The sequence below is a fragment of the Strix uralensis genome, chromosome 1 (assembly GCF_047716275.1).
Source record: "Strix uralensis isolate ZFMK-TIS-50842 chromosome 1, bStrUra1, whole genome shotgun sequence".
NCBI lineage: Eukaryota > Metazoa > Chordata > Aves > Strigiformes > Strigidae > Strix > Strix uralensis.
In genome coordinates, this window is record NC_133972.1 from 12,087,998 (window position 1) to 12,664,713 (window position 576,716).

The 576,716-nt window shown below is 39.4% G+C and overlaps 3 protein-coding genes across 8 annotated transcripts; 2 read left to right on the forward strand and 1 right to left on the reverse strand.

Moving 5' to 3' along the window:
* The first annotated feature begins 22,368 nt into the window (after positions 1–22,368).
* CDK13 (cyclin dependent kinase 13) lies at positions 22,369–72,137 on the forward strand. Of its 6 annotated transcripts, none has more exons than XM_074888268.1 (14): positions 22,369–24,287; positions 34,766–35,371; positions 38,995–39,162; positions 39,438–39,577; positions 41,578–41,748; positions 50,901–51,090; positions 53,557–53,613; positions 56,330–56,431; positions 56,551–56,628; positions 58,749–58,865; positions 59,815–59,946; positions 62,291–62,496; positions 65,434–66,000; positions 67,046–72,137. In XM_074888268.1, the coding sequence occupies exons 1-14, from the start codon at positions 23,071–23,073 to the stop codon at positions 67,900–67,902; spliced, it is 4,608 nt and encodes a 1,535-aa protein (XP_074744369.1). In that variant the 5' UTR covers positions 22,369–23,070; the 3' UTR covers positions 67,903–72,137. The 6 variants fall into 6 exon arrangements, with proteins under 6 accessions (XP_074744369.1, XP_074744541.1, XP_074744623.1 ...); XM_074888440.1 differs by having other exon boundaries at positions 65,611–66,000; XM_074888522.1 differs by having other exon boundaries at positions 65,614–66,000.
* An 18,564-nt stretch (positions 72,138–90,701) lies between these two features.
* On the reverse strand, positions 90,702–98,582 carry MPLKIP (M-phase specific PLK1 interacting protein). Its single transcript, XM_074888816.1, has 2 exons — positions 98,120–98,582; positions 90,702–93,522 (listed from the first exon to the last, which is right to left on the reverse strand). Exons 1-2 carry the CDS (start codon positions 98,477–98,479, stop codon positions 93,319–93,321), a joined length of 564 nt encoding a protein of 187 aa, XP_074744917.1. The 5' UTR covers positions 98,480–98,582; the 3' UTR covers positions 90,702–93,318.
* A 3,174-nt stretch (positions 98,583–101,756) lies between these two features.
* On the forward strand, positions 101,757–436,296 carry SUGCT (succinyl-CoA:glutarate-CoA transferase). Its single transcript, XM_074891208.1, has 14 exons — positions 101,757–101,907; positions 105,742–105,793; positions 105,887–105,960; positions 108,951–109,036; positions 109,826–109,876; positions 116,785–116,905; positions 145,493–145,584; positions 152,963–153,106; positions 171,886–171,981; positions 230,225–230,296; positions 235,096–235,193; positions 248,239–248,341; positions 381,636–381,699; positions 435,959–436,296. Exons 1-14 carry the CDS (start codon positions 101,757–101,759, stop codon positions 436,120–436,122), a joined length of 1,368 nt encoding a protein of 455 aa, XP_074747309.1. The 3' UTR covers positions 436,123–436,296.
* The last annotated feature ends 140,420 nt before the right edge of the window (positions 436,297–576,716 follow it).

A 576,716-nucleotide genomic window follows, 5' to 3' on the forward strand; every position in this document is an offset into this window, starting at 1 on the left:
CAGAAGTATTTTTCTGTAAGAGAGGAAAGTGAGATTTAAACCACAAACCCAACCAACCAAAACAACCTATGTAAGTTTTAATAATAAAAACTCTTGAGTCTTTAATAATAAAAACTCTGAGTTAAAGGACTTGGAGTCTTTTAACACACTCAGGGAGAACAGAAGTGTGCTTCCTCAACCTACAGGGAATACAGCTTGAATTGGTATGTAGGATTTGGGCACATCTGGAGAGAGTCATCCCAACTGAGTGATACATGTGCATCGTAGAGGAGTGTTTGGCTTAGCCTGCTTCTGTGTCTGAAACTGCTCGGTCTGTCTGCTCAGAGTGCTTGGGTGCCCAAGAGCACTTTTCTTCCCCCATTTCTCCTCCAAGAAGTTGATACTTTCTTACATTAGCAGGATCAAAGCATTCCATGGTATTTCCCTCCAAGTTAGCCTAGCGCTGGCAGTACTGTGGCTACCTTTTGTGAAATTCCTCGGACTGTAAAACTGCAGACCAGAGAGAAACACTGTAATTTTTAACAAGCTATCGAGTTCAGTCTTCCATTATTTATGAAACTAGTGTCGAATTCTTATGCCAACTCCATTTTTTTCTGTAGCTTTTTGTAGCTTTAAAAATTCAATTCACTTCAGAAATGCTGCTGAAAAAAATCTGTGGTCTCTTTGGTAGTTTCTGTAGCGTCCTGACAGCACACAACAGCTGAACAATAGTAGCATCCAGCCATTCTCTTGGACTATTCTGCAGCAGCATCAGGAAGTGCTTTCCCATGCATAGAGACCTTGTTAACAGCGGAGCAGTATGCAGAATGACCCCTCTGGCCATTCCAGGGACAATCCTAACGCAATAAAACACACTCCATACCTGAGTCATCTGCAGGAGCCAAATATTTTCCCTATTAATATGTGAAATAGGCTTACGGAAAATCTTGGGTTCCTTTTTGGGACACCAAGCTTTGCAATGATTCTCTGGTTCCAGAGTCTGAGAGGGTAAATGTTGTCCTCAAGTTTATAATCCAAAGCAAAATGCAGAGCAGCAGAGAAATGGCTGGTGTTATGTGAATGCATATAATATATTCAGCTGTCACAGAACTGGATCAGAAGGTAAAACTGAGCCTACAACAACTGAGGGAAATAACAAGGAAAGCTAATAGCGCACCTTAATTTATAAACTTTCTCCCATTACTGTCAGATATGTTGGCTCTTTTAGCCACGTGGATGCATAGTCAGTCATGTGCGTAAACTATATTTCTTTCCAGACTTGCTCTTGCCAGTTTTTGGCTGCAATTTTAACTTAAATAAATGACTGGTTAGGTTTTTAAGAGATGACTCATGAAAGAAACTTCTCCTTGCATATTTTTGTGGGAGCTTCAGCTTGTTGCTAAAACTGAATGGTAGGAAAGGTGCCAATGTTGCTAATATTGGAGTGTAAATTAATCTTTGCTCTAAATACATTGACCAGACTGGCATATTTTTGGTTGAAGCTTCATGGTCGAAGAAATGCTGAAATGCATCACTTGAGATCTGCCCAAGATCAGACAGATGCCAAGACTCTTCTAATTTTCAAAGAGATCCTGACTGGATCTAACCAGCCATCTAACTGGTACAATCCATTTCAGGAAAATATTCAGAAGATGTAATTTGGTTTGTGTGTGCTAGGGTTTTTTGTTTTTTTTTTTTTTTTTTTCCTTCTGTGCAGAATGGAAAAATACCGAAGTTTAGGTTGTTGGAAAATTTGATTTGCTGCCTCCATCCTTTTGATTAATACTGCATTCAGTAATATTTAACACTCTCAGAGCCTGTAATATGTGATACCCCTTGTTTGTGGATTTCAGTGGGACAGTTTCAGTTTTATAGAAGGCTGTTCTGTCTTCTGGAGGCAAACAACAACGGCAGAATTTAGCCAGCTGACCCAGTGGGCCAGTAACAGTGTCAGCAGCCTTAGCACTCCCGTTTTACTCCGATGCCTCGTTCTGCCTCACACAAGGCTGATTTGCTTTACTGATTTGGCAGGACTGTATGAAACGACGTTTACCATAGAGCAGTCAAGATGGGAGTATCTGAAAGCCTGAGCGATTGGGTTCCAAACCACAGCTTTTTGACTTTTGCAAGGACATCCCCTACCAATGGACTCTGTTGAAGTGTTAAAAACTGAGGTGCTGTCTGCACCCCAATAGCATGGAAACACATGACTGAAAGTGGATAACTTACACTATATGCAGACATCATTTCTGTGTGTAAAATGAAGTAATTTCTGGAACAATTTACACCCGTGAGGGATTGTGAAAGCCCCTGAGAGTTGAATGATGCAATATAAATCTGAGAAGAGAGGAATTCTGACCTCAATTACTGCGTTCAGTTTTGGGCCCCTCACTACAAAAAGGACATTGAATGGCTTGAGCGTGTCCAGAGAAGGGCAACGAAGCTGGTGCAGGGTCTGGAGCACAGGTCTGATGGGGAGCGGCTGAGGGAACTGGGGGGGTTTAGTCTGGAGAAGAGGAGGCTGAGGGGAGACCTCATCGCCCTCTACAGCTACCTGAAAGGAGGGTGCAGAGAGCTGGGGATGAGTCTCTTGAACCAAGGAACAAGCGATAGGACAAGGGGGAATGGCCTCAAATTGCACCAGGGACAAGTGATAGGACAAGGGGGAATGGCCTCAAATTGCACCAGGGAAGGTTTAGACTAGATATTAGGAAGTATTTCTTTCCAGAAGGGGTTGTTGGGCGTTGGAATGGGCTGCCCAGGGCAGGGGGGGGAGTCCCCATCCCTGGAGGGGTTCAAGAGGTGGGTTGACTTAGCGCTGAGGGATCTGGTGGAGTTGGGAACTGTCAGTGTTAGGTCAATGGTTGGACTGGATGATCTTCAAGGTCTTTTCCAACCCAGACGATTCTGTGATTCTGTGAAGGGAAGAAGCGGTATCGGTGGCACCGCAGACCTGTAATGGTGAACTGTAGCTCTGCAGCACTAGCGCTTGTTTGAGTCTGTGCTCCGCTCTCTGTAACCCTGCCCTGCAATCTTCAGAATATTTCTGGTGTTTTCCCCGTTTTCTGCTTTATTAATATGACATGGTGTTGGAAAATAAGGAATGGGGGGAAGGATAGTTTCAAACCTAAAACTCTGCTAAAGGTAAGCAGACTCCAGAATGCTCTTAAAAGCGTCAAGATCTTGGGAAAACTTCCATCTCTCCGTTGTTTCCTTTGCACCTAGCTAAACAGAGGTGAGGAGGAGGATACATGTTTAATAACATTCCACTAAAAGTCCTTTCTATAAGAACCAATTTGGAAATTTTCTTGGAAAAAACCATGTTTGCAGCAGATAGTCTATTAGGATTATAGTTTCAGTCATTTTTGTATGCCCCGTGCTGGAAATCACGGTTTCAGAAATCTCAGTTCCTAAGTGGCTTGGTGTTAATTGCAGGCTTAATTTTCCTTAATACCTGGCATTTTAAGAAAAGTTTGGTTGTTTCTTGTAATAACCTGCCAATGCAGTGCTTATTTCAAAGCACAGAGGATAGCCACCCATCTCAACATTTACAGATGGAGATAGGTAAGCCAGGGTAACGGCAAGGGCCTTGCCAGGTCTGGGGACAAAAATCTGTTGTTTGCTAATGAAGCGAGGTGGTGAGGCTGCCTTTGCTGCATTGGGTCTGGTAGGAAGGTGGCTGCAGCTGCATTGGGGTAGGCAGAATTACATCCATTTCCTGAGGTAATCATGGATGGCATGCCTGGGTGCCTGTGGATACCTGACCACAAGCAGCGTTTGGAGGTTAATTACAGATTCTTTAGGAACCAGTTTAGTATACTGGAAATTGGGGGGTGTCACAACCCGGACTGGAAGCCCAGAGAATCACAAGAGTTCTGTGATCCCCTTGCGTTAAATTAAGGTGAAATGACCAGTTAAAATGTTTTACTTGTGGTAGAGAACAATTTAAACTTGGAAAAGGATAATAAGCAATGGGGAAGGGAAGGGAAGGGAAGGGAAGGGAAGGGAAGGGAAGGGAAGGGAAGGGAAGGGAAGGGAAGGGAAGGGAAGGGAAGGGAAGGGAAGGGAAGGGAAGGGAAGGGATGGGATCAAAGAAATGTGGATCAGCACCCCTGGATCCAGCCTTGTCTCAGGTCCACTAATCTTGGGAATGATCATCTTTTATCAGTTCTTGTAAGAAGGTGCAAAGTCATTAGCAAGGCAAGCATGGTGTCTGGCTTGCACAATAGACTGCACAATAGAGCTATAAAGTATCCGGCTTAGAGGTACTTGTGCTTGAGGGGAAACACCTGGTTTCACTCCTCCATGTCTCCCCCTCTGAGGCTTATCTAAGGAGTTTGTCAATGCAACTACAAGGGAGTGGGGCCTTTGATATACTCCTGCTTCCTTGGGTGACATTTCTTAGATTAATCCAAAGGCCACAGCTTGTCCTTGAGGTTTTCTGTGTCGATTAATGTTTGAGGCATTTCTTCCTTCAGTTCCTTATAGGGGGGAAAGACATACTAGAATATTGAGACAGAAGCACATATTCATTTATTGAGCTTGGTAGCAATCATATTTTTTCCTCCTTGTCCATTTCTATTTGGATTTGACTGTATTTATGGCAGCCGTAGTCCATGGGCAGTTGAGGAAGCACATGGTGGGCAAAGGGAGAAATCAGGAAGTGGCCAGAACCCAGGCAAAAGTTCAGGAGGTCTTTGCAATGCTTTGGAAGCTGAGATGAGGAGCAGGAACCAAACCTGCACACACCAGGGATGGGAGTGAAGCACTGGCATGCTCCTGCTGCCAAAAGCAAGGTGGGACAAACAGCCACCGAGGCCCCTGGGGCTGACAGTGGCAAGCTGTGAACCACAGAATCACAGAATCACAGAATCATACAGGTTGGAAAAGACCTTGAAGATCATCTAGTCCAACTGTTAACCTAGCATTGGTAGTTTCCAACTACACCATATCCCTCAGCGCTATGTCGACCCGACTCTTAAACACCTCCAGGGATGGGGACTCCACCACCTCCCTGGGCAGCCCATTCCAACGCCTAACAATCCATTCTGTAAAGAAATACTTCCTAATATCCAGTCTGAACCTTCTCTGGCGCAGCTTGAGGCCATTCCATCTTGTCTTATCGCTCATTACTTGGTTAAAGAGGCTCATCCCCAGCTCTCTGCACCCTCCTTTCAGGTAGCTGTAGAGGGCAATGAGTTCCCTCCTCAGCCTCCTCTTCTCCAAACTAAACAACCCCAATTCCCTCAGATACAGACTCTCTGTTTCCTCTTCCTGGCAACATCAGTATTGATTTTCAGGTATTTCCTTACTGTGAATAATATGTGAGTTAGCACCTGCAGTAGTGTTGGACCTACATTTTCTCCACTCCTCTGCCTTCCTCTTCACAGAGCTTGCTCTCATTCCTCTCTGAAAAGGGGTGGGCAATACATGATTACAGCCTGTGAGCCACTGATGTGGTTAATGCTGCCTCCTGTGCTTGTGCTGGGAGCATGGAGTAAAAAGGGGTTGGAGGCAGGTTGGGAGAAGCCTCATCCACAGACCACAGCAGCCGTGAGAGCAGTCATGCGCTCTCTCTGCAGAAGCTCTGGAGAAGGATCTGGGATCTCAAGGTAGTGCAGAGTTAGTCTTCTCTCCATGCTGCTTATAAGTGGAGAAGGCTGGAAGTGGTCCATTGTCCACCTTCTTCTCATTCTTGATTGATGCTATGACAGCTTGTTGGTTGTCAGTATCCCAGGCACAAAGGAGGGGATCTCCTGGTAAGATGGAGCTTGTGCCTCATGGATGTCCTGGCTAAGAGTGGAGGCATGATGATAACCAGCAGTTTGTTATATATTAGACACCGACTGCTGTCGTGAAAGTTATGTGTCCTGAAAGCGTTGTGCTGTCCTGAAATCGTTGTGCTGTCCTGAAAGTAAGGTGTTTGCCTTCGACTGAGCTCAGCACGCCTGGTATGCTTCTGTTACAGTTATTTTTGCTTTTCGCTTGTTTTGTGGAGACAAACTTATGAGATAGGGTGGGATTTTTTTCAGCACAACAAAATAGGAGACCTGTTGGCTGAAATGCTGCCAGACTAATGTGTTAAATATTAGTCATCTCTAAAGAATGAGCCTAAAACTGTAATCCTTCTGTTTTATCTGATAACTGCCAAAATGCCTACTGAAGTAGCCTGGGGAAGTGTCAAAGGAGCAGTTAAAAATAATGTACGGTGCCTATGGATAGCAGTTTGCTGTGGGCGGTTGTACCTCCTGCCAGTGTCAGAGCTGACTTGAGGAGGTAGGTGCTAGATGCCCTTAGCTGCTTGTGACAGACTTACGCTGCATCTAACGTGAAGGAAGCCTGGAGGATTTCTGCCCCTGCGCTGTTAGATGAGGAGTAATTTTTTTCATTTGTGAGACAAAGTAGGTAACAATAAGGGTGTGCCGCTGCTTTCTGGTTTTGCAGTGTTATTTAAATCGACAATGCAACTTGGATATTTTTCATCAAATTTCTAAAGACTTCGTAAATGATATCTGTATTTGTAGATAAGGTGCCTCGAGTGTGGGTGTTAATGAGCGAGCCCACACAGTCCTACACGGAGGGCAGCAGTCCAGAGAGACCACTGCGGAGCTGCTCTTCTAATACTGGTTCCCTTTTTGCATCAAAGAGATCAGGGCATGTTGCATCTTACTTCAAGCATGGCTGTTGTTGTCATTAGGGCAATACACAAGTAAATGCAACAATGCAGTTGGTTCATTAAATGTTTCTGTTTGCTACAGTATCAGCAGATAGAATAAACCATGGCTTAGAGCAAGCTTCTTGATACCAGGTTTGTTTTATAATTTATAATTCTCTAGTCACAAGTAGCCTTATGAGTATGGAGTGCAGAAGAAAATGTTGGAAAGTTTTTAATTTACCTTATATTTCATTTTGATGTTAAGATCCTGATCCTTACCTGTGGAAAAGCAGATTAAAAATATTTAAACCTTTTCTAACACAACCAGATTGTCCCTATTGCACTCAGAAATGCTTATCATAGAATCACAGAATGGTTTGTGTTGGAAAGGACTTTAAAGATCATCTAGCTCCAACCCCCTGCCACGGGCAGGGACACCTTCCACTAGCCCAGGTTGCCCAAAGCCCCGTCCAACCTGGCCTTGAACACTGCCAGGGAGGGGGCAGCCACAGCTGCTCTGGGAAACCTGTGCCAGTGTCTCACCACCCTCACAGGGAAGAATTTCGTCCCTGTATCTAATCTAAATCTTACTCTTTCAGTTTAAAACCATCACCCCTCATCCTATCCCTACACTCCCTGATAAAGAGTCCCTCTCCAGCTTTCCTGTAGCCCCTTTAAGTACTGGAAGGCCACTGTAAGGTCTCCCCGGAGCCTTCTCTTCTCCAGGCTGAACAACGCCAACTCCCTCAGCCTGTCCTCACAGTGGGGTGCTCCAGCCCCTGATCATGTTTGTGGCCTTCTCTGGACCCACTCGAGCAAATTCATGTCCTTCTGATGTTGGTACCCCCAGAGCTGGACACAGCACTGCAGGGGGTCTCGCAAGAGCAGAGTAGAGGGGGAGAATCCCCTCCCTCGACCTTCTGGCCACACTTCTCTTGATGCAGCCCAGGACACGGTTGGCTTTCTGGGCTGCGAGCTCACATCACTGGCTCACAGTCAGTTTTCCATCCACTAATACCCCCAAGTCCTTCTCTGCAGGGCTGCTCTCAAACCACCCCTCACCCAGCCTGTATTTGTGCTTGGGATTGCCCTGACCCATGGGCAGGACCTTGTACTTGGCCTTGCAGAACTTCATGAGATTTGTACGGGCCCATGGCCTCACTTTTCCAGCCTGTCCAGGTCCCTCTGGATGGCACATCCCTTCCCTCCAGCGTGTCGACCGCACCACACAGCTCGGTGTCGTTGGTGAACCTGCTGAGGGTGCCTTGAGGGATCCCACTGTCCATGTTGCCAACAAAGATGTTAAACAGCGTCGGTCCCAACGGTGACCCCTGAGGAACAGTACTCGTCACTGCTCCCCACTCAGACATCAAGCCATGGACAAGGACACCTACCCTTCTGGAATGATGGTTTTCTGCAATCTAAATTCAAAAGACCTGACCATGAACTTCACTATTTCCCACATCTGATGACATCAAAGCATGAAGGGTGGAGCCCGAGAGATGTGTTAAGGGGGCTTTCACCCATCCGTAGCCTGCTGGAGTCCAGCTCCACGCAGCGACCAGCAGATCCAGCCCTCCACTGGCCAGCTGGGCAATGGACGGGATGTGTGGGTGGGGTCTGAACATGAAGGTGGTGGTGTCAGTCCGGTCACTTTCAAAGGGATGTCTGCCTCCTAGGGAAGAAAATATCCACAGCTGGCATTAACTGAGCTTCCATTTCGGAAATTTCAAGGGAGAAAGTACCAAATCAGCCCAGATGCTGAAAAAGCTCCAGGAGATGAAACACTGGTGGGTCAGTGCGATGCAGTTCGTGGCCCTGCTGTCTGTGGGGATATGCTTTACTCTCCAGGAGTGTGAGTAATGGTTGCTGATGAGTTTTGAAATGAATTCTGCAGGTGCTTAGTGAAAAGGAAAGTTGTTCCTGGTAATGCTGATGTGGGTAAGGAGGTGGCTGGGCAGGGGGCCATCCAACAGTAAAAGGCAAGTGCCTCTCTTTAAAAGGCCCTACGCACCTCTAAGATAGCTGCCAAGAAGGACTGAAGATCTTGCTTTTTATATGCCCATCTGAAACTATCTGAGAACATCTGATGATGTCATTCAGGTACGAAGGAACTTCCTTTTTTTTTAAATTAATAAAAGAAACTATGAAAACCAATGTTCTAGCACACACTTGGTAATTACGTTGTAAAACTGGTGCATTGAGTGCAGAAAGCTGCCAGACTATGTCCACTCAGTTCCAGAATCTCAACATTTTGATGCAAGCTCAATGTGATGAGACAGGCCCTCACATGTGTCCAAACGTGGATCTGATGGATCAGCAGTCAGCGAGAGGCTAGAGATGAATTCCCTTGCCAGGAGGGCACCCTGTCCAGAGGGCTTTGAGGGAAAAGGCAGTCTTTAAGTAGCAAGGATTTCAAACTACATGGGATTTATTAGCTAAAACCTGTGCTTTGAGTTATGCTTGAAAACAAATGAGTAGCCAGTACATTTTAAGACCAACTGAACTGAACTCTTCTAAATAACTCTCAGAAAGGTTTAAGTCACAAATGAGCTCTGAAAGTTTTACCCCATGGCTGAAGCACGTTTTGTATCCCACATAAACATGGCCAATAGGTGTGTTTGACAGAACAGCCATGCAGCTTGGTTTCACTGGGACAAGGGGAAGTGATGACAATAGCAGCAATGGGCTATTTTCTCGGTTTGGAAGAGTCATCATTTACCTGGCTATGCTTTGGGCATGGATCCAAATGCTCTGGGTCTGAAAATGCTCAACCTTTCCACCACACCACTGTAACATCAAATCACTTGGTTTTCAAAGCCTGTCTTAATTCCATGGTGGTCTGTTGGCACTGTCCACCCCATCCTGTGGCTCTGGTCACACTCTGGCTTTCCTCCAGGCTGTGGCTGCTGAAATCAACCCCCTTACACCCCAGCAAAAGGGTTTGTGTCCAGCCAGGTCAAGTCCCTGCTCCTCCTCGCTGCAGGGCCTCATGGCTGTCAGCTCTGGTGCAGAAAGGGGACGGCAAATAGGGGAGGTCTCTGGGCTGCAGGGCTGGTTTCTGCCATGGCCTGAGAGAACAGTAACAGCCCTGGGTTTGTCCTTGGAGCCAAGTGGCAGAGGATGCATCAGGGACACCCAGCAGCTGGGCCCAGAGCATGGCCACCAAGGGCAGGGACAGCCCCTGGGCCTCCTGGGCACAGCGACTGCCTCGGGGCCAGCACCCCAAAGGCTTCCTCCGTAGGGTGCTGGGCGGAGGGGGGGTGGGCGGGGCTGCACATGGGGGGGCCCTGTCAGTCACCCCCATGTCACAGTGCCACCCCCATGCCACAGTGCCACCCCCGGCAACGCAGCAGTCACAGTGCCCCGGGGCAGTATAAAAGGGGGCACCCGCCAGTGTCCCATTGCCAGAGCTGCCCCGGGGGCAGCCTGAAGACATCCGAGAGGAGATCCTTGAGGGGAGGGTGGGATTACTGGGAGGGGGCTGAGGGAGGAAGACCAGCGGCTGGAGGAGGCGCCTGGAGGTTCTCCGCTGCAAGGCCAGCTCCCGGCAGGGCCACGTTCAAAGCCCATCGGATGGATGGATGGAAGGAAATCCTGCTTCAGCCTTCAGGGAACAGACACAAACCCCTCAGGAGATGAGAAGAACCACCAACCCCTGGAGGTGCCCGAGGCTCTCAGGCCTTTTCATCTGGGTAGCCGTGGCCAGCCCAAGGGAATGCCTTCTTGAGGAGCACTGCAGAGCTCGCCGTCCTCATCCCCTGCGGAGCCAGGGGCAGCAGCCGTAAGAAATGGGATGCAGGGATGTTCCCAGGGATCCCAGTGCTTTGGAGCACCCACTGGTGCTCTGCCAGGCGTGGGAAGGATTCTTGCCCCCAAGGTCAATCAGGCCAGGGGCCTTTGGCCACTCTCAGAAGCCCCTGAGATGGCTCCAGGGTGAGGGAGAACAGGGCTTGGGCATCTCCTGGGAGGCGTGACCAGCCTGTGGGACAAGGAGGCAGGTCTTGCTCACCTGCTCAGGGAATAGCCGATCGCCATTGATGGGGTCAGGAAGGAATTTTCCCCCGGGGCACATTGGCACTGGTCCCCGGGGGTTTTTTGCCTTCCTCTGCAGCACTGATCATGACCACTTGCCAGGGCTGCTCCGGTCCCTTTTGGCTGGGTCACTGCCTGCTGCTCGTGCACCACGAAGATGGCCTCTCGTGCCCTGCAGCTGGGGGGAGGAAGGCTTTTTTTCCCCCACGGTGGGCTATAGCGAGTGTCCCCGGGGGGTTTTTGCCTTCCTCTGCAGCACTGAGCATGGCCCCTGGCCAGGGCTCCTTTGGGCCATGCTGGCCAGGTGCCTGCTGCTCCTGCTCCACGAAGGTGGCCCTCGTGCCCCGCGTCCGGGGGGAGGAAGCTTTCTAGACTCCCAGGGTGGGCCCCAAGGGTGCCCCCCGGGGGTTGCTGCTTGTCCTCTGTAGCACTGAGCACAGCCCCTTGCCAGGGCTGCTCTGAGCCCTTTCGCTCGCTTCTTGCCTGCGGCTCTTGCCCCTCCAAGGCCCCCCTCGTGCCCTGGCTCTCCCTGGCTCTCTTGCCCCTCGCAAGCTTGTAGCGGGAGCGACTCTGCTCTTCCTTGGCTCCATTTCCCCGGGGGTTCTTGCTCGTGCCCAGCAGCCTGTGCTTGGAAGGGCTCCAGGCTTGCTGCCCCATCCGGAGCTGCCCCTTTCCAGCTCTCCCTGCCTGCAACACAAGCGCCGGGCAGGCACGAGAGCGCTTCTCCTGCATCACTGGCCAGGAAGCACAGCGGTGGAGCAAGTTTGGGAAGGCAAAATGTATCCTTGTCACCGATACGTGTCGTGCTTTGGAAAATACACCATGGTACCGCACACCTCTTCTTACAGTGGAGCAAGTTTTGGAAGGCAAAAAGTGTGTTTGTCATCAACTCGTCATACTTTGGAAAATACCCCATGGTACTGCACACCTCCTCTTCCTCTTTTGTGTGTGGTCAGTCCTGATCCTCATTCTTCACGTTCTCACTCTTGAGGACACAGGGACGGCTTGGCCTGTATTCCTGCTGCTGCTTTCTGCAGCTCTGACCTCCCTTTGCCAGACTGCAAGGGATGTTTTTTCAAGCTAAACTGAAGAACGCATCAGCCTGCTCCTGGGTACACATGTGCATTGTGTTAATGCTTGTGAGCACTGGCTCTGAAATAGGTTCAGAAAAATAATAATAAAATGAAATATCTTGTTTCCACTTTCAATCTTTGGGGAAGGGAAGGGAAGGGAAGGGAAGGGAAGGGAAGGGAAGGGAAGGGAAGGGAAGGGAAGGGAAGGGAAGGGAAGGGAAGGGAAGGGAAGGGAAGGGAAGGGAAGGGAAGGGAAGGGAAGGGAAGGGAAGGGAAGGGAAGGGAAGGGAAGGGAAGGGAAGGGAAGGGAAGGGAAGGGAAGGGAAGGGAAGGGAAGGGAAGGGAAGGGAAGGGAGTTTTAAAAAAATGGCTTATGCTCATGTGAAAAAGTAGGCTGTCACATTTACTATTGGAAAAACTCAGATAAAGCAGTGAGACAGCCTGTTGCACATCATACAGGACGGCTGCTGCAAACGTTTGGCACCTCTGAAGAGTTAAGCCCTATAACTTCTGAGGCAGAATTCTCTACCTTAGCTGTATGATCATCGTATCACCCTCCCAGGCAGTATCAAGTTGGTAAAAACCTTATCTTTCAACCCTAAGTTTGAGCGAGGAACATCATGAAGGGTTTTGGTTTAGTTTTAGAATTAGGAGCTGTCCCAAGAGCAGCAGCTCGCAGGCAATGCCTGTGAGGGCACTTGGAGGATGACAGGTTTCTTGCAGCAGAAGTACTCGTGCAAACCGAATCTCTGGTTTCATGTTCTTTGCTATGCTGACCTCTAGGGAAACTTTTCTGCAAAACGGTTTGCCAAAGCATTTCTATAGGGAGCCATCGTGGTTTCAAACCAGTCCCTGCCCTTCCTATTGCGGGGACCAGGTGTTTGGTGTCAAATCCAAAGCAGGCTTTCGCATGAACCTGCAAGCTGTTTGCTGCTCCCTCAGCTGGTTCCAGCACGCTTGAGTGAGTCAAGATCTTGGTACACCTGAGCAGGGCTCAGTCAGCAGAGGAAATGCATCCTGGATTAAGAAACGGGGTGATTGTTCTGAATATTTGTGAACTGGGAAGTTAAAGATTTAAAAAGAACTCTGTGACTTTGTGGAGGGCAGCACATACCTTTTCATCCACTGCTAAGGCTGCTTCAGCAATGGACAAAGTTAGTATCAACCACTTCAATCCTAGCCTGACAGCTTTGGCAAGAATTAGTAGATTGCTTTCCCAAAGGAGCTGGGGTGAGTGGCGACTGTGCAAGTGTCTCCCATCAGCAGGCAACGAGCCTGTCTCAGAAAGGACATTTCACGGGCTGAAAATCCAGAAAGCTCTGCTAGGTTTGGTGCTAGTTAGCAATGAAGCCCAAAGAAAACAAATGGAATACTAAAGGCATGGAAAATAATTTCTTTTTGTTTGTTTTGAAAGGACCATTTAAAGCAGAAGAGATGTTAAGAGAGACATGCATATTCCATAGGAAAATCCTTGGGAAATCTTGCTTCTTTTTCTCCTGATATTCAAACACAGAAAATTTGCTGACAGTTGCGGACTACAAGCATTTTTCTTCTATCTGCAAAAGGGTGAAGGTGAGTCATACTGGTTAATGATGACCATTCCAGAGTAGTGAATTTTTCCTCTCTCAAGTAGCCTACTTCAGGCTCCTACCCCATTTTTTTGCTCAAGCAGAAGATCTGAACACAACCCCCAGGAAGTTTTGTACAGTAGACTATTATAAAAATGCAAACCCTAGCAGTAATTAATTAGCTATGAAGGCATATAATGAAAAAGGTTCTTATTTTTCACTAAATTCAGGCTCCTACTATCACAGGCAACTATATCAGTTTCATAAACAGTTAAATCCCTTTCATATATTGGTCAAACTCCATCCCTTGCTGGATTTCAGTTTGGTTCCTTCTACTAGCAGATGACTCCAAACTCCCATTCTTCTCATGAATAAAAACCATACATTTCCAGCCTGTGTTTATTGACAGTTTGTTTACAGCTGCCTGCACTAACTCTGTTTCTTAGTGCAAATAGTTCTTCTTTCTCGGTGTTTATCTCCTTTCCTACCCTCAAGCTAAATTTACAAAACAGTGTGATTTCCTCTTTGTCTTTGTTATGCTAGACTAGCCCTGCTGTGACAGTCTCCCCTGAAATTAATATTTTGGTATCACTGATGACCTTCATAGCCTCTTCTGCTCCTGTCGTTAATTCATCTTGTTCTAAATAAGAATGACCAGAACAGAGGCAGACTCAATGATTTAACAGTGCCTTAAAGACAGCATTAATCTCTTTCAACTCTTTTCTAGTGTATGGGTTGCATTTGCCATTTCACTGGTAAATCCACTTGTCTCCTGATCAGCTGGTACACAGGTCTTTATTCTTCTCTGTTTTTTCCAGCAGCTGAGTTCCTAGTTCACAGAAACATTCTTCTGGTTGGGAAGAACAAACACTGACATATTTAATCTAGCCAGCTTTTCCACAGTGCCTTGGAAAATATGAATTATTGGACTTCAGTTGCTAGACAATCTTAGGGCGAGATACAAATACAACTTCAGTCAAGAAATGGCAGAGGTAGTAACAAAAAAACCCCGCCAAACTAAACAAAAGACAGTATATGTAGACTTCAGACTATTTTTATAAAATGACTAGAAGACATGTGAATGTAGACAGTACTTTGGAGAGTAAAAATAAGATGTCTTCTAAGACTTTCATGCTTAACCAAAAAAACCCAAGCCCCCTATGATAATGAGATAATTAAATTCAGGCCAGGTATTAGAGACAGCACAGAAATTTTAATTTCTAGCTCTCTGTGTGTTTGGGGAAATGATACTGGTTTTGTAAGAGAAAAAGCAGATTGATACTGGAAGACTGGAAACAAAATTTCAAAGAGCGCTAGATAAATATTGCTGCTCAGGAGAAAAAGAAATAGACACCTTTCCCCACCGTCACCTCCTCAAAAAAACAAACAAAAAAACCCCCCACCCCTAAGGAAAAATCCTTACCAGGTCAACAAACAAGCCCTGGGGAATTCTACTGAAAAATAAAGATCCTCAAACTACTGAAAACTCTTTCCATCTCTCTTTATCTTGATGGATTGACAGTTTGTCCTATACCAGAAGGATGTTGCTAAGGTCTTTACGCATCATGGTGATACAGACAGGACACAGAAACTTTAAAAAAGGAAGGAAGAAAGTACAACAAAAAGAAAGTGGTAACATTTCCCGTGAAGCGTGTTACACAGCCTCCTTAGTGTGCAACCAGCTCAGCATCTACTTGTATCAATTGTATTGCATTAAAGGTGGTGGACAACCGCTCAGAACAGACTCTTGAGAACCTCAATGCACTTTTGCAGTTCCAGCAAAGTATTTGAGTAAAAAAACGAATACGAGTTGAGGTTTTAAAAAAATTTTAAGATTGCCTCTTAGCCCAAGTTCCCTCCATGGGATGGCTGCTAGGGAAGCCCTTTTCGAAGGGCTCATTTTCTAGAGCTGGCATCCAAATACTTTTGTAGCCGATGGTATTTTGGCTGCACGTTTCCAGGTGTGTTTTGCTCCAGTGTTTACCACTGTTTTCACATGCTGATCATGTGATAATACCTGGCAAGATAAGAGATAACTGCAAACACCATTCCCGTGGCATAAGGTTTCAGCTTGTTGTGGAACAACCAAGAGCTGACCTCTTCAGAGTACTGGTTCCCACACCACCACAGCTGCCACTGCCAAAATGTATCTTCTAACCTAATCTGGTGCTCCTTTCCCTCCTATTTACTCTTCCCCAATAAGCCTTGTGGAAATAAATAGTAAAGCGTCTTAAATTTTCTGGCTCTTCTGGAAGCTAACAATTGGCACTTCAATGCTTCTGAAGGATTTCATGCTCTGAAAGGAATGTATTTTAGGTTTGCTTTGTTATGTCAGGAACCCATGGATTTTTATAGGTTTTCACTGTCAAATCCTATGCCACCATCACCTGTTGGCTGAGAGCTGCCAACACTGACATGACTGCTGCTGGCAAATCCTTCTACAACCTGCTGTAGCCACTTTCCAGGCAGAGTAAACTTGCTGTCATTAACAGCTTACCTTCTAGATAAGAAGCTTCTTTGACAAGTCATGAGGCTCACTCCACATGCAAAACCGCCAGCGCTCTACCGCTAATCCCTCACCTCTTTCAAATAATAAATTCTTGCTCCAGAAAAGCTAGTGAATGCTTGGGAGTAAATTGGAAATTGCAGCCTGTGTTGAATTGTCCAGATCTGTCCTGTGTAATTATCCATGGTCTCTAGAACTGCCTCTACGAGGTAGGGCTGTTGGCTTTCTGGGTTTTGTGTTTGTTTTTTTAATGTGCCAGAAGCCTGATGGTGTTTTGCTGAGTGTGCTTCTGTGTGTGCTGCAACACAGGCTGGAGAACTTCTTCATAGTTGCTGAATATTCACGTACACAAAGAGAAGCAAAGGATATGAGCAAAGCTGAGGACAGCCTTCAGGCCACTATGGAAAGATAAGCTATTCCATAATAGCCACAGAAGAAGTCTGAGAAGTAGGGCATGTAACACAGTGTGGAAGATATGAGGTGTGCTGCTACTGACCCCTAAGATTCGCAGAATTTTCATGATATAAACATATATAAAAAAACACAGTATGACAAAGTATAAATGTATCGTCTTCTAGGTCAGAGTAATCCTTCTTGGACAGTGACCTTCTCTTCTGAAATGGCAAGTGGGCCAGCATACCAGGCTCTTTCCTTCACTGTCCTACAGGACGTCATTGAAGAAGGAAAAAAAACTAATGCGGTTGTGCTCCACACAGTGTGAATCTTAAGACAAAACCTGAAGGAAAGTGCATGTGTGTATGTGCATAACTACACAAGTATGTAATGAATGCTTTGATGACAGTGATTTGGAACAGAGAGATGAAGGGTGGAGTAAAATAACACACTTGTAAAAGGAGGCTGGAAGTGAATGATGTACAGGACCTGGACAGGAGGAATACCTTTGTTTAGGTTTAGAAAAAGGAAACCTTGGGAGGGATTCAAGGAGTTAAAATACAACAGTGGAAAAGAGGTGGTTTTTTTCAGTTTTGTTTATTTTTGAGTCATGTTTTACATAGAAACGTAACTAGTACATATGTATAGCTAACAACAGTTAAGATATATTGTGGCCAGAAGACTATTAAATCCCTAATGAAAGACAACGAATTCTGCTTTTAAAGTACTTAGGATGACGTTCAAGATGGTATAGCAGATATAGCTAATGAAACAAAACCAGCTCAAGAAGCTGAGTTGAAGTATAGGCAGCAGAGTGGCGGCTCCAGTCATGAAATTCAATAAAATAATGAAAAAGTGAAAGGTAGAGAGGGCAGAAAAAGGGAAGAGTGATCTCGAGACTTCATTAAGTGTCTGAAATCAGAAGTCAAGAAGTTTGGAAGGAAACCTGAAATACCCTAAATTGAAATTAGTTTCAGTAGTGTATGACAGCAAAAAATTATTTATTCTTCAGGAAGCCATGAAATTGCTTTACTGCTCAGAGTTATGCATGCCTTTTAATAGGAGTGATTTCCTCACAGGTGTTAGCTTAGCAAGTGTAGTGACACCCACAAGTTAATAATCAGGATCTACATAAAATAAAACCAGGAAAAATCATCTGGCCGTAGGCTTCTGGAGCCCCTTTCAAGTTTGCCCAGCCATCACTGCTCAACTGCATTGTGCATTTTTTCTCCAGTGACTATTTTGACTAAAGCAAGTCAAAATAACACGTGAACAATCGTTTACCTTGCCAAACTCTCCTGAGTAATATTAAACATTAGAAAAATTTAGCACGCATTCATTATTATAGGAGACATAATAGGTCTGACCGAACCCCTGATGCCTTGCGCAGCCATCCGCCGCTCTCAGAGCTGATGCCAAGCAGTCGAAGAACCACCGTGAGGCCGGCAAAGTGCCATAGAGCCCTGCCCTGAGGCTGGGTGAGGTCAGGGCACCGCTCTGCTTCGCAGGGTTTAGAAAGAGGAAACAAAATAAGATTCACATTAAGGCTGTTCCTGAGGATAAATCCTAAGGATTGATTTAACTCTCCAGCATCTCTCCTAGTCTGTGGGCTATTTCAGGAAGGAATCGCTTTATTACTGCGGAATATCCTGGGTGTTTCAGCCAATACTGATTGGTTGGGGAAACTGATTTTATCCTGTTCTGGTTCCACTGTCAGGCTGGAGAAGAACATTGCTCATCTAGAAATAAGTTTTCACTGTATAGAAATCAGCCTTTAGTTCAACACTCACTTCTGGAAACAGTTTAAGTGATGTTTATGATGTATTCCCTGGATTTGCTTTGGTAACTGGGGACTAATAGTAGTTAGTACAGTGGGTAAACCAGGAAGGGTGAAGGGCATCACTTCCCCTAGACTGATCGGGCCACTTCGAATGAATACTGTAAATGAAGAAGGTGTGTAACTCCCGTGATCTTGCTAAAGCAAAAAGCTCTTTATTATACTATGTGTAGGATACTGTTTAGTTTTACTGGATCTGCACTTACGCAAATTCTTAATTTTGTGAAGAAATTACTGTTATTGCTCTGTGGAACAAAGCAGCACAGAGGGGAGAGCTGCTCACATGAGCTTCTCTGCATTATATCAACTTTTAAAGTAGAACAAATGATGTAGAGATGGTAATCCAAAATCTGCCTTACGCCTCTTGCTGTTAACAGCAGTCAGACTGATGATATACTTACTCTGAATTGCTTTAGTAATACCATGCACCAGCACTGAAATTCACTTAGACTTACAGCAGGGTTGCGTGACAGTAGTGCACTGGTTTCTGTGGGGAAAAAAAAAAAGAGTGGTTTATCACGTGCTTTGTCAGCAGCTAGCACAGGATTTAACATTCACCCACTCTGCTCATAACCTTGGACGGAGGAACTGCAGTGATCTTTTCCCCTCCACAGTCCTGTATTCCTGCAATCCCTTGAAACAGTTGCTCAGACTGAGTAAAGGCATTTTTTTCTTTCCCCTGTGGAATAGGAGAGGAGATCTGTGGTGAGAGCTCCATCAGAGAGGAGCTCATTGAGTCGACCCCAGTCCTCTGTTTGTGGCCTAGAGACATCTTTGTGTGCTAGGGCAGTTCCCACCGAAGCAGACTCTCAGAGAACAAACGCTACAAAAAAACTGGGCTTAAAGCAACTTTAGCAAACTTGTTATCTCACAAGTATTTTATTAGGTTTCTTCTTATTACTGCTCTGAATAGCTGAGAAAACAACATATTCCAACCCACATCCACCTTTTAATGTGTCTTTAGCAACTCTGCTGATCATGAACATGTATCAGCACTAGCGTGGCCAGCAGGGACAGGGAAGGGATCTTACCCCTGTACTCGGCACTGGTGAGGCTGCACCTCGATTACTGTGTTCAGTTTTGGGCCCCTCACTACAAAAAGGACATTGAATGGCTCGAGCGTGTCCAGAGAAGGGCAACGAAGCTGGTGCAGGGTCTAGAGCACAGGTCGTATGAGGAGCGGCTGAGGGAACTGGGGGGGTTTAGTCTGGAGAAGAGGAGGCTGAGGGGAGACCTCATCGCCCTCTACAACTCCCTGAAAGGAGGGTGCAGAGAGCTGGGGATGAGTCTCTTTAACCAAGTAATAAGAGATAGGACAAGAGGTAATGGCCTCAAGTTGCGCCAGGGAAGGTTTAGACTAGATATTAGGAAGTATTTCTTTACAGAAGGGGTCGTTAGGCGTTGAAATGGGCTGCCCAGGGAGGTGGTGGAGTCCCCATCCCTGGAGGTGTTCAGGAGTTGGGTTGACATAGCACTTAGGGATATGGTGTAGTTGGGATCTGTCAGTGCTAGGTTAATGGTTGGACTAGATGATCTTCAGGGTCCTTTCCAACCTAGGTGATTCTGTGATTCTATGAACAGTAGCAATGACCGAGCAGTTTGTTAGCAGGAAGGAAACCTTTCTTTGCAGTCTTCTGCATTTACATCTTCTTGCATGCATCACTACACCTTGCGTTTAACTCACTGCCTTTATCTAAGAGAAAAATTAATTTTGTCCTTCACCTGTGAGTTCGTGGGTTTTTTCACTTCCTTTTGAGACTCCAAATATTTGAGAGAGAGGCCTGAAAATGACATGTATAATTCTTCTCTCATCTCACTTAACCGTGCTGTAAATTCTGGTGAGCTGATGGCCTATACATGAATTGGCTTGACTGAAAATTAGAAGTGTATTGCCCGAGTTGCCTTACTTTATTAGAATATCATAAATATTACATTTTCCATCAATTTCACTTCAGGGAGAAATTTATAAACGACATTTTAGGGGTGCCGCTGTGCTTACACAAGCCACCAGGTGAATAGTTCGGCTCTTTCTTTGAAATGTCTTCATCCATCACTTCTCACCCTGCAGATCTCAAGACAGTGTGTGCTTCTGCTTGCTGCAGTTCTGCTTTGGCCCCAGACTTCACCCGAGGCCTTGAGGGACGTGCCCGCCCTGTTATCACCGTGTGGTATCACGTAAGGCAGGGCGGGCACGAGTTGGATATTTGCTCGATGTTACGCTTGAGAAAACAGACTTGCTCCCAAACAGAATTAAAACTTATTAAATTACATCCTTCCTATGAAAATCACTAATTGGACGTGAATTTATGCTTTAGCTAGCTAGTGGAGAGTTCAGAGCTACTTCTCAGCAGGTGCGGTGGAAGCCTTTCTATACATTTGTAGCTGAAACAAAACATTTCTAATATAATTCACTTTAAAGGACATTTCAACAGTTCTCCTCTGCTGAATTTTATCTTTGCAGGTGACCTGTGTTACATCTTTCAGCGTAGAAATATACAGAAAACTCTCTGAATGCCTTGTTTTGTAAAACTGTTTAAAACTACAGTTGTTCTCCCTTTTTCATATAAGGAATCAATCCCCCTGCACACTCAATGTTCTGTCCACCACAGCATTTTCCTCACAGGTTTTCCAGAGTGCCCATTCTTGGCGCTTTCTAGGCCTTCATGCTTTTAATGCTGATTTCGACCTCAGCGAGCTCTTAGGACGGTGACACTGCAAACTGGGGGAAGGTGGAAAGCTTGAGCTTGTTTTGTCACTCTCTTGTAGTTTCTGTGTGCCATTTACATTCTGCTACAGCATTTTGAACAGAAAGCCACTAGGAAAACATCGACAGGCTTTGCGTGGTGAGGCCGGACGAGCCTCCCACGACGCTGCTCACGCGTGTGACCTGAACGGGGCAGGAGCGGGGCCGCAGGGAAGTGTCTTTTGGGTTGAGTGTATGTATGTTGGTGACATAAATATCAGCTTTACTTTTCTCAGTCGTTCAGAGAACTTTGTGGTGTCATCAGATGTATCAGGAACATCAGTGTGAGTCTTGGTCACGGAGTGGTGAAAAATTTACGTCTGTGTGTGATTAGAGCTGGGCTCTGAAAATTAAATCAAATGCAATCCATCATTGACCCTTACAAGGGTTTTTTTCCTAGCTGGAGCCAAACACATAACCTACTGTAATGTGGTAAACATCCTGCAAATCTGTAATTCATCCTCTTCTCTCATGTATTTGGATCGAAGGGAAAGAATAATCTTCTTGTCAGCAGCTAATGTCACGTTTGCAATGCCTGACACCGTGATGTGGGGCGGCACATGGTAAGAGAAGACTTCTCCTCTCCCTGGGAGGGGTGTTGGCTTGGTGACTGACGTAAATTTTCAGATTATGTGCATCATTTTCCATCTCAATTAGAAATGCAAGCATGGGAAAAAAAAAGAGTAAAAAGCAAAAACTATGTGGCTATAGAAGCTTCTTTGTTTAAAAAGTAGTTAAGGAACTGGAGGAAGATATTTCTGTAAATGTTTTTTTTTCCTCTTTGGTCAAAATGTAACTTTTTACACACAGGGTTCTAATACACAGATTTTTTTGAGACTATTTTGTTCTTACCCTGTTTCCCTATTCAGAGTACACTAAGATGGCAATCAGGGACGTGGTTTAGTGGTGGACTTGGCAGTGTTCGATTAACAGTTGGACTCGATTATCTTAAAGGTCTTTTCCAACCTAAACGATTCTGTTATTCTGTGTATATATATATATATATATGAGCGACACGGATATGTGTAGATACACACAGAGATGGCTCGAGGGGCAGCAATGTTAAACGGAGCTCCTCCGGCGGCGCCATCAGCACTGCGGCGGGGGGGGGTGCCCTCAGGCCGCCCTCCCCGGTACCCCGGAGAGGAGCACCCCGAGACCCCCGGTCCCTCAGCGGGGAAGGCCGCCTGCTGCCCGGGCCGTCCCGCCGCTCCGGCTCCGAGAGCGAGAAGCCCCGGGATGGGATGGGGGGGGGGGGGGGAGGTGGGGGGAGGGGCAGCCCCGGATCAGGCCCCCGCTGCCCGCGCCACCCCCCGGAGCCGGAAGCGATCGCTGACCCCACGCCCGGAAGCGCCGCCCCCTCCCTCCGCCCGCGGGCGAGCGCGGCGCGGGTCTGGCGAGCGGCGAGATCTCGCGAGAGGCGCCCGGGCGGGGCGGGGAGGGGGAGAGCGGCGAGTTCTCGCGAGAACGGGGTGTCTGTGCCGGCCCCGGGCATGCGGGCGAGGGCGGCGGTGCCGCGCGCGATTGGCGGGGCGCGGCGCCCCCCCCCGCTCCGCCGCCGGCTCCGCGCATGCGCCGCGCGCCGCCGGGCCGTGTCCCCGGTGCGTGTGTATGCGTGTGTCACCCGCGCGCCGCGCGGAGGCCGCGCCAGCGCTGCCGGCGACTCGGGACCGGGCAGCTGGGAGCCACCGGGCAGGGTAAGCGGGGCTGGGGGCCAGCGCAGGGCCGCGCGCCGCCCCGGACAACCCCGCCCGGAGGCGGCCCGGCCACGGCCTGACCCCGCCGCCCGGCCGGGGAGCGGGTGAGGGAGGAGGCGGCGGCCCTGCAGCCCGCGCCCGGCGGCCGCACCCCCCCCCCCCCCTCCCTGCGCAGCGCCGCCCGGCGCCGGACGAGGCAGCCGCGGCCCGGGATGGAGTGAGGAGGCCGCCGCCAGGAGACACTTCCGCGTTACGGGAGGCCGCGCCGGGCCCGCGGGAGGCTCCCGCCGCGCCGGCCCCAGCGCCCGCCCCCAACGCCGGCGGCGGCCCCGACCCCGGCCCCGGCCCGGCCCCGTATGTGGCGGCGCGGCCCCACGTGAGGCGGCGCGGCCGGGCGGGCTGCGAGGCGGGCCGGGCCCCGGCAGCCGGCCGGGGAAGCGAGCGAGCGAGCGAGGCCCCGGTGCCGGCCGGCGGGTGTCCCCGTGTGTCTGCGCGGCGCCGGGTCTCCATGGCGCCGGCAGCGCCCTGAGGGCGGCGGCGGATTCCCTAGGCCGCGTTCTCGTCCTCGGCCGTGAGTGAGCTCGATGCCGAGCACCTCGGACGCGGCGGCCGGCGGGAGCGGGGGAAGCCGGGGCTGGGGGAGCGGCGGCGGCAGCTCGGCGGTGGAGGCGGCGGCCGACAAGAAGCGGCTGCATCACCGGAGACGGAAGCGCTTCGCGGCCCAGCCGCAGCCTCCCCCCCCGCCGCCGGCCCCTCACCCGCTGCTCTTCCCGCTCCTGCAGCCGCCCCTCCTGCAGCCCCCGCTCCTGCAGCCGCCGCTGCCGCCGCAGTCCCTGCTCTTCCTGGCGGCCACCGGCGCCTCCTCCTGCTGCGGGGACGGGGGGGAGCGGAAGCGGCCGCGGGGCAAGCGGCGCTCGGGCTCCCGGCACAAGCGGCGGCGGGGCCGCGGGGGCGGCGGCGGCGGCGGCGGGACCCAGGAGGCGGAGAAGCGGCGCGGTAGCGGGGGGCTGAGCACGCTGGTGGAGGAGTACGACGACGTGAGCTCCCAGTCCGAGGGGCTGGTGGGCGGCAGCGGCGCGGCCGGCGGCGGTGCGGGCAGCGGCGGGGGGAGCCCGGCCTCCTCCTCAGGCGGCGGCGGCGGGACCCAGCGCCAGAGGGGCGAGGCGGAGCGGAGCGGCCGGTCCCGCCGGGAGCACCGCGGCAGCAGCGGCCGCTCCAAGGAGCGGCACCGGGAGCACCGCCGGCGGGGGGAGGAGAAGGCGCAGCAGGAGGGGGCGGCGGCGGGCCGCGGGGGACCCGAGGCCTCCTCGTCCTCCTCCAAGTCCCGCAGCCGCCACAATCACACCGGGGGCCAGGACCGGGAGGGACTTAAGAGCGGCGGCGGCGGCGGCAGCGACGGCCGCAGGAAGGGCTCCCTCGCCTCGCCCGGCAGCGGCAGGAAAGAGCGGGAGAGCAAAGCGCACCGGAGCCGGACTAAAGCGGCCAAGGAGCCGCCGTCGGCTTACAAGGACCCGCCGAAGGCCTACCGAGACGACAAGCCCGAGCCCAAGGCCTACCGGCGGCAGCGCTCGTCCCCCAGCCCCGGCCGGGACGACAGCCCCCCGCTGCACCGCTCCTCGCAGAGCCAGCGGAGCCGCAAGTCGCTCAGCCCGGTGGGCGGCCGCTCGCCCCTCAGCCCCTACAGCCGCCGCCGCTCCCCCAGCTACAGCCGGCACAGCTCCTATGAGCGCGGCGGGGATGTGTCGCCCAGCCCCTACAGCAGTTGGCGCCGGTCGCGGAGCCCCTACAGCCCCGTTATCCGGTGAGTCTGGGCCCGGGGGGGGGGGGGGGGCGGAGGGAGGGCCGGGACCGGGCGGGGGGGGGCGGAGGGAGGGCCGGGACCGGGCGACGGGGGGCTCGGTGTGTGGAGGAGGGGAGTCGTGGCTGGGGCTGGGCTGGAGGGGCTGGCCAGAGAGGCTGCATCTAGCAACAAAACCCCTCCCTCTGGCTGCCAGAAAGCTGGGCTGGGGGGAAGGGGAGCGGGACACGTACAAAGATCTTCCTGTCCTGTCTCGGGGAGACGCGGATGTCTGTAACACTCGTGCAGCTAGTTTCTCTCCGTGGGAGACCACCTAGCTGGAAAAAGGCTTTTTAAGTATTAAAGGGCATGAGAACATTTTCAGGTGAGAGGGATTGAGTGAAGATGCTTCTCAGAGGACAGGTTTGCTGAAGGACCAGTTTTAATTTCGAAATCTTTGCTTACAAAGGGCAGAGATTCTCGGGTCCATTTCTGTGTATCCCGTTCCCTATACAAAAGGATGCGTGCTAAATATATTTGTGTTCGGTTTAATTCCTGCTAATCTAAAGAGCAAACAACCTGACAAGCAATTCGTGTTACAAGCGTTTCTTGTTCTTTTTAGAGGTCTGTAGAAAGACTTAGGCTTTCCATTTTGCTAGGGAAAGGAGCCAACGTCGAGCTTTGTTAAATTGTCTTTCGTGCTTTACACGACCTATGAAAACGTACGTAAGCTCTTTTCCCAGCAAGGTTACCTACGTCTGTGTATTTCATGTGTGCTTGCAAATCATTTTCTTACTGCTAGCGGGAACTCTGAATGTAATGGTCAGCGTTGCTGTGACTCTTTGAATTTTATATGGAGATGAAATATGGGCTGTACCTCTCTAATCAGATACAAACCATGTTGCGGAACTAAAGCTCTTCAAAATACTCGAACTTGTGGCAAAACCACTGGGAATTTAAAGGATTTGCTTAGTATGTATTTATAACTGAAGGTTTTTATTTCCCATATTGGAATCTTGCTGTTGCCTCATTGTTTATAGGCTTACTTAAATTCACATCTGGACTTCAATTTGAAATGTCAGGTGATTTGCCATACCACTGGCAGGAATTTGGGGCGCAAGGCATTACCTGGTGGATTTTCTGAGGACCGTTCTCTGGTGTTTCTGATGAGCACTTCGCGTGGGGTACCGTTTGGGCTGTCCCACAGTGTGTCCAGTGAGGATGCTGAAGCCATTCCTGCGGGCTGTTGGTAGAGTCTGCTGTCCTGGGTGTGCATCGAATGCTGGTTAAAGAGCAAAGTAACAAAGCTGTGTCCTACTTTGCTCAGAGGGATAGAACAAAGGTGCCTTTGGCAAAAAAACAGCGATTGTTTTAAGGTATGGTTGTGTGGAATAATTTTGTAAACAATAGGGTCTTTCAAGCAGAAAACACTGTGAGTGCTCTGAAAACCAGCACGTCGTCGTCGTCCGCGAGAGCCTGTTACAAGTGGTTAAGGATACTCTTTGGAGATTATTTGAATAATAGAACAGCAGGAATATTATGTGCAGAGTTTGACTTAAACACTCTAGAAATCAGATGATTTCTGCAGGTGCTTATATCCTCGAATAAGAAAGCTGATAATGACGAACAAAAATATGTACGCTAGGTTTGCACTTACAAATAGCTGTATTAGATTGACGGTCGAGTTAGTTTAGGATCCTGTCATGCGCTGACTGATAGGGCTGTAGTAGAAAGTACAGGAGATGTTGTATGGGAGACAGTTACAGAACAAAGTTTTGTAGGAGTGTTGTGTTTCTTTCTTCTGTTGGTAGCGGGCCTGTGATTTGAAGCACGAGAGTTAAAATCTCCTGATTTTTGTATTGTTTCCGTAGTAAGTGTGTAAATCTTCCATTTGAGCTGCAGGTCTGTTCCTAGGAGTTAGCTTTGTGACTTCATGCCTGCCTTCCTCCAGCTAAACTGTAATTTGCATTCCATCTTTAACTGCCTACAGATAAATTACATTGCTAACAAATGCAGATTGTCAGGTTTACTGGAGAGGGGATTGGAATGGCCGAGTGGAAAGAGGAGGTTGCTGGTATGTAGAAAGCAAGGTTGGTCTGTCCTAATGCAGCATTCATTGTAAAAATGTCATTTTCACAGAAAACGAAAGAAACCAAAAGTGTGAAGGTAAGGTCAGTTGTTCCTAATGTTTGCCTGGTGTGGAGAAATGGAAGTTGGAGTTTCTTTGCTTCCATACAGCCATTGTGCATTATGTGTGTTGCGGTGGGGAAACAAAGATGGAAGGTATTTATACGATTGTTTTAGCCATTGAAAACTGTGCCATAATCACTCTTTTGCTTGAGTCTGTGGTACTGTGCCCAAAACGCTGAAAATTTTTGCTGTGCTGTTTAGATAATAGTATAGTGGCCTTAGACTTGATAGAATATTATGGTTTCATGAAGGCAACAGCTTCTTGCAGCACCTGTCTTCTTCATCTGAATGATTTAAAGACTTAATTCTGGGCTTGTATCCAGCTGTAATGGTGTCAAGACAGTAAGAACTTCATATGTGACTGAGCATTCCAGGCTGCAAGTCTTTTTGCTCTTTTCATTCTAGATCTCATACATGTGTCTTCTGTGATGTTACATAAAATTGTCTAGTTAATTTGGTATGTAGAAAATGAGAACAAAGTGGTTCTAGCACGCTTGGAAAGCTCATGTGTCTTAGAGTGCTGATTTTTTCATCTAGGACTTTGAGCTGCTTAGGGAGAAACTTCTAGTAAACAGTTGAAGAGAAACAAGTGAAATCAGCTTTGCTCAGTTGAATCCCTGGTGTTCTCAAGCAGCAGCGCAGTTGCTGAAGAGTTTTGAATTGCAGTAGTAACTCTGACTGCTGTCTTTCGGTGATGTTGCCTGGAGGCAGGTTCTGAAAAGAAGCAAAGACATTAGATAAGCTTTCCACACTTGGAAAATTGTATTTGAATGGTAGACTAATTGCGTTTTCCATTATAATAGCAGTAAACGTCTGTGTTTTGGGCAAACTGATTGTTTGAGCTGTTTCCATTTGTTGGACAAAACGTCTTTACTTGCTGCTGGTGAATTTTATTACTATATTTTCTTGTGGATAGTAGCACAGCTGTTCTAAAGTAGCACATGCACTTTTTCAAAATGGAAATTATTTCGTAACACCAAAAGTATGAGGTATTATTTACTGATAAGCTGAATGGATTTTTAAAAAAATCCTCAAGAAAAAGGGGGGGGGGGGGGGGGGGGAGAAAACCCTATGGTTGACAAAATAAGCAGACAGCGTCTCTCTTTGGAAACTAGTTTAGGATGAAATTGTAGGAAGGGAAAAACTATTTTTCATAACTTCAGTCAGGTCATATGCTATGTGATCACACATTTAATTCAGTTAGCTATATAGATGAGTAATCACATTTTTCCAAATTTGGATACACCTACCCATCTGCCTAGATAAAAGTAAGTGGGTGGGGCACTACTACCATAGTACTACTGTGTGCGTGGATGTTGCTTATAGGAAAAATAGAAGATTTCTTACTGGCACTATAGACCCATCTCATTCTCTAGCTGTAGCTAGTCTGTAGTAGTGAGGCTTTGCAAAATATGGATCATTTATGTGCAAAACCAAAACAAGCAGAGGGGAAAATGGTAAAATACATATTCAGTTAGTAAATGCCTTCTTCATGGGGAAGACATGGTTTCATATACAGATGCAAAAATATCTTTGAATCCAGTAATTCTGCTACGTTTGGACTTAAAGGAGTAGGAGAGATTTTCAGACATTTTTTCCCCTTGTTTGGCGAAAATAGATTTTTTTACATAAAGCTCTCTAATCTTGTTTAGTAAAACAGTATTTTGCAGAATTTAAAATGTAGTGAAACTGTAGGTTTTCACTGTTTGGAATAACTAATTTTCCCAGTGCGTATTGAGGCTCTCACTCTAGTACATATTCTCCATTTATTAAGATTTGGTTTGATACTTGGCAGTGGACTTTGCCTTTTGCCCAGCCCGCCATGTTGATGTGCCTTTCCTTTTCCTCATTGCGCTGCTTCTCTCCTTATTGTGGGAAGGGACATAATTTGAAAGATTTGACTTTTAATGTGTTTAGAACATGGCATTTGAGTTGACTTTTTGCTGGTTGGTTTCTCTGTAGGCAGAGTTCTCATCTGAAAATACAGGGTTGTAAAGCAGATTTAAGAAACAAATAAAACTCATGTTCAGGATTTTTCAGTATTCCTATGCTATATGTATTGGAGACCTTTTTAAAGGTTTACAGTTTGAGTCAGGCAAGTTATGTAGTCTTCATGCACAAAGCAGCTGAGTAGGTGGTTGGTTGCAGAGCTGCTTAGAATATAACCTTGAACTAGGGGCTAGAGGAAATAAATAAAATTAATTAATAAGGCATCAAGTGAGAGAGCACTATTATTACTGTTACGGCTTAAAGAAATGAATTATACGTTTGCCTGCTAGTGCAATGTGGAAGAGCTATACTATGAACTAGAATGTTTTGTCAAGGTGGTTTGCGTTACTGAGAGATTATAAATGTCTTGGAAGATCTGCGGTGAAGCCAATTGATTAAATTTAGGTCTCCGTTTTCAAATACAGTATGACCTTACCATGCAGGGGAAGATGGCAGTGCTTAGTCAGTAGTGCAGCGTTCACCCGTAGTTAATGAAAGAGCTGGGTCACACTGGGTGTTTTAACCTCCTGCCGTCTGGTTTCTTGTTTTTCCACTCTTATTCTCATGAACCCCTTTGTGCTATGTCTTTACAAAAGTTACTGACAGATTCGGTTCCTGTGTTCAACTCCGTAGACCCTGATATATTCCAAGTAAAATATTGTTTGTGCTTAGGTAACGCACGTAGCTGGCTACTAGCATGTTGGATTTAGCCCGCTCTTAAAGCGGTTAAGAAGAAAAGAGGTTTTCAAGTTTACAAACATGAGAAGATAACACATGACTGTTCTGATTTGTCAATAAAATGTAATGCTTTTTTTGTATTAAAATAAAGGGAGGATTGGAATGGGAAAGAAAGAAGCACCTAGAAAAGTAACATGGCAAGAAAAAACAAGTGAGCTGAATGAGACCTGTATTCCTGGAAATCTGACATATGTAACACTGTTATTTTTCTTTCCTCTGTGCTTTCAAATATCGATATAGTAAAATACAGCACTTTTTGAGTTGTAAGTTACTGTTTGGAATTCTTTCATTCTGTGCTTGAGAATATAAGTGATACTACATCAGTAGACTCTTTTTTTAATTCAAGAATAAATCTACTGTTTGGTAATTAAGTTACCATGTGCAATAGAAGTGCGATAGAATGTTGCCTTGTGAGAAGGAGGAACATTGTAAGAGTTTTGAAACTTGTAACTTTGATAACACTTTGTAACACTTTGATATCTTTAGGTTTTTTATACAGTAAGTACATTGTATTAATTAAGCAGATTAAAAATGAACAGTGGTTTGTTTTATGGAATCTAGGCTGCTAGGCAAAAAATATTAAAAAGAAAAAACTGTGATACCAAGATTATTTTTTATAATTATTTCTTAGAGGTGGAAAAAAAGGCATTCTTTTTGTTGCTCTGAAAATCAGAGGAAAGCAGTGATGAGTTTGGTTTTGGGGTGACTTCCTTACTAGTGCTTTCTTCCTCTAGCAGTTTCTTTAAATCTGCCTTTTCTCATGTATGTTTTGTAGATAATGTCTTGAACTTTTTTTCTGGTTTTATTTTATAGCTACACATAACATTATGTAATTACTTCAATTTCCCTTTGCAGATAATCTAGTTGTGCTCCTAGTCTCCTTTGTTGCATGCCTCTGGGGAAGAAAAAAAGCAGCTTTAGAACTTGTTAGTTCTAATGCAGACCAATCCTACCGATAGTTATGATTTTTAGGCAAATCAGTTGTTTTTTGTTTTTTGTTTTTTGTTTTTTTTTTTCCTTTTTCCCCTCTGCATATAAAAACATATTGAAATCTGTCAATGGTTTGGAAGTGGTTTTATGAATGTCCTGAAGTCTGGCAGTTATCCTCTCTGTAGGGATATAGACCTGTGTGAAGTGAATTGAAGATGCTCAGAGAGGACCGTTAATGGCTAAGCAGAACTTCTGGGTGCAAATAGGAGGAAGCATCAGAGAAAACATACCTGAACAAGTGGCTTCTTAGTAGTCTCTCCCCATGGGTGTTACCAGCAGATGCTGCCGCTGCTTTTGGTTTGGGAGATGGGGCTGTGGCCCTTAGGTTTAGTACACTTCCTCATCTCGCCGGGCTTGGGAAAAAGCGTTTGGATTGTTTCGTTGGATTTGTTTGCTGTTTACAATGCAGTTCTCTGCAGTTGTAGCTGCTGTTCTTTTGTTGCTGTTTGCTGTGTTAAAAACAGACTTCTAACTGAAGACGAAATAGTTGGTGATAAGTGAGCATCAGATAAGGTGTTTTATATGTGTGCGTATGCATGCACGCATGCACATTTAATAAAAATCTGAATTGTAGAGAGTACTGTATGTTTCAGATGTATTTTCTCCTGGTGTTTTTTCAGTGTCCCAATAAAATGTCAGTGTCCTGTTAAATGGCAGACACTGGCTATTGTCTGAGCCCATTTCTGTGCTGCTGTGACATCATCTTTTATGTCAAATGAGTGTTAGCTCTGAGCAGAGTGAATTGGCTGGTTTTATTATGTATATAAGGCAATATTTCTCCACTCTGAGTTCTGTATATGCTTTTGAGGGAAAGCTTGTAAATGTCCATAGTTTTGGTTTTGTGCCATTTTTGTGCATAACTTGTACATAAGTTTTGTCTAGCCTGGAAGGTTCTCTTGGGACTTTTGAACTAACACTGATGAAAGAAAGTGATAGTTGAATATTTGAAAATATCATTAGGGTTATAAAACCAGCAGATTTTGTCACTGTAATTTGAATAACTAGCACTTTAACAAAGCTGCCTTTTGCTTAAGATTCAGCATATGTCTGTTTAATTGAAAGTGTTAATGTTTTTGCTCTAACTCTCTTGGGTCTAGCCCAGTGGACAAGGTACAGCAAGGGATTCTTGCAAAGGCCTTTCGGACATCAAAGGAAGTTCTAGTTTATTATTAGCCCAGACGTGCACTATGTAATGCAACATAAATTTTTGTGCTATCGTAAAATTAAATACTGAAAAACTTTTGGAAAAATTAAACCAGTGCAGCGATTATACTCAGTCAACATATTTCATAACTAGGCTACTATCATTTTGATCTGCTGTTAAGGGCTGTAGTATGTACTGGAACTGAAACTTAAATATTGGTGTGCATGTGTATTTGCTGTCTCCCACATGATGCAATTCTGACATGAGAAAGTTATCCTATTGTTGTTTGGGGTGTGGAACCTGGGATGGAGAATGGTTGGGGTTTTTTGCTGAGCTTGCACAAATCCACATTCACATCCCAGACTCGTGACTAAGGTTGGTGAAATATGTATATCGATCCACTGTCAATACTTGGCTTCCTTACATGTTTGTTTTTGAAGAAAGGGTAAAGATCTAGGTTGTTTTTGCCGCAGCTTTTCAAAACTGCCTCTTCCCCACAAAGTTATGGTAGGTGAGAGGTGAGCATTAGTAGTCACTAATTTGAGCAGATTTTCTCATTTCATCCTTTATAGTGATCTAAATGAGCCTGTTTTACTTTGAACCAAAGTGGAACAGAAACAGTCTTATGATCAGGCGTGGTGTCTCAGCAACTGTAGTGTCTTAAGCTGCTACTTCTCTTTTCAAGTGCATGTGGAATTACATCCATATTTCTGTTTGTGACATACTTTCTTTAGTTTCTTTCAAAACAAACAAAGAAACAAAACCCCCAAACCCAAACCAACCAGAAATTGTACTTATGAAAGAAATGTAACTGATTTTGAGACCTTTAGGGCAGGTTGTAACCTTAGTGCAGGTTGCAATGAGGTCCTTGGAGTGGAGGTTGTGTTCTACAGGTAACTGGAGCGAGTGCCAGTTTCCAATAGCTGATCTAGGAACAAGAGATGCAGGCAAATGTTTTCCAAGGCAGGTCAGTGACATGCTTGCAAATGATGCGCCATTTATAGAAGTCAGCTTAAGACAAATGGGTCTTATTAGCTTGGTTTTGATGCTGGAGTAATATAATTATGCTGATCCCGCAGCTGGTGCGGATCTGTAACGGTATACCTCTGCTTGAGCTAATAATTCCCCTCAGAAAGTAAGATAACAGTGTGAGGAGAGCTCTGGCCTAGTGTATGTATTGTTTGGATAGTCTCAGCCCTCCTTTTTTTTCCTACTATCCCATCTTCGGGATTTTGTACTTTTTAACTTTTACTCTAATTTGGCCAAGCCTCTGAAAATCTTCTGTGGGATTTAGTACTTAGATTTCCGAAGCAATAATGAGCAAAATAACTTCGGCAACATAATTTATAATGAAGCAGAAGCGAGTTTTCAAGGGAAATGTTTTCTGACCAATATTATGTTTTTATTTGGTTTTTAATGGACATTAATATCTCTTTACTGAAGTGAACCAAAACCTTGCGTTTTGCTTGAAAATTCAGAGAACAGAACTGTGGAGCTTTTTTTTCCCTTAAGGTGTAAAAAACTTCCATTATTATTATTGTTGTAGTTATTGTTGTTATTATTATTACCATCTGTCATTGTTATTCTGCTGTGCCAGAAAATTCTACAAAACCTGCTTCCTGGCATAGAATTGAATTGTGTAGTTTCAAAGAGTTGTCCTAATCTGTGGTTTTATTTTATTTTATTTACTTTCAAGGGTCTCTAGCCATTTGGATCAATTTCAGTTTTACCTATAGAATTTCGAAGCTTGTGCTGTAGTATACAGCGTGCATGCCTACGCATTGTTTTTGTCACTTCTATGGAAACTTGATTTATCTCAAAGACTTTTTATGTTGCTTTAGAAAGAAGACTGAAAAGAGTTCTTTTTACAATGCAGGAAAAGTGTAGATTTAAAAATTAGGAAATATTGCACACAAAAGAGAAATGTTATTGTACTATATTAAATATTTGTTTAGCTGAAGCATTGAAATGTAATTTCTGGTGTTGGTAATTAAAACTGAATTAATTTAATTGTTACTAAAATGAAACTTGACATAGGGGTGGATAGTCCTGGCCATAATGATTGTAGTTGGCTGTTTAGTTTTGTTTGGGTTGGTTGGTTTGGTTGGTTTTGTGGAGGTTTTGTTTGTTTGTTTTGGCAGCCTCCATACACTGGTGCTATCTTTTGAACTCTGAAATTCTTGTATCTCCAAGAAGTCTTATTTTTTTATTGCTTGATACTTTTTTTCTTCGTCCAGCTGATGAATGCTTTTTTTTATCCCTATTATGCTTTTTCCTCCCTTCAAGTGGTATACTCAAGCAAAGTAGACTTCCATCAAACTTCAACGAAGAAATTACTTGTAAATCTGGTGAATACCCTTGCTATTCTAAGTATGGTAAAATGGATTAAAATCCCCACATTTCATTTATTTCATAACATTTCTGTGTGATATAAGTGGATTAGGCTACTTGATTTGTTCCATGCCCTTCACCTCAATTAAATTTTTTCCCTTTTGCTTTTTAATGAACTGAATCAAAACTACTACTAGGCAAATTAGGATATCCCTTTGAAAAATTGAATGAAAAAGAATTCATATTAAATGGTGGGTTTGCACAATAAAAGTGCTTTACTAACTGTTAAGATTTCCACCCCCGTCCCCACCCTCATTCTAGGTTGAATTTTCCTTCTATGGTTTCACAGATGGCTTAGATTGCATTTTTTCTTTTTTTCCCTGTTAGCCTCTATATTCTGATGCAGGCATAGCATAGGCCTACTTGTGAATTATATTTGCTTATCAGTAGCTGTAACAAGTATTGGGTATTTTTGTGGTTTTTTTGGGAAAAGTATACAGTTAAATTTTGAAAAAGAAAAGCTAAGATTTGTTGTTGTCTTTCAGTTGGTTATATTGCAGCTTTTAGTATTCAGTATTTTTTTTTTTTCAACTAACTCATTTTAATGACAGTTGTGAAAGTGAAACTTAAGACGTTGCTACAATTACTGCTTCAGTGTTGTGTTTAGATGATTCTTGTCATGTTGTAACAGTAATTTCATTTTGTTGAATTCTGGTCATGTGGCCATCTGAATTTTTCTCAAATACTGCATATGCAAAGGTGTTTGCACAAGTTGCATAGGATCAGATTTTCTTTAAAGGAGAAAAGTATCTCTAAGTAGTGAGGAAAAAGGAGCAGATCTGTCCTCTTGGTATTCATGTATTTTGCAGTTCTTTAATGGGAGAAACTACATCTAAGAAAGCTTTAACTTTTTCTAACAACCTGTTTAGGTGTAGAGTTAATCAATCAAACTCTATAGATATGTTTTTCTAATGCACGATCTTTCCTATTTTGTAGACTTTTGTTTATACTATAAGCATGGTGATAATGGTTGGTTTAAAGCTGTCCAACAAGCAGATACACTGGGGGAAAGCAGCTAGACTAAATTTTAACTGGGTAAAACTCTACTTTGTTGAAACAGGAGATCAGCAAAATCTCGAAGCAGAAGTCCATATTCATCAAGGCACTCGAGGTCTCGTAGCAGACACAGGTTGTCTAGATCCAGAAGTCGTCATTCAAGTATTTCTCCTAGTACATTGACTCTGAAGAGTAGCCTGGCTGCTGAGCTGAACAAAAACAAAAAAGCAAGAGCTGCCGAGGCAGCCAAGGCCAGTGCAAAAGCTTCTAATACTTCAACACCTACTAAGGGAAGCACTGACACTGCTGTAAGTGCCCCTCAAGTGAACAATGTAAAGGACCTGAAGAAAATAAAAACTGAGCATACACCTTCTCCTACAAGCAGTGCAAATTTGAAAAATGACAAGGCAAAAGCAAAGGTCTCACTTCCCGAAACAAAAGGGGAAAATAATTTAATTGCAGACAAAATTACTAAACAAAAACCTGCAGCAGTAAAAGAGAATAAATTAACTGTTGTAAAACAGCCAACGGTCACTGTAAAAGAGAAAAGCAAACCGAGTACACCAAGTGTAATAGCCAAGGAGAAGGATCGAGTTGTTGCACTACCAACCTCCACACTGCCACCCTTGCCTTTGCCTCCCACGCTGCCTGAAGATAAAGAAACTGATAGGTGAGTTGTGACATAGATTTGCTTTTTGGGGTTGTCTGTTCCTTTTCATTATTGTTGTTATTGTCTGTTCTTTTTTTTTTTTTTTATTGTTATCATTATTATTTCCTTTGGAAAATAAATACAAACTTATTTGCTAGATCAGGCTGATGCATTAGGTAGTTTGTTCTTGCTCTTCAGCTGTTTAATGTGATGATTGTGAGTGAACTGAAGGAATTTAATCTTAAGAATAATTTAACTGGCTCTTGAAAAGAGAAGAATTTAGTTTGGGAGGGATCTTTCAATAGAAGGTACTCTAAAGAGAAGATTTAAAATTGCTGGTAGATAATAGCTTTGGGAGTAATGCAAGGATGCATTCAAGGATTTAAGATTTCATGTTCGGTGCAAACGTGTACATACTTCCAGGGAAAAGTTAAATTCAGTAGCAATATATGAAAATTCTTTAATTAGCTGGGGTTTCACATAAATGTTCTCTTCCTTTGGAAGGCAGTTGTTTTTATAGCTGTGTGTTATTTTAGTATCATTTATCTCCAGATAAAGAGACCAGTATTATTTTGAGTATGTGTAATGGAAGTGAGGTTCATGGCTTGTCATTTGTGTTAACTTTTAAAGAGTAAAAATTGGTCTGTATGAAGAAACTCATGTCTGTATTCCAAGTGTCATCTGAGTTTAGACTACATTAAGTCTCTTCATAGTCCTGAGAGAGAATACGTGCTGTGATTTGCATTGGGAAACCGTGCTGTTGAGCTGTAATTTACTGTTTTTCTTTTGGTTTGGTGATGAAGTTGAGAAAAGTTAATTTTGTTTTCACTTGTGGTGTTACAAGCCTCTTGCATGTGTAGAAGAAATCAACTTCTCACAGCAAGTAAACCAGAATTTCTCAGCACTGAAGTAATAAGTAATTTAAGTGTGATACATCTTTGTAAAAAATCAAACTGTAAAAGGAAAATTTAAAACCTTATGAAGTACTGTATTTGTATTCCACATCTGTGAAACTAGCCTGTCTTCTCTTGTTCTTTGAGAAGTCTGTGGTGCGTTTGATTAGTAAAAGTAGTTATAACTAGAGATGTAACATTTCTCTTGTGTTTGCTAGTAATTTAATGCTATGTTAAACATTAGGATGCTTTGGCAGATAAATACAACCTAACAAGGTACCAGACAGATTTATGTTTTTTTAGTACTAGAAGAGAAATCTTTGTTTCTTGCCCTTCAGCACTGTAGCAAGTGTCGTTCCAGTTGTTCAGAATCACATCTGTGTGGCAAATGTGCAGTTAAATTTAAATTTGTGACAAAACCATCCTCTCTAGGTAAACAGGATTTCTGATACTGTTATTTGAGGGCAAGATTTACTGTTTTAACTAAAAACTAGGCTAACTAGTTTAACTAACTAAATATGACAGGTGTTGCAGTGCTAATTGCGATAATATGAAATGAGATTTCATCTTGAAGCTGGCTAGTTACTTCTCATTATTAGTATTTTTTAATCTAATACCTTTTTTTAAGTATAGCTTAGAGGAGTCCAGCTACAATTAAGCTATGGTTCTGTCAGCACTGGGCTCATTCTTCTTTCAAAAAAAAAGTCTAATGCTTGCAAACAGCTGCATTAGAAAGATTAATGGGAACTAATAGAATGTTGTTTATGCTATGCTTAGTTTTGCCTATAGGATGTTATAAACTTCAGATCAGAATGGTTGTGATTACAAGTCGTGATAAAGCTTAAGTCATCAAAGAAAAATGATCAATGTTTTTTAGAGGGGAGGAGGGCAAAGGTATTTACCTTGGGCTCAGAGTTACTACGGGGAAATTGTGCCAACCAGGAAAGCTTGATGCTGTGCAGAACTGTGTCAGTTGTGAAGTTCACCAAGAATCTGATAAACCAACAAATAACCTATGTAAAGCAACAGCAGTGTTGCAGAGCCGCTGTCTAGGGTAGCTGAAAGGGAAAACTGTTCTGATGGTCAGTGATGTGTGATTTAACAGACATGGAAAAAAGGCTGCTCTTGGCTGCCTCTGTTTTCATGTACCACTTTTAAAATCTGTTTTACAATATGTCATATATTGTGCTTTCTGTAATACTGAAAGTTTGGGGGCAAAATTGTGAAAGAAATACAAATATATGAACGTCAAAATTAAGAATTTTTCTTTACCATGATGATTACATGCACTGTCCGAAGGTGGTTTATTCTTTATAGCATGTTAACCATTATATCTGTGATGAGGGCAGTATATGCTGCTTTGAGGTGCTGCTTTAAATTCAGGTAGTGGCAGAAGACATTCAAGTGTTCTGTTTTCATGGGGAAGCATACACATATGCAAACCACTGGAATGCTTTATTTAACTATATAAAGATTGCTAATTACAATTAATGTAAGAATATATGCATTCTCCATGATGGAAGATAGCAAGATCTATTTACAGAAGTTCCTGCTTGAGCTATGAAACTACGTAGGTAAGAAATTGCAGAAAAACCTCCAGAAAAGCTTCCCAGAGAAGGAGGCTGACAGTAGAATAGTGCTATTTTGCAAATGCAGCAATCTTGGAAAATGTCCCCTCAAAGCATGACAGAAAGTTTTCTTGATGCCATGATAAAGTGTGAAATTTAAAGAGAATACTATATGAGAGTCCTGTGTGGGAGAAACGGTTATGTAATTATATAAAGTTTAGAGATGGTTGTGGCTTTAAAATTGCTGGATATGCAGTAGCTGCACAAATCTAGCTAAACTAAAGGGAATTCTGGTAAAATGAAACCGTGTGTTTAACAAAAGAAATCCTGCAGCATGTATGATATTTGCAGAATTTCCCCATTAGAACGGGAAGAGCATCTCTAGAACTATTGTCTGTAGTAATTGTTAAAGGAACACATTGCTGTGTGTGTGTTTGGGGGATTTTTCTCAGGACAGAGTGACTGTCGGTTTCTGTTACCTGATTATGGCTGGTGATTAAAAAATGGTCAGATATCAGTAATCCATGACAAAAAAAAACATTTAGTCATTTTTTAATTTTATTTTTTTTTTCCCACTTGGTTTGTATGCTGATGACTAGAAACGTGTTGAATCTGGAGTGTTTCAGAGTACATATGAGATTGGAATCTGTAAATGAAGTGGCGTGGACTGCCTCGTAATGCCCTGCAGCGTTACTGTAACCATGAAGCTCGTTACTTCTGGAGACCAACTTTAGAGAGAACTGGATTAGGATAATCTTCTCTTTTATATGAGAAGTCAGTCTTCCCTTTTTACCACTACACTTCTGATGTCTGGCAGCACCTGAGCTCTAAATATTCTTAATAGTCTATCTAGGCCATAAGCTTGAAAAGAAGCTTGTGTGGCAGAAGTCTGGCCTGGCGAGGCTTGCTGTGTCATCTGACCCCAGCTTTGACCAGAAAGATCTGATTCCATAGTTTCTGTAGAATTTTGATAGCTGTATGCATCTTCCAGAGAGCTATTTGTGAGCCATTTGCAAAGCACAAATCCAAGTCCTGCAAATTCTAAGAGCCGAGATTTTGAATGTTGGTGCATCGACAGCCTGAAATGTATTTAAAAAAAATAATTTCAATAGGTTTTTCTTTATGTATGTTAATATCATTCTACTGTGTTAAAATTATTAGCAAAATTGTGTCTTTTTAATAGTTTGCGAGAGAATCTTTCAGTGAAGTCAGTTAAAGAAGCAGAGAAGAAACTTCGCCATCTGCTTGCAGACTTGCCACTTCCACCTGAGTTGCCTGGAGGAGCTGACTTATCCAAAAGTCCTGAAGAAAAGAAACCAGCAGTTCAGTTACACAGCAAGAGAAGACCAAAGTATGTTTATTATATTTTTTTCTAAAGCCTATGAAGCAAGTAGAAGTGATAATAGTTTCTTTAAAGTATATTATTTTCAAAAGAATTCTGCTTTTTAATGACTTTTTTGATATTTATGAGACTTGACTCAAACTGTGTGGTTTATTGTCACTTAATGTTAGTAAGCCAGTTATCTAATAATGTCTCATAAAAATTTCATGTTGAGGGTTTTTTCAAAGTTAAGACAATCCTTAGGTATATTAGCTGTATTCTTACAAGTGTTTGTTGTTTTCTAGAATATGTGGACCACGACATGGTGAAACAAAAGAAAAAGAAATAGACTGGGGAAAGCGCTGTGTAGATAAATTTGATATCATTGGTATTATTGGTGAAGGCACTTATGGGCAAGTTTACAAAGCCAGAGATAAAGACACGGGTAAGTTTAAAAAAGTAAATGTAATCCTGCAATTCCAAAGCAAACAGGCTATTTTGGTTTTGTTTTTACATTTAGAAAAATTTGTGGTATTCTGCCCTCTAATGTTTGGAAAGTTTTTAGTAGTTGGTTTCTTTAGTTTTAAATCTAGCATTTGTCTAAATCAGAAATTATTTTTTTGCTGCCTTGGAAAATAATTTATCTGTAAAGTTGTGGATGAAAGCAAGCTGAGCAGTCTTAATTTCTAATTTTTATTTCTTGCGTTTTGACACTGCACACAGTTGAGCTCGTGAAGAAGAGAGGTTAAATACTGTAGGAAAACAAAATGGCACCCTAGACAGGTTGACAAAGGATAATGAAGTTTGTAAAGGCATGTAAGGGTGAAAGAAGCTATAGGTGAGATTTAGCCATTTTTCTTCTTTGTACTCCAACAGTCATTAGCTGATAGTAGGAAGAGAATGTGCCTCTGTGCAACGCAGCCCTGAAGTGTTGCATAATGGGTATTTTTCTTGCAGTATAACTGACTTTACAACAGTGACATAATTTTTAAATTTCATGTTAAACGATTGCTCAGATGAGCAAGCAGTCACCACTATGATATGAGTGTTGTTACTACTTCTAAATAGATAATGCACTGAAATCAGTTCTTCGTATGTGCTGTGTGTTGCTTGATCATTTTATGTTCAATTAGTCTGTGGCTGCTTGTCCTTCTGGTTTATTTGTGAATGCTTTGAATGCTGGATAATTTTCTGCTTCAGCAGTAAGTGAATCACACAGGATCACATACCAGCCTCAGTTCCTTCTTTCTGATCTCCAGAAAATGAGCAGTGTAATTATAATTCCTTCTTCATTCTTCACCTGTGCTTGTTTCAGTTTGCAAACTTTAGTTCTTAAGTTGAACTGCCACAGATTTTATTTTTTACTTCTACCTTGGGAACCATTGCAAATCATCATTAGGAGCTGCTTGCTGCTCTCCTGGGATTCTGCTCTTTGCACATTTATCGTAACCATATTGCTTCTTTGGCAAGCTTCAGGTTATTTGTGTGTGGCAGTCATTTCTTAACCTCCCGTAGAAGTTGTCGCTGGCTATCTTTAACAGGTCCTTACAGTTATAGTACACCTTCCATTAGCTTTGGATTCAAATCCTGTGCGAAGAGTGGCGTTACGGCCTTTGAGATGCCTTATAACAAGCTGTGCAATGGGTTTTCAAAGCAAGTGGATGTTGTGTCATACTGGAATGTGATCTACTGTGTGTATATCATATACACGGGTGTAGGATAAGTTGTTTTTAGAGCTAACAAATATATCTGTGCTGTCAAGAAACTTCCCAGACACAGCAATAAACTTCCAAGAACAAAATGGTTGAGCTGGCATACAGTCTTCAGATATCCTCCATCACGAGTAGGTCATGCTCCTGCTGTTTTGCAGAGTCCAGCTTTATCCAGCCCAGCCTGCAGTAAAATAATAAGGAAAATTTCTCCTCACTGTTAACATGGCAGTGACACTTCTGCTTGTAGAAAGTATACTGATGTATTTGAGAACTCTCTACTAATCTTTCTTATATCTTGAACTATGTAGTATTTCTGGCTAGATATGTGTTCTGACCCGTGGTGATGTAGTAGTAAGAAATCCAGAGCAGATATAGGCCTCTGTCTCTAAAGCTGCTGTTGATAATCACTCTTCATATGGGGGTTTATTGGCAGACTTGGTGTGGAATATCAGGGCATAGGTGAGTGAGCTACTCAGGAGGAAGAAGACAGGCCTTACAGTGGGTAGCTGATAATTCTTATTTACAGTTTTGCTTCTCCATGTGACTGTTTCCCAACAATGGTTAATTCTGTTTCCATTCAGCATGGTATTTGGTGCAAGCATCAAAATACTGTTTAATCCATTCAGAAATAATAACAAATGGGAAAGGTTTTGAAAGCAAACGAGCAAACTCAATACTAAATCCCATAGTTTGGTTGCTAATCTTAATGTTTTTTATTTAAATTTTGTCTTAGGGGAAATGGTGGCATTAAAGAAAGTACGTCTGGATAATGAAAAGGAAGGGTTTCCAATTACAGCTATTCGGGAGATTAAGATTCTTCGACAGCTTAATCACCAAAGCATTATCAACATGAAGGAAATAGTGACAGATAAGGAAGATGCTTTGGACTTCAAGAAGGACAAAGGTAAGTACACTAACACGGGCGTAGCTCTTTCTGGTCCTGTTCTTGGTAGGGCAGTCTGATACACTGGACTATGTTTGCAAATCATGATGCTTGACAAGGGGGTTTAATTTTTATTTAGTTACTAATAGAAATCCTTTAACTCAGCTATGTCTTTTGCTCATAGAAACATTTCTGAAAATATTTTGTGGGATACAAAAAACTTATTACTTGATTCCAGTTCTGCTGGAGAGGAACACGTTTCACTCCTTAACACTTATGGATTAGGGAGCCCACCAACAACAGGAAGCTCTTAATTGTGAGCTTTTTTAGCCTTTTATTTTCCTTGTAGGATTTGTCATATAATTTAAAGTATTGTAGGCTCAATGCTGAAGAGATGTTTTTCATTGTAGGCCTTGGTTTTATTTGAATTGTGCTTCAGTTATTTTCATAATTGGGCATACGTATCTTGAAGGCTAGAAGAAGGATACATGAAAAAAAAAAAGCAGTATTTGTGTGGTGGTGGTGTTTTTCCTCAAATAGAAGGCATGCAGACCTTTATGCTTGGTTCCTTCAGTGTTAAGCCTGGCTTGTTTGAGTTACTGTAGCCTCATTAGCCTAGAGATGAGAGATCAATCATGCAGAGTAGAAATCATGCAGTGTTGTTGCTTGGTACTTTTGATATTGGAGTGGTCATTTTGTCTTTGGAGGCCATTTCCTTTTAGGTTCAAGTCTTATAAACCTATCATTTTGGGGTACTTTAGTGTCTTGTGGGCAGTTTGATACATGGTTTGGCTGAGGGTGTTTGGAATGTGGTACCTGTGGTGCTTCCTGAGTTTCTATGCAGCATGTCCATCACCAGTGGGTCCAAACTGCTGTATGTACTGCATAGCCAGCAGAAACACCAGGTGATGTGATGAGTCAGAAGATGGCTGTCAAAATTAAGCAGGAACTAGTTTGTGTTTTTTTCTACCATCTTTAGAAAGTATAATACCTTGAAGGGTATACAGCACTGACAGGGTTTTTTATTGTCTATAAAAGTAGAAAGCATCTAGCAAAAGTTTAAATATGTGCAGGTTCAGTGGTCAGCACCCACTCTGAACCCTGACAGTCTCCAACAGCCAGTTTAGGCTTTTCATGTGAATCTTGTACTGAGTTTTAATTAGGTCTAACCCACTTGGCTAATGAGACCACACTGAGCCTTGACTTAATACTTAATGACTCATTAGTTAATTTTCTCCCTTTCTGTTTGGTGCCATGTCTAGGATTGAATTGTAAATTTTTTTTGTGTACTTCAAACTGTGTCTCATTAATTTCAAAAGGTTTTTTTTGTCGAAGTCTGTATTTGTGCTTTTAATATTGCTTTCAATTTAATTTCTCGTTCTTATTTAACAGCGTATTAAAAAAATAAATTTTCAGAAAATTTGCAAGAGGGAGGGGCTTCTCTGGAGATGCTAGAATAAAATTAGTTTCTGATAGTCTCTTGAAAGTAGTAGCACGGTAATGAGACTGTGCTATTATGATTTGTCTGTGGAAATATGGAAGTGTGTTGTTTTGGGTTTTTTTTTCCCAAGCACGGCATTCTGTATTTCTCTAATGAGTAGTTCATTGTGAGATGGGGATTTATAGCTCAGACACTGTGGCCAAATTGTAGTCTATGCAGGGAACAAATGCAAGCAGTCGGAAGTTTGGTCATTTTCATGGTAAACCACTGCAAACACAAAAGTAGGCTGCTTGGCTTAAAAAGGAACCATTATAAAAGTGGTAGTGATGTCTTGCTCAGGCAGAGCTTAGAGTAGAAGCAAAGTCTTTTGCCCTCTGGTGAACATGCTTATGCTTAATGTATATTATATGCTTATCTTAGCTTTGAAACACAGCTTGTACAAAACCCTGCTGATACCCCATTTGTAAAAGTAGGGAATGAGAACACTTCTAGCAACACATGTTCCTCTAGTTAATATGAATAAAGTTAATTTTGTGTCTAAGGACACCTATCACATCCTGACCTATTACTCATTTACTTACTCACTTAAGGGTTTTTTTTTTGTTGGATCTCAGTAGTTTAAAATGCAGTGAATTTAGTTTTCTGATGCTTGTGTAAATATTGGGCATACTTTGTACAGTACTTGTTTTAAGGATGCTTTTTAAGATAGTAACATTAGCCTGCAAACCAGCAATGACTTGGCTTGTACAGGTTTGTCCCGATACTTTGAGCTGTGCTACATGTTTATAAGTGATATAATCCTATGTCTTCCAAACTTTTGAGTATCTGACTTGTCTGTATTTTCAACAGCGTTTTGAAGAAAGTGGAAGAAAAGTGTATCTGTGTTTTATCCTGGCCAGTTTAGGGTGTAATTTTGACGATAGGAATATCTTTAGTAGGTAGGATTGGGTTTATTGTTTCTCAACCAACCATTAGAAAAAGAAATGTTAACCTGAGAGCAGTGTTGCACATATGTTATAAGGTTATTTCCATCAGTGGAAGTACAGCTCGTCAGACACCACAACTGTTTGTATAGGTTGGACAGATACACAGCTGAGTATGTGGTACAAGGGTCTGCTATACTGAAGGTCTGAAGTCTTTACTTTTGCAGTCTTCGTTATGTACGAGACATGCTTGGTGATAAAGCTGGAGAAGGGCATTACTGACTACTAATTGTTCGTGCCTCAGAACTGAGATGTTACACTGTCCTGCCAGGTACAACGTGTATGTTGGGTGTGGCGAGAAGGAATATCCATTTTGTGTGTTTCTCGTGTAGGCTTTTCTCCCCTACCTGTCATTCAGAGAGAGATAGGTGAACACACACAGGCTTGGGGATGGGAACACATGACTTGTGGTTTGTATTCCATCTTGTGTGTGTATCTGTGTAACAGCTGACTGAACAGTATGGCCAGCACGCTTTTTTTAAAACCTCCTCTGCTCTTGGAACATAAAGCCTCCTTTGACTTGATAACACCAATGAGCTATAGTTTCCATTCAGTTTCTTGCTAAAATCTCAGAACTTTTTTTATTTTTGTTGAAAATATTTTCTTCTAGTGAGACAGTGCAGGAGCAGTTGTGGGTGTCAGTCTTTGACAGTAGTAGAAGCAGCCTGACACTGCTGGTGCTTACGACCAAGTCTGCTGGCAACCAAACTTTCCTTTGCTTTTCCCTTTTGTTTGCTTCATAGCAGTTCAAATTAATTGGAGTTCACGTTCATGAACTTCAGTTTATGTCCTTTTGGGGCAGAGTTTAGAGCAGGAGGATTGTACTTTGCAGAAGCTCTTAATCTTCTCTTAGTGGTGTTTTTTTTGTCTGAGAAAGTTTGTGAGACGTTCTCTGTGCCACAGTAATTGAAGAAAACAAGATTTAGAACAGAAGTTGAAAGCAAAGAGCTATTTCCTAGGTATATTCAAATCTGTATACCTCTCAAGCTAAGTTAGTTGAGCCACTTCATCAGTTATGAAGTTAATCACTGGAAAAAAGGTCCTTCTTCCTTTGGGCTCTTGTCAGCTCTGGTTTGTTTTCTCAGTGTGTCTCTCATTTATATGACTTGGGTGTCTCTCTCTTTTCTTTGGTCACCTGAGATGGTCCTTCAGTTCCCAGTTGCCTCTTTACCAGCTAGAAACTGTTTGCAAGTGCTCAACAGTCTAGCTATGGGACTGCCATGATCTCTCTTTACTAAACACATGGAGAGTGCCTGGCTTTTATTGCTGTGGATGTAAAACCAGTAGGTGTACTGACTGACACCTCTTCCTCCCTTTGACTGGAAGAGTCTTTTTTAATTGCTAACCTGAGGGGGGATGTAAAACTTTGCATGGGAGACTAACAAAAAAGATCTGGTTAGCATTGTGTGGATTATCTGTTTGGATGATGTGTGTATGTATGTTTCTGTACTTCATTTTAAGATCTAAATTTACTTTAGATTAAATTTTTAATTGATCTGCAGTACAAATTAACAAACCTTTTTAGGCATGAAGTCGTTATTTATCTTGACAGTGCTGTAGTACACGGTCAAAAGGACACCAAGTCTGTGGTCCATTGTCGTAGGAGTAGCAGGTTAATTTCTCACAGCCATCAAGGAGTACTTTGTCTGAAAGCTTGTGGTTTAGAAGGATTCTGTGACAGCAATCTCTCATCAGAGAGTACTTCACTACAGGGTTCCTTCTCTACCTGTATCATAGCTAGGTTTATCTGGGTTTCCTGGGAAGTTGAGTAAAACCAAACTGATCTGAATTTCAGAAATCTCTAATGATTTACAGCTTGTCTTGCTGCTCCCGAAATAGCACTTAGAAAATTCCTACCCAGATGTTTTTCATGCTACAGCAAAGTTATCGGGAAAAGTATGACTTCTTGAGTGGTGCTTCCTGTTTGTGTGTGCTGTCCTGAACTCTGGTCTGGAATGAGTACAGATTCTAATTGTGTGGCTTTTCAATTTGATCCATGTTATGGCAAAATAAGAAAAATCCCTGATTATTAATCAAAGATTTCTGATATTTTTGATTTACTTTTCCTTTGCTTTAAGTTTTTTGTTTGGTTTCTTGAACAAAAAACTTGTTGGGTGATGAATCAAGGAGAGCATTTACTCCCAGGGCTCATTCCCTTGGCTGGTACCCCTATTTCAGAACATGTTTCCATGTACATGGAGTTTGGGTTGGCTTTGTTTCAATAGGAAAATGCAACTGAACTTGCAATGGGAGAATACCACTGTCATCAAATAAAAACTTAACATTGAGTGACAATGTAAAAAAAAAAAATAAAAATTTAATGAAACCAGAACCTTCCCCCTCCTTTTTGTCTCAAACAGTAAGTTTTGTGATAATCTAAATGGAAAAATGAGTATAGCAGTGATGCTTTCTTTAGTCTTAAGGTGATTAATTCAGTGGCTATGCCTTTATTTGTTGTTTCACAAAATAAATGAAAATAGGTTTGTAAAAGCTGAGTAGAAAGAAAAGATGAACGTCTGTTTAAGGGACTTTAAGGAATTTAAATGTAAGGAAATTCAAGGAACTGCTGGACAGTTTCTTCTTTAGTTTTCAAGCTCTGTTTGATAAAATTCTGTTTAAAACTGTCTTGGAATATCATGAGTACCAGAAGGGAAATGGAAGAGTTAAATATAATCCAATTAGTTTTAATCAATCAAGGGGGGGAAAAATAACCTATGTTTGCAAAGAAGAAGCTGGGGAGGCTTTTAGCAAAATGAAAGTCTGATGGAGTCTCATTCTGAACAGTGAGTAACAGAACAAAATGTTGAAAACCTGTTCAACAACTCAGCATTGTACATACCATGCACTGGATGAGGCAGGGTTCCTTTGGGTTTTTTTAAGCATTTTTTGTATTTCAAGATGCTACTGTAATGCATTTATACAAGGATTGAATTAAAATTTCCACATAAGGCACTTCTGGTCTCCCGGTTCCTCTGATCTGTATCTAATCAGATATTTTGGGAGACCCCAAACACCTTCCCTGTGACATTACGTTGGGAAAAATATTTGCTTAAAAGCTGTCATCTGTGTAGGCTTTGGATCATTCTCCCCTGCTGCTCCCCAGCCCAAAGCACTTGTATTTTACTTTGGGACTAAATATGTAACTTGATGTCCTGCTTTGTTGGATCTGTGTGATTTGATGGCGATCCAAAAAAGTCCAGAGTCTGCTTATGTCACAGAAATGCAAAGTATGTTTTGTTAGTTTTTTTTGGCCCCTCAGAAAATCCTTTGTTTATTACAGATCATCAGTGCCATGTTTGTTGAGTTATCCATTTTGTATGCATAGCTTTACAGCATTATACCCCAGCCCATTTTGTGTTTTGGTGAAGAAAACTGATACTGTTAGAGCTGCATGACTTGAAATACATGAACAGGAGGAGGAGATGTGTTAATCCTTTAATTATTCTAAACTACTATCTCACTTTTTCACCCTTATTAAACCTAACTGACAAAATGGTCAAAAAGATGAATTTTTCTGAGTGCAAACAAAAGGAGTAAGGCAAGGATTGTTTCCATCCATGTGAGTCTCCTTTATTGTGTACCTCCCTAACAGATTCAGCTGCTCTCTCTTATCCCATATTCAGAAGCAGGCAATATTACTGCTGTTCCAGCTGCTGCTCCATCAACCTGCAGTGACATTAAGGTTTCTTATTATCCCAGCAGATGAAGGAATGGAGATGAGCTGCGTGGCATTAGCAAAGGAAATGGGGCACCCAAGACATAAACCCCCCTGTTAGTGCTTTGTTGCAGCATGTGGAAATGGACTGTAGGCTGCCCCCCACCCCACAGGTACTTACTTATTGGGAAGTGCAGGTCTTTAACATAACAGCAGTAAAGATGAGTAACGTTAAGGTCAAGTAGGTAGTTCAGGGTTCATTTGAATTGCATGCACTTCACTGTAACAGAGCTTTAGGGGTTTTTATGACACTGCTTCCAGAAATGTGGATATTGGGCAAAGCTAATATGAAACAAAGGGTCACTTTAAAATGTTAAGTTCCAAGTTATCAAACATCTTGGCCTCATAAAGGAAAGAATGATTTTTTTTTTTCTCTTATGTTTTCCTTTTTGAGAAATGGGTATTTGTGTGGCATTTGTTCTGAGTGAACTAAAGGCTGCTGTAAACTCTAACTTGGACGATGCTGTAGTAAGCAGACTTCTGCCTGTGTGTCGTTCACTTGTGTTGTCTTCTATGACTGTTTTCTTCTTCCTGAATAGCTGTAGCTTTACCTGTTAAGAAGGATCAGATCCTGCAATCTGATGAAAAGCAATGGAGATTTGAAATGGTCAAGTGCAATAAAGTAACTGCTTTGTTGACAGGAACTGTAGATCTATCAGAAAAGGGCACCACCCTTGTCTAGAAATACACCAACACTTCAGTTTGCTTGATACCTTTTTTTGCAGCTACAATCACTTCCAAATATAGTTTGAGTAATACTGAAAATCAGGTTTTAACAGCTAGACTGCCAAGGCTAGTAGACTAGTTTTAATAATTTCTCATAACCAATGAAGGAGATTCACCTTTGATCACTTTTATTTTTAAAACAAATTCTAACATTGTATAATATGTAGGTGGTAAATAGGCAGTAATGCACAAGTGCAATGGATACGTGCATTTGCTGTTACTCTGATATGGAAGGAATATTTAGTTTATACTGTTCTAGCGTATGTTTCTTAATGAGGGTTGCAGAGAATATAAATAATTGGATGTCATCTCCCAGGTACTTCTCTTTTATTTATGAATTGTCTCCACTGTTGTCAGCTTTCCTTCTTGCATGAGGGTACCGATTGTGATTGTTGGTTATAAATAGTGGTAAAAAATCCCAGGAGCTAGTGGCAGAGCAGGAAATTGCTCAAGGCATGGAGCCTACTTTGCATATAAACAAGAAGACTGTGTTCAGCTGTTCTCATTAGGCAGGTCTACAGTCCCACTGACCCTTCCCAGTCTTCCTCCTTGTCATGTACACACAGAGTGTAACCTACTGCCATGCCAGAGTTAACTTTCCTTTGTATTCCAGAGCAGGAAGATCCCGAGATCATTGGTATTTCAATTTTGTTGAGCTGACATCCTCTGAAGGGCGTATCTAGAATATTCTGGCACTGCAGCATTAATATCAGGTGGTTTGTTTCAAGGCATTTTAAAATATGTCATGGCTCATACTTCAGCAGTTGCCAGTGAGGTAGCCCTAACACCAGAGGAGCCTCTGTACTTTTGCCATGCTGAACTGGTGAACTGCATTGGTGAACTCAGTTATGCAAATAGTAGTAACGCAGCAGACTTTTGGTTCTTTATGGCTTGTAATACTTCCTCCTTTCCTTTTGAAGTGGTGGGATTGGGTTGTACCTGCTCGATTTACCTCCTGCTCCACCTCTTCTGTAGACACCAACAGGGCTATGTTATGACCAGTGTTTTGCTTCCTCAGTACAACATAGGGCAGGACAAAAGGGACCTACCTTAAAAAGTAGGAACCTCCTGAGTGTCTTATGCAATGGCCTGTGGTTTAGCTGCTCTATGCTGATCTTTGTTGCAAGTTTAACTCTTACTGTATGAGTAATCTATTTTCTGTTTGTTAAACAGCAGATGGATTTAGCACTCTTTTCCCTTTTCAGCTACTATGCAAGAAAACAAGTCAGTTCATTAGAATTTGGCTCTGTGTGTGTGTGCATTCTGGCGAACTGACTTCTCATTACTGCTCCAAGACTTTCACTAACTTCTGAATGGAAACTTCTTATTTAGGAACTAGAACCCGTAATGAGTTCTTGCTGGGCAGAAGCTATTTGTACTTTGAAATCTTTCTGGGGGAGGCTTTTGAAAATGGAAGGTAGACAGACTCACTCGAATGTGGTTTCTGCATTGCCACCAGTGCTTTGCAGGGACTGCACTGTCTTTGCCTCGGAGGTAAGAGGGGGAAGAGTTAAGTACTAAAAAGTAGATCATACTGGGAGTGGTTGAGCTGGAGATTGGTTATTGCTGTTTCTGAAGCTCTCAGCACTTTTCATCTTTAAGAACACTTTTATATATATATATATATATATATATCTCAAAGAGCCTTGGCTTTAATAACTTTATTTGTGGAATTACACAGGCTAATGTGAGATAAGACCAGATTCTATTATGCTTAATGTATGTAGTGACAACTTGGAATACGAACTCCATCTTTGCAGAGCTGCTGTTGCTAGTAGGTTAGTTCTGCTTCCTTGTTTTGTCTTTTAGGTATTTTTAGTCTGAGAAAGGGAAGGCTTATTTCTGACCCAATTCCACACTGAAAGCTTGAAAAACTCAAGTCATCAAATCATGGCAGATGAACTGATGCTGTACATATTTGTTTCTAGATTTTCTCCCAAAGTTTACGTAGGGAATATTAGCTCAGTTAATTTTTCTTTTAATAAAATGGATGGAGACCGAGAGCCTCGGGGAGAGTACATGTCCATCTAGATTAAAGCACCATGTGGTAGCATTATATTTGTTTTCACAAACATTTGACTAGTATAATTGTTTACATGGAAAAGCAATTTTATGAAAACATTTTACCGCACTATATTTCATTGCTGTTATTGGACATGAGGTACAACTGTAAATATTGCAGAAAATGTAAACAGTTGTGTGAAAAATAATTCCAACTTTCAAAAGTAGGGAGCAGCAATGCTTTGGACTGTTGTTAAATCAATTTGCCTCTCTCTGTTTCTCCTACCCTTTCTCTTTCTTTTCCTAGGTGCATTTTACCTGGTATTTGAATATATGGACCATGACTTGATGGGACTGCTGGAATCTGGTTTGGTTCATTTTAATGAAAATCATATTAAATCTTTTATGAGACAGCTGATGGAGGGCTTGGCCTATTGTCATAAGAAGAACTTTTTGCACAGAGATATCAAATGTTCAAATATTCTACTGAATAATAGGTATGGATAATACTTAAAGCATGTAAAAAATATTGTATGTTAACAACATCTTTAAATCTTTCTTTTAATCTCCACAGTTCACCTGCTTTAAGCCATTAGCAAAACTTTTTTTGAGATTGCCTAGTTTCTTTAAAATCATTTGTAAAATTCTAATCTGGTAATATTACTGTTGAATGCTGGATCCTGCAATTGTTTGTTTATCTGTGTTAAAACAGCAGGATTAAAAGTTGAATCTTTCAGGTCAGTATGGGGGAAAATTATCTGAGTTAAAATACATTAAAACAGAATTTTAGGACATAAAAGTTTGGTGTGTATTCTTTTTGCCATCTCGAGGTGTGGCTAGGCTGGTTCTTCATGACATACTTCTGAGGTCCTTGTCTTCATCACTCAGGATAATGCTTTAAAAGAATATTCAATCAGGCATGTTAAAACATGCTTTGGCTTGCAGTTACAGCTATAATCAAATGGGGAGAAGAACTTGTTTCTTACTTTAACCACTTGTAATTACAAATCAGATTAGTAAACAGGCTTTTGTTCAGTGTGCAACAGCAGCACATAAAAAGCCTGTGTGAAGATAGCGGATAACTTCAGTACAGAACTGTTGTTCATCAAATCCAGCAGGATTAAAACGAGGGAGCAACTGTAAGAGCGAGGTGTATAACAGCCAAAGGGAGTATCTTCACAGAGCACGTAGTCAGCTTCTGGGATTTGTTGTCACAGGAGGTTTTCCAGGTAGTGTCGGGATATTCAAAAAGATGAGACACATTCACGGACAGGATCATTAATACCTTCTAAAGGGAATAGACAGGAATATCTGTTTTAGCATCCTTAACACAATGATTGTGTGTGGTGGTTAAGCACAAGGAAGATGAGCCCCAAAGTGAGCAGGTTCACATGTTCTCCATAAAAATCTACTGCTGCTGTTGGAGACAAAATGGATTAAGGGCCTCTCTTGGTAGGGCTCTAGCTTTGTCCTAGCTTTCTCCAAACTAAATTTTCCACTTTTTCCTCATTTTTTTCCTTATTACTAACTAATGTTAGACTATTTTCAGCTCTGTATTCCCACCACAGTCCTCCCAGATTATGATACAGACTCTTAAACAGATGTACACATGCCTCTACATCACTCACTGTGCCTACGCCTAATCTTGCTTGCCTGCTCACCTCCCGTGGTGGTGCTGTGTCTGTGCACCTTTGGGAACTTAGAAGCTAAGGTGTAACCTGACAGTGGAGAAAAGTGCATTATGGTAGAGGTGGAGCTTTCTGTTGTACTGTGCTCTCTCCAGTCCTGGATACAGAGTGTTTTCCCCTAGGATATTTTTTGAGCATCGTTAGACATTTCCATGGGAAGAAGAAAAAGTTGATAGTCGATCTGAATAATTTTAAGCCAATGTTTCTGAAATCCCATTACCAGTTATAGCCTGAAGCTTAACACATGGATTATATATCTTTTAGATAGGCACCTTAAATGTCTTTGCTCAAAAATTCATTGATCTTACACAAATACGGTCTCTGAGGAATAAGCATGTGAATCTGAGGGGGACCATTTCTTTGTTTGTGGGGGTTCTCCAAGTGTTTCAGCAATTCCAAGCACACATCTGAGGGGAAAAATGGAATGAAAACTATAACCTGTATATTTTATTATCACAAAGTGGTCATTCTTACACACATCAGCAAGTCTTGCCCTAATTTGATAAAATTTATTTGAAAGTGGCATTTGCATGTATTTGAAAGTGGCGGGAGTTTTAAAGCTCCTAAGTACAGAAAAACAAACCCCCCATGTAATGTTCCAACATTCATTTCACACATTAGAGAAGCTTGCAGATAGCTTTCTGTTTTTACAGATGCTGGGGTCTTCTGGTCATTGAGCAGTGCCTTTTAGCTGTGGAAACTGCCAGGCAAGAGCTCTGTATCTTCTACTCTTCCCCTCATATATGGGAAAACTCAAGAAAGGAGTTAGGGGTTGTGTCATTCAGCAAGTTGGCTGCTGGCAAAAGTAGAAGCCCTTATCTTGTCAGTCACCCTGATTTAAAGGCTGTATTTAAAGTTTGCAGGAGCAGAATGGGACTTTGACAGCTTCCTAGAAGGAGGAAGTATGACTGGTGATAGCTGTTTGTTGTACGAATGCTTATGCTAGCAGTAAGGCTTGAGAAAATAGCAGTTTCCTCCCTCAGTTTTTTCCTGCAGGGTTACTGATTTGAATACAGTATACACCTAAATTTTGACTGACATCTGATGATGTAAATGCTATTTGATGAGCATACCTAATTTTGCTTACTCGCCTTTGCTATTCAGTAAGTTAGTGTATTTGTTTACTGAAGAGAGGCATAGATTGTAAGGCATTGCCTCATTAATGTGGTTTGGTGAAGATCAGTTGCAGCTGTCTCAGTCTCAAAGTTCACCTGATTTTTGGGGAGGAAATCTAACGGGATTAACCACTAAATAATTCTCTGTTTTTCCCACCAGAGGGCAGATAAAGCTTGCAGATTTTGGGCTTGCTCGGCTGTACAACTCTGAAGAAAGGTAAGATATAATTATACTGTGAAAAAGCATTCTGAAGTTTAATCTTTTTCATAACTCTAATGAGGGCCAAAAGTCTGTTTTGTTTAGGGGAGATGTTATTGTACTGTAATGCAAGTAATTGCTTAGGAAATGGAAAGAAGTGCGTGTTGTCTTACACTGCATAAACCCACAAAACTCTCTGTGCAAGTGTATTGCTTTTCCAAGTGTTCCGGATAAATAACTGCTGAGAGTGGCCATATATTGATGGGAAATGAAGAGTTGCAGTCCTGAATAGGTTGCGTCAATATGTAGGTTTTTACTATTAGTTTCTGGTCTTGTGAACCTAAAATATAATCTTTCTGTTGGTATACCTAGGAAAAGTTTATTTAGGGAAAGCAGAATTTTTTTGCTGACACAAATTAGTATACAGTTTCTTTTCAAAAAGCATTACTTTTGTGTAAGAATTAACCTTACATTTGAAGAGGTTCATTGTATTCTTTAGGCAGTCAGTGCTGTTGAATCTGCTGGAAACAGAGATACAAGTTTAAATAAAAGTTACTCTGAAACTTCTTGTGACTTGTGCTTCTGTTGTTCTTGGCTTCGTTATGCTTGTACTCCAGGAAACAGGTGCACAGTTTTTATGATTCAGAACTTCAGTATTTATATTGTCATGTCATGTGTTTGTCATGTGGAACTGGATTTTCAACATTCAGGCTGAATGTTCATTTCACCAGTGTGAACACTGGGTGGTTGGATACAGAGAATATTTGCTACCTGAGCTTACTCTGATTTCTGCATGCCTAATTTGAGAAATAATACCCAGAATTTTAGCTTTAGGAGTTTATTGTTTTCTCAGAGCTCTGAGCTTGCTGTTGAACCTGATAGCATTAGTTTCACTGTCTTCTGAGCTGTTATTTCAGGAACGTATGCTTAAGTACAGTTATGAAAACTGATGAGTATAGTAGCAGGGTTAGATAATCTTAAGCAGCTGCTGGGTAATTAATTTTTGGTTTGGATGTACTTAAAAGGGATTGATGCCATCCTACCTTCTTATTTTAATATGCACCAAACTGACCTATTTTTTTTCCTCTTGTTTACCATGGGGCTTTTTTAATGTCTGCTTTAAAAATAATTTAAATTTTGCTTGTAAAAGTACCTGTTCATTAAGAATTAAATGATTGAAAGTTTAGTGTCTCTATAGTGCAAATAACAGATTTTACTATACACCACACAGCAACATTATTACACTGTTACACGTAAATGAAATAAAGATTAAAATGTAATTATGCTAGCTAATAGAATTGCTGGTTGAACTTGGGAGGATAATTAGAATCTCATTAGTAGATTTTAGACAATTCTTTTGTCATTCATTTTCCTTCTGAGTAGCTTCTGACCTGCAGTAACAGATGTAATTAATGTATACCAACAAATGTGTAATAGCTGCTGCTTTAAATTAATGTATTTTACATTTGTTTTACTGTTGGTTAGATTTTATATACTTTTCAAAAGAGTACAGAATTTAGTAGGAGCATAATGAGGAGGAAATAAAAATTTAACTTTAAGTAAATTCCCATTGTTGTTGTAGGTGTGCTCCTTTAAATGTCATTCTGGTGTGTTTCATGTGTTGGAGTAGATGTGACAGATTGTGTAAGAAAACATCTGTTCAAATAAATAGCACTGTATACTAATATATAGGAGTGGTGTATCTGTAGAGAAAGTCCATACCATGTAAACATTTCATAGAGGAATGCCTGCTTTGGAGACAAATGTGATAAATGATGGGATTGTATCCAAAAACATACTACATTTTAAAAATGAATTGGGGAGTTTCTTAATGAAAAAAAGACTTGGATGATTTTGCAGAAATGATACCTGTACCACTGCGTATGTTGTAAGAGCTTGTTAGACTTTATGCTACAGTTGTTCAAACTCTGCACTTAACGTTACTCTGCTTTCTATTTGGGGTTACCTGGTGTTGGTAAGAGTGAATTACTAAAACGGAAAGAATTTTGGAGATCACTTTTAAGACAGCCTGGTTGAAACAAAACCAAAACCTAACAGCTGTTTTCTGCCTTCCAGTCTGAACTGTTGATGCTGTATCTCGGCCTGTCCGCTAAAAAAATGTGGAAATCCTTTCCTTAGTGTGAGAGTGGAAGGGATTATTCCCAGTGACCAAAATTTCTGGTTAGAGCTGTAGAGGATTAAAGATGTTGTGAAATATAGGAAGATGTTGGAAGCATTCCAGGCTTTGGGGCCAAAATTATTGAAGGAGCGTATTCAAGAAAAAGGCTTTGTCTCTTTTGCTCCTACTTACAGAGGGGAAAGTGACTTTTTTTTCTTTACAAAACATTTGTAGAGGTCCTATATTCAGTATTTTAATAATCGATAGTTGCCCAGAAATTACCGGTTTTATCCAAGTAGGTCTTTCTCCTAAAATGACTAGCGATGTAGTACAGTATTGCTATCTGAATAATAATTGAGATACAGGATTCACGTAGCACTGACATGGCTGTGTGATTACTGTTTAGATCTTCAATCTGTCCTTTGATAGCCTTGGTCAGACGGTTGCATTTGCTTTTGTGCAGTTACAGCATTGCAGGACTAAAATTAGGAAAAGGGAGTGGAAGACTGTAGTGTTCTTAAACAGGACCACAGAAGTAAAGTCCTCAAAGTATCACTTTTTCAGAAATGAGATCATAGTAAAATGATAGTCCTCTCTTTTTCCTCCCCCCAACAGCCGACCATATACCAACAAAGTTATTACATTATGGTATCGGCCTCCTGAACTTCTGCTTGGAGAAGAAAGATACACGCCAGCTATCGATGTCTGGAGCTGTGGGTAAGAATTTGGTACAAAAGTGTAGCAGGCATAAAAACAAGCCAAAAAGAAATCTGAAATGTTTCTGTCAATCTGTATTGAAAGCCATAATGATGGAATTGTGCAAAACTGTTTTGCAGCTGCATCCTGGGTGAACTTTTTACAAAAAAGCCAATATTTCAAGCAAATCAAGAACTTGCTCAACTGGAACTTATAAGGTAACTTGCAAGCACCACCACATAGTAGGTGCCTATTAAACTGACAGGTTTCTTTTGTTAGTGTGAAAATCGGAGATAACGCCCTGTGAACATTTAGAAGTACTTGTTAGGGGCACATAAAGCAAGTGACTTTTGCTTGGACATGGAGAAGGGTTTTCTTGAGTATTCTGTGATCCTAGCAATGTACAGTTGAATAGTAAGAGGGGTTTTTTGTAGAGCAGCTGGAGTTGCCTGTTACTGAAGTTGTAAAGAGAGAGCGGTCAAAATGCCTGTTATTTTTTAAAATGATGTTACAACTTCTTTGCAGCAAATCAAAATGAAAACATGGACAATAATAAGGACAAGTGGGATTTGGGAGGATTAGGTATTTTGCATGCTACTGGCCTTGAGTTCTTGTTTCAAGCCTTCCACATACACACCTGGGCTTTATTATTTTTGTGGGAATATTTCTGTTCCCTTACAAACTGCCAGACAGTTTATGGAGGTAAAAATTCTGTTTCTTTCCTTCTCTCAATAAATCATAGAATGATATGTATATAACTCAGTGGAACCAGAGCATCTTTTTTTTTCCCTTTATTCAGCAAGCAAAAATTGCTCTTGATTCTGATATCATAATTGACCTCGTAAGTGAGGAGAGGTCCTCTTCCTAGAAACAAGGGGAAAAGAGGGTGAGTCTTACAGAACTTATAGAACCTGAACAGTAAATGGTCAACATGATTTTTAAAATTAAATGAATAAAAAAAAATATTCCAAAGTTATATATTGAGATGTTTTTCAAAACAGATTAAACAGTAGCATGTTTCTGTGCAATGTGTTATCAGCTGGCCTGGATAAATGAAGGTGGTGTGAAGCGTATCAGTGGTCATTCTCAGTATAAGAACTAAACTCGTGAGTTGGGAAATTTTTGCTTTTGAGCACTAGATGGCATTGAAGCATGTCACAGTGCAGTCATTTGAAGCTTTTTCTCTTTGTGTTGTACCTCTGGTACAGCAAACTTAAAATTTTTGCGATTTTCTTCTGCTGGAAGCTCCTGTTTGTAGCTCATTTTTCATCTTCACTGATGCTATGCGTTTTTGGCTGTTTAAATGTAATGTATCAATTTTATCAACATCCTTACTATCATCGTGTTACAGTTAACAATTCTACGTTTATAATTTCTAACTTTAATGTTTACAGATAGAGCTGAAGGAAGTGCTAGATAGGAAAAGATAGATTTATCCTTTTTCTCTTCCCTCCTGAAAGTTACATACCCCAACCAGCGTAAAGTCAGGTTGGTTTGCATAGCATTCGAGACACAGCTAATAGATCGTTAGGACTTCTAGCTGTTTAAATCTAATAAATGGGAGGGGTGAACTAGGGAAGTGTATTTGCAAAGTGTCCTTTCATGACTGCCTGCAACCTCGCATGTACACTAAAATGCCTCTTTAGTTCTGCTTAAAAGTGTGGTGTTGGTCAGCCTGTGCTTAGCCATCCTCAGTTGGACAAAATGAGTGGGGATGGAGCGAGAGGAATAAGACTATGGCAACTCCATTTGTGGAGATAGGTTGAGGCTTGAGACATAAAACTCATAACTGAAGTAAAGAATACACAGGTTTTATAGTGGTCGGATCTTGCTTCTGCCTTAAGCCTTACTGAGATTCCCCCCCCCCCCCCCCCCTTATGTCTTCAGCGTAAACTAAATTCTCAGTGAAAAGTGCTTTTTCAGCCATTTGGTATAATCTTTCTTCACTGGCATGGGGAGCTAAGGACATAAAAATTAATTAGCACTCTAAACCAGGGCTATCCGGTTCTCCAAGTCAAATACCTGGAGTACTGTCCAGACATAGTTGGTTAAGTTTTTCAAAACATTTGTGTGGAGGATGCCTGGGGTGTGATGAGACAGAAACAGTGGACTTCTTAAAGTAAGTTTACTCTGTGATGGGTGGTTACCTTTCATAGACAATTCACCATTATTTAATGGTGTTGGGCATTGGACAGTAGAGAAATTTTAGCTAAAAGAACCTGAACACTAAGAATTATTGCTGTATTCACTGTATGTGCAAGAATAAAATGACAGCTGTGCTCACTTGTGGTTTTGGATCTCATACCCTTTTTTTTTTTTTTCCCTTCTTTTGGTACAGCCGAATTTGTGGGAGTCCTTGTCCAGCAGTGTGGCCTGATGTTATAAAATTAGCTTATTTCAACACAATGAAACCAAAGAAGCAGTATCGTCGAAAACTGAGAGAAGAGTTTGCTTTGTAAGGATGAAGAATTAGTTTAGTCAACTGTAATAGCATTAAGTTTTCCTGGAGACTTTATGAACTTTGCTGTTTTCTGGAGAATGAACATACATTAAGTGTAAAGAAAAATGGCTTTAGGTTCTTATCCTTCCCATGATACCCACAGAGCTTGTATTAACCCTTATTTAATAGGAGCTTTAAGAAGAGGGAAGAAGGCCCTAAAATTTCAGCCACCTGTCAGCTTTCACCTAAGGAAACATTTGTTTTCCATGATTGGTGCACCTGCTTGTTGTCCCTGTCCAAAAACCAGCTCAGAGTACTTAATTGTTTTTTATTAGGACAACTGGCTACAGCTAAATATGTAGTCTGGTTAACATTACAGTCTTTTGGGTCATAAATTCATTCAACACAGAGAAGTTATCTGAACTGTGTATGCTAAAGTACTACCATTGGACTAGTTTTGTGCACATAGAACACGTGAAAGTTATGGAAAACAGCTGTAAGCTTATTTTAAAGGGTATGTTCCCCTCCTTCGGTTACTGTGGGTTTCAGGAGGAATGTATTGTCCTGTTTGTACTAATGAGACTTATATCTTTAAAGCAATAGAATTATTGTCCATGGACTAATCAAAACTGCAAGTCCTTGGGTGCTAAATTCCAAAGTGTAAAATGACAATATAGTCTTGGCTTAAAAAGGTGGGGGTTTTTTGTAAGAACAATGTTTCAAGCAATTAAACCACACAAAGCAAATAAAGCTTGGGTTATATGCTTGCACAGGTAATAAAGGTGAAGCTTATCTCTGCTTTTTACTGCCAAGCTCAAGTTGTGAGTAGGTTTTGTTAAGATGTCAGTTATCTGAGGACTTCATGATCAGTTATTTTGGAAGGGATGTGTTTATCAAAATTTTGCACAGAGCGTGTGATTCAAAGTAAAAATGTGATGCTTTTCTCCGTTTTGCTCTTTTGTAGCATCCCACCAGCTGCATTAGATTTATTCGATTATATGCTTGCTCTGGATCCCAGCAAACGCTGCACAGCTGAACAAGCTCTTCAGTGCGAGTTTCTGCGAGATGTGGAACCTTCTAAAATGCCTCCTCCAGAGTAAGTCATTTCCTTTGGTCATGGTCCTTACCTCTATGAAATGTGAACATGCCCTGATTTCATTAAGCTCATTGTACTTCAGTTAAAGTAGATGGTGGCAGAACAAAAACGTTGATACATACAGTTGTTTACCAGATGATCCTTGAGGTCTCTTCCAGCCTGGAATTCTGTGATTTAATGGTGATTCTGCACTAAAATGGTTGTGCAGCTGAGTGACTCTTACACTGTGATAGCAGTGGTTGTGAGGATCTGAGAAGTGTTTCATTTGTTATTCCTAGAACTGGTTACTTTTTTACCGGTTACTTTTTTACCTTTAAAAAAAACCTATTACATGAATGTTTCTAGTGTTGAAAAAAACATCATTTCCCTTTAATCTGTTTATTAGTGTCTGCTTTTTCCAGGGGTTTTGAGGTCCTCCAAGAATCTGAATTGTATTCTTTGATGGTAGAATGACACTGGGTATAGAATTCTGCAAAGGTACCTGAGACTTAAAGTGAAATACTATAAATTGTTTCCTGTGCCAGATGAGATTCTTGGATTTATAGGTAGGAGCAGGTAGAAATACTTTGTGCAGGGTTTTTCCTGTCGGTTTCTCTGAGCAGAAGTATATCGCAATGTCCAGTAGGGTTTTTGCAGTGGCCTAATTGTAATTTTAGTCAGTACAAATCATTGGAACAGGACCTGAGGAAAACAGTGAAAAGGTATTACAGACTCTGCAGGTTTCATTCTTCCCTCGAGATAGCTGTCAAGATCATAGAACATTTAATATTGTTTGAGTAAATCATACCTTCAAGGCAGCCTGTACAGACTTCTTTTTAATTAGTTAGCAACTGGGGAAAATGTTTCCGTTTTATCTAAGAATTTCCTTAAATGTCTTTTGAGACTTACCTGTTACATAAACACAGGAGTTACTAATGCTCCTGATACACGAGGCGAAGAGGTTTCATTGCCTGAATATGATTATATACCTCACTGTCTGAATATCAGTAATCAGCAATCTTGGGCTATTCACTGAAATCTCAGAACCACTTACATCATGTTGCTTATATGCATTTTAAGGTAAGTGGATGAAAAGGAATTTGGGTTTTTTCAGGGTCTTGGTAGTGCATCCATTCTAGAAGCTGATATATAGAAATTCAAAGCAAAACTAGTCACTGGTGTCCTTCTAAAAATTAAGAGGAACCACACTCACTTCTGACAGAGCGTGCACAGGATTCTCTTGAAAGGCTGAAGTTCTGCTTTGGGAAGAAACAGCTCTTCCTTCCAAGAAAGTGACAGTGTGCTCATTGCAAGGGCTGTAAGATACTTCTCACAATGAGTTCCTGCTTGCTTCCAGTTGTTTTTGACTAAATACTTAGCAGGTCTTTGACCTGGTATGCAGAGGGAGATAATAAAGGAAGCACTTGTCATAATAGCCTTTACAGTGGCTCTTGTCATCTGTCACCTAATTTTTCCATGTTCCTGGATGAGGGAACTGCTCAGGTAGTTATTAATATGTAACAGGAAAACAGAAGGCACTATTTTTACTGCCTATCTCAGTATTTCCATTATCTATTGCATGGGTCCCTGTGTCCCTCAGGAAATCAGAATTGGGATGCCTGCAGGGAACAGTAATGAAAGGACAGAACTGGTGGCAGATGACTTCCTTAGGAGACGTTTGCCTCTGCTTTCATCTGTCTTAAAGGACTGGGATATCTCTTCTTCTTCCTAGTTTCCTAACTTTGCTAGTGTCAAGTGCTATTTATTACTGCAAGTTATTCCTGCAGCTTTTCTCTATTTTTTTTTTCCTCTCCTACTTTCTTGGTTGTCTGTGCTGTACAACTATAAATACTAGATAGCCATGACTGTTACTGTGGACAAATACTTGAAGTCATGAGGCAGTAGTACTTTTACAAGCAGATAAAAGGAATTGGTCACCCAGACCCTGAAAAAAACACTTTCATATTGATAACTCTGTTATCTGTTACTCTGCAAATTCTGTTTTATAGCAAGTGTGCAGCACTGAGTTTGAAGTCTTGAATTGCACAAATAACAAGGCTTTTCATAAGTAGGAATGCAAGAAAGTAACTGATTCTCATTTTAAGATACATGTTCCCCTTTTCTGCCAGAGGGACCTGTGCTTCTGAAACAGGCAAATCAGTGAAACGATTTCAGCCAGAAAAAGCAGAGCTGAGGTTTTGCTGGCTTTGCGTGTTTTCTGATGTTTTTCTGAGTTCCATTAGGTTCATCTTTCAAAAGTTACACTGTGCATAATTAGAGCGTTTATTTTACTAACATGGTAAAAAAAATCTTAAAAAAAAAAAAAAAAAGGATAAAACTGATTATCTCTAATCATTCTTTGCAGCCTTCCTTTGTGGCAGGATTGCCATGAGCTGTGGAGTAAGAAACGCAGAAGACAGAAGCAGATGGGCATGACTGATGACTCAACAGCAACTAAAGTCCCGAGGAAGGATCTGTCTCTAGGCATGGACGAGAGCAGAACCAACACCCCACAAGGCATGCAAACTTCTTCCCAACTCAAAACTCAGGGCAACTCTAGTGTAGCACTTGGTCAGTAATATTTTTAGTTCTTATGATTACCTTCTACTTGGATTGCACCTCTAGAAACTTTAGGTATTATTTCAGAGTACTGACGTCTCCTGGATTCTTGAGGGAGGAACAGTATTGTAAGTTTAATCTTTGTTACAAAAGATTTACCTTTGCTTTTGGAAACTGGGTGTTCCTTTTTAAGTTTTACTTTTTTAGTCTTATCAGAGCAACTACCTTGCTCTGTATTTTGAGGGGATTTTGTCTTTCTCATCTATAATTCTTCAGTAATCCCAAAAGCCAGCTGCTGCTCTAAATTCCTCACAATCTCCATAGGTTGGAGGAGCTTTACTGGTTTTGATAAACTGATCAGAAGGCAGATTTTAGGACAATCAAAACTTCAAATGAAACAGATTCCTTCTGCATGTTATGTTAGTCTTCAGCTTTTCAAGTTGTTGGGGCTGAACCAAATTGTAAAAAAAAACCCAAAAAAACCCCCAAAACCTGGTATAACAAGAAGCAGCTACCTCTGCACAGCCAATAATTCTGAAACTTAACTAAAGTATCTTGCTTGGAGACCAATTTTATGAGTATAATACAAAGAGGAAGGTAATGCTTTCCCCTGTGGACACCATTTGAGATACTTAGAAGTTTGGTGATAGTTCCCTCATAATATGTAGAAATATAGAAAGTAACAATACCAAATGATAAGTTTAATTTAGACCAGTTTTGGCTGTGCAAATCTTATGGCACTGATACAGGAGTTCAGCTGAAGAAAAACAGTAAATGCATTCACGGGCCCTGAAAATTCTTTGATACTAACCATCTTGAATCAACTCTTCATTTAACAACAGAGCAGAGCTCCAAATACTCTGTGCAGAGTTATACAGAAAATAGTTCTTTTGATCATATTTTATTGCAATTTATTGCCTCTTGCTCCTGTTCATCCTGTTTCTCACTGTAAGCCAGCTGTGAGCTTCTGCCACTCCGTATGTTTAGGCTAAAGTTTTGGCAGCATTTTCAAGCATGACTTTCTGTAGCCCTTAAATTTCACCCCCCCCCCCCCCAAATGAAAACTGTATAGAAGTTTAAAGAGTCCAAAGGATAGTAGTTATTTTGTTTGTGCTTTTATAACAGGTAGCCCGATGAGAGACTACTATATTTATTAGTCATTAATACTAACTGTGCAAAATAAACTAGTCAAATAGAGAAGGAATCATTCAGACCTATAGTGCCCTTTGCCTATATGTACATAGAAAAATATATCTAGGCAGAAAAGAATACAATTTATTTTTCAGTGGAGCTTAGGCAGTTCAGCATAGAAGTGCTTTCTGTATTAAGCAAGAGACTTCTGGAAGCCATAATTCACCTTAGATAATATCATCAATAAGGCACGCTAAAGAACTCCATGTACAAATGCATGCTTTAAACAAAACTGTTGCATTTGTTTCTGAACATCTCAAAAAAGAGGTTAAAGCCACCTTGGATCAGTTGATAATGTTCTGACTCATGAATGGGACCCCTGGTTACTGCATCTTAAAATTTAACAGGAACTACGTAGAGCTCAAAAATTCTGCTCTGGGAGAAACTGCTAGATTTCCCAGAATGGAGTTTGGTCTTGGACTTGAAACTAAACAAAGAGTATGGAATAGGTAGATTAGTTTCCCTGTTTGGCATTTTTCTGCTGAATTTTCACTGAGAATCTGAGAGAAGTTTGCGTGTTGAGGACACCATCCTCAGATGTTAACAAAATCAACTGTTAAGCATGACATCTGAGTGAGAGCCAGCAGTACAAGGCATTAGAAATTATATTTTTTCTGTATTGCCAAATAAAAGGTGGTTTTATTTTGATATTTATATAAATATATGAAAGCCTTGAAGTCCCCAGATCCTGCCGGAGTAGGTTCTAAGTACTTGTATCCTGGTGCACATCCACAAGTAGGGTAGTGGGCTGTGGGTTTTGCAGTACTTCCCAGCTGTGCTGCTCTTAGTCTTGCAAGGCAAATACTTAATATTTTTGTGTGTGTGACCATTTTTTCAGGCCTGGCTTTGAATATGCTATGAATTATAATATGTTGGTGAATTAGCAGAATGGCAGGGATAGAAGAGGACAGAATGCGTTCGTGTTGATCTGGGTTAAAAAAAATTGAGGGCTCTGCCAGCAGTGTCACACACGCTCATTTTTTAACTACTTTCTTCTCTTAAGTCATCTACTCATAAGGCATGTTGAAATCCATGCTCCTTCGCTTCTACTTTCAAAATAAACTACCATAATGGGTGTTTGAAACTAAGACACTACTTTGATATTCTGACGTCCTTATTCATATTTCCCTGCCTCATCATAATCTCCTCTTATTTGTGGCAAACTCCATTTCATTGAAGAAATTGTATATCATCACAAACCTGCATTTTCCTGCTACTCGGTGATTGACTTCTTGTCCTTCAAACTCAGCACTTGCTTTTGCATTTATACCGCTAGCTTCTGGGTCACCTAGAGCCTGGTCACTTGAGCAGGTGTTAGAATCCAGATGCTGAATTAGAATGGGCCAGAATATGACTGGAAATGCATTTTGCAGATGGCCACTTTTTAACAGAGGGATGTGATATGTCAAAGATAGGAAATTTTGCGGGGATTGGAAATCATACAGCTGCCTAAAGCAGGTGGCCCTAAGCCCTGGCTTAGTTGCATTGTGGAAAATTGAGCTCCAGCTTGATGTTTCTCATGTGTCCAAGTGTGTGTGTGCACCCCTTGGAAGTTACTTTCTTTATATTGGATCTTACTACTCCCATTTCCTATAGATGCTCCCCCAAAGGCAGTTAAGATGTAAAAGCATTCCATTTCTATGTTGTCCAAACCCATGCTTTGTCAGTTGTCTCAGCCATGCTAGATTAGTCTTTCTTTTGAGTTTCTGAAATATGCCAGTTCTAAATAATACTTAAAACCACCTTTTTTGTCTTTAGCAAAAACAAGCACTGGACAGCAGTTAAACCAGAATGAAGTGGCAATCCTGCTAAACCTCCTACAGTCTAAAACAAGTGTTAGTTTGGCACAGTTTGCCCAAGTGTTGAATATTAAGGTAAACCCAGAGACTCAGCAGCAACTAAATAAAATAAATCTTCCTGCTGGAATTTTGTCAGCAGGTGAAAAACAGTCAGAACAGCAGCAGCAGCAGCCGCCGCCGCCGCCTCCACCACCACCGCCGGAACAGGAGCCTCTAAAACAGCCGCCCGTCACACAGCCTCCTGTACCACCTGCTCAGCTGAGTCAGCCTAAAGTTGAGACTGATGCTGCCCAGGCAGCTGTACAGAGTGCATTTGCTGTTCTGTTGTCTCAGTTAATAAAGGCTCAGCAAACAAAACAAAAAGATTTTGTGTTGGAGGAGAAGGAAAACGGATCAGGAAATGAAATGTCATTACAACTCAGGCAGCCTCCGGAGCCCAGCACGCCTGTGTCTGTCAGCCGGGACGACGTGGAATCTCCGGCACCCGGCTACCCACATCTGATCAAGTCATTATACACGTCTGCAGGTACTGAAGGTCTTTATTGCTAACCTTGAGCAGTGGAGACGTAATAGTTCGGGCATAAAGAGTTAACTCGTTAACCATATGAGTCTGTGTGAGTATAGGGGGGATGATTAAATTGATTTTGTCACGTTTTACATCTGGATCGTAGAATTTGTGTCTTACTGGAACAGGTGCTGTGCAGACAGAGCAAAAGGTGATCCCCACTCGAAGAGGTACACAAGGGCTGGTAGTGAAACCCTTACACTGATTGTTATTCTGGGGGTCTCTCAGTGGTGTTTGTGCTGAAGACAGTCTTCTCTAGCAAATTCATAGATGGAATTTGCCAATTCTGACTGAGTGTTTCAGTAAAGCCTATTTTGGGGAGAGGGTATCTTATTTTTGTTTCTAATGCTGACCAGAGAAGTTCCTCAGTGTCAAATTCTGTAAGTGGTTACCCATAACTGTCACTAACGCACATGGTTGAAGGTTCCCATTGGGGTATAGTAGTGGGGCTTCCGTAGTCTTTTCACAGTTTAGAGCTCTGTTGTTGATCTTTCTGGATTGCTATTTGTGTTTTACTATATGGTGGTTTACGTAGTGCTCTCTGGTGTTTGCAGCTGTTGAAAGAAGTATTCTGAAGTGGTTTGGGGTGTTTTTTGAGGTTAAAAAAACCACCACCCATAAAAACCTAAGTTTTGCTGTTCCTTGATAGGGTGGCCTTTTGTCCCTCAAGACTTTCATCCCTATTTGCAAATCATTTCTGATCCCTCTTTGAGTTTTCTAGTGTTTACGTGTTGCTTGAGTTTTGGTTTGGTGTTTTTTTTTTTTTTAAGGAACTTGTACTGTTTCTCTTTAACTGCTTGCCTGGTAATCTTACTTTGAGGAGAAACCTGCATCCTGAGCTGTTGCCTTCTCCAAAATAATCTGTCCGACTACCAATAGATTTAACTTATAAGTTAATGAGAATTGAAGTAACAAACCTCTGTATTGTTCCAGGAAAGAGTCCTTTCCTTCCTGGTATTGTCACTGTGTATTTGTATTCCAAAGCTTTTCTTTTTCATCTGCTTAGGTCAAGAGGATTTGGTAAGGCAGTCCGAGATGAGGCTTCTAAACCGAACACCCGAGCAAGAGCGCCCTCGGATCTTGCCTCCAGATCAGCGTCCCCCAGAGCCACCAGAACCTCCGCCTCTCACTGACGAAGACCTTGATTATCGGACAGAGAACCAGCATTTGCCTATAACTAACTCTTCAGGAACAGATCCTCACGCGGGAGTGAAAGCAGCTCTTCTGCAGCTGCTTGCTCAGCATCAAGCTCAGGCGACAACGGAGGAGCCAGTCCAGCCGAGCGTGGATTACCAGGCTAGAGACTCCTACGTACCAGGCCCAGACTACAAGGATAACTTTGGATCGTCTTCCTTCTCGTCTGCCCATTATGGCAGTAGCGACGGAATAGGAAGCGGATCGTCAGGAGCGTTGGAAAGGAGGAGCTTCCTCGGGAACTCGGATATTCAGTCTTTGGATAACTACAGTACTGCTTCATCTCACTCTGGTGCTGCCCCTCCTCCGTCAGCCTTTTCAGAATCCTTTCCCAGCTCAGTAACTGGTTATGGAGACATTTACCTCAACCCTGGCCCCATGCTATTTAGTGGAGATAAAGACCATAGGTTCGAATACAGCCACGGCCCGATCCCGGTTCTGGGGAGCAGCAGTGACGCTTCCGCAGGGCCAGAGAATACGCACTCTTTGCCCACCAAGATGCACAACTATAGCTACGGAAGTAACTTACAGGAAAATCCCAGTGGCATCAGCCACCTGCATGGACAGACTTGGACTTCTCCTGCCCAAGGACCCGGCTATTCCCAAGGATACAGGGGACACATTAGCACATCTGCAGTGAGAGGGCGAGGCAGAGGATTACCATATTGAGTATCTGTTTTTCCTCAGGCACATCATTTTTATCTGGAAAAACTTTTTTTTTTTTTCTCCTAGCTGCAGTTTAAAGCAGCAATTCAACAGACTTGAATAATGTTAATTCAACAGCTTTATTTTTATGTGGAAAAGGGTCTTGCATACAGTAGGAAAAATTAAAAATGCTTAAAACTCATGCTGTCTGAAAACTAGATAAATTGATTGTACATGTTCACAAACTCTAGTTCTGAATTTTATTTTGTATTTTGGCAGTTTTAAGTGGATGCTAAATTTAGGGACATCAGCTTTTTATGGCACTCTTTCAGATCTTCTGAACTATGCACATTTGTGCTTTTTTTGTAAGTTTGGACCAACTTTTATGTAAAAAAAAATTTTACAACAATCAAAGCAGGGCACTGATTTATTTGGTATTTTTCTTTTTACAGAACTACCTTTAGTCAAAGGTCACTGTCAGTCTTTGCACTGCTTTCAGTGTTATTGTGGAAGGTGTACTTTGTGCTCATTTCAGATAATAAAACACAACCTTTCTCTTGATGCAAAATTTTATAAATATTTGGTCAATGTTTTTTTTTTTTCTTTCAAGAAAAAAAAAAAGTGGATGTTGTGGTAAAATGTTCTCTCCATCTCCCAGGCTTGTTTATATAAAAACTGTTTTACTTGAATGGTAAGTGCCTTAACATGTAAGCTTAAGGTCTGCAAAAATTTGGAAGTACTTTATAGATCGACACGAAAATAATACCTAAACCTAGGTAGTTAACATGAAAATTCAGATAATAATAGGCAAGTCAAATAGGTTATAACCTTGTGCTGTTTACTTCAGGTGGGCCAGTTATTTAGAGACCTAATCTTATTTTGATGAAGTCATTTCCAAATTGAACTTCATGAGAAACATTGAAAGTGAGGAGAAGAATGAAGAGTGTAGTTCTTCCTCAGCTCCCTCTTGGAGTTGTAGTAAGTGTTTTAGTTCCTCTGTCAAATAAACTATATATGTCCTTACCAAGTGATGAAATAGTTTTTTTCCCTTAAATGTCAACAGCAGTAATTATTTTACTTTGTGTGAAAAGCTGACACTGTCATCTTTTTACCACAAATACTGCATTATAGGAAGTAACCAAAGGAAAAACGACCAGTATTTAAAGCAACAGCAAAACGTTTGACACCAGTTCTAATTCTCTGTAAACTTGTGATTGTGCCAATTAATCGATTTTATATCTGCTATTCCACAGAACATTTTAATATTGGAATTGAGTCTCTCTGAACAACTGATAAAATGACTGTAGTTAAAACTCTTACCAAGAGCCACTCCTCATATTAATTACAACTTCCAGCATGGTTTTTTTTTTTTTCTTTGACAACAAGTTGTCTCTCTCCTGCAGAGAGGAGGTATGGTTATATTTTGCATGTACGTAAAAGAATGTTTTAAAGCCCATATTGGAAACAATTTTCCAACTGATTATCCAGTTGACAAATCGGTACCTTATGTAACTGAGTGTTTAATTATTACTTTAAAAAAAGTAAAATTTTTACTTACACTATTACAAATGTAGTCTTGTCAGTGACTTTTTGGATTATCAGAATAGAAGCCAAAGTTGTTGGTGTTTTGTTTTAGGTGAAAATCCTGGTTCGTATATGGCTAACCACCACATTGTAGAGCATGGAGAAACTCACTTCGCTAACTACGTAGTGTTTGAGGATCTGGCAAATGAGAAATGGAGAGAGAGTCATGCTGCTTACGATGTCGCAGTAGAAAATCCTGTGATCTGAAAATAAAAGCGGCCCAGTCAGAAACAAATACTGATGACCTGAATAGCCTGTGCTTACAAAAAACAAAAGCTTCGCCTGTGAATGACAGTGCATTGGATAGTTCTCCTTGAGTAAGGACACCCCTGTAGCATTTTTCTGCTCGTAAAATTTTAAAGGCAAAATCATGAGTGTCATTTAGATATGGACAGTGTCAGCTAAGGCTTTTTGTTTACTAATCTTAAAAAAAGTAAATTCCCACAGTGCTACACACAGATTGCTTTTTTTCAGAATCAAGTAAAAGCCTTTCCACGGCAGTTGCTGTCACTGAAAATGTGCAGTCTGGTGTTACTCCCCTGCACTTCACGTGCAACGGCAGGTGGTAGTTGGCTAAAACAGCAGGTAAGTTCAAATGGAAGGTAGATCTCAGAGGACTAAATGATTTGACTTCCAATACAAAAACGCAAGGGAGACGTTGTGTCTCCTGCTTCTTTCCTTTTGGAGGTAAATTTTCAAGTCATTTAGTTCACCTCATTTAATGCAGAGAGGTCAGTCCCCTCTGCGTGTGTAAACGCCAGCGCAGTTTCCTTACGGCTGGCAGTGCTCTGGCGCCGCGTCCGTCGGCCAAAAGGGATTTCAGTCTTCAGCCGTGAAAAAAACCCACCCCGGCACGAGTAATCCTGACTGTGAGGAGAGAGAGAAGGCGATGCAATAGACAGTTGACTTCCAGATGAATCAGAAAAAAACTCTGGCACGCTGGGGCAGGTGTGTACTGCGCAGTGACTTTTCCCCAGTTCAGTGTAAGGGTTACTAGCCTGTGACTTGACGGCTGTGTTTGCCTGGGACAGCAGCGCTGGGATAATTTGGAGGGAAAGCGAACGTATTTCTGTATGTGGTAACTCTGGAGAGATTGACCTTCTCTGCTAAACGCGGGGGATCTCCTCGGCTCCTCCGCTGCCAGTCTGTCCCCCTGGGCAGGCAGGGGCTGCGTGTGGGCAAGGAGCTCAGCCCTCGGGGTGCCTGGCAGCAGCACGTCGACCCACGGCTGCGCTCCCCTGGCCCCATCTGGGCCGGTTAGTAGCCAGGGGACTGGCCAGACCCAAGGACTGGAGGTCCACATTCATTTGTACCAGACCTGTGTATCATCTATCAAAATTTCTTCTGAATTAACTCACATGATGAGGTGCTTACGTCAGTTCAGAATTTTACCCTTTTGAACAAATTTCACTTGGCAGAGTGAGTCTGTCCTGGTTTGGCATTTTACATCATGTGGCTCTTGCATTTTTGATGCAGCAGTAGACATTCTGAAAACCACGTTATTTTTCTGTGGAGCCGTGGCTTTTGTTACTCCCCGCCCCCATTCCTTTGGGTTTACATTTTCTGTGCTGCAATTCCAAAGTGTGCTACAGAGACCTGGACACTACATCGAAAAGTAAGTGTTGTGTGTTTGTATTTCTAAATAAACATAGCAAATACTGTAATCATGGACTATCAAGTAGCAAGTACTTCGTTATTTATATTAAGTGGTCTTTAGCCATACCAAGAGGAAGAAAGCGAGCACGACTGGACTGCTATGACCATGACTTAAAACACTTAGACTATTATAATACTTAAAATCAGCCAAAGGAAACAGCTTTTATCATGGATTGCTAGTTGTTGCTGTTATCTTGAACAGAAGGAGCAGTGTTAGGGAAGAGGTGTAAAAATACATGTATCCTTAAATGTTAATATAATTTCTTGGAAAAATAATTTTAAAATGGCAAACTTCTATATTTTCTTATGTTTCCATAAAACATGGTCTGTGTTAAATTTTCTCCATGCCATGGTAGTGTAAGGTGATTTCTAGAAGCAGAGGCGAGATAAGTGCTGTAATGTAAGTTCTTACGGTTTTGAGTGCTCTTCTCCTTTTGCTCGGTGCAGGAGGCAGTTTCAGTTTTGGTGAAGTTTACAGTTGGATGAGTTTAGTAGATAATTGTGCAGTAAAAACTGAAGTACTGAAGTAACGTAGGATACCTCTTGTCTGCGGGCAAATTAGATCCCAGACCATGAATTCTGTTTTCAAGAGAGAAGAATCTCAGCTGTATCTCTCCTATTCTTCTTTGCGTTAATAAAACACGCAAGTGTTTTACATACAACATTTCTCCAGTCTGTTCTGTTACACCGCTTTTTACATGGGGAAATTTTGGCTATTTCCCTTCTTGATAGTTTGGGGATGTTCTATATATGCGGAAGTGTATCATAAAATTAAGGAATTGCCAGAAAACTGATTTGAATTCTGTATTTAAAAATGAAATGACCTTGGGTTGACTTAAAATCGAACTAACTTTTGCTTATCAGGGTGAAGAATACTTTATTGCAGGAGTTATTTCAAGACAACCTAATTTAAAATAATCAAACTGTTATGCTTCAGCTTGCTTACTCTTTGTTATTTTAAGCCATTTGTATATAAAATGTATTGTGCGGCCTGTAAATAAAATACATGAAAATTTGAAGTCTTTCATTGTTTTCCCTCTCTGGTTGTCAAACAGCATTTCAAAAGAACCTTGGGTTAAACTGAGGGGAGTTTTTTTTAGTATCCAAATGAGTATAATTTTCAGTGTGTTAGAATTCTGCAAGTTACTAAAAAGGTATTTACCATTCCAATACTTTTTCAACGGAAAACTGCAGCGACTGGCAGTAGTCGTGTGCTTGTTGCTAGAGGGAGGCTCCTGGTTGCTGCTGGAGCAGTGTAGGGTACCAGCGAGCCCCAAGGGCGCAGCACAAGCAGGCGGCCTGCGGGGAGGTGGGGGGGGGAGACGGGGCCCCTCCAGCGGGGAGAAGATGCTGCTCTTTCCAGCACCATTTGCATCTGCTTTTTGGGACGGTGGGCTATGTACGACGTGACGTTTTTTTCTTGGTGCAGTTAATATTCCCCACGGTCTCTTCAAAGGGGATGGGGCGTGCGTTAGGAGTAATGGGAAATGACACCCCAAGAGCCGGGTGTTGTCCGTGTGTGGCTATAGCGTACGCTGCTGGTGAAGCACTGGAAATGGAGCGTGGCTTCAGCAGCCGCGCTTGGAATGCCTGAGGCTTCACTGCTTTTCTCCTGCTGTATCAGCCAGTCTAATGAGAACGCCTGCATCTGTCAATAAATGCTGTACTTCCATCCACAAATAGGCACTGGCCGTATCTGCAGTACTCTTGTTAACTCCAGGTCGGACAGACTGTTGCTCTCACCACTTCAATACCCTGTCGTTGATCAAGGCAGAAGGTGGGCGGTGAAGGTGGAAGTCGGGGGGGGCAGCAGCAGGTACGTAGGTGGTGTCTGACATTAGGCTGGCAGAACACGTAGCTGTAGCCCAGAGCATCTCCTCACTTTGGAGAACGATACTTTGGTAGCAACTACAATTAAAGCCTGGATTTTACCTCTGATGACCAGCTCAGGCTGTATTACGTTTGACTCACGCATAGCAGATCAAAGAGTTGTGTGAAACAATTTCTAGTTGTCTGCTCAGTTTTTCTCATGGAAGCTGCTATTGTGACTAGTAACGTGACAAAGCTGGCTCTGGTTTATGTTGGAGTATGAACCTGTAATGGTTTGAGAATAGTGCTGTGTCCCATTTATTCAGCTGTTAGTGCTAAACAGCCACCAAGCTGTGCAGAAAGGTACCAGTAGTAATTCCAGTGGGATCTGCATGTGAATCAATATCCTCAGCTGCAAATAAAATAGCATCAAGAGGAGAGATGAGCAAACAACAGCCTGTATCAACACGGAGCTAGGAATGTGTCTGTGAAATCAGGGGCAAGAGAGGAAGCAAACCATCTCGTGTCACAGCTGTGAATTACTGCCTCCTGGTTTTGAAAGAACCATGCAATTTTGCAGAAACTTGTGTTAAATTAGCCGAACTGGGATTAGGTTGCTTCTATTTTTAAGGAATGCCTGTAAGCCCCGACAGGCCATCCGGATGAAGGGGATTACAGTTACCAAACTCCCCCATTGTGAGGAAGAAAATACAAGTCAGAGCTCTTGGCAGTGACAACAAACTAGGGGAGAGGGTGAGCTTCATTTGACAAATGAGGGGAACTGTTTCTTTTCCCAGTCAACTGCGTTCCCTTCCATGGAGCTTGAGGGTTTTGCTTTTAAAGCCGCTTGGTCATCATGGCTGCTTATTTTGGGCTTTTTTTTTATTGCCTGTGGAGACAACTCGCAGTCGGTGTGATTTAACTCTGGAGGAACTTCGAGTCTGAGCCTACAGTACTGTTTTTTTTTTTTCTCCAGGTACAGCAGCCCTTGCTAACAGGCAATACTCTGATGGCTTTTCACAGCATGGCTTCGACGACGCTTCAACAATTCCTCGGTGGGTGCTTTGGACGTAGCATTGATCTGGCAAATTCACGTAACGTGATGAATGCGTCTTTAATAGGACTTCTTGCAAAGGGGCTTTGTGAGGGTATTTTCCATTATTAGAAAATACAGCGTGGAAGAAATGTAACTGGGTAGAAAAGGGAATATTTGAGTGTAAGCTTGGCAGAAACCAGCCTGGGAGCTTCTGGTACTTGCAAGCAGATCTGACAGCTGTGTGCTGCCCTTAAGCTAACTTGGGGGGATTAATTGGTTTCTGCGGTTAGTATTTGACTTGTGCAGATGTGTGTCTGTGCCATACGCCCTCCTACATGCTGGTGTATGGCAGTAGTTGCTAGAGGATGCAGTTGGAAGCGAGTGTTTAATGTGCAGGTCTGGTGCCTTTTTTCTTTCATCCTGCAAGTTCTTTTCAGACCTGTTTTACAAACATGTGAAACATCTTAGCAGGTTCTGGTATGGGGGAAAAACACTCTTTCTCCTGCCTTCTCAAATGTTTTCTGAGGATCTTGGTTTTACCCAGGTGGCAGTGGTAGGGCAGTACTGATGTCTGCTTGCCCTGCCGTGGGGGCCTCTCTGAGAATCAGGGCCACACAAGCCGATGCTGGTTTTCCTCACGGCCCCGTGTCCACGTCACCCTGAGCAAGGGATGGGCTGTGCAGAGAGCTGGGCAGAAGCCTGGCTTAGGAGGGGATTTTCCCTGAACAAGGAGCAAGGGAGAGAGCATTACTTATGTGTTCAGTAAGAGTGATTTCACCTTCATTCTCCTCCATCCTCACTGATTGCAGAAAGGATCTGCAGGAGTGGTTTTAATGCAGGACCTGGTTTTGTTTTGTTTTGGCTTTTTTTCTCCTGTTTTTCCTTACCAGTATTATCCTTCAGGGAGCTTTTGGATGTTAGAAACGAACCATGAGACTTTCTCAGGTTTGCTGAAGTACTGAGTTGCTCCTCGTGGACTCCATGGCACACCCCATCTACTTTCTTCACTAGCAGCTCTCTCGTGTGGGTAACACGTAGGGTGACTTTCAGGGGCTGGGACAGGATGTTTCCCTCATCTCTTCTCTCAAAGCTGAACTCCAGGAGCTCCTGTTACAACTTCCAACCTCAAAGACTAGTGGCAGGAAAATGCCTCTTTCACAGGTCTTATTTTTTTTTGTTTAAGGAGGAGACAAGGATTCATACACTGCAGACTTCACTGACACGGCTGTTTCCTGGGCTGCTTCTCTAGATTAAGAAGAATAATGCCTTGGCCAATAAAAGGCCATCGATTTCAATAAATCACCAGAATTTGGATCACCAGCATGGCCCTAAGGTCTCCTGCTGCACTACATCTGCTTCTCCAAGCCTAATTCCCTTCTGTTTCACCAAGGTAAGTGAGTAGCTGTGTTGATACTCTGGAAATACTCCAGGCTTTTTTTTCCCTAGCTGTTGTTTCTAATTCTTTGATGTACCAGGATATGGGGAAGAAAGCGTATCCAACAGACCCTACAGCCATACACAAGCTCTCTCCTCTGATCCATTCCCTGATGAAGATCTCGGGGAGCGAAAATGGAAGAAGGAAACAACCTCATCTGTCTGTCTGAACTCAGCTTTGCTGGGCAAGGCGCTCGTTGGTGGAATCTGCTTTTATTTCTAGCTGGGGAATGTATGTTGTATTTAATACTGAAAAGCTCGGAGTATTTTTCAGGTAAAATGTGAGAAAAGCATCTTCCTCCCACACTTGTGAAGCCAAAGATTCCCCATGCTCTTACCTGAAGAAGGCCAGAATCATTTACCAGCATTTTTTCTATGCATTTTTCAGTGACCCACTTCAGCCTCTACACAAGACAAAGCACCATGTCTGGAACTTCATCCAACAACAATCTTTTTTTTTTTTTTTTTTCCCCTCTCTCCCCACCCTGCTTCCTTGCTGAACTAAGCCAGAACCTGCTTTAAAAATACCTCCTTGTATGGAGAGTAAATCTTGTATTTCAATGTGAGAAAAACATTAGATGAGAATTTGAAACAAACTAGAAACGGGGTTTTCCTGAGCTACAAAGCATTGTCTCCACACTTCCATTACCAGTGCTGCTTCTCCTCTGAGCTACGGCAAGGGCAAGCTGAGGGTGCAGAAGCCATCTGTGCTCCCTGCCATCCCTGGGAACTCGCTCTCTCCAGGCGGTGCCAGCTGTGGGCCGTGACCTAGCACTGCACATTATGGGGCACATAAATGCTGTTAAGTGTCTTTAGCGGGTTTTTGGGGGGACGGGCACCCAACCATAAAATGACAAAGCCCGGCTGGAACCCAACGGTTTTGTTCATCTCCCCCTCTTTGACCCTGCGGCTGCGTGTGGCGGCTCTGTGCTCTTGGCGGGACGACACGGCGGCTGCTGCCTCCTCTGTGCCCTTCTGGCTCACAGTTTATGCAGGGCTGGTGCCATTTGCACTCCGAAGAGGAGGTCGGAGGGGCAGGGTACGGCGAGGAGGCGACACTCTACTGCTGCTCCGAGGCGTTGGTGGCATGGTGGCGTGCTGCTGCCTTGCAAAGAGGTTGGTTTGGATCCGAGATTCCTTTGTGGAGCATCTGGAGTGTTTGGATCCAAGCCTTGGGCGTGCATCCGTTCATTCCCAGTTGGAAGCATTGTTTGCCTCCTGGAATAGTTGAAATAGTGTCACTGGTTCAATGACGAGATCATTTTCAGCACCTGCTGGCCATCTGGGGTGTGTAACCACACAGCATGCACCGGAGTGTATCATTCCTCACCTCCTCTGTAAGAAGGGAATCACTTGCCTCTCACAGTCAGTAAATGCACCACGACCCTTCTTTTCACATTACCGGGGAGGGGAGGGGCTTTAGAAAAATGCTGTTATTTTTCATATGGGAATCTGGGAGAAAGGGGCTTGTCTGAGGTCACACAGGATGTCTACAGAAAAGTAAGGAGCTGAATACACACGTGTCTTGTTTGTTTTGCCTGGGTTACAGCAGTGAGCATGGGGATGAGCACGCGGATGGCCCGGGTTTTGTAATGCCACACCAGTATTTCTCTAAATTGTAAGCTCCAAGACACAGTAAAGTGGAGGTCCTCTGCTCTGAAAAATCAGAGGAAGCTCCAAAATGCTTTTCCAATGATACTGCTATTCTTACAGAATGATCTTTATAGTGTAAAAAAAACCCAACCCCAAATATTGCTGCGTAGCATCTTTAAAGGCAGCATTACTGATGCTACCTTTTGTGTGTTGCTTTTATTATTCCTTCTGGAAAAATGTTTTTTGGATATTTCAGCATTTTCCCCAGTTCCCTCCACCAGGCCAATGGATGTTGATTGTTTCCAAAATGCAAGATAGAGCACCAAGGCTTAGGTTAGATGAGGTTGTTTCTTGTTCTGTCCGGGACAAGTTGCTTGGCCTCTTTGTGCCTTGTGGCTTGTCTGTTAAATACGAATAAATAGTTGTATCCTATCCCTCGAGACGAACATCAGAATAAAAGCATTCGCTGAGTTTCTCAAAAATGCTGCTGAGCGCAAAAAATCATCAGAAAAATGTTGAACTTGTTCCTTCACTTAACAGCTTTCTGATTTACACCCCTGCAGAGCAATGTATGACTGAGAGATCAGGACTGCAGCATTGCAGCTGACCCAACGGCAGAAAATATGTGGAAGTTAGAGGAGTGGGCCATCCCCCCAGTGGGAAGCAAAGGATGCCGTGCCCAGGGCACAAACCCAGCAGCCAAAGCTACCTGTGTGCAGCCCCGTAACCTTCCCCGCCCCACAAAGACCCTGCAAAAACTTGTGTCATCTCCAGGCTGGAGTCCTTGCCCTCCAGACAAGGCAGGCAGCGGGCGATCTGACTGCACAGGCACCTTCCTGCTTTCTACCCTGCTGCTGCAGAACAAAGATTAATTGTGACTGTTTATTTTAATGCCTTTTTTGTGAAAATTGTTCATTGTGGGCGGAAAAAAAGACAAAGAACTACAGAAGACATGGGAAATGAACAGAAATCTATTAATGATGTATATGAGAAGCGGGGTAGTAAATAATAGTTAAAACCTTATCTGCAGATGGTCTGGTGATTCCACATCAGGAAAGTATTACTCTAAACCTGGCAGACTTTATTAGAAGCTATGTACATTTTTCTCCCCAGATTGCTTCTCGTTATGGATTGCAGATCCTGCTCTGAGACTTCCAAGCAAGCACATACAATTATGCAAGACAGTGAAAGAAGACATGCAGGTAGTAGTAATAATTTTTATTTGCGAACTGTACTTGCAATTACAATATTGCCTTTTGGGAACAATGACAAAAAACCCAGAATGTAGAATTTTGCAGACCTGTTCTAGCAGAAATTCAACCCTATTTCAGCTTCTAGCATGAGAGAAACTGGAGATGGGCTTCTCTTTCAATTAATCTCCTCAGAGGGTCCAGTTTGGTTTTGGTTTTGTTTGCTTGTTTGGTTTTTTAAGTACAACATTTAAGTCTGAACTGTAAGAAAACAAACTCTTTACTGACATCCAGGGAAACCTTACGCATGCTTTTTGAAGCACCCGTCATTTGTTGCTACCTTGCAGCCTCCTGACTCTTTTTCATTTCTCAACTTCTGTATTAAGGTTTCAGCATTACGGAGCTTCTGTATTCTAAAAACTATTACCTTATGCCCTTTGTTATGGGATGCAGTAAATCAAAGTATAACTTTGCATCCGAAATCCAGTGCTTTCTGGGTTTATTTAAAATGTAGATACATGGGTAGATACAGTATGATGAAAATAAGGTACTCTTGACTTTGCAGAAAGGATAAATGTGAAATTCAAGAAGGATATGCTAATATGAAATCTGTGACAGAAAATTAATTTTAACTATATGTCTTATTATTTTGGTATGCTCAGAGTATGGGCACACAGGTATGCAATTTCTAGAATCACAATTTCAAACCATTCATTTAAATATGGATTCATATGCATGAAATTTATATATAAAAATAAAAAGGAGCCATACCATGTCACAGTATGCAGTTCATAGGCTGATAAGTAAATAAGTTATTCTTTCCAGTTACTTTTTTAAAGCAACATTTGTTTAAAAGCATCTGTTAGTCTCTTTGAAGTGATGAATGAAAAAAAATGTTTGATTGAGAAAATGTCAACATTTTTAGAAAAACATCTTTTTCACCAAAATCTTTTGGTAAAACTGGCGTGACTACCTAAATGGTCTTTTTTTTCTTGAGTACATATTTTCATCAAGTTCTAAAAATTACTTGAGATGTAGTCCCCACATGAGGCCTTCTCCTGACTTGGTTAAAATATGTGTCTTAAGTATTTCATCCATGACATGTTTGTGTTGGCAAGAGCAGAAGGGGAGTAACCAGCATCCAACAGAATTAAAGATAGTCACTGCAGTCCATAACAAAATAAGAAAGTTGGTAGCTTAAAAATTAGGTGAGATCATCAATTGCCTCTATAGAATTGGGAAGAAAAATGTAATGAGAACGAGAGCGACCAGTTATGTTGACTAATTAAAAATAAAAATTTCTAAAACCTTACCTCGACAACAAGAAGAGGCTGCAGATAACAAGAAAAGGTCAGGATTTCATATGCAGAATGGGAAGAACATCAAATGCAGATGCTTCACTGACTCTCAATTTGAGGGAACACATTTCTAGTTTTATTTTAAGTGTGATTGATATTCAAAACAGCTTCTGTTGTAGGAAAAGGGGATAACTGCCCAACTTTCTACACAGTGCAGAGAGAACCATTTGACAAGACAAAATCAACGTGAACAACATACAGGCACGTGCTTTGCTGCGCGGAGACCGTTTGATAGGACACTGGCTCGACCTCTTCCAACCGAGTACCATTTGGGTGCACGACGCTTTGACAAGTTGTGTAACTCTGTTGGAGGACTTCACGGGACAGAGGAGGTAACGCATCAACAACAGCATTGTCGAATTCACGAGCACGTAAACAGACCCAACAAATTGGATTCGATTTCTTATCGGTAGGACTTTTGTAAAGTGAGTGCTCCAAAGTGTACGGGGGAAGCTGGCAGCTCCTACTGTTCTTCAGAGCAGTTCTAAAACTGTTCATAAGTGGGAAGGAAAAACCTGCTCAAGTTGACATTAAACACTCTGTAGTTAGTCAGAAAATGCAAGAAATCAGGTTTGTAACACTCGTATTACACACCCTGTGTTATGCGAAACATCGTCTACATCATCCAGTATATTGCGTATTGCTGGAATATTAAATTCAGCACTTCCACAGCTTGAACGCTAGGGATGCATTAATATTTTTAGGCTTGATTTTCTGTAGCTTTTTAAAAATAAGATCCATGAAATGACTCATAATTATTATGGTGACAGTTTTATGCTCTAGAGAGAGATTATGTCATTTAAAGCTGCTGTCCAAACAAAATCCCCAAACAAAAAATCCTGAAGACCTGAAACCTCAACTCTGGAAGAGATTGTGAATTATTTTTCTGTTTTGAAGCATGAAAAAGTTACTACAATACATTTTAGAATACTGTTGTGTTTTGCTTTCTGATCCATTAATCTGAAAAGCTGAACCACATTTGTCTCCAGGACAGCGAGCAGGTGCTTCGCCAGGTTAGGTGTCTACCAGTTATTAAGAAAAAAGATTTTTTTTTTAAAAAAAGCCTCATTAAATTAATGGCTAGTAGAGCTGAAGAGTGGTTTACTCTGTGATAATGGCTTGAGAATCTTCCACTGGAAGGGACTACACTTTTGATTACAGCATAAATCATTTCCATATGCAGTGAAATTCGATATACAAGTATTCCTCTGTTTCTTAGGAAACTGTGACCTCCATTGCCATAGTGTTGTGCTTAAAAACTTAGACTGTTATCTTAGTTTGAAATCATTGCTGCTGTCATTGCAGATTTTAGGTCAGATAAAGGATGAAATCCAAACGCCTGTTAATTTCAGCAGGGATTTCCATTTAAATCTCCAGTGACAGAATTTCCCTTTTGAATAGTTTTGCTTTTTTTGATGAAACTACCTTCTATTAAAAAAAATTATGTCTAATTTGGCATACTTATTTTGGCCACAGAAGACCTGAAATGCAGCTCTCCTTGAGAGTTGTGAACCACACAAATGTGTGAATTATCAAAGAAATCACAGGGATCCTCAATTGTTCCAAGTCCTTGCAATGCTAACAACCTAAGAAGTGGATTTCTTTTGTTAAGAGCAGTGGTTGAAAGGTGCTCAGGAAAATGCAAGTGGTTTTGCAGACTTGTATCCAAATCCAGAATATTTAATGAACAGTGATAGTGCAGAGAGAGATGCTCACAGAATTAAACAGCCACCGTTTATCGTTAGTGTGGGTTGGAAAGCACGGCTGCCTTTCTGCTGGCATCCCTCCTTCCAGGAAGGTGATGCATTTGAAACTTGCTCTGAAAATTTTATTGATTAATCAGCTTTAGGGAATGTGATAGAGAGAGCAGAAAACACTGGGTTCTATTCTGCTACTAAGTAGTAATAAGGTTTAACCAAGACACCTTCTCGTTATTCTTTAATTCTCCTATTGCTGGAATAATAGTGTTATCCTCTCTAAAGGCTGATGTGATGCTTAATGAAATGTAATTAATGTGTTGGTTTAACTTTATCTATTAAAAGCAGTGTTTACATCTGTAAGGTGAATTTCTGTTTAGAGGGATACAGGGATTAAACCTATTTCTAGAACTGTGCATTATTGTCCTCCTATTTGCTCAGATCTTTCACGTTGGACTGTCTGGAGCAACAGAGAGGCAAAATAATTGGAGATGAGCCCTGATTTCTAAATCAGATAAAAGTTTGCACCTTCAACCAGAAACACAAGGGATGGAGAGTTGTAGGTTTCCATCGAAATACCACACTTTGTCTCGAAATCAGATTTTTTTTTTTTTCCAGGTAGTAACTCTAGTTGAATGGTCTTCGTGCTATAAATGTTTATTGTGCTTCACAATTTCCTGTACACACTTCACTGATTTAGGTGTAGAATATTTGGACAATTTTGGTAATTTTTTGTAAGAGATGTAAACTGGGTTTGGCACTATATTCTAAAAGTATGAGTTGTATGATTAGCTCCACAGAAGGATTAGGCAAAGTCATAGTCGAGAGGTCCATGGAAGAGTATTAACAACAACTCGCCGGCCACACGCACCCCAGCACCCCGTACCCCCCCGAACCGTGGCTGCTGGGGAGCGCGAGGGGCTGGCGGGGAGCGGCCTGGGAGATGCTCTCCCTGCACAGCAGCTGGGGAGGGGAGTGCGGGACCACACCATGGCTGGTCTGGCCCCTCCCTGGGATGCTTTTCTTATGAATTTAAAAGGACAAAGTGACAGCAAGCCGATGTCTGTGTTTACATTCCTCCAGGACAGTCCTCTCTGGAAAGGAAAATTCCAAGAAAAAGCTGTGAATTGGTTTAACTCTTTCTGCCCGTAAGACAACAAACGCAAAAGGTGTTTTTCAAGGCCTAAATGTAACAAAGACACCAAAGACGTGGTAGCTAATGATGAAAATTTAGGACCGTTAGTATGCGGAGTGTTATTTGTGTTTGGGGTATGCCAAGTGTTTTTATTTTAGGTGCTATCTGAATCATTACACTAAGAGATGAGGGAAAAGAGGGGAACATGGAGCACGTACCTTAATATTTTAATGTGGTGAAATGTAAGATCACACATAAAGTACCAGTGGTCATATTTACAAGACACAAGAAGTTGGAATGAAATGATAATGAAAAGGACTGTTACCTTCCAGTGTGATGCTGAAACTAAGGGTTCACGTGCAACATAAGCAGAGGAATATCAATCAGTAGGACACTAGTATATGATTTCAATGGAAGTAAACCCATTACTTTAAAACTCATTAGAAAAACTTCAGAAAACAGATAAACAATCCAGTCTTAGAAAAAAATGCCCTGATGTGACTTTAATGGTTGTATTTAATTGTTGCAGAGAATGTTCAAATGCTATTTGATCACCAACCTTCAACAGAAATTCGATACATGACTCTTTAATACAGTATAAAAATGTAAAATATAATCCATTGATGGAAGCTTATGTTAGACAAAGCCAGCCTAGATAGAAAGCAGATTTCTATGCGACAGTGGTTAATCAACTTCAACTGATAGATGCTGGCATGTCTGCCATCTGAAATCTTTAAATATTGGATATCTATGTTGTGATCTAAACCAAGTTGTTGCTTTGATGTGGGAGTTGGCAAGTGAAGTTTTAGACCTAACATTGTGCAGGATATCAGGATAAATACTTCTCTCTAGCACCAACCGATGGACAGTGAGATTGACAAAAATCAATGCAGTTTCTTAGGAAAAAAAAATATTTCACACACTGTTTTAGTTTATGGAATCCACATTTTACTGAAAAGACCTTTATCCCATACCTCTTAACAAACTAGCATCGTTGCAGCTATTCATTTCACCCACTGTTTGGGACTCAAGATGTATAGATTTTGCTTGGAACTTTTAAAACTACTTTTCTTTCCCTTTCTGAAAGATGCTTAAAATTTGGAATTAATAAAAAGAAATAATATTTTAAATATCCAACAGGGCATCAGGACAAAGATAATGAAGCAGAAGTCTGAAAAGAATCTGCAGGAAGAAAAAAGGAGGAAAATGCAGGCAGGTTACAGATGGAGGTAGGTTTGCAGATCACTTTGTCATTGCTGCTACATCAGCAGTATTATTACTATTAAGGAGGTTACTGACAGCTTCTGTCCTGAGATTCACTGTTGGAAAGTCTCACTTGAATTTGCCTTCTTGTTTCAGACATCAGCAAGTTTAGTTTGAAACACATTTTAAACTATCCAAGCTCTAACTTGTTTGATTTGAAAGCACTTGCAAAATCTGCTTTGTTAGAACTAGGGGAACAGCGGTTGTCAGCTAAGGATGGAAAAGTCTTCTTGTGATACAGACAGCTCTGAAGAAGGTAAGTTATGGATGGCTTAAGTCACAAAGAGTGGAAGTGTTTTAAGAGAGAAATACCGGGTTCAAATGGAGTGTCAGCCAAAAAAAGACTATGGGAATAGTTGGTGGGAGTCCAGAGCAAAGGCAGGACTAGGCCACAAAGAACGTGGTGGAGCCTGTGAAGAAACAGAATACGGGAATGAATGCAGGTCTTAATATCCTTCTTGAGATTTCTGTTCTTTCATGTCACTTATGGGGAGACTTGTAACGCTTTCTGGACTTCTGCCCATGTGCTGTGCTGATGCTCTGTGATACTGCAAACAACTGAAAAAGGCTCATGCTGAACTTCAAGAGAACCAGTGTGCTTTTGAAGGTGCAGAGCCTTTCGCCAAAGAGTCCCCTTGCCAGGAGGTGCCAGAGGGGGAAGTGTGCTGTACTGATGATCCTCCCCGGGCCTGTAAGTAACACCAGGAATTGGATTATTTGTTTTGGGACGCTTACACAGCAACAGACTACTCGCTGGTAAAGGCATATACTTTGATTAGATGTGTTTCTGCTGTTTTTCTCTGATACATCAATACAGTTAGAATGACACCAGAACCTTGGGTTTTTTTCCTTCTGATCACTGGAAAGGTTACAAGACTGACAAGAGTTGCTCTGTAGCAAATCTTCTGGCTGTTTAAAAGTTTCTGAAGTAGAATTTATCACTGAAGTAACTGGGGCTGGACTGAAGCTGAACTATTTTTTTAATTGACAGTAAATGATTAAATATACTGAACAGGAAGGGTCCCTATGCACACAGACTTTTTATTTTTGCTGTTCGTAAAACTCACTTCTCTCAGAAATGCACATCTGCTTTCTTGTCATTCATGGACTAAAAACCAGTATTATGTTCTGTGGCTGCTGAAGGGAGAGTACCTGATTTTATGCTTTCATGAGGGAGTTTTCTTCCCTCCAACTTGGTGTACTACCAACAAGGATATGCTGAGTGGAAGTGTGAGTATTTAAGAGAGGGTTGTGTTGGGAAGCTAGCAGGAAGAACTGGGATCAAGATGACAGTTTTCCCATGCCCTTTTCTACACTTTTTCTATTGTCTTCTCAGAGTGACTTCACATCCATCTTTGCAATATTTAGCACAGATTTGAGCACCCCTTGTCTGCAACTTCAGAAGAGAACTGTTTCTTAATCTAGAGAGAAAAGAGTGGCTGCTACAGCAAGGGCATGTCTGCCTTGTACAGTTCTCACTGCACATCTGACCCCAAAGTCCACCACTCAACCAACACAGGCTCACTTAGATGAGTCGGGAGGATTTGTGCACACTTCTTGTCATAGTTCCATCATCTCCAGCAATGTAAACGAACAGGACCTTTAGTGGGCTTGGTATGTTCGTTGGGGGGTTGAGTGGCACCGATTCCACCAAACTCTCCAGCAGACAGCAGTTGGTAGCAGAGCCCTGAAGGGTGAATCAAGCCTATGCCAATGGAAGGGGCAGGAAAGGCAGGCTTATTTCCATGGAAAACCTATGCAGAAAAGCCTTCATATATAGCTGGTGCACAGACAGTTCTGAGAAAAAAACGAGGGGGGAAAAGAGACAATAGAAGACTTACTGGAGAGGAAAAATTATGGTAAGACTACCTAAGTTATCTTCTCTGGATTGAGTTGGGGAGGGGGTTAAAGAAAAACAACCTACTTTTGGTAGGTTCCTTTAAACTGGTTGCCTGAAATACGAAGTACACAAAGGCTTGTGGATGTGTTTATTAATGTATTAGAATCTTACTATTTTCAAGCTGTTAAGAAGATAAATGATAGAGATTTGGTTAATGAAAGTTCTGTTATCTGTTTACTGGGGTGATGTAATAGCAGAGAAAAACTGAACCAGGCTATTACCAGTTGTATATTCACAAAGTATAGACGATCACTATTTCTACCTCACCTCAGAGCAGCGAGGATGACAGGCTACGGGAGAGTCAATGTCTAAAACATCCAGCAACTATTCTGAGAGGAAATTAAATAGTGCCAGAAAAATGCAACCAGATGCAATAGATTCTCTGAAAACAGGGATTTAAAGGTTCTTTGTGCAAGCTTTCTATATACTTGGAACTTTATTTCAGAAGCTACTCTAAGCACAGGGACACTGCCGGTAGTGTGAGCTGTCTTCAGTTTCAACAGGACACAATCTGGCAGTTCATTCATTTGAAAATGAACAGTTATCGCAGTTTCTCAACCTGCTGTCCACAGTGAACATACTGCTTTCTTAACATCTGGAAACGAACAACCAAGTAATTTTCCTTAGTGTAATTTAATTGCCATAGCAACCATGAGGCTATTAAAAATTTACCGACAAGGGAAACAGCTTTAGGAAAGTGGAATGGCAAGTAATCAATAGATGGACCTTTGGTGCCTTCTTACAGTTACCAACTCAAGTCCTACACTTGGACCTTTGCAGATAATTCTCCCTTTCATCTTTTTGATGATCCCCAATATTTTCAAATGCAATGTTTTATCTTAGCTTTAAAAAAAAATGATGACATGAAACTTATGTAAGGGCTTCATAGACAAGTGTTGAAGATACTTACTCTCTTCTGTGAACTCAACTGTAGGAATAGAGCATGTTAATTCCCAACATCTGTTAAGGGAATACAGTGTGAAGCCTTATTTATTAACCTAAAAATCTTCATTAAGCCACAGGAGGTAGTGGTTTGGTTTTTAAAATGCTGTGCAACTACTACTTACAATCCAACTACTGTTGATACTACTCCCCAGTTGGCAATCAGTGTTTTTTAAAGCTTATGTTTGCTCTGTTATTTGTGGTTTATGCTGTGTAGTCATCCACAGGAGTTGTCAATTAGCTTGATTCCTTTTCCCTTGTTTCAGCATTAGCTCGTGTGATGCTGGAAAAGGGAATGATTTGTATCAGTGTGAAAGAGGTTTTGTTCTTCCATTTATTAGTATTTAGACTAATAATTGCATCAACATAATGTTCAGCAGTTTGAACCCTTAGGAATTTTCTCATGCAAACTACAAAGATTTAAACCCAAAGAAAACACTTGTTGACTCTACGCTTTTAACAGCTTTTAACTATCTTGACTACACAATAGTTAGATTGTGGCAAAATACATATGGATACCAGAAGGTTTAAGTGTATTTAAAACAGCATCAAGCAGCATGATTACTGCTGCCTGTAAAAGCAGGGTACTACATGCAGACTTTTGGTGCAGCCCATTTTAAAATAATTGTGTTAAAAATGCCAGCTTGAGGTGATGTCAAATTCTTTGCCTCCTAAGATCTGTGTCACTAATCAATAAACGAGCAATTTAAATTCTCTTATCCTTGACCCTAACAACATAGTGGCTCACTGTAGGCTTAGAAAATGAAAAATCCCTTGAGGTGTGTTTACGTGTGCGTGGGGAGGAATGGATCTTACTTGTTTTGTCCTTGTTAAAATCCCATTCTAGCTGCAATCTGGCGTGGCAACACTGTCCCTGCTCACGAAGCAGACCACTATTTCTGTCCCAGCATCGCAACTGCAAAAGCTCTGACCCAGCACGCCTGCTGGGTGAACTGCGTTGGCCAGTTCTGGAAAACGTAAGCTCTTTCAAGTAAGAAAGGAAGGAGCCTCAGATTGTTTTGAACTATACTATGCAACTGCCACCACTACTTGAATTAAGATTGACATTTGAATGAAATTAATTAAGCTTACTCTCTTTTCTTTTGCAGGGAAAAAAAAAGTATAAATCCTCTACAGTCCTGTCACTGTTACCTGGAAAAAATGAATACTCAGAATGAAGGAAACTTGGGAATATCTGAAAATTAATTCCCTGGTAGAACTTAAAGGTATCACTTTTTTACTGCCCCCCCCCCCCGCCCCCCCCCAGTGTAATTTGAAATCAAAATGCTTTAAAAATTGTCAAAAGCTTTCCACATCCAGTGAATAGTACAGCCTACGGTTTTGTGAAATTGAGTATGATGTCCCACAGTCTATGTAAAACAGACTTTTCACTTTTGTCAGAGAATAGGTCAAATGATGATTTGATGGCTTTGACTGAGCTCATGTCACAGGAAGCCTTGAAGTTACTGGTAACAAGTCAGTGCTTCTCCAGAAGAAAAACCAGAACAAGAGAGATCTCATAGTTTGCGTGGCTGGTAAGAATTTGAGGCTGTGTAAGAAGTTGTCTTTTGTGTGTAAGGTTATTTTTGAGAAATACCCTTTTCTGTCTTATTAGGGAGGGGGATGGTATTTTTTCAGCTCTTTCTTAAAAATCCATTCTCTCTGCAATCTAGAAACGGGCTAACACAGGTTGTGCCAAACTGTAATGATGTCCCCACTCATGTAGTCCATCTTGCACTGTGCAGACCATAGTTTCCAGCTTGGTATTTCAACTGCTTTATTTTTTTGCTTCATTTTTGTCCTGTTAAAGGGTGACTGAGAAGCTCTTGTTTTAGTAGCAGTAGTGTCAGCAGCTTGAAAAATTTCACTCCGAAACTGTACTGGTATGACCCCTTTTAGCCATAAAAAGTTGCTTTCTTGTATACAAATGTTTACATTTATAGTTAGAAAAGGAACATGCAACAGCCACAGAACAGTGGACAAAGGGAAGTGGAATTTACCTGTGATTTTACTGCAGAAAAAGAGAATGTGCAACAATTTTAGGAGTTAAACTACAAATCAGAATTTATAATGCTGGTAAAATCTAAAATCCAGGATGTGTGCTAAGCAAACCATTGATATGGTTTAAAATGCTGCAACCCACAAACAGCTGGTGAAACAAAATGGATGACTATTTAGCTCAAAACATGTCCTGGGCTCCACTGCACTGGAATGACAAGAAACTATGTGTAACTTGTAGGAGAGGAAAGGTGATTTGATGACCCTGTTCTGGCACTGAGCATCCGCTCAACTGTTTCTAGCCCAGTAGTCAAAGGTTTTCTAGTGTCATCAAGGAAGAAATGAGGAGTAGATAAAGCTCTTTTAGCCACAACTAAAATGCTTTACAGGGAAGGCCTAGATCTGAGGTCTAACACTCAAGAGCTAGTAATTTTGTAAAGGTAAACTGAGAAGTCCAGTTTGAGAAAGTGTTAAGTCATCAAAGCACATATTTTAGTGAAAAGGGCAGAAAATTAAAACTGCCTCAATGTGCACCTACCAAGACATTCAGATGAAAAGGTTCTGTAAGCAAAAAAAATGATTGTGAACTAACAGCTGAATGCTGGAACTGTATGACTGTTAAGCGTTAATCCAACTTGGTGATTCCTTTCTTGTGGTGTAAGAAGTTGTTTGAGCCATCTCAAACGATAAAAAAGTTTATCTAGTTACCTATGCCAATTGGTACACAAGCTTCTGAGAGCCAGAGATGTGAAAATCATTATGTGATTCTCCACCCACCAGTGTAGGCAATCCTCCCTTTTGTCCTCTAATACAAGGAAGATGGGATGAAGGTAAGTGCCAAGATTTGGGGAAGGGAGAATAAAGTCTTTACTCTTGAGAATTTAGGAAAAAGTTGTAAAAACAAGTTTAATTCATCGTAAGACAGTCTTGGCTCATGTGTAAAAGCACATGTATGAATTTGGATTCAGAGCAATTGCTAAACGGAGCAGTTTATTGTAGAGTTGGTAAGAAACACTGACAGACAAATGGAGGATACAATTTTCAAACTGTAATGTTACTTACGTATCTTAGTTGCATGAGTAAATCCTCTGACATCAGTGAGATTACTCAGAAGCACAACTTGAAACCCGAACAGACTATAAAAACATTTCTTTAGAAGGGAGATGAATAGCTACTTGTAGACTTTCCATATAATGCATGCTTCAAAGGCTCCCTCTCAGATGTCTAATTAACACAAAGTGAAGAGCACATAAAGATATCCTTAACAGGAAAAGAAAAACAACGTGACTGCAAAAGTAGTTACCCATTCTGTTGGCCAGAAGCATTTCCCCTGCAAAGCGTTCCCAGTTTTGACATCAGAAAAATGCTACATCTCAATGCCTTATTGTTAATGCTGAAGAGAATTAACTTGATACAAATTTTTAAAACCCTGTTTTAATTGAAATTTTAACATTCTACATTGTTTTACAATTTCAATGCAAAATAGTGTGCACAAAGTGCCAAAGAATGAATACTCCGTATTATAAAGTTGCAGTGAAAATCCAAACCTGAACTACCCTTGAAGTATTACAGCACACAGCTTGGGGTGACTCCCCACCCAGTGCGTTGCCACGTTACAGTACTCTGCCGTCTTAAGTTACCTTACTGTGATATTAGCACAATGTAGTAACAACGCACTTCACTGTTACACACAGTAGCAAATAGGAACAAGTGAAATTAAATTTTTGCTAGAAGAGAGTTAGTCATGAGTTACACAACTCCTTTACAACAACTGTACGGGAAGTCAGATGGACTTAATGGACAAACACAATGCAAACAAAACAGAATGGAAAAGTAGCACATCAATCCAAACTCCTCAAAAAGGAGCTAAATGACTTACCTTAAAATCTAAGAAGTCTGTTGAAGAAAGAACAATGCCCATATTCTTAGTGAGTATTCATTACAGAAGAATCCCTTCGTTAACAAGACACAGGCACTGTTTTGTTTCATGGCCTCACGAAGAGAGGATGTATTTGTGCTGTACTTTTTATCATCCAATGCTATTTCCAGAGACATACTGTTACTATGAAGTGGCTTCATTAACAAATGAGGAAGTGATATATCCTATCTCCATTAGAAACATGTGGGGAAAAAGAATGTTTGCCATATGGGGAAAAGGAGAAAAAAAACAGTGAGGAAGTGTGTGCTTAAGCTTCCTGGATATCATAGCAAAGAAGGCAAAGCTTAAATTGGCTTTAAGTACATTATATTTATAGTTCTGAACATGTGTTCATGCATTTTACAGTTATTCAACAAAGACATTTTGAAGTTTTACTGTAATTGCAGAATTTCTCCTAGAAGCCAGAAAGGTGAATCACTTTTAAAGTTTTTGGTGCAGTATGATGAGGTTAATAACGTTATTACATCTATATTTTAATTCTTTGCTGATTCTTGACCAAATTATTGGAGTCTTTAGCAGTATGATGTACTTATTACTGTTGGGTCATATCCTGAAGTGCACTGGAGCAGCAGCTTAACAGATGGCATTGTGGAAGGCCTCTATTCATTAAACAATGCTTCAAGAGTATTTCCTCAATTCTCTTTCTGGAACTTTTACCTTCGTGGACGTCTGACACCCGGTTCCAGGAGTTAACAGTTATTACCAGAGGAGGCTGGCTTTGATCCCTGGGTCAACTGCAAAGCCAAAGTGGAAAAACGCATCTTTGCAATGAGCAAGGGCTGCTGATATTGGCTACTGTATAAGGAGTCCCACCTCTAACAGTCTCTCTTGTCATGATTCCTTTTCCTTTCCTTCCTCCTTTCCAAACCCAGTTTCTTCTCATGTCTAACTGGGAACATGTCATAGCTTTAGTCTCTTAAATAAAATTGTATCTGTTTCCCCAAGATCACCAAACGTTGCCAAAAGTAAACTGCACTGAATTACAAAGGAAATAGTAACAAAAAAGGTGACTCAGTTAAGCACCCTGTAACTTTTTTTTTTGTGAGCTTTACAGCACCTGATAAGGTAAAATTAAAAAAAAAAAGGAAAGAAAACTTTATATTTTACTTTTCATAATGACGTTAATTGATTTATAAATTCTATAGACTCAAGTCATCTGTTTTGCTGGTACACATTACAGATAATAATACTGATAGCTGCCATTTAAGGCACAGTTTTGATTCTGGGATGAAGATTTAACCATTCTTGATTTCAAGCTGGCATTATGTTCTCAGTTCTCTGAGCAGCCTTTTTGGATATAATACTAAACCGGTAAGGTCAACTGGGGGAAGACACAAGTGACAAACTTTAGATTATGGTCATAAAAGTGCAAGACACTCAGCTAGCACTTTTCAACATGTTAACCCCCCTTCCAGTTTGAAGTTGTTCCTGAAGGTGGTATTAACCCAAGACATTTTACACTGAAACAGATAAAGAAGTATATAGGCCTATTCTACCTTGGCAAAAGACAAGTTACTAAGATCAGTCTAATGTGATTCCCTGTGCTTTTCTACCTAACCATGCTTCAGGACTACAAAAGTATGTTTTCCATGAAGTATGTAAGAAGCTTAAAACCAAAACATATGTTTTGAAAACTGAACTAATGCTTTTATTTATTTCTAACTAAGTTTTCACCCTCTACCTACTGCTTAAAAGCCAAGATCAACAAACAAATAATGGTATGTTCAACAAAAATTTACGTGTCTGCTGCAGGCTTAACATGGCATGTTAAGAGTATGCCTGCAGCTGGAACTATTTCTTGTTCAGTCAAGCTTACAATATTTACTACTGGATGTAAGAATGGGTCTTCCACCTATAAACAAGCTCTACAAAAACCTCACCGTTTTCCTCTTCAGTATAAAAATATAGCACACACGCACACAAAACCAGACTTCTCTAGGCAAAGATGTCTGCCACAGGTTAAAATAAAAAATAACTTAAAAAAATTTGAAAAATCTCATACAGATAAAAAAAGATGCTATGCACATACTAACATCAATGATAACATACTGTCATTCATTCTATGCTATTCTAACAGGTAGATCCAGAAAGTACATTTGTATTTATTTCATCTTGATGCTTTATGTGCTCCTTAGACTTAAATTGCTGCTGAACAGACTTGTTACTATAATCCAGAAATGTCTAATTTTGTTTCAAATATGATTTTTTTTAAAATACAAAAGCAAATGATTACAGAATTATGTTTATGACTCGAGCTGGTTCAACAAATTAAACTTTCCAAAGACAATACATTTGTTTCCTGAGATAGCTAAAAGTCACGTTTCAACTTCATGTTACACTACAATTAACAAAAAATACTATGCACAAAACCAGAGATTAACTACAGCATACAAGCACATTTACAGAAGTTACCTAATTTCACTAGTACTATTTGTGTTAATGTGTACACCTTAACAAAGTCCTAAAATAATCTTTATACATTACAAAACAAGGCTTTACAAAACTTTATTTGCAAGTTACTTCATTCTAAAAATGTCAAAACATAAAAAAATACCATTTCCTAAAGGAGTTTACAATAAGAGGCTAACAATCTGGCATGGAAGAGGTAATATATGGAAATCTGTTTTAACAGTCACAAATCAGTCGCTGGTGATTAAAGAACACTTTGTTCTTCAAAGCTGGTAGGCACTTCCACGTAGCCAGAAAGGTAAGTTTTCCTACCACTCCTTTTCCCTCCCATACATAAAAATATCCAATGCAATAAAAAAAAGGTAGGATAAAAGGGTGGACATGTGATCAAATAAAAGCATTATCTAAGGTCTTGATTATTGTTCATCTTGTGTAAGTGTAAAGATTTTGTCCCAAAGTTTTCCTGACAAGATGGAGTTATTTGGCCTTTAAAAGTGTTAGCTGAAATACCTCCCTTTTTTACCAGTATATGTTGTTTGCTCACTGCTGTATTGTTGGTTTATGTCTGTAACAGAAACTGGCTCTAGGCCAGCCCATGGGTCCTCAAGCATTGAAGGTCTGTAATAGTTTTCCACATCATTAGACACTCTTTTCTCTCTGCCATGCGCTGTACCAAATGGAGTAGATGTCCTGGGTGATCCCTTTGGAAGAAAACCATCAGGTAAAGAAACATTTAATAGACTAATTCAAACTAAGAAAAAGTTTCCTTCTAATGTAGCAGAGCTTTGAAGCTGATTATTAATGATAATTACTACTCCTCACTTTCATCTTCCTCTTAGAAGATACTAACTTTATTATACTTTCAATTATTAGTGATGATTTACCAGGATAAGAAAAACCAAACCAGTCTTCTCCAAAATACTTGTTTAACGTCACTCTGACACGTAACTACAGAAAAGCTCCTCGTGCTATTTTTCATAAGCTGCCTAAGTCAACGACATGTCTTACTCAAAAGCTGAACAACAAAACAGGGAGTTGGAGGCTAAGGAAGAGCTGGTAATGTTTACAAGAGCAGAAGTCAGATATTAAGTACTTACAGATTGAACACAGCATTGTATAACGCAAATAGCTACAAATGACCCGAAGAACTTACTGGCAAAGATACCCTGTTTTAGCAAAACTAACATTCTGTGAAATTTGAGAACAGAAGACTTTATTTTATATACAATCTGGATGGTAATCAGTGATTAAGCAGCTATTACATAAAAGAAAAACCTTTTGCATGGAGCTTTTGATATTGGACTTTTTTTAAAAGAACAGGGTTCACGAGAACTGCTTCTGCAAACATGCTAAAAGTCTGCAACTTAAAGACGTATGACAAAGGAAATTGTTACAACCATTTTGTGCTGATAGCATCATCCGTCGTTCTTTTCCTCAGATTCACTTCCCTAAAAAGTGAGGTTTTGTCTAGAACTGCATTTGTTTCAATTCATTTGTTTTAACTGAAGTTAAACGACCTATCCTACAGATACCCAAGTTAGTCTCCAAACACACCTGTTGCATTCTATACCATTAGAAGAACAGGATTCCTTGAGGCTGATTATCAGCCTCTGACTTTGTAAAGGAGGGTAAGAGCAGTGATTTAAGGGCTGCTTTCCCCACCCCCCTGACTTTCTGGACCAGCAGTGATGGTATCTGAATTTGACTAATAAGCCCTGCAGAATCTATGTGCATAGATCGTACGAAACAATTTCTGGGTAAAACTGAGAAATGGTGCCATATAGTGAAGGCCCATATGCTTAGCCAGAAGAACAGATTCCACTGAAACTGCTTGACTGTATTTCTGAAAATCTACTGTGGTAGGAGCCTGCTTGTGTGGTCCCAGTAAGTACTTTTCTAGAACTCCTAAAAAGCTCGATGATAATGGATACACAACCAAACCTGGGAGCATCCATGTCTTATTTAGGAGGCACTTGTTTCTAATGATTCATTGTAGCACAATTAGGTTATGTAGCTAAGATGATGATCTCAAAACAGAAAAATTACTAAAAGGTAGAGAATTACTTTATTGTATCAAACCCATGACGGTAAGGGCAGAGAACCACCTCAGAATACATCTAAAAAACTTTCTAAGGGCCATGGAGTTTCCCACAGCAAGTCAACATGCACTAGCAAATGTGACATTTATGTTAAGCACCCACACTTAGCAGTAAAGCAGTAGTACTCAATGCATTCTATTTTCAAAATAAAAAAAACCCCAACTGTTTAAAATGTTTAATGGAGACCCTGTAACTTTGACATTGTAAACCAGTTTGAGTGTGTTTATTTAATGCTATGTCTAATCTGCAGAACTCCAAAGAAAACTGAACTGATGTAACTAGCTGCAGTATCCAGTGACAGAACAAAATAATTCAATGGTAAGGCTCTTTTGGATGGATTTATTTTATAATATTAAATTTCACTACAATATAATGCAGGCCATGAGTAACACTGACTGTTTAGCATGTTTGAGATCTAGGAAATGTATTATTATGTAATACAAGATTCACAGCCTTCAATAAGTGTTAAATTTAAGCAGGCTAGTATTTTTAAAAAATTTAGCATACTAGTCATATGTTTTTTCCCCTCTACTTTTTTTTTAGAAAAAAAAATATCAAAATGTGATTATTATAGGCCTGTGGAAAAGAAAAATAGCCCTACCTGCGCAAGCGAAACCATTCTGGGCAAGAGAAACTGGTGTCAAAGATATCCTAAAAAACCTTTTTATTTTACTGTCACTGGTGCCAACAGCCTTTTCTCACTGAACTTTCCTTAAAGAAACTGTCAATCTATTCTCAAGACTTTTTTTCCAGACAACAAATCTCTCTCTACTGTAGAAAAAAACCCATCTTTCGGTGCTATTCATTAACGTGTTACTGAATGGGGTAATACTGCCTTGAAAATGGGGACAGTTGCTCCTTTATCAACTTTCTTCACCTAATGTTAATTTCAGCTGCTGGCAGACGCACAGAAACACAAAAATGCCTGTACCATTTAAAAAGATTTTTTATTACTTTCTGTAATCATTTTCAACCCATCACCACTGCTGTTACTAGCTAGTTCTCTAACTCCTGTTGAGTGTAGAAAGGGAAACACTACCACTAAGGAAACTATTTCTTCAAGAAATACAACAAATGTGTTTTCCTAAAATGTAAAGCAGAGGCATTTCTGTGGAAAAAACGGAAAACACTGTAAAGTACTGGCCGCATAAAGGTTAAGTCAGCCATTTCTGAAAAATCAAGCTTACTATGTTTTTAAGTTTTCTGTTAATTTCAAAAAATGAAAGTCTGCAAGCACAAAATGAGCACAGAATACTAATGACATTAACAGAACACTAAAGTAAATATAAACCGTCTTTTGGACTTCCTCATGAGATTTTAAAGGGTCACTTGAGGCTTTCATCCTGAAAATGGGGACAGGAGCATCATAAATTTCAAAAGCACTGTAGTTCTCTTAACAGTAGCATCTACAGAAGGGAGGGGAACAATCCACATAGCTCAGAAAAAACCTGATGCTTAGAAAATGCAAAAAACCCCTCTACCTGAATCTATTCATGGCCTCATGGACTGAAATTCTTGTTGCTCACGCGGAAGAAAATGGAGACTCACAGTTTATGAGACTTCCTCCCTCCATGATTGCCTCTATTGCCCTCCCAGGCAAAACAACCCATGTGTATACACATAAAAGCATACACATACACATTACTTTAGTCCCAGGCAAAGCTACAGACATATGATGTCTTTTTAGACTTAGAATGCATCACCATCAGGTCAGTGCTCCTAAACTACTCACAAAGTCTACAGAAAGGAAGGGGAGAAGGGAAAATGTTATGACAATCTGTGACTGGATTCAAACTTGTACCTCCTTTATGTCAGGTTTCTACCTTAACACCAAGAATGGAGCCTCCTGCCCACAGGTCCTGACATGAAACAGTTCTGACTACAACTCGAGGCAAAAGGATTCCTGCAGATTCTTCTGCTCAGTTAAGGAAGGCTCTTAAAAAACACTTTATTGAATACCCAGAGAGTGATCTTCTGAAGGGAAATCTGATAGCAACGACATAAACCGTCCCTCCAGAATCTGCAGCAGAAACCCCACATCCTTTGGCTTTTTAACAGGTACAGAAGTTAAGGAATCTATAGGCATCCACACTGGGAAAGCCTTTGCTGCCATGTTGAAGAAAATGTATAGGGCTCATAATGATCCCCTTCCACCAACTATGAGATTCCTGTAAGATCGTTATCTGCACCACAAAAAAGTAACCAAAGACTATTTCTGAATGGGGACGTGGCTACGCAGTGCAGGCACACTAAGATTTTACTAATCTCTTTTAAGATTTGCCTTCTTTATTACACTTTAATCCTTAAAGTGTCTGTAAGAGCATCTGAAAATTTTATCACCGTACTGCATGTGTCATTTGTTACACTTTTACGGTTTCTCTAATACTGCATAAAGCCAGCTACGCACGTGAAGTTGGCATCAGGAACTGCCATCCCTATCTGCATTGCCAGTCATGTGCCCCAACTAAACCATCTGAAAAAAGCGTTAACTCACAGAACGTGTTGGTGATAGCTCCCAGGAAAACTACTTTATATAAACAGAAGCTTTCAGTGCACTGCAAAGACTTTAAAATGATACTCTATTATCCCCACAGATGCTCTAATTTCTGCTTAAAGGAGCCTCAGCTTAATTCTCTTTAATAGAGCACTCCTTTTCTCCGCTCACGTCCCAGAAAACTCTGTGTGTGGCTAGGGCAGCTTCTGTGATGTAAGACTACACAGGCAAAGTAAAAGCACACAGAACTCACCACTGTGTTAAAGAAAACCGATCAAAGGGATGTACCTACAAGGGAAAGAGGCGTTTGCTGCAGTTCTGGGTGGTTCTTAATTCTCTCTCTACCTTCACATGCCAGCATAGGAGAAGAAAGGAAACTACGCTCGTGTGAGCCCTTGTGTCTTCACAAAAGGCCTCAGCCCGGCCTGGGGCCCTCTGCCCTCTCCTGATCAAACAGCTGCCTGAGCTGGGGTCTCTCCATCCTCTCTCTACCGGGGAGAAGACAGATGTTGCCCAGTGCAGTGCAAGTGTCGCTCTCTCCTGAAAATCGCGGTGGAGGAGGTGGACGCTGCGCCTTGTCCCAAGCCCTGTGCGTGCTCTCCCCTGCGGGCCGAGGGCCGCGCTTAGCAGCGGCTCTCCCCTCCCTCCCTCCCGCCCCGCTGTGCGGAGGCGCAGGCCTGTCTCCCTCACCGCCCTGCCCCATACCTGGTAGTGCCTCTGGAAGCCCCCGGGCGAGCGCTTGTGCTGCTGCGGGTGCAGGGGAGCTCCAGCCGGGGATACGCCGCCGTAGGGAGCCGGGTACCGGGGGCTGACGCTCTGCGGCCTGCGCGGGGTCTGCCCCCCCGGCGACGGGCTCCCGAACCGCCCGCCGCCGCCATGGAAACCGTGGCCTCGGGGCGAGTGGCCGCCGCCGTAAGGCCCAGGCCGGTGGCCGTAGGGCGGCGTGTGGTGGGGGCTCCCGTAGCCCCGCGGGGAGGGGGGCACGGGGCCTCCGCCGGAGGCAGGGCTCCGGAAGCCACCGCCCGCGTACGGAGGCGTCGGGGGGCGGAAGCTCTGCCGGTACATGGCCCGGGCCGGCGGGGCGGCGGCCGAGAGGAATAAAACCTGCGCAACGGCGGCCCCCGGCAGGCGCCGCGGCGGAGCGGCGTCACTTCCGGCGTCGCGCCTTCTCCCTTCCCGCCAGCCTCCCGCAAGGGTCCGCGCTCACAACGTTCCGGGCCGGGCACGGCGAGGCCCGGCGGGGGACACCCGCCTGGCACCGGCACCGGCCGCAGCGCCCGCCCCGGTTGGCGGCGCAAGGGCACCGGCCTGGGGCGCTCTCGGCCCGGCCCGGCCTCGCGGCGGGGCTGGGCCGCGGCGGACGCGTTTCCCGCCGGCGCCCGCAGCGCAGGACCCCGCGGCGGCCGGCCGGGCCGCTTGGAGCGGGAGCGCGGCTCGGCAGCGTTGGGCGGCGGTTTGTCACCCTGACCCTGAGGAGTTTGGGGCGTTTTCAAGCGGAAGAGGAATAATCTGAAGCGAGAGTTTTAGCAGCTGTGGAGCGGCTGTGCCTGTTGGCTCGAATTAAAGGCACAGTAATAAACCCCGGTATTTGCGAACATTCGCTAATGAATGTCCGCGGTACTACAGTTGATAATTTCAACAAAATCCACTGATGTAAAGCAAAGCAAGTATTTGCCTCCTTTCCCGGCACTTCAGATGTACTTATTTGTATTCCTTTCTTGTACAGTCTTTTTTATACACGAGCCTGCCAATGCTACGTACGTTATAGTAGCCCCAATTGAAAACATACAGTGACATAAAGAGTACTTTAACGGAAAGTTTTGCTTCTGCTTTTTTGTTGTCGTTTTTTTAAAATCAGTTTGAACTGTCGGCACTTCTTCAGTGGCGTGGAATCTCTGGCAATGACACCTATGCGGACAAACTTTGGAGGAGAACCTTATCTTTAGCGATATAAACTCAAATCCACAGTGTTGCTTTTTAGCATTCCTGTTCTCAGCTTTGTTAATGCAAATGTTCAACAGGTGAAAAGTAGTAAAGAGATTTTTTTTTTGTTTTGTTTGGTTTTGGATTTCCATCACTGCAACAAAGCACTACTCGGTTTTAGGACACTGCCATGTATATTAAACAGGGCTTTCAGAACAGTAGTGAACAATAGCTAGCTAATAAAATAAGCGGGATGTTTTTATGCTTTGTAAGTCTTGTTTTTCATTGGCTTTACGCAGGTGGTTTTTTGTTTGGGGCTTTTTGGTGGATTTTTTTTTTTTTTTTTTTTTGAGGGGAAGAATTGGAGATAACTCAGTTTCTGTTCTTGGTGAACTCAGCTCTCCACTCTGTTTTACAACCTCCCTGTGAAAACTGGAATACCCTTGCAATTCTAAAGTGGAGAGAGACTAAAGCTCCTCACTTTTTTTTTTTTTTTGTTAATCCTTTACTGTTTTATCTTCTCTAGAAGACCAATTTTCTATCTATTATTATTATGCACGCAAGAAATGCCTTGTCTACACAAGACAGTGTATTAACAAAGTATCAATTTCTCTGTCTGATCAGTCTTATTCCAGAAAAAGACAGCTTCTTTTAATTTAAACCATTTTCAGAGAATCACAGAATCATCTAGGTTGGAAGGGACCTTGAAGATCATCTAGTCCAACCGTTAACCCAGCACTGACAGATCCCAACTACACCAGATCCCTCAGCGCTATGTCAACCCGCCTCTTGCACACCTCCAGGGATGGGGACTCCACCACCTCCCTGGGCAGCCCATTCCAACGCCCAACTACCCGTCCTGTAAAGAAATACTTCCTAATATCCAGTCTAAACCTTCCCTGGCACAACTTGAGGCCATTCCCTCTTGTCCTATCACTTATTACTTGGTAATAATTTTCACACCAAACTAATTAGAAATATGTATTGTTACACACGGGTTGAATTATACTGGTACAGTTTTGCTGATGAATTCCTTCTTGTTGACCCATCTAATTGCTTCTAGGAATTTAAGCATTTGTGTTATACTTTTCATTACACGTAGCATGTCCAGTCAACAAACTCGTCACGTAGAAGATTTTCTCCGTGTTCTTCCTCAGCAGTCAGGCCGTCTGACATGTAACACTTCTAAAGCCTTTGTTATTTGTAATGCTCATTTTTAGGCAGTCTGAAGTTTCAGCTACTCTTGAGATGCAGCTGTTTTCTTATCCTCACAAGGTATTTCTCATAAATAAATGCTGAACCTCTGTGGGGGCTTTTTTATCCTATTACAGAGCAAGAGGACACCATGGTGTTCCCGTAACAGGACTTACACTCTGCCCTAACACAAACTAAAAATAGCCTGAAAGTGCTTAGTTCAAGGAAGAATTCCTTGAAGGTCAATTCAAGCTGACCCTTCCATAGCTGTATACAACTGAATATATAGTTACAGTGTAAGTGATATTGCACCTTCAGTGACACCAAACTGAGGTGAAGGATCTACCTCGTGCTAGCGAGAGGGCTGAATGGTGTCCAGTACCACCGCTGCCTTGTAAGTGCAGAAGTATCCCGTGGTGGGGATATTTTACTTTTATTCACAGAATCATCTTGGTTGGAAAAGACCTTGAAGATCACCCAGTCCAGCCATGAACCTCACACTGACCGTTCCCAACTCCACCAGATCCCTCAGCGCTGGGTCAACCAGACTCTTCAACCCCTCCAGGGATGGGGACTCCACCCCTGCCCTGGGCAGCCCATTCCAACGCCCAACAACCCCTTCTGGAAAGAAATACTTCCTAATAGCCAGTCTAACCCTTCCCTGGCACAGCTTGAGGCCATTCCCTCTTGTCCTGGCGCTTGTTCCTTGGTTCAAGAGACTCATCTCCATCTCTCTGCAACCTCCTTTCAGGTAGCTGTAGAGGGTGATGAGGTCTCCCCTCAGCCTCCTCTTCTCCAGACTAAACCCCCCCAGTCCCCTCAGCCGCTCCTCCATCTTGGCAATGCATGTCGCAGTCTGTACACCGAACCGGCAGTACAAATTTTTAGCCATCGGCCGCTTGGTTTGCCCAGGAATTAGATGTCACAGCCTGAAAAGCTTAACTCAGTTTTGGTTAAATAGTGAGGTTTTTACACAAGAGATGGAATTAGCGCTGCAACACGTACCAGGCATCTCCCCGCTGACAGTCCAGCCGCCTGCGTCCTGCACACCGAGAAACACAGCAGCGGCACCCTTTCAGCAGGGACTACTTTACGGGACAGGCGAACGGCGGCGGCCGCGGCACTCAGGGCGGGAAAACGCGGGGGCGGCGCCGGCGGGGAGGCCACGGCCCCGCCCGGGAACACGGACCGGCTCCGCCCGGCGTGGGGCGGGGCGCGCGGGGAGATGCTTCGCGCCGGGCTGGGTAGAAGGAGCCGCTGGTGTGGCGGGGGGCTGTGGGGGAGCCCCGGCCTCAGGGCCTTAAGCGCCGCCGCCACCTCCTCCTCCTCCTCTAGCAGGGGCGGCGGGGCGCGGGGCGGAGGCGTTCCCCCGGCAGGTAGCCGCGCCGCGCCCTCCTCCTTCTCCTCTCCCCCCTCCTCCCCCCCCATGGCTGCCGGCGGGGCTGCGCCCGCTCCCAGCCCTGCCGCTACCACCCCCGCTCCTTCCCCGGCACCGCGGGGCCGGTGGCGCCACGGCGGGATCGTGGGGGGGTGGCGAGCGGGGTGGCGCCTGTGTAGCCTCGTCCCGCCGCTGCGGGTTGGCGGAGCGCGGCGGCGGCGGCTGGACTTTGCGCGGGCGCTTTGCTACGCGGGGGGGGCTTTGCTGCGCGGCCGGCAGCGGAGCAGCTCTCCCGGCAGCTTCAGCTCGGCGGGGGCAGTGCCTGCTGTCCCGGCGTAGGCCTGATTGTTTCAAAGGTTACGAAACTCTTTAACTTCGTACAGTTGTTTGGTTTTTAACGAAGAAAAATAAAACTAAGCTGCAACAAAGTCGCTTTCCTCTGGCTTTCAGATTTCTCTGTGATTTAATAACGTGGGAAAATACTAACAATTGCGTTGATTGCATTAGAATCGGAGGAAGTTTGGAGTTCTGGTTCCTAAGATGAACATACCAAGTGCATCCCTTGCCGGGAATGTACCTACTGATAGTGAGTTAACCCACGGTAGTGACAGACTTGACCATTACTTGCTGCATGTATAAATTAAAAAGTATTGGTTTTGCAATCAAAATAGAGACAATAGACTTAAGGAGAGGTGTCCTCTGCTATTGGATGTAATTGGAATGGAATCTACTGTCAACTTGCATTGGTGCAAAAAATATTAAATGTACTAATCAGCTCTCTTCTCAGTGCTCTTTTCTGTCACAGGTATAAAGGAAAGCTTTTTTTGTGGAAATATGGCATGAAAATTATTTTCTGTTCTGTAGAATGATCTCTCTGTTGGTTGCTTGTGCACACTGTTATGTTAGACCACTCTTGGGACAACCTGCCAAGCTTAACTAAAGAGTTTAAATCCTCTTCAGAGTGAGTGGGTCTATTTGTTTTTCATCAAATTATTTATAAAAGGTACATCTGATTATCTAATTGACAGTAAATTTGAGCATCGTGCGAATAAAGAGTTTACAAATAGGATATAGTTAGCTGGGTGAGTGGATTTTTCTTTCAATCACCAAGTTACTGGAATAATTAAAAGCAAAAATACAAGAGAAAAATGTGAGTTTGCATTTTAGAGAAATTACTGAGGCAGAATTCCAACAAAAAACACTCTGTGGGAAATGTTTAATTTTGGGTATGTGCCTGATAAGAAGCTAGCGAGGAGAGGGGAAAAAAAAAAAAACCCAAACCGGGCCATGCTGGCCAGTACTGATCAATTCTGATCTCTTCTGCTCATTTGTGGTGTGGTTTTATTTCTTTTTGTTCCTGCAATAAGGGGTTGGCAGTGCTCTGGTACTCGGGATCAGTGTACCAGAGCTGCTGGGTCTCTAGTAGTCCGAAGGCTTTCTATTGTAATTGTTTCAGCAAATTAGTGTCTTGCTGGAATGCAAATCTAGGTTCTATATGTTTTCTTTTGTGAATATCTGTGCTCTTCTGGTTTGAAGAGACTAACAGGGCTATTTTTTCTCAGATTTTCAAAAGCAAGTTTTTTATCTCTTTCTAGCATTTCTTTGTCATTGTGGACATGAGTGTTATTTATCAGCATTAAAAAAAAATCACAATGGTCTGTTTGTCTCTGAAACAACAATGGTACTCTCCTGTTGTGTTCCAACTGTAGCAGAGGCCTAATCCCTGAATGGAGATGTTACCATAATGTGAGTGATATGATAATTGGTAAGGATTCATCAGTCTTAGGTATGTATAAATGAATATTTACAGGCTAGCACTTTATAGGCTTCTTTGAGAAATATCTGTATGAATTCCTGTAATTCAGCCAGCCCCAGGTAGAGAACCTGTTGGCTCTGAAAAGTTGCTGCTGTTCTGGTAGTGTATCTGTGAGAAACATGAGTAACGCTAAATGCTGGTTCAGGGGGAGAATAAGTGAGCCTTTGAGTGAGACAGCACATCTTTAAAAGGTGTGGAAAGATTAGAGGAAGATGGACCCTTTTTGTTAACTAAAATGAGATAGATATATATGTTTTTAAGGAGCTGTGCTCTTAACTAAAGCTGTTGTGTACATATTTTCTGTAAACACAGAGTGATGCCATTGTGAAGCCCATGGTGCACTCAGTTCTTTAACAGACAAGCATATGCTTAAGTGTTTGCTCAACTAGAGCCAGCTCAGTAAAATAGAGGTTACGCTGGAGGATCTGTGGTGGTTACTGGGCACTAGCACAGGCGTTTTCCCACACCTGAAACTTTCACTGAGGTGTGCAGTGCTGAAGAGAGGCGGCAGCCCGAGTTTTCCTAAAGGCTTTGAAATGTGCGAGATACGTGGCCACTCCTAGATGAGTACGTTTTCAACGTGCTGCTTGGTCTGCATATTGTATTAAAAACTAAAACCTGTTAAACTCAAATCCTTCTGGAGTGATTGGTAATAACTGAGGAAAATGCCTTGAAAGTAAAGAATGGGTTGCAAGTGTTTTCACTGAGAGGAGTACAGTGAATGAAAACATTTTAGCAGAAGCCTTGAATTCCCAGTGCTGCTTCATATCTCTATAGCTTTTTTATTATATTTACCTCTCTGTATCCATCTCTTTACCATATATGCAGTAAGGGAGGAGGGAGAGTTATGGGGGTGGCTGAAGGGTGACGGTTTGGGTCTGATGGAGGGAGTGTGGAGCAGGTAACACAGACATTCGCTGCTGCATGGCTCGGGAGATGCACCACACTTCCCAGCGTGCTTTGAGGGGCTGTGGTTCTTTTCTCCCTCCTGGTCTGTAAAGAAGTTTATGCTTGAATTCATGGGTTTTTTTGTGTTTGTTTTTCCCCATCCCCCAAGATGTTTTACATCTTTTCTCTTACCTGGACAAACACCAAAAAGAGGTGCAAAAATTGTGTAATTTCTGTGGTGTTACTGGCCAGGTGTTGTTTGTTTTTTCTTTTTTTTTTTTTTTTTGTGGTATGAGACCATCCTCCAAGTAGTAGTGAAATTATCATCCACATGAGGTGGTGAAGTGTTTGCATCCCCAGTCTGCAATTAAAGACGCTGAATTAGCAGAAGACAACCCAAGGTCACCCGAGACATAGGTGGCAAACCTGTGGTCTGGACTGTGAGATCGCTTGCTCTGTCTGTGCTGCTTATTGCCACTGCTGTTTCTTAGAGCTAGTGAGGTTGGAAAGGGTGAGGCAAAGGAGGAAAGCATTGCGATTTCCTAGTGGTTATCTTGCATGTGCGACTGCCATTGAATGTTAAAGCTAGAACGAGTATTTCTTTGGTTCATATGATATATTCTGTCTTCAGTTTTGTAACCTCTTTTTTGAAATGCAGATGCTCTTTTTGTGTGATGCAAAGTGCATAGGTCAAAACATTTTGTTGAGGATGCTGTGCTTCACATTGGTCTGCCACCCATTAATTTTAGTTTGTGTCATTCTGATGGTTGCTATGCTCTTATCGGATCTTTCTTCATATTAGACTTTAAAAGCTATATGAGTGTTTATGGAAGGCACATATAAAAATATGTCTAAAAAGTAGCTTTATTGTAGATTTGCTAGGTATTTAGAATAGGTTCTGCAATATTAGCCATAAGGTTTTCCAGCTTTCAAAAGCCATAATGTTTTTGAAAGTGTTTACTCTTGACAACCTACCTGTGTAGAAAGGTTTATTATCCCTTATTTGGGGAGGAAGATGAGGGAGGAGATGGGAGAGTGTCATAAAACCAGTGTTTCAGACTACCAATGAGAAATGTATCTCACAAAAAAGAATTCAAGAGTAAGTTACTGTTTTCTGTTTCTTGTCAGGTGCTAGTAATGTAAAGCCATTGGATGGTGTGAAAATTCTTGATTTAACAAGGTTTGTGTTTTGTCTGTAATTTGGAACAGCCTGTCTAGATGCAAATATTGTGATAGGAAAAACTAAGAAAACAATCTTTTTTTAATATTACAGGGTGCTTGCAGGGCCCTTTGCCACAATGAATTTAGGAGATCTAGGGGCTGAGGTTATCAAAGTGGAAAGACCAGGTAAGATTTTTATTATCTATTTTAGATATAAGAAAAATGTGGGGTGGTTTAACAAATAGTTGTTTTACTATTTTAAATAATACGTGACTGAAAATGCAAGACTGAAAGCTTTTGAAAATATTTAAAAAGATACTATGTTTATTTGGTGATGGTGTGGTTTTGGTGACAGTGTGTGTATGGTATTGTGCTAAGAAAAAAATAATTTTGTAGCTATTTTTGAGCCAGCAGTCTTTAAGTTTTGGGAAATTTTATATCCTCATACTATTTCTGGCATGGTAGAGAACTTTTTATTAGTAGGTTTGCTTATATATGTATGATCTTGAATAATGTTATATAGAAATACATCTTACTACTCAGGATTAGAATACTGATAAAATGACAGGCACTATAATTTTGGAAACAGGAACTTCACCTTCTGTTTACATTTTTATTATTACAAGTTAAAAAGGTAGTATAAGCATTTAAAAAATATATATGTTGTTAGCACTGTTTTTGTGTAGTATCATACAGATCCTAGCGGTGATAGCAAGCATTCTGACTGGTAGAGTATAAGGTGACTTGGCATACTATATCAACTTTCTCCTGAGAATAGTTTTAATATTTTAGTACAGTTTCAGGTTGTTAATTAAAAATTACCTCGGCAGAGAAATCTTTCTTTGGAATTGTGCAAAGTGAACAAAAGTAAAGGTACAACTACCTCATGCAGAAAATAATAGCCCAGGATCTGATATTCCTGTATAGGTGGAGATGGGAGTTTGTTGGAAAGGGAAGATTTCTGAATTTGCATGAAAATCTTCATGCTAGTGCTGAAAGCATCTGAGGTTAACGAGCTTTGAGTGTGTGTTTTCAGATGCAGAAACTTGTGTAGCTCCTTCTGAGTCTGATTGCATTTGGGTAATTAGTTTCATAAGTAGAATTTATTTTTGTGTATTGTAGCTCAACACAATGGTTTTCTTTTTCCACTCAGCATACGCACTTCTTATTCAAAGAGTTGTTGAGGATTCAGTAGTGGTAAAAAATGCTTCATTCTTATGGAATAGTTATACTTTTTAGTTCATAAAACCATACAAGAAGAGTAACAAATTGCATGACATTTAGTTCTTTTTTAGAAATATTCCCTGCATTTGGCTTTCAGTTTTATGCATCATTATGCATTTGAGGCATGTATTTATGCCATAGGGGCTGCATGTTATGTCATGCGTTTTTTCCTTCTTTAAGTTTCCATGTTTTCAGTTTCTCTCTTCTGGTATTAATAGTTTTGAAAAGAGCTGTTGAAGATAATTACACACTTGATATACTAAAACATATTACATTCCCTGTATTTTATTCTAAAGAGGAACTATTGAATGTTTGAACATTAAACAAAACATTCAATGTCTAACAAAAGTTTTGTCATGTCAACCTATGGGTCATCCTTAATCACTCACCATTATTTCAAATGCTTTCACTTTCGTGACAGGGCAGAAACTGCATCAATTTTTTTCTATCAGATGAGACTGGCAGTGGTATTGTGCCAAGTATCTAGATAGTAGGAATGGAGCAATGTCAGCAATTAATATGAAGTGATGGTTGTGGAGATTTTCATTCCAGCTCTTACGAGTTTTGTTTTGTGATTGAAGGAGAAGGGCAGCCTGAGAATTCTGAATTTCAGACACTTCAGAATGTGAGTGATCAGCTCGTTCTGTGAGAAGGTGTCTACTTTCACAGGAGTATTAATCCATAAAGGGTAGTAGCCACATTAGTGTCCTACATGTAAAATATTACTGAAATGTTTTGTTTTGAATGGCTTCAAAGTGGTAATATACAGAAGAGATACCTTTTTTTATTCCCCCCAACCTTCCCAATTGAACCAAAATAGTTCTATGAGGTACTAAACAGTACAAATAAAGATGAGTAATTTAAATGTTTGTGTAACTTCTACCACAGTTGATCTTAAATGGCTGTAGACTTCGTGTTACCATAGTGTATAGCATAATTACGACAGTGGCTGTATTGTGTAAGACTAAAGGTCCTTCAGCTTGTTTCTGTATCTATGCTAGTACCAAAGAGTCTTCTGTGTTGCCTCACTAAGGAAAGGTTTCACTCACGTGAAGTTACCAAGTAGATAAAGTCTAGATACTGAAATAAATACAGGTGTGTGCCTGCTTGCTAGCACTTGGAATGATGATTATATCTGAATTTAAATTTAGCTTTAATTCTAATTAAAATAGATTGCCAGTCTTAGTTTTAATTCTAATTAAAATAGATTGCCAGTCTTTGTGACATTTAAAGGTTTAAAATTGGAAATTAAGGATAAATGATACAGCGACATCAATGTCTGCAGCAGCTTTAATGCCATGTTGCCTTTCTGTAAGGCAGGAGCATTTCTGGAAGGGCTGGAGGTGGGGGATTGCACTAGCTACAGCTAGTGCTTCTTTCTGTTGGTATTCTGCAGCATGCTGCTTAGCAAGTTGGGGCTCATCAGTGGTATCTTGACATTGTGTCCAGAGTGTTTCAGGAATAGCTTATTGATCATGTGCTCTATGTGACTCGGTGCAGGGCAAAAGCTCCTACTAAATTCTTCTGGATTGCCTAAAAGAATGCTATGGTAGCTCTGCTTTAAGTTAAAAACCCAAGCAAACCTTCTCTTCCTCCCCACACCTCCCCCCCCCCCCCCCCAATAACCCCCAAAACCCAACCCACAAACAAAACCAATCAAAAAAACCCACAAATACATTGGTGGTCTGTGGCTGTATATTAATATTTTAAAGCCTGAAAGTAACCCCAGCACTAGCAAACACTGTGCTCATTTTGCTTAATCACGTTCACTTTTTGATGTTTTTTTGACACAAATATCCTAATATATATATATATTTAACTAATTTTTGTCCTGCCTGCTAGGTGAAGCTTAGGTGGTTTAAATATGACACTGGAGGAAAACTTTTTATTCTTTTTATTTGTTGGCAGTGTGTTATTGGACAACTACGAAAATGTGATGATATTTCTTTCAGGAGCTGGTGATGATACAAGAGCCTGGGGCCCACCTTTTGCTGGAACAGAAAGTGTTTATTTTCTCAGTGTCAATAGAAATAAAAAGGTAAATGGAACACTGTAATGAACATTAACCTCTGTTTTCTGTAATTACAACTGAAGACATAACACTTCTTTGATTCTTAACATATATAATGGAGCAATAGTTACACTGGCCTTCAGTTATGATGAATAAATTTCAGGAGAAGAACAAAGAATTCTTTTGAACAAAAAAGGCTTCAAACCTCAGGTGTGGTGCTGTGGTCAGCTGAGGCAAATTCAGAAAGCACGAGTCATTCTGCCAGTCCTCAGTTGCTGGTGCAAATTGACTGAAAATGAACCTGGCTGAAAGTAAAGGTTATTTTATTTAAAGGATCATTTTTGTCAGGTGCATCAGCTCAGCTGCCCTTCATCAGCTGGAGCTGGAGGAGAGCAGGCATCATACCATGGTTAGTTTGGGTAAAGGTAGCTTGGGAAACTTCAGGATTAAGATGAAGTTTCATGACACGCTTGAGCTGTTTAAAGGCTTGTTGCCATTGAAACAAATGTTTCTGGTGTCCCCATCTGTGCTTGCAGTAGTAGGTGCTGTGCAAACGTGCAGCGAACAGACTGCAGTGCAGCTCCCAGCTGTACATCTGTCAGACGTTTTTGGTGCTTCTCTGATCCATTAGCGAGACAGTTCTTCTTGCTTTATCCACAGAATATTTTTTGTAGGGGGAGGTGGGGTGTGTGTTAAAATTTATTTATTTGATTTAACTGTAGTGTGAAACTTGACTGTTGGTTATGTTTAAAAGAGGCTGATAATCCCCAGAAGGGGCTTTCACATAAATTACAGGTGTTTTTTTTTTATCCCCAGAGTATAGCCATCAACATGAAGGATTCCAAAGGAACAAAGCTAATCAGAGAGGTAGGTTTTGATAGTGTGCAAACTGTTTTGTATTATTTTGATCCTGAGTAATAAAGAATAAACTATCTTCAAGTATTAATTTGATATCTGATAATTAAAAATATGTATGTGTGCAGTAAATTTCTTAAATTACAGTATATAACCTCTGTAGTCTGCTTTTGGACTCAATGTTCAGTGTAATTTCTAATGATTTTATATATAAAATGTACATGAAAATGTCATCAGAAGCTTCAAATGAAATATTGTGAGGAAAAGGTCTAACAGCCCAATACTTTCCTTTTAATGTTGCTGTATATGATCTTGCTGTACTACTTCATTAGAAAGATGCTGGACTGATCTGATGAAGTCAGTGAGCAGTTTACAGAGAGGATATACTGGGTTCCAGTATTTGCAGGTTTTTGAATGTTATGGTGTATTCATGACTTGAGTGTATCTTTGAGAAATACTGTCCTGTACGGCAAACTTAATATTTGTTGGGTTTTGGGTTTTTTTTTTTTAGTATTTGAGTTCAGAACGTAAGGGTCTTTTAAGGGTGATCCATTTTTTCCATTGAAAAATTAATAAAAGCATCATACTTCACATTCTGTGAAACTTGTGTTTTGTCATCCCTTTTTTGTTATGGAGAAATGTAAGAGCTGCTACTGGCTAGTGGTGTGTTTTTAGCCCTGCAGAACTAACACATTGAAGAGGGTGAGCTGGCTTCTGTTACTGTTTCAATATCAGTTCCCAGCACTTTTTCACAGTGAGACTATATGTGTCCTGTAATAAGTGGAATTTGTCTGGTATTATTTTTTGTTGTAAATATCGCATGAAATGGAAATAGGTTAAGTTGTCTGATACTTTTGACCTTTTTTCTTTACTGTCAGCTATGTAAAAGACACTTCATATGGAAATCTTTGGAGTTTATAAGCCCAGGATTCTGCAGTGCCTTTTCTCTTTGCAGAATGGAACCATTTATTGTTGATTTGTTATGAAGCTGTATGTTTATCTTGTAAAGGTTTTGGAAACAGACACTGTAATTTGGAATAATTTGCATGGTATAACACAGATGTGTTTTTGGATAAACTAGTCACATTCTAAATAAGGGCTATGAAGATTGTTCCTTTTGCATAAGAAGGTTAGCTTGTTATTTGACCTTTAAAAATGGTGAGAGGAAAAACTATCCAAAATGTCCACTGATTCCATGTGTGTGGGCTGGACCTGTTTGAAGAATTAAGGGCAGCTGGGCCTATGAAGTCAGGATGAGCTGGAGAAAAGATGGCTTCAGTGTAAGCTTTTTATGTGATTGCCACTATTTGTGGTTAGGAAGTTCCCCTTTTCCCGTCTTGACATCTGTGCAGGAAGATTGCTACTTGATTCTGGTTTTAAATGTGTAACTTTCTGCCTGCAATGCGGAGAACCTTTTTATGGTCTGTGGAGTTGAACGGCTGGTGACTTAAGAATTTGCAGTATAACCTTTGTGCTTGAGGCTCAGGTGCCTGGTTGAGTTCAAATCCCACATAATTTTAAAATCAAAGCAGCAACTTTCTTCTCCCTCATTTGTCATGCAAGAGCAGCATCCTCTCTGTCAGCTCAGTGCCGGGCTTCCCACCCTTTTCCTACAGGTAAGCTCTCTTGTACCACTGTAATGTGGAGCTGTCATGATGCTGAAGATAGGATAGCTGGCAGTAAGAGTACTTAGAGCTACAGACAAATGGTTTCTGCCTGCAACAATATTAATTTTGTCCTTAGCTTGATGTCACTGCATGTATGAGAATTACTTCCTAAGATGTGTTGTTAGGGAACTTCTAGTGTGAGAACTACCTCTATTAAATACTTACCACGCTAGCTGTGGAAATGACGAGATCTCCTGTGACAAAGTCATTTCTTATAGTTTCTATCCTTTATTAAAGTTGCTTTCATAACCACTACAGCTTTTTGTTCCTTAAATCAATGGCATCCCTGTCTGTGATATAGCAACATTGTGCTGTGAGGTGATGAGGCATTATTGAAACATGACTACTTGTGGAGTTGTTCATCATTCTGCTTGATTTAGAGTGACATTTTTTGGAAGTATTTGGTGCAGAGGTCTTGACGTTCTATTATTGCATCTCAGATGGAACCAGAATATAACTTCTGTTTGAAGTTTTGTTAAAAAGAATATTATCTATAAGAAGCTTTTGTTTTTGGTTGTCTCCTGGTAACATCAGGACAGATGTGTATAGAATTGAGCATTACTCAGCAGTGTATTTGTTACTATGCAAAGTAGTGTTCATGTCTATAAAGCAATTGATGGCAAGGAGAAATTCAAGTTTGTGACACTGGTTACTCATAGATAAATATGAATTGATTCCTGAGCCTAAGCCCTACGAAGAAAAGTAATAAGGTTATAATTTCTTTATTAAGAAAGGTAGCATGGCTAGAATAAATTTTGTTTCCACCTCTTGTAAATTCCATATGGGTAGAAGCGGGCAAATCTCAGAATCTAGAATCATATTAAAAACAAAGGAGTAGAGAGTCTTCAGATATGACAAAAGCACAGCCTTGATAATTCAGCCAGTAGTATCAAGTGAGCTGAAGAAATCAGGACTCCTGTCTGCTTTGCTTCCTTTGGCACAGCACTACAAAATACTTGTCCGAGGGTCTGCTCTTTCATAATTACACTATTACATGATTCCCACAAAACTATTCTTTAGTCTTCTTTTTTTATGTTTCTTTATTCTGTGTCACTTTAAGCCCTGTCTTCCTTCCTAATGCTTTTGGCTCACTGCTAACTGCCTTCCAAATATTTGTATGTATTCTTGAATGAAAATTATTTTTTTTTCTTCAGGGATGGTATGTGCACCAGTCCCACGCTCTGACATCTTTTTGTTGTAGTATGGCTCACTATCTCTTTAGAGCATTATTCAGCAGTTATGTCAGAAGCTCATTTTAAGAACCCTGAGGATACCTTTCTCCTGAGTATTTAGCCTTAATTAGTTAAGTTTTCTGTTTTTCATGAAGAATTTGGGAGAATTCAGTTTGCTGGGAGGTGATGGCACTCCTCCTTCTCTTCCATTACCTTTAGCCGATAGGTCATCGTGTCTTACATGCTTTCTCACTTGGTATCCACACGATTCACACACATACACACACACAAATATGTATTTGTGTATATATGTTTATATGTGTGTATGCATATTCTCCTCTGTGTGGAGTTTTATAAAAAACAAAAAACCCTCACCAAATCCCCCCCCCAAACCTCAAACAAAACTTCCAAATCTTATGAATAGTTTGCTTTATCAAGTTAATAGCATCATTATTTGTTATTGTTATTCAATTTAATGACTACTTGGGCATGCATGATGCCTTTTTTCCTTTCCTGAGGTATAGATGTTGAGCACATCAGTGTCCTATCTGGAGTACACAGTATTTTAACTCAGGTCAGTGTTGTATTGCTCTGTTAGTAGAGGTTAAAACACAAATGACGTGTTCAGAGGACTCATAGGACAAAGTGTGAAATTTCAGTTGACAGTGGACTTAAAACCCCATGGAGACTGAAAATCCCTTTGAGCTTTAAGAACATGCAGTTTGTTGGGATCAGAGTCTGAATCCAGCTCTCCACAACGGCAGAACCCTGGGTGCCTATGCTTGGTTCAGTGAGCAACAAAGAAAGTACTATAGACAGACTGCTGCCTTTATGCATTAAAGACTGTTTCCAAGTGTCACGAAAACTTCAGTGGCAGAGCTGACAAAGCACCTAACAGGATGTTTTGAAAAGTCGTGGTCGTTTCTCTTTGAGAATATATACACTGCTAAACTGGGCCCACTGGATCCTCACCTAGGACTGTCGTCATCCCATGTGTGTTGCCGAGTCCAGAGGTGTGGTGCTTTCTGTGTTACAGAACTGCATGTCACGCTTTCTTCCTCGGTGGCTTGTAGGAGGTGATGATTCTTCAGTATGAGACGGACAACTCTCAAACCATTTTAGCCCATACAACCACTGTAAATTGGACAGGTTATAGAATCCCAGTGAAAGCAATGCACAAGTTGTAACTGATTTTCTCTTGAATGAATTAAGCTAAGGCTGTAGTGTTACCAGTTTGAAAAGTATTTCTGTATGAACTGTGAAGGATTTAAATAGAAAATAAAACCCCCTTAACTTTATTTTTCATAAAGGCATACTATTAAAGAACAAATAGCTTGCCCCTAATGTGTTCCCCTTACCTTACTTTGGTGGCTTGATCTTAATCCTGCACAGAGGATTAAAACAGCTGTAGATCTGACTGACCTACTTCTGTTTTTACTAGCAATTGCTTTAGCTCTGTGGAAAACTGGATCTTCTTGAGAACCTTCTTGTGACAAACACCTATTTTTTTAATTACTTCCACAAAGTTATGTTCTGTTCACTTCTATAGAATAATGAATTAACAAACCAGCCAGCTGTCCCCCATTGAAACCCAGCAATGCTTATTAAGAATCTGGAGACTGTTTCTCATTTTAGTATAGTCCTACAGGTTCTTGACATAGCCACTTTAAAAATACTTAATAACCTATTTTAAAATGCACATTTACTGTATGCTGAAATTAGTTTCTGTAAATGTTATTAATGTCTCTTCTGCGCATCCAGGTAAAACGTTCGTAAGTTGTGTGCTGCCTTGGCTGAATAAGAGTCAGTTTCTGTCTTTCCTGTTAAATACTTGCTGGCTTGGCAGCTTCTTTGGCCTTGAATTCAGCTGAAGAGCCAACATGTTAGAATGAAAATGCTTGTAATTGCTGTTGTTATGACATTAGTTTATAGAATCTAGTCTAATACACTTTTATATGTTAATCAGACAACAACTTCGTAGTGTCAGAGAATGTGACTCTCAGATGCAAATAGCATTAAGAAACTAAATGGTTTAGGTTATGCTTAAAAAAGTGTGCACAAACATGTGTGCCTGTCAGGGAATAGTTTCTTAAATTCCTGGTGGGGCAGGGAGGAACTAAGCAAAAAAACCTACAACTCCCCCAAGGCATACATCTTTCTTTTAACATGTAGTTCTGTTAGTTCAGGAGTTCTTAGTTAATATTAGTCTTATTGAAACATGTGTGTGTATATATATATCTATCTATTTATAACTTTTATAAGACAGAAAAGGTGTAATTTAAAGCCCATGAAGGTTTTATGTTAATCAGAATGGTTTGGGTTGAAAAGGACCTTAAAGACCATCTAGTTCCCACCCCCCTGCCATGGGCAGGGACACCTTCCACTAGACCAGGTTGCTCAAAGTCCCGTCCAACCTGGCCTTGAACACTGCCAGGGAGGGGGCAGCCACAGCTGCTCTGGGAAACCTGTGCCAGGGCCTCACCACCCTCACAGGAAAGCATTTCTTATTAATATCTAGTCTGAATCTACCCTTTTTCAGTTTAAAAGCGGTACCCCTGGTCCTATCACTACACTCCCTGATAAAGAGTCCCTCTCCAGCTTTCCTGTAGCCCCTTTAAGTACTGGAAGGCCACTGTAAGGTCTCCCTGGAGCCTTCTCTTCTCCAGGCTGAACACCCCCAACTCTCTCAGCCTGTCCTCACAGGGGAGGTGCTCCAGCCCCTGATCATGTTTGTGAGCTCCTCTGGACTCGGTCGAGTGGGTCCATGTCTTTCTGATGTTGGTGCCTCCAGAGCTGGACGCAGCACTGCAGGGGAGTCTCACAAGAGCAGAGTAGAGGGGGAGAATCCCCTCCCTTGACCTGCTGGCCACACTGCTCTTGATGCAGCACAGGATATGGTTGGCTTTCTGGGCTGTGAGCACACATTGCTGGCTCACAGTCAGTTTTCTATCCATTAATACCCCCAAGTTCCTCTCCACAGGGCTGCTCTCAACCTACTCCTCGCCCAGCCTGTATTTGTGCTTGGGATTGCCCCGACCCATGTGCAGGACCTTGTACTTGGCCTTGTTGAACTCCATGAGGTTTGCATGGGCCCACCTCTCCAGCCTGTCCAGGTCCCTCTGGATGGCACATCCCTTCCCTCCAGCGTGTCAACTGTGCCATGCAACTTGGTGTAATTGGCAAACTTGCTGAGGGTGCTCTCGATCCCACTGTCCATGTCACCAAAATAGATGTTAAACACCGGTGGTCCCAACACTGATCCCTGAGGAACAGCACTCGTCACTGCTCCCCACTCAGATATCGAGCCATTGATCGCAACTCTGAGTGTGACCACCCAGACAATTCTTTATGCACCGAGGGGTCCATCCAGCAAACCCATGGCTCACCAATTTAGAGACATGGTTGTTGTGTGGGACAGTGTCAAATGCTTTGCACAAGTCCATCTACTTAGATGATCTTTAACTTCAGTAGATTTTTGGACTCGGTAATTCATTTAGATGGGGAAAGTCACATTGCAGAGCTTGACAGCACTACTCTAACTGAGGTGACTTTAAGGTGTTCATTTTAACCCAATAAAATTTTTGGGTTCCCTATTCTGCTTCTACATGCAAGAAGTGAGCTATATGACTTCAGTTACAGTAATTGTAATTGATGATTTTAAAATGAAAAACAATTTCTAAAATTATTTCTAAGGTAGAGAAAGTATGAAAGACAAAGATGCATTCTTTCTTGTTTTTCTCAAGTGATTTGCAGGTATAAAGGTTATGATTGTTCTGTAAAATATTGTCAAGTCTTGGGAAATTGATGTGATACTGATACTATAACTATATTATAGTTTTGTCTAGTCTTTTTAGGATTTTGACAGTCTTCTTTCTAGATACACGGTATCTCTAACATGTAGTTTGCAGAGAAGCACGGTCTAACGGGCCAAAAAATATCTGCCCAGGTTTGTAAGTTTTCTTTTGTCAGAAAGACTGGAGCCATTTTGATTAGTGAGATTTTTACATTAAGTTACACGAGGAATTTATTGAACTCTTGGAAGCTCATTAACAAATCTTACTCATTCTTTTCTTTTCTAAAGCTTGCAGCGGTGTCTGATGTTTTTGTGGAAAACTACGTCCCTGGGAAACTGGCTGAAATGGGTCTAGGTTATGAAGACATTAAAAAGATTGCTCCTCACATAGTGTACTGTTCAATAACAGGTATTTTAATTTCCATTACTTGTGTTCATTATTTCCTTTTTTCCAGTCGACTTGTTATAAAAGTCATGTGGTTATATGGAAGTATATCATTTTGATGTCAGTTAAGATAATTGAAAGACTAAGTGAGTTTGACTGTTCCATTCAAAAACAGGTATAGAAAAATTGGGGGGCAGCAACCATGTCAACAGCTTGTAAGTTGTTCAACAGTGGCGTTACCATGCTAGCCTTGACTTCAGATGAGCCAGGATTGGCTGGGCTCCTTGGATTTTGCTTTGAACTAGTTGAAAATTCAGATTATTTTTATTTTTCTCCAGCAGTTTTACTGTATCAGTTTACACATTGAAGGTTTCCAATCTCATTGTTCTTTATTACCCTGAATCATCTGTCTCTCTAGAATTGTGAGGTTATACATTCGTGGAAGTTTTACGTTAGTTTGCTACAGTCTGTCACCTGGTAACTGAAATGTTAGGGGAGTTGTAGGTACTTGATAAATGCTGGGAAGAATGAAAGGAAAGTACACATCTGAATATCAAGAACTGCATACATGTAAAACTAATTTAAATCTGAAGAACTGCTCAAAAAACACCCCAAAAAATCTTGATCAAGCACTAAAATTAAAGGAGCTGTGCATATAAAGTCTGCTGCTAAAATACAATTAAATTAAAATACAGAAATTGCAGATATTTTTAGACCGGTTTAAAATCTTAGTTACAAACCTGTTCTGCCTCTGAATTTCTGAAGAATAAATGGCTTTGGCCATTTTAGTTACTGGGTACTGATGTCATTTAGTAGGAACCAAATAGATTTTTAGTCTGTTGTGATGTATTTATCACGTTTGTGTGGCATATGTCTGAAGAAGACAGGAGCAGAAAAGCAATTACATTCAGGGCTTGCCGAGAATCTCTTTGTTTAAATACATTTTTAGGTTGGTCAGTGGCTAGTTACCACAATGTTTTTCACATTTGCTTGTGCATGTAATCTTTCAGCTGGAATCTGTCAAGTGGTTTTTTCCTTTTTTCTTTTTTTTTTTGTTTAGTTGCTGTACCCATAATTGATGAAATAGAATAAAAATTATATCCAAGCTACAATTTACGTAAGGCCTTTCATTTGGTAAATCTGTTTTTCCATTCACACTACATGTCAGCTTTTGAGTGCTTTTGTATTTTACTGATAATGGACAAAAACCTTACTTGAAGTGAGATCCTAAGGAAAGATACTATTTAATTTCACAGAATCATAGAATTGTTTAGGTGGAAAGTACGTCTTGAGACCATCTAGTCTAACCCCCCCTGCTCAAGCAGGGTCAGCTACAGCAGGTTTCTCAGGACTATGTCCAGCTGGGTTTTGAGGATTTCCGCAGCTGCTCTGGACAACCTGTTCCAGTGTCTGAGCACCCTCACAGTAAAAATTTTCCCATGTTCAGGAAAATTTGCCTATTGCCTTGTCCTGACAGTGGGCATTACTGAGAAGGGTCTGGCTTCCTCTCGCTCATTCCCTCCCACTGGGTATTTATATGCATTGCTGAGATCCCCCCTGAGCTTTCTCTTGTTCAGGCTGAAGAGTCTCACTTATCTTGCCCTCTCATCATGTGTCACATGCTCCAGTCTCAACCATCTTTGTGGCTCTGTGCTAAACTTGCTCCAGTAAGTCCATATCTGTCTTGTACTGGGGAGCCCAGAACTGGACACAGTACTCCAGGTGTGGCCTTACCAGTACTGAGTAGAGGGACCTCAACCTGCTGGTGACACTCTTCCTAATGCATCGCAAAATACTGTTGGCCTCCTTTGCTACAACGATACATATTTTTGTATGTTCTGTGTAAGTGCTCCCTAACTTCCTCTGCTGAGGGTAAGTCTTCCTTGCTGCATGCTTTCCCTCTAGTCTCAGGACTAGGACTCCCAAGGGCCATCTTTCCTGGTAAATACAGAGACAATGGCAGCATTAAATACCTCTGCTTTCTCCATGTCCTTTGTCACCTTTCCCTGCCTCGTTCTGCTGTAGGTCCACGTCATCCCTAGTTATCTTTCTGTCACTGATTTGCTTGCAGAATCCTTTCTTGTTGCTCTTCCCATCTTTTGCCAAATTCAACTCCAGGTCAACCTTGTCTTTCCTAACCATATACTTGCAGGATCAAACAGCAGCTCTATCCTCTTTCTAGGTCACTTACCTCTGGTTCCACCTCCTGCACACTTTCATCTTACTGTTAAAACAAGTTGGACAAAGATGATACAATTTTGCTGTTTAAAGCTTTGTGTAACACATAGTTTACACATAATGAAAAACACATAAACATTAAAAAAAATACATAAATACCGAACTAAATATTTTTTTTTTTTGCTTATTCATGGACAATGATCATTTGAGGTTGAAGGTGTTCAGGAGGTAAGAGCTAAATGTTGTTTGTCAGGCAGCCATAAGACAATTTGGGATCTTAAATTATGGTTGCTTAAGTCTTGGACATCCAACAGGTGACAAGGGACATCTATTTAAGGATGATGCATCGTCTAGGAAGAAAGACATAAAATCTCTAGTACCCTTAAAAAAAAAAAAGGTGTATCAGAAATCAATTAAGTTCAAGGCAGGAAATACTTTAAAGGAGGCAACTAGGCTAGGACCAAATGTACATCTGTCACAGAGAGAGCATGATGGTGTTACTTAGGCAGTAAGTTTTCTTTTGGCACAATCAGGCAGAAAACTGATTTAAGAAGAAAGAATTCCTGACTGATTTCTAAAAGCTCTGTAGCACCATTCTGTGCTGTGGTTGACTCTACTATGTTCAAGTACACTTTTTTTTTCTTTTTTTGTGAAGGGAAACGGGAAGAGACTAGAAGATGTTTGCTGTAGTAATGTTTAGCTTAAAAAATCAGTGAAAAGGAGATTAAGTTGTTAAAATACTTGCTGATAAAAATTGCTTGGATTAGCAGCTCAGATTAAAACGTGAAGACCAGTGGTAAAAGACCAAGAGACCTCTTGGTCACAAGTAAGGCTAGACAAACAGCGAAGGAGGATGGTAAAAGCATTAAAGCATCTTTATGACAGCTAAGTTTAAGTACACTACGATTTATTACGGGGAAGGTTAGGGTGTTGCAAGGATTCAATTTGAAAAACTTTGTTAATCTGAATATCCAATATAAAAGGCTCTTAGAACAAATTGATAAATGAATATTTGTAAATCACCTGTAGTTGTATATGCAAGCAAGGTGAACTTTTGGTCCGATTCTGTGTTGTTATTAAGACATGTCATAACTTTGCCAGTACAAACACACAAACAAAAAAGTAACTGAACATGTCAAGCTGTTCATGTAAACATAGGAATTAATTCACTTTCCTTTTCTGAAGCAAACAGTGGACCTAACTGGCAATCCCTTGCTTTTGCAAGGCACCTCTCACCCATGTTGCTTGCTATTCAATGTGTTCAAGTGATACTCTTTTTCTTCTGGTTTCTTGGATGTGGAGGCCTATTAAAAATAGTGGGGCTTTGGGCACAGAAATTTGTCTGTAAGGAGTGTCTTGGATGTTTTGACACTGGGTATTGCAATGTTTGACCCAAAAGCCAGGTTGATGTAAGTTGAGGCATCTGAACTGGATGGCTGGTTTTGTGAGAGATTGGTGTAGAAAGCAGGTAACTGCCTTCTGAAAGGCCATCAAGAAGTGCTCAGTTCCCCACTCAAGACAGGAGCTGTGCTTGTGACAACATAAAGGCATAAGGATTGGTGTTGAAGTGGAATGAACTGAGACACACTGAATCTTGTAGGTTCCTGAGAGCTCAGATGTAATATTTCAGATAGGAAGAGGCTGAGAACACAGTCTCAGGTTTTTTAGTAATGCCATAGAAAGTTATGTGTATATAAAATGCCTAGCTAGGCATATGGAAAATATGAGTTAAGGAAGATCCAAAGAGAAATGTTGTTTGTCAGATGTAAGAGGTGTGCTGGCCTAGAACATTGAATTAAATGGACTAGTTGTCTTCCCAAATGTTGAACGTTGTTGAGACAAATTATCTTGGTTACAGCAACTCCTTTTACATCTAAACAGTGGGGTTTCATCCATCATTTGGCATCTCATGTACAGGCTATACAAGAGATAATAGAAATATGTTAGTTCTCAAGCCCTTTGCTGTTTGCAAGTCCTGTGAAGGATAACGGATACACGATATAACGTGAATTATGTTCTGAGGTCTCTGAGCAGGAGATTGGAATAGTTTATGCTGTTTAACTCAGCCAGTGTTGAGTATGATTTTTTTTTTTAAGGGTGTATTTTATGTATCATAACTATTGTTAATAGGCAAAATTATGTTGGTCATTGTTAATGACTATCATGAACCATATTACGCTTTAGATGTGATAGTATGTAGAGGCAGACATTTTGGCATAAGATTTGATAACAAATAACCAAGAAATAAACATGTCTGGTGTGTCAGAATCAAAGTGTTTTTCCAACTTTAATTTTTGATTTTCTTGTGTTTTCTTGTTAGTATACATGCTGAAGACATTATAGCTGATTCATTAAAAAAATTACAAATGATTACTGGACACTGCTTCCTTTATCCATTTAGTTAACTCATTAATGAAACTGTCTGGAATGTTTTTGTTTCTTGTTTTTGGAACCATATTAACTTTCAAGTTTAAACTTCATAGGTATGGAATGCAATTAATAAACAAGTAATTTGAAGGAATCAGTTTCACCCTACAGCGTAACTTGTATAGCAGCTGTGATCAAGATGTCTTTAAGTTTCTTGTTTTTTTGGTCTCATTCAGTTGTTGAATGCAAGTATAAGTAAATCAAATTGGATATTGAAATTTTTTTAAATTTAGGGGCCATCCAAAAATATGGTAAGTAATTTTCTGACTCTAGACTATTATATCCTTCCTTTGTGCTACCCCAGAGAGTGTGTGCTCAAATAGTTATGATTCTTATCATTATCATGGTTGTCACACTGTTATCGTTGTTATCACTTTGGAGGAGCGGTGTTTTCACTTTTTAAAGACTGTGATTTGTGACAAAATTTGTGTGAAAATATGGGTCTTGTATTTGTCTTCAGACCTCAGAGTCATGTCCTGGTTTGAGTGGTGGGGCTTTTTGGTAGCAGGGGAGGGGGCTACAGCCATGTCCCCCTGTGAGAAGCTTCTTGAAGTTCCCCTGGCTCCAAGTCAGACCTGCCTTTGCACCAAGGACGAGCCAATTAGCGACAGTGGCTGTGCCTCTGTGATAATGTATTTAAGAAGGGGAATCTGGGGGCATTTGGGGGAGTTGTGAGGAGAAGTTGCGACGCGAATATCTGTGTGAACACCGAGGTCAGTGGAAGAAAGGAGCAGAAGGTGGGGAGGCGTGTCAGAACAGAGTGCCCTGTATCTGTGGTGAGACAGCAGGGCTGCCCCCCCTCCATGGAGGTCTGCAGTGGAGCAGATAGTTATTTGCAGCCTGTGGGAAGCCCCACACCGACCCAGATGACTGTGCCCAGTGAAGACCAGGATCCCATGGGAGGAAGGTGCCACTGTTGTAGTTCAGGTGCTGGGAGGACTGCAAGACGCGGGGGTGACCCACATGCCCGTGGGAGGGACTCATGTCGGAGTTGGTTTGTGGAGGACTGTCTCCTGTGAGAGGGGGACTGCGCTGTAGCAGGGGAGGGATGCCAGAAGTTTCCCCCCGTCTCTCCCCCACCCAGAGATGGAAAAGTGGCGGGACTTACCACACCTCCCATTCCCTGCCCCCTGCGCCGTTGGAGGGGAGGAGATAGAGATACCGGGAGCGAAGCTGAGCCTGGGAAGAAGGGAGGGGTGGGGGAAGGTGTTTTCAAGATGTGGTAATGCTTCTCATGATCCTACTCTGTCTGTTAAGTGTTGTTGTTAGTGTCTGTATTAAATTTATGTTCTTTTTTCTTGCCCTAAGGAGTCTGTTTTTTGTCTGTGCCTTAAAGGATGAGGTCATCCTTCCTTATCCTTATCTCAAGTTCCTGGGTCTTTTTTTTCTCTCCTTCCCAGAGCTTGGGGGAAGGAGGGAGTGAGCAACGGTTTCGCTTATTTGCCCCTTCTCAGTGCTGCGGGAGAAGGTGGGGGAGTGAGCGTGATGCTCAGTTGCCCTCTGAGCTCAAACCATGACAGTTGCTAATTGATAGCACTAACTGGTAGCCTTTTCTTTTTAAGGGCTTACCTTCTAGAACATTTTTATCCCAGTCACCAGCTGGTTCAGCATTTTGTGTTCATGGTTACAGTGTTAGTAACCACTACCTGGTTATGGATTAGGTTGTTTGCCAGATCCTTGAAGTGGTTCAGATGCTTAATGAGTGCGCTCCTTGTGATACTGTTCTTGTGTGTCCTGTTTCTATTTAATATTGCTTGATGTTGAGCCAGATGAGGCTGGACTGTCCTCGGAGTATATTTGCATTGGTCATGTGGTCATGAATGGTTCATATGTGCCACCTGCAATATAACAACACCTGTATGTATTCCATTAAACTTATTTCTCCTTCTGGATGGTAGGTAAAATATCACAGAGATGTCATTGACTTTGCATTTATTATTTCCTTTGTCCTCCTTGCTTTAAGTTGTGTTATCACCATGAAATCTGGTCTAATCAATCCCAATTTTAGTACTTTATGGTTCCTCCTAGCCTCCCTTTCTCCTCACTTCTGGTGGCCTACAGACTAGTATTACTCTTCTTTGCAGCCTCCCACCTACATGATGCTTTTGTGCCCTCTTCTTGGTATTTTTGTGACATCTATTTCCCTTCCTTCTTGGCCTGTACACTCCCCCTGTCGTTTCCTAGCCTTGATTGCCCAGTTTAGCCAGTTCAGACTCTTCCCGTCTCCAGTTCAGTTCCTCACCAAACATCAGTGTCACTGACCTCCTTTGGCTTCAGGCTCGTATTTTCCTACCAACTTCTGTTTCCAACTAATCATGTTCTCCAGTCCTTCAGAACCTTCATTCTAACCTTCATTTTTTTCTGTTTCTCCTTTCGTACATTGCAGTGCTAGGAGGGATTGAGCAGAGGGGGTACCCTTTTCTATGCTCAGTTTTTGTGAGCTGTCCTCATGCACAGTAAGTGTGAGCAGTAAATACAAATAAAAACTGGGCTAGAATATGCTAATTTGGTCTGTGGGGACATCGTACATACATTTGTCAGAACAAACTGCTGGGATGTGTGATATGATGGAGTGTGTGCTTTGTGGACTGAATATTTGGAGATTTTAGCCTTGAAGCAATAACAAATATTTCCTTGGAGAGTGCGTATTTCCCAGCCTCCATGATACTTTAAAGCTGGATTTGAGGATTTTTCTAGTGGAAATAAAAAAATAACAGCATTAATTAAAAAACATAGCTGTGACAAAAAGGTCTCCCATTCTTTCAGGTCTTCACTCCAAAGAACAGAAATTCTTGAGATTTTAAGTAAACAGCTCTAAGTGTTTTGCTACAGTAGAAAAAACAAAACCTGCTTCCCTCCCTGGTTTTGTGCTTAAGAACAGCAGAAACGTTCTGTGAGAAATTCTGAAAACATTCAAAATTCTCATTCTTACACGGCTTAAAGGTCAAGATTAGACTCTTTTACATAAAATGCTTTTTGTTAATGGAGTGTATACAGAGGTGACTGGTTCAGCTGAATAGACACATGTTGTAGCAGAATGTAAAATCTGGAAGACGTGCTCCTTAAAAGTCAGAAGGTATGTTACTTTATAACGTATTCAGAATTGAGCATTTTTTCTTAAATACAGGAATAATGTTTGTATGGAATTGCCTGTTTCTGAGTTTTGGACTGCTGCAAATTTTTAGTGATAGTAAAATGAAATACAGCATAATTTTTCAGAAAGTTCGGGGTCATATGTAGGTGAAGAGTTTAAACATAGTAAGCCAGATGCTGTCTCTTTTATGGCATTTTGGAAGTCGTGATTAGCAAACTGAGTTTCTTATCCAAACAGCTCTGATTGAATGTATCCAGCCCTGCAGTGGCTGTTGCAGGGTTGTGAGGATTTCTGGGACATTTCTCAGCGTTCCTGCTGCATTGAGTGCTCTTGAGCTCCAAATTGTCCGTTCTCACTCACAAGTTGGCTTTGCTGATGAGAGTAATCTTAGAACTAGTTTAAATATAATATGTTTTGACAGTTCTGTGGTTGAGATTGTTTTAAGTTTTTGAAAATTGGCTGGCTAAAGTAAATCATGTACAGGTCACAAGGGAGTGACCACTTGTTGCTATTGGTATGGTCTGTGTAGCGCTTCGAATAAGAAAGTCACAGTTTATTTCTGAACAGGAGGGGGCACTGTTTAAAAGGACAACATTGTTTTCAAATGAAAGCACTTTCTTTTTTTTTTCTTGGAGTTTCTGAAGACAGAATGTTTTAAAAGAATTTTATAGTTTGTTTTTGAATGATGAAAGCTGCTCCTCTCAGGTTCTCTGCCCCATCCCATTGCTCTGCTAATTTGAGTGATTGTGCTTACTCTTCTCTTGTGTACAGGTGTTGCCAAAGATGGTGTTCCTCAGGTTTTTTTTGTCTTCTCCCTTTCCTTCCTTCTTTTCTAGGAAGTAATACTTTGTAACATACTCAGGTTGCTTTGTATGTTGCTCATGACATTACAAAATCTTGTTTCAGTATTTTATTTTCTGTCATTTTATTTCTTAAAATATGGATGAGATACTTAGTTTTCTGCCTTTTAAAGTAATTTTATTCCTATAAAGACTTGGTGTATTTATGCATGAAAGAAATTGAATATATAATGATAGAAAATTTTAGAAACATTCTTAGTTCAACCAAAAGAAACTACGAACATAATATTTTTGGGATTGGTATTTTTATTAACTTTGTGTTACTGTAACGGATGACATTTCTTGGGAATTTACAGTCTTTACCCTGAATTTAGTCTTAACTCTGAATTTGCAAATACTTTGACTGTATGAAACTGTTAATTCATTTGTTGGCAAACAGTATTGCTGTAAAAAGGCAAAAATTAGTTGGAAAGAATGGCAAAAGTTTTATGTAAGTGTTGTGTGTCACCTGAGTTTCATATGAGTCTGAATCTGGAATTGTATATGTAACTTTTTTTTAATGTACTTAAGATCCATAAGTGAACCATAATAATGATCCATAAAGTCCTTAAGATCCATAAATTAACACTTTTCTTCAAAAATAATAAGTAAACTGTATGTGTCTTTTGAGTGATTCTGATGAATCTATGAGAAGGAAAATAGTTCTTCACCCAGCTACATAAAAATCAATGATAACTCAAAAGAACCAGCATTTGGTACTTCCCAGTACGTCTTGTTTTGTACCGATAATTTGTAGTCGCTTCTCATGAGAAGAGATAATGTTATAATTTTGATGCATATCCTATTTTGCCTCTCATATTTTCACAACAGGAAAGAAAAGCCAACCGCAGTGTGTTTTGCTGGGCAAAGGCTAGCCAAAGTGTTCTTCAGAACCTCTAATTTGTGAACTAGCTGTGGTAAGATGTGGAACTGCCTTGGATTAGGTGCAGTGTGTAGACTCCCTCTTACCAAATGATTCTGGCCTATAAAATTACAGATAACTCGGAGTGTCTGTGTCTTTGTGCCCACTCCTTCCCCCAACGATGGATGTTCTTGTGGTTTCTAGTTGGTTATACTTTGGATATAATTGTCTGGTACCAATTGATAGATTACCTGCCAACAAAATGATAGCTCCTACTTAAAAAAATGGTGTGTATTTCATAATACGATATCATTTGGCAAGATAATTTCTTGATACTGTAAATTATTTCTTGATAGCATACAAGTAGGAAACTAAGTTGTATTCAGAAGCTGGCTCAAGCAATGATTGTAGTTGTCACTAAATAATAGCAACTATAGAAATGGTCTTGATCAGTAATCTGTTCAAAAGTTATTAAAATTTGTGGCGCAAAATTACTAAAGAGAGGATTTTTTTTTTCTGTAATTACAAAAAGGCAAAATGACCCTTAAACTAGGCACAACAAATTGGAGGGGGGGAAAAAAATAAGGTGGCAAAAAAAGCCTGCATAGCAAAATGTGCAGTCTGGTTGAGCCAAATAGGCCAAATAGCCAATACAAACAGGATGATGTGCAGAATGAAATAGAAATTAGGAGAATTAACTAAGAAGAGTTACAACAGTCTTTTAAATATATTAAAAGCAGGAACAATTTGGAGAATGAGGTAATTAAGGAAGCTGGAAACTGCAGAAAAGAGGATTGGTGTCTTCGTACCAGTCTTCAGTAAAAGATGTCCACAGAGAAATTTTCAACAGATGTATTGTTTTCTAATAATAGAAGATACTGCACTGTCAGAGACTGATATGTCAAAAGAGGCATTGTCAGAATAGACTGGGTGTCGTGCTTCCAGTACTTAATGTGGCTTAAGAACAAGGAAGCAGGTCTGGAAAACTGTGAACATTATACCTCTCAAATAAACACAAAAAGCACAGGTTTGCAAGCCTTGAGGTATGAACTTAAGTGCTGACAGTGATTGAATAAAGCATTTGAAGGGGAAAAAATATGAAGCTTCTACCTGAGCTTGATTTGACAAAAATAGAGCCTTCCAGTATTGGAAATGAAAATCAAGCCTCTCCAATCTGTTAAGTTTTTGCATTATGCAGTTGGAAGATGGACAGATTAAAGACTTGATCTGTCATTTTTTTTTTTTTTTTTGGTAGCTTGAAGTTGTCTAGGTGGGCAGTTAAGACAAGTTAGTAATCAGGATCTAGAGATAAAATAGTCTATGAGAAGAGTTTTTGAGGAGTTGCGTAACAGACTGTGAATTTGTGGAGACACAAATCATTATTGGGAGCATATAATTACCTATGTATAATGGGGTGATAAACCTTGTGCTGTATATTTTGAATGTAGTAAAGTTTTGATGCTTTTGAGTAATGCTTTCGTAGACAAGCTAGGGAAGTGTGATGTACAAGAAGTAATAAAAAAATTGGTTCAAGAGTGATCAGACACTCCCTGGTATCTTAACATTCATGTTGTGTAAAGAATACCTGTTGGTATTTCATGATTGACATGGAAGGCAATACCTCAGAACTGATATTGCCAGATATTTTTTCTCAAAATAAGTGATAGAATAGAATGTGGATGAGCCCTAAAATCTCACGTGATCATGAGCTACAGGGCATTTATTGTGGGTTTTAGAGTTGAAGGGTAGGAGGAATCTGAGCTGATTTACAGATATCACTTCCGTTGCAGCCTTATACTCTCCTTTAAAACAGTTTCTGGGGGTGTGGCTAACTCTCAGAAAAGTCATGAAGGGCTGGCCTCAGGAACTCTGCTCAGTTTTTCTTCCCGAAGCCAGGGATTTAAAGCATTCCCAACAGTCCCTGTGTTACCACAGCCCTGTGGGCAGTCATGTGATGAAGTTAAAAGATGCTCTTTAATGGCCTGAGAGCTCTGTGCAGCTCTGAAGATCCACAAAGCTGAAAGGGAGTAAATTTATACAGCAGGATTAGAATTAAAAAGGACCTTGACTGAATTGTTTACACAAATAAAAGAGTCAAGGGTAGAATTAAAGGTTGGAGAAAGTCCAACGTACTGTGCTTAACCAGAAATCATCAAGTCTTTTTAATACAGTACGGGGAACACTGGGTTAGAGAAGGGTTCTTGGAAGATGTGGTAATGGTGAGATATGATTGAAGTTGAACATGAGTCGATGTCATATTGTTAGATGAAAGACTAGTATCATACTGGATTATATAAAGGCAAATATGGCCTAAATGACTGTTTCTCTGCCCTGTTCCACATTGGTAAGGTCTCAGTTGGAAGGCTAAGTCTGCTTCTGGGTACCGTATTTCAGAAGTTATGTGGACAACTGAAGAGGGTTGAGAGAGGAACAATCTATAGGTGAAAAACATTGCATATGAAAGGTAGCTTGGAAACCTCAATTTTTTTCCTAAAAAAAAAAAATAAAATAATGTTGCTGTGATCAGAAGGAACTACTGTGGCCATCTAACCATCTTTTCCTAAAGCATTCTGTAGATTTTCACATAGTAGTTCTTAAATGAAGATCCTGATAGTATGTGAAAGCTTAAAAAAAAAAATTCCTCGTTTAATGTGTAGAAGTAGTCAAAATGCTACTTGGTATTCAAAGAATGAGTGTTAATAAAAGAAAGTCTTAAGAAAAATTTTGGGAGCTAGTAATTAGAATAATAAGAGTTCAGACGTGACAGTTGGAGAAGTGGGTTGTCTTTGTATTTCAGAGAGTTAAGTAATTAGGAATACAAGAGCAAAGTAGATGATACAGATATACCATTAGCCATTTTGTTTCTTGAGTAGTAAATAAAGGCATCCTGTGAAGCTGGAAGACTGGATATTTAAAATTGGTAGTGCATTGCAGAGAAAATCTTGCCTTTTAATATTCCGCTGCCGTATGTTCTTAAGAGCAAGATGCTAGTAGAGTTAAAAATGAAGGACAATTATACATAGATCGGGAGAACAGGCACAATTATTAAGATACTCCCTCAGTGGGTTTGGAACAAGCCAACAGATAACTCCTGACGTCTTGAAATACTGAACTAAGTGGTGTCAGTTATTTGTTGTACACCTCAGGATCAATACGTGAAACTTCATCAAATTTAATGATGGTCTGATTTTGAGGAGGGTAGCTTAGAGTATGACCCTTGCAGGTTTTAGATACAGAAAGAAATTAATTGAATACTTCAGTGCTTTTCTGCCCTGCACTGATGTGTTGCTTTGTAATTCTCAGTGGAAACTACATGTTTGCACAGATTGGTAACTGGTTCCTTTTGCAGTAAAGAACTAGCTTTAGGGGATGCAGCAGGAAGTTTAAGAGGTTATTATGCTTCTCACGTGTAATGACTCTGATATCTGAGGTGGCCATCAATATATAATCAAAAGTACTGGTGCTTTTAAGAGTATATTAGTTCTAAATATGAATTTCTGCAAGATTTGGGAACAGTTTTAACTTATAAAACACAAGGATTAAATATTGTAGGGCAGTAGTCTCATAAAGAAGTTAAACAAAAAGTTACGATCGTAGTTCGATGTAAATCAAAGCTAAGGAGCTAGTTCTCCCTATGCTGCCAGGACAGTTTTTCAAACTATCATTCCTCACTTCTTGCATTCACCATATGAATAAAGTAGCTAAAGAATCAAATGTGACAGTTTTAATCGTTATTTGTTTTATACTGTGTTTGCAAGCAGAATTTCTACAACTTAGTATTTGGAAAAAAATTAATGTGGAAGAGGTAGAGTTTTGTATTATCTCATGAGTCCAAGATACCTGCTTTCTTTCTAGACATCTACACAGATCTGTGCCTCACCCTGAAAAACTTCTAGTCATATGTCATTTGAGTAACCAAGTTGTGTCAATTTATCCTTTTGACTGAGCCATCAAACCAGAAAACTTGAACGTAAAAAGGCAAAGAATTTGCTTGTGTGAGGAAATAAATTGTCAGAAATGCAGATGTCCAAATACTACTTGTGTGATGTACTTTTTAAATTATAATTTTGAGAGAAATCACTTGTTTCTGTGACTGAAGGAACAATTCTTGTTTCTAAGAATAAAGCAATCAATCACGGTGGTGGTACATTGGTGTATCAGTGGTGGTCCCATGTGCTACATAGTTCTGCTGCTAAATTCCCCGAGCCAACAACTTTGATCTGTTTATGTAGCTTCTTTCCTTTACAAGAGTAAATTTTTGAGGGCAGTCAGAATACATTTACATCACTTGATAGCGTTGAGTAGGAAAAAAAAATGGAGCTATTTCTAAACCAGCATGGTAAATTGGCCCTAGGGTATTACAGCTGCGCTGCTTTTTGCGGCCTAACCGGTTGAGTCACTTGTCGTGGTGTAGCAGCATGTGAGTATGTGCTGTCGATGTACTCTCAGTGCTTCTTTAGGACCAAAAGATGATTTGTGTAAATGCAAAACTTCAGGAAGGAGTCTCTGAAAAGAGATATCCATTGATTGAAAGGGAGATGGTGCTATAGCTGAGGTTTCTGAAAATTGCCCTTATGTAGTTAGGGACTGTCGTGTTCTAAGGACTTGCTTCCTTTTGGCAGTAAATGTTAAGACAGTATTGTGCCTCCACTTCGCTCTATCTTGTAGAAAGTCACCTGTAAAATCCCCAAACCTCCTTTTGCTTGTCACAGGACCCATTCCAGAACGGTCTGCTGCCTTAGCTTTGACACTTTGTGGCCAGCATTTCTTCCAAGAGCAAAATACTTAGTATGTGGAGTATGAACTGCAATCCTAACCACATGAAATTTAATTTTTGTAAATGTTATTTATATATAAAATAAAGCAAATATAACCTTCCAGCAGTTGACTGATTTATTCAGAAATAAATGATGAGGGCCAGTGGGAGCTTTTAATTTGTTTTTCCAGCCCATGGTGCCAATTACTATCCTACTGAAGCACAGCTACAAAGCAGGAGGTTCTTTCTGATGCTGTACAAGGAACTTGATCTTCATTTCTGCTGCTTATGAAGATGTAAATCTTTCCTGCTGTCTGTTTTGTATCATAGACTATCAATCTGCAAACAGGTGTTTACCTCTTTTGCTTTTGTGGGCACAAATGAAAAACATTATGTGAGTGTGTTAGACTCAGTATTTTTTTTTTCCATACTGGGTTTAGTGATGTATTTGGTGTTTTTTCTTAATACAGAGTTAGGTTATTTTGTGATAATTTTCACTTTTACTGAAAAAAAAAATCCTAATCATTCTGGGGAAGACTGGGAACCACTGACTCCACTGTTAATCAGACTTGCAAACAGATGACAAATAATGGGATTACTTTGAATTACTTCTACTTTATTGTTCATGTCTTCTAATACTTCTTTTAAATGGTCATATGTTTTAGAAGCCTGATTAATAGGATTTGAATTTTTGAGATTGCTTGTTAAAAAATATTTCAGTGTTGTTCAAAATCCTCACATTCTTTTTTTGTTTGTTCTTATTTATGTTGTAATTAAGTAAGTTGAAAGTGTCTGCTTAGTCTAAGTACCTGAAACTTGGAAAGGTTTTCTATGTGGCTTACCCCTAAACAGTTGATTTGGGAAGTATCATGTACTTTACCTCTCAATTCTATCATGCTCTAAAGGTTAGCTGTGTAAAATCTTAAAACCATATCTAATTATTCAGGAAGACTGTCAGCTGCAAACTGTTTTAAGCTGGGAGAGTACTCAAGAAAAATGTTAGATAGGTTTATCCTGTTCTCATTGGCATCTGTTTTTTCTCAGTTCCTGGTCACAGAATATGTAGCTACCTGGGCCCTGAGTCTCATCCAATGGATTTGTTTTCATATTCCTGTGCTACTCTATGCTCTTCAGACATCAACTAAACTTTTATACCCATTAGCACAGCTCAGACAGCACAAGGACAGATTTGCTGTGTAACTCCAGAGTGTTATCAATAGAACTGTTGCCCAAATACCAATTGCAGGACTAAATCCCATTAAATACACCTTTACAACCCATTTGCAGAACATGAGTTTCCAAAACATCACAGAGTAAAATGTGAACCGGCAAGGTTTGACAGAGGTGTGTTGCAGAGCAATTCAGCTTGGTAGCTCTTGATTGGAGGAGACGCAGAATAGACTTGACTTTTGGAGTCTTTTAAGTTCTTGTAGTGATGATGGCAACAATGCTTTGTAATTCGTATTATACACAAAAAGTGTGTATTCAATTCAGGAGTGATTGAAGTGAATTGTTCCTCATTGTATTCATATATTACCCAGGGCATCTGATGCAATGCAGTGTAACTCTTTTCTACCCCCTCAGCAATCAAAATACAGAAACACTGAATTTGCTTCTGCAAAGTACTGTGTACCTTGTACAGCAAGTTAACTTTTCCAGGCTTGGCTGTCCCACATCCCTGACCAAAGTGAACCTGACCGTTTGAGTCTTTCCTCTTTTCAAAGCATGTGCTAGTGTGAATGGAATTCATGGTTGTCTTTGGATAACAGAAATAAGGTACTCAAAAGACTGGACTGAGATCAAGAGCAAAACATCTGTGGTGAAAGAGCCACGTGTATCCTTAAGGAGGAGTTAAGCGTGAAGAAGCCTAGTATGAACCAGTTTCAGTTTTTCAGTTGTACTGAATGGCGTTGGAACAGGTTGCCCAGGGCAGTGGTGGAGTCCCCATCCCTGGAGGGGTTGAAGAGTTGTGTTGACCCAGCACTGAGGGATCTGGTGGAGTTGAGAACGGTCAGTGTGAGGTTCATGGTTGGACTGGATGATCTTCAAGGTCTTTTCCAACCTAGACAATTCTGTGATTCTGTGAAATATAAATATAACAAAGGTGCATTTTTAGGGTGTTTCAGAATAAAACCAAACCTTAAAGATACCTCCTTGTACAGGACTAGTGTAGCTATGCTCTGTCAAGATGCAAGGATAATTTTCCTACTTAAGACAAATTCATGTGCTAGTGGTTTTATATGTTTTTTTCTCTGCTGCTTGCAAAATGAGCATACTGGGATCCCAAACAGGCCTATTCAAAAGAGGAGGCTCTGTAAAATTCAGCTGGTTGACAAGCTTTTTGGAACTGAGCATGAGGCTGTTTTCTATACAACAGGCTTCTGTCAGCACAGCTGTGCCCGTCAGGAATGTGAAGAGGTGTGAACACTGACTGGTTTAGCTGTTTTGGCAGAAGCCATTAGCAAATATGTTATTATATTGACAAAACTTTTCTTTTGCTGGTAAAATTGGTCTGCTCAGAGATGTGTCTCCATAAATGGTTTTACGTTCTAGTATGAAGTGTAATTTGTTCTGGAAAGCTATATTTGCAGAGCTTTGCCAGTACCTCTGGAGTACTAAAGGGCTCTGGCGTTGACACAGCCCAAACTTCCCAAATGTATCAGTAATCCAAAGTAATATGAAAAGAGTGGAAGCTGAAAGGAAGTGTGTTGAAAGAAAGGTTGCTGAGAAACAGATGGGAGCTGACGGGATCCCTTCTCTGTTAGTAGGATTGATATCCTTGCATGATTCAGATCTGCTGTGCACCTCCAGGAAGGTGGGCTTTTTAGCTGAGTTTGTGATGCTTCTGTCATCAGCACACCAGCAGCAGCTAGAGTGCTTTTTGTTTTTTTAAATTCTGTAAGTGATTGAGCTAGCCTTTTGCACTGGCATTAAGCATCCTAGCAGGAGGGCTTTGCTGTTTTTTCCACTATTATTTTTTCAGTCTCACATAGCCTGAATGTCCAAAATATTGTGAGTTTAGGAATAAGAAGCAGTTGAAAATGAATGCTATTCTGAAACACTGTGTTCCCATTCGTTGTTCAGTATGAAGCATATACGAAGTTTAATGAACAAGTCATAATTCTTCCTTGCTTTAAAATTAAGTACTAACTTTCAGCTGTGCATGGAAGTAATATTTTTCTTATGACTTCATGCACATTGCTTGTTCTTTCATCTAAATAGCAGTATTTTGTATAAAATCTGAAACTTTGGGATTTTGGACTCTGTCCTAATGAAGAATACCATAGCAGACAGAGAGCCTGTGAGTCGTAAGACTTGACACTGGGTTAGTTTACAGTGAATGAAACCAGATTAGGCACTGAAATCCTGGATATGAACAGCATAGCAACACAGTACAATTGTGGAGACACTTACTGATGGTTTAATGTTTATTTTTCAGTAGCTATTATACTTGGACTGGTGCCTAGCTAAGTTAACAGAAATAAAGCTGGAAGATTTTAGGCAGCTTCAGAAGCCTTGCAGTAGGCTTTTGTAAAGCAGTATGTATTGTGTTTGAGTTCTAATATTCTAAAGAGAAGACCCGAGAAAAGATCACCAAACATTTTATATGTTATTACTAAAGATTTCTCTGCTGGTTTCTAAAGGAAATATTTTTCAGGGAATCTCCTGTTTTGTGGCTGCCTTATCTGCTTTATGTAGTTTTATTAATCTTTTTTCCTTGCCTGATGGACTTCATGTGAAGATTGCAGGATTTTTTTTTTGTTGGGGGTGGGGTGGGGTGGTGGTGGTGGGGTTTGTTTTACTGTTTAAAATGGTAAGGTTTTGATATTTCACCAAAGAAATAAATATCACTTATTAAAATGGTGCAACGATCCTGTGTCTTTATGTGCCCATTCACGGTATTTTCTGTGGGTGGTGTTAGATTGGTAGGAAGACTGTAAGTAGCGGGTATTGACCTGCAAATGTTTCCCAGTAAGCATATGGTCTTCATTACTTCTGTTTTTAAAATACTGTGATAAAATAAAACACTTTGTCAGTAGCTAACAGAGAAAAAGAAAACAGTTTTGGGTGTAGAAGACACAAACTATTGAAAAATGGCCCGTATTTTGTCATTTTAAGAAACCAAAATGGTGGCAGTATCTGGCACTTTACCATGTACTTGAACATTAAAAGCATTCTGTATTCCAGTGTTTATGTCAGAGTTGGCTGAAACCCACTGATCTGCAAGTTGTCTTGTAGGGAAAACTTTGTCGTTGTAAGTTGTAGATGTTACTGCAAAGTAATGAGAATAGATTTGTGGATAACAGTCTTCCCATAAGTAAAAGTTCTTATAAAGAGAAGAGAATAATCAGTTTGTGATACATGGGACAAGAAGTAACTGCTACAATTTCAGCAAAAAAGGGTCCTATTCAACATCAAGAAAAATTTTCTAATAGGATGACTTTCTTGTCTGGGAATAGAGTCCTTGTGGATATGACAAAGTCAAGACAGGGGTACCTTGCGCCATTGTGGTCATGCTTTGCAGTGAACCCTGACCACCTTTTCCAGAGCAGAATGGGAGGCCAAAATTTTGTAACCTCTTTTAAGAGAATACATAGTTCAAAATAATTTTATGGAACTGCGCCTACAAAATGCTTACTCATGTAAAACTCTATATTCTTTTTACAATAAGAAGGGGTATTATATATCATGTACCTGCTCAGGGTATATATGATTGTTTGTCAGTTTCTTTTATTTCTGTCAAATTAAACTCATGATCGTAAGAAATATGGGAGTGAATTTGCTAACAAATCCTAACTTCTTTAACATGCAAGCTGAAAATCCTAAATATAGCAAAATACATGGTTGTAAGCAAAGATACTGTGCTATAAATTGCTCTAATTCTATTAACTTTATTGCAGTTCTGAAAACCTTCACAAAGTGATGCCTCAAGATGTCCATCAAAAGTTTGTTCAGTTGTTCAGGCTGAACAGCTGGTATCTTGTTATATTTTGTATTGTATTTATTTATTTAGAAGGTGTTTCTCATCAATGAGATATGAGTCAGAGAATTTGATTAGAGGTAATTGTGTTAGGAAAATCTTTATAGAGGGGGAAAAAAAACAAGTATGTGAAATATCAGTTGTGTCCACTACAGCTTTTTTTTGGTGAAGGCAAAGATTCTTTTCACATATGACCCTTCCTAAGGAGCCAAGTGGTAAAATCTGTTAGTAGAAAAATATTCAAGTTAGGCAATACGTTGAATTAATCAGTTATTAGATTCAGCTGTTTCAAGTAACCAGATGCATTTACTTTTTACCACTCCACATATTAAATTCCTGTAAATGATCAGCAACTATTATATATAACTATGCGTGGTATCATCAGGGAATCTGTTAATATTAAGAATATTCAAGATCACTTTCGTATGTATTTCCAAGAAAAGGCTCTTTCAACTTTTCTTTATGTTCGTTTAGTCTCTAATATACTGGGAAGTTACTGCAACTTTCCACTTCCATCTGATCTGCAAGAACAGTTCATTTAAACTTCAAGCTGTGATTTACACCTTCATTAACCTTCATTAGGTTGCATAGAAAATTCATGTTGTATCAGGACTGCAAATGAAATTGGTGTTAGAGTTCATGATTTCAGAGATAGGAGGTAGGTGTGTGCTCATTTTTTGAGCTGAGTAGGGTTGAGCTGTTTACATATTTTGTGTGTATAAACCAAAGAGAACTATAACCAGGCTCAAAAATGTCAGTAAAGTTATTGGTTTGAAAGGGCAGCCTGGAATTTTAAGTATGTATTGTATTCTGTATAACTTACTTAATCCTCTTTGGGAATTAAACTTCACAGATTTGTTTTGGAAATTTGGAGGAAATGTTTGGAAAGTTTTAAAAAAAATCCATACTGATTTTGAGTTCATTTGACACTCTTTTCCAGCTTCAGCCCCGTGAGGGACTATGTATTTGATCTTCGAGGGAGAATTCAGGGTCGCAGTACACACACACGTGTGCACATGCATGTGGGTGTAATGGAGTGCTTAGTCAAGGTCTGCTTCTTCACTGGCTGTTGCTGTGCAGATTTGTCAACAAAACTATGTACAGTCACAACAAATGACACAACATACTCAGTTTAGAATGAGTGTTGTCTGATTCAGATGATTTCTCATTAATTTCTCATTAATTATGTAATTAAGTAGTTGCTTTAAATTTCTGTCATAGGATAATCACGTCCTTATCCGAGCCTACTGTGTATCTGTGGCCTCAGAGCTGAGACTTCTCTGAGGTTATCCTGACACTGTGCTGCTTGGCCATAGCATTATAAATATTCATAGAAAATACACCTTGCAGGTACTCTTAGTTTTACACATTTTTTTCATTGCAGAAATAACAAGATTGGTAGTACCTGTTGAGCTGAAATCCGGTATCTTTCTGTTGACTCCATGCTGATTCCCAGAATTAGCCAGGTGTTTCTTATAAATATTTGCTCCCTTACCTTGGTAGTAATAGCATGGCAGAGGTGGGTGGGTAGAGGAGTTCTAGCAAAGTAGGTGAGGACACACAGAGGTTAGTACAGACAGCTCACCCCAGTATTCAGCTAGTTTCTGTGCAAGTTTTCCAACCTGGATGGATTCTGGGGGAATGTCACTGCTACACTGTTAGGAATAACTGACTTCACTCTTTTGAAATTAGCTTCTACAATAAAAGTATTTGGAATCATAAGATCAGCTGTATCTGTACCAAGCAGGGTACAAGGAGTGAGTTGTTACCTTTAAGAGTGTGTAGCTGGGAATATTTGTATAAACCCAAAACAATCATGGAGAATTTGGGTGTCTCTCAGCCTCCTTACAAGGCAGGGGAAAAAAGTTAGAGTACTTAATCTGAGTGTCATCTAAAAGCTTAAGCTTTTATTTAAAATTTTCTTTTAGAAAATGGTCACCGTGTCACATCTGATGTCTGAGATTGTGTAGAAGAGTGCCTCCCCGTTGACTGGATTGCCGCTTCTGCCTTGAAATTCAGAGAGTGACAAGTTAACTTCAGCTGACTTAGCAAAAGAGAGTGGTAGTAGCATCTCTTAGGTAATTACAGTTTAGGTTATGGAGGGAAGAACTGCTTTCTTGTAACTTATATTTGGCATGTTGAAAAGCTGGAAAATATGGCTCAGAAGTTTGCAGGCCTGATTAAAAGCCTGTTGAAAACCAGACTTGGGTTGTTTGAAATGCTCTGTGGCCTTGTCCCAGAAGTGTGGTTGGTGTTTTCAGAGGAGTCGTGTGAGGCTGGGTACCCAGATCACGTGAAAATGGAATGGAGTTGGACAACTGGCAGAGGCTGTTGTTCGTCCCCTCCTAGTCTTTCAGTAGCTAAATCCTAGCAGATTTTGCATTTGATGTAAAAATTTTTTTTAATCTTTGCCTTCCAATTTATAACACCTGATTTTGTTTTAAAATACAGGGTTAGAAAGTCTAAATCAGCATGTGTAAAAGCAATAAAGTAATTGATATATTGTACACATTCACAATCATCAGTTGGGAAATGTGATGTATTTATCAGATCGTTGGTCAGATATTATGCCTGCTGACATAAGGTTGGGTTTTTTTTTTAAACTCCTTTCATCTCTCTTGACAGTTTGCTCTGACTTCACCTTTTTCATATCGGTTCTGATCTGTAAGCTTGCCTACCCAGGAAGTTATACTTCCTTTCCTTCTGACCAACACATGGCAAGCATTTTCCAAAAGTCGTTACTCGTTTTGCTAACGTATTTGGCAGCTCTGACATTGCAAAGTTTCATATAATGCGTCTGTTAGGTTTTGGCTTTTCTCATCACAGAGAATTGCTTGTGTTCTTCTGCTTGTTTCATTAATCTTTATTAAGTAAAGATGTAAGCTGTCTTTAATTGAATGTTTTCTTTTGGCAATAGAACAAGTCAAAAGGTGTTTCTCATTAATTTGTTATTCAGCAGGGATAGCCATCTATCTGGATTGAATTTGTGACAATGTTTAGTCCCTATTTGTAGAAATGCCTATGTCGAACATATTTTTCTATGTTTTGCTCAGAATATCCTATACAGGCCGACTTTATAATGTCATTTGTCATGTGGGAATTGAGCTACAGGGAATTGGTCTGTGTTGACAGCATGTCTCCGTGTTGGTTTTTCCTCTCCTTTTAGCACAATGTGTTTTATATTTGGTCTTATAAAGTTTTATCATGCTATCAAATAATGAAGAAGTGCAGAAATGATGGCTTTTGGTTTTCTCTAGCATGTGATACAAATATTTTGAACAAAGGTCATAATGAGAAATGCTGACCTTTCTTTTTATGACACAGAAAATCATATTCAGACTTCCCTGTAGCAATTAATTACAGGGCCATCATTAGCTTGAAAGCAAATTGTATTGAAGAAATGAAGGTAGCATCTTCAGGTGTTGCACGAGTTCTTTTGTCTCCCTTCCAGTTCCTGTGCCTTTAGTAATTTTTGAAGATTTACTTCTTTCTCTGTTGTTTTGTGGAAGGTGCAAACTGTGTTTGTGACCCACTAGTCTGGGGAAGGTGTTAGATTTCATAAAATACAAATCAAATGCACAACAACCTGAGAAATGAAGAAGGATTTTTGCAAACCTTTGTAAAAATCCCAAATGAATCTAAGGTAACCTACATAAAAATATTGGTTTTAGGGTGGTTGTCCTTTAAGTGATATTGCAACACATTGGTGTCTGTTTATCCCAGATGCTTTCAGGCAGCTCCTAGCTGAAATGAATTGTTTTTATACACGTTAGGAATCCTGTCATCATATCGTCAGTAACTCCTAAGCAAGGAAATGGGGTGTCCAAATGTGTGTTCAGTACACGTCTTGGAATAGCATAGGATCTACAGACACATGGAACTTTGTCTGGGACAAAGTTGTTTATTTGGTTTGCCTGCTTTCTTAAAATTTATGAAGAATGTCTGCCATAAATGTAGCTAAAAATCCCACTGTCATCTGGCAAAAATAAAATAAAGCTATGTTGTAGCTGACATGGTATTATAAAGCTAAACCTGGAAAGACACATTAGTCTGTTTTTCTAACAGAGTTCTTTTTGGAAACAGTTTTTGCTAGCATTTTTAAATTTAGTGTGACATTTTTGAGCATCTGGCATTTGGCAGCTTCACTAATAACACTTTTGTGCAGTCTAACAGCTTTTACTGTTATTACATTTTTCCTAATCTTCAGCCTGACCTTTCTCACTTCATAATATTTATTTTTGTCTCTCAGAACAGAATCATTTAGGGTGGTTTCCAAAGCAAAGTATGTCTCTCTTATGTGATAAATATATTGACCATTTTAAAGTGGATAAACTAGCAGTAGTTTGTTATGACATGTTATTTTTTCCCAAACTTTTGTCCCACATGATGCCTGCAAATATTATCATTTTTTCTGTGGTATGTTCCAAAGCTTGAGTGCCATCACATGGCACTTGTACACTAAGCACAGAATTGATTAGCTTCATTGTGTCAGAGCTGACTTCTGTATTTCAGACTAATTGGCCCCCTTTCATCAGAGCAGGAATGTCACACCAACCCTAGAGAAGTAGCTAAGATTTATTTCCCGTTGAAGACTCTTTATTTTACTAGGTCTCTCTGATCCAGCTAGAAAAATCTGGGTGAAAGAAATACTTTCAGTCCTTCCCTTTGTCAGGAATTGTGATGTATTAATAACGATGTATTTAATCAGGTAATAGCAGCAGTCTCACTCTTAGTTTTAATTGGGATGGGTGTATATTGCCAATATTTATGGTAAATTTATTTGTTTCAATTCATTTTGCCAAATGAATCTTCAATCAGTTGCAATTAATATTTTGGTTAAAGTTACTTCTGTAATGCCCCCAGCTAGTGATGGTGATCTTAGTGCTATTATAATTTGCTGTTTATCTTGACATGATTATCTTTTAGTTTTGCTACGTAACTATTTTTTAGGCATCTTGAGTCTTCTCTTGTTGCTCTGTATCAAAGATTAACATCACACAACTGGAAGCTCTGTTAGAACAGCTGTGAGCTGCATTTTTCCATATTAGCTGCCTTATTTTATGCAGCTTTAATTGTCGTATTTCCCCAGATATGGAACAAATAGATGTGGGAACAGAGGTATATCCTTTTTTATGTCACATTAAGCATGCCCCATTTTGAATATTCAGACACTGTATGTTATGCTGCAGATTAACACAGAGAGATGGTGGAGATCTTAGTTAAGAATATTCTTTCAAAATTTTCAGCTGCAAATTTGTCTTTAACCACTTGGAAAGTTCTGAAAAACAGAGGATGCTAAATATAGCCTGTAAGGTCGTTTTCTCCATTCTTGTCTGAGATAAGGATACAGGATTGCTGGTGGAAAGCTGTGGCGTTCACTTTGTAAATGCCTGCCATAAAGGCCTGTGTTACCCTTAATCTGACACAAAGTAGCCAGTGCAACTTGTTCTTTCATACTTGTCTCATATCCAGTTGGATTTTTCTTGCTCACAAAAAGGTAAAGAAGATAAAAGTATACTTTCTTATGTAGAAGACAGACTCGGCTGCAGGGTCAGGACAAGAACGGGAAGATTTAGGTGTGACAATGCCGAATAAGCAAATAGTCCTTTAGTGGACAGCTAGTGTTTCTGATGGTTTCAAATGCTTGCTATGCAGATTAAATAGTGCTTTGATAATGACAATTTTTAGGAGGCACTTGGAGATCTGACTAGGGGTTATTACATCTTGTAACCAGTCTGATTGCGAAACTGGTGTACATTTTGCAGTAGAGCAAACCAGCTCATATTGCATCAGTTTTGAGATTTAGGGACATGAGGATATGGCAGGTATCAGAATAAATTGTGCCTTCCTAGTGCAAGGTCTAGAATAGGGATTTTGGGAGCTGAATAGGGTTTTAGGGGGAGAGCAACTTTTTGTTCTTTCCAGATTTTGTTTTACACAAATCTAAAGCTTTACAGCAGATTACACATCTATGCAGCTCCCTCTCCCGCTGAAATGATTTAGAAAATTCTCAGTTTTATTAAATTAAGTTTTAAATTCTTTTGTCTCTCCTTTGAAATATATCCCCAAAATAAAAATGTGTTCACTGAACTTAAGGCCTAAAATAAATTCTCTACTGGTAGAGACTATTTAAACACTGACTGTAGCCTAAGGAGGTAAACTCCACTAGAGGGCAGTTCAGAGCAAGAGTGTGATCAGTTGCCTTCTTTCCTCTTCAGAGACCATCGCTGTAAAGTCTATTCTTTCAGTATTCAGTAGGGATTATCCTTTTAGCCTGAAGTATTTTCCGTTGTATCTAAACTTGATAAGACGCTAACTACGTTATATTAAAGAGGAACCTATATTTAGGGTTAAGCACGTGTAACTGCAAATTTACGCTTTTGCATACTGAATTCAAGTGTGAGAGAACGCAGGGTATTTGGACAAACATAAACTTTGGGTGGCATTTTTATATCTTTAAGAAGTTGTTTTATATATTTTTATGTATATACACACACATATATATACATATATATGTGTATATATTAGAGTTATGGTGAGACCTGTGCACCAGGCTGAAAACTTTCTGAATGTAATTTTGTGCTCTCTTTCAAACTTTTTGTATTTGCGTTCATAGTTATTTGTAAAATGTCTGCACTGGGCTGGCCCATTGACTTGTGTCGTTTACTAGAATAATAATGTTCAGCCTTTGATTTTTGTCTGGATAATGAGATCTTTCATTTTTAGAAGTAGCTATTTGTCACTTAACTCTTCGAGTTAGATGGCTACCTCTTCTTCCAGGCATTTTATATGTCTGTAGTTACTGGGGCAAACCATTTCCAATGACAACAGATTTTGTCAGTTCAGAATTCAGATCAAAAGCAGAATGATGTATTTTTTTCTTTTTAATCTATTGAGACCTGTGAAAACTCATTAAATACTCCTTAGAATCTCTAATTTTAACCAGAAAGCCATTAAATACAAATTCTTATTTTGAAACCAGGCTGTTAGAATGCATGAAAAGGACTTAAAAAATTATATTTCTAAAATACGACTAAAAAAGTGCATGACTTGTTGCCTGTCACCTTTCCTGAATATAGTGTTAGAGGAATGGGTCTTTGTCCTTACCAGAAGAGCATTGCAAAGCATTTATAGTTGTTCTGTCTACATACTAAATGCTTAATCTTCAGATGTTTTCTGTTTAAAAACATTTGTGTGAGCAGATGTGTTGAGATGTCTTTTCTTTCTTAATAATTGAGGCCAGTACATAATTTCTCACTTACTTCAATATGCTTTTCACTATTCAATTAAAGTTGTTTTGGGTATTTTTTTTAATTGAGCAAGATTTTGTTTTTGAAGTGGCCCCACACATTTAAATGGTTTTAATGCTACAGTTCATTCCAATGAGATAATAGTATATGCTTAGTTAGAGCCCCTCAGAGCGTTTTTGGGTGGATCCACCATGTTTTATTTGCTAGTCCTGTTATGTTTGAAAATGAAACCACTGTTATTTTCTGTAAACTTAAGTGTGTAAATAGGAAAGGAAATGTCACGAGTTGCTCTTTAGGGTCTCACAGTCAGCTGTTGTCAGAGACGTGATTTTGAATAAAGCTGGGTAAACTGGTAGGTTTTTTCCTTCTCTCTTTTGAGTAGCAAAGACAATAAGATACAGATTTGACCATAAGAAACTTATTGAAACCTTTCTTCCAAAATGTTTGAATGAGGCTACATTGACAAAGTCAATGTGCTGGCTGTAGTCTTCTGATATTCCCTGTACCACTGAGTGTAGAAGTTGAGTTCCACCTCAGCTTTGCACAGTGTGGATCTGATGTCTCCAGAAAAATATCAGGTAATTAAGATAGTTTGTGGTACAATGGAGAAATCTGTATGTCTAGTGGATATCGGTTGCTTGGTATGATTTACTTAATATTACTTGGAGTAACGAAGTGCTTCAACTCCAGTTTGAAGTGATAGTTATTCTCTTGCACTGTACATTAGAAGTCATTTATGAATTTTGTATATAAGAGCATTGGTCCAAGTGGAGGAACTGAGAAAGATTACTCCAATGAGTAAGTAATGATTTTTGTGTGCTGTAATCAACAAAGCTAATGTTTAGACTGTCAACGTCTACCAAACAGACTGTATATAAAGATGATTATTTGGGAGAATAATTACAAGGAATTTAAGAGATTCAGGAATTTTTATCTTGCAGTATATGTTGATATATTTTTATTTTAATACTGTCCTCACAGTTAAGAGTAATACAGAAACATTGCCTTAAAGGTGCTAGCCAAACCTGACATCTTGTCTGTGACAAATATCTCTTAACTGTTTGCTCCTGTAATTAGGGGATTTTTCCTAGACATAATCTGAAAAGGGAGAAGAAAGATTGAGACTAGCTTTTGAATTTGCTACATCTCTGAGGAGGAGAGGCTCTTAAATCTGATTCTTAATGGCTCTGACAGTTTCTATTAGTTCGAGTAATAGCAACCAAACGTGTTGCTCCTTCCCTGTTGACTTCTTCCCTCTGTGTTGGTGGTCACCGGTTCCGTAAAAGAAAACCAGACTTGGCTTTTTGACCACTTAATGTCATTACATTGTACAGGCCCAGTACATTAACTGCCTCCAATTTGAACGCTAAATTATTGGGTTATACCGAGAGGCAATAATCCCTGCCAGGGAAATAGGTTTGATACGTGGATTTGTGACCTCTTCAGCTGATCCTGCATGACCTCCTCACTGGAGAGGTTGTGAGGAGAATATGATGAGTTAAAGCAGAGGAAAACAAGAGAGCATCCTTCTGGCTACAGCTGTTAATTCTAAATTAATTCTGTAGCTGAGCAAAACTGTATGTAGTTCCATAAAAGTTTTTTGTATTTTGCATTTTGTTATTACTAACTCTTGGTAAACATATTGTGTGTACTTGCTAAAGGGCCAGCCTTTTATAAGCAGTGTTTTATTTTGAAGGTAGCTCTGTTTAGATGTGGAATCAAGTCAGAAAAGTAAGGGAGGAACAGTTCATGTGTCTAAACCATAGTGTCATGATTTTAGTATTGTTTGTGGTATTCAAGATATCTTTATGGCAGAGTGGAGATATCACACAGGCAACACGGGCCCTGTTGGACAGCACTTAGAGGCCTGTGGAGATACCAAAGAGCCTCTGAAATGACATCTGAATCCCACCTCAACTGACGCAACAAATTAAAAAAAGGAATTCTATCCAAAGTGAATGAAACATGGCACAGCCAGGAATCTGTCTAGAATTAAGATCAAACACATCATCAACCCTCACAGGATAAATTCAGCCGTTTACTCTTAAAAATGTGCAGGAATGAATAGGATACAACAGCATTCATTGTTTGTACAATCTGGACAACTTGTGAACAAAAGCTGATGAGAAATACTAGTTGGTTCCTTTTTGTACTAAAATAGTAGTACGTGTTTATGTTGTACTTGTCCTTGATTGAATTACTAATTGTTCTCTTTCTATTTTAGGTTATGGTCAGACTGGTCCAATGGTTCAGAGAGGTGGATATGACTCCATTGCAGCTGCTGTTTCTGGTCTCATGCATATCACAGGGCATGAGGTATGGTGCTCAACTTATAAACTGAGTAGAATCTTTATGCCATGTGCTGTAACTTGATGCCTCATGGAGCACGTTAGCCTATGCTAACACATCTGTTATGCATGCCCTCCTGAGTCTAACAAGAGGTCTTATCTCTGGGAATATAAGAAAATGATAGTGCTTATGTCCTTCAGGTATCTCACTCCAGGCTTGCAAAGCCAATGCCTGAGAAACAGAAAATGGAAGAAAAATGGTATCCTAAATCTCTGGTGAATAAATTGACACTGTGTGCTAACCTGCTAATGGCCACTTGTAGTCACTTCAAGAACTGCAGTGGACACTGTTGACACCTGAATGATGGAATCATACATATGTGTGGGAAGTCTCATCCATGCTTTGATATCGATATTCCCTCTTTAAAAGAGGGAACTGGGGAGCCATCCATATTACTCTGACAAACTGTCTTTTCAGTCATCCAGCAGAGAGATGCCATTAGTGGTTCTGGAAAAGCTTTATGTGCTGCTATTCCCACTGATATCCAAAATCTTTGGTAGTTGCAGTAGTGCAGGAAGCATTACAGAGGTAGTTTAGTATCTGGATTCCAGGGATACATAGAATGTGTGTCTTCACCTCAGAAAAATGTTGGTCAAAGAGGTGGTTTACTTAAGCTGTCTTGAACCACCTACAGATGCCGGGAATGTGGTCTCCAAATGTCACTGCTCAAGTGAGATAATGTTACAAGTCTGTTCTATGCATCATAAACACTAGATAGTCTTCTGTGGTGGTGCTCCTGATACTCTGTAAGCAGTAGTGCAGATCTTTAAAGCATGACACTTGCATGCCCTAGATAAACAAGGAGTTTGTCAAGTTTCTGTACTTAGTGTCAGATATTCATGGTTGTTGAAAGCTAACCATGCATGATCTGGACATAACTCTACTGTAGGATTGATATTCTGCCAATAGACTTGTTTTCTGCTGAGAACAATGGCAAACATCAGAACTCTGTGCTCGTGGCAATTATTGTTACCAGAGTCCTCCTTTCTATCAAAAAAAAAAAAAAAAGGAAGAAAAAAAAGTCAAGCATTGTTTGACCAAGGAAGCTGAAACATCTCATGCCTAGTGTCCTAAGAACGTCTGCCAATTGCTGCCATGTTAATGTTGCACACTCATAGTATGTCCCATCTCAGAACACGAGAAGACATGAAGTTGAGTGCAGTCCTTACAGGTACTTCTCTTCAAATGTATAGTGCACATACACAATAGGCAATGACAGATCACAGTAATGGTAGTCTGAGTAATTTTTACATTCTGACCCTGGTGTGTGTAGAGTGAAGGTTAATACTTTCAGTAGAATGCCAGAAACTTCACGCACACCTCAAAATGCACCAAACAAAATTAAGTGGGAGTATGAACTGTTAGAAAGGGACAAATGTTGTTAGTACCACATGAATAAAGGGAAGTATGTTGAAAAATTGAAAAAAACCCAGGACTTTTGTAAAGCTTTTCAATTTTATATGAATGGCAGAAAATACAAGTGTTATATTGAATAACTGCATGTAAATTGTATTATGAGGGTAACAGTCCTCAGTGTCCATTATGAAGATGGATTTTATTAAAACATTGTGTTAAGATCTACACTGGAGTTCCAGATGTTCGCATCACCTCACCAGGACTTGAGGCAATATAATCATAGGAATCATTTAATCATTGTTAGTAACAGTTTCATCTACTCACTGGGGGCTTTTTACAATTCATTCAAACTTAGTCATTCTCTTGCATAATTAAAATAAACATGTTTAAACTTGCTTCTTATTTTTCTTTATTTGAAGTTGGTCATGTATTATTTCATCACTTTCTCAAAACCATTTTCTGATGTATAGAGAGTCAGTTTTGTTTCAAAGACTTAAGTGGTCAGTGTCTCCAAAGAAGCAAATGTGCCTTTTGTTGTTGTAGTGAAAACTTACTCAAGTGCCTTTAAAATCATACTGTGTGCTTGTTTGAAAGTTACTTTGAAATAACCATGTATTATTAATAGCAAAATCTTCCACATTCTACATTTATGTTCATGTGACTGAGTTGTGCTTAAAATTCCACAAAACTAGCTCTGAAAAAAGTAGAAAACCTTGTTTCAGTCAGCATGTAGAAAAGTGGCCAAAGTAAAGATGAAAAAAGAATCTTACTTTTTCATGCTGTTTTTCTTCGCTAAACCTTGAATTATTTCTTGACCAGATAACATGTAATTAATATACTAAAAGTAAGATGATCATTTGAAGCGTACCCTAGTAAACTGGAGTATGATTTTTTTTTTTCTTAAATAAAAGTGAAAACAGTCTTATAAAAAAAACAGTTAGATGATGTTGGTTTTGTATTGCATTGCGGTAGCTATAGATAATCAGCATAACATCAATATAACAGTGCTCTGTGGAAAGTGCCCTTCAGTAAACAAGCCATTGAATGTGCTTGAAGGATGGTTTTAGAGGTATCAGCTGATGCAGAAGACAAATTATAATGAATTTGAGCAGCATCAACAAAACATCGACATACATCACTGAGGTGCTTAATTTTGAGATATGTTAATACATATTTACAGCTCAGAAGGCTGCGTGGTGCTTAGTTGCTGACTGGGGTTAAACCACAACACTCACAAAGCATTTTAATAATGGGATACTAAAACTGTGTCCTGTATCTGACATTTGAAAAATGGATAGAACTAACAGCAGTATATATTCCATTTTAACTTAGAGAAATTCCGTGTTGCAAATTTTAGTTTGTTCCAACCATCTGGCTACTGATTTAATGCCTCAGAAAGCAGTTTACTGTTGTAGATCACGTAACTTTATTGCATACTGAGGCTGTGCCTCCAGTCAGTAAAGTCTTATGATTAAGCCATGAAATCAATCTATTAGCAACACAGGATTTTGAGCAAAACTTAAACCTTTATTAAGTCTGCTCTGTATGTAACATTCATTTTCTTCAATACTTTATATTTCATGTGACACTATAATTTTTGAGGCAGTAAAGAGATCACAGTGGAAGAGATAGAAGTTTCTGACTAAAATGTGGGTGTTTTATACAGGTTATCTTTTTATTAAGGACATAAAGTTAGTGTAATACAAATGAGGAATGCACCACGGATATGCAATAATACCACATTTGGCACACAGTAGAAACCTCTTGAAAGGGAAACAAGATCATATGCTTTATACATCTGATTTCTAAGATCTGAGAGAAGATTCCTACATAAAGAATTTCTGAATAGCTTGTTTTTCTTCTTTTGCTAGGAAATGTTGTTACTGAAATGACTTAATGCTGATTTCTTTGAAATGCTTCTGAGCAAAGTTCTGAACCTTGAAATCCAGCGATAACTTCTGAGGCATTGCAAAGTTACAGGCACAAACGACCGCATTAGTTCTAGTGTTGTTTTTGCTGCACACACATTCAGTGTGCAGTAGAATGCCATCTTTAAACCATGTTTTCATGTGCAGAAACCTGCATGGAGTTCAAGCTTTTGCACATGTGCTTGATTACCTCTGTATTAGAAATGTATGACACCTGTGAAATTTGAAATTCTAGTGTGTTTATGAAAATTTGCAAGCAATAGTGGGGAATCTGTTTTGTGTAAATCTGTACCACAAACCCATTTTGAATGAAAGTAGTTGCTTCAGGCCACATTCAGTTTTTCTTTACATAAATTAAAATATGCTAAAAAGGACAAAGTTTACACTGATGACACTTTTATTGTCCTGGACGACATAATTTATAGATATTTCCTGGTTAAACACCACATTCATATTTGACGAACAGAAAACTTTTACTTAATAGATACATCAGTGCCAGATGAATACCCCTTGGATGGGAATTTCCGACTCATTAAGGCAATAACTTGAAATTAATTAAATAAAAACCAATTTGGATACAAATCCCCTTCCATCTCCAAGTGGATTATTACATGCTATTTTCACTGTTCAGAGTATCTTTATGGTGGTGCATTCTTTCTTGCTGAAGAAACATTTTTGTTTTACTGAACACGAGACAGCAAGACATGATTGGGATCTACAATACCAGAGGGGCCATTCTTCAGCTTAAAACCAAACAAACTGCAACAAAAGAGTACACATGGTGTATAGCTCAGAGCTGTTGAAAAATATAGCCATTGCTGGTTCATATTAGCTTCAGCAGCTATTTCCCATCTGTAAAGACTACTGGACTTAGAATACTTTTATTAAGCATGTCATTTCAGAACAATTTCTATTTTTAATGGATCATTTTTATATTACTGGTGTAAGTTTGGGAAGAGAAATTATGTCAGAAGGCAAAAAAAAAAAGACTCAGAAAAGGAAGCTTCCGAAATGTGTTGTGGCTATCTCTGGGCCAGAATGTGTTGACAAACCGTAAGGAATTTAGTAAACAGCAAAAATTAGAAATAAAAATGTAAACTGGTGGTAAGATTGAGCAAGAGCAAAGTGCAGTGATGGAAGAAAACGTCTGCTGTACTGGAGTGAATCTTCATCTTTTCAAATGAGAAAAGGGCATGTCCTGGTGCTGCCCCTAATTAGGATTCAACCCAGCATGGCAGCTTGGTTTGCTTAAAGCACTTTCTCCCTGAGTAGGGCCTCATTTTGTCCTTCTACCAGAGCAGTAATACTACTTTTGGCTGGCAGGGGTGGTGGTGGTTGTTACTTTTAAAATAATTCGCTTGAATAAAAGCTACTGTATAGATCTTTACTTTGCTCAGGGAAGCAGTATAACTTTAGCTACACACCTGTGCTATCAGAAGCTCCGTCCAAAGGACGGTATTTCTCTGTGTGTAGCTTTATCCTTCATATAAAGCAGCTTCATCTCCCTTGTTCTGCAGGATAGAGATGAAAACCTGAATGAATCCATTTCACACTACTTACATCTATGCACCCTGCCACAGAAAGGCTGATTTATGGCACAGGTGGGCATTCGAATCTGCTTGAAGGGTGAAAAATGGCAGCTACTCATGGATCTTGGTAGAAAGGCCAAGGAAGAGTAGAAATTGTGTGGACTGCTGCAGAATTATAGGTTGTGAAGTGTTAGGATGAAGTAAAGCAAATGTGTTAAAAATAACATAGTGGTATAGTGCTAGTAGTTTGTAGGAGTGTTCTGTAATGGGAAATTGTGAAAGTATTTTTAGAAATAAAGGTGAACTTTTTACTGAGGCAAAGGAAGTGTTTGCTTTAAAACGTTAGGTAGTTCAAGTACTTGATGAGGAAAGTGCTGGAATCAAGGCTTGAGAAGACAAATTCATATGTAGCAATCTGTTGAGAGAGTCCTGATTTTCATATGTTCAAAGTGTAGTTTTCTTCATCAAGGCTGAAATTAATGACCCTTTGAAAACAGTGGGAAGTGTTTTCAAAATAAGAATGTTGCTGCACATCTGTTTGCAAAATCTCAAGTTTTTTTGATTTCTTCTCATCCCAGCGTCTTGGCTGTAATGAAGAAAGAATAATTTAACAAACTGAGAACTTGCAGCAGACAATATAGGGGAAACGTTGTTTTTCATTTGTATTTCTCAGTGATATCTCTGAGGAGCAAAAAACTTCTCATGCTAATTAGTTTTCTCAGTAGGCCTGTGCATATAAAAATAAAGAACTTCCTTTTCTGTGTTCCCCCACAGTTGGGTGTAAGGAGAGTGGTAAATGGATGGAACCTTTGAGTTGTCCTTTCTATTGGGAAGCTGGAGTAGCTTAGCATAGAGCGTGGAGAAGGAAGGAGTAAGAGTTTCTTCAAAAAAGAAGTACTTCCTAAAGCAGTGTTAACTTAAGGATGTGTAGTTTATACATCATCCTTAATATCTAGGCTATAGATAGTCACAGATTAATCCTTACTGCAGTTTGAAAGAAGTAACTGAGATTTAAAAAAAAATTGTCATATTTCATACAGATTTTATAATTTTGTTTAGTCACATTTATGATATGAATAAAATAGCAGCCTTTTCCATCTTACATAGAAAATATTGTACTATTGCTTTTTTATCCCAGAACTGACCTATTACTGCAATTGATAATGCAATATGATAATATTTTTCTTAAAACAATTTTTAACTTGTAAAAAGTATCGACTTCGACTTCGACTCAGTATCGAACTTAGGTAAATCTTGTTGGAGTGCAAAAGAAAAAAAAATGGTGAAAAAAAGGTTCAAATTATGTGAAACCAAGACACTTTTTTTTAGTAATTATCAGTAAACATAATTTGCTTGCAATCTTAAAGTGTGATTACACTTAGCAGTTTAGACATGACTAATTAAAGTAATTCTGTAAATTCAATTTTGTTGAATTGATGATAGATTAGCTTAAAGGCGTTTATGGGAACTTTGACAAACAGTTATTGTTTATCAATTATCCTGATTTTAAGTTGGCTTATGGCAGACTGACTTAGGTGCTAAAACTCTGAAACAGTTCCATTAGCTTTGCGTTGCTATTTGTGGACTGTACTTCAGGGCAAGCAATTGCTGTCAGAATCTGAGCATCTGAGCTCAGACTTTTCAAAGCAGGACATGGGAGAACATCTCAGAGGAAGCACTTTTAGGTTCCTATAGTAAAAGCCTACCTTGACTGAAATTAGAAGTTCATTTTGACATTGATTGCAGAGGGGCCGTATTTAATGCTAATGATTAGGGAAGTTCTAAAACACGTGATCTAAAATGAAGATTCTTCCCTTGATGTCAGAAACAGGGATGTCATACTGAAAAGGGTATTTGAACCAACAACTTTCCAGTGATTATTGGTCAGATGGCCAAGAATTTGCATGTATTTACATGTGTAATGTGTACATGTATAAAGAAAACAAAGTTGTATTTGTTTTCCTACTAGAAGCCTGCAGTGTGTATACTGGAAAATACAAAACTGAGATTTGGCTGGGGCAGGGCCAGAAGAGGAGGGAGAAAAAGAGAGTGAGAAGAGCAACGCAATATGGTTCTGCCTTTCAAACAGACATGCACCCAGTTTAGCAAACTGTGGAAATCCTTTAGATCTTTGGCTTCTAGGCATCATGAAATTCAGTTTTCACTGGATTCTCTTGTCCCTAACAGTATCTCTTTCCTTTTAGTGTTGGTGAGTTTGAAGCATTTAGGGCAAAAAGTAGCGTAATAAATCATTCACAATTTGCAGTCTGCAGCGTTGTGAAGTTACAGTATTGTGTAGGTACTGCAAGAATATTTGGTTTTCGGTGGTAGTTTTTATACTTCAGTTCACTCAAAGATACTCTTATTTCAGTTTGCAATGCAGAAACTTAAACATTTTTTTCAGATGAGTCTTGCATAGAATGTACTAGAACAAAAAGTAATGTTTTGCCTCTGCTTGTTTTCTCCTTTTTTTTTTTTTTGTTGTTTTGTTTGTCTTGTTTTGTCTTGGGGTGTTTTCTTCTTTTTCTTTAGGATGGTGAGCCAGTTAGACCAGGAGTAGCCATGACAGATCTTGCTACTGGGTTGTATACATATGGAGCAATTATGGCTGGTTTACTTCAGAGGTATAAGACGGGGAAAGGACTGCACATTGACTGCAATCTCTTGTCATCTCAGGTAGGAGTTTTAAAAAAATTGCTTTTAGTTGTGAAGGTGTTTGAACCTAAGAGTACCATTTTGACATAAATTAATGCAAATTAGGACAACTAATGACAACAGTAATAATGACAGAAATGGCATTAGTGACAATCTCCTTATTCTGCCACTCTGGAAGTGACCATTTTATATGACATGGTTATAGTTGCTACTGTATTGCATTTGATTTTCACTTTTTACAAAGGTCCTCCGTGTTGTTTGAAAACATGGGTTAATCAAGGTTTATAATATCCCTGAGATTGTAAGTAACAGTTATAGTAGATAATTTCAGATAGACAAACATAAATGGTGAAACCACTGTTGGAAGGGAGGCCTTGACACTGGGTAGTATTACTACCAGAATGACTGAATTGTGCAAAATCACTCAGAGTAATCAAGTATCACCCAAGTGTCAAAAGTAATATAATCTAGGAGGTCTGCCTTTTGGCTTTGGGAATTAAAGAATAAAGTAATCTTGAAGATGCAGCATTTTCTCTAGTCACATTAAAGAGAAATCTCATCAAAATTGTAAAGACAAAGATGTTTTGGTCATGAAAGGTACACCATATACCACGAGGAATGAGAATTTTAAATTGTCTTTGAACATTTAAGCACCGTGATGATTTATAATTCACAAAAAATGAAGTGATGTTGGTATGAGGTGCATACGATCGGGTGGTATGTTGTCTTGCTGATGTAGATACCTGCTGGTAGCAACTGGGTATCTGGTGCATAGGAATTTTTGTGTACGTTTTAAAACGTTCATCAAAACTGTACGCAGTACTGTTAAAGCTACTGAAGTGCTCTGTTCTTTTCATCTTTATTCAGTTGTGTTTTTCTACACATTATACCAGTCAGTACAGTTGAGAGAAGATAGAGTGCCCATTGCGCAAAATGTTGTCCTTGGTATGAGCAGGAGGTTGGACAGGATGACCTCCAAAGGTTCCTTCCCACCTACGTTATAGTATGATAATAATGTTGGGACTAATGATTGAAGTTGCTCTTGTTTAAATACCTACTGAAATCAGATCTGGAAAGGAGGGGAAGCCCTTGCTGAAATCAACAAAGAATTTTTCATTTGTTTCAGAAATGTTTGTAAGGACTGAGCTTTTCATCATACTTATGTATGTTTGTAAATGTTGTGTCTGTGTTTGAAAAATGTAATAAGGTTTAGAAAAAAATTTAAATGTATGTTAAACTCTTATTAAATATTTTGTATATATATGGAAGTATTTTTTTTGTTTAAAGTATCACAGTGCTTTATATTATGGCAACTTCTCCTTGACCTTTGTAATTTCTAATTTTTATTAAAAGGACTTCTGGTAATTTCTATTAATTTCCAGAGTAACTCTTGTTATTTTTTGATTCCTTGTTCCACTGCTTTTTGCTTTTTTTTTTTTTTTAATGGAGCCTTCTTGATTATTTTTTAGTATTTTATCAAATGCTGAATATAAGAACAGTTGACGTTGAGTGTTGCTGTAACTCTCTAATTTTATTTCACCTTACATTGTCATCTCATTTGTCTTTAGAATCTTTTTCCTTGGTTAGGACAGACTTGGCTATGTACAAAAGTGTTCTCATATTGCAAAATTTCCATTTGAAGTTCCACATCATCATTCGTCAGGCCACTCACTGGCTTACACAAGAAAGGCAGTGAAGACTTGGGATAGATGTTAGTGAAAAAACCATGATATGTGTTGTTTGACTTCTATGTGTTTAGCTGAAGGAGTACTAAATGGTGAAGGGACAGTTTAGTGATTTTTTTTTTATTGATTGATTTTTTATTATTTTTTTATTGATGATTGATTTCTTGTTATCAAATTATAGTTATCCAAAAGTTAAGAAGTAATTCCATACATGCATACTCTTATTGCAAAATAAGTGTTTTTATTTACTTTAGTGTTGAGTAAATGAAACTGAAATAAGTTGGTATTTTGGAATAGAGCCATATTCAGAAAACAGCTATTTTGTTTTAGATAACCCTATTCAGTCCAAATTAACTTTAGGGTGTTGGCCTGAGACTGTAAAGAGAACATTTATTAAATTGGAAAAAATATTTATGGATGAGGTGCTGGGATACCGAAAAGAAACCCATGTGATCATTCCCATTAAAAAAATGTGTTAAAATGAAGAAAAACATAACTGACAGCTCAGTCTCTCTGAGAACAGCTAGTTTTCCTACAAGAAATGGCTCTTGCAATACTTCTGGTGGTAATTTTTTTTAAAAGGAAAGTTAGATAATTGCTGCGATACGATCAGGTTCTTGAAAGATCCATGCTTTCAAAGGAATTATGGTTTTACATACCAAGCTGAGATATCTAAAGCTAGCTCTTCTTCATTTGATGAATGTTTAAAAAGAATGGCCTTTTGAAGTCTCTCACGGATTCTGCCAAAACAATAAGGATCCTAAAGTTGTAGATTTTTAGTTTGTTAAGGTTCTTGTTGCAGTTGATTAATGGTGGGATCTAGAGGTCAAACAGATGCATCATGATAACTTTTCCTTCAGTGCGAGTCTCGCTGGAGTGTAGTATTTTCCAGTGAGAAAAAAGGAATCTTTTTTCTGTGTGTAAAACAAAAGCACTACTGAACCGTCCTCCTATTAATAGCGTTACGACAGCAGGGACCTGTATGAAACTCTTGGCTTTTGTCAGTATTTCATGCACTGAGCTAATACAGCAGCATGCTTGAACCTTTTGTCCATCCCTTCATCTGAACTGAGAACCGTGAAGCTGGCCTATACATATGTCTTCATTGAGCAGTGTTGATGACTTTGACTATGTCAGATAGGGAAAAGACCTGCAGGGTTAAAGCACTTAGGTAATTAGAAATCCCTGAAAAATGCTCAGTGTATTTTATGGAAAAAAAACCCTAGCGTGTACGTATCCATCTATGTCTGTGCTATCACTTTTCTGCATGCTTTATAGAAATGAAAGAGGATTATTTAATGGTTTTTTTTGGGGGGGGGGGAGTGAGGGCTGGAGGACGCTGGTGATACTAATTTCCTGCACAGATATGGTAGCGACAAAGAGCATTGACCTGAATTCAACTGCCAATGAAAACGATCTGAAGCTTTTTAAATAAATATCCCACTGACTGGCAAGTTTGTTTCGTATTTAACTGGTCTGTGTAGAACCAAATGATAAGTAAAATCCTGCTCTCTAAAGAAATTATATTTTTAGAATATCTTAAAAAGACATCTTTCTTTCAAATTCTGTATATCATACATTTTTGCCCTATAGCTTTATAGCAGCAGCTTATTGCTACCAAAGAGGATTTCTTTCCCCACAATATAGAATTCTAGGTTTTTATTGACAAGAGAGATACGGTGACTGCTAGGATGTGGTTTTGCAGTGAGCACTAACTTTCTGTATCTCTCATCTATAAACTTTTAACCCATGTCATACAATTCCTTTGAAATTTTTGACTTTTAGATGATTTACAGTTGTCAGCTCCAGACCTTTCAGCATCTAAATAGTGTCCTTTAGATGATGCTAGTAAATAAGAAGGAAGTGGGTTTTGGATTTGGTTCCAATTATGCAATTGTGCCTTTTCTTCTGTTGTGGCTTAAAAAAAAAAATCTCTTGGAAGTTTTAATATCCTTCCTGTATTTAATTACAACCAGGCTCCAACAAATACTGTAATAAGTTGGTTTCTCTTGGATTGAAAGTCTGCAAGAAGTATTTTACATTGAACATTTCTGCAATTTTGGAGTGTATTTTTTTTCCCAGATTCCACAGACAGGATAATGTGGTTAATACTGTTTGTATTATATGATTGTTCATCAGACACTTCTCTGCTTCTGATTATTATGTTTTAGTTTGTATTTGCCATAGCAAACTCTTAATCTTCCCAAAATTTTGAAGTGACCTTAGAAAAGCCTAACAAATTGGTATAAATTATTTTCTATATTCCATCTTTGTGCTTTAGTTTGGCAGTTAGTTTACTGAGATAATGGTGAGATTTAGAAACTATGAGTTTTTGTTCCTGCATCACTTTTTCCCAAGATGATTGTGTATAAGGCTATCTGTTTAAGTGCTTTTAGTGCTCTCTATTCAGGGCTTTCATGACATGTCTTTTACAAATTATTGAGTATAGGTGAAACTGGTAACAATTACATACTGCCTGTAGGATATATATGACAGCACAGAATCCCTGAGTAGTAACTTGTGTGAGAAATATCAATCTCAAATACTGTTCAGGTGTCTTGACTGTATCTTGTTTCACTGCTTGCTAACTGAGAGCTGTGAGTTGACTGAATACAGAAAGAAAATCTGCTTTTTAAGAGGTCATTGCTGCTGGTGATTTCGGAGGCCAGCTAGGACTATTATACAGTTGTCTTGTTTTTGGGTATGGTTTGAATAAGCAGTTCTTTTTTACAAGCTTATAAAGCATCATCTTTGCAAAACATTGTATTCTTCATCTCTGTCATGATAAATAATTGTGTATGCGCTGTATGGAGATGTCTTTTTCACTGCATAGCTCTGATATGGAAAGATAATAAAATCTGAATTAATGTGAATGTTTCTTTAAATATATACTGTGCATTAAACACTTTTCTTGGCTACCATTCTTGATAATTTCCATTGAGGACATCAGTATAACTAAGAACAGAATTTATCCCTTGGCGTTTTAAGTAGTCGGAATTTTATTGAATAGACCAGAAGACCATACTAACATGACAGTAACTCAATTTAATATTGGCCTCTGTGGAATGTGTGTTGTGATTTCTAATGATTAGTTATGCAAAAAGTCATTGGTAGATCATACTCCAACTGGATCTTGGATTTATTTAGTGGCTTCCTTTACTCTGTAAAAAGAGTGCATACCCATATTGCAAGGGAATTTCTTCTTTAGCTTGCTATCTGACAGTAAATTCTGTGCCTTTTTGTCTTTGCTACTATTGTTTTTGTGCTAATGAAACTAAGCCTGAATGTGTTGCAGCTTCATTTTCCTATGTTGAGTTACCTCTGTCATCAATTAGAGAAAGACTAGGAAGGAGATGGAAAAAATATGCCCCTTTAATACATAGAAAAACCAAAATGGCTATCTGAAGTGGATAGGGGAGAGAGTTTGAAGCCAAAGGAAGACATTTCTTTTAATGAGTTTATTATTTAGATGACCTTTGAATAAGGGTGTAATTCTGGAAATGGAGTCAAGGTGTTTGTTGTAGTTTATTACCAGCAGATCATATTTTGGGATTGTGCTCAGTATTAGGAAAAGAAGGGTAACCTGCATAGTTCAAAAGAAATGGGAATGATTTAAGCAGCTAGTAGCAGAATAAGCACCTTTAGTGTACCCCAAAAGCTCACCCCTCCCTCTAAACTCATGGAAGCCTTCAGAAGTCATTCTGTAAATTGGTCAAATTTGGATAGGGCCTTTCAACACCTTATGCGCTATTTATTTATGTAAATAACAAGGAAAGGGCCTGTAACTTGATGGAAGAAGTTTCAATTTTATGTCATGGAAAATTTTAAGTTAGCAAACCAACTGATTTCTATGTGCAGTTGAACCTCTGGAAATCTAATAAACCTTAAATGTATGTCATTTTTGGGTATGCTGATGGAATGCTAGCTAAGGTTTTAACACTGCTTGGTTTGGTCACCTCAGGTAGGTCTCATTGAAATTTCTCTATAGATTATAATTTATAAAAAAGGTGAAGTAAAGAATGATTCTGAAACAAATTTGGACTAATGACTTCTTTTTAGTCTAATGGAGTTCTGCTGCCATGACTCTGTGTTTCTCCATGTTTGTATTATTCAGCACTGTATTGTTTCTGGCTCATGAATTAAATTGCAAACTCTTTAGCGTAGTGACGTGTGATTAGGCCAGTGGACATAATACATTAGTTATGTATTATATTGTAGTGAAAGCTAGAAAAAACCTTGTTCAGACTCTAAAAGTCAGAGTTCAGTTAATTGTAAAAATGCTTTGCCTTCTTTGGAATGAATATTTGTAGTACTAGATTTCTCTGATAAAATGTGTGAAGTTATTTTCATTCAGGCTTACTCTGTAATATAACATTTTGTTTTTTTGTGGTACTATTTAAATATTTTTGTAGATGAATTAAGGAAAAACTTCCTTCTTCAGAGAATCATTTACAAATTTGTTGTCATTATTCAAAATGCATGATCAGGCGGAAGTGCCATCTTTTGACTCCAGACTCATTGGTAATACTAACCCATTTATTTCTCAAATCAAATAGAACTTTGGACCATGTTTCTCTGACTTGTATGCTGTTTAACAGCTTGGTAGATGAACGACATCTGCATTGCGGACAGCATTAAGGTGCTCGAAAAAGCATTGTGGGTGACTGAATGGTGGGTGTTCATTAGCACTGCAGAGGCACATATAACTCTGTGCATTGTAAAACAACCTATTTCAAACATTTCATTCAATTGCATGGGTTTGTTTCTTGTGTCATCCCTGTAGTGCATTAGCACATAAGTACTTAATGGGCAGTGTCCAGAGATCTTGCAGTGTTACAACTAGTGTCAGTGTTGTTCTCCTGAAGTAATACTGTTATGACCAGAGGATATTGAACTGTGATAATAGGGGTGGAGTATTTGCACATTTCTCACCCAGCCAAATAGACATGTCTCATTTCTGTACGTGCCTCCCTATGTATCAAATGAAAAATCTAAAAATCTACCTGCTTGCAGTGCTGCAGCACAAGCTGTTGAAACTACTATTATTTTTGTGGAGGGACAGTTCTCCACAGATTAGATGAAAATGACATTGTCAGGAGGAGACAAACACACTTAAGATTCTTTTTTCTGTGCAAGTATTCATGCTGATAAATGTGGAGACAAAAAGATGAGTGCTGTAAATGGCTAGGTGTATGCATATTTTCATTGTAAATGGCACTGTTTCTAATGATAAGATCAAAAGTGAAAAGTGGCTTAATATGGCTGCTTTTGGATGTTGGCAGCTTTCCATGGAAAACCATCCTTATTACTGCTTAAATAAAACAATAGATTCCTTCACAAAGTGTATGTAGCATCCAAATTGGATACTACACTATTACAAATAATAAGAAAAATTGCTACAGTTATTCTGATGCCTGTCCTCACAGGTAATTAATTTTTATATGAGCAAAATCTGTTTGTCTGGATTTTATTAGTATGTTTTGCTCTCTTCATTCTCAGCTGTCAAATATAGCTACTGGTTTTAGAATAGAATAGAATCGTTTAGGTTGGAAAAGACCTTTAAGATCATCAAGTCCAACTGTTAACCTAGCACTGCCAAGTCCACCACTAAACCATGTCCTTAATAGTCACGTCTACATGTCTTTTAAATACCTCCAGGGATGGTGACTCAACCAATTCCCTGGGCAGCCTGTTCCAATGCTTGACAACCCTTTTGGTGAAGAAATTTTTCCTAATATCCAGTCTAAACCTTCCCTGGTGCGACTTGAGGCCGTTTCATCTTGTCCTATTGCTTATTACTTGGGAGAAGAGACTGACACCCACCTCGCTACAATCTCCTCTCAGATAGTTGTAGAGGGAGATAAGGTCTCCCCTCAGCCTCCTTTTCTCCAGGCTAAACAACCTCTCAGCCTCTCCTCATAAGTTCCCTCAGCTGCTCCTCATAAGACTTGACCCTTCACCAGCTTTGTTGCTCTTCTTTGGATACGCTCCAGCACCTCAATGTCTTTCTTGTAGTGAGGGGCCCAAAACTGAACACAATATTCAAGGTGCAGCCTCACCAGTGCCGAGTACAGGGGGACAGTCACTTCACTAGTCCCACTGACCACACTATTTCTGACACAGGCCAGGCTGCTATTGGCCATCTTCGTCACCTGGGCACACTGATGGCTCATATTTAGTTGGCTGTCAACCAACACCCCCAGATTCTTTTCTGCCAGGCAGCTTTCCAGCCACTCTGCCCCAAGCCTGTAGTGTTGTGTGGGGTTGTTGTGACCCAGGTGCAGGTCCCAGCACTAGCCGTGTTGAAGCTCATACAATTGGCCTTGGTCCATTGATCCAGCCTGTCCAGATCCCTCTATAACGCCTTCCTACCCTCCAGCAGATCAACACTCCCACCCAACTTGTTGTTGTCTGCAAACTTACTGAGGGTGCATTCAATCCCCTCATCCAGATCATTGATAAAGATATTCAACAGAACTGGCCCCAGTACTGAGCCCTGAGGAACACCACTTGTGACCACTGCCAACTGTATTTAACTCCATTCACCACAACCCTTTGGGCCCAGTCAGCCAGCTTTTTACTCAGTGAAGAGTACGCCCATCCAAGTTGTGAGCAGCCAGTTTCTCCAGGAGAATGCTGTGGGAAACGATGTCAAAGTCCAGGTAAACAACATTCACAACATTTCCCTCATCCACTAAGCAGGTCACCTTGTCACAGAAGGAGATCAGGATAGTCAAGCAGGACCTGCCTTTCATAAACCCATGCTGACCGGGCCTGATCATCTGGTTGCCCTGTAGGTGCTGTGTGATGACACTCAAGATGATCTGCTCCATAACCTTCCCTGGCACTGAGGTCAGACTGACAGGCCTGTAGTTCCCCGGATCCTCTTCCGGCCCTCCTTGTAGATGGGTGTCATGTTTACTAACTTCCAGTCAACTGGGAACTCCCCAGTAAGCCAGGACTGCTGGTAAATGATGGAAAGTGGCTTGGTGAGCACTTCCACCAGCTCCCTCAGTACCCTTGGGTGGATCCCATCCATGCCCATAGACTTGTGTGTGTCTAAGTGGCGTAGCAGGTCACTAACCCTTTCCCCTTGGATTTCGGGGGCTTCATTCTGCTCCCTGTCCCTGTCTTCCAGCTCAGGGGGCTGGATACCCCAAGAAAACTGGCCTTACTATTAAAGCCTGAGGTGAAGAAGGCATTAAGTACCTCAGCCTTTTCCTCATCCTTTGTTGCTATGTTTCCCCCACATCCAGTAAAGGATGGACATTCTCCTCAGCCCTCCTTTTGTTGCTAATGCATTTACAGAAACATTTTTTATTGTCTTTTACGGCAGTAGCCAGATTAAGTTCTAGTTGGACTTTGGCCTTTCTAATTTTCTGCCTGTATAACCTCATAACATCTTTGTAATCCTCCTGAGTTGCCTGCCCCTTCTTCCAAGGGTCATAAACTCTCTTTTTTTCCCCAAGTTCCAGCCAAAACTCTCTGTTCAGCTGGGCCGGTCTTCTTCCCCACCAGCTCATCTTTTGGCACATGGGGACAGCCTGCTCCTGTGCCTTTAAGATTTCCTTCTTGAAGAATGTCCAACCTTCCAGGACTGCCTCCCAAGGGACTCTGTCAATCAGTCTCCTAATCAGGCCAAAGTCCGCCCTCGGGAAGTCCAGGGTAGCAGTTCTGCTGACCCCGCTCCTTATTTCCCCAAGAATCAAACAAAATCTATCATTTTGTGACCGCTGTGCCCAAGATGACCTCCAACCGTCACATCACCCACAAGTCCTCTGTTCACAAACAGGACCAGTGGGGTGGCTTCCCTAGTTGGCTCCCCCACCAGCTGTGTCAGGAAGTTATCTTCCACACACTCCAGGAACCTCCTAGACTGTTTCCTCTCTGCTGTGTTGTATTTCCAGCAGACATCTGGTGAGTTGAAGTCCCCCATGAGAACAAGGACTAGTGATTGTCGGACTTCTCCCAGCTGCTTATAGAATATTTTGTCTGTCTCTTCGTTCTGGTTGGGTGGTCTATAACAGACTCCCACCATGATATTGGCCTTCCCCCTGATTCTCATCCATAAATACTCAACCCCTTTGTCACCATCATTAAGCTCTAGACAGTCAAAAGGCTCCCTAACATACAGGGCTAGCCCAGTGCCTCTCCTTCCTTGCCCATCCCTTCTGAAGAGTTTATAGCCATCCATTGCAGCACTCCAGTGGGGCCAATCATCCCACCATGTTTCCATGGTGGCAATTGTATCATGGTTTTCCTGCTGCACAATGTCTTCCAGCTGCTTCTGTTTGTTGCCAGTGCTGTAGATGCTCTTCAGTTGGGCTATTGATCCTGCAACCTTTTTGAGAGGAGAAGCCCTCATTCCTACGTGACCATTCTCAGGTGCTTCTGTGGTTTCTAACACATCAATAACCCTTGTGTCTTTGCTGCTGTGTGGATCTCCATCCCCTACCTCCACTGAGATGGCAGACCAAAGGACCTTGCTAGCACCCCATCACTCAGTCATTGGCGTGCTGCCCCCAGGCTTATCTTTAGCGAGCCTGGTTTTATCCCTTTCCCCTTCAAATCTAGTTAAAGCTCTTTCAGTGAGCCCTGCTAATGTCTGTGCAAAGATCCTTTTCCCCCTTTGTGACAGGGGTACCCCGTGTGTTGCCAGCAGGCCTGGTGGCGTGTAAACCGACCCATGACCAAAAAGTCCAAAATTCTGCCCATGTCACGGGGCTTGGAGCCAGGTATTGATCTGCTGACTCTTCTTGTTTCTTCCCTCGTCATTCCCTGCAACTGAAAGGATAGAGGAGAACACTACTTGTGCTCCTGATCCCTTAACCAGTTGTCCCAAGGCCCTGAAGTCTCTCCTGATTGCCCTTGGACTTCTTGTTGCGACATCATTGCTGCCTACCTGAAAAATCAATAATGGGTAATAATCTGAGGGCCGTAGCAGGGTAGGAAGCTTTGTCTTCACATCTTTAACCTGGGCCCCAGGGAGGCAGCAGACTTCCCTAAAAAGTGGGTCAGGTCTGCATATTGGGCCTTCTGTTTGCTTCGGAAGGGAGTCTCCTGTGACAATGACCCATCTTTTTTTCTTTTTGGAAGCAGTTTTGGTGCAGGGCACAGGACAACTTAACCTGGGTGGCACCTGCAAGCCAGAGGAACCACGGTCCTCGTCATGGCTTGGTTCCACTCGCAGAGCCTGGTACCCGTTGTGCAGGGGCAGCCAGGGAGGTGGGACGGTCACAGAGACGAGGTGTCTGCTGCGCCGGACAGGAACTTGTCGCCATTGCCCCCTGTCCCTTAAGTCACGATGTTCAGCCGGGCGGAGAGGGGACAGGGAGTCCTCATATCACGCGCTGTCTGCCTGTTGGGCCTGTCCCAGGGAAGGCAGGGTGCGGTTCCACTAGTCCATCTCTCTCTCGCACCCCCTGATGCTCCTCAACCTACTCACCCCCTCTGGGAGCTCTGTCACTGAGCGGAGGAGCTCCTCTCCCTGGGCTCACCTCTCACAACTCAAATTGTTCTGTGTTTTGCAAGTATGCTTGCAGTTCTTTGGATGAATAGAAGCCACTCCGAGAAGTTGATCTGTGCTATTTTCTAAGCAATCCATGAAATACAACCAGACATCATTACATAGAATTAAAAACCAGAGAAGTTGTAATTCATATTAAATGCATAGGTTCTTGGTGGAAAAGGTTATAATTAAGGAATACTATAAGAAAATGTGTTATAGTGTTAAAAAGAAATGTGTAAAATGTAGGAGAAGAAACTTTTTATAAGTTGAAATTTGCCTGGACTGAGTAAAGCTGTGTGAAAATACATAGCGTAATGCATGTAATATTTCAGTGGATCTATATTCTTTCTTCAGAGAAGATGAAGACTTGAGGAAATGATTGTAGAAGTGTAATTTATAGTTAAGGTTGTCTGATATGTCTGTTATCAGAGTCTGATTTTAGTTTTTATAACTTTGCCAAAGTTTTAAATGTTTTGGCTGAATTTTCCATGTCATGGAATTGCCAAAAAGTGATTTGTTTTCAAAGTTGCTATTAAAATGATTCATCTGTTTCCAGGAACAAGTTATGGGAAAATACGTTGATGGGCTTTTTTTTTTTTTTTTCCTCCTGAGAAACTTAGTGCCTTCATTCTTTGGAGTGGAAACTTGAAATCTGGCAGATGAATCACCCTCGTTTCAGGGAAGTGTCTTTTGAAAGGAACTCAGGATGGCAGAAGGTGCAATGTGTACAACATATGATGTGCATAAAGGCTGGTAGGGGCTCTCTAGGAGATTTGGTGCAGTGTTTGGGCTGTGTATTCCTGAATAAGTTAAAAGTAAATATTCAGTAAGTACCTACTAACTAACTGAGTCAGAAGTTTCATAGAAAAATAATATAGGATGGTGTGGTTAAGGTTTGTGTAGAAATGCACCAAGATCTTGCCCAGTGTACAGACTAACTTTGGAGTTCTTGGGTTTTTTTTAACCCAAATACTCTCTTTAACAGATTTTTTTTTGAAGTGATGGATTCCTTAGAGCTGTTCCTGTGTTACTATGAAGCTGAAACAAGAATTTTTCAGTGGTTGAAGTAGTATGTTTTTTTACACTCTCAGAAAAAGCTTATTAGTATTTTATTTTAATCAAGAAAATGTAATTTATTCTTCATTTTCAAATGTTGCTTTCTTCAACCAGAGCTCATTTAAAAGAATTTTTTTTTTCTCTTTCATGCCAGTGCTGGCTAATAGATTCTATCATCAGGATTTTTATTTCTGATCCTTCACCTAAGAGTAATCTGAGTGTGTGTAGGTTTGTTTTGTTTTGTTTTGTTTTTTTCCAGTGGGGACTAAGAAGAGATAGAAGTCTATTTAACATTTACTTTATCTTGAAACTGTGTGCTGAATAATACATATTTTTGGAATTTCAAGTCCTACATCTGTGAGTTACATCAATCTTTGCTATTGTTAATACTAATTGAATCTTACTCAGGAGATGATCTCCATGCTGTGGGAAGCACAGAAGCATTCATTCTGGTCTTTTATAAGCTCTAAATAGCTCATTAAAAAAATCATTTGTAGATCAGTTCTTTTTGTTGTTACATTGCATTGAACTCAGTTAACAGTTCCCTGCTACGCAAATCCCTTGAGTTTTTGAAGATGCCTCAGTTTCTCTATGTATTCTAAACTTTTTAATAAAGCAGGAGTTGCTTTCAGCCATCATTTTCACACTAAAAATGTATCTACACAGTTGTGCACTTTAAAGTCTGTTTTGCTCTTTCTAGCTTTCTTCCTCTCTGAGAATCCATGTTCAAAATAGGGTTTTGAAATACATTACCTTTGTTTTTCTCATTGCATGTATCTTTTATTGTTTCTAGTTCATTAAGCACCTCCTAGCACATCATTCCTGGTGACTGTGTGATTCGCTGTGTGCTGTTTGATCAAGTGGCTAACTTTAATTATCAAGTCCCACAAGCTGCATGTGATTATTGGCACAGAGTTGGATACCTGCTTAAGTGTCTGGTTGGAAGACCCTAAAACATCACCTAAGATGAGACCTGTTCTAAAATTGATTTTATCTTTACAAGATTGTATTTGTGGCTGGGATTATACCATTTGCTGATGGTTCAGTGCCAGGATTTTTCTTTTGTGAAGGATGAATTCATGATCACGTACTGGAGGTTCGTATTAAAAGAAATCAGCATCACTGGGAATAAAACGCCTTTTACCCAGAGCACAGTGTTCATAACATGACCACAGACCTTTTCTAAAGCGGGTGCAGACTCTTTAATAGTAAGCTTTGGCCTGTGTGATACTAGTATTGCTTTTTTAGTTAGCTTTTGCCGACCAAAGTCATTCATGACCTTTGCTGGTCTGCAAAGCACTGATTGAAAGCAGCCTACAGTACTACTGAGTCTTGAAGGGGTGGGAAAATACTATGTGGAGAGGCATTATGAATTCAGTTATGAATTCAGGAGATGGTCAGACCTGCTGCCTTGCACAGATGTAGGGACATCACTGATGAATTTGTAAAATCTTGTTCCTTTGCGGGCAGTGGCTTTGCTGTGTACTTGCAGGTGGGGCTGTCTGCCTGGCCTGTGGGCGTATGGCACTCTTGAGCTGAGTTTTAGCTCCTGCAGAGCTCTCAACTCCAGGCTAGACGGGAGGCCCTTAGGTGCCCAGACATAAGGTGATGTGCATTGACAGCTCCTGGGAAGGCTGTGGCTTCCTGCCTGGTCCCTGTGGAACGGACTGCCTTGAATTGTGGCAGCTTTCTCGCCTCTGTGCAAGGCTGTGGTTCCTGCCGCCTGGTTCATTCTTTCAGGAGTTTGAAACACAGTTGCCAGTCTCAAAACCAGTAGAACAGCACGGTTCATTGTGGCGAAGTGCCATGTCCTGAGCCAGTTGGGTCAGTGCTGAGGATGTAACATAAAACATGTGTGCGCTGTCTGTGGCAGCAGTGAGGTGACTGCAGACTAGTAACAGCTTGTTTCTACTCTCATTAAGCCTTGTGGCTAAATGTAGTTAGACTTCAACTGGAAGAGTGGGGTTTTCTTCTAAATGGAGTGGGGTTTCCTTGGTAGCGATAGAGGTTTTTGGTTTTCATGGGGTTTTTTTAATGAAAAAACCATTCAAGATGTAAGAGCCGAGGGTCACCCCATGCACATGTCCATGGAAGCAGCTTCAGTACAGATATACAAATGAGAAGGGCGACAGGGGGTAACTGCAAAAAATTAATCAAACTTGAATATTGATTTATTAGCATCAAGATATTTATTGCAACATGCAAAGGGGAAGACATGTAAAACAGTAAAATCAGTCCTTAGGTAAATACCAGCATGAGATCAGTGATTTTAAGAGAGCTTTGTTCGTGTACACTAAATGAGGATTGTGGTCTTATGTTCAAGTTTTTCTCATGTAAAATCTTTTTTTCCATGTCACCAGAAGTATGGAGAAGGTGTAAGTGGAAGATTACTGGCCTTTGAACAACAGAAGCCACTGAAATTTTCCAGGATGATTGTTTTTATATGTATATATATATAAAATATGTTATAAATTAATATTTGGATTACTAGTTCAGTAGTATAGCGTAAAATAAGTTATCTGTGCTGCTGTAAAACACCCGTGTCTCAAAGTTCCTAAAAGACAGTCTACATGCCTGCTTTAAGACAAAGTAAACAAAGCATGAGAAAAAAAAATAAATTAAGTTGGCTAAGAGTCAAAGCCTTGTTAAGATACATGACAAGAAAGCAGACACAAAATTGGAGGGAGAAGAAAGTAAAGAATATAATTAAAATGTTATTTTCTCCTCTTTCCAGTTACCTGTCGTCTTTTGTTATTCATATACACTTGTTGAACTTGCATGTAAATGATTGATTGACGCAGTGAACTCATCGTAATAAATTATGTTTGATGTGCTATCTTGAAAAAAATCTTTTGAAATTCTGTCTCTTTTCTTTGTCTGCTCACCTTGTGGCTTTTAATATCTTGTTTCCCATCTGTCGGATTCCATCATAAGCTGAGCATAACTTTTCAGACCTTAATGCAGCTCTCTTTTTGTTCTGGTTTAAGTAAGTATGTAACGCAAATATGTGATTTGGCCGTCAACAGTAATATCAGAAAGGAATGTTGAAGTGTGTGTTCCTTTTATTGATGTGAAATAAATGCTTATCTGTGTAGATATTTGATAATACGTATTTGCAGTGCATAGATCTGTCTCTGCAAGCAAATGAATACAGAGGTGTCTGTATCATTGCATTACATCTGCTTTAATGTTACAAGTCCAAAGGTTACTTTTAAGGATTAGTTCTTAATTAAAGGAGAAAAGAAATGGGTCTATAAGGTTTCAGGAAAGCAGTTTTAAATAGAGATTTAAAAATACTTAACTGAATATGCACTACAGATGTACCCAAACTTCATTTTGAGAGATTGATTGTACTATAGATATTCCTACTGCAAGAAGTGTCTCTAGCAGTGAAGTCCTGAGTCTTGAATTACAGGGGAATTTGAAGAAACAGACGTGTTTTGTTAAAAACATTTTTTTCTAGGGGATTTAATGTCTGTGGAAATGTTCACTTGGGATATCTCTTTTATGCTTATAGTTCAGCAGTTTGCTTAACAACCATAAGGTATAGGTAGATAAATTCTTTGTGTTCTTTATTAAGGATATAAAATGTCTATGCTGAAAAGTTTTTTTGGGTAGTTCTTTTTTAGTGAGAGTAAATCTTTGGAGAGACCAGAGAGAATGAACTGAGCCAGGAAAAGAGGAAAGGGAAAAGCACGGTATTCCTGGGACTCTCTGTAACAGTTTCATGGGAATGTAGAAATAGAATTGTCTTTTAAGTCTGCTGAATTAATTGGAGAGTTATTATGAAAGGGGCAAAAGGCCATAGAGTTTGCTCAGCTAAGTATTTTTATACATAAAACACAAAGCACTGAAATATTTACTTTGAAGTGGTCAAAGTTTATTTGGAGGATGATGATGATATTACTATTACTACTACTAATTCTTTTTGACTGGCTGATTTGACTATGAACAGGGTACCTAGCTCAGAGGAGGATATGAAAGGGAACTAAAAGCCTTTTTCCTTTGTGATTTATTGAAAAACAATAAGTAAACCAGTTTCGGCAGGATATGTAGGCATATGCATTCCAGCAAGTGATTGGTACATTGACTGAGATGGAATTCTTCTTCAGACTAAGTATCATCGTGAAGTCTAAGCAACTTTTAGTTCCAAAATTGCTGTCTTTACTAAGCTTCTGACTTCCCTGGCGTTTGCTGTCTATTGCTGCTGAAACAAGTCTTTGAGCAGAAGGTTTAGTGGTGCAATTCCAAAACCTAGCGAGCATTATGTTTTAATTCTTTTTTTCCTATTGTATTGTGAACAAGTGCTTCGGAGAAATCTAGACGTGTATTTTCCACTATTGAAAGAATTATGTTCATCTCATCGAGAAAGCTGAAGCAATTTCCAACACTGTGTTAGAAGGATTGTTTTTAAGGATGAAAGTTTTCTTGTGAAACTTCTTGTGAAGAATTTTGTCTATGAAACTCATAGGTCTATTTCTAAAGCATAGAATATAAAAAAATAAATGGAATGAAATTTTGGCTCCATTATATTCATTATCAATATTTTAGGATTCCTATTTCACTAGGTTTTAATTCACTATGTCCTTCCCAGAGTTAAGTTTGGTGTAGTGTTTCCTTCCAGAAGTGTGAGGAGTTAAATGTATGTATCACAGAGAGCATCCTTGTGTCTTTAAAAGTAAAAGCCCATTGTAGTGGATGCATCTCACCTGTCAGTGAAATTTGTGTGGAATACAGCAGCTGTGTAGTGTTGCACACAAATACAGAAAAATATCTAATGATTAATATGTCATCATCGTTGCATAGGCATTTGCTGTGATAGAAAAACTATCACTATGGAGTGTGACCCCAAATTGAAAAAAGATGAAACGATGGGTCTAGGGTATGTGTTATTAATAAATAACACACGTCCGTGACTCATTAAACTCTCTCTGTAATAACGGTGTGTTTCATTCTATGTTGCTGAGGGAAGTTGCAAACCAGAAGAAAATGTCCTTTCTATGTAGTCCCAGATCCATTTCCTTAATTGCTGAGATTTTCCTGGGGACTGAAGGACAGACTAGACATTGTTCAACGTTCTAGCTGAATGAAGTGACAGTGGGCTATCATAAACTGCAGCTGAAATCCAACTACAAAGGGTTTTCCAACAGTACTCAGGAATAAGGCATTGTATTTGTAGTTAGTTTATATGGATATAGTTTTTGGCAGCAGTTAAATTCTTATTTGCTGTATATTTGCCTAGTTTTTCTGTTGGACTAAATCACTGTATCCATGATTTACAGTTAAATATTTGCTTGAAATGTGAGAGTGACATATTCACATTGCCTTTTGAGCATATATGGAGAAAGGAGAAGAAAGTGAAATGGCATTCTTTTTCTAGAAATTCTGATATAATTCACATATTGGAATATGAATGGTGGACTGAATTAATTACAGCGTGTTTTGATGTAGATTAGACTGATTAGTAGGCACAGAATAGTGTAAACACTTGGATCAACATAGCAAATTTCTTCCATCTAGGGGACAAATATGAAGAAAATAACATTTTGGGGAAAAAATGGTCACATGACCTATTGTTTAGGCAAGTACTGGCACAACCAGTTAACAGTGTAAAAGAAATATATTGTGTCTGGTGAATTAGTGATAACCTTGCATGCTAACTGTAATGCTTTATTGTGTTACTTGGCTTCAGATAGTCACACACTGTATTCTCTCAAAGAAATAAGAATAAAGAATCTGCCATTGATTATAACAGAACCACTGATTTTCATGCATTACGGCACCATAAATGTTCAGTTCTTTTTCCTAAGATACATTTGTGCTTTCAAAGTATATATTTATCCCCTCAAATTCTGGTTACTAAATTAGCATGCCGTATTTTTCACAAAATTAATCTTTTTCCAGTTTTGTCTGTCTGACCTAATAACTTGATAAATCTCTCCTTATCTTCTAATGGCAGATGATTTATCAAGGCCTACCACTTAATTAATATTACAGAGCATGTGGGGAGCTGAAGAATTCAGAAGTATTTTCCATAGCTTGAACATGTAAAATGAGAAGCATAGGAGAAAACAGAAAGATAATCTTGTAACTGAGAAAAAGCCTTTGTGATTTAAGCATGGGATTGAGGTTCAGGAAATGGTGAGTTCTATCCCACAAATCTGTCATGCTTCCCACTAGACTTTGGACAAGACACTGGTTTTTTTTTCTTTACTGAAGTTGACTATTCCGCAAAATATTTAGGGTAATACTGTCTTATCTCTTAGGGTAGTTTAGTGCTAGATTTGTCTAGCATTACTAGTGTTATAGGACCTGTATTATTTTTCCAGTTTATTGAGCTGTACTTATACAAGCACTTCCATGATACGGATGTAGCCTAATTTTTTTCATATTAAAAAAGTCTACATAATGTGTAATATATAAAGGGTACTTTTGTGACACAAATATTTTAATTTATGTATCTGAAGCACATATAAATAGATGGAAATCTCAGAGAAGTCATCAATGAAGTTTCAGCTTTTCTGAATACTTTACTTTTTCTCCATTTCCAGGTTGCATGTCTCACTCATGTAGCAGCTAATTACCTTAATTGCAAAATTGAAGCGAAACGCTGGGGTACTGCTCATGGGAGTATTGTTCCGTATCAGGTAAGCAGAAAACATTAATTTTTTTGGCTGTTGGAATTCATAATTTTGTGTGTTATGAGATTGAGGACTTACTTTTCCCATGACCTACTGTAGTCTGTAATGTGTCTGTGTCTAGGTAGGACAAGGTTCTGTTGTTCGTTGTCATTTCTGCATTTTACATATTTCTTCATCAGCAGTAGATTAGTAACAGAACACTGAAATAGATCAAAGGTGTTGCTGAAATTGGATGACTTTAAAGCTAGCATGATGACTTGATTGGTTTTCACCTGACAGAGAAACTTTTTTTTACTTTTTTAAGGGTTACCTGACTTTTATACCAGTTATAACTGAAAGCTTCTGCCTCTGAATTTTGGTATTTTTATCTTGCGAGTCTACAAGAACAGTCTATATGGCCATGAACATCTTGGAGTTCTACATAGTTATAATTTTCTATTGATTTTGCTATCAATCGCTGTGGGTCAGTGAGACAACAGGTTGGCAAAAGGAATTAACCAGACCTCACATCTCCCCAGCGGAATTCATAGTCTGCTACATCTAATGTAGAGTTGAAGTTCCTTAAAATAACATGACCTTCATCATATAAACAAGCACAGGAAAAAAAGATTTCTGCAAGTTTTATCTTAGTTCTGGCTAGTATGAGAAACTCTTCCAGTAAACAAAGAAAATTTTGTTCTTTTCTAGCTGATCATTTTGTGTTCTTGATGGAAGCCATGCTAACTTATGGATACTTGGGCATATATTTCATTTTAAAAATCTATTCTTTATTTCATAATTTTTGGCACTTATCATCAAATAGTCATGTTTGTGACTAGCTAGGCAGAGCCTGGATTTCTTAATTTCTGGATGGAGTCCTTTAAATCCTGAGAGGGACAGTTCCCAGTGTTTTTCTGGGAGAACTGCACATAAACACCACTCAGTTTCTTTACCATCTCCTTTGTTTTTAGAGAAAGTGAGGAAAACTCAATTTATTGTCTTCTTCCCGGTGGTGAAGATGGTGGTGATCATAACAGCAAAAGATTTGCTGCTTGTGGCCACAGAAACTCCGAAGCAGAAATACTCCATCCTTATGCAGAACACTATCACTGGCTAATGTCACGGCCAGGCCTCCTCAGGTCTAAAACCAAAATCAGTTATTTTTGTAAGAGCTACATCTATTTGTGGTAGGAGACTTTTTCCAGTACATACTACTGCATAGTCAACTATCTTGTTACGAATTAGCTAGAACGAATTGCAAATTATCTCAGACTGACGGGGAGATGTTGTGGCTCTTCCTGCAAGGGTGGGTTTGGTCCTGCAGTATTCTTGTCTCAGGGGTAGTGCAGCGCGGTTAGGGCTGTGCTGCTCTGGTTGGCATGGCCTAGCCGTATGGTCATGTTTTCTAGAACCAGCTCTGCATGACCCGAGGTAACCACGCATCCACTACACAAGTCGTTACATTCTGCTGTGTTTCTGTGATATGACCTTTTGGTGCAACCCTTTTTGAACTTTGGTATGTTGAAAGTATAAAACAGATCTGAAGTGTCTGAAGTTTGTATAAGCAAAACCAAAAACCTGGCTAAACAAGACATTTTCTCTTCACCGTACTGCATTTGGCTGAGTAACTGAAACTTGTATTCTTTTATGTCCTTCTGCTTTTTTTTTGTTTTGTTTTTTCACAGTCAAAATGAAAAGCAAAGCATACATTGAGTATCCTTTGTTTCTTTTTTCAGAGACGGCTTTCTAGATATACAAAATTTGAGGAGACTGTTTTAGCTATCTGCTGGTTTAATCTAGATTAGTCAATGTGTAAATAACTGTTTACAAAAAAAAAAAAAATATCCTATCTAAACTATGATTCCTGAATTTCTGTATGCTGTTTCTGTAGTTGATAGTAGAACTATCACCTCAATATTATAAACAATTTTAATCTGAATTTTCTTGCTCATAAATGAGTAATTAGGGTGGATTTACTATGGGTGGAGTTGTGTGTGTGTGTTTATGGCTCATCTGTTAACATTCCATCAGCTAGCATGGTTATAATTCTGATTGTAACCATAAGTATATTATGCTTTCTAGAGTTTATTTTTTGCTTTACTAACATAAGCTATTCTTAGACTGCAAAGCTCTTAAGAAACTTGAATTAACCCTCACTGTTACTATTGTACTGCTTTTACTGTTGCTTCCATAACTTATTTGTAATATGGTTTAGAACGGAACTCTGAAACCTGACTTTCATCCCTCATCCTAGTTATTGAATTTACTGTCTTTTGCTTACCAAACTAACACATGACTATCACAGTGCTAATTTTTACAAACAATTTTTTGTTTGTTTGTTTCAAGCTATTTTGTGCAAGTGAACTAGAATTTATTCAAGTAATAAAAATCACATTTCAGAAAATTGGATTTCTGTATATTTCAAAACAAGTGTATGGTAGTGAACTGTTGGTTTTTTTCTTATGACTTCAACTTTATTTTGTTTTCATTTGCTGTATTTTGAGTTTTCACACAGGTAGTAAATTATAACTTTGAAGTGATATAGAACCTGCAATCCTGCTAAAAAGTCTCAGACTCGGTTAAATCATGGAAGATTGTGTAAACAAGAGAGATCCTTTTATAGATATTAAAAAGGCAATATCTAAATAATTTACGTCATCTTTATGTGTGGCATAAGTCTGATCAGAGTCATGCTAGAGTACTGACCAAAATTTAATAAAGTGTCAAAACCATCTTAAACATGTACATAAATAGTACTTTTTTTCTGATAATTGTTACAGTAAGTGTTCTAGTGCTCTGTTTAGCACATTCAGCAGTGTATACTGAATGCTGTTTGTAGCTTTTATTTCATTGACCTCCAACTGAATAATTTTGTTCAGAATATTTTTGCAAATGGCTTTATTTTTTTCTATTTACAAGGCCAAATTTGGCTTTGAGCCTATCTCTGTAATTTCATGGAATTCCCTGTTGCTTGTTGACTGAAAAATCTAGCAGCAAAATTTGTCCCTGAATGTGTTCTCTAGGTTGACCTTTCTTACTTTTCTGTGTATTTAAAAACATAAAAATTGAACATTAATGGGCAGCTGGGTTTTCTCTTTCCTGAAACTACCAAGATGTGTAGCACCTTTGAAAATTTATTTCTCGTCTGACCAACAAGCTCTTAATAAAAAAGATGTAAAGTTTGGTGTACAAGGACCTTCATAGTCTTTTAAGGTTTTTCTCATTTGCTGATGATGTGCTGACTTTGTGGCACGATCATCTGAAATGTCTGAGTTTTAAAGTCTCTGTGCTCATCACGGGAACTCGAAGGAGAGGATTTGAACTTGTAAGTGTACAGTGACTTTCAGGGTCCTGTAAAGCTCTCTGTAAAGGTTTGCCAGAGGTTTTCAGTGGAGGTGAACTTTGCAGTATGCCACAAAGATGAAGAACTCTAGATTCTAATCAACCAAAATCAGAAATAGATTTTTGAGTGCTGAACTCTTTGTGAGAAATTATCTACTTTGAGCGTATCTGCTTTTTAATCAGAGTGATGTAGTTTGAATAGGTCACTCCTGTGATAATGCATGTAATCAGATCCCAATTTGCTTGGTTTCAAGTGTTAAAACACAATCCTTGAGTTCTGGGCTGTATCTTAAACGTAATTAGTGCAATTTTTTTAAACAAGTTTCTATAATGAGACACCTTGTTTAGCTACAGCTGTTCCGTGATTATCCAGAGGAAATCAGGGGCTTAAAAGCATCCGGTTTACATAATTGTGCTGAAAAGTAAAGTTGTATTACTGTCTTTCATTGGGGGTGATAAGGTCTTCCCTCATTCTTGTGGTTTCAGCAGTGTAGCTATCTTGCCTGTACTGCGTGTGAGATCTAGACGTTTGCTTTTTCATCTTCCAGTTGGCCCACTCAGAATAAATATTCATTCTCCTGAGAAAGTCTATTGTAACCTGTGTGTTTACAGGATGTTCCCTGTGTCAGCTTATCACCCTGCCATCAGACACCCGGACAACTGGGCGGAACTTTCAGAGGCAAACTTTCAGCAAAAGGTATAGGACTGTTTTCTGTCAGGCCATAGTGGTGAAAATCTCTTTAAGAAACCAAGCTCTTACAGATATCTTCTCCCCCCCGCCCCCCCATATGATATTATTTCTGTTCCAGATTTGGTCCTAAGACTTTCAGGGTCTTCTCAAGTGTAGTCAGTATATTTTCAGAATATGCAAAGGGCTCAACCATTCTGCACAGAAGTTGAAACCACAAGACAAGAAAGAAATTATTACATTAACCAATTATCTTTTCTGTTGACTGACCTGTGCGTTGTCATAACTCATCAGACCCAACATTAATGTTTTTTATATTAGAGCATCACTTAGATTCTTTAAGCATCAACTTCTTCTTGTGCTAGGCCTGAAGTTTCCTTCATACGAAGAAACTGTCTCTGTGTCAAAGGCCTTGCAATTGAAATGTGTTATGAATACATATAAAGTATAAACTCACAAGGAAGTGAAAGGTATGAGGTACTAGAAAGATGAGTATGGTCATAGATATAAATATCTATGCGTTATTTATAGCATCTGCATCTCATACTTTTTGCTTGTGGAATTTCATCCTGTCCAGGAGTCTTACAAAGAAAATTCTACTTGTGTCAGTGAAATGCAGTAAGTTGCTACTTACCTGATTCATCTGGCAGAGATTCTTTTCACACAAAGTCACACGTGCACCAACCCTCCTAACTCAGCTCTGGAGAATATCACAGAACTTTTCATTACTTTTTTTTTTTTTTTTTTTTTTTTTTTTCCCTCCCAGTGGAGAGGGCAACAGAATAATGTCAGTTGTTCAGAAATTTCAAACTCCTTATTCCACACAAGAATGGTGATGTGGAGTCATTTTCTTTGCTGTCTTTATGTGGTTTTATTGGGATACTTCTGCAGTCAATGTGTCTTGGAATCAAAATCAGCAAAGAATAGAACTTGGATTGTTTGCAAAGTTTTGTTTTGTGCATGAAACTCTCCTTCTTGAATAAGTCCAAAATGGATGTTATGGAAGAAAACCTTTCTGCTCTGTAATGGCTCGAACTAGGAGAAGATGGAACTTATGCACAGGAAAGAAATAAAATACAGATTTTTTGTGGGGAGTTCTAGATTCAGGAAATGCAAGACAACCCTTCTTTATTCTGTGAACCTCACCTACATAATACTCACCTGGACTATTTAGACTGCTTTGGGGACCCATTGTCCTATATTGTTGTTCTGAGCAATAAAATATCACTGCTGAAAGTATTGCCCGTTTGACATGAAAATTAAATGTAGTCAGAGATCAAGTGAATAGAAGCTTTGTGCTCTCAAGCACCAAAGTGTGCTCTCTCGCACTGTATTGTTTCAGTTTGCAAAGAACAGTTTGGCCATCCTCAAGATACATGTCTTGACTCATATGATGAATACCCAATCTTCCAGATATTTTAGTGGCCTAGTGCATCTCCTTGAACTGCTTACCTACAGGTCTGTATTTTTAACTAGCCGCTTCCTTTCTATCTTTATCTTACAAGGCACAGGAAAGAGAGAAGCCAAAAAAGCCTGTGTCATCCTGTATTCTGTAAAACAAGAAAACAAAGGATATCATTTGCAGGAGTGATTTTCTTTCTTTCTTTTTGGACAAGTTTCTATCTGTATACTAGATTCTTCAGAAGTGTCTTACTGTGGTGTGACTACATTAACTACTGACTGCACAAATATTTTGGTGTTATGTGATTACAAGGGTCCACAGGTGGTACTCTGCTTGGTAAGGAGTGCTGGAGTAGGGATTCTGTTTCCTTGCCATTTTAGTCAATGTATAGTAATCATCTGTGGGAATCTGTGTTAGAAAGCTGCCCATTTATGAGGAATGAATTCTAGTTATTCAAAACTGACAACATTATATTGATACTTTTCTGGTGATTGTCCTTCAGTGAGTTGTCAAGCCTCTCTCCTGGGCAGAGCAGCTGTCTGGAAACCAAATCAGTAGGTTTGCCTTAGGCAGTTTTAGATACGTGCTTGGTGTATAATGTGAGTGTGTGTAGTTATCATTTCATTCATATATATCCTATCCTGTCACAGAGACAGCACTTTAAAGAAGCTGACCTTGTATTCACATAGAATAGACAGCTTCTTACATGTGCACAGGAACTTTTCAGATGGAGATGAAATGCATTTTTAATTTAAAACTGATACTTTTTTTTTTCCCCTGAAGGAAATCCTCCTGTACCTTTCTACTTTAAGCAATGCCTGCAAGATATATTTTTAAAAGTGTCTTATAGTTTGAATTTGCAAACCAGATATGGATAATCACAATTATTGTTAAGGAATGATGGCTGATAATTGAGACTGTCTCAGTTTTATATCCTCCTGGGAAATGTCACAGACTCTTTTGTGTCCATCATAAAACATTCTTATATAGGTACTTATATATGTTTGAACTTATATATGTATTTACACTCATTTAAACTGGGTGTACATTAAGATTATTAGTCTGTCACTTGTCTGTGGTCACATGAGAAAAACTCTAACAAAACCAGGTTCAGAACACAAGGTGTGCTGATGTTCAGTGTCATTTAGTGGACATCATTGTCTTTTGTGCATGCTGTTCATTGGTTTCTCCACATTCATCCAATGCTGGGGTGAGGGATCTATTTTGTATTATTTACAGCAGCATGGTTATCCTCCAAACATGCTGCGGGGTTACCAAACATTACAGATTTGTATATCCATGTCAAATTGTAATTCTTAGGAGGGGCAGCGTAACAGAGCCCCGATCAGTAGATTGCTCTTCAAATTGTAGCTGTTTGGAAAGTGATGCAAGTAGGATCTGTGGGCTTGTAGAGGAGATATTGACTGCAACTGGATCACTGCTTTCCTCTAATCTGCATATCGGATCCAGGGCAGAAAAATAAACTTGGCTTTTCTTTTTCTGGAAATATGTTTCATAGTCATTGTTTAACTATATAGTGCAGCCTCTCAAAAGCTGAAACATGCTTAAACAATCTGAAAGAGAAATCAGAAATCTGTGTGCAGCAGTATCACTCAATGACTCCTGACATAATCATCCTGCATATATAAAAAGTGATTTGTATTACCATCACAGCTAGAAACACTAATAAAACACCACAACCTCTTGTGCAAGGTATTGTACAAGGAGGACAAATTGTCTCTTTCTGGTAAGTAATGGGGAATGAAACACAAAGGAATTACTTTAAATGACTGAAATGAGTAAGGACTTTGGCAATGTTCACAATCTTTTAAAGTTGTGTTTTCTTAAGAATTTGAGGATCTGGTCATTTATGGTGAATCATATTGGGGCACAGGAGAGATTAAGGCATGTCCACATGATAATATTAACTTTATGAAGACAGAAGAATGAATAAATAAAAAACCCAGCAAAATTCTTACCATTGTTTAACTGGTGTTCAGGTGCTTGCTTTTACTATGTGAAGTTTGTGACAGTTTTGGTTGGAAAATGTTGACTGTTATGGAAGGGTATGTCCACTAGATGTCATTCATGTAATCTAGTTTTTGTGCAGCATTTATTTCTAAGGAGCTATGTGGGATGGTAGATACAAATTATTAGCACTATTAACTGCTTTCGTGTATGCAGTGCTTTTGACTTTATACATGTGTGGCATGTTACAAAATAATATTCTGATTGTCTCCGTGATGGGTTTGACATACCATTAGTCTAGAACTTCTGTCTTTACATATTTTTGCTTATAATTAGTGTTGCATGAGTAGATCTGTTATATAAGAGTCCCCAGGTGAGCTGGATGTAGTCTGTAACTGTTGTACAAGGAGAGACATGACTATAGAAGAAGTAAGGACGTTATGCCCCAAAAGAAAGCAAAAGTATCCTGTAACTAATATAATTCCACCTAAAACATGTTCTTTTCTAAGCTTGTCGCACCTCAAAGGGCAGTTCTTTAGAAAAGTGCCTATCTAATTAGGAAAGGTGGCTCAAATTTTGTAAACTTGCACAAGTGGATTTATATACTCACAGATCTTAGCTGTAGAACTGTGCTTACAGTAGTTGATTTGTGTTACTTTATTAATATCTGAGGCATTTCAAACAGAACCACTTTAATAAAGCTTAAATGAAATACTCTGTGGACAAATCAAAGGTGCATCTGGCCATTCAGTCGGGCGGGTTGGTAGGATCTGTACAGATATTAGCAAAGAGTGCTTGCACCCCCCGCATCCCTCCCCCCATCTTTGCAGTATGACATGTGTTAATAATTGCCAGACAGCTTCTGGGAAGCCGTATCTATACTCTCATTGAAGAGCAACTGCTGCAACATTGGCCTGTGCTCTTTCCCACTTTCAACTTGGAGTAGCTACAGCGAAACTGGAAGCTGGAGATCACAGCTTCCTCCAACCTCCCTCTCCCCTTCCATATGGAATAAAGAATTTCTCTGCCCTGTGTAGTCAGCCAGAGGGCAGGATGGGGAAGTGATAATCCTCTTGGAATGAGCACTTGCTTGAAAAATGATAAATGCTACATTGCATGGGGATTAACACTTGCTTATGAACTTGCTTTTAATGGAGTGATGCTTCTCTTTCAGCAATGTGAAGGTTCACTGTACTTGTAGACCTGATTAAGAACCTTTACCACTGTTCAGCCAAAAGGGAACCATCTGCCATCAGAAACATAATGGTGTTTGAAACGGTTTCATTCTTTTGCATATTGTCCTCAAGAATGTAAAACGCTTGCTTTCACGTAGCATTTACTTCCCTAGAAAATGCCCACATCTCATTGCAACATTCTTCCTTCTCTCATCATGAGAATTACATTTCTGCTCACGTTTAATGCAGCAGAGGTCTGTGCTTTGTCACCACGGAACTCTGAAGCATGAACATCCAGAGCTAGTTTAATGAATGGAGTTGCTATATAAATCACATCTATTCTCATTTTTTTGATGGGAGAGCTTATGATATCCAGTGAGGATGTTCACAGAGTGGATCAATCTGTGAGTGGAGTTTATAATGCTTGTTTGGTACCTCTAGATGTATTTGGTATTGAGCACTACTTCATAAAGATTTAGTGTGGAACTGATTGCTGCTTTGCAGGATGAGCCTTTCTTTTCACAGTGAGCTGATGTGTCATGCAATTTGGTCATTAAGTTAATTTCCAAGCACTGATGTATACTAATAAATTTGTCACGGGCTATATTGTTTCCTCTAAAAAATATGGCATTTCTGCTACGCTAAGCTTACCTCCACTGGAATAACAACTGCGCTCCTCCAGAACACAGGCAGCTTCTGGGAATTTAATTGGAAGAGTAACATTTTTGAGAGCTGCTCTTCTATTTTCAAAAGTGGCATATGCACTGAAGTCTCAGTCCTGTTGCCTTGCTAAAGCATTGAAGTTTTAAATGCTAAATCTGCTTATGAAAATAAGCTTTAAATTGCAGTGCTTTTTAATGCTGTTTCTCATGCTCTTTGCTACATTCACATATAGTGTTGCCTCATGCTAAAACAGGTATTTTTACCAATACTCCCATTAATAAATCTTGATGGTAGAAAGACTGAGGAATTGTAATCTAAGGCCTCGTCTATTGTTAAACCTCTGTTATTACCAAGATTGTTTCGATTTGCTTCCTTTGTAAGATAAGCAGGACTTTTGCTACAAGGCTTGAATTCAATTGTATTGAGAGTGATAAAGGTGAAGGTAAGAGATAAATTTTTTAAAAGTAGTTCTGTTTTTACAAAACCATACTTCCTGACCATCACCTAAACCACACAATATTCACTGACTGGAATTTACTCTTATAATACAAATTAAGCTAGAGAAATTGATCTTATATCTGTATCCCCAAGGGGATATCAACCAGTTTTATCCAGTCTTCACCCTCACCTTTCGTCACTTATATCTAGGATACTTTTGACAGATGTTTGTCCCAATTTCTGTTCACCAGAAGTTTTGAAATACTTGCTACAATCTTGCTTAGTTGGTTCTCCATGCCCACTGAGAGGAGGAAAAGAAGTAATTCAATTTTCAGTAAGGAAGATAGAGCCTGGATTTAGGAAAAGGTTTTTGGCTATATAGTTAGTGAAGCATTATGGCAGTTGGTCACCAGATTGTCTATAGCAAGTTTTTGCGTATATAAAATATACGTAGAGCTCATCTACAGTGTTCTCCTTCCTGGTTTGTTTGAGGCCAGCTCATTCATGTTTTCCCCAAGGTTATATTTTTAAAATCTCTTGCAATTTTTCTTTTTCTCTCTGACACGATTTCCACTTTGTTCACCTGTTCACGTGGTGTGTCCAGATCTGTTGAGTGCCTTAGGTGAGTTCTTCCTGTTTCTGGGTAACATGAAGAACTTTCACATGCTGTTAAGACACCTGAGAACAGTTTGCTTTTGGTTTTTAACAGCATCACATTGCTGTATCTCTGTCTTCTCAGGTGTTCAGTTGCCAGGGTAGGAGAACAGCACATAGCTCTGTCTAAACTTTGCTGATTAGTTACCAGCTACAACTTCAGTTTGATTTACTGTTAAAAGGTTCCTGGGGTTCCTTTATCTGTGTTCCGTGATTTTTGCTTTGTTTCACCGTGGATCGTTTTACAGAATAGTTTCACTGATGACTCCCAATGCAGTGAAACCTGCAAAAGTGAATCTGAGGTAGCAGCAGCCAAAGCGATTGTCTGATGTGATCTTGGTTTATGTCAGCTACAGCAATTTTAGGGCACTTCAATTTTGAATGAGTATGTCCGTGAGTGGGTTTAATGAGCTTTTCAAACTTTTGCACATTAATTTTACATCATTAGTCATCTTTCTTTTCCTGGTTGTTTCTAGATAGATGAAGTCTGAGATTCCAAAAAGTTGTCTTGTAAGGATATGGAAGACCCAACTTGTATTTCATATTTTCCATATTTTATATTTAAGAAAGCTAGCAGGGTAAAGATTAGAAGTTAAATTACCTTAGTAGAAAGGCTGTTCTTTGCTGGATAAAAAAAAAAGCAGACACAAAGTTAACCTTTAATTTGCTGTCCAGCTGATATGCAGTCAGTTAATATTAGTTGTGATTCTGCATTGGAACAATCTGTTGTCATGTGGAATGGCCATAATAATAAGCAAATAGGAAGCTGATGTGACTTCAGGCAGGGAAGCATTAGCTGAATCTATGTAACATAGTTGAAAACTAACATAAAGACAAGGAATGTAAAATATAAATACCAATGTTAGTCTGTATGATAACGTCTCTTCTAAACAGAGATGATTTTTTGACCTTGTCAAATTTATCCTTGGCATATGTGATTATGATAGCGGTTAGAGAGTTTTGACCATGAATAATAGTTGTAACAATGCAACAAAGCCTTTTGTAGTACACACAAGTTACTAACTTAGCTCATTGGGGCAGAGACTGTATTTTAATTTAGCTTGAGGCTTAGAACAATGCACCCCGAGTCTTATTTTAGTGCTTCCACAAAACCACGAATAATTTCTTCCTCTTTTGTGTACAAGCTTACAGTATTTTATTTTGTTTGAAGCTTTTAAATGTAGGAATGAATGTTTTGAAGTAATTCTAGGATTTCACTTGGTTTTCCTGATGTTACCCATTTTTACATACCCAGTTTACATTCACCAACTTGTCAAAGTTGGAAGATAAATGAGAAGTAAAAATGGCCATCACATGACTGTCAGAATCATGAAAGAATATGAGATTTGTTTAATACAGTGTTTACTGACGTGTTTAATCCAGGAACGAGGAGGAGGGCCTTGGGCAGGAACGGAGTTCTATGTATTAAGAATCCGATCAGGTAGCTCATTTAGGAGAATGTTATTAGTGATACCTCTTAGCACTCATGCGTAATTATGCTATCTTCTCACTGTTACCTTTTCAAACTCCTTTGAGATTCTTAAGTAATTTTATTTCCTGCCATTTAACAGTTTTGAGTAATAATGATGAGGAGAAAACAGTGAAATAGTTTTCTTTTCTCAAGTACCAGGTGCTGAAAGCAACTGAGAATGTCGATGGTTTTTATAGTGGTTTCCTGTGCATCTTGTGTGATCTTCTTCAAACAGTCATTGTATAAGCCTTTGTCAGATTAAAAACCATAATATAAATGATTTGTGGTCAAGAGATTGGACTGAAACTCAGAAATGTAGCTCTACATTTACTTGCAAAATAACCATATTATTTCTGGTTTGGGTGCTTGTTGCAACCTCATTTAATGTGATGCTGATTTTTGGGTGGGTGCTCCCAATCCATTTTTGATACAAGGTAGGGTAGTTTCTTGAAATCACGAGTCCAGGCTGTAGCAAGTAACGGAGTGGTGGTTACTTCCAGAATTTCTACTGCGGTGTTTCTTATCACATTTCTATCTGTGCTTTGAGATTTAACTTCTGCTGTTGTGATTTGAGTAGGCCACTTCGGTGTGGCCCTCCTCTGCCTGTAAAAGAGCTGACCTCTTCCTTCTACTTTTCTCCTGCTTGGTCTCTGTTGAAATAGCAAACTGTTCATAAGCTGTTCAAAAGAGATTATTCCTGTCTTTCAGGGTATGACTGCATGGCATTGGACAGTGTAATGTCAAAGTATGTGAGATAGTTTCAGTGCTGCAAGCAGGAAACAGTCATAGAAAAACAGTCTGGGATGGGGCTATCCCTTCTCTGTGTAAGATCATCTTTAACAATATTGCTCTCCACAGATATCTGCCTGATTTGTTCTAGGACTCCACAACCCCCCAGGCAGTTCATTTTAGTGTTTCAGTATTCGTTATCTCCATGACACACGAGGCAAGAGTGTTTAAATCACAGCTAGGAAGAGTCAGATCAGACCTTAAGAAAAGCTTTTTATCAGAGAAGCCAGATTCCTTCCTCTTTTCAGTAGTCTTTTATGACCTCACGGACTGGTACGTCTCAGTCTTCTCTAGGCTAAACATTCCCAGTTTGCTTAGTCTTTCCCCTGAGATCACACTTTCCAGAATTTACTGCTATTCTCTGTACTTTATTTTTGGAACACGTTGTTTTTGTGGCGTCCAGAACCAAATGCAGTGCATTACTCCAGCTCCAGTTTTATCACCTTGAAGGTACAACAGAATTCATGAATCTTGTGGGTTCTGCTGATGTCCTGAAATGCCACTTTACTGTTACCCTGCTGTTGCAAAGGAGCCTTTGTTTAATTCATGCTCAGTTTTGAAACATGTAAATTCTGGATTCTTTTCTCTTGTATGTTAATTATTCATGTGAATGAATTACTCATGCCTAATTCTAGAACCTCCCAGTTGATTTTCCTTGTTGAATTTCACTCTCTTGCTTTCAGACTTCATCTCCCAGTTAGTTGCAAACATTTTCAGTTTTCTCCAGTCTGGCCAGTACTGGCAGTTCCTTTGGTTTTGTGGCATCTTCAAGTTTGATGTACATACTTTCTTCTCTCAGTATCTGGGTTATTGATGAGAATATTGAAATGATCCATGAACAGTTGATAGTATTCTTTCATGTTGACAAATAGTTCATAACTCCTTTGGGTGATATCCAACCAGTTGTTTGGGTGATATCCAGCCAGTCGTTAACCCTGTTTCTCATATGGCCTTATTTAAGTTGATGTTGCCCTTCACTGTAGTCTGCTGAGCAAAGACAGACATCTAAGGCAATGTATTTGTACTGTGCAAGTCAATCTTGGCTGCTACCTGTTCTCTGGTTGTTTTGGGGGGTGGATGTGTGTCCTTCTGGGAGGTAAGTGCTGACATAATTCGCTTGATTTAATTATTTTTTTTTAATCCAGTCACTGTGTTTGCACATTTCTAAATTCTGGTATCTCACTTCTGACCCCAGGCTGCTGGTGTGCATCTTCCTCAGACTCTTCTGCAAGGATTCTAAAAGAAATCTTAGCAGGTTATGACACTTGAAACCACTGGGTTTTCAGAAGTACTCTCAACACCGCTTTTTCATAAGCTTCACCTGTAGATTGCCACATTGATGTGCTACTGTGCCTTTGCTAATGAGTTCACTGAGTCTATGTTTGTGTAGTGCATAAGAGTCAGTAGGTATTATTTTAAGGCAAATAATAAGCGATTAAAATAGTAGCACAGTGCTTACTGTAAACACTAGGCAGATGGGCTGCTCTTGAAGATGGTGAACGTTCATAGGAATCAGAAGGGTCATGAGTTAGTTTCATATTCCACTGATTACTGTGCTGAGCATCTTTAGAAGACTTAATCATTTAAATCCAATTTAATCCTTTAAAAGGAGAAGGTAAGTAAGACCTATTGATTAACTTCTGTGCTAGGGTTTATGAATTTCACCTGGAAGTAGAAGTTAAAGCAATACCTTCTTGAGGAATGTGCCAGTTCCAGATTTTATGTAAAATACTAATCAATAATGTGATGAATTTAAGCAAGGAGAAACACTGAATAGACAGCATGTTTACTATGAAATAGAACTTTGTGGAAACAAAGTTCCAATATTTAAATATTGACGAATGTATCTCCTTGCCTAGCATTACATTAATGTGCCAGGTCCTGAAAATCATGGGTGGCATAATAATAATAATGGGATTCATAAAAAATTGATGTCCTCTGTGTCCATTTACCAGTCTTCTGATTTCCTCCCCCTTCCTTTTTTTCCTATATTATGAGTTCCAAAAATTGCTTTGGTGGAAAAAGAAGGAAGACAGCTGACTCCTTCACATAATTACCCAAGTTGACTTGGCAGCATTCTAGTCTTTGTGTTTTTCTGCCCGCCATTTTAATAAAAACCTACTCAGTTATTTGGTTTTTGCATCTTTGATTTCAGCTCCTTGAGGGAATCAAGACCCTGTTCTTGATTTAGTGAGACTTTACTGTCCGGATGTAAACGGTATTTTTTCAGTAATGTATATCAGACTCACCAGAGTCATCAGTAATGTATCAACTCATCAGGACTTGGAAGGGAAGGCAGCTTCTCCCTGAAGCTCCAAAAATCCTGAAAGAGAAAAATACTGGTTTTTGGTTTTTTTTTTTGTTTTTTTTTTTTTTTTAAGAGCATCTCATGGCTTTTAAGCCAAACTTATGATTTTTGGGAGATCTGAGTGATTTTGAGTGTGTGGCTTGGCATTCTGTAATCATTCACTGTACCATCTGCTGTAATTCCAGTAGGAGATGCTCTCCTTGACATCCCTACCCCAAAAACACTTCTGATAGCCCTGCTTCCGAGCTCTGCACTCGTGTCTTCTAGTGGATAAGCAGGCTTTTCACATGTCTGAGAGGCCTTTAGAGACAAACCTCATATCCACTATATTTAAAATGCTATTCAAATCCATTGTAGTTGTTCTGCTGCACTCCAAGAATGTCTTAAAACATATATGTAAAAGAGTTGTAATGAGAATTAGAAATACCGCAGACTGAATGTCTCCGGAACCATTATGAAAGTGGCTGCAGTGGAACTGGCAACAGTTGGTGATTGAGTAATGGTATGATGGCAGTTTCAGCTCAGGCAGGGAAGATGCTGTGTTTGCCACATGTGAATTAATATAGTGCTGCTTTTTACTGTTGAAGGATTAACACAATTTTTTTTTTTTTAAAGAATATTTGAAGTAGAAAAGACTAGGAGAATAGATGAACCCATATTGCAGACAGCTGCTTTTTTGAGCTGATGAGCTAAAAATCTGCTATAGCTGGGAAGCATCAAATCTGAAATTGTAACACTGCCAGTGCATGTGATAGGACTTTTAAAATACCAGGTAAGAGCTATGCCCTTCAGACAAGTAAACAGAAGAAGAATAAGAGGCAAGAATATCTGCGTGACATTTGGACTAGGCTTTCCTGCTCAACAGCCATTTGTATTATAACAATTTTTTTCAGTGTAATTCTGTGTGCATACTTTATGAATATCATACCACCAATAGAAATAAAATAGGAAAAATGTATTAAAGAAAAAGGGATGCTCGAAGTGATAATTTGAGTGCTAGAAGTTAAGAATTTATTTTTGATCATTCTAGTTCTGTTTTACCTAGTATGTGTACTAAAAATGTGTTATAAACTCAGGGTTTATATACCTTTATACTCAGAGTTTATGTGCCTCTGAATAAACTCAGAAGCAAACTGTACATTTTTTCTTTAATTCTGTAACATCCATGAGGCCAATATTTGATACTCACTTACAGAACATATCTTACTGCAAGAGCAAGTTAAGCATTAAAAACTAGTGGATTGATTGTAAAAGCCTCTTTTCAGTATGTAGAAAATTTACTTTAAAAGCAATCAGATTCTTTATCATTGTTCATGCAACTGTGATTCATGCATGTCTTCATGCAACTACATGCAACTGATTTTATCAGTTGTCATCATACCACATTGAGCTGTGTCCCATTACATCACATGTAAGTAGCAAGGGAAGCATTCTGAGGCCAATGTTGCCCTTTCAAGTTAATTTGAAATTAAGAATTGAAATGAATTAATGACATTAATTTTGAAATTAAGAATACCAGGTTCCTAAAACGAGAAGGAATATGTGGACTTGCAGCATCATACTCAGGTCTCTTTGGAAATGAAGTGTGTGGAGAAACAGCCATAAAAATGTGCCTAGCTAGGACGTAGCTCGCGCATCTTGAGGCTACAGTGATCAGAAAAGGAAATTGGAATATTGTGTGGCTATAATCTATTGTTTGACATCCAGTGCCTGCTCCTGTGTAATTTACTTGCCTCTTTTGGTCACCTGACTGAAGACATTAAGTGGGCCACAGGGTAAGCCAGGAAATTCAGCTCTCTGCTTTCCAAGTCCAAAGCTCAGTTGTTTCCCCTTTCCCCTTCCCCCTCCCTCTTTCTTCACAGCTGGTCAGCACATGCACAGTAATTGCTTAGGCCAGGTAGGGCAGATACGGAAAGATACATATGGAGCACATGCAAATCTGCACTAAATTTCTGGAATGCAGCAACAGGGTGAAGTTAATGTAAAGCAAGATTTCTTTTATGTTTAAAGTTTCTAAAACTAATAAAAAAAAGAGACAACAAATTCACTTTATAGCCTTTCCTTTTCTCTACTACTACTAACTGAGTGGGTTTGGGATTTTGCCAAAATATTACACATTGCTCAAGAAGATTACAAAGAAATCCCAGACATGCACTAGAGAGCTATTAAATTTAACATTTCTAAAAGATATTTTCAACAGCTAAATACTTGTTAGAGCATTGTTTTCCCCAACTTTCAAAAGTTGCCACAACTCAGTCACAGATAAGAACTTCCAGCTTTTTAATTGATATATAAATTGAGTTTAAAACCAAATCCACTACATTTCCTGTGGTAAAGGAAACAGAGACTCTTCAGTTTGGTTTGTCCCTAATTTGAAAATCATGTTCTCAGGAAATCCTGCATAATTATTTTACGTAAACAGGGAAAGTAATTATTTGCTTGGGGCTCTGTTTGTGTAGATGTGGGGGTGCGCAGAAATAGTGTAGATTCTGGAGCTCAGTGTGTTAATGAGAATATTTTAGAATAAAGGAAAACATGTTCCAAATAAGGTGATTTTCTGTCTGGTTGTGGATGGGCTAGAATGAGGGGTTTTAAAATGCTTGATTTTTTCCTTTACATGTTCTTACTGTTTCTCTGAATTTCATTAATGGGAGCAAGAAAAGATGAAAAGATGACAAATTTGTAGTGAGGGTATCTTTGTATTTCTCTTCAGGTGCTCTTGCCTTGTCTGCAGAGTTGCTCTTCATCATCCGGCAATTAATGAATTGTAAAAAGCTATTGTAAAAATGCTGCAGGATTTCAACCCTCACATCCTTCTCTTCTCTCACCCCCTCAAGGCCCTAAATTTACTTTTGCCATTCGTAATAGTTCAGTTAAAGGTTGAACTTCCCCTCCTGCTCCTTGTGAGCTTTTCTGATTTCACTCACCGTTTGAACAAGATATATTGGACTTCGTTTTCTCTAGAGTTAGCATGAACTCTACACTTCTTCACACTGTTGATTTTGTTTTCAGTTGGAAAATAGTGTTACACATTTTGAGTATAAATTGTACAGTAAGTAGGCTGGGATTTTTTTGTGTGGGTGGAAACAATCTGCAGAGTTATTGCGGGAGTTAAACCCTGTTTAGTTATAAAACTTTTGAAATAAAAATCCAGAGATTTTTGAGGAACTATTTGTGGATCATTTTTTTAAACCAGGATGTGATTCAGACTATTATTTAACAAGAGGACTCCACAACCTCACCAAACGCAGGGAAGAATTAGGTATGGGAGCAGGTGCATGCTTACTTTATTTGGATTTGTTTGTGGCATTTTCTTAAAGTTTAAAGTTCAGTATATCACTCTAACAAACTGTGGTCATGAACAGTCGTAGCTTCAGGGGAAAATTGGAAGCAATGATTGTCTTAGCAGAAATTTTAACACTAAAGTTGCTCAGAGAGCATAGTTTAAAGTGGAAAATCAGGTTAGTTTCCTCTTTTGTTTTCTCAAGGGGAAACTGAGTTAATATAGTAACAATGAAATGATAGGTATTTCTTTGTAGATTTTTAATCCAGTGGAACAGATTTATTCAGTAATTATTCTAAAAGGTATTTTAAGAACATTATCTCAAAATGGTAATTATTAAGTGACTGTAGGTTGCAATGAGAAATACTTTGTGTGTGTTACATAGCTATACCTAGGAGGACTTGCAGTGGAAGGGTATTAGGAACACGGAATACGGTTTGAAATATACGCTTGGTGAAGTCATACTTGTGTTAGATTAATGACATTTACCACTGCTGGGTAATCTTGGTGGGATAAGCAGGTTAAGCTACTACAGAACAGTTCATCTCACCCCCTTTTTTTCCCTATTGTATTCATTTTATAAGTTCATATTCCTGAAAACTCCCATTGCGTGTTCCCATTTCTCTCATGTGATTCAGGAGTGGGGCTTGAATTCTAATAATAAATTCTTGGGATGCTGATTTGAAGGAAGTAGTAGTCATTCCTTTTCATATATAAGGTCAGGGTAACCTTTTTTTTCCTTTTCAAACAATTTTTTCAGTGCTCCATACTGTGATTTTTGTAGCTATTTCTGTTATATTTGAAGCCAATAGTTATTTCGGTGCATAATCTCAGCGGGAGCAGGATGCATCGTTTATACACAAACATGAATTTTATTCAGAACCCTTGGATATAATTCCAAAAGTAGAACTAGTTACCTTCTGCGTATATTTTACATGTTTTAAGCCTTGTGGGCAAATTCGGGCTATACCCAGTTTGTCTTTATCTAAGGAAACATTAGGACTTGCAGGGAGAAAAGGAAGAAGCTTATGTCCAAATAATTTGTTATGAAGAGTTGAGAAGCCTTTACAATTCTTTTAATCAAAAACTTCAGCTGAGGGAAGAAATTGGTAGGCTAGCATTGCTACGTGTATTTGTAGTTTGCAGGTGTGTCTAGCATAGCTGTTATTTAAGGATGTTTTCCAGAAAATAAGGGGCCATAATCCCTCAAACTCTTCGGAGTTTATGCTTTTTTATTTATTCTTTGTGGACATTTTTCACAACTTGTCTATGCAGTTCTTTATCACCAACAGTATTGCTCTACCAGCAAAATCTGTGCTTGGCAAATTCTTGAATATTGACTTTTTCGATGGGATAACAAACCATGTGTAGTTCTCACCTTTTGGCCACTGATAATTGTATCTTTCTTGTGCAAATTATTTAAGCTGTAGCCATAGAACAGCAGCCGTTTTCTGCCTCAGCTTTAAATCAGGCAAGAAGGCTGTGAATTGTGATGTTATAAATTGTTTAGAGTTGCTGTGTTTTTAATAGTATGTTTATAAAGGTCTTAATAGATCTAAGGAACATACTTTACAAGGATTTCATTCTGTTTATAAATAGAGATATTTCTTTTTTATATTCCTTCCCGTTCCCTTCTATTTCTTATCCTATTTTTTAGGAACCATTAAAAAACAACAACTTTCAGCAGGTATTGCCAAGTATGTGGTTTCTTCCAAACAAGGGGAAGCTGATAGTTTGTGAGAAGTAACAGTTCAATCCGCCTCTCAAAATTTGATGTAAATCTTCCTGTAGACTTCACAGGGTGCTGCAGTAAGCCCAGGACCCTAATTCTTGCAAGCACGGCAGAGCTTCCAGTCTTGGAAAACTCTTCTGAAGTGAAGCTTCTTTTTGTATTCATTCCATCCGTCATCATGCTCTTTCAATTTATGACTCTGCCCAATAAATTCAGTATCAGCTACTTGGAGTAGCAAAGCTCCTATGTCTTTTCCAAGTTTTACACTTCATACTTTAGCAAAGATTTTCTGTAAACGAATGGAAGAGAAACCAAACCCTCACACTTATTTTACGTTTAAAATGTAGTTTTCTTTATTGGATCTACTTTGACGAGCTCTTTGCCTAGATCTATGAGTAGAAAAACAAACTTGAAAGGGAGAAAAAGGTTAAATAAAACTAATTTCTGCAGTGATAAAAGCATTATGGTATCACATTTTCACTGGCAAAACACTGGTTTTTTACTTGCAGCAAAATTGGCAGAAAAACTGCAGGCAATTACAAGCTTCAATTCATCAAGGTACTTAAGCATATGTCTAACTTTAATTGAGTGAGTAGTCATTTGACTTCAGGGGATTATTCACGTTCTTAAAATTAGACATATGCTTAAGTAACTTGGTGAATCAAGGCAATAGTGGCTATTTTAATAGAGGTGGAGACAGAACAAGCAAGTAACCTGCACTGTGGATGTTCTTTGATTGCTCTGGTTTTTAAATAATAGTTTTTAGTGGGTGTATGTTCTGCTTCTTAATATCAAGGGTTAGTAACTATAGTTTTGTGTTCATCTTCTAGGGACTGTACTTACTCTGTACCCAAAGAGCAAACAGTCTCTTAAAAAAGTGGATTGAACCTGTGGAGGGCTGTTATGACTGCTCTCATGTAGGTTAAATGTATTTAATAAATCATTGTTTTATTTTACAGGACAGCAGCCCAGGGGCAGGAGTACTGTACATTTCCTGCCAACTGTTGTTTGTTAAAGTTGCTAATTTGATTTACAGGCATGGTACATACCATGACCAGTTTGCATCAAGAGGCATACAGAATTTTCATTCGAAGAGTTTTCTTAGCTATGCATGCTTGTAAGAGATTTTGTGTTTTAAGGATACATTGTGTTAGATAATTCTGCCTCAGACTCTCCTTCGAACGTTCTGTCTGAAGGGTTAACAATCAGTGTGGTACAGATTTGTTCGGGGGGTGCGATGTGATAGTATTCTGAGGAGTAAGTGTTGACCAGAAAGAAAAACAGGAACATACAGTGGAGAGTAGCTAAGAATTGCCAGCTCAGATTACTTGTGATTTAAAGGTGGAACATCATTTTAGGCAAGGGTTTGCAGTAGGGGCATATATGTAGCTTGAAAACCTAGGCTTTCGTCCTGATGTGCGAGAAAGACAAGTCAGTTTATATCAAAATAAAAGAAGCAATGAAGAATAAAGCTAAATTAAACTGCTGTCATAATCATCGATGCTGCACTGTTCAAGCAGAAGGACCTTTTGTCCTACAAAGAGAAGTATTTACTCCTATGTCTAGTCAAAATAAAGGTGTTTTCATAGCTTTGAACAGATTAACCGTTTTTTCATTCAAATTTGACCTATTCTTCTGTTTCTTCTTTCAGTACCTTCTGACTTTTTCTTAATAAAATTGCAATCAAGTATCTGGTATTATTGCAGTATATCAGAAGTAAGCATTTAAGTTTTATTTATTTTAGTACTTAAGGAACTGCATTGCAGGCTAGTGCTAGGGAACCTATTTTTTGTTATGGGTTTCTGGCATCTGGACTTACAAGTCAGTTCCTTTTCCTCCTCCCTTCAGACTAAAATACCTTTTCAGGCAGTTGACTGAGCATATGATTTCTTTTGTCATTATGGATAAGTTTTAAAATGGGAAATTGTATTGCTGTGATTTGCCAGGTTTCTATGGCATCCTGCAAAAATCTGGGTATTTATAAAAAACAGGAAAACGGAGGACTTACGATTCTGTCCACTGCTTTTGAGAACTTGTCATAGTAGTATCAATTAAAGCTACATAGATCAGGCTTAGGAAACAATAATGAAGATTGCCTATGTGAAAGGGATTTTTTGTTATGCTAAAAAACACAGGTAGAAAACAAAGAATATCTGTAAGTGGAAGTGAGTATATCCAGTTTGTCAGCTGACCTCTGATGAGGTCATCAAACCAAAGAATTTGGCACTTCCATTTCTGTTTATTGGATAATAGGAACATATAGCTAGGGTTTTTTCTGTTAATGAAGGGAATATGACCCAGGTGTACAGGAAGGAGCAAATGAATAGAAAAGGGATGAGGTTTACATATCTGACCTAGATAAAGTATGTATGATAACTCTTACTACATCAGTTCTTTTCACTTATGACATCTTACTACCTTCTGCACTGCCAAAAAATACCTAGACAGAATGCTATGGAGGTGCATAATGGACATATAATTAAGCAGCTGTGTTTTTTGTGAGAAATAAACCAACCAAACAAAAGACTTAATCCATTTTATTGGTTACAACAGACTTAAAATATTTATGCTTTTTTAGGTGTGGCCAAATATTTTCTCGAAAGCCTCTGCATAACTAGGACAAATTGAAGTAACTGCTTGACTGGAAATTATTTTATTATCTCATTGACATACGAGGACATGATTATGAGGTGGTTAGTAAGAGTTTGATATGTAGTCTGTTAGAATCCTGAAGCAGATATGCAATTATAAAATATGTTTAAAGCTGCTGATTGCATTGTATGGATGAGACTTTTAAACCAGGAAAGTTTCTTTTTCCCTTGCCCTACCTTATCTAATACCCTGTTCAGTTTAGAGACAAATTTAGTGCAGTGTTATGTGTTATGTGTTGTTATATCACTCATTTAAGATATCAATTACGATATACCGTTTAAGGTATTGATTAAGATATACCACTCATTTAGGATATTGAGGGATACTCTGCAAGACCAACACTGCCTTGTTAAAGGAACGAACTGTGAAATGAGGCTTGCAAGTTGCCCTTTGAAGGATACTGGCAAATCCATATTGTTGACTATTTAAAGTGGTGTACAAACCAGAATTCCACGTAGAGAAAAATCTGCTGGAAAGCTCCTTTGCCTTGTAAGCTCCTTGAGGAGCAGTGCTAAGCCAGGCTCGTTTCTACTCGAGTTGCAGTAATGTGAAAGTTGATGGAGACTGGTTTCTTCCTCATATTCATAAATCCAGAGCTGAACTGGGGTAAGCCTAATTGGAACGAGATACTGAAATACAATCACAATTATCAAAAGTATAAGTGATAAACAGTTCTTACTCACTGGGGGAAGACTTAAAGGGAGCCAAACTTCTCTTCTGGAAGATGTGAGCAAATAAATCACTTTCTCTGGTTTTGAGTGTGTTTTGTAACACACTGTTATTTTTTGTATATACCGAGAATGAAAGAAAGAAAGGCAAAAAGGAAGAAAAAAACAGGCAAATCTGAATGACAAGAGTACCACTTTTAATAGCATAATCATAAGAACAAACCCTCAGTACACAGAATAAGAATTCCTTCAATACATGAAGGGTCTCTTGAATTGTTTATGGTTTTGCTATGTGACTTTTGTTTTTTAAATTTCAATTGTTCTTGCAAGTAGTAATTTAAATGGTTCTGAATTGTAATGTGTATCCCAGTGGGAAGAAAGCTGAAATTCTTCTGGGGCTATGAAAGTGCCACAAATACTCAAGCTTTTCTTTTAATGCCAGGAATCAAAAAATAATATATTAGCTAGATCCCTTTGAAAACAGGTGCTTCCTCAAGTTTTATTAACTATATATGTAAAAGTAAAAAGAGCAGTTGAAGTTAAGCAGTACTGATAGATTCCCAACCATGAGAGATTTCTGAAGGAAAAGATTGTTTCTGTGTGATGTAGAGTACATATTCATTTTTTTAGCTGGCAAAATGAGGTGACTCATTGGCTAATGCTTTAAAGCATTCTAACATGTGCCAGCTGGAGCATTCCACACTGTAAACCTGGGCTGCTTAGTCAGAGCTATGTGTCAAGTACAGAATAATGACTTTGAACTTCAGGTGTGATTCTTGTATTACATATTATATAAAAGTTGTAGAAAATTCTCTGTCTAGATGGTGCTGGGCTCCAAGTCATAAGGAGTTCATTTGATCATCAGAGGAAGATAACGTAATGGTTTCAGACACTATGAATTTCCACAGGGCACTTGTTGATTGACCACAGTCTGGCAGAGGGTTACATGGAAGTGATGTCAGGGCAGAAACAACTACCATCCATTGAAATTGGAGCAGAAAAGGGAGGAGACTGCTGAGGTGAAGAAACAAAAAGTACGTAGCTGGAAATCATAAACGTTGTTGGGATAATGTATATATACACACTGAACAATGTTGGACATCTCTATAGGAGAGTAGCAAGTATACGTGTTCAACAGTATTAGTTTCTTAATCTATATAAGTCTTTGACTTGTATTGCCTGGTTTCATTTCACTGGGAGTGCTTGAGGGGTGAATTAACATAAAATATCACGTTATATTCAGTTATATTCACTCACAAATCAAATAAAGTAAGGAAATTCAAAGCTATTTTTGAGTAACAAGAACATTTTTCTAAAAAGTAATACCATAGAGCTTTTGTTTGACAATTTTATAATTTGAAAAGACTAATTTAGACCAAATTAAACTGAAAGAATGCTTGTGGACTAGAACTTCTGAATGTGGGGTTTCAGCCTGGAGTGTATTTTTTTTAAAGGCTGAATTACAGCTTTCTGAAAAATGAGTTATGAGTAAGGTTATTGAAGTCACAGAATCACAGAATTGTCTAGGTTGGAAAAGACCTTGAAGATCAGCCAGTCCAACCATTGACCTAACACTGACAGTTCCCAACTACAGCATATCCCTAAGCGCTAAGTCAGCTTTACTCTTAAACACCTCCAGGGATGGGGACTCCACCACCTCCCTGGGCAGCCCATTCCAACGCCTAAAAGTCCTTCAAGGCAGTGATAGTGGACTTTTTTGTTAGACTTGGTATCTGTTTGTGTGTATGGTTAATAAAAAATGCGTCTTGTGTGGAACTGACATCTATCAAAAGTTAAATGAAAAACGTATCATTCCTAAATTTTTGATTAATAATTTATAGCATTTTTAAAAATTGAAAATCCATTTTCAAGTCCAATGTTTTTGTCTAATAACAGTGCTAAGCAAAAGTGCTTTGGTGCTGGATTGTTTAGATTGCTTGGTCCTTATGCCACACTGACTTCGTCCAAAGTAATACAAACTTTTCTGAAAGCCCTTTACCTGTTTTCTGGATGTCTGGCTGGTGTTGTCAGTGCTGGAGTGTGCCTGTATCATTTATGGCAATATTCATATTATTCTGCTTACACTTGTGGTGTACTGCCTTAATATTGGGAAGTTTAACATGTGGGTAGGATTATCCGTGTGTATGTTTGCTTGGTTTACCAGAAGTTGAGCGTAACACTGAGAGAGACGTGTGCTTTTTCTTCTGCTGGAATTAGTTTGTGCACTTGTATGAGCGCTTCTAGGAGCACTGCTCTTAGTGAGAGTGCGTTCTCAAGAGCTACAAATTGGTTTTTGGATGCCTCTGTTTCCTATTTGGCCACTGTGATCCTGAAAATGAGTAACTGAAAAAATTGTTTAGTTTATTAAAATTTATGGACAGAGAAAATGACTTCTGACCTCTTTTCCTAAGTCACTCGGCATGTTAAAGACATAACGGCTGCGTGTAGTATTCCTGACACTGATGGTGTCAAGATATAAAGGAAGATGTTCCTGCGATCAAGTAGTGTTTGAAAGTGGTAGCATTTCAACCCCGCTGCCGAAAAGCATCCTTATTCAGATGAACTTAAGGATGTGCTTAATTTAATTCACATAAATACTTACTGAAGACAATGAGCCTTAGAATAGAATAGAATAGAATATTTTCAGTTGGAAGGGGCCTACAGTGGTTTAAGTATTACACAGAACAGAAATAGATCTAAGAATATATTTAAGTGCTTTTTTAACCACAGATAATGGGATGGGATTCATACTCATTATCTTGTTAAGACAGATAAAATGCATCAGAATTCACTAAAGATCTAAAGAAGTATTTTTGAAAGGATTCTTAAAAGCAAATCAGGCAGTTTCTTCCAAACGCTGTGTGAATACTTAAAATATAAACCAGTTCCACAGTGTCCAAATGAATTAATCAAAAACTTGCAAAGCTCTAGGAACTGTTCACATGGATTCACCTGAAAATATTCCAGTATCGATAAACAGAAATATGAAAGAAATATCTTTATAAAATTAAATGGTACTTATCAACAAAGAAATAACCCTTGTTTCTAAGGCCAAAGAGATTTTGCTCTCAGCCTGTAGGATCATGATACTCATAATTTTCAGATTTTAAGTTACTCTAATTATTGGTGTCTCTGTAGCACTAGGGAATCTTTATGTGCTGGAAGCCAGCTCAGGTTCTTGGTATTTAATCTCCTGCTTGTTCTGTAATTACAGTATCTTTCTTTTATTCCAGTTATAGCTCTTTAGTTACAGGAAGAAGGACAAAATAAATGTAGACGTAAATGAGTGGAGATTCACATTCCTACTGTGGTAACCATAAGATACCTGCTTTCTCCCAAGAAATACTTGTGACAAGCTGCTCTCATTTTACTTCTGTATCTTTCTTCTTAGCTGATGTATATTCATCTCTTGTAGAAAGTTGATCTGATCTTATGATACGTTGTTGAGATTCTTATTTCAAAGAGAACATAGTTTATGTTGGAGTTGTTGAAGTCGTTTGACTTATAAAGTGGTGTTTGAGGAGTTCTCTGGAAGGATGACTCAGCTTCATTCACAACCTGGTCAACATCTCTTTCTTTCACTGTGTCATTTGCTTAAGTATATGAAAAATGTCCCATCTTATTTAGGTGTGGTATCTGGGGTTTAACTGGTTGGCATGGATGCAAAATGGCCACCTGAGTAATGAGTGAAAAAGGTTATCGTGAATTTTGCTTAAATTTGGCATTTTCCGAAGTTGAAAAATTCTTAGGACAAATAAGGTTATTTTAGATTACATTTTCATTTTTTTTATACAGGTGGGATTAATACCTGAGCAATGTCTCTGAAGTTGAATGCAGATGCATTTCTGTAGTTCATTCTGTGTCGTAGAGACGTAAACAGTCATTAGTAGCCTGTATTTATCTTTATTACTTAATACTTGATTAGAATCTGCCGTTGTACGTCTTACACAATTTTTTATGGAGTGGGGTGCAAGGTTTCTTTGATGTCTGAAAATGGAGAAGGTAGCATGTTGCTTTCTGGAGCCTTGGGGGGATTATGGCAAACAGGAGCTGCACTATACATCCAGCGTTTGTAGCACACATTCTGTCCAGTGTGTAAGTGATGTAAGTTATGACCCCTGTAAGTGACGACCCCTGTCCCACCCCAGGTATCATGTCAGCACCTCACAGAACCTGGTATATAGGCAACAGAATCTGAATCATCCATGTGTATGAACACTAGAAGAGGCAAAGATGTATTCGTCATATTGTAATACTTCGAGTTTGCAGGCAGGATACATAGCCTACAGAATTTCCTTTAGATCAACAAATTTAATTCTTTTGTTTTTAGCCTCTTCTTGTGACATATGTGTTTGAAAACTGGTATCCTTCTTACGAAGTTGTTTTCGGAGAGTTCTCTGGAAGAGTGACTTGGCTTCATTCACATTCTGGTCAGCATCTCTTTTCCCTGCTATGACATTTGTCTGAGTGTATGAAAACCATCCATTTTATTTGGTTGCATAATGCGAGTCCAAATTTAGTATTGATTTGAACTTTCTACGCATAGCCCTTTTTGTCTCATTTTCCTTCCTGGAAAGCTAAAGCCTGCGCCAGGTATACCGGTTTTTCAGTTTTTTGCAGGAACTCTTGCTCCAGTGATAATATATCAATGCCATTGTAATTAGAGGGCCACAGTGCAGTGGAAGCATTTTCCTCTGACTCCTGAGCATCTTTGTCACTCCATACCCTTAAAATTACCAGCTGCCATCCTGTCAGGGAAGAGCTGCCTGCTTTTAGGATAAGATCTTTCTAGCACTTCATGTCTTCCATTAATTGGTCTTATGATCCACAAAGGACACACTGTAGTGAGTTAAGTCCAAAGACCATATTCATATATGTCTATTTTCCTTCTTGCTGTGATTTTAAGGAAGATTTGCCTACAAATGATGAATAGCCCAGAAAATTTTTTACATTATTTCTTGATGTGGACTATCAGTTTGGATTGAGAACTTTCACGTGGGGTTGATGGATAAGTAGCAGTTAAGTAGGACTCACAATTTTGCTATTTTGTGTAGTCCCTGTTGAACAGATGAGATATTTATTGGGACCACTGAGCACCCAACAGGTGCTGTTCAACTTTGCTCTGTGCACTCATAGCGTGAAATAAATGATATACCTGGTATTGACCCACCTGGTGTATGTGGGACATGTAAATTTGAGGTGGACTTTGTTCTTTTACTGATTTGGTCGCATTAAGGAAGGGATTGATTTTAGTTATCATTTTGACTTGTGATTTGTATTTGTTATCCTTTAAAGACAAAGAATTTTCACGTTATGGTTTTCATTACTTAGTGTAAGCAAATTCAGTAAATTTGGCCTTGAAGCAGATATTGCCTTCTTTTGATGCTAAGCGTGTTTGGCTGCTTTTTAGTATATAAAAGATTCAATTAAAATGTATTTCTGCAGTTTTTAAATTTATGAGTTCTAAGGTTACTTGCAAGCAAATTAAAAAAAATACAATGAGAAAATTCCATTCTTTTTATTTGTTTTGTAATCTCAGAAACACCCATAAGATGTATGAAAAGACATGATTTTTAATCCTTTTTTAAATTGATGTTCATTGGGAAAAAACTACAACTCTGAACTCCAGTCAAATGGTGACACACAAAGAAAGTGCTGTAGGGTGATACTGAAGAGCAGATTGTGGTTCTTGTAAACCTCTTTTTCATTTTTTTCCTATTTTCCTTCTCTCTTTTGTATAACCTGCCATCTTTATTTATACTAAGAAATGAGTGATATTTTTATCGCTCTAATAAAAAGTGTGTTATTACTACATTGTTGAAATAAAATTCTCAGTGCAGAATGGTACATTATTTTCTGCACTGGGATGACATACAGTGTACAAAGGACATGCTGCAAAGAATGTTCAGTTTTACAATGTACACAGCGGTGCTCTCAGTTGCTTGAATTTTTTGGGGCATAGTGTAGTAAATGTCAAGAGCCTTTGAAACATTTGGAGCAGATGTTCTGCTGCCAAACTGAAGCATTTGAACTCAAAATGAAACAGTTCCCTTAAACCTTGACATTAAGTCTTAACAGTTTCACTTCCCAATTGGATGTGGTATGAAGAAGATAAATAATAGAACTGTAGCAGGATAAAATATTTATTCTCCCATGAGGTGGGGAAGAAAAACATGTTTAGCATTTGCTTTGCAATTTTATTTGTTCTGGCTCATTTCCCTCTTATACTCACATATATACAGTTCCAGGCACATGTTAAAAGCAGTAACTAGGGCTTGGCTGGGGCCCGGTGTCCTTCCTCTCCCCTTCCATTTAGTTCTGAGTTTCTCTCACAACTTCCCTTAAACTCCCTCTATGTCCCCATGTTCCTTACGGGAAGCATTCATCAAAATGTTCTCACTTGTCCAAAATCTGTCTACTTAATCAAACTGATCAATTTCTATGGAAGTCGGTGTCAGCCTTTTCAAATGGGAGTGCCATATTTAAACACCTCAATAAAAAATGGCTTCAATTTCCCAGGCTCTCAGTACCTGCTGCTCCCACTGACACTGGGAGCAGTGTGGGTGCTAAGAGGTCACAGCAATGAAAATATTTTAATTAGGTGTCCACCTTCACTTTGGAAATGTCAGGCTCCATTTCCTATTTGTCTTGTGAACATACTCTCATAATGAGAGTTTCTGTCTGACATTTTAGTTGTTCTGCTGGTTCAATCCAAGTATCTCATCTGATATATATTAGTGTTGTGTGCTTTGCTACCTGGCTGATAGCATCGTGTTATGAACACTCAGAACCAAATAAGCTTTTTAGGTCCTGTCACTCATCTCACTATTATGAAACCTATGGCACTAGTTTTGGGCCCTTTTCCACACGTTGTACTCCTGCTGTACTCTGTGCTTTCAGATCAGAGCAGCTTTTCTCCCACGCCTTCCCCAAGGTGAGTCGGTGCTATCTGCAGACCCCCTCTGAGCAATGCTGGGGGAAGATCTGAAAGGGGGCTGCAATCCCTTTTCTCTTAGCTGACAGCAGTCCCCCCTCCTGTGGCTGCTTGTCTTCAATTGGGAAACATGCAGATTTGGGAGAGTTGGAAGAGAAATTCAGTAGATAGTGCTTTTTTTTCTTTTCCTTCAGTACTGAGAAGTGGTGGCATGAACAAGGGGGAAGTTATTATCCCTGTAGCGATGCAGCAATAAACTTGATATACACACATATATAATGTTAAGTCTACACTGATAGATAAACTATCTGTACTTACTAAATTTTCCCTGTCTTTCCAGTTAGACACCAGAAAATACTCCTTGACTTTCTTGAGGAAAAGGTTGATAAAAGGTAGATGTGCAGTGTCCAGTTTCACGTGCAAACTAACGGTTAACAGTGTGATCACTCTATCAGCTTTATACAGATACGTGTGCTTGAAAGCAACATGTACACTTTTAAGGAAAATTCGGCATGAACGTACATCATTAGTATGGTACAGTATGTCTAGTATTTGTTGATTATGGGTGGGGTATTTTTGTTCTATAATAAGGTCTGTGTAGCAAAATTGGCAAGAAAACTGTACCATATACTTAACTAGATCTTGGAGCCAGAATGTACGAGCTCACTTTCAGTGGTAACCTTATAAAGCAATGCTTTTAAGTGAGGGAGCAGTACTTAACATGGCCTTTATAACATCTTGTACTGTGATTCTGTATTGCTGGTTGAGTTAGGGTTTCATCTGCATCGTTCCATCTTTTAATAATCTGGCTGCTTCATTTGGCTTCCGACTGTAACCTTGTTGTAGGGAAGCAAATGTTTTCAGAACAGGCTGCGAAGCAGCTGATGTTTTCTTCAGATCGTCCTCTGTTTAACCCCTTATAGAATAAAAACTTCACATGAGCTTTATATGTTCATCCTTCTGAAGGCTTAATTTGTCTGATATTTTACAATAGCTGTCCAGAAAGGTCTTTCATGGGGTGAGTGTAAAAGATCTATTCAACACACACCTTTATAGGGTTGAGTAGCTCTGTGGAATTCTGATCAAACTGCTTGGTTTCTGTATTTTCAGTAGCCTTGGAAACAAAAAAAAATAACAGCAATTGTAGAACCTTTCTTTTTGTTTGTTTTCTGGGAATGTAGAATGTAAAGAAATTTGATTTGTGTCTTATGGATGAGCAACTTTATGCCTAGGACCATCACAGTTTAAAGATAAAAGTTAAATTAGGAGATATATACACACACGTGAAACAGAATAAGTTTTTATATACCTTTTATGTGTATGTATATGCATTCATACATAAATACATATATATATATAAAAAAACTTGTACATTTATAGGATTTAGATATTACCTACCTGGATAAGGCTAATTCAGAGGTAGTTACTGTTAGGGGTGGTTTTAGCTATGCTGGAATCTACGTGTATATATACACATTAGATGTACATATATATGTGTATTTAGGTATTTTACGTTAGCAATAATAAATACTTATATCAATATTATCACCTTCATTATCAAACTTACCTTTTTTCTATCACTTTTTTTTTTACTTAACAACAAAAGGTTCTACAGAGTAAGTAAATCTCATTATACTTACTGTGTAAATGAGGAAGCTGAGACAGAAATGAAGTAACTTTTCTGAAGTCAGTCACCAGGCTAGCAAAAGTCCTGTTAGAAGTACCTAAAAAGTCACCAGTCTATTTTATGGTTTTCTCCATTAGGCAGCACTGCATCTCATTTGTTAAGGCCAACTGCATGATATTTAAAGAATAAGTTTATATTCCTTATGCTTCTTATGGGGATTACTTAGCCTAAGCGTATGTTGCAGTAAGAACATACTCAAATGCAATTATGTTTTCACCATGAGGACAGTCAGTGAAACAGGTTGCCTGGAGAGGTTGTGCAGCCTTCATCCTTGGAGCCTTTCAAAAACTCATTCAATAAACCCCCAAGTAACCCGTTCTGATCTCATAGGTGACCCTGCAGAATAGGCTGGAGACTTCCTGACGTCCCTTCCAACCTGACTTATCCGATGATCCGATGATCAGAGTTGCAGATAAAATGTCCCCCTCTCCTGTGCTGTTGTTGGGTGGAGCAACAGGAGAAGGGAATAATCACTGCAGAGCAAGCCCTGTGATTGTTCTGGTTGTGTCATTTCATAGGGAAGGCAATGCCAGCGGCAGCGGCTGATGGTAGTGATGTTTTACAAATCGGTGCTGAGTAGCAAAGGCAGCAAAATGATGTGCACCATCAAAGGAGTTGTTAGGAGGGAAGAGCAGGTGGGAATATTGGATAAATGGGAAGAAGGAGACAGGAAGACAAAAGAGTCTCCCCACCCTTCTGTAGTATAAAGAGGGTCACCATACATGTCGTATAAAAAAATGTTTGGAGATTCTCTTTAATCACCAGTGACGTCTGTTATGGCTCTGCCTGAAAACACACAGCAATTATGATCTGAGAAAAACTGCCTAAAACTCTTCAAGATTGTTTTTAAAGTAAAGTTTTAGCCTTTACTGTTTCCATGACAATGCTTTGGTAATACATTTTTGAATGGCGACTTTATAGGGAACAAATGGGAAATAAGAATGTGATTCCAGCCCTTTGGAAAAAAGATGCAATAAAGATCAGGAGTTACTTGAGGTGTGAGCCAGACCCCTGCTCCAGCATAGTTGTGATTTAGTTGTGCATTTTGGCTCAGCATACAATGGTGTGAAAGCCATTAATATGGCAGAGGCAGATGCTGCAGACCTGCTGTGCTTCTACTCTGCGATGAGAAAAGGCTGTGCGATGTAACGCTGCAGTTTGTACGTGACAGAGCTCTGGTTTTTGATAGCTTTAAGCTGCAGGTAGGGAAGCATGGTGGAGCACAGAGCAGAGAATTGCAAACAGTGCTGTTACTATGACGTGTAGCTTGTTTGGAGGCTGCATGCTTGCCCAGCATCCAGCCTGTTGGAAGGTGGTGCTTCCTCAGGCTCTCCAACGCCGCTTGCTACAGAGTTATGCTGGTTATGTGCCAGGGTTGATCATTTAAGTGTCTTATCTGTAGCAGCTGATCGCTTAATGTGTGCAGTTGTACAGAAACGGAATCCTTTCATGCAGTGAGATTCTTGCAATTTGAAAATTTCTTTTGTCTCAGAACAACAAAGATCCATCTCCTCTCCTACTTCCATGCCCCCTGCCCCCAAACAAAAAAATATTTTCCACAAGCTAAAACTACGGAAATAATGTTTCACTTTTTCCATTACATAGCATATTTTGCCATAAAGTATAAAGGAAATTAAAATGGAAGCTTGTTTCAAAATTAAAATATTTAGCTCTGAAAAAGTCTTAAATGTTCTTAAATTATTGCAACTTTTGATTTCAAATTTAACTTTAAACCTATCTTGTTCTTTGACATTACGTGTTATTGTGAGTTTTGCTGTTGACGAATAAACATTTTCTGTAGGAAAAAAATTTAGTCCTAGGAGTTCCTGACTGTTCTGCTTTTGAATATATGTATCAGATGACAGCTGCTGTACCCCTAAGCATACGTGCAGAAATAGGGAATAAACTAGGATCAGCAGAAAAAAGCTACCCAGTAGGATCAACATAGCTCCTGATAACAATGTTTTGGAAAAGCGTTCAGCTGCTTTGCAGCCATTGCAGCAGTATGCATTTTTCTCTCAGCCTGGTATCTCATATGTTCAAATGTGTTTTGGTTTTCACTTTAAGTACCATTTTACAAGTGTAACTGGCATTTCTAATTTAGCTTACTCTATTTCAAACAGAATAGAACTCTACTAGTATAGATCCAGCTTCTGAATAGTTATGGCAAACGTCTGTGGAAGAGAAAGAAGGTAGAGCTTGAAAGTATGACCATTTTTGTTAAAAACTGACAACCTCTAGAAGCTGTCCATGTTGATTCACTGGGGCTCAACAGGACACATCTACTTTGGGGTGAGAGGAAGTTCAGTTCTCAAACAGCTTAAGTCCTAGACTTCCCTGAACAAGAATGGCCAATTTTCTGAACTCTATGTGGTTTTAATGTTGAGGACTACTTTCTTCTAGGGACTGAGGTGAGAATACCACAGGCTTTTCAATGGAGACATCAGGTTGGACACCAACTTTTCAATCAGTTAGGGGTGACTGTATAAAGCTGCAGCCTAAGAAATGATTGTTCTCAAAGAGGTTATCTTTCTGTGTAGCTTGTTTGATTTTTTTCCCAATATACTTTCTTATTTCCAGTAGACTTTCTTTACTTGTTCCTCATAGCCCATCCCTTTTCTTACATTTTCTCATTTTCTTTTTTCCCTTTTGGACTGTATCATGTTTTAAAATACATTTAAGATGCATTAATTTTCTTTTTGCTGTCATTTTCCATAGTTTTATTAGATTTTGTACAAAAGTGCAAGGCCTTCAGCTGCTGACCTGGCGGAAAATGCAAAGATGTGGATGAGCCAAACATCATTAAAGTCCTTCTCTCTAAAATTAAAGAGTCCCATGCAAGTTTTGTACTCTCATAAATAAAATAGGACCTGTCAGTTTGAAAAAAAATGCATGCAGACTTCATCCGGACTATGCAGCCTGGTGCAATTTATTAAAGATACTGTATTGCAAGATGAAATAAAATGTGAACAGGAACTTTGAATTTGTCTGATAGAGTTGCATGACTTAGGTGTTTTAGGAACACCTAAATTTTTAATCAGTCAAACCAACAACGTTGCCTAGTGGTAGTTACGGCAGACCACAAAATGAATTTTAAAATAAATGTTAGAAGATTGGGTATGAAAATGTTAGATTTAAACCAGAATATTTATCAAAGAGTATAGAAACTATACTGTTTAAACAGGAAGGAGAAAGAGCCAAAGATAAACATTTATCAGGCTCTTCAGAGAGTAATATTTTGTGAGAGAACATTATATCACTGTACTGTAAAATTCTAAGGACTGCAGAGGGGTCATCCAGGTCCTTGGAACTGTTTCCATGTAATAGCGTAGCATAATTCTGAATACACTGAAGATGTTGGTAAGTCCTTTCTCTAAAATGATAATACAAACCACTAAAGCTTACAGCATTGTTAGTGCATAGGAGTGACTACTGCAGTGGATTTTTGATTGCTTATGTAAGGGAGTATGCTTTTTTTAAAAGACATATCATTACGTATTTGTATTCTCAGTATCCAAGTAAGCCTATAAATATAACTCATAAACAAATGATTTCATCTGAAGTTGAAATGTCATTGTCACGGTCCTGATTGAATCGATTTAGACAGGCAATCAAGTCTGACCTTTTAATCTCAGAGCCAGCTTTATGTTCTACCAGGAGAGAAGTATACAGTGGTGAAATCATTCACAATACTCTTCTCAGCCTCAGGGGAAGAGTATGCATATAGGTTTCCAGCCCATGCTGAAGTTACAGTCATAAATAGTGTTTCATGATACAGGAAGGAATTCATAAAATGATGTAGATATTTTTGTAATTCATTAAATGTTTGCATCAAAGCTGATTCGTTATTAAATGTGACAGGTAAACTCTTATTAAGATGGTGAGTATATAAGTGTCATCATTTGATCCAGTGGCCTAATTATATTCCAAAAAAGCATTTGAGTCTTCACAAAAGTTTTGACAGCTGTACAAAAATCACTGTTGTGGAAGTATTTATGATCAAGATTTGATAATAATCTACAAATCTAAAAATAACTCAGGGTATGAAATGGCATGGGTTCTGTGGGTTCTTGCTTATGAGTTGTATTATGTTCTGATTATATGAGTTACTGGGCATCTGACCCATAGTGAATGAACTGATTTGTATTTCAGAGCAAATAATGAGAAAAGAATGTGTAAAGAGTGTTTCAGACCCAAATTTGTATGTCTAGGCTTTTGTTTATTTCAGAACTGTAATATTTTACTCTGACAGATTCCATTTGATTTAATTTACTAGTGGATTTCCTCTAGTGATACAAGAACTAGCCTAAAAGGAGGCCTGCCTTTCTCTTGAAACACAGTCATGAGACTATTTTGTAACCACCGTGTTACTGGGAACCATGGAAGCAGCATGTGCGTAAAGCCAATGGAATTATGCACAGGAAAGATCCATACACATAGATGCATTTTGCTAGTAAATTTTGCTACTCTGTGACTGTCTGTATTCGTTGCAGACTACAGCTGCATAGAACGATTTTCTTTTATTTTTATGTCAAGCAGCTCCATATCTGACATATATCTGAGGGGAAAAAACGTTTAGAACATCTTTCCATCAACATTGGTGCACATGTAAATCTGAGTGGCCCCAAAGCTAGCTGGTACTTCATGAATAAAGAGGATCAGAAAATCCAACTCTGTACCACTCCCTACTGAAGTCAATCTTTCTTATTTTTGACTGCAGCTCAAAATGATAAGCCTTTTGAATTCTGAAGGGTAGCTATTATATGAGAACAAAGTGTAATGGAATACAATCAAATGAAACAGATTGTAGCTCTTAATTTACTAAGATTAAAACTGTCCCAATATGAAACACACACAAATGTGTTGTAAATTCAGGATAATTTGAATCATGAAATTAATCCAAGCCAGGAACAGTTGACTCAAATGTTTCTTATAATTAATGCAAGCAAGACACTGTTAATTTAAAAAAAAAAAATTAAAAAAATTACTGCACAGCCCCTAATCCTCCTTCATATGATGAAAATGCAGCAACATTTTCCTTTGACTATTGTTCTGTGTATCTCTTGTGGTGTTTTCTTCCAGTTGACAAACAGGGCATTTGGGTTGACAGATTTTTAATAACCTTTCCATCTCACATAAAACTCATATCACATGGAGACATGGAAAAAGATGATCTGTGCAATTGCTTCACACGCTAAGCTTGGCTATACTTGAAAGTGTTGCCGGCATAGTTATATGGGTTAGATGTGTGGGAAAAATCACAGTTCAACTGACATAGCCATATTGGCAGAAGCCCTACTGTAAACAGTTGTTCTGGAAGTGGGGTTACTTTCCTGGCATGTAACTATTTTGGGAACTCAAATAGGCTATACCAGCAAAATAACTTTTCTGACAGCGTAGACTGTTCTCCCACCAGGAAAACTGCCTGCATAGGTTTACCATAGCTCCATTGCCTGGAAGGTCTTGGATTTGTTTCTTAAGCTGTTGGTAGAAGTAAAGTGTTAGGATATACATAGCTTGCTTGGCTTCTGAGGAAAAACAAGCCAAGAGGGTGATGAGGTGTGCTTTCTGTGGTATTGTTGGTTTGTAGCGTGGTAGTGCCAGAGGCTCCTCCCATACATGGCTAACAGACTACCTACCCCCAGCGCACAGGGATTCACCGTCTAAACAGGAGCAAGATATTATTGTCAAAAAAGAAACATTAAGTCTAATGAGACCTTTAGTCACTCTAGGATATGGTTAATTTCTTTAAATAATTATTCAGTGGAAGCCTCCTTTTAACTAAGATGCACATTCTTGTACAAAATCTGAAAGTATTAGCAGAAACGTATTTTAAAAGAATTTTGAAGTGAGTTTTCCTCTAGATTTTTCTTGTCATCTTGACCACCAAGTGTTCATAGCTCCATTTATCTTAATAAAAAGAAATAATTTTAGGCTTTCCTGCCAATTTGGATTACCACATAAACTGTTGGTTGTGCCTGTTAAAAAAAAGATTGTACAAAGTTTATCCTGAAGCAGACGAGAAGCTGTGTTAGATTAGAATTCTTTTGCTTAGCTGCTGATCAGCCATTTGTTTAAACATCTTTTGTTTAACATAGCTTGAAAGGGTGGTTGAGATAACAAATGAAGTAACAAAAACTTTTATTTATTAAAATAAAGTGTTAACATCTTACATTCATATAAATGTTCATGTAAATAAAACAAAACTAGAAAGGGGCTAGAACATTCATCCTAAATCAGGTTTTGCCAGGTTAGGTCAGTTGTTACCATCCAACAGCTATTAGTGCTCCAGATTCACAACAAATAAGTAAAAAAGCTTTGAGGTTTTTTTCAGGAAGGTTCCTAAATAGTATGATCATGTGAATCCCTGTGGCTGTTGGTATCCTGACACTTAGGGTGGCCAAAGAGAATAGATTTATACCTCCATCCTGGAAGTATAGTATCTCCAGAGCTGGGCTGACTGTAGCAAATCTGTGTGGGAAGGCTTTACTTTTCTGAAGTCTCCTCTGTAGACAGAAAGCACACTTTAATTTTAATGCTAGATTTAGCTTCCTTCATAAATGGTTACTTAAAAAAAATAGAAAGATTGTGTTTCACATTGCACAATAATATTATGCATTATGGAAAGCAAACCAGTGTGAATTTGTTCTTTTGTGTATTGAAAAGAAAGATGCAGGCAAAATAAGTATTTTTTAGATGACAGTGTCAAATTCATTCTGATTAGAAAGTCTGTTTTTCCATGAAGAATGCAAATACAGTAGAACTTGGTTATGTAGATTATTTGACATCTTGGCATATTCCTCCAGCTTGATTAATTTATGGGACTTAGATATGTAAAGGCAATACGTATGTTCTGTGCAGCAATAATGTATTCTTTTTTTACTGTTTCCTCTGTTGGATGTTAAGCCTTTTCTTTTAAACATTTTGAATTGAGATCAATATATTGGGAGCAATAACTAAAAATTACTGAAAGGTGGAAAAAAATCTAAAAAGCAAAATATATTTCAGGTCTTACTATTCTTTTATTTATTTAAAATTTAGACATTTCCTTTTGCCATCTTGTTCTTTTGAATGTTTTTAAAAAAATTATGTCTGGTTGTTCCAATGTTAGGAATATGCAAGACTGTGGCATCGGTGTGGACCCTACAGATGCTCAGAAAACATTAATGAAATCAAGTGAAAGCCAAGCATAGAAAAAACAAGAGAGAAGGTAGCTCCCTGAAAATATAAGATTGCCGTGTGGCACTGTACCAGTAGCTGCAGAGGAACCAGCCCTGCCTTAGACTGAGTGTTTCTCTGTGCTCCTACCAGGAGGTAGGTGTTACCTCTCAGAGACAAAACCTGTTAGAGAGAATGGCTGCAATCCCCGTGTGTTGTAAATGAAGGTTAAAGATTATATTAGCAAAAGTCCAACCCCATTAAAATCAAACCCAAACTATTTAATCGTAATTGAAGCTGTTCTATTGTGCATCCTTCTGTGAATTCCCAAAAGCACTGAGTGTGCCTCGCACCCATACAGATCGTCTGTTGGGTTCGGCAGGAGCACCCAGAGCTGCATTAAGCTCTCTGGTATGTTTGGGTCTGCTGCCAAAGTCCCACATGCCCCAGAGCATGCCGTCCAACTCTGCTGGGAGTTGTTCTTGCAGGCGGTCTCTCTGTAGTGACAATGAATTTGATTTTGAGAGTAGCACCGAAGATGCCACACAGATTTATTGATGGTGTCTGATCTGAATGCCAATCCTGTGTTACTCCGGAGTATGCAGACCAGAGTGGAGCTTTCTCTTCCTCCTGAAAGAGGAGAACAGAAAACACACACTGCAGCTCACCTCCTTTTTGGAAATACTAACACTATGGGTGCATCTAATATACGTCAGGTTTTGTATTCCTTGAATAACCAGACCGTTGTTGTATTTCTCTGTGCATGCCACAGAAATGAGTGCAAGAAATGGGCACCTCTGTCTTCTCTTTAAAAATTTTGTAGGAGTGGAAGCAATGTGTCCAGAGGTTTACCTGGCTGTAAAACAAAGGGATGACAGTCTAAGCAAAGAGTCTGGCTGTGCTGCTCTTAGTTATATTGTAGAAGGTATAGTCTTAAATGAAATTTTGAGGGTTAAGGTGCTACTCTGTTTATACTGTGGTGTCAGAACTGACCAAAAGCTATTTTAACCTGGATTTTTGCAGTCAGTGGCCTTTTAGCCATAATAAAGTTTTAGCTCCAAAATAAAGCAGGGAGAGAGCATGCATTGAAGAGCACCAGCACATTAGTTCTGAATCCATAAAATGGACCGACACTGACAAAATTAAGGAAACTTGAATCCCTGTGTATTGTACTTATATTTAGAATAGAATGAGGATTGGATCCAATATATTTAATAGGAAGGTGAAATATCAAATAGATATCTGGAAAAGGTGTCATTTTGAATAGTATGTTAATCTTTATAATGCAAAGTTCTGTTTTTAGAAGCCTGTTTCTTTGTCTCTCTGAGATGAAACCAGGTATACTTGAAAGAGGGAGTTGTTCTGGCCTTCCTGCCCTACTAGCAAAAAAAGTACCCCCCTTTTAATAAAAGCTAACAGTTTTGTTCAAGTTGCTCTGGAAAATGTGAAGCTCTAAAACCTTCTGTGGTTGTAGAATTTCTCACTAATAACTGTGATGAGTTTATTCATCATCTTCATAATTTCCTTTTTCATGCACCTATATTTTACATGGCCGGTATTGTAATAAAAAAAGAAAATACGAGATTGAAGAGATAATTAGCTTGTGCAAATTGATTTTATTTCATTAAATGGTGTCTTTTTATTGTTTGTTAACTGTAGTAAAGTCAAACCAGTTTGCAATGGCTGAAGAGAATCTGGTGCAGAATTCCAGTCCTGTAGTCTTCATAAAATGAGGAGAACAAAGGGACTTGGTAATGCTGCTGAAGGTCCTTTCCAGATATCTTTCTCTCTTTCCATTTGAAAATAATTTAGAATAAGTTTGGGGAATCATAATATTGCAGCCTTTAATCATAAGCATGCCATCTGATGCAGACATGGGTGAATGACATTTAAAAAAATCCACTTCTTTGTTATGAGTCCATTATCATTCCATGGGAAAAAAAAAAAAAAATTGATTCGTTCAACCTTGAATGATATCATAGCATATGTGGTAAACAGCTAGATTTGGATGATGTGTTACTTTGTGGCATCACTCAGGGCTGTATCATTGTATGTAAACACTTGAAAGAAAAGACCAAGAAAATTCACAAAAGGCAAGATTAAAACACAGCTATTGTTCCCTGGCTTAAGATCATAAAAGGAAGGAAATTCATAGTTAAGGATCCAAACCTCAAGCATCTGGGCACAATGCAGTGCCAGCCTTAATTTTACATAACCGTACCCTGTTGTGAGTAGACATTGGTGGTTTGATCCTGAATGACGAGTTACATTGCTCTTAGCAGCTGAAACCAGAAAAATAATTTTATTTTAATGCTTGCCTTTGTTTGGTGAATAGACTTTTTGGAACAGTTGTAATTGTTTTCTTTATGTTTTCTTGCCAATTGAAATAAAACAAATCCCTAATAAATAGTATTTTTTTCAAAAGTTATCCTTAAAACTCTGCTACGCAACATTCTGTTAAAATGGAAATGGGAAATTGGGAAGAGAAGCCAGTGTCATGCTTGGATTTCAGGAATGTTAAAAAATTCATTGTAAGTTATAATGACTATAATCCTGCCGAAGCTTGATTAAAAAAACCCAAAACAACTGGTGAAGGAAGTAGTTAATAGTACTATTAATACAGAATAATGAAAGTATTTCAGAGTTTTTAAAGTATCTGCAAGTAATTGAATTTCTGTCCTACTTCTCTTAAAAAATTCCGTTTCCCCCTTGCTTCTTAGAAATTGTAATGAGAGTAGCAGAAACTGTGCTTTATAGGATGCCATACTGTGGATGCAAAATGCAGAGGAGAATGGGCAATGACATCAAATCTTATCTTGCCATTTTAGCCTAAGGACATTGCTTCAAGGATTCCAGAGGGGAGGATCAGCAATTCTTCAGCAATCTCCAGTCAAGTCAGGGACAGGCCTTTAGCACTTTAAAAGCCAAAGATGACCTGTGAAACAGTCAAGGAGTAAAATCCAGTATCTGATAAGGTGAGGCTGACTTGAGAGATGGATGCTTGTAGTTTTCTCAGAGGTATTTTGGTTCTTTCACTGGTAGGAAGAAACCTCAACAGTGTCCAAGTCACTTGCACCCTTTCTGTCTTTATTTGGGATTTGGAGGGATGCAGGGGACAAGAGCTGGGAGGTGAAGAGATAAAAGTCTAAAATAATGTAGCTCTTTTGCAACAGATGGAGCTCTGTGCAGTTTTGAATGGTAGTTTATATTTTCTCTTGAGTAGAAATTACTAAAGGTATGGGAAATTCACATTTCAGATAAACTAGTCTCTTGGGTGTTGCGGTGAAAGGGAAGGGTCCCTGACCCACAGTCTGAAGAATTACAGCCCATGAGACAAGAGAGCTGAAGTGTTTGGTGATAAATCTTTTGCTCTTCAGTATAACTGAGCATATCGCTAAAAAATGTTTACACATGAAAAAGAGAAGTCTGGAGACAGAGGGAGAAAGAAGACTGCTTTGTGAATATGAATGATACACTGAACAGCATGGGTAATAGCTATGTGGAAGGATTGTACCATGGTAGACCCACAGTACAGTTCAACCATCAAGATGTTGCTTCAGAGAATTGCTGTTTGTCAGAGATTCATGGCTGGGGATTTGGCAGTCACTTCTCTATTCTAGTTTTCCTGTAATCTCTTCAGTGAAGTACTGATTGGGATTGTCTCTTAGTGAAGGGAAACCACCCCCTTTCCCATCTCAGCATCCATTCTTGGATCCTTCAGATATTCCCTGACATACATATGTGACCTTTTGATTTCCCCTCTCTGTCTATGAGACTGCGAGTTCCAGGACTAGGGATTTTCCTCTGATTTTCTGATGCAATCTCTTCCATTCTAGAATATTCTCTTTTATTTTGTTGTGACAGACCTGTTTATGATGGTATCTTTTTTCAGCTGCTCCATGCGTTGGGTTTTTTCTGGGGTTTTGGTCTGGGTTTTTTTGGCATAGTTGCTGTAAACTGTTTTTAACATGGAGCACCTACTTGTAAACCCATATGCAAGTCAGGCCAGAGCGCTGTGTCTACACTGACACTAGGTTAAGCACAGAAAGCTCTACAGGTACTTCACTAAGATACATCACAGTATGAATTTTTCTGCAGTGTATTGTGGGAAAACTTTTCATCCACAGGCAACTATACAAAAATGTTTTTAACTCAACTAACTAAAGTACTTCCATGGCTTTTGTTCCAGCCAGTAGCAAGGCATGGATCCAACTCTAGATGATGATGTTTTCCATCTGTTGGCATGAATGCAACTCTCGTTTGAGGAAGAGCAGAAAATTCTGGGCATGAAATGAAGTGCAAAAGCATTTCAAGAGTAGCTTGTTGCCCTAAGAAGTCAGCAGCATGTTTTGCCAGGTCCTTTGTGTTGATGTGGAGATGTGGAGACAGCTGATGCAGGTTGAATAGCTGCAGAGTCCTCATGCATCTTCTTGCACATCTGGCATGGCTTCTTCTCCAAAATGGAGGACACTCTCTTAGACCTTTGTAAAGAGCTTGCTGTGCCTGTGCATAATTAGGACAGATGAAGGGGGTACTTATCAATCCCTAAGCTTGCTGCGATCCTTTACTGCTGCTGTACTGTGATTTGTTTTTTGGCCAGTCATTTGCTGGTGCCCAGAGTGTGGAGTCATGTATTTCAGTGACTGCTTCAAAGCCACAGTTGTTTTCCCAAATGTTGATTTCCCTGAAATAACATCTGGATTTTTTTGAGAGAAAGTGTGAGAGGTCTGTTGAAGCTACAAGTTTGCCCAGCCTTTATCCAGAAAGGGTAGTATTTGCCTGCTAGGCAAGCTGAGGTCACCCAGATAAAAGGTCCATGAATGGGGTTATGGGGGAAGAATGTGTGATATAGAGATAACCTGGAGATCTCTTCTTTTTTTTTAATTTTTAAATTTAGACAGCGGTTTACTTTATTTCTGCCTCAAATGTGGAGTCACTAGATCCACAGTTGTTTAATGGACCTAGACCATTCTCAGCCACCCTGCCTCAAAAAGAAGCAAAATGTGAGAATACCTGGCAGCAAAAAATGTCTTTGTGTTCTTAGCAGTATATAATTACCTGTTGTTGGTATGATTTGGCCGACAGAGGCAAAATGGCATGGCCAACAAAGTTTTTGGACAATAAAGTCCCTATATGTCTGCTTGCTTTTGAAACATGTAAACTTTGTGACATATCTGAGGAGGAGCAGTGATGGATTTCATTAGGAGTAGATTGGTGCCTGTAATCTGGCTACGTGTTGTTTATGGCTATGTCCATACTGAAAAATAAGCAGTGTTAGAGCTTGTGTTTTATATCAGTCTAAATGCCAGTTGGGCCAAGAAAGCAAACTGATCTCCTGAACACTTATCAAAACCTTTTATCCAAGTTTATGATTAGAGCCACATTTAGCTCTGCAATGATGATATACTTTTTCCTGTGTTCCTGTTTGGTACTCGCCACCATTGTGCTGCTTTGGACAACAAAGGCACTTGCATTCAAATTCTTCCCAAAAAAGGGCAATCTTTGTTCCTCCACTCCTTGATTCACACCTTATATTGCATTTTAAGAGCTTTGGTTCCTTAGCTCTTTTTCATAGTCTCTATATTATTCTGTTTTAGCCAGTAGGGTATGGAACAGCATGAAAAGCATGTAGAGATCATTTCTCTATGGAGAGTCAGGCACTGTGTTTTTGCTTGGGAAAAGTAAAGAAATGCAGTGTTAGGATGGAGATGCCAGTCCAAATTAGTTACATGTTTTTGTTTTGATGACTTAACATGAAATGATGGCGATGATCTATCCGTAGATGGTTTTCAGGCTACTGATGTGCTCTACACAGTGGCTATATAATTTTGCTTTAAGCTAAGTCCATTAGAATTCAGTGGGTTAAAATGTTCCCTAAATGCTAATAGCTAAAATAATGACCCCTCAAGTCATTGCTGCCACTAATTCTACAGCTATTGCTATTGGTTCTAGCAGGAGGAAAACTGTTGGGTACTTTAAAACACAACAGTAATTTTCAGAACAACAAATCATATTACGGTTCCTCAGAACGTAAAACAACAGTTCATCGGATTAGGTTGTCCTGGTTTGAGAGTTTAATCTAAATCACTGCACACTTTCTTTTTTTTTTCACCAGCTAAATTATTTCCTTTCGCTTCCAAAATATCCAGGTCTAACTCTTAAATCATCTGTCAGGTTTAGAGTTAGCACACCCTTTTCGAATCAGGTATTTGCTCATTTCTGTGGATCTAGTGAGGTTTGGGAACTTCTGCATCTGTCATTATTTAAGTTGACACTGGTCCATATCCACAAAATACTTCTCTGCCAAACCCCTGTCTCGGACATCTGGCTCTGGACACTTGCATGGAAAGCGCAGCCTGCGGAGCAGTTAGCAGAATGACTGGCAGCTGCAGTTGTTAGGGCTCGCAGAATTCCCATCCCTTCCTTCCTTCCCTTTCTTATGCAAAGTGGAGTTTTGGATAGAATTGTGGTCTGGGAAAATGTTCAAGCCCTCTTACTTCTACTATTTGCTACTTCTGTTGTTGCATGGGTGGGAGCAAACGTGATCCCAGGTACATCATCATCATCATCATCATCATCATCATCATGCTTTTTCTTTCCTTTCTCCTGAAATGCCTGTGCCTTTCCCACCTCCTACACAACCCTTGTTTTAACACGTGTTTTTGTGACATAACTGCTTTCTGATCTTTAAGTTTACATTCTGCTAACTGATGTGAGAAGGGAACGAGAAAACCTATCTGCCTCCTGAAGCTGTCTGTCTGTTTGCAAACTGTTTATTGTAGGTGACATTTTAACAGTGTAAACGTAGTAATGACCAGTGGAAATCTTGATTCCCTTCTTCTTGCTGTCTAAGTTCATGATTCTTGATGTCAACAGCAGACTAGCAGCATGGGGTTTTCAGAAACCTCCAAGTAGGAGGTGACCACTGCTGTACAAAGGGATGTGTGCTGCTGTCCGGATAGGTGTTATTGAAATACCCCTAGGTCCCAGCCTGGGTACTGTTAGCAGTGTATTAATTGTGTATTGCATTTTACAAGTATCATTGTGCTTGTAGCAGCTCAAGAAAGACTGTTTGGAAGATGGGGCTCAGGTCACGTTCTGCAGTCTGTTGAAAACCAGGACAAATGTGAAGGCAGTTAGCCCGAGCTGGCCGTGGTACTTCTGCCGAGTCTCTTGCAGACGAACACAAATTGCCTAGTTTAAACCTTGAAATGCCAAAACGCTCAAGGTAGGCAATCATATGCCACCATAGACTTCCTGTTATTTTTCCTGTTTCATCAGGTTTTAAGACCAAACCAATTTTGAGTGGGCTTTAAACTTCCGTGAGGGGAGGGAAAGGCTGTCGTCCTGTCTTATATATTTAAAAGCCAGGGTTTTCTTTGTATGTGAAGAGAATACAAATCTTATTCTATAGGACCTCCATTTTAATTTGGAAGCTGAAGGCCAGTGAACAACCACATGTCCCACTCGTCTCAGTTGATTTTACGTTCTTCGTGGTAGCTTAAGGTTGCTTTGTTAGATCACTTGGTGTATTTTGTTTTAACTTGTGCAGATTTTGAAAAGAAAAAGACAAATTGAGTAGCTGGAGAAATATATTCTTTGTCTAAAAAGTCTTATGCTTCAATACATAACTTGATGTGAAAATTGGTATGCCTCCCTGCATAATTTTCACTAGCGATCTTTCCCCCTTATAAGCACAGCTTTGTCAATGTCTAATAAAATGCCCAAGCTTTGAAACTGTGAAAGGAAATGTATATTGGAAGGAAATTAAATATACCAGTATCCCACTGTTACTGAAAGCTGTCTCTGTTTTAATTAATATAACCATTTAAATGCATTTTGTTACTCCTCTCTATGTATTATTTTTTGGTACTGTTATAAAGGAAGCTGTAAAACATCCTAATGCTTTCATCAGCACCCTGGGGGGAGGAAGAGTGCCCTTACAAATCCACGCACCTCTTCTCCATGTTTGCTCCTTCTTCCCCCTCCCCAAGTGAGGCAATCAGATAATCAGCTTCATATAATCGAGGGACAAGAACCTTGTTTCCGTGAAAGGTCACGTCATAGCCAACAGGGGACAGCAGGCAGGCAGCAGTTCAGGCTGTCATCAGGGGTGCAAGAACAGGCCAAACTGCTGCCAAAAGCCCGTTTTAGTCCTTCCTAGCACAATGGCAGGTCTGTGTGCCGGGCTTGCTGCTGCCCATTTGATGCCAACCCCAGTGTCACCATCGGGATCATTAGGAGACCAGCCCTTTGACTTCACCGGCTCAACAAAGAGGGAGGCAAGAGCACGATGAAGGCCAGGTGCCAGGCTGCTCCTCCAGACTCACTGGCACCATCCCTCAGCCATAGCCAGACTGGGCTGCTCGATAGCTGGGATCATTTCTGTAACAAGGATCGTCCGCTCTTTATGAGATGTTCACTCTTACTGGAGATCTTTGCTGTCAGCATGTAGGCTGTAACGTGGCTGTGCTGTGGTATATGGATAGCAGTAGCTGGGTAGCTTTCAACTTGTTTGACTACATGTGACTGACATCTAATTTAATTGCAGTGCTGTGTGTACTTGCTTTAGTTTAGTTTCTGTAAATTATTTATTATGACAATATGTAAAACAATATGTGTTTTTTTGTAAAAGACTAGTGGGAAGCAGTATATGTTCATGCTCACTTGTCAGTTGACTGAGGTACTGTGATGTTGGTACAGTGTTCACTATCAACTTATGGCAATTATCTGTGGCAAAAATGCGGTAATTTTGCATTTCTGATGTCACAGTGTTCGGCAGAGGTGAATATAGTCATGGTTCTTAAACTTTTAAATTGCCACTGTGGGTTGCAATTGGGCATTTCTTTAAGAAGGTGAAAAGTAAGGGTTTGGATTGACAGTGGAAGTAAATGAGCTGGTCATGCCAAGAAATTAAAACTCTGTGGCACTGGGCGATCTTCAGAGTCAGAATCCTGCCCTAAATAAGCTCAGACTCCTATGATTCTCCTGTGATTAAATCAGAATTGTCATGTGGGTGTTCATAGTATGAGAGAGAGGCTGTCCCTCTGCTACCCAGAGCCAAAAAAAAAAAAATAAAATTATGACAGCATAAGGCAAGCTGAAACCTCAAAATAAACCTAGCAACTGTAAGAATCAAGCGTGTTTGTTAAAGAACAGCATGATGTACCTGTGAGTAGAAACTTAAGGTTTTTTTCCTTTCAAATCTGCAGGGGAAAAATGTGGGACCTTTTTTGAAAGCTGGGATTTTCTACTTCTCCTCTTGTCTCCTCCTATTGCCTTTTCCCACCATTCTACTGGCATAGCTATGTCTGTCAGACTTCGGGGGGGGGGGCGAGGGGTGCAAGCTGATGGTTTTGTGCAAACGTGAATAAAATCTGACGTAGATGTTAGGCTGTGATAATAGAAGCACACTTATACTGTGTTGATTCTCCAAAACAAGTTTTTGTAAAGGATAGTTGTGTTTATTATGCAAAAGCATTCTACCAGCCATAGATGTAAAGATCTTTGTTAAAAATAGTAACTACTACCATGCAGATTTCCTCAGCTCTTTCTCAGTAGATAATTTGACTTATTGCTTGAATGAAAAATTGGTTAAATATTGGTCAGCACAGTTTTAAGTTGGCAAAAGGTGTAATGTTTTAATTTCTAATTGTAGTGATTTTCAAATTTTAACAATTGGAATAATGCTAAATTTGAGTTAGATAAAAGATTGTAATTGCAGTAATGTGATATTTCAATATTTCTCAGACTAATGGGGAACGATAAAAAAAGAGTATTAGAGAAAAACAGAAGTCTGAATTTTATAGTTTTAAGGAAACCTAATAGAAATTTACAGGAAAATGAAGAGGAAAGGGACTTCTGACTTTTTTAGACATATAAATGTTCCACTCATCAAGCATTACTTTTCAGTTTTTTTTTAAAATAGAACTCACTAGCATTATTCCTATGGCCTGGCAATGGGTTTTTTTGGCGTAAATCCAGGACTTTAAATAGTGTGCATCCTGGATGTCTGGCCAGTTCAATTTTTAAATCCTTGATTAGAGATAAAGGAGTGTTCTAAACCAAAACAAACTACATGCAATAAACCTTAATGAGTCTGACTTAAAACCACAAATCAAGGATGCTGAAGAGTCAAGGTTGAAATATTTGAAATCCATCCTTAGTTCACCATACTGTGTCTACTGAATAGTACGTAGGATCACATACTCTTCGAGTGAGGTACTAATTGAAAAATCTCCAAAACAGGGCAAAGGCACATTGGCAGAATGGAGTGGACTTTCTCCTGCCTTTGTCCATCCTGTTCTGCAGCTGAATGGCAGATTTCAAATATGAGTGCAGTTTATTTTAAGTTGTGTAAGTGCCCAATTACGAAACGCAGCCAATTTTGCCCCCCTGTAATTGTTATGTCCTCATTGGCGGTTTTGCTGATTTTCGTCAGCATCAGTGCTAATTTGATCCCTTGCTCTTCTCGGTTGGCTGGTTGTCAGAGAAACTCACAAATGATTCAGGGCTCAGCTTTTTGAAGAGCCTTCTTTACAGCAGGACATTAAGTTATTGGGACCTTTAAGTTAATAGCACTGCCTGCCCAGCCTGAGTTCTAGTTTGCTTGCACTGGGTCATCTGTCTGCAGCTTGAAGTGCCAGGGTGATTGGCTCAGGATGACTTACCAAAAAGGTAGGCCGTATTACAAAGCCCAGCTTTGGAAATTGTACCACTACATCGCCTAAAGCCAAGGATCAGAGAGGAAAAAGGGACAGAAATAATGACACAAATCCTGCTCTGATGATTTCTGCTGAAAACAGAAATAGGACCTAATTTAGAATTAAATTCTAAATAGCACTGTTAAAACCTCATATTTGAGTACTCAGATTTTCCAGACAGCTGTATCTTAAGATTTTTGGAAGGTGTAAGAACTATTTGTCATTGCTGCTTCAGTAACGCCTGGAGGCCTGTATCAGGATCAGGCTGTGGTCACGTGTGTTGTTTTTCAGAAGAAATGTTTTCATTGCATTCTTTTACTTTAAAAGTGAAACAAAAAAACAATGCTTACAATCCCAAAATTGGAAGAAATTGTGTGTGAACTATTGTGTGAGAAGGAAAAAGGGTAAGGAAACGTAGCTTGAACTCAGGCTTTTGAGAGATTATTATAAATGTTGAGAAAAATATTGTTTAAAAAAATAGCTCTGCAGTGCCCTTTAAAATCAGTAAGCGTCTATTTTAATTCCCATATAAGTAGTAACTGGCTGCTGTCTGTATATATACTTAAATGTTGCTTGCTGTATAAGACCTTGTTTGCTTAATTTCAACCTAACTGAATTTTTATGGCTGTGCTATAAACCTCTTGAAAATAGTGGCTTAAATGGAAATGCTGACACAACATTAATTACACTGGCTCCAGTGTGATACTGTGATTAAAGTTTATTTATTTTGTGCGTGCGTGTCTGTGTGTGTGTAATTTCATTGTTGAAAAACTAATGGAAAACTAATGTGGCAATGGAGAATGTGATTCTGTGCCTGATATTTTATTTTTCAACAGCGAGGAACAGTTTTAATGCCAGTTTACAATACCAGAGAATTTATTTTTAATTGAGGTATAGTTTTAGGTATTTAAAATTTTAGAAATTTGGGAAAGTGACAAGTTTCCCACTTTAAAGCTGTTCACTGCTCTTCCAGGAGTTTTAAAATGGCTTTTTGGGTGGTGAGGCTAGACATATATTGCATTCACATTAGAAAACAAAGAAAATGGTTTCATTTCCTTGCAGCATGTATTCTTTGAGATGAATAAAAGTGTCATCTTTAAAAATAAGTGTATGCAATCCAAAGTTAACCTTCATTGCACTACTGAATATGAAGTAACAGCTATAAAAGTCTTTTTGGTAAATAGTGTGCCCAACTGATACTTATAGATTACAAATCTATGCTTTGCATCTAGTCAGTTGGGAAACGAGCAGTGCAAATATCATATGACCAGAAGAAGAGTAAGTGAGAGAGGGATCCTGTCTCCAACCTATTTCTTAGGACAGTGAGCTGGGATTGGACAGGCCTTGGTTGCAGTCTGTTCCCAGCAGTTTATACTTCCCACATTAGGCAACAACTGGGTAGAAACATGACATAGGCTGTAGAGCAGAACGAGGGTGTCCTGCTTCTTGAGTGAGCGTGGAGAGTAAGACACTATAATGCCAAATGTTGATGTCCCTGTTTGATGCTGTGATTTTGTTAACTGTGGTATGTTAACTTTGCTGCCTCTTTCAGTAAGGTGAATTCAGAGCACAGTTAATGGTTTTCATCTGCTTTGCTCCTGGTTCAGTTAGGCAAGGTCATTTTTTCTGTACTCACACATATATGGAACTTGAAGATTGATGAGAAACATTGTCTAATGGATCGTGGGTTCTGCAGAAGTGAATGGTCTCCCTGGTTGGTAGTCTATGGTGTACGTTCTTTGACATCAGTGCCAGTGTTCTGCCTCATCTCAGAGACCAAAGTAATCATTCCCAGCCTTACCATAAACACCTTTCCCACAAGCTCATGGCATCCAGTCAAATTTCTCTTCTCTGCCAGAGAATTATTAGAGATATTCTTAATACTGATCTGTCTGGTAGACTGCGATAGCTGTGAAGTTGCAGGGTAGCACGTCCTGCAACATGGCAGTGAGGAGAGAGACAAGTAGTGCGAGTTGAGAAGACCAGAGGGAAAAAGTGAAATCTCTGTGTGGAATGCCCTTCTTCAGTTTGCTCAGTGAGAACATTCAGCATACATTAATCCAGTCCATGAAATTTACATTTTTTATTTTTACTGTTTGCTTTCACTGGAAGAGAGTGCAAAGTAGGCAAATAGTTTCAAAGTGTGTGGTCTTTGTGATTTATATGTATTGCTCAGAACTACCACTGACCAAACTTTTTGGTCTTGTTCCCATTTGTTACAGTAATTAAATATTAAGTTGTTATGAAAGGATTGTGCACTTCCCTTGAAAGAAAAAAGAATGTGGCTACTCTATGGTTCTGTGCCATTTTATTAAAACCGATGTGTAAAGGTAGAGAAATGACGTGCCAGGTTTATCCCATCTGGAAGGAGTGTAACTGTTCCACGTCAGCAAAATGGAGGATCTCCTACTCTCTAATGTATTTGGGAACCAGAGTTTGATAGGGTTGGAGAGAGATAAAAATCAACATATGCTGTAGATACATTTGATTGACAGGAGAAGAGAGACCGTGTACAGGTCAGTCAAATCCTGAATGCATCACATTCTTAATTGCAGCCTTTAATCTACATTAAGACTAGAGAATGCTTGTCCTTAAATGACCTTTGCATTAAATCAAATATCACACTGGAAACTTCAAAGTGTAATTGAAGACAACTTATGCAATAAATTAAAAGTAACACTGTGATTTTTCCGTGGTTCCAAGCCTGCAAGAGACCTGCTTTTGTCTTTGAGCTCACCCATTAATACCGGGTAAGTACTTCAAGTACATAAATGGAGACCTATGTACAGTTAAGTAGTGTTTTAGTGAGTAATTATTCGCTGATTCTGTAAGTGAGTGAAGAAACTGCTGTAAGTGGGAAGATGGAGGGGAGAGGAAGGAGTGGCATATGAAAAATTAATCTCTTAAAAAATGTTGGTGATATGTTTCAAACCTTTGTTTGAAAATACTGGTTTAGCTTTTTCTCTTTTTATGTTTACAGACTCCTTCAGTAGGTGTGTTTGTTCTGCACTGTCCCCAGCTGTTCCCAAAGATTTGTTCAGCCTTCACACAAAGCTGCTTGCTCCTATGCCAGCCTTGGGAAGGAGCTCAGAGAAGTGTTCTCCCTTAATGCCATCGGAGAGCACTCCCTGTTGTGCTCACAAACACATACCTTACAGAAATACTGTAACTAGCCTTTATAAAAGGATGGCATCTTTCCAAAATCTTAAGCAAGCTGCTTCATGATGCCAGTTGGAGCAATCAGCCTGTTGCTCTGTAAAACCAACAGCAGTTAGAAGGCATTCAGAAGTTAGTACCCTTTAAGCCCTGCTCCAGAACTCACCAACATGTAGTGACTATCTGCAAGCCCTCAGCTGTTACCCTCATGATCCATCACTGGATGCTGTTAGAGATGCTACTATTCAACTTCACAAATCAAAAGGCAGCGCTCTCCTGCAAGATACTTCGAATCTGAGGGTATCTAGCATCAGCTCTTCCTAGTGCAAAGGGATCGTAAGTATCTTTACAGATTCCAACTGTTATTCACGTAGGAACATCAGATAAAAAAAAAATCTCTTAAAGACGAGTAACACACCCCTTTTACCATTCCTGATGTAGTGCGAAGCTTCCTCCAAATGGAGGCCTGGAAGCTTTCAAATATTTCAGCCGCTGACTGCCATTATCAGTAAAGGGGCCAATATGGTAACTGGTAATGAAAATAATCAGTAGCTTTTTCAGATAATTAAAGCTATTAAACTCTCCTAAATATGGAATAATCCTCTGGTTTTGAAAACCCAATGATTTGTTCTACTGGTATCTCCAAGTATTGTTTGGCCTCCAAATTCTTCTTCCTGAGAAGTGTCTGAAGAAGTGACATCTAGTTTCTGCCTGGATGGCACTTGCATCCTTTGCATTTGACCTCGACAGTCCTTGTGGCGCTGGGAAACTACCTAATAATGGTGATGACTGGAGGCTATATTTCAGTGTGTGTCGGATTTGATCTGCCAGTAGCTTTTGGGACTAGACCATGAAGTGCTGTCACTGTGCCCTCCCTCAACAGTGCTGATTTAGATTTAGATTTTTGAGGTGGAATGAAAACTGGCTGACCTGTCATGCTCAAAGAGTTGTAATCAGTGGTGTGAGGTCCAGCTAGAGGCCAATCACTAGTAGTAACCCCAGGGGTATACTAGGCCAGTACTGTTTTAACATAGTCGTTACTGACCTGGATGATGGACAGAGTGTGCCCTCCGCAAGTTTGCAGAATATACAAAACTGGGAAGAGTGGCTGATACACCAGGTGGTTGTGCCACCATTCAGAGGGACCTTGACAGGCTGGAGAAATGGGCCAACAAGAACCTAATGAAATTCACAAAGGGAGATATGAAGTCCTGCACACAGTAGGGAGTAACCTCATGCATCAGTACAGACTGGAAAGCAGCTTTGTAGAAAAGGACCTGGAGGTCCTGGTGGACAAAAAATGGAACATGAGCCAGCAGCGTGCCCCTGTGACAAAGAGAGCATCTGGTCTGTATTAGGAGGAGCATTGCCAGCAGGTCAAGGGAGTAGATCCTTCCCCTCTGCTCAGCACCAGTGAGGACGAATAGCCAGTAGATGCAGTTATGGGTCCACAACTGGGTCCACCTCTGGGGTTTGTAGGATGAGGACATGCTCATACTGGAGCAGGTCCAGCGCAGAGCCATGAAAATAATTAAGGGCTTGGAGCACCTCTCATACGAGAAGAAGCTGAGAGAGCTGGGACTGTTTATCCTGGAGGAGTGGAGAGAAGGCTTGGGGAGATCTTATGAATGTGTATAAATACCTGATGGAGGGGAGTAAAGCATCACCATACGCAGCAACAGATGTTCTGGTTGTTTTGATTTCTGTGCTTTGCATTCATATAGTGAAAACTGACCTGGACTTTTGATCATTTTCTTGGAATCGGCTTATCTTTTAATTGGTCCCTTACATTTTAGTTTTGTTTGTGTTATCAACATGTGAATTGAAACATATGCAAAGATTTTTATGTATGATTGATGATGATTGACACAGCATATATAGACTTAAAATTCATAAAGCAGGCAAATAAATACAAGAGATTGATGGTCTTTCATTGGCACCGTCAAAGCTGGCAAATTTTGAAAGGCTGTTGACTTAGAGCAGTGCAAAGACTGGCTAGTTTGGCCTCACATTATCTCAGCAAGGCTTTGATAATAAACTAAGGTTAAGTTTGTCCTACATTTTCATTGTATAGCATTTTTTTGAGAATACTTGTAAACCACTTAAAACGTTTCTGAAGATGGATAGAGTTTATGTTCCGTGCTTTTAGGGAGGTTAAAATGTTTCAGTACGCAAAGTATCTTAGGTATATAGAGCGTTCTAGGATCAAATTCGGAAAAGTGCTGAGTCTTAATGAGGTCCTGGAACATCTGTTAGTCAGTGTGAGGTGCTGGTGCGTGCACACTGGACCTGGAGATCTGGCTTTGAACACGCATATGTTGATGTCATGTACTATGTATTGTTCAGTGTGGATTTACGGATTATCTTCTTAAAAACCCCCAAGCTTTTTACACCGTGCTGAAAAGCTACACCTTTGGATGCTCTGTCTTTTCCATGAATAATATGTGGACTAATTTTTTTTGCCTGTTTTTTGTTTCTTGTCTTCACCAAGTGATGTCCTGTTGCTCAGGATACCACATGGGAGGAGCAGGTTAAATCATGCTCATGCTCTCAGGAATCTTATCAGAAAGCCTCATTCTTCAGAAAAAGCGGAAGGGAAAAAAGACTTTTGCCTTGTGTGTGTAGTCCCTTTTATTGTGCTAATGTGAAATGATTCGATGTGATGGACAGCAGTTTATCAAAACAAAATCTCATTAAAATCTGTCTGCACTTTGCCCTTACTGTCCTTTGTATAATACGATTGTGAAGCTTTCTGTGACCAGACAGTAACCTGTGGTAACCTGTAGTGTGCGTACATTTATGGGTGATGAATAAAACCATTGTTATCACCCTTAAATGTTGGCATCAGTATTGTGCTAATAACATTTGGAAGTTTCTGCTTTATCAGCAGCAATGACTGGCAAATAATCAGCTGGTTTGTAATGGGAAGCTTAAAATAGCAGCCGAAGACATTTGAGTTAAGCTTCATGGAAAAAGACACTGCTGCATTTATTATGATACCGTTTTTGTTGTGTAAGGATGACATGATTGTTGTTTTAGCTTTTTAGACATACAATGCAATTAAGAATAATCAGTTTTCCCACACATTCCTCAAAGCAACTGAAGCACACATGCTAATAACCAGGCCCTTAAATTTAGAGTGACTTCCGCGCCTGCATGGGCAGCCCACGGGTACAGATGCGTGTTTCATAGTGGTGTGCAGCTATTGGGTGATTGCAGTCTTCTTACAGAGCTCCAAGTCTCAACAGAAGTTGCTGATAAATAGTAAACTCTTTAAGATTTGCCCATACTACCAATTTAAATATATTTTGGAGTGCAGAGGAAGGGGATCTGTATATAAGTACATATGACATATATTGTAGGCTTTGCAATACAGACTGAAAGTTTAAAAGAATGCGTAAAAGAATTTCTAATTTGTGTTTACTGGAAGTAGTAGGTGGTCGTACCAATAAAAACTATATTGTGTTACATATGCACACAGATACGTGTAGCGTTTAACCCATAATTTGTGTGAAATGTGTGTGGCTGGTTTTAGAATTCAGAGCATCAACAAAGACAGGTCAGGATTTGGGCAGGATGTTCAGAAAACAGATCTTGTTTGTAACTAAAGTTAGTAAGTTTATACGGACAGTTTTAGTTCATAACTATTCCTACTAAAAGCCATTTATTTGGGGGGAGTGGGGAAGTGTCTTACATATTCTTAGACCAGGCTCTATCATGATTATTTTCAAGAGAAATCTGCATGAGGAGATATATCTAAAAAATGTTTATGTGCTCATCTACAACTTCCTTTTTTCTGAATTCTTTTCCCCAATTTTTTCTGCACTCGTTGCTTTCCTCAGTGTGAGTATGCAGTACCCTTGCATTATGCATGCTTCTAGACTTTTACTGATGTGGGGTCAAGTCAGTCAGACTTTTTTACATGCTTGGGACTAAACGTTTGCTGAATTTCATCTTTGCTTGCTAAGAAACTTAAGACTGAAGTGCTTAATTAAATGTGTGAAAAATAAATTCGTAAACTTTATCACTGACCAATACTATTTACCAGGAAATTAAACATAGTGAGAGCAAACAAGTGATATCCTAACTGTGATGTGCAGTTACTTGTATTTCAGTGGACATAATTTTCCACATGCAATTTTAAAGCTTTGACTATACCAGATGGTAAAAGACTCTTAGTGTGGATGTAGTTGTATCTGTATGAAAAACTGCAAGTTGGAATGGCATATTCCTGTTTGTGAAGAAGAATAAGCCACAGTGGCATGAGAAGACTTTTTGTTATTAAAGTGTTCCCATACCAGGGCTTAAATTTGGGTGTTATTTTACCAAAATTTATAGTAAGAGTTCACACCTTTAGAGCAGGGCATGTGATAGCTTATAAAAAAGATTGATTTCTGAGAATGGAAGATGGGGTTTTCTCTCTACAAGAAAGAAGCAAGGCACCGTCACTGTTAGAACACTAACCTCTGCTGGCCTCTTGCACTGAAGTCAAATTAATAGCGAAAGAATTTTTCCCAAATGGTTGCAAAAACTGGGTTGTAACACATATGACTGCGACTGAAGTTACACACGCTTGTGTAAGGGAGAGGTGTGGAGGAAAGGAGAATCTGTCTGCATTATCCAGTGTTAGAAGATGCCCTGACTCAATGGTAAAAATTGAGGATGATGCCAGTTACAGACTTTCTTTTATCCAGTGAAAATCTAAGTGGAGATGATTTAGACTGAAATGAAAGCTGCTATGTCCTACCCAGTTAAATGTTCTGTTCACCATGAAATGTGCCAGTAAGGCCGCTGTAATGAAGCCAAAAGAAAAAAATAAATCCTCAAAGCTGGAAAAGAAGTCCCATTTCTCCAGGAGCTCAATCTTGTGACCACTGACCAAGGAGGTAGCTTAATCTCCAGCTGAAGAGCTGGAAAGATGCAGTTTACCCCTTTAATCCCCATGAGAGTCCCTAACTTGTCATTGCTATTTGGCAATTATTTATTTTGCATATTTGGTCAGGGTCTGTGACACCTCAGTGCAGCTGTCTGCTGTCAGGCTAAGAGTGAAGCTGAATAAATAACCCCTGGCAAGTAAATGTTATCCTGGTAAATCCTTCTAGTCCTTGTGAGTGTGGGACACGTTTGCAAAGTTTCAGGATGCCTCAAGACACATTTTCTGCAAATAAACTATTAACTAAGATAACTTCTTAACTCTAGAAAAACTCTAGAAGTACTCTGGAAAAATCAAAAGGTCCGCATCCATCTTTGTGGATGACTTTGAGCCACTTTTCTAGAACCAGAGATTGGATCTGAATGGAAATGATTAAGAAAGTAATTTGAACATTATTTACGAAGTTTTTCACTTAAAAGATACGCTAATATTTTATATAGCTTATCGCCTATCTTTGTTCTTCCAGGCTTTTAAGACCAAGGATGGCTACGTTGTGGTGGGAGCTGGAAATGATCAGCAGTTTGTCACTGTGTGCAAGGTAATGGTGTGTTAGGCAACAGTACAGAAATGTGTAATAGTTTCCATTCTGACTAGGAAAATAATTACTGATTGCTTCTTAATTCCCCCGTTTTTTGTGAAAATAAGTAGCAAGTATAAATTCTAACCCTGCGGTTCTGGCTGGTAGTTTAGGGGACTGATATGTGTTCCATGCTTTGCCCCTGCATTCAGAACATCCCAATTCCCAGACTTGTGGGTGCTGAGCCCCTTTTGAAGTCTGTGCAGCTGCCCAGCTAATTAGCTAAAAAATGAAGAAGCTAACAGTTCTGGAATGGTGAATGTCGTGGAAGTCACACTGATGCCTTTTTCAGGAAGAAATGTGACACTGTTTCTCCATGAAATACCTGGTAGGCACAGCTATTAACAAAGCAAAGCTAAGCGATGGATGGTTCTTGTGCCACTTTAATCCGTAGCCTGCTGTGTGTAGTAGTATGGGCTGTTCTGTGCTCACAGAAAAACTTGTGGACTTCTTGGAAAACAATTATTACAGGACTGTGGGCTGACTTTGGAGTGGTGCAGAGAGATGACATTGAAGAACAAATGTTCAAACAGGACTGTTGCGATCAAAATCTGGTATTTTCATGATTTTGAACTGAAGGAAGATGACGCTGGCAATTCTGTTTTCACAGAGGATAGCTTGGAAAGTTGTAAAATAGTTTTGGATCTTTCACATACTGTTTTCCTGTTGTTTTAATGCCTGGAATTGCTTTTCGCTGGACTGCGAATACATTTTAAAAGGAGTGGTTGTAGGGAAAAAATTGTTCTAAATAAAGTGTAGCAACATTCCAAACAAAAGACCCCAATAATATGTAAGCTGGGACAAAAGAAGTTTTGAATATAGCATTAGACAGCATTTTTAAAAATGAGAGTTCTACCTTTTTCCTGCCATTGTGGTTTTTCTCTGGGAATTTGGATATTTAACCTAAATTAATCACACTCAGGAAATTGAGCATTATTTTCCTCCATTTGTTCGTGTCAGACATTTCATGTTTCCATGGATATTCACAGCTAGTAACTGGAATATGTAGTAAGAAGACAGTGCTGTTGTGATTCTCTCTTAGTACAGTTTGGGATACGTATCTCCACCATACTATCTGAAGGGGTCTGGGTTCGCTTGCTTGAATTGGCTCTCTCGATAAGTTACAAGTTAACGTCTTCAAAGTTTGCTCAGTGGGTTTTCTTCATACAGGTGTCCAACCACTACAGTGTGGTCATTCTTAATGTGAATGGAGGCTAATGACTGAATAAGTGTCTACCTGCCACAACTCAGTTTTATCAAAGACTCATTATCTCATAAAGGAAGTATTTCCAGAAAGTCCCAGCTTTATCACCTGAAGTGAAGAATTAGGTACCAGACGCTGGTCATCCTGGCATCCTTGAGTAAGGCAGAGCTGAAGATCTGGCTCAGTAGGTTCTGACACCATGGTATGAGCTAGAAGGCACTAAAAATTCAGACCATGCATTCACCTTACTTTAGGGTGCAGCTGAGAGACTTATGGTGTGACTTGTTGCTACATACTCCCTCTGTAATCTGTAAGGAGTGAATGGTACCCCAGAAGATGAGGCGATGTTTCTACAATTTGTGTTACCTCAGAGTCTGTAGGAGTAAAATGAAGTGTGATGAATATTGGCCGTACTCTGCAAGCTGGTAGATTTTTGTTTTATCCTTATAAAAGTGTTCTGGTATTTCTAGAATTGAAAGCAGGAGGTACAGAACATAGAAAAATGGTGATTGCTTGCATTTCAAAGGAATTAAAAAATCAGAAAAAACAGTTCAAGTTTTGGGTAATGGTTAGATTTTTCTATAAACTGTTTGTTTTTAAAAACAGTGGTCTTTTTATCCTTATCGAGTTATTTTAGGTATGGATTTGGGCTGTTATATTGCCCAGAAATGGAGTGATGTGGAAGTCAGTGGAATGCTGTGAAACCCATTAGAGCTATGCTCTGTGCTAAGTCGAGGGTGATTTGGAACTTAAAACACCATGAAGGGGGAGAGCCAATAAAGGAAGAGGACTTTATTACAGGAAGGCCCGCAACACCCTAGTGAACCTTTAGTAAATACAGAGACCACTAATTCAAACATTGGAATTGCTATTAGAGAACTTTTCTGAGATGAGCTGGTGCTAAAAATGCAGGCTGTGTGGAAGCTGTTGCCCTGAAGACACGTACTCTGGAGATGTAACAGCTGGCTCAAGCTGTAAACAATTGCAAACATTCTGCTTCAACCATATCTTTTCAGGCAAGCAGAAAGAAAAAAACTAGAATAATTCACTGTGATATTTTCAAAATCAGTGAGAACTAACTCTAGCTTGTTTGGGGACTTGGATAATTGCAGAAAAACTGTAACAGGGCTGGCTGAAGTGCATTTCACAGTGGTCAAGTGTTACAAAAGCACATCCTGATGTGTGGCTGCTTCGCTCTAAATAGGAATGCTGAGCAAGAATCTTCAGAAGACTGAGCTTTTGCATACAGCAGAGTACAAACAGGTTTGCTAGTGTTGGGGAACAAAACTCAGAGAGCATAAACTCTGGATGTGCGTCTTAGAGCTTGAAGGAGGCCTAGAAACAGAGAAGAGCAATTTCATTCCAAGTGGTCACAGTGAAATAAAGAAAATAACATTGGCAGCGTGATGCAGAAAGATGAATGGCACATTAATGAATAACTTCTCAAATGTGCATTTGTTAGTCACAAAAAAATTGAGAAGAACATATATAGACACGCAGCTTTACAACAGATGGACATTAAGTTAAAGCTGAAGTCAGTAACGTTAATTAAAACAGTAGAGTGAGCAACTCCATATGATCATTTTTCATATAACTCATCAAATGGAACCGTAGTTTTCTGATTAATTTCCTGGGTTTTTTAAGCTTTCATAAGTAAGTATTCACTATCATTTACTTTGAGCAACCTTGCATGATTTTTTTTTTTTTTTTCCTCTAAAGCAGTGACTTTTAACTTGAAAAATAGCAGTATTAAAGAGGGGATAATTTTAAGGGGGCACCAATATTATTGTTAAACTTCCATATAGGAAAAGAAGAACGTTTTCTAAAGCTAAATTATGATATGTTGTGATTTTCATAAACTAGATTGTGCAAACATAGAAGAAAAAGAAAATATGTTGCACGTTAAGTATTGATGGGAGATGCTAGATTCATGTTTTATGTTACCTTGCAGATAAAAATCTGCAGAAGTTATGTAATATGGTTATTGTTCTAACATAACTTACTGATACCTTGGTTTCCATGCTTAGTTTTTTCGCTGTAGGTGACAATCACGTCAAAGGTGACTATCTGGTTTGAATATCTAAATATCTGTTGAAAGAATAATCTGTTTTGCTGATGGTTTTATGTCATCAGCAGCTATTCACTTGGAAGGGAAGCCATATCCTTATTCATTCCAGCAAAGTGAGGAGCCATTAACTGATAGTGGGTTTGGTCTGAACCGATCTCGGAGGAAATAGTTAAATTTTAGGTTTGAGGCAAATATCAGAGAGATCAGCACCATTCTATGTATCACTTACAGGTGGTAATACATAGGTATATGGATTCAAGGAGCGACTGAACATGTTAATAAAACAAAAAGCCATTGAGGATTCGTCAATACATAGAAAACAGCTCCAACTCAGAAATGCCTTAATCTAAAGATTTGTTTGGATGAATGTTAAGGAAGTATCACATGTACTGGCCCTGTTCTTAAGCTATTCCTAAGCATCAGCACTCAGCCACAGGCAGAGATAGGATGATGGGCTATAGGGACTTCAGCTTTGAGCCAGTACTGGATTTTTGTAAGCCTTCTTGGAAATGGCCCTGTAAAAAAATGTAGCGTGTTTAGAATGATTATAAGACTCATCGTAAGAAAAAGTGATCTTGAGTGTGTGTTAGTGAGTAAAAATATAAGAAGAATATGTGACAGTCTCTTTCTTTGTAATCTTATACTCTGTAGCTCTGTTATTGTTATCAGCTCTGTAGCTGATGTTATTGGGATATTTTTTATTAACTTTGGAAAGCATAAATCATTCTGCTTATTTATGTTCTATATAAATACCCTGTGGCATGAATAGATAAATTATATAGTAAATATTGATTGTCCACACAGCTACTCTGTCTCATAAATGCCTCTACAAAATTCTAAGACTCATTCTTCACATTTAATTCCCTTTATAGTATAATTCACATTGTCTTTGCATGAGGGTTAAATTTCTAATGTGCCAGGTGGGAGTTACATATAGAAGATGTATTTCTCCTTTCTTAGAGGTTATACCACCAATTTTCTTTATTAATTCTTTTGGAAAAAATCATAAAGAAAAACTCTGACATTTCAGTAGAAAAACACCTTTTCATTTTTTTTGCCTTTTTGACAGAAATTACTGAAGTGGAAATAAATATTCTTAGACGTGGCTTTTTTCAGTCTAGCATATGAAGTACAGTCATATTTCTTATTCTGTGACATATAACTTAGTGCAGGATAATCCCACAAATCTCCCCAACCTCAGTAATAATTTACAAACCTTTTAGTGTTCTACAATAAGAACTTCTGCTAGCTAATGGTGAAAGCTATCAACTAAGATTTGGATCTTCAGTTTAATTTATGTCTTTTTCTGTATTTGTTATGTAGCATTAACCAGGAGGAATTATTTTTTCTTAATTTCCTAATCTGTATTAAAAGATCAACGAGAAATAGGGATTTTTTGAAAACTGTCTTAAATAGGTAATGAGTTTCCTTAGCTATTTAAATATCTCCTGTCAAGCACATTTCTTACTCACCTTTATTTTTACTTAGATCCTGAATTTGCCTGAAGTTAGTAAGGATTCCAGATACAAAACTAATACACTCAGAGTCCAGAACAGAAAAGAACTTATTGACATATTGTCAAACCGGTAAGTTAATTAAAAGAGAAGAAATGACATTTAATCTGTAAATGCAAATAGTCATGTATAAGAAGCTCTCATCATGTGAAAATTTTACTTTACTCTTTTGAGATACTTTATTTTTTAAAAAAAGGTATTGAGAACACTTAACTGATGCTAAATATACTGACTTTTGCACACAGACTATAGCGTGAATTAGCAAGAAGCCAGACCGCAGATTTCAGTTTTCAGAAACCATTTTAACTTATTTTTAACCATTAACTAGAATTTCAGTGAAACAACCAGTGCTTTCTGCTTTCCTGGATGAATGTAACTCCTGGAAATAAAATGCTTGGAGCTCTGTTTGCTTTTGCTGTGACTGGGATTTTAAAGTTTTCACTGAGAGTTGCTGTAATCAAGGGAGTTCCTCTTGATGCTACTCTGTCACTGCTGGTTCTGTATTGTGGTACTCTGTGCCCCAAATCCTTCCTGGGTCAGTCCTTTTGAAATCAAAAGAATATGTGCTTAGTATTCTATATTGGAATCATCCTATTAAATACTTTAATTAAAAATTATTTAAGAGGAAGCTGAGGATCCCTTTATTTGAGAGATTAAAATAGCTTAGTTGTCTTCCTTATTTTGCTTGAGAAGGCATTATTTCTGTGGCGTGCTCTTCCATTTACCGGAGAGAATAAATTTATATAACATAAGAAAACAACTAATCTATGTCAAGCTACCCAAAGGTGGCTTCAGCAACACCTCATGCTTCAGGAGACAAGCAGAAGAGGCAGTATATCTACTGTTGTCAATGATTCAGGAAAAGTCACACTATCGTTTTGACACTTGGCCTGTATGACTCTGTCAACAAATGTTGTAACAATTATCAGTCAGTCATTTTTTTGGTGGTTTTTTTTGTTTGTTTTTTTTATAGGAGCATTAAGGCAGATGCCTCCCCTTTTCATTTCATTTGAGGAAGTAGTTTCAGTAGCACACCCCACCCCTCCTCTCAAGCCCACACACATTTTTTGGATATTGAGAACCAGAATCACCTTGCATTAAAGACTGTAGAGAGAGTGTTTTTTCCTCTTCCTATTGCACTTGCACTTTTGTCTCTGTCTTTCCTGTCCAATTTCAGGTGTCCTGCCCCCCATGAAATGCTGAAGTACCAGGTGACTTTGCATTTTCAAATAATTAGGTTACAGCTGTTCATGATGAACTTTTGGAACTCATCTTTTACTTGCCTTCCTATAACAAATGTACTGTGATAGCACAGATAAACGCCGTTTTCCTATAAGTTTTAAGCCTTTGAAAGGGAATAGTTACCTTTTGACCTACTTTTGAGCTCTTACAGTCTTGACGCTTAATCTTTGTTTCAAAGTTGTTTCATGTTGACTTATTGGGATTCATTTCATTTAATATGGCATTTACCTGATGTACTCTGGTACCTTATGAGAGTGCTGTTTTGCCATCCACAGATCAATTACTTAATAGCTTGTTGCTCGTGGTTAATTTTGAATGCAGGGGTTTTTTTATGGGCAATATCTGAATAAGAAGATAAAATTCAAGGAACAGTTGGTCTTTGAATGAATTGCCAGAATCCTAATTTGGTTTTATATCTGTAGCTATTAGTTCATCAGATTACCTCATTGCTCTTTCAATTACTGCTTTATGTCTTTTTTGTCAGAGTTTATGTTCTGTTTTATTAGCATCATTTAAGCTGAATTTCTGTGTAATTTATATGCAAGTATGTGACTGTATACACGCTTTTGGAGCAGACGTTTCCAATAGTATTCTGTTATGTCATATTATTGTGAATTCATCTGGCATTCAGTTTTAAAACACTGACTATAACAAACACCTTTGGCATTCTAATGGAGGTCAAATATGTTTCCATACACATTCCATGGTAACTTTGCTTTTATTCACTAATGCACAGTTGTTTGTAAAATTATATGTGGTTCAGTTTTGAAGTTACTTAGAGAATTAAGTGAATAGTTTCTCAGTGCTGAAAAATGTCAACCCTTGAGAAATGAAGGGAAATGACAAAATAGTAATGGCAGAATTTCACTGAAAAATACCTTAATTAAATCGCTGATTGCTTGATAGTATAGCAGCTTTCAGCACATGGAAAATATAAACCTAAGGTGCATTAGTTGGAAAGAAACACCTGCAGACCCTCCCATTCACTCACTATAAGTACACTGCTCTCCACTTCGCAATGAAATTGTGGAGACATGAGCTGGAGCAGCTTAGAAGAGTTGTGATTTTCTTGACATTGGATTCTACTACGGTCACTTTTGTTGAGATCAGCCCCTTCTTTTTGTGGTGGAAGGCAAAAAGGAACGTGAAAGTCCTTTAAGGATTTAGTCAGGCCATTCATCCATGTTTCATTTTGATGCTGTGCCAGGCAGGTTGCATACAACTTGAGGCAAAGCAACTTCTTTCCAGTGATGTTCATAGAACTGTAGAATAGTTTGGGTTGGAAGGGACCTTAAAGATCATCTAGTTCTGACCCTCTGCCATTCCACCTTCCACTAGACCAGGTTGCTCAAAGCCCCTATTGCAAATGTTGTAATGCAAAAAGTCAGCAAACTTGTTTGGTGTGCCAGGCTGAGCAGTAAAAAGCAGTAAAAAGCAGGTAAAAGTTTGCATCTATTTATACAAATCTCGTGATTCCTAAATGTACCTTCTCTTTCGTATGTGCTTGGAAACATAAATGGGAATTATGGTCCTACAGTGGAATCCTTTGAGAGTGTTGCTGCTGATAACACCAATGAAAAGATTCACAGATATGGTCTGTGTCTCAGCATATCAACAGTAATCTACCTGGACTTGTCCATCATCTACCTGGACTAGCGCAAAGCATTTTGCACTGTCCCGCATGATGTTTTTGTCTCTAAATTGAAGAGAAATGGATTTGATGGATGGACCACTTGGTGCATAAGGAATTGGCTGGGTGGTCACACTCAAAGAGTTGCGATCAACGGCTCGATGTCTGAGTGGGGAGTGGTGACAAGTGCTGTTCCTCAGGGATCAGTGTTGGGACCAGCGCTGTTTAACATATTTGTTGGCAACATGGACAGTGGGATCGAGAGCACCCTCAGCAAGTTTGCCAATTACACCAAGTTGCATGGCACAGTTGACACGCTGGAGGGAAGGGATGTGCCATCCAGAGGGACCTGGACAGGCTGGAGAGGTGGGCCCATGCAAACCTCATGGAGTTCAACAAGGCCAAGTACAAGGTCCTGCACATGGGTCGGGGCAATCCCAAGCACAAATACAGGCTGGGCGAGGAGTAGGTTGAGAGCAGCCCTGTGGAGAGGAACTTGGGGGTATTAATGGATAGAAAACTGACTATGAGCCAGCGATGTGAGCTCGCAGCCCAGAAAGCCAACTGTGTCCTGTGCTGCATCAAGAGAAGTGTGGCCAGCAGGTCGAGGGAGGGGATTCTCCCCCTCTACTCTGCTCTCCTGAGTCCCCACCTGCAGTGCTGTGTCCAGCTCTGGGGGCACCAACATCAGAAGGACATGGACCTACTCAACTGAGTCCAGAGGAGGCCACAAAGATGATGGTGGGGGCTGGAGCACCTCCCCTGTGAGGACAGGCTGAGAGAGTTGGGGTTGTTCAGCCTGGAGAAGAGAAGGCTCCGGGGAGACCTTATAGCGGCCTTCCAGTACTTAAAGGGGCTACAGGAAAGCTGGAGAGGGACTCTTTATCAGGGAGTGTAGGGATAGGATGAGGAGTGATGGTTTTAAACTGAAAGAGTAAGATTTAGATTAGATACAGGGAAGAAATTCTTCCCTGTGAGGGTGGTGAGACACTGGCACAAGTTTCCCAGAGAAGTTGTGGGTGCCCCCTCCCTGGCAGTGTTCAAGGCCAGGTTGGACGGGGCTTTGGGCAACCTGGTCTAGTGGAAGGTGTCCCTGCCCATGGCAGGGGGGGTGGAACTGGGTGATCTTTAAGGTCCCTTCCAACCCAAACCATTCTGTGATAATTATGGTGACATGCACATGAGAAGAAACATATGGTTGCGTAACCTGTCCCCTTTCTCCTACCTCTTTTGAACTATTTCCAGAGGTATGACTTTTTCTTTTCCTATTTTTCTTGATTTTCAAAACGGACTAACTGCAATTCCTGTCTAACTTCTGAGCACTTAGTAAGTGCAGGAAGAAGGATTCTTAACCTCCTCCTCTTAAGGAAAAGGTTTTCCCAGGTTTTATTTAGGCATAGAAGAAGATGTTCAGACCTACTCTAAGGGTCAGGAACTCCCTGAAGTCTTGAGTGTTTAATTCGCTGCATGTGTGGAGCTGAAATTTTAAAAAACATCTGAATTCTGAATACCAAGGAGACAGCTGATGCCTTTCATTTGCTAGGGTAAATGTTAAGCAATTGAGACTCTTTGGCCACAGGTTTATTCTAGATGTGTGCACAAAGGAAACATTGGTACGATCGGTCAATGTAAGGAATGCTGTGTTTTTAAAAAAGGCGGTATCTTGGGAATTCTTGACTCAAATGACCTCTAATTTAGATCAATAATTCTACTCGCCACCTGCAGTAACCGTGCCAGATTTCAAGGCAGTTAGATAAGCATGGGGATTATATAGCACTTAGAAGAAACTGACCTTTAAACAGGAGACTTTTCAGAAAGGTGTGAAATGACCTATTCATCACAGTCAGATGTCCTGAGCTGAGTGAGAATACAAGATGAAGATGAATATGGCTTGAGACATAAATGTAGCTTGAAACAACAGATCCGAGAGGTGTGAATTGCTCCATTCATTGCAGGATGAGTTTTCTTATCCTCTCTCTTCCCTGACAGAAATGAAGAGTGAGGCATGTCTGTCCTTAGCTCTTCACCTCAGCTTGCTGTCTGCTTACAACATCTCAACCCCCTCTCTAGGGTGCACATGAAAAAGAGACAGTGAGAGCAGGCAGGGGAGGATGAATTCATATATCCACAGAGACTGTCAGATCTCAGTAAAAGGCGCTGGAAAGTAGACCACTCTGGAGTGGTATGCTGCTTCTGAGCAACCCAGCTGTCACAATGGGACAAGAGGAGACAATTACAGAAACCAGTCCCGGACATCTTGAGAGGGGGCGTGTTTTTCAGTTCCATCTTTTGTGGGGAAATGAGTACAATGCTGCAAGGACCACTGGGTCATAGGATATTCACAGGGAAGAAGAATATAGGCTACGGGGTATTTTGTACTTGCTTTGCTACTGGTGGTGTCTCTTTCCCATCTCTGGTCCTCTCCTTGCTATGATCTTTTTTTCCTGTCCCCATCATCTTCCTCCACTTCCTACATCTCCCCCAGCTTCTTATTTCCTCTTTCTCCTCCCACTGCTGACATTTGCCCCTCTACTATGCTTGCTTTACAAAAAAGGAAGTTTCCGTGCCTTCTTTATCTTCCTCTTTATTTAGGTTACATTTTCCCCAAATGACAACAAAGCAGAGCTCTGACAAAAGCAAATTGCCTCTGAATGCCTTCCTTTCTTGGGTGTGTGCCAAGAGTCAAATTTAAAATGACCCTACCTGGGTGGAGGTCAGGTTCAATGGCTACTACAGAGGCCCCTGAGACTCCCAGCTCATGTGAGAACTGACAGACTACAGAGCACTCTGGTTTTTATGTTTCCAGTGGAAACTTCTGGTTTGTGAGTTAGATGTACGTCTATCCAAGAGAACCAAGTTTTAATTGTTGCTCCTTCCCCCTGCCTCTTCCACTTTTACCGTTGCTTCCTCTGGCACAGAATAGTACCAGGCACAATGTGGATTATTTTGTATGTGTGTATATACATACATGTGTGTATGCATAGATATGTGAAGACACATATATATATGATGTGCTCGTGAAATTTGAGATGCATCTGTGCAAAAGCTGGTATAATGCCAGTTTTAAAAGAAGCTGCTTTGAGGAAAGGGGCTTAATCTGTTGACCTCTTTCTTCAAATTACTCCAGAAGTTCAATGTTAATCCTACCCTCAGTAATGTAGACACCTTTTAAGACAGCGCAGCTAAATGTGTACTCCAAGGTACTTCGGGAAATTACCTTGTAAAGGGAACAGAGTGTGTGGGGTTGTATGAGTGCAGGGGGAAGGGGGAATAGCAGACATGCCCTCAGCCTCTGACGTGAAGCAGCTCATATAATGAAGAACACATAAATTCATCATGATTAGCGCTCCTGCAGCTATAGCTAAATTATTGTAAACTTAAAATCAGAAGTGTGAGGGCTGGAAACGATTCAGAGTGGAACTTCTATTCCTAGCACTTATATTTTAAAGCCTTTAAAAAGCTGTGCACCACAGCTGCATGTTGTGTATGTAAGTGGGAAAAGGAATGAGCAGGAAGGAAGCACAGAGGAACCTGATCCTCAGTTAATGAGAGGGTTGCTAAATTGTTTCCACCTAGTAACAGAAGAGGAGGGCACCTAAAGGGGAAAGTGTATTGTAAAAAGTTTAATTTGCCTGATGAGGAGCACTGTTAAATTCACACTTTCTGAGACACGCCCAGTTTCTGTAAATCTCTTTCCCCATCCCCACAGTTTCTAAACCATGAGCCTCGCAGGCTGAAGTCATTGTTGATAACGTTACAGGAATGAGCACGTGGTTGTTTACTGCTTCAGCAAGAGAGGTATCTGAAGTTTGGAAGGTAGTTGACTTCAGGGTGGCACAGTGGGTAAGGTTTACTTTCCCCAGTCATCCACCTCACCGTCAGGGCATGGAGAGTTGAACTGTGTGGCCAACAGCTACCGAACTGCTCCAGTTTGCTTTAAAACGCTTTGTTTTCAATTCTTACTAGTTTTATGTTGACTTCTGTGTGTGCAACTGAGAGATCCAAAATGTCTCAAACATCTGATTTTTGGGCTGGGTAAGCTGATGTGCATTTTCTGTGTTCTTTTCTCACCATTTGATAAACCTCTAAGCATTTTCGTACATGTGTGAAGTTCAAGATCCTTCCTGAAGGGGAACTTGATGTCTTTCTTCTGATGACATACATTACTACAAGGCTGCTGAAATCAAGGGAGAGACTTTCACTGATTTTTGAATGAGCTTGTTGATCTGACCCTTGTTTGCTCTATACTCCCTTTGAGTAGTTAAAAGAACATCCATTATTCTCAATGGGCTTTTACTGAGGTATGTTTACCTAGCTGATTTTCAGTTAATTTTCACTTCCTTGGTCATAATTATAGAAGTTACTGTCCTTTTGCTTACTTGAGAAAAAGAGAGGAAGACTTGGGAAAAGGAGTACATTTCCAATGTGCATAGCCTAACATTATCTGAATCCAAAAAGAATTAGTTCTGAAACATGCTGGATTTTACTACTCAGTAACCGTAAGAAAGACATTTTATAATATGGAAATGTTTCCCTCTCTCTGGTATGCTATTCCTTAAAAATTGTATATGGTTTTAAAACAGCATGCAAAGTTTCATAAAGGAACATGAATGTCCATTCATCTCTAGCACAAATTCTGCACATAAAGGTGCAAATTTATTAATAGTTCTATTGAATTTGTAACTATTTATAGTATGTGGAAATCTAAAAAAAGTTTCAGGGTGGATTTGTGGTACCTACAAATATCTGGACTGTACTTTATATAGCTACTACTTACAGTCTGCTATATGTGACATCTTTTAAAGTAGTTGACATATCCATCAGCAAAACATGTCAACACAATCATGTTGATCCCAAAGATTTTAAGGGTCTGTTGTAGTTTGCTGAGTGATTAATCAGTAACCAAGAGAAGACTAATAAGAAGCTAACACAGATGCTTACAGACTATTGGATAAATACTATAGTATTCATTTTGAAAACTGTAATTTTGTGAACTGTATGCTGAGGGATAAAAGGATCCATTATTTGAATTTTCCAAACAATTTGTTTCTATGACTTTTATTTTATGTCTTCCATAGATGCTACTGTAAGAAACTGTACAAACTCTTTTACTAAGTTGACTACCATTAAGGAGATGGTTAGTAGTGAAGAGAGAAAATATTGTAGATATTTGAAAGTAAACAGACTGTTGATAGAACAAACCAATGCGAAAACCATGATGCAAACTCCGTTTGTGCTAGAAAACACAAGAATGCTCTTGTGGACTTTAGCAAGAACAGAGAAGGTTTTTGTGATTGACCACATGTAAAAAGCTATTACTAATCCTAGATGTTGCTGTTTCATCTGCATTTGGTAGCTGTCCAAATTACTGCTCTAAATTAATTTCCACAAGCTTCTTATAGAAGATAACTATTTTGCTTCAGTAGTTCTTCTAAACTGACTTCGTGTGGAATTGGACGGTTTTATCCATTAGAGAAACATGGATGCCCTTCCACACAGGATGAGCAATGATTGAAGGTTTCCTAGGAAACACAGAAAATGGGATATATGCAAAGAATGCACACAAAGTGGATTCATTCATGCTTTAGAAGCCTTTATTTCATTGAAAGACAGAATATTTGCTAAAAAAGAAAGTGTATTAATAATCAACAGTATGAGAAACAGTACATTTTAATAAAACTCAGGTGTGTTTCTAACATATTTTTAATATTTGTACTTTTGTAATTAATTTTTGTATTTTTGGAGGCTATTTCTTATCTTGTTCTGTAATATTTTTTGATTAATTTACCGAGTGTGTAGTTTAAATGTAGAGTTTTTCATTTAGTGGTGCCTGCTGGATTTACAAATTGAGGAAAAATATATTTAGTTGGATTTCTTCCCATGAAATAACATTTCAATTAGTTCAGCTCATGCTACGCTTTCTATTCTTATAATATTTTTAAGCATGAAATAGCTTTAATGTTAAATGTTTTGGAATCTGATGCCTCATTTCAATATTGCAACTTCAGTAGCTTAATGAGTGCTATGTAATTCAGTGCAGAGGAGGCTTAGAGTACTGCTTAGCGTGCAAATAAGACCTCATGGAGAATACTACCTCTCTTAGTGAAGTAAGCCTTAGTACAGGCTTTGCAGCGAAGCTCCTAGCAATGGGTTTGTTCTCCACGGGGGTATATATCCTTCTTTTTTCAGAGGTCTTTTCAGAAACAGCCTGCATTCAAGCTTCATACCACAGACGAGTACAATAAAAAGTAAATTCTTTTGAACTTCTAAAATACTGGTAATAATTGTAGAAAGCTGAGCTACAGACTTAAAATGATTCTACAAATAAATCATAGATAATTTAAATGGCATCTATGTGATTATAGTAGATGGAACATTTTAGAGGGAAAAGGGACTCATCTGGAAATATATGAAGCTGTAGTGTGAATCACATGGTTGAGCTCTCCTGCAGTCACTGAGTATCACCGAGGTTCCATGGACAGATAAAGATTCATTTGCAGTGTCATGCTTTGGAGTTCAGATGCTGTACAGTCTTGAATGTATTTTTCCTAGCTTAAGTTTGAAAGATGGACCACTGTTTAGCCTCATGTTTCTGTCAGTGATTTTATTTATGTATGTATATAAAAACTGAGTTTTTCCCCACTGAAAGACAGCAGATGACATTGTAAATTTTTCAGTTAAGAAAAGGAAATTATGTACTAAGTAGGATATTTATAGAAGACAATATCAAAGCATAAGAAAATGTTTTCAAACAAGTGTTAAGGGGTAAAGGATTGGCTAGGCCTTGTAAATTCCTGATGACGGAGCTTTTTATTTTCAGGAGAGATTTTCAGTCTTTTACTTCTCTTGGAAGCTTTTGTTGAAGGTCTTTACTTGATATTTTGGAGTGCTGAGAATGATATCAATTGATACTTAGCAACCTAAACATCAGTCCTTTGCTGTAAGGAAAGCTTATGGTATTTATTTGTGTAAGCACTATTAAAAAATCACATTTAGATGGAATGAATGATACATATAGGTTAGCAAAAAAAAAAAAAAAAAGCTTCAAAGTTTGTGCATCTTGTGTAGCTGACATCAGAGAGATAAACTTGGGCATTTTTTATCCATGCCTTATCTTTTATCAGATTTTGAAACGGTATTTCTCCCTTAATGCTGTACAACAGATATTTCAATATATAGCACGCAACTGAATGAACCAAATAGTTGCATGCTGTTGCTCTCAAAATCTGAATAATAGACCTTTATTGGCAGTGCTGATGTTCCGTTTTGTTTTTAAACAGTTTGCTTAACAATATGCTCTCAACAGCCTCTCTTTACCACAAATAAAGGAAGCTATTCTACATCAGATTTAGGTCAAGAGTTTCAATTTCAAGAGAAAATGCTGTGTGTCTCCTTTGAGGGTGATAGAATGTGCGATTTTACATCTCTGCGTTCAAAGCTTCTAGGAATTCTCTCCAACCATCAATAAATAAATTAATAAGTGAGACTAAGACAATTGTTGGGTCCATTCAAAACAAGTATTTTTTAAAACAGAGCATCAATTGTTTTCTACAAAATTGGGGTAATTTTTTTTTGTCTGTTACAGAGGAAGGGAAAATCTAAGCAGAAGCTAAAATTTCAGAAATTCATACAGCCCGTAGAAATTTTGCAAAACATTCACTCACTTCACTGTATATTGAGTCACCCATAATAATGTTACTGAAGAATAATGTATGTCTTGAAAATTATTTAGATTTAGAATGACATCAGGAAGTAGCATACTGATTATGCAGATGTATATAATTGACACTCCCGTTGAAAAGAGTTCATTTTCAGACTGTCCTTTAAATCCAAAAGTAGTTTGCTTTTTTAAACTCAGGAGGATATTTATAAACTCTTTCTTAGAAGTACAAGGAACATAACACAGCAGGGCTTATTCATTACTGATAGATCAAGGAAATGATGATACAAATATTAAGAATTACAATAATTTTTTAGTGATGGTCTTCAGCACCATAGTTATGATGCTGAGTTTGAGTCCTCTTGTAGATGGTGCTGCCTTTTGTTAGAAATGAGATAGTAGCGGAGGTTGAGGTGTTGGAAAAAGTAGTAGCTGAAAAAGGCTTTTAATTTATGAAAAGGGAGTTAGTGGGCCATGAATTATGAAGCATCTCAGGAAAGAAGTGTCTCAGTTGCTAGGAGAGTACAGCAGTTTTGTTTAAATAGCACCAATAACTGATGAGAAACAGTTTTTCATGTGAATCATATTTACACTGTGCAGTAGTTTGATCCCCAAACCTGAGTAATAGAAGGCTATGAATAACAAGAATATACGGATTGTGAGAATTGTTGGCAAACAGAGAGTACTGAAGGGAAACACAAATTATCTTTGAGATTAAAATCATGCCTTCCTAATGGCTGCAATCACTGAGAAAGGAAGGTTATCTGCCTCTCTATAGATACCTTTTTTTCCCAGTTTCCTGTAATGTACGTGGTTCTAGGTGTGGTCAGCCGTAGAGTACTAGATCAGATGGACCCTCTACGTGTCCAAGAGTGGCATTATCTTTATGGCTGACTAGATCTTTACCATGAAATAACTTTAATATTCAATGAAGTGTATAATTGAATGGTGCAATACTCTTATATCTGTTTTCTTTAGAAGTGATACTTCATTTTGGTTCATTTCTTCAGAAGTGATGCTTCATTTTATAATACATTTTGCACTTTTAAAGCCTTTTATTCTGATTTTTCTGTTTCATTGCTCCTTCCATTTCTGCTAGTGTTGTTAACCTCACATGTATTCAGCAGGAGTAAAGCTTCTGTATCTGAGGAAGAACAGTGCAAAACATGTGCATTTTCCTATTCATCTAGAGTGTAAAAATGCATTAAGTATCAGGATTTATTCCCTCAAAGCTTGGGGAAGTTGTTCCTGCACAGGGAGAAAGATATTATGTGTTAAGCTTGGATCCATACCTATGCCGTATACTTAATATAACTGTAACTTGTCACCATCACTAGTTTTTTTTTTTTCTTTAGTCTAAAAGTAAATACTTTGCAGCCAATGCCTGCACATGTATAAAAAGAAGTTTACAAATTTTGGCTTTGTATTGATTTAGGAGTTTTTGTGCTTTTAGGCTTTGTCTCTATTAACTTTCTGTCAGAACTTGGAAGGGTTTTTTTGTATAACATGCTAAAAGTAAAGCTGAATGTTACTGACATTGTTCCAAATAACAGTTAGAGAACTCTGAACTGGTGAGCTACAGAATACCAGTAATTGAGTATCCCTTATCAAGTTTTCTATTAATTTCATTTCCATCAGGTCTTTAAATCACAACTAATTTCTTTTTGGTGTTGTACGTATCATGAAGTAGATCTGTCTAATAATCTGTTAGACCTCTGTGTTATTTACCTTCATGAAATTTAAGACACAATCTCCAAATAAGTTCACCTTTCATTCAAAATCCGAGGTGGTTGCAGAAAATACCATCTCTCTGTGACTGGTATTGCTTCAGGAGTTTTTTTTTTCTTCATACATGTAACTCTACCAGTCAGACAAGGAAAGAAAAAGTATTAGCAAAAGAGGGGAAATGAAGTGGTGCTACCAGTTATGGAACTGAATGCTTAGAAAGAAATAAGTTGAGCTTTTTGTATGTGATACGTGGAACTCTGTGTTCATCAGCGTAGGCACAGTGTATATATGCTGAACTGGATGTCCTTAGGATAGGTTATACAATCACAGAACAAATAAATATGTAATCAATGTTGTTATGTGACCAGAAAATGTTGTGGTTAATCCTGACGTATGTTTTGGATGTAATGGAGGAAAAACACTATGGTTCTTTACATCAGCTTTTAGTGAGCAGTGTCTTGTGTTAGACCTGTACCCATGTTGTATCTATCTTTTAGTTGTTAAATATGTATATAAAAGTAAACAAACGTGAAGCGCATTAGTGTAATTAAGGGCTGGAGGAAACCCATTGATCCTTATTTGAAACTGCTGATCAATTTAGCTTTACATCATTGCTGGATTGCTTCAGATGATCAGATAGAAATAGAAGTCAGTTCAGCTATGTTCTTCCCCCTATGTCTTTGGGTTTTGCATTTCTGAAGAACACGTGTAGTACATTCTCATTATGTTATTTACTGCCTGGGAAGAAATTGGTGGGGAGGAGTATGGAAGCAGTGAGAGAGGGAGGAGATATGCTGTACATTTTTCAGAATCTGAAAGCACGATGTTGAAACCATATGCTTCTTATTTGCTCTTAGGTTTTCAGAAAAAGCAACAATCGAATGGTTGCAGCTCTTTGAAGGTAGTGGGGTTCCATATGGCCCAATCAACAATATACAGCAAGTATTCTCGGATCCTCAGGTTGGTTCTCACCAAGTCTTTTCTATACATTATTACATGTGTTTTACAAATGCTGAGTAATGATCACTTTTCCTGCCACTCAGACCTGATTTCAGCTACTTTAAAATGGGATTTGAGAGTTATATGGTGGATTGAATTTAAGCCAATAATATGGCATAACAAGAAATAAATACATATCCTTAAATGAATTATATGCTTGGGAACACAGTTTTTGCCCTAATGCATTAAACCGTAGGTATTCCATGTCTTGTATGGAGTCTGTCTTTCAAAAATGGCTGGTAAAATGGGGAAAGAAAGTGTAAAACATCATGTGATTGCATTTTGACAGATAATATTCAGGAAAGTACCTTTCTTGCTGTTCACAATCAACTGTATGGAGTATGGATAACCAGAATCTATACTGTTTGAAAAAAATGGGCAACTTTTTGACTGGAAACAGAAAGATGAAACACAAAAGTCATATGCAGAAAGATGTTAACCTTTTCTTGGCCTGGTGGTTTCCCTGGCTGAGAACGCTTCAGCTTTTTATTTATTGTAAATTTTTCATCTCAGTGAATTGCATCTATACTTTATTATAAACAATGCTGTTACTTCTGAGTATCTGTAGAGTTACATTTTCTGCATATTCCCTGATCCCTACCCTTCTTTTTGCCCTCTGTCTTATGATGGGTTAAAGGGCCCAACGCAAACCTAATTATACTGTCTTGAAAAGTGTAAAAGAGTATTTTACAGCTATTCTATTGTGTGATGAATCTTCTTTTAATTAATTTCTAATAATGAGAGTTACCAGGAAAATGGTTGAACATTGGAGGGGAAAAAAAAAAAGCAGCCAATTTTGTACGTGTCCATGTCTACTGTCAAGAAGTGTTTGTCAGGATTGTGTATACAACTGTAGTCTTTGGGAAAGAAGAACAGGCAAAACTATATCTTAAGGAAATATGTTTATAATAAATATGTTTGTTATATCTTTATTACACTTCTAGAGTTATAAGACATGAGGTATAGGACGTATAAGTTTTTCTTCTTAAATACGCTCTTTCTCCTTAAAATGATGTAGTACCATGCTGTAAAGTATGCATGGGCCAAATTTTTCACTTCATAACTTTCACAGGGATTAATGTTGGGCTTTGAAGAACATCCAGCAAGAGTATTTTACTCGGAACACGATTGACTTGGCTGTACTTGGAGCAACATTGGAAAAATAGTCTTTGGGTTTTTTTGATGCTGCAAATTTTAAGAAGTCAGGTCCACTCTGAAAGATGTTTTTTTAAAACATAGTATGTTGTGGGATGGCCATTACCTCCCAAATTGAAAAGAGGTTAGCTTGGTTACCTTACTCTTGTTAGAATTTCCCTAAAAATCATTTATACATTTAGGTGATCCATAGAAGGTATCACAGTGCTTTGCAGTCAGATACCACCATATGGCAGGTTTTTCAAAATATTTTCCCATAAAGGGGCATAGGATCTCTTTTTTCATTTGTGTTTTTTTTTTTTTTTTTTCCCCCCCCTCATGAAACTGCTTGAAAATGTCTTTTCTACACCCTTCTCTGAAATAAGTAGCCTTCAAACACTGTGTTCTTATTACTCTTGGAAATGAAATGTCAGTATTTGTGGCAATGGTGTATGTTATACACTTGTTTCACTTCTGGTGCTGTCTGCCTCCTTCAGCATTTTTTCACAGTTATTGTTCTGTTTAAGGGGCGTGGGAAAAAAATAAAAGGCTGCAGTTCTTTCCCCTTCTTTCTTGAAATATGGAAAAGTGTTGACATTTTCAGGTATTGCTCTTATGGCAAGATATTAACTTATATAAAATTAAGCCCCTCACTCCACCTTTGCTTATCTTAGACACCAGCCAGCAGACCAGCAATTAGGAGAGTAGCATACTCAGCCTCTTAAGTATATTTTTCTAATTTCTACACAAATTTTTATTTTGGTGATGAAGACTTCAGACCTTCACAGGTGGCTTCATTTTCCTGAGTCACTTAGCCATAGCTTGGATTTAGAGGCTTAGGGACAGTTTAAGCAAAGCTTTTCACCTTCACATTTTTTTCTGAACTGCAGTTTTTGCTGTTGTTCCTTGCCCAGTCTCCCTCCACTTGTTCATCTTTCTGCTGCTCTACAGACAGTGTGTGTCTGGGATAAACACACATGCTTGTGTATAGCTTTGCTGTTTCATAAGCCAGTTGGCAATTTTGGTTTCTGAAACGGCAGAAAGCGTAACAGTGCCCTGAGACTATGTCTAAGACTAGGGAAGAAGTCTAACAACACCTGAGAATCCATAATCTAGGTATCCTCTGCACTATGAAATCCCCGTTATAACAGGGAAAACCTGCACCCACTAACAAGAACATACTGTAATCACAGCAAGACTTTTCTCGTGTGAAGCTGAAAGCAGTCATTAAGTATGAGAACTTTGTAAGCATTCTTCACAGTGCTCCCATTATAATATGGTGGGGTTTTTTCAGTCTCAGTTTAGATCAGAAAATACATTTCTAGGAAAGCTGTCACTCAGCTTGCATTTAATAACCTTACTTACTAATACTGTAGAATGAGTACAAACAGTGTGATGGAAAATGAAACAATTTATCGTAGTGCAGTAATCTGCTTTTCATATTCATTTGCTTTCAACCATTGCAAAAACTCCAGAAAAAATCAAGACCGGTGATACTTCAAGACAGACAAACTCTAATCTACCTCTAATAGGTAATACTTAGGTTTTCCTAACCTCTTCCATTTTGGGCATTACCAGCAGAATTGGATCTAAACACAGTTCCATTTTTTAACTTCATTTTTTTGCCCTTGTCTTCCTATTTGATCTAAGGATTTTGATATCTGTAATACAACCATCATTCATTGTAAGTGCGGCCTCACACCATTAGTGGCCAAGATGCACTCCATGGATGTCAACAATCATCAAAGCATATGCCAGCTCAGCTGTCAGTAACGCTGCAGAGGGTGCACCGGGCTGGTACCAGCCACAGACAGAAATCCTGGGAGGTTGGAATAATGCGAGGGAGAGATGGAAGCAAGTCTGAGGAGATAGACAAGTAAAGGAGATGAGTGAAATGATCTAATGGAACTTAATCAGCTACAGGTGGGTCGTGTTTTCAAATTTTATTTTAACTAAAAGGACCTCAAAACTCTGAAGGCCAAGAGTGGTATGTATAACTTCTATAAACTGAGATAAAACAACACATTTTTGATCCCAGGACATTTTGTTAATATCATTAACAGCTTCAATCACACTCCAAGTGAGCTGCCAAAAAACATGAAATTTTTTGCTAAGTTGGAGTGCCGGGTGATACTGTTTTTTCCATGAATGGAGTGAAATGTCCAATTTTCCCACTGATTCTAATCTTTTATTCATTTGTGAAGTTAAAATGAATACCACAGACATTGGTACTGCTAAGGCAATCAGTCTGTCGATAGAAGTGTATGTGTGCTTGTGCGTGTATAGTTAAAAAGGCTGAGAGAAAGAAGAGCAGATTTGCTAGTTAAGGGAACAATTTTCTTAAAAACGAGAGGGAGGAAACTATGTTTGTAAAAGTTCTTACAAACTCTTAATAGTACAGTATAGACTATTTTAATGAAGCTTTTTATAGTCAAACTTTTTCAAGCTATTTTTTAAAAATGTGTTCTTTTAACCAGGCCAAGATAGTACAAACATTAAAGGAATTCTTAAAACATTTTAAAAAACTTACTAGTGACCTCAGCATGGTCCCATTTAACATACCCTGGGGAACATGTGTATGCAATACAATGTGGTTTGAGGTTTTCCAAACAAAACAAACTTAAAAGAGAATACCATTTTTAATAGAAACTGTTCAAATTCTCCCAAAAGATAAACCAAAACAAAAACAGGTACGCACTGTACTGCAGCTAAGTATGAAAGAACAAAGATCTTTGCTGGTTAATTGAGAGGACTGAAGGGGTTTTTTTGTTTTAAAACAGTACCCTCCCCTTTTTCACAATGTAATTTCTTTCACTGTTCTTATACAGTGTTATTACTTTAATTAAATGACTGGCATATATAAGAAGCAACAAAACAACACAGAACTATTATTGAGAGTTTAATAAATTGTTTGTTATCTGATGTTTTATCAGACTAAATCCATTCATGTTGATGAATTTTACTATATGAATGTTGCCAGCTGAAAATAAAAATGGAAGCCATACAGTGGTACTCCCCCCCCCCCCCCCCCCCCCCCAATCTGTGTGTGTGTGTGTGTGTGTGTCCCCCTCCACCCCGCCAACAGATACAGTCATACCACACAAGTTGAATACATCAGGTGTAAGACATCACCCTGATGCATCACTTCTGAGAAATATGGGGAGGGAAATATCGGAGCTGAAATATCACAGCTGGCCCTGATTTCAGCTCCTGCCAAACACCTGCAGACTCTAAAAGGATACCAAAACAAAACTCCACCCTGTGGCAAGAGGCCATCCCTTAACAACCCTTCCCTGACTTTGCATCACTATAAAAATTAATTTAACATTTTTTACAGAAACCTTAGTCTTCCTGTCCCAGAAGGCCATTACAGTTCCTTTAGCCATTTCTCTGAATATGCCTCAGAAAAAAAAAAACATGGTAAATTGACTATTGAAATATTTGGTAGCTGGAAATTATCTGATGTTTTAAGTTTATTATTTGTGGAAAGCTATGAAGGTGGTAGTTTTTTTATTAACCTCCAGACCATCTCTTATTTTGAAAGTCATTTCATTTGAACACATCCTGGCAAAAATTTCCTAGCATCTGGTAAAAGCTTCTACAGTCAGTGTTGTGAACACACAGAACAGCAAAAGATATAAAATGTGTTGGTTTGTTGTTGTTTTTGTTTTGTTTTTAAAAATCTTATGTATGGTTGTTGTTGGGTTGGGTTTTTGCTTTTGCTTGTTTGGGTTTTTTTTGTTTTTGTTTTTTTTTAAAGATATGACCATATTTTAGTTGTTATTCTTTGCTGAAATAGACTTTTGTGGCTCACTGAGGGCTGTCCCAAGCTGAATGAAATTATATTCATGTCCATAATACTGCAGGGAGTTTTTTTTACATGTAGAGGTTTCTATAACTGAAAAGCAGTTGATGAAGGCCTGAGGTAATACGATGTGTCTGGAAGTAATTCCTAACAGACAAGAGAAAGGGAGGAATTAAATTTTGCATGTGTCTACTAAGTAAGTAATAAAACTGGTTGGAAATTTTCCGATGGAATTTTTTTACATTTAAAAATGCCAGTTCATTGAAAGTGAAACATCCACATGAAGGTGTCTAAAATTAAAATTCTATTTTGAAACAGAATTTCAGCTCTATTCCTGCATGTCTTGCTAAGTTGAAAATGTGCACCGCCTAGCTTGGATTTGGTGTTTCAAGCCAACTTTTTAAATTTTATGCAATGGAAAAAAACCACACCACCAACCATACCCAACCCTTTAATTTTGTCAAAAGTACTCTTTTACACTAAATTACAAATGTTTTCAAGGTTTTGGTCTGTGGGATATTTAGGGAAGTAGATTCTGTTCTAAAGTGGAAAGCATTAAGGATTGGAACATAGTTTGAAGAAGTGAAATGGAAAATCCAATTCTAAGATTGTAGTATGTGATTCCCACATATACACAATTATGCAGGCTTTATGTGTGTTATGAGATAGTTCTATATCCAGATGTTATAGGAAGGGCTTGAAATGAGACCATTTGTATTTTGGTATGAGGAATATTGTAATAGGAAGTGTTTTAAAATCTTGGCTGTGGTGAATTGTGGTCCATGGCTATGCTGCGTTTTTGTGTGGTCTCTTACAGTGACTAGTAGAGAGCTTGTAGTAGAGAACTCTTGAAATACGATGGGGTTCTAAATAAAAATGTATGTTTATATTAATGATAGGCTTTTGTTTGTACGCACATTTAATATACATCCATTGTCTTGATAAGAAAAATAATGATAACGGAGGTAGTTCAACACTTTGTATTATGAGGTTTTGTTTCCACTCGCCTGCACCTTTCAATCAAAATGTTAAAAGGTAGTCACTAAACATGCCTCAGGTTTTTAGAGCCTGCCTTGTGATGCCATACGCTAAATACGCAGCAGCCCTGAGTTCTCATGGATGTAAACAAAACTGTTTAAGGTATTCTTTGGTCATTTAAGATGCAATGTTGTTGAAAATGCTGAAAAATGTAACATAGTGGTTTTACCATTAGTTTTCTCTGTATTTTGGTTTCTTAGCCATGAAATTGGGACTCATCTAAAAAGCAGTGTTGTAAAGATGCAGTAGTTATACTTCTGGAAAGTATAGCTTCTAATGTGATAGCACCAGAGAAATAACCCTTTGGGAATTTTTTTTTTTTATTGTGTGATTTGAGTGATATATATTAAAATAAGACCTGCAGCTACATCTTACTTATAAGAAATAAACCCACTTTTGAATATCTTTACTTCACTGAATGAGGGAGGAGCCTGACAGGAAAACAGTCGAGTATGTGCTTAAAGATTGCACTGTATTTCTTTTGTGCAAGCAAGCAAATTATGCTTAGTAGCAGCATTCTTAAAGTTCTCTTCCAATTTCTTTTAAATGTGTACATATATGAGCAGTATGTCTTTAGCTAGTATTATTTGTGTATGCATTCCATTGAGGAAAGGTTAACATAAGTTAATAAGAATAATAAGAAAATATTAAGGTCTCAAAAATATCTCATTAGAGGTCTATTCTCATAAAATACTAAATTGTGTTTAAAAATTACATTGCAGCCATGGCCACTCAAAGGTACGAAGAGTCACCTAACCTTTTTGGGCATTCCCTTCTACAAGGAGACCTGTCAAAAAGCCATGCTCAGGTTTTGAAGCAAAGATCCTATTTTTGAAACCTCACAGTCGTTGCTAGGCCTCAATGTTAGAAGTCCCTAGTGCATGTCACTTGTGCCTCAAACTCTTGGATTAGCTTCTGTTGCAGGAGTTACACACCGGTTGCACAACCTTGCAGCTCATCAAACTCATCAGTTGGTTTCAAATTTGGTGTCTCGCACTGCTAGAGTATGCTCAGAATAAGGCCATCCAACTTTAAGGTCTACTGAGCTAGATGATGTGTAACTTCTTAGAAATCCTTCACAGCCTGTGAGTCCGGCTCTCGCTTCTGTTCATGCACACTGTGTACATATGGGGTCGAAAGAGTTTTTAATTAACCCAGTTGTTGCATTTATCTGGAGTTTGGTGGGTGTCAGGTCTGTTATACATATGGGAAGGGGGCAAATACATGTATATGTCTATCTCATCAAGTCTCACAGCTTGAAGAGAGTTTATATGCTGAGGCAACTGATTGAATGATTCTTTAGAAGTTTGGGGGTTTTTTATATCTGAGCATTCACTGAATCATTGTCACAAAGTAATGGTCAGTTAAAAATAGCTATTCTTTGCTTTCCCCACAGTATGTGAATTGGGAGACTATCTATGCCTGTTGGTTGCCAAACTCATAAGATTGTAACAAATCAAGTAAGAAAACACCATTTTTTTGTTCTAAAATATTTTTCTTTAGTAGATACGGATTCGTTTACTGAGCTAAATTTATAGAACAATAATAAACACTGGTATTTCAGACTAAATTTTAGACATGCTTCAGTATATAACTCCTTCTAACAAAATTCCACTTTGAAATTTCCTACTGTATTTTTATGTTTTCAAACTTAATTGCCACCTTGTCTTGGAGTTTGTATGAAGATAGCCTGGATATATTTTTTTTCTTTCTCAGAGACCATAAGGTATATATTTTATCATAGGGCTTCATTTGTAATCAATATAAGTAGCGTGGTGGAGCTTTGTAGTGTGAGTTGTTTTGCAGGCATGAAAATACTAATGAAGAAGTATTTGGTATCTTGCACTTCAGAATCTTTCAAAGGGTAGTAGCTACAGATGATGATATATGTATTCCATCAAGGGAGAAAATAAAATTTAAAATACAACAGCAACAAAAAAGTGCAGAAACTGTGCAGATCAGGCTTCACTTGTCATTTGATCTTCAGCTGCTTTTTCTGAGTGCTCAACTTAATTTAAAAATCTTAGCTCAAGCCATGACCCTGGCCCATCATCCTGAAATTACGAGATTTCCCACTCACTTCAGCCTAAGTTCATCTTGGAGTCCCACTCACTGCTGGGGGAAAAAAAAAAACCAAAACTTTTCAGATGAGATGCTGACATGTTCACTTTGCATTGTACTTATGCAATAACATTTTAAAAAATATACTGTTTTAGTTTTATGCCTCTTACTAACAAGGAGGAATATTTGAGCCATGAAAAGGCAAGTATGTAGGCTGAGTAGGAGTGGGTATTTGAAGATTTAGATTTCCAACCACCACAAAAAGGCATTAATTAGTCAGGCAAGCTTTCTCTGTCATTGCCATTTGCCTTCTCATCTCTGACTGGTTTCATGTAGGTTTGTAGTATGATTCAAGTAGACAGTTTGTAACGAAGCAGGAAGTATTTCCTCACTCTGCGTGGCCACTGAGGCCAGGAGCATTACCATTGTTTTAAAGAACTCATCCTAAGCTTAAAACTGGCTACAGCATTCGGATGTCAACACTCTGAGCAGCCAGCCACATGTTGAAATTTTCTTCACACAACTTCAACTGGCTACTTAACAACCATAGCATTTAATTATAACAATTTAAATCCAAAGGTGTGTAATTTTGTTTTAGGGGTAAAACTTCTTTTGAATTACATAAAAATCTTGATTGATGTTGTTGATCTCAGGTGTTCTTCAAAACTTCTTTTAAGTCCTGAAAACCATCTAGGTGTATTGTTAATTTAAAAAAAAAAAAAAGCCAAATTTTTATCTGGTTTACAGACAGGCCTTTGGAATGACCCAACTAAATTTTAGCTGTCTAGAATGACACCTGAAGCACATCATAGCTCACAGAAGAGAAAAATGTATTTATATTTTTATGCATGCCTGTAATGGTCTATTAAAATAAACATTCCTACAGTCACAGAATCATTCAGGTTGGAAAAGACCCTTGGGGTCATAGAGTCCAACCATCAGCCCTACTCTACAAAGTTCTCCCCTGCACCATATCCCCCAACATCTCATCCAAACGACTCCACCCCCTTCCTGGGCAGCCTATTCCACTCTCTGACCACTCTTTCTGGGAAAATTTTTTTCCTAATGTCCAGTCTGACCCTCCCCTGTTGCAGTTTAAGATGAAAGAGTCCCTTCACTGTGAAGGTAGTGCATTGAAGATGATTAATGGTAGTATTAAATCTGGAGATCCTGACTCACAGGGGAAAAATGACAAAGAGAATTCAGGAATTTTCAGCCAAGTTTAGGAACAGCATGAAAAAGACATAAGGATGTCGAGCTGTTGCAGAGACTGTACTCATCATCCATGATGAAACTTTGAAGTTTAAATTGGTTATGTAATAACAGATTTTGTAAAAAATCTCCCTCTTATTCCCGCCACCCGTGAGAAATCATGAAGTCAAAAGAGAATTTACTGACAATTTGAGTGCGCAACACCCCAGCCCCCAATTTCTGTGTCATGATGCTCCCTTAGATTTAGGGGTAACCATGTACAGGGTACAAGGAAGTTCTGGTGTCATTATTTTCAGAAGGGAGACAGCATCTTTCAGGCTCTGAAGTTATCAAGATACTATCGTATTATTATAATTATACTCCTTTCTTTTGATACTGTTGGCAGATAAACATCACTTCTTGTTTGGTAGTTTGTACCAAATTCATCAAGCTCATGGTCTTGATAAAGGAATTTCTGTTACATCCCACAGTTTCCCATATAGGTTTGTTGTCTGACCTTTAATGTGTGTGTCTTACATAGGAATGGGCCATCTCTCAATTACTTTCTTGAGCTGTTTTTGGATATGTTATTTGTTTGTGCTGAGAACTGCAGTAGCAAATTTCCATCTTTTCTTCTTATATGTACCTTGATACTGAAAAGTGCTGGCAGTGTTCAGCATGTAGATGTTTTATTCCTACTACTTTCTACTTTCATGGCATTGCTTTTCATCTTTGTGTGTCTTTCAAACTATTGGTTCTTTGTTTTTAACATTTCCCTTGTGAATCTAACATTAAATATGGATTTTGTGTTTCACTGTCCGTACAATGTGTATTTTCTGGATGTAGTATTTATACACAAGTTTTCCTATTGTGTAATGTATTCTAGTGAGAACTTAAGCTGTATTGATGCAGTATTCTGGTATTCCTTATTCTCCACCCTAAACTGATATATTTGAAAAGAGATACTTTGCATGGCAAGCCCTATTGATTGTAAGAACTTGTTGGATTTTTCAGTGTTATATCCTATTCTTAGGGTGTAAGAATATGCATTTAATAGGAATGTGTACTTGAGGCTTTTGTAAGTCACGTGTTTTGAAACACAGAAGATATGTTCTTGATACAGACTGATTTTTAATTGCCTTTTTTTCTGTCATAAGCTCTAACGCTAGTAAATACGTTGCTACAACTAGTGTCAGTTATAAATATGTGTTATTAATGAAAGGTTACATTCAGTGTCTCCATAGTGAAATTTCAAAATATTTGGAAATTTAAATAACATACTTTCATGTCTTTATTCTCTGAATATGTCCTTTCAGAATCTAAAAAACTAAGATGTTACTTGGCCAAACAGATATTCTAATTGAAATTAGAGGCACAGCAAGACCAGTGCAATTGCTAATCAAGTAAATATCTAACTGTATCCTATATTACAAGCAGGTTTATAAAAATAGCAGCAAATAATAGGTTCCTTGTGACATATTTGCTATTGTAGAAAACTCTTCAGGCATTTTTCCTATTTTGGAGCAAAATGCAAACACATTCACTCTCACTGTGTACGTTTTTACTTTTCTTTTTAGATGAGTGATGGAAAAATAAACATCAAATGAAAGCATGTGGAGATAGTTTATATCTTTACAAGTCATCTAGAAAAGGGTGTAGAAAGAAGTGTTACTGTCATTTCACAATACAAAGCACTTTTTCAAACTTCTTGGCTGTTTTAAGTGAATTTTTGTTTTGAACATACCAAATTTTGTGGATACAAAGCTTCAGCTCCTTCAGAAGGAAAGGCAGATGCACTTATACTGTAAGTGTACATTCTTTCAGATTATTGCCTTTGCCTCAGTTTGACCCGTGTCAAATCAAAGGAGCAAAAGCCAGTGCTGCAATCTTAGCTGAAGGAGCTGTCTAACTGACCATCTAAATAATCTCAGAGTCACTAGGGTGATGTGTGCAGCTGAAATTAAGTATCTGCTTAGGTATGAATAGGGTTTGTATTTAGCTATGTCCTGAATTAAAAATCAATATAAAATATCAGTATCCAAGCAATGTGGATGTTAAACACAGGTATATTACAGAAAAAGCAGTGCAACTGCCCTACAGATAGACATGAAGTTTGGTTTATTTTCTTGTTGCTTTTTTCTGGTGAAACTGCCTGTAGGTAGGCCAGCCTTTGGGTGTGTAGAAATAAACTTTGACATGAGTATTTAACATCAGCTCACCGTTCATTTTTAGAGGACACTATTTTTTTGGAGGGGTTGTGGAGAGTTTAGTGCTAATTACTCAGTCTTGACTGCTTAGCAGGTGACAGCAGAAGTAACTAAGGATTCATAAATAGATTTTATGTTTTTAATATAAAGCATTTTTTCAAGATTTTTGTCAGGAATTTTTAACTGCATTTTGTACACATTATGTAATTAAAAGGGAAGAAATAAATGTTATACCAAAGTATAAAATCTATACATAGCAATTGCAGGCTTCAAATTTATATATATAAAGTGTAATTAGGAATTATTTCATCAATTATAGGATAAGAGAACATAGTCTTGTTGCAGAGGAGTCTTGCCTGCTGCTCTGTGTGGTTACTTAGTAAAACATCACATTTGCCTGAAGTTCTGAAATAGTCTAAAATTGCATGTAAAATACGGTGCAGCTTGATTTAGTTGTATTTGAAATGATGATGGAGGATGAAAGATAATGTTAAATTTGTTCTTGCTTAGAAAACATCCATCTTTTTATTTATGCTAAACAAAGTGAGTTATAATCTCCTCAAAGATATTATGTCCCAAATTCCTGTTTCATTTCTAATTCTAGCATTTGTTCAAAATCTCCGAAGAGGTTACAAAAAGTAATAAAAGTATGCATAGGGAGATTGCTGTAGTTGAGAATGGTTGTCATGTTTTCTCTGTTTAGTGGCTGCATGTTTAGTTGTTTCAATTAAACAGTGAAGTTCTCCACTCTCTCGCTTACCCCTCTGTATTGGAGTCATTGCAGCTGTTCTCAGGAAAGGAAAATACTAAGTATATTTGCTGACCTAACAGTGTTTTCTGTTACCAAAGCAAAGGATTTTTCGTGATGCGTGTAGCCTCGTACTGACATGTATGCTTCCCAGCAAAGAAGTATTCGACAGATAAACATTTCTACGCTGTTGCCTTGAAAAAACTGATGTATGGGCCTGACTTTTTCTCCTAATAGGAAAACACAGCTTAAAAGCAGGTTGTTTTTTCCTTTTGTATTCTCTGTCTTGGGCTTTTGTTTTTTTATAGGACAATTATGCTAAGCAGAATTGAACTAATACTGTTTTGGTGAATCATTCACTAGAAGTGTGCTTCTGGAATGGATAAAATTATTTGTGATCTGTATCAAATTCACCAACTAGTTTTGTTCACATTTAAACTTTTGACAATATTTAAAATGGAGGTGATAAAACATTTTCTTTTAAATATACTGTATTCTGGATCAGAAGAGAGATCTGAAGAAATGTTTCCCTCCACTCAGAAGTATGATCACTGGCTTAAATATTATTACAATAATCTATTGCAATAATATTAAGAATGGGATTTTTTTTTTCTGTAAAGAGGAATGATATCAGCACTGAGGTTACATTAATTTAAGTCATCCACTTTTCTGATCTAATGAGCTGCCTACCAAACAGCTGAAAACTGCAAGATACCCACCAGCTACTTTGGACAAGAGGAGCGGGGAGAGGGTCTACAGAAGGAGTCTGGAAGTGGTTCACAGCAGGGATATATAAATGGTTGTCTGTGGTTCAATTAGAACATCTTGTACAGTCCAGTCTTCTTCATACTGAGGAAAAAAAAGCTTGTTTTTCTCTCCCCCCCGCCCCAGACCTCTAATTCTAGTTGGTCTGATTTTTGATCTGAGATTGGCTAGCAATTATTCACATAACTCTGGTGTTTAGAAACTTTAAAAGTAACTTCATGCCAAATATAAAGTTCATCTTTTTAATAAAATCTTGCTCACTTACTGCTCCAAATATATTCATCAGTGTTCTGACTTTCCATACTCTTTGGAAGATTTATGCCAAAGCTCTTGAATTTTTGATAAAATATTACTTTTAAAACACAATTTTTAAATGAAAAATCAACTTTCAGATGGGAAGCCTGACTTCATAATCCAGTTTCTGTATTGTGGAAGTAATACATGCTTTTCAAACAGTTGCAATTACTTGGGTTTTTTGCAGCTGACTTGAACTCCGTTAAATATTACACATTTAAACATACTTCCCTGTTTTTTAAATTGGTGATGTTTTGTATTGTGCCATATATCAAGATGAGTCTAGTGACGAGTGACAGTAGAAGGCAGAATAAGGAAACTATTATATCATTTACATTCATTTTTAGGCAGAAGGTTCTTCATAGATTGGGTGAAGTTGGTTGTCCTGAGCAAGTTGATTTAAAGCCTCAGCAGTGTGGCTAACTTCATGGCTTTGCATACAGTGGCAAGAGCTGTCTGTCGATTTGTGTATATCCTTGCTTCCAAGAACCTGAGAAACAGAAATTTCTGCAGGGAGTGCTTTATGAGCAGTTTAGCATGGCAGATCTTTGGAATATGTTGTTTCTCAGTAGGTAAATGCCAAGGCAGAGATAGCTACAATAGAAACAATTTATATGTGCTTTTTTCAGAGCAAGATGGGATCTCCACCTGCTTGCACTTACTTTGGACTTTTCCTAAACTGAAACAGCCCCAGGGACTTGGATCTGAAAGGTGCTGAGCATTTCTGACCCCAATCCATCAACCAGCATGCTTCTCGTGCAATGTTGCATTCACAGCAGTGTGATTACTCATCCTTTTTTTACCTTGTACTAGTGTACACTTTACAATCTTTAACAGTTTCAATTTCCTTATTGAATTTCATATATTCTTCCTCTTGCAAAGGGTTTTCTTTTCATATTTTTGTTTCTGTTGTAACTGCCTGCCTCAAATGGTTTGTCTGTGTTCTGTGTGGGTGAAAAGCTAGGTGGTGTTGCTGTTTTGCATTTTTTTTTCAGAATTGTTTGCTATGATGTTCATCCATATATGCTTAGTCTTTCTTTCCCTCTGCTGGAAATACTGTCTGTTCCTATCCCTGCTTTTTCCCGTGCAAATTCTTCAGGCCTTTTTTTTTTTTTTTTTTTGGCAGGGGAGTAATTATGATTTTAATATCTAGATGCATTCATTCAGTTCTCTGGTGCGATGGGTGATATACTGTCTTTTTGTCTAGTGTATTTTACTGAGATTTTAAAAAAAAATTATTTGCATCAAGGAGTGTGCTTCCTCCATTCATTTACATACCACATTTCTCCGTAGCCCTGAATACCTAGGAACAATACCAGCAATGTTAATTAAAAGATATGCATCAATGCAAAAAAGCATAAATGCCATTATGATATAGTGTAAGTTCTAGCCATTGTACTGTGCTGACTACTACAAAATTATTTGTCCAATTTAGTGAATTTACATAATTTTATTAATTGGAAGCTTCATTTATTTCATGCAGTGTTGCATGGAACATACAATACAGTTGTGAGTTCAGCCTTTTGTATACCCAATGGTATATACGATCCAGCCTGTTTCCCTGGGGTCCATACTGGGGCCCATACTGTTCAAACTCCTCATTAATGACTTGGGACGGTGGGATTGAGTGAACCTCAGCAAGTTTGCAAGTGACACCAAATTGGAGAGAGTAGTTGATGTGCTGGAGGGTAGGACTGCCATTCAGAGGGACATTCACAGATTGGACAAATGGGCTAGCAAGAACCTCCTGAAGTCCAAGAAAAACAAATGAGGAGTCCCGCACTTGAGGTAGAAACCCAAAGATCTTCATGGATATTGAGTTGAACGTGAGTCATCGGTGTGCCCTTGTGAGAAACACTAATTCCATGTTGCACTAAATTAGTAAAATCATAGCACTGGAAGTGCACGTTGACAGGATAAGAGACAATGGACAAAGGCTGCAGCAAGGGAAATTCTGATCAGATATAAGGAAGAAATATTTTGCAGTGGACTGAGTTAGGCTTTGGATCAGAGGTGCTACGAAATCTTCATCCTTAGAGACAGTCAATACGTGACTGAACAAGACCCTGAACAGCCTCATCTGACTTTAAAGTTGGCCCTGTTTTACAAGGGATTTGGACCAGAAGACTACCAGAGGTCCCTGATGATCTAAATTACTCTACGTATTTAAAGTATGATTGCGCTAATTGTTTCAAAGGCACAAGTGGTGGCATCTGACTAGACATGCAAGCTAAATTGTATGACTATGCAAACATTTCTTAATAGAGGTTTGTCAGAGTGCCAGCAACAGTTGAAACTGAAAAGGTAGGGGATTATCAATATTTCAGTAGTTTAGAGCCATGTTCAAGCTGAAATTTCAGCAGGTCTCTTTTTATTTATTTCTTTTTACTGCTATCATTCCTGCCTATTTCTACAGTGGATGACTTTTTTACACTAACAAATTGGATTGGGTTGCCAGCACCTGCAGAATAAGGAGAAAGAGATTTCCCTGCCCTAAAAGAGGTATTTTTGAATAACCTTTTCTAGTCTGAAGAAAAAAATGAAAGGAAAGGGGGGAGGAAGTGATTTTTAGGGTCTGTTGTAGAAAAAAAAAAAAAGGTTAAAGAAAAAAAAGGTGCATAAACCAGACGGTTTTATTTAAAGCATCCAAAGCTGATAAGGGAAAAAAATGCGGATACAACACACAGGCTGCAAATGCAGTTCTCATGATTTAAATCTGGAAGGCTGTACAGTACATCTGTTTAACATCTTGCAGTTTCAAGAACTCTGCCTTGAAAACCTTCTGTCACAGTGACACATGAAATAAAAGGTTATGTTATGACTTTCAGATGCAAACCTGTAAAAGGTTTATCTAATAGCATACCATCTTTTATTAACCCGTTGCTGCTGCTCACCTATAACTCTCTTTTGCCAGCATTTTTTGGAGAGATTCTACTGCATAATGAAAAGAAATGTCAGCTCAGACTGCAAAAATAATTCTGTAATGGCATTAAATGGCTTACTCGCTATATGTAAATGGAAAATGTACATATCTGTGTACCTCCTCATCTGTTTTCTCTATTGCTCTTATTATTCAGCCATTTATTTTTTTTCTCTGATAAAGAAATGGAATTCTATTTCTGACATAAACTTTGAGAACAATTAGAGTGGCACAGAATAATTTGAGCAGTTTCAAGATTTATGATTCCATAAGGGATAAAATACTAGAATGGCTTCAAAATGGTATTCTTGATTCAGAGGTCTGAGATTAAGGCTATGAAGTTAAAAGAAATAAAGGTGTAATGGTTGCCTTCTCACTAATATTTACTACTTCTGCATCTCAAAATTTGAAAAAATTATCAATGTTTGCTCATAGTACAAGTTGTGTTGTCAAAATCTTCTTGACAGAGCTGTGCTAGGAAATGTTTATCAGGTTAGGCTGAAGTTTGCTTAGTTATAGAAAACGTTTAGTGCAAGAGTGGTTCTTCAGGGTCCTACACAGCAATTATCTAGGAGTCTTAGTGCAAAATACAGGGGGTGCTATGATCCATTGGAAGATTTCCTTTAACCTCTTAAAACAGAATTTGGGGCAAACTGCCCTGGCTTGCCTGCCCCTGGCATATTAGTACCAATATTGCTCAATGAGTCAAAGAGAAATGAGGGGCTTTATCTACTGCCCAGAGATGCTTCATACCTTGCCAGATCAGGTCGTGCAAACTTTAATCCAAACGTAATGGTTGAAGTCTGGTGGTTCCAAAATCAGAGTCTGGAGCTTGATTGTAGTGCTCGTCACTTCCATGTTTTTTCAGAGTGACTTTGGTGATGTTATTCAGCTAGGTAGTGCTGTTGTTTCCACATTTACAAAATATGGAGAGTAATATTTACCTTGCTGACACATGCTTTATTCATTGTCTGCAAAGTACTTTAGAGATCCTTGGTTGAAATTTCAATGAGTGCTGCTATTTAATATGTTGAAGTGTGATTTGTTGGCTTTCTTTACAAGGCACAGATGCTCCCCGAGAAACAATGGTAATTTCTTTACCTCAAGGAGCTGATGCCACGCATACAGCAGACACATCACAACAGTGAGCTCTGCTGTATGACCTGCAGTGAGTGGGTGTGTGAAACGGAGAGAGATAGCATTTCCTTCATAGACGTACACACCCTCTGACCCAGACTAGAGAAGAATCTGCTTTGCAGAAGGTTTGCTTCAAGGGATTTTCCACATGTATTTTATTATGTTAAAGCTGATAGTGGTGACAAGTTGCACATTAAGTAACTGTTTCTTCAAAAATGTGCTGTTTATATTCTCTTTAGGAAAAGTGATGTAATACTGGGTTTCTCAGATAAACAAAGTCATTCGGTTATAGAATATGTTACTATTGCATATGAACCTTGCTCTCATCTGCCCAATACCTACTCATTTTAGGCCTCTGGCTTTATATGATGATTACTTGCATGTTTAGGGACAAATGTATTCATATTCACTAAGTTAGTAGCCAGTGGTTTCCACCAGGGAAATAAGTTTAGTATGCTGTTAGTAATTTGGTTTCGAAAATATCGGCAAGATCCTCAACATAAGAGTCAGTGAAACATGTGGTCCTAATCATTCCCTTAAAAAGGAGACATGGTCTATTTTCCATTAGGAATGGTGCTTACAGCAAATGAGTAAATACAGAATGAAATTTACACATGTATTATAACTGTAGTGTGTGTGTATGCATTCAAACATGCATGTGCGTGTGTATGTTTAGGCATACTCCCAGTGAGTGTAACATGATGACTGCTGTAACACAGCCAGGCTCAGAGAACAAGTTGGTTGGTAGGAGAATTGGTAGAAGAAAATGCAGCTGTTTGCAAATTACTTTTTTCTCTCCCCCCCCCCCCCCCCCCCCCCCCGCCAGCAAAGTTCAAAATTTACATTTGCATTACGTAATTAGCATAGAGGAGCTACAGTAAAATTTCTTGTAGAGGTGTTGGGATTTTAATGTAGCTCTTACTCAGAACAGAGTTCATAATGGCAGAATTTTAGATGTTGGAATGGGCTGCCCAGGGCAGGGGGGGAGTCCCCATCCCTGGAGGGGTTGAAGAGTCGGGTTGACCCAGCGCTGAGAGATCTGGTGGAGTTGAGAACAGTCAGGGTGAGGTTCATGGTTGGACTGGATGATCTTCAAGGTCTTTTCCAACCTAGGTCATTCTGTGATTCTGCAGTTGCAGCCCTCACCTCTCGCAGTGTTGTGGTGCCAATATACAGAATCAGAGACCAGCCCTAGCTGGAGTGCTCATACAGAGCATGTCACTGGAGAATGGAGGTAGAGAGAACTACCCTACCCTACTTTGTAGATAGTTTTATCCCACTGAATCAGGAGGGCACCAAGGGGCTTTCTTGTTGGTGCCTTACCCTCTTTCCTCTTAGAAGAACTGGCATGAGTGTATATTGGCTGGCAGAAATTCAGTCTGGTTTCTCCCTTGCCTTCTGGCAGCCTTCTTGCTGCTGTGCATGGACCCTTCTGGTGTCAGAGCAGCAAAGCAGAGCCCTGTTCTACATTCCTCATTGTTAGGTTCCTGCTGGGCTTTGGAGCAGGGACCTGGGTATTCCACTTTCTCTGGTTTTAGCTAACTTCATCATACTTGACACTCTAGCATTCACAAGATAAAAACCAGGGGAGAAAGCAGTGCTTGATTCTGCCTTGAGCACATTTTATGTAGGCCAGGTGTGAAGCAGAATATAAACCACAGCTTTTCTAGAGAAGCATTCTTGCTCGCCTTTTTCAGCTGGCTTTGCTTCTGAGGTAGCCTGTTCAAAGCTATTTGAAAACATTCGTGTTCTGATGCTGCTGTGAGCAGGACCTAACTTACAGATATGCATGTAGATTGTGATAACAAAATGCCTGTGAAGGGACACTGGGGCTCCTTTATTGTCTCCTAGGCTCGGTAATGTCTGTATTGTTACATCTTTAATCACTCTTGGGTGTTTCTGTCTTTTTATCTGAATAGACCACTTCATACAATCTCACTAATTGCTAACCAGGAACTTCCTGAGGGGTATATTTGCAAGACAAGAATTCACACTGATGAATGCTAAAATTTCATTCACAGAATTTTGGAAGTCATTGAAGAAAGGAAGTTTCCTTTCACAAGTACTGAAGCTGCTTCATATTTGACTATAAGTAAATCCATGAGCTGGATTTACTTACAGTTTAGTTTATTATTCTCATACACTGTTTTTTCTGTGATTGGGAAAAAACCAGATAGGAACCAGACCTGTGTTTTCCATTTAACAACACCCTTTTTTTTTTTTTTTTTTTTCTCTGTAGAAATGTATATTAATTATGGTTTTCAGGAAGAGCTCAATTTTCCATGTACCAGTGTGAATTTTTGTCTTCCTCTCCTCTCTTGTGAGCTTTCTACTTCAGATTTAGTTGCATGCTGAACCTGGCATCTTTGGAGTGGGCAGGTCCGAGACTGCAATATCAAAATTTTTTAGAGGTCACTGCTTATGTTGTGACTCCCCTTCCCAAATGGAGTTTTGTGGCACAGACTCCAGGCTTTGTTTTGCTGTGGCCTTTTCCTTTCCCTCACAAGTACTATAATTCTCCTGAAGGGTAACTGAAATGTTTTTCAAGTTGAACTTGTTCCTCACAAAGCTTCATTGCTGCAGTGTAGTGTAATTTAGATGTGAAAGGTGTTGCTCTGATGACACATCCTTACATAGGTGCCATATATAATAGAGTCCCACAGCTGGGGATTCAATATATACCCACTCATTACTATTTGTGTTTCAGCTTGAAGAAGCAATTGTAATGCACATCAGTTCCTATCTTTAATCTAACAAATCACAGAGCCACCATACACCAGGTACCATCATTGCCTGACCTAGTTTAAAGGTAGGATATGTTTAGCTGTCCTGCAGCTGCACTGCAGGCTTCACTGTGGACATGCATTCCCTGTGTCACATTTTGGAGGCTGAAGTCATCATTACCTTAAGGTTCTCCAATTTCTATTGCATTTATGTAAAGTCCTGCATCTGGCGCTTTTGGCACTGGTTAGAGTTATGCAGGTTTTCCTGCAGATTGTCAAGATAAATATCTCCCTTTTCATCTGACACTTGCCGTATTGTCATCACTGATCTCCAGTCTTGCGTGTTATTCATGGTCTTGTTTTCAGATGAGGGAGGACATTAATTCAAAAAAATAAACGTGTTCATATAAACTTCACTCAAGTCAACGTTTCCCATTCAAGAAAACCGCTTGGGCACGTCTATAACTTTGACAGGACTTTCAGCATGTACTTAAAATACTTAAATGCTTAACTGGACAAGGATGGACTAAATCTTTCCTGAATCAGAGCCATAATTTTTGATGTGTCAGTTACACAACCTATTGCAGAATCTGCTTTGACAGATGGATCTAGGTAATGTGAAAGTCACAGAATGGCATCTTTGTGGGGAAGCTGGGTATTTCTTCTTCTATTTATTTATTTTTTCCTGTGTTCATTCTGGGAATAGCATTTACCACTGTATACTTTATTTATATACGTACACATACATATATATGTGTGTGTATGTAAAGTTTGTGTATATTTGTGTGTGTATATACATATATAAAAGTAGATTCCTCTATTTGCCTGTTGTTATTAGAACTTGAGCTGTAGTATAACAGAAAATGTATTTTCCCTTTACTGTTTAGTGTCAGAATGTACAGTGTGCTCACGAACTCTGAATGATTTTATTTTAAAACAAATTGCCATTGCCTCATCTTTTATAAGTATGTAAGCATATACTTCAAAATGAAATAATCATCTCTAGAATATAATGTATCAGTTCCTTAGCACTTTTTATCTGTACATCTCAGAGCTCTTTGCTAAACAGCTAAGTGTCAGTATCCCCATGTAACATCAGAAAATGGAAGCACTGGGGCACTGGACTGGCTTTACATCAGGTGTGTGGTTGTCAGGACAAGCAGTGGGATCTCCTGTGTTATAGAAGAATACTGTTTAAATTCTTTTGCCCTTTTAGGATTTTGGGAAGGTATGGGATATTTCAAACTTTTGTTTGTTGTTTTAGTTTGTTTTGGTTTTTTGTCTGCAAACTGGTCAGTTTTTAAACCAGCAAGATCAAACTGCTGTGAGCTGAAATTTTACCAAGTATCACTGATTTTGATTGTTCGTGTAGTAAAACTTGGTGGTTTCAATTTTACCATTTATTTTCAAGTTTTCTTGCATCTGAAGCTTGAAGCAAAACAAGAGAGTATGAAAAAACTGGCAGAAAGATTGATTGGGGAATAAAAATACCCAAGCCTCACTCAACTTTACAGTATACCTTTCTGTTGGATAAAGAAAGTGCAAGTGAATCAAAACTATTCAGCAGAGAATTCTGTGTTCTCAGTTCATGTCATGAAGGAAATAAAGTGAGAGCGTGTTATGACAACTCTGTCAGGCAGTGACTGATTTTTAACTTCTTCTACATTTTATTTTATTTTTTTGCTGTATTTGAATTGAGACTTTCAAATCGACTCTCCTGTGAAAAACAGTTTCTCAAAGAGTTGACTTGACTGTTTAATGCTGGACTGAAATGAGAAACCTGTGCTTGGCTTTTGGCTAATACATCACATAGTGCTGAGATGACGCTCCTGTCCAGCTGGAAATACTCAGTTCGTGGTTCATCCATCGCGATCAGGATGTGTCATGGGGGTTGCCCTGTTTGTTCTATTTTTGTTTCTTTCCTTTTGCCTGCATGGTTAAATAGTTATAAGTGCATAAATGATAACTGGGGCTTTATCCTAATACGTACATCTGTCTGTGCAATGTTTTTATCAGTAACACTCTTTTAGCGGGAGGAGAGGAGAAAGTACCTCATTCTGAATCATATTCTAGCTTCCACTGGGTTTGCATCCTGCTCCCTTTTCTTCTCCAGGCTATCACATTTTTTTCCTTTCTTCAGGGGTTTGATTGCCGTATTTGTTTTCCAGCTTAGCAATACAGACAGATTATTACTGCATGCTATTTAGGGGACTGTGGTAGCTGATGGATTAAGCATAAATCTGTGCGGGAATATTGTGGGTTCTCATTTGGTTCTGAGGGTGATGTACTGTTTGGCATTAGGAAAATCACTTAACAGTGCACCCCCAAAGGTAAAAAGGTGTGTTAGTTAACATAAGAAAGAACACGTTCATTTATGATGAGATGCTAATTGAAGATGTGGCAGTTTATAGCTTTTTATGTTTTGGGGTGGGAGGAAATGTAATATAAATGCTAAGCATGATTCGAGAGTTAGCTCGTATCATTAACATGGTGCCACAGATAGAAGCTTCTCAGTCTTTACTGTAATTTTTCCATGTGTTAACTGCCATTCATGAGCAATTGGAACATATTATTTTTCTTTATGAAGATATGAACAACTTCTGTGAAATATAATTTTCCCATTGTAAAATATATGCAGTACTTCATAACTCAGTTATGTTTTTAGAATTTATACTTGCATGTTTATTCATGTGTATATATAACACTTATTATAATATTATATATAGAATCTGTGGCAGAGAAGAAAAAAGATGAATTTCTTGATGTGAAAGCCTCTTAAATTCTCTGGAGAGGAGATTGGTTGGTGGAATTTTTTTTTGAGGTAATAACTATCCTTCTCATCGTCTTTATTACATTTTTAATTTTCATGAAGATCACATGTTTTTAAGAACTATGAAAATTATTACTTTTAATTTTGTACAAAAGCAGGATAGATCAGAGAGCAGGTAACAAACTTAGATGATTTGATTCCTAAATTTATTTCCTCTGCTAAGTTCTGATGAGAAAAAGAGAAAATTTACAGCCAAAGTAAATGAGTGACTTCCCCTACAATGGAAATATTGATAAATCCTGCCTTCTGAAGGTACTCTATGAGGTATTGGTATTAACCTTTTAAGTAATGTCCTGCATATGTTCATGAGTTGGTTAATACCAAAGGAAGGAAGCAGTGCACAGTTGCATACTGAGTAAGAAAATAGAAGGAAAAAAAAGCTGTGCAAATTATAAATGTGTGGTCCGTACCAAATTTATGCAAGAGATGAGTTTAAATGTATAATTGATTGCTCGCACAGATTTATAATTTAGTTGCCAAACATTGTATTGAATTAGTATGTTAGCAAAAGTGTAAATGAATAATTCTAGCAGTCTGTAGATGTAAGACATAACAAAACTTCACTGGTAATCTCTTTGACCTCTTTACTAATTCTAATATGCTTTAAACCTTTAGGCTGAGAGTTGATGCGTTTTCCTTGTGCCTTTGAAAGAAGAGATTAATATACTGCTCTGGTGCACTTAATTAGTAACAAACCAGTTTTTGTTATGCTTTATAATATTAGATAGCAATCCAACTGAAAGTGGAGGAAAATTGTGGGTAAACATGAATAAATAAGGAAGTGATTAGATTATATGAAAATTGTTTAGATTCTGATGGAAGTTTCTGTAATCTGCTAATGGCAGTAAGTACAGTTTAATTACTAATGCCAAAAAAGGAGGCTGAACATGGAAGGGAGAGAATTTTTCTACTTGTTACCACTTATGATTTTCTAAAAGCTATCCATATGGGTCCACTTGGTCTGGACTTATAGGCAAGTTGGTCTCTAGCCAGATGCTCCATCTCCTTGAGCTCACACCTCTCTATAGAGCTCTAACGTTCCCCTGAAGAGTACTTTTTTTTTTTTTTTTTTTTTTTTAAACTCTCTAATTTAGATTTGGCAGTTGAAACATGATGGCGATTGAATGTTTTGAGAACGAGCAATAAATAAAGCTTTAAAACTTCCATTGTTTTGTCTCTCAGTTGCTGTGCTATGCAGTTGCATAAGCATCCGTAGACTAATGTAGTGGAAATCAGATTGGATTACATCTGCTAAGGTCACATTTTGGTTAAGATTTCTTTATTTTTTTTTCTTTTCTTTTTTTTTTTTTCCTTTCCTCCAAAGCTCCAGCAATCCTCATTTGTATCATAAATAGAGAAATATAAAGGAGGAGTGCTTTGTTTTATGAGACAATGTCCAACAAGGAATTGGTTGAATGAAGAAGGTAGAGTTTGGCTAATCTGAACAACATACTTGTAATGAAACATGATTTCTTTCCCTCCAGCCCTGCCCTCCACTCCCGTATGAATACCATGTAATCCTCCTCTCTTCTTCCACCATGGTAACCTGTTGTTGTGCCTCTGCCTGCTCAATGTTTGATCTACATGTCATATGGCTCTTTCAAACTGTGCAAGCCCCAGTAAGCCACAGAGATTTATGCCTCTTTGTCAAAGCAATCTAACAAGGTAAAAAGCCGCTATCTTGTGGAAAACACAGGGTATCTCTATGGTGGCATTGTGTTCTCCACCCTCCTGCAGAAGGCAGCAAAGGAGAGCGTGTGGGTTTTTGACTACGGGTAGTGAAGGTAGTTGGGTCACAGACTCACTTCGAACATCCCAGCCCTGATACTGGGATTGTAACAATCACAGGAGTTGCTTGCATAATACAGAGCCAGGACTGAGAGAGAGCATGTGTAGATCATTGTATGCCGTGTGGACATTGTGTTCCTGGAAGACTGGAGGTTTCCTGGATGGTTGTTTCTTCCATTCTTGTGTGCAGTGTAGTCTGACTATGTAGATATCCAAAAGTTGAAAAACGCTGAGATAAGTCTGCAAAGCAATACATGCAAAACCAGTGCTCAACTAAAATCAGATCACAAAACTTGGGCACATGCAAAATAATCCATATGCTGCCAAGTAATCTCTAAACTGTGTTTATCTGTAGATTCACATGAAGAAACCCAGAAATACCCCTTAAAAAATACCTGGTAAAATTTCATTTTATCCGATTCATACTTAAGATCAAAACTAGGAATCATCAGGTTCCTTCTTTCTTAATATTCTCTAGAATACTCTAGTGCACTTATTCAACCCCAAAGGGTAAATGTTAAGCATTATTGCTTTATTATTATTAAAAGTTTGGATCATTTTCCAAAATATTTAGACTCTACAAAGTTTGCAAAAGCATACTGGAAATTTCATAACATACTTTCTTGTAAAGTTTCTGACCTTTTCTTCTTCTGATTGCACTGTAACAACCATTCTTATAGTATTCTGGGAAATCTCTTTCTTGTTTTATTTAGAAGCAGGCAATACACATTAATTTTGAAAGGGAGGGAGAATGATTACATTTTCTGAAATTCCAGAAACAGTTCAAATTTAGGTTTGACTGAAGATTCTTGCTTTCCTTTCAGGAGTCTAATTCATCTGAAACACAGCTTGGAGTTGGAGCAAATTATGGCAGCAGGGAAGTGCAAACTGTCCTACAATAGAGGGAGGATAGGTTGAATACATGCTATTGTGTTCTCCCGTGCATTGTGCAGGCAAATAAAGCCTTCACACTTTGAACCCTTTCTACCTCTCAACAGATACTACCTGAGGAATGATCTGGGTGTTCTCGATGCTTTGCTTTGTTCCTTCTTCAGCCAGCATTGCCTGTGCCTTCATGGCTGCGTTCTTCCAGAAAATGTTTGTAGTTTGATTGTGCCATCTCTTTTGCTTTTAGCCACAGTGGACTCTGGAGTGTTCTGAGCCTCTTGAGGTTAATTATATTATACAGCTACAAGTCCTGTTAGAGACTAAAACTGCTTTGAGTGAAAAAAAATTGAATTTTTTTTTTTTCTGACAAGAAAGCTGTTGGCAAAAGAAGTGACAGTAAAGCTTCATAAGTGTTTCATTCTAACATGCCATGTGGATGCTTTTATTCTCAAAGGCAGCCATTTTGTGGTTTCCCTTTCAAAGGGACTAAGTGAAACAATATAAAGATGCACTGTTTGAAGTAAACATGTCTGCTGAGGGAGGTACTATTCAATAATTGCCTTTTTTTTTTTTTTTTTTGCCAGCTACTGGCCTTTTTTCTCAAGCCCTAGATCTTCATTAGCATACTTCATCTTTGTTCTGGACAGATTTTCATTTCACATTTCTTTCTCATGGTGTAGATCTGACCACAGAAGGTTTTGCCACCTATGGGCTTGATTTGTGCTTCAGTAACACTATGGACTGGTAGTGACCAAGTGAATCAGGTGAAGGCTCCAGCTATGTCAGTGAAGAACATCTGGTCATCTACATGTCACAAGACTGTGTTTCCTCTTAAGTTCTGAAATAGTAGAGGTGAGGTGCAGTGTTAGAAAACAACACGACAGATAACTGTGAAACATCTGGTACGCTGTCAGGTTGAACTGACACTTCCTTTATTTCAGGACCAAAGGCAAGTGAGGGCAGACCAGAGGTATCCCCAGTAGTTTCATTGTCTTTGTGCTTGGTTACTTAAGGAGAGAAAACCTCATTCTTCTAATAATTTCCAATGATTTTCTATTCCATAAGATTCTCCTCTGTATGTGGAAGGACTCTGTGGCAAATCAAGAAGCCAATTAATTTTCATTTTGAGGTTTTAAAATTGCCTAGGAAAGATGGATTGGTGGATATAGACTACCACTGTTCAGCAGATGAGAAAAAAAAAATTTAAAAACAATCCCAGGCCTCAGAAAAGCTCCAACTTTACTGTCTGAACTCTGTGCACATAAATAATAGGCTTTTGTTAAAGCCCCGAGGCTGCTAGGTAAAAACTGCAAATCCTGATAAATTAGTTATAATATATAGTCCTCAGAATAGATGACTACAGACTTGGAACTGAAACATTTTAGCAGTCCATTAGCCATTTTCTTTTTCTTGAATTCAGAGGAAAAGCACATCAGTCACAAAAAAATATACTCTGAATATTTCTTAAAATGTGAGAGAATTTTTTTCCCGCTTCGGAAATGGCTTTGAAGAATGCTGATATTAGCCCTTTGTTGACTGCTGGACTCTATGCTATACTGGCAGGATTTAATTTTTTTTTTCTACTGTATGCAGAATCTTCTACCTCCTTTTTTGCTTAACCAAGAACCTTCCAGTACAACGTTTAGCGAAGTGACTAACATCTGCCACATGTTTTTTTGCTCTTTATCTTCTGTTGCGGAAGAGATTGGTACCTTAAGAATAATGTACAATTTCATATTTTTGCTTTTGGCTGTGTTTGTCATAGGTGTATCTTGGGGAGGTAAGGTCAAAGAAGTTTGTTTTCATATGTGTGGGAAAGTGGTGAAAAGGACTAGAGTGTTTAGTTCTGCAGAGTGACTATTTAGCTTCCACTGACTGACATTCTTGCAAACTTCAGGTTGTAACTAATTCTTTGTGTCTTCTGTCCACATTAGTTCCAGGCCAAATAGTGCTAAATGCTGCTGCTAAACTATGGCAGAAGTCAGAAAGGGATTGTCAAATTACCCTTCTGTCCTCACCCTTCTACCTGCACGTTTACATGGCTGGATGCTGTACAGCATCTGTCAGAGTTTGGCTTCATATTTTAAAGAGAGATTGATTTATCTAAAAAGATAGGAAAGGCACTCCTTGGATGGATTTTGAAAAACCCGATTTTTTATTTTTCTTTTCAATGCCTTTGAAGCTGCTGCTTTCCATGCCGGAAGTTTTTTTCTGGGTAAAGCAATAGTTTTGGTTTTGAAATTCAGAATCAATAAAATACAATCTGAAAAAAATAACCAAATAGGATTAAACGTTGTGTTGTTAAATCCACTTAGAAAGCTTATTTTGATAAGATTGGTGTATAGGGAGTGATTAGTGAAAACGTTAACATTCGTTTTTAGTAGACATAAGACAGTTTCAAATCAGGTGTAACTGATAGCCCTGTGAAGCTGTGATACCCCACTGAACACTGTTGGTCAGTGTTGATGTCAATGGATCTCCTGTAAAACCATTTGCCTTTGCAGTTCTGACTTCAGGGTGGAAGACTTTCCGTCAAAACCTTTTAATCCAACTGATTATTAGAGATGAACTTTGTTATTCATATGTCTTTCGGTTTGCTCTGTTCAATTCCAGATCATATTACGTTCATATTTAGGGGAGATGTGTTAGACTACACAACAGTAACTACCATGTGAGAGGTTTCTTTGCAAATAGGGAGTGGATCATGGAGATATTTCATGGAGCTATTTGCTTCCCCTGAATGTTCATTGCCTTGCTGGTCTTTCAGCTATTGCCAGAATCTTTTCAGTTCAGTGCTAGTATAGAATTCTGAACGTATTGTTTTCAGTGGTGGATTTGTAGAGTAAATTTGGATGATCACACTTTCCCTGCCCCCCCCCCCCTCCAATGTTCCTGTGATAGGAAAGCGATACTGTCTTCAACACAAAATGGAAGGGTGAAGCTAAGTATTAGTACAACTTTTCCTGAAAAATGGAAGATTTCCCAAATATTTATGGATATGGAGCTTCATTTGACAGAAGTCATGCCAAGGCACTCATTGACTTTAACTGGCTATGAGGTGGAGGAATGGAGACCAATAGATTTCAGGCCGTCATTTGAAAGGGTAGAATTGGATCTAATTCAGATAGAGAGTCTGCTTTTAAGTTTTGACTGAAACCAGTTTTGTCAGTGAAAATTGTATGGTTTTGATCAATTTTTAATTTTTCTAATGAAAAACATCATCAATATGAGAAACTTCAGCCAGAAGTTTGTAAACTCCCCGACCACTCTTGCCAAGTAAATTTTCCAGGCATTTTGAAATTTAAAAATTTCCCCCCAAAATCTGAGAATCTAAAAACTCATCTATCAGAGAATGTAGCTCCATTCCCTCAGGTGTGAGAAGCAAAGCACCCCTTCAAATAGCCTGATAGTCTGTATATCACCCCTCCTACACAAGTCAACAGCAGATCAGTGAAAGGAGACTTTGTTCAAGTCAGCATTAAAGTTCCAGTTGATCTGTTTATGCTTTTTTTTTTTGCCTTAAATTATGTTTCTATATCTGTTGCTTTCTGAATGTTAAGGAATTTATGAAGTAAAGTTAGGGATGAAATAAAATCTAGTTACCATTTTATTCAACGCTATAATATATTCAGTGCTAACAGTGACGTCAATTAGCTGTATTTAAATTAGCAGTAATACAAAAGTAGTTTTGCTGGCAAGTGTGACACCACAGTTTGTGCAGTGTACAATGTGAAAAACTAGAAAATGCCTTTTAACAGGTGAGGAGATGGCCCTTCATGGTCTTAAGCAGCTGAATTTCAGAGGACTTCTGTTTTATATTCTGTGCTGTATATATATTGTATATATTGTAAAATATGTTTGTATTGTGGTCCAGAAAAGTACTTTTCTAAAATTCTAAATATCACCCCTTTCAGTCCATCTCATAAAGTATTTATCTTCTGCATTATTTTACATGAACCCTTTTCAGCCTTGACTTCATTTTATTTCTGATGAATTACAGTAGGTAATCTGAGAGTTTGCATGATAGGCAGTGCGTTAGGAGCTGAGAAAGAAGTAGCATTCAAAAGAAAGAGACTAAAGGGATTACAGGGGAGAGTCAGGAGAATGGCGGAAGTATTCCCTGCAAACTTTGGCCATTTCATAAATATTGTCGGTGCAATAAAAGTGGTTTCTGTGGGTTTAAGAATGGGTCTTAAATTAATAAATGCTTCTAGAGGAGAGGTGGCTACTGCAAAATTTTATCATAAGCCACTTGCAGCTTGAGTAAATGTGGAGTGGCCTATAAAGCTAAGTTTCTGTCTTCTCTAAACTGCTATACTGTTGCCAGTTAGCCTGATTTATATTATTGGAAACTACAGCTGTTCTGTTCTATTACTTTCTTAACTGAAATTTGTGTATTGAAATCATTGTTTCAGTTAAACTAAGGTTAGTTTATTATAATATGACTGCATAAAGAAAAAGAATTACCATATTTTTGAAATAATAAAAAAAAATAATCCTTCCTGTCCCTTGTGTCCTGGAGGCAGGAACAAAAGACTTTTAAAATCTTTTATTTAAGTAGCATAGAGACTGAACTATGTTTACCTGTTTTTTTAAAGTTAATTTTGCAGGCATTATGGCTATATCCACAAACTGTCCATGTTTGCCTTTTCAGAATGTGATTATTGCTCATAAAAGCAGTTTTAATTGAATGCTTATGTCATGACTGGCTTGTAGCATGCTTAAAACTACATGCCTCTATTTATATGACTATAGTTTATTTTTTAGAGCTCCCTGTATAACAATACTGGGAAATTACTAAAGGATTTTTGCTATTCAGCTGGGTGATTTTAAAAGATACTGCTGTTATATTGGACTATTGGCATTGTTGCTTAAGAATAAAAACTTAAGAAAATTATCCCTTCCCCCTTTCAAACAAAGCCACATCTAAAAAGGTCACAAAAGGAAACACACAATTCATATAATCTCCTTGCTGTATCTGAGATTAACTTGGACACAGATGTTTCAATTTATAGTTTGATCTGGCATAATATATACATTTAACAAAATCCTGTTTTGTATTGCTTCTGTAAACACTAACGTCTGATAAAAGCATGTTGGCTTTTCTGCCATCTACTTGAATCAGAAACCTCTGAGCCAGTGCTTAGAAAGCAGGAGTCTGACATTCAGAGACCTAAATTAACTCTTTCAGCATTTGACTGCAACTTTTCTTAGCCTTTTCCCTGCTTTTCAAATGGCAAATGTTTGTGGTTTTCTCAATTTAAGCTGCTGTGGATAATTATTAGACTTTGTTCTTGCTGTATTTAAAGATGAAATGATTCAACGCTGTTCATTACAGCTCATTTCCTGGCCACACTGTAGCCATTAAATTTCTGAGATACTATCTGAGAATTCACTGACATTATTCATGCACCATGACTGCAATGTTTTCCCCCCCTGCTGTTTGCCAGGCATTAGCCCACCTGTCTGTAAAGGGAAATGGCTTTGGCATGATCAGAATCTTTGTGGAAGGTCATGAACAAGCAGTCTTTGTCCATTTTTGCCAAAAGCAGTTTTCCCTTTATCCACAAATAGCATTATCTAAAAATGAATTGCTTCCTCAGAATCTCAGATATCCCTCAGAGATCAGCTGATTTTTTTTTTTTTTTTTTTTATGCCTCAAAGGTGAAGTTATCTTGTTTCTGATGGTGTGTGTCCCAACAAATTTTCGTTGCAAGAAGTGATATTAGGTTTACTTTAGAAAATAATTAGTGGCTACTTTACTATTTCCTGCTAATTGTCCTAATGAAGCAGGGCACAATAACCGGAAAGATACCTGACAGCCAGGCAGCGAATTCTGAGAATGGGGAGGATCATATCCAACCTCTTGAGTTTATCTTCACAGTTTAGTTAGCGCCTGCAATAAGGAGGTAAATATTGCTGTATAAGGATGTTTTTATATGTTTTGGTAAACACATGCATGCCCACGTCCTGCTTTTTTGTTATTTCTAAAGTTGGAGGATTTAACCTTGCAAGTTTGTTGCTTTGGCACGGGTCTGTTGATCTTGGTAGCTATTACATTTGGTAGTAAGTGTAGAATTGTTCTCGTATTCCCTCAGCTAGGATATGATCATGGCCTTTATGAAAGTTTAAGCAACAGTTGTTCTTCTGAAGGGAAATGAGGGAAATCCCACATCAGTAACCAGTGACAGAATTATAGACTTAATGCAAAGATTAAAAATTTGAATCTGTAAGGTACAGGTTCATGGAGCGGTATAAAACCACACTTGCTTAGATATGTTGTTGGGCTGGGGTGGGGAGTAAAAGAAATAGAAGTGTTTCCCAGGCTGCTTTGCAAAATGTAGAAGTAGTCTGGTAGTATTCTGTTACATTTCTATGGAGCTTGGTTGAAATGCAAAACCTAAGGTAAAAAGCCTGACAACAACTTACTCCTGTATTTGTAAAGCATGGGTTTACTGTGTGGCCTTCTTTAACACCCCATGTGAGTGATGAGCCTTCTGAACCTGCCAGCCTGACACAGGCAGCGGGTGCAGGGGTAAGGCAGGCAGCAGCCAGACCCATCCAGTTCAGGATTTTGAAGAAGGTTAGATGTTGGTACTCTACCATGTTGCTTGGAGAGCTTGCAGGAAAGTAGTCCATCTGTCCTCCTTCCCCACCCGTTTGCTCTGCTTGCTCTGCCAAAGTCCAGATCCAGCTGTGGACATGTGCAACTGGTGTGGTCGGTCCAGGCCCTGTAATTAAAGAGCCATTGAATTAACAGCTGTGCTGACAGCCAGCAGCATGCCTGGCAAGCTGACCATGAGGAGGAAGGGCTTTGGAGGCTGGGGATGGAGGACATGGTGTAAGAAGTGCCAGGAGGGATTCTTTTTTTTAATAGATTTTGCTGATTTTTCTATGTATCCTTTGAAAAATGAGGGTGGCCTTTATATTTGAAGTCACCTTATATTTGGGCCAGTATGGTAGTTCTGGCTAAATCCACGAGAACGGCCAGAGTCTACAAGGATAAACCACAATGAGGTGGAGAAGAAGTTAATTAAGTCTGTTTAGCATTACACAAGACCTTAGCTTGGCCAACTTAGTATCTTTGTTAAATATGTGGCTTCCCAGGAGTAAATCTGGATGAAATGTCTTAGTATTGTTTAACTCACTTTCATAGGGAAAACACAAAAGTTGTGCAATTGCATATATTAGACTAAAGAAATATATATGTTTGCATTTTCCCATGAAACTTTCTTTTCCAGAAAGGAGAAAAATCTACGGATAGAGTTATTGGTTTTAGGTCCTATATTGAGGGAAATGATAGTATTTTCTTTGTTATGCCCCATCACCCCCAAAACTGGAACACAGATTCAAACAGCAAAAACTGAGAGTGATATATTAATGATAATGTTCTTAAGAACATTGATATATCAAGAACAGTAAGTCAAGACCCTCTTCAGTGTCTCAAACAGATGACTTGGGACAAATGTCCCACATATTCTTCCTAGTTTTAGCAGCTGTTGCTAGACCTAGGTTAGCTCATATCTCTTCAGGTATTAGTCAGATGATTTAAATAAATTTACTGAGGTTCATAGAAGTATTTTATGACTGTGGAAAAATCTTTCCTAGAGGAAGAGTGTGATTCTGGGAAGCCAAATGGGCTAAAAGTGTATATGGAAGACCTCGGAGATACTGCTGAATGGGCTTAAAGGCATGCTAAGTTTCTTCTCACCACTATATTGCATAGTTTACCTTTAGCACACAGTAGACTTAAGTAGGTTCAAGGTCTATTCTTCTTCCCAGATATAGGAATAAATTAATGAAAATATAGAAATAATTTACATTTAAAGGAAATTATTGGTACAAGGGGAATTTAACAGCAATTTTCTGTCTCAAAATAAAATTCTAGAGGTAATTTACAAAAATCATTTAGTCAACTCTGAGTTCATTTTTTGTTTTTAAATTCTGTCTGTTAAAAATGGAGGCACACTCAGTGTGAATAAACAAACTAGAAAAAGTGGTTTTAAAGTAGTCTTTAAAGTGGGCTTTTCAAGGTAGAGAATGTAATGAAGAGGTTATCAGAAAGTAAGTCAGCTTAAAAGACTTGGGGCATAATTCCTCTGGCCTGCCTTGTTCCTATAGCTATGCTAAGAGGCCAAAGAGCTGTTCTTTGTCAGCCATGGATTTTTGTGGTATAAGGGAAAGCCTTGTGTTGTAAAATTTTCAGTTTCCAGGTCTGCGGCAGTCATGTGTTTTCTTTATCTAATGAACTGCTAGGCGGAGCACAGCACGTGAACGCACACGTTACGTTACTCCAGGTTGCACTATGGGCCAAAAAACCTCAAACTTTGAATATGATTCTTACAAGCAGTAGATGAGGAAGAAAGCAGTGCTAATGATTAGTGTTTTAAAGCTTTTATCATTACCTTGTACAGTGAGAAGTTCAAGTAGCTGTGTAGTTTTATATGTATTGTGCATGGGCACCAACTATCAATCCATTGCTATCTTTCTATAAAGCTGACCAAAGTCTTGGCCTAGGTTGTGCTTGCTTTGACTCAGCTTGGGAGACTTTACCTATTCTAAGCTTTATGCTGCCTTTTTTTTTTTTTTTTTTTTTTTAAATCAGCTTAATGCTCAAGGTATTACAAAGAACTTCAAGTAAAACTGAATGCAGTGATATAAGCAAAGAATTCCATATACAAATGAACAAACTGTTCGGGTAATACTCTTGGTTGCAAATGTAAACGCAATGAATGGCCACTGTAGTCTATTTCCCATCTGGTTTTAACAGTTGGTGTCTTTTTCGTTTTCCAAAATATGCTGGTTTCTAAGAGTTTAGCTTATTTAGCAAGCTTTTACTTTGGTAATTAATGAAACACTATTAATTTCTAGTATACATCTGTGGAGCTTTTTGAACCGTTATTGTGTTGCCATGCTTAGGACAACAGTTTGAGTTAAAGCCAAAGATAGTTTTGAATCATTTGGTATCAAGGTACTAATGAGCTCTGCAGACATTTCAAATACAATTTTTCCCTCTTCAGCCAGGTGTGGCTTAATCCACTCTATTTTTCCCATAAGCAATATGATGTCCAATATATAACTTTCTCCTTATACTGCAAAGAATGTTTCCAAAAGGTTAAAGTCATGCTTTTTGCAACACAGAAGAGACTTTGCTGATTTCTTTTTTCCTGATGTTAGATTACTATCCATTTCCACTCTGAAATTTGATGGCCTGACAATATTTTTTTCCTCAAAATCTCAGATTGTGAACTACACTAGTTCCTATGTTCTGATTTATATGTGTGTATTTCCTACCCTTAAAAACTGTTTATGAATCAAAGTAAAAAAAGCTATTTCTACAGGGCTTATGCTCAAGGATCATTTTTCTAAATTCTAGCTGTGACAATGCGAACAAATCACATTCAGTTTCCAAGGGAAGAAATTAAGGATTTAATACTCTAGTAAAAGCATTGAAGTCATTACAAACGACTTTATCAGGAATTCATTCCTCTTGATAGATGTGCTAAGTGGAAGCATGTAGAACATTAAAAGGATCTTGTATAAATCTTGATAGTGTTTGCTGCTGCTTCTTAGAGAAAGTGTACATGTTCTGCTATTGATTTGTTTGCAGCTCCATAGTTAAACAGTAAGATTTCTGGCTAGTAAAATCCTTGTGCACATATCACAGGATTTCTGCGCTTTGCTCCAACTCCAGGAGGAGGGTGCCAGCATTTGACTCAGTATTTCTGACTCATTCTGCAAAACATAATTTTGTCAGCACCCAATTACCAAAAAGTGTCGCCTCTGCTATTTAAAGGAGTTAGTAAAGTTTTTTCAATACCACTTGTATACATTCAGTATTTTCAGTATGCCCTTTGTAGCCTATTCATTTTCTTTAGAAAACGTTCTAGTTATAGGTTGGCTTCTCTAAGATGTCACCCAAACTCATGCTATGGCTTTATTTGCCTTAGTGAGGCAATGCTATGATATTCATCATGGCAATCACTCCAAGGGTGATGAAATTTGGGATTCAGCTTCTCTTGCAGAAGTCTATAGGTTTTGCTTCAGACCAAAGACATGAACCTCCACTTGTCTTGGTGTAAAAACGTAATTCCACAAAGCACCTCCACCTGCTAGAAATACCTCATTGAAGCAAACCAGACAACAAATCTTTTGATATGCAGTAAAGAGGCTAGGTGTCCTTTGGATATTTTCCCAACCACGTTTCCTTTAGTATTGTCATTTGAAGGGTTAAATGTAGCAGAGAAGTTTCTTTCATTTCTTCCTTACCAGCCAAGGTGTCCATCCAAAATGACAAATGCTTTGTTAAAAGGGTTGTATGTACAAGTCGCTATCTTCAGAGTACTAAAAATCTTATTAAGTACCTCCATGTATCAAGAAATATTGTTATTTTTTAATCAACTATCTGTCTTATAGGAGAGGTATTCCCACCCAAGGAAAAATAACTTTTCATCATGATTATTTTGTGTTACCGTCATCATTCATACTTTTTTCCATAGATACAAGGTTCGTGTCTTGCAATGCAAGGTGGGATGTTTTTCTGTAGTTCTGGTTCATACTGTCAGTGATAATTCCACTGATAACAGAATAGCATACCCTTTCTTTGGGTGGGGAAACATATTTGTGTTTCACTAGAAATGTTTGGTTAACAGAAGCACAAGAAACTAAACCACAAAATCTAAAAAGGGAAGTTTAAATGTATTTTTTATAGGAGCGGATCTGTAATAAAAACAATAAAATCCAGTGTTTAAGCTTTATAGAAATAATTTAATGACCAGCTGCAGCAATAAACACCTTTCCGTTTTGATTGGGTCTTAACTCCTCCATCCAGTGATTAATTGCTCCATGAAAGACAAACACATTACATTATACCTTAAGTATAACATCCTGTTTTAAAGATTCCACTAGTGCAGTTTAAATGGTTTTGATCCTGTTCAGACTTTAAAAGGATATTTCAAGGATCCTCCATTTGTCATTGCTTCTTGCATGTATTCAGGACCAAGGCAGTAACTGGCCAGTATTTCCTTTCTCATATTCAGCTTTGACCTTGCTTGCATTTGTATGCCACTTAGAAAGTAATGTAATATTGTGGTGTCACAACTTGTTTTCATTGGAAACACCATGGAAAGTACAGCATGAAGATTGTCTTTTATTTAAATTGTGGGAAAAATTAGAACTTTATTAAAAAGTTCTGTTAACTAGTTCCTATGCAAGATGGAGCATGCGTTAATGTATTATTATTAAAGCCATACTCACTGCAGATACCAGAACAGCCACTAAGTGATTTAAAAATATTTTTGATATAAACTGGATTTTATCTGATGATCTAAGAGGGAAATACTGATGGTAAAAATATCTAATTCATCCCCTCCTCTTCTTACACAATTAGTATTCGTTTCTTGAGGAAGCCTGAAAAAGGGACTGCATACGACAGTAGCATCGAGGAATCTGTGCCACAGCAAAGGTTGTATCTGTATCAGAAGTATGAACTTCATTTGTTTTTTGAATTCCATGTTATTTCGCTTTGTTGTAACTTCCATTTGAGAGCGTTACCTTGGGTTTCATTACAGAATCGCAGAAGGGTTGAGGTTGGAAGGGACCTCTTGAAGTCATCTGGTCCAATCCTCGTGCTCAAGCAGGGTCACCTAGAGCCAGTTTCCTAGGATAATGTCCAGCTGGCTTTTGAATATCTCCATCCAAGGTGGGAGATTCCACAACCTGTTCCAATGCTCAGTCACACCCTCACAGTAAAAACGTGTCTCCTGATGTTCAGACAGCATCTCCTGTTTGTGCCTGTTGCGTCTTATCCTATCACTTCGCACCACTGTAAAGATCCTGACGCTCTCTTCTTTATACTCTCTCTTCAGGTATTTATATACATTGATAAAATTCCCCCTGAGACTTCTTTTCTCCAGGCTAGACAATTGCAACACTCTCGGCCTCTTCTCATATGAGAGACAATCCAGTCTCATAATCATTGTAGTGGTCTTTTGCTGGACTGTCTCCAATAGCTCCATATCAAGCTTGTACTGAGGATTTTATTTTATTTTGGATTAAAACATTTGTTCTGGGATGATGCCTTTTATGAAAAATGAGCCCAATCTAGCACTTCTTCCTTTAATGGCTTCCTCCAATGAGCCCATCCAAAGGAACAATAGATTCTTGAATGGGAACAGGGGCAGAGACAAGTTCAGGACTGTCTCTTCCTTTTAGTCATCAGCGGTTCTGAATACTGTTGACAAGATGTGGCAGTGGTTAATGCACATTCCTTTGCTAAACTGGTAGTCTTTGCTTACTTGCTGTGTTTTCCCATAGCCACCTGAAAGCCCGGAGTGAGTGGAACTTGACAAAAATGTTGATGAACTCAGAAAAATGAGGCACTAATGTCAAGATCCAGAGCAGTGAGGTGGCAGCATCCTACTGGAAGGGAAAGGTGCCAGCTGTAAGATCTCTAAAAAAATCTAGAGCTTAAGGGTAGGGTTTAGTCACTGTCCAGTCCCAGGAAGCTTGGCCACTGGAGAAATAGTTCAGGCTGAGGTAAATCTCTCTACTCATTTAATGATCTGAAAGGAAGGACTTGATGGACCTCATTTAAATTGCAACTAGGTGAAATCAACCATGTTAAGGCTTGTATTGTGTATAGTAAAGTTAATGTAAAATGAAAATCAGATTCTTTATGCTTTAAGGTACAAGATTTTTAGAGACAAAGATGTAACATTGGGCTGAATAATTTTTATCATTGGACTTCAAAAATTTGTGTAAATTTACAGTTGTTAGCACCCACTAACATAGGTGGTGTGACTTGTCTGCTTTATCCAGAAGAGCCAGTTAGGCAATACAAACATGAATTGAGATATTTAATTAAAGTGCTCATTTAGGTATTCAATTAAGAAAACCTCGGCCAAACATTTAAATGATGCTAAAGACAATGGGCCAAACTTTTTCTTGTGATTCTCTTGTACTTGGTGACAAATTTGACCCCATTTGAGTCAAGCAGTACAATAGCGAACTACTCAGTATTTCTCAAGGGAATAGCTGTCAGATATTTAGCTACTTCTTAAAAGTACAAACTTCTTGTTGTTAACAGCTGTTTATTGGCTCCCATCACAAGTGCAACTTTATTTGGGATTTCTGAAATAAGGGGAGCAATGTGAAACATTCAGTTAAAGCAGTGGAAAAATATAGTTTAAATGTGCGTACAAGAATATAGGAAGACAAGGAGAAATACAATATAGCTGATGAAAATTCAGCAAGAGAAAATGATTTAAAGTCATAAACAAAAATAATTTGAAGTCAGATTACCAGGTAAAAAAAGATCTGTTTTTTCCAGCTTTCCTTTTTTTTAGTAGAAGTTTGTTTAGATAGTCTTTAGATATTATTTTTGCACTTGATTTGGGAGATGAAATAGAAAAATTGGTTACTTTTTATGGTAATAAGGACAGATTTTATTTCAAATTTTTGCTTTATTTACTATATTTCTATATGAGAGTCCGTAGGTAACTTTATTTATGCTTCTCAATTTTCCATAGTGATCAAAGCGATAAAGCCAATCTAAAACTGTGCATGTGCAATCTCAGCATATTATGAGCTTTATCAGCTGAATCCATGTAGTTAGAGATCAGTAAGACATGCATGGGGCAGCATGTATAGCAAGTGGCACTCCCTGTTTTGCTTCATTCTTTCATTGCCCGATTTAGCATCTGGTGTTCTAGGTATGAAATAGTGTGTCTGTGCAGATAGTGTTCCATTCAGAAAACAATTCACTGAATTTTGATACACATTGTATTACTACTTGCACAAATGATCCTGCAGGATACATTATCCTCTGTCAAAGAAGGGGTTAAATAGGTTTTTCATGCTCTGGTTTCATCAGTGTTAAGGTTTATATGTTAGATCCTAGACCGTTAGAAACATAATTTGTTTTGCAGACTCTTCCTTGAAAATGTTCTCTGTTTTAGTTTGATTTTTATATCTTTCCCTTTCTAATGTAGTCATAATGTTAAAAATCAGCTGGTTTCAAATGTAAAAAAAATAAATAAATGGTGGCCTGTTTTAGAATTTCAATCATTATAGAGAAGTTTTTAGATTTAAGACATGTACATGTTTACATACACCATTAGCATCTTGATCCTTGTTATCATTCTTTTCTTGGGTGCGAGTCATGTTTTTACCTGATAATTTTTGGACAGAATATCAAGAGCAATAGACTGTTGATAAAATGTTTTTTAAGTTGAAGTATTTCAGTAGTTTGAATTACTATAGATATGTCTGAACTCACATCCATTGATTATTTCTGTATGAGGTCATGGTGGAATCATCCACTTAATAGTATGCAACAATAGCAGTGCTAAAATAATTGTGGCTTTTGAACTGATATGGAAAAACTGCTGAAAATAAATAATCACGTCAAGAATTCTTTAAAGTAGTGCATGGAAAAGATGAAAATATAAATTGACAGCAATCAATTCAGAGAGCTTTCAGAATAACTTCTATTTGTCCCTTTTAATATCAGGAGCCACAGTATATAATATAAACATGACAGGCCTGAATGTGAGCCAGCCAGTTGCCTGCCCCCAAAGCAGCTGTGAAGGACTGGTCCAGTCCCTGAGACTTCCCTGGGAATCCTCAAGAGGCTAGGAGAAAAAAAAAATCATCATCTTGCAGTCCCCAGCTTCTGGGGAAGTGGGGGCCGGAAAGAACCCGCATACCTGAAGATGAGTTCTGACTTTGTCCAGGACTGTGGGTGTCCTTTTCCTTCCACTATTTATTTACATTCAGTAAGACTCAGATGCAGCCTAGGATGTGGGCCAGTTACTGCTGTATTGGAGAATACTATTAGTCCATCTGATGGTTTAGAGGAAGACAAACCCCCTCTCCTCTTTCATTCCCTTCATAATGCACCTGGCCAGTTGTGCAATGCTAACCAATGAACAGCTGCTAACAATGAGGAAATTGTGCTCATAAGAAGTAGCTCAGGATCTGATGGTTATTCTCTGGGGAGAAATTGAAGCACTAGGGACTTGTTTCTTGCCAGGATACTTTTTCCCCACCCCCCACTTGAAAAAGTTGTCTCTGTGTTGAATTAAACACTTCTGTCTTCTGTTTATGACTTTGTGGAGCTGGTTTCTTTAGAGGGACTCCATTTCCCCATCATTTCCTCTTCCCCTCCCCCTTTTCCCTCTCCTGCTCTCGCTTCCCCCTCTCAGTCCATCTGGGAGGATTAAGGATTTTACAGCTGAGAAATAGCTAGCCATTGGAATAGCTATTTATAGTATGATAGGTAACTTTTCCTAGCAGTAGTGTTTGTCTGCATTAACGTTATCAATAGATCTGTAGGTGAGTATGTGGATGTGAATTAGCATGTGGGGTACATTTTACAGAGAGTGTGTGCATGTAGCAAGTATCTAGTGTATTCTCTCAAGACATTCCCATTTACTGAGGGTCCTTCCTACAAACATCTTGTAGTACTTTAAAAAAAAACAAAACCCAAAATCAAACCACCAAAAAAACCAACACAAAACCAAACAGGATATGAAAATTCAGTGCCAGAGAGGCAAGTCTTTAGGTGTGATTGAAACTTAGCTAATAACATAAAGAACTCCATCTATGAAGGGAAGTCACTTCTTTGGGCTTGAGAAAATCAACAGAAACATCTAAGCTCTGATTTTGTTCTAATTTGAGAAAGTCTGCCATCCTTTGCAGCCGGAGTTAGGCATATGCCTCTGGGAGTGCAGTAAAAGAAATCTATATATGTAGTGAACGCAGTGAATCTTTTTCTTTTGTAACTATGAAATTCTTGCATTGATTCATGTCTTCAGTCTGGTAAAATCCTTTAAGTATAAACAAATTCAGAGTGGCTAGACAGGAATTTCAGAAGTAGCTAGCAATACTTATACTGCTCTATATTAAAATTGCTTTTCTTTATTTTAAACAACTTCAGTTGATTCAGATGCTATTCAAGGGACATATAGCAATCACTATTAATTTATAAACTAATTATTTTGGTACATGTTTCTCTATAGGCCTTCCTGTTTCATCATGAGAATGATCGAACTGGAATCCTCTGTCACAGTTTTATTTCTCACGTTAAAATAATTCTTACCAACTCACTATACTTCTGTATTGGCATAAGAAAGCTAAAACTGTTTCTGGCTTGAAAGTATGTCTGTTATAATACAAACAAATGTGTATGCTCTTCTGTATGAAAATATACAAAAAAAGATCATCTTCAAAAATCTGCTATAGTCGAAAGAGTTTTCATGAGTGGATAGAAAACAACTGATCAGTAGCAGGCATGATTCATCAATCTATTTAGCAATGGTCATGGTATTTAGTAGAAAATCTACTGGGATCACTTTAAATACAACTCTGTAGAGAAAACAGCCTACAGACCTCACCCAACAGAAAGCTGAAAAACAATTAAAGTAAAATTATCTCTCCTGTTACCTCATTCTGCGATGAGGAAGCAAGGAGAATACTTGGACTGATGCTCTGAAGCTAGTCACTGGGGTACCATTAAATGGAAGTCAACCAAGAGGGTAGCATTTGCCTGAGGGCCTTGGTATTGTGCTTACAGGCTGGATTTCAGCGAATTTGTTCCCGTGACTTGTGACCCTGCATGTAGCCAGTCCTGAAATAACCGTGAACACTTTACTCAGAAACTGACACTGAATTTTTAGTCATAATTATGGCCACCAGATCCCAATATCTGAAGGTGTTCCATACGAAAAACAGACTTTCTTGGAACACTTCCAGCTGCCTTCAAAATCGGAATTTCTGATCAGATCAGCAGAATCCATGAGTATCTTGCTGTGACCAGGGAAGCAAGGACTAAAACCTTAAAAACAAGCATCTCAAGCCTATCTCTGTTGACGTGGTTTGGGCCAGTCGGAGAGAAAGCATTTGAAGCCTTGAGGAAGTTCTGGCCTTACCACATAGCTGATGAAAAGTAATGAAGACCATCTGGCCTTCATAATAACTGAAATCATCTATGCCAGCTTCAGAGAAGGCAGCATTCCATCATTCCTAAGCATCCAACAGTCTAGCCAATTTTGGGGAAATGCACATTTCATGCCAATGCCCTCATAAACTCTACTCATGCTTCTTCCTATCTCATCTCATGTTCTGTCTCTTTGTTTTAGCAAGCTGACAGAGTAGTTGATGGCAACTCATCCTCTGTAGTACCTTGATTCTCTTAGAACATGTATACCACAAGGTGACAGAAAAGATGTAAGCTCCAGATGAAATACAAATGTTCACGTTCTTGTTGCTAGATTTCACTTCAGCCTTTGACAGATTTAAATACACAGTGCATGTACAGCCTATGCAAGGTAGAAGTACAATGTAAACTCATTCCTTTGGGAGGTATCACATAGCATTTCAAAGGCTGTGCTCTTTACCTCACCTGGATATCTTTTTTCCTCTTTGTTTATCCAGGACTTGCCATACAGCTGAACTTCACAGAAGTGATGCTGTAGAATTTAAGCTTGCAGTGGGAGTTAGATACAATGTATTTTCATTAAAATATGATTTATTAATGATAATATGTATGAATTTTAGTGATTTCAAGATATTTTAGTAATTCCAGGCTAGATTATTCCATTGGTTATAAAGGTACACATCTAGTCTAACTCTACTGAGATTGATAGAAATACTTTGGAGTTCTTTAGTCAGAAGCTAGTCTGTAAATACCACTAGCCACTGAAGCAAAGGCAGCTGTTTTTTTATACTGAAAAAGAAAGCACATTAGATGACTGTATCTGCTTCCTGATATATATACACATACATTTTTTACAATAATTTTATTTTGCTTACAAAAAACTGGGAGCTGCTTTTTTTCCTGTCACAGCAGAGCAAAAAACATTTTAATGAAAAAGGGAGAAATTTGCTGTAAAATGTTTTAGTGAGAGAGATGACTTTTGCAAGACAAACCACTGTTTAAACAATTTTTAGGCACTTCTGGAGTCATGACATGGTGAGCATTCATGCTGAAGGATTAATCTCAGGATTGGATTATTTGATAAACATATGTTAATTTCCAAAGCTTCCTGCATGGAGAACGGAAATAATTTAGTCATCAAATAACAGCCAGCCCTCCCTTTGCCTAAGTCATGATTTCCATGTTGGTGTGGTGTTTTTCAACCATATGAGCCATCTTTTTGTCTTCAACATTCCAACTTGCAAATTTTTCTACTTCATGGTTCATTCCTATTGCTGTTCAGTTGCTGTACTAGTCTTTCTGATCTTAATTTCCTCAAGGGCTCTTGTTAAATATATATTAGGGTTGGGTATATTTTATTATGCCCTATAAAGGCACCTTTACATATGCAAGCTCACGAGTCATCGTTACTCATGCAGTTAGACCCACTGAAGTCAAGGAGACCACTTATATCAATAGAGGCATGCAAAATCAACTCTCGAACATCCCAAGGTATGAAATTTAATCTTGTTAGCACAAATCTGTTTTGGGACTTTATGAGAGAACCTCTGTGCATCTGTTTAATCCCTGGAGCTTTTACATCATTTCTCTGAATTAAGTTAATATGATCCACACTTCGCCCCCCCCCCCCCCCCCCCCCCCCCTTTTGAATCATAGGAGTTTTTAGGATTTTGCTTACAATACATTTAAAAGATCAATCCTTAGTAAGTCTCCTGAAAGAAGTACATTGTACGGTATATTTCACAGCATTTGGGGAAAATAAACAAATCTATTTGGGTATCATTATTAGAAAAACCTGGTGACCTGGTCTCTTCAAGAAGGTGATGATTTTCAAGAAGTGACAAGAACACAGCATCTCCTTTGAAAGAGCTCTAGTCTTGCAAGTCAAAATGTTGGTTCTTCCAGTGGAGGCCTTGGGTTCATCACTCTCTGGTTATAGTACAGTATTGAAGTAGACTTTTTAATATTACCATGGTTTTGAGAGGTTTTGACCTTTGTGAAAGATGGCAGAGCTTAAAGTAGGCTGTTTATTTGGGCAAAGATTTTGAAAACTGAAATTGTAGATTATCTCCTCAGTATGGCTGTAGGCACTAAAGCAATTGCTGAGTTTGTTAGACACCTGAACATTAGGAGATCCATCAGCATCCCTGAAAAATTCAGATGATGAAGAAATTAGGGTAAAAGTCTTTGTCTATGTCTACATTTAAGGCAATTTGAAATAACTGTAATTAAAGATATAATCTTTAGTTTTCTTGAAACAATGCAACTTCAGGGATCAATGTCAGGGGTTAATTTCCAGCCCTGTTGATATTAGAGGTAACATTTCTATTGATGTTTTACTCAATGGACTTTATTTTTAGTCACTTGAAGTTTGCATTATTTTAAAATACTGTTAAGTAAAGCACCTACCTAAAATAAATATTACCCTGCAGTATTGGGAACAAAGTACAACTTTGTTTTGTTACTGAATCAGAACCAAAGGTGGGAAATAACTTGTCTGCCTTGTTCCATAGTCCAACCTATCAACATAAACAGATGTTAAACTGGTGTTTATACATGCATGCTATATTCTTATCAGTGATCTGGTAATACTGTTTTTAAAGTAGAAGATAAGATGTACCCGTTATACAAACCAAATGTATCCATATGGCTACTCAACTAAGAGCAGGGCAAAACCAATCATTAAAAAATTTCACTACCACCCAAAAAATACCCTTCTGAAATGCTTTCAGAGTCTGTAGAGCCATGTTTAAGTCACAATGACTTTTTTGTTTTTATTCAGTTAAAGCAGAAAACCAAAACCAACACGCACTGCTAATGAAAGACTTTAAAAACCTCCTTTCATTTGTATTTGTGACAGAAAAAATGCCAGTATTGGTGGAAGGGCAGAATGCTTGAGGTTTCTACTAAATTTTTATCATCAAGTGATAGATCAGACACTCATGATTTTTCTTTTGTTGCTGCAGAGGATCAGGATTCATCTTATTACGACTTTCTCTTGAGGTCCCTTTCAGCCCAGCATTTGCTCTGTGTTTTAATTCAGGTGCAGGTTAGGAAACGAGCCATCACTGAGCAGGTTTGAGATACCAATCTGGCAACAGTTTACCTCATTTCTCACTATTCTCCTGTCATTTTGTTATGATGTGTTTTTAAGAACATCCAGCTTTTATTTGTGGGAAAACCATTTCCGCATACAAAGTAGAACATGCAGATCTGATTTGTTTCTCATTTCAGCTGTAAATCTGTTGATTTTTTTACTTAGAAGAGTTAATGTCTTTTTTTTTTTTGGTCTTTTTTTTCCCCCCTGTCTTTATCACAGACCAGACTGTGACTGCCATTCACAGAAGTACACAAGATATGAAGGGAGGGCTGGGAGACAGAAGAGAATTTTGTTTGGTTTTAACACCATGTATGGGATCCAGCTGTAAGTTTAGACCTTGCAGCTCATACATGCTCCTTCAGAGGGAAGTATTCACCATACTCCCATATTACTTTTTATGCAAGAAATACCAGTCACTTCGTTTACAGTCTCCATTTAACCCAGTACGAAAGGGATTGCATAATGTGGTTGGTTACTGTAGCAGAGGATTGGATTTAATGGTGTAGAAGTCCCTTCCCTCTGTTCTGTTGAACAGCATTTTGTTTTTTTTTTTTTTTTCTAAGATAGTGACATATGTGGTGAGAAAACTCTTCTGCTTTATATAACCAACATGCTCACCTACTGCAATATTCACTTCTTTTACATGATGTAGTGAGCACTCTGCTTGTTTTATCTTCTTCCAGCCTCCATCGGATGTGCTGTTTTTAGGATTCTTATGTTTCACAGTGGGAGAGTGAGTTCTTGAGGTCCCATTCCCAGATGCAGATTTTTTGACCATAAAATTCTTATGCTCACTGGTGGCTGTTGGTATTTTTCAGGGAAATGAAAAAAGTGTTCTCAATTAATTCCTCATGAGCAAAGTCTGTGCAACAGGGGTTACCACCAGCATATGCATCTACTGGACTTTCTAGCAGTAGTAACTCACCTTTAGAAATGGTCTTTGCAGGACAAAATGGCATCACTTTTAAAGGAGATTATAGGGAAGTTTGCACTGCCTAGCTTTGTTGACAGAGGATTCTGTTTGGTTTTTGTTTTGTTTTTTTTTTAACTAGAGGATACTGATTTTTTAAAAGCCTATAATTGCACAATGTCTGTGTCCGTAAATTTTGTGGTTTGTTTAATATACGTATACACAGTCATGGTTCCTATTTGGTTCTTGGGATTACAAGACTTTCAAGTAATTGAACTGCACAGAAACCTTTACTGGGATACCAATGTTAAATCATTGATATGAAGAGCATGTTGTACAGTATGATCGTTTCAGCTGTGTGGGCAGAGCAAGCAAGTAGTGTCAAAAAATTCTATTAACCAGTAGAGATGTTAAAGCTCTAGCTGTCTGTAGGCATGGGAAGCTTGTATGTGTGTGTAGGCACGGGAAGCTTGTATACGTGGGCTGTTCTGGAAGGGTAAGGCAATGGAGCTGGAGTGGATATGAGGAGGGAGTAAATAATTCAGTTATTTTATTTTTTTTTTCTTCCCCCTGTGGTCCCCTCTTGTTAACAATGTGATAGGGAACTGCCAGAGCATGTATTAACACAGCATTTACCTGTTTAAGAAATTGCCATGGGAACTTGGAAAAACTAACTGGGTCTTGTCCTCTCAGGTATCAGGATAGATGACTTCTGCAGCATCTGGTGTAGGCTACCTCTATACTGTTCGCCGTATCCAGGCTGGGTTTTTTAATGGGCTCTGGTTTCTCTTTGACTGCAGTATGGATTGGCCCACAGTATATAGCTTCAGGTAACTGGGTAGCCAGTCTCTTCAGTATGCAGAGGTCTACTGCTCAGGTTCTCAGATGGGTGTATCTCCCAGTATTCCCCAAAACACTTCAGCAGTGGAAGCTTTTCTGGATTATCTGTTTCAAAGAATGGGCTGAATTTCCTCTCCTTGGAGGAATGCTTGGTTTCCAGCTGTTGGGAATGCTATGCTTGCCATAAAGATAATCTGAGTGGACAGGATTAGTTTCTACAAGTTTTTTAGAAAATACAGGCATGCAAAAAGGAAGGAGGCAAACTTATTTTTGTGGCTAAAGAACTAAGTCAAACTGCTAACATTTTATAACAACAGGATTTGTTACGCCTTAGAGTGTTTATGCTTTCAGCCCTTCTTAGTGTTTGAGCCTGACCAGGTTTCTTATGTTTCTACATTGAACAATACTTTATCTTTCTTTGTTAACAGAGATAGACCTGAACCAAAGCTGTAGATTTCACTGTTTCCTGTGGTTTTTTCAGAAACCAAATTTCAACCTGAATTGTACAAATGTCCTTCTCTCCCAAAGTTGCACTGTTTATGCAATACATGGATTTTATTAGTTGTCTCCTGTAGTCTGAGTCTAATAATTGTTTTGCTCTTCTTTCCGTTGTTATACTTCTCATTTCTGTATGTCAAGGACATTGGGGTTTTGTCCCAGTTTCAGTAAACAAAAGAAAATTGCTGAGACTTGAAATGCAGTGGATGACAGAACTGGATCCAAGTAAGCCATTATTGTACACTTAGAGGTATTTTGTTTACTTCAAGTCTAATGGAGCAGTGTGTTAGCTCTTCAGATGTGGATTTTTGGGGAGCTTCCGAAATTGGCACTTGCTTTGGCAAAGCAACACACATGAGATGGGTTTGAAAACAAGCAATAAATAGATCTGGGACATGTTACTAGGTATGAGAAAACTTTAGGGTATTTTTCCAGAATCTGGCAGGAGGCAGGCAGGCCGGGAGCCTGGTAGGACACACTGTTCCATTCTTTCTTTGTCTTCCCGATTGTTACATCTCATTGAGGATTATTTTTACAGTAAGAGGTTTCAGAGCTTTAGCTGCATAGTCAGGTGACTTCAAAACTGTTATGCTTAGTTGTTTATGTGTGCATTCAATCCCAGGCTGCAAAATTCCTGCTGCAAGGAAGCAGTTGAAGCGCACCTCCATGTCGCTACTGGTGGCACCTCGCACACATGTGGCTGCCTGAGCGAGCTACCCGTCCCTTCTCCTCCTCCTTCCCAGCTTTGCCTGGCTGGCCTGGATGGGGCCTGGATGCCAGCTGAATCCTCCCTGCGAGGGAATTATACCTAACAGGGTAAAGCTAGGTTTTATTTAATTTCTTGCTACTAAGAAGTAAAAGCACAAACAATGACGTTCTGTTCAATAGCTAGGAATGCTTTTGACACCTTTATTTCAAGCAAGACTGCAGAAAAAGTAAAGCATCATGCAAATCATTCAACACTGTGAATTTGTAACAAAATTTGGAATAACATCTTACACTTTACAGGCTTCCTTTTTATAGCTTTTTGTAGGATTCAATATTGTGATATTTCAAAGACATTTAAATACACAGGCAAGCTTTTGTATTGGCATTAGAGTACAATAAAAATGATCATACATTGGCAAATAGGTGAATATTAGATTACATAGAGGTAAGAATTTGCCATTCAAAGACATTCAGAATTTTTAATATTAATGTTTACCAGTAGGTGTTCTATTATCGAGGATTCAAATTACAGCAGTCTTTCTCTTTACCTTGTAATACAGGTCTGAGCTGAAAATTATGCAGAACGTAAAATAAAATTTGTTTTTTTACTTCAGCCTCCTAAGGATCAACTGATTTGTGATCACATACTTTTTTCTGTGTGGTCACCCCAAAGCTACATACACAAAATAATTTTAGAACTCCATGTGCTCATCTTTCAGAGTATGAATGCATTTCATTTATTGAATAATGTACCGTGGTACTGGAAGCATCTGGAATCATAGATCTGTGGCATCTCGAGGCTTGCCCTTTTATATTGTCTGTAATAGGTCAAACACTGAAACCCACTGTAATGTGACAATATAAAAAGCATCAAACATTTATTTCCTGCCTTGTTTTGTAAGGGCCAAGTATATAAGAGTAGCTACGGCCCTTTTTCCTATGGTCAGTTATTGGATAAAGTCTTCAGTGTCTCTAAGAGATGGCTGATGTTTTTTAAGACAAGCTTTAAATATCACTACTTACTGCTGTGAAAGACTTACTAATACACTCATCAGTCTTTGGGGAACTATTCATATGGGGGTTATTTGAGCAGTGTCACATTTTCATGAATAATACATGTATTCATTTTGAATGCAAGGTGCTCTCTGGCACACTCCCAAAGCACGAAACATGTCAAAATTATCTTCATTTATTTGCTGAGTCCCCAGGATCTGTGTTTAGAAGCGTGGCTTTGTTACTTCCTAGTACACTGTATGCTCTTGCAGTCCTTGACTGGGCAAAAATATCAGTTAAGTAAGCAAGTTGTACAAACTTCAGGATATCATCAAAGCATGGGGAGAACCAAATGAGTGTTCAAACAAGAAGAGTTGTACTCTGGGCAAAATTCAAATACTACATCAGCTTTATTCCTCTTGAGGCCAATAAATGTCATTTAAAAATGAATTGGTATTTGACACTTTTGGGAGTTGTCCTCTCTCTGAGTATATTCCAGTGCAGTGTGACCATTTAGGGCTGTTCTCATGTTTGAATATGTTTGGCATTTGAAAAATAACTTTTATATTTGTATGGGTATTTATTAGCAGTTCTTTTTCACATTACTTTGAGATTCCTATCTGATATTAAATTAGGAAGCCATCTTAGATGATTTTTTTCAAACCGAGTTGCAAAACGGCTGCAAATGCTGCTTTTTCACATTCTTGCCCAGGGCACAGATTATTCCTGTCACCATATCTTTTGACAGAAAAGGAACAGTAAGTCGGCCACTTGCTCATGTTGTGAGAAAAGAACAACACTTGCAGCATTTCCCTTGTTGCTGGAAGAAATAAATCCTGCCTTGTTTCATGAAATCTGACTGCTTTTGCAACTTTTAAATTTACAAAATAAAATGCCTCTGGAGTTTTTCTGAGCAAAACAGTGATTTTGGCGAGATTTTGGCAGGACGCAGTAATTTGTTCAACTTTCACAAGAAAACGTCCATGTGCATTTGCCCTGTAAGTCAGAACAACTTTTTCCCAAATACTGGAGTAGCTTTGCCAGATGAAGTCTTCATTGACCAATACTGCTAAAAAGGCAACACCTGGAAATGAGGCTTATCTGCATAGGGAGTCAGAAGCTCTGTTCCAGGTATTTATTTCAGAAAGGCCTTTTCTTTTTGATCATCTTTTTTGGTTCTGTTCTTTTTTTCAGCAGCATTGCTTGCCTGTGGTTTCTTTGCTGAGTTTCTTTTCCACTTGATTTCAAGCTCTCAGTCTGCAACTTGGTGATCCATGATGAAATGTCTTCATGGTTGTGAATAATCTAATGCCCTAAGAAAAGAAAAAAAAAAAAAAAAAAAGAGTAACTAGTGTCTGCCATGTTACAAGCTACAACTTCCTTTTATACTTTCCAAAGCACTTTGATTAGTAAGAATACAGCCAGGCAGTGCAGTAGATGCAAGTTGAAAAGTTTAAGAGTGAATGCAGTTCTGCAAAATGATACACAGCATCAATGCCACGGACTGCCTGGTCTTCTGCTCTCTGTGTATTAGTGCACGTGCAAGTGTTCTGGCTGATCTTTCTTGGCATTTTCCTGATCATGGTCCCATCTCCCAAGACTGTGGAGTCCTGCTCCTTGCCCTTTTTCTTTTTTCTCCATACGTTGCCTACACAATAATTGCTATTCTTATAGACAGCACCAGTGTACATGAACTTTTCTTGTTTAAAAGCAACGGTGTCCATTCTTCCTCTGAAATGACATCTCAGCACTCTCAATATCTGCTCTTTTCAGTCTGCTTGAAATGTTTTCTGTGTCTTGCATGAAGTCAGAAACAATTCTTTTGATACTCGACCCCATAGATTACTGACAGCCCAGTTCTGCTTTACTTTCTGATGTTGCGTAACACTATACTGCTCAAAAAATTCTATTTAAAATAACGTGACTACTTAGCACGGATCCTGCAGCTCTCAGCCATGCTAAGTAGTATTCTGTTTCACAAGTGGTCCCTTTGAAGTCGGTAGAGTTACACATGCTTACATCATGTCTGAACTTGGTCCACTGTGTTTACAACATGCATATTTGATATTGCACAGTGGGTGTACATAACTTTGGAAATAATAAAATCTTTATTACTTTGAGGAGTGCGCACATTAAAGAACAGATTTTCATTTATATCAAGGCTCCTTACACTCCTCTGGCTATGCAAAAGGACTTAAAACTAGCATAAATTCCACTCAAGACCAGCTGAAAATCCCTTTTCACAGCCAATGTCGTGTAAAATGGTGCTGCATGTAAACCGAAATGGAGCCCTTCCCAAAAGGGATTTTTTAATTTCAAGGGAATATTTTAACTTTTTTATTTTCTTTTCCTGTTGTAAAAATACAATAGAATTAATCACTGTAACTGTCTATTTTTAATATACAGTATACCATCTTACAGTAAATCTTTTATGATGAGCAGTTCACCCTTTTTATCCCTGTGAGTTTCAAATCAAATGTTACCACTTTTTCTAGTTACCTGTGTAGCAATGCTCATATAAACAGCAAAAAGGTTGCTTATTCCTTGAATTGCTCTGATGAAGTAAAACGCAAAAAGGATTAATCCAAATACATTGTCAATTAGAATTAACCAATTTTGTTTGGGTTCCCAGTTTGGGAAAGGAAGGTAATGCTTAAAAACATATTTTTGACAAATGTAGAGGTGGGTTTCTATGTCTAAACCTTCTCAAATCCATTCGTTGGTTTTTAGCTCCAGTTCTGGTTCATCTGCATAAAATAGGCACATAAGGGACTACAAAAATAATCTACTGAAGCTTCAGCTTCTGCAGATAGAATAATAAACAACTAGAAGTAGTATAAATGCATTAGTTGTTACCTGGTAAAGAAGTATCACTTTTTGAAGATGACCTTTTATTTGAAACACTGGACAAGAATTTGGAGAATCTGGATCCATTTCTCGACTGCAGCAAATTCCTTGCCTGACTCTTGGTAACTCACTTAGTCTGTGTACACCAATCTATTGGTCTGTCTACCTGTCTGTTTATCCATCTGCCTCAGAGAGGTGCCAAGGAACTGCTAGAGCAGGGGAGAATACTTTCTGCTATTGTCAGTACTCTTCCCTGACTTTTCATCTTATTCTCCCCACAAGAGAAAAAGAAAATGGCTGTTGCAAATCTTAGGGGAGAACCCATCTATATGAAATCAGTGTATATCTGTACAGTCATGTTTGAAGACATTTTAGTAGGGAGATTTCCTGTCTTGGCATAGAATATTTTGTTTCTTTTGGACAGACTGGTATAATGTTTATCCATATACATCTAGTTTACAGCTTTCCTATATGGTTCCTGAATGCATCCTTCTCATCTTCTTCCTTTTTGTTTTTAACTGGGAAAATAAGCAGTGTATTGGAAATTTTTCTTTATGTGCTGTAGGCTACACTTAAACATTGAGGTCTCAGTAATTTGTGTTTTTAATGGATAGGGGTTTTTCCTTTTGGGTCATTTTCACAGAGCAACTTAGGTTGTCCAAACATATTCTGAAATACATTGGGGATTATGGTTTCAACACATGCATGCCTAGGGCCAAAGTATGAGTAACATGAAATTTTGTTCCATTCCATGAACAAACCACTGTTTTGTGGTGTAATACAAAACATATCTAAGTAGTTTAGATCACTATCAGGCATTACAACGTTAGGTTTTCTATTTATGTGACTACCCAAAGCTCATTAGAAGCTCATTTTGTAGCTCTAGGGAAGTAAGAATAAAAAACAGTGAAAAATAGTACATTGTATTCTGTTCTAATTATACTCTATTTACAGTACTTACTAATGTATATCAAGTGTATAATTTTATAGTTGCAGAGCCCAGCTTCCAAAACTTGTGAAGTCCAGGATTGTTCATAAAACTGTTGTGCGTGCAGTTTAACTGTGCAACTTTGATTGCATCGACAAACTAGCTGTTTGTGCATGCAGGCAGACTGCTGGGCACTGGTACCTTCATGCCATATGGGTACCCTTGAAGTGTTTTCCAGGTCCTCTTCTCCACCTGCTCTTAGACCTGCAAGAAAGACAGGCCCAGAGGGATCATCAGGAGGGGATGGACAGGTCTGAAATATCAGAAAGAGTTTGAAAATGTGAGAGATCAGATTCTGGATGTGGATTTTGACTATTCAACTCTACGCTCTGACTGGTTGGGTGAGTCTTTTTAGAAAACACAGCAGTGCTCACCTTGGTCATGCAGGCAGAGGTTTCATGTCTCCATCAGACTGTTTGTGCATGTGGGAGGAATCCTGATGGGTTGACATAAGGTATTAATGTACGGGAATGGGATAGATAGTAGAGTAAGGAGTGGAGGCAGGATGTGTCCTTTGTAAGGGACAATATTTTTAATAAATTGCTGCTTCTTGTCAAGTTTTCCTTTTAGACTACAACTCTGTAGCCGCTTTGGCATATTGGTCGCAACTTTTAATGAAAGGATGAATGCAGAACACAGCCATAGACAAGTAATAAATCTTCTGCAGCTAAGGGTAAGGAGGGGGAAAATAGCTCCATTAGGTAATAGTAAAAACAAGGTTTTGGACAACCTAGATAAAAAACAAGGACAGTCTTCACCTTTCCGTGCTCTTACCCCTCACTGGAAATTACTTTCTGTAATAAAGGATAAGTTGCATAAACCCAAGGAGAAATGAGTGTTTACATTTTTGCTGTAATGTAAAATTAATGAGCCATTCCCCCAATAGTAAAAAGCTTATCCCGGGTGTGCATTAGTGGATTATAAGCACACTTCACAGGTGGTTTAATACACAAGGCTGAAACACACCCAAGACATACACTGAATCCTAGTGGGGCACACTCAGTCATGGCTTATACTATAAGAGAATATTTAACAGCATTCCAGTTTATATAGCACTTAGTTTGAAATAAGATGTGTAAGCTTGTTCTAACAGAACGTGTGTTTTAAAAGAAAAGCTGTGCATGAAAATATTCCTTAAAATCCAGATAGCAGAGTCCCTTCTTCATGCTCGCAGTGTAACATACAATAAAATTACAAATACAAATACAATACGAAAAAGCAATAAAATGAAAGCACCATGCAGTAGACTGAAAACAATATGCCTCCCCACAACATAAATGTCTGTTTATTAGTCTGTCTTCTTGCGTACTTCAGTGTCCATACACCAGCAGATAGCGAGAAGATGTCACTAAATTAAACCACAGACATTTGTCCCTAAATTAAGGTCACTTTCACTTCTATGCTCTCTTGTTATTTGATTAATGAGTACAAGCTCTGTTTCTCTTCATCTTTAGCCTTCTTTCAGGTTTGCTTTATGCACCTTGTTATAAATTCCTTGGCTTCCAAGCAGAGTTTTATGAGCATGGAGCATTGTATTTAAAAATAAAGATTCTGAACACCCATATGTTTTGAGGTACAATTCCTTTCCTCAGAGGGTATATAACACATAAAACAAAAAAGCCTATTTTATAATGGAAATCTGAAAACAATCAGTGAGCGTCTTTTTCAAAGTAACACCAGGTTTGCTTTAATTTCCAACAAATTCAATTTTCTTTAAAGTGCCGTTTATATGCCCATGTTGAATTATAATAGTTAGTAGTAATTTATTGGGGATATTATTCCATGAATTTTTCTATCTTCTACCTTTGCCCCTGGGGATGTGATAGAGGAGGATAAAGAATGTATGCTGCAGCATGACAAAATATACAGTGCAAGAAAAGGAGAATTACAGCAGAAAGCTTATCTAAAAAAGACACATCGATTGCATTATTTTAACTTAAAAAATCACTTCCATTGTGTTTACGTACTATGAGGCTGCTATCTATCATTGATTTTTTTTTTCCTTTTTTTTTTTTTCTATTAAGCTGTCTTCACAGACACTGTATTTTCTTGCATGATTCTAGGAGAGGGTCATTGTAGCACAAAAATTGAGCAATTTTGTCCCAATTCAAAGCTAGTGGTAACAAATGGAAAGTCTCTGCTGTGGGTTTTGGATGAAGGCAATAATATTGTTTCTCTGCTAGTTCCTCTGTATACGCTAAAGGCTTTGTGACAGGGTTTGGGATTTTCTTAATGCTTTTTAAATCTTGAACTTTTTGAATCTTTTCAAACCTTTTCAAGCAGAGCCTTGTCGTTATTTTCTTGTAAACTTTCTGTTTAAGTCAAATATTGTGAGACACTGTTCACGTTTTCACAAAAAGAGGATCCAGCAATACTATTTCCAAGACTAATTGCGTGGAAAGGTTGTACTGGGCTGTATTTTGTTTGTTTGTTTTTGGGTAATTGCCTCCTGTAGTATGAGGTCTGATATAGAACTGCGAGGAGACTGGTAGTTACAAACCTATCTGTACTCTTTACGTTTGGCATCAGGACTTTGCCCCACGTCTTTGTAGTACAGTCTCAAGAAGCACTGATTTAAATGAAGAAGTAATGCATCTTCCTTCCCCAGCCTTCATCATGTGACTGGGAGTGAGGCTGATCGATTCAGCAAGGTGGAAATCTCATCCCTGAGGTTAATCTTAGCCCTATGTAAGTGAGACTGACCAGACAGAGCTGTTTTTTCTCTTGTTTGGGGGATTTCTTTGCTCCTGAAGGTAGATCACATTGACATTTGATGAACATGTTACCAGACACAAAAGAGGGTTTTTTGAGATCGGAGGAATATTTTAAAAACACTGAAAATAACAAATTGAAAGATTTCTACTATTATACTTAGCCTCACACAGTGATTCAAGGGAAAAGATATAGTATTGCTGGCTGTCAGTCCCCCTTTACAAAGCACTGTTGTAGAAAAGGCCACGAGCCCTGGGACATGAGATTCTATTTTCTGTGGCCTGACAAAAATTTGATAATTCAATTTCGCTTTCGTCTCTCCTCAACTGGGAAACCCTTTGCCTAACCTTTATTTTTGTGCATGTAAGACTTGCCATTTTCAGTTGCCAGAAACGGTAGTGCCAGGGCAGCTGATTTAGCAGTTTCATTCCCACTAGGCCAACCCAAAGAGCAGTTTCCATTATACTGTGCTGTGTGAATTGGCTGTCAGCCTATAGGCAGGTGAACTTTGCTTCTAGATGTGCTCCTCCTATACCGCTGCCACCCTTCCAGTAACACATCATCACTCCTGCACTGTTTTGATGATACAGCATGTTTACAGATTGCTGGAGCAACAGAGCCCTTTGACAATGTGTTACTGCAATACATCACAAGAGACAGCTATTCTGTGTTTTACTCCAAGGGTGCTTTCATCTTAAGCAGTACAGCTGATCTCAGGACTGCCTTAGAAAAATGTTGAGACAAAATGCTATCTTCAGAATGACCCACAAATGATAGAAGCGTGTAGGTGCAATGTCCAAGTTACAGAGAACTGTGCAGCGACTCTGTCCTTAATGGGATCTTTTCGTACAGCACTCTCATATCCCCCAGCATCCCTGAGCAGCAATTATTTGTGTTCTCTCTCATTGTACAGTGTAACTGCAAACTCACTGTTTATTGGGAAGTATTCTTGTTTTGTTTTAATCATTAGGTGGCTTTTAAGATGTGGGCAGAAGCAGGCATGGAAACAAAGGGCGTTTGAGCTCTGAAGACGGGGAGCATGGTAGCGAAGAATTGCACTTTGGCACAGCGCATGATGGTACAGGATAACACTTTATGTAACAGGATACAGACCACACGGCAGGCAGTTGGCACCGCAGGAGAGCACTTTATGTAACACGAGAGATAATCAGCATGTGACTGGCATCACAGCTTAGTAACGCATACAATGAGATGAGGAACAATTGCATTTTCTTCTCTCTCTCACAGAGGTTATTGAGAGGAAATCCCTTCTTCCCGCTCTGAATAGGCATGTGATATTAGATATATTTACTGGGGGAAGACAGGGATCCAATTCCATTGTGCTAAGCTTTTTATTTGTCTTAATTTATTTTTTAAAAACATGCCCTTTGCTCACTTGCTACTGTTGGGGGGGCAGGCTAAACAATTCAAAGCTTTCCTAAGAAAGAGAGTAACTTTTTAATCACTGCAGTGAGCAGTACTTTTTGGCAACACTATAATGCTACCAAGAGGCAATTTTAATAAAACAGTCCAGTGCTTCAGAAGCTCCTGAAGTACTAGCAATTTTAAGGAAATAAGGGGATATATTTCTTTCACCGCTTCTCTTTTTTAATCTTTAAAAGAAAACCACATTGCCCCTTTGGTGCCTCTTAAGTGGGCACAACTGTTGATTTAAAAGAAAGACGAGCTGGTCTTTATGGTTAAGCATTTCAGTCCAACACCCTCTTTTAAAAAGCAAAGCACTTTAAGGTTTTGTTTAAGGTTGCTCATTCAAATCCAGAGGGACTGGAAAAGGTTGGCTGTGGAAGGCCAATTTCCCCACACCAAAGTTTCTTTGGTAGGACTCCAGGAAGGCTTTGGGGCATCCTGATTTCTGTCCACTCCTTGGCTTATAGTATTTCCTGCTCATCCAGTGAATAGATGAACTATTTTTGCTTGCTTATGAAGAAACGGCCTGACGTATGTTTTGCAATAGTTTTTTATGCTGGTGTAAATTCATGTATGCCAGAGCCAAGGAAAACAGAGTGAATTACACTGCAATATCTATCATTGCTTATCACACCAATCATCTGTCTTATTGGGTATCATGTTCTGATGGAGTCCTGCCATTCAGTGTGCCAGAACCTTTCAGGTTAATTTGTACTATGTGTAGTAGTGTGGATTGCAGGGGTAGGGCAGAAACAGGGAATAATTTGTAATTATCTCTGACGGTTTGATGGATGTCATTGAATTACCATTTGGAGCACGTGGTTTATAGGCCTTATTTCCGAAATCTGGAACCTGTGTGTATGCAGTTTTGCACAGTCAGTTAACCAAATGTGCATTTCCAAATTTACCAACCGATTATGGAGTTGAGAGATTCCTGCAAGTACAGCGTTAAGAATATTGGTTAAAATATGTAAGTAGATAGTGCGATACCCCAGTAATTGCAAGTACCTAATGCTGATCCTAGTGAAAGAAATGTATGAATGCCTGCTTGAAGCACTGTTTGCACTGTTCATTGTAAAAACGCATGTATAAAAGCATTGCAGTCAAAATTTAAATCAATAGAAAATACTCATGTAAGTGCCTATTACATACATGTAATATACTAATGTACACACGCAACTGAAACAAATCTTGGAATGCAAGATGAACTCAGAGGTGGCCAACTGTAACATGTACAGTAGACTTCCCTGAGAAGTTTTCCAAATGTGCTTAACAATTGGGATCTGTAGCTCATTTTGGGTAGAATGCAACTTCTCTTCAAATTGAAGTGAAGATTTCCATTCACTTGAATGCAATGTAGATTGTACTCTAGGACTGAAATAATTTCTTTTCCCCCTCCCTTCAATCCTGTTTTGGTTTTTGTACTCCAGAGTATGTATACATGCATGTAATTTATTGTACACAATAGACATGTTTATTTCAAAGTTATCGAAAAGTAGCCTCCATATGAGTAGGCTTATTACCTTTTAAAGGCTACAGTAGTGGGAAAAAAAAAAACCTTATTCTCATGGCATGTATGCAGCTGACACTTCTAAAAAAGTTAACACTACAATTTTTCCCTATTCGTAATGAGGTCTGGTTTAGTTCTCCTCAGAAATCAGCCTACAGATGATTGTCACAGTAGTGACAGTAATTGCCTAGTGGATGAACTATCCTGGTTTTAAATCCAGCTATGGCTCTTTCGTGAGGTACGCACTAGAGACAGAAAGAGCAGGAAAAATAGAGATTATAAATTTATTACATCTCAGTTACGGCAGTAGCCTGTCTGTCCCTTTACTGAGAAGGGAAATTCCAACTCCTGCATTAGGCTTTTGTCAAAGGGCTGATGACAAAGCAGTCAGATATCCTGGCTTTGCTGGGAGAGTTACAGAGTATAGGACCATCGCAGCAACCCGGTGAAAGTGTTTGGGCTGAGGATTTGTTCTGGATTTTTGCAAGGTACATAGGATTTGCGCCTCTTTCGGTCCAGAACCTTTTAAATTAATACGTATTCAGTATGGAATAGCAGTAGACACGAATAACCAGTTCATACCCAGTTTTTGATAACGTAGCTCTGCCATTCCATATACCTCGCTTCCATCTTGCTCTTCCTCTCCTTATTTCTTTTTCCAATTTTTTAAATAGGTATTTAGAACACATTTTGTTAACTGCATAGAGATCTTGGTGGGAGTCAGCAAGTACTGGAAGAGTTACCATATTTCATTTTCAAACTCTGTTCTGGTTTATATTAGTTTTCTTTTTCTAGCTTCAGAAAAATTATTTTCAGTTGAATTTCAAAATTTCTGTCCATTCTAGTGGTGTAATGTCTGTTGATTGAAATCACAGTGAAGACAGGCAAAAAGCACCATATATGGAAAGAATTTTCCAGTTTATGAAATAGGTGCATCTGTGCACTTTTGCTTAGACTTAAGTGCGAGATTTGTTTTACTTTCAGTAGTTAAAACAAACTAAGTTGCTTTGCAAATATAGGAAAGATAGCACTCTTCAGGCCTTGGGTTATTCAAGGCAACTATCTAGGGTTATTTCTGAGTAAAATATTATAGTTTTCTACCTAGAGCTAATATATGAGCTAATCTATGAGCTGTTATCACTCTTGAAGTGTGGAGTAAGTGACCCTTTATATCCCTTTTTTTTTTTTTAACAAACCTTGAGGTTTCAGACAAAGGGTGGGTTCCCTTTTAAAAAATGTCCACTAGATGTATAGCTCCAAGGACCCCAGTGCTGATTCAGAAATGAAAATATTCCAAGATGGAGACACAGTGAAGCTTTAAAGGACAGTGATCAAGATAGATTTTTCTTAAAAAACCATAGGGAACATACTTGAAAATTTTCACAAGTGTTCAGTTGCGTAGGGGATTGTAGCTTCATATACACTACAAGCAAAACATTTTTACATGAAAAGGTATTTGTTCATTTAGCTAGGTGCTGGTTTGTCCTAGGTTTTGCTTCCAACCATATCAATAGTGTGGATCTTACTTTAAAGTAAGTACATCAAAGTAATTTTATGAAGCTTTATTAAATTTATTTTTATTATGACATACAAGTAAAAGGAGTAGTGTTTTTTTTTTTCTCTGAGAAACTGTTAAAAAACAGGATCTAGTGGCAAGCTATGTTCTTCTCTTCTATTGCTTCTTAACCGCTAAGGATTTCACTCAACTCACATACCTTCTGTTCTCAGCTGTACTTCTGCAGTCCTACTCTTTACAGTGTACGTAAATGAGAGCACCGATTTTGTATTTGTCAGTTAATTAAAAATTCTGTTGATTGGAAACTCCAGAATACACCTTTTACAGCCTATTGTTAGAGTTCTTCCACAGCTGATTGTAGAGGGATCTGACCAAAAAACTAAGGGATGTGCTTCCAAGTGAAGTAGGTAAGCTTCACAGAATCATCTAGGTTGGAAAAGACCTTGAAGATCATCCAGTCCAACCATTAACCTAACATTGACAGTTCCCAACTACACCAGATCCCTCAGTGCTGGGTCAACCCGACTCTTCAATCCCTCAAGGGATGGGGACTCCCCCCCTGCCCTGGGCAGCCCATTCCAATGCCCAACAACCCCTTCTGGAAAGAAATACTTCCTAATATCTAGTCTAAACCTTCCCTGGCGCAACTTGAGGCCATTACCTCTTGTCCTATCACTTATTACTTGATTAAAGAGGCTCATCCCCAGCTTTCTGCACCCTCCTTTCAGGGAGTTGTAGAGGGCGATGAGGTCTCCCCTCAGCCTCCTCTTCTCCAGACTAAACCCCCCCAGTTCCCTCAGCCGCTACTCGTAAGACCTGTCCTCCAGACCCTTCTGCTTAGGTATCAGTGTCCTAGATGGAGCCTGTGACAAAAATTTATGCTTAACAGGGTTGTCTCTGAAGAACTGACAACAGTGAAGTACATAAAAGCTAGTTTCTTGCAGACCGATTCATTGTCAGTTAGAAAGCATGATCAGCATTAACCAAGAAAGTAAGTCTTTTGAATTGGAATTGGCAGCTCTTTGACTAATGAAGAGCCACATTTCTCAGCTTGCAGTGGGTGGGAATTTCTAGTTATTTCTTTTTTGTTTTCAAGTGAAGGAGGAAGTGTTAGTGCCAGCAGGATGAAAAGGTGTCTTGGTGTTAAGTCAGCCTAGAAGCATGATGGGCAATAGCTGCATCTTAGGTTTTGGAGTCTTGTTATTTGAATCTAGGAACCACCATGAAATTTAAGAGGTTTTGAAACCTTTTTGAGTCCTTCAACATTGCATAGTGATTGAATGTTTTTAAGGGGATTTCTGGTTTTAATCATGTGAAATTTTTGTCTCTATTTTTGTCTCTTTAATCTGTGTGTTATTTTGTAGGAAACTCCTAAAATGCCATTGGCAGATAAACATTGTGTAAATAAAAGTATTGTTTGTTTTTCTTCTAACTTATGATAATGATTAACGTTTTAAGTTTTTAGAAACATGTTCACCCAACAGCTTTGGACCAAAAGAGCAGAATACATTTTCTCTGATGAGTCTGTCTGGTTTATGCCTCTGTTGGTTATGAGTATTGCAGCTGACCAAAGGCTGTTAAAATGCTTTTCTTTTAATCTATGTTGAGTCCATCATTTATGCAAATACTTGACCAACTTGATGAATATTTATGATAAGGACTTCAAAACTTGAAGTATGTTTTTTCAATTGTTTTTATTTTCCTGTCAAATATAGTTACATATTAGAGTGAGTAAATCCAAGGGTGTGTTTATAGTATAAAAGACATCCTGAGGCTTCTTTCCTTTATTGTACAAGCACCAAAACACAACACAAATCTTTATACTGTGCATGCTTACATGACTTACTGTTTTTTCCTTCTTTACTGTAACTGTAGCACTGAAAAAAAAATACCATTTTTTTCTTAAGATAGAATAAACTGTTACTTCAGCATAATCAGAATACTTTTATTTTCGGTGACTCTAAGAAATACAAAATAAGAGCACAGGCATTGGGGGGATCTTACAGTTGTGTGGCAAAGTGTCTGAAACAGGACATGGAAGGCACTTGTCCTTCCACAACCAGTGTAACTTCTGTATCATTTCTGTATCTGGGGCTAGTTCGAGAAAAAAATGCTTGTAGCTAATCATGATCTTGTTTGATCTTGTTTCTGTTTTTTTGTTTTTTCTTTTTTTTTTTTTTTTTTTTTGGATAGCCTAGTACTAATGACCATAGAGTCTCTGTGGGAGAGATATGGGATAATCCTACTTCCTTTTCCACTTTTTGTCCATTTTATTTATTGAGATTGAGACCTCTTCAGAGCAGTGATTTGTTTTATATTTGTAAGTACTTTAACTGTACCAAACTCAAATATACTCTCGGTAGAAGCCACTAGATACAACTGAAATTATTTAAAAAAACAGCAGTAATATAGAGTCCACATAGTAGTGAACAAGATTTATACATCTGTATTGTTTCCTCCCTCTATGATTTCCCTAAAAGATACTGAGTTACATCCGTAAGTGCCTCAGAGCACCATCATATGAAAAAACAGGTTTCTGCCTGAGCTGACACTTGTAATGTTTAGATATTTCTTGGAGAAAAAAAACATAGCAGTCATACAAAAAGGAAATTGTGCTTTATCCATACAGATACATCCCGAAGACTGCGTTGTGGGTCTACATTACTGGTACTTATACTGCTGTGTTAATAATGATTTTTCCTGAATGATGACTGACTCTCTTTTCCCCTTCCACATTTAAAATGCAAGGTCAGTGACCACGTTACATAAATCACTTTTTTTTTTATCTTTGCTAGCAGTGTTACCAAGCTTTTTAAATTTGGATGCTGGTCAGGTGGAAGTAGGCAGATATGAAAACTCTGCAAGCAATTGCAGTGATTTCTGCAGCAGGGTTAGCTAGCCGGGAACGGGAGACCCACACCTGCAGAATTCCAAGAGCCCTGGCTATTCATTGCCCTTTGAACCTTTGCTTTTTCTTTTTCCTTTAACTGTTTTAGTTCAATTGAGCGTGCAGCCACAGTATGTGGAAATGGACAGATGCTGCATGTATGACAGTATGCTGCCAGAAATGGAAAAAACACAAGAAAGGGCAGCCTTGGATGTTGTATCCAGCTGCCTGCTGTGATGTTTCCACTGAAGCACTAGAGGGATTAACGAAATGCACCGCCAGCTTTACATGATCTAGGACAGGCTTTAAAATGGAGATTTTTACATTCTTCTGTCTATTCTCCTTTCCCTCCTCTCTTCCTTCCCTCTTTTTGGGCATCCACTTGTACCACTGACATTGAAATTGCTCAGCTAACTTAAGGTTTGTTGTTATTCTTTCAAGCGAAGTGAAAGCTAGGGGGGAAAGGATCTCTTAAATTAAAGACATTGATTTCATTTGGCCCTGTAATACTTGTATTCATGGCAGACTCTACAAAATGTCTTGGCTAGCAGGAATGTTTATTCTAACAGTGAATGTTAAGAGAATAAACTGGTAAAACCAGAGATCAAGCCTTTAGTGCTGTTATGGGTACAAGTGGACAACTGAATTACATGTGTGGTATACTTCCAGATTAATTTCCCTGTTCTGTGTGCTAATGCAGGGGGTAGGTGGGATCTGGGCCTACTTTATCTATCTTCAGATTTCTGGGGTTGGGAATACAGGAATAAATGGGCCTCGCATTTCTGAAAACAAATTATTGTGAACAGCATTTATACAGCTATGTGGAAAGGGGGAAGCCTTTTGCTCACCTCTTTGCAATTGCCCAGTGACAGCTTACAACTGTAGCTCTAAGAGAGTGTCTCTGGATAATGAAGCTTGAAGAAGTATACGTCCTTTTGTGTGTGAGGCAGTGAGAATTATGCTCTTCAAATCAGGGAACTGATATAACATCATGCAACAACTGTGTCTGGTATAACTAGCCTATCTCAAATACCAATATTACATTTGCTGTTTGTCCTTAAAGACAATTCTGTAGTTCCTGGGGTGCCTGCAGCAGTTATTCAGTAAGTGGTGAAGAACCCCAAACAACTTGTATATCGTTACCAGACACTGAACAGAAAAGGAGTCTGTTTCTAAATTGTTCAGGTGTTTTTGATTCATTTACCACGTTATGGCGGGAGCGGTGGTGGTGAAGAGGAATACATAGGGGAAAAGTGACCAAATCTGAAATGAAAAGTTTTAAAACTAAAAATGGTCTGAGAATTCATATACAAGCTAAGTATGCACCGTGCAATTGTGCTGTTTCTCCATGCGGAGGTCTTCCTGAGGCGACTGCTCTTCTGAGAGCCTCCTTGGGACTGATCCGATACTGAAGCACACTACAAGAGTGAGCATCAGTCTATTACTTACATTAGTAGGTCACTGAAATGAGTGGGTCTCTATTAGTAAAGTTAATTGTACCCATCACTGCCTGTAGGATGAAATCCTGTATGTGCTTTGCCAAATGTAAATGTATTTGTCTGAGAAATGAACAGAAGCATATAAGTTGTAGTGAGCGAAGACTGGCTATTTGAAGCTTAGGTGTTTGTACTCAATGTGTAATCTGCTTTTCACTTTAATGGCCCAAAGTTTTCTGCCTGACTCTATTGGTATCCTTCAGAGAACACAGAGAACAAGTGTCTTCTTGAATATCTTATCAAATTTTTGCTAGAATGTAAGAATATAACCAAATCTTCCTGAATTCCAGTGCTTTGCTTTGAGTATTGCATGAGCAGCTCTTTTAAATGCCTCTTTTGTGTGTTGTGACATAATTACCCTATTGATTATCTATTTAGTTTTTTTACAAGTTATATAGATATTGTCATGCAAGGTGTGGTAAGAATCATGTGGGACTTTTTTTTCTTCTTTTTTTAATCTCCAGGTCTCTTAGGGTAGCACACAAAATATGATTAATATCAAACAAACCTAGGTTAAACTAAAGACTTAAGGTAATATTCTATTTTCATGAATGATCTGTGGGAGATGTTTAGGCAGGAAGTGAAAGTGGCAGGTATATAGAGAATGATCCTTCCCCTGTTACATCATAGCATCTCCGGGTAATATGCATCTTGGAGGCATGGTGGTGCTTCAAAACTTTTTATGTGCGGGGACTGAGAGGGCAACAGAACAAGTTAAAAAAGTGTTCCCTGTATGTTTATTATAAAATCTTTTACTGGTCATTGTCACCGCAGAAGTAGCAGCAGAGTTTTGGAGCACTGGGGAAGGCATGCTTGGTTCTAGCTTTGAGAAATCAGGCCATTTTATGAAAGCTACATAAATTTGAAAGTATTAACCTGGTGACCATTACTGGTAATTTCCCATTAGTCATCTGCATAATGGCCACATTTGTTTCACAGTCTAAAGGATGAAAGGCAGGTATTTGCATAGTTTTGGAGGCTGAATACTCTGCTTTTGGCTAACAGTGTTTCCTCCAGATCATACCTGAAGCTTATGGGTATGGCAGAGTAGTAAGTTAAGCTCTCGTTGCTGATATTCTCAGATGAACAGAAGTTTTCAGATTTCAGGGCTGTCATGCATAATACTGTAATGAGAACCACCTTGAAACAAAGGGGATTCACAATAAAATCAGTGTCAGTCATATGCTTCATTTTGCCAGTCTAACAATATTTGCATTTTGTATTTTTTATTTTTATTTTTGAAGAACTTAATTTCTGTGGAGATATGAGTCAAAGATAGATTGTTACAACTGTGGAATGTCTGGAAAACAGTTCACCTCAAATCAGGACAGTTTTGCAATTCTGTCAGTTGAAAATACTCCCATTGAGTGAAAAATAAGGAACATTTGGGGAGTCTCAAACTAAAACTCAGAAATATGTCACTGTCTTGAAGAAGAAGTGTACATATACAGCCTTAGGAATCAAGAACTGCTTGGCTTGGGCTTGTCTGGATATTTAGAAACTGGCTACAAGTGTAGGAGGAGAAAAAGAAGTATGATAAAGGCACAAGGGGAGATAAGAAAGGAATCTTCAGTTGCAGACCAGATAGTTTGTCACTCTGAGAAGAGCATCGAGGAAGTGGCTTTCAGTCAGATGACAGAATGAAGAATTTATAGGTTTATGAATAAAGAAAGGACGACTTTGATCTGATCTGTCTGGAGTTCAGGGAAATAGGACTACATGGTTTTTGAAATAACAAAAATGTATCTGTACGTGACTATTAATTTACCTGCTTAACTAAAGCAAAATTCTGACTTTAGGGATAGCTTTTTGAGTTGTAATTAAATATATAAGACAAATGAAAGTTATCTACCAGTAACAAAAAAATTATTAACAACAAGGAAGATGTGTATCACTTCTTGCGCTTAGTCTTTTGTTCTCCTTAATATATTTCCAACAGGAACAAGAAGGAAATGTATGCTTTGTGTACAGACAATAAATGACTCGAATGTCAGGTGGATGAGAAAATAGGGGAGTCTTTGTATTTCACCTTCTTTTGAACTACAAGCTGTTAACCTTTGCTAAAGCAAGCACAGCAGATATGCAAGAAGTGTAACGTGCTGCAGTAAGGTCTATGTAGTACATACTGTGGAGGTGGAAGAGATGCAAGTGTTGGTGTTATGTCTAGCCTACATTTCTTCTGAGAGGTGCATCCCTGCCACAGCAGAGCAGCGAGGGCTTTCTTTGCTTTTCCTTTCAAGCTACTTAAAGCCATGGAGAATCCTACTTGTGTATGTCAGGCTAGCTGTTAGAGTGCATGAAACACTACTGATCCCTAGAATGGTGTGGTTAGCAATACTGTGAGTTCTGCAGAGTTATTTAGGACAGATGGAGCAAAAGAGTGAAGTGCAGGAGGTGTAAGAAGCAAAGGTATGTCCAGTTTTATAGCGTGTACCTGTCCTTTAATGAATCAAACAACAGAACAGCTATTATTTGGAATAACTATGTAATGGCCCTCTTGACAGCTTCTATTATTTCTATGTGATTATGATTACAAGGCCTCTGTGAGATAAGTGTTGACTTGTTCTGCTTAAAGCAAGTAATTTTGACTTTTTTCCCAATTTTGTATCCATTCTGTCCTTTTTTACTTAGTTAAAATTGATAAAAGAATTAAGTCAAGGTGTTTGCCATGATATGTGTCTGTGCTGTTCTATCATATTACTGGGTGGGAATATGTGAGGCTAGTCCTGTTAATACTGAAAAATATGTCCAGCTTGCTTGAACATTTCTTTGCAAGCCAGATGAGAGGAAACCATTGCTTTTGGATATGAATTTTATGAGTTCTGTTCTTAGTGATATATGTTATGTTGCTGGTCAGTGAACACAGTAGCTTTTTGTGGCCAGAAGGAAAGGGAAACTGTCAGGGTTTTCTGCATGCAGCTATGGATCATGACTTCTGGAGCAATGATTATGGTGCTTAGCAGATACTTAACATATATGGAGTTAGTTTCATTTAATCACCGGTATGGACAAAAGGAATTTCTGAACCGGAAAAGTACATCTGAAACAAGAAGGTGGTTCTTTACGTTTATTACATCCCCTCCTGCCTGGTTTGTATCTACTGTATCCTTCAATCCCCTTTTCTCTTTCTCTCTCACCATAAAAATGTCCAAGTATCTTTTAAGTTCATCTATATCATTTACTTTGATGATTTCACTTGGCAGCTCTCTCCATGTGCTCGGTACTCCTTGAGTGATACATTTTACTGGAGTTCTAACTAAATTCCCATTTTATTCCTGTAGTGATTTATTTATTTATTTACATTCCAACCTGTCCCAGGCAGGTTATTCCTTTTTATCTTATCAAGCTTTTAAGGAATTTTAAATAAGATTGGCACTGTGTTAGCTTGAGTCATGTCCTCTGTTATTTACTTTTGGTTTCCATGTGTCAGTTCCCTCTATTTGGAATTTTGCTTTATTTTGTATCACTTCTGAGGAACAAATTCTGACCATCCCTAGTAGGAGTGCAGTGGATTCACTGCTTGTCACCCTTGTCCCATTGCTGACAGAGGTCAGAATCTGTCCAAAATCCCATTTGGGCAGATATAGGAAGAAGTTGTAATAGAATTACCTTCCGCATTCAGATCACGTGTCTGTTGCCATTGTTTTGAATTCCTTTTCTCCCCTGTGAATACATCCAGACTCATTTAGTTTGTGTACCTTCCTTTAATAGGATCTGCTTTATTTCACACATACTTGCAAGTAAGTCCTTATTGTAGATTTTGGTGTTCTTTCCAAATACAGGTCTTGATGCTTTTCCTGAAATCTTCCCCAGCTGTAGCTTTTCCTCTTGCTCCTGACGGGCTATCTACATCTGGCTGATGTGGAAGCCCTCACTCACTTCCATTCCATTTCTTCTGTGATTTTTAAAATTTTTCTATTTTTCTCCTTCTTTAATTGCTGTGGTGTTGCCTCCAGAGGGTAACCATGTGACTGATGCCTGGTCTCATGATCCATCTGTAAGTGGGATCCTCAATAACATATGCCCACTAGGGTCTCAAAGTGAAGTGCTACTAGTGAAATCTTTGACAGAATCTTTTATGAAGGTGCCACTTACTATTCTGCACATCCTTGCACTTACAGTACTTCAGATAGCACAACAGCCCCTTCCCTATGAGTATTTGACAAGCAGTAGATGCAACAGGCCATATTCAGAGTTGGTGAAGATGGAAACAACCATGGAGGCCCAGCATTCTACAAAAAGCTTAGATAAGTGTATGTAAAAGATAGTAAAAGACTCCTTTTTTTCTGTATTTGAGATGATTTCATTGTATTTTGAGAGTGCATCCCAGAACCTAGTTTGCCTCACTTTCAAGCCATACCTGGCTGAAATGTTGTGAGTGAATATTTAGAAAATGGACTGAATAAAAAAGCTGAAGTACATGATCCATTTTCATATTTAATAATATTAAGAAATTTCAGCTGGTAAACTGTAGTGTCTGAGGAACATCTATGGATGATATATATACATACATATATATGTAGTCCTGCTTTCTTTTGCTTGTACGTTTGCCAAGCCTAACACATAATTGAGCTCTAACTAGTCACTTAGAACTGTTAATATGTGTGCAAACATAACTTCCTATTGTGGTTAGCCTCCTTTTCTTCTGTAGTCCTCATTTGCTGAATACATTTGCTATTTTTTTCATATTGTCCCCTTCTGCTAACACTCTGCATTCCATTCCTACATCTGTGTGCTTTGGTTGTTTTTTGTTTTGTTTTTTTTTTTTTGTAAAAACATCTATGTCCTCACAATTTATGTGATGCTGCAACACTAGCATTTTTGTTAAGTGTCTTAAAGAAAGAAAGAACTGGAGTGGATTTTTTCATTTCATTGCCAGCTCTGGGGTACACAGAAGACATGTATATTTTGACTCACCATAGTGCTTAAATAACTATTAAAAATTATATTGTTTGAGGGTGAGGCAGACCTGTGATCACCAGTTTGTAACACAGGAATCTAATGAATTCTAGAAATACAGGATGCTTAGAAAACTCTTGTGCACTTGTGCAGCAGAGTCCACCAGTGACAGGACAAGCAGTTATTTCTTTTTTCCTGTTAAGAACACTGAATGCCAGAGCAAGGCCAGTAAACGTTCTCCATTCTTGTCATATTTTAAGTTTTTCCTTTATATTGCTGTACAGGTAAGTCTGATTTGGGTCAAGGCTTGGACATAAGGTACAATAAGATACCACTAGAAACTAACACTAAAATTACGTAAGCAGTTTACTTTGATTCAGTTTTGTATTAATGCTTCTGCATACACTAAGGGTCGTTACTGAACTGAAGAAGCCTTTCATTTTTTTAAAATAGAAAGCCCTAAATCTTTCTGAACATTTGTAGTTATTGGGGAGTTTCTAATGCTTTTCCTAAATACCTAGACCTTCTGTGTTAATAGGGTGTGAAGTAGTTGGTAGATTCTAACTTCTCTTTGACACTGTAATTGGGTATTTCTAGGATATGGGCTTTCTCAGCAGAAAGGCCAGAAAAGTCGTGTACAGTATTTCCTTTTGTTTGCCTTTAGGCTTTGACTCTACTAGAGCAGGGATTATCTTATTTTTTTCACTTGTGCATAGCCAAGTATAATGATACTGTAGGCATAATGTGGACACTGGAGCATTGCACAAATATATCTGCTGCAAATGGTATTATGATGTTCAGCTGCACATCTTCAGTTTCTGACACTGATGCTATACAAAGGTAATTATGCAAATTAATTTCCCTTTTGCATACCTTTTCAGACTGCCTGTTAGTGAATGAAGCAACTATGTTTTCTTCCTGCTCTCTTTGAATTATGTAGTGAAAACATATGACTTGTAATTTAAACTTCAACAAGTTCTCTGCGGATGTCCAAACATCTCCTGTTATATTTATAAAGTAGGAAATTTTGTAGCTAAGCTAGTTATTCTGAAAAAGATTTTTCAGGAAAATACTCAAAAATGCATAGTTATTTTGGCTTTTGTTATTGAATTACCATCTTGGATATTTTACTGTTCTACTTCAAGGAAAAGTGATCTATGTATAATCATTTATTTCTCTCTCTTTTGTAGAAGTATTCAAATTAATTCAAATCCCACATCTATTCATTTTTGACTTTGGAAAATCACCCAAGGAAAGAAAGTTATTTTCTGACAGAGAATTTAATATTGATATTTAGGATAACCTAATTCTGCTAGGAGACTATTAAGTTGATTTTGATACAGGAATTGGGAATCAAAAAGTTCTTTGTCTCCCCTTGTTCTATCTTTAGCATGCCTCTAAGCCCTTAGTCTACTCAACCTCCTAAAAATCTGAGAAAAAGCTGCATTCTTTATTTGAAGGTGGAGAAATAAGTCACAGAGAAGGTTATGTCCAGATCCACAATGCTGGCTGGGGACATTAGTGCTTTTGAAGAAAATAGAAACTAGTTTCCTGGAGAGTTAGTAAGTTTGGATGGAAGTGAAGTATCCAGAGCAGTCAGTGACAGATCACAGCCATACATTCACATCTTTCAGCTTCCAGGCTTCTACCAGTGTACTTTTTACCCCACATACAATCTGCTAGCTGGTAGAACTTGGTGTGGTTTTGCCTGAATTTCCTGCAGCATTGGGACCCAGTCCAATGACCACTGAGGCTGTGGGTCATGAGTGAAGTGGTTATAGCTTAGTAGTGCAAGTGCTGAACTGACCATAGCAGTCCAAAGGAAGGACAAGCAAGGTAGTTAGTGTGTTATTATGCTGCTTAACTGAAGTGTTCTGAGACAAAAAAAAAAAAAAAAAAAAGTGGAAATAAGTTATTAAAAATGGCCATTTTAATAGAAATACATTATATTGAATGCCAAAACCACTATGCTTTTGGCAAAAAGCGTTACTGTAGTCTTATCATCTGCTGTATCTTTGAGTTAGTTTTCAAACTCTAAATCCATTTATTTACACATTAAATTCTGTTGGTACTGCTTTTATACATACTGTTTTCTAGGAGGAATTTTTTAGCTGGCTTCATAAGTTTTTTGGATCATGATCTCTGTTAAAAGATATTATTTTAATGTATGTTGCACTAGTTTTTACAGGACAGTAACAAAAATCACTTCAACATATAGGAATATGGAATGGATGTTCCCAAAGACGCCACATAGAAATGCTCTTATATGAACTGTTGGTATTCTGCTGGGTGCTATTTAGCATTTTGGAAGCCAGTTCCAAACATTTTTATTGGAATGGAAAGAGAAAAACCAATGTCATTATCGCTCAGTGTCAGTTCTAGTGACATGAGTCCCAGTAATTCTATCGGGCAGTTCCTTAGTCTGCAGACATCTGAAAAGTCTATCATTTTCCTTAAACTTTCACAACATTTCCATATCCCATTACAGTAGTTTTTACAGAATTTGAAGAAACTGATTTAATGTTTGTTTGTTTGTTTCCTTCCTCTGGGCCAGTCTGAGGCCATTATTCAGTTTTACTAATTTTGTAAAGAAATATGGAATAAAGGCTTAAATTTTCTGTGCTATAGGTACAGAGTGTGCCTCATTAGCTTTCTGATATTACCAAAACACATTTATATGCCACTCTGAAAGATTATTAGCAACTTCTATTATGCCTTTTTTAACACATATGTAAAACATCCTTTTATATGTAATTGTTAGCTGTTAGATTCAGGTGAGGTTGGTTTATGTTGTGCTGGCTCTCTTTCCAAACAGAAAAGAGGACATAACTTCTGTGTCAATACATTTATACTGCTTAAAAATGATGTGTGTTTACACAGCCAGTGCCCATGTAGTCTGTGTTAGCTTCCTACCATGTGAAAGAGGAAACAAACCATTTTAAAATCATCTTGGTTTTGCACCTGAAAGAAAAAGAGCAAATAGAATCCTTTTCCTTTCAGCTTGAAATAGTTTTCTGTGTTAGTAAATGGTTATGGTTATCTTGAAGCGGGAGAAGGACCAATTTACATGCTGGATGCTTCACCTATAAATGTTATTTACTTCTTGCTTCTAGCGTGTTCTATAGATACCGGTACAACATTTGCTAATTTTAAAAAATCCCAAACCTGATGGTAACTGGAATACACAAAGAAATTAGTCACTTTTTTATGATTCACACTTTTTTTACAATTCCTGTAATACTTTCAGGAAATGCTTCTTCTCAGATTTCAACAAAATCCTGAAAGAATTGGAAAACAGGTGTTTTATGAGACCTGTTTATGTTTTAGCTACGTGAACATGTTGCACTTCTTATTCAGTTTTTTATCTTCCATCCTTCTTCCATTCCTAATATCATCTTCCACATCTAGACTTGCCTTCTTGAGTAGCAGGAGCCTGACCAAGAGTGTATCTACACTGCTACTGTGCTGCACTGCAGAGATAGCTAAACTTGCTTAGATATCAGGAAAAAGAGCAGCATGTTTTCAAAAGCATGATAACCATTACAGCTAATTTCTATATTATACAATGTCAGCACATTTTTAAGGTCATTAAAGTTTGCGGGAATCTTTCACCTGCTTTCAGTAGTCTTAAATCAGATTTTATTCTCTGATTACCCTAATCCTAATGCTTTCCCAAACCACGCTTTTTCTGTAATCTTCCGGTTGTTGAAGAAACATAACACAGTTGAGCAACTGAATCAAAATTTCTGGGCAGTGGCCATCTAAAGCCTTGTGTAGTTGCCCAGTGCAAGCTTCCTGTGGCAAGAGATTATTATCTCCTGTAGTACTGTATGATAGCAATCCATTTAGCAGTGCTCAGAAATAACAAGCATTTTTCCAGATGAGCAAAGCAGTAAGCTATGCTAAACTGCAGAGGTGAGTGAACACACTTACACGTGGCCTGTATGTTCTGTGTAAACTGTATTTCATTTTGTAAGAGAATGGAAATGGCAACATTGCAACAATTTTAGACTATGTACAGCTTCCATCAATGAACTTCCACCATTGCCGAGGGGAGATCGGTATTTAGTTCAAGAAGAATACAGTATCTAGTTCCCAGTGACCGAAAGTGATTGCAACTAGCACATTATTCACGTGCATCTCGCATTGTGTGATTTGTTTCATGGTACACCACCTGCCATATTTTAGTTTAAAAATCTATTTGGTTTAAGAAAGACAAATAGTTCATGACTGGAGGTTCTTGCCTGTAGCACTGTCCAGTAAGAAACTGCTTCCTTGTTTAGTCTGCAAAGCAGGGGCTCAGTACCGCAAACTCTAGAGAGCACTGTGGGGAGTGGCATCAGAATTTTCACTCTAAAAGTCGCTCTTTAAGTTTCCATAGCTAGAACATATCTTAATTTAGGTGTTTTTTTTTTTTTTTTTTTTTTCCAGTTTGAAAAGATTAATTTGACTGACATCTTGACTTTCTCAAGAGAAACAGCTTTTAGGTTCTGGGTACAGGCAAAGGCCTTTGATGCACCATTCCAGTAGAAAAAAATCTCAAAAACTTAAGCTGATGTAGATCTTCTCTCTTAATAATAGCCAGAGTGTACCTAGGAGGTATGCACCTCCTGCTTTATGGCCAGAGCCATGCTGGTATTCATTCCCTTCTCAAACTTCTCCAGTCTGAAGAGCAGCAGTTCTCACTGACGCAAGCGCCCTGAGATTTCTTAGTTACCCTTAGACCCTGAATCACTTCCCTCCATTGATAGCATAGAGAGGTGCAAAGTCACTGGTACTGCCTTCCCTCCTTGGTGATTAGGTTTGCTGGATTTTATTTCTGCATATCTGCAACCTGTGTCTGATCTGCTTTGTGAAGTGCTGTGAGTTTTCAGGTGTGAAATACCCACTGTGCTGTAGCTGAAAGTGTTTCCCTTGGATAGCCTTTTCACTGCTTTTATCTACTGTGTTTTTAAACCTGAAGTTTAGATACTTAAGCCTTCTTTCAGCAGCATGTGAAAACATTTGCCTAAATACAGGTGTAGAAGTACTTGCACTCAAGTTTCAGAAAGTAACAATTGTTGTCATGTACCATGAGAAGTAAAATGTGGAGACCTTGCGGTGTCTCCCAGCACAGGCCAGTTTGGGCAACAAATACACAAAACCCATTCAGATCTGGTGGTTAATGCAAAATGATGACTTGTGAGGTGCAGCACAGCACTGGCTTTGTTGGGCTTGGGCCAATTCCTGAAAAATCCCAAGGGAGGCTCTGCAACTCATTTACCTTCAATATAGCAAATACACTTATTAGGATGTACGTATCGGGTCTGTGATAGAGTGATATCTGCGTGACTGCATCCAGTCTAACGTGAAATCCAGAGCAAGGGGAAATGGGTGCAGGGCAGGTCCATAATGCAGCAGAGCTAGAGCTCATAGTCTGAGATGCACCTGTCCTGATGCTTTGTAGGAGCACAGGAGAGTTGCTGTGCTGAATTTCCTTGTGCTCTGGTTCTGGGGAAACACTGCAGAAACATTTGGACTGTGTACACATGGAGCCACATTGGGGTTGGCAGGTTATTAGTTTCGGGTTGGAACTCCTCCAGGAGCCAGCTTTGGATGCAGTTTAGTAATATTTGTCTGGAACCCCATACCTAACAGACCCTTTCAGATTGCAGGTTTCTTGCATCCAGGCTTGGATAAAGTAACCATCCTAATGTGAAAGGTGAGCAACCAGAAATGTTGGTAGAACATGTGCATTCACAAGCAGTAACATTCAATAAATGCACAGACTAGTCAACATGTATATTTTTTTTAATTGAGAATGCTATCTGTGCTAAAATGCTACTGCTACAATAATGGAACTTAACAACATACTTCTGATTTATATGAATTTTAGGATTTTTTTCCTAGGACCTTCCTTCATTTCACATATGTTATGAGGTCATAGAAAGAAAGACTCAGTTGAAATGAATATACACAATGGGAGAGAGCTGACGTTGCTGTGGGAATGTCAACTCTGAATTTCCTGCTTTTGCTGTGATCAAACTATACAATGAAATGTTTCACTAATGATAGGTTTTTAACATTTTTTAACATAATTAAGAATAATTTGTTAAACTTAACCCTTTAAACACAGGTGCCTCTGTAACAGTCAACTTTTGCCTGTGCACAGTCTAAAGAGTTTTCTTTCTAGCTCTATTGATAATAACATCATACTGAGCTCTTACTGAACCTGGACCCAAGAAATAGATTGTTACTTTTGCTGGAGAAAATAAATGATCAGCAGTAACAGAATTAATGAAGGCTTCTGAGCCATATATATTTAGAATTTACAATTACACTGTAAAAAGGATGATGAGTTGTTGTGGAAAACTGTCTTTTCTGTATAGTAGTGGTATGGTTATTGAATTTCCTTGCTTGAAATAAAAAGGTAGAAAAAATGTCCAGCAATGACCATATCAATTTCTTTGGATGTTGTCATTTGTCTGTTTGTATAGTGCTTAGCTGATGTTCTGATGTGATTGAAAAGGTAGCTAATATAAATATTTATAAGCACCACAGACAACATTCCTGTTTCGTACTGACATAGTTTCTGTTAAATTCTGTGTATCTTTCTTAGTCCTAATGAAATGTATTTATTGATGGACTTGGGACAAGAGATGTGCATCACATTCCAGCAGAATGAATAGGGAGCAACAGTTTTCATGCAGAAAATAGATCTCACGGGAAATAGTAGAGTTAAAAAACACAAAAACAAACCCCAAAACACAACAAAAGCCAGTATGTTTATTTAATGCAGACTGCATTATTTGTTCTGTGTTCTGTTGTGTTTGTATCTCCAGATATTTGGTGTAGAATTTGGGCTTCTCCAAATACCAAGGATGAGATCTCAGTAGTCAGTAGAGACTGACTTTGGTGGGACTAGGGTTTTATCTCCAGATATTTGGTATCTCCAGATATTTGGTATCTCCAGATATTTGGTATCTCCAGATATTTGGTGTAGAATTTGGGCTTCTCCAAATACCAAGGATGAGATCTCAGTAGTCAGTAGAGACTGACTTTGGTGGGACTAGGGTTTTATCTCCAGATATTTGGTATCTCCAGATATTTGGTGTAGAATTTGGGCTTCTCCAAATACCAAGGATGAGATTTGGCCTCAGGAAAGTAGTCAGTAGGCACTGACTTTGGTGGGACTAGAATTTCACCCAGAACAGTTATTCTCAAATTCAAGTTGTGTGATTTAATGTCATTTGATAATACAGATGAGCATGCTGGTTTTGGCTTATAATGAGTGAAATAAGAATAGATATTGTTTCAATGGGTGTTCTTTTCAAGTTTCTCAATTGCTTTTAGACCTTCCTTTCCCATATAGGTTGAACCTGACTTGAGGAAACAGGTTAGCTTATCTGGCATGACCCCTTTTTGTAAAAAAGGGTAGCCAGTCTTTCTGATAGGAAGATGAACCTGTGGTTCAAATCAGCTTTACAGTGGCTCTTCTGGAGAGCGGTCAATCTGCTCTCATTTGGTTGTATTTATGGCTGAGAGGGAGACAAGTCTCAGCATACACGGAGGTTCTGTCAGAGTATGCAATTATTGCAGCTTTCCTTAAAACTGTTTCCACATTCACATCTTCCCATTGTGTACAAAATGTAGTCACCCCATGGATTGCAGCTTGAGATCACATAATGGCTGAATTTTTAACTTCCCAGCCAACAAAGGAATACAGTTGAGTTTTTTCAGGGCAGTTAACAGTATTTATTTCAGCCTTTAAGTTTGGGAGATGGTGCATTCTTCTTACCTTGAGATAAGAGCTGAGCTGGTCCTGTTTACATAGAGGTACATTGGAAAGAATTTCTGGTTTTAATTCAGGAATGAACGCTAGCTCTGGCTTTGTAAACACCTGTTGAAATCATTGAGTGTTTCATACTTTGGTGTTTTTTGTTTTTTTTTTTAAATTTATTTCCATCTCAAACCCTTTTGGGCGTGCACGTATGTGCCTTCCAGATCCTTCTCTTTGCAGGAGATTCTACATTGTGGATTACTAGAGGCCGAATGCCAATTTTGCTGAAATTCATGCTATGTGCAATTTGTGTGACATGGAGCCTTGTTGACAGTTGGCAAAACCGGGTGTGCTCAGAAACATGTTTTCAAAGATAGTTTGCTTTCTCTGCTCAGTGGAAAGGGGGTAAAAACATTCTGCATTGCACACGTCTGTGCTTATAACCTTTGCCTGTGGAGGAGGTGAGAAGCAGAACCCCAGGTTAAGCAGCATCTGTTGTTTCAGCTCATCTCCAAACAGCCAGACAAAACTTTAAGGGGAAAGAAGTGTTTTCTTTATCTGGATGCCTGTTTATCTCTGCTGTAACATTTCTGACAATACTGGTCATTTGGGGGTTGGTTACTTAGGGCAAGTGTACCATGTACAAAATACTTGTCATGTGATGGTTAAAGCAGATCTGAGGCAGAACCTGCACCAGCCAAGGAGGATGGCGGCAGAGTCGTGGGAAATATTTTATCACTGTTGAGGTGAGAAGAGAGCCCTACTTCTTGCTGCTCCTCCATATTTAAACTCTGGTTATGCTCTGTCATAGTCACCTCATCCATGTGAGCTGAATTAAGAGCAGTTTGGTAGTTCATAAGTGTGCGTGGACTTTTAAATACGCAGGACTGAATATTTTATAGGTAAACTTCCCCTAAAGAAGCATAACCTTTATAATAACAGCCTGGCTGTTGCTAAATAGCAAGAGCAAAACTGTGCTAATGAAGTCATTTACCAAATAGTAAAAAGGACATCTTTTTAATACCCAAAATGATGGTAGCACTTCGAGCTGTGGACGCCAGCAGAGTTAGTGGGGTGGATGTGTTGTTTATACATATTATGAGGAAGATGTTTCATTTGTACTGATCTTTTTCTATGAACTATTCAAAACAATTGCCTTGTATTTGGGAAGGCAACTAATGCATGCATATTTGTGTGACAGTTTGCTACGATGCAAATTTCCAGCACTCTGGACTACTTCCAAGAGCATTTTGGGAGCAGGAAACTGTACTTCTAGGACTAGACTAAGACCTCCTTCATTAGCCTTGTCTTTTGCATACAGGGCATTATATCATGTTCAGAAGATCAATATGTCTGTCCATCCATCTATCTGTCTAAATAAAACATCTGTATACACACGTAGCCCTAGCTAGCAAAATATGTTGTTTTCTGGGACAAAACCTTCAGGTTTTGATTGGCTGCTGTATCAGTAGACTGGAATACTTACTTACAGCTGTCCTCGGAGGCCTTCTATAAAACTGCAGGTGTTCAGCTTTAGCAAATAGTTCTTATTATATGGATAGACTTTTGGCAGCTAGTAATGATGTTTCCTGAAATTGAAAAATGATTTTCTACCTTACACACTGGTTTTACATTACTGGAATGTTGGAGAGGAAAACAAATACCTCTCATCAAGTAGAACTGAAACTGTTTTTGTTAGTTGTATATATTTTCTGATTTGTATATTTTATACTGGAGTGCAAGTTTTTTTCCTTAACTGTTGTGGTCAGATTTGAAATCTCTTCCAGCAAAACTCAAATTATGAGGAATTAAGGAAGTGTCTGGCAACAGAGGGTTATATTCTCTATACAGAACCAGCAACTGGTTTGCAGTCAGTGTACCACCAAACCCGGAGGTAAGGGGGCGTTGCAAAGCCTTTGAAAGTGTTGGACAGTATTGCAGAATACTGTTAAGAGCTTTTTTTTTTTTTTTTTCTATCACTGAGTAAGGCACTTACAGTGGTTTGATGAATATATGTTTAACCCATTCTGTACCACTGTTATATAGTGCTGGAAGAAAATGGTGGATCATTTAGTTACAGTCATTCTTTTGGACAATGAGATTGTTGGCATACTGTATGTCACTTCTGGGGAACTGTAGTTTAGCTGCATGGGGATTAAACAACTCATTTGGATTGTATTTAATTATCCAAATGCTTGACTGGATAACTTAGTTCTCAGGCCTTCTTCAATATGCCCACTTAACCTTTACAGTGCTAAATCAGTACCTGAAGCCTGGTGGCTCAAGATACTCCTCTCATATTTTCTATTTATTTCCAAAATAATATGTTGCTGAAGTAGGGTTATAGGAGTGTTTTAAGTGTACTATGACAGATGACATGATTGAGTCTGTGTTAGACACTGTAGACACAGCTCAGATCTATCAAATCAGAATGCTTCCTCAGGGAAAGCATCGGTCCCTTGAAAAGCAGTGCTGGGAAGTTGACAGAGCCCTCTTAAGGGTTTAGAGGACCCTATACCCTAACCATCCATTTCAGATGGAGGTCTTTGGATGTGGTGTGAATTATTATAGTATGGTCCTGAAAATATAGCACAGTTGGGCAGCAGCTTCTACATTTTTTGTGGTGGAACAAAAATACTGAATATGAAGTAAATGGGAATTTCTGACTTCAGTAAACAAGGGTTGTGCAAGCCAACTCAGTATGCCCAGGAGACCATCCAGTTTCTGGAAGGGAATACCAGGACTGAAGATGCTTTTAATTTTTTTTTTTATTATTATTATTTGTTTGCTAAATCTTTGAATAGGTACTTTGTTTGTCAACTACAGTCCAAGAAAGTAACTCTATGCTTTGCCTGCTATGAAAAAAAGCTGCATAAAAGCCTATACAGAAACAAGAAGACACCAATTGCAGGTATTAAGCTTAAACCTCAAACTCTAATATCATTTTATCTGATATTAATCCACACTACTACAGACATGAGTTATTGCTGATGGCATAAGTACGTGGCCATGTTCATTGTAAAGGTTCCTCTTTATCTCCTTATCTGTATTCCCTCTCACATTTCTCACACCCATTTGTGCACAGTTCTCCAGGTTTTTTTCATCATATGAAAGTATCGTTTTCAAAGGCTTTTGCTTTTCACATCCATGTCAGTATTACAGATTAGAATGTGACAGGGAATACCTGGTTGCATACTTCCTTTAAACCTGAGCCAGTAGCACTGCAAAATGTTAGGGGGAGCGCCCTTTCATCTCACACCATCCTCCACTTTAAAGTGAAAGGTTTGTTGATGTAATCCTATGTCCAATCTATAGAGGTCACCTGTAATGCACTGCTCTGAAGATAAATGCCTAGTACTGTTTGATGTTAGAGGTTTCTTTTTTTTGAGGCAAGTTTAATGATATTTTGGTTTGCCAGGATACTGTGTTGAAAATTTTGAAGGCTTCAGCTGTTTTTAAACCATTGTTAACCTTTCATTCAATTGTTAACAATCCTTTCTAAAGTGATATTTTTATTATTTCAATATGGTTTGGTCTTTTTTTTTTTTTTTTTTTTTGGCAAGAACTGATAAGTTTGAGGTAATCCGTGATGTGAGATGCAGTGGCTAGCTTCTAGATGACAGTATGCTAAACCAAGTTTATACCCCTTTGGCAATCAGTGACAAGGATAATATTGATTGCACTGGGAAGAAGGATTGTATCCTGCCAGTGTAGTTCATCATGTAGTTCTTAAGCAGTTGTGAAACTCAATTCCAGGATATTTTTCGATCTCTTTAAACACACCATTGGTTTTACAATTAAAAATAAAAAGTTCTGGAGGCCTGTATGAAATGAATCACAACATCAAAAAAATAAGTAGCCAGAATTGCATGTTAAGCATTGTCCATGTATGTGTGGAACGGAGACTACAAGATGCAATAATTTTTTTTCACGTGTGTGGATAGTTCTGGGTATCTGAGTCTAATTACCTAGATCATAAACATTACTATATTGGTTGTGGATTTATGGGTGAAAGCTTACCCCAGCTAAAGTTAGTGACGAAACTCCAACCAAAAAGTGGGATTCAACTTACTGTTTTCCAGTTTTCATTAACATTGTCAGTGCAATATCTTATCGTGTTTCCCAAGTTTATTAACACTAAAAAGTATTTCCAGGCTAAACTGTATTGGCAAATCTTCCTGGAGAAACACAGTTTATGGGTTTTGTTTCTATAGATCATACTATTTTTCCCCAATAAAAAGGAAGAATTTTATTTCATAGTTTAGCTGCATCTACTTTTGCTAGCGAGGCTAAGATGGGCTTTTTTTCTCCATGATCCTGACTGATATCGGTAGATGCAGGTTGGCAAAGACTTGCTGTAGCCCAGGTGGGTGAATCTAAGCCTTTCGGGTACATGTGAGGATTTGGCACATTATAACAGGAATTTCTTTTCTATATTCCTGTCTGGTTTGGTAGCAGAATAAACCACTCCACCTGGAAATCGGTCAGCAGACAACTGTCACAGTGCTAGAGCTGCACATGAGTGTGAAACACTTCCGTGCGCTTTTCAGAACCAGGCTCCCATTTCCAACCCTGTGGAGCATTGCTGCAGAGAGGAAAACTCCTTACCTGGTGTGGAGCAGTAGCTCTTTGCTTGTAATCGCTCCATTTCCTGACCCAAAGTAGTCATATGGGGAGTTCAGGTTAGGTTAACAAGAGCAGGCTGACCTACAAAAGGCTTCATTTCTCTGGATCTTATGCTGACTCCTGTCTTTTTATTGTTAATGCCCTTTTGTTAATTTTTCTTGCCTTGTTTCATCTGCCTAAGAGTTCAGCTGGCAGGAGAGAAAGTTCCCTGAGCTGACTTGGCCTGGTATGTGGTTTTTCAAGTCCCTTGCTGCCTCAGGAGGAACCCACTTTCCAGGGCTCTGTCACTTTCCCTCTTTTGCTGTTTGTATTCAGTCCCTTCCTTCCCATTCCCCACATATGGTACGCACAGTTGCAATGACTTGCATCTGTCCAGAAGTGTGACTTTCTTAGAGCTGATTCTCCTGTTCCTTTGTGCATGAGCCAAAAAAGGCCTGTGTGTTACACAAGGCTGCCAGCACCCTTCTCCCAAGAGAACATGTGTGGTCCCTCCACATTCATCTGAATTCCCACTAACCCTAAAGATCAAGAATGTTTAGACTTCTTCCTGTCTCTGGTGGCCACCATTATCAAAATTACTTTGTCTGCCCAGAAAGTTAAAACCAATTGCCATTACACTTCCAGTTCTATTGATGATAAACTATGGAAAACATCAGTGTCATATATTGTATTTAACATAAGGAGCTGTTTGACACAGTGTATCCTTGAAATGTTTATAGTGAGTAAGCAAAACTTTGAATTCACTTTAATAAAAACTCCCTTTAACCTCAGAAATGGAGCTTGTACAGTTAAGTTTTATCTCTCTCAAGGATGTTCACCCTTCTCATTCTAAGGGCTAAATACTACATAATAAATGGCAAAGAGCCTCTCTCCGTTTTCTTGTGCCCTTTCCTTTTGCTTTGTGTGTTCAGCATATCTAACAAGAGGAAAATAAAGATCCTTCCTTGAATTCCCATAACATGGAGGCCAGTTGGCATTGCTGACCTCTTTGTTTCACTCGCCATGGTCCCTGTCTCAGAGGAGAGTACTGGTGACAGGAAGAAGAAAGTAGAGTGTGTTGCAAACTGATTATGCTTAGAAGGTGGGTTATTACCTGCTTAATCCCCTTCCTTGCTGGTTATTCAAGTTGTCTCTTTGATAAAGAACAACTCTTCTTTGAGCTTTTAACCGTGAGCATCTTGAAGCTTGTTGAAGACACAAAGCAAGTATAGGAGTCAACGTGACCAATGTAGGAGTCAACTGTGACCGGAGGCTGTGAGAAGGAGAGCTGCTTAGCAGCTCTGGAGGAAAGTACTTGTTTGTTATGATGGGAGACAAAATGGTTTTAAGAGAATGTGGCAAAGCAGAATTTTTTTAGTCCTAATTTCCCCTTACTGATGTATGCCATTATCCCTCCCTGACCTTTTGCTAGAAGTGTAGGTGGGCCGCTGGATGGCCAAAATTTCCGTGACCATCCTTAGATGCAGCTGAACTGATACTGATGGTAGTTGTGTGAGTGCTCCTTCTGGCCTGCATTCTGCCCTGCTTCACCCAACCACAGGATCAATAGCTTTAATTTAAATTTTGCTCCGATACTCATAATTTTGCTGTTTGGCAGTTCTCTGTAATAATAGCTAAAGGCATTTAAAATAAGGCATGCCAAAGAACATTAGGGATTAATAGACCTCTTCCTTTCACTTTTCCCCAAGCCACCAGGAGAGTCAGCAAAGGAATATTCTAGTGTGCTTTCGTATGGGGGCGTTACGTGAAGTAGGATTGATTCTCTTGCGTTGAAGAAGTTCCAGATGGAAGTCCCTGGCTGAAAATTACTGTGAGAGTATGCTGGAAAAGTATCTCCATGTATTGGTCCTCTCTACAACCAGACACTCTTCCATTGGCCACTGAACTGCATGGACTTTTGATCTGACTTGGTCCAGCCATTCCTATTTCTTAAACATGCGCTACGTGTGCAAGAAGAAAATGGGCCAGTGAATAAAAGACACAGTCTTGTCTTAGGTGAAAGTTTGCTCTTCAGTTTCAACAAATTAACTTGCATAGTATATAGTGGCTTCCCTGTTTCTTTTTTTTTCAGCTAGATAGAAAATTCCAGTAAAAAATCTACTATGTAACACATGTATGATTTAATTTGCTCCTTACAGGCCTCATCTCAGGCCATAATTCTTGATTTCTCCTAATTAGTTGCTGTGGAAATGATTATGTCATAAACACAAACAATGGAAATATAAGGAGCAGATGAATTCTTAAGAAGCAAAGATTTGTTTTCCTGTAAATGACCAAAAAACCCAAAGGAGAGGCATCGTAATACTTTCTGCATTGTCTTTCATCTCAGGATTTTACAGTACTTCTCAAGTATTAATACATTAAAGATTTTTGAAAAGCTGCTGCAGGAATGGTGTTGAAACCTTCCATGTTAGTTGTCCTCAGTAACTCATGATCAAGTCATTGTTGCTTGCAACTAAAAATAAGCTTTTCCTTGCAAACTGAGCCTTTGCTGTGAGAGCTGACCAGATCCTTCCCAATGTACTCATCATCACTAGTTACAGAGATTCTGCTGACCAAGTTATTTACACCTGTGCAGTCCAATTTGCTTCAAGGCTCATTTTATCCCTCTGCCTTCAGATTCTTTCCCTTGGAGATTTGTAGGCAGTTCCAACACTTTCAATAGTGTTGCCTCACTGTTGCTGCACTATGTGAAAGAACAGTAAATGATTGTATCGAAGGAGTACAGGGTGGAATGGAATCTGCAGCTGCGTCAATCTCAGCTACGTTCTGCACGACTATCGGGAGAAAAATCAATAAAAATATATTTTTTTGCCACTGAAGTCAGCACATGTGGCTAAGTGTCCTGTGGGGAATGAAATCCATCACTCTACACAAGCCCACTGTATAGCAATGTTCTCCTTAAGTGCTCAGAACGGAGCTTGTGTGGTGTATAGGCCATGTGAATTCACATGTGGATTTCACCGGGGGAGAGGCTCTTTGAGTCAGAAGATGCCTTTTTGCATAGTCACTTTTCAGAGTTGTACTGTATTTTGGCATTCACAACACCTCTGTCAGACAGCTGAATATTTATAACCGCTGTCTTTTACAGATGGGAAAACCAAGGCACAGAGAGATTAAATGACTTGTCTAAAGGAGCACAGTTGGTTAATGGCAGAGTGAACACAGAGCTCAGCATTTCTGAGTCTGTCTCCTAGCCTCCACAGAACATTTCTAGAGCAATATAGAAGTGATGTAATGTGCAGGCAGAATTGTTTCCAAACAGAAATATCTGTCAGGTTGCAAAAAATATCTGCAGCAGTTCTTTAAACGTGCAAGAACAGATTGATTTTAAATGAATGCGGTCTTTGGTGATTAGAAGGAAGGGATACTTAAGTGTGAAAACATTTAGATCTCCCATTGATAAAAAAAAATGTAGAATTTATCCCGCTCATAGCTATGGAATAGAAAATATACATAGCTCTTAGGCTTCCAGCTAAAAGGTTTTTTGAAACTGAAGCTGTAAGTGCAAGTTAGGAAGTAGGATCTGCATCTGTCATTGGAACTATACAGTAGTACGTTTCCAGCATTGCCTTATAATATGCCCATGTCAATGTTATAGAACTCAAACATGCACAAGAAAGATACACTAAGAAGGGCAAAATGCTTTTGCATAGTTTTTATATTATTCACACAGCTGGAATGTTTACAGCATAGTACAGAGTGTAACGAGCAAATGCTGAACCACATCAAGCAGTTCCCTTGTCGTGCATGTCATTTAAATATCAAATCTATAAGGGCGTTTGCTATGTTCTTCACACACAGAAAGACCACAACTAAGTGACTTAAAAGTATCCCATGAGTTTTTAAAAATGCGGACAAACAACTCTCTTCTTTTGATAATTGCAAATACATTGTTCCACTCCGTTGGTTCTGCAACATCTGGTGTTTTATAAAGCATTTTAAAATGTCATCTCCCTTCCCTGTTTGCCCACACCCTTCCCACTGCACCTTAACCCCAGCATAACAAGAAACTTCAATTTCTAAGGAAATCTGTGGAAAATCTTGCAAAACAGAGTAAAGGAATAGTTCCTGTATAGATTTGAGCTATTCCTTAAATTAACAAGAAAGCAGAGTCAGTGGCGTGGAGCAACGCTACTGTATAGAACGGTTTCCATGAGGAAGATGAAGAGGATTCCGGGCTGGTTCGGTGGAAAGGTGTTATTGAATGACTCTTGCAGAAGGAATTACTTAGAACTTTTTGCTTGGTAGTGTTAACTTGATATACAAGTCTTAGCATTAAGTTTTCTTAAAAAGGGCACAAGGCAGTTTCTCAAGAATGAAAGACTGTAACCTCCCTTGTAAGTCCTGCTATGTGTCCAACGTTTGAATTGTAAATTGAGTAGTTGCTTCACAATTAACAAGGTAGTGAACTTCATAGTTGGTGCCTGAGGATGAGTTTACAGGTTAAGGAATCAAAGTGGGTGTAGGGGAGGCCAGTACTGTGTAGCATTTGTCCATCATCAGGGTATTTTAACATTTTTCATAGAAGTTGTTGTCAGTCCATTGCAGCATACAGTGAATAGGATGCTTGGAGAAGTAGGAGGTGAGTAAAGATACAAATCTAATAATACAGAAATAATTGCAGAATTTTCACAAAAAAATGCCAAAGCATGGGGTCTTTATAAATATCGTGAGGTGTGTGGGGAGTCATCTTGCCTGGTTGTAGCTATCCATCATTTAGTCATATAGTCTAAGCAGGTTTTATAGTCCCTCTGTTTTCAGTGGGGAGAAAGGGAGCAGGGACACCTGTAGATGGCAGTTCATCCCACCTGTCTAGGTGAGACTAGGAGCTCCCTTTTCATCTGACTAAATTTAGATGGGATGAATTTTACCTTTGGTGGTCAACACAGAGGAAGATGCTTCACAGTCTAATGAATTTAACGTAAGACTTACTTCCTGAGCTCTTGGAGTGAATGGAGTAGAAGATTTCTTCTGTGTATAAATCATATGGGCTGAAGAAAAGTACTGTGGACTGTTTACTCAGTGAAGTTGCCTTTTTCATAAATGCACTGTAAATGTGTGGCAGATCCTAAGATAAAACACATCTAGCTACAGTCAGAAGGTTATGTTATTAGTTTCTTTTTACATAACTGGTGAAAATCTGCAAAATTTTATTAATAATGAAAAATGTAGTGTTAAAGTGTGCTTTTAAAAGGAGACTGACACATAATATGCAGGTGATTTCTGATCAGGGGCCTGATGATTAGGATATTCTGCATACTTGTCCCTACGGTCCCACTGGCACAGCACTTCTCCACAAGCTACTGTAGATTTACTTAAATTACCAAGAACTGCTAGTGCCCTAGCGAAAGGTTTCTTAGAGGCTGAATAAAAGGGCAGCCTCTTGTTCAGAGTTCTGTGTTGCCTTAGCCAAAATGTTATTAGTATCCAAGGAGATGCACTGTGACCCTATATCCTTAACCTTTCTCGTGTCTGTTTTGCCAGAGCTGTGTGACTGTCAGATAAATAGGGATACCCTTACTTGCTTTGCTCTCTCTAAAGCAAATAACAAGCAATGAAAGTACAGTAGCACTGTCTTCAGCATGGATTAGAAACCAGAGCACCTGTTTTAAGGTCCCAACTAAACTTGTACCTGTGTGCTGTCATCTGCTTTCCTTTCTGTTATAGTTAACTCCTTAAGATTTTCCAGCTCGTGCTGCAGTCAGACTTCCATTTTCCTAGCTAGATATACTCTATAAAGAGCATGCCTGGTTAAGAAAACAGGAGATATAAGGGTTGTTTTTGCTTCCTGTAAATAAATTAAAGGGGCAAGTTTCAGAGTGGAAGATGCATTTTTGTAGGTAAAGGCATAGTAAAACTGTTCATGAGTATATTTAGGCTGAAAACTAAAGTAAGGTAGAACATTCCTATAGGGGTAGTGAACACAAGCATTCTAGCTTGGTACATTTAAGAATGGCTTTATGAAGAAAGTTATGGTCTTGTACAAAGGCCTGGATTTGGACGCCTAGGGTGGAAGAGAGCATAGTGATTGTTTCTTCTGAGAAGTTTTGGTCTTCTAAATTCTTGTGTCAGTTCATTCCTTTTTGATAGTTTGTGGCATGCTGTTATTATGAAATGGAAGTAACAAAGGTGTAAGCTTTGCTAGCTGCAATCTTTTAAGAGTCTGGCAATTTCTGCTCTTGAACCTTTATCCCTCTCTCTGTTGTCCCCTGCTTCACTGTGATGATTCACTATGACGATGGTGATGCCAGCCAGTATCCCCTCAGCATTGTGAGCTAAAATCCTGTTACTATGCAAACACTGTTCCTGGAGCCCTAGAAGTTTAAGAAATAAAGGAAAATGGTGATTCTCTTTGGACGATCAGCCAGATGACCTTTTGTTCTCACATGGTTTAGTCCCTCTTCTGTACGTGACTGCCACTTGGGACTTTTTTTGGCTTTTGTCCACTTTATTCCAGTTAGCATTTAGTTCACACATCATTATGAGAAGCGCTGGTTACAAAGATACGCAGATCTTGTCATAACAGAAGTATTTCGTATGCACCTGCAATTTGACGTTTGTGTTGGGGGAATATTGCAGAGTGACTAAAAAAGTGAAATAATTTGCTTTTTTTCTGACTCCACCTGCTGTGAAGTGGTTTTGTTGTATTTTTGGAGGAAGGGCGTTGAGGTGTGAATTTCTTTTTTTTTTTTTTTTTTTTTAAAGAACAATCTGAAGGTGTGTTTATGGCATTAGGGAAAAGGTACATTGTGGGTTACAATGCTGTAAGCAGAGAAAAAAGGAAAATCTGTAAGACAGATGGCTATTAATATGGTGTAAATACCCTATTTTTAAATGCAAGGGGAAAAAGGTGTTCCATATATAGTCCTCAAGCTGGAAGCTTCGTATTTGTAATAGTACCATGGCAATGTGCGAGGATTAATCACTTCCTGCGTGCTATTTGTAACAGCAACATCAACAAAAAGTGTTCTCAAGAAGCTTTATATTCTTATTGCATTGAATTCTCTTTCTTCGGATGCACCTATTCAGATACACTGAATTCATTAAGACGGCCCTAGCCACCTTTGCACACACGTGGCAAAGGAAAGGACGTGCCACCTGCATGTACCTGACCGCCTGAGAATCCCCCTGTTTGCCACTGTACCCAGTTGTCCCACTGCCCCTTGATCACATACCGGAGGCGAGAAGGGGGAGGGTGTCAGGGCATGCTGCAGCTGTGCTCTGCTGTGCCTCAACCAGGTGCTCACAGAATTAGGGAGCTATAAATGGCTTCCTGATAGTGTTCCCCAGCTTGCCTTCTCCAAGTAAAACTCTGCGCAGGAGAGTGTCTGGCCTGATAGCATTCACAAAAGCAACAGATTTGGCCTTGAAACGCTTCTTGCTGCTCGTTGCAGGAACTCAAATGGCTTAGAATGAGAATGACCTAATATACTTCAGCAACTGCACTGAAATTAAGAGTTCAGTCTCATGTATCCACATTAAGTGGAAAGATAAACAATTTGAGTTATGTTAACAATGCCTCTGTAATGGAAAATGTTAATAGTTACGCTGATGGGAATTTTCTCTAATTGATCTTCTGTATTCAATAAACTGTTATTGGAAACTGGTATTTCACACCTTTATACCATGGTGATTGTTACTTGTTAAGTGCTTTTATATCATGATGTCTGGGAGTAAAGGGTCCCCAAATACATGTTAATGTTAATCCATCTTGTCAAGTAAGTTTTTTCATGATGTGGTGTGACTGGAAAATGATCAGTTGTGAGCTTTGCTTTATAGTTTAATTCAAGGCAAATTTAAAAAGTAGTTTCAATATTTCTTTTCAGTAGTTTTAATATTTCTTTCCAAGATTCTGGTTGTTTTTGGGAGGGGAGGAGGTTGCTTTTTGGGGGAGGCTTGCTTGGCAGGTAGTCATTGGCTATTTTTGTTGAAAACAGGGTCAAGACAGGAGTCAAATTGCAGTAAAATAGCTCATGCTACAGGTAAACTGTATGTTTCCATGGAATATATCCTGTGATGAAAGCTTCTTTCCTAAGTAGTCACTCTCTCTAAATAATGCATTCTTTCCAGACACCATTGCTATTTTGTTCTTTGACAGGTAATTACAAACTTGCTCCTCAAAAAGAAAAAAGAAAAAAAAAAAAGGAAAGCCATACACCTACAGGAAGGCTTTTAAATATAGGTCCAGCTTAATCTGGTTTAATCTTTGTTTATATAAATTCATGTGTGTTTTGAGAGCTCGTTTTTCAACTTTGAAGCACCCTTCTGTATTTATTTCTCTGAAAGTTTTTGAAGCTCTTCTACTATGAGAAAAAAACAATGCTGGCAGTGAGTTTGTGTATATAAGCTAAAGACTTTTTGAAATGCATGCATTTTTGCCAACTGCAGTTGCTGGTTTTAACTGGAAAGCTAGTACCACCCTCATAGAACAGTGCCTTAAAAAAACCCCAGGATTGCAGATGATGTTTGTGAGTTCATTCTTGAGTTTGACTATAATGGTTTATCTCAAAATAGGCAGCTACAGAATGATCTAATTTTTATGTAGCATCCTCTTTGTGCAAAGGAGCCATGAAACAGATAAACTAAAGAGAAAAAGGAAGGGAAGATTTAGGGAGAGAATGTGACTCAGGGAATCAGGATCCTTCCAGATCAATCGTGCAGCCCCAGAAAAAGAATGACATCCAGCTGCTGCAAATGGACAGATGGAGAAGAGGCCTAGGATGAAGAAAAAGAGTGAGTGGAGGAATAAATGTGGTCAGAAGTGTGGGATGGAGTTGGTCCTTTTTGCATTTCAAAAAAGGAGAGAGACAGTTGGATTTGGCAATGAACAAGATCCTAGTGAAGGTGAATGAGACTTACTTCCCAGAGACAGAGGATTGTTTGATGGCCCTGATTTTTTATTTTTTTTTTTTTTTTTTGTATTTTCAGTGAAAACAAAGACAAAATCCTTTCCTGGTGATCTGAAATGGTTTCCTGCAGTCAGTTAGGTATAACCCTGTCATCCCAAGTCAAAATATTTTGTTGAGTTTTAAAATGTATTGTTTTTTCCTGCTTTAAAGATAAATTTCAAAATGGAAGCATAATTTAGAAGCAATCACTTTGGAATTCATTTAAACGATGTGACTTAGGTTTTGGGGGATTTTTTTGAGCTGAACTATTGCTGATTTCAACCTGAATTTGTAAACAATCTTCAGGTGGGCTCAAAAACTAGCACATTATTCACTGCAAGCACTACCCAGCTGTACAAATCATGAAATGTCTTGGGGACTTTTTCAGAAGAAAAAGCTGTGTGCAATGCATAATTGCTTTCAAATCCTGTAGATACCATCTAATTTAAGCAGCCTTGGATCCAACCTGCAGTGCTCAGCCTCTAATTGCGTGCCAGCGTCGTTTGGGAGTTCAGCTTGTTTGTTCATAGTCAAGAAAAGAGTGCCAGTTTGTGCTGTGTCAAAGATATGAATGAATTTTTTTTTTTTTCTGTTTCCTGCTTCCAAAACTATTTTTAATTATTGTAAGTGCTGGTCATATATTTTGTACCATAAACTGAGATTCTTTAAAATGTGGGCATTCAAAGTAACTGTTTACTTATGAAAAATGTTGTTTTAATTTATTTGGCTTGATCACAGTGAGAAAATAGAAATAAGCAAATTGTTTTCTTAAAGTCACCAAAAAATGGGTCTCCTAACCAAAGAAATATATGCTTATTTTAGCGATAAACTGCATACCCCTGACTGAGTGCTAGAAGCCTCCCTCTCTTTTTCTAATAATTGTCCCTTGGCACATTCATCTCTGTGTGTTGCTTAGAGGCCTGTCTGGTAATCTTTAGCTAGTTTTAAATCACAGGTTTCTCCATATGCAGGCCAAATGTTACAGAAGATACTGAAAGTTCATGCATCGCGCACACACACTCTCAAAGGCTTTAAAACATCCACAGATATCTTTAAAGGGCATATGCTAACAGAAAAAGTTAATAGGCTGTGGTACGGGAAGGAGTTTCAGAGCAAAAACAAGTTGTCAGATCTTCATAAAACGCTTTTAAGAGTACAAAATTTTGGTCTGTGTACTGGTTTCAGGTACCCAGAAACTAGGGGCTTTGTTTGGCTCAAGTTACAGGTCTTAATCTAATAATGATTAAAATATTGCAGGACATTTCACTTCTCACTTGAACGCCCTTCCTAGTTGCAGGAGGCTATTATGTGCTTTCACTGTTGTGTGCTGCAGTAGTACTTTCTAATCTAGTATCATCTTTTTGCTTCACTTACTATCCTTAGTGTACATTGCAGATTTCATAAATAAAGACAATATAGTTGATCGAGAAGCTGAGGCACAAAGTGGCTGCAGGGGCTTTGTGGGGGTCATGGAAAGACTGTACAGAGTTAGGAGAAAAATCTGATTTCTCTACAACGTGTTCTTTCACCAAGACCATCTTGTCATTCACAGGTGAAATGGAACCACCTGGGAACCAGTGTTTGTCACTAAGGCCACCTTCCTGTAGGAACTATGGGACGATATTCGTGATAGGTGATGGACTAGGTGGAGTTGTCTGTGGCATAGCATTGTACTTGCACTGAAATTCAGTGGTTATGTTGGACCTAATTCTCATAATCTGAGGAAGAAGAATCTGGTATGAGCGAATATCTGACAGTGCTACTGAACACAGCTAGTTCTTGTCTTTCCCAAGTTCCCCACTGAACACCTTTGCTGTGCCACTTTACTCCTACGGATTGCCACGTTATGAAATTGGGTAGCAGTTGTGTCACTCCTGTACACATGTGCACACTCATGTATACGCTCTTACCAAATCTCAAGATTTGCTTCCAGTTCAAATTTGAGGATGAATAATACAGAACCTGTTCTGCCATTTCTGCCCTGGTGAAATAATTTATCAAAAATTTAGGCCTTTACTTGGACATAAAGTTTGTATTTCTTTTGAAACAGCCCTCAGGAAAAAATAACCAATTCTTGTAGACAGCAGTAAATTTTGGTTTGCACATTCACTCACTCGCTAGTTGGCAGCATTAAAAAATTAAATTGAATTTACCACCAGTACTTAAACAAATCTACAGCTCTTCAATGACTAGGACAAGAACTGTGTTATGGATAAGTTTCTTCTAAACTAACCTTATCTTAGACTTCAAACAATTTCTGTGTAGCAAACCTGACTGTGCAGGAGGGCTGTGTTAACACTTTGCACTATTGTTGTCCAGCACTACTCAGGTAGTGAGGGAAAAAAATCACAATCTTTCTAAGCTATGTTTACAGTAGATTTTCCAACTGAAATAAAAGAGGATACTTTTGTCGGATCATGTGATGGTTGTTCAGCTCTTTGGTACATCTTGCTCTTCTGTGTTCTCCATAACACTCATTCAACGTGTAGATAGTGGGGAATATGCAGCTGCTGTCCATGTCCCCAGAATGAAAGATATCAGATAAAAGGTTTAGCAACACCCTCTTGTTCAAAGGGAATGCAAGAGCAAATTTTGGATACAGGGTGATATCACATCCTTAGAATAAGTTGTTATTTTGTTATGACTGATCTAAAGATTTAGTCATGCAGTTTTTTTGAAAATTGTATTGATAAGAACTAGATCTGGATTTAGGCAGAGCATTAGTATATATAGTTATACTGAAGAAAACAAGTCCACTGTTGCTGAAACGGGCACAGTCATTATAAAATTATTACTATAAATTCCTACTGTCTTCTGAAATTTGAGGAAGATGGCCTTTTGCCTTCCAACTTTTGTCAGTCCTCATCTGTATGTTTGGAGTGGGTCTGCTTTTTGTTACAATAGGGCTATAGTGACTTCAGACTTCGCCGGTCAGCAGCAGCAGTAAACGTGGGGGGGCAAAGGAAGAGAAGTTTATTGTGAGACCAAGTTTTAGTTTTGTTGGATAAGCATGACAAAGCATCTATCTCTTACAGAATTCATACGATTTTATTATAGCTCTTAAGCACGGTCGGGGCTCTGTAACGTGCACAGAATAGATGCATGGCCTCAGTATAGAAATATGAAGCATGCTTGAGTATTTCGTAGTTTAGATGTGTAAAACTATAATTTCTAAGAGATAACTGGGGGCAAACTGACCTTCTATTTCAGGAAGAGACTTGGCAAGGGAAGATTCATCATCTTCATGCTCAAGAGAAAGCGCTGTATTATATATTCAGTGATGTATTATATACATTGCGCACTGTGGACCGCACAAAGAAGTTATATTTTAAACTGATTTCGCGTATCCTTTCAGCGGAGAGAGGCAATGTGTTGGTGGATGTTCATGGAATATTCATTAATATACTTAGTCATCAGGAGTTATGTCATGATGATCTTTTATAGAATACATAAAACAGTGTGTTTAGGAAAAGAAAATCTTGGATGACTAAAAGATTATAACTAGCAGAGAGAGTAATGACAGATCACCATAGGAAGTTCTTACTGATGGAAGTGGGCACAATGAACAGCATTGGCATTGACATAGATTGTCATAAGCCATGTTGAGAACACTAGTTTTCCACGCCGTTGGCTATTCCTGGCTGCTAGAAAAGATTTTGGTCATATTCCAATGTTTTTTTCATAGTTAAAGGTCTCACAGTAGCAATAATTTTAAGTCTTCTGTGTATTAAACTGCAAAAAACACATAAAAATAATCTATCTTTCAATTCCAATAAAGTGGAAAAAAAATGAATGTAGTTCTTGCCTCCGCAGAGGCTGTTGGCATTTTCCAGTAGTTACAAAAATGACCAGTGTGAACAGACCAATTTGTATTTAAAGTACAGATTTACAGTGTCAGATGGTATCTCATTTTGAGCAATCTTGTCAACACATATTCTGCCTGAAGTAATATGTGGATTGCAAATCATACATTACCTCAAAAAACCCCACCCCTTTTCCTATAATTAACTGACACAAATCTAATTTTTGAAGTCATTACATTAGCAAGTAAGTACTTTCTAGAATGTCAAAATTATAAAGCCCTAGGAACCCTACAGAGAGAAGGGGTTTGGTAAGAGGCCAGATATTCTGAGCACCTTGTACATGTTTGTGTGTGTGTGTGTGTGTGTATGTATGATTCTGTATATATATAAATATGAGAGAGAGAGAAGATTGTACATCTTAGACTGTTGGATCTGAACACAAAATATTAGCCAATGCAGTGCTACAACAGGGCAAGGCATACGAGCTTAGCCTAACAGGAAAAACAAAAGTTTTCTTTGAATCGGAGAATTTTTTGATCTGTTTTTCTCAGAGAACTATGTGACAGCTCTGTTCAGTTCCTCACCCAGTGGAAAACTCTTTTCATTTACCAAGAAATAAAAGGGAAAAGCCCTTAAAAAGGTAGTCTGTCCTTAAAGCAGCCCAACACAGATATTGGCAGGCTTTGGATTTTTGGCATCAGCTTTCTCCTTCCTCCTCTTGACAGGTAAACCAAGTAAAAAAAGTTTACTGATTTGGCACAGAATTTATCAAAGTAATTAAGAACCTTCATTTGCTTCCTATGATCCTTAAATGAAAACATCGTTATGAAAAAAAGGTCCTCATTATATGGTAGTCATGTAAACAGAATATTTTCTGTCTTGGCAACAGAAAGATGATTTTTAATATTGAATCAAACAGGTTCTTTAAAACAGATGCACCCAGTCCTCCACTGGCATTTTTTAGCTTTGTGAATGGCTCATTTCATCAAAAGAAACATGATCTATGTTTTTCATATGATAGAAGTATTGACTTCATTAACTGAAAAAAACCCTAAATTTAGGGGATTTGGGTAGGAATAGATATTTGATAGGTGTTTAACATAGATAAGGAAGAAAAAGACTCCAAAACCCCAAGGTCAGAATTTTACTGCAGTGTTATTGAACAGTCTGAGTATTTATGACAGGGTAGATGTGACAAAAATTCATTGAAAAAAGATTCCATGAAAGGATCGGCATGAAGAACAGTAATGTTGAAATGCGATTTTTATATAGGATTTGTTTTATTCACATTTGGCAACCAGGAGGGGAAAAAATAAGCTATTTTTATTTCATGGTGCTCAGACCAAAATTCACGTTTTCTTTAAAACTCATTGTAAATGGGGTATTTGGTGGAGGCCATGAACTACTTTAATACATATTCCATCATTCTGTGCTGCATTTTTTTTTTCTTGTTTTTATTCACTTCAGCATACTGAATGATTGAAAATCCAGCTACAGCTAGCATAGGCTTCATTGTTGGAGCTGAAGCCTTAGATGTGCACTGAATGGCAAGTGGTGTACCCAGAAAACCTAATGCTGTCTAAAGGAAGAGAAGGGCTGGGGTAGTTGGATGAATACTTAATTCCTTATATCTGTTTTATGTCTCTAGTCAGCCTGGAAACACAGATTTCCTAGTGAAAGAGTTATATGGTCTTTCCAAGAACTCTGCTTTCTTGCAAAAGAAAAGATTGGCTTCTATGTAAAGTGTCAGCGATGAAGGAAAAGTAGGAAAGAAGAAAAAAGATACTGCGTAGGAATCTCAGCTGAAAAGCTAGCTTTAAAAAAATAACATTCCTACTGGCAGAACCTCTTGGCCTATAATAAAGATGAAATCCTCACATGACAGAACCCTCCATTCTCCTGTGTCAGAAAAAGGACACTGTCTAGCAAAGACTTTTGGTTGCCCAAAGCAGTAATTACCAACACTCTGGAATGAGACAAGAAATTGTTTCTTTCTGTTTTGTAAATTCTGTGACAAGGATTTAGTCTCCTTCACTAAAATCTCACATGACATGTCTGTGGAACTGTAAGAAAAAACCACAAAAAACCCTAACCCTCCTCCAAAGAAAGAAGCCTTTAAAATTTTAGGATTAAAACCGCAGATTCTGTCAGTTTTCTTCCATCTGTGATTTATTGCATCCATAGCTTTCCATATTTAAACAATAGTCACTGTAGTTTACCACTTAACAGTAATAGTTGCTTATGTCAGCAATCAGAAGTTTTCCAAGAGGAGAAGGAAATTAATATTTTGCTTTGTGTTTTCAAGGATGAATGCATATGGTCACCATACTAAACTGCAGTTCCAGTGCTTAATTTTTTGTTTAAATTGTTTCGTGAATAACTTTATACTTCTGCTCATTTGGGGATAGCTATGGAAAAAAGGAAACATATTTGGTCCCTTACTGCTGAGTGAAGGAAAGGCAAAAGCACCATAGCTTGGCATGGAAACTCATCTGGTTAATTCAGCGGAATAACTCCTTTTTGGACATCTTTCTGATTATTGTATTACAACGTATTCTCTTTCTTTTTCCAGTGTGGCCTCTTGTACATACACAAAGATACAACTGAGAAATTCGAAGATTCCACTTAGGAAGAATTTGACCCATTTGTATCAGTAGTTTAGGTCCTACAGTTTAATACTAATTTTTCAAACAGAAATATAAAAGTATACTTGAGAATGCATCTCTCCTTATTCTTCATTGTCTGTCTTCCCTGATCACATCTTTCATTAGTTTTTTCCTTATTTCACTGAGCTATTTTTATTAATGCCCCGCCCTTTTTATATGTATTGTAAATCATTTTAATGGAACAGGCAATGAGTGTCTGCCCTTGTTGTTGAGTGGAGATCCCCACTGGTTTGCCAAAAATGTCTCTTGCATATAGGATTTTATGTTCAAATTTAAGCTTTTTTTCACTTATTCAGTAGTTGACAATTACAGTATCAAAATTTTACTGTATACAAGACACATAGCCATCCTTAACAAAAGATGTGGATCCAACCAGGTGAAGTTATAAACAAGGAAACTTTGTTAATCTTAAACTGTCATTTTTTTTTCCTGTTACAGTTTCCCCAGCAATCCCATTATAGATGTAAACGAGCATGTAAATTATGTAAATGTAAATTATTATTAGAATAATAATTTAAAATCTTTTAAAGTCATTCCAACCATAAACAGACACAATCTTTTATGTCTGCTCTCCATTATAGGTCCTATTTTAATTGTACCACTAAAGCTGGGCCCTTTGATTCTCAGTTTTGGCAATCAATCTAACCTTTTCACCTTGATTTATGTTTTGGGGATTGAAAATTGTGTTTTAAATAAGGCAGGAGGGGAGTTTGGATCTGGATCTTTTGGCCATACAGCTTCTTTATCAACATTAAAAAATATGCTATACAGGAGCCCCCTTTCTCCTGTATAGAAGCATACATTTTCTTTCTTTTCATTAGAAAGCTCAAGTTTCAATCAGAAAGGGAGCAAAATATAATTTTGACAAAAATACACAAAATATATTGTACTCATTCCAGTACAGAAAAAATAATTTAATGAAACCTCGAAATTTGCCATGAAATGGAGCTGTCATCCTCACTGTTGTCACTTCTGATCCTTCTAATCTGTTTTTTCCACTGACTTCAGAATACTATGGATAAAGCCCAAAGTTCAGTAGATCCATTTAATTCTCTTAACTTTTATACTATACTACAACATTAACAACATTTTGACTATTCTTGGCCTTCATCTTTGGTGGTGGTGGACTTGCTCTTCCTTCAAAATTATGCGTATTAAAATAATGATGCCATTAAATCCTACGAATTCTGATTGTGTCCAGTATAAACAACCTGAGTTTTGAATGAAAACCTTCTATTTTAATTGAGGTTTAGCCATGTTATTTTTCTGAGGCATGTGTATATATACTGCCTTTTGCAAATCAGTTCTGATCTAAGAAATGCTGGTAGCTGTCTGCATTTTCCTAGTAACAGATATGAGATCAGAGTTGAGGCCTAGGCAGACTGATGGCTCCCTGTATGCAGGTTGTAAGGAATAAGACATTTTCACTTTGCCCAGACATTGATATATAGAGTCCTCCTTACTTATGTGAAAGGTTAATGAAGCTCAGGTTTCAGCAGAAAGAAAGAAGCCTTTCCATACAACAGTATCAAGACTTTCTTTTGACACAAATATGTAACATATGTGACATATGACATTTCACAACTATCACCCAACATGCAACAAGTAGAGTCATTCAAATTAATGTTGTTCAGCCAAATGTAACATCACAAACACTGAAAGGCTTCAGTTACACATTCTTCCAGAAAGGACAAAACCAGTTTTTTTGGCTAACTTGTATAATTGAAAATTATTAGTGTCTGTGTTTATGTGCCAACAAGTGCACTTGGGCGCCTCTTGTCTGATCAAGACTGTCGCCTACTGTGTCCTTCAGGAAAAGAGAACCGCCAAACATCACAAAAGGTGACATTTGAGCAGACAAGGTGCTGAGCTGAGGCCATTAATCTCTTATTAATCACGCTGACATTTTAAAGGATGATTTTCTTGAGTGAGGAAAAAAAAAATCTCCCAATAGCTTACCAGATACTGTGAGGACTGGAAACAGGATGGGTAGTCAGAGGCCAATGATGGATTGAATTTTCTGTTACCAAGAGACAAAATAAACAAATGTGTTTCATCCTGAGAACGTCCACCTGGGGAAGAGTTCTCAAGAGACTGTCACACACTAGGCCTTTTGGCTTCCTTGGATTGGGATCAAGCTCATGAGATCATTCCAAATTTTGGACAGCTATCTGAACCAAATTTCCCTATTGGTACATGGATTTTTTTTCTCATTACCAAGATTTTTAATATGACTGGACAGATTGGTTAACTGCTCTTGCATTTCCCATCAGCCTTAAGTTTATTACCCAAAACTGTTTATTGTTTGAAGCTTTTGTGGTAACCAGCCATTATTTCTGCTTGATAGTATTTTCTTATTAAATTTTCATTTACTTTCATCTACCTTTGCATCTGTACAGAATACATGCAGGTACACTTTCAGAAGTGATCATGATAAGGTATCCCTGTGGGAGGAATGTGGTTCTGTCTTATCTGTCACTGTACTTGTGACACAGCTACATGTATTTGTTGGCTTCTTGTGCTTGGCAAAGAACAGGAGTGTGCCCTCACTGTACAGGGATCACATAAAACCTCTTTGCATATATACTTGAGATGTGGACACGATAGTTCTCTGTCATATATTATTTCTCTGTCTTACTATTGAAAATTCTGTTTCACCTTTTAGTCACAGCCAGATCAAAAGCTTCCTCTTCTGTTTTACTTGTTGTCTGTGACTATACAGCACCCTAAAAAAAGAAAATACTACTTTCTACCACTTACTATTCTGTTGCTTACCAGTTGTATGGAGCCTAAGACAGAAAGTTATGAAGTCAGACATAGACACTGATTGATATAATCATTGCAGACATCCCTGTAAATGTTTTAAGTGTCTGTAATGGCTGTAAGACAGTCTTCTCTTAGAGACAACTGCAGGGTTCTTTGATTAATTTTCTTTTTTTTTTTTTCTGAAAATCTTGAGCATTTACCTTTACCCATAACAACTGTAGCAGAGATCCATAGATTGCTGATCAAGAAGACACTATGTCCATTTAACGCCCTTCCCTTCTCTTCCATCCTTTGCAATTCCAGAGAACTACAGACAAATAATGTCACATGTAAGATTACCTTTCCACCTGCCAAAGTCCCTCAGGAGCTCACACAGCTCTGCTATATTCATGATGTCAGTATCATTATATATATAATCTGTAAGTTATGTTCTCCAGTAATTCCCAAAATCCCATACAAGTTCATCCAGCCCTGACAGCATGGCAGCTCCTCCTGTCAGGTATTGTTCTCAGCAGGTGTTTCCAGATGTTACAAAATTCCAATATATATGCCTTATTTGTAGAAGTCACCTTTATAAAAAAAAAGGTATTCAAATATTCTGTCTAGCAGAACAAAAAAAGCTGAGTTTAAACCTTTGCTAAGTTCACCTGAAGTGTTTTGGAGTGCTCTTTTCCATAGACACACGTATGTAATGTTTAAAAAAATTCAAACACAACTCCTAATATTAACGTTTACGATGTTTGTTTGTTTTTCTTTTCAGTCTAGCAAAGCCAAAGCGATCTGCTTAACATTTCAGTGTTTAGGTAATACAAAGTCTATATAGACTCTGCAATGTTAGGGTTTTTACCTCCACTTGCTTTGAACAGTATAATTACTGCATTTCTAAATACCATATATCATATTAACACTCCAAACACTTTCTATCATTTTAGCTTTCATCAACAACTTTTTCAAATTGATCAGTTGACGTTTATATTGTGTAGCCCATATACAACATATCTATTGCCCATATTCCCTAGTTTTTGTGTTTTATATTTGAAAAGGACAGAGTATTTCTCACTCTGATGATTATAGCTTCATGGTCATCCAGACCCAAAGAAATAGTTTCGAAACGAGCTTATAAATGGAGACATTTACTGCAAATAACTGGTGAAGGAGAGTCCGTTGCAAATCTAGACACAATTAGGAGTTTTAAAAATTCAAAGGTGTAATTAAAAGTCACCTGAAAAATACATGGTATTACCTTCCTTGGAAACAGCTGTGTGATCTTTTTCTAAGCTAAATACAGGTTAAAGAAATGAATGTAAATTAGTGGATCAAAACTGAAATGAAAGTTTGCAATATGTTAATAAACTACTATTCTACTATATTATTGAGAAAAATCCTGTCACTGCCTGTATTCTCATTTATATAAATTATTGTGCTGTGCCCTTCCCCTTCATGGTTGCCTTACACTAACAGGTTAGTACCTCTGGTAGCTAAACAGAATAATATAGTGATACGTATTCAGGACAGAATATGTATAACTGTTTTTATATATATATACACATATGTATGTAATAGAAGTACATGCTTGTGAAGAAAGTACTGGAACGACCCAGGCCATCAAATGCCTTGAATATAAAAAATGAGATCTGAACTTGATTTGAAATTAGGTGGGAATATGCCATGATCTACATCAGTTGGGATTTCTGAGTCTTTGAAATATCCATGTCTGGATATATTGCCTTGCTGTTAGTTGAAATGAGGAGCTAAAGGGCCTTGATGTTGTTAGTAATTATGGAGTAGTCTTCTACCTGATCCAGGCTGACAGAATGTCTGTTGCTGGTGATTCTGGTCAAAACAGAGATCTACTTTAACAAAGTGTACTGTTCCAGTACTCACTGACTAACCATTGACATGCATAGAAACGGTAAAGTGTCTACAGACTCCTGAATTTCTTTTCTTCTCTCTGTCTTCCAGTGTAGTTGGCTGTTCTGTTGTGGCAGTGGTTATATGACTGATGTGGAGAGGGGCTGACGAAGTTGTATACTGCCTGTATATTGCTGGGACTTGATTCAGTACTGTTTCAGTTTGTTGTTCCATGTGGCTATTGAAAATAAAATGAGGGAGAACTGATACTTTTGAAACCTCACTTAAGAGTATCTGTTGGGTTATGCAAAGGACTGCCAACAAAGTCCTTGATTGTGCTAGATGATAGATAAACAAAGAGGTGTCGATCATCCGTAGCTAAGCAGCTCACAGCCCAGATAAAGCAGGGGGAGGGTGGGGTAGGGGTATCAGACAAAAGCTGCGAACAACATGTTATTTGGGATAAATGTCATTTCCACAGTTCTTGGCTTCTGCAATTGCCCACACAGTTTGAGGAGTCCAGTGGTAGAGGTACAGTTTCCTGTCACTGCTTACTGGGCGTACCTCTCCAGGAAGGACTCAAATAATTTTAGAGTGCTACTCTCACTGCAGAGGTCCAGGATGATGGGAACGGATGTCTGTCCTTTGCCCATTGAAGGGTGGAGAATATTCATCAGTCTCCTAGGTGGTGTCAGTTGTGTGTCCTGGCTTGACTCCGGATTATGCTGTGTCTAAAAGGTTAATTTCCATTAGATGAGAATGTCCTTGGCCTTTGAGTAGCTTTGCTGTGGACTTGCTCGTGGGAAATTTGATACTGGGCGGTAGTTGGCTGGAACCAATGTATCCAGGGTGGGTTTCCTTTATGTGGATAAACACAGCATGTGTATCTCCAGGAACAGGAGCTTGGCATCTTCTCCCAGCACTCGATTCACTTACGGCGATCAAAGGTGGTTCTTTTTATTGCAGATGCTCAGTACTCTACATAAGCAATCTCTGTATTTTCCAGCCTATCTGCGACTAACGTACATCTTCAGCTGCAGTATTTCAGCTGACTTATCTAGATGTCTGAGTTTGTACCATTCACTTTTCTACCAAGAAGCATGGGTTAAAGAACTATGCAACCTATTTCTGCACTTTGCTTTGGCCCTTAATATCTGTGTGTGATGAATTAAGTTCATGAATGCTGGTACTTCTACTGCAATTGTATCTCTTTCAGCGTCAGTGAAATCTCTTTTATCTTCACTCATCCTCTTCTTCTGGCATAATATTTAGTATTGTTTAACAAGTACATTTGGTAGTATTTGCAGGTGGAGTGCAGGTTCTGATTGGGTTTTGCAACTGTTAGGGACAAGAAAGCCTGATCTCTGCTTCAGCCTATATTCCTGACAACAGTACTTGCAGATTTGCCTTAGTGTTTAGGATGCTGTTTAGTGTAGTTTTGTGCTTGACTCATATACATACTAATACCAGGAAGTATGGAATTTTGGCTCTAAATCTGGGTTTCACTTAACCGTGATGAAGAGTGAGTCCCTAATTTAACTTAATCTAACAAGTTTTCAGTAGTAGTTTTCTCTAATCAATCGAACAGTGGACAACTGGTATTTTCATTGTAGTCATAGAGAGCTGTACTGAAGGAACCAGGACTGTACTGGTATAGTAATCTTGCTCTCACATCTTGTATGTGTCAAAGCAAATTGAGCTGATAAAAGTTGGTTTCTTATAGTTTCTTGTACTAGTGGTGCTTTACCTCTGGTAAGCCCCATCATGGTGGCTGATGATTATCTAGTACAAAGTTAACACTTCACTACTGCTACAGTGCTATACCAACCCTGTGTGCAAGGGAGAAGAGATTTGGCAGGATGAACAGTTGACAGCTCAAGGAGGAGAATTTGTGTCTATCGTTATTTTTATGGCCACAGATGTTTTTAATTGATAGCACCATTAGTCATGATGACAAAATTATGATATTAATGATATGTGCTGCTGTTATTGTGCTATTGAATAACCCACTTAAGGACAAATGTAAAAGCTGTATTTTTTTGTTTTCCAGCATTATAAAATATTATTGTGTCACAGTATGAAAAAGACTCATCACAGATTAAAATTATACTTTAAATGCTATTATCATATTTGAAATCTGAAAGGACCAAGAATAAGACTGGGATCCCATTCAGGTAATGTTTTGTCATTACACTGAGTCAGGGATCCTGAATCATTTTTCCAAAAGGTTATATATGAGATCAGTACCTGAGTTATTTTCTCACATGTGCTTTCTAATTGCCTTCAGTGGAAGTTTGCTTGAATAAGAAGTAGAAGCTGGGAACAGAGCTTAGTAAACATTACCCACCTCAACACAATAGTTTTCTTATTGCTTTCTGAAGAAATGGGTTTGAATCTTCTAAACTGCTTATTCTAACATGTGCTGGTAGGATTTTTTTCTGTTCTGCTTTCTCATATACATGCTTCAAGGAATGGATTACTGTTGGGAGTGTTAATTTCTGATTTACCAAAATACTACTCCATATGTCCCTGATCCTTCAAAAAGGATCCTAGTTTTGAGGGTTTATATTTTTACTGGCTTCAGCTTTAATGTTCATTATTGTAACAGTCCCTGTTTGACATACACTTCACATGATTCTAATCTTCACAGTTGTGGGAGTTCCTTTGTGAAAAAGATGCTATTAATGTCCTCCAACCATTGTTCAAACATTACCACCTTAATAAAAAACAAAACAAAACAACTTTTAAATGTTCTCTTGGTGCAGGCAAAGCTGTTCTGCCTTTTGCTTTCATTTCAGCCTGTAGGCAAACATCGCTTTTAAAATCTGTCACATAGTCTGATTGATCGCTTTCCAGGAAAACACGATTCAAGTAATTTTTAAAGTAGGTTCATAATGGATTAACCAGAGTTCCTACATGAAGAAGAAACATTTTATTCCTTTCTAATGTCAGAGGCGCTGATACGCTCTGTTTAGCAGTAAAACCTCCTGAATAGCTCAAGCATTTGCTAACTACACAAGCACAAAAACTAGACATAAAACAGGAAGGAGAATTTCAGTCCATGATGTAGTAATTTTATATTCTTCAAATTGCTATCTTGATAAGAATTATTTTAAAAAGCAGGTGTCAGTACATGTATCAGAAGTACAACCCTCTAAAAGTGCCGGGCATAATAATACTAAGTAAACATGGAGGTGAAAACCTGACTTTGTTGAAGTCAGTGGAGATTTTTCTGTTGACTTCCAGGATCCAGAATTTTACAAAGTTTTAGAAGTGTAACTTTATGAAGTTGCAGTTTTAAATTCAAACAGTTTTGACTCAATAGTTGGTAGGAAAACACATTGAGTTTCTGTTGGGGATTTTTGATTAACATCTAGAAAAAGAAGTCTTGTCTGTTCTGAGAATAGTGTTAAAGATAGTCATTTTACATGTTCTTGGTATACTTGGACAGTTTTCCCCTTCTAAATTGGCTAAACTTGGTTACCTCAGAACCATATGCTGCGTATCGTATGTATATATATGTGTTTCCCTATAATAATTTCATCCTGCTCAACTGTGTCATAAAAGTAAAGGAATTACCACTCTCAATAAATCAAAAAATGTTTTAAAAAAAGAAAGAGATGGAAGTATGATAATGATTTTCATTGTCTCATTTGTAGGCTACCCTAGTTAAAAAGACTAAGAAAATGCTGAGGAACTGTTTTCTGGAAATTAGACCCCTTTATGGCACCCCATTTTAAATATCTCAACTCGAAGTCAGATTTGAAAATATAAATTGTATACATGTTCTCCAATTACTTTTAATAAAACACTGAGCTAAATCAGTTTGCAAAAAATCACTGAAACATTGCTGTTAACCTACAGAAAATAATATTTTCTGCTGATGTCCAGCAGTATTCCCAGCTGTTTGATCAATTTTTAAATTTAATTATGCCATGGAGTTGTACATTAAAAGGCAAGAGAAAAAGGGACAGTCAATATTTTCCTGTAAGCCCCGTGTACTTAGCCGTTCTTCAAAGTAAGTAATTTAGAGTCTAAGATACAGTGCTTGATAAAAGGGCCCTGTTTACACACAACATGATTTAGCAGCCAAATGACAACCTTTTTCAATGGGACTTGCCTCCAAATGGGAATGAATCCCATCTCAAAGACAGCATACTTCCCAGGAATCTAACATCTCTGCTGTGATCGATTACTGTACCATTCTTAGTATGGCCTGGTTTTCCTGAAGTTCATTGATGCCCATTGGTAATTAATTGGAGACCATCGCTTTTGCCAGTATACGGGGTAGTCACTTTCTGCTAATTCACCTCAGCCTCGCATTACAGACACGTTTTAGCTTCAACTTAGCAGCTCTTGTTTTTGCTGTTCAGTTAAGTGGGAGAATCCCTTTGTTTATTTTTTATAAGTTCACAATGTAAGAGTAAATTATTCTGCAACTAACTTATTCAACAGGATGTGTGGGATATGTGCTCACATCAGCTGAGCTAGGAGCGATTCTGTTACTACCTCAGTGATAACGTTATGTCAGTTAACTGTGCTATAGCTTGACTTCCAGAAAAAATCATTGGTGTAGACTGATTCTGAAGATATTAATATGTTCTTTGGCCAGGTTACTGTGTTCCGCAATTTAGTTGTATTTAGCCTATAAAGAAAATATAGTATAAATAAATGATGTAGAGTCAAGCAGTGATGACAGTTAATTCACAGAATCACAGAATGATCTAGGTTGGAAAAGACCTTGAAGATCACCTAGTCCAACCATGAACTTCACACTGACCATTCTCAACTCCACCAGATCCCTCAGCGCTGGGTCAACCTGACTCTTCAACCCCTCCAGGGATGGGGACTCCACCACTGCCCTGGGCAGCCCATTCCAACGCCCAACAACCCCTTCTGGAAAGAAATACTTCCTAATATCCAGTCTAACCCTTCCCTGGTGCAGCTTGAGGCCATTCCCTCTTGTCCTGGCACTTGTTACTTGGTTCAAGAGACTCATCCCCAGCTCTCTGCACCCTCCTTTCAGGGAGTTGTAGAGGGCGATGAGGTCTCCCCTCAGCCTCCTCTTCTCCAGACTAAACCCCCCCAGCTCCCTCAGCCGCTCCCCATCAGACCTGTGCTCCAGACCCTGCACCAGCTCCGTTGCACTTCTCTGGACACGCTCGAGTCATTCAATGGCCTTTTTGTAGTGAGGGGCCCAAAACTGAACACAGTAATCGAGGTGTAATTGAAGCTGTAAATGCTTTTGCTGGATTACAGTGCAGTAATGTTCATATTTTGTAATGCTGCATTGCCCTTTATGTATCCCTTACACCAATGTAAGCTGTTGCAATTCCTTTTCTTTAGAACAGGATATGAAAACAGAGCAGATGAGTGACACCATATTTGTTCTAACCATTCTTGGATAGCCAACATTATAATTCTTGAAGTCTTGATGTGGTTCGAGAAGTAACTAAAAAAGAAGGAATTATGACAATAGTTACAGCTGATAGTCTGAACACTTGTGTGCCTGGCACGACTTTGGATTCCTATGCCTTCACATTTCGACTGCATTTTCTTCTTTGTGAGGGAAATGATTTCAGTTATGCGTTTGCTCTTTCAAGTTTTTGCTTAGTGAGTTCACAATATAAAAGAGAATTCTTCTGTATGTTTTCAGTTTGCCATAAGAATGAAAACATTGTGGCATTCTGGAGATTTGCAGTGTACGCAAATTAAAATCCGTTTCTCAACTTTTTCTTATACTAAATGAAATCCTAATTTTTTTACATGCTTTAAGGATTGTTTCTGAAAACCTATTTTACAGGGACCCATAGTATCATCTCCCTGTTCAAAAGGCAAACTCAAGAGCTTAGTCACAGTATTTTCCGTGATCTGTTTCCCAGGCTTAGGTTTTCAAAGAGAGTTTCCTTTAAAAAATACTTTTCTGTCTTGCAGTTCAATTTCCTGTAGTACTGGTTATGTTGAGAATCACAAGCAAAGTATTCTCTGAAAGTTTGTGGATCGTGATGTGCAACCTAAGCTGGGAGGGGTAGAGGAAAAGGAGGGAGGATGAAGGTTCCTTCCGTTCTTAAAAGTAATTGTCCCGATGTGATGGAAATTGCAGTCACCTGCCTAGCAATGGAAAATCTTTAGCTATAAGGAAATCTCCAGCATCAGCATCATCACTTCATTATAGTTGCTAGCAACCTCATGCTGGACAGCAGCTTTGATGGGACTGATAAAGGCAGGGTTATTGAAACAACAGAAGTGCTTGCGGGACCATAGTTATAAACTATAAAGATCTTCTTGGTGAAGCTACTGCATTAAAACTTTGTGCTCTTGCGAACTGTACTTGGAGCAGAGTTTTGGGACTTAGGAATGTGGAGCTGTAGGTTTTTGCTAGTCTAGGGTGAGTTCAGAGACAACGTCAGGTGGGTTATTCTAGTGCTGTGTGACTATAAATGAGATCAGATTTCAACCCGAGGTTTTATTAAACTTTATTTCCAATTTACCAAGAAAACTTGAATTAATCACTGCTGTTCTTGAGGCTGAATATCTAAAGCAACTGAAGTCTTCATTACGCAGCACATTTCAAACTGAACCATTAACTTCCCTCTATCTCAATTACCCATCTTCAAAATTACTTGCCTTATAGTGCTGCAGTTCTACAGTTATTTTTTATATATTTTATAAGGGTCTCCTACATTCTTTTCCCTAAAATTGTATACAATGAGCTGCAAATACAGTCTTGCTTGTTTTTTAAATGTAAAGAGGAATTCTTCTCGTCATGTAAACTTTCAAAATACCACACAAACAAAGGTGATAGGTGTTTCTTTTTACCTATATCAGTGCATCTCTCTCCTTCCTTCTCCTAATTATTCCTTAGAAACATCTGGTAACTTTCTGCCTAACTGTCAAATTTCTATTTCTGTTTTATTAGCCAAACACCTGCATGCCAGCTGAGTATGTACAGACATTCCTGAATACCAGGAGTGTTATTGCCAGCCTGACTTGTAACAAACTTGCAGTGTGATAGCACAGTAAGATTCTCCTTACTTCTGTGTTATTAATTTAGAGATTAAAAAAGCTCATAAATCCTAGTACTCAAGGTACTAGCTTATTAAAATACCATTTTATTAAATCCCTGGTATTTAAGTGCACTGCAAATAAAGTATTAAATACACTGATAAATATATAGTGTTCCTGCTTATCTTCTTTATTCTCTTGATTTCACTTTATGAAAAGATATTCTGGCTGCTTTTCTGGATGATTAGTTAGCCCAGAATAAGCTTAACTTTTTTTTTTTTCTTAAATCTCCAAGTGAGCTGAAAAATCCATATACAGATAGAAAATTCAGTTTAAAAATATGTCAGGCCAGTGGGTTAAGTTTTAACCTCATTGAAATCTTTGGCACTTTCTGGTCAGCTTCTGTGATGCCACATTGTGAACCAAAATCTACAAAGAGGATGAGTCAAATAACACTTTCATCAAGCTAGGAGCCTTTTTTTAAATAATAGATGGAACACTGGAAAGAACGTTGTACAAAAATATTAATAAACCAATTTAAAAAATCTGATAATTAAAATAAAATCCAAAAAAGGCCTTGTGTGCTTTTGAGCTTGCCTGTTTTTTCTAGCTGTATCAGTTATGCTGATAAAAGATATTACCTCTTTCCAGATCCTGCTGCATGTAATAATTACCATTCCATGTTCTTAATTGTTACTCTAAGAGCATGTTATAATCTGAGGGAGTATTTCTGCCTTTGAATCTTACTAGGATAGTAGAAAACTCTTTTGTTCCGGTCCCCTAATTTGCCAAATGGGATCGATAACATTTCCAATTGAGCTTCACCTGGCTGGCTGTTCCACATGTGTGCTCAGCTGAGATTTTTTATCATGCCACAGGCCTGCTATTTGACAGGAATCATGCAAGCTATCGCCTCTTCTCTGCTCTCTGCTAGCTCTACCTTACATACCCTCTTTCTGCAGCTCTCAGCTCCCGCTGCTTGTCTTTGAGACTCACAGCCCATGCCCACAGTCCTCTGACTATTTTGCCTTCTAATCACCTGTGCGTTTCCCAGCTGGGTTATTTACACCAGTTCTGTCAGTCCCTTCTTGGCTGTGTTTGCTGATTCTGGTCTGAATTCTGAATTCGGGTTGTGGGTTTCTTTCCCCCTTCCCTTGATATCATCTGAAGTCACTCAGCTAGAGTCTCTCTAGTGCCTTATTTGTCTGTTGTTTTTCATATTTTGCCTAATTTGTCTTTCTTTCTCCTGCATTATTTGTCATCTTGGGGTGTGTGAGTAGGGATGTTACACAGTGGAAGCAAAATTCATTGGGCAGAAGCAACGTAAGTGAGATGGGATATGGTCAAGTTGTGGGTGACGACAGTAGGTTTTCAAAGGGAAAATGTAGATTGAATACCGAGAGAAGAACTGTTGGATATTACCCATTACCCTGTGAACGAAACCATAGCAGATTGAAATGAGACTGGAAAACTTTAGCATGAACAGCTCCGTAAGGAACAGGCGGGCCTAAATAAGCCAATGGCCTTGATGGCTGACCAGATTTCTAGTGCTTCTCATTCTTGTGATTCCAAGAGAGAGTGATGAAGGAGAAGGTGATAAGCCAGAAGGGCTGTTTTGTGCAGGGAATGAATGATAGAAAATGCAGCACACTCAGCTGCTCAGAATAACCAGAAATTCATACTGGAAAAATCTTACACAGCATAGGGTTAAATCTGAGCCTATAATTCTTAGAAAACATATTAGAATTCATATGAAAAAGCTTTAAGGACTTCATTTTAATTGACCTTGGATACACAGCAGGTCATGGCCTTCTGGGGAACGAGAACCAGAGCGTTCATCAGGGAACAATATAAGTTTAGAAGGTCGAGAGCTGATTCCTAATCATAAGTGCAAATGTTCTCATGTGTGTTTAATATGAACTGGGAAATACTTTGCAACATGTTGGTCTGGAAGAAATTGGAGAAAAGGCCTTAATATATAATTATTATATTAAATATTATATTTTGAATAAGTTGTTTAGTACATTTTAAAATAATGAAAGTATGATAAAGGGCCAGACATAGCCATAACCGCATTTTTTTTGTAATAATGAGATCAATAAACAGCTGAGGCAATGACCTTCCCGATGTGTTGTTGAAAATTTAATTGTGAAGACATCAGTTCTAACTAACTTGTTTTACCAAAACAGGAAGGAGGGGTGGGTGCAAAGAGTTTCCCACGTTAAATTTAGGAACAGTCAAAATAAAACAAATGCTAAAATTATCCAATTTACTCCAGGCTTTGTGAGGAAGAATGGGCAAGTAATTGTCAATTATGGAGTGGGATTGGAATGCAGGTTGTAGAGGGATAATTAATTGAGAGATATTTCATTTTGATTAGTGTGGCTTGAAAAAGTGCCATCTGAAGTGGTTTCAGGACTCTAGGGCGGTCTCCTGCAGATGGGCAAAGGATTGGCATGCAGCACTAATGGGGTGACGAGGTAGATTAGAATCTATCACATTACTGAAAATAAAATAAAGGATTAAGGAAAAAGAAAGGATAGTCTTATGATCAAGAGTTAGGTCTTTGTACTGGGAAACCTGGGGTTGTTCCCAGCTTGTGCCATACAGTTCCTGTGTGGCCTCTGGCATGGAGTTGGGGGCGGGATTGCAATACACTCCAGGGCATTCTTGCAAGGTATAAAGCAGCTCCCCTACCAGGATGATTATGCTGGTGTTCCTTTCATCACTGCTCCAGGTTGGGCATCAGGGGAAAGGGGAAGAGGAGTAGTGTGTTTGTGACGGGTACTTCTCCTCTTTCAAGTTCAGTAGGTGGAGTTGAGCTGGGAAGAGCTCAGGCTCTTCTTTGCCGTGATTTTCCATCCTGCAGGCTGACCCAACACCCTGGTTGAAGGGCTGCCGGGAGGCAGCTGTGATTCAGCTAGTGCCATAGGTCTTCCCCAGGGTTTCTGTAAAACAGCGCGCACGGCAGCTCATTCTCCTGTTTCATATCCCTTCATTTCACTGTCTTTTTGTAACCCAATAGAAATATTTGGAAAAGGTAATACTTACATTACCTGAGGTTTGTTTATCTAATGCAAAGAATATTGAGTTCTTTGGGCAAGAAAGACAAAGTATGGTTATTAGTTTGCTTAAAAGAAACAATTATTAATTTAGCTGAGAGAGTAATTTTCATCTTGTTTTCATTTTGGTTAATTATGAATTTGGGAACTGAGACTTTGAGGAGGAGATATGCCCTCTTCCCCCTATGTTTCCTCAGTGGAGATTTTAGGACTTCTTAGAGCAGGGGTCCAAAGTGGAAAATGTGGTTGCTGTGAAGAGGCATCATTAGTGCAGTGTGTGGAAGCAGGCAGCCTACCTTCCTGCACGAACCCTTTTACCACAAACAGATTCCTGTTCTGACACAGAGCTTTCAGCAAAATCAGCCAACAACTGTTAGCCAGACATGAGTGTCTTTGGCATTCAACAAATTACTTGCACATCAGACAGTGCTGATTACTACCGGAAAACAGTATAAATATCACATTTTATATTACACTTGTAAAATTGATTCTTTCCCCCTTTGCTGAGTTAGTATGCCAGAAACTTTGTTAATTGTGTGATGGGGTTCAAGGAGATAATTCTGGCTGCAAAATTGCAAACAAACAGGAGAATACATGTATCCATCCTAATGTGCTTTGGCTGATTCCATTTTCACTATCACCTGTTTGCATTGTTACAACCCCTTTGTCCAAAGAGAGTTTTAATTTCTGCTGCGTTCTGACTTCTGTATTGATTAAATATGAACCAAATTTAGCATTATACATTTGTCTATTTTTTACCTTATTATAGCCTTTCCTTACTTTTGTAAAGACATTCATAGATTTATTAATCAAATGACATTAAGTGCCTAATCTTTATAAAGTATTTCAGTGTTTTCATTTGAATAGTACTTACAAGGAGAGTCCTTTGAAAAATTCAAATGAATAGTTGATTTGCCAAATGATGTTATTTTTCAACATGAACCGTTCAGTAAATCTTTAAAAGAGATTCATCTGTAAAAGAAAAATTAAGCACAGTATTTCTTTGCAGCCATTTATGAGACAGCTTAGAACTTTTTTGACCTTTCATCTCAAAGTAACGTTTTGAAACCAAATTAATTTATACTTTATCAGAACATGAACATCAGTACTTAGTTTCTAATTGAAACAAACACTTCATTTAACCCCAGAATTCATTCTTTCTCCTTTTGGCTTGAACTATGGTTTGAAAAAGGAACAATTTGCAGAAGGATAATACTGTTAAAAATGCTCCTTTACTTCTAGAAGACTTCAAAATCTCCACAATTCCTGGTTAGAAGAAACAAAATTTAACTCTACTGATTTTAAAATTTGTGCTCTGAAAATACAAGCGCAGTTCCAATTGCATATGTGAATAGCATCCCAGGAACACTGTGTACTGATAAAGCTACTTACGTTCTTAGAAGTGTTTGAACAATTAAGTCTCTTAAGCTTTTGTGTCTACTTAAAACAGCAACAGAGCTTCTGTAGCTGCACAATGCCTGAAAAAACATACTCCAGTATTTCTCTAAGCACAACTGTACAATTATTTATCATTGTTGTTTAGAATAATTAGGAGCTGAATTTAGCTCAAAACAACCACAACAAAAAAAGAGCAGTGGGGATGACACTAAATCTTGATGCTGGATATTCTTGTGTTCTTTTCCTCATAACATCCAGTGGTACTTATCCGAGGTTGAGTCTGCTGGAAATTCTTGAAGGTTGAAAAAGAGGAAAGAAAAGGAGAGGCAGCCACCTTGGATTTCAGAAAAGACCATGATAGATAAAATTGTTCTGAGCCCAGAACAGAAATAAAGAAAACAAATTAAAAATTACAAGAACTAAATGTAAATGGCATCAGGTTATATGTTTATGCTTCCTACTTTTCTTACTAGTTATAGTACTACCGGGAAGATTCACACGTTTTGAAGGGACTGAGGGTTACGTACAATAGCATATGAATAATCAGGTAAAAGCATGGGAAAAGTACAACATCTTCCACCTCTTCAAGACTTAAGCCCTCCTTTAAAGCTGCTTCTCTGCCTTTGAAAGGAAAAGCTTCTGAATTCCTGAAGTAAGACACATCTTAAACCATATGAACCACTTTCCGTGCTGACAGAATTTAGTTAAAGCTCATTATGTAAAAAGGTGCTATAAGGAAACTTTATAGAGTGAATGCTCTTTATAAACTGGAAGCTAAGGTTCAGCCAGTTTCCATTTAATCCTCCAATATTGCCTGCAGCAGTCAAGTAAATGTCATAACAGACTCCCTCCCCCCAAATGAAAACCATGTGCCTGCTTCATTTTTTACTTTTTTCCTAGTCCCCCCATTCAAACCTCTCCTCAGTGTTTTAGAGAACCTTGCAAGAATTCATAGAATTAAAGTAGCAGAGTTAACTCTGGCTGTTATTAATTAGGCCACGTTAGCACAAGTATACTGTCCTTCCTAAACAAGCTGAGTTACAGGCAAATTGACATATGCGTATGGCAGTGGTAAGTGTTAAAAAGCATGTTTGTACATTCTCTATTCATGGATCTTCAAAAGTTTCATTAGGGTTTTCTTTCTCAATAGTGAAATTAACTTAAGTAGAGAAGAAAATAGGCAAAGCGATGTGATTTGATAAGTAGTCATTTTAGTTAAATTGATCTAGGGCAAGAAGAGAAGTCTTGATTTGGGGCTTTTTCTTATAGAATACTTGAATGCCACCATTTTTAGAAATAATGTATTCATTGCATATTGTCCGAGTAATTTCAAATTTTTTTTTTTTTTTTCCCCCCTGATTTATGTCATTGGAGATTTCTTATCTAAGAGGAAAACATTTCTGGAACAAGCGTAGACTTTCTTCATGACCTTATCATGCTAATGCATAAAACTAACTACAAGCAGACATTAGCAAGCAGGAGTCATGGGGATGTCTGCCCTTCCTCTAGATCCTCATTCTGTCCCTCAGAGAGTGCCACCACCGGCAGTCGACCTCATAATTTCAGTGCTGCAGAATGACACAGACATTTTATTGACTCCTCAGATTGCTGAGGGAACAGCTACTATTTTTCTCAGAATGGTGGCTTTTTCAAGGCTTAAATGCAACTTTAAAATGCAGTGTACATAAAACTACATATCTGAAACTCTGCATACAAGTAGAAACAATTAAGTGTATAAAAGTCTCAAGAAATTTTTAAGAGCATTCCAGAAGCAATTTTATGTCCGCTAGAACCCATTAATCAACAGGTGTATTTAAACATGACAGAGTTGAGCTCTTCCATTCAGATTGCCAGCACATCTTGATAAGAAAACAACTCTCATGTTTGTCTTTCATTATGACCAGAGTTTAAAATGAGACTGTGGCTCCACTAAAAAGGTTAGCTATAGCCTTCATGCCATGTGGACCATGCCCCTAATGCTATATCTGCTATAGTGACAGTCAGGAGAAAGATTCTTTCATCATCATCAAGTAAAACTAAAAAGAATTCTTACTCTGAGATGTCAGCGCAAAGAAGCAGAAGATAGGGTTGTGAAGCATTTAGGGTTTCTCTAGTGATATTCAAAGATTAAGAGAAAAGTTAAAAATAGAAGATGAAATTCTGAAACTTTCGTTCAGTGTCAAAATCAGTGGAAGTTAAAGCTGATAGGGATAGAGAATTTGGTTTACATTTTTGGTTGGAACTCATTTTTTTTAATTAATGAATTATGGTATTGAATTTTTGAGACATAGCTTAAGTCCTTTATTTGTATCATTTTTCTTCCTTGATAACACTATTAATAGTAATTTTAACTGCTGATTTCTAGGCTTCTGTCTTTGCATGTGTTAGAGTGTTTTGTTAATCCTTGTGATGATTTTGGGAAGCATTTTTAACATATATTTACAAAGTTAAAGAGAGAACTAACAGATCTCTATTGTCATTTGATGACAACCATCAAATTTTAACATATGGTTTTCATGTTCTCAAATTCATTTTAAAATCTTGGCATTAATTAGCAAAAGAAGAAAAATACACTTCTAAAGACAGCTCGATACTGCACAGACGTTGATGAACTATTGTGTGTTGTGTGTTTTACTATACAGACATCTAATTTCAAAATATAGCATAACATTTTTCTGGATCATAATCCATCAAAAACAATTCTGTTTTGTAGATCTGCAAAATAAAACTGTACCATTTCTGCTGGCATGAAAAGAAGAGGAAGTTTTTTTGCCTTTAGATTGGTTCCTCTTAGAAATTTGCTATGATAGCAAGAACTGGACTAAGATGAGGTTCTTGAGTAGTTTCTGTGTTCTCTCTATTTGCAAAGTCAAATGATTCTGTGATTACGTGTATTTTCTAAGATGAAATAGATGGTTTTAAAGTACCATAATGTTTTCAAGTATGTTATTTCAATTGGAATTTGGAAGATCGATTGTTTCTGAACTTAATACCAGTTTCAAACTCTGTCAGCTTTTGCAAACAGGAAAATATGAGTACTTCAGGAGAAAGATTCAGGCAGCTAGCTTCAGTGACAGAATCACATTAGTCTAACATCACTGGCCTAGCAGTAGAAAGAAAAACATTCTGCATGCCTGAAAGATGTCTTTAGCCTGTGACTTAGAACTTACACCTAAATAGATGAATGATAATGAACAAAATCTAATTGCTACTCCAGTTTTCCAAGAGACAACTATGAATCTGGGATTCATCATTAACAGGCTAAAACGCAAAACCTGACTGACCAGCAGTAGCCCAGCACATTTTGGGTTTTGCTCTGACTCCTGTTTGTGTCAGCGGAAGCAGGATCTGTTGTCTTGCTTAGCTAATCAACATAAAACCCCAAGTTACATTACATAGCAACTTGTCCAGGTCCCCAGTTGCATACCTCTCTTGGTAAAATTATTCCTACTTAATTACAGTGAACCTTTAAGCAACTGCAGGTGTGGTTACTTCAGCATTTTAGAGCTTTTGAAGCAAATCTTCATTTACCATGCTTTGATTCACATTATGGAGCTACCTCAGAGAGAAAACATTGGATTCCTACCTCATTTGCTTTTTTCCCATAATAAACTGCAATCAAAATAAGGCACCTACAATTTAGTAATCAAACATAAGGTAAATATAAGCTAAATATCTTGTAGCTACACGGGGTGTCAGTTGCATATGTAGAACTTTTTTAATGATTTTGTTTTGGGGTTCCATATTCCTTAAATATGAAAATTGTCCCGGTTTAGCATGGTTTACCTGTGTGAAGTTCAGCAAAGGCTTCATTGTCTTGAATAGCTGAGCAATAATAATGAAAAAGCAAGCATCAGACTTCTGACAGCTCTGCTGTCTTTGATGTTGTCTTCTTGAGTGATGTGTTTATGCAGGACAAATACGTAAACTATCTCCATGAGCTGTGCTTGAAAAAACTCCAGATTTGTTCTGGAGATGGAGTATCTCTTTTCTCTTCAAGTATGTGTTGATGGATTAAGGGAGAATGCAGGCAGGCCCTAACTGTCAACTGCCTGTAAGCAAAGAGGCTTGACTAAAGATGGAACATTTGTCAGTGCTGAAAGGGAAAACTGGATTATACACACATCTGAGCTGTCCTTTTATACCCTACACACTTTCCACTTATTCAGGTCACATGTTCTGAATGCATTACTGCTTTTTCCTTCAATCCACAGAGTATTGAGTCTAAGCCTTTGAGTATTTTGTTATATGTAAAAATGAAAGAACTGATAAGGAACATGTGTGTCAATGGATATATGAAAGCTGTGATGAGGAATTTCAGAAATATTGAGGATTTTATTATATAGTGCAAATTAGTTTTGGCAGCCTGTCTCACCTCTGCTGCTGTAAATCAGAAGGCAAATGACTTATGTCCACTGATCTGAAATTAGCCCAACACCACGTGCCTTCTGTATCTTTCAGTGTCCCATGTGCCTTTTATTCTTCTGAAAAATTGTGGAAATATTATTTCCTATGTTTTACGGATAAGGAACTGGTGTATACAGTCCTGAGTACATCTCAGTTAAAACTCAGCATTTACGTGAAATTTCTGAGGTAGCTACATTCTTATTGTAAGATTACTCTGTGGTTAATGGATTAATATAATAATCATAGTAATGATAATTATAGTCAAATATCGGAGTCATAATTACCTCCTGGAAGTATCTTTCTCTCTGTTGCCTATAATGAGCACAATTTGGTTACCATCTTGCGATCCTCGGTCCAGTGTCTTATGGTAGTTGAGGTGAATGTGGGTCATAAGGTTAATTTCCAAAATCATCTCATTCATGTACGGCAGAGCAAGACATCCCACAATGTGAGTTCATTTTTCCATGAGAAATCCCTTCTTTGTCTGTCTTCACTAACTCACCAGGTCACATATTCCACTGCAGTCTATATCAGTAGTAACTGTAAATTAATTTTATGTGGCAACTGTGTTTTGATCATTTCTGGCTTCCTGTAGTTGGAGGATGGGCTAAGTGCAGTGAACAGCAGCTTTCAGTTGAATACTGGCAGCTGTAGTATCTTCAGGAGACTAAGGAATACATGAACACAAAGACAGAACTTTTTAGCTTTTCCAAAAGACTATTTCTTCAGATATAAGACTGAAGTTAAGGGTGGGGAAATGTTGGAATCATATTTTTTTTTCTGTTTATCTTAACTAAATAGTGGTATTGGATGAGTGTGAAAACATTTGCAGGTACACAGATTCAGTTCTGAAGAATAAAGAAAAGTCTGTCTAACTGAGACCAATTTATATCTATTTCTGTGGAAATTAAGCTAGAAGTTTTATGGGAAGGGATTTCTATTTAGGTCTCTAAAATGACCTGATCCTCAGGGGAAATACAATGGTATTAGGGTTGTACATAATCACAGAACCTAGATACTGAAAAATCATTCTGTCTTCTGAAAATCCAGGGTTGTTCTATACAGTGTATTTTCTAATGTTTTTATTTAATTTAGTTTTAAAATGTCTGTCCATCTAAAAGCATAGGTAGATCTTGGTAGCAACAAAGTAAAATGTTGCTAAGTTTATGTTCTCCCAATTCAATTTTCATGTTTTTACATACCAGTGCATCACCCTAACTTGTTGCTCCCCATCTCCAATTGCTGCTGCTACTGTTTGAATATTTTAAATGGTAATTACTTCTATGACTTGAATGTGTCATGAGGAGAGCACCAAAGCTGGTGAAGGAGCTGCAGGCATGTCCTGTGAGGAGTGGCTGAGGGCTCTGGGTTTGTCTGGTTTGGAGAGGAGGAGGCTGAGGGGCGACCTCACTGCTCTCTGCAGCTTCCTGGGGAGGGGAAGGGCAGAGGGGGGTGCTGAGCTCTTCTCCCTGGTAACCAGCACCAGGATGCGTGGGAGTGGCTCAAAGCTGTGTTGTCGGGGGAGATTTGGAATTCACATGGGGAAACTTTTCTTTACCCAGAGGCTGGTCAAACCCTGGAACAGGCTTCCTGGAGGGGTGATTGATGTTCTGTGTCTGTCAGTGTTTGAGAGGCATTTGGACAATGCCCTTAATACCATGCTGTAACTTTGGTCACCCCTGAAGCGGTCAGGCAGTTGGAATAGATGATGGTAATAGGTATCTTCAGATGGAACTATTCCTATTTCTATTCTTTTCTATTCTATTCTATTCTATTCTATTCTATTCTATTCTATTCTATTCTATTCTATTCTATTCTATTCTATTCTATTCTATTCTATTCTATTCTATTCTATTCTATTCTATTCTATTCTATTCTATTCTATTCTGATTCGTTTACCTTAGGTAAAAGTAGTCACCTCTTTTCCTCTTCTCTTTATTGTAAGTCAGTCTCTGTGACTTCTGATCCACATTGTTTGTTTGGTATTTTGCTTTCTGGTTGGCACAAAACCCAAATCATGAAAAATTTGGGGTCATGATATTGAAGAACTACTTCTAAAAGTTACTTAGGCTCTTCTAGGTTTTGGACAGACAGCCTACATCAGTTGTTATTTTATCTCAACCTTCATGTGCCTCTGTTAAGGAATAAAAGGCCTTTTGCCACTTGCCTTTTGAATATCTCTTTCAAACTCTGCATTTTGTTGACCTCTGTTAAGCGGACTAGTGGGGAAAAAAGTTCAGGCAAATTAAAAACCTGAACAAACAGGTATATGGAACAATTAATTGTAACACAAAGACACTCTAGTTTTATGCTCTCAGCTGTATGTAAGGTATAGATATATGTTATGAGATACAAGGAAATAGTGCTTTCTGTTTAAAAAGTATCCTGTGGTGTGCACTTAAAAGATATGACTTACAGTTATGTAACACCTGTATTATTGTACAATATTGTTTTCAAACTAGCTTAACATACGAAACATCACAGTACGCTCCCTTTTGGTCTGAAATACCAAGCCTTTTTTTAATGTTAAACTCTCCCAAATGATGCCTTGAACAACAAGTGATCAACTGGATAAATGAAAATAAATTCAGAATATAGTCATACAATGATAATAATGGGGTGATTTCATTCACCAGCCAAATCATATTCAATTTTATTGCTACAACATTCTTTAATGACCTTTTTTCTTATCTAGACAGTATAGCACATAGTTGCTCTGATACTCAAGTGGGATGTACACAAACTTTTTCTGGCCTCCATGGAATACTAAGGAGTTGAAGAGATCTATTGTCCAAAAATAATTCTGGAAGAAGAATTCTTTTGCAGGACTGGAGTTTATTAGGTAGATTATGCCCTTTGTATAAAATATATACTGTATAATAGACTAGTAGCATTTTAACCAGTAGGCCCGAAACATTAAATTTTAATGCATTTGTATTTAATCCAGGATGGATCTAGTCTCATGAAACAGCTGCAAGCCTAAGACAATTCCTTTTTAAAAAATATTTTTAATTTTATTTTACGAGATGTCACCTCTGCACATTTTGTATAGTTTGATTCCACTTCATTCTAATTGTCTGCTTAAATGGACTAGTTAGAATGAAAGGTCTTATACAAAGAAAATATTCAGAGTTAGTACTGATGGCTTGCCGTGAGAGATTTCTTCTGGCAAATGTTAATTGCTGTGCAACCTGCTTCAAATAAACTCAGATACAGTGAAGTGTTGCAAATTTATGGTATTATGAAGGCCCTGAAATGGTTCAGTATGTAGACATGTACCAATTGCGTTTCCAATTACATTGACCATCTGCCTAGATTTAAATGTTTGGAAAAAATAGTCTTCCGTCATGAGAGATTACTGTCAATTCTGCTTTTAATGCTGTTAAATCCTAGTATTAACTTATGTAATATTACATAACAGGTACTGCTGTTGAGGCAGAACAAACCCTCAACACAAAGTTGAGGAGTTAAAATTTGGGTATAATTTCCAAAATAAGTCAGAACATTTGAATGTATGAATTTACCCAGGTGAACTATTTCACGCCTTTGTTCATGCAAACTGGTGTAAGATTTTAAGTGGAAAAAGCAGTCCTTAGTATTTTCCTACACACCCCCCCCCCCTTGATCCTTCATAACTTCTGTAACAACTTTCAGCAACTATGTGCTCTAATCAACTGATCTGTAAAAGTTATAAAGCAGTTTTTCTGGAGAGCATGTGAGAGTTTCTGTCTGTGTACAGACACTGTGAACTCTCCAGATTTCTGATAATGATTGTGCTGGGAACAGAGATGAAGAAAGTATGTCATAAGGGCCTGATAGTGCTTATATTCAGCACATGGTTGCCTGAATCTAAGTTTTCAGGGATAATGTTCATGGTGATTCCACAGATAATTACTGATCCTTCACTTTATTGAGTCTTAGCCCTGGTACCTTTTTTCTGAGGTGTCTTCCCTGGGAACCTGACAGGGCAGAACAAAGTTCAGGCTTCTTATATGCCAGGACTGACCCCAAATGGGAACATAATGTGGAAGATGAGTGCAGAAATGCAAATTTAGTGCTTTATGAGGTTCTCTGTGTTTTTAGGAGTGTATCTAGAACTTTCTAATTTTCTAACGTTTATTTGGCTTAAGGAAATGAACAGTGCTTTCCTAAATTCATTTCCATTAAGTAGTTGATGTATATTTTCCAGTCGAATGAGATTTCGTTCTGGGAACATCAATAAAATGTATAGTATAATAGCCAGTGACATTACTGCAAGCTATCATTAAGTCTGTACATTAGTACTCAGAACTGCGATATTTCTGTTGTGTTTTATAAATCTAGGTTCTATATTTTCATCATTTAGGTTAATGATGTAGGATCATTAACTTCAAAGCAAGGGAAGTCTGGAAGCACACAAAGTTCATAGGAAGCATTGTATTTAAAAACCTATATTGGTTTTTGCTCACACTTATGTATATAATATTAAAATACTAATTGCTTTTTACATTACATTCTCACAGAGCATCTAATGCACATACATAACTGTGAAATGTAGTATTTTCAAAACTATGTTTAGTTTTTTTTTTTTTTAACGAGGATAATTTCTGAAAGAAATCACCGCTTTCCTGAGCGCACTCATAGCTCTGAAATACCTGCCTGGCTTTAGTTTCTTTTTGCTTTACTGCAACTTAGAGAGAAATTTTATGGTTGGGTAATAAAACTCATGAAATTAAATGTTAATAATGGAAAAGTGGATAAAAATAGTTAAGTACTGAACTGCTAGGAAGGGGTGGAAGATACTGATACAAAGTGGGAACTTATTTTCCACCTAAATATGCTTCTCCATACACGTCTTGCAAGTAGCAGTCTTGAATCCCAACTCCTTGGTGTATGCACGGTTAGGAGTTTTCTATCTTAAATGCTTTTGTTACAAAGGCCAATGTTAATGGGGCAGAGTATAAATCAGGAAAGATCTCCATGTGCCAGGGTTTCTGCTGATGAAGGTCGCTTTGACTGCCTAGGATGTAAAGCACTGAGGAGGGAAAACCCAACACTCAAACTGAACAGCATCTATACTGTTTACCAGGGTAGTCTGCCTGTGTTTCTCCACAGCACTCCTTCAGCTGAAGTCCAAATGCTGTTCAAACCACAGTCACAGTTCCTTTTCTAAAGGGCTACAAAGGTCAGTGCAAGAGTATGAAGGAATAAACTGCTTACGAGGAGAGGTGTAGTGAATCTCTGCCTGCAGCAGGCTGAGGGTCAGCAGGGAGATGCTCCCATCTGGATGTACTTTACAATACTAAGCAGGTGCCAATGTTAAGTGGCATTCCTGTATGGATGAGCAAGTTTTGCAGCCCTGGGAAGGGGTAAGTACTCTGAGCTGACAGGCTAGCTCTAACAAAACAATGAATGATGTATAAATAAACCGCAACACTTACATAGTGGTGAAAGATGGATGGAGTACTTAAAAGAAAGCTCTTGGGAACTCAGTGTGGCGTGCAAGATTGGAAAACCTATACTGATTATGTACTTTGTACTGGGAGAAACAAGTGAGGTCCCCAGAGACCATCAGAAACCAAGTGATATACTAGCATGATGGTACAGTGCTGTTGTTAATGGTTCCTTTGCTTACTATTAGCCCAGCAGCAAGTTTGTGAATATTTGAAGCTTCCTGACTGTTGAGATTTCTTTTCCTTCTTTAAATGTATTCTTGCCATAACATGCATGCTTATACAAGAAAACACACGATTTCTATAACAGAAGTATTAGAAGTATTCTTACTATTCAATATTGTTAAAGATTGCACATTTTGACTGCAAGTTGCAACTGCCTGTGACTTATTCCTATACCACATTGCAGAAAGATACTTCTGAAAAATCTCAGCTGTACAAATCTCCACAGGAACCATCAGAATTTTCTCTTCATCATCACCAGCTCCATAGGCAAGTTTGGATATGATCCCTGAATGTAAAGAACGTATGAAATATCTACAGAATTGATATGGCAGTGGAAAGGTTTTCAGTATTTTCTCCCCACCAGTCTCCCACTTATGGTACACAGTCCTTGAAGGTGTGGCAGTCCTGGCTTCTTACCGCTGTAGGAATACACTTACATTCATTTGCATTTACAGGTCAGTTTCCACAAAAGACTATGTCTGGAAACTTACTTTGCTGTTGTTTAATATGAGAGATAAGTTGTAATGAAATAAAATAAAATCAAAGCCTTTCACATGACCTTCTTTACCACAATAATATAACCCATGTATAATCCAGGACACTTCATGTTTACGTTAACTTACATTTTTAAAAATTATTTGTCATTTGGTTTGCCCATGCTTTTTGATCAGAGAAACTTCAAACATAATATTGAAATCCTGAATATAGTATTTGTAATTTTCTAAAGTAGGAAAAAATATTATAAAAAACCAGTGATTTGTAACACCATTGCTAGCAGTAAATTACTGGCAATTCTGACTGAAAAAAAGCAAAAATAGTCAGTATTTCAGCCTGCTGCAGTAATAAAATCAATCTGTTTCTATAGCACCTTCCAGGTGATCAGTGTGAAGTTTTCAGTGCTATACATGAAAGGTCTGCTGCAGCTGGGGATGGGCTCTTTGATCCCAGAGCCAGTGCTTTGAATGCAGCCACACCCCATCTCGCTATCAGGATGAGCCAGGTCTCATATCCAAACAGCAGCACAGCCAACCGTCTTTGCTTAAATATTTATGTGAATTTAGGATCTACACATTCAAACCCACCCAAAACCTGGTTTTAAAATCACATTTCTGTTCTCAGGAAAAAAGCACATCTGAAAAGTGTATGTATTTTTTAACCAATAAGGACAGATTCTCTCCTCTGCCGTGCTGCTAGACTGATGGTGCAAGAGGTCGTCAGGGAGCTGTGTTTGGGCACCTGAGGGAAGGGGCCTGATTTTTGAGCACCCAGAAAGCCTCCTGAAGTCAGGGTCAGGTCTACAACCCTGAAAATCAGAGAATTTATGCAGTTAATTACAGACTCGTGTCTTTGCATATTTGTATATTTTGGACTGAGTTATAAATCTTTGTTCTCGTAATCTCCTTGCTATTAATTATAAATATTAATTATACCATATGCTAATAAACTCCTTTGAAATACTTGCTCTCCACAAGAGTTAAAAACCTGATTCTTTACTGGAATATGGTCTGCTGTTAGAATAAAAGTACACTCTTTTACCCTCATTATTTTCCAGTACATCTGATGAAAACATTTGAGATTTGTACAGACATATTTAGCAGCTGTCTCATGTTTACTTAGACTGTGAGGTATAAATTGAATTTAGTACTTTTTCTCAAGAATAAGTATGTGTTTGACGATTAGACAATGACAAAGGTGTTTCTGCTCTGTCACAAATGGTTTTCATTGTTTAATATTTTTTGGATTATTTAATGTCTCTTTTGTGCATTATACTGTGGCTGATTTAGCAGTAAGGACTTTTTCATTTTTATTTTGTAGCAGTAGGTGCTAAGGGTAGTAAAACATTAATATGAGAACTATTCTGAGTATCTGGGTCATATCTTACTTCCGTTCTTGAATTTAAAAGATGATTTAGAAGATTGAATTGCTAAAAACATTCATTGCCTTGTTCATGTTGGCCACAGAAACAATTTGCTGAGTAGATTCTCAGGGAGGAAGAGGGTGAGGCCAGAACTTGAAGAACAGACTTTCATAGGGTGCCTGAGAGGACCTCGCTGTGGTGGATATATTCGGTGCCAGTATTATGAACCACTAAAAGAATCCTGGAAACTTATCCAGGAAACCTGGTGAAGTTTCATCATCTTTATGGTCACTCTGAACTGCTTTTAGTCTAATGTGCAGGTTTCATAATTTAAGATTTTTGGTATTTCAGTTAATGGACGACAAGAAGTAGGATTTCCATTGGGATACTTACACAAAGGTTTGGAGGAGGAAGAACCTCTGTGGAAGGGGTTGTCTAGAACTGTAGCAAAAATAGATTGCTGCTGTAAGAAATTAATGAGTGTGGTTATTCATACAGGAGTTGAGGAAAAGCTGACAAATGAGGGCTCACACCGTTTAAAGACATCTGCTAATGATGTCACTCATACAAAAGGTGTAAGGGACAAGAATGAAATGTACAGCAAAACTGAAGGAGGGACAACTGAGGAATTCTGGAAATCTAATACAGTGACGAATTTAAGATTTAAATAAAAAACAACGTGGCCAACTCCCTGCTTCCCCAAATGCGTACAAAACTATACATATCTGTATACCAACATGAGATGTGTAAGAGAAAAAATAGGTGACTTGAAATTCTTGGCAAAGAAGGAGGATCTTGATATAGTAGCCATTACAGAAGAATGTTGGAATGACAAAAATCAATAGGAGAGTGTAATACCTGGCTATAAACTGAACAGGAAGGACAGATTAGGTCATAGAGCTGGGGGAGCAGTATTAGGACTATACTGTTGAGCCTTCTGATCAGGAAACGGATATTGAGTCCAAAACGTTGAAGGAGATCAAAAAATCAACTAAGCCTAACGAGGTAGTAATAGTGGGTGACTTCAACTACCTTCAGCTGGTCAAATGTCACAGTGGGATAGAATATAAGGGAAGTAATTTCTCATCACTGAGAGGTTACCCTTTTGAAACTTTTAGTTCTAGAGCATGCAAACGGAATGGCAGTTCTTGACTTAAGTGATGTGTAGGAATGCAGGCGAGAAACTCTTAAGTCCTGTATCAGAGCAGGCCTTTTTGGGTTAAAGTCATGGCCACTGTAAAACTTCAATTCAGTACTGGAGAGCCGATAGCTAGTTTACAGAACTACTATTAGACTGGAGGATGTAAAAACTCTTCAGGCAAGAGATACTAAATAAAAAGTAAGGAAATTAAATCTTAGGAATCAACATGGAATCCACCTGAGGTGTTCTGTAGTAGAACAAGAGACACAGCAGCCAAGTAGAAAAGCAAGAAGTATTTGAATATGATTACATAGATCAGAATTTTTTTTGAACCAAAGATACATGCTTCAGGCATCAAAACCCCATCCCTAGGGATGTCAACAAAAAGTAATTTTGTCTACAACATGCGTGTAAAAAGCTGTGAAGCTGTGTCATAAGAGGGAGTTTGTCAAAGCCATCACCTCACACCCACTAAGAAAAGAAAAATTTTACCAGATCAAACAATCTATAAGATACGGGCCTAGCAGAAAGCAGAAATGGAGAATAAGGACATTTCAGTGAACTGTGGTTTTCTTCTGTTGTATTAATTTACTCTCACAGATGTGGTGCTAGGAACATAAGGGGCTATAACATACAGCATTTAGCGTGTCAGAATAAGGGACTGGGAGTAAAGAGGTAAATTAACAAGCAACCAGAAACAAAACCCCCAGATTTCACTCATTCAAAAATTAGTGAAGATCTTTACTTTTGTTTAAATTATGTACTGTTCTGGCATGAAATGGTGAGATACTTCAGGTATGAGAGGTACTGGTAAAGTGGAGATAGATGTGGTTCACTAATACAATACTCACATGGCTCATACAGTATAGAGATGATATTACCTTCTCCAGGTGAGCCCTGTATGTTGGCAACAGGACGTGAAAATACTGGGATTACTTCATTGAAAAAAAGGAGAGTGAAGGGGGAACATGCTGATATGGAAATCATTCTGCTGCATAACATTGCTCTAGAATTATGAGACCAAGCGGAACCAGGCATCAGTTAGGGATACATTTAATATCCTTTTCAAATTTTAAATGAGTTAACATCTTTTTATTTGGAAAGAGGTGTTTTTGGGATGTGGGATGTGATTCCAATATGGCATTGTGTTCACAACACGCACTGTTACTTCTTCAGGAGGTGATTATGGCCATAGCTCTGTTCAGCGTGTACAGGAGAAACTGTTATTATTTTCTTGTGGTTTGGAGGCTCAAGTAGTAATTGCATTTACCAACAGCCAGCTATCTTGTGGCTACAAAATATGGAGAAAATGGTTACATCATTTCCTTTGTGGCCCTGAAAATCTTTTTCACTAAACTCTAGGTGAAACTGAGAGAGGGTGGTATCTGTACAAATGCATATTTTGAATGTGTGGCTCTACAATAAATAGAACTTTTTAAACTGGGGGTGGGGGGCAGGGCTGACAACATGTTTGATATGTTTCTGATTCCAGCATCTCCTTCAATTGGAATTTGGAAGCTGATTGTACTTTAGGTAGTACATAGAATGGATTTGAAACCTTGCTGGCAGTTCAAAGAGAAACTGCATTGTCATGGGTGATTGGGTACATGTATAATCAGTTACATTACAGTTGAAATGAACTAACACGATATGAAATGAACCTTATGATAATTGCAGAATTCGCCAGATGTTTACTAGGTGGCCAAAGACCCCATTATCCACACGAAAAAAGGCAGAAGCAACGTTTCTGCTTCTACCTGCCATTTGTGCTGCCGCATCAATAATAAAATGAAGTATTTTACTTCCTTAGCATGTAAGAGAGCCATTCATTTTTGAAGGATGCAAGGAAGATTAATACTTGTTAATAATAATATTCATGATTAATTTCTGTTTCACAACTTTCGTTACTTTGCTATGCAATCTTTTTATCAGAAGAGTGTTTTCGTATATGTATTGTTATTATATCTATCAATTAAGGGACCAACAAGAAGCATCAGATATTCTTTATAATTCTTAAAAAAAGGAGTGTCCATGAAGAAAAAAGATTTCTTTAAATCATCCTGAAGCCATATCCTGCATGGTGAAATTTTTTCTAGCTGTTTTTTAGATAGATAAATAGGTACTCACACATAAGTCTCAAAGAAGGCCACCATACATGTCTTACTACTTTAAGAATCAGTACAGTCATAGAAAATGGCAGTTTCACCTTTTTCCTTGAAAGAGCTGTGAAAGTTGAAAAAGTATCTTGCACCACTGTATGTACCATATGATCATGTAAAGAATGAGTTTTAAGTCCCAAGCAGTCAAAGATATAGCCCTCATTTGAATCTAGATTTTCAACCTTGCAAGTCTTTTACATGAAGATGAAATTTAAAATTGTCTCTGCAGCCATATTTTATTTTTATATCATAATTATGTTTCTTCTGAAGTTCATCTTATTATCATTTTCTTCCCTATATGTCACTTAGCTTTTGAGACTCAAAGGAGACTCAAATATCGAAAGAAAAATTACAATATTGAACTGAACATGCCCACTGGTAATATAAATATTAATGCAGAAAAGTAGTGTCAGTTGAGTAATTGTTTTGGACAAGGTGAGAATACAAGAAATAAATAGAGTTAATATTTGATCCTCCTTGTGAAAGCAGATGGCTAAGGGATTTTAACTCTGCCTGTTACAAAAATTTTAACCACTTTTTAACTTGCAGTTATTAACAACATTAGGGAAAAGAGCAAAATTAATCATTGAAGTTATTATATCTGAATTACTGTGAGCTTCATAACAGCTGATGTAAGTATCCTCCATGGTTTTTCTCATGACAAGCTAAGAGGAAATGATGAAACAACTGAGAATATATATGGTGAAAAATATTAAATTACCCTTGGTTTGCATTACACAACTAAAATGTTAAGATCTTTACTTAAAAGATTCTATGTGGACTTCCTTATATATAGTATTGGGAAAATATTATTGAAGTAGTTTTTTAATTGAATTCTTTTATTCTCTGAGGTTAGAAGACATAATCATATGAATTGTTCTATTTGCTGTAGTTTGAATAAAGTCAGGTAATAACCTATACTGGCTAAATAAATTAAAAATATAGTGACTTCCATTTTTATCCATCACCAAACAATGTTTTCTTTTTGTAACAGAGACAAATCTGCTACTGTCTGCATATAAAATAAATAATCCCAAAGCAGAATTGTAGCAACTAATGATAGAGAATTATATATATTCTTCATTGTATATATAATATCTATATAGTTTTTCAAATTCAGCCTGCAAGACAATTTAAAAAAAACAGATTACGTAGCAAAAGTTGATGCAGGAATCATTATAATAGATGGCACAAATCAGAGCAGTCCTATCTTCTGTTGACTTCAGGAGAATGCAGAGATTTTTTTGCTATTTCATGTTGTGTGATTTCTCCTTTCTTACAAATAGGAGAGACTTTTCCTTTACAGTTCTAGGTGTCAGGAGAAAAGATGTAAACGTGTATGAACAGGAAAAAAAAAAAAAATCCTACCTAAATATGTCACAAATAACAGGAGGACACTGCTAGTACTATTGTTGAGTTAAGATTACAAAAGAGTAACATCAAGTTTTCTTTTCATTGACCAGTAGACAGACAAGAAAGGTTCCATCTTTAATCTACAAGATGACTGTATTTGGAATAAAATGAAATGGCATGAAAAGGTTATTACTGAAAGACAGAAGACTCTGCTTCTGATTCCCTTACAGTGATCTCATTATATTCAGTGTAAAATGCCACCCAAACATAAATTTGATTCAGAAAATCTCAAATGGCAACAGATAATATAGTAATGAGTATTTCTAGTCTGGGAAGTAAGCCATATGGAAAAAAAAGAAAAAATCTACTGATGGCTGTCATCTTTTACATGATTAATCAGTTCCTTATACTGAGCTAAGGTAAATACAAAGGGGATAGAGCACTCCGCCACATCAGAAGGATTGTGACCATTTGAGAGGTATAAGACAATGGAGGAGAAGGCCTTCAGGTTCTGTTTCTTAGTTTGTCCTCAGACTTTCCTTGTCTTTGATGATAATGGACATGAACACTGCATTCTCCCAAATTCTAGGATGCAGTAATCTTATGTTTCCCTCATAGTTTTTTAGAATGCACATAAGGAAGAGTCAGTAAAGTTTTTTCAGTTTCTTTTCAGAAATCCTAATAGTGGAACACATGAAACACGAAATTACACAGTTCTTTTAAAAAGTGTTGCTGATGTGGGAAAAAACCCAGTCTTTGGCCAGATTCATTTCCTGGGGGTTGTTTTCTTCAAAAGAAAAGATGTAACTGTAGAAAATAAGAGTAATAAGAGTAATGACAATTGCAGTATTTTAGAGGAAATATTATATCTGAGAGGGAAAATCAACACTGTACTTACCATGAAAATGGAAAGGAAGCTTGACTGCATCTTAATTCTTTTAAAAGGGAATAGAAGTTAGACTGGTGATCCTCAGAGACACTGCTGGTTTTTCTTAGGTCATTCTTTAAAGAAAAGGGAGATGGAATGTGAGTCCAACAAAAGGAAATCTTTTAAAAGTAATATAAGTCTGCCTTATCAGAATAAGAATTTAGAGACCCAGAACACCGGAAGGCATGAATTTTGTGAAGCCCTGAGTAGCTCATAGAGAATCTGTATGTTTTTCTTTAATCAACTTGTGCCACTTTTAGTTACAGCCTTTAATTTGCCATCTAAAGAACTGCTTATGCACCTGAGTGTGCTGTTGATTTCAAGTTCAAATAGGCATGTTTTCTCGCATTCAGGTCACAAATCTTCAATTAAATGCATAAAGAAAGCCTGTGTAAGTAAGTTATGGAGAAAGGAGGCCAAACTTTCAATACTGTTTGATTAAGGGCATAACTGGAAAGATTCTAAATACAAGTTAAAACAAGCAATTATATTTTCCGATTCTGTCATTGGGAAAAAAAATCTGGATGTCTCACTTGAATGTCTACCAAAACTGGCGTTAACCTTCTGAAGGAGAAATAGAACTAATGATTTGGTACAGTGCCAAACAATTAGACTGGTGAACAGGCATTCTTCCACCAGCACCTATTGTCGGAAATATCTGGATTTCTAAATGTCAGCTAAATAGGCTCACCCTACAAACTAAGAGAAAACTGACCTAACCTTTTGACACCACCTGTTCAGGAATGAGAATTTCTTAGGCATGCTATTCTACACAGATAAAAGGTTCACAAAATTTGACCTGGAAAGAATAGTTAAAGGAATTAGTTTTGTTTAGTCTAGAAAAGAGCAGACTGAGGGAGGATGTGATTACAATCTTCCAGTACGTAAAAGAATGTTATAAAGATGCTAGTGATTGATTTTCTGTGTCCAGTTGGGGAAAAAACAAGAATAAAGATGTTTAAAACAAAGCAAAGATGTTTAGATTATGTATTAGGAGAAAAAATTCTAATAATAAAAATAGGGAATATGGTACACACTACATAAGAAAACTGTCATCTCATTAACTGGAAATTTTCAAGAATAATTAGACCAACACCTGTCACTAATAGTCAAGGTTGCTAGTGTTGTTCATGGAGCAAGGGGAATAGGTAGATGTATTACATGATCACTCAACAGTCTTTGCCCATCTTTCATTTTCTATAGCTGATACATTTGGCAAGGCACTCTAGACTTGTTGTTAAGTTGGATATAAAAATAATTGGTTAATGGGAGGCTTTTTATTTGTAGAGGATACTTCAATAAATAACTAATTTTTAAGAGTTCTGATTATGTGATTAATTCTGATTATGTGATTAACAGTGTTAGAAGGATGGCAGAATAATAGGTAAGGAAATGATAAAGATTGCTTATTGGTTTGGGGTGCAGGATTCTATTAACAATAGCAGTGAGCTTGCTATTATGAATTTCTTTGTTACTTGAGAATTTTGGTATCATACATTGTTTTCTGGTTGAGGTTGATAACAAGGAACTGGAAGTTGTGATGAACAGTCAACTGATACAGATATAACGGGACTGAAGCATGGCATACCCACTTGAAAGAACAGAAATAACATCAAAATTATGTCATCTTTCCTAAATGTTTGTAAGAGCTACTAAGACAGCATTTCATGGTGTGATCCATCACGAGCTCAAAAGCAATTGAGTAACAATGAAAAATAACTAGAGAGCATAAGTTATGTAAAGGCCTTCAATATGTATTGCAGATTAAAAGTGAAAGTGGGTGAAGGTTTTAATTCTCATTCCATGTTGGAACCAGTTGTCTGTCGGTGGTTGAAGGCATGACATGCTTGCAGCTCGGTTTCTTATGTTTGATGTTGGATATAAGAGTTTAAAGATATGTTAGACATGTAAAGTCTTACTGAAGCGTTTATTTAGATGCATAGAGAGTAGTGTCAAACATCAGGGCTTTAATTTTACAAATTAAGCAAATTATTTGAGTTGTAGCTCCCTGTATTTTCAGATTTTTTTGTGAAAGGATGTGATAATATTTATCTTTTTTTTCCTCTTGAGTTTAGGAACTGGTCATATTTTTTATTACATACATGTTTGGGGTTTTTTTTCCTAGGTTCTGCACAATGGACTTGTGATGGAAATGAATCATCCAACAGCTGGGAGGATAGCTGTTCCAGGTTAGATGTTTAATTCTTTTTTCTAAATGGAGCTTGAAATTAAATGCTACATGACATCCTGAGTAGTTCTGGAACTCAGCTGAGGACATGACACATCTTCACATTTCAGTCAAATGAACAAAAGTTTAACCAGGAAGACATTTGTGCTCATATTCATTCCGGTAGCAGAAAAATGGGTTAAAATGTGTGTCAGAATAGCTTCTGGTTTTCATCGGTCAGTTGTCATAAAACATGAATATGGATTTGATAATATTTGCAAACTCCCACTGTTAGAAATATTACTGCTAAATCATCTACATGAATATGTCAATCTGTTTTTCATTTAGGTCTATTTTGCAAGTTACACAGGCTTATTTTAGGAACATTTCTGTTGTAAAAAAAAAAAAAAAGAAGAAAGAAGAGGGAAGTTTGTGCTGAAGGTTTCATCACACTATTTCATTTAATGAGATTAGACATGAAGCTCTGCAATGATGAAGTCTTAAATAGCTATTTTGGATTTCCAAAGAATACAGAAGTAATAAAGTAGTCTCTCTTTTAAGCTGTAAGTGGATCAGGACTTGGAGCTGGTGTAGCTTTACTTCCATTAGAGTTAGTTATGGAATGGGGTTAGCTTCATCCAGAGCCATTATGAACATTCTCATTCAGATTCTCCCAGTTGGCTCTGTTTTGACAGCTGAGCCTTATCTGACAATCTACTAGCTATTGGGTCAACTTTTTCTGCTTCTCTATGCTTTTCTCTCTCCCAAGCCACATTGAGAATTGTTTCCTCCTTCATTCAAAGCACCATGTCATTTTTATTTTTATAACATCTTCTCCTTACATTGTGATTTTCTGTGCCAAATTCCACCCTCTGACACAGCATCCAGTTGTCATCAATTTCAGTTGACTTGAGCACTGTAGTGGTAAGAAGAATTTGACCCATAAAATTTATCTTAATTTGCACATCCTGGAATCACACTGGGATGCAGAAAGGATTATTTGAAAGAAATCAATCCCATATTAGATCATGTTTTCTGCATGAATAGAGGGGGTGTTTTGTGTGCGTGTATGTGTATGCTTCATATTTACTCTTTATCACAGTTTGCATTCCACATTTGGTCCCACTAGGCTTGGATGTTTGGTTGATTGTATTCAAAAATGCTTCTCTAATTTAGATGCATATATCTGGAAATAGTAATCCTTTTGTTTTAGTTTCTAACAGAAAAGTAATCTTGGTTTATTTATCCAGAATGAAAAGACTAATAAGGGTTTTGATTTAATTCTTTTTAAAGAAGTGGGCAGAAAAGCCTTGCAGATGGTAGAGAAAGTGTGTAAGGTTTTCATGTTGCATACAACGTATAATCTATCTTAGAGAAAGCAAATACTCCTTAAGGGGATAGGTTAAACTGCAAGAAGAGGAAGGAGATGAAAGGAATGTTCTAATGTCTGTCAGCAGCGATAGAATGTATTGGCAAGAGAGTGAGTTTTTACATAGGTAAGCCATAGTACTTCCCAAATCCTTAGTTATTTTTTATTTTATTAAACCAGTGACATTGCACTAAACTAAAATAAATCATCTTAATCTCTAATGGCTTGCCATTTAAATGGGCTTCTATGAAGAGTTTCTTGTATTGAAGCAGATGGCTGAAATGATTATTGGATATTTGAGCAGGAAAAGGAGAATTCCTTCCTTTCCTGGCATGGGAGGATAGGGAAGGGAGAGACAGGGGAGAGAAGGGTGAAGGACACTCATTCAGTGTGAGCAGAATGGACCTATTGATGGTCAATGGAAAGACAGTGCATTACTCTGTCCCAAAATTGAAGCGCATAAGTGACTTTGGCTACTCTTGATGATAGATAATGGAAGTACCTTGGAATTGTCCTGGTCAATGATATATCTGAAGAGTACAGGGAAGGGTGTGCAGAGAAGACCTCCAGTAGATAAACTGCTTCTCAGTGACTATTTAAAATAGTAACAACTTCTTTTTTTTTTTTTTTTTTTTTCTTCAATGAGATTATATTTGAATATATTATATTTGGTAGAGAACAACTTTGCTAAGCTCTCAGTTTCTGGTGCAGGGTTGCTTATCAAGCAAGATTAAGATATTAGCGTGAATGTTGAAACTGAATAGACTAAAAATGTCTCTCCTTAAAGAGACTGGGGAGACTCTGATCCCAAAACAAAAATGGGTGACTCTTATTTCTTAATCATATAAGCCAGGGTTTAATGTGTCTTTTAGTAGTTGAATTGGACATCACACTTGAGGCTCTTGACAGAGGTCAGACTTGTGCTGCCAAGTAAAGTTGTGAGTACAGTGACATACACTTATTGAGTGAGAGCATGCTGGCAGATTTCAGCTCCGAGTACCACAGTTGGCCTCTGTGTCTAGCATATTGGTTTGGAATAGTCCTTCTCCAGGCATGTCCCCACTTTGAGACTGGGTTCAAATCTGTATATGAATCCTCACTTGTAGATCTCGCAAATTGAAATTCTGAGGGATTTTGCCATTGACTTTAATGTTGGCTACATTTTTAATGTTGGACTTGGTGATTCATACTCCTTTTTTACTTAAATATCTTTTGATATTGTTATTGAATTTGGTTCTTTCCACACCTAGTCAGTGCTTTCCCCTTGCCTTTTTTTTATAATTCCCAGCCTGAGATATACTGTGTGCTGATAAGGACATCACAAGGTACTGGTGGAACTGGAGTGGGAGAAGTCACATTATAAAAAACATATTTCTATTTACTTTTCTTTTCAAAATGCAGATTGATGGTAGGAGAGATACAGACCTTGTGTTTTGATATCTCTTGCTTCAAGTATTCATTGAAAAACGTCTTTGCACATATACACTGCTGTTACTATTAGCAAGATATCAGATTCAAGAATGGATGTGAAAAAAGGAGTTAATCATGTCTGACTAAGAGTGATTGTATAAAAGACTGTAAGACCATTTTAAAGAAAAATGTCGTTCCGTGGTAGTTGAGTGATTTCATTAGGATAATGTTTCACATATACCATTCAATATATTCACGTTGTGAAGTTTTTCTAGATCTGACTTGTGGTATACGTATACTTGACATATCATATATAGAAGGTGCAACATTGTGAGAGAGCTTCACTTGAGTCCCAAAGGCCTGGCACTGTACTGCCCTCATTCTTCACAGAACTGGTTCATCTGGTTGCAGGCCTGTACTGATGAATCTCTTCTGGCTCTGTATATGAAGTCAGCTCAATCATCTTTCGTTCAGGGTGCCGAAGGTGATGTGAGCTGGAGCACCTCAGCTGGAGAGGCTGAGGAACAGGGGCTGGTACAGCCTGGGGAAAAGGCAGCCTCAGTGGGGCCTGGCAGCAGCCCCCCAGCACCTTCAGGGAGGTTATCAATGTGAAGAGCCAGGCTCCTCAGAGCAGTGCATGGTGGGAGGATGCAAGACAAGAGAGCTTCAGACTGGATATCGGGAAGGTCTTTTTCATCGTCATGACAGTCAAGCAGTGGAGCAAGTTGCCCAGCGAGGTTGTGCAGGCTCTGTTCTTGGAGGTTTTCAAAAAACAACTAGATAAAACCATGAGCAGCCTGGTCTGACCTCAGGCCTGACCCTAATTTGAGCAAGATCTTGGGCTGGAGACCTGCTGAGGTCCTTTTCAACTTGGATTATGTTCTTATTCTGTGATTAACCTCAGTATCTCCTCACTTAGCTCTGTTGTGCTTACCATAGATATCTGGAGGAGAAATTACACAGTTTAATAAATAGGACACGTAGAGCACAGAAAGTACTTCTGAGGGCAAAAAATGATAGTGGAGAGATGTTTGATAGAGTGCCAGATTGTAGATGATGCTCGATGGCACAGAGACAATACAGTTAAGTGAAGGGACAAAATTTCAAGAAGCTTTAGCATCTGGGTTAGTCTTGAAGTACTTTGCCAAAGAGTAATGGACTTTTCCAAAGAGCGGTAGCATGTGGGTTTCTGGGAGCCACTGAGTAATTTATTCTGAGTTGCAATGTGAACCATAATGGATACCAACCCATACTGATTATGTAGAAAAAGCATAATGGATGCAATGCCCAAACCTTTTCCATTATCATCTATTTTATATGGTTTGGGAAACTCAAATAATAATATTCCAAACTTCTGCATTATCTAGTGCCTAATGTTGACTTTTAAAAGCTGCCAGTTTTCTTTTATAGTTAAAAGAGTGTTTGTAATATGATTTTTTTTTTTTTAAAGGAAAAAGCACATTGCATTCAGCTGTCCCTAACAAACCAACCTTTGTAGAATTTATTAACTAGCAGAAACCTCTGTGAAATAAACCTCATTTCTGACCCCTTCTAAGCCTTAGCGAATTGGGAATTTGGATATAAGCTTACACTTCGGAATCATCTCTCATCAAACAGGAAACAATATAACTGCAGAAATCATGTAAAACACCTCTTCCAGACAAAACAACTGTTCTTAGTTTTGATAATGTTTATATTGTACGTTCTCCTCATCCCCATTTCCTGAGTTGATAAACACTATTTCTGTCCTTTGGCCCATGGTCTGCATCTAGGATGTCTTTAATGCTCAGAAAGGCCAATTTCATACCTGGCTTTGTTGATTTCCTCCTGTGCTCTTGAGATAATGTGTTGGGGGGACTGCTCCAAGCTCAGTTAGGAAAGGCAGTACAGGATTCCTCCTTGGCATAGATTTCTTGGACTGAATTCAGGGGATCTATGTTAATTAATCAACCCACTCAGGAGAAATGTCTCTTTTTCCGGTCTTCTCCTGTCACTGTGCATTACAAATATACTACTGAAACAGGAAAGACATTTTTTTCAGAGATAGGCTTTTCCTGTTATATGATTCATTAAATGGTGTCGTGGTTCCATGGAGACTAATTGCCATCAATCTCTTAGAAGAATGGTTTTAAGGAACAAAACGAAGAGGCAAGAAATCTAATAGGACTTCCTTACCGTGCCACAGATTTCTTCCTTAACCTTGGACAAATCACTCTCTGTGTCTCACCTTACTAATCATTTGCAGTTTTTCAGATCTTGGTTAATAGTTGAAAAATACTTTGATTTCCAAGGGAAGGAAGTTCTTGGAAAAACTCATATGTATTATTTTAAATGTATATTCATATTTAATATGCATGTATGTATTTATACTTATTTTTTCCATGTACGGGGAAGAGCAGTTATAGCGGTGGTAATAACAGTGGGGTGTCTATGTGTTTGATCAGTACCTTTCAGTACAGGGAGCAGATATGGCTGCTAGTGATACACGCTATCTTTTTTTGATCGTTTAATGGAAGTGTAGTGGGGGAAGCTTCAGTAGGACTATGTATATGGCAGAAAAAAGTGACTTCTGCATGGGGGAAGTTTGCAGGAAATTAAGGAAGTCTGTACTCCGATCCATCGTTTCCTGCAGCTAGGAGATCCCACAATATAGGAACAACAATAACAACATAAAAAATCCCAACAATTTTTTTTTTGCAAGAACCTCTGCTTGAACTTCTGATCCTGCCTGCTTCTCATCAGGCAGTTTTTTCATATGCGAGTGTGTGCGTGTGTGTGCATGCATGCATGTGCATAACTGATGTTGATTGAAAAATTTTAATTTCACTTCACTATTTATGGTACATTGGAGACAAACAGCTTCACCGGCATTACTGTTACCTCATTCGCCTTTTTTAGTCATCAGGGCTGACTGTTTATGTCTTTTACATTCACAGAGCTGATTTCAATTTTGAGGAATTCAGAACCATTACAGGAACTCAGCAGAAATGATGTATGACAGCTCAGCTATCCTCAAAATACTTTAAAAAATCTTAATAAATATATAAACAATATATTCATACTGATTGCAAAAGCAGAAAAGAGATGGTGGGAATGGCAAGGAATATATTATAAACTTCAGGATTATGTAGAAAAGGCTAGTCTGTGTTTTTAATGAATGGTACTTTAATTTGGAATCTTTTAAGACTCCTTTTAAAGTAAAACATAAGCAACAAACTTTTTCATATTTTGTTCTTCTGTCATATGTTTCCAGAGTATTTCTCTACCGTATATTTTAAAATTTGCTATACATCCTGGAATGGGCTTAGTGCCACAGTTGATACTTTTAAAGTTAATGTTTAAAGAAGACAAGACAGCTGTTTCTTACCTAGTTTTGGGACTTAAGTTGTTGGGAGAAATTAAGAAATGGTGGAAGTCTTTTCCATCAGGCTCTGAGTAACTGAGTAACAATACCAACTGGGACCACAGCACCATGTGTTACTCAGGCGGTGGCTCTCCAGGACTGTTGTTCAGGGTGTCTGAGCTGGACTCTCCTCTCAGCAGACCCTGGGTTTTATTGACTGTCTTTAAGTTGTGGCATTCAAAGTTGTTTTTCTTGCATCATGTGTTTCTTTCCAGGAACTGACTGCTGTATGGGGAGGGGAAATAAAAATTTTTCAGTGGACAAGTAGGGATATTTTCCTACTCTGTGCATAATAAGTAAACTGATGGTTGACATTTTGCTGAATGTTGATCAGTAATTATAATTCTACTTACTGAAGAATATTTTCTCTGTATTTTCCTCCATGTGCCTAGGATATATTAGGATTTTCTTTAAACTGGACATCATAGTTTCTTATGGAGAGTAGACAGAACAGTATCACCTTGCTGTTACATAGGGAAAAAAAAGGTTGAAGTTTTAACTGAGTAGCCAAATAAACTCATTAATTTCCCACCAATGGTGTCAGTCCTAGAATTCAGCTTTGTTTAAAACTGTTTTTTTTTCGTTCTGTTTAAATGTGTTTCCCACTTCTTTATAAGTAACAGTAACTTAGAAAGTACTTTCTTAACCCTCACTCTGTAACAAGCACAGCCAGGTGCTCACACAGTTCAGGGTGTGTGATTGTAAAGATATATCTGCATGCCCCGGGTGCATTGTAAAACAGCCAAATTACTTCAACACCCATAAATTGTAAGTATATCTTTATGATCTTTAATAATTATTGGATAAGAAAAGGAATCTTCTGTCAGCTAAAAAAGTTTGGTTTCATTAAATGTAAAAATATGTTTTAAACATTTAGAAAATTTTACTTAATCCCTAGGATACCGAGTATACTAATCCTCGGTTGTGTTTCCGCCATGTTGTCTTGACCCAAGCCCTGCCTCCCCATGAATGGAAAGAATGAGTGGACTTAAACTGTTTTCTGTGAACCTAGACTGAACAATTTTATGGTCAGCAGTGGCCATTAGATCATGTAGTTTGCTTTCTTATGGCATTGGCCATAGAATTTCATCAATTTACTCCTTTCACGTGTGTTTGACTACAGTTTGTTTTATTCAGAAGTTCTCAAAACATGGAAAATTCATCAAATATCTGCCTCTTTCTTTAAATGCCTGATCATGTTCATTGTTAAAAAAACCTTGCCATGATTCTAATTCAATGTTACCTAGTTATATAGAGCAACAATATTTTTTTCATGTCTTTCATGAGCTTTAACTATTTTTGTTTTTTCCCCATGAAAGTACTATTTACCTGACAGAAGTCACATCTAGCTGACTGCCTGACAAACTATGTAGCATAATTTTCCCCAGGTCTTTTCAGGTCCTTTGTGCAAGCAAAGTGCAGCAGCTTTGTAACTCTGTCTTTTTTTATTGCAGTCTGTGTACTGCATATTTACAGGAAAAAATTGCAGTTGTATAGAGTGCATCACAAACCTCCTGCCTGACTCTGGGCAAGTCCCCTAGCCCATGAAGTTACATTTCTCACTTTTTCATCCAAAAAACTGGGATATAGAACTCACAAGTAACTACAGAGCATAAATATGCTATTTTTTTTCCAAATTATAATCATGACATTACATGAAATTTGACGCTGTGCTTTCTTTGCAGTTTATGGCAGAAGGGACTGGGTCAAAATGCGGGGCAAAATAAGACTTATACAGCTAACTTAACTGTTCAGTTGATTAAAGAGCCTGCCACCAGTATATAACATGTACCTGTTGTGGGTTAGTAAATTTATATGTATTTAACTTTTTTATCTGTAACTCCTGAAGTAGGGCATATATAAGTTCTCTTAGTCACTGCAAACTTGCAATTATTTTTGCTCCTCTTCCTTGTACTTCCCACAACTTTTCTAGTAACGTCCTGCCCAGAAATTAATCCCATATTACATCAAAATTTCTTTATAAAAAGACCAGTATTGCCTAACTTATAGATAGGACGTGTCTGCCCATGCAGTAAAAATTACATTGATCTATTTAGCTGTCATGCTGCATTTCAAGCTGACGTCTAATTTGCTTGCCAATTTAATCCTGAAGACTGTGTCAACATGACTATTTCCAGATATATATTTCCATTTAAGTGCCTGGGTTTCAGGCTATTTTTCTTCAGATACTTTTTTTTCCTAATATGAATAGAAGAGAGTAAAGGTTTTGCTGCTTCTTATCTCTCTAGATCCCTTTATGTGGTCAATGAAGACACAATTTTATTGGGTAAATTTAAATCCAACAACCTCTTCACCTATTCTAAAATTTCTGCCTGCTGTTAGTGTGGATACATTCACCAGTAGATCTTCCTTGTATAAAAGCCCGGCTTCAAAACAAGCATGGTGATTTCAACCTGAGTCTTGAATATTCCAAATGATGCCTTAATAATTTGGGCTATCAAAACTAAAGCGTTACTGCCACCTCTTTTGCCCTCTGCCATTTTGCTAACTATTCTGGAGCTCTTTTGGGGTTCTGGGAGAGTGGGAAATCCCAAGAGGTTTTCCAAATGTTTTATGACTAGATGCAATTTTTTTTTCCCAGATTTTTATTTAGCTGATATTATTCATCAAATTTGATCCAAACTTGCAAATATTGTTTTGTTAAACATAAACTTTTTATTTTTTCAAATAAAACAAACCTGTCCATCCTATGACTGTGTGCAAAAGGTTTAAACCAAGACAGAACAGATGTGAACTAGCTTAATCCAAGGCCTATTGAAAACATTAGACATTGGGTCAAGACATGATTAGAAAAATCTTCCTGACACAGAATCTGTTAAGGTCTGGAGCAGAGTCCCCTAAGAAGACATGGAATCCCTATTTCTTCGGTTGTCTGAAACTAGACTGAACATTGCAGTAAATAAAAACAGTTTACTCATATAAAAAGCAGATAATTGTTCTATTAAAAGGGATTGATAACTTAATGAATTTTAAAATTTGGTGTCAGTTCATTGCTTTAAATTAAAGTTGTTTAGAGATTGTGCCTGTGGCAGGCCAATAAAAAATTTATATTGACTTGTGTGTAAGTAGAGTGTTCCTCATGGGTTTTGAACTGGATGCAGAGATGAAATGAGGCGGAGGCTTGCAGATTAGAACAAGGTTTTTAATATTCTTTGCAAGCTGTTTTTAGAAACATCACAAGGAACATAAAATCAGGCCCATTTGTGAAGAGAGGCAGTACAATTTACAAACAAACATGTGGGGCAAACAAAATTTCAAAGCTGAACGTGCACAAATGCCCAATTCCAGTTGTCCAAATTGCACATACTGAAAGCACAACTGCATGCTATTCCCAGCCCATGAACACAGACATATTTATACAAGCTTGTATAACAATTTGATAATATTGTAAAGAAATTACAAGCTTAGCATTGCTTTGACTATGAGATTTAGATTCCTATATGAGAATAGATTCCGATGATGAAAACTGTCCTATAATTTGCTGAGTTACATTTGGAAATTGCTTTCTCTTTCTTGAAGAACTGGGTAGTACAATTTTTAGCTAGAGCTGAGCTAGTGATTTTTTTTTTTTTTTTTGAGCCAGATTAAGTTCTGGTGATGACATGCAGCCATTTCTTCCTAGCTTTACTGTCCATGCAGTATGTTTTTTCAGTGTCACTAGTTTGAACTGTTTTGGATTACTGAAAGGGTCAGTGAACTTCTCTCTCTGGAAAGAACACCCTTTAAAAACGGAAAAAGTTTATATGATGAGGTCACACCTCAAATATGAATTTCATAGAGAGAGAATTGTTAGCTTTCAGGTCTTGTTCCTCAGCCAGAACCTAACTGTCATCTGGGGTCCCAGCAGAATCCTATGTCTTCTTCTCAGATGCTTGAATCTTAAGAGGTTGAGAAGATAAAACCAAACAGCTCAGGGCACTGTCCTGGAAACATCAGCAGTATCTGTGCTGTGCCAGGGATCAGAAGGAGCTGTGCTGATAGCAGAAATTAAAATAGGACCTACAGGACTACACTGTTGAAGAACAGGAGTCATTGTTTGGGCTCGAAGCTCAGCTTAGGCAGGTGTAAAATATAACAGCTTTGACCAAGCAACTAGTGGTTCACAGCAAATGGCGTAGTGTCAGGGTAGAGAAGGCTTGCACCGAAGGACCACGCTGATGAGAAAACGTGGGGAATGAGTTGAGGAAGGAGGTGATAGAAAAAGACTACATTGAACTGTGGCCTTGCAAACACCAGCTGGTGCAGATAGTTCCTGTCCTTAAATTCATCTTTGCTAGTTGGTGTCAATGGTTAGTCAAACCAGTATTCCGAATTTCAGAAGTTCTTATTCTGAAGTACTTCTTATCAGTATTACATGTAAGTAGTACTTATTATGTTTCAATTCTGGTTAAGGTTCAGTGCAAACTTCAAACTAATAGGTCAAATTGAATTCCAGTCTGAGACAAAGGAATGATTAGAAACTTTTTTGATTTCATGTGTGGTTTGTCTCTTGGGATATAAGTTTTTGTGGAAGTGCTTAGAATATTTCATTTAGAAAAACAAAAAAACTTTGCAAAGGTGATCACTTTCTATACAGTTCTATCAGATATTTCCTTAATGATATAGTGAGTTATATACTTGATCATGTGAATGCAACACTTACTATTTTGTATGTGCAAGCCAGGTGTTTATGTGAATAAATGAAGAATGTACAGTTTTGTTTCTTTTGAATATACCTACATTTTAAAATCTGGCCTTCCCCTCCCAGTAGGGAACACTTCAGGGATGAGTAAATTTGCCAAAGCAAGCTGTTTTGGCAAACATTCTAGTTTTCACATTTATTCATACTTAGGGGAATAGAGAAGATAAAGATGGGACATAGATTTTGTGTTGGTAGTATTTACCTTTGCTACCTTCCTAGATCGCTAGAATAAAGACTACTGTTGTAATTCCTGAAAGTGAATTTTTACTTGCTGACTTCCTGACTACTCACAAATCAATGCTCCCACTGTATAATTTAATAGTTGTTTTATCTCAAAACTGAATGTGCAGTTTAGTAGTCTAGCCTTCTACTCTTCATTTTCGCTTGGATTTCCTGAAAAAAAAAAAACATAAGAAAATGCCAACGTGTCCTTTTGCTCCTCGTAGGTTCAGGTACCATGCTCTAGCTTTCACCAGCTCTAAAAGAGAGTTTTGAGAGTACATGGATAAAGTGTAACTTTGGTATAGCTGCGTGGCAACATTAGATTGGAAGATACCATTTTAACCTATCCTTCAAGTACTTCTGTAATACTGACACTGTAGAAAATACTACTGGAGGGAAACAGGAGAAATTGGAGGAGTACCTCAGATTTTAATGGAGAACCTTTGGTGTCTTCCTCTGAAGCCATTCACCTTGTAAGAGTCATTATTCAGACCTTTTTTAAGTCTTTCAAAATGTTGGCTAGTGTGGAGATACCTTGGAACCTTCCTAATAGTTGACTTTCAGAAAGCAAGCAATACCATGTTTACTACTTTAAAATGACTTTTAGATTCTCACTGCTAGATGCTCATCGCTCAAAGTTGCATCACCCACCAACAACCTCCATGTGGCAATCTGTTACCATCTCCATGAATTTGCATTTACTTTCAAGATGTCCTCAAGTCTTGGTTGCCTTTTTTTTTTTTTTAATGAGGGAAGTCTGAAGTCAGTTGCCATATTGTGAGGCATAGCACATACTTCTAATTTTCAGGTATTTTCAGAGATTGGTATTCTTTTCCCCAGGTGTACCCAGATGTGAATCAAAATGCTTCATTGATTGTAATTAGAAACTATAAGTCTAAGGTCTTATCTGACTCTTGGAAACCAGTATTATACTGGGCACCAGTTCCAATGAAACAACGTATTATACTTCTATAACATAATTATATATTACACCTGCATATCACAGATGAATATATATTATATACTGTTATAGAACATAACAGTCTTGATACCCATGGAGGTTAGTTGGTGTTAAGCTGTAGTGAGAGAAGTAGGTAGTTTCAGTGCATGTAATTTATAAGAAAGGGTGATTCAAAAAATTCAGAAATCTCAATATTTTGTGTTTACAATATTAATTTTTGCTTTTACAAAGTGTTGTATGAAGGAAATTATTGTAGGGGAAAAGAAAGCTAAGCCCTGGTATCATATTGCATTTTTTGTCTGCTCATCTTTGTGCAGTATTTATGTGTAATTATAATTATCTGTGATATCAAAGACAGCAAAAAAAATCATTATTTATTTATAAACAAGATTTCAAATATTGGGTACATTCAGGGAATTTACATACTCTGATGATTTATGGCGATTACATTGTTGAAGATAAATGCCTTAGAAAGTTGTGGATAATTTTTAAACTCAAGATGAATGAATTAAACAAATGTCTTATTTACAGTAAAGCATGTCCTCAGTAAAAGTGCTCTGCTCTTTTTTGAAGCCTTGAGTTCTATTTTCAGGAGCTTTGTCATATAATTTTTCTAAATTTACTGTAATTAATGAGAAGTAATGATCAGTAATCAACTTAAATGTACCATAAAATATGGAACCTAATATATGCGAGACAAAATTTAAGCATTCCAATTCATGGTACACTTTGTAGTATATTTACTGATAATTACACAGAGATATTAAGAGGATACATTTGTAGAGGCTCTTTAAAAAGTCAAGAGGTAAGATTGAAAACTCAAATCATAATTTAGGAAATTTCTGTCTTCTAGTGCTTAATGTCTCTACCTGAAGAGTATTTAGTAGTTCAAAATTTATATTTGAGTAGTATAACCATTACCACCTCCTGTCTTGTAAAAAGAAATAAATTCTGCTCCCAGTGACCAGGTCATTTGAACCACCACTTTGGGGAGGAAGGACCGTGTATTGGTTTGCTCATCATACCAGGATAATAGCTGATTTTCACTTCATTGCTGCTTTTAGCTACTTAGCTAGCAATACGTATGGGCCAAAGACACCAATCCAGGCAGAAATGCAATTATACTTAATTCAGGAGTTATTTCTGAGTGCAGATGTAATTGGCGTACAACTCACACAGCCTTTGAAAGGCTTACGACTTTTCATTATACATTGGCTTCTTCCACAGGCCTCACATTGCCAGTCTTTACTAAACACTGCAACTGTGAAATGTAATGATTGAGGCATGCTGGCAGAAAAAACAAATTTGTCCAGAACTTTAAGATATAATGGATATGAAGTTCACTCACCAGTGGTGTTCTCCCGCTGGTAACATTCAGCCTGTAATAAAAAACAAGGTGATTGAATCCATTCACATCTATATAGCTGTAAGAGAGCTACGTAATAGGAAAACAAGTAAATTATTAAGACAATGTACATTCGCCAGAGTACTTAACACTCTTATGTGACCACTCACCATACAGGATATGACATAAATTGTATTTTCTAATGCTGTTGCATCTATTTGACAAAAATGAGAAAATATATCCAACTAGTTCTTCTTTCCTCTATACTCCTACTTCATAGGCCTGAAAGATGGATTTAAGCCATATATGTTGTGTATTGTGGTTATGTTATCTATATGATGCTGAAATTTATTTTGTCTGTGTAAACAAGCAGGTAAGTTTAAATTTATGCTTTTTTTTTTCATATTTTGTTTTCTAATCTTGTGTATTGGAGCTTATTGCCCCCACCTCCACCCAAGTTTCTTTAGCGTTTTTTTCTTCAGTAACTTCAATTTTTCCCAGACCATCTGTAATGTGGACACATGCCTTCCATATATTGTATATTAAAGGAGGTCCTGTGCAACAAGACATGCTCAGAGTGCCATGTACTTTTGGATTAGAAGGAATTAATTAATTTAATGTGAAGGGATATAATTCATATAGTTCTCTTGAGAGTTACTTCCTTTATTGTTTGGACTAACAGTGCGCTGGGTGAAGAACTGGCTGAGGGCTCAGCGGGTTGCAGTGAACGGGGCTACATCTGACTGGTGACCAGCCACCAGCACTGTTCCTCAGGTCTTAAATCTAGGGACAGTTCTGTTCAATCTTTTTATCAATGATCTAGAGGCAGGAGTTGAATGCACGGGTAGTAAGTTTGCTGGTGATACTAAACTGGGAGGTGCTGTTGACTCTCTCGAGGGACAAGGGGCCTTGCAGAGGGATCTGGATAGATTGGAGCATTTGGCATCTGGGCACAAGTCTAAACTGGGAGAGGAGTGGCTGGAGAGCAGCCCCACAGAAAGGGGTCTGGGGGTGCTGGTTGACAGGAGGCTCGTCAGGAGTCAGCAGTTGTGCCCCGGCAGCCAAGAGGGCAAACTGCACCCTGGGGTGCATCAAACACAGCGTAACCAGCCGGGCAAAAGAGGGGATTATCCCCCTGTATTTAGTGCTGGTGCAGCCTCACCTTGAGCCCTGTGTGTGGTTCTGGGCCCCACCATTTAAAAAGGATGTGAAGGTACTTGAATGTGTCACGAGGAGGGCACCAAAGCTGGTGAAGGGGCTGGAGGCATGTCCTGTGAGGAGTGGCTGAGGGCTCTGGGTTTATCTGGTTTGGAGAGGAGGAGGCTGAGGGGCGACCTCACTGCTCTCTGCAGCTTCCTGGGGAGGGGAAGGGCAGAGGGAGGTGCTGAGCTCTTCTCCCTGGTACCCAGCACCAGGATGCGTGGGAATGGCTCAAAGCTGTGTTGTCGGGGGAGGTTTGGAATTCACATGGGGAAACTTTTCTTTACCCAGAGGCGGGTCAAACCCTGGAACAGGCTTCCTGGAGGGGTGATTGATGTTCTGTGTCTGTCAGTGTTTGAGAGGCATTTGGACAATGCCCTTAATACCATGCTGTAACTTTGGTCACCCCTGAAGTGGTCAGGCAGTTGGACTGGATAGATGCTGTAATTCCCTTCCAGCTGAACTATTCTAGTCTAGTCTAGTGTATTCTTCTTCCTGAAGCAGGACATGCTCCAGAACCAAATTTTTGCAAACTTTTCTGAGGAGACCAATACCTGTCCATTTCCCTGTAGATTTTTTTTTCTCCTTCCATTCATTTTTAGATACATTTCCCTTGGAAAAACATAGTAGAGCCTGAGAACAGCAGCACTCCCTCAGAGGTGGGGTCCATCTGGCCCAACACTCTGTCTCCAAAGTGGCCAACCATCAGTGCCTACAGAAGAGCACATGAGCAGTGCACGCCTGCTTCTGTCAGGGTCCTGGGGGTGCTCATAGGCCTCAGTGGCTGGGACCAGCCTCCCCGGGACCCCCACCTCCCCCATCTCCTGCCAAGGGCCCAGGAGATGTGTCTCAGCTCAGCCCAGGGCCTTCAGTCCCTGCCCGAGAGATGCTGTAGCTGTGCCCGTCTCTGCCCCTGTCTCCTGGGGGGGCCTGGGACCTGCTCTGCAGAGAGCTGCTCTCCTGGAGGGACCCCTCAGACCTGGCTCAGAGCTGCTCATGCAGAACTCTCGGCATAGCACAGTGTAACTGTTCTGTTCTATTCCCTGTGCTCACCATGAGTCGAGTAACGAGGAGATGGTTGTTTGCCTGAAATGCCAGGGGGTTTTCAGCTCCAAAAACATTCAAGGACACAAATCACAAAGGTTACAACTGGAAACAGGATTTTATTTTTCTGAATCTGTTTCAGAGCCGATGCTCCACAAGCATTAACACAATGCACATGTGTAGCCAGGAGCAGGCTGATGCGTTCTTCAGCTTAGCTTGAAAAAACATCCCTTGCAGTCTGGCAAAGGGAGGTCAGATCTGCAGAAAGCAGCAACAGGAACACAGGCCAAGCCGTCCCTGTGTCCTCAAGAGTGAGAACGTGAAGAATGAGGATCAGGACTGACCACACACAAAAGGGGAAGAAGAGGTGTGTGGTACCACGATGTATTTTCCGAAGTACGACACGTATTGGTGACAAGGATACATTTTGCCTTCCCAAACTTGCTCCACCGCTGTGCTTCCTGGCCAGTGATGCAGGAGAAGCGCTCTCGTGCCTGCCCGGCACTTGTGTTGCAGGCAGGGAGAGCTGGAAAGGGGCAGCTCCGGATGGGGCAGCAAGCCTGGAGCCCTTCTAAGCACAGGCTGCTGGGCACGAGCAAGAACCCCCGGGGAAATGGAGCCAAGGGAAGAGCAGAGTCGCTCCCGCTACAAGCTTGCGATGGGCAAGAGAGCCAGGGAGAGCCAGGGCACGAGGGGGGCCTTGGAGGGGCAAGAGCTGCAGGCAAGAAGCGAGCAAAAGGGCTCAGAGCAGCCCTGGCAAGGGGCTGTGCTCAGTGCTACAGAGGACAAGCAGCAACCCCTGGGGGGCACCCTTGGGGCCCACCCTGGGAGTCTAGAGAGCTTCCTCCCCCCGGACGCGGGGCACGAGGGCCACCTTCGTGGAGCAGGAGCAGCAGGCACCTGGCCAGCATGGCCCAAAGGAGTCCTGGCCAGGGGCCATGCTCAGCGCTGCAGAGGAAGGCAAAAAACCCCCTGGGGACACTCGCTATAGCTCACCGTGGGGGAAAAAAAGCCTTCCTCCCCCCAGCTGCAGGGCACGAGAGGCCATCTTCGTGGTGCACGAGCAGCAGGCAGTGACCCAGCCAAAAGGGACCGGAGGAGCCCTGGCAAGTGGTCATGCTCAGTGCTGCAGAGGAAGGCAAAAAACCCCCAGGGACCAGTGCCAATGTGCCCCGGGGGAAAATTCCTTCCTGACCCCATCAATGGCGATCGGCTATTCCCTGAGCAGGTGAGCAAGACCTGCCTCCTTGTCCCACAGGCTGGTCATGCCTCCCAGGAGATGCCCAAGCCCTGTTCTCCCTCACCCTGGAGCCATCTCAGGGTCTTCTGAGAGTGGCCAAAGGCCCCTGGCCTGGTTGACCTTGGGGACAAGAATCCTTCCCGTGCCTGGTATGCCACCAGTGGGTGCTCCAAAGCACTGGGATCCCTGGGAACATCCCTGCATCCCATTTCTTACGGCTGCTGCCCCTGGCTCTGCAGGGGATGAGGACGGCGAGCTCTGCAGTGCTCCTCAAGAAGGCATTCCCTTGGGCTGGCCACGGCTACCCAGATGAAAAGGCCTGAGAGCCTCGGGCACCTCCAGGGGTTGGTGGTTCTTCTCATCTCCTGAGGGGTTTGTGTCTGTTCTCTGAAGGCTGAAGCAGGATTTCCATCCATCCGATGGGCTTTGAACGTGGCCATGCCGGGAGCTGGCCTTGCAGCGAGAACCTCCAGGCACCTCCTCCAGCCGCTGGTCTTCCTCCCTCAGCCCCCTCCCAGTAATCCCACCCTCCCCTCAAGGATCTCCTCTCGGATGTCTTTGGGCTGCCCCCAGGGCAGCTCTGGCAGTGGGACACTGGCGGGTGCCCCCCTTTATACTGCCCTGGGGGCACTGTGACTGCTGCATTGCCGGGGGTGGCACTGTGGCATGGGGGTGGCACTGTGACATGGGGGTGACTGACAGGGCCCCCATGCGCAGCCCCGCCCACCCCCCTCCGCCCAGCACCCTTCGGAGGAAGCCTTTGGGGTGCTGGCCCCGAGGCAGTCACTGTGCCCAGGAGGCCCAGGGGCTGTCCCTGCCCTTGGTGGCCATGCTCTGGGCCCAGCTGCTGGGTGTCCCTGATGCATCCTCTGCCACTTGGCTCCAAGGACAAACCCAGGGCTGTTACTGTTCTCTCAGGCCATGGCAGAAACCAGCCCTGCAGCCCAGAGACCTCCCCTATTTGCCGTCCCCTTTCTGCCCCAGAGCTGACAGCCGTGAGGCCCTGCAGTGAGGAGGAGCAGGGACTTGACCTGGCTGGACACAAACCCTTTTGCTGGGGTGTAAGGGGGTTGATTTCAGCAGCCACAGCCTGGAGGAAAGCCAGAGTGTGACCAGAGCCACAGGATGGCGTGGACAGTGCCAACAGACCACCATGAAATTAAGACAGGCTTTAAAAACCAAGTGATCTGAGGTTACAGTGGTGTGGTGGAAAGGTTGGGCATTTTCAGACCCAGAGCATTTGGATTCATGCCCAAAGCATAGCCAGGTAAATGATGACTCTTCCAAACCGAGAAAATAGCCCATTGCTGCTATTGTCATCACTTCCCCTTGTCCCAGTGAAACCAAGCTGCATGGCTGTTCTGTCAAACACACCTATTGGCCATGTTTATGTGGGATACAAAACGTGCTTCAGCCATGGGGTAAAACTTTCAGAGCTCATTTGTGGCTTTAACCTTTCTGAGAGTTATTTGCCTACCTCAATTTGTGGGAAGATGTTCAGATCTTAACTAAAAGCCTGGCAAATCTCTTTTTTTGTTTAGGATTTATTATTTGGAGTACTGAAAGATAAGGAAGGTACTATTCTCATTTTATATGTTGGTGCCAAAACTGTATGTACCTGCACACTATGTAAATAAGGGAAGTTATACCATAGACATTCATTTGGTTGTGATGATGCCAGAGGTGAAAGACAGGGGTTTGCACAAACTCTCAAGAGACACAGAAAGCGTGCATGATTTTCTCACCATTCCTCCTTACCAAGGAACTTTTGCTACTACACTGTTTATGGTGAGGTCTTCTTTTTGGAAAGAAGTCCTGAATTGTTTTGTGTTCTTTACCATATTTTTCCTTGCCTTCACCACAGATGAAATTTGTCTTTCTTGAGCCTAAGGAATGAGAAATGTCCGTAGTGGTACAGGTGAGTTCTCACCAGGGCTTTGCACAATGCTTGCCTTCCTTGCCTGACACACAAGAATGCTTTTGCCTGTATCCCATTCATGGCTCATAATAACCCTGTGATCTACTCGTGCCTCCAGGAAGATGATGATCATTGCAGGTCTCTTCCAACTCAACTATTTTATTCTATTCCGGTCTAGTCTAGTCTATTCTAATTTTAAAACATCTTCATTTACATCTTCCTTACATCTTCTGTCCACTTGTGTGACCACCCAACTCTCTCCAAATTTATTACTAGCAAGAAAGACATTTTTCTTTCATCAAGTTAATTCTGTTCTTCCATTCTAGCATTAGTATTATGGATATATTCCATGGACCATGTGAGATGGGCACCTGACAACAAGACAGACTTTGTGAAATCTCTGTTGTGTATTGGTTCTCTGGTACACTGGAAATGGCTGCTTGAACTATGAAAGCATCCGGCCCTGGCTTGTTGATGGAGACAAAATGCATTATTCTTTCCCCTACAGTCATAATGTGTCCAAGACCAGCAGAGGTTAAGAAACTGGGTTTGTTTGGCAGATGTTTCTTGTTATTCTGCCAATTAAGTCAACAATAGGTATTCATAATCCTAGGGAGGCTTGGAGGTCATAGAAATTACAGGGCAGGCAGAATAGCTCATGCACAAATAGCTGAAAAAGAAAGCGATCTTTGGGGGATTTTTTTTTTTCCCCCTCCTTTTATTCTGCTTGTCCTAGGGGCTGTCATCAGTCAGTAACATTGTGCATTGGCTTCACCCCTTGGTTCTGGCTGCAGTGTTCAAGGTCCTGAATGGCACAAAGTCTGTCTTATTGTTGCAGGGGAGATGTTCTGCAGTTTGTTTTACGCTCAAATTTCAGTGCTTTGTATAAGTATTAAAACATTTTTCTCAGCAACTAGTTTAAAATAAATGGTTAGAAAACTTGCATTCTTAAGAGAGAACAGGCAGCCTTCATGGAATAAAGACAGCAGTTGTGAGGTGGCACACGGTGTAATGCAGTCTTTTGTTACCTTACCAGTATAGAGAAATTAATTAGTTTCTTTCTGGCCTTCTCAAGTTTATCCTTGCTAAGCAAGACATGGAGCTGGCGGAGAGAAGTACTGATCTTAAGCGGAAAAAGAGATTTGGAGAAATCATCAAAGAGCTAGTTTGTGTGCTTGTGGCTGGGATGTTAATGGGAATTGAAGGATCTCTGCAGGTAATGCTCTCAGTAGAGTACCACTGGATTTTACAGATGTGGGGCACTCATTACTTCTTATGCAGTAAAGAACAGTGTGATACAACAGTCAGTTGGGTAAGACTGACAGCAACAATAAAGCATTACTAAAGACAAATAAAGCAAGAGCTTTAAAGAGAGAGAACAAGCAGCCATGAGGCAATGAACAGCCATGAGACAGTAACTTTAATAAGAAAGCTGAATTTCCATACAAAAAAATCCTTACCAAGCATAACAGTACTAATATATATTGTATAAAGCATTGACTGGGGAGGCTAAAGATGAGAAAAGTATGATAAAACATTTCTACTATCACTTCTGGTGAAAAAGAGAAGTGAATGAGACATTGTTGGTACTAATAATACCTAAAACACTGGAGCAGCTGATAAAAGTATTTGGTATACTGTGACCCTAGGAGGAATGTGACTGTGTTTTTATCTGAACCCAAGAAACAGAAGGGGGAATAGATGCCTGCCTTATAGTCACATACTCTGGCATCCACATGTACTTTCGGAGATATAAAAGGCTGCTTAATGAGAGACAGAAACATATATGGGACAAATGATTCCAGCACACAGGAGAAGCTGTTGAAAGAAACAGAGAAATTCCTTCAAATGGCAAGGCCAGCTGACCTGTCTAGGAAAAGGATCAAAACAATGTTATTAGTGCAGATCAAGTTCACAGGGTCAAACTAAAGGAAATTGGGAAGCAGGACAGAGACAGACTAACCAGGAATGCAGGCGTCATGGTGCAGGGTATGTACTGAGAGAAACAGTTCAGAAGACGGAAAGAAAACTGTCTGGCTCCTGGAGGAACATGTAAAAAGCAGAGAGCATAGCAAGACTTTCTGTCCAGTGTGTTGCAGCTCAGGAAATATAAAAAGTGGTAACAGAGATTACAGTTAGAAGAAAGATGTCTTCTGGCTGCCTTGCATAGATCCAGAGAAATTAATTGCACAGAAGGATGCAGAAGAAAGATTCCAGCTATTGTGTTCATTTTCAGAACTATTCTATCATTTCTTAATCAGTTGACTCCAGCTGGATGGTGAAGCCATCAACAGTCTAATCCTACTGAGCTGGTTAGTGGCAACTTTAATCTGGAGGATTAGAATCAGGTATTCATGATGCAGATATTTGAAGTCAAAGAGCAAATGCAGCCTGTAGAGAAGAACCCTGAAAATCAAAAGATGTTACATGTGCAAGATTACAATTTCCTGAGCATGATAGAGGAGATAGAGTGGTCACTATGTGCCTTCTCAAGCATTTTCAGAAAACATGAGATCATATTTCAAGGAATCGGACACACAGAAATGAAGTGGAAGTCAAAAATAAGCCCCCATATAGTGAGATGACTAAAATTCAGTTTTGTTCATAATGGCAGAGTAAAAACAAAAAGTTGGTAACTTTACTAAGAAATGGTATCATTATATGCATTGAAGCTCAGATGCCCAATTAATGCTGAGGAAAATTTGGAGTAAACCGAGGGTCTTCATTCAGCCAAGCCACTAAATATATCATTGTAAAGAAATTGCTGCTTATCACCACTAATAGACAATAGACTGTAAAATCTATCATCTGTTTAACATCACTGTCTGTGAGGCTAAGACTGAGTTTTACCACATCATGGTAAATGAGTCCATGAGACGTGTGACAACGCTGACTACACCTTTTGGAAGATAATCACTTGGCGTAAATGCTTTTAACCTGGGCCCAACATCTAAGGTGTTCCAATGTAAATTGACACTGGGAAGGATTCCCAGACATGTGGCTTGAAGTTGGTGACAGAGCTATTAAAAATTAATGATCTGACAAAAGAGATAGTACATGTCACTATGTAATAAGCAAAATATGAGATTGTATGTAGACATGTAGAACTTGAGAAAAACTGTGTTGTTCAGTTAGTTGACATCTAGAGAGATGGCAGCAAGACCCTGGAAAAGTCAGCACAGTTAGGAAAGCACTCAGAATGAAAGGAGTCCAATCATTTTTAGCCGTAGTGATTTTTTTTCTAGAATTATCAGAGGTCTTTAAAACAGTGAGGAAAATCAGAAGGCAGGGAAAACTCCTAAGACTTTGCAGGGTAGCTAAAGCAACATTATTTTGTCCTGAAGTAGGTTAGGAGCAGTGCTAATGCAAAGCAAGCAGCCCAGAACATTTACTTTAAGATAGGAAATAAAAAGGAAACACAGAGCCCTGCTTTAAGAAATGCAGTTCCCTCAGTTCATCTTTCAGCACTAGTTAGCACTGCTATCAACTATCTTGTTTGCCCAAAATCCACTAGAAGGAACCTGGATGAAACTGTGGATTTGTACTCAGGTTTGTTTCTTCTTAAAACATTAGCAGTATGATATGTAAGTAAGGTACTTCCCAAGAAAATCACTGCCTGTAGCAGATGCACTGAACAAGATGTGTCTTCCAGAATACAATAGACATGATTTTATGGAGTAAAAACTGCGTCTCCAATGGTAGGCTTCTGAAGAGCAGGCAGTAAATCAGCTTCTGTACCAACCATGGCAGTCTGACGGAGCAGTTACCACAGGAAGTTACTCCGTTTTACTCTGTCAGGGATCAGCTGTACATGAAAAAAAGGATTTTGTTTGAAGGGGACTGAACAGCTTAGAAGGCTTAGAGGGTGTTACGGTGAGCTTGAAATATACTTCAGACCTACTGATAAAGGTCTGCATGAAATGAGCCAGGCAGTTTGTCAGCCAAGCATGTATGCCCAAGTGGGAGCAAAGAAAGAGCAATCTGAGGTGCTCAGACTTCTGACTGACAATAGGAGACTGAAAATCTTCGTGAAATATCAGCCCTGGTAAAAATGCAAAGCAAAAAAGAGAATAAAACCTGTTTTGATGGTCAAATGAGCTTACTGCTGCAGCTGCTATAAAGCTTGCTGGAGGACGTATGAGCAAAGACTGTGACAGGAGTTAAGGCATATCTAAAAGCATATTTTGCAAGGTCTGGAGTACGAGACTGTCTGAAAATGAAACATTCCTGGCAGTAGATTTCAAACAATTTTGCACAGAATAAGTCACATTAGCCTGGGTGCTCAAAGGGCAACAGGATAGTCAAGTTGGCAATGAAGAGCTTTTAATAAGAACAGGATAGGTGAGTAGTCCTTACTTTGCATTGTTCAACTAATACATTCGAGCGTCTCTTCCCCTTCCCTGTACCATACCCCCTTCTAGTTTTCATTGACACAGCTACAGAAAATCTGCAGTGCAGAAGGGAAACAGTAGACAGTACAATGAATTATTAAAAATCTGTAAAAAAGTCAATGATTTGATACCATTGTGTAGGTGAACAGGTCTGGCCCAACCATCAAAAATCCACTTGCAGCAATAGCAAAACTAAAGGCTCAAGTTAGTAACAGAGGGAAATCTAAAGATAGTACCCCCACAAAATCAAAACCAAAGTAAATGAGCAATACCATGGGAAGTAAAATGAAGTTAGTGTAATCTTGATGATTACAGAAGCTCAAAATCTCATTTCTTTCAAAAGTTGTGATAGTTTGCTTGAAGGAAAAGTAAAATAAAAATACATATGGCCGTGGCAAAGGCAATATTAACTTACACTCTTGATTCATTGAGTTTCAGCAGAACTTTTCGCAGGCTGTGTTGAAGGTGTTCTGTGATCGGAACTAGTGGCGGTCCAGCTGTAGCTGCAGGAGAATGCAACACTGGTGTGGAGTAGACATTCCCCCCATTCCTGTACAGTGTACCCATAAACTGTTTATACAAGTCTCACATGAACATAGCGAAAATAAAAATTTATCCCTAGGGGCACTTCAGATTTGTTTCTGCTTTCCCCCTGTACCCTTTGCAACATCAGAATAAACCTCCAAAAGTGAAAAACATTTCTCCCTTCTGATGTCAAATCCTGAGCCCAAGAGATGAGATGCAGCCTTCTTCCAGGAAGGTGTCTGACCTGGCAGGTTTGCTTTGTTGGTCCTCAGTGCTCTTTCTGGCAGAAAACATGTGGTATGTGCTTCATGTGGGTTAAGTAAAGTTTCATGTTCAGAACCTCACTCTGGAGCATTTCATTAGGCAGCTGCCTGGAATCAACTTAATATGGAAAAGCGAGAAAGCTTGAGAGATTTTAGAGTCTCTGAATACTTCTTTTCTTGCTGTTTCACACAGTGACGCTTTTCCAAGATAAGCTTTTCTGAAATGTCAGGCTGCGTTTTAATTCACATATGTTTCTTGGGCTGAGAACTTTACCATGGCTAAAATCCCTCTCCCAGAGAAGGAAAACCATCCTTGCAAACCTTGCTAGAGAGTGGTTTCATCACTCACAGTCATTTCAGAATTGAACCTCTTCGTTGAACAAAAGCCTTGACGTGCCATGACTGCTAGTCCACTGTACTTTGTCCTGGCGTCTGCTTCCACCCTGGATTTAATAGTAGTTGTAGATCTCGGAGAACTCGTACTCTGGATCTGTCCATCAGTGTGTCAGTTCAGCTCCAGAAGTCAGTCTGCACAGTGCTCACCTGCAGCTCAGGGAGACCTGCTCAGCTCTCCAGACCCTTCGCTGTGTTGTCGAAAGGCAGGTAGTGCGACATCTCACTGACAGTACCACAGCTGTGCGTTGACAAGCAGAGAGGGATTCACAACAGACCTCTTGGGAAGGCAGTTGGTGCGTATCCTTTTACTATGAAACTTCACAAGACTTGTGGGACCTTTTATCTTCATCTGTACTTTATAGACTGCCTGCATACTCATATTGTGTTAGGCATTGTATTTGAATATGAATGTTGAACCATGTATTTAGCATATGGTTAGACATGAAGAACTTGGCACGTGAAACACAAGGTATGTGCAGATTAAATTATATAAGACACGTTTGTATCCTGCTACGGGACACAGAAGGTTCTGATCTAGTATTCTAACTTAGAGTACACCAACCCTATTAGAAATGTTATGAAAATTTTAATAAAAAACTTTTTAACCACTCAAGCGGTCTTCAAGGGAGTGTTGGAAAACTGTCGCTTGGGTCTCGTAAAAGTAGGCTGGACAAAGCATTAAGAATAGAGTTTAAAAAAAAATGAATGACAATTGGAAATAATTTGCAGTGGTGGGAGAGGGGAACACAAATGATTTCTTAGGCCTCTGTTTTAATCTTATCATCTTAAATTATTTCTTTGAAAGGTTTTCCCCCTGCTTTAATGTAATGAATTCCATGGCAATGAAAAGTAAAGTATTTAGGGACTTTTACCAGGGAATATTTAGAAGAGATGATGAGTGATTATTGGCTTCATTTGCTAATTGACACAATAATCTGTGCCAAGGGATTCCTTTCTACTTTTGAAACTATATTCTAATAAAGAAAGAGAATTGATTTGTTAGATAACACATTCATGTTAAGAGACTAACTGAAGCAGGATGGAGACTCATGGCCTCTTGTTTTTTCTTAAGATGTTGTATCTTTCTTTGCTTTATGTTTTTTTCTTGTAATGTGTGATAGGAAAAAGATAGGTCATTTTAATATACAACCTACGACAATAATTTTAAGATGCAGATTCAGTCTGCCAAAAAAAAAAGCTATAGGAGTAGTCCTACAGATAGTTTGAATCTGTTGTTTTTTACAAAAAGGAGAAAATGCACAAACAGAACAGGTTTGCCCAGCTACCTTTTCTATAGAATCACTAATTTTCACCCTGAAGAGGTCAGGCAGATTTATGGAATAAAACAGGGCTTCAGGCCATGTAACATGATTGTGAGCTAGTCAACCACTCACTTGTGCCAAGTAAATTTTGGAAATGATTCTCCTTTGCTGACAGTACCCTCATTACTGATTGTGTAGAGTAATTTATCAGGCATTTCTTAAAATAAACCGTTCATTTATGCTAATAGGACTTGGCAGGGAGGAAAAATTGGCAGGACTTGAAGTTCCTAGTGTTTTTCTTTTTTAAAACAGAAACTGTAAAGTCCTTAGTATTTTGAGCAACTGTTATCACAGCCATGCATATAGTTTATTAAAGTGACAACTTATTGCATAATAAATTTTCAAAATGGGAGAAAATGATTCCTATGTTAAGTTTACAAAAGCAAATAGTTTGGTAGTATTGTAAAAGCACAGTCATTAGTTTCATACTTGGGCATTCTTTATTGGCTAAGCTTCTGGTATTAATGAATCACTTAGCATCTTTTCCATGACTCATCTATTCTCAGTGCAGTACCTCATCTTGAAATATCTCTTTGTTCCTTACCTCTCATGTATTTTCTGTTTGGTAGCTCCCTCCAAGGAGATGTTTTCCTTCTGCTTCGTAGTGGGGCTTTGATCCTGCAAACAGCCATGCACATCAGTAACTACCGAAGCGAGTAGTCCCATTGAACCTACGGAACTGGTCAATACGGACAGTTACTCACATGTACAAATGTTTGTCCTGCAGTCACTGTACAGAGTTCAGCTGCTATCCTTTGCAGCCAAACTGTGGAGATCATTATATTTAGATCAATATATTTCACATTCACAGAATCACAGAATCATCTAGGTTGGAAAAGACCTTGAAGATCACCTAGTCCAACCCTTAACCTGACATTGACAGTTCTCAAATTCATTCAGTTGTCTTCAAAACAGAATTTTTAAATACATCAGTTCCTGAAAAAGCCATACTTTCTAGCCCACAAGAAAACTTCCAAAGCTCAAAATAAAAAGAAAGCATGTACTGAAATGCACAAATAAGGTCTGCAACACTGATAAAATGACAGCTGTAACAAATTGTGACTCACCAAAAAACAATGCTTTAATCTAATGCCTGCTGAAGTGTAAGGGGAAGTCTTCTGTTAACTTCACTGATGGTTAGATCTGGTCCTCATTTAATAAGACAAATCTAGATATATCTCCAATTTTACATAAATTCTGTGCTGGGGTTTTTTTTGACGTATTCACTTGCCTATCAAATGGCAATATCTTGCATCTTTGAGTAAAACTAAACAGTGATGTTGTTTTTGTTGTTGCTTTTTAATGAAAGTAAATATGGAATGCGTAAATGCAATTAGTACAGAATATACTGTGCTGCTTATAACAACAAATTGAGCATGACACATTGACCCCAAATTTTCATCATGCCTCAGCCTTTAACTGCAAATGCCAGAAACTCAAGCTGTGTTTCCAAAGACAAACAACTTAAACCAACCAACAGCACCTTAAATTGGAGATTTAGCCCTAGGTATTTTTTAATAATCAGACTTTTCAATGAAGCTGCTTGATGATACAACTTAGATTATGGCTTTAATTTTTTTGCTGTCTCATGCTGTTGTACTTTGTAGTTTGCAGAACTGAAGGGGCCCATATCCAGTACCATGCTACAAAAACCAAACATTCATTAACATTTTGCAAGTCTTCAGCTTTTTAGACTTGAAACTCAAATTTAAAGTGTGAAGCTCATTCCATGAACATTTATTGAACCTGGCCTTTTCCGCTACATGTCTATTACTCACCATCATAATTAGAATGTCCCTGCAATGGGTCTAAATGTTTCTGTTAATGCTTTCCACTTCTGTCTGCATTCTTTTCATATTGTTTCCTGCCATTAATGCAATAAAAATGTCAGCCACAAATACCAGATTCCTAATGGAAAAGCAAAACAAACTAAAACCACAGCCAGTGCCACAGCTGAGAGATATTATTTTTCCCTGATACTCCAAATTGTTACTAGGCAAACAATTAATTGAGGTTGCATATGCAATGTGCATTATTAAGTTATATACATCGTTCATACGCACAGATCAGAATTACTGAGACTCATTGTAACTGTTACAGTGTAGTTTCTTGCATACTTTTGGGTTGCCTGATGAGAGAAAATGGTGTCTTGTTTGAATGAGGGACATAATTTGTACTTTTGGCGTCTCGTGCTCTTGGAAAAACACCTTAATTTTTAGTTTAAGATATAATGGGGCAACCATTACTTCTTTAATGTCCTCAGACATGCAGATGTTTAATGAATTTACACTGTACGTTTGCTATAAGTTCCTAAGAGGTAGAAGGCCCAAAAGAGAGCATCTAGAACTGATTATCTATTGTTAGTGCAAGATGGGTGTTTCTTGTAACGTGTCAGCTAGTTTGCACAATGCAGTAAGTAGCCTCTCTGGTTTTGTTTTTTTTCTCATTACTTAAACCTTTCAGAGCTTCTGGCTGTTCTTAAATACAGTTATATGAAACATTTCTAATTAGAGAATATAGTTTTTGACATGAAATTGGTGAGGAAGTTAACTTAGAAATCTAAATTCTGTATAGGACAAATTAGTTGTGGTAGTGAAGTTCTTCATATATACATTATAATATATATGTTTGGAGATCAGATTCCCATACGTGCTGTTCCCTAAGAATAAATCAAATAGAATAAGAAAGTAGAACCTTCCTCATGGAGTTTGTAATCTTAAGTGTAATACAGGAGAAAATAAATTTATAAAGATTGTGAGGAAGCATTGAGATAATACTAGTCAGCATACAACAAATGGTCGCACCTCTTTGGTCAAATATATGATGAATATTTTAGTTACTCATTGAAGACTAGGTTTCTGAGAAACTCCTGAGTTGCTTCTGTTAGTGAAGTTAAAAGGTGAAAAAGAGAAAGGCTAGGTGTCTGTCTGTTACCTCCCACGTAATTTGCCAATATATTCTGTAACTCTCCCCCATAAAGCTGTTTGGGAATAGTGTGAGGTGCTAAGAGCAGGTTCTGACTGATAAGAGTTTAGCATAGACCTTGGATTATGGTGAAAAACTAAACATTTTCTATCTATTTATTCCACTTCTCATTTTAATAAATGTATTTTTATATCTTTTGCTATATTTTTGAGGCTCTCTACTCTTACATATTTCAGTAATGTAAGTTCAGCCTGTAAACTCTTCATATTAAGGGTTGTTTTCTTCTAATTGTCTGTGTAGTTCTTGGTTCAGCTGAGCCTCTGTCTAGATTAAAAACAATAGCAATAACTCAAAATAAGTATGTACTCTGAAGATGCTTTCAAATGTTCCATTTTTTAATGAGAAAGTGATGGAAAATGGCAGGAGGTTCAGAATACAATGGATCCACTATGCTTCCCTTATTTAACTTTTCTTCTTCTTCCCGAACCCCTTGGTGGTGATTCTGCAAGCACTGCAGCGTAGGAATTGACCATTACTGGAGAGTAGCCCTGTTTGTTTATTAACAAGGCTCCATTGCCTGTGGAGAAGCTGTGCTGAGACATGCTGTGCAGTGATCAGATTTCATCCAATGTAAGTGTCAGGTCAAAATGCAGGATTTGAAAAACAGTAATAATTGTACAAGCAGGTAGGTGAAATATCTCTCTGCCCAGTGCTCTCTGAGAAGAGCTATATTGGCAGTACCAACATGAGCAATGGACCTTTGTCTAGTCCTAGCTCCAGCTCCTGTCTGCATGTATGGGTGCTGTTGTTATTACAGCCAGTGAGGCTGCAAAGGTATTTAGTGCACACCGGAGGACAGCAGTGAGACTGTACAGGAAAATATCAAAGCTGCGGATTTACCTTCTCCCCCTGCTAAATAAAAAAAAATAAAAAAAAAAAAAAAAGGAAGATGCTTTCTCAGGAGCCTGTTTAACAAGCCTTTGCACAATGGTGTATAATTTGACACCACATGATTAAGAAAAAAATTGTGTCACTGAATGCTGTTTTAAAAGACTCTGCATGGACATTCCAACTACAGCAATATTTCAGTAGTTCCATCTGTATTTACTCTCAGCACACTGACGATAGGACTGAAACCTATTAACACTTGTGAAGTTCTGTGTTCGAGGTCTTTCATTTGAAAATATAAATGCAGTGCCATGCAGAGTAAAAGTTGAAAAGGTTATCCTTTATCTTCTCAAACCAATGGCAAAAAAATCGTAATCTAATTTAGTTTGCATGAGTTTATCATATTTTTTGGCCTCCCTAGAAAATGACTGTTCCTCATTTTTCTCCAGCTGTAAGTAATACGACTTAAATAGCTCAGTGAAGCAGCTCTATTATTTACTGGTCAAAAAACATTACAAATGATTGAAGGGTTTTTATGAAAGAGGTGGCTGAGAATTGTTCTCATTTGCTTCCAATTGAAAGTTTAATGCTTGTGGCATATTGCAGGGCCAATGTAAATCCATAGGCAGACAGAAAATCTGAAAAATTATCATTTTTTTATGGTTTACATTTTTCTGTTTTTCTCAGGTTTGCAAATATTTAGTATATTTAAAACATGAGTTTTTCAGAAGTGATTTTTGCATGCCAGATTTGAGGTGCTTCTTAAGTGGGTATTGATTTTTAGGCACCACTTACTGGCCTGATTGAAACCAAGCCTGTTGGAAGAGGGCTAAACTGTACGATGAAGGATGAGACATGGACATCCAGGAAGTCTCCAGACCCACAGAGTTTGTTGTTAGCAAGATGCTTCACCGGCTGTGATTCCCCCCATGCAAAGGGGAGAGGACTGCAGACCACAGACCTTTTGAGATTCAAGATAATATCTTTGCATGACACCTTGGAAAACCTTAAGTCATGTTTCACATTTTCCCCTAATGAAAGCAGGGAGAGCCTTATGGGAGATTTGATTGAAAAAGCCAATTTGAAGCCTAGTCAGTTAATCTCATACATTGCAGGTAGAACTGGGTCTTGTTAAAAGTTATGTAGCACCATGTTTAAAATCTTTCGTGTGAAAGAGAAGTGGAATACTGAGTAATATAGAAGACACAACACTGATGAAGCCTACCTGCGATCCCTCCTGCTAGTTTTTGTCAGTTTTTACCCCTATGTCAGATACTGAGTTTCCCACTCTTTACTTCCTCATCAGGTGAAATTGTTCAAATACCGGGTTTACCTTTACATGTTCTTTAATCTTATTTGCTTAAGTGAGTCTTGAACACACTGTTTGACTAGGGACTATTGCTAAGATTGACTGCTAGGAGAGAAATACTGAAATTGTCTGTACTGGATGTTCTGCATCCCAGAATCTTCCTGGCCAGAGCAGGCTCAGCACTGAATTCAGACCAGGTTGCTTGGGGCTTTGTCTGGTTGAGTCTTGAAAACCTCCAAGGATGGAGATTCCACAACCTCATCTAAAAGCCCTCGTGAAACCTGCTTTCTGAAGGAAGTCTGTGTTGGAGCAGTAGGAAACAAATCCCTTGTTCTCTTTCAATTATGGTATTGCCAGGTGTTATCTGAAACAATACTATGGGAAAAGAGATCTAGCATTATTTAAAAATTGACAGTATCACCTTAAAATTATTATTTTCTAAATGTTTTATATGAGTGCTGTGGAACTGTAACACATACACATACTCTTCCAGCTGTACAGTAAAATTTATGAACCTCACACTTCTGGCACCATTGGTATCACTGTAAGGACAATAGTTTTGCGTGAACTGTATTTGTATTATGGTATGTTATGATTCTATTATGATGAAAAGGGTTAGAAGAAACGGAGTTGTTCAGGGTTTTTTTTTTAAATAACAAAAACTTTTATTTTAACTTCATCTTTTTACATTTAAGGAAATAAAATCATATGTACATAGCCTTTTTTAAATATTCCTAAAGGATATATTTTTTACTGTCTGCAGCTTTAAGAGAAACTGTTCTTCTTGGACAAAACCTTTTTATTGCAGAGGAAGTCAAGAATATCTTGAACTTGATTTCCTTTTCTTTATCATGCTGTACATCAGTGAAGCTCAAGCCCATGCAGTTGACTTTATTCAGACACAATCTGTTCAGATTAGCTTTTTTTGCTTTTGCTGTCTTTTGTCAAATTAACTGTTGGCTCCTACTACACTGTCCCTTACCTCAGTTATTTCGCCCCTGTTCCTGTGTTATTCATGAAGTCAGCTACAGTTGGCCGAGCACATTATGAAAAATTCTTGTGATCATATGAACTTCCTCAGCTGCAAGTGATGACTCTGCTTCATATCTGCCATCTTTTCACTCCAGCAGCATTTCTTCTGAATCTCATTGATAAGCATCTCAGTTACCTTTTCATCACTTTTAACATCAAACTCTCCTCTGCTTCTCCTGCTCTCTCTATTATTTTCTGCTCTAAACCATTCAGCTCCTTTTTTTTTGCCTCCATATCTCTGTATTCTCTCCATTTTTTGTCACTCATTCCCCTATTTATCTTCTCCATGATCTTTTTTCTAATCTCTAGCTCTCCCCAGATTAATTTTAAGAACGGTTCATGCATACTCAAGAACTGAAGAGTGATCATCCTGGGTCAGATAGAAGGTGTGTGTCTTATCCCATCTCGTCTCTGAGAATAACCAAATTTTTGGCTCCCCTGTCAGAAAAAAAGAAAAAAACCAAACCAACCAAACAAACCCCAAGCTTCCTTTTCTGATTATTTTTTCTATCAGTTAAGTTAAAGACTCCTTTAACATGCTACCCAGAGCTCCTCTGTTTGACCCTCCTCTTTATTTTAGGAAAACTCATAACAGGATCCCTGATGGCAAAATTTTGCTTTGCACTCTGTCCTCCCCAGAAATACCAGAGTCCAGCCCTCCAGAAATGCATCATTCTTTGAGTTGAGCTATGGGAGAGACCCTTGATGGTTGCAGAACTGTGTGATCCTATGATAACAAACCACTTTGAATGGAAACTTTAGGTTTGTGTTTTTGAGAAGCAAATATAAACAGGGAAGGTACTTTTTAGGAATAACATGAACTGAATTAAATGTCCCCCTTTTTAAGGACTGCAAACTCAAATCCTGCCCTTATGATGCACTATTGCATTTTTTTTCTCTGAGTGACCCAGCTGGAGTCTTGCCTTTTCCTCACTAGTCTGCCAAGGAACTTTTGTGCTGAATCACTGACTATTTCTACTGTAATTGGCTTGGACTTCTAGGGTGAGGGGTGTGCTGAATACTTCTCCTTTTTTGCCCGCTAATTGTTTTCCATGCCTCATGGGGCATTTTCTTGAGATTTTCAGTGCTCCTGTAATATTTGATTTGGAGCTGGATGTGTAGCAAAATGAAATTTTTTTCAATTTGATTAATTTCTTACATGTTGCTTGTCAGTTTAAAGAAATTTTGAGCAGTTTTTTTTTCTTGCGGAGGAGTGAGTTTTAGACTATCTTAAGACTTCCTGTAGGTAACCAAATGTCGAAAAAATCCTCAACCATTTTTCTTCACAGTTATTTCAGCCAAGATTTGTGTTTATCCCTTTATTGGTCCTTTTAGAATAAACATGAAATAATGGAGTAGTTGTGCTTACATTGCCCTATTCCCCACTTCCCAGGCAAATCAAGGGTGTCTCTCAGCAGCAGAAGGATGAGGTAGAGTTGTGATTGCAGCCATTATGTGGGGGAGCAGGAAGCTGATAGGAACCAGTGTGCTGGCTTTTTCATTAAAAGCTGTATTCCAGTTGTACTGCTCTTTCTGCAGCAAAAATCAGAGTTTTTAGCAGATGGATCAGCGCTAAATTTGTGTTGAGGAATTGTTTCCACAAGGGTACTTGATATCACTTGATATGTATGTGTGTGTGTGTGTGTGTGTGTGCACTAACACACTTCCCAGCTAAAGCCACAGCAGCCAGAGGAAGCAGTCAGTTTAAAGAAAGGAGAAAGAGATGCAGGCCTAGCTGAATAAGACAGGCACATAAGCGTGGTTGTTCTATGAGTATGGCAAAACCTTCTGTTACAGATGGAATGGTGGGCATCACTCACATTTTGGGGAGAAGAGGACTAAGAACAGAAAATATCAGAAGAAGCCTGTATGACCTCACTGGCTCATCGACTCTGAAAAATCAATCCATGTGTGATTTGCTGCAGTACAAAAGCAAATCTTTTACAGAGATGGGCATAAAGTGTAGCACTGAAATGCCTGCTGCAGTGGAGTTAGAAAAAACAAGGCTCTCTTGGTCTCAAGTCTCAGCAGGTTTGGCCTCAGTTCTCTCACCACTTGTACTGCCTTTTAACTCCAGGACACCTTCTTCTTAGTCAAGTTTTACATGTTTCCTTAGGAGTATATCTTGTGAATGTGAACCTGAGAACATCCAATTGCTTCAAAGTGTATGTCCTTGAGAACAACTCACATGCAAAAAAAACCCCAAGTGTTGTCTGATAAAGGAAATCCTTCACTATTCATAAAATATTTAGGTTATTTGAGAAAAGAGGAAATTGCTAAGGATTAGGTTTACAGCACATGAGCATGTCTCAGAAGTGCTACTCTGTAAAGCTTGTCAAGGAAAAAAAAAAAAAAAGGAAAAAAAATCCCAGTAGGCTTCCAGAGTTTTGCATCCTGTAGTTTATTACATTTGTCAGTAAAAGCAGCAAGGATTATGGAAGTAGATTTATTAATTTTATGAAATCCTGGCACGAAGGATTGGTGGCCCTCTGATAGAAAATGATGTGGAAGTATTTTGCGAAAGACAGACATTGTGTACTTGCAGTGAAAAGTTATTATTGCAGCAAACCTGTTGCAAATAAATCGCTATAGCAAATCCCTTGGAAGTTACTTGCCTTAAAGTCGATGGGATTATGTTTTATGTCTCCTTGTGTAAAGGAAGATCCTTGGTTTCAATGGGTGTTCAAATTCCTCAGGGCAGTATACAGACTCCAAACAGCTAATCATAACCAGTTTGAAAAAGTTTTCCTGTTGGTGTTTTAGCATTTGTTATTAATGCCTTAAAAGGACACTCTCTGCTAAAATGAAGGTTAATTTTCTTTACTTTCAGTATCTCATCCTTTGTGCAAGGTGTCTGTTGGAAGACTTTAAAACATTTGATCCTTTTAAGCTCCTATCATCTGTATGTTTTTCACCTCAAGGCAGAGTGCATCATGTATGACAGACACAAATACTGCCATTGAGATCTGAATTGCTAAAAGCCTTTTCTCAAAGTTCTTAAGTCATATACATCTGAAAGCAGGTTTTACTTGCATAAAATCTCTTCAGGGACTCTGTAGGTAAGTAGTAGGCAGATACCTGACTAGGTACCTGTATCACGAGATAGCAATTTCACTTGTCTCTAAATATTTTAGCACTTTCAGTGGGTATGAGTAATAAGGTCCCATTTTCTCTTAGAAGTGTGTCTCTGCAGGAGAAGGTTAATGCCTTCTGGGACAGTTCATAGAAGCTGAAAAAGTGGCCTTGCTTTTCTCTTTCTTTTAAATAAGGAAGGAAGGTAAGTGTCCATGCTAGTATTGCAGTATGCCTTTAGTAATCATAGCAGTCTATTTCATTTTTTTCTCAAGTAGTAATTACTTTAACTCATATGAAATTAATAAGTAAGTTTGACTTTTCGTTTGTACCAATGTTCAAATTTTTTGCATAAATTTAATTGGAAAATACAACTTCTGTTTGCTTAAGATACTTCAATGGGTCTATTACCATTGCATCAGAGCAACAGATAAAATCATAAGCCTTAACATCTTGAGAACCACTTAAGAACTATTATACCTGTTTCACAGGGACAAAGAACAATTTCCCTAAGGTCACAATAAATGAGTTTCATGTGCTGCAGTCCTTGAATACCTACTCATCACTGGGCCATCCTTTCCTCACTGCATAGGAACAATGACATGTTCCAGGCACTGGCCTCTCACTGCCTCTTCCCCTGCTCTTTATGTCTGGTCTCCATGAGTCTGTTCTCTGCAACCCAGGGACCTTCACAGATCCAGCTGGCTAAACACCCGCACTCTCTGTGATCTGGACTCTCATTTTCCCTCCCTTTCCCCTGCCCTAGTTTCTTCTGGAAAGAAAATAGGATGTATCGGTGGGAAGGAGACAATGTCACGCCTAGCCAGGTTCCTGATTGTGGGCAGTAAGGAGACTAGGACTGAGCGGGGCACACACGATGAAGGGGACATGCCCATTAAGCGTAAAATTCGAATGTCATTGCAGCCAGGCATATTGGCATGCATCATAGAAAAAGTTTAGTGTCACTGTTCTAAGGAAAGTTTAATAGTCATAGTGGTTACAACACTGGAGCTGCTGCTCTACAACTTCAGCGCTCCATGCAAGTGTTGACCTAGGTCTTCACAATATCCTAAGAGTTAAGTCAGCAAATACCATTATCACTGTATTACAGCTGAAGAGACTGGGTCATTTAAGCATATACTGAAATGGTTTAGTGGATCACAACCACACAGAGTAACTACTTTATGTAAAGCTATATAGCAAGTTAGTGAAAGTGCTAGAATCTCATGGCTCTGTGTCCAGTGGTTGTTCCCCATGAGATTTGTACTGGGAAGGTCAAAGATGTCATTTCATAAGGGTCATGCTTTTTTTACACGGAAGCAACCCCAAACCATGTGCCTTCTTTTGTTAATAGTATCCTCCATGTGGACAGCAAGTATCTGAAAACCTCAACATCTTATTAATGGAAGTGACTGTATGTGTGCTGTGTGAGTTTATATATCCTGTAACCCTCTCACTGTATGAATGCAAGTACGTATGCATCTATATAGTATCACTACATTCGTATGGATAAATAGGATGCTCATCCACATGTAAGCAGTTGAAATGGAAATCTAGATGTTCTGGTATGAAATTTATTTATTCTCCAAACTCTGAGTTTATACCACTAATGAATGTGAAATACAGTTATACTGGAAGTGTGAGGGTAAGAACTGATACTGAATTCATCACATCAGAAACACTGTTTTTTACAAGTACTCATTCTTATACACAATGTGTTACAAATCTGTAGGGTTTTTCTTCCCTTTTTTTCCCCTCTTCTTTAACAATCCTAAAGAGCATGTTACTGTATCACAGACAGTATTTGATTTGCACTTAAGGGAAATATCACACCATGTAGTTCAGTCTTCTAATAAACCTCAGACCTCCTCTGTTTCTATCACTTAATTTAAAATTTCCCAATCTTGGAAAGAGGCTGATTTCAATGTATTCCCATTCCTATGCTACAGTGCTATAGTGCAGTCAAAGAATTTTTCCACATGATCATACTACTATTATTGCTATTGATTTTGACATATCTGGATCAGGATTCAGATGTGGATGAACATAAGCACTTCTTCTAAAAACTTAATAGCATTTTCTTCCTTTATTTTCCCACATTCACAGTTGCTCTCTCCTTTTCCCCTTCTTTTTCTTTCCTTCCTTTCTTAAGAGCTTCCCTTTAACTATAGTTTCTCCCTGAAAGGTCAATGTTAACTTGGTTCTAGCTCGTATGAAAATAGCACATTTTTTGTGTATCTTCATGGGATTTTTATTGAGAAATAACAAAAGAAAGAATTTTAAGTGATCTGTGGTTTACTTTCCCTAGGTTATCAGTTTGTGGCCTTTGAGAAAGGGACCTTATTTCTGAAATGCTCAGAAAATCTTAAAGATAGCCCAGATTCACCAAAACACATTGGTTCCTAAATCCTTTTTACAATCCTTTACATAGATTTTATACTATGCTTAAAGGATTAAATATTTGTTGAATCTGGTCCTAAATCTTTTATTTGAAAGCAGCATTATTTATGGTCTTCTAATTAAATGTGGTGGATAGTGAGAGTCAAAGCTTAATTTAAAAACTCAGATCTGAATTCTATTAAAAACTGTTCAAGTTGTAAAATATACCTTAGTATGAATGAGAATAAGGAAATCATCCACTGCTTTAATTAAAACTAATGAGAAATAACATGATTTTCCTTTCTGTCTCACTCTGAAAACATCCAGTGTGAGCAGCTTCTGTGAAACTTGTGGGTTTGCTTGTACACAGATGTAAGGATTATTTGCGTGCTGTCATTTGCCATAGATTTCAACAGCAGTTTCCACATGTCACGGAAAGCACACCATATAAAGCAGAGGTGTGTTCTCCATGTATGCTATGTCTATAAACCAAGCAGGACGTCATTATTTTAATAGAATCTGCACAGACATTGTATAACATTTTCAAAAGGATTTAGAAGGCTTTACAAAAGAGGACAATTATAGAATAAAAATACTAATTAAGATGAACTTTTCAAAGTTGATAAGTGATTTGGTTTTTGATTTTGTTTACCCAGCTGAAGATGCATTAAAGACTGAACTTCAGAGTGTACTTTCTTTAAATTAGGACTACCACAAGCAGCTCAGATCCAAAAGTAAAAGCATCCTGAGTTCCTACTCAGTCATTTGTGAAACTGGCCTTATTTCTCTCTAGTCACATTATGAGTCAAAGCTGGTTGGAAATAGAGCTAGAGGGGAAGCATATGCTCACCTGGATTAGCCTGTCATAGTGCCATATTTCAGAAGCTGAGTATCTAGACTTTTTACATAAAAGAGTCCACTCCCAATGGTTGACCTAAGAGAATGCATAAAGATGCCGCAGCCATATCTTGCCTCTAAGTCACCCAAAAAAACAGCCTTTGGAGTTCTCTGATGAGAAAGGCTGTTTCTCATATCCAATACATGAGTCTGTGGTACCCTAAGATTGCTGTTGCATGTACATAAATGACATAGTTCCACTGAAACTTCTAAATAATGTAAAAATAAATAAGTCCACCCTATTTGATTTCTTTATCTGAATCTGGTTTTAGTTTTGTTTGTGGTTGGCCTCTAAGAAGACTGGACAACCCAGACACAGAAATTACAAAAATTTGCTCTATGTATTAAATTGGCATTACATCTTTCAGCATGAATTCAGGTTCTGTTAGCACTTTTAGGAGTCATTAGTGCTTTGCTGAATTTTCCCACACCTGCTTAAAATATGTTGGTTGCAGTGCATGCTGCGAAGTGGGGTTACTTGACTTATCATTAAGGAGAAATCCCAGCTGCAGAGATCTAACAAATCCAGAGGAAGAATTCAGCAAATATGTTCTATTTACTCAGAAGCGCTTGCTAATATTTCTGTCTGTTTCAAGTATTGCTTTCACTGTACGATGTGAAACTGGTCAGTTTATGTAAGAAATAGATGAGGGAGTACACTGATTAATGAAGGAACTAGAAAAATGTGAGTAGTGAAGAATATGAAACATTCAGAGTATTCAATATTTAAGGTCAGTAGAAGGTTTTGGAGAAGGAGTGGGAGAAGGAGGGAGAACAGGGCTTAGGGTTCAGTGGAAAGTGCCGTGGGGAGCTGTGGGCTTTGGGAACAAGAAAGAGCATTGAAGGTTGATGAGTAATTGAGCTACGTGGGATATATTATCTCATGGTGTATTAAGTTCCTTGTGGTGATTATCCTCAGGATGTTAGAGTAGGCGTTGGTTAATGGGAGACTAGGGAGAGGGATTTGGGAAGAACAGGAGAGTATACATAAGAGGGTGGGATACTGGAGCTGGATGGCGAATTGTGAGAGGCTGGGAAAGTATCATGGGGAAATATTGGACATTCCTGCTGTATTCTCGTACTCCTTCAAGAGCATCTACTTTTGACCATTGTCAGATAGCGGTCTAGCCTACTGAGCCACTACGGGTGTTTTTCTGATTTTATGTTAGCTTTTATAATTTCTGTGAAAGGGTGAAGGCTTGCCCGCATGTGGTTAGTTGGTAAAGGAGAACAAAGACTAGTGCCAAGCAGAGAAATATGGAAATAGCTTAGCTGGAAAGGCAGACCTCGCTGTGGTAACAGGAGATTGGTTAGGCCCCCTTAGGATAAGGGCAGAGAGGAGTTAGAAGGTAGTGGGAACAGGATTTCCATCCTTAGCTTCTGCTCTAGAATCCTTAATCCCATGCCCTAGAACTGTGTTTTCCCAAACACAAATCTGTTTTTCTGAACTCCTGAGCATAAAAAGCATCCATTGCCCCAGCCCACTGCATATCTCACCATGCTCCATTCATCCCCTTCACCCAGCTAACTTTGCTCTTTGGTTTACTACTGCTTTCTGCCATGGGGATTTGGTTCAAATATTGCAAAATATAGCGGAGAGCTCTTGGTTGAGTGGTACTGCCTGTGATGTCTCATGGCTGCACTGCAACCACAACCATAAAAATTAGATTAAACCAGCAAGTAACTTTGTCTAACAGTCTAGCTTTTCTTGAAAAGTGTGGTTGTCTTCAGCATTTTCAGTACATTCTAACAATATGGGAAGCTTAGTATTTTGTTAGCAATATGGCTTTTGACTGGGGAGACCTAAGAAGATGGGATGCAAGCATAATAATTTCTGAAAGATTTCCTCCACACTTGTGTCTGGCAGTCTGATATCTGCCCCCTCTATGTACCCATGGGAAGAAAAGATGTTGGGGGCCAGCTGTTTCTTGCAGCTTGCCAATGGGGTCTGTGTCACATCAATAATGTCAGTCAGTCACCTCAGTGAATAATAAATAATGTGCACATCCACAGAAATGAGAGATATTATAGCAGAATGTTATATACAACAATGTACTTCAGATTTTAAAAGTTTCAAATCTCTGTGCATTTGTAAAACTAAAATGTTCCTAAGACATTTAACCAAAATTATAGTTCATGTCTCAGCTCTAAGTTTGCTTGCTACTTATTTGGAGAAGGTGCAGAATTCATTACATTCAGCAAAATTGTTTCTGCCTTCAAAGAGGAACTAAACCAGGCTAAGCAGTACTGGAGCCACTAAAATCTCAATAGTACTTTTTGGTAACTAGTTATTATTTAGTTTTAATTGAATTATATTGCACAGACATAGTTCAATAGAGAACCTAAATATCCCAGTCAAGATCAGGGCTGTGATGTTCAAGGATCTGCAGACAGAAACCAACATGTGTTTTCTACCACATTATGGGAAACAGTTTCCACCCAAGAGTTAGCTAAGAGTTTAATCCTGCAATTAGTATGCTCTCTGCCCAGAAACTATCACTTGCAGCACAGCAAGACAGATGGATTTCGGATTAGAAAGAAATCTCTCCCACAACAGAGTAATGCACAATTTATCAGATATAACTTGGGACAGTGGTTCATACTCTCTGAAGCAGCTCTGGGAGACAGGATATCAGAACGCTATTATTTGTATTTCGTTCCAATACAAAGTGAGGCCCATTGTGTCAGACACTGCATAAACAAATAGTAAGAGAAGACTCCAGTCCCTAACATTTTATAATCTAAATATGCAAGGGTAACGTAACTGTATAGGAAATATTAGTATATAGCAAGGGAAAGTGACTTGCCTGTGATCACAGTGTTGATTAGTGATAGAGCAAGGAGCCAAATCCAACTGTTTGGATTCCCAAATCTGCAGTCTGTACTATGGTTGACCTTACTATTAGGTGATTATTAGTTTCTTCTGATGAGTTTCTTATATTTTCGTAATTTTCTTTTGTATTTGATGTTATGTGTTTGTCAAAATTGCTATACAGAGAATACGCCCCCGGAGGAACAGGAAGCTAGTTACCCTACTTACGTGAAAAAGAACAAAGCAGTAACAGATCTATAATCAAGGTAGATTTAAATGTTTGTATGTCATAACAAGCAGTTCTTTTTTATATATGTGTGTGTGTATATATATATATGAAGTGTACTGTCAAGGATTACTTTAAGCAAAAATAGCAGCTGGCTTTGAAATTAATGAATATAATCTGTAACAGGTACATATATAAAGCATGAAGTAATTCCTGGCATTCTTGAGTTGATACAGTATCTGAAAGTTAGGGAGAAAACATTAGAATCCAGGAAAGCTACACAAAGTATTTTATTTTATGATATTTTTTCCTGCAAGTGGATGAACAAGCATTACAAACATGCCCTACACCTGTAAAATCTAGTTATATGGCAGGTAACCAGGGAATATTCTGTGTTTTAAAATGAAATCTGCACATTGAATCAGGCAGAGAACAGCTGGCTTAGAAATCAGCCTGAGAATCAGAATAATCTATGAAAGGTATTTGTGTTAGCATTAAACATTTTTGCATGCTGTCAGTGCAGAAGATAGCCTCTGAGCTTTGTGGATTAAGGAAGTGGCTGGTATGACTTTCTGGATTTGGGTTGCCTTGTTAAGAATGGAAAACTCAATTAAAATTCAGTTATGAGAAAGCTGTGTGAGCCCTTGTGATTTACTGCTGCACAATGCGGATTCGTATTTTAAAAGGCAGAGTTTTCAGTCAAATTCACGTCAAGTTATTAGGGAATAAGGTTATGGTCATTTCTGCACTATGCCATTGCTTTTTGAGCAAGAGCTATACGCTGATATGCATGTGTATCTGATAAGCAATAGAAAATCAAATGAAGATAAAAAGAAACTATTCTTTAATAGCCAAATACAAATACACTTGGAAGACCAACTAAAGCACAAACTAGGGAGATGCGTTCCTGGATATAAGAAACAACAAGTGATTAAACTGTTAAATTGTACTGTGTTTGGGAGTAATCTACAGCACCGAGAAGAGCAGGCATTCACTTACTACAGCATCTGTAGTTCTAATGTTAGGATGTGAATCTCATTTTTTCCACAAACTGGAGTTGACACAACTACTTCTAATCCACGCTTTTAGACATGTCATTGCAGACTGAGTGTGGATGCTTTTCCCTTGGATTTTGCTTGAGATTATGCCTGTACAAAACCATTTACATTATCTCAAAATAGGAAATTATAAGGGAAGATTAACTAAAATCAGATTAACCAAAAAGCTAACATTAAATGGAAACAAAAACTGTTGGTATGGAACAAAAGTGCCCACACACAGACTTGCTCCAAAATAACTAATTGTATGAAGTAAAACCAACTGTTATTTTGGTTCCAGTGTTTTTTGTGCAGAGAAGCCCTAGGACCTCTGGCAATTAAAATATAATTGTTCTTGTGATGCAAATATTTACAACCACTTTAAGGCCCTTTTAAATTGCCAGTGCAGTGTAAAGTAGACAGTGCTGCTGTAAATGAGGCCAGAGATAGCGAGGCCAGAGGCAGCAAGGCCCTTCATATTTTATAAGGATTTTTAGGAGACAGAATTTGCCAATCGTATGAGGTAAAAGAAAGGAGAGAAGAGGTCAGAGAGTTTTCAGTGAAAAAGCAGATTGTGGAAAGCAGAAGAAATACAGTAAATGAAAACCCACAAGTACAAATGGCAAAGGATCAAAGGTGAGGGGCTGTGTAGGAGGGAGGTGCTACTGATGCTCCCAGACGTTCAGGGATGGAAAAATTCCATTAAAACTAAGCACCTGCTGCTTAAGATTAGGGCTTTAAAATTACAAACTATGTCAGTAAAAGCATTTTGCTTTGCAGTTTAAAGGGGAGCTAAAGGAAACAGTCAAAGTACTAGGAGGTGGAAAAAGAGAGAATGGGGAAATATTTTAATGAAACTGATCTGGGCACATTTAAGATGGGATATTGCTTAGGCATGGCTGGTTTCAGTCGGATTTTAATTTTTGTTCCTCTTGCTTTTCAGCTGTCTCCCTGAGCAAAAAGAGACTTTAGTTTAGTAAGGGCATAGGCAACCAAGCTTTGGATATCTTCCTAATCTTGTGCCTCATTCCTCTTCATGGGTGTGTCTGACTTAAATTTCTGTTTCTTAATCCTACTCTAGTCTTTGTGGGTGAGGAGAGATGATTTCTGACTCTTTTGCTCATTGCAGGGTAGAACGCATCACTGAAATCGCTTCTGACGGAGTAAAGGCTGGCAAATGTTAGAAACCACAAGAACTTAGATACAGAACCAGACTATACTTAACTGACATGCACACGCTCCCATTGGCATGCCCGCACAACCAAAAACCAAACTGAAGGCTGCTTGGTTTGAAACGGCTGTTTCTCCTGCCCCATACTGCTTTGATATTTGCAAATCGATGAGCTGAATATCGTATGTCAGGGATTGGCAGCAGACAATGGAAAGCCAAAAAGCTGTTCCCAGTCCCTCTCACTGAGACAGAATTGATCAAATTGTCACTTACAATTCGGTGGAAAAAAACAGCCTAATCTGTGGTGTGCCCTCTCTGTAGTCCCAGTCCCAGACTTCAATTTAAGCACATTGTTTCCTTTTAAAGAATTTAAGATTAACCTGATATTTTCTTTTAAATGGGAAATAGGAAAAAAAGAAGTGGCTAAAAGGAGTTATTTTTCTAGAGTTTTACTTTCCTCTGCTCAATGAGGGGATACTTGCTCTTCTTGTCTACTTTCAATACCAGATGTCTCTGCACAGTCAAATTGAGACATCGTGAAAGAGAAAGATTTTCAGATGTCCTCAGCTTTTTCTGGAAACTGGGCCCCCTAAAGATGTCTCAAGTATGACACTCAAAAACAGAGTCGTCCCAGATTGCACAGTGCTTTTCAAAACTCAGCCAGCAGTTTTAGTAGCCTATGCCTCAAGGAGTCTGGGCACCTTACCCAAAAAGAGCTAAAAATGTAATTTGCAGTTCTTCAAGTAATCCAAAACAAAGTATCAAATCCCTTCCCATCTTCCTTTGCCAGGGAAAGTCCCTGCGCACTGGAACTGGCCTCATTCTGCTGCACAAGAGACAGCAGAAGTAAATGGAGGGTGGAGTGGGAGAGCTTTTGGAAGAATGATCAGGCTGTGCATAGTGCTCAGCCCTACTTAATCACAGATGCCTTGCTTGAGAATCGAGTTCCAAATATTTCCATGGTGCTCAAACATAGAGTTACCTGGCTGTCGTCTGTGCTGAAGAATTTCAACCACCAGAATTTCCTTGGCTGTGCTACATCTGATGGCTTTTTCCATTATTTTAATACTCACTCAGCAGATACTTACTTGGTGTGGGTCACTAACCAGGCAAGAAAGTATCGACCGACTGTTGAATTTTCCGAATGTGAAGGTTTATATGACTGTGTATTGTGGCCATAGAGGAACGGTCTAAAGATGTGTAGAATAAATGTGCATGGCAATACAAATACAGCACATGACAGACACATGATTTGACATCTAACTAAATGTCTGATCTTTGCCTTGTTATAACAAAACACTCCCTCTGACACTTAATCGTTTGGCCAAAGCCAGGGATTGCTGGGGAAAAATTAGTTAATGTGAAAGTCTTAAGAAGTGATTGAAAATAGTTCTGCTACAGGTGGACTGAAGAAGGCTTTCATTTCTCATTTTCTTTCAGGCTAAGATGGATGTCATAAGACATTAATCATCCTAAATAAATGAATAAATCATCCGCACTAATATACAGATGGTCTGTGGTGAGGTTAGGGAACTAAAGCAAAGCAATGTGATAGACTGCTTCTGTCATGAACCATTTGCCACCCAGCTCACTTTCTATTCTGGCTACCAACTATCGCTGCCAAAGGAGCTGTTACAGTGGGTTTTAATACCATCAGACAGACATGTCAGGTAGACCTGTGGAACAGACACCTGGTTTTGAAAAGGGACTTAGAAAAGAATGATTGGGGCCATCACAAATAATCATCTTAACATAAAATCCCATTACAAGGTGTACTGAAAAGACCTGCTCTACTCTTTAAAGGTAATAAAAAGGGGGCATTGAAAAATGCTTTTTCTTCTGTGCAACAATCTGTGCCATGTTCTGATATGCATGCTTACAGAAGGGTACAGAAATAACTAGACAAAGACTTCAAGGACAGACCACAGAAAAATGTTCCTTAGGAGCTGGAAGGTCAGAGTCATGAACCTTGTCAGGGTGTTTGGGAGTGATAAACGCATTTTCAAAAGTTGCTTAAGAGAATGTTTTGAATATTCTTTCAAAGTTGTGTTAAATGAAGGCCCAAAGGTTTTTAGTTTTTAGTTATTTGTACCAGTTGTTTGGAAAAAGCTTAAAGCCTCCTACCCTGAGAAAGTGATGCTTTATCAAGTAAGAGATTAGAGAGAAAATTATACCCAGTTTTAGGATCAGGCTGTGTATGTTCTTCAGTGTGCATTGTCTTGCATCCCTGAATTAAGAGACTAGAATCAACTTCAGGTATCCGGGCTTCAGCTGGTTGCCTAAAGAGTAAGGAAGAGCTCATCTGCTCCCACTCTGATGATGCACAGCTGGCCAAGAGGATTACTTTTGGGGTCTCTGAAGAGCCAGAGAATCTAACTTATGGCTGGAGACAGGACACAGGAAAGGCCAAATTGGTGTACTGAGGAGATACAGACACTTTGGGTTGGCTGGCCTGTCTTATTCCAACATGCAGGGTCACACTAACCACAAGGCATGGGACTTGGAAATAGTTTTCACCAGGCTCAGTAGGAGGGCCCCAAGCAGCTTCTTGCCTTCCTGCGCAGCTGGGGACATGATTCAGCTTCCAGGATCATATGAGCGTGTTGCAACTAGGCAATTCTCTGTCCTTACAAGAGGCTCATTTCAGGTAGCATTTTGATTTTTCTTGTTCCATACTAGGAGCACACTTCTCACTAATTACTGTTCTGAAGATATAGTAGTTAAGGCCTTTGGGTTTACAGTAAAGATGTTTACATGGAACAGCATGTGACTTGACCTCCTAGGTATCAGAGGAGGTTCAGATAGGCCATCTTAACCCCAGCCCTGTTGGCTGGAAACAGTTTTGCTTATGGGCATTTCAGAAATCCGTATGTTTTATGCCCAGAAATAACCATTATGATCATATAGTCTGACCTCCTGCATAGCACAAGCCTTTCAGCTCACCCCATAATTTCTGCATTAGGTACACATCCTGTGGTTAACCCTCATCCTGTGGTGGGATTATATATCGAGTTTTGTATTGATTAGATTATGACTTGAGACAAATTATGTTTTTAGCTTGGATTTTCAGTAGTTTAGGCTTGCCTCTGTAGGTTTTTCCTCTTAGAGTTTTGCAGGGCTTGTCCCAGTTACTCTTCTTTGCCATCTTGTTCTTCAGCTCCTTCCTGCAAGAGCAATTTATGTTAAACTAGAAGTCTCTAACTTCCTTGCCTTGGGCTTGCACAGCCTGAATACACCTTGCACAGTACTGTAGGAAAGATGCCTAGAAGAAGTTGTTCCATGAACACTGGAACTAAATAGTGTTCTCCTTCAGACGTACATCCTTGATAAACCCTATATGTAATCCTTATGATAACCTGAACTTTCCTCATGTACTTTATGCCTTGTCTCCCCAGGGAAGGACATTATGCACTAGGTGACTCTCACAGAGCTGTGTTTGTGCTTACTGGTGAGCCATTTGCAGCCAAACAGGATATATAACAGCTGAGTTCATTGGGTTTTTTAATGTCATCAAGGCAGTAATTTGGGTGTCTGTCCTTCAGCAGTTGCTAATTTTCACAACACTGGTAAGAACTTAATTTTCCTTGGGATTTCTACACTTCTGTCAAGATTGACAGGTTTAGAAGTTACTGTGTGTGGTGGGGACAGGGCAGACAAACAGATGATTAGAAAGACAGCACAGACACATAAACTTGTTTCCTTAGGAAATGGAGCTACAGATTATTACCTAGGGAATTTATGGTTCTTTAAAATTGCTACCTCTGGGTATTCTTACTAGTCATCTTCCTTCCTGTCTTTCTTTGAATCTCCTCTTAAGGTCTTTGGGGGTTTCGGGAAGGAGTGGGACCATGTGAGTCTGTAGAAAATGTTAGGCCAAATTGTAGCATTGTGAGGTGATACACGTGGGAAGCAGTAGACACCACCTTTCTGCAACTTTCTTAAAGCTTTTTGGTGCCAAGAGTCCTCTCACAAAATTGCGTTATTCAGATGGTGTAATTATGCGGGATTACTCTCAAATATGCAACCAGAGTGACTGATAAATTATTTCCTTTACTCCAGCAGTCATGCAAGATTAATTAAGTACAGTTAGTATGGTGACGCTTTGAAAATGTAAAGCGTTATATAAATGTTGAGTGGTATTTATACTGATTATATCCAGGATGTTGGTTGATAGGAAATACATAAAATGTTTTTTAATGCATTTCTATATACGCAGCTTCAGGTAAGGAAGTATTTTTATAAAACTTGGCAAAGGGTTTTAAGAATTATGTAATGGATACTTTGAATGCCTAAGTGTGGGTCTAAAAGTGGCCTGATTTTTAGACACCCATCTATGGCTATCACACATAAAACTATGTTTATACTCTGCCTGTCAACTCATTCCCCTCACGATGCTTCAGTTTTTACATTCTTGACTCTTGTGACGTTAGGCGGTCCTCATAGTTCTCCCATGGCAGTCAGCACTGGCCAAACGAGAAAAGGTAAACAGACAGCTTATAGATATTTCTAGCATTGATACGATTTACTGCCCTACTGATTTTGCTGTTTACTACTACTATTTACTGGTTTATTTATATCCGTGTTTGTATGGCACCTAGAACAAGGTTTACTTCTTTTTAATTACCGTTTGAAAAGTTTGTCCATCCTTTCCACTCCCAGTTACTCATTCCTACTCATCCTGCCAAAGTTTTCCACCCTCTCAGCTGTGCTGGATGCCAAGTGAACACGTTGTGTGGCTGTGCTCTAAGTGGGGGAGGAAGTGGAAGCTGCAGTGGGGGAAGGAGGAGCAAGTCTTAGAATATTATCTCCTTAATTGCTTTTTTTGAAATCTATTACGAGTTGTTCTTAAAAGGTAAATCACTAGCTCTAATGTAATGCAAAAGGAAAGGATTTTTTCCAGCGATTAAATAGATTCCTGAAAAGTTCTTCAAGCTCCCAAACTTTCACATCTGTGGTAAGAAATATGTGGGAGTTCCCCAGTTAGGACAGAGCAGATCATTCATTCTGGAGATTTCCTTGAAGCCTGTGTGCACTACTCGTACTAGCAGGACTTTTTAATGAGATTTTTTGTCTGTGTGTACTTTTCTACCTTGTGTTTCATCAAGGGGAAGAAGCCTGGTGTAAAGGTAGTGTAGCCAAGCTGGGCTGTACTTTGTGCTCTGGCACCTCATCTTCTTAGCTGTAAATAACCGATTGACAGAAGTCATGGCTGGGACCAAAGGGAAGAGACCAGACACTCAAAATGAAGTCTCCCTTGTCTACTCCTGGTAACATATCCCTGCATGCATCCCTTCTAATGCCCAAATATCCTTCATTGCAGCCATGAAGCACCTCTTGCTGATTTATTCTGTATTGTTTTACTTTTCATTGCCTTAAAAGTCACTGCTTGTTTCCTGCAGATCCTCCTTTAGGCCAGTTTCATAACCAGTCAATTGCATGTTCCAGACACTTGACCTGTACAATATATGGGATCTGGGTGCAAATGTATTGGCCCTGGGCCATCACTGTTGACTGTTGATGATATTTCATTGGAATTGCAAAACTGTTATGTAGCAACACCGTTATTGGCAGAAGTGTTCGGTTTGTTTTCATGCAATTCCTACATGTATATAAACTACACTGTGAGCTGGGGTAGAAGTAACTAACGAGTGGTGTTGGGTTTCTCATTGCTCTTTTTTGCAAATGTAGATGATATGTTGCAAGCAGAATGTATACACATACATTAGCTCAAACTTCCCCTTTCTTTTCCTTGTCCCACTTGAATAATAACAAATAATCATGACTTTTCCCTGAGCTTGGCTGTCCCCAGGTCTGATAGTTTAAGATAGTCTCTACATAGTCTGAGAGTTAGATTGCTTCAATATGCTCTAACCTGTGCTGTAGAAAAAGTGTTATCTGGTGATTGCTGCACAATGCTGCAGGACTGCTGTTTGTCAGGACAAAGCAAAGATTATTACCTTTACCCACTTTTACATACTGTGCTTTGCACCTTTAATATCATTCAAATTCAACTTCAATTTCGGCTGCTTGTAGAGTAAAACTGACTTTGCTTCTGCAGCCCCAAATCTCAGCAGTGCCCGGTGACACATTGCAAAGACTGCTGTGTGTTTCACCTGTTTAGGGTGAATGTTCGAAGGCGTTTGATTCTTGCAGGACCCTTCCTGTGGACCAGTTTCAGCGGTTTTATCTCATTTTTGTCTTTTGCTTAAAGTGTCTAGTACATCTTAACCTAATAGCTCAGCAATCCTATAGTAGATAGGCACCAAAGAAATAGAATTTATTATGATGATGCTGAGTTCAAGTACCGGGGAAGTCTTCAAGATATCTTGGTACAGTTGTCACTGTGGTTGCAACTGATACAAATTTTGATTTATTGTTGCACTGTTAATTCTTGTACATAATTATGTGGTGTGCACAGCATGTATTTTAGCAATGTGCCAAAGTCAAAATGATAATAATAATAAAAGAAGATTAGCCTAGAATTTAAATTTGGTAAAAAAGCTCTTTGGTTTACAGGCACTGGTAATCAAAGCAAAAAGGGAAACAGGCTCCTTTTAATTTAATAGGACAAAGGTAAATCACAGCTACCACTCAGTCCTTCATTGCTTTTTTCAGGTGACCATATGTGTCCCTTTAAGTTCATGGCTGAATTGAGTGTCGTGTCCTGCTTACAGCCAGGATGCTCTGGTGACTGCTGCCTTACCCCCTCTAACCAGTAACCCAGCAAAGGCCCGTTTTCATCTGTAAAGCTCCCTGTAACTCACCCACATGCAAATGCTTCTGACCTTAATTAAAGCAGTTCACCTCTCTCTGCCTCAAGGGATGGTTTCCTCATAAGGCAGTTGTGTTTAATTAGCATTTGCATAGCATTCTGCTGGTTGCTCTCCGGGAGCGTTGTTCGGTAGGAGCGTGGGATTGCTGAAGCCTGACTGGCAAGCTTTGCACCCTCCTAATTGACACAGAAGCCAAGTAGAAGTTACACAAGGAAAGAACAGAGAATCGTTAATGATGGATCATTAGCAAGTAGCTCCTTTGAATGAATGTAGATAACTTTATAACTCTATCAAAGTGAAAAGTAGCGTGATGAATTATGCATCAAACAATAAAAGCTCAAGGAAGACACTGGTTTTATAATTGCTGTGCAATTTTCTAGCATGCTGTAGTTTGTAAGATTAATTTCTTTGGGAAGTGTGAAGCATTCTATGCCTGTTGTACACTTAATGTCAATTTTGTTTTTCTCTCATTAGAGGTTTTATTCTGAGTCTTTTGATATCACTGAAAATACTCCCAGGGTTTGAGATATGCAATTTTTATACTAACAAAAATTTGCACAAGCAAGTGAAAAGTGTATAGCTTCTAAACTAGTTCCTTTGAAGGTTTGCTGATTTCTCAGTATGAAGAGTTCTCAGATACACACACCTGAAATAAGATTGCTTTATATCTATATATTATTATATTTTTAATAGAAATTGCCTAATACCTTTGTGGCTACGTTGAATTTCTAGACAAATAAATCTCTAAGGGGCATTTTTGCTCTGAAGTTATCTTCAGAGGAATTTCAGTTGGCACAGAGAGATCATTCCTGTGGCTTGCACTAGTGCCAGTTCAGCCCTCAGTCGGTCCTAGGAAGAGCAATTAATACAAATATTGCCTAGTGATGTCACATGTCCCTTTAAAATGTACTGATCTCTCACTTGAGATTTCCTCTGAAATTTGAACTGTGTTCAAAGTGAGTAGAATTAGAGGAATAAGTTAATAGAAAAGCTATCCCTGATGTGAGCTGTTTCTTAGCTTTCGTGGATAGCTGTGGGAGATCATTTAGTCTATCAGCAAGTCCCAGGGATCAGCCTTAAGATCAGCTATGCTAAAATAATTTTTTATTCCTAAAGACCTGATAGATAAGGACTCCACAACCACCTCACATAGCCTGTTTCAGCATTTTGCTGCACCTATCATTATGAAAGTTTATTTTCTACTACCTATTTTCAGATTCCTTTGTTGCAATTTAAATCAATTGTTTCTCATTCATCATGAACATGAAAAAGGATTTACTTCCTTGCAGAAAGGTTGTATGGATTTTTTTTTGGCGGGGGGTGGGGTGTTGCATTTTTTAGTTGTTGTTGGTTATTTTGTATAGTTTTTGAAGACCTTTTTGTCTGGCCTTTCTCTTCAGGTCCATGATCCCACTTTGTTCAGTATGTCATGTTTTCTGTGATCTTTTTTGTTGCTGTCCTGTAGAACCTCTTCAGGTGTTCCAGATGGCTGTGCAATGGGGGCCCGACAGCAGACACCGCTCCAGCTGTGGCCTGCCAGCTCTAACTAGAGGGAAAAGATTATGTCGTGTGTTCTGCAGGATTCTCTCATGTTTGTACATCCCTGTATGATGCTTGCTTTTCTTACAACAGCATGATGTTGTTGACTTATCTTCACTTGGTGATCTAGAATAACCCCTAGCAAGTCCTACATTGCTATTTGCCCCCTTCCCTGTATTTATGTATTAAATGTAGTTCCTTCCCCTTGACATTATTGAAGTTCACCTTGTTTTATCAGACCGTTTCTCCTGTGCAGCCAGGTCATTGTGAAATCTGCTTCACAGTCAGTTTTAGCTTGAAGTCGCCAGAAACCTGAGCAGGTATGATCTGAGTTCCACCAGCCAACCCAGTAAAAATATACTGATTAGTGCTTCATCCTGAACAGATTCCTCTGGAGCTCACTTGAAACCTTCTGTTTTACAAGATCTCAGGTAGCAATTCTCTGAGTATGATTTCCCTCTCAGTGTTGCACCTGGCTTCAGATTTGCCTAGACCATGTTTCTTTACTGAGTTTATGGAAAATAGCAGAGAATTTTCTTTCTGAAAGTCAAATCTTGATCTGACATCCTAGTGGTTGGAGGGTCATTTTACCTGACTTTAGATGTCTGGGTGGTAGAGGTCTGCATTTAAGGTACTTGCCTACCCTCTCCTTTATGGAGAGACATAGGTGATCACAATTCATCTGGCCAGGTTTAGTCATTTACCAGTGTCTTAGAAGAACTACACTGTAAGTGTGTCTCTTCATCTGCAGTGACTCCAAAGAGAGTCTAAGCAACTAAAAATCCATATCTAGGCATTGTTATCTGAAGTTAGAAGGGATGTATCTCATCTTCTACTGGTAGAAAGACAACAGATTGAGTGTACATCATTTGTTCTTAATAGATACATGCTGGCTGTTACTCATCTCGGGTACTTTCATTGTGATTATTTCTTCCAGTATTTAATGGAACTTGAAGTTAAATGATTTAGTCCACAATTCCCCAGTTCTACCTCCTTTTCTTTTTAAACACAGGAACCATACCTGACCTCTTCCAGGAGCATACTTGTCAGGAACGTACCAAATCAGCTTGAAAAAACCTGTTTTTCTAAGCACCCTTTATCTTACTTTGTCCTGCCTCGAGGTGAATACCTTTACCATATTAACCATTGGACTACAGTTGATGAAGACTGTTGAAAAAATGGCATATTTTGGCACTCTGCGTGACCTTTGTCAGCATCTCTCCTCAAATAAATAGTAACTTCAAATAGCGAACTTCCCTCCTCATGCCCTTATGGGATGACTTCTCGCTGTGGTTCATCTCCGTTGCTAGTTGATATTCTGTTTCTTCAGAAATAAGTCAAACACTGTTCTGCCTATTAAATTGCTCTATGTGTGTCTTTGCATTTCTACGTAAAGCTGTACTGTCACAGGCAAAGACATAACTACATATAACTTTTCCTGTAAATTCTTTTTGATGTTATTATAAAGACCATAGCTATGAATAGAGGAATCCTTTTGCCAATTGACCAAAGGCTCAAAGGTTGTTGAATTTTGTATTAAAATTTTCAACTGAGAATTCAGGAAATTATTTTCCTCTATTTCTCTATTAAACAGTTAGTCTTTCTATGCATATGCTGAGTGCATACCTTCTGATGCCAGAGTAAATTCGTGGCTCATTCTCTCTTCTGAGACTGGTAGTAATGGTATAGCTACTTGTCTTCAGGAAACTACACTGAAATCTCTGGACAGTTCACTACAGAGAATTGCTAAAAAGTGAGATTTGACTACCTGCAATAGACATAAAAATCTTTGTATCATTGCCAGCTTCCCTAAGTGATTTCCACCTTTGAAATTATTCTCGCCAGAGTAAATAAACCGTTGTTGATTTTCTTACGGCTGCTGCTACCTATATTTTTGATAGAAAATGTAAACCAAGCTGGGGAATATCATTGCTGTGCATGATGTCAGTCCTACATCACTGCAGGATAACAGAGAACACTGCAGAGGCACTTGAGCTGTTGCTAACTGGAGATGGTCCTTCCCATCGCCTGAAGAGCTGCTCCAACAACAGTAACAGTGTGTTAACATGACATTTCGTTGTGTTCTTATGCTTGCGCTGCCTCCCGTTGTAGACAGCACGGGGATTTCTGCACCACATCCTGTTGCGTGGGCTGAGCGTTGCCTGTGTCATTCAGGTAGAAGAGAGTGGTAGACCTGTGGCGTAATATGACTCAGAGCACCCCGATATACATGTAACTGGGAACAATGGGAAGACTTTCTTAACATTGGGCGAGTATTCAGCAATTCTGCGTTTGAGTCAACTACTTAAAACTGATGCATTGGTGCATTATTGTGAACTGGATTTTTTTTTTTTAGTCTATAATTCCAGAATATAACATTTCTGTGATAAGGACTGTGATAAGACTACTGTGAAAATGACATACTTTCCTTTAAACTAGCATAGACACTTCAATATAAATATGGGCAATAACTTTTGAAAATAATTTCCCTCCTATCTGCTTTTTTACAGGGCCAGGTGTCAGATACAGTGGATTTGCTGTGTCACATCCGAAACCACCTCCACTTGTTGGACAGCATACAGTGGAGATACTGAAGGACATGCTGGGGTATGACGATGATGCCATAGAAGAGCTGCTCCGCACTGGTGCTGTGGCTCAGCATGAGGTCAGATAAGGAACATTAGCTACATTCCTTCACACTGAGTTCACATTACTTTGTCCTCTCTTTGCTCCCTTCAGCTCCCCTAATGGGACTCAAAGAGAAGACATAATTTAATTCCTATTTTTCTTCTATGTGTGTTTGTATGATTTTAACACTGATGTATCAAATAAACAATCTTATACTGTCTGAGTGAAAGATTTTCTTGGGGGGGTGGGGGTAAATGTAATTAATTATACAGTCCTGTGTGGCTACTCATTTTCTGTACTTCATGTGAGAAATTGAGTTCTTATCGTAATTACAGTAATTGCCTACACGTTTGTCCCCAGAAAGACATAATGTTAGTGAAAAGAAGCAGAACCTTTAAAATCTGTATACTAGAATCTCCAGTTGCAGAAAGCTGCCTTATACCATTATTTTAGTAAAAAATAATTTATGTACAAATTGGTGGTTATCTGACTGATTTTGAACAGAATTATCAGTCGGGAACTCTTTGTTCATCTCTGTTTTAAATCATGGGTAGAGTAACCACTGTAAAACTCACTTCAGTTCCCTGGTATTCCCAATTACCAGTATGTCTTTATATTACATTGCATGGTCATGACAATCCCAGCATGTTAGCAGAAATAAGCTGAAATTGGCACAGTTCTTCAGTTATGAAACAAGCCTATTCCAAGACCAGTTTAGAGACAAACTGTGATTGAATAGTCTTTTGTAATTTATTCAGAAAGGCCCAGGGTACTGTTAATTAAACATTGATCCACACAAAACCACATGCTGAATGTCAAATACCAGAACTTGCCAGACTTCTCAATCTGGTTCTGTGGGTAGGTACTGATCCCTATCTCTGACTCTACTTGCCATCCAAAGCACCTTTCACTATGAAGAAAACACAGGTTAAAATCTGTGCAAAACTTTTGACTCAGTCCCACCCCCATGATTAAAGCGTGGTGAGTGTTGACAAACCTTCCTCAAATTTAGTAATACCATATCCTGCAGTAGGGTTGCTCTTAAGAGTGAGGCTCCATACATTGCAAGAAGGTGGAAGAATTTGATCCATGACAGATAGTAAGGAAAAGACTAAAGAAGAGCCATTTCTTCTCTTCAAACTCAATTTGGCAGTACTTCACTCACAGAAGACATGCCGTGCTCCTCTATCGCGGTATATAATTTACAGCTAAAGCAAACTCAGCGTAGGGCAAGGGTCTAACCTTTGTTGTGTATGCCCTGGGAGCAAGGCAAAGCCCTTCTATTCCTAGAACTAAATAAAACTAACTCAAACTGACACTCAACACATAATGTCGGTATTTCTCTCAAAGTATCGGAAACAGGCCTGGCATTATAACTAGCTTGTCACTTTGTTTTCACTCTAACAAACAACATCCTCTGTATTACATTTGAACTTCACAACTCTGCATTACCTTCTGGGGGAAGAAAAGAGGTTATTACATAATCAAATTGCAGTGGAACCCCGCTGTGGTTGCTCATTTTTGAAGCCTAGTGTGATTTGGTTCATTTGTTTGGTTGTTTTCTCTGTGTTTTTGTGTTCTTTTTTTCAGATCTCCTTTTTTTTTTTCCTTTTTTTTTTTTTCTTGCACTGCATTCCTGGCACCAAACTCAATACTCTGTCCATGTGCTAAAGACATCATGAGATCCTGGAAGAGTGACTTCTTAAATAAATATAGAAATAAGTCTGAATTGAGAATAGGGACACCGTAGGGGAAGAATTGAAACTGGACTGAAAGAAGTTTTGGTATAGTCCACCTTCCTTTTAATCTAAGGGGAACATCCCTTTTTTAATGAGAAAAGCAGCAATTTGAATTCAGCATCACACGGAATGGATCATCTGGTATTGAACTGAACTTTGTTTACTAATGAAAACTGTTCAGCACTGTCAGATAACCTTCATGAATAAATTTGCTGGTTTTACTTTGTTAAGGGCTCTTTTCTTCCCATTTCTAAGAATCACGTACATAAGATATAGTAAAATATTGTTCAGTTTTGTTCAAGGATTTCTAAAAAATTCTTTTTTTCTGCGCTTTTCTAAGCCATGGAAATAGCTAATCACCACATCCTTGGCTACAGTAAATTGGCAGAGCTTCTTTGACTTTAACGTAACAATGCTGTTTTAAATCAGCTGAATATCGGGCTATTAACTCCATAACGTATTTTGTGCAGAGTTCACACGCAAACAGTGTTTTCTTTTCTTTTTCTTTTCTTTTTTTTTTTTTTTTTTTTGTAGTGTTTTCCTCTGCTATGTTGACAGTCAAATGCCTGAAGGGATAATCAGAGACATTATTTTTTCTCACCTCCAGTCCTTGCTGCAATCACAGAAATCCAGATACCATTTCTCAGTGTTTAAGTCGTACACTCACACACAGACTGTTGCTAACTCTTCTTCAAGTCAAAAATAAGTGGAAGCCTTTAATTAGATGGGTGTCTGGAAGCCTAGAAGTCCTGTTGCTTCCAAGGTCTGATCATGAAATCTTGCCCTTTCACAAGGTTTGGTCCTTTGATTTTGGATAATTTCAAAGACAGTTAAATAATTGTCATGATAATACTAAAGCTGTTTTAGGACCCTTTTCCTTTAAAAATGAACAAATAAATGCAGAAAAAGAGTATTTACAAAATTTACTGAACTCTTCCCAAGAATCTTCAGGAATATGTCTCTCTAGAGCTCAATTGTGTTTTGACAATCTTGTAATTTCAAAACGGTTTTCTCTTGTACTGCAAAACTGGAAATCAACCATCACATGGGATTCTGGATCTCATAAACTGAGATCCCTCCGATTTGAAGGAAGGGATGTAGTTAGGAACGACTATACACAGCTGCCTCTGACAATGAATGTTTGTTTTTCTCTGCTTAAATTGGAGAGGAATGTGCTGGTACTGCCACGATGCGAGTGTGTGGCATTGCTTTTAATTTGACTTGATTTACACGTCACTGTATTAAAAAAAAAAAAAGAGAGATAGAGGACACATCTGTTGTCTGGTTCAAAACTGGACCCACCTATAGCTGTTTGCCAGGAAGCTATAGCTACCGTTGGAAAGGGAGATTCCATTTTGGCATCTGTTCTGACTCCATGTTCCATGGCCCCTTTGGCTCCATTCTCTGCATTAGGTGATCCCATTGTTTTTGTATTGTCTTGACCATGAAAAATATTTCCTCAGCCCTCCTCATATAACTGTCTTCCTTTCTTTTCTATGCAAGCTAGTAAAGCTCTTCACCAGGTATAAATCACCCAGAAAACTGCAAAACTGGTGGGGTCAGGCTTGTTTTGCATAGCCTGAGGATCTCGCTGAGGGATATTTTAATGCATCAAAAGAAAATTCCAATCAAACAACAGGCAAATGGACAGTAATGGATTTTTCTTGCTTCTGCTCAGATCTTGTCCCTGGTATCTCTTCCCCAGAATCTTCCCATGCACTTGGGATGTCCGTGCATGGTTGTCTGCAATGGGTGCCCTGGAACTGATATTCAAAAGTAAGTCTTTTTTGATTAGTGGCCAGGAGGAACAAGTTACCCACTAGCAGAAGCCCACCAGCCTCGGCTGCTATCCAGCCTATGTGCAAAGGCTGGCGAAGCCATATTCTTGTGAAGACTGATCTGCTGAAAGGGATCGCTTAATTGTACTGGAAGGCAAATCCTCCTTTTCTTGTCAGGTTTATAAAATCAAAATCAACTTAAAAAAAGTTACTTTGACATTTTCTTTTCTTTTTCTAAAAAATATAGAAACAAGCAGAGAAAGGGAAAATATTCCCATTCTTGACTTACATACAAAATGTAAAAATTCTCTTTTTTAAGTCCATTGAAATAGAGGCTTCTGATGCCTGTTGATATTAATCAGAATTTTGGCCTTGCTTCTTCAAAGATTAAAGCTCAGCCCAAAAATGTCTAATGACAATGTGCTAAGGCTAAAGTAGCAGTCAGAATAACTCTCCCAGTGAGTGTGCATGCATACTCAAAAACCGGGGAGAACATTTTCATTAAATTGTCATACAGCTCTGCCACTCACAGAGCACTGTAAATCCTCAGCCTGGTGAACCTGGAGATAAAAGGCAGTTAGGCTAAAATGGTCATGATTTCTTTTAGTATCTAAGTGACAAGACATAGTTAATCCTTTGACCTTCCTAACATTATAGCACTGTATTAAAATGTAATTATTTCCCCAAAATGTATTAAAATGGATTTAATTGCCAAAAGACAGAGGAAAGGTAAAGTACTTTCAGAGTTCAGGAATGCTGGCACAGCTACTCACATTTCATGTCAGTGACATTAAACAGTGCCAGATACAGTACTTTTCTTAACTACTTGTACATTGAGTTTAATGTGGCCTGGTGAAATGCTAAACACTATTAGCCGGTGAAAAAAAACCCAACCAATCTCAGAGCAGTTCCTGCATGATCAGGTAACCTCCCCTACACAGAGGGCTGCATGATACTTGCCAATGTGATAAAAGTACACTGATAAACAGTGATATAGTCACCTTTTTAAAGCTGACAACCAATCAATTCAATTACCGTATGTTGTGACTGTAACTTGGATCAGATGTGTGAGAAAAATGCCTAGGATCACATATGCCAAGGACCCATGAAACTTTTGCAACACGATCTCTTTTTTTTGGCACAGGTTGTGTCAAGCATTGAAGGGGGGCCAAGCGAGGGTTGAGGTAGGGACAATAGGGAAAGCAGGCTGGGGAGGAGCGCTGCAGTTGCTTCTGTGCCTCAGGTTTTTCACTATTTGTCTATCTAATAACTACCCTAAACTGGCCAAAACAGCTTTAAAGTACAAGAAGAAATTTGAAGATGTGTAACCTGGTAGAGGAATGCATATGTAGCTCTCATCTCTTGCAGATCCATTTTAGGAGAAGCTAAAGTTTCACATTAAAAGGTTGCATATAAAAATGCAGGGCGGTGTGTACATTTCCCACTGACACTCTCTTCTCCTGGAGGATTGAGCCTCTGAGTAAAGCAAATGTTGTGTGAGAGAAGGGACAGTTCTCTGATAAATTTTTTTGTCTTTTCATCAAAATGCTTTCTCTCTCCCAAAGCCAGAAGTAAAGACTTTTAGCTGAAAGATGGAATTACTGATTCAACAATGCCACTGCAGAGCTTCCTGCAAGTCACAGTGCAAGTATCTCATGCCCCTTTCATCTTCAGGCCAGGTGACCGTGGGACTCCTGTGATACATCACTCAAGTTTATCATGAGAGTATACTGTGCTGCTTAATGGGAAATGCAATCTAGCCAGAGGAAAACGAGATCACGAAGCAGTCACTTTGCAAAACTCTACATGAGTCACTGGGGCACCATTTTTCTGAATTCAAGTTTTCAGCAACAAAACCCATTGTCCAACTGCCTGTACTCCCAGGCAGTTCTGCCTGCTCAGTGTAACATATCCACTTGACTAAATTCTCTGTGCTTTAGGGGACAGATTTGATGGGGAACAGCTTGAGATAAAGAAAGGACCTTAAGAATAAGCAGGATCAAAGAGAAAACGCTTCTTGAGACTTGCACTCAGTTACATCTGTGTTGACAGAAAACTCCAGATTCTGTGGTATGGTAAGTAAGGCTGATGCATTATCTGCAGCCCTCGTGTGCAGCCCGAGTCTCTCCATACCTCTGCAGAACAGTTCTGGCTGTAACAGCAGCAGACCTGGCAAGAGTTTACATGACCAAACAGAATGGCAGCAGATCCTGGTTGCAAACCAGTATTAACCACCTTAGACGTGGAGAAGTGTGAGGACCTGCTACTCTCTAGTATGTTAATTTGGTAAGAAATGTTAATTTGTTAACACATTTGCATTTGTTAATACCTTTGAAGATTCTCTTCTGTGTGCTGACTCATTTTGTGTGGTTTTATGGACTTGCCTTCTTCAAATTATTTCTTAATGTACCGGTTGTCCTAGCTCCTTTGCATTTATGACTGCATTTGGGGAATTTTAGAGCACGTGTCTGAAAGCATTGTACCTCTGACCAAGCAACTGATTCTCCTAAAGCACGAAAACTATTAGAAAACATTACAGATCTATTTTGTGCCATAAGCACTGGAGAACTAAAAGCCCTTTGAAGGCAATGAAGGGGAATTCACATTGATTTCAGTGGACTTTGATCTGAACCTGTCAGCATCATGAATTTTTCCATGTTGATGAATATGCTAGATTGTGTCATTTGCTTATAGAAAACTATTAACATATTTTCTCTCTGGAGATTCTTTAAAATAGAGCCATTCCAGGTACACAAACCCTCATTTCTTTAACTTCCTATGGGAAAAGCTTTTGTATTTTTCTATACTCTCATCCACAAACCTCTAATCATTGGGGTTTTTGTTTCTTTGTCGGGGTTAAAAAGTGTCTTCTCTCTCTCTCTTGTCATTGCACTTTCACTTTAAATTATAACATGATCTAAAATTTAGGTGTTTCTTAAATCGAATGTCCCACGAGGCTTTATGAGATATTTGTACTTGCATTAACAAGCATATTATTAGCAATGTTAGTAGGTGGCATCAGTAGAAGACTCATTTACTGAACTGTGTTTGAAGAAAGGAATGTCTTAACCTTTTTTGTGAGTAGCTTATCGTGAGAAATGTGGACTATTGCCAGTCTTAAATACTCAAATACCCAGAATCATACCCTAAAACAATCAGAAACAGTTTAAAAATTCAGAAGAGTTCTAAAATAGTATGACAGAGTCATATACCTAGATGAGATTTTAAAAGGAAAAGAAAAAATGGCAAGATTTGTGTTAAACTTGATAAAACTCGCAACCTCTCTTGTACATGTATTTGTCTGTGGAGCAAAATGCAGGTCATTGCTGTCTTCCTTGCAGGCCTGAAATTTGTCCACGTTGGTTCTCTGGGCTTTAGGGAGCTGATTTTCCTAGGAGTTTTTTAGGAAGTTGTTGGAAGTGAATTCTGATGATTTTGAAAATATTTGGTTGTTGTTAGTACTACCTGGGCATTCAATCAGCAGTTGAATGCTGACATCAACCTGATGTTACTTGGCAAATTGAAATAGATGCTCTTTCATGTTATGCAGCATGCATTTGAATAGGTTGAATATGAACATTTGCAGCGTTATGAACATAAGCATTGTGTGATTGAAAGCAGTCTTAATTGGACTGATCAAGTGCGTTCTTCACCTCTTTCTACAAATAAAATCAAAGGCAGTTCTTCAAATTCTTCACAGAAGAAGGAGCCAGAAACTGAACTCTTAAGGTGGGATGAAGATTGATAACAGCAGATATAGGAGCAGGTCTTGAAATGGTGGAATTTATCATAGCTCTGTTGGCTTCCATAGCTTTTAAGGATTTATCCTCATGTGAAGAAGATTGGTCCAGTGGTTGCTGGGCTAACCGAGGGCTATCAGAAAATCCGCATGCCACAGATTTCCTGTTTGATACTGGGCAAGTCCCATTCCCTTCTTTTAAGCTGTCTGTATGTAGTTTGGTACTTTCCAATCAGAAGGACAAAGTAGAGATTGCGAGCTGACCTGATAGCAGAGGCCATCTCTGTTTAGACAGATGGAATCCATTGTCTGTCTTGCAAAGCCATTGTGTTGATTTTAAAATGCATGTGTTGCAGCATAGCAGAGAAGTTAAATTGTTTTGCAAAGTGAGGACATTCTATTTTTCCCGTAAAACCAATATGAACAACCGCAGTTTCCCAATCTTCCATTACTGAAGCGGAGAAGCCTCCCCAAAGGGCTTGTGAAAGACCTCCACAGATCATTTGGGTATAAACAGATAGTATCTTTGTACCTAGCGGTTGCTTATGTATAAAGCTGAGATCACAAACTTTTAGAGTTTGGCCTTTCTGGCAGTGACTGCAAAAAGTTCAGGAAGTTAATCTCATTTTCTGACCAGGATAGTGACTTTAAGGTTAGGGAGATTAGCTGCAATGTATATTCCCAGGAAGAACTACTGGCAGCACTAGAAGAAGCTGAAAAAAAAAAAAAAAGGTTTTACATCTAAGGTGGAAAAAATAAGGCAAGGCAAAAGAGAAAAAGAAAGAGAGAACAAAGCAAAAAGAAAAGAAAAAAGGAAAATAAAAGGAAGAGAAGAAAAAAGTAAAGAAGGAAAGAAGAAAAAAGTAAAGAAGGGAGAGGAGAGGAGAGGAGAGGAGAGGAGAGGAGAGGAGAGGAGAGGAGAGGAGAGGAGAGGAGAGGAGAGGAGAGGAGAGGAGAGGAGAGGAGAGGAGAGGAGAGGAGAGGAGAGGAGAGGAGAGGAGAGGAGAGGAGAGGAGAGGAGAGGAGAGGAGAGGAGAGGAGAGGAGAGGAGAGGAGAGGAGAGGAGAGGAGAGGAGAGGGGAAGGGGGAAGGGGTGATGGGCTTTGGAATACAGAGAAAAATCTGTCATATATGTTGCTGTGGTTGATCCTTCTGGTAGCTCTAATAGTGATACTTAGCATTAAAGCTGTGGTGAATGATCACAGCCAGGAAAAGGCAGAGAGCACCGGCAGTGACCTGGGCTAGCCCAGTGAAGGGATTTTGGTAGGGATGCAGGAAGGCCTTAGGCGCTGTTTGGTTTAGTCGCTGGTGTGTGCCTGGTGGTTACTGAGCAGAGGGCTGAAATTACAGAGGGGAGGACAGACATATGGATAGAGCACCAAGCAGAGCTACCTCTGTCACCAGGGCAAGGAGGAACCCAGGGAGAACTGACTGCAAACAGAAGCTCTCCAAATCTTGGAAAATATACTCAGTGAGGTAGGCAATCATTCAGGATCTGGAGGTATGTGCTGATCATTTGGTTAGAAAAATTCCCTAGAAGGGTGGACCAGAGACTTTGCCTTTTGAAAAGCAGAAGGTAACACTGTGTTCTTTTCCATATTCCTCACCCTGCAAAATTTCAAACGAAGGGCCTGATCCCATGCCAAGTGGAGCACATGGAATTACTTCCTTTGCCTTTGATACATTCTGGCTCAGCATTTAATTAATAGTCTTGATTTTATAAATAGTTTTTGGGTTTGAACTTTTCACTCCACCTTTCCCAGATAGAAAGATGGGACCCACACTTATCTCATTAATTTCAGATGGTTTGTTTCTGCTTTCAAGGTGTGTGCGTGGAGGCCTCTGAACTTCCTGGACACAAATTAATGTGAAATCTGGCCTACGCTTAAAAGTAGATCTGAATCTGTAGTGCCAAAATGTTTTGAAAGTGAATTTCAGTCTGATTATATTTGTAATGCTCATATGCATTCCAGGAAATACTGAAATATTTGAACTCCAGAAGAAGGGATAGAAATGAAAAGTGGATTGAAATCTTGCACGTTCAAATACAGAAGAAATTTAAAACTGCCCAAGACTTTCTAAGCCTGTCATTTGAGCCTTGCTCATTAGTTACTGTAATCATCCACCCAGGAAAAAAAAAAAACCAAACAAGATTCCATTTGATTTCATCTAATACCCAGTTTTGCAATCTGCTCTCAAACTGAAAAATGAAGAGAAAGAAAATGACCTACACGGTCATGTCATACCATACAGTTTAAATGAAACTAGTTCAGTTTCCACACAAATCAGTGTGGAACTGCATCAGCTTCTGAAGGAAGAAATATCAGGCACTCGGGATGTTGTTCAAACATTACTGTCAGTAACCCATCTTTTGACCTGCCATGCTGAAATTTTATTTTTTTCCCATTTAAAGTTCAGAAGAAACAGCAAGTATGTGAAAGAGTATTTGGGCTCAAAAGATACCAATTTTAGACATTACCATCTGAAAAATGTCCTTGCTGTTACATCTCCAGACTACGCTGCCAATGCAAAGGGTGTTTGCTCCAGAGGAGCAGCTGGGTGTGCGTGCCCCAGCAGCCGATTTGCAGCTTGACTCCTGTAAGAGCAGCACCAAAACAGAGCGTTAAGGTAGAGGTGAGAGGTGTCAGGGTTGTCCCTGGGACACAGTGGTGTCCTCCCTTCTCCTGCAAGGAAGGTGGCGATGGGGACCATCCCCTGCAGGGGACCAGGGACATGTATGCCCCTCCACACAGTGGTTAAGGGGCCAGCTGGGCTCACAGAGCTTAGACCTGGTGAGGAAAGAAGTAGGTCTGCAAGGAGGACTCGGTGGGAGTGTGAGGTTTGGGAGCAACTATTTGGGGGAACCAGATGAAGGAGGGAAGCCTTGCAGGGTATTTGGAAACTGAAAGGTGTTTTGGTCCCTATTTCTGTTTCTTGGAAAGGAAAGGTCTCCTGAAATTGAGTCCAATGAGCTGAGATGCCTTGTAAAGCTATACAGGGATGAAGGGGGGTTGCTAGGCTGTGGGGCAGGGCAGCTCCTACTGGCTGTTAGCCACATGATTTGAGCCACTCTATCATGCCAAATCTGTGAGTGTTAACCGCTCTTTGATTTATTTTACTCCCGAGCTTGACAAAAAGCCCACCTTTGGGAAAGAAAGCCAGCAAAACTGCCAGAGCTTTAACTGCACTCCATGTCTGTAAGTGTAAAAAGACCAAAGTGCCATGATGTGTCTCACCTGAAACTAATGCTCAGACATTTATGGCAGGTGGTTTGGGAGGGTGTCTTCTGAGCTCTGCTGACCTGCTTCATCAAGGTTTTCTCTTGGTTGCTCTTCCCCTTCCTGCTCTCTGATTTATCCAGTTGCTTTGCAATCTTTTTGGGTGAAGACTGCCTGTTTCTTTGTGTTTGACCAATATAATGAGATACTGATTTTGCTTGGATGTTACTGTGATGTGAATAACTAGTGTTTTGTTCATCACCTATAAATTCTGAGAAAACTGGCTACCTTTCTTGTGCTTTTGGACTTTGTTATCAAGAAAGTATCTGACTTCTGTTGCTATAAGTTTGGGCTACACTCAAAACATGTGACTCTTTTTTTTTTTTTTTTTTTTTTTTTTTGCTTTTGTCCCTATTTCAGATCCTTAACCCTTAAAGCTGCCTTGCACTTGTCCCTTAGATTTGTGACTTTTTTTTTTTCCCTCCTGAATGTTTTTTGTTGTTGTCAAAAGAAGAAATGTGATAATTTGGAAGGTTCACAGCAAGCATGTTTTGTGATTATTGTTCTTGTGATCTGTCCAATGTAAACTGCTTTAGAAAAGCTCTGTTCCAGCCACTTTAATTCACTTTTGCAGAATACTGGATTTGCAGTTGGCTAAAGACAAGGGCTTTTCTTTTAATGGGTATTCTGAGAGGAATGCAGTTTAACCATTCAGTTTCTGTCCTGGCTTTTAGCTCTGCCTAATGGTGCCTGGGGGAGTCCTATGTGGTTAACTTAAGGCTAATCTTCCTTTGCCACCTTTTTACTGTTGATAAGGGGCAAATATGTGAATTACAGTGTTTTGAATGTGGTGGTCCTGTGCTGCTGGGGCAGTTTGAGGGTGCCCTATCTAAGGCCAGTTCCTCATCCCTAATACAGTCTAAAACAGTGTCACAGAAATGTGTGTGTCTGCTGTAGCTGGGGAACAGGTCTGCTGCCCGTGCAGGTCCAAGAGGGAGATTCCTGCAGAGCCTCTGCATGCAGTCATGTTGCAAAGCCTGCTCAGCGCCGAACCACAGCTTGGAAGGGCTGGTGGTACCTGGAAGCATAGTCTCAGTAGGAGAGCTGAAACCACGAAACTTGGTTTTCCGTGGGTGGAATGACACAAGTTCACACCAGCTGGGAACCCAGACCGGTTTCATGTTTCTGCTCACTTCGGAGTCCTTTTACTGGGTGTTTACAAGGTTGCTGATGCTTGCAAAGGCAAGGCTAGGTTCCCACAGCTGACTTTCACTGATCCTGGAGAATTGCTGAACAATCTCTGGGGCATATGCCAATTTGATAGGAAAGAATTACCCTGAATCTCTCTCTTTTTGTTTGCTCTGTTGCTGTGGCCCCCTGGCAGCAATCATTCCAGGAATTAACTTTTCTAAAATAACAGGACATTTGTTTTCTCTAATCCTCTAACTTCTTTAACTCTTGCCAAATCAGAGCAGAGATGGTGGGGAACTTAAACAAATCTAGTTCTTCAGACCAATCACTCCAGTGACTGGATTTCTGCTTTCCATCTCCTCCACTGGAAACTGCAGAGATCATGCTCACTTGACACTTCCACTGTGAGGGCCCACAGAAGGTCCATACAAGGTGCTGATGGGAGTGTGCAGCAGGGCGCTTCCACGCAGACAAATGATGACTAGAGGGCTATGGCTAATAGTTGGGTACCCATCATGGCAGCACTGACTATTAGGCAGTAATGTCCTGTCTTCCAGGACAGCTTCTTAAATCTCGAAGGATGTAGGCTTAACCTCCCAGTGAAAAACAGCCAGAGGCATGTTGTTTAAGAGCACGTTTAGTCCCAAATGCAGTGGAGCCATGAACTGTGGTCTCTCCCACCATCCTTCCTGCTCTGCCGCCATCATTAGAAAAGTTTCCATCCTTGTCAGTAGCACACTACTGGTGTAACAGTCATGCTGTAGTGAAGCTGTCCTGTCTCCCTTATTGAAGAACATGTATTTCTGCTTTGAAAAGAGATCCCTGGAAGGTATCTAAAGAGAGGCAATCATATCATCTAATGGAATTAAATCGTGACACTCCGTTCTTCTGAGTTCGATGCAGGTGACAGAAGTTTTGCCTAAAAAAGCAACACCAGTTTTGTTTGGTTGCATGGGAGCTAACAGGAATGTAACAAAGAGGTCAAACCTTGAAAACCTTTCTGAAAGTTCAGTTTCTTGTTACTCTTTCTGATGCATCTGTCAACCTTCAGAAAACTATGTGAGTGTTTAGAAGAATAAGGTGCTCTACATTAAACACATTCTTTATCTGCTTAAGATAAAGAATGGATTTTGGCAAGAGTTACAGAGGCAGAAAAAAATTCTGCAAGCTAAAATAGAGGATTGGTGTTTCCTGATCTTTCTTTGCAAAAAGCAGAAGAAAGAGTTGATTTTTTTTTGTTTTCCCTAACTTCTTAATGCATGTGGTGTAGTTCCCTTTTCAAGAAGAAAATCAGCTAGTGCTTGAAGAAACTAAATCTGTATTTGTGGATTCTGGTGACGCAAAGAAATTCCTTAAACCAAAATTTAATTTCATGTGGAAAAAGCAAGAGCTGTTTTTAAAATCCATTTCTAAACATGATATTTTTCTTCTTTCTCTCATTTTTTCTTAGAAAATGGATATTGATTTGGATGATATGACTTGATGCTTTTTTTTCTTGTCCTATAATGTCATTAAAACGTTTTGGTGCATGTATTAATCTAGTTCTTCAAGATTAACAGTAGATTCTTACTGACTTGAAAATTCTGGAGTGCAGGTTGACATTTAAGCTCTTCATTGATTGTATAATAATATATGAATAATTAACCCTCAATTTTTACTCACACATATGGATTCCATATGTCCATTAATTTTAATCCATTCTTTTTCATAGTATGCGATATATCAGGTATTCCTTTTATGTAGTATAGGCTTTAGTATTTCCAACAGTAAAAAGCACTGGTCAAAGTTCTGCTCCTTTTGCACAGATAACTGTGACTCACAGCTCTGTTTGGGACTCAAATATATTTTATGCTAAACTGTATTTAACTAATATGATGTCTGTTTGTTTCACTGAAGTATTCAGAGTATCCACTCGATTTGTGATTTCTTCTTCTACCATTAGCATCCTTGGTGGGATATTGTTGAGAGCAAAGTTCACTTCTGTGGGGCAAGTGATCTGTGCACTATAATGCTCTTGTACACAGAATATGAGGACAGTATGGGGTGCACGTAGACAGTAGATACCTGACCTAACAAAGCTAAAGAGATTAAGACAACCTTTTGTTTGCATGCAGAGATATTTTTATGAATAAAAAGCCATTAGGTGAAAACTTAGAGTGCCTAAAGTTGCTGGAGTGCTTGAAGAGTAAGTTAGGTTCTTGCTGTGAATGTATAAAAACCTTGTGAATGACTGAATTAATACATGAACGCTATTTCTCTTCTATTTTAATTAAGTAGCACTTAAGCATCGTTGGTACTTGACATTTAGCTCCCAGTTTGTAACAGCATCTGCTGTTAGTTTTGGGAACCTCAGAAGTTGTGAGTGCCCATCTTGTAGCTTATGGCCTGATTTTTATATATTTCTGTAAGTAAAAATATATCTAAAAAATGCACACGCGCACACTCACATATATATAAAATATATATGTATATATATAATATATATGTGCGTGTGTATTTATATATGTTTCTTAGATATTTAGTTCGGTATCTCTAAATATCACCCTTACTCTAACTGGCCATCCAGAATTAGTCACTCTTGGGAAAACGGAGCTGGGTCTCTGGCCTAGTTGCTCCCTGTTCGTGTGCACTGGAAACTCCCCTGTAAGCAGGCCCCATGGTTGCTTGTTCTGTCTCCATTTGTGCCAGGTATGTAAGCATAAACCTCACGTTAAGCATGTTTGAGAGATCTTGTTGATTACAACAGGAGTACTCCTACAGCTTATAGCTGTGCAAATGTTTACATACCTGGCTCGGTCTGGGCCTATATAAAGATCTGTCTCCTTTTCCCTGCAAAGCCTTTTCTGTCTGTTGCTTTGAAATTTCCCATGCTTCACGCTTTCCCCTAGTTGGAGGGAGGCTGCCCAGGTCCTTACTAGGAGAAGTCCTAGCATCAGAGGTTGAAGACAGCAGCTTGCTGGGGATTTAAACACTGGCTAAAACAACAAGCTGTGCCTCAGCAAATGAGTGCACGCTGATAGTAGGGTTCACGTTACTGGAGCATTTTTTACCAATGTAAAGTCTGTCAGGGTTTTCCAAACTTGCTCTTTGGGGTTGTTCTTTGTCCCTCGTTTCCCTGCTGTTCCAGAGAATGCTATCCCATTGTCACTTAAAGACAATAACTGTTTTCCTACATACTTTAAAAAAGAAGAAACAAACATAGCATGCATCGTTGCAGTTCACTGAGAAGGTTGGATCTTGGGCCCGTGTGTCTAAACACCCCTACTCCCCATGTATGTGCATGTGTGTGAATACGAATACGTATATGTAATGTATGTATGCATGCAAAGATATCATCTTTTCAAATAGATTTTCCTTCCAGAAGCTAAAATAACAGGAAGACCACGGAAAGGAATAACTTGCTGGTTGTTCCAGGCAGTGAATGCATTTACGTTAGTGAAAAATAAGCCTGGCCATCAGTCAATCATTCCTTCACTCTTTCTGTTTGCTTGACGATTACATTGTTGCTCTGTAGAAGGAAAAATAAGCTATGAAAAGAGTCTTTTCCGGACTCAAAAGATTTATGCTCTGCTTTGCTGATGTTTTGCGTTAGCACTTATGTCAGTCCCGCTCTTAAACTGAGTGTGGTAATGATCCTTTATTACATTTTAAGGTGAATTTTGCTAGCTCAGATTTTTTTTTTTTTTGTAAGAAGTACGTATGTAATGGTTGCACAGGTTTAAAAAAAATCTTGCTGTTTATGTGCTGTAATAGAATATACAGTCAGTGTTTACTTTTTATCAAGCAAATTCTATGTGCAATAGGCCTTTATGGAACCAAGCCTAATTTCAATGACTGATACTGCCCATGTCTACAATGAAGGCCCTGATTCTGCTAAGCGGTTGAACATAGGCTCACTTTCACCAAATGGCTCTTTATACTTGTCAGAGTGCCAAAATGCTAGAGCTTGCACTCAGTTATTTTATGTTCCAGAATTAATGGCATGTAGAAGTGGCAGGCGTATCCATATTTCCAGAGTGCCCCTTGAAATACAGTGTTGAGAATACATCTATTCTGGAAATGCTGGTCATCATGGCCTGCCAGTGGTAGTGTGATGGAAAGAAGGTCCTGAGGGAACTGCCAGATCAGAGCACACAATCACAGTGGATAATCAGGCCCCCCAGAGTGCTGTGGTTACTCTTAAAATGTTTATGGCTTTACCTTGTGCTTAATTAATGTTCATGTGGTGTTTGTGGTATTCTCCAAACCCACAGAGCACTACTGAGGTTCAGTAGCACTGGGTTTGCTTAAAGGATTTGTATCACTGCAGCTATGTCAGCTGTCCTAATAGACAGTTTTCCCAGTCTACTGGATGCAGTAACTAGTTTGTGCTGGGAATTTAACTGTGTCTCATCTCATCTTACTACATTTGTAAAATTACATTGAGTTCATGGTTAAAGGAATATACATAGGTATTCTTCTAGAGCAATTCTTATGCTTGCAATGGGAAATGGGTACCCTGGGTTTAGTGGTAGGAGGTTGCTGTGGAGGAGCTACCTTTGAAGTGTTACACGTGCTTCTAGCATTGTGTGAGCCAACTTCACTGGGCGCTTTGAATAATGCTAATGCTTGAAATAAGCCTGGGGCTGCACTCGGATAGAGCTGACGGAGAACTGCAAGTCATCGTGAACATTGCAACCGTGAACCTGCAGTGACAGCTTCAGTCTCTCTTGAGGGATGACACCAGTCCTGTTGGTAGACAGCTACGGCAGCATGTGACAGGTCTGAGTTAAAAAAAAAAAATACTGCAGCTGTGTTACAAGTATCTTATGTGAACTTAAGCAAGGTTCTTGGTCCATGGCTTGGGTTTGTATTACTAGAAGCAAGAAAAATAATACCTCCTGTATCTCTTCTGTTTATATGGTGAGTGATTCGGGATGGAACGCTCTCACTATACCACTCTGCAGCACATAACACAGGGGAGTCTAAGCAACTAATATAAATAAGAGAAGTTCTTCCAGCTCAAGGGATAACAAAACCTTTAGAAATCTAGCTTGTTTAAATGAAGCTAAACAGATTGGATTTGGTATGATAACTATTGGTGTGGCAACTGTCACCACTGCTGCTCAAGCACAGTCTTTTATCTGTGTGGAAAAAACATGAAAATAAAAGGTTATTTCTAGTATTGCACAAAGCCTTAGACTGCTCTTTCAGTATATTTCTTGTAAACCAGCAGCCATACCCCTTGCCAGTCTGTTCACCCTTCTTGCTCCTTCCATCTGCTATGTGACAAAGTGCACCAGGGAATTGAGCCCACTTACAGTAAATCAGACATCCCGGGAACCCTTGGCACCTCCCTTCCCTTCCCGCCTTTGGTTTGCTCCCTGTTAACATTTCTTTCTATTGAGAAAAGGAACAACAATATTGTTTTATGGACTTTTATCAGACACGTACACTTACTTTAAAGGCATGGTCGATTCTTACTGAGCCTGTATTTATCATCTAAGTGCATTTAGTTTCTTTATCAGAATGCCTTTTAAAAACAAAAGATGTCATCATAACAAAACATGACTTAGAAACTTTCTATACAAAAACTGTTCATGGAATAGAATCACAGAATGGTTTGGGTTGGAAGTGACCTTTAAAGGTCATCTAGTTCAACGCTATTGCAATGAGCAGGGACATCTTCAACTAGATCAGGTTGCCCAAAGCCCCATCTGTCCTGACCTTGGATGTTTCCAGGTATGGGGCATCTACCACCTCTCCGGGCAACCTGTTCCAGGGTTTCATCGCCCTCATCATAAAGAATTTCTTCCTTATATCTACTATGAATCGACCTTCCTTTAGTTTAAAACCATTACCCTTGGTCCTATTGCTACAGGCCCTGGTAAGAAGTCTGTCCCCATCTTTCTTATAAGCCCCCTTTAAGTATTGAAAGGCTGCAATAAGATCTCCCCAGAGCCTTCTCTTGTCCAGGCTGTACAACCCCAACTCTCTCAGCCTGTCCTCATTGGAGAGGTGCTCTGTCCCTCTGATCATTTTTGTGGACCTCCTCTGGACCTGCTCCAACAGGTCCATGTCTTTCCTGTGCTGAGGGCCCCAGAGCTGAACGTAATACTGCAGGTTGAGTCTCACCAGAGCGGAGTAGAGGGGCAGAATCACCTCCTTTGACCTGCTGGCCATGCTGCTTTTTAATGCAGCCCAGGATACATCTGGCTTTCTGGGCTGTGAGCACACATTACCAGCTCGTGTCCAGCTTTTCATCCACCAGTACCCCCAAGTCCTTTTCCAAAGGTCTGCTTTCAATCCCTTCATCCCCCAGCCTGTATTGATACCAGGGGTTGCCCCAACCCAGGTGCAGGACCTTGCACTTGACCTTGTTGAATCTCAGGAGGTTCACACAGGCCCACTTCTCAAGCTTGTCCAGGTCTCTCTGAATGTCATCCCATCCCTCAGACGTGTCAACTATACCACTCAATTTGGTGTCATAATCTCACAGGAGAAGTTTTACCCAACAGGTGGCAATAATGTAAAGTAGCCATAATACAATATACCTAATATCTGAGACCTGGATTCAGATTCTGCTCATCTCAGTGGAGGTGCCCATAAGCTGAGTGCTAGATGATGCAGCTGAAAACATGTCTAACCTTCTGTGAAGTTTGGCTCTTGTTAGTGCCGCTTAACCAATTATAAACCTGGTGCTGCCAAACCTCCACAGTCCATGGCAGTGATCTGTCCCATGGCTATCTTTTTGAGAGAAGATTGTGATTTGGTAGAGGAGCAGAAGTCTGGAAAACAGTTCAGTGATCTGCGATATGATACAGTAGAACATGTCTCAAAGATCAGATTAGCTCAGAATCTGAACCTTCTTCAGCAAGCACATTAAAATAATTCAGTGGCATTTTTCTCTCTTAACAAAATTTTTATAAAACTGTTGAGTAGCAGTACCAACTGTTGGTTTAGAATGAGGGCTTGTTCAATTTGGGGGATTTTGGGGGGGTTTGGGAGAGAGAAGCAAGAGCTGAAGAACCCCATGAATGCCATGGAGGTCTTTCACAGTGTAATCAAGGAAGGATGAGGAATATTCTCAGACATGTGACAATAGAAGACCCTAAAATTTATGGCTAATCTTTTATTTTTACTGACCCTAAGAAGTTATAAAAGCAAGTAACTATTTCTCCCAGATGGAAGTTTACACTTCAAGCCATGGGGGTAGGCATTTTGCAAGATTCTTTTCCACAAGGTTTCAGTTTCAAGAATAAAGACTTTATTTATGTGTTTAAAAAGAAGGATGAATGAAGAAAAAGATATCAATGTATAAATTTTAAGTTATTGCATCTCAACTTGAATCCTTTGTCATGATTTTGTGGAAGCGGCTCATGCCAGAATGTTGTTTCCCAATTTTTATGAATATTTATTCAAAGGTTCTTTGGAAAGGAACTTAGCATTCAGATCTGAAGGTGTCTTTGAAATATCATTTCCTTGAGCGTTTCTAGAATGTTTCAACTCTTGCTGTAGATGACTGCCAAGTATTTACATATACATGTTAGAGAGCATCTTCAAAGAAACTTCAGCTGTTGCTGGGACAATATAAAGAGACATTGATGTGACTCCACTAACATTTCCCCAAATTTACCGAAAGCCAAAAAAAACCCAAACCCTGAAAAAACACCCATACCAACCCTCAAAAAAGTTACAGGGAGCTTTAAATGAAAAGCAGAATCTCTTAAGTTTATGCTGACTGTTTCTGGGAGAACTTTTTATAGTGAAGATCATCTCTGGTTCAAGAGTATGAGTTCTGTTTTCATCCAAATCTGGGATTTTAACCTTTTTATTTTACTGAAAAGTAAGAGTGGAAGCCCATCACATTTTGGTTTTTTGTGTTTTTGGGGGTTTTTTTTAGTAACTGAATTAATATTCTCAGAACTAGTAAGGAAGTTGAGTTATTTGACCTGAAAGGACCCAAACTGGAGTTTTAAAGGAAAGGTATCCTCTTTTATCACTTCAAACCTATTTTGTCATTACATTTATTTGCAGGGTTTGTGTTCACTATATTTGAAAAATTATATGTAGATCAACAGTTGTATGTAATCACTAAAAGCACATAAAATACGCCAGACAGTAGTATTTTAGTGTTCATATTATTCTTACAACATGAGGAAGACAGCTGCTGCCCTCAGCATCCAACCTGTGTGCTGTGAGTGTTGTGACAAGAGCCACCAGCATCTTCTTTTCACTGATAATTTGTTGCTGTTCTGTTGCTCACTGCTCTTGCAGGTGCTGTGTCCATGTGTATCAGTGGGACTTGAGCAACCTTCCAGTGCTATGGAAATGATAATGTTCCTGATAATGTAGTGCTGCACTTGTCCTACTTGAATGGATGGGTGAATCTAGGACTGGAACTTGAAGATGAACTCTATCCATCATATATTGTTGGTGACTTGGTGATGGAGCAGCAAACTCTTTGAATTTCCTGTGTAAAGGTTTCATGTGGTTTTTTATTTTAAGAATAAAAAATGCAGAAGTTATATGTTTACACAACTCAATGATGCATGGGTAAAACATTAAAGGAAGGTTGTAATTGAAAGTTAGATTTACACTTCAAAGAAGTCCAAGCATGCTAAGGTAAAAAAGACACAGCCAAGGCCCAAATGATGCTTTTAGTTCTACCTTAATCTGATGTATTAATCTTTGTGCCTTTGTAATATCTATAAATATCTGTTCTGCAGGCCACTGAGTGTGCCTTTGTTATTGCAAAGTTGGGAATGTAAGCGAGTGGAAATCCATGCTTCTGAGCCATTCAAACGTGAGAATGCTTTCTAAATAATAAGAAGGAAAAGATGTCTTATACTTTAAGGAAGTGACCTGTATATGTGAGTGAGGATGGTGGGATGCTTTTACAGGAAATTCGGTGGGAAGACAAGGAAGGATTTTTAATCTGTAAACCCAGTCCAGCTCCAGCTGGTGGTATGATATCACTTTTTTTAGGATAATGTGAGGACTGCACCATTCACGAAAGAGAAGGTGCTTCAGAAGGACTTATAGATCCTTCTCTTAAATCTGTGCCTCTGTCTGTGTGCATCTATGGAAAACTCAGTGTGTATGCTGCAGAATCTGCAATGCATGAACTGCTCCCAGGGTAGGTGCCAAGGCAATGGATGTGAGTTGAAAAAAAAAACGGACCACTGAATAAGTAGATTGCATCAAGTAATGCTGATAACTGTTAACTGACAGTGCCTCACTCTCACTTCTTGTTACGTTATGCTGTCTACTGTTAGTTTGCCTCACTGATCTTCTCAGAGCCATAGGCCATCAAATGGATAGGTAGCAGGTGTCCTGATGTCACCTTGTTACCTAATGCATACCGTGGTGAGCTCCTTGGTCAACACCACAGGGAAAACAACAGTAAGAAGAAACATCTAGGGGATGCTATTAATGTTCTTAACACATGTTCTGTAAAGGTTAGTGGCTGAGGATGCTTGAAGAAATATTTATTCAGGCTAAATGCTCATCAGGTGCTTAAGAGCTGTAGCATGTAGGCAGCTACACTTTGGCACGGAGAGACTGCCTGCTTGGGCACTGGCTTCAGGATGGCTTCTGGGAAGGGCAAAAATAAAACTGAGAGCAAGACTAAACGCTACAGGGTCTTGAGGAGCAATGGGGTGCAGGGAGGGGAGAGGGGTGCGCCCATCAGTAGCACTCAGATTTATCCTACTGCCGTAGCACTGCTGTATGTGTGTGCGTGTCGCCTGCTGCTCCGCTCCTGTTGCATGGCTGTCACAGCTGGTTAGAGCAACACGAACAGTATGCTGCCTACTGCTGTGCGATTTTTATTTCATTTGACTGATTTTTATTTTGGCACGCAGAAGCTGAGAGCAGAAGAGAGCACCCATAGCTCGGCTGCAGTTTGAAGATAAGCACGCTGGAAATCTGGGCAGCACCAGTGCAGGCTTTGAAATGTTGGTGTGATGGCAAAAGGTTGATTACCCTCCAGCGCAGAGGCGGTGCTCCCCCATGCCAGAGGCAGAAGTAGTAGTAGAAGACAGTGAGCAGAACTGGTTCCTGTCTGAATCTGTGGATGTGGATGGCTGGATGCATCAGGACTAATACCTGGAGGCAACTTCACATTTCACTGGTTTCAAAACAAAAGCAGATGCCTGGACACAGTGCTGCTTCCAGTTAGGGATGGGGGGGTTGGGTGTGAGAAAAAATCAACCTTGGTGGAGCCTCACACTTTCTAGTCTCTTAATGGTCAGTGTTCACCTTAAAAATGAGACATGTTGCACACATGCAACCTCTCCGACCTGTTAGGAAGTTGTAGTGCTGAGGATTGGAAAGACCCTCTTAACTTCATGCTTAACTAACTGAGCTACTTCTATGTGTGGCTAAGTCTTGGAGTAAAACTTCAAGGTTAACTCTGTCCATCCAAATCTAGCTAGTGACATGGTGACGATGGCACAGTGGTGAGACTGCAGAGAAGCCAAATATGTCGGGCAAGGCACTGGTACCATTCTAGAAGACACTAGAAAGCTTAATTTAGAATATTGCATACTTTTTAAAAATAACTATGTTAAAGTTGAATTAAAGGTAGAACATATGGAAAGTCTAGTGGGGATATTAAAAGATTGGAAAGCCTATCTTATGGGAAGGGACTACAAGAGATCGGCTTGTTTAGCTTAGCAAAATAGAGTTGAGAGAGGATTTGACAGCACTCTATAAATATATCCAGGGCTAAATGCCAGAGAGGGGAAAAAGCTATTTAAACCCAAGAGCAATATTTGCATAAGAACGAGTGGGCATAAACTTGTCCCTGAATAGGCTTAAACTGGAAATCAGATGGTTTCTAGCCCTCAGCATAGTGAGGTCCTGATACTGCCTTCCAGTAGGAGCAACAGGGGCACAAAGTACCTTTTGTGGGTTATGAGATGGACGATGCTATAGGGTGCCTTTGCCCACAGAGACCTAGGCTTCATGGCTGCACAGCTTCATTCTAGCCCTGCGTTCCTAACCACATGCGTTGGTACGGGGGTCACAGGCATGTCCTGCCATCAGTGGTGGTCTCCTGCCATGAGAAGTACCTTCTGCTGAAAATGAAAGCACTGCTGTTAAATTACAGCTATATTATTAATGTCCTTTAATATCTGGGGAAGTTTCCAGCAGCCCTTGAGCCTGTGCATGTAACTCTGTTGATGCCAAAATGCCTATCAATATATCTGTGGCTTTCATACCAATAAGGTTCCTCCTGTAAGGAAGGGATGCAGGATTAGGCTTTAAATCATGTAACCCCAAGCAGGAAAAGTAGCTTCCCTGGCTGGAAATGGCAGCAGATCTCAGAAATGACAGTACAGGAAAGAAAAACTTCATAACTTTAAATTATTCTTTTCTGCTGTGCTAAAAATTCATGTGATCTTTAAATTTGATGCCCATGATTAAACATTTCCTTCTATATTGCGGTTAGACTAGCACTGGGGTACATATTTGACAGGTAAAGGAACTGGAGTGCAGAGGATTTGGGGATTTGGAGGTTGGAAGGAAGATGCTAGGATGCCAGTCTTCTTGTTTTCAACTTCATGGTCTGCCTATTGCACCATCCATCCTCTTGAATGACAGTACCCATGAAACTTAACTGTGTTTCTGTTTTCACCCATTATTTTCTGCTACTTATTTATTTCTGAATCTTTGGCCTTTTGAGCTGCAACTTTCCAGTCTTGTTCCTTTAAAATATCAGTGATATTTCAGGAACTCCTCTCTTCCCTAAAACTTAATAAATAAATGCATGCAAACTTGATGGTGGACCTCTCTGTTGCAAAAAGAGCTGAAGTCTAAAAAGCTGAAGCAGGCACAGAAATAGCCTTCCAGGAAGCAGATTGACATGTAGTGCTTTGGTAGCTTTGATTTGAGTCAGCTGTAACTCACATAAATTTGTACTCTCTGTGCACAAAGATATTTTCTGTACTGAGAGTTAACCTGGCAAAACGCATAGCTAAAGACAACCTTAATAAAGATTACAGTGGTACCCAGTGAGCAGTGTGTCAATTATAGTAATTTTCCCTGGTTTTTCATTCCTTTTCTTTGCACCTTGTCTATTTCTTCAATGTAGGATATGGAATGTGTCTGTCCTTCATGTGGTCTGTCGGGTGCTACTGTTTTGTGCCATTGATGGACTGCAGTAAGGAAAAGGTAGCGTGTGGGACATTTCCATTTCTACTCATACTCTGGAAAACACTGCCCTGACAGAGTGAAAAACATTTCTGGTACTGACCTCCATCATTAACCTCTCTTTTCATGCCTTCCCACCACAGCTTGGTGTTAAGAAAAAGGGAAGTTAGAGCCAAATATCATACTCTTGACTGCTCCTTAGGAGACTGGAATGAAGGCCTTTTCATGTATAGAAGATTTTCCTAAAAATTAGTTTTGGAAGATTTTAAGACTTCACATATTGGCCTGAATTCCAGTCATGTTTTAATTAAGGGAAGAGAACAAAGTAAGTCTCTCTCGACATGGGTTAAATTAAAAGTGTTACCTGGGAAATGCAGAATTCCTTCAACATTTTTGAAAAATAGTTTCTGATACTTTGTTTAGAACAAGACTGTTTAAAAAAAACCCAAAACAACAACCAGACAAAACCCTGGCATACACCTCTGAAATAACCAAAACAGTTAAAAAAAAAAAAAATCCAAGCAAAATGAAATTACATTTGGGAGGAGGGGTGTCAAACTAATTTTTTTTTTCAGATAAGGAAGTCTATTATTTGCCCAGCACTACTGCTTGATGACTTCAGCATCTCTCATCCAGAGCAAGCCGTTTTCCTTCTTGGGACTCTAAATAATGCAATGTAAATGCATGGATGGATATATTTTTACAGCTGTCACTGTGCTTTCTTGGCAGCATCACATTAAGTCATTTTAGCTGCACTGTATTTTGGGGGGGGAGGGGGAGTTTGTTTATGATTTTAGGAGAAAACTATTTTGGCTTATACATTCTTTCTTTCCAGGAAAAAGCCACAGAACCTTTAAATTCCTTCTGATGTTTAAAGACTTGGAAAGCTGTATCTTGGGAGGATACAAACATATCTAATACCCTTTGCCATAGTGCCTATGTCTGTTTCACAGCACCTAAATCCTTACAGGAATCTGCTTCCACGTGGGTTGGGGTTTTTTTTTCCTATATAAGAAAAGAAAATGAGATAAATTGCAGATTAGCAGATGGCAAATTCTTAGCAGTCTATGTGAAATAATTTTTTTTGGTATTAGTCCAGTTTCAGGCGGATGGCTGTCCTCATCCCAAAACCTGCCATAACAAATTGCTAAGAAAGCTGAATACGGAATCATTTACCACTACTTTGGGAAGTTGTTCCCAAAGTCAGGGATAAGGTAAATTTTGGAGGGGTGGTCTGGGGATGCCCACATCTTCATTACCCGTGTTTTCCCTTTCTGTAAATAAACAGAAGCCTGCAGTCTCCAGGGCTGTCAATGTAGCACCTCTCACAAGCCTTAAAATTCATCTTAAATAAAAATAAAAAGCTACTACGTAGGCACAACAAAATTTACTATAAACGGGTCTTAAGTACATAATTACATGATAGACCCAAATGGCTCCAAAAGAGTTGCTCCAGGCTATTGTGTAAGCAATACTCCTTTGAGAAATGTATAAATACATGTAATTCAGTACATAATACACATGTTAAAAAACTACCTAATTACATATTTTCCCAGGAGAATGAAAAGGCTCCAAAAGAGCTACTCCAGCCTCTCCAGTACACAATGTGTGTTTTATAACCTTTCATGAATCTCTTCCATTCTTTTTCCTTTAGGAGGGGAAAAAAAACAGTAAGGAAATTAAATACAAAACACCTACTGTACATTTAATTTAGAGGACAAAACGCAATGTTGAAATAACATTAAGGGTGTGACGCAAACCAAGGAAAGCCAGGAAATTGAGTGTAAAGGCTGTTACTCCATCCTTAACTCACGTCACTTGTATAATGTTTCAGGCCACTGTTCTGTAATGGCAGATTTTAAATTTCATCACTTAAAGCAGGGTTGTGGCCTATCTACACTTACAGGTACTTACATGGTCTATACTGCTGGAATACCTGAGTGCTGCTCATGTATTTATTTATACACAGGAATATACACATATATTTTTAGGAATATATACATAATTTTTTGTAAAACCATCTTCTGTCTTTCCTAGTGCTGAAATCACTGCGGCTTTTTTATTTGCTTGAGAATAGGTTCACATGTATCAGTGTGATGAAGGGAAAGGAAGAAGTGAGTTTTGCCTTCAGCTCTGATGGTGGTGAGATCTGGGGCTGCTCTCAGGCATTTTGGGGGGGATCTGCCCTAAAGTCTGAATCCAGCTCTGGAGGAAATCCTGCTGCCCAGATTTACAAGCCCCCTTTACTGGCTGGTGGTTTTGTTAGTGCAGGGGAGTGGGATGTCCTGGAGAGAGACGCGATTTCTGAAGTGACTGATGCTGAGCCCTGTGGGGACAGCGAGGGCCTGCTGTGCCAGCTCTGAGCTGCACACTGCCTCGGCAAAAAGGCAGTCTAGAGAGGGGAGCGATGGTCTGATGTCTTCATAGCAACCTGTGTTACTAAGGAGATTATTATAAATAGTGTTTTCCTTTACATTTTCCATTAGATCAAAATGTAATCTGTGCCCTCTCTTTCGCACCGTTCCCTGAAAACAAATACAATAGTACATACGCTTTTTATCATTAGAAGGACACACTACATGCAAGCATATTTCATTGTATTGTATGTTAATTTGCCCACGGAGTCCAATAGAGTATGTTGCCATTTACTTTGTCTGTGGTAGGTTTTATGAATACTGTTTGTAAAAATCATACTGTGGGATAGCTATGTTTATCCCAAAAGCTGACCCAGGCAGAACAACAGGATTACAGAAAACAGATCAGTTTTCCATTCTTATTAAAATGGTCAGGTCTTTTTGTTTGTTTTTTATTTGATAGGTATGTTCTCTTCCTTGCAGTGAACTCAAGGCCTTTCAAAACAGCTTCTTTTTTTTTCCACAAAGAGCAAGACAGGAGTCTCCTGCTATAGATGGACCTAAGAAGTGGGGCACTCACCTGGGATGCAGGAGACCCAATGAGTTTTTGATTAGCAAAGCAGAAAGGTTCCCACAGGAGAAATCTGGAGAGTCTCACCTGTGAATAGGCAGGTGTCCAGAATTACTGCCTGGTGTATGAAAGCTGTCAGTGCCTCTCTGGTCTGAAGGAGGCAAACAAGGGTTAGGCCAGGTCTTTGGTGTCTTCACAAGGTGCTGTTTGGTGATGCCATAGAGTTAGCTTCTGGTCAAAACCAGGAAGGTTTCTGCTGAATCCAAAGCTGCTGCTTGTCTGTGTGTTCTTGCTGATTCAGCAAATCAGTAGGTATGGAAACCTTTTTTATCCAAATACTCCTGGTCAGTTCTACCCTTTTCTCGGATATTCTGTTGCTAATTGTTTTGCTATGTTAAGTGTCATACATATCAAATAGTTACAGAAAACTTGATCTTTCAGGTTCCTGTTTTTTTAGGAAAACCTTTTAAAAGTTTCTTAGGTATGTTTTTCTCTTAGCAGCTTTGACAATGGGACTGCCTTTGTGTTCATGACATTCTGTTCCTTTGGATGACAAGACAAGGTGGTTAAAAAAAGTAGGGGGGAATTTTAACTCTCAGGGGTCACAAAATTGGATGGGCTCTGAGAGGGAGCTGCCATATTAGAAAGGCAAAATAGAAGGTGAGGTGAGAGAACATAAAAATAAAACCCACGCTACAGAGTGTGGCTATCTCCATCAGAAACTGGATTTAACAGTGTTTTCTAGCTGAGTGGTGCTGTTGGTCATTAGCAGCCTTTAGAATTGGGGGTGCCTCTTATATGTAAACAGACCCAGAGCATTAACTAGTTTAGTATGTGCTTCATAGCAGTACAGATGGCAGAGGAGGAATGACAGATAGTGTCTCTTTCCCCCACTTTCCCTGATGGATATCCACTGTTTTCACATTGGGTGGTTTTGTTTGATTTGGCCCATGGCAGGCTTTCAGGTTAGAGGAGCACTGGCTTGCTGTTAGCACTAGGAATGATGGCCTTGTACACAGTCACCTAAAAATGTTTGCATCCAAAACAGCAGGTTGGAGCATGGTGGTGGGTTATGCTTAATGCTGTGTAGCACACCAGGGCACATGTTAACGGGGAACTTCCATGCTGGAGTGCAAGAGAGCGAGCAGAGTCTCATGTGAAAACAAAGTTACCTAGCACAGGCAGCAGATAAGTTGGCATTGAGTAACTGTGGGTGAATTACTGGGTGCTGGCTACCCTTCAGTATCCCCCTGCATACGGTCTCTTAACCCGTGATACCCTTCAATGGTAGGTACTGAGGAGCCCCTCAGGTTGCCCGTCATCTGCTGATGATGGGCAGGGTGAAAGCATCTGGTGTGGCTTTCCCAGTTCAGGTCTTGCTCCTAGCGTGAGGTTTTCTGGTTTAGCATTGAAATGGAGCTGGCCTCAGGTTCTAAGTATGCATACTTTTAAATCTGGATCTAAGCATTGGAAGAGCCTGGATCCAAGATACTCACTCTGACACATATTTCACCTGAACCAGCAAGGGAAGGTTAAAGTCTGTAACCACCTGTGGCAAACACACTGGGTGATTTTTTTCAGCTTTGGGCTTTGCCTGGCTCTAATTTTAATAATAAATGTAAGTGCAAGTGGAAACTAGACACTATGTTGACATCAGGCAATTTATAATTATAGGATTTTACCTTCATTTCCATAGCAACAGCTTAGAATGCAGCAAACAAAATTATGAATTGGATTCTGGTTTCAGTTCTGCCTGTAGAGACCCAGAATATCCTCATTCATTGGCACCAGCATCATTATTCAGTTGATAGAGTGGCTAACTGAAGCCTTCATCTGGCCTTCCTGACTTCTTTTCAGACGCAATAACAGAAAAGGAGCACTGTGAGGAAAGAGCAACTGGAATTTAGACCTGGAATTATACTAGGGAGAATAGAAAATTAGTTGGTTAGGGAGATAAGCACATCAATAAGTTACTGTTGGGTGACTTAGGGTCTAAATTTATAGCACACTGGTTAATCCTTGATTGTTGCTTGTGTGCTTACTCTTTTTGCACAGAAAATTTAAAGTATATTCCTATTCAGTAAAACAGGCAGACAGCCTTACAGGGCTCTGTAGGACACATGAAATTAATAAATGGATAAACGGGAATAATAATCTACCTCACCCTATCTAAGGTTGTTCTGCCTTTTAGGGTTAAATCAAAAACCTCTGACTCCTAAGACAGGGCTGTACATGCAACAAGGAATGTATCTGTTGAATACCAGAATGTTATTTTTACACTCAGAATAAAGCTGCACGTGCAAAGATCATGTTTTGCTTGTAGGGCTGGTAATCAAGCCTTCTGAGTAAATGCTCAAGTTCCGTTGAACTCGAGGAGAGGAAGGATGGTTCAATGGTTGCAGGACCAGCCTCGGTCAGGGGTGACGGATGTTCAGGCTGCCAGACGCCCACCCGACTCCCCACACGATGGTCCTTGCATTGCTCCGACTCCTTCACTGTGAAATACTGTTAGGATAATGGAGGACAAATGCATCTAAGGCTCTCAGCCTGCAGGGGAGCCACATGAGTACTGCAGATAAGCCGGAGTACTACAGGCTGAAAAATGCATGTGAACGTGTCCTTGGAGACAGGGTCTGTTCTGAGCAAAGAGAACAAGACGGAGAACATGCAGAAGACAACTGCCTCCCTGTGTGGTGCTTGTTAAGGTCAAGTCACGACAGGCAAGATTACCAGTGCATGCAGTTGTCATTATGCTAGGGAAGTAAATGAGATGGATTGCTTCAGATGTTATTGTAGACCATAAAATAGCACTGGTAGCTTCTGCTGTGCCTCTTGTCAAATGGGTTGCTTTCTTTGAGAGAAAAACCTGATTCATCTATTATGGGACTTGAGTGGCTTAAACAGAGCAACATGGAAAGTGACTTTAGCCAAATCATTTTTATGTAAATAATCATGGCTGCAAAATCACTACTAAGTGTGATTTGGGACCACCAGGGTTCTCCGATGTCTCCGTGTGTTATAGGCACAAGGGAACATGTTTGCTTTCTAAAAATAAGGTGCTGTCTGCATTTTTAGGTTTTAATTTTATTTTGCATCTTGCCCTCAAACTTTCTTCTCAGTTCTTCAGCATCCTTCTTGCTGGATCATTTTCATATCACAGTTTAGCTAACGGGGATAGAAGCCAGAGAAATCGCTACACAAACCCACCCATTTTTAAGATGCAGACAAGTAGCTATAAAAGGGCAGGATCCTTGAGATTGTCCTGTATGGTAGGAGTCTGGCTGGGTTGAGCTACCCCTAAAATATCAACTCTGTCCTGTGCAAACATTTGTTCTCTGTCATCCACTCCAAATGTCCTCTCCATAACTTCATCTTTCTTCCTGGATTATTTCTTCCTTTAATTTTGGCTACAAGAGCTGAAAGTTAAATGAAAGCTGAAGGGTTACTTCCACCCAGCTTGTGTTTACCCTGTTCCTGCTCATCTGCATGCCTGGGTCCCTGTAGAGGACTCCTCTCCAGGCTATCCCAGTGTGACCCAGCAGGGGAACGGGTCACATCCTCACCTGGAACAGGGCAGTGGTGCTGCATTTGTGTCAGTAGCTGTAGTGGAGCAGCACCACTTTATTTCAGCTAAAGATTGAGTCCTCTCCAGCACAGCAGAATTCATGCATGGCCTTGAATTCAACTGCATTTTAGCCTTGCCGAATAAATTTTGCTTTGTAAAGTGAAAGCACTAATCCTTGCTGTGATAAGAGGAATTTCAGAACTGTCCTACCCTGCACATACTCCTCAGTGAATGTGATATTGTATACGAGATCATACCAAAACTCAGAAGTTTACCGCGAATGTTTACTGCGACTTAATTCCCCATTAGTTCTAGTCATGCAATGGCTATTTTTTTCATCTCTTTAAAAACATTCTTCCTCCTGACTGCATTCCAAGGTAGGTGTGAGATAACTCACTAAATCACCATTTAATTTATAACTTTGTCAGCCATTCAGTGAGTCATGATTTTATTATTGCAGGAATGCAATCCACAAACAGATTCTACCCCACTCCCCCCCCCCCCCCCCCATCTTCAGTTTGTTTGGTCCCAAGTAAACCCTTGGTGCCACATTGCCCAACAGACACTTACAGACCATGTTTCCACCCAGGGCTTCTGCTGATGAACTCTATGTCTGATATTTTTTAAAATTTTTTTTTCCTCCCCACTCTTGCTTCATCTTCCCCTCTCCCCTTTGCATAGAAGTAGCTTCTCTGAGTATTTTTGTGTGTGCTGGTTCTTGCAGCCCAAACTTGCAGGGGCACCTTGGAACTGAAGTGTCTCAAACCTACCCCAGAGCTGTGCTTTTGCTTTCAACCGTTGTTTATGCAGCAGTCAAAAGAGACAAATGGCATGAGCACTATCAGTGAGAGCACACTAGAAATTGCTACCTCCTCCTCTCTTCCTCCAGTTAAAACCAGCAGTATTTGTAACCAGAGACAGCCTTATGCAACACACAAACATCTCAAGTATGGTAAATGATTTCCAATTGTTCCATGTGTCTAAGTAATTCCTGGTCCCCCACTTCTGGTATCTTTTGCAATTTGTATTAAAACAATTGCTTATTCCTATTCTATTAGTGTCTGGATGTTTTGTGTGAACAGTGCCTAGCACACTGCAGATGTTTTCTCTATCCTGAAAACTTTGCAGCCTCATTAACTATTTACAAATAAGAATACATGCTAAAATTAGGGATGGGATATATGAAAAGCCCCAAAGAGGAAAGTAGTGTATTTGTTCTATACATTTCTAATCAGCAAAACTGGGTGGGATGTTGCACCATGACAATTTCCTGATGTTCAGTATTTTCTGACTAGTGAAAATCTTCAAAAGAGAACTTCCTCTTCCATTTGGAGCTTTGTGGAGGAGGTACAAAACATGCCATTGGAGTGTCATTTTTTTTAAGACATTGAGTGAACGTTTCCAGTCTGTCTGGAAGACCTCGGAGAATCTCTGGATGGTCAGCTCACTTTACAGGCTAAGGTCCAGAGCCAGGTTTTGCAAGAATCGACAGGTAATTTTGAAGTCCTTTTTTTTGGTCCTGTATCTGAGACACCTGGATTTTAAGACAGGCATATATTTAAGCTTGTATTTTGGGATAGATCTTCTCATCTCCCTGTTTAGGCTTTAAAAAGAAAGGAGAAAAAAAAAAAAACCCACCAAAAACCAAACAAACAACAAAAAAAAAACCTAAGCAAGAAACAACTGCTCCCACTGTTCATTTATAAAATCTTGGCTTATATTTGAATGCTTCTATTCTTAATTGAAATTAGGTGCACATTAACACAATGTCTTCCTCCTTGTTTTTCATCACATCCCCTGTATTGCTCTTTTTCTTTTTTTTTTTTTTTTTTTTTGGCATTGATCACTTTAGTGCCAGAAAAGACCTCTAGGAAAACTAACAAGGCTAGGCTTTTTTAATTTCCAGTATAAGACAGTTTCTTGGAGATTTGTTTATTTACTTGCTCAGCTGACTGTGTTGCTAGGGCTTCACTTCTGCTAAAACCTGAACTGGTTTTGAACAAATCCTAACACTTTACGCCACAGATGTGATGGCAGAGTATCACTGTGACATGTTTCAGGATCATGTGCTAAGCTCTGTATTTTACTGCTTGTGGTTAACCCCGTTGTTGCACGTGCAGAGCAGTCAAGTCATCAATCTTGCTGTCATAGACCACATGTCTGTCAAAGTTTGGGCTTCAGATGTGTTGCTTAGGACATGGAAGAGAAAATGGCAGTGGGTTACTATGGAAAAACAGGGAAAATAAAAGCCTGTTGAGTGCATGGGTACTGTGATACCCGGAGCCAGTGCACATGCAATGGAAGGAGCAAAGACTGGGACATGGGACCTTTGGCTCTGGGAGTATGAATGTTAGAGGTATAAGAAAATTTTCAGCCTACACTTACAAGGTGAATAAAACAGATTGCACACAAATGTATAAAAGAAAGCTGTCTGACTGTTGAAAAGTCTCATTTTGCAAATTGTTGACTGTCGTGCAAGAAAGTACTCTTTATGACATTATTCTGCCAAAAAATTCTCCAAGAAAAAGTTTGTATGGGTGAGTCTGTAAAGCAGAGGAAGGAAAGTCTTCAGGACCAAAATCTTTAGGATTATGCTTTATGGCCCAAATAGGTGTCAGTGATGGATTCCCCAGGCTGCCTCATTGATAAGATACTGAAAAGCCAGGGCATTTTGTGCAGTAATATCAGCATGATGAGTGAAAACACTGCAGATTCTGAAATTCTGAATTCTGAAAGCCTGCAGATTCTGAAATGAGAAAATGCCAAAAGAAACACAGATTTTTTTTTTTTTTTCCTCAGCTGTTATCATGAGAGATCACAATCCTGTTGAGCAGTAAAGCAATGCTCCTTTCTAAACCAAGCCACAAATTAAGTGATCAGAGACAAGATTTTTTTTTCTCCCCCCCCCCCCCTTTTTTTTTTTTTAAGTGACTAGTTGACCCTTGGCGCTATACACTTTTGGGGTTTCTGGTGAGATGCACATCCACTGGGTCTGATGTTTTTTCAGAAGGTGTTGAGCACTTCCACCCCCTCCACTGAAGCTATACCTTGGGTTGTGTAAAAGGAACAGAATGCCTATAGGGATTTCCTCTGAAGCTAATACACAAACAGCAGTCGGAGGGCTCCAGCTCTTAAAAGTATAGAGAACCTTAAATAGATGGGCTGGGATAACTGGGAGGGAGAGAGAGACATCTGTTGAGTTGTTGAAAAGACATATGCTCCTCGCACTTCCTTTGTCATGCATTTTGGAAATCTTTTCTCTCTGAGTTTATTGCTAATATTTAATTTAAAACCAGATTTGGATTGTTGACAAAATTATAACTTGCAAACGGACACTTCCCCCCCTCCCTTCCCAGTCTAACCTGAGCAGTGCTCGATCTCCCATTTCCTCCTCCTGCTGGTCCCAGCTCATGCACCCTGGGTTGTGCTGGAGAAAGAGGGATGTCACCCTGACTTTGGCCTTACATGAGAGGGCAAGGCTGGCAGGACAACAGGGAAGTGATGGTTTGCAAGTTGGTAACACCTCACTCGTCCTGTCACCCTCCAGGCTAGTAATCACGTTTATATCAGATGGAAAACGTGACTTTATTTGTGTGTGTGTGTTTGTGTATGAGTGCTTAATGACATTTCAAGGCATCCGACAAAAGCCTAATTCCTTGGATTGGTTTCGTCAAATAATAAAATGACTTGACATAAGTATAATTGAAAGCAGATGTGGAAATATGGAATTTTAGCAGTCATTCTGCCCCCCCTCCCCTTTTCTTTTAGCTCTCAGTTCATGCCAGAAATATTTTCATTTTTGTTCCTTACTTCCTCTCCGCAGAACAAAGCCTGGGGAGGATGAGTTCTGGGGCAGGGAACCAAAGGGTATTCATTTCACATTTTCATGTCTTCTTGTAAAATTTCCACCTTTTCTGAGTTCATTTTCCATTATGAAGGGAAGTTTCGTGTACTTCCCCTCCTCTCCCCTGATTCTGAACTCATCCGCTAGATGAACTCTGTTATATAATCACTCCTGTCCACGATGGCTGTTTACTGCTATTGCTTGAATCTGAAATTGTAGGTTATGTGCTGGGCTCAGCTGAGCAAGCAGCCTACATTACGTTTTCGCATTCCCCACTTGGCTGGATTGAGTAAGTGTTAGGTGGAAGAAATTGTAAAGATGCAGAAAAGAAAGTGTAAAGTTTGCATGTATGCAAGCACCACTGTGTGTAAAAGGTGAAAGGGTTCTTTCCCAGAGTTTTACGCTATAAAATACATAGTATTTATGGCTGCTCCTCAGCCTAAAAAGCATCAGTGGTGATAACAAATGTATTATCAGTCACTTAAATGGCAGCGATGACTTCATCAGTGGAACAGCCCTTCCAAATGTGTCAAAACCAGTGTGACCAGAAAAATTGAGGGCTAAGAGCCACAACAGTGGCAGTTTAAAATCAACATGGATCTTCTTGATTCTTCAGCCATGCCAGCATCACGGTATCATTGCTCACACTGTTTTGAAAAGAAACGAGACTTAGAAAAGCTATTATCTGCTTTTGTTTAATCTTCTTTTGAAAGAAAGGATTGTGTGCTTCAGGAGAGTCGGGTACTCAGTTCCCATTTCAGCGGGATTCAAGCATAATATCCTGTCACAATCCCAGCCTGGAGTTTTAACTGAGGTCTTTTAGCCTCGAGATGTTTTTATCTGTCTATCTTCCCTGTGACTTTTGAGCCTTGTTACCATTGGGGGGGTGTGGGGGAATAAATATAACTGAGAGGCCTGGAAGTATCCAAGTCATTTATAGTGCCATAGGTTACATGCAAATAGGTGGTCAGTTAATGGAAGAAGGAAGAGAGACGCATTACTGCCACCACTAACGTAGAGGCTGCCAGTGCACAAGATGTTGCCATCTGAACTTGTTTTTTCTTAGAATCCAAAGTCACATAAGCCTCCAATCCATCAGAAATGAGGGTTCATGCTTTCAGCTGCCTGTGAGACTGATGGTTCCTTCCTTCAGTGCTGAGATGGCTGAGCTGTGTATGAAGAGGACTGAGACCACAGAGCTCCAACTGCAGGCACCAGTAATTTCAGGTGTCTTTAGAATTCAGAGTCTCCATTAATAAGCTGTGTTAGTAGTACAATGCCCGGTATAAAAGCAGCAGATAATGTCTGAGGCATCTATTCATTGTTGCTAAGATCCTCATTTAAATTGTGCAAGGTGAAATACACAGGCTGAAGTGCTCAAGAAGTAATCTGAGTGCAGGAAAGCAGCTGAATGTATTTAGAGTTTACAAAGATGAAGTGGGGAGTGGGATGGTCTGCAGAGGAGGGTCGGTGAAACCAGCCAAAAGAGGAACTGCCAGGAATGTGTCAGGGGGATAGTCTAGCAAAGACAGTTCAGCAGAGGTGTTAGTCCTGCAGAATAGTGACTAAGAGGAGTGTAAAATATAGCAGCCTGGTGCTTTAATGTACACCTGCACCCTGATAGACATACCTACCGCTCCCAAAGGCATGCTCCTATTTCACTCAGGACTGCAGTGTGGCAGGAAAATCTAGTATTAGATCAAACATATTGAAAGCGCTCTTCTAGCCCATCTTTTGCTGTCCTGTGAATCCTAGGGCTCCTCCAGGCTGCTAGCCAACCTGAAATAAGAGCACTGAGGAGGCATCAGGCTTTCTCCACGTTGGACAGATGTTGTGGTAGTCTTATTGAGCCCAGGCTAGCATGTTCCTCTTTGCAATGCACAGCACAGCTGGAGTGATCAGTTTGTGTTATGGAGGCGGTATAGGCTCCACAGAGAGCTGAAATCAAGAGGGTGCTTAGTAAGTGTAATCTGGTGCTCAGTTTAATATACTCATGTCAAAAAAGGACATCTTTTAATGAACGTTCTGAATAGCTTGGAAAAGTATGATCCTATATTAAATGATCATTATTTTTTAAAGTTAGTAACTTAGGGGTAGAAGTCAAAATTTCTGAGCTACTGACTATTGCTGTCTGTTCAGGTAAATTTCATACTGTTCTTTCCAATCTCAGTAGTGCTAAAGAGGTGGATCTTATGTTTCTTCAGGATGCTGTAACAGGATGTGTAAATACTTATAAAGCTAACAATAATGCTTACCTACAATGCATCTTGGGATTAGCCTAGAGAGACAAAAGTTTAAAGCCCATGTCTCTGATTCATCTGCCAAGTATGTTGGTAAAACCATCCATTTGTTGTGAAACTGACTGCATGGTTCAGCTTGCACATGCAATTTCTTCATCTGTGCACACACTTATCAGATTTGTGTGGACAAAACAAAGGCTCGCACAGTATTTATGAAAAGTTCATCTGTATGTTTTCTCTTTTGCCATGATCAAAATACCAAGACTGTCAGTCAACTTTTCACATGTACACACTGTTCTAGGGTCTGAAAACATAATCCGTGGGGACATGTAGTCATCAGCTCCATCAGATTGTTTTGTTTTCTGTAGGCTTCTCTATAGTGTAGAGCTTAGGTAAGCTTCCTTCAATGCATCTGTTAAATATGTAAAAGTCAAATATGTGGCCGTGTTTTCTACACTGGGCTAATTTGGTATCCCAGGATAAATGTGTAATGACAAGCTGAATGTTGTCTCCTGCTAGGAGGTAAAACGCTATTGGACACAAATATCCTTGGTTTGTCTTGGCTGAATGTGGTAAGCTTATGGCCGAGAAGAAATTTATCCCACTGTTGAAAGAACTCTGCAAAGTCAAAGCTCTCTGGATCAGGACCCAAGGCTAAGTGCACTTTAGCTGGAGTGACGATGGGAAAAAACGTGATGAACTTAAGCACTAGGTAGGCCTTCACATGATGCTTGCTTTTTTTCTTTTTTTAATTTTTTTTTAAAGTGTAATTGTGTCCCAAAACTATTAACACTGGCCGTTTCTTCTAACATCGGAGCATCAAGTCCCCCAGGCTGTCAGTTTTGACCTGAAGTTTGAAGGAAGCTTTCAGAACTCCTTACAGCATGTATTTGTGTTACTTCCATTTGTACCTCTAGGTCTGGAGACTTCCATACCAGAGTCACTCTTCTCAGCAAATCCTCCCTGGTGAGAGGGACACCTTATGTGTACCTCCTCCTTCTCACTTGCCTTCTCCATCCCCATTGTACCAGGATCACTAACTGTGCTTCCATAAAGAGTTATATACTGTGGGCATTAATTCTGCTACCTGTATCCCACAGCCTCCATCTTCCTGTGAAGGCCTGCTTTTGTGTCCCTCACCTTCCACTTCCTTCCTCCCATTATTTGGGAAAGTAAGACATTTGTTGGGGGACAGCATAATAAGCTCTGTTGGAAAGATGGGATGGAAAGAGATGAAGGACTGATATTGTTATTTCAGAAAGCATTAATGAATGTTGTCAGCCAAACCTTTGACCTAAGAGGGAGTGGTGGAAGCACAAAGCAGATGATGAAGGCTCTTTGTGTTCCCCATTACTGTTATGCTCGTTTTCCTTGGCTGTGAGCATCTGGAATAGTCTCTAACACTTTTAATTGAACAAATGCAGCATTCACAAACTGCCATGTGACAGACAAACAGATGAACCTACAAAGAAATGCCATGAATTTGAGTGTGTGGGTTCACAAGCTCAGCCAATTATTCACAACTAGAAAAATAAGATTACATAAATGGTCAAGATTTTTCAAGAGTGACTAATTGTTTTGGATGTCTTATTCTTTGGATGATCCATTAAAAATACCTTAAAAGGGCTTGTGCTTCATCATACGGATTCCCATAACTTTCTGAAAATTGAGGGTCCTTACAGATGTTTCATGGTGGACACCAAGAAAACCCAGAGGTTATCAAAATCCCTTTTCATCTGAAAGTGTTAGCCATAAAGTTATGCATAGGGCCATTGTTTTCTGGTTTATATCTGTCTGTGAATTCTCCTCACTTGTTTGTATACAGACTGTACAAATAAATGTTAACAGTATGTTTTAGAAGTTATGTTGTAGGTGGAAGCACTTTGCTGGGAGCAGACACAGTTGTAATGGTCTGAAAGACTGGGAAGGGAGGCCTAGGAAGAGTTCATCTGTTAGGTCTTGAATGCAGAGCTGTTTACTAACCACACACAAAGTATTTTAAGAGGGGATGGGGCATTGCAGCATTGCTCTGCGGCATTGCTGGTGTCTGAAGCATGGGAAAAGAACATATTAAATGTCCAAATAAACTGGAAAAGCTGAGTGGTGGCAGACCCTAGTAGGCCTTTTTAGGGTCGCTATAGAACGGTGGTTGCCTGAGGTAGGCAGGATTTTGGGGGGCACAACCACAACTGGTCACTTGCAGCACCCTGGGGTGAAGTTGGAGAAAAGCAGCTGAAAGGTCACACAATCCATCTAGCTAAACGGTCCTGGTGGGTGGCAGTCTGAAATAATTCCTGAGCTATTAATTAGGAAGATGCTTCTTCCAGGTTCCGGCCGAAGTCATAAGACATGCCAAGGCAAGGAGCCAAAAGATCAAAAGGACACTAAATATTTTTTTTTAAGCCATTCTGTGGAGAGAGGGAGGAGAGCGTTGTCCAGAGCCAGTTCACACAGGACACAATGATGGGGCTTGGCTTTGCTCTAGGATGTGAAGAAGCAGTCTGCCTGGCCCTGCTCTCCTTGGTTTTCATGTAAAGACAACTGTGGGTTCTTTTATCTTAGCTTTATCTTTTTTCTTAGCTTCTCTTATAAAACTTTTGTGCTGATAGTATCTTTTGCTCTCAGTGTTAGGGTTGCACAGTATCTTGGTTTGAAAAGGCTGTGTAATTACCCATGTTAACCATTTGTTACAAGCCTTTGAGAAGGAGTATTGCAACTGTTGATTCCAGGCAAATTTCCTAGTTAAGCATAAATAAGCCCACCTCATTGTAGCTTGAGACTGGCCTTTAATGGCACATGAAATATTGAGTTAATCCAAGAAAGAACAGGGTAGAGGATGTGAATTGCTGATATGGAGACAAGTGACAGGTCAAATTCTATATTTCATAAAACAAGTAGTTCCTGAATAGCACAACCCACAGAGTCTTGTTACCCAGACTTTCCTCTAAAAGACTCCACCTCTTTCTTCTCTCACTTCCATGAGTCTCCTGTTTGTATCCTCTGAGTAGGGTATATGCTGCAACCTTTCCTACACTGGCCCTGTGTGCCAATTTTCACTCACCCTGCACCTACTGTTCTGTCAGACTTGGCTGAAAATGAAGAGGGAATTTGAAATTTATTGGGGAGAAACTGATATGAGAAAATGACTGGTTGACAGTGTGGTATCTTAAATCCTTATTTCCAAGGGAACTTGGCTCAGCACAGAAAGTTTGGGGAACTGAAAGCAGCATGGAATTGATTTTTGCAGGAGGAACCTGGTAGGAAGAACACCAAAACATCTGAACTTGCTTTGTGTCCCATGGGTTCATTTCTTTTTTACCCCACTGCAAAATGCAAGATAGGACTTGAACATGGAAGTAGAAGTTGGTCACTTCTTACAGTGAAAAAGAAAGCCAGAATTTTATAAGCCAAACAGGAAACATGATGGTAGGTCCTGACCGTATAAAGTCTTTCTTCTTCTGCCATTCCTTTTGTGGTTACATATGGGAAACCCCCTTTTTAGTGGAATGTTTTTGTGGGGTCCAGACTGAGATTCCAGTGGGGAGTCTGTTGCAATCTTAAACTTGGAGCAGCTGCCGCCCCTCCTTAATGACGTCAGTGACATTATTTTGATAAAAAAGACCAAGTTCTCACAACTTTGGTGGAACTCAAAGTCATTTAGTACAAGAATAATATTTTCTTTAAATGTCATATTTTTTTAAAAATGTCATCACATTTTTTCAAATGTCATTGCAGAAAGGAGAGGTAGAACAATAGATTTACAGTATACCACACCTGAAATTTTTGTGCCTATTTCTGATTGTATATGAATTTATATACATATTTAAGAAAATAACCTTTTAAAAAATTTGTTATTGAAAGGTCCATTATCTCCTTTTTGGTTTTTCTCTCACTTCAAGTAGGAAATAGAGAAAAAGGCAAACCTACCAATTATTTCATGATATTTCTGCTAGTGAAAATGCACTTACTTAACATCTGGAAGGAACTAGAGTGTTTACACTTTTCGAGACCACCTGAAGGCCTTGGGCGTGCATGTTGTCTTATAAATCTGATTCAGATAAATGAAATTTGAGCTTCTAAGTGACTCTGAGATTTGGAAAATACCATCGGTTAATTCTTATGACCGTTAGTTGGTAATATATTCATATAATGAACCAAATCATCTAGGATGGTATTAGCTTTCAGTAAATGTAAACTTTTACTCAGATTCAAAGGAGTGAGAAGAGTCTTCCCCCTACAGTAACCAAACATGTTTAACATTCCCACTGAGCTTATTAGAATTGCACATGTAAGTGAAGCTGATTAAATGTCTAACGCAGGATCTGTAGAACATCAGAAGTGAAAGGTCACAGTATCAAGCTGTTTATTCTTTTCAGTAATTGACAGATGTGAAATTAGTCCTGTTTACATGAAATTGCATTTTAATTGTTGATTTACCCCTATCCCCCATCAGAAATATCCTAAAATTCATAAATTTGTCAATTTAATATAATAAACCTTTTCTCCACATCATTAAAACCATATTTGGTGTTTGATCCAGCCATTATTTTATGCTTTGTAACTCTAAGCAACAAGTCGTAAGTTCTGCTCCAGTGATTTCCTTCTGGCTATGATGCTTAGCTGATAATATTTCATTTAGAAATTAATCCTATTCTCCTATTGTTGAAGTTTTTATAAAAATAAAATTTGTCAAAATCAAAGACAGGTGTGGGCCCTTTATTGAGTTGAGGGAGAGCATGTTACTCATTTTCCATTCTCCATACAAATGCCTCCTTATAAGATGGCTGAGTGTGAGAAAGTTATAGCATCACTCTGCAAAACAATAAAATTTGGCACGATACAGGGATTCTGTAATTCCTGAGATAGCGAAGAGGAGCAGCCCTTCCTTTTCCACTACTCAAACTCCTGAGGGCTGTGCGTTTATAACGTATTAAAAAAATACAGTTCCCTCCCACAGCAATAACAAATTGCAGAGTGTCTACCAAAGCTTAAAGGACAGCACTCAAAAAGTGACAAGGAAAAGAAAACACGTTTGGAGCCGTTCTGTTTCACAGGTGTGGACTTAAGCACATGTTGCCTGTGGTTTCCAGGCGCATGTACGGTAGCTTGTTATAAAGCTTAAACTTGATCCTTATTGACAGCTATAAGACTGAAAAATACGTTGGGGCAGGATGTAAATCCGTACAAATATTGGAGATACAGCAATGGAAAAAAAAAAAAATCTTCCCACAGCAGCAGTGAGGAGGAAACACGTATTTTGAACTAAAAGGTTAACCTCGAGAATACACTCATTACTTCATGGTCTGTCACATTGTCACAAATGAAGGCCACCCTGTAATCACTTGGTGATAGATAATATATGGCCTTTGTGGAAACTGCAAATCTAGGTCGCAGCATGAGTGATGGTCTGCCAAAGATGGGCTGGATAGTGGTGACAACTCAGTGCAAATCCCACACCAAGCACACGCTTGTGACCAAAGGGAAGATTAGCATTTGCAAAGAGGTGCAATACAACCTGGAGACTGCAGGTGACTCCTGAAAATTTACATTCCCATGCACCAGGGCAGACTGTAAGCTTCCAAACTTCTTTAACTTGCCTTGAATTGCAATGTGTCCAGAGCACAACTATGCAAACTAGGGATCAGTGTGGTGCAGGGGTTCTCTTGTGACACTGTTTCTTCCCCAACCTAAGACTGTCATAAGGGTCTTGGGTTGGATAATGGATTATAAGGTCAGATCTCTGCCACTGGGATTCATAACGTATGGCTTGCCCTGCCATGGATTCCTTGCCTGAATGGGTTTTGGAAGAACAAAATCACTCCATGGGGGTTATTTCCACAGCTAAAGGCAACTGTTTTGCTGTCTCTTGGGTTGTCTTCCTCTGCCTGGCATGGGGGAGGCAGTATTCTTGTTACTAGGGAAGATTAAGTCACATTACTATGTGATTTTTAGCAGAGTGACTGATGTAGGTGCCTCTGAGCTGAGATTTTGGTATGCCTTATGCCAACTTTGCTGCCAAAGCAGTCCCAGCTCCTTAGAGGCTGAGCCCTTGGTGTGAGCTGGGCTGCCCTCTTCCATTGTGGGGGAAGGAGACCCAGCACAAGATAAAGGCCAGATCAGAGGGCCACCTCTCCAACTTATTTGTAGCTGAGTTTTGCACCGTACTCTCCCAGATATAAAAAGGGGAAGAAAATCTGAATATTTAAGGAAAAAAAAAAAAAGTTTTTTCCTTGGCACCATTTCTATATTTTCCTCTGAACTGTAATTTCTCGTATGCCTTCATATCCAACATCTGTTTGCTGGATCTGATTGTGAATACATGCTGGATGCCTCATTATGGGTAGACTGTAATCTCTCTGTACATAAATTAATCTTTTTACCAGTCTGGCTTTGCTGTCAGCTTGTTATGTTGGTGGCCTTTGAGACTTTATTGCACTTTCTGTTGACGAAAGAGAGAAAGTTTTGCATTAGAGTTTATAACCTCCAGAGCCTGGGGGAGGGATGGAGTATGCTTAAAGAGGCTATTTCAAAGTTTTTCAGGAGAGAGGACCAGAAGAGCAGGTGAACCAGAGCCTTGTCTATCCCAGAGTCTGGTGACAGTGAGCAGTGTGTATTTTGAAGAGAAGATAAGGAGAGTGCAGTGTTCCCATGACATCCCTCTTGCTTCTGGCAAATTTTAGGAATGAGATGAAGAATGTTCCCGAACCATTGTGTTTAATAGCTAATGACTTTTGGTTAAAGAAATCTGATCCTCCCTTTGGTCAGTAATATGTACTGAATAATGTCTTCAGATCCCTGCCAGCCATGTTTTCCATGAATCTTTGAAGGTCTGTGGAAATTTGTCGGGCTCATTTTTCAGTTTCTTGTTATTCAGATCAGCAGAGCTGCTCCAGCTGAGGCCATCTAAGGATCTGACCTTTGGATTCATGTCTGTGCTAGTGTGCTTTCTGCTGCTGCTCTGCTAGCATTTTGCCACTGTCTTCACTGCAAATAGTTGAGTAACGTGATGATCTGTGTAACTGGTAAAGAGTCTGTCTGACTGGCAAAATTCAAAGGAGTAGGAAGGGAAGGCTGGTTTTTTCTTTCTACGTGGCCTCTGGGATTGAAAAGGCTTTTCATTAGTTGTTAGGTGTGTATACATATGTCTGTATATTTGAGGAATAATTTTCCAAAATTTTATGGTCTCATAAACACGCTGGGTTTCATCTTTTAAAAGCATGGCCCTGGTACATGATAGGAAAAAAGAGCTTTTGTTCTGAAAGAGTTTTCTCAGTCATAAACCATGCATTTAGCTACTGAACTTGCCCACATTTTGTTACTGTTTTCCCTCCAAGTATACAATACAGTGTCAGATTAGACATTCTACAGTGTATTACAAGTCTTCCTTTTAGTTTCACATAAACAAAACTGATAAATATTGTCAATCAGTGTTACTATTTTTTAACTGCATATGGTGAAGTTGTGGTCATGAGCAGTGTAAGCCCAGGCAGCTTTTGTAGCTCCCTTTGCTGACACTAAAGGTTTTGTAATTTTCTTTTTAATTTCTTTGAACTATAAATAGAAGAAACGTACTGCAATGCTTTATTCCCGATGACAGAATATACAACAGTCCATATGCCTGAGTTTTGGCTCAGTATCGGCCAGATAGATGTTTGTAGTTTTTTCATGTGCTATTGATGATTCAAGGGTTAGATAAATTTACTGTAGTGGGAGGTATTGGCAGAAGTAATACTTGTATAAACATGATCCTTTTAGTTATAAAATAAAAACTACCACTAAATCACTTCACTCCCAGTTGCACACGTCCAGAAGTTCTTTCTCGTTCCCTGGGTCAAGGTTTGGTAAGTCCCTTCTGGTCGTGAGTTGCTTTCAGAGGATGATTTAAACTGTAGATAATTCTGCTGCATTCTGCTAGGAAATGGGTTGGCAAACCAAGTTAAACCACAGTACATTTGCAACCTGGTTCTCAGTGACAAGGAGTCTAACACAGATGAATTTCAAGGATGTTTGTTTCAGTTTCATAGATTAAGGTGGTAAATAGGCCACTTGATAGCAGCTGATACGTTGTGTATGACCATCTGCATCCCTGCAGAATTGACAAACCCATATATAATAGTTGGCTGTTATTGACACTGAGACTGCTGATCCAGAAGCAGTTTCCTGTCTGGGAGCTGTTATGCAGTGCAATACAAAAATCTTAATTTTAATATCTTTTTGGTTGTTTGTTTTTAATGCAGTTGCTCATGGGTTTGGAAACTTCTTTCTATGAACTGTGGCTATCTATCTGCATTACTATAGCATCATGTTTTTATGGCAGGGACAGAATTATTGTTTTATGCAGCATTTGTCAGTGACCCCCAAATTCAGATCCAACTTGAACATGAAATGAAAGATAAGCATGCCTTTTGCTAGCTGGGAATGACCTTATAGGTCACTTGCTAGATTTTCTGACACACAGTGAGTGCTTGACTTTTACCTTCTTTTATGTCATACCATGAAAACCTTTGTAGGCCCACATGGTAAGGATCCCTCATAAAATAGAAATGTTCAGTTGGCCATTTGCATCAGTTTTAGGTTTGTGCTGGTTTGATGAAAACAATGTATTTGGGGGTCTGAGATATGGGATCTTGGATATTTTTATGTGCTCACAGTATGTAAATGCCAAGCTTTTAACATGGTTGGTTTGTTTGTTTTCTCTGAATTTTAGAAACGAGGAAACTAAGGGACAAAAGATTTCAGGTCTCTCTTTTTTTTTTTTTTTTTTTTTTTTTTTCTTCCCCTCCATATTTTACTGTCCAAAATTTCAGGGGATCTGAGTATTTGGAGCTCTGACAAAACTCAGTCAAAGCTTATTACCTCTTAAATGCAGTCTATACTTATTTTAGCTCCTAAATACAGAGCTAGAAGCAAAATTTTAAGAGCTATTTAAAAATACATACACCTAAATACTACTTTGTATTATTATAGGTGTCTATGAAGAACACGCACTCAGTGTTTGTGTGGGTACTTGCGTATATATCTATGTGTATCCATACATGCATGTACAGTATCTGAAATATAACATGAAGACACATACAAAACACAAGAAAATAGCAATGCTTTGATCAAATTCAGGATACGTTTTTATGGTTTCCTGCTGGGAAGGCAATACCATTAGTGGTAGCTTGGGAACATGCTACTTTCTTCAAGGGATCTTTATCGGGCATCAAATGATTCAACGGATCTGGAGTTCCAACAGGCACAGGACACATCAGAAAATGTCAGTGTTGAGGTTATGGTTCTTATTTTATTTTTTTTTGATTTTGCATTATTTTATTGGATTGACTTCAAGAAGTATTATACAATTGAGCACACAAGCTTTCTCTGTGTGACTCAGGAGTGTGGTTTTTTTAACTATGAAACGTGGTGTTATCTACAGCCCAGAAAGGTTTTGTTTGACAGCTCTGGTAATCCCTTATGAACATCACCAGATTACAATTTTGATTTTGCTCTTTAAATTTTTTTCCCCACATCTGGCCACGCATTCATATATACCATATATGTATGCACAGTCAAACTGTTCGGTTTTAGTGCCCTGACTTATGAAAGACGACTTCAGGAGGAAACTGTAAGCAAAGATTATTTGGAGAAGCAGTGGATGGCACTGTTGGATTATAATTATAAGGCAATAAAGCATGCAAATCATAAATTACAATATTTTTTGAAAAATACATAAGCTACACTATACCCTCCTCAAAAGGTATGAATTGAGGTTAAGCCTCAGTGGAATGTGACATTCAGATGGGCGTTGTTGCTCTGTGGTGTATTATAAAAACCATTGGGGTCAGCTGAAAAGAGGCCATGCCAGTTAGGGTTCCAACATTTTGTGGTGTTTCCCTCATCCCAGAACTGTTGCTTATAAAGGACATTTTTTGCATTGACGGGTCCAGCTGCTAGGAGGGATGAAGGGCTGGTGGCAGCATGGAGCCACCAGCAGAGCTGCTCCTTCAGCCTCTTTGGGCAGACTTGTGTTTGCTGTCAGGAGTTGGGAGCTATCGGAGAACACCAGCAGCCTGCAAACATTTCATGTAAAAATGGGTGCATCTCTTCCTGTGCAGTGCAAAGGCCTATGCACACCTTGAATCATGCTCTTCTTGAGCTATGCTAAGAAAAACATAAATTGTGACATAATTTGGGGCTGATTGTGTGTTCTGAGGTGAATTTTACCCTGCCTTAATCTTCCTCCCTTTGGATACTTGTTCTTGGCTTTCCTTGGTATGGGTTGTGAAGGGACATTTGCTGCATGGTGGACCTGGCTTTTCCCCTGTCTAGTAAACATCTATTTCCTTTTTCACCACACTGCTTCCATAGATAGATTTGTAGAAGTGCGGATTAAAAGGAACAAACATTTTCAAGTGCTTGATCCACTGCAACAATCAAAATAATTTCCATTATTTATTAGTGACCACAACCAAATTAAAAACCGGCAACAGCAAAAATAGGTGGACTTGTGTTAAAGCACAACCTGGTGAAAACACTCCAATTCCTTCTTTGCAGTCAGGCAGATGTTTTGGGGTATTTTTCCAGGTCTTTTCCAGTATCAGGCTTCTCCCTCACAGCTTGTGCTCAGTTGTGTTTCTACACAATATGTTGTGTCAGTCTCCGGCTGCTGCCTGTTCTCTACTTTATTTTCTGTGCCTTTCTGGCAGTGAAAATGCCCACTCCACCTGCTTTGCAATTGCCAAAGGGTGCAGAAGGGTGCACGCAGCCTGGGGGGCCAGGGAAATACTCCTAAGGGTGTTTTATCTCTTCTTTTGAGGAGTACCAGGCCATAGCAGTCAGGCTCTGTGTTTTTAAAGAAACAAAACAATCTGAGGTGTGTGGTGGGAGCTGTTTAACCTGCAGCACATAGGGTTCAGACCTTAAATGTTTTTATGCCAGAGTCAGGATGTCCCATTCACTGCATTTTGAAAGGGGGAAGCTAGCTCCTGGTGCCACCCGAGGAAGGGAAAGAAATTAAAGGTTTAAAATAAAATAAAATGTCATATTCTGGATGCAAATACCTGCTGAACTACCCCTGATGGGAAGCAGCTGCTTTCAGCTGACTGCTCAAGGAAGGGAAGAAAGCCAGAGGTCCCGAAGACCTGGAGAGATGTGGGGAGGAGGGAGAGAGAGGAGAGCAGAGGCTGAGATGGTGAGGTGGAGTGCTGTGGGAGCACTGACTGTACCTTCCACTTAGCTCCTGTCCTTACCGTAGCCATGGTGTATCACCCTGGCATTGTCGAAATGGGAACCCATGCTGTATGTGGCGTGGGGGAAGGGGGGAGAATAAAACCAGATGTCAGATGGGAGGGGGGGAGGAGGAGGTTTGTTAGAAATACAAAATACTGTTTGTTTTTTAAAATAAAAAATAGTAGGAAGTGTGATGAAGGAAGCTGAGTGTAGGCGGGGAGGAGTGCAGAAGGAAGAAAAAAGGAAAGGAAGGGGGGAGGAGAGATCTGAGGAGAGGTGAAGGGGAGATCAGGGCAGTGCTCTCTCCTTTAACTCGGTATACCATTTGAAAAGGCTATATATAGTTAAGAAATGCTAACATATGGCACTCATATAGCATATGGCACTCAAAATAGTTAAGAAATACACTTGTCTTGCAGCCAAATGCTGCCTTCAGTTGCATGGGTGTAAGTGAGGATAGGATTTATTTCATACAAGAATGTTTCTCAGATTGCTCTGACTGTTAAAATAAAGTGATGGGAGGGAGCTCCCCTTCTATTTTATCTTGAACCCTCTTTCCTCTGTGTGCCGAAACCGTATCCCCAGGGCAGAGCAGGATACGTGTACCAAAAAGATCCACACGCACCCTGCCCCCAATCTTTGTCTGACTTTGAGTTCATAAAGGCTCTTGCTGAGGGTTCACAGAAGTCAATGGAGAGACTTACAGTCATTTCAACAGCCATTCAGTAGGCTCACAGTATCCACAAAGTTGGGACAGTTTTATAGGTTTTATTTTTCTTTTCTTAATTGAACTGTGTCAAAATACTTTTTTCCATTTGGAGATTAAAGAATACGCACAAAGCCATACTGCCAAAGGAGATCTTGCTCCTTTCCTTGGAAAGTGTATGGATTTGTGAATTGAGTGAGAGTGGAAAATCCTAATTTCTGTTTCTCGTTCTGTCCCTGACTGGCCTTAGTAATCATTTGCATCTGCAAAGCAGTTCTTAAACTTCCTGTTGCTTGGTTGTATTTAAAATTGGAGGTGCCATTTGAAATGGGAGACACAGTATGAAGGATGTTGCATACACATGTGGAAAGGAGTAGTCCTTGCTCCTTAAGAGTTTCTAATATAAATGGAGAAGAGACAATGGGGGGTGAATGGAATGATTAGCATCCCAGGTAAAAAGCTAATTTTACTGCATGGAGGAAACACTTCAATATTTTCCTACTTAAAGAAGTCCCTCCACTGGAATTAGAATAATATGTACAAAAAACATACAATCCTTTGCACCAGCAAATGAGAAAACAATATTTATTCTGTCCAAGGAAGGGGGTTGCTTTTCCTGCTGTTGTTATCTAATGATGGGACCCTGAGAGTCCTCATCCTTCATATGGTCAGAATATGAATTACAGCTCCGCATGCTAGGTCTCCTGATCCCGGGTCCTGAGCTGTGCAGTCTTAGACCACAGTGGCTTCAGTCAAGCTGATTAACTTCTCTTTTTCTCACTTACATATGGCAATGGACATCTTTTACCAGATTCTCTGACTGCTGCTGTTCTACAGGGGTTAATTGAGGCTATCCTTCAAAAGATGCTCATTACTTCCATCCCTCAATAAAAGGAATACTTTAAGTGGGCTTAAAGGTGAAGGAGAACTGCAAATGTCAGTTAGAGACATCATACTCAGTTGTGCCAATTTCATGCTTGGCACAGATGATGAATTCGTGTACTAATAATTGCAGAGGGAGTGATGATATATGGGAGATTAAGAATAAGTTACAGGAGGGAACCCACTTTACTCAGCCTGAATTTCTCTAGGTCTCCCCAGACTCATGTTGCAAGTGATATGTTTGCTATCTCTCCAAGAAATAGAGAGTACATATCCTTCTCCTTCAGCTAGCCACCAGAGTTCTTAAAGTAATATTCAGTGCTATGTAATTGGATTTACAAGCTCAGGTTTAGTCAATGTTTTGTGCTGTTGTGTAGTGTAAAACCTAGGTGCTGTCCTTTCAAAATAGCTGGATATATGAAATACAGTTCCAGTAATGATGGAGGTGTCAGGAAAACAGTGCCTGCTTTGTGCATCTTCCTGCACAAAAGTATACCAAGGAGAAAAAGTTGGGGGTCTTTTTTCTTGTTTAACAGTCAGTCTTGGTTGTAAACACCTGAAATTATATTCTTCATTCCCCTGTTAGATTAAGTTTAAAGAGATCATAAAGAAGGAACAACATGTATTATACATCCCATCAGTAAATAATAGTTTTGATGAGATGAATAAAGAAACTCTGTGGTAAATCCATAACTAAAAGCATGTATGGTTTGTTACTGAACTCAAATAAACCAGGAGGACGATTTGCACAGTGCAAGCCATCCCTTCAGATCTGTAAATCATGCACAACAGCCTAAAACATGAGCAGAACGTGTATTATCTCCCCTAGCACTGCCATATCTTGTGAGAGTTCTGAGTTTTATTGAAGTTTGCTATCCTTTCAGAGCATGTGAACTTCTTGGCTCACTAAGACAGCAATGTCTCATACAACCCAATTAGAGTTATATCACCATCACTCCCTATCATTCTACTCCTGAACTTTTATTGCTTCCTCCGCCTGCACATCCTTCGTTACCTTTGTAGTTTTCATGGAGACTTCCAGAGTGTGAGCCTACACACCACGAGATGACCTGAAAAGCCATGCCACACAAAGTGCTTAGTGATGTGTACGTTAGTCATCTGCCTAACTAAAAGTTACACTTCTGCCAGTTGTTTGCAGATACCCTAGGATGCTCTTTTGCTTACTATAATTTCTTCTTTAGAGCTCTTAGTCACTTCTTAGTCAGACCACCCCCAAGGGAAAAACTCTCCCCCAGACTTCTTTTTTTTTTTTTTTTTTTTTAATGCAACCTCCGGAGTAAGCAGATTTCGTGAATGCACCTTGCAGTTTTGCATTAGTCAGAACGCTCTAATAAGTCACTTCATCTTTCCTGCTCTCCCTAGCCTTGGAGCAAGCGGGGAAGGTTTCAGTCCTCCTATTTCGAATGTCAGTTTCTACACAGTGAAAATGAACATTATGGAATTTTTCTGCTATGGAATGAGAAATCAATCTCTTCTCTTTTGTTTATGAAGAGTCCTTAGAGAGAACAGATGAAAATGAATCTGTGATTAACAACTGATTGCTGCTTTTTTGCCATTGAAAACCTACTTTTAAAGCAACTATTTCAATAACATTAACATGCCTCCACTTCAAGCCATGTAGCTCAACAAGCTCTCGACACCTTTCCCCCGATCCACAGGCCTGTCTTTTTGCTGCAGGTCACCCTTCCCTTGCTCTGTGCTTAGAGCTCGGGCTTTGTGACGGCTGGCGCCCCACTTGCCTCTTGCTGCGGCACAGCCGTGCACTGATGGATCTGCCATCAGGTCATTGCTGCCTTCTCCGCCGTCTTGTCTCGGGGACACCACCGCTGCCTGTCTCCCGTTACAGTCCTCCTTCTCTGAGTCTGTTATATCAATTGCACTAAAGAAACAGGGAATAAACGTGTGTCCCCTCCAGAGCCTTAAACCTACAGTCACGGGGAGAATTTTCCTTTCAAGAAGAGGAAAGAATCTGAGTAGCCTGTCCCATGAATATCCCACAGTCTTTATGTAACTTTTTCTAAAATTAAATTCATCCATGTTATGTCTATTACTTTCCAATGTTTTCCTGATTGCACGATGTGATCCTTCCAGTGGAGACAACTGGTTTATATTCCCTTGTGAGCAAAGTGGAAACTTGTTAATGAAAATGTCATCACAGCAAATGCTTTTAATTCTCTCATAACCACAGGCAGCAGTATGTATAACATTCACTTGCCAGCCCCCTGTATGCTTGTCCATTGCAGCTACTGCTTGCTCTGGGGCAACTGCATGTTTTTCTCTCTACAGATGCTAGCAAAAGTTTTGTTTTTTCAAGGAAGTCTATCAATTTCATTGGCTAAATTTTGACCTGAAAGAAACTTTTTGCCAAGTGGTACCCAGTCAAAGCCCTGGGAGCTCCTGATACCTGGGAGTAACTCCTTGTGTTTTCACAGGTGCTATAAAAAAATAAAACACCCCAAGCAGTAGTGCTCTCTGTCCACATCTCCTGTTAAAATGATGTAAGTATTTAGATATGTTCTTACCCTTAAGCATTTGGGTCCACTAGCATATTTACAAATATCTGTATGGTTCATCTCTGGGCCTGAAACCCTGTTCATTGAGACTTACAAGCATGTGCTTAAAGAGGAAGCGATGCTTAACTCAGTCCCTGTGCCACAGGAGATGGATTGACACGTAAAAGGTGTCACCAAAGCCAGCACAAGAATAGAATAAATGCGTGGTTCCATATAGTGCCTATAGATGCAATACCTACCTGGTTTTGTGTGCGTGCCTGCTTATTTGTATGTGTGGCCATTTAGTTACTCTTAAGGCAGAAACCAGAAGACAATGCTTTGACAGGCCTGGGAACAGAAAGAGGGTAGAAAGGATTGAGAGGGTTGTTTTCCAAAAAAACCAAGCAGAGCTCCAAGCTGGAAATGGAAATGCTATACCAATATTTTTGTGCTCAGTAGGTTGTTGGAGGTGCAGCTACCAGATTTGCACCTCATCATTTAAGTATTCTGCTGCTTAAATCTTTTTCCCAAGGCATGTACCCTGTATTTACCACCAGATTAACCCCCGGCCTCCTTGTATGATATGCTGGCTGTTTTCTGGCAAACACAGTTTGAGTTGCCTTTTTCAATAGTTTACACCTCATTTTATACCCTCAGATAAATTGGTACCTTTTTATTCCAGCTACTATTTTTAGTAGAAAATGTTTTCCCTTATGGAGCCAAGGACATGTGAAGCAACCGTATTTACTAAAAAATCCATCTGTCCTTTTTTCCCTCCTGAATTTTAGGAATTTTTTCATGTGCCTTAATATGAGCTTCCTACACACATACTCCTCCCTCTCACTGTTCTCCTGATAACTCATATATTCAGTGTCTTAGGAGACCTGTTGTAGTACAGAGCAGCATTAAATCTGCGAAGGTGAACAAATGAGGCCTTCAACATGGTTAGAGAAACTCAGGAAACCACCTTCAGTGGGTTGACCAAACTACGTACTCGGTATTGCATGGGAGACAGTAACCTGACAACAGTAGCTACACAGGATTACAGTTAAACTATCTTTTTAAAAAATTTATTTTCAGGTGCCTGTTTAGCAGCAGTATCCCAGTTTTGCACTCTGAACTAACTTTATCATTCACCAAGGACATGAACCTGAAAAGGGTTGTTCCAAAGCACAAATGTTGCAATATCCTTAAGGATAGATAAGTGCATCAACTACTGAAGAACTGCTACAAACGTTTTAAATACTTTAAATGATTGTGCTGAAAATATTCAGTGGCTGAAAAGATGGGGTTTTTTGAGACTGCTTTTATTGCATCAAGTCTAGCTGTTGTTTTGGAAGGAGTTATGATAACACAGGGTTATATATTACTATCAATGCTAGCAGGATTGATGACACTAAAACCTGTATTTACAGATTTTCATGACTTTCTGACTGGATTAATATCTAAGAAAAATGTGTGTAGTGATGGTGTGTAGCAGACAGAAAATCAAAGCTCTGTATGAGGTATATGCTACTGATGAGTTCAATTACTATGTACATTACCAAGTGCAACCTGAGCACAACAGTAACAGGAAAATTAGTTAGATTAATATATAGGAAAAACATATAAAAGGAGAAATTACTCTAAATAGTTTAAGCATCTCCAGCTTCCCACACTTGAGCCAAGCTGCTTGTTTTCAGATCCAGAGAGATACATTGCTTAGTTTTACAAGATATAGTGTTGTTTAATATGTACATTTCCCTTTTTTTTGCTCTGGACTATCTGAGCATCTTCCAGACAGTAAGAGATTTATCTCCACAATCACTAAGAAATTTTTGTAAACCCCTTTTTACTGCTTATCATCAGGGATGCTTAAATCCTCATAGCTGCCATGGTTTTAACTGTACTTCTGAGTGCTATGAGCTAAAGCCACCAAGGGAGCTCTAATTTTTAGGCATCTTGGTACAATTGCCTCAACCTGGAGTGAGGTGTCAAGGCTGTATGTGCTGTGAGTGGGTAGGACCTTCCAAGTGGGATTCACAACAACTAGCTTCAATGATACAGCAATAAATAAGGGAACAAATTTACGTGTGTGGTGAGTGGAAGTGGGCTGATACTCATGTGCCTGTATGAGGGGAGTTGGTAAACTCAATTTTTATGCATTTATTCCTAGCTACAAATGCAGCTGGAAGCTAACTGACAGAGAATAATGTGGGTAAACATGTCTCCTCCTTCAGGCTTAGAGGCTTTAATTCTGGTATGTAAGAAGGTACCTCCTTCCCTTTGGGTCTGGAGACATCTGAAGATGTTTTAGTGTTGGGTACTGGTTAAGATCAGACTACAGCCTCTTATGAGTGGATCTAGTCTCCATTCCTCTATTAAGGTGAAAAGCAAATTAACTTGGGGTTTCCTATGCCAGATAGTTTCTTACTAGTTTCTGGTGCTCAAAAGACAGTATTCTCAGAAAGAGTATTTTAAGAAATACGGGAGTAGTCCAAGGCAGGAGTCAGGCTTGTGAGCCAAGTACCTACATCAATTGAAGTGAAAGAAATTAAGCAGCTTCTCACAATCTTTAGCATTTCCCATTGGTTAATACACTGCTACCTTTTGCTGGCCACAGCTAGACCTCTTCTCAGCAGTGAGCTCCCAACAGTGACCAAAGGGCTTTTAAACAAAAAAGACCAAACCAAAACCAAAAAATAAACCCAAATTTGATTAAAACAAAACTCAAGAGCTTTTTTAATTAGAAAGAGCTCAAAGTAGTGATATCAGACAGAATAGAAATTTTTAAGTTTATATACCTCCCCTCTACATCATGTCTTACCAGGTTGGTTGTCGCTTCCAGCCAACTTGGTGATTTTCCTGGCAGCAGCAAGTGTTAGCTGGTCACAAGAATATGCTTCTTCACACCTTGACACCTGCCTATCTATTTCATCCTAAAGATTCCCATGTCACTTGAGACCTTCTTGCCTGCTACTGTACCTTGCAGGCTGAGTAGCTGTCAAGGTAGGTCTTTAAGCTCCCCTTTCTAAAGGCACATACAACAAATAGCTGTCACAGGTAATTTTGGTGGCTTTTCTCTCACCATGTGGGTTATGGTAGAGTCCACCCTGACACAAGTCCCTCCATCCATGAAATAGGAAGTTCACACAACTAACTGAGAGCTGCAGTTTGGATTGTGAGGCTCGGGTGCCTAAAAATGTTCTGCAGCCATTGCTCAGCCCAGGGCTGTGCACTTAGAAGTGGGGGACTAACCTACAACAGACCCAGAACATAAGACCAAAAAAGGAGGTTTTCCATGGTCGATCTGCCCTCCATTTTTAATTCAGCTCAGAAACAAGCATTATTTTTAATGGAGAAGGTTACTAGAAACAGGTGTGCTTTGGAAACAACTGCATAAAAGAAATACAAGTACCAAAATGTAAGAATAGTTGCAAAGTTTTACTAAGCTGCTCTTCTGCTAGTCAGAGAAAAAGAGGTTGAAGGGAGGTAGGAGAGAAGAGACTAACAGGAACTTCAGATTTTTCTCAGGTGTGGGGGTACTGACAAGTTATCTACCTCAATTCCGATACTGCTTGTGCCACTGATTTTAAAAGAGAGCAGACTTGATTTAGAACAGCTCCTTGGAAGAAAAACTTTTAGTGCTTTTAAACAGTTCAGCTATAACAAGGATATTTGATAGACCATATTTGGGCTAGCTGAAAAATACTAGGCCTGAGAAGAAACAAACATTTTCTGTTTAATTCAACAATGTTCACTGCTTTTTCTTTGCCTTTTTCTGGGAACAGAGTTAAAGCAAGGATGTGTGTGGAAGCAGGAGAGGAGGAAGAGCTCCTGCTTCAAAGCTAAAGGAAGCGTCTTTAGGGTATGAAGTACAAAAGAGGGTAAAATTCCACTAATAACAACCATAGTTTTGGTACTGGTGTTAATATCACACATTTTTCACACTGTGGTCTCTGGACTACTGCCCTCCACAAGGGTCAGTGCAAAGGCTAGTGTGTGTTGAATTAGAGCTTTGGTAGTCTGTGCAGACAAAATGCAAGTAAAGGCCATGGGTTTCCTGTGCTGGTTCTCTCTCTCTACGTACTTAAACCACCCAGCCATGGCAAATAAATAGGCAGTTAGAGTGTGGGTGTGTAGTTGGCAGCCTAAGGAAGGATTTTAATGAGAAAGAGTGCCCACTCCTCCTCCTCTTCCTCCCATTTTTTCCCCCTTTCTAGAATGAAATTGCAAGCACCTTCATTAGGGGACAGCTGGGAAAAGTGTTTTCTTCATTTATAGGAGTCTTTGCTACTTCTCCAGTGTTTTCTTTATCACACGCTCAAGCTGTAGCCTGGCTCAATTCCCTGTCGCACAGGAGTGCTCCCCCAGCCATGCCGCTCCCAGGACAAGGTGCTGGAGTCCCTTGCCTTTCTGTCATCAACCAAACCCTATCTCCCCTTTACATTACAGCACTCCTTTTTAATTCACAATTGCATTCCTTCTTTCCCCCCTCTCTCCTTGTGGAAACATATTCTGTAGGTTGGAAAAATCTGCATGAATTGGCCCCCCAGGATCTTGTATCTCCTGTTTCAAGCCAGCGTGCTGTAGGAGCTCTGGCCCCACCAAGCATTCCCTTGCAGCAGTAAATGGTACTTTACACTGTAGCTCAGGAAGCTTTCTTTTCCCTGCGTAGCTGGGAGTGTTATTGATAAGACTCAGTTCTCTGTTGTCTGAGGACCATCTGTTACTGGAAGAGGCAAATACTTTGCATTTTTGGTGATAATTTGTTCTATGAGAAAAGGCGACTGCTGAAATGAATTGATGGCTCAGTCCTGGAAAAGTGACTTTAATGATAAACTCTGTCACCACATTTGGTATTAAATGCCATTACTGTGAGAGTCACAGTGACAAGGTCCAGGACTGAGTAGTCAGGGATCACTTTTTTTAATTGGTGAGTTTTCTCTAGTAGCAAAAGGTCATTTGAGAACATGCATTTAATGGATTAGAGGAGCCTCTTAGGCATCAGTCCTGGATCTCACAACATTCTTGATGTGGGTGCCAAAACGATGCCAGTTGACACACTGCTGTGGTTTATTTCTTTATTTTTCCATCCCACATTGAGGGGTATGTAGGTCAGTGCTGAAACACGTCTGTGAGGTCCTGTTAGAAAGCCTGTACTACCTGTTCCTGAGTTGAACTGGTTTTGGACTCGGTTAAGAACTGTGCTTTTCATACAAGCACTGACTTTACCATGAACTGTCAAATGAAGAGAGGAAAAACTGGAGCAGACTTTAGTAAATATTTAAGTCCAAAGGCGGCTTTTCTTTTTCTACAGGCGCTTGTGCAGTCTCTAGGCTTGTCGTCAATTCCAGCCATTGATGGGGAAAGCTCGCCCCACAGCCCTGCACAGAGGGAGGTGCTGGATCGAGGGAGGAACTGGCAAGTTACGCGAGTATAGCAAGCGAAGATGACTTGTCCAAGTGAATTTGTCTTTGAACCAAGAGAGGAACTGAGGCTCCCATTCTCTTTAAAAGAGTTGTATTTGCTAAACCAGCAATTCCCAAACGCGGCCGCCAGGGACTTTGTGTGCAACCACCGTGTAAAAACTCTTTATTACTCTGTTGTGTGTCTGGCAACTGTGACCACTGTGAATTTGCTGTGGCTAGATGTGCGACCACAGCTCAAATTAATCTGAGAGCCCTTGAGTCAAGGGCTGTTTTTCTACCGCTCTCCTTCAGAACTGTTGTGGGCTACCATGTGCTGAAGTGATCGTAGGTATTTTAAAACACTACTTCTAAACAGCAATCTTGGAAAGTTCAAAAATATATTGAGACACTTCTAATCAGACTGTATTGTGTCCTGATCTACTGCCATGTTTATGATTATACTTTGAAACTGCCTGCAGTAACAGGTGGTTAAAGCTGATATTGTAGGGAGTAATTTTTAGCTGTTGTTCCTAAAGCTTTCTGTTTAGGTAGCTGGCAGTAAAGGACTTCTGTGAGTAAATGGAGCATTTATACATGCTTTTAGGTTATAGGCTTGAATTTCCATGGCTAGTCCAAAGGAAAATACCAACAGCTGAGCTGTAAGTACTGGAAATATGACATTTATAATAGGCATATTGATGCAGTCTTAGCTCTGGTAAGCAGCAGGGTGGGAGCTGTATTAGCACAGTCTACAGGAATAGGAGCCGATGAGAATTAAAGTTTCCTGTTTGCTAATCTTCCAATAAGTGAATTCCTGAAGATTCTATATTCTGACTTATCTTTAACGCTTTAACAGAGGTTCTTTGTGGTAGTGCTGGAAGATAAAACACAGAGGCACATTCAACATGAAAGGTTCTTTTATTGCTGTGATCTCTCTTTAAAAAGTTAAGCTTAGTGGTAGGTTGGGTTTTCTGGTTAAGGTGAGGCTTACAGTACCTGCTAGTTCTGTGAAGATTCTACATACAAAGAGTATTTAAACCTTCTGTTACCATGAACATTTTTGGCTATTCTGGTGGTTTTGAACAGTTTGGATTTTAACATTTTAAAGAAAACTGTAATTACTATACAACATGAAGCCACATTAGCCCCATGTCATCTTTGACAAGAGCCATGACCTTTACAAGAAGATTTAAGAAACCATGTTGATAATGCCACAGGTAACCAATAAAATAAGGTAGTGTTTTTTCTTAATTCTACCCGGATTAGTGCCAAGAAGATAATACTCCCACATGGCATGGATAAGAAGAGGGGCTAGCTGAGTGTGCACACACACAAGTATTATTACTGAATTTCTTTTCTCTTGAATCAAAGATGAACTTTTGCTTACTTTAATTGCTTTAAAATCTGTTACTTATGTTTCCCAATTAGAGAAGGCTTCATAAGATGACAGCCTATTATGTATCCAGTGTGTAACTGTCCTTGTGTAAGTGGTGGTGAGGGAATTCAAACCTGTTTACTCTTAAGTGAAAGAAGAATAAGCTATCACACATCTATAATGTGTTGATAGCATTCACGGGGGTGGTAACTAAGGAGCAGCTGACTTGAGATAATTTGTTCTTGTGTCCATAATCCTTATCAAGATAATGCTGGCAAAAGCGTGTATAGTGCCAGTCTCCTCAGTATTTGACAGTGAGCATATGCTACACTGTCTTTTCCCTAAATGAATCCTGAGAATTAGTATAACTGTCTTAGATTTGGTGCCATTTGGATCTGGGTAACTAAAGAAAGTAGAATATTAAAGCAGCCTCTCTTGCCCTCATTTGGCCTCATGTACACCATGAATATACACATTAGCATAGGCTCTAACTATGCGATCACATGCCGCTTGTTTCCTCCTACATCTCTGCCTTGTTCAATGCAAGTGATTAGCTTGGCAAATTATATGACATTGGAAACAAGATAGAAGGAAGTGTGCAGAATTTAAGGCTGTGTAAGAGGGCACACTATTCAGTATCCTTGTATAATGCCAATGTAGAGGTTCCAGTTATGATGTAAGAAAGACCATTTCTGACTGTAGAATGATTGACATCAAGGAGAAAGTGGTGCTGAGTCTGCAAGTCACCATCTGCAATTTTAGAGCAAGACAAAATGTGATCATTTTGATCTGGTAACATTTTTTTACACTCTAAATGTAGTAGCATGCTGGTAGCATGGTTTGTACTGGTGTAAGAGATTCATGGGGAATCTGTCACTTGTGCTTCTGGCCCTGCTTCTTCCAGTAGACTTGCGAAAGGTCTTCTCCATGCACACACGCAGTATAGGTCTAAACGAGGGGGACCAGCCACTCTAGAATACCACCATTGATATGCTTCTGCTTTGAGATCCCTGCTAGCAGATCTTGGAGAAGAGCAAAGTGTCTGGCCTTTATAAATTTTGATCACAAGCATGAGCTCCTTCTAATTTGTACAGGATGTTTGGCAAACTACAGAGCTCTCCTACATATTTTGGACCGAGAGACAATCACTGATCTGGTCAGGAAAGAGATAAGACTTGGTACGGGAGATGATATAACAAACTGGATCACAAGTACTGGCAAAGCTTTGAGTAGAAGCTAGCACAGCATCTGCTTCCACTATATTGACTTTTGTCAATAATATCAGATATTTCCCCTCCCCCCTTCCATGAGAACTGAATTTATACACAAAGCTTAAAAGAAAAGCTTCAGGGGAATTTGGAAACATTGTCCTGGGGTATAACTGGTGTTAATCTATAAATTCGGTAAGCATCAGATTTAATCTTCTATCTCCTCAGAAAACAATAAGGGAAAAACGATGCGGAAGACTGTCAGCCTATGTTTCAAGTTGGCTTTGAAATGAGTTAGCAGCAGTAGAAAATCCCCCTCATCTTCAAGTGTTTCCAAGAGTTTTGTTATCAAGGATAATCATTTTTGGGGAAGAAAAGACAAACATATGCCACATGCAATATGCTCTCAAGATCACTGATCAAAAATACTGTTGCTGTATTATGGAGTCTACTTAATGTACGCTTTACACAATATAGCTACTGTAAAACCCAATGGTATGAATTTGAATATGTTTTGAGAGTAATCCAGAATATATCATTTGAAATAAAGACTGTAAATGTTTTAATATATTTAATTGCATACGGTTGACTCCAGTAATAGTACTGGGACCTGACTGAACAATTCCTGGTGAATGATTTATTCAACACATTTTACTACTACTCCTGCCACGGAGTGGCTCTGACCAAAAGCAAACAAAGCACCTTGTTGGCACTTATGCGGTGTTTTCCATGCTCAGAGCACTGGAAAAATATTAATTAATTTTCATGACGCTGTTGTTATAGATATGTTACACTAGTACTGACTGAGATTGGAGGTTTCATTGTACCTGGCAACATAGCTTGATATACCAAGACCTAGGTCAGCCTCTGAAGAATTTATAAATGGACCAAACAGATAAAGGTCATTGACAAGAGGCATCATCAGTGCTGGCTTGGAGAACAGCTGCTCTCATCTACTTTACAGAAGGAGTCAAACTAGAGTGAAAAATAAAGTGTTGTGCCAAAGGTGGCACAATACATCTAGTGGGTTTATGCTTTGCCACTACCCATGAATTGAATGAGAGAAATTTTGCTACAAAATGAAAAATTTGGGTATGTAGCTAATTTTTTCAACATGTTACAAGTAATCTAAGACAGTATCTTAATTTTCAGAGAAAGTGTTGTTCAGATAATGCTTCTGTTACCTGGAAGATGACCTAGCCTGAAAGCAGTCTAATATTTTACATATAAAATATACCTCTCTAGATATACATGATTTACATGGGCTGTTTCCAGGCTGATATACCTGCCAGGAGTAAGACTGAGGTGGTGATGACCATTTGGTGCACAGCTAGATGGGAAACAGCTCTATGTTGTCAGGAGGAGCTCAAAGGCAGGAGCAATGTGTGAAAGACACCAGAAGGATCTTGGGGAGTAATTTTAGGCAAGCAGGCAGGGAACACAAATAAGGGAGAAGAGGGATATAGGCAGAAGTGGAGATTACCATGGAAGCGTGAGAAAATTCCTCTGAGTATAGAAAAGCCTACAGAAGGATTTGAGGAGAAGAATGTGATTAGATGGGTGGGGGAGGAGGGAGATTTCTTTTTTTCTAGCAGCATAATTGGTACTATTGAGTGAGAAGGAAGGAAGGAAGGCAATAGTAGTTAATCAATTCTAGAGTTGGCAGAATATAGTACAAGGAATGGCAGTAGTTTTGAAAGAAAATGTTTAAAAGAAAGATTTTTTTGGACCTAAATGGTCATCAAGGGAAATAACCAAAAATTTACAGGTGCTCCCATATCTGTAAATCACAGAGATTTCCTTTAAAACTTACTGTACAGAAACAGCAGTTGTAGAAGAGAATCAGACCAAAAATTTTGAGCAGCTAGTGAGCGATCAGCAGGATCTTTGTGTTCTCAGGACTGCTGCCATTTATCCAGTGATCAAAATGGGAATTTCAAATGAACAGCTTAGCTGCCTTTCCTATGGAAGAATATAATTCACCCTTGCTTAATAGTTTCTGAGGACCTCAGCATGATCTGTAGCCGAAGTATTGAGCCTTTGCTAGAAGGAGCTTGTGTTACTCCTATGCATTAGACAGCAGCATGTGCAAGACTCGGACTATGTTATGCTAGTGTATCTGTTCAGGAGTTGCAAACCCAGATATGTAGCTGCTTTTTCATAACCAGTCAACTCATCTGTGCTTTTAAGGAGGGAGAAAGAGAAACATGGCATTTAAAACATGTAGGCAAAAATATCTGGCAAATTGTACTGAGAATATCCATGCTGTGTGTAGACCACTGAACTGCTCCACCTGCACTCAACTGGCGGATGCTGCATCGTCCAAGTGCAACACACGGGAACCTTACACCAACATGTACACGCACGCACAACCATGAAACCATGGTGTGATGTGGCTTGTAAAGGGATCCCTCGGCAGTCAGCGCCTGACAAGGGCTGCAGTTTGCGATTAGCGGGGTCACCCGGGTGGGGTGGTTTGAATAGCGCAACAGCCTTGAAACACATTTGTACAGTTAAAACAGCACCTTGGTGACAATACACATAAATTTTAATCAGCTCACTTCATCTGAGCAATGGACAAAGATAATACACTGGAAGGAGAGGGAGAGCGAGACAGAGAGGGCAAGGGAGCAAGAACTCTGTTTTCTGGAAGAGGTATTAAATTTCAAGTCTCAAGAGGGAAGTGTGAAAACAAAGAAAACATAAGAAGTTGCGAAGGGTATGCCCTGGCAGTAAATCATCCCTAAATGACAAACGCGCACAGGGAGGTATTCTTTAATCACGCCCTTTAGCAGGTTGGCACCCTTACTAATTCGTCTGAGGGTGGGGGGCGGTGGGGGGGCAGGCCCTGGCTGGGTCAGCACAGCCTGGCTGATCGCAGCACAGCTGCGTTTTCTCAAGACCTGCGTCGTTCTTGAGAACCGGAAAAAGTCCTTTTGAGCCCTGGGCTGATATGCTGTACCATCTTTTGTGCAGCTGTAATTTTGACAGGGGGAGCCAATTTGAACTTCTGTAATCCTCAGCCCCAGACACCTCCAACGCCTGAGACTGTGTGTGTTTTTTTTTCCAAAGGTTTTTCAGCTGTGCTCTTGAGAAAGTCACTCCATCCAAAGAAAGGAGGGGGGGGGAAAAAAAAACATCTGTCTGACTTCGTCCAGGAGATTGTTTCTATAGCTGTAACATTTTGAAAAGCAGAAAAAAGAAGTTATTTTTCCAAGCCTGCCTACCCATATTTTTCATTTTTTATATCCTCCTCTGTGATGGACATAATTTCCTGCCCCTCCCTTTTTAACCACTGTTGACAAAATAAAAGGAGAAGGGGAAAAATAAACTGAAGGAACTGATTGAAACTGGACTTAGAATTGCACAATGATCTTAAATTTTCCCAAGACTTATATTTTGGGAAGGAGCTGTTTTATGAATGGATATAAGGCTGACACATGAAACGCGTGGGATCTGTCTGAGTGCCTTGTCTGGGTCAGCTGTGACATCTGGCTCTTACGAATCTGGCGTATTGTGACTCACTAATACACAAATAGTAATCCTTGATAGTATCCACTTGTGATGCTTTGTGAGTGTTGTCACAAACAACGTCAAATGCCAGAGAACGGCCTTAATTCTGGCTTGCACCACTGCCCCAGGCCAAGGTGGCTGGTGGGGCTCAGCGCTGGGTAGGGATATCAGGAGGGTCACCCCGCTCCCTCGGCAGGACAGTGGCTCCCCACGGCACTGCTGGGCACCTGGGCGATTGCAACTCACCGGTCTGTGGGCTTCCCTTTGTATTTGCTGCAGGGCAGAGTCTGGTGCACGGCCAGTGGGGTGCTGCTGTTGATGGAGAGGGTGGTTTGCGGCGCAGCTTCCACGTGATGCTTGTTGTTCCCAAAGCTGTTAATGGCAGCAAACCTTTCAACCTCTCAGCCCCCCTCTCCTACTCTTTATCTATGTGCTGGCGAGGTGAGCAGCTTGGTCCAAGGCCTCCATCAGCAGTGATGAGGTTTAATATAAGAGGGAATTTTGTACCAGGACCTTGATCTATGTGTGGTATTGGCGCAACAAGGGTCATAGCCATGGTAGGGGAAAGTGTGTGGATTAATGTAGCCCTCCTGATGCCTGTGACACTGCCTAGACCGGCTTAAAGAACCTATCGCAGTGTGATAAGGCACCCCATGTTGTGATACAGTTCCGGATAAAATACAGCTAGAATTGCAGGAAGGAGTCAACAAGGGGGGAATTCACCTCATTTAACAGCAGCTTGTTTTTTCCTAATGTGTTCCTGAAACTAAGGGACTCGTGAATTCAGAGTGGTTCAAAAGGTGAGGCAATTGCATGTATAAAGTCTGGATTGTGTTTCCTGCACCTTTTCTAGCTGGAGGGGGGTCTTTAGGCTAGGTCCTAGCCCCGGTCTTGCAGCTTTGGCTGTGAAAAGCTTGATAACTGGTTTTCTGAAGTGCTCCATAATTAATTAAGTACTTTAATTTTTAAAATTTACCATCTTGAAAAGGGTGGCAAATGGTCTAACTACATACAGAGCAGTGACCATGGTGGGGGAAAGAGGCAATGTGCTGAGGGACCATGCTGACCATAGCTCATTCTGAATGTCAGGAATATCAAGTACAGGCTCAGTGTTTAAGCACAACAAGATGATTTAATCCCTAGTGGCAGAAAAATGAGGATCAGCATTACCTTTACTCTTACACAAGGATGAATTTCAAAAGGTTAGGATTCAGGATCAACGGTGTCAGGTCATCTCTTCCTGCGTCTGTTGTGGGAGTAGTATATGCACTATGAAGGTGGACATCCTAAATTTTTAAGGTATTTTAGTGTTACTGCTTTTGCCTGTCCATCTCTCACCCTGAACAGTGATGTGAGCGGGTGGAAGATGAGGAATTCTTGCTGGGAACCCCCTCTGGAGACCACAGTACCATCCGTTGGTGGCCACAAGTGTAATCCTGGATCTGCTAGGGCTCTTCCAGAGGCTTCATTTTCATTCTCTCCTTGGCGACAACTTGAACCTGCGTAAAAACTGAGGTCTGTGGTGAGCTCTGAGCCCCACATAGCTGCCTGGAGCCCCCATATCCTCTCCTTTCCTCACTCCTCGAGGACAGTACACAATAAAGGAGTCAGCTGTATTGCAACAGTGAATATTTTTTCTGTCATTTTTGTTGTAGCAAGTGAGGATTATTTGAGGATTATAGCTATCTGGGGAAAACTCTGTTCTGAGTAATTTTTGATATGAGGAGTGATAGGCAGTTGGTTTTTTGCCTGTGGCTAGAGTTCACACATTGTCTCTGTAAAGTTTTAGAGTGGATAGAAGACAGTGATTTATTAGTGATTTGTATTATAGCACTACCTAAGATACCTAGTAATAGGTAAAGGCTCCTGCAGCCCTGCGTGTTAATTGTGCTAAGCAGCATGCAAACACATAACAAAATGCAGCACTGAGAAACTGACCTTTCAAATGCAAGAGAAGAGCCTTGTGCTTCAAGAGGATGAGTGATAAATTTTGAAACAGGAGAAGAAATGTGTTTCAGAAGCTTTTTTGTTGTTGTTTTGTTTCCTTAAATTTCCCACACATGAACAAAATCAATCCAGAAGAGCCAAGAAACCTGTAATGGATGAAATGTTTTACACATATGTGATGGAAAACTCTGCTCTGCTAAGTCAAAAAGCAGCTTCTGAAGAACTTAATGTGGCTAGAAAGTCACAGGTGCCTGACCCTTCTGGCCCTGTTACATCACTGCTGCATATGCTTGGACTTCTTTCACCACTTTTTCAAACCTGCCATATGGAGAGCTCATATTCTGCTAACCCGAATCTTCCAGAACACTTTGCAGGACCTCGTGCCAGAGAAGATTCCCCACATCTCACCCTTTTATCCTTACACAGGAGCATTAGCAAACTAAACATCTCTCATTTCAACTTCCTCCCAGCCCCACTTTTTTGGCTCATGGATTTTATCTCTTTTCAGCAGCTGTTTTTCAGCTGACATTTAAACTAAGCTCACATCCTTAAGGTTGATTTCTAATGTTTCCTTGGGAAAAAAAAGAGCGTGCACACACACACATACAGGCACAGACACACACCCTTACCGTATGAGTTCTCTGCTGAACCCAAATAATGCTGAGTACATGGTTACACCTGCTTTTGGAGACTGCTGGCATCCTAAGCTTGTGTTTACAGTGGGTAACAAACCGTTCACCAGAGAAATACCTAGCTCGAGGGACCAATAATGGGCTATACATAAGGCTTTTGCACCTCTAAGATGCTGGTTCAAATCCAGCTCAGGTCTGTAGTGACTGTAAAAGTTTATTACCATGTGATAGCTGTTTGGTGGTCCTCGACCAGCGAACAGGTGTCCGGCTCATAAAAGGGAGCAGAGGAAGAGCGCTGTGGTTAACAGACTGGGCTGAAGCACCAGATTTCTTGGTCCCCTTCCCAGGTCTGCCACAGATTGCATTGCCATAGGCAAGTCCTCTGTAAATGGTGATAATATGCACGTGCCTCACGGGAGCATTGTGAGGATATGTTCATTAATATTGCCGAGATGCTCGAATGCATTGGGAATGAGGAGCTTGATAGAACTAGAAAAGCAGCTATCGTGTATTGGCAACGCCAGGGAGAGGCCGAGAGATGGATGGGTGTAATAAACGGTCTGCAAATGAGCTGTACGCTCATAAATGACCTGTACGCTCTCAGCGCCTGGACGTAACATCTCTAAATGGGAGATGAATTACTACCCCTGTGTGGTGTGACTTTTCCTGTGGATAAACAAATAGGAAACTGATGGTAGAGGTTATGTGCATTTTTTAAAGGGTGGTAATGTTTGGTACAAACACTCTGAGTTCCCTGGCCAGCTATAAGCAGAAATATCAGCCTCCAACCCTGTCATTTTGGTATACCTCTGCAAATGATAACATAGCCTGCTGCTTGGTTCTCTGAAAGGAGGAAGCTTGAGTGTTATGGACCACGGGGCATCCTACCTGAGGTACTGCCTGGAGATGGTCCTGCTCCATGTTTTGAGGACTAAATCTTTGCTGTCACCTCAGCTCTGCACGAGGAGAAGCAGGATGGGACCTGCCTACAGGACCTCCCTGGGTCACATGTCTTCTGCTTCTCCCAAGGTGGAGAGAGGGGACAGGATTCACAATTTCCCAAGCACCAGAGAGTCCCTGCTCTTCCCCCAGTTGTGAGAGCAGGAGGGGGTGGAAGCTGGTATTACCTTTACCTTTGAAAACTGGTGCTTACCACTGTGTGTCCAGGCCCCCGTTAAAGTACAAACATGCTGGTGGTAACGAGAAGTAAGGAGGGAGTAGGCCTCTGCTGCCAGGAGCGCTCTGTAGTGGAAGAGTTACACTCACAGAATCACAGAATTGTCTAGGTTAGAAAAGACCTTGAAGATCATCCAGTCCGACCATCAACCCAACCACTCCATGGAGAATAGGGTATTGGGGTTGTCCTTACAGCTCTCAGGGGCTGCAGAAGGTATTTTTTTAAGCATCAGGAGGCTTTGTTAGGGCTTTAAATCCCAAATTTAAGTTGTTTTGTAACGGCCCATCCCTGCTAACTTCTGAGGACCTGAGCACCAGTCTGTTTGTGCTGCTAGTCCTGTTGAAGTTAGTGGAGTGATCCATGTGACTAAAAGGTAGGAATATTTTTTACAGAATTGGGCTCTGAGTTCATTCTGCTGCTTCTTAGAGTGGTTCTGAAGCTTTTTCTTATCTTCTTTTATCTTAAGCATTTTGCTAAAGATACATCAAATGGTTGGGAGGGCTTTTTTTTTTTTTTTTTTTTTTTGTGGCAACAGAAGCAGAAGAGCAAATGTTGTGGTTTGACATTTGAGAGAAAAGGAGCTAATTATTGTTACCCGAATTAGCTTCGGTCAAGAGTAAACTTAAAATGTGGAGCCACACGGAGAAGCGTTTCGTTTACATTAGCGAGCGGTTACCAAAGTTGTTCCATTGATTCACCGGGGCGGCTCCAGTGAGTGCCAGCCCATCTGCGTGAGCAAGCTCAATGCTACCTGATCCTTCAAACTGAAAATCCTCCAGCTATGCCTGCATTTCAGACAGGCGTGCTGAATTACTTCTGCGTTCTTCTGAACTTCTCAGAGTACTTGCTTCACAATATTTGCAAAACCTTTAGCTGGCACATCTACACCTCTGTGAATGACATATTTTCCAGTGCACGGGAGGTCTTGACACCTTGATGTTTTAAATGAAACAGGCTGGAAAAAAAAAGACAGAAAATGGAATATTAATTCATTTTCTCCTACAAAAAAATATTTTTTAATATATTAGGAGAAAACTGATTTTCAGTTAGAAAACAACTTTGACTTTATAACTGTCAGGAAAACATCGAAACAAATCTTAAGCAGCTAAGAACTTAAAATGTTTGGGGTTTTTTAATGCTTATGAATGTATTTTAATTAGTGAAACATTTTAATATGGGCAAATCTGCCTTTTTCTCTGAAAAGATTTTGTCTGAAGAGTATTGCATAGCTCTGACTGTGAATGCAGCCCTCCTCTTTTGGCATTGCTTAGTTGCTGTATGTCGGGGAGTATATTTTGCATTGGAAGTTCAGGATACAGGTTCACACTTATTGTTTAATAGCAAAGTAAAAAGGAAACTGCTGATATGTTCCTAAAAGAAGTGATCATAGATTAAACCAGAGTGTGATTCAGAGACTCCCTCTCGATCTTTTGGCAAAATGTTGGACCTGAATGCACCATGCTCTTGAGAATATGAGCTCACTATTCTTATTTGAATATTGTGCCGGCTTAACAATGCTTAGTGTCACTTGCATGAATAAGTAAAATTACTATATGTCATCTTGGATTTCCTTAAGCTATAAAAATTAATCATGGCATTAAGTGTTTTCAGGACTAGAACTTTTAATATTATTTCCAGCGATCATAGCACTTGGGGGGAGGGAGGGAAGGAGCGTGAGAGAGAACTGAAAAATCATATGTTGAAAATTTTATTATTTGAGGGGAAAGAGGGGAAAGTATCAGGTAAAACTGTTGCTAGGAAAGACCTGTTGGAAAAATGTGTTGAGCTGTGGGTGAACATTGCCAACCCCCTGTTCCAAACTCTGTCTCTGTGCTGCGTAGCCTTTGGTTTAGCCCTACAAAAGTCTCCAAGATTACACCACTCTTGCATTGCATTTCTGGAATAGAGAACTGCCCTTTTGCTGTTCATAATCAAATGTTTCCTTCACCCAGTAATCATTTCTGTCCCTTCGTGAACTTTGCCATGTTACAAGATTTGGATTGGGTCATGACTGTCAGGAGCTAAATGCATATTTCCTGCAAAGTTTGAGGTGCTTTGGAAATAGAATTTTTGTTGAGCCTGTTTTCTAAATATAAATGTAATGTACCTAAGGGATTGAGAATTCTCCTACCCTTCTCCAAAAACGTGATAAAATGTTGGTAGAGGGCAGGAGTGATGGAGCAGGAGAAGGAGAAAAAAGAAAAGCACATTTATTCTGGATGGTTATGGACTCCACACAGAATTATGCTTTAGGGGTTTCACTGGTATTGTGTTGTTGTTACTGATCTGTGTTGTTTCTTGGAATAATTACATTTATTATTTGATTGCTTCTTATATGATAAAGCCCATGAAGTTCCTGGGAAGTATCCTATTGCCATGACAGTTACAGCTTTGTGGAGTCCCATCCTTTTCTCTTGTTCTCAGAGTTGGTCAAGAAGGCTCATTCATTACCCCAACAATGACCTCGACACAGTGCCAACTAGGGCAGGGCTAATACCACTGGCCCACCATAACATTATTTATTTATAAAGTTAATTAACTATAAAGTTAATGACTTTCCTGGTTCTTTACTCATCAAAATACTGAGTATGATCTATGCCAAACATATAGAAATAAATGAGAGCCATCCAAAAGCCATTACTAGACATAACAAAAATCATATTGGCTCTCTAATTGGCTGGGGTAATGCGGGAAATATATCTGTTTAGAAAGCTGTTTCCATTTATTTTTTCATCCAAATGTAGGGGAATAGAAGGTATGCAGTCATTCTGTGTTATCTTGTCCACTGGCTAATTATAAACTGTTGAAAGCTGTTTATTCATAAAGATAGACTCATTCTGCTCCCACCCTCCCCCACCATGGTAAATACACTAGTGGAAATCATCAATATGTTCAATGATCATATAATATGTTTGTTGTGGGACTGACTTAAAACTTTGGTGACCAGTTGCCAGTTCTCCCAGTTTTTTAAGTGCTAAGTTTTGGACTCATGGAATAATAAGGAGCCGCTGAAAAAGAGAGCAATATCTCACCTGTAAAGGAAAGAAAAGCTTGAAAACCTAAATCTTTAAAAAGGCAAAGGGTGAAAACTGTCAACTCTCAGTTATTGATGGAGATTAGCTAGGTTTTTCTGCATGTACAGAGTCCAGCAAGGTTCATTGCTTCTCACATGTAGCCATGCTATTTTCAGGGATAGAAAAAACCCAAAAGTAGTGTAGTATTTTTTAATAGTTTTTTTCCATTACAATGTGGATCTTGCATTAATAAACAGGACTGGAACAAGGGGGTGGTGTCAGGAGGCACGGTGCTTTCCGCAGATTGGCTGTCTGCACGCCTGCTCCAGGACCACAATCTAAGTTGTAAAGCCACTGGGATATATCTGCATCGTGCTCCCCTGTGGCTTGAAAGGGTCCACAGGGAGCAAGGGTCCATGCCTCTGTGGTCCTGCAGGAATCAACTTGGATGTCAACTGGGAGATGCCAAGCCAGATGAAGCCAGTGTGGATGGACCTGACTTGAGGCATGGAAGACCTTAAAGTGTCTCTTCACCACTCTCTATTTTATTTCCCATGTCAAGAAGCTTTTCCTCTTAGCCAGGGTATAACAGCTACTCTTGGTTACTACTGGGCAAAATAATAATTTCCCATGAAAAGATGTAATAGCAGCAGGCATATATTAGAGAGTTTTCCTGATTTTGATGCATGAGGTTGACATTAGTGCTCCTCTCATTCTCAGTTTTGATCAGTTAAATCAACAAGAAAGTTGCACATGATAATGATTAATATTAATCTGTACACACTGTGAACATTAATTCATTAAGGCTTTAGTTGACTGGTTGACATTTAATTCAGAGACAGGAAAATACAGAGTCAAAAATTCAAGCAGAATGTGTGATATTAGGTTCAATGAATGTGTGAGAATTAGAATACAGGAGCTAGTTATTACTTTTTTTTTTTTTTTTTTTTGGTCAGCAGTGATTCAGTGACTTAATACAGACCACAAGAATGCCTTTCCAATTTCCCAAAGGTCTGGGAGAAATCCTCTGACTTGAGCAGGAATATTGGGTTTGACAAAGAAATTTTTGAAGAGGATTTTAAGTTCTGTTACGTAGGAAATCAGACTGGCTGATCACATTGGTTTCTTCTGATCTGAAAATATGCAAACTTTCAAGAAATTGCCTTCTTAGACAAGAAGAAAAAATAATCTTATTAAAGGAACATTGCTGGCTGAATATGTTTAGAGATACTTGTAATATTTTCATAAAAGCAGGTCTGGCACAAAACAAAATGTCAGTATATTCTTGGTGCAAATAATTAAAGTTGTTAAAATGGTCTCATTTGGAAAACACTGAATTACTACAGGGCAAAAAGGGTTCTAAGACTGAGGTACTTTCAGGATTTAGAAGCTGTAAATTGGGATTCACATTTTTCTTCGTTTACAAGATTCTTTGAGGGGAAGTACTTCCATCAGGTGATGCAGATGAGTATTGGAGTAGTGGGGAGGTGACCCACGACTGGTGTTCCTGCCCTGCTCCTAGGGAACCTTATAGCCATTCTATATCCCCGTTGCCTTTGCTTTTACTTTATTAATTTCATCTGGAAACGATTCCAGGCCAGGTCTGCCTTCCTGTTCATAATCTGAATGGGCTGTAATCTCATCTGAGCCTTGTAGGTGCTAATACTTCAGCAATTCTGAGGTTTTTGAGGTCAGACGGGACTATTAGATGGTCTAATCTGACAGTATATTCACACTGGCCATAGGATTTTGGAATGCCTTCAGGAAATAAACTCTTGGATGAAGAGCAGCTGGCTTAAGTTGAATGCAGGCAAGACCAAAGCAAAGCTAGTCAGAAAGGGGGAATGCTTTGAAGAGAGGGCCAAGGCACTGTCTCCACCTTCCATTCATTGAAGACATATGGCCTCCGTTTATCAAAATTCTGCAAAGCCTCTGGATCCTGTCTGGCTTCGATGGCCAGGTAGCATTGCTTTCTAAAGATTTCACAGATAGCTGGGAAATGTCCCTTCCTTCCTCCCAGGCAGTGGTAACCTGAGAGCAGGAGTACACATCTCTGGGTTCTTGGAACTCATTTGATCTGGATGTGTTGTATCTGACTGTAAAGATGATGCTCACACTCAGGATCAGGTTAATGCAGCTACCCAGTGGTGTGTTAAATGTCTGTAGATGTTGCTGCCTTCTTTTCGAATGGTGTATGCTACCCTGGATATAGCAATTCAAGTCCTCTCCTGATGCTTGGCGAGCTTCTGATGTCAACTGCAGTACTCTCAGAGTGGTTAGTGAATCAACACCAGCTAATCAAATCCAAATTTTGATGCATGAACCATCATGACAATGGTACTCCTACTGACTGAAGCAGAACACACCGCCCATAAGAAAGCATGTGAAAACCGGATACGAGTCTTTCTTAATCAGAGAATGTAGAATCGTCTTGCAGAGAAGATCAGACAAACCCTGAGTCTGACTGATCTTCAGGAAAGAGGCTGTCTCTTTTTCCATCTGTCATACTCATGGTTCAAACAGCTTTTTATTCCTTAACATTTAACAGTGCTTCATTTGATATTTACTCTGCATTGGTTTTTTGCAATTTCACATAAAAATTTTAAATAAAAATTGTCTTGAATTGAAAATCATGAACAATCAGACTGGAAGTTTCTACTACTTTAAAACTTTTAAGTCTCAAATAATAATAGAAATATTAACAACAAGAAATTATTAAACCATGTCTGATATTAAAAACTTTCATGTATTTGTACTCTTTCAGTGTAGTAAGGAGGAAAATGTCCCTTGCGAAATAGAATGGGAATTTTAAATGCCTTTGTGAGGGGTGCTGAATACACTTGGAATTATGTTGTCCCCTAAATCATGGAATTATAGAATTATTTACGGAGGAAAGGACCTTTAAGATCTTCAAGTCTAACTGTTAACATAACAATGCCAATTCCACCACTAACCTATGTCTTTAAGCACCATGTCTACATGTCTTTTAAGTGCCTCCAGGGATGGTGACTCAACCACTTCCCTGGGCAGCTTGTTCCAATGCCTAATGACCTTCTTGGTGAAGAAATTTTTCCTAATATCCAATCTAAACCTCCCCTGGTGCAACTTGAGGCTGTTTCCTCTTGTCTGATCAGTTGTTACTTGGGAGAAGAGACCAAGACCCACCTCACTACAATCTCCTCTCAGAAAATTGTAGAGGGTGATAAGGTCTCTCCTGAGCCTTCTTTTCTCCAGACTAAACAACCCCAGTTCCCTCAGCTGCTCCTCATCAGACTTGTTCTCTAGACCCTTCACCAGCTTTGTTGCTCTTCTTTGGATACGCTCCAGCACCTCAATGTCTTTGTTGTAGCGAGGGGCCCAAAACTGAACACAATATTCAAGGTGCAGCCTCACCAGTGCTGAGTACAGGGGTAAGATCCCTTCCTTAGTCCTGCTGACCACACTATTTCTGACACAAGCCAGGCTGCTATTGGCCATCTTGGCCACGTGAGCACACTGCTGGCTCATATTTAGTTGGCTGTCAACCAACACCCCCAGGTCCTTTTCTGCCAGGCAGCTTTCCAGCTACTCTGCCCCAAGCCTGTAGTGTTGCGTGGGGTTGTTGTGACCCAGGTGCAGGGCCCAGCACTGAGCCTTGTTAAAGCTCATACAGTTGGCCTTGGCCCATTGATCCAGCCTGTCCAGATCTCTCTGCAGAGCCTTCCTACCCTCCAGCAGATCCCACACAACTTGGTATCATCTGCAAACTTACTGAGAGTGCACTTGATCCCTTCGTCCAGCTCATTGATAAAGATCTTCAACAGAACTGATGCCAGTACTGAGCCCTGAGGAACACCACTTGTCACCAGTTGCCAACTGCCAACCACCACCCTTTGGGCCCGACCAGTGAGCCAGCCAGCTTTTTACCCAACAAAGAGTGAGCAGCCAGTTTCTCCAGGAGAATGCTGTGGGAAACGGTGTCAAAGGCTTTACTAAAGTCCAGGTAAACAACATCCACAGCCTTTCCCTCATTCACTAAGCGGGTCACCTTGTCATAGAAGGAGATCAGGTTAGTCAAGCAGGAACTGCCTTTCATAAACCCATGTTGACTGGGCCTGGTCACCTGGTTGTCCTGTGCGTGCCGTGTGATGACACTCAAGATGATCTACTCCATAACCTTCCCTGGCACTGAGGTCAGACTGACAGGCCTGTAGTTCCCCAGATCCTCCTTCCGGCCCTTCTTGCAGATGAGCGGCACACTTACTAACTTCCAGTCAACTGGGACCTCTCCAGTAAGCCAGGACTGCTGGTAAATGATGGAAAGTGGCTTGGTGAGCACTTCCACCAGCTCCCTCAGTACCTTTGGGTGGATCCCATCCATCCCCATAGACTTGTGTGTGTCTAAGTGGCGTAGCAGGTCACTAACCCTTTCCCCTTGGATTTCGGGGGCTTCATTCTGCTCCCTGTCCCTGTCTTCCAGCTCAGGGGGCTGGATACCCCAAGAAAACTGGCCTTACTATTAAAGCCTGAGGTGAAGAAGGCATTAAGTACCTCAGCCTTTTCCTCATCCTTTGTCGCTATGTTTCCCCCACATCCAGTAAAGGATGGACATTCTCCTCAGCCCTCCTTTTGTTGCTAATGTATTTATAGAAATTTTTTCTTCTTTTACGGCAGTAGCCAGATTAAGTTCTAGTTGGACTTTGACCCTTCTAATTTTCTCCCTGCATAACTTCACGACATCCTTGTAGTCCTCCTGAGTTGCCTGCCCCTTCTTTGAAAGATCATAAACTAAGTAAAAGGGAATCTGTTTTCCTTCAGTTTTAGGCATATGTGATGAATTTAAATGAATTACATTGTATTTTATTAAAAGAGAGAATGTGATATGTCATAACCAAGATGGTCCAGATTGGGTTAGAGCTTTATGACTTTTTTTCATATGCATGTTTTTTCTGTGAGCTGTAATCATCCCTCACCTATTCTGCTTGTTACTCAAACATTTCTTCAGGGGTCTGCTATGAGAAATCTGGATTAAATTGAGTGCAGGGAGAGAGGATTTAGGATTCTCTGGTATCTCCAGCATGTCAGGTAGAAAGCTGAAAGTGTTAATTTTAAAATAGGGATCTTGATTTCCAAAGCTGACTGGAGACCCGACATCTGTGAAGTTTTTCAGATTTTACAAGCACATTGATTGTCCTCAAGCTAAGTTGATCCAAACCAAATACAAGACAGAGGCAAGCCCTCCTCCTTTCCAATTCCTGGATAAATATCAAGGCATTATGGCCTTGCTGTATACTTCTTTCAAAGCTACCTTTACTTGATGAAAGAAGACTGTGAAGGTGTTGGGGTGGAGGACATGGCCAGATTAGACTGAACAATAGTAATTCTTTGCCTCAACAGCATCCCACAGGGAAAAATGATACAAGGACATACAGAAATTTTACTTATTTTGAACCCTGAGTTGGGCAAAGTCCTACATTTCTTCTTCACAGAGAAGGAATAAGTGCTTTTTTTCTGTATTCATACCAATCAGAATTATTTTTCTGATTGATATGAAGAATAATTATCTGGACCAGTTGTTCAGCTATGACAACAGCAGTAGAAAGGCATACTGGCAGCGTATAAAAGCCAGCTTTCCTTTTCTGCAACAGTTGTTACTTTGGGCAATTTCCCCAAAGATGCAAAAAGTATGGAGAAAAGCTCTGGATGGAGAAGAGCAATCTTGTTGCTTTCTACCCTAGGAAGCTCTTGAGCTGTGAGAAGCAACCCTTTCTTTGCAGAGAAAAGAAATGTATCCATAAAAGAACGAAATTAAGACTATGTACAAAAAATTGGAGCTCCATTGATCTGTTAGTTTTTCCAGTTGGATTTAAGGTCATGGAAAGCTGCCTGTCTTCTGGATGCAGGGTCAGCAGGGGGTGCCCTGCTTCTTCAGGACACGGGTGAGGATTTCCTGCCCTAGAGAGAGATGGAAGGGCTTGGTATCTATGGTGAGACACCACCCTCAATGACTTGTACTTGTGGGAGAGAATTAATCACTGTAGGCCATGTTCTTAGCTCTTTACTGAGGTTTTGTTCAATCTTCCTCTGTCTAAGCAAGGTCCAAGTAAGAAAGTGAGTCAAGGATGGGTGCTCTGTTGCTCATGTCTGAGTAATACCAACATGATCTCTCCATTAGAGAGGAGGTGGTGTTTTGAAAGAGGTATCACTGAAATGAAATTATGGATAGGACCAGATTCCTAGCTTTGCCTCCATCATAAAGGACAGGTCACCCAGCAACAGGAGAGGATTTTTGCGTTACACAACGGGGACAGTCTTTGTGACTGCATTCCCATGACACAGAGCTCCACATGGAAGGTATGTGCAGCATTGTTTGGGCCATACTGCACTTCAGCTGAGGAAACTTTCCCTCCCAGTTGTTAGGGAGGGCCCAAAGATAGAAATAACCCACAGGGACTTGTCCATTACTCAGGCTGTCAAGACTTCATCAACATAGCACCATAGCACAGAAAATAGAGCAGAACACAGCTGTATACATAAGGAAATTATTTATCTTGATTTGCAGATGACCAGAGTAGGGAGCTAGGACTTTATTCTGCTTTTCTATGGTCTATCACAATCCTCGGGCAAGTCCTTCATTTAAGACTCAGTTTTCTAAGAGCAGCTCTGACTAACATGAGTTGCTTGTTAGGGGATGACCCCAAGAGTGGTTTAGAGATGGTCCATCCAGTGATGCCTTCCCCTGGCTCCCTGCATCCTCTGGAGACCATGAGAGGGATGTGGTATATATCTGGCTCTGTGTATGCTGGCTGCAACCTGCAGTGTAGCAGATAGCACAGCCACTTGCATGGTGGAGCAAAATGGGTATATTAAGGGTTTTTCAAGTTAATTTGAGTTTCTGAAGTGATGCAGAAGCATTGAAGGCAAGAAAAGGCTGTAGCCCACTGATCCAACCTTGCAACTGGATTCAATGTGGTACTCTTGCTTTCAGATTTAGGCATCTGGGGATGCAACTAAAAGTTGCAGGTTCCAGCATCATTTTGGTGTGAGGGAATCAGGCAGGAAGATTGTGGGAGCAAGGAACAAAGGAGGAAACTTACCATTGCCATGCAGATCTTGAAGTCCTCCAGAGTACAGGACTTGGCTCATGATGATTCAGCTATTATACCAAGGGATTAAGAAGTTTCTATTCTTCCTGAAGTAGTTACAAATATGAGCAGACATTTGACAAAATAAATTGTTACTAGCTCTCTTAAGAAACACTTTCAGACCAATTTTGCCACAATGGAAAGTCCATATTTTGGAACATAAAGGTGCTTCTTCATTAATTTTTGTATTTATCATTGTTGTTACGGATTGCTACGCTGTGAGTCTCAAGTAGTCCTTGATCTATTCCAAAGTCTAAAAGGGAGAAGGAAAAACCAATAAAACATCTTGGCCCTTTATTTTTTATTTATTTTTTTTTTTTAAAAAGGGTTCCTATGGTGCAGCTGAGGTCGGGAGGTAGTTGATCATAGCAGGAGTCTGGACCCATGCCCTACTATGTCTGAAACAAGTCTGGTTGGAGAGAGGGAGAGAATGTTAACTCTGGACTGGAGTAATTGACACCTGAGCCATATAGGAGGATTTTCATTCTAGTCCAGGGATGAATATTAGGAAAACAACATCTTTGCAGGAGAGAAACTCGGTGGATTGCTGTGCTGAAAAGAGCAGTAAAATTTCATGCCGAAAATGGAGGGACAGTTTTGCTGAACTATGAATCTTTGTCCTCTGCAATAATACCATTTGGCATGTTCTTCCACTTAATATATGAAACATATTAAGAAAAGGAGGAAGAAGCTCAGCGAACTTAACAAATTTCCATTTCCAAGAGACAGAGCAGCCTATGACCTGGCAGGGTGCCACTGTATGATGCAGGGCTTTGTGGAAATCGAGTTACAACGGTGAACGACTTGAAACAGAGTGCTGAGCTGTCAGATAAGTCACAGTTGGTGAATGTTAACTTCTATTTGTTATGTTTTGAAGACAAATACCATACCCACGTACCAGACAGGGCAGGGTTAGACTGCGGGGGTGAAGAAGGGAGGAAGGCAGACCAGAGGAAGGAAGATATCCTTTGTAAATAAATAGCAATGTTAGTCTTCCCCATTTACTTAGGCTGCATTGCTCATGACCCTGTTATACCAGCAGCCAGCGGGGCGAGTCAGTGAAAGACCATTTCTGTCCTCCCAATTGCCATAGGGTGCGAGTTGTGTTCAATGAGGCTTACATTTTAATATATTTATTAACCAAACTTTGAGTCACAGTCAACCCCATGTGAAACCCCATGAAAAACCTTTGGCCCTATCCTGTTACATGTTCTTTGCAGATACTATGTATATTTTTAGCTCTGTAAACTACAACAATTGCCCGTTACTATTTTATTGTAGTTAATGTTTACATTACAGTGGTGCACAGTGTTTTCAGTCAGAAAAGACTCTTTCGTGATTAGTATATATAATAACAAACAGGATCTTGTGGAATTATAATATAGGGTTCCATTTATATTTAGGTGCACCAGAAATGCTGTGGTGATTACCATGATATAAATAAAAGTTTTTTCAGACTTTACACATTTTATTCACTACAGCTTGTCAGAGTAATTTTGTCTACATTTCCAATGGAAAATAATTGTTATTGAGAATGATGTCCCCCCAATCTCTAAGCGAATTAAAAAGACAAGAGTTTTTAAAATGATTGAAGAGATGACTAAAAAGAAATAATAAAACCCAAATTTGCAGTTACAAATGAACATTTCTAGGAAACGTTTGTGTTTTCTTAATTTCATTTTTGTGACTGGCTGTGGTAATGAAAACAGAGGAAAAGGAACAAGACAGCTCCTCTGTTTATTTTATTCTTGGAGGTTTTACCTAACAAGGCTTGTATTCCAAATAGGTGCATTATTAAGGCAACACAGGAGTATTTTATAGATGCACTGGTATAGAAGTAAGGCAGAAAGAAAGCTTATTTCTAGGCTTTGGCTGGTGTAGTCTGTTACAAGCAGTAGCGTACTGTAAGCTCTCTGATGCTGTTCCAAAAGGTCCTAATACACCATGTCAGGAACAATGGATACAATTGGGCCAACAGTATTACAGCTCCTTTCTCATGCCTCTGGCAAGTAACAGGATTTCCTAGGACTTAAATCTGGTTCTGAGCCATTGCTCTTCCAGCTGTCTAAGCAGCTTCTGAACGAGTTGAAGTTACCTGGCTTCGGCGTTCAGTGGGACACAGAGCAGTGTCCCCTGTAACTCTGCCAGGCAGAGGTGACCCGTCACACTTATATCAAGGGATCTTCTTGTATTTTCTTCAAGTTAGGTAGCCTCAAATTTTCTCACTCTATTCCATAATGTACTTTGAGCTGTTCAGCAAGATGAGGTGATTTGTTAGTGAGCAAAGAGCATATTGCCCTCCCCACCCTAGATAGCAGTTTCTACCTTACTGTTCCAATGAGAAAGCTATGGAAGTGTTTTCACTTCAGGGTTTGTATTTAATTATGGGCATGAAAGCTGGCCAATGCATATGAACATGTTACACAGCATGTGTTTATCTCGCCTTGCTCATTCACACTGAGTTGATATTGGCTGGTGCAACCTATGAGGAAGCGTGCTGGTTTTTGGGCCCTTAAACAGAATTAAGTTCTGCACTTCCAACAGCAGCACACTCTTGCTTGGTCCCATTGGGGTCTTCGGCCTTGTGCAGTTAGGTTGAGCCCTGTGCCTGAGTGCATGTTAAAGTATTTGAGCTGTCAGGAGAAGCAAGTAGCCTTTCCCTCCTGATTTGGCCTGAGTAGAGCCTTCCTTCTCTTCCCAAGGACAGTCAGAAACATATCTTTGCTCATCTCTCCTTTAACCAGTCAACCAGACAAAGATGTCAGTAACAACACCTCCTTTTCTCCTTCCCGAGTCCCTCCCATGAGGTGTGCTGGTAGTAGACCTGTATCATTACAGTGGTGCTGATAAAATCCTGTGGAGTGCTAGTTACAGTAGTTAATTCTCTGTTGATATACACAGGGCAGTTCACATCTTTCAGCACTGCTATTTCAGCTCATTTGCAGATTTAGTCAAGCTTGTTACATTGGTTACATCTGGTCGTGTTTTGAATGTTTTCTCTTTAATCAGCATAGGTTTGAAGCCCAGGTGCTTTAAGTGTGTTTTTGTTTCCTCACTTATTTTTTGGTTTTGTTCTAATAGAAGTTGAATACCTGATGTCTTCACATGGCTTTAAGTGTGGTAGCTGTAGACACAGGTTTGGAGTTCTTTTGTCTCACTCTTATTCTACACATAATTCAATACAGTAATTGCCTGCGGTCCATGGGGTTGGCAATACACAGTAGAGATTCACAATCAAAGCCTGACTGTGAAGTATCAGAGGGTGTTGAGATGGCATGGTGCTTTCTAGATGTATCAAATGTGCTCCATTTACCACCACTGTGCCTGCCACACTTATGCCAGTTTAGAGATCCCCCTGTTAATGAATGAACTGCTTGGACATGGTCTATAGCCTCTTGAGCAATTATTTTAGCCTCTGCCATTGCAGTCTCAATTTGGCTAGAAATAACTATAGCTTTCTCTAAAGTTAGTTCTGCTTCAAGCAATAATTGCTCACATAGCCGTGGTATGGCTGTTCTCTCCACAGGCTCCACAGGCATATCCCTACGCTAGTACATATTAAATTCTGTAAGTTAGCATAATTAGTATTGGGTTCCTCAATTGTTTGTAAATGATGGAATATGTTGAGGAGTTCTTCATATTCAGTTGCAATAACTAGCTGAAAGCAGCAGTGAAAGTCAAAAGCATAAGTATTCAAAAGCCGAACTACAGTGGGCATTAATAGAGAGACTGGCTTCCCAGTATTTGAGCATTTATTCTCTTTAGAGGCAAGACTATATTTCTGGGAAATTTAAAAACCACTTTGTAGATAAATCATTCTTTTTAATACTGGCTGTGTTTAGAGTACTGAACAGGTTCAGAATCTTATTGTGATAGAGATAATAGAAACACACATGAGACCCTGTATCAAAAAGCAAGGCATCAAAAAAGGCCTGATTTATTAAGTAGGTAACTGAAAAAGAAGATGAAGTAGAAAAAGCCATATGAGGTTTTAGCATAGACTAGCCATGTTCACAATTTATAGGAGTCAGATGGGGTAATTTCTGTAGACCCGCCATTCTCAGGTCACTCGGAGGAAGAACATTGAAACAAGTGTTATAGGGCAGAGACTAGGACTGCAATACAGGCTGCTTTACTCTAGGACCTTCTATCTAACAGCTAAGGTTTTATTCCAGAATGCCAAATAAGCAAGTTGTGGTGTCAGTCAACAAATGTCCAAGGTAACACTGCACCTAACATGGTGGGAGGAACCCAGGGACCTTCTGGGAGGGCTGACTAGAAACAGTATGCCATGTAACAGGGACTTTGGAAAAAGTATAGTAGTGAGTCTCAAATAGTTGATATATTTCAAAAAGGTATCCAGAAATCTGGGTGGTTATCTGAGCTAAACTGAACCTTTTAAGGTTAACCCATCATTAATAAGTTCATTCCCAGGATTAATGGCCATGCAGTACAGTATGTGCGTGTTCAGTGAAGCCACAAATAAATTATGAAGGTTAATAAGTGTTTCTCTGAATAAGGAGAATTACTCCTCAGGGAACCACAAAATATGCTATTAAGACCTTAACAAAATAGGCGGCCTCTACCATTTTGAGATTGTGGCTTGTTTTGTTAAATAAGGCAGTAATTGTTTTTGTTTTAATAGTGTGACTGGCCAGGTATTCCTGCTTGAGCACTTTCTCTGTTTCTCAGGGTGAGAAGGTCAGATCCAGCCCTTTAAAATTTGATTTGGAAAATAGAACCAAGGAGGGGGTTGGGGGGGGGGGGGTGGAAGTCAAACAGAACTGGGTTATGTGTGGAGTTACGGGTCTATGGGAACAGTTGCTAACCAGGACCTGTGTGCCCAAGTTGGTGACGGTCTTCACCAGGTTGCCAGACTTTGCCCTTCAAATATACGTGAATGCACAAATGAATTATTGCTGTGGATTTTCCATTCAAATAGATGGGGATAACCTTTGCATGGCCACTAGCTAGGATGCTGTTGCAGGAGCTCTTATTTGAAATATCTGAAGATGATACTGCAACATAACAGCTTTTGATCATCGTGTCCACATTATGAGTTGACAAATGGTATCACTGGGAGAACAGCACTGTATTTGATTAGTACTGTGACACAGGGAGGAAAATGGATCAGAGAAACACCTATAAGGACAACAGAAATAAGTAGATACTGAGAGTGACAAGGAAATAAGAATAACAAGAATTAAACAAAAACTGTATTTGCAGTTATTTTGGTGCTCTGAGAGACCTTTGGGATCAATCTTCAGAATATATATCCAGCAGAGATAAACTGGCCATGTCAGATTGAGTTCTGTGCCCTCACAGCAAGCTTGAGTTTCACTGGTTGCAACTTGAAATGTTTTCTTGAAGGACACATGGGCTCTTTTCCTGCAGAGTCCTCTGAAGCAATGGAAACTAAATGACCACTGGTTTTCAGAGATCCACAAATCAACGTTGCCATAAATACTACTCTCTCTTGGTCTGGGCTACAGCTGTACAGTTAAGAGGAACTTCGCAGAGCTTCTGTTGTCCAGTCTCACATGGCATGAAGCTTTTATGACTCCACAGTTTCTTAGAACATGACAGAAAAAACCCAACCCACCAATCTTTGGTTAGCGTAATGAATTTCAGACGAGCTCGTCCAAAAATGGACCCTGTGGTCATCATGTAAAAGTCAATGCTTTCCAGGGGTGATGGCATTTTGTTATCATAATATTTCCTTAGGGTTAAAGGAGGAAATAAATGTTCCATTGCAGATACCACTGTGTGATAACTGTTGGCATATATTCACCAATGTAAGTAGTTCCTGATGTTAGATAGTTTGGTCCTGAAACTAGGTGAAAGGAGGTGGCTTTAGCTGAGTTTTGCTGCAAATTTCTGGTTCTAAAGCTAGTAACAAACCTCAAGGCATGAAAATAAAGGCAGAATGACCTCAGCCCAATTCAGATGCCGTACATGAACATTCTGTGGGCAGAATTTGAAATTTCTCTCTTGATCTGGGTCCAAAAGCTGTGGCTAGAATCTACTCTAATCAAACCGAAGAAGAAGCTTGCATAAACGCCTTCAAACAGAACCTGCCAATTTTTGTAGAGCTCTGCTGACAAGCAGTTATTTTTCCTGTGTTAATATCGTTGGAGGAAAGTATTTGAACAAGAAAATAAACAAAAAGGCACATTGACTTGAGGTTGAGTGGAAGAATGAGGATAGCTGAAGTCAGTGGGAGTTTTGCCATGGATTTTACTGGAGCCCAGGACTTCATGCATTCTGTTTCCCTCTAAATGTTTGCAGAGAACTGAGATGCTGAATAATGAAACCAATCTCCAGGTGCCAGTTAGTGTCTGCAAATGAGCATGCACACACATGCTTCTTATTAAGATAACCTTTTGCTGTTTCACATTTAACTTAAAAACTATTTCTTTAACATGAGGACTAGATCAATGTGGCATTGACAGAAGCATGGGGACAGACCAATGCGAGCTGCTTTTGAGCTAGTTCCAGTGTGTATTCATTCTGACTGGAAATTGCCTTGCCTTCTACCCCTGGTTTCCTCACAAATACTAGGGTCTGATCATGCCAAATCTCCAGGTGTTACTTTGTCATGCTTGCACACAGAGATCACCTTCCTCATTTCCCTTCAGTAGGAAACAGTAATGAATTATTTTAGCTAGTGCTGAAAGATTTAATGTACATATTTACTTCACCCCACAAATGGAAATTGGCTTTTTTTTTAAAGACAGCTGAATGTCAGCTCTATCAATTTTGACTTCCCTTAGGAAGAAGCAACAAGTAGTGCATGCAGTAAGGAATCAGATACTGTGATGGATAATAAGTGAAGTTTTTGAAGAAGATAAAAATCAGTTGCTCACCCTGTGAAATTTTTTGAGAAAAAAGGGAAATGGGCACTAGTAGGGAAAAGGACAATTTCTGAAAGTGGTGGTTGTTATTGGTGGAAGATCAGAGGAACTAACTAAAGACTGGTTCTGAAGAGAAGTGCTGTGGCATTTCTTAGTGGAAGCGAGCCAGATAAATTAGTGGAATATGAAAAAGTCCCAAGGAAGAGTGAGATTCAATGTTTTTAGCTGATGAGTAAGGCATGTTGCTTGGTACCTTTCAAGGTTGTAGCACTGGGAAGAAGTTGACTATGGGTTGTTTTTGCACAGTAAGCCAGTGAGATGTATAGGTGCTTCCTTTGTAAGGGGAAGAGTGTGGGTATGTATCCCAAAGTCAAAGAGAGGTGTGGAAGACTCAACGAATTTAGAGAGATGCTTGTAATCCTAGTGGAAGGTCCAGGTATTCCTTAGTGGCTTGGAAAAGTTGGGTAAACTTTTGCAAACGTCTTGCAAAGTCCTTTCTTGGCTAGTGTCAGCTTTTTAACTCACCATGCAGATTCTTAATTTCCCTCCTCTATCCAAAAGCAATTGCATGCCTGGCTTGGAGATCCTGAAACTGTGGGAGTTTCAGTGACTACCAGTATATTTCTTCATGGTAACTCATTGTTTGGTTTGCCTTCAGCAAATACTGGCGCTTCTGTTTAGAAAGAAGAATGTGATACTGAACCTACAAGCAAACAGTATACATGGAATAATAGATAATTACAATGTCAAAGTAAACTATGATCTAGTCAGGATGGAAAATCCACTTCTGGCCATTGCTGCAGTGAACGATGACATCAAGAACAGATAACTCTATAATGGAAACTGCTTGGAATTGCTTTATTTTAAATGGCAAGCACTTGCTTAAATATAACAATGAGCGAATGAAATAATTTGTTGAGACTTGACTCTCTGTTAATTGTATACCATAGAGTAGCAGGTGCCTAAGCATGTAATGGTTTGTTTAATCTGTATTTCTGAGTTGCTCTGAGTCTGCCAAGAACAAATACTCAGTACTGGAAATTAAACCTTAAGAGATAATTTGGAAAAGGCAATTAGCTGGTAGGTCTGGCTGAGTTGTAAAGAGTGATTTGTGAGAATCTTCCTAAGCAAGAAAATGCTCAGTCAAGGCCCAGGTCTATCAAGAACTGCAAGGGAGCTGCTTGTACCTATATACTACAGGCTTAATTTCAGTAAAGCAGAAGAGCTTCAGCTTTCCATGTGAACAAATATATTTTAAAAATTTAAAATTTTCACAGGTATTTCTATTGTCTCCTGACCTAGTGGTTTTTAAAGGTACAAGTGGGTTTGAGACATTCAGAAGGGGAATGTCTAAAATATCTTCAAAGTGAGATATACGTAACATCATCCAGTGTGCTTTTCTGAGAATATGTATTTGGTTTTTCTATGAACTACCTGTTTGTTCTCTTCTTTGATACAGCCTTATAAAGTCTAGATCACAACTGAATGAAATGTGATAGGAAATAAAATAGGTAACAAAGGTGGATTGATAATGAGGCATTTGCTAAGGTTGCTTTTGTATCTTGTTTCAGAGGAGGCTTTACTAATGATTTCTAATTTCCCCAAACTTCTTTATTCTTCTGTGATGCTTCAGTGCCAGTTGTGAGTGGGATTGGATTAATAAATGAAATCATGTAGATAACCCAAAATGACACAGCTTCTGCAATATACAGAGAAAATGATGAATACATTTAGACTACAGTATTTTCTCTGAGGGATAATTTGCTTATTTAAGTGATATATAAAACATTTTTTAACTTATTCTATAAAGATACAAGAACAAAAAAAATATTGTACTGATTTTTCTGGTGTTGGGTGCAGAATGTCACCATCATTTTCTTTTGATAGTACTTTAGGTAAGCATAAGCGATATTTTGTTGTGGAAAAGTGGAAAATTAAGTTTTGGTTTCATTTCATATATGTTTCAATTGTATCCTTCTTAAGATGTTTCCTTTCAAGGATGGCTTATTACAGTAGCAGTTTGTAAATGCGCGCTGTTTAGGGAAGATAAAATCATTCCAATAGTACAGAATACAGTCAAAATACATCAGTTCCAATTTAGCTTTACACAGATCACCATCACACAGAGTAGCATCAGAGAAATGAAAGTGCAGCCTTATAAATGTAGGAGATAAACCTTTGTCTTCACTCTTCCAAAGCAAGAACCACATCCTGTGAGGTGCTCAGCATCTGCTGCCCTAATCAATATAGCTGAGAGTTGGCTTTTCTTGATAGGTTTGTTCTTCTAGCCAGCAACTGTCCAGCTATAAGAAAGCATCATTGTTTGGCGTGAGGAGGAAAAAAGAATTATATCTTTTATGGGAAATCTAAATCATCTTGTCATCATATAACTCAAAGATGGCCAAGTATGTTTTCCTTCAAATTTGTTTAAACAAACAAATGTAATTCTTAGGTTTAGTCCTTGGAAGCCAAGTTTCCGTCCAACATGAATTTAGGACATAAAGATTTGTTTGTGATGGAAACAATGCCAGACACTTCTGCATAGCAGCGTAATGGAGCGCCGCTAGAATGTAGCTTATAAAACCGGATTCAGGAAAACAGAGCTACTCTGTCTAATTTGGCCTGCGCCGTGTGATTACAATAGCATAATTGTGCAGCTTGGAAGCCTTTCCCTCTCTGCTGAAACGATGCAGTATTCAAACACGTGTGAGAGCGTTTCTTCGACAAAAGGCCAGGGCTGAAGCCTCTGCATATCCTCCAAGCCCTCCGTGATGGGTCCTCCTCGTGCTGCTGCAACTTCCCACGGTGACCGCGTGCTGTCACCTGCACGTGGCTCTCAGGGCATCATGGTCCCCTGGTACAACCGCACCATTTTGTTAGGGCAGCTCTTTTTTCTAGCAGTTTGTAGAGTAAAATTCTCCTGAATGGGAGTGTTTGCTTTTCTACTGCGTTAGACAGTGGTGCTTGGTTAGCGAAGATAACTTATATATTCAGCCTGTGTTGATACTTGCAGGGTGTGTAGGGGTACTTACTGAGTGGGAAGCACTCACAATTTGGATTCTTTTGGAGCCTAGTCCAAAGGGTTTTGGAATAGATTTCTAATATTTGAAAGGAGCTGAGGTCCATTTCCTAGACAAGGTGTGCATATACAGTAATCTTGTTCCAGCAGCAAAACTACAAAAGAAAAGAATGAAAAAAAATCTTTCAGTACTGTAGTATTTACCACTTCTTGTTCAGTGCTTCTGAATGTTTCATCTGCTCCTGTGATCAGTAGTACAGCACTTTGTATGTGACTGTCAAAAGAATAGACAGACTTCCTTTTGGTGAAAAAAGGAGAAATTCAGTGAGTACTTCCTGTAAGAGAGAGGAGCATAATGTTTTTTCAGAAATATATAATTTGTAAGGAAAAGTTATAGCATTTTTGTTCTGAAAGCAAAATGATCTCCTTATACCATTACATTTTAGGTATTGAACTTTGAATGAAACAAAAATATTCACTGGGGCTCAAAATATTCCTCTGCTTTATCCCAGACCAAAGTTTCCTTATTGTTTGGGGAAAGCATGAGGAAATTTTATTTATTCTGTTATTGAGGATATGAGAGATGATGGGAACTAAATGCATTAAAATATGTTTGTACATACAGTTATAGGAAATGTGTGCTGGTTACCCCTTTTAGAAGCCAGCACATAGATATATGCATTTATATAGAGAAAAGATAACTCTGGGTTATCTTTGGGTTCTTGGATTCAAAATGCCGACACCTGAGGAAACTGAATGAAAAGTTGCTCAAATACTTGTGTGGGAGACTTCTCTGAACACTCTTTGAATGGTCTTGTAACCTCAAGTTAATATTTATGCCAAATATACAAAAAGCTATCAAAAAGACATGGGTATTTTTTATTCTTTTAAAGAGAAGCTCCATTCTGAGTGCTTGATTCCTCTGAAAAACAGACCTTTCATCTACTTTTAGAATATTTTGAGAGAGTGCAGTTCAGTAGCTTTTGATACTGATAGCATCAAGGTCGTAGCAGTCAGAGCAAAGGTTTTTGGCCTGACACTGAAATCCAGACCTTGCTGTATGTTCAGATATTTTTAAAATTAGAATGATTGATGAAATGTTTAGCCTTTTGCCATTATGGCCTCTGGTCAAGAAAAAACTTAGAAATACAGAAGTTAGGGTTTTCTTCTGGTGGCAACTGGGGAGAGTAGAATTGGTGGCAGAATCTCATTGCCCATCCCTTGTCAAATTTTAAAGGTCAAAATAAATCTCAAATAGATTAATAGATTTCAGATGCCTCATTGCCAGACTCTGTAGTGGGGGATAAATTCTCAGCCTCCACTGCAGAGAGTCACCCATCACTCACAAAAAGAAGGGAAATTTTAATTCTGTGATATGTAGTAAATTTGCCATTAATGGTAAGGAGCTGGAGGGAGACCTGCAAGTTTATTCTCTATGTCTTAGTCATTTCTTATTGAGCAAATGTAGCATCCACCTCAACGGGAGTTACTTCTGACTCGGTACTGAGTAAAACCTACTGAATATCCTGCTGATAGACTTTCTCAAGACATTTTCAAGTTTACATTTTGGATTCTGTACTTGGTAAATCTTTCTGAGCTGCATAGATCACCTTGGCCCTCATATTCCTGGGGGTAACATTGTCTCCTGAGGAAAGGCAGAATAAATTTTCCTCTGTGTATGTGTCCGTGCACTCGTTTTTTGCCAGTCCTGTACCTAATGGCACTACTGTTTGGGCACAACAACGCTCTTCAGCGACAGCAGCTTCTTGCTTGGGCAAGGCTTGCACTCTGGTGGGATCCATATCACAGTTTGGAAGCTCAGGAATGACTGCATATCTCTTAGAAAGAGATCTGAGCCATGTTCAAAGGCAGAAAACGGTGAAGGATCATTTGCTCCAGTGGTGACAAACCTTTATTGTTAAACGTTTGTATGTATTTCCAGTCTAAATTTTTTTAATTTCAACTTTTGGACCATACTTTCTCCCTTCTCCTCCTCCCTTCTGAATTGAAAATTTCTAAAATTAAGTCTGCTGTTATGCAAACTATAAGACATTTCTTTGAGTGATTTTAGGACAAGAGAAATAAGATCTGAAACCATAGACTAGTCTTGGCATCTCATTTGGCCAACGCAAAATGGAAATTGGACCTCAGGTCTTGAATTATGCCTTTAAGTCCCGAAGTGAGGTCTGCTCAGATGAGCCATGCTGACTTCAGTGAAGCCAGGGCAGCCATATGAGCCTTCCTGAGAAAAGATCTTTGCAATTTCACAACTGAAGTTAAAACCCACAGATTTCAAGGAGTGTCCAAATATGGTAAAATAAGCAGAGAAATACTTCCCTTTTCATCGACTGAGAGCTACCATTCACAACACTAACACAAAGCTTTTAGTCAATTCCAGGAAGTTTCGTACTACTTGGAAGAAGGGAAAAATCCAGCATAATAAGGGTCGTAGCTGTCTTATGTGACTGCTGTTGCTACCCTGAAGGTAAACAGGAAGAGGATCTGATACACTTAAAATAACCAAGATAGTTTAAAGGGAGAATGTGTGATTCTTGCTTCCTGTCTGTGAGACAGAGTTAATCACTGCAAGTAGCCAGCAGCATGTGTTTTCTTACGGAGAAACCCCTCTGTGTCATTTCACAGTATGCGCTTCAGTGGCTGCCTTGCTTTGATGACACAAGACGTACTTTCCTTTCTTCATCATCCTGGGACATTATGGGGTTTTCCTGCCCTCTGATAAGAATTTTTTTTTTTTTTCAATTCCTCTTGGCAAAAATGACTAGATAATGAGGTCAAACAAGGAGATACCCTGCAGTTACTGTGATGACACACCTCCCTGCTGGTGATTCACCTGGTGATATAAGACTTTCTGTTGATATTTCTATTAATGACAAAAATAAACATCTGGTAAGAAAATGACTTCATCAGTTATATGTAATTTGTGTGCTGAGCTCTTTCAAGAACTCCAATTATTTAGGGTTAGGAAATAATACACCAGGATTAGAGGTGACCTGCACTGTGGATAAATATTAGAGTTCACCTGGAGCCTGATGTGAGCCACAGTGTTTAAATTCTGCTCTGTAACCAGTTCCAGCTCTCAGCAGGCTGGGGAATGCATGTTTGCCATACCGATTCAAATCTGCCTTGGAAAAGTGTAAAAGGAGAATGCTTATCAACAGGATGTATAGCCACTAACAGACCAAAACCCTGTTTTGTTTCATTTTGTTTGTGCTTTAATGCATCTTTCTAGAGCATCTGTGCCATTATACCTAAGCCTGATGTAAATGAGGCTGGAAACAAGCCTGAATAACCCTGTCTCTAATTATTAATTTATTAGAGCTCTAATAAAACAAGCATTAGTGATTGTAAAACAACTGGCAACATTTGTGTTCATATTTAATGGAAGATACAGTGGAAGCACATGCATTTGGACCTTGTGATAATCAGGCCAGATAACTGGAAGGACATGTAAGAGCATTAGTATATATCTGATAGATTTTAATAAATGTAATTGTAGGTGTTCTCGTGAGAGCTTTTCTTTGTCTTCCCATTCTGTTATTCTGTTTTGCCAGTGTGCACCACTGTGTATCATCTCAGATATCCAGATGATCTAGGTCTCCTTCTCTTTACCTGGTAACTTCAATCTCATTATAATCATGAGATGTATCATTGGCAGCTGAGTGTGGAACTGGACAGCACAATTGCTGGACATGGGTATTCAGGGGGCAGATTTAGCTACGGGTAAAACCAGAGGATATAACTCAGAGTTTTCATAGTAAGACTCATCGGCATTGCTAATATGAGTATTATTTAGTAAAAATTCAGTTTTCTACCCGGGCTAAGCTGCTATAAATCTTCCAGAGTTTCTCTGGCACTGGTCAGTGCCCATCCACCTCTAGAAATCTTTTGATACTCTTGACTACCTACTGACTCCTTTAACATACTGTACAGAAAATAACTAGAGAGACGTGCAGCATATGCATAGACATCAGGATTTGGAAACTAAAGATGCATGAAAAGGAGCTCTTGTTTTCTCCATTTCCTAGGGACTAACAGAATTACATTGCTCTGCACTAAGGATTTATTGGATTTGATGCTTAGCTCTGAGATATTAAACATCTGTATGGATTTCTCATGCCTTTTCAAGATGAAATCATCTGTTTCCAAATCCCATAATGACCAGAGTTGTTGTTAGATTATTGGAATTACGGGAACAGTGAGCATTCATTGCATATCACTTATTCGTCGACTTTGAGGTGACAGAGGCTGGGCAGTCCTGCAATTGCAGAGTTGCTCACAGGGGAGTTGGCATCAGCCAGCGGTGAAGCAGATGGCATGGGCCGGGGTGTGAGGAAGGACCATTGACAACCAGTAATGCTCAGTGTATCCTTGTAATCTATGGAGTCTGCTATATATATGCCTTGCTTCCATGCCTAGCTATGCCCATAGTCAACATAGATGGTCTTGCTGCTTAGACATTATATTCTTGTGACCAGATGGCACATATTCATGCTCCTTGTTTGTAGGCTGAATGATGAAAATAGTGGTGCAACCTCATGACACCACTGTGCTGACTCTTCTCCATGTGTTTTCTCCAGCATGTGGGGCCTGAGGTGTCTCTATTTGTATAAACTGTTAGGGTTTTGTCATTTGGGTGGGAAAAAGCACTACTAAAAGAAAAATATATTCTAAATTGTACTTATACATCTCTAGAGAACTTCTGGATAGTAAACACGAGAGGCTCAATTCCCAGCCACATTGTGGTCATAAAGATCAAGAAATTTGAAAAAAATCACTGACACTGTGTCACAGTGTCTGTCATCTGCCTGGAAATCCTGTGTTCTTGGATTAGATAACCAAATTTTCTCCCTCAAAGCAGCAGACGTGGGATAAGGATGGCCTGTTAATCCTCCATCTCTGCTCCCAGGTGTTGTGATGACTACAACTAAGTGGGCCAGTGTAAGTCTGCAGCTAAGTCTGCAGCTAAATCTACAGCTAAGATGTAGATCCATTAACAGAAATGTCAGTTTACTATAAAGAAGGCTCTTGTGAAATTTCCTACTGGATACAGGGAGGTGACAAAAACACAGTGAAACATCCTGAGATTCCCCATCTATTTTTGCAGTTCCGGGAGGATTGAACAAGCAGCTAGAAACCAAAGCCTTTAACTGAGCCAAAGCAAATAAAACTTTTTTTGAGGTTCCTCTCGTATTAGTTACAAAGACACTCAAAACCTTTCAGAGACAGATGTGCTGCTGCTGGAAAAATAGAAAAGCAAAAACTGACTTAAAAGCATTGAGTTCTTCACAGGGGACCGGATTCTTTGAGCTGCTAGAGTAGGTGGTTTTCCACAAGGTTTAAAAGCAAAAAGGATAAGATAGAGATTATAAAAATAAGACAGAAGAACAAGTGAATCATTAAAAAGCCTGTATTTGACCAAGATTACAGCCTCACCTCATTACTTTGTACTGGGCAGCTCCTGTGAGCAAAGCTAATAACCAAACTAACACCTAAGAAAGCAAGAAATACTGTTCAGCCGTGAGTCGTTACCAAACAGCACTTATCAGGATGGTTCACAGTCATGTCACTGGTACGGGACAAAAACATGGGCATGGTAACTTTTCCTACTCATTGACTATTAGTCACATCTTGGTTAAACCGAAACATCATTTTAAATATTACAGAAATGTGGCACTTTGCTCAAATAAGGCATCTGTTCCAGCAAAATGTTATGTTTTGAACATTAAAAAAAAAGTTTTCTGTTTTTAAAGAAAGCATGTGGACATGAAGATGAGTCAGTTGGTTTGAGCGGTTACTGTATGTGAAGTTATTTTGAATCATGTAAAAATTAAAAATACTTCGAAAGAAATCACTTTCCTGAAATATTTCTTTAATGTTTTTCTTTGCCTTTGTTTTATTTTTATCTTTCCATTTTACCAACCACTCAGCGAGGGAGAAAATAGCAAACTTTTACAACTCAAAAAGATCAGGAGATTACAAACGTAGTCATGTAGTTGTGGGATTCTGAATGGAGAGTACAGATGAAACATCAGCCGCAACCAAACTCCCCTTAGAGTGTTAAGACATGCCAGTTAAAAGTTTAGGTTTTCTGTAAACACTAGGATTATATCTATGACCTTGATAATTTGACAATTCTTAAAATAAGTGGAACTCAGGGGATATTCAAAACCTTATAAAACAGAGTATTCTGAGCAGTGATATTCCCAAAAGCTGTCTAGAACAAAATAGGGGACAGTGAAAGCTGAGGGGATATTTAAATCCAAGGAGTTTCTAAGACTTCTGTAAGACTTTCCAGGGAGGTAGGGCTGTATTTGTCAATTTGCCTAAACATCTTCGCTCCATATGTTTTCACATTTTGCTCCTAAGCTTTTAATGCATTTTACATTAAACAATCATTGAATAAAAAGAAAATTATCCTGGGATAATTTCAGGAAGCAGTTTTCCTGCTCCCAGTGGTGTGTTCTGCCCATCAGGCTACAGAGCTGGTGTCTTGCCTGCAGCTGGCCTGGCCAGAGGAGTCCTGCCTTCCTGCCCACACTGCGATCCCACCTTCTGCCCATGGGAAATGACCTTCCAGTGTGCTATAGCCCAAGGATTATAGCATCTTGGAGCAACAAAAGGCAGAGGTTTTAGCCCTTTTAGATTGAGAGAAAGCAACACCGAGGTCAAGGACTTCTGAGAGATGTGCTGGCGCTTTGGGGATTTGCAGAGAAGGTGCCTGTCCCTGCAGCACAAGCAGAGAAGCCTGCCTTGCGCTGTCAGGAGCACCTGAAACCTTGGGCTATCCTCAGAGCACACAGGTTGGGTTCACCTGCAGGCACAACCCTCCCTGTATGCTTGGATTTTTCCCCAATGGATATTACTGAGACTTTGTTTGGAGGAACTGTACTTCAGCATCTGTGATGGAAACAGCCCTTTAAAGAATGGTTTTGAGATTACAGTTGTAGCGTTCCTGAAATTACCTGATTGCCTGCCGTGGCAGCAAGGTCCTGCCTGCCAGTGAAATTGAAACCAGGCAAGGTAGTAGCGTAAGGGCATTTCAGAGCATTCAGGTGTTTAGCACCAGTGTTATGCTGACACTACTATGAATGTTGATATGGTACAGGAGACAGAAATGGCCAGATATTTTGGCCTGAATTCCTCAGCTGCAAGTGGAAGTGGGAGGAGAACATTTTGAAGAGGGGAAAAAAAAATGCATGTGCTGTTGATCCCCGCTGTATTTGTGGATATGCTATGGATTAGAATGGGTTGGGACAGTGATCCTCTCGCAGGCTGAGAGAAAAGAAATTAAAATGGAAAAAACGCTCCCTGGCCAGTTTAGATTAATTTTAAAAAGTATTGTTTTGGCATGAAATTTACAGACCTCTTCTAGAAACTAAGATAAGAAGATGATGCAGCTAAGGCCTCTCACAAAGGTACACTGTGATATTTGTCCCTTCCCTCCCTTCACCCCTGCTACCTGCATTACCAAAAACCTGTTACAAAGCATGAGATTTGCCCAGATGCAACAGCAACAAACAAGAGGCCATGTACCTCCATGGCAGGGAGGACCAGAGACTACTGTAGAGAAGCTCTTTATTCTGTAGCTGCACGTGAACGCTGTCCTCACCTGCATCAGGAATACTTGAGACTGCTTGCCTGACGTTTCTGTCTACATAAAACCAATATGAAAGGTAAAACAACCCCACAGTCAGGACAGCTTTGCAGTGGCTAGTGTGAGTATGGTGCTACTGCATGTGACACAAGGAGCATCAGGTAGAACAAAGAACCCCACCACTTGCTGGTCCAGACAATTTAAATGCAGGCAAAGCAACTCAACACTGCTGCTGCCCATTACAGCTGATGATAGGTGGTGCCGTTCTGCTTGGGTCCATTTTGCTTCAACTCCTGAGCTGTTGGCTGTTTCCTCCTACTGCTCCTGCCTGTATTCCAGCCAGCAGAAAAGAGTAAGTCCCACTGTAATCTAGTTGAGGCTGAAGTAAGGTATTTTCTACAATGTGCTGCTTTAAAGCTGACCTGAAGCCTTTTGGAGTCTGTGAAATCTGGTCTGGAAATGTCACAGTAAGATACTGAACACTCTACTTCTGATTAATTCATGACTACTGTAAGAGCAGTTGGGAAATTCCCTTATTTAAAAAATATTGTAAGCTTGAACTGAGAGCTAAAACTTCATGTAAAATGCGTAGTCTGAGGAAAAAGCATGCAATCATTTTCAGGATGCTTTAAATGTGTTTTGTAGTACTCAATTTTTTCTGCTTTGATTCTCAAACCTAATTCTGTCTATATACGTAAGATGAAAGCCAATATGCAGTGTTTCCCCCTAAATTTTTGGTTTTGGAGTTGATGCAGTCTTATAAATTGGTTTGCTTTCAATAAAACTGATTTTTTGCTGATGGGAAAAGTTAATAAGGACCTTTTAACCAGCTTTACACAGAGTGTATTTCCTCATACTGTTTTGATGCCTTGTCTTCTAAAATTGACATAAAACAGAAAACCCGGAATTACACAAACATGAAAGCAATGCTCAGTTTGTTGATTTGGAAGTACTGTGGTGCTGAAGTCTCACGATACCCCTATTTTATCCATTTTCCCTTCTATGGAAATTGTTGGTATATTTGCCTGAAGTGTGGTTATGTCATACTGTTGTATCCCAGATGATTTTGGACACTGCAGAAAACCGTGGTTAGAGGGAGTGTGTGAAATGTCTGGACCTTTGAAAGGTTCAAGCATGAGATGAATGTGCTTCATTATCCCAAATGTAGGCTGCCTTCTGCATTCATAAAGTAATACTTTTTGCAGTAGATGAGTTATGGAAAAACAGATAATGATTCATGAAAAAAATCCTACTTTCACACAGTTGGATGATCATCTTACTGCTACTTGCTTTTTTTTCTAAGCACGAGTTTGGGTGTGGGTGCACAGTGGCATGTGGATAGGAGATGGGGGACTGTGTGTGCATGTGAGTTTATATATGGAATTAATATATGGATTGGGATATTCTTTTTAAGTCTGTAAAGTGTGCGTGCTGCTTTTATTCATTAGCACCTACAAAGGACTAATTGCCATCAGGCATGTAGGTGGAATTTTTGGCAGTGAGCAAGAAACGCAATAGGTTTGATGACAACCAATGATCTGCCAAAGCCTTGTCAGAAGAAGAAGCTAGTTTTGCTGTCACTCACCCACCCCTTTAAATTCAAATGCAGATGCTTCCAGGGGGTGTGTGGCACCCATCCAAGTCAGGGTTTGAAACGGAGGTCTCCTAATACTGTATATACAGACAGTGCTGTAGCTGCGGCTGCTGCCTAGTGCTTGAGGTGAGAGGGAAATGTGAAAACTCTAACAGACAGGAGGATACAGGCTGCTCTGTCCTTTCTGCAATAGTGACAATAGGGCAACAAGGACCCTGCCTGGGGCAGGTGGTGGCTGCCCTGCGGTGTCCAGGCTTGTAAACCCCACAAGAGCTGTCATGGGAAATTCTGGATTTACAAGGCTAACTTTGCTGTGCCGTGGTACATCGTGTGACTCTAATCAGTGTGGTACCCTTGCAGTTGAGTGACTGCTGTGTGTTTCTGGCATCATCAGTATCAGGTTCATATCTGCTGCTGAAGGACCAGAGACACTGACAACCCAGGAGACCAGAAAGGGCCCATCTGACCTTTGGCCTAACCCTGGAGGTGACTCTTTTGCCCTCTTGTCTATTAACTCCAGTTCTTCAGCTGGAAATTAAAGCTCTTGCAGAAATTTTCAGAGAAGTCCAGTGTAAGAAAAGTGATGTGGCTAGAAACTGCCAGTATGTTAAGTACCTGTGCTGTTGTGAACAGCATGTCAGTTGTGGCTGAAAATTTGCCTATATGCTATTTGTAGAATGGATATCTGTCATACAGTAAGGCGCTACAGGATGTCCGCATAAGGAACATTACATAAACAGTGACAATTTTTATCTCTCCATAAAAAAAAATAAAATTAAACCATTTGAAAGAAAAGTAAGAAAAAAAGAGATGATATATTGCTCTCTATTAGCCTTTGCTTTTGCAGGTGTGGTTTTTGTGGTTGTTTTTTTCATTTTTGCAGTTCTGTGTCTTTCATTTTGGCTGGAAAATGTCATTGCATTCCTTACAATTAATATGTTTGGGTCTATGGATGAGTTCTACACATATGTGATGCATAAAACATGCCGTGTTAACACTGCTTTTGGCTTGCATATGTCTAAACATCCTCTTATGGCAGGAATTGAAGAAGTTTGTCTAATACATGACAAGGAACTGTCCTTACAGCTTTTTTAGGGTTATTCTAAGAATAAATGTAATCCTTTAGCTAGTTGTGTAGAACAGATACTAACTCTCTGAGAGGGCCTACAGTGATGCGATTGAGGCAAACGGCATAGGTCTTTTGAGTCTGGCTCAAGTTCTCTTTATATCCCAGAGTCAAAAGGATCCTCCACTGGGCTTCCTGATTGCATACATCTCCTATCACCTCAGACGACCTCCTCCTTCCCCCCCAGAAGGAGGGAGAGATGCTAATTCTGTTGGAATGTGGCATTTATCACCTGTCAAGTTCAAGGGGAATTAGTAGGGTTACTGCTTCATACTGTATCTGTTTCAATATATTCCATATTCTTTGATTTATACCCATAACCTTTTGTCAAGTTTGGAGTTAGCAGTAAGAAATCAGTGTGAAAGTACATGAACTCTGTGTAATTGATCATATAAATAAACACACACACACACACACACACACACACACACACACACCCCAAAGGGTGTGTGTAGTGAAAAAAGACGTGACTGAAAGTAGATTACCCGTTTAAAAAAAAGTAAATTTAATTTATATGTTATACATAAATTCACATATTGGACTGGTTGCTGTAGTGTAGAAGTCTTTCCATAAAATAATATTGTATCTTAAGTGTTTCACAGGGCTGTTGTGAGACTAATAAATGCTTGCTAATCGCTTTGACAGCTTAAAAAAAGGTGCTATGAAAGTAATAGTTATTTCTGTTCTGCTTTTTTTATTTTCCATATTTCAATTGTGATCAGGAATTGGAACATCTACTTTTATCAAATGGTGGGTGGTATCTACTTCAGTTCTTATGCCTATTTCTCCAAGTCACAAACTGACATTGGAATAACAAATAAAGAAGAAACGTAACTAGGTGGTCCTATATTTCATTTCTCATAATGTCGCAAGAAGAACTCATTCAAATAAAAATAATGCTTTGTTTACTGCACATGTAATTAGTATCCTTAGGCAGCAAATTTTGCAAATTAGTGAGACAGAAACTTTGGGGTGAAATTTAGTCACACTATCATATTTCATGAGGCTCCTTGCCAAATAAGTTAGTATTGACCTTTCTGGTGATATGTACTATTCACTGTAGCAGAAGTTACATGGTAAACTTATTTAAGAAGGAGGGAACCTGATTTGTTGGGGTCTGATGTTCTGCGGAGCCTACAAAAAGGTAGTTCATGCCTTTATACATGCCATTTTCCTTATTTTAATTCTTTGAATTTCTGTGAAAGACAGCTTTACAAACACAAGAACTACTTGCTTCTGCTTTCTATACATGGTCACTCTGGTATTTGACACAAAGATATTAAATAGTCACTAAAGGGAAAGCAGATCTGTGAATGCAAGAAGAGATAGCCCATAGTCTGTTAGTAATAAGATAGATAAAAAGAATTGAGACTATTTGATTTATAGAAAACTGACAAGAACAGCACCTGAATTCATACTGGCCAAGAAAAAATTAAGAGTAAGATCGACTTTCATGTCCAAGGGCATGGACTGATCACCAGCTGCAGTCAGAAAGAATCGTAGAATGGTTTGGGTTGGAAAGGATCTTAAAAATCATCTGGTTCCAACCTCCCTGCCATGGGCAGGGACACCTTCCACTAGCCCAGGTTGCTCAAAACCCCATCCAGCCTGGCCTTGAACAATGCCAGGGAGGGGGCAGCCACAGCTGCTCTGGGAAATCTGTGCCAGGGCCTCACCACGTTCACGGTAAATAATTTCTTCTTTCTATTGAATCTAAATCTACTCTCCTTCAATTTAAAACTATTACCCCTTGTCCTATCCCTACACTCCCTGATCAAGAGTCCCTCCCCACCTTTCCTGTAGGCCCCCTTTAAGTACCGGAAGATGATCTCTCCCAGAGCCTTCTCTTCTCCAGGCTTGAACAACCCCAACTCTCTCAGCCTGTCCTCACAGGGGAGGTGCTCCAGCCCCCTGGTTATCTTTGTGGCCTCCTCTGGACCTGCCTGAGCAGGTCCGTGTCCTTCTGATGTTGGTGCCCCCAGAGCTGGACGCGGTACTCAAGGTGGGGTCTCACCAGAGAGGAGTAGACGGGGAGAATCCCCTCCCTCGACCTGCTGGTCACACTTCTCTTGATGCAGCCCAGGACATGGTTGGCTTTCTGGGCTGTGAGCACACATTGCTGGCTTATACTGAGTTTTCCATCCACTAATACCCCCAAGTCCTTCTCCACAGGGCTGCTTTCTACCCACTCATCACCCAGCCTGCATTTGTACTTGGGATTGCCCCTGACCCATGGGCAGGACCTTGCACTTGGCCTTGTTGAACTCCATGAGGCTTGCACAGGCCCATGTCTCCAGCCTGTCCAGGTCCCTCTGGATGGCACATCCTGTCCCTCCAGCGTGTCAACCGCATCACACAGCTTGGTGTCACTGGTGAACTTGTTGAGGGTGCACTCAATCCCACTCTGCTGCCTACCAAGATGGTAAATGGTGTCGGTCCCTGTACTGACCCTTGAGGAATGCCACTCGTCACTGCTCTACACAAGAGCTTCATTCCTATGGCAAAGTCATCACAACTTGTTATACTGTTGGAGTTTTATATCCTCCTCTGCAGAATGGCATGCTTTCTCTTAAGCAAGACACTTGCTGAGAGAGGACACCCAACCAACAGAGACATGGAAGTGCTTTGGTACTTCAGCTTTTCTTATTTCTCCACCTAAATGCTGCCAAAGTATTTAATTGAACCTATTTCTTATTTGTTACACAAGTCCAGAGTGACTACATTATCTTGTGATGCTTGTGAATGTTAAGCCACTGATGCTTGTAGGTGGAATTAAAATTGCTTTAGTTATAAAGGCAAGGTTTCAGTCTAAGCATGGTAGTGCTGAGCGATGGAGATATGTAACCTTTCCTTTCCTTTGGGGTGGATTACAGTTCTTCAGGTAATATTTTTAATCCACATATTGACTAATGATTGATCAAATAATGCTTGTAATTCACATATTGGCCAATGATTCCAGGAGTTGGGGGCCCTCCATGCAAATGATCTGTTTCCCTGGTGATCTTCCTCTCAAGAACTTGTGAGATGTTGCTGTTGGTGAAGTAACCTTGACTACAGCTTCCTTTTCTTTTTCTTGTGTAGTAATCTTGGCTAGTGGATTTGCATGATCAGGCCTTTCCTAGCCTCGTCTTGGCTGCTTTTTCTCTCTCCAAAGAGAAGCTCACGGGGTAACACCAAATTCCTTCTTGTAATTTCAGAAGTTCTTGCCCTTCTCCCCTTTAAAGTGGAAATGCGGTAATTAGACCTGAGGTAATCCCTGCAGCTCTCATGATACATGGTCTGTGGCAGGATGTGTCCAGCATTAAAAAATATAGACTACCCATGGCTTGGAATCAACATACCTGGATCAGCTCATGAAAATACCCAATAAAGAATATTCTACAGCCTCTCTAGGCAGCCTTTCCAGTGCATCATAACCATTATAAACAGATATTTAGATAAAATTTTGCTGCAAATTAAGCCAAATTCTCCCCGAGCTATTCCAAGTGCATATGGAAAACACTGTTTGCCATTGCCTTTGTAACTGCTTCTTACATATTTGAAGGCTCTTATCATGTCTCTGCTCCCCTGTCTCCTCCAGAATAAACAAGACCAGTTCCTCCATCCTTTTTGCATGCTAGCCATTTTTCTGGTCTCACAAATTTGCCTGGATTGATCCGATGACATGATGCTGAAAATTTGACTCAATTCTGTATCTGAAGCCTAACGAGAACTGAGCAGAGCAGCACAATTATTCTTAAGAGCCAAAATAGTTAAACCAAAACCAGTTTGTTCAAATATTTTGATGCTGTCAATTGTGTACCAGTGTAGGCTGAAGTTGATAAGGTTGATAAAAATGTCTTTTTATTTTAAATTAGAGGTAACTAAGCAATTAAACAGAGGTAAAAACATTAATGTTTAATTTAAAGAAATTATGAACCATAGCTACTTGGGTCTTTCTGAGGTTGAATGAAACAGAAGGATGTACTCTATTTCCAAAGACAGAATGAGATGCAAGAATGTAATTCCCTGATACACAGTTTTACATTCCTAAAGGAAGTGGACTCCACAAGTTGCTGTATTCTCTACTTGGCATTTTGTTATAAATGAACGTTGCAATTTGCCAGGCATTAAACACATCTGAACATACCCACAAGCTAATTTGATAAAACATCTGTGTGCATATGTGTATAACAAACCATGGAAGGAATTTTTACTATAAAAGATAAGAGCAACTCTGTAGATTGCTTTTTATTATCTTTTTTCAAAGTATTAAAGTGTTTTTGAAAGGAAAAAAGAGGAACAGAAGTGAAATGGATGTTTATTTTTTAGGCTGTTTAATAAAAGAGCAGGATTTTCCAGTTGTGCAAAGCACTCCTTGATGAAAAGCCTGTCTGTTGATTACATAATTTAATGTCTGTGGAGAGTCAGCATTAGTTTACAGTATTATTTAGGAGGAAATGATTTGGAGCATGATGTCAGGCTTCTGTTCTTTGAAAGTGCACAGACAACTTTTCAAAGTTGAATGCCTGAATTTTCGCTTTTAAGCATAAATCTAAGTTTAGAGATCTTAAATCTTGAGAGATGATGGGGTTTGGGGGTTTCAGGTTTTGGTTGGGTTTTGGTGTGTGTTTGGTTGTTTGGGGTTTTTTTTGGCAAGCTAAGACAACCAGTGACTTGAGGGTGGATGTTATTGGGGACTGTATGTTCTTTTTATGTTATTATACAAGGCCCCTTTTAAAGTGCCTGAGAGTGGATTTTGCTCTGCCAGATTTTAAGACTGAGTGCTAAGCTACAAAATAGTAGGAACTGTTTTAAAAACTTCATTTACATGTACAATGTTTGTTCTGGCAAGTTCAGCATTTTCATGTGAGCAAAAGATACAACATAGCATCTCAATCTTAACATCATCTTAATTCTGGGAAGTGCTGAAGTACATGCCTACCAATAGGCAAATACTTATACAAGTGTCTCTCCTGAGGAGGTGTGCTGTCCTGAATTCAGGCCTACAAAATACCTTAAGTAAATAAATAAAAGATGTTTTTTAAAAAGTCACCACCATTTTATATTATGTTGCTTCTCAATATATGGAACAGCACATTGCAAGAAGCTGATCGGTTTTACTAAAGTTTTTGATGAGTGTGGCATTAATCAATGTGAATCTGGCCTGATAGAAAAAGCATCAGTAACTTTGTGACAAGTAGCTTCAGGTGGAACTTGGGGCATCACAAAAGTGTGTGTGCTTTAGGTTTATTGTCTCATCAAAAAAAAATCATGTTATCCACCTCTGTTTCACCTGTTGCTCATTAAGATTTTCTTAGTGCTTTGATAACCTGTTGAGCATCAAATCTTCCTTTTGTAACTGTTGTAGCATTTAGGAGTCTAATGCTGTCACCAGCCTGTGGTCCTATTCTGTCCTACATGAAGAGCAGGAGGGGTGTTCTTTGGTACTGATTTCTTCCTGTTGAAATCTTTTTGAGGAGCAATGTAGGGCTTCTATTACCTTCTTTCTTTTTCTTTTCTTCACTCAGGGAGAAAAAAAATAGTGAAGCCAAGATATTTTTTGGTTGGCATGGCTTTATCACAATTGTGCACATGATCTATTTCTGTTAGAGTGACAGGAAAAAAGGGTTTTATTGTTGCATTTATTTTGTGATTATAGAGAAGAGACTTTATGCTTTGCTTGACCTGATGGAGATTTAAAAATGATGCTGCAGATTTATCAAGCAGCTGTCTTTAGTTGCATAAAGAACTCTGGGAGTGAAACATATCTTTAAAGAAGAGAAAAGAGAAGACTATGGATGACAGCCCAGTTATACTTCATACCAAAGAATGCGTATCTGTTGAATAGTTTTCTTTTTGTTTTGCATTTGTCCTTAAAAGTTGTTATTATTTCACATCTCTCTTTCTATGAATCATTCAGTAAAGTTAAACAAATGCCCAAGAGTGAGCAAATATTACTCACCTCTTTCCTGATACAGGTAGCTGTGTGGGTAGACAGGTGGAGGCAGGTTAGACTTCGACATTGTTATATTTTCAGCATATCTTTTTAGCTGACTAGAGTTTTCCTTCTAATCCCTGAAACAGATCAACTGCACCAGACTGGGGTAGAAGCATTATCCAGATGTTTACCACATGACTCAAAAATAATAATAATAGGAAAAAAATATCCCCATCAAAATAGACAACTTGTTTCGCATGGGGTATACACATTTCATACGGATGACTCACCTAGGTATAGGCCTGCATGAGTATGCTGGATTTCTCACACCCTACATAATAGGATAAAAGCATCGGAAAGTGAAAAGGCATTTTCTTCCCTCCCTTCCAAAAGGCAAAGTAAAACCATGCTTGTTCTAAAAAACAATACTAAAACCACTGTAGTTTAGAGGTGCTGAGTGTCCAACTAGAAAATGTACCATCTTTGAATAAAGAACCCAGACAGTATGTCATCCTTCACTCCTGATGCAAGTCCCCTAAAACCCCAGCCTGTTGTTAATGCTCTTTCATGCTATGTCTGTCCTGTTCTCCAATTGCTGTTCTCCAGCAAAGTTATTTTCAACAAACTCAGTTCTGTGGTGTGAGAATTTTTAGTCAAATTCTCTTCTATACATAAATCCTTTTTGTCCTTTCCCTGACACTTCTGTTTTGTGTGGCTTTGTGCTATATTTCTCTACTGCAATGCTGGAACTTCTAATTAAGATGTTCCAGCTCGAATAGCTACTTGAACAAAAATTTCGTGGATTTCTATCATAGAATGATTTGGGTCGGAAGGGATCTTAAAGATCATCTAGTTCCAACCCCCTGCCATGGGCAGGGACACCTTCCACTTAAATCATGTTGCTCAAAGCCCTGTCCAACCTGGCCTTGAACACTGCCAGGGAAGGTACATCCACAACTTCTCTGGACAACCTGTTCCAGTGTCTCACCACACTCACAGTAAATAATGTCTTCCTTCTATCTAATCTAAATCTGCCATCTTTCAGTTTAAAACTATTACCCCTCATCCTATCCCTACACTCCCTGATCAAGAGTCCCTCCCCACCTTTCCTGTAGCCCCTTTAAGTACTGGAAGGCCGCTATAAGGTCTCCCTGGAGCCTTCTCTTCTCCAGGCTGAACACCCCCAACTCTCTCAGCCTGTCCTCACAGGGGAGGTGCTCCAGCCCCCTGGTTATCTTTGTGGCCTCCTCTGGACCTGCCTGAGCAGGTCCGTGTCCTTCTGATGTTGGTGCCCCCAGAGCTGGACGCGGTACTCCAGGTGGGGTCTCACCAGAGAGGAGTAGACAGGGAGAATCCCCTCCCTCGACCTGCTGGTCACACTTCTCTTGATGCAGCCCAGGATATGGTTGGCTTTCTGGGCTGTGAGCACACATTGCTGACTCGTACTGAGTTTTCCATCCACTGATACCCCCAAGTCCTTCTCCACAGGGCTGCTTTCTACCCACTCATCACCCAGCCTGCATTTTTGCTTGGGATTGCCCTGACCCATGGGCAGGACCTTGCATTTGGCCTTGTTGAACTCCATGAGGCTTGCACAGGCCCATGTCTCCAGCCTGTCCAGGTCCCTCTGGATGGCACATCCCTTCCCTCCAGTGTGTCAACCGCATCACACAGCTTGGTGTCGTTGGCAAACTTGCTGAGGGTGCGCTCGATCTGGCTCTGCTGCCTACCAAGATGGTAAATGGTGCCGGTCTCAATACTGTCCCCTGAGGAACACCACTTGTCCTATGTTTTGGGAGAGTTCAGTGGGAACTCCCCACTGGGTTTTGGAAGAGTTCAGACTGTGTCAGTTCAGCCTTCCAAATTGATCAAACTGAGCAGCAAAATTTAGATGGGTTTATGCTCTGGCTTCAAACGTCCTTGAGATATCAGAATTATAAAGATATGTTGATTAGCCTAATACCTACTCCTCAAGTTGTGACAGGACAGAGACAGAAGGCCATTTCCTTCATGGGGGTGTGCAGTTTGGCAAAACTAGTCTGCTGTCTCCTCCCAGAATGTTCTTGAATAGCAAATGTTTTCATCTTCCAACTGATTTGTTTTTGTAAAGTGTTTTGGATGCTTTTGGGTGAGATGTGCTGTACTTAAATAACTAGAAATTACTAGCTGCCTAATAATCAAAGCATTATTCGAATGTTCCTTGGAGTCCATTTGTTGTAGGGTCTCTGCAGAACACTCCTGGATTTGTTTGTGCTAACCTCTTTATTTAGGCCATCTGACAAAATCCTGATATAACCTATAGTCACTATCAGTTTAAGACTTGATTACATCTGAAGATGTCCTTTCTAGCTTCAGACTTTGGTTGAGGCCTCATGTTGCACATAAGATATTAGCAGTAAGCCTGTCTTGATGAATCTGCATCAGTTCACACATAACGTGTTAACCCCATATTGACTATGAGTATAAACCGTAACTGGCTGAAGTCAATGTAACCTTTCATTTAAAAGTGAATGGGATGATAGTGAAGCTCCAGATTTCCTGTGGTTGCAGTTCTGGTGAGTAAATTGTACATGAACTACATGAGAGTTCTCAAGTTTTCCCTCTTTGCTTTTATAAATGTAGTAGATGTTACATAAATGGACTCAGCAGTTCATGCTGAATCACTGTGTCAAAACAATGTCAGCAATGCCAAATCTTGACATATTGTTGGAAGACAATGCTTTCTTCCCAAAGGCATTCATATAACTATCCCAAAAGGAAGGGGTAACAGAGCTCTCCTAAAAAGTCAGATTTTTTTTATTGTGTTACAAACTATAAATACATATATAAAAATATATATAAACTATCTTAATCATGAAGTCATTCATAACTTCAAAATTATTTACAATTTTTAGTAGACAGGATGGGAAGAAAAGCATGTAAAAGATGGCTCTTGATTATTCTCCTCTTATATATAGCACAGTTCTCAGCAGTGATGAATATATTAACCAAACCTTGATTACTCTCTGAAGTATTCTGACAGCATACTTCATGAATCCCTCTGTGGGGAAAGTAGCCACTCAACCACCAACCAGTAGCTAGGTTCAGTTATATATGGAGATACTTGTAAACCAGCTTTTTTTGGTGTGCTTTGCTTTGTTTTTGTTGTAAGTACATCATTGCTGGTATTAAAATTTAATATAGTTTATACAATAAAAACCTTGTGTAATTTTTTTAAAATGTGGTACAGCTTTGATTGCATTTCATGTGGTTTAACATGTTTAGAGAATTATTATAAGAAGTTTTACCATTTTAATTAAATGCAGACATTTATAAATGTTTCATGTCTGAAAGTTGTGTTTGGCTGATGCAAGGTCTGAAACTAAATCAGCATGGCTATGCCTTATTAATGAACAAAATTTCATATTTATAGTATTCTGACTTTTTGTGTAAGGTTTTATCACTCAGCAATAGGGAATATGTTCTCGGCAATGCCTGTAGTGACTATAGTTGCCAGCTGTAGCCCACCTCTTCCTGGAGAGTCATGAAATGAGCTGTTGCAGCATGAAAGTTCAGTCTCTCTGCTGGAGAAACCTCCCCATGAGCTGTTCAGAGTCACTCTTGCTGGCATGTCTGCCTCGGCACTACTGTCTGCGTGGCTCATAGAGGAGCCAGATGGGCCAGCTCTTGTTTTTGGCTGTTAGCCATAGGGGAGGTTGAGGAGAAATCCATGGTCTTTAAGGTGTCTCTTATGTACAGCAGAGGCCAGCAGCAGTTTTGCCTTATTTAACCACCATGGTGACACACGAGCAACAGTCTAGAGGATGTACAAATGGTGGCAACGGAGGTCACTCCTAGAAAGTTTTGTGATCCTCTGCTGTGTGCTTATTGGAGCATTTTTTCTGATATTTTTTCCTAAAACTCACTGGCAGTGAGTTTTAAAGCCAGTTCAAGATTTATTTCTGTTCCTTCTCTAGAGGTCTCTGAGCACCAACCAGTTGGGACACCTGTGGGAAATCCTGAAAAATACTGATGCCCAGTGTAGACGCTGCTCCTGTAGGAGCACTGTTGCTTGTAAGAGAGGAGGTATCCTGTCTCTCTCTGCTGGTTGGATGAGGAAAAGATGAAGATTTCATCACAGGCCTGAGAGGCAGTGTGGTGGTGCAGGAAAGGGTACATGATGGTTTCTCAATTTGCCTTTGTAAAGTTCATAATTTCATAATGAGTAAGTAGAGATATCCCAAAGCAAACAGCACTTCTTAGGACCAAGTTCTGAGTTACAACTCTGTGAGCTTTTGTGGGTTGTTTTGGGGGGTTTTTTTGTTTTTCCCCCCCCTCCCCCCAAAGGTGTTAGCTCAGTGAAGACATTTTCGGTAGTTGATAGATGATATTTTTTCTTTGATTAATTGGGATAGGGAAAGAGTCTGTGAGGAAAACCTCCAGGATTGATTGGAGTTTTCACTGAAAAGGCAGAGAAAACACTTCCACATCTTCTTTTATTTATTTTTTTTTTTCCTTTTTACATTTTTATTCTTTCCTGAGTGTACTGGGAACTTGCCATGTTCTGGGTCAGGAAAAAGACCACAACCAGTTTATTATTATTTTTTCTTTTAATGAAGTTGATTTTTTTTTTTCCCAGTATATGCACTTTGCAGTCCACTGGTTTGGACAGGAAAATCTGTCCTTGTTAAGAAAAATACTGAATAAAACAGAGTTGTTAGCCCATATCCAAAAATATTCTATGTTTTTGTTTTGGGTTCTGCTGGAAATGCTTCATTAACTTTGCCTCAGGACACTAATTAACAAACTGGCCATTAATTGCTGGTTATAAGGAACTTGTCAGCAGTCATTGTTTCCTTAAACTGCCTAAATTCAAGAGGACAAGTTTAGAAGAAAGCACCTCTCTGAAGGATCCTTGTCTTTCCTCCCAAATTAGAGAAACTCCCAGTACGTGAATGAAAAGGACCTTGGGACTATTTACTGTCAGATACTGTTAGTTTCTGAAGCAACAGGAGTTCGTCTAGAAATGACCAGTAATGTGATGCTAGAATAAGCTGTTTCCTGATAATGCTTCTTGCCTTTGACTGGAAATAAACCTCACTAAAAATAGTCATGAGAGGGAGTGATTTCATTCTCAAGGATTGAAGTGGTAGTCATGTATGTATTTCTTGCCTGTCTTCACTTATCTTGTTCATGTAATAAATGGAATGACGACAGATACATGTAGTGACATTGCAGCCAGCAATAACAATTGATGCCATTTACTCTGCAGGCGAAAAGTTGGGCTCAGACTGGAACAGGTATCTCAGGCCCCAGGGCATTTGGAGAGAGGTTACAGTGCTCAGAGTTAGGGGTGGAAAAGTATTCCACTAAACAAAGATGATAGTAATGTTCGGGGAATTCACAGACAACTTCTGTCATCTTGTATTCTGGAAGGATACAATGCTTCTGTTTTCATAGTTTCTGATTTTCAAAAGAGATGTGAAAAAGGATACAAACCCAGATAAAATTCTTTGATTCAGAAGAGTTAGCAGTGGACTGTTATGTGGAGATTAAAAAAAAAAAAAAAAAAAAGATATTTTTATTTAAAACAAAAAGAAACCCAGAACTCTTGAGAATAAGAGTGTGTTGTTCTGATAGTGTTTTGCTTTTCTTATGCTGAGCTAAAGAGGCCAGTTTCTCATTTGATTAATGATGACCCAAGTGACGATCCCTTTTTTCCCACATCAGGTAACCTTTATTTTTTTTCTTTTTCTCAGATTTAAAGTATCTTTTTAAACATCTGATATTTAGGGAATTTTACCTTGACATTCCTGTGAGGAGGGGTAGACTTAGATGATCTACTGTGGTATCTCTGTCTTTATTTTAATAACCCATATTATTGTGGGAATTTTGAGATTACTTAAACATATATTGGTGTTTGCATTATAAGAGCTTGTCAAATTAACTTTGATTATTGCAAAATAGATCAATGGAGGAATAAACTTTGCTAGCATTTGAAATTCAAATGCATGAATGCGTAGAGAAGTAATGTTCCATATCCAAACTGAAAACATTTTTTGAAGACTCACAGGTCTTAATTCAAGAAAGTCAGTCACATAATTTTAATTAAATATAACCACTGTCTTTACTTTCCCCTCTCTCCGATAACCTTGAGAAGCCTGAGGAAAAAAATTAAATTTCTGACAAGAGAAAACAATGTATAAATGCATATCTCTTTGCCCCAAATCATTGCTTTCTAGAAGGCATTTTGGTATTACAGAGAAGATTGTATTTTGGGAGATTGAATAGATTTTTGATTAATTTATGAATCTTTTTCATTTTGGCCTTTCATTAAAGGTGCACAGGGGAAAGAAGTGTAGAAAAACAATGGTTTCCTAAAACTAGACATACATAAAAGAAAATACAAACAACAGGAAGCAGAAAAGTTTAATGAGACTGCATGTCACAAAAGATTTAGTGACCTTATGGTGCCAAAACTAAGACATATTAAACCTGATAGACTCTTTTTTAAAGGACTGAATCTTCATCTCTGTTAAGCCAGATTTGCTTAAATGACTGTGGTGGGTTGACCTTGGCCGGATACCAGGTGCCCACGAAGCTGCTCTATCAGTCCCCCTCCTCAGCTGGACACGGGGAGAGAAAATATAACAGAAGTCTCATGGGTCAAGACAAGGACAGAGAGATCACTCCCCAATTACCATCATAGGCAAACCAGACTTGACTCAGGGAAATTAATTTATTGCCAATCAAAATCAGAGTAGGGTAATGAGAAATATAATTAAATTTTAAAACACCTCTTTGCCACCCATTCCTTGTTCATGGGCTCAACTTCATCCCCGATTTCTCTACCTCTTCCTCTGGAGTGGCGCAAGGGGACGGGGAATGGGGGTTGTGGTCAGTTCATCACCCATTGTCTCTGCTGCTCCTTCCTCCTCAGGGGGAGGACTCCTCACACTCTTCCCCTGCCCCAGTGTGGGGTCCCTCCCACAGGAGACAGTTCTCCATGATCTTCTCCAATGTGAGTCCTTCCCTTGGGCTGCAGCTCTTCATGAACTGCTCCAGCGTGGGTCCCTGCCACAGGGTGCAGCCCTTCAGGCACAGACTGCTCCGGTGTGGGTCCCCCATGGGGTCACAAGTCCTGCCAGCAAACCTGCTCCAGTATGGGCTCCTCTCTCCATGGAACCACATCTCCTGCCAGGAGCCTGCTCCAGCATGGGCATCCCACGAGGTCACAGCCTCCTTCAGACACCCTTTGGGCACGCTCTGGCGTGGAGTCCTCCCTGGGCTGCATGGTTGCAAACCATGGTCTGCACCACAGGCTGCAGGGAAATCTCTGCTCTGGTGCCTGGAGCACTTCCTGCCCCTCCTTCTGCACTGACCTTGGGGTCTGCAGAGTTGTTTCTCTCACATATTCTCACTCCTCTCTTCTGGCTGCAGTTGCCGCAGCAGTTCTTCTCCCCTTCTTAAATATGTTATCCCAGAGGCGCTCCCACCGTCGCTGATGGGCTCGGCCTTGGCCAGCAGCGGGTCCATCTTGGAGCCGGCTGGCATTGGCTCTGTCGGACATGGGGGAAGCTTCTGGCAGCTTCTCACAGAAGCCACCCCTGTAGCCCCGCTGCTACTGAAACCTTGCCATGCAAACCCAATACAATGAGCAATGAGAAACAACAGTCACTTTTCAGAGCCTGATTCATGTATTTTAATAACTGCAGCAACAAAGGGAAGATGCAGTGACAACAATATTTCCCTATGTTATTCGTGAAAATTGGGCCTACCTAATTCAGTGAGGTTTTAAGCTCACTGAGGAGCCACTGCAGAAGATGAAAATAATTTGGTTGGGTTAAACTCTAAAGGCAAAACTGACTGGAAAAGCACTGAAATAAGTCATCAAGGTTCTCTGTCAAATTTGGTATTTCTATCAGTGATCAGGAGGAGAATACAGAATGTGCCTCATTAAATTTGCACATGATGCTAAGTTGAGAAGGGCAAGGAACCTATATTGGAGAACTTGATTTCAGAATGATGAAAGGCTGTTGTAGTGGTTGTTGTAACTTACAAGCTAAACATGAGTCAAATATACATTGCTGTTGTGGGGGCAGAAGGGAAAGTGTATGAGGATGCTTGAGGGGAAGTATATCTTGGAAAAGGTATGAAGAAATCCCATACTATGCTACACACATTGTGGCAAGACTCAAGCTGGAGGATGGTACTGAGTTTTGGAGTCTACCCTTCCAGAATGGTGGGATCCAGTGGGCAACAGTCAAATGACTTAAGGCAGTCTTAGTGATGGACTATTGACTTAATTTGGGTTTGCTCAATCTAAACCAGAGAAGACTGAGTAAGAATATGATGATAGTCTTCAAATATTTGGAAGACTGCTGCAAACTGCAAAGAACTATTTTTTTTTTCTAATATGCCCACATAAGGAGAAATAATGAGCTTATACTGCACAGAGAAATATGAAGGTGAGACTTTAGGAAAAGTTTTCTAACAGTAAGGGTATCAGTGAGTTGCCAGAGACTGGTGGAAACTTTATATTGTTCACAGGCACTGTGGATGTATTTTCACAGCCATGTTGAATGAGCATCTGTTGATAATAGCATAAGTATTGCTGACTTTTAGAGTTACTGTGGATTCATGGGTTTACTGTGGACTGGATCAGGGATTGGGGGAGCTCTTATGATGTCTTCCAGCCCTATGGTGGTTCTGTGTAGTTAAACACCATGCTGAGTCTAGTCAACTGGGAGGAAAATTATTTCTCTATCGGACTTAAAGTTTTAAAAACAAACAAACAAAACACTGTCAGTGAGATGAGTCCAGGGGAACACACATTTAAAGACAGAAAGGAAAGGTACTGAGATTTAGTTATAATGGTGTCAGTCATTCTATTGTATTGTATTATATTTATATTATATTAGGACAACTACTTGAGGAGGACAAAGTAAGGGTTTATGCTGCAGGAGAACCCTTGAGCTCCTTTCTGCAGTTGGGATTCTAATAGGGATTACACCAAGATATAGCAAAGAGCTGATTGTGCCTCCAGAAGTTTAAAACCTAGATGAATGACAAGAAACAACATGTGGATGAAACAAATTGGTGGAATTGGATAGTGGGAGGATGAGCTAATTTACAGAAGAATAGCTATCACCCAATGTATCTCTCTTCTTGGCTGCAGAGTTACTGGCTGGCAGTGTTTGGTAGGCCTCATGGCAGAAGCAAGCCTTAAAGTGGGATGAAATCCAAACTAAATAGCTCTTTATTTTGAGCTAAACATACTCTAATCTTATTAAATGTTTAGGGGAATTTCAGGGAATTTTAGAGGGATGGGTGAGGGAGAGGTGGGTAAAGCTCAGTAACTGGGTGAGTTCCTGCAGGAACCAGTTTCTACCACAGAAAAGGGAGCAAGGGGTGGGAAGTGAATTCCTCCTTGTGCTCACTGGAATGGCACCACCTTCAGCACTGGTCAGTAATGGATTCAGATGCGCCCATGCAATTCGTGTCCTCCCTGAGAGTGCTGTTTGTTTAAAGATGGAGGCCTGGGTGTGCACTGTTTAAGGTTAATCCACCTGCTTTCTCATGCACAATTAAAGAAACCAATGGCTTGAGTGCTGAGATGACCCTCAGCACCCTTTGGTTTCAGAACTGATTCTTGCTGATTCCAAGTTCAGCCTTAGGAAAGTAGTCTGCTTTTTTTTTTTTTCTTTCGTCATTCTAAAATAATATTTCTTTACTTATTAGACAAGGATTTTGAAGGCTGGTGAATTATCTGTAGGGTTTTCAAATGAAGTGCTGGTCATTGTTGTCAATAAAACTATGAAAACCTGTACCCAAGTATAATATAAATAGCAAACATTAATTTGCTGACACATTTCAGGAATATATGTGGGGAACAGTATTTTTCTTTCTACTTTTAGAATTTGCTTTATTTGCATTTCGTTTTATTTGTGTTTTTCTTTGGGCTATTTAAAAATCCTTGGGAGTTAAACATGACAGGTTGTATGTGAAAAGAAGAATTGCATTGGAATATGATTTACCACATTTTTCCCATGCCATGAGTATATGAATTCCTGCTTACATAAGAAAGTATTTGAACATAAAAAGCAATAATTTGGAATCAGATTGTGCAGGATGAATCATGAGACAAAATCTCATTAGAGATCCAAAAAAATATTCTGGTGTTCCTGCCAGAGTGTTTTCATAAAACATTTTTTTTTTCTGAAAAGGAATTACTCAGAAGGTAATAATTTTAAAAAAAAAAAAAAGCAACCAAAAGTTGCAGTCTGATTTCACACTATGATACCTTACATATTGTTCCAAGGAAAAGTATATATATATTATATGAAAAAAAAAAAAAATCTCTGTTTACCTTTTCCCTGATATAGATTACTCTTCCAAGGCTCCTTCTGTTCCACAGTTAAAGAAAAAACTGCTGTCTTAGAATCCCACTTCTCTTGTTTATTCGCTATAAATAGAATCATTTGGTAGCGGAATAAAGTCATCTACAGTCTTCATGCTGATTTTTTTTTTTTAAACCAAAACTATCCAAATTCCTAGGTCCTTCATATTTAGTGTGAACATCATAGACTGCAAGTTACCAGCTTGTTTTCTCTCTCTTGTTGTGCTCCTGTGCTGAAAGCATCAGCCTGCCTTCACCTTTCATCCATCTTCTGTAGGAAATGCTGCCTGAAGTTTCCACGCCTAGATTACTTTCACCAGGATCACAAAGGACCCGCTATGCCTCCAGGAAAACACTGCAGATGAGCTCCTGTAAATCTCTGATGGGGCTCTTGTTGAAACTGAAGTGTGCCAGAAATGAAAGTGGCTATTTTTCTGAGAAAAGGAAATATATTTTATTTCCTATCCTTTCAGCATGAGAAAGAGATATCAAATTTAAGATGTCTTGTATGTAAAATATACAAAAATGGTGCCACTTTAGAGATTGTGCAACATAAAAATATCAATTAGTAAGTCTATGGCAGTTTTGAGCTGAGTGATTATTTTAATGTGATAAAAGTGGTAACTCCAAATCTTCATGTGGTCTGCCTTTGAAGTTATCCAAAACAGTAGTTCCCTGCAACTGGAGATACACTGGAGCCTCAGCTTATGTATAAGATTTGACAGATCTTTCAGTTAAAAAATAAAAATTTAAAAAATTTTGTCAGAGCGTTCAACTTTACATTTTTAAAATGTGTTGTAAATTCAAAGCAATTATCCATTTGGCAACTTTGGACATTTCATTTAAAAGAAAAAAATAATCTCAAAGTTGACTTTTTGTTTTTAAAAGCTGATAACGTTTCAGTAGTCCCAGTTGGAATATGCAGGCTTTTTTCTTGCTTGTGGGAAAGGTCTGATACTTCAATTTTTCAGTACAACTTTTTGAGATCGTAAACATTCTAGAAATGCAGGAAATCTGTTTTCCACTCCTACATGCAGAGGCACAAACCTGTGGCCGTACAACACACTATTTATTGAAAAAAGGCACTGTATTAGTATAGTATTGTTTTACCAACATATGTACAAATAGCTACCTGAAATTAGGTAGTTAACTGTTAGTATCTTAGAGCTAGGAGTGAAGAAAAAGCTACTGTTCTCTTAGCAAACACAGTGGGTCGTCAAATGGCAGTCCCCGTGGTTCACCTTTCTATAGGGGTGCTACACGTGGAGGACACTAGAAAGTTCCTAAACCCAAGTGTGCTCAAAGGTCCTTTCAGTTCCTCTTGGGTGGTTTGCTTGTGTTTCTTTTTCTGGTTGGGGGGGTGGTGGTGTGCAGTGAGCATATTGATCTTCAGCTTTTTTATTTTTGTTGCACTGTCCATGAACATATCTCCCACTGTATACCCCCAAATGACTTTTGGATCCACTGGCTTACTTCAGACAAGTTTGATAGAGATGTTAAGGCAGTGAGAAGAGCAGAGACCCTGTCAATGTCCCCACGAGGGAAAGGACAGTGGTATGAGCTTTCCCATAGTACACATCAGAAAATTCACAGGGCACAGAAGCCACCAGAAACACTAAAATTGCAGGGGGAAAAAAAGGAATCTGCATTTACATCTTCCTAAGCAGCTATTTGAACTTTTCACAAGAAAGAAACGTGTAGGAATGAGGCTTCATTATCTCTAGCACTTGTAAACTACTTGTTTCAACCCTTCCTTCTTCTCCTCCCCCTCCACCCCCCCCCCCCCCCCCAATCTCCTGTAAGTATAATAAAACCTGTTTGTGAGCAAGCTGATTCCAAAGTAAAATCTTCTAGAGTGACCTGGCAAGAGTGGGGATGCAACATAGGGAATATAGTGGAAACAGTGTGATGAAGCAAGGTGTCTGTGCGGTGGGAAGGTGGCTGCTTGGAGAGCGCAGCAAGGGTCTGACGTTCATCCAGCACCGCAGACTGCCCTGGGACGCTGAGTTGGCTACAAGCGCGTTCATGCCAGCAGGCAGCCTAGAGCTGAGTAAGTGGCCTGGGAACAGCCGTATCCGCTTTTATGTACGTTTTCTTCATTTGAGAGATTGTATTATGAAGCCAGAGGGAGTGCTTCAGGCAGAATATATAAATTAACTGGTTACTGAACTGTGTAGGAGGGACTGAAGTGCTGGAAAGAGAAGCTTACAATAAAACCTCCGTGTGTGCGTTGCAGAAAGGCGTTCAGGCTGCCCAGGTCAAACCTCACGCACTATTTCCAGCAGACAAAGGTGATGGCCTAGAACAGCTCTGGAGGTTGAACCGCTGAAAATAGAAACCTGGCTCACAATGGTGTTTTTCAACAATAGTGTTAATGTAAGATTTCCAGCTGACATGGGTGGAAGATTCAGGATGTGAATCCAAAGACACTCTCAAACTATCTCAGAATTTGGAACTGGAGTTTGGCTACAAGTCCGTTACAAAAAAGCAAGTTTGTAGAACTCAAATCCAGTTCAAGCTATCAAGTGTCCTCCAAACTTTAGAGGGATTTGGATCAAGCATTTTGGTTATGGTCCACCTCTAACTTTCACCAAATGTTCTAAAATGTTTCTAAAACTTCTAAATCCCCTTTCCCTCCTACTTTTTCTTTCCTGACTGTATTTTGACTGTATTTTCTTTCTTATTCTTGCCTGTTTAAAAACGTCAGCCAGGGTTTTACCAGGGAGTTTTATTACTTTGGAATGCTTAGTTTTGTCATCTGCTTCTCTCTCTTTTTTGTTTTCCCCTCACCCCCCTCCCCCGTAATCTGTTTGCCAAATTTATTTTGTTCTGCAATTGCTGTTCCAAGGAATAAGCAGCAGTAGCTTTTGGTCACCTCTACAGTCCATTACGCTATCTGCTCATAACCAGACACAGTAAAAACACTGTTTGTGCTCTACACTACCAAGAAGTTTGTGGGTTTTTAAATTTCAAAATATTCAAGTGCATTCATGTAGAAGTTGGAGTCACCTTGGACTGTTTCTCTTGAGAATTTTGTAGCTGCTATGACAATATGGATGGATGATATGAAAAATATTCTGACAAAAATACTCTGAAGCAGAATTCATGGCAAATGAATCAACAGTACTTAGTAGCTTGCCCTTGTGTGTGTGTAAAATGTGTGTTTATAATGGAGCTTAGTTCATTAATTGATAGTTTTATTACCTATAAAAGCCATGAACCACCTCAGCTAGAGGGTTAGAAAAATACTAGTCTCTTTAATCCAATATATATATTTTTAGTAGCAATCTAAGCAGTGTGAAGACACAGGTCACTAATGAAGACATTAAGAATTTCAGATGATACATTGTTGTAGCTTTTACACAATGGCTCTGAATACAAAAGCAGTAGAGAAACATGTATATTCTCTTTCAGACTTGTCTATAGGTAACAGAAAGAGTGTCTGAACAACCCCAACTTCATGGGCACAACTGTAGCAGATATAGAAGTAAAAATGGGCTGAAACTGCTTTTATTTGGTCATACAACAATGAGAAATTCAGTATTCATGTATATCTGTATATGTAGTGGACTCTTTCTCCTGGCACTGAGCAAAACACCTGCAATACTTTTTATTAAGACATTGAGATAGACCTCTTTTTTTTTTTTTTACATTTAAATACACCATTTTTAACTCTAGATGCTAGAAAATGTTGAAAGTCTGTTCTTTGACACTAATAAAGTGGTGACTGTTAAAGTTTAAAGAAATTATAAATTAAAAAAATGGAGGAGGTGAAGACATGAAGAGAAATATGTATCTTTGTGGTCTAAGTATCACTTTTTGCTCATAATAACATTTATTAGTACAGTGCCTTATTGGCATAGAAATTTTGGTTATGTTTGCACAGTGCTTAGCACAGTCATCCAAATTTGCTTGGGGTCTTCCAAGTACACCAGTGTAAAGTATGTGCAGAAACCTTTCCTCTGCTTTCAGAGGATATTAATAAGTTTGTATTGCATAGTCAAGTACTTGGATGGTAGGAAGTGCCATTCTGTAAGGCTGTCAGCATGAACTTAGGTCAGTCCCTTATGCAGCTATATTGATAAATATTTCCTTAATCACAGTCACATGCTTCTCTTTTTCTGCATTGTCTTTGCATTATGCATGCCACGGGATGTATAATATTCTTGGAGTTTCCAGTTAATCAGAATTAATTTTTTTGTTGTTGTTCAGAGTAACTTCCTGCATTCAGGCTGTGCTTCAAATACTTAATTGTTAATTTCCTCAAAAATGTTGGGTTTTTTTAAAAAAATAATTCTTATCAGTCTGTTTTCAAATTCTTTCCAAAGCTCTTTTTCTCACCATACGAGTGAAACAAAGGAAGTGTTATCTCTGGTTTGGATCCTGGAAACTGATGTGCAGAGAGATTAAGCTAAATGTATCCATTCATTTTAGGGAAATCTGAGATGCTCAGGACCTGATTTCTTTTCCAAGTACTATGAATTAGCTTGATCTATGCAACCCAGCATAGCTGCAATCATATGTGACCAGCACTTACGTAATTCAAAAATCAGCATTCAAGTTAGGCATCCAGAAAATGAGTTAAACAGAACTTGTGACTATTCTTGACAAGCTTATAAAACGCTTACCTGATATTTCAAAGGCCATAATGTGAGTGCCTTTTCATGGGGATCACACAAAGTGTATCCTTGGAGCTGTAACAAGAAAGGTTACTAAATTTCTATCTTGTCAAATATGACCTAAACAATTTATTTCTGCTCTCCCCTAAAAATTACACTCTTGGAAATAACCAAACGCTTTTCATTGAAATGAACAATAATATCTAATTCAGCGCACAAAATAAAATAGTAAAAAATTTAAGCAATTGTAATTTGTCAGAGTCAGAACCAAAGTAAAAGAGGATTGTGCAAGATGTTGTAGTGAACAGATGTTAACAGAAGGGGATCTGATTGCAATGCCTGCAATAGTGGACTAATCTCAGAAGTGACCTATCTCAATAGCAATAATGAGAGTAAAAATATCAGTAGATTATACTGCAAATGTAAAGAGAGATAGAAGGGATGCTACACCTCTCTCTCTTTTCCCTGTGTTCAGACAAGAATGAGTAGATTGACCACTGCATTTTTGTGTAAACCTGCAAAACTTCTCCGCCAGTTGATAATTGATCTGCTCACAAGGATTATAGCATTATGCACAGGGCCATTTGGGGATGGCAGGTCAGCAAGTTCATTCCTTGAAGGCTACCAAAACTAAAAGTTTGCTTTAAGTCTGGGAAGTTTGCTAGGAAAAAAATAACATGGGAAAGTACCCCATTTATTTGCTCCTTGTTACTCTCACTTCACATAGTCTTTATTCCCAAATATAATGCATTGAGCTGAGAGGGTTGGCAAATAGAAACAAACAAAATGCCAAGCCCCAAACAAAACTGGATTCTTTCTTCTTCGTATTTCACCTGGCACAACAGGAGTTCCCCAGGCTGACTCGCACCAGGACTTGTAAAGAGCCTGTGCTTGAGAGGATGCCCAAGTGCATGTCATTGAAATGTGGGAAGCAAATCCAGTTGTGGGCAGGGAGGTTCAAATCTGGTTTACCCTCCTTTTCCTGCTTAGAAATTTGGGGAGGCAACAGCAATGTTAACTTTGGCTTGCCTCTTCCACCTGCAACCCAAAGTTCACCTGTGAAATCGACCTGATGCCATTTTAATTATTGGGTTTAAGTCATTTAATTGACCTTGATAGGAAACTGGAAGGGGGAAGGGAGGTATTCCTGTTGCCTAGACTTGTTCTGGTGGGGAACTGAGCTGATTAACTTGCCAGTTTCCCCCCCTCACACCTCTCAGCAGACATTCAGCCAGCAAGGGCAGAGTTTTGTCTGCTTCGGCAATGTTCTCCATGTCTATTTGTGCATTTAGTTAGAAACTTAGCTGAAAACCTACTATTAACAGTGGTTTACCATGGAACACTGGATTTCTAATGGGAAGGCAGTTTTGGAAGAAAAGACAAATGTTTCTATGGACAAGCTAGCCTTTTAGTGGAAGAAGCTGCATTCTAAAAGGCTGGGATTTGAGAATAGTGGCATTTTTAGAAAAGTCTGTCTAACAAAACACTAATCTATTCTCCTACTCTAAAGGAAAAAAAAATGTAATTAAAAAGTAACTTGAAGAAATTACAGAATTTTGTCTTCCTGAGGAAAAGAATCTAAGAAGCAAAATTTTTCATTTAGAAGAGTAAGCTTGAAGCTAGAGTTACTCTGGTCTAAAGTCCTGAACTAGAAATCCTTTAATGATATGAAGAACTTCAAGTATGTAATATCAAGGTTTTAATTACCTCTTACAAATTAAGTTAAATTCACCAGGCAGATAAATAAAAATGAATGCAAGTCCCACAAAAGAAAATGATCATTCTTTCTTTTTGTCTTCTTTTAATTCAGTCTGAACTCTTATGCTGTCATGACTTTACCATTGTTTAGGAATTGTAAAAGGATTTTCCTACAGGTTTCACAAGTGATGATAATACCATGGTATTATCAGAATTCTTGGAATTGCTTAAATTCCTCAGCTCACTAGTTTTTTTAACATGTATTTCATGTTACAGGAGGCACAAGAACAGCATCCTGTTCAAAGTACTGAAGAAAGACAGAACGGTAGTCCTCTTTGCTACTGGTAGGTCATTTAAGTAGCACCATGTTGTTATACAGTGACAACCCAAAATAACACAGCTGAAAGTTGTGTTACTGCACAATCTGTTATGTGGTGTATTTTCTACAGCATGTAGTTACTGAGGCGGTCCCTTCAGGCTCAGTGTTACCATCTACAGTTTTGTTTTGTGGTGCTAGGTGTCAGCTTGCTAGTGCCTTTCAGAAAATGGAGAAGCTATTTGATGCTGTTTAAATCCACTGGGTCATCCTTGGATATTTCTAGGCTTACACTCTCCGGAGGCTGTGGTGTCTGTCTGGAATTTCTCAACAGCAGCTGACATACTCTGCCTCCAAAGTAGACCAGTATTGCTTTTACCTCCTTTGAAGAGTGTTAGATCTTAGCTTCTACAAAGACCTGGTATTATTCCCGAGTTGGGGGTATCTTCACACTCCCAGACTCTCCATTTTGGCCAGGTTTGAGGTTCAGCAGCATCGAAGGTGTGGGATGTACATTGCAAGAGTGTCTCACTTTGGAATGTCTTCAGTTGGAGCAGACCCCAAGATAACATTTTTGTCTTTAAATTAAATATATATTTCCTTCATACAGAGCAAATGCAACAACCTATGATTAATGAGCAGCTTTTCACAAGAATTAATATAATTCTAAAGTTCTAATCATTAAGTATAATCAGTAAAGAATGTCTGAATAAACAAACAAATAAAGCCAGCTTTATTCTACTTCTGTAACATCTATGATTCTAAATGCCTGACTCAACATGTTTTCAGTGGATTTTGGCAGGTGTAGGGTTACCTGTTGTCATGATACATGGTGATTTAAAAAAAAAAAAGAAAGAAATAAAAAAAGTAGCGCATGTGGGCACTATGTCACTTACATTTAATGCTCTCACGAAAGAGGACAGTATGGCAAGCTTCTGGACACTTTGTTAAAGCTCTTGTCAACTGTGGCATACAACCTAGGAAGTCAAAAACGGGGTAAAACCCACAGAATGTGAACTTCAACTGAAAGCTTTATCATAGGTCAAGGCTTAAAATGCATAGTCAACCTTAACTATGCAAGTTTTCTTCGCAGTGCTTGCTTTTACATTAAAGATGTTATTTGTTAGATATATTCACTTCTACTGCTTTTTAATAACAGTCACAGTAGTCGGCTGCTACAGGCTTTATCCTGCTATGTATGCTACTAAATGTGTGTGTGTTCTAATGTAAGCAAACCTAATGAAGCTGACAGGACACAGATTTACATTAGTGATCAGCTTGATATTTTCATTCTCCTTGCACATGGGGAGGCACTGCCAGCACAACATTAGCTGCTTGTAAATTAATCCCTGCCTGCATCCCTTTGCCAAGGGCAAAACTGCCCTTTCTATCCCTAACCCCATCCCGAAACAAGATTTCTTGTAAAGCGGGCTCACACTGTGATTCATTTTGTGGTGGGATTGCAGTGTGACTCACGCTTCTCCAGTCCCACTGTGGTCATCTCAGACTGGGGAGTGAGGGAACACATGTGGTTAGAGAAGGGAAGAGGAGCCAAGAGGTCCATCTGCCCTGACAGTGGATGAGGTGTGTGAGCTTCTGGAAAACATGTCGCCTCCTTGTGCTTCACCAAGCTTGAGGGGAGAGTGAATGCGCAGCGTACAAAATCCATATGCTGAACCTGAGCTGGGCTGTTTTGAACATGGAAGTTCTACATAAGCAGCAAAAAAAAGTTATTTTCCCCTTGGAAACTTTTTTACACTTGGAATAGAAGGTTGTTGGGCATACTAGGTAAAAACCCAGGTTTACACTTATAGGGTGTTTTTCTAATAGTAGATATTTGTAATCTGTGACTGATGTTTTGTGTATAGAAGTTGGTTTAAATGGAGACTCCAGAAGATATCACTGGCAAAAGGACCTAGATTTGCAAAGTTACTTAGGGTTGTGCCTGCTCATTTCAGCATGAGCACAAGAATAGCTGGTAAAAAGGGCTCAGGTTTCCTCAGTACTCTGATAAATGAAAGATTACTGTATTGGTGAAGGGCTGTATCAGGACCTAGGAAGATAGTTTCACATAGAGATGTGGAAAAAAAAAATTCCTCCTATTTGTAATTCTTCCTTTGAACTTTTGATGATGCAGTTAAATTGAGACCCTATATTCAGCAGCTCTTAGTTCAGGACCATCGAGAAAAAACACACAGTCTCTCTCTTTCACTTATTCCTGGACTGTTTCACTGTTCCATACTTTAAGCCTTTGTAAGAAATTATTTGGTTTCCATTCATGCTCTATCATAACTCATAGTTCGAGGTTTTTAAAAATAATTCTCCTGGCCAAGTGCAGATTGCTAACTCTTACATAATGCTCCACTGACGTAGTAGTGAGATTTTTCCAGCATTGCTGAATGGGTCATTGTTAACATTTTGGGGAGGATTTGCATTTTGTACTGCGACTCTTGAACAGCTAGGTTATAATATTAGCAATACTACCTCAATATGCCATCTTCATATTTCACAAGTTTAACTTATTTTTTAAGTTGAACATCTACTCTAGCTGGATTATAAGTAACCCTTCATAATTTTCTTTCCATGAATCACTGAAACGAGCCCGAACTTGGTGTGAATGATCTACCCGTCACTTGCGTATAGGCACCATTGGCACTGTTTCAGCAGTTACGCTCAGGGGATTAGCTGGAACATTTTGCCACACTCAAAACCTGTCTGCCAGGGGTTTGACACTTGTTAGCCAGTATTTTTGGAAGGTCCCAAGTAACTAAGAATGATCTAGTCTCATTACAGCCTCTAATGATTCCTTGATCTGCCAGCTATGACAACCTGCATGTATTTCTGGGTTTTCCACAGTTTTCTTTATAAAAATTTTACTCTTCAGTGAGGGGCTCTTCAGCTTGACTTTAGAAAAATCTCCTAGGTTCAAGCAAACTTAATTCTTTCTGTCATAACTGATCTCTCGGTTTACAACTTGCACTCTACCTCAGAATGCCTTTGACAAGTCGTTCTCATTCTCATTCTCTTTTGTGGGTATTTTTCCAAATTAAGTGAAAGTAAAATTTCTCACTTTGCTTCAAATACATTTTTTTTCCTGTAAAGGACTTACCTACCTGCAGAATAGCCCTTTACATTCAAGGAAACCAAATGTCAAGGTAAGTGAAAGACCATATGAATCATAGCTGTGAAGATCTCAGCAGCCAAAGTCAAGCCAAATAATTATGTTTTTTACTTGTCTGGACAACCATGGTTTGCCTACGCTGGACTACTTTTCTTTTTTCACTAATTGCCTTCAATTACCTGAGTGCCAATTTACTCAAGGCAATTAACACATCTCTAAAAGCTAGTCTGAGTGGATTAATTTCAGGATAAGAATTCTTGTGCTCCAAGTAATTGAAGTCCAAGAAAAAAAGCTTGAGTGTCTTCGAAATATCTAGTCTAGGTTAAAAATAATACAACATTTTTAAAAGAGGAGTTGATCAGCAGTAAGTTAAAACTTGCATGAAGAAAAATGGGTTAAAAAACCCCACAACCTCAGCCCCTGTAACATGTCCTATGCTAGACAAGAGGTTCACAGTTGGAGCGGGGAGGGGGAGAAAGCTCAAAATTCATAAAAGTCATTGAATTGTAACTGTAGTTAGATATAAAAACCTTTGGTTTTGTTGTAGTCAGTATAGCATTGTATAGGCCTACTGGGAGGGCCCATGATTGGTGCATGCGAAGGTCTTTGACATCATTTCAGTGCTATTGAGACTTATGAAGGGAGATCCGGCTGTTTGCTGGGGCTAGGTTCCATCCTGTGTGGTGCAAGTTCAAGACATCTTGTGAATCAGGGCAAGAGAGAAAAATACTTTTTTTTTTTTTTTTTTTTTTTTTAATAATTGGCAGGGCAAGATCATTCCATGCAGGAGGAACAAGTTTCATGTTTAAAGAAGCTGGAGACTTCTACTGCTATTGTGTTATAAAACTTGAAAGGGCTGGTGGGAGTTTGGGAAGCAGAAAGGGACAAGAGGAGAAACAGGCAGAAAATATGTTTAAGAGATCACAAACTATGCCCAGTTCACTGGCTTTTTTTCCTGTAGCTTTATGAAATAAAACCTGACTGGGAAAAGTATGTGGGTATCTGTGTGGCTTCAGCTACATAATCTTCTACTGTCAACAGTGGGAGAGAGTAGTGAAAATGGGCAATAAATCCAAATCCTGAAAGGAGAAGCTACTGATTATATGGTGACTTACTCCAAGTTTATCCTACATCAGCACCCTAAACTGACCATTATCTTGAAGGCATAAGAAGCAAGGGCTCAACTGTTTTGGCTTGGGGTCCATTATTACTATTGGATGTCTGATTTCACAAATGGAAGTGCTTTCTGAGGACTTGAAAACCTCACTCATGTCAAAGTGAAAAATTTCAGACTTAAGCCCCTGAGGTTAGTCCCTAAGTCCCTGTGAAGGAGCTAGGTTTTCAAAAGTGCTTGTCAGCCTTTGTTCACAAAGTTGGAACACAAAACTCTGTATTTTCCTGTAGTAACAAGTGTAGGTACTCCATATTTAAAAAACTGAGGTTTGAAATTAAGCTGAAAACTGCTCTAAAAGCACTGCCTATTCCAAAAGCACTGCTTCCATGCAGTATTACAATTTTCCAGAAATAATGTCACATTATCTACCCAGAGGAGAAGGCACTCTACAATATCACTGGCATCATCAGCCTAAATTTGGGGTGATATTCTGGCACTTCTCGTAACTGCTGTGGGTGGGTATCACAGTCACTTTCCAACCACAAGATGCTCTGTCTTCTGGCCAGGCCTCATGTGCACCAGCAGAGCAGTGTGGTGAGCCTGCATTGCTCATGCCTGCACTGCACTTGGCATGAGCATTGGTTATGCGGAGGGCAGCTGTCTCCAGTCTCTTTGCTCCCTTTGTTAAGTAAGTACTGAATCCAATATAAAAACATAAACAAAAGTGTTGGGGGGAAGAGCTAGCTGAGAGAACTGTGTGAAGCAGCAGCCCTCCGAACTCAATTCTGGTTTTATCATGTTTTTTCATAGTGACAAGGCTGCAGTTTGTCCATTTAGTTTGCATTCAGGGAAGGATATTCAGCAAAGGACCTTTCCTTCTGTGTTATTGACATCCATGACAATTTAAGGCTGAGCTATGGAACTGAACTTTCCTTTACAAAAGCAGATTAAAACCAGTAAACAGCTTAGTCAGCAAACCACAGTTACTTGTTCCACAAAGAGGAGTCGAGTACAATTCAAGCAAGCTAACCGCAGCCTTGGACACCTGATCATATGAGTCCAGGAAATGTAAAAATCAATGTTCCAAAACAGAAGAATCGAGCTGTGATCAATGGAGCACTGTTCAAACTTTGGCTCATCTACCCCTGAAAATCGTATCTGAAAAACTCTCTTATGCTTTTAAATGGAGAAACAGAAGATGCACTGTAGAAGAGAGGCTCATGGGCAGTTTTCTGTGTCCACTAGAGGAAATATACCTGCAATTGCTTTGGACTGGATACCAGTTAACATGAGCTACTGGTTCTGTCCATGCTGTCTTTACGTTAGAGGTTTTTTGGACTCGGGCTTCTCTGATGGGATCCTTTTATGGTACCTAAATTTGTGCAATTTTTTTTTTTTTTTTTTTTTTGAGCTATGGGTGTTTTACTTCACATCATTAAATCAAGCAATCAGTAGGCAGGTTTGTCAGAAGGATGTCACAACACTTTCATTAAGCTTAGTCTGAGGCAGTTCAGACTTCATGAATATCTGCTTCTCTCTGGGTCAATTCTGATGCTTAATCCTGGCTTTAGCAAGGCAGATCTTGTGCCAGGTCCCTTGTAGCTGTTCTTGTAATGCCAGAGGTAGCTTTTCTTTCTGTTTGAGATGTCAGTGAAAATCCTGCTCTGAGTCTACAGCATAAAAAAGAAGTCAAAGCTTTATTAAAGCTGATTTCTCTCCCCCTCCATCTTTTCCCCCTTACAGAAAGGAAGCATCCTTCTGCTGTTTGATTGACGTTGCTGTTCTGGAGGGCAGCCCACACTGCTTGAACATGATCCTCGCAGTGCGGGGATGCACGCTAGATTTCTTCCCAGTTATGCAACATACTGGTTATATGCCAAAGCAGAATAATGGTCGTTCACAGGGCCACAGAGGAAAACACCAGAACTGTGAGGGCTAACCTGGGGGCCACAGGGAGGCTAATTCAGGGCAGTCACTAGGTCTCTGTGGAACACCCAGAAGATGCCCAGGTGGGCTAGCAGAGATACTGGCTGAGCCCAGCCCTTCTTGTTTCCTTCCACAGGGTTTCCTTTTTCTACTCCCCTACTCTCCTTGAAATGAGTGAAAATGACTTTACAGGTTAGATGCCAAAGGCCATTTGTTTTGCTTTCTGTTGTATCCTCTACAACCTGTTCAGGCTATTCTAAGGTGCTGCTGAAGGATTTTTTATTTGTTTGTTTCTTTACTTGGGTTATTAATTGACTAACATCTTTATAGGTATCCACGTTTAAGAACTATAAACACATCAGTAAAATGAACAATGCTTTTTAGGGCTGTAAACATCAAAGTGCAACCTACAAAAGGATTAAATTATTTCTCCCTCTCATCAACCCTCTGATGATGGAGCCTGATTGAAAGCTCACTGAAGCCAAAAGAAACTGTCCTCTCAGAGGTTGGGGATAGTCCCTTTGGATCAGACAGGGCGGTATAGGAGCAGATTGCTCTTGATCTGAAGAACATATAGTGGTGGTCATTCAGAAATCACTTAGATGCATTCTGCTTAGGAATCACTTATACCCATTAGGCTGAAGTCCTACTACAGATCTGGGCCTTTTGCTGTAGCCAGAGAAAGAAGGGGGCTGGAAAGCAGTTGCAGTCAGCCTTATCATAGAAAAACTCCCTGCTGGCACAAGTGTGTTGGCTCCCAGCACCGCACCTCCTGCCTCCTTTTCCTACCCCTCATCACCGGGGGTGTATTGGGGCCTAAGGTAGCGGGCGAAGGTCAGGGAATGGCCAAGGACCGCTCTACCCATTCAAAATTAGGGTATAATTTAGAGCTGTCTGTCGATAGCTGGCAGGTGCTGACTCCCATCCTAAGCAACTTTAATTACATCCCTGTTGTTCCCTTCCCTTTTCTGCATTGGTCTGCATGCCTTGTGTTTTTTTTTTTGTTTGTTTTTTTTTTTTTTTTCTTTTTTTTTCTTTTCTAACAGTTTTTATTCTAGCCCTGGATCCACTGGCTTCAAGACAGTTGTGCTGATGAGTGGCCTTGGTGGCTCTGGTTGTCATGACAAGTTGTGGATTGTGTAAGGTGAAATCTCCCAGTCCTTGCAGGGTCCTGGCAGCACCTTCCCGATGAAGAGGACTTAGAAAAATCAGTCTCTGGGGAATGAGCAGACTGCTTTTGTGAAACTCAGCAGCTCCCAAGTTTTTTATTGCTTATGTCACTGTTTGGAAAAATGCTCCATAGTAATAATAAGGATAAAGGCATCCCTAAAACTAGATAAACAAGATATTTTTTACTTTCTATGTATGTAACATGGTAAGACAGAAGACAGATAAAAGAATACTTATGAGAAATCCAGAAAAGCCCAAGAGAAGCTAACTTTTTGAACAAAGGCTCAAATGAAATTCTTAAAAGAACTTTTGTAGCTGGAGAAAACATCATGTTTGATTATTACAGGTGAGATTTTGTGGGGGCTTTTTTTTTCTTCTCTTGAAAAAGGAGGAGGAGGAAGGCTGTAGTTTTTTTAATATCCAAATGAAAGGAGCACATTGAATGTATACGTCACAATGTCAACTTTCTTGTGCCCCAGATCATGTCACTGATACCAGTGACATCACTCATCTAGTGATTTTATGTTGGAAGGTATCAAATATCTGCATTCTTTTGTTGTTAAACGACATGGCATAAGGAAGACTGATGTAAATCACCAGATTTCTTTGAGACACATTTTTACTGATATTTGATCACAGAATGAAGTGTGCTGTGTGTTTTCTAACTTTCAGACAAAAAGCTAGGATCCTTCTTTTAAACACACAAAAAAAAAGAACTCCATTTTAATTACAACACTGCAACCAGCACTGTCATGATGAGTAAGGCCCCAGGGTGTTTCTCTATGAAGCCAAGGTTAGAATTAGTTACCCCCTTTCTAGTATTCATTTAGGTTAGCTACGTACATCTGTGACAGTATGAAGATTGAGTTTTCTTGACCTTGATATGAATGACAAGCATGGATTTACCTGGGGGAAACTCAGAACTGTTTCCTCTGCAATCCCTGCCTGCTAGGAAATTGCTAAATTGTGTCAGCTGCTGTTAGATACCACGGTTTGCTCTAGCTCCACTAGCACCATGTAACAACCTCCCACTGTGGGTGTGCCCCCATCCACACTGTGGTTTACATCCTGTGCCTGAAAAAAGATGAGTATTGCCAACTGCTTCAGCCTTCTTTTTATGAGAGGGTCTCAGCAAATTTATGCTGTCAGCTTGGTCACTTTCTTGTTGTGGGACATGCTTTTTAAAGAGCAGGATGACATAATGCAATTGTAGAAGAAAAAGTATCTTATGTTTTTCTTGATACTTGGCTATTGTTCTTTTAGAAATCAGAGAAGTATTTTGATCGTTGTCATTCCATATCCTACATGTCATGTCTCAACACTGAGGAATGAGAAAGCTTTTATTTCCTACTGATCTCTCTTGAGAAAATGTCTTCCTTCATCTTCGAGTTTTCCTAATGAGACGGTGTCAAAAGTAAGATATTTTTGGTCTTTGAAGGCTTGGAGCTAATAGAAACACACTTTCTGTTTCAGGAACAGAATTCAGAAACTATATACTGATATGCTCTTCTTGCTTATCTGGCCTGCCCAAAGATAGATGTTCTGAGATTTCTCCTGCATTTTTGGAATTTGCCTCATTACTATGAAGGATGAGGTTCACCCAAGATGGCCTGCCCAATCAGGAAAGTTTACATTCTTTTCCCACAAAGTTACCAGAGGGAAATCAGACAGATAGGTGTAAACGTTGAAACATCTATGAAATTGCACATTTATTTCTCACAGAAAGGGAAATTTCAGAGCTGATTCTGATTTCAGTCCCTGGTTTCTTGCTGCCTTCATTTCTATTCAACTTCGGTCTGAGGCAAACAGCTTATTTTTGTTCTCCTGATGTTATCCAGCCATGGATGTCCTTATCAACCACCATCAGAGCTGATGATGGTTGATCATGGGAGCTTGTTCCCATTGAAGCTAACTGCTGTTTCTGTGTTCTTCAGGAGGTAATGCCTCTTCCCCTGCTTTCACACACTTGTTGGTACAGACTGGACAGTAGCCGAAGGGAGAACCCTGCTGTCTATATTCAATATGTGGATAAGACCCTGCCTTTTACTCTCATGGTCATTGTAGGGAGTAGAGGGAGGTTGTCACCAGCTGAACTCAGTTGATACCCAGTGGTCTTCTGTACCCTAGCAACATGAGGGATTCACTGTGCCTTAACGGTAACCAGTTCCAAAAAAGAAAGTTATACTTGTTGGTTTTGTTTTCAAATTTGTCAAATTGTATTATTTTTCCTGGAACTTCAGTGTATTGTTCTACGCGTTGTCTTTTGCCCATCTGACAGCTTTGTGGAGCTGGAAGATAGCATTATTCAGATTGGAAGGAGCCATAATTTAATTCCTGAATTTCTAGAGGAAAAGAAAAATAGCCCATTCTGGCAGTGAGGTGCAGGGGGTTGGCAGAGCACAAACACGTTCAGTCAGTTCCCCAACTCAGCTGGAGGCAACCCCAGTAATCCAGACTTTCTGGGATGCACGAACACCCTCGTTGCTCTGCAGTAACCCTTCATCTTACATTCCTATCTCTTTACCCCATCTGGCTTTCTCTACACAACTCCTGGATTCCTCGTTTATTTCTTCTGTGTTGCTCAGTTTTTAAAGTCTCTTTTTCTTCTCCATGTTCTTTTCTCCTTACTTTTTCTCAGAGTCCCATCTGTAGCAATGGGAGCCTGTGCACAGTCCACTCTGTCCTCTCTGCTGAGCTGCCTGGTATCTTCTGGTGAGTCAAAGATGAACTTTGTTTCCTGAGCTTTATGCTGATGGATTGATGCCACAGCACAGAACTGAAATGCCATTCTTGCTGTCTCGGTTCTTTCTCCTAAATTTAGGTAGTATATATTTATTTCTTCACTTTCTAATGGAAAGTAATTTCCTGGTAAAGTACATGAGAAATTCTTGTTCAGTCTCCTTGCTTGCTTCATGCAGGGAGCAGAGAAACTCTCTCTTTCCTCAGAATCCCAAGTTGTATTGGAAGGTTTCACTCATGGTTCAAGTTTCCTCTTTTCCTACTCAAGCTGCTATGAATAACTCTATGCATTGTATGTTTTTTGCTTAGGGCTATGGTTTAGCTTAGGGCAATGACCTGACTAAGGATTTGTTATTGTTGATTTCTTTTGAACTATAATGGAAAGAATTGTTGGTTTCTCTTGAACTATAATGAAAACTGTTCCTTAGTTCTTATTTCACATTCCTTTTATGTATAGTTCAGTGATCTCTCACTTCTATCAGGATGCCTATGGCAATTATAAGTACAAGGAGTCTTCCCTGGCTTGCCATCTTACTGATTTTTCTCATACATGTTACAGTTTCTTCTCTGGAAACTCGTACCATACAACAGAAGGTGAAAAGGAGGAATCTTTCTCATAGAGCTCAAGGATTCATGTCTTCCTCTTCTTATCATTGTTGCTATTAGCATTTGCAACTGCTATAAAGGCTTAAGAAAAGGGGGGTGGGTGGGTTGTGTTTTGTTTTGTTTGTTTTTTAAATGTTTTACTGTGCATAGTGTTTGCTTTGCCAGGGACACTGATGTTCCAGTTTTGACATTCAAGGGTCAGTTTGAGCTACTGTTTAAGATGTTTTAGGTACAAGTAGAAAAAGGTTGTGTCTGTAACACAGCAGCCAGTCCAAATGTGGGGTGGGGTTTTGTTTGGTTTTGGTTTGAGGTTTTTTGGTGTAGAATTTGCATATATAGGGAAAAATAAATTGGCAGTAAGGCAGAAAATACCATTGTGGTAGTGCATCTGTATCTAGGTTGGCAGCAACAAGTAATATCTCATGCAGGTATTGTTGTGACACTGGGACAAAGCTATTGCAGAATATAATTTGAATTGCTCTGAAGAGCACAGAAACAGCTGGCAAAATAGCAAAAGTTCATATCTTGCATTATGTAAATACCTGCTCTGTTAGACCAAGCCTTTGGGTAATATTAAACATTATTCCTTGGGAAATGAGACACTGAATTTCAAAGCAAGTGGGTGAAAAATTAAAAAATGCCTTTTAGTACACTCATTGGTGTGTTTATTTGAACTACTCAGATGGCAAGGGCTGAAACTCATGCCTCTCACTTTCCAAAATCTGCTTGGACTTAGTTATTCTTCTTTTGTTGAGCAAAGAAATAAAGATTATGTTAGAAAAGATAGAAAAAAGCAAATCCCGTTGTTCAATTTTTCCTGAATCTATTGAAAGAAATAATATTTGCAACTCAGATCTTTCAGATCTGTATGTCTGAATCCTATCAGAGATGATAGTTATAGGAAAGTGAAGGAGTAGAGTTATTAAAATATCTTTGCTTCGTATATTTTCTGACACATCAACTTTACGCCTATGATGGTATTCCTTTCTTACCAAGCAATGTTTATAGGTAGATTTGATGATAACTCCCACTTCCTCAACCTTCTTGAGATAAGTCAGTCCTAAGTTACTTTGGCCAGCTTCCAGTTTTCACATGTTTTAGGGCTTGGAGTAGAACACACAGCAGCAATTTAGATTCAGATCAGGTGTTATGCAGATTAACCTATTGTTTCAGAGACACTTTACGTTATTACCTGCCCAAATACAGAATTCAGGTATGTCCTGTGTCAGGTAGCCTTTAACATTTTCTGTTTTGCTTTGATAGAAAGCTAACATTTCTATTCCAAGCAGCTACCTATCTGTGAAATGAAAAACCTTCTGGTGGTGACCCTCTGGAGCAGAAGGCCTCCCAGAGGCTGCTTTGCCCACAGCAGGCCTCCTCTTGATGTGTATGTTCAGAGTCATAGAATGATGTAGGTTGAAAGGGCCCTCTGGAGGTCATCTGGTTCAACCCTCTTGCTCAAGCAGGGTCACCTAGAGCAAGTTGCCCAGGACCCTGTCCATCTGGGTTTTGAATGTGTCTACAGATGGAGACTCCACTGCCTCCCTGGACAACCTGGACCAGTGCTCAGTCACCCTCACAGTGAAAAAGTGGTTCCTGATGTTCAGACAGTGTCTCCTGTGTTTCAGTTTGTGCACATTGCCTCTTCTTCTGTCAGTGGGCACCATTGAAAAAAGCCTTGCTTTGTCTTCTTCTGGGGTACACTGTTAGTTACTGATCTCCAGATAGAATTCATCACCACCCTTGGGGCCTGGATGTTCAGACAATTTTTCAGTCCAACTTACTGTCTGCTCATCCAGCCTATACTTCATGAGCTTCCATTTGAGGATCTTATGGGAGACAGTGTCAAAAGCTCTCCTGAAGTCAGGCTAGACAATATGTACTGCTCTCCCCTCATCTACCAAGCTAGCCAGTTCATTGTGGAAGGTTATCAGGTCGGTGAAGTGTGACTTCCCGTTTGTGAATCCATGCTGACTACTCCCAATTGCTTTCTTGTCCTCCATGTGCTTCGAAATAGTTTCCAGCATTAGTTGTTCCATGACCTTACCACAGATTGAGGTGAGTCTGAACAGCCTGTCATCCCCTGGGTCTTCCTTCTTGCCCTTTTTGAAAACAGGAGTGACGTTTCCTTTCCTCCAGTCATCAGGCACTCGTTGCAGTGGCCATGATTGTTCAAAGATAATCAAGAGTGTCCTTGGAATATCTGCTAGCTCCCTCAGCACTTGTGGGTACACCATATTAGGGCCTATGGATTTATGCATGTCCAATTTGCCTAAGCATTCTCTGACCTGATCCTCATCCACCAAGGGTACATCTTCCTTGCTCCAAACTTTCCCCTTGTCTCTGGAGCCTGGGATCCCTGGCTGTAAAGTCGTTGGTGAAGACTGAGGTAAAGAAGGCATTAATCACCTCAACTTTTTCTTAGTCCTGTGTCACCAGTGTCCCTGCCCCATTCAGCAGCAGGCCCACATTTTCTCTAGTCTTTCTTTTGCTACTTGCGGACTTGTAGGTGCCCTTCTTATTGCCTTTGACATCCCTTGCCCAGTTCCACTTCAGGTGGGTTTTGGTTTTGCTGACAAGGTTTCTGCATGCTTGGACACTGTCTCTGTATCCTCCCAGGTTGCTTATCTCTACTTCCACCTTTTGTATACTTCTTTTTTATGTCTAAGCTTTGCCAAGAACATCTTGTTCATCCATGCAGACCTCCTGGCATTTCTGTCAAGCTTATTGCTCATTGGGATAGACCACTCCTGAGCTTGGGGGAGGTGATCCTTGAACCAGGGCTTATCCCATGGGACTCTTTCAAGCACATCACTGAAGAGGGAAAAGTCTACTCTCCTGTTGACCCACTACATAGTCATTAAGCTAGGGTATATGCAAGTGGTCAGTCTCAGGGCTAGCTCTCATTTTGGCTATGCCAGGCTTATCCAGCCTACCTTGAAGCAAGGATTTAGGACTCCTACATGCTGTTCCACCTTTCTGCCTTGAAACGAAGGGCCTGATCCAGCATGAGGTTGTCACCCCTGCTGTCTCTTCTGATATTGCTCAGGTCACACAAGGACACGGGGTCACACAGGCACACTGGCTAGAATAGACCCATGCCTCTGTGAATTAATCAGTTTGGATGAAGGAAAGGAGAAGAAAGGGAAAAGAGGAAAGGAGCAGTAGTGTAGTGGTATAAGTAATCCCTTACACAGGTATTGGCAATCCCAATGTCAAATGAAATACAACTGATACATTAACATCGGGGGTCTTGGCTCTTCCCCCTCCCCCATTTTGTTTGGCTTGACTACTCATGTTCACTCGTTTAGAAATACCACCTTTTTCTTTTCTGAATCACCCTGCTATAACTTATTAATTGTCATAAGGCTGTCTGGGCCTTGCTCACAAATTAGATTCAAATCTTTTTTCTTTTCATTTTTTTCCAAGTCTCTCTGAAGCAGAAGTAATGAAAGTCATCTTATGTGGTCTGTTTTCCTGGCACTTTAACAGAAGGACAGAAATAGCGGAAATTTGAGAAGAAGAATCTTTTCATAAGTACTTGCTCATATATAGAGATACTTACACAGTTTGTTCTGTTAGAAAATACATTAAGCAAAGGTACTAGAACTGCTACTAACCTTACTCCTTCACTTCCTAGTAACTACTCTCAACGACAGGATTCAGATTTTAGATCTAAAAGTGAAGATTAGCTCAAAGATTGCTAACTTTATTCTAAAGAGTACTGTTTCAGAAATTTCAGAGAAAACTCTGACTTCTGTCTTTATTTCAGACTCAAAAGATTTGGTTAATCTGAATAATATGCCTATTCTCATCCAAACATTTGGGGGCTTACCTGAATGTAACATCTGTTCCTTCAAAGTTCATCATTCATAGCTGAGCTGGGATGTAATGTCTCTTTTTACTGGAAATTTCTACAATCTTATCAACAGCATAAGGTTTTGATTAAGAAAATCAATTCAGTATTAAATCTGGATTTTTTGGCTTTAGTGGTTTAAGACACACACAAAAATTCTGTCTGATTCAGAAAGAAAATTTTCATTGATCTAAATTAAATGACCCAGAGAATTAATTTTCAGAGAAAAGAACAGGACTTTATTAGTGTGAGATCTTCCAATGCTTTGAAAATGTGGGTGAAAATTTTATTTCAACTTGGCACTGTACACGAAGCTGGATTCTAAGTACTTAAATACAGTACACTCAAAGCCATAGGGTACTGATGAAATGAACTGTAACTGATTTTCTGGGATAGTTACTGAAAAAACAACTTCCTACTCCATAGAGTAGGAACTGTTCCAGAAATCTCTGTTAATAGCGGTTAATAACAGAGGCTGGAAGTGCTGAATTCGGAACTCTTCCAAGGCAGCACTAAATTTCAGTTGCTCTGAACCATCTTGCCCTGTCTTGGCCAAATCTAGGCTTCCCATGAGTGAAGACTGCAACGAGCAAGTAGAGACGAAGTTTTTTCCTTTGGCCTACTGTCCTTTAACAACCTAAGAGAGCGGACACTGTCTAACTCAATTATTTGTGACCTGGGACTAATTTAATTCAATTCCACAATGGCAGAGAACCAAGTGTTGGAGACCAACAAACCATTATTCCCACTGAAAAAATACCCTTGTGTGGTATTATTATTTGAGGAGGGACAGCGCCTGATTTTGCGCTGCGTAGCAGAGTCTGGCATGAATTTGGTCTGGATTCATTCAATCAATGATGTTGGCAAACTGCAGAAGTTGTTGCCATTTGAGTCTTATGAAGTGAAATGTAAATGGCAGTTAGTTTTGCACACAGGCTTCAAAATCTGTTTTGTTCTCTTTCAAGGATCCACATGGTTTGTTTCAGGGTAAAGAGGATCTCTTCCTGAGATTGGTGCATATATATATGTATAATGTATTGATTGTGGAAAAACACTAACAGCTGTAAAAATTGAATGGATTTTAAGCACCATATGATTAAGCTGTGGGAGAAATTTTCTACCAAATGTGAATGGTATTACATTAGGAAAAAATAACTCTGAACATGTTAACCATAATAAGCTCCCCATTGATTATTACAGCATGTTTCATTTTAAATAGGAAGTGGTATGGGAGAAGTGAAACAAACCAGTAGGAAAGTATCTAAGCCATTAAATGTTTCTTCATCCTGTCAAATTCATTCAAAATGGTGATGATCAAGAATCAGGTGGGTTTGCATCATTAAATTCAAAATTACAATCATACCAATGCAGATTTTAATCATCTGCTTAACAAATGAAAATAAGTGGAAGGTTTTCTGTCTTTTTAAAGGTGTTTGTATTTTCCTGTTTTTTGTGTATCTTGGTGGAAGAGTTTGAACCACTTCTTGATGCTGTTTGTTTGAAGTTGAAAACTGATGCAGACTTTAATAGCAGAGGCTGTTAGTCTTGGGAGTCTCCTTCAGCTAAGGAGAAAGTGAAAGGTATGTGTGATACATGGCCGGCCTCCCTGGGGGCACATTGTTGTGCACAAGGCTCCCAGTTCTACAGTTTAACAATCTGAACACAATCCTAGATCTGTCCATTCAGAAAAGTGTTTTGAGCATGTATTAAACTGTCACTGACTTCCTATATGGAACTGGATGTTTTGCCAAGTAGAAGCAGACTGTTTGAAGCAGAGCTAAGGATTTGATCCTGTGTTCATTGAAGTGATCACTAGTTCTCCTTCTGAATTCATTAGTGCAGAAGCTAGTTCTAAAATATGCATTAACAAGGGCATGAGTGTGTTTATAGTCTTTATCTAAGGAAAGAAAAAAACCAGAAAGAATGTTTTCTGGTTTTTTTTCATGCTACTTCTGCAAAGTGCTTCTCCAAGAAGATCCTTTTCATATGTGAGCTTAAACCAATGGTTACCCCTCAGCATATGAACATTGAAATGTGAGTATTAAGGGCTGATAAATGTGAGTTTTATCATTAGTTGCTTTGCACTTTCCCTTTGTGCAACATTTTGAGAACTTTCTGAACTATCACATAGCTTGTGCTTTGGTTGAATAAGACCACCCACCTCTGTGATATGGTAGCTGCAAAGAGAATTCAGTGGAACTTGTTGCATACAAGTGAAAAGTAAATCAAATATTAGTGACATTCTCTTAAGAGACAATGCATTTATTTTGTGAAATATTTTCACCATTACAACTAAATAATAACAAAAATAATAAACTTCAGAAATCTTAGATTCTCAAGTAACCCAATCCCACTGCATTGGGCAGTGTGAGAGTTAGTGATTATGTGGTTTGACCCTCATATGGTACATCAATCATGGCAATGTTCTTTCCCTTTGCGTCCAAGTAAAACCACTACTTCCCACGCAACATGTCATTACCATCACAATAGGATCTGCTTGGTAATAGCATTTGGAAGGGATCCTTCACTTTAAAGCACTGTTTGAAATCAAAGCTCCCTTCCTGTTGCAACTTAGCTTTAAAACAGACTTCTAGTGATCCTGGCAAATACAATGCTCTTTTTCTTTACCCTCCTCAGTTCTGCATCCATTCATTGCCTTTTGGCTACTTTTTTTTTGTTTGTTTGTTTTAATGGAAAACCAGAGAAGAGGTTTTCCAGATCTTCAAATAATATTAAATTCTAAATTTCAGAGGGGAAAAAAAAAGAATTTTCCAATTGACATTTGCCTGTGTGATTTTGAAACCCCCATAGTATGTCCTTTAATAGGAACCATCCAACAAACTGCAACAATCTCCAACCTTTTTTCAAATGACTAACTCAAAAAAGAATGAAACCATACTTAATAAAAGTTGTACTATGACAAATTGATAGAAGTAAGCTGAAAAAGGGAAAAAAATCAGAAAACACACTAACTCCACCTATTGCGGTAAACAGTAGCAAATGGTATTCACTTAGTCTTCACTGTTTGCCAACAAATTGGTCAAGGATTTAATTTCTTTCCCTTAATTTTAAATACTGAGTCATTAATTGCTAAGATTTGTACCCTCTCACATAGTCAAAGGCTAACATTGCAAAAGAAGATAGTTTATTCTTATGTTTTGATCTTTTAGTATACATTGCTGCTGGTTTTTGGCTATTATCTAACCAAGAGTATTAGAAGTGCACCCAGCACTGTGTTATGTGGGAGGTCCACATAACATAATGGAAATAGTTATCTTTCTTAATTAAGAAGGATAAATATTTCCTTCCTTTCTCATGTGACAGCTGTTCTCTTAAAAAGGAAAAAATCCCCATTGGGCTTTTGGGACAACCTAGCTGGAGGGAATCATTTGTCTATTAGGAGGGAGAGGGCCTGCCTGAGGACATGCAAGTTGTGTCACGATTAAAGCTGTGTCGGCCTGATTCCCAGCTGGAGTGGATGCTGCAGGTTAGGGCCCTCTTCTGAGAATATCCAGCCACTGTGCGTTCACCCAAAGCTTCCCCAGCAAATTATCTGCGAGGGGAGGAGAGGAGAGGAGAGGAGAGGAGAGGAGAGGAGAGGAGAGGAGAGGAGAGGAGAGGAGAGGAGAGGAGAGGAGAGGAGAGGAGAGGAGAGGAGAGGAGAGGAGAGGAGAGGAGAGGAGAGGAGAGGAAGATGGCTTAGTGGAAGCTGCTGTTAATTTTCACAGCTATGTATTAGTACTACATAGTCAGCTTATAAATGGAATGTGAATTTGTCTGGTCACCTGTCACTGGCCTGTCTTCTCCACTTAGTGGTTACTGAATTTTAATGCTGTTCTGTTTTGGTTTTTTTCTTGGAGTCCTTCACAGGGTTACCGACTAATTAGGGTTGGTGAAAGCATAGACTTCTCTACCCAGGCCCATAACTGGAAAAAAATGCACATTATGACAAGCTGTACCTGCAGACTAAAAAGTATCAGGTTGTTTATAGCTATAGTCAGTGATTTTTTTTTTTTTCTACATCTCTCCTTCCATAAGTATGTATTCATGGGCCTGTCTCCATGATGGGGTACTCTTATTTTCTCTTTTTTTCTGTTGAGTCTTTCTGGACAGCAAAACGTGTGTCTGCATATGAATAGAATAAGGACTGAAGAGAAGGCAACAGCACTGTCTTTAGAACTGGTTTTTTGTCATTCCTGCCAGCTGTGCTGATTTCTTTCTTTAGTTCTAGACTGGTGCTTTCTATAACCAAACAACCCTGAATGGAACTACTGCAGCACAGCAACCTCATATTTGTCAAATGATGATTTTCTATTGTTTCTAATAAAGAGGAATGCTATACATTTCATGATTATTATCCCAAATTACTTGGACTCTTTGAGATAATTATTTCCTCTAACAAAGAAATTAAAAGGGAGCTTACTTAGGAATTTGTTTTTAGCTGTGAATGTCTTTTCCATGCCAGAAAACCTTTCTACGACTACAAGCATGAAGCCTAAGTATAGGAGAGTTCTTCCTGAAGTTTCTCTAAGAGCATTATATGCTATGGGCTGATGGGCTTCTGTGGTCCCACATGACCTTGTGGGTCTAGTAGTAGGAGTCCTCTGTCAGCCTCTGCTGGAGAGGCAAGGAAAGCTGACCAGGTCTAAACAAACTTAATTCTTATACATGTTCATTGCAGCACTGACTGGGATCTGCCTGGCTGGAGAGCGGCCCCATGGAAAGGGACCTGGGGGTCTTGGGGGACAACAAGCTCAGCATGAGTGAACAGTGTGCTGCAGTGGCAAAGAAAGCCAACAGGATGCTGGGCTGCATCTACAAGGGAATCACCAGCAGAGATAAAGAAGTCATTGTCCCACTCTATTCAGCACTTGTCAGGCCACACCTGGACTACTGTGTTTAGTTTTTGTCCCTGCTATGCAAAAAAGATGTGGACAGGCTGGAGAGGGTCCAGAGGAGGGCCACAAAGGTGATCAAGGACTGGAAAGCCTGCCATGTGAGGAGAGGCTGAGAGACCTGGGTTTGTTCAGCCTTGAGAAGAGATGGCTTAGGGGAGACCTTATCACCATGGTCCAGTATTTAAAGGGTGGCTACCAAAAGATGGAGATTCCCTTTTTACAAGGAGTCACATGGAAAAGATGAGGGGTAATAGGCACAAATCACTCCTGGAGGGATTCCAATTGGGCACAAGAGGAATTTCTTTCACAATGAGAACAATCATCCACTGGAATAATCTCCCCAGACAAGTAGTTGATTCCCCAACACTGGACGTTTAATATTCGGCTGGAGTGGGTGCCAGGTCACCTTGTCTAGACTGTGCTTTTGCCAGAAATGTTGGTCCAGATGATCCTTGAGGTCCCTCCCAACCTGGTATTCTAGGATTCTTTTTTGGAGTGTTTCTACTGTCAGTTAAGTTTTAATTGTTGTAAATATAGAATCATAGAATCACTCAGGTTGGAAAAGACCCTTGGGATCATCAAGTCCAACCATCAGCCCTATTCTACAAGGTTCTCCTCTACACCGTATCCCCCAACATCTCATCCAAACGACCCTTAAACTCATCCAGGGATGGTGACTCCACCACCTCCCTGGGCAGCCTATTCCACTGTCTGACCACCCTTTCTGTGGAAAACTTTTTCCTAACGTCCAGTCTAAACTGCCCCTGTTGGAGCTTAAAGCCATTCCCTCTTGTTCTATCACTAATCATCTGTGAGAAGAGACCAGCACCAACCTCTCTACAATGTCCTTTCATAGTTATGCTTTTCTGGCAAAACATGTGGGCAGCCCACCTGTCCCTAATGGATTGGGGTCCATCAGGCTATTCATTATGACCTACAGCCTGAAGCGAAGGATCCTTTGGCAAAGAAAGGAGATTGAGAGAGATTTCTGGGAGAAAGAGA

Excerpts from the sequence above, each read along its gene's own strand:
- CDK13 (XM_074888268.1), top strand. The coding sequence starts at position 23,071 with ATGCCGAGCACCTCGGACGCGGCGGCCGGCGGGAGCGGGGGAAGCCGG. Across the intron at positions 24,288-34,765 it reads CCCTACAGCCCCGTTATCCG|GAGATCAGCAAAATCTCGAA; the intron begins GTGAGTCTGGGC and ends TTGTTGAAACAG. Across the intron at positions 58,866-59,814 it reads CTGAGAGAAGAGTTTGCTTT|CATCCCACCAGCTGCATTAG; the intron begins GTAAGGATGAAG and ends GCTCTTTTGTAG.
- MPLKIP (XM_074888816.1), bottom strand. The coding sequence starts at position 98,479 with ATGTACCGGCAGAGCTTCCGCCCCCCGACGCCTCCGTACGCGGGCGGT. Across the intron at positions 93,523-98,119 it reads GCTTCCAGAGGCACTACCAG|GGATCACCCAGGACATCTAC; the intron begins GTATGGGGCAGG and ends TTTCTTCCAAAG.
- SUGCT (XM_074891208.1), top strand. The coding sequence starts at position 101,757 with ATGCTTCGCGCCGGGCTGGGTAGAAGGAGCCGCTGGTGTGGCGGGGGG. Across the intron at positions 109,877-116,784 it reads GAACAAAGCTAATCAGAGAG|CTTGCAGCGGTGTCTGATGT; the intron begins GTAGGTTTTGAT and ends TCTTTTCTAAAG. Across the intron at positions 116,906-145,492 it reads AGTGTACTGTTCAATAACAG|GTTATGGTCAGACTGGTCCA; the intron begins GTATTTTAATTT and ends TTTCTATTTTAG.